The 571,354-nt window shown below is 42.7% G+C and overlaps 28 protein-coding genes, 1 long non-coding RNA gene and 2 other non-coding genes across 53 annotated transcripts; 16 read left to right on the top strand and 15 right to left on the bottom strand.

The window, feature by feature from the left end:
- The first annotated feature begins 60,832 nt into the window (after positions 1 to 60,832).
- LOC125000171 lies at positions 60,833 to 66,632 on the top strand. Of its 2 annotated transcripts, XM_047575566.1 has the most exons (4): positions 60,833 to 61,626; positions 62,057 to 62,110; positions 62,209 to 63,676; positions 64,250 to 66,632. In XM_047575566.1, exons 2-4 carry the CDS (start codon positions 62,062 to 62,064, stop codon positions 65,346 to 65,348), a joined length of 2,616 nt encoding a protein of 871 aa, XP_047431522.1. In that variant the 5' UTR covers positions 60,833 to 61,626; positions 62,057 to 62,061; the 3' UTR covers positions 65,349 to 66,632. The 2 variants fall into 2 exon arrangements, with proteins under 2 accessions (XP_047431522.1, XP_047431523.1); XM_047575567.1 differs by lacking the exon at positions 60,833 to 61,626 and having other exon boundaries at positions 61,944 to 62,110.
- A 26,540-nt stretch (positions 66,633 to 93,172) lies between these two features.
- Positions 93,173 to 110,585, top strand: dcn (decorin). The gene is made up of 8 exons (XM_047575136.1): positions 93,173 to 93,365; positions 100,220 to 100,434; positions 103,286 to 103,398; positions 104,293 to 104,506; positions 105,203 to 105,316; positions 105,641 to 105,734; positions 107,371 to 107,509; positions 109,098 to 110,585. The coding sequence occupies exons 2-8, from the start codon at positions 100,239 to 100,241 to the stop codon at positions 109,296 to 109,298; spliced, it is 1,071 nt and encodes a 356-aa protein (XP_047431092.1). The 5' UTR covers positions 93,173 to 93,365; positions 100,220 to 100,238; the 3' UTR covers positions 109,299 to 110,585.
- An 8,212-nt stretch (positions 110,586 to 118,797) lies between these two features.
- lum (lumican) lies at positions 118,798 to 122,801 on the top strand. Its single transcript, XM_047575558.1, has 3 exons — positions 118,798 to 118,940; positions 119,779 to 120,657; positions 121,393 to 122,801. Exons 2-3 carry the CDS (start codon positions 119,784 to 119,786, stop codon positions 121,545 to 121,547), a joined length of 1,029 nt encoding a protein of 342 aa, XP_047431514.1. The 5' UTR covers positions 118,798 to 118,940; positions 119,779 to 119,783; the 3' UTR covers positions 121,548 to 122,801.
- A 3,993-nt stretch (positions 122,802 to 126,794) lies between these two features.
- Positions 126,795 to 132,013, top strand: kera (keratocan). Of its 2 annotated transcripts, none has more exons than XM_047576001.1 (3): positions 126,795 to 127,085; positions 130,075 to 130,950; positions 131,073 to 132,013. In XM_047576001.1, exons 2-3 carry the CDS (start codon positions 130,089 to 130,091, stop codon positions 131,240 to 131,242), a joined length of 1,032 nt encoding a protein of 343 aa, XP_047431957.1. In that variant the 5' UTR covers positions 126,795 to 127,085; positions 130,075 to 130,088; the 3' UTR covers positions 131,243 to 132,013. The 2 variants fall into 2 exon arrangements, with proteins under 2 accessions (XP_047431957.1, XP_047431958.1); XM_047576002.1 differs by lacking the exon at positions 126,795 to 127,085 and adding an exon at positions 128,999 to 129,131.
- Positions 132,014 to 134,966: 2,953 nt separating this feature from the next.
- On the top strand, positions 134,967 to 147,036 carry epyc (epiphycan). The gene is made up of 10 exons (XM_047576022.1): positions 134,967 to 135,315; positions 137,790 to 137,970; positions 141,844 to 142,006; positions 142,342 to 142,839; positions 143,118 to 143,342; positions 144,637 to 144,771; positions 144,983 to 145,141; positions 145,279 to 145,481; positions 146,366 to 146,461; positions 146,664 to 147,036. The coding sequence occupies exons 2-10, from the start codon at positions 137,797 to 137,799 to the stop codon at positions 146,832 to 146,834; spliced, it is 1,824 nt and encodes a 607-aa protein (XP_047431978.1). The 5' UTR covers positions 134,967 to 135,315; positions 137,790 to 137,796; the 3' UTR covers positions 146,835 to 147,036.
- A 101-nt stretch (positions 147,037 to 147,137) lies between these two features.
- On the bottom strand, positions 147,138 to 149,911 carry si:dkeyp-38g8.5 (uncharacterized protein LOC568385 homolog). 2 transcript variants are annotated; one of them, XM_047576024.1, is made up of 4 exons: positions 149,749 to 149,911; positions 148,974 to 149,067; positions 148,648 to 148,735; positions 147,138 to 148,561 (listed from the first exon to the last, which is right to left on the bottom strand). In XM_047576024.1, exons 1-4 carry the CDS (start codon positions 149,819 to 149,821, stop codon positions 147,869 to 147,871), a joined length of 948 nt encoding a protein of 315 aa, XP_047431980.1. In that variant the 5' UTR covers positions 149,822 to 149,911; the 3' UTR covers positions 147,138 to 147,868. The 2 variants fall into 2 exon arrangements, with proteins under 2 accessions (XP_047431980.1, XP_047431981.1); XM_047576025.1 differs by having other exon boundaries at positions 148,648 to 148,817; positions 149,749 to 149,779.
- Positions 149,912 to 150,331: 420 nt separating this feature from the next.
- On the top strand, positions 150,332 to 156,084 carry si:ch211-244b2.4 (uncharacterized protein LOC541512 homolog). The gene is made up of 10 exons (XM_047575513.1): positions 150,332 to 150,401; positions 151,830 to 151,936; positions 152,090 to 152,261; positions 152,699 to 152,843; positions 153,162 to 153,294; positions 153,389 to 153,509; positions 153,637 to 153,706; positions 154,704 to 154,803; positions 154,895 to 155,015; positions 155,317 to 156,084. The coding sequence occupies exons 1-10, from the start codon at positions 150,386 to 150,388 to the stop codon at positions 155,376 to 155,378; spliced, it is 1,047 nt and encodes a 348-aa protein (XP_047431469.1). The 5' UTR covers positions 150,332 to 150,385; the 3' UTR covers positions 155,379 to 156,084.
- Positions 156,085 to 156,700: 616 nt separating this feature from the next.
- si:ch211-244b2.3 (uncharacterized protein LOC557230 homolog) lies at positions 156,701 to 160,720 on the top strand. The gene is given in 14 exon segments (XM_047575593.1): positions 156,701 to 156,750; positions 156,862 to 156,881; positions 156,968 to 157,007; positions 157,090 to 157,234; positions 157,691 to 157,835; positions 157,934 to 158,054; positions 158,145 to 158,223; positions 158,354 to 158,378; positions 158,381 to 158,425; positions 158,591 to 158,699; positions 158,782 to 158,845; positions 160,065 to 160,128; positions 160,351 to 160,465; positions 160,547 to 160,720. Coding segments are annotated over 14 exon segments (1,065 nt in total). The 5' UTR covers positions 156,701 to 156,719; the 3' UTR covers positions 160,609 to 160,720.
- A 1,815-nt stretch (positions 160,721 to 162,535) lies between these two features.
- scyl2 (SCY1 like pseudokinase 2) lies at positions 162,536 to 172,683 on the bottom strand. Of its 2 annotated transcripts, XM_047575591.1 has the most exons (19): positions 172,539 to 172,683; positions 170,866 to 171,062; positions 170,592 to 170,749; positions 170,038 to 170,182; positions 168,853 to 169,002; positions 168,530 to 168,751; positions 168,022 to 168,138; positions 167,790 to 167,915; positions 167,512 to 167,688; positions 167,303 to 167,314; positions 166,946 to 167,068; positions 166,530 to 166,643; positions 166,284 to 166,416; positions 166,082 to 166,200; positions 165,899 to 165,999; positions 165,659 to 165,725; positions 165,490 to 165,573; positions 165,264 to 165,386; positions 162,536 to 165,177 (listed from the first exon to the last, which is right to left on the bottom strand). In XM_047575591.1, the coding sequence occupies exons 2-19, from the start codon at positions 171,040 to 171,042 to the stop codon at positions 164,530 to 164,532; spliced, it is 2,796 nt and encodes a 931-aa protein (XP_047431547.1). In that variant the 5' UTR covers positions 171,043 to 171,062; positions 172,539 to 172,683; the 3' UTR covers positions 162,536 to 164,529. The 2 variants fall into 2 exon arrangements, with proteins under 2 accessions (XP_047431547.1, XP_047431548.1); XM_047575592.1 differs by lacking the exon at positions 167,303 to 167,314.
- A 448-nt stretch (positions 172,684 to 173,131) lies between these two features.
- On the bottom strand, positions 173,132 to 177,740 carry depdc4 (DEP domain containing 4). Its single transcript, XM_047575608.1, has 9 exons — positions 177,640 to 177,740; positions 176,331 to 176,751; positions 176,048 to 176,199; positions 175,734 to 175,923; positions 175,371 to 175,621; positions 175,155 to 175,297; positions 174,923 to 175,048; positions 174,620 to 174,698; positions 173,132 to 174,345 (listed from the first exon to the last, which is right to left on the bottom strand). The coding sequence occupies exons 1-9, from the start codon at positions 177,713 to 177,715 to the stop codon at positions 174,146 to 174,148; spliced, it is 1,638 nt and encodes a 545-aa protein (XP_047431564.1). The 5' UTR covers positions 177,716 to 177,740; the 3' UTR covers positions 173,132 to 174,145.
- Positions 177,741 to 179,770: 2,030 nt separating this feature from the next.
- Positions 179,771 to 188,836, top strand: tcp11l2 (t-complex 11, testis-specific-like 2). The gene is made up of 10 exons (XM_047575609.1): positions 179,771 to 180,106; positions 182,197 to 182,396; positions 182,887 to 183,019; positions 184,700 to 184,820; positions 184,936 to 185,159; positions 185,273 to 185,409; positions 186,250 to 186,440; positions 186,646 to 186,827; positions 186,952 to 187,124; positions 187,215 to 188,836. The coding sequence occupies exons 2-10, from the start codon at positions 182,237 to 182,239 to the stop codon at positions 187,475 to 187,477; spliced, it is 1,584 nt and encodes a 527-aa protein (XP_047431565.1). The 5' UTR covers positions 179,771 to 180,106; positions 182,197 to 182,236; the 3' UTR covers positions 187,478 to 188,836.
- A 925-nt stretch (positions 188,837 to 189,761) lies between these two features.
- Positions 189,762 to 234,811, top strand: apaf1 (apoptotic peptidase activating factor 1). 2 transcript variants are annotated; one of them, XM_047575605.1, is made up of 28 exons: positions 189,762 to 189,914; positions 189,999 to 190,060; positions 190,654 to 190,832; positions 191,267 to 191,453; positions 191,720 to 191,917; positions 192,100 to 192,283; positions 192,460 to 192,572; positions 192,680 to 192,811; positions 192,900 to 193,138; positions 193,359 to 193,526; positions 194,531 to 194,662; positions 194,935 to 195,048; positions 195,511 to 195,695; positions 195,982 to 196,108; positions 196,408 to 196,533; positions 197,768 to 197,908; positions 197,997 to 198,122; positions 198,455 to 198,601; positions 199,916 to 200,044; positions 200,140 to 200,265; positions 200,689 to 200,808; positions 200,918 to 201,043; positions 206,082 to 206,207; positions 208,874 to 209,005; positions 209,093 to 209,218; positions 211,367 to 211,492; positions 214,130 to 214,276; positions 233,248 to 234,811. In XM_047575605.1, exons 3-28 carry the CDS (start codon positions 190,689 to 190,691, stop codon positions 233,392 to 233,394), a joined length of 3,768 nt encoding a protein of 1,255 aa, XP_047431561.1. In that variant the 5' UTR covers positions 189,762 to 189,914; positions 189,999 to 190,060; positions 190,654 to 190,688; the 3' UTR covers positions 233,395 to 234,811. The 2 variants fall into 2 exon arrangements, with proteins under 2 accessions (XP_047431561.1, XP_047431560.1); XM_047575604.1 differs by lacking the exon at positions 189,999 to 190,060 and having other exon boundaries at positions 189,768 to 189,914.
- Positions 234,812 to 235,565: 754 nt separating this feature from the next.
- Positions 235,566 to 252,812, top strand: LOC125000322. The gene is made up of 2 exons (XR_007111315.1): positions 235,566 to 235,839; positions 249,551 to 252,812. It is a non-coding gene; the product is annotated as an uncharacterized LOC125000322 (long non-coding RNA).
- On the bottom strand, positions 250,394 to 432,959 carry anks1b (ankyrin repeat and sterile alpha motif domain containing 1B). Of its 7 annotated transcripts, XM_047575794.1 has the most exons (29): positions 432,118 to 432,955; positions 387,056 to 387,136; positions 384,144 to 384,300; positions 370,710 to 370,862; positions 367,696 to 367,839; positions 362,464 to 362,539; positions 359,716 to 359,817; positions 355,512 to 355,634; positions 354,627 to 354,814; positions 349,967 to 350,098; positions 338,018 to 338,174; positions 328,709 to 328,845; positions 318,465 to 318,651; positions 302,830 to 303,221; positions 302,551 to 302,745; positions 301,942 to 302,064; positions 299,581 to 299,650; positions 297,158 to 297,264; positions 286,804 to 286,902; positions 285,522 to 285,674; positions 267,323 to 267,430; positions 266,018 to 266,221; positions 264,367 to 264,492; positions 260,797 to 260,868; positions 258,944 to 259,030; positions 258,162 to 258,302; positions 257,899 to 258,066; positions 252,874 to 252,965; positions 250,394 to 251,704 (listed from the first exon to the last, which is right to left on the bottom strand). In XM_047575794.1, exons 1-29 carry the CDS (start codon positions 432,246 to 432,248, stop codon positions 251,656 to 251,658), a joined length of 3,954 nt encoding a protein of 1,317 aa, XP_047431750.1. In that variant the 5' UTR covers positions 432,249 to 432,955; the 3' UTR covers positions 250,394 to 251,655. The 7 variants fall into 7 exon arrangements, with proteins under 7 accessions (XP_047431750.1, XP_047431749.1, XP_047431747.1 ...); XM_047575793.1 differs by having other exon boundaries at positions 258,162 to 258,299; positions 258,944 to 259,027; positions 302,551 to 303,221; positions 432,118 to 432,959; XM_047575791.1 differs by having other exon boundaries at positions 258,162 to 258,299; positions 302,551 to 303,221; positions 432,118 to 432,958.
- Positions 432,960 to 436,972: 4,013 nt separating this feature from the next.
- On the bottom strand, positions 436,973 to 467,774 carry uhrf1bp1l (UHRF1 binding protein 1-like). Of its 7 annotated transcripts, XM_047574907.1 has the most exons (26): positions 467,767 to 467,774; positions 465,290 to 465,367; positions 456,208 to 456,370; positions 454,794 to 454,832; positions 453,238 to 453,329; positions 452,438 to 452,627; positions 452,186 to 452,326; positions 451,718 to 451,885; positions 451,103 to 451,283; positions 450,918 to 451,001; positions 450,663 to 450,827; positions 450,388 to 450,528; positions 450,115 to 450,230; positions 449,886 to 450,027; positions 449,271 to 449,464; positions 448,423 to 449,184; positions 447,546 to 448,168; positions 446,495 to 446,578; positions 445,721 to 445,869; positions 445,313 to 445,470; positions 445,061 to 445,211; positions 444,255 to 444,296; positions 440,371 to 440,630; positions 440,085 to 440,193; positions 439,807 to 439,967; positions 436,973 to 438,508 (listed from the first exon to the last, which is right to left on the bottom strand). In XM_047574907.1, the coding sequence occupies exons 2-26, from the start codon at positions 465,331 to 465,333 to the stop codon at positions 438,380 to 438,382; spliced, it is 4,488 nt and encodes a 1,495-aa protein (XP_047430863.1). In that variant the 5' UTR covers positions 465,334 to 465,367; positions 467,767 to 467,774; the 3' UTR covers positions 436,973 to 438,379. The 7 variants fall into 7 exon arrangements, with proteins under 7 accessions (XP_047430863.1, XP_047430864.1, XP_047430865.1 ...); XM_047574908.1 differs by lacking the exon at positions 467,767 to 467,774 and having other exon boundaries at positions 440,371 to 440,627; positions 465,290 to 465,701; XM_047574909.1 differs by lacking the exons at positions 444,255 to 444,296; positions 467,767 to 467,774 and having other exon boundaries at positions 465,290 to 465,701.
- LOC124999821 (complement C1q-like protein 2) lies at positions 453,347 to 455,330 on the top strand. Its single transcript, XM_047574916.1, has one exon. The coding sequence runs from the start codon at positions 453,910 to 453,912 to the stop codon at positions 454,645 to 454,647; it is 738 nt and encodes a 245-aa protein (XP_047430872.1). The 5' UTR covers positions 453,347 to 453,909; the 3' UTR covers positions 454,648 to 455,330.
- ckap4 (cytoskeleton associated protein 4) lies at positions 467,488 to 470,627 on the top strand. Its single transcript, XM_047574915.1, is given in 3 exon segments — positions 467,488 to 468,013; positions 468,864 to 469,594; positions 469,596 to 470,627. Coding segments are annotated over 3 exon segments (1,542 nt in total). The 5' UTR covers positions 467,488 to 467,674; the 3' UTR covers positions 470,068 to 470,627.
- A 1,316-nt stretch (positions 470,628 to 471,943) lies between these two features.
- Positions 471,944 to 476,960, bottom strand: LOC125000451 (IKBKB interacting protein). Of its 2 annotated transcripts, XM_047576019.1 has the most exons (4): positions 476,573 to 476,960; positions 476,346 to 476,463; positions 473,722 to 473,943; positions 471,944 to 472,591 (listed from the first exon to the last, which is right to left on the bottom strand). In XM_047576019.1, the coding sequence occupies exons 1-4, from the start codon at positions 476,746 to 476,748 to the stop codon at positions 472,025 to 472,027; spliced, it is 1,083 nt and encodes a 360-aa protein (XP_047431975.1). In that variant the 5' UTR covers positions 476,749 to 476,960; the 3' UTR covers positions 471,944 to 472,024. The 2 variants fall into 2 exon arrangements, with proteins under 2 accessions (XP_047431975.1, XP_047431974.1); XM_047576018.1 differs by lacking the exons at positions 471,944 to 472,591; positions 473,722 to 473,943 and adding an exon at positions 474,048 to 475,404.
- Positions 476,961 to 477,665: 705 nt separating this feature from the next.
- On the bottom strand, positions 477,666 to 487,909 carry arfgap3 (ADP-ribosylation factor GTPase activating protein 3). The gene is made up of 16 exons (XM_047575603.1): positions 487,742 to 487,909; positions 486,932 to 487,050; positions 485,645 to 485,717; positions 485,405 to 485,536; positions 485,230 to 485,310; positions 485,051 to 485,144; positions 484,912 to 484,971; positions 484,764 to 484,810; positions 484,518 to 484,672; positions 484,182 to 484,313; positions 483,952 to 484,077; positions 481,820 to 481,969; positions 481,574 to 481,700; positions 481,308 to 481,395; positions 480,274 to 480,398; positions 477,666 to 480,180 (listed from the first exon to the last, which is right to left on the bottom strand). Exons 1-16 carry the CDS (start codon positions 487,808 to 487,810, stop codon positions 480,163 to 480,165), a joined length of 1,596 nt encoding a protein of 531 aa, XP_047431559.1. The 5' UTR covers positions 487,811 to 487,909; the 3' UTR covers positions 477,666 to 480,162.
- Positions 487,910 to 488,955: 1,046 nt separating this feature from the next.
- On the bottom strand, positions 488,956 to 505,125 carry pacsin2 (protein kinase C and casein kinase substrate in neurons 2). 4 transcript variants are annotated; one of them, XM_047575377.1, is made up of 12 exons: positions 504,981 to 505,125; positions 498,629 to 498,724; positions 498,349 to 498,505; positions 498,030 to 498,265; positions 496,736 to 496,891; positions 496,424 to 496,599; positions 496,212 to 496,332; positions 495,380 to 495,427; positions 494,375 to 494,496; positions 491,959 to 492,099; positions 490,699 to 490,892; positions 488,956 to 490,613 (listed from the first exon to the last, which is right to left on the bottom strand). In XM_047575377.1, the coding sequence occupies exons 2-12, from the start codon at positions 498,683 to 498,685 to the stop codon at positions 490,501 to 490,503; spliced, it is 1,521 nt and encodes a 506-aa protein (XP_047431333.1). In that variant the 5' UTR covers positions 498,686 to 498,724; positions 504,981 to 505,125; the 3' UTR covers positions 488,956 to 490,500. The 4 variants fall into 4 exon arrangements, with proteins under 4 accessions (XP_047431333.1, XP_047431335.1, XP_047431334.1 ...); XM_047575379.1 differs by lacking the exon at positions 491,959 to 492,099; XM_047575378.1 differs by lacking the exon at positions 495,380 to 495,427.
- Positions 505,126 to 506,584: 1,459 nt separating this feature from the next.
- ttll1 (tubulin tyrosine ligase-like family, member 1) lies at positions 506,585 to 514,894 on the bottom strand. The gene is made up of 10 exons (XM_047574708.1): positions 514,497 to 514,894; positions 514,201 to 514,324; positions 512,939 to 513,147; positions 512,672 to 512,852; positions 512,308 to 512,445; positions 512,085 to 512,193; positions 511,779 to 511,922; positions 510,720 to 510,806; positions 509,657 to 509,820; positions 506,585 to 508,578 (listed from the first exon to the last, which is right to left on the bottom strand). Exons 2-10 carry the CDS (start codon positions 514,311 to 514,313, stop codon positions 508,449 to 508,451), a joined length of 1,275 nt encoding a protein of 424 aa, XP_047430664.1. The 5' UTR covers positions 514,314 to 514,324; positions 514,497 to 514,894; the 3' UTR covers positions 506,585 to 508,448.
- On the top strand, positions 508,725 to 508,812 carry trnay-gua. The gene is given in 2 exon segments: positions 508,725 to 508,761; positions 508,777 to 508,812. It is a non-coding gene; the product is annotated as a tRNA-Tyr (tRNA).
- trnay-gua lies at positions 509,187 to 509,275 on the bottom strand. Its single transcript is given in 2 exon segments — positions 509,187 to 509,222; positions 509,239 to 509,275. It is a non-coding gene; the product is annotated as a tRNA-Tyr (tRNA).
- A 922-nt stretch (positions 514,895 to 515,816) lies between the features above and the next one.
- bik (BCL2 interacting killer) lies at positions 515,817 to 518,979 on the top strand. The gene is made up of 6 exons (XM_047575600.1): positions 515,817 to 515,943; positions 516,031 to 516,060; positions 517,094 to 517,196; positions 517,425 to 517,577; positions 517,659 to 517,773; positions 518,344 to 518,979. The coding sequence occupies exons 3-6, from the start codon at positions 517,102 to 517,104 to the stop codon at positions 518,458 to 518,460; spliced, it is 480 nt and encodes a 159-aa protein (XP_047431556.1). The 5' UTR covers positions 515,817 to 515,943; positions 516,031 to 516,060; positions 517,094 to 517,101; the 3' UTR covers positions 518,461 to 518,979.
- Positions 518,980 to 518,991: 12 nt separating this feature from the next.
- Positions 518,992 to 520,761, bottom strand: mcat (malonyl CoA:ACP acyltransferase (mitochondrial)). Its single transcript, XM_047575599.1, has 5 exons — positions 520,181 to 520,761; positions 520,014 to 520,101; positions 519,707 to 519,924; positions 519,455 to 519,592; positions 518,992 to 519,353 (listed from the first exon to the last, which is right to left on the bottom strand). The coding sequence occupies exons 1-5, from the start codon at positions 520,613 to 520,615 to the stop codon at positions 519,081 to 519,083; spliced, it is 1,152 nt and encodes a 383-aa protein (XP_047431555.1). The 5' UTR covers positions 520,616 to 520,761; the 3' UTR covers positions 518,992 to 519,080.
- Positions 520,762 to 521,478: 717 nt separating this feature from the next.
- def6c (DEF6 guanine nucleotide exchange factor c) lies at positions 521,479 to 527,813 on the bottom strand. The gene is made up of 12 exons (XM_047575598.1): positions 527,322 to 527,813; positions 526,488 to 526,628; positions 525,725 to 525,907; positions 524,951 to 525,181; positions 524,719 to 524,865; positions 524,509 to 524,617; positions 523,339 to 523,577; positions 523,151 to 523,258; positions 522,818 to 522,984; positions 522,473 to 522,671; positions 522,279 to 522,369; positions 521,479 to 521,886 (listed from the first exon to the last, which is right to left on the bottom strand). The coding sequence occupies exons 1-12, from the start codon at positions 527,415 to 527,417 to the stop codon at positions 521,678 to 521,680; spliced, it is 1,920 nt and encodes a 639-aa protein (XP_047431554.1). The 5' UTR covers positions 527,418 to 527,813; the 3' UTR covers positions 521,479 to 521,677.
- Positions 527,814 to 528,692: 879 nt separating this feature from the next.
- On the bottom strand, positions 528,693 to 532,225 carry LOC125000178 (tetraspanin-7-like). Its single transcript, XM_047575574.1, has one exon. The coding sequence runs from the start codon at positions 532,049 to 532,051 to the stop codon at positions 530,963 to 530,965; it is 1,089 nt and encodes a 362-aa protein (XP_047431530.1). The 5' UTR covers positions 532,052 to 532,225; the 3' UTR covers positions 528,693 to 530,962.
- A 2,524-nt stretch (positions 532,226 to 534,749) lies between these two features.
- Positions 534,750 to 539,306, bottom strand: LOC124999737 (zinc finger protein 135-like). Of its 2 annotated transcripts, XM_047574737.1 has the most exons (9): positions 539,175 to 539,306; positions 538,445 to 538,647; positions 538,255 to 538,356; positions 538,082 to 538,177; positions 537,894 to 538,004; positions 537,689 to 537,806; positions 536,767 to 537,505; positions 536,556 to 536,614; positions 534,750 to 536,466 (listed from the first exon to the last, which is right to left on the bottom strand). In XM_047574737.1, the coding sequence occupies exons 1-9, from the start codon at positions 539,278 to 539,280 to the stop codon at positions 534,983 to 534,985; spliced, it is 3,018 nt and encodes a 1,005-aa protein (XP_047430693.1). In that variant the 5' UTR covers positions 539,281 to 539,306; the 3' UTR covers positions 534,750 to 534,982. The 2 variants fall into 2 exon arrangements, with proteins under 2 accessions (XP_047430693.1, XP_047430694.1); XM_047574738.1 differs by lacking the exons at positions 538,445 to 538,647; positions 539,175 to 539,306 and having other exon boundaries at positions 538,082 to 538,172; positions 538,255 to 538,306.
- Positions 539,307 to 539,910: 604 nt separating this feature from the next.
- On the top strand, positions 539,911 to 544,444 carry washc3 (WASH complex subunit 3). Its single transcript, XM_047575223.1, has 7 exons — positions 539,911 to 540,124; positions 540,828 to 540,926; positions 541,033 to 541,098; positions 541,185 to 541,319; positions 542,460 to 542,579; positions 542,667 to 542,731; positions 542,815 to 544,444. The coding sequence occupies exons 1-7, from the start codon at positions 540,074 to 540,076 to the stop codon at positions 542,906 to 542,908; spliced, it is 630 nt and encodes a 209-aa protein (XP_047431179.1). The 5' UTR covers positions 539,911 to 540,073; the 3' UTR covers positions 542,909 to 544,444.
- A 115-nt stretch (positions 544,445 to 544,559) lies between these two features.
- Positions 544,560 to 548,468, bottom strand: dram1 (DNA-damage regulated autophagy modulator 1). Its single transcript, XM_047575222.1, has 7 exons — positions 548,102 to 548,468; positions 547,766 to 547,833; positions 547,427 to 547,569; positions 547,151 to 547,328; positions 546,991 to 547,049; positions 546,648 to 546,740; positions 544,560 to 546,170 (listed from the first exon to the last, which is right to left on the bottom strand). The coding sequence occupies exons 1-7, from the start codon at positions 548,230 to 548,232 to the stop codon at positions 546,126 to 546,128; spliced, it is 717 nt and encodes a 238-aa protein (XP_047431178.1). The 5' UTR covers positions 548,233 to 548,468; the 3' UTR covers positions 544,560 to 546,125.
- Positions 548,469 to 550,771: 2,303 nt separating this feature from the next.
- On the top strand, positions 550,772 to 570,113 carry gnptab (N-acetylglucosamine-1-phosphate transferase subunits alpha and beta). The gene is given in 22 exon segments (XM_047575220.1): positions 550,772 to 551,547; positions 552,103 to 552,188; positions 552,458 to 552,577; positions 553,041 to 553,091; positions 553,973 to 554,175; positions 556,175 to 556,239; positions 556,339 to 556,473; positions 560,976 to 561,137; positions 561,288 to 561,467; positions 561,600 to 561,770; positions 561,869 to 561,992; positions 562,078 to 562,290; positions 562,364 to 563,182; positions 563,185 to 563,399; positions 563,475 to 563,674; positions 563,768 to 563,987; positions 564,081 to 564,194; positions 564,282 to 564,367; positions 564,460 to 564,558; positions 565,389 to 565,556; positions 566,409 to 566,499; positions 568,784 to 570,113. Coding segments are annotated over 22 exon segments (3,756 nt in total). The 5' UTR covers positions 550,772 to 551,385; the 3' UTR covers positions 568,856 to 570,113.
- The last annotated feature ends 1,241 nt before the right edge of the window (positions 570,114 to 571,354 follow it).

Raw genomic sequence — 571,354 nt, 5'->3', positions numbered from 1 at the left:
CGGACTACAGGCTTGTGACGGTGCTGCATCAGACACTGACCCTTGTTGGGTGGCTTGGTCCAATATATAGTGTTGCTTCACCGCTACGATGAGCTAAAAGTGATTACGGACTTCTAATCCTGACTGTATTTTTGTATACTGCGTGCAAGGTTGATGCACATGCTCCGCCTCTAGCAGAAACATCGCCACACAGGCTTGGGATATGTACTACAGCCATTTTTACGACTTTCCACAACGCCAAGGAAAACTGCATTGCTTTCGTACGTGTGGACATGGAATAAGTATCTGTGGGAGGCCCCTCCCCTCAAACACCCCCACTAACATCCTGTTGCCAGACATCACGACACCCTAAGGAGGCTCATGTCCATTCTCTGATGAGTCACAACTTAATTTTGATGAACCCTACCATGGGAACCCACTCGTTTCCTCCTCCTAAAAGTTCCTTGTTGCTGGGTAAAGTTCCTGTAGTAGAAACGCAGTTTAAGAAAAACCAACCTTCATATGACAACAGTTTAATTCGATTTGCTTTCAAGGTCTGTATCAATTTGTGATGAAACAAACTTACAAAATCCTAAAAGATTAACTAAAAATTTGCTTATCCTTCACGAAGCAGCAGCGCACATGAAGCCACGTTAGCATTTATTGTCTTGGCCTCCCGACGGATGCAAATCCAGTATTTAATCTCCTTATTTGGCTTTTCTGCTGCTTAATGCTTCAGTGCTTCTGCGGGGAGTCGGTAGTTTTGTCTGTGTGGCGTTCAGTGCCCGGGCAGATGTTTAAATTATTATTATTATTATTTTCATTTTCCGCTGACAGTGACTGAACATTACGGTGGGAAACACGATAAAAGCAAGTAGGGGCTGAAACAAAACAGTGCAGTTACACAGGACAGAAAACCAAAACAATAACCTGAAAGAAGCCAAAATACAGCACAGAACTTAAAGGACCCACACAGCGATAGTTACCCTGCGGGCTCATCGCCATGGCAAATCTTAGATTAACGCTCACTGTATTTTTATGTTGGGTAACACTGCAATCCGGAGAAAACTGTGTTTATGTTTTCAGTTTGTCCCACGTTCTGTTTCTGCACCGGCGGCAGTGATACCGGCGAGCTCTGCGTCCTAATGATAAGCTAACATGCTAACCACCTCTGATGTCTTCATCCGTTTGTATTCTCCCACATATGGTTATCTTAAAGTCGGCGGTGAGACACGGAGGCAACATATTCCTGTGGTCGGCCTCTCCCAATCAGTAGGCAACACTCTCAACCACTCAGAAGGACAGAGGGAGAAAAAACCAGCCACCTAAATATAGTCTGGCCTTGGGGCTCAGCAGCAAGAGGCCCGATCTGCATGAGGTCTGGCCACACACACACACACACACATTCATTCATACCGACACACACATGCCCGAGTAGATTTTAGTTTGAACCTCCAACACACAAAAAAGTACATGGTACTCCCAATCAATCACAAAGTGTGTAGACAGTTCATTCACAAAGGCAAACAGAGCGAGAAGGCTGCGCTCGTTTCAATAAACAGACGAACGCACACAAGTTCGGACTGAAGGTCGCTTGCATCAGTGGCCGTCAGCTTTCTGCTGACTGGAGAGGAGAAAATCCCCCTCAGCGAGAAGCAGCCATTTCACAAACATCACAGCGACAAGGTTCACATCCTCAAATTCTCGCACATTTCGATTTAACTGTTTTGAGACTGCGACAACACACGTGCGCTTCTGAACGCTGCAGTCGAGGCTTACGGCTTCCTGAAATTTAGTTCCCCATTCAGCAACAGATGAGTAAAAAAAAAAAAAAGAAAGAAAAAAAAAGAAGAAGAAAAATACGTCCTTTGCCCCAAAGCACGTGTTCGTTTAAAGCCTCCGATGCTTGTAAACACGGCGCAGCTTGTTAACCGCCGACCACGTGACCCGTTCGACTGCACAAGTCGGTGGAGATGTCGGCTTTCGGGTTTGGTTTGGTCGAGTTTTCTGAGAAGCTGACAGGAAAACGATGCCAGAACACGGCACCTCAGCTGTTTCCTGTTTGTGTCGAGAGGAAGATGTAATTTGCGAGCGAGAGGTAACAGGAGGAGATGGAGAGACAAAGGAGGTGATTTCTAAGAGGGGGCATCGGGGATTGTAGGCTCGAGGCGAACTGAGAAACCAGAGCGGGGGAAATGTGTCACACAAGACCTGCTGTGTGACACAAAGGACTCGCTTAAAGGCAGAAAAAATATCCAAAAGAACAGTTTGAGTGAGAGTTGAAGGAAAATATACTTAGATAGCAAGAAAGAAAACAGCTGACAGGAAGATCTGCGGCTTTGCAACGAACACAGCTGTGAGGACACGCGTATTTTTTTTTTGTCAAACAGCTTCAAAACACCCACAATCAAGATGTGACAGTCAACAGCTCTGAAATGCACAGAACGCAATGTGCCCGACTGGAAAGGGGAACAAAACTTTTTGTTTTTGCTGTAATCTACATAAGCATGTTCAAAGGCACATGCGCATTTGGTCAACCACACTTGACACTGCAGCTGTATCGCAACAATGTATGTACTTCTAGCTCCTGCTGTCAAAATACTTACGACATACACGCGCACAAATTACATTCTTCTTTTTTTTTGTTTTTTTTTCAAATCACAAGCCACTACTCTACCAGCAGCATGGGACTTAATCTCAGAACTTCTCAGAAATAATGACAGTAAACATTCAAGTATAATTAGTTTATTCCAAAAATTACCAAATTTAATTCATCCACACTGACTGAGTTTGTGTTTGTGGCTCCTGTGGCCATGAGATACGGATAATAAAGCGGCAGCACAACATTTAACGTGCAAAAACAGCCGTGACCTACATAACACTGGCAGCAGCTTAATGAGTAACCGTAGCAGACTAATTTCCCTATGGGACTAATATGTTACTGATTACCCATATACGGCTTCGCCATGAAAAGGTACACAGCCTGAAATTGGATAAATAATTATGGTAATGCAATGTAACTCTAATTCTATGAGCGCACATGCAGCTCTGTAGACTTTGTTTTTGCAAGTTTGGAGTAGAGTACTGCAGTTTGGATGATGAGAATGCTTGGGAGTAGCCTGTTACTGGAGCTAGGAGGGTCCCTCTTACAATGGAGTTTACTAAAAATAAATCACACAGTGCAGGCCTGTAATTATGACCTATTATTTTTAAATACTTTGGATTACTTTTATTATGGCAGTGTGTATGTAGAATTCACCTCATACACTTTAATGTTACAGTAGCTGGACCGGTTTAGCAAGCTAGCTAACAGCGCTAACAATGCTTACTGCTGGATTTGCAGGCTCGAAATTTGGTAGCCTGCTAGGAAGCTGGACAATTTGTAAGTGGTGTAGAAAGGGGTTTTACCATGGTCTAGAGACGGATTAATATCTTGAATATGAATGTGAAATGTTATTTAAATATCTGTGACAGAAATGCGCTTGTACCCAGGCTGCGTGTCAGATAGGCCTTTGGGCGAATAAATTAAGGAGTGTCACTGCCTTAAAATGAAACTTGTGAGCTTGTGTTTACAGTGTGTGAAGCCGTGTGTACAGTACAAAATGCTGAGCTGGTAAGTGTTAAGTTGCGAGGACAGCATTGCTAGGCAGCCGTTGGTGTTTGGAAACCACAGAGGCTAACAGTTTAGCATGCTAACAACCTGGTTCTCTTAATGCAGGAAATGCTTAACAAAAAATTATATAGACCCCTTCACGGCCTAAGTCACTGTGACGCGACAGTGTTAGTTGGAGGCAAGACAGAAATAAGCTTGAGGCTAACGCTGTCACTTTCAACCATAAAAATGTCATCTTGCTGTGTTTTTGGCTGCTAAAACCGAAAAATCAAAAACAGCATCATGTCACGTACCAGCCACTGCCAGTCATAGACAACTTTGGTTTGGCTTTGGGTGATTCAAAGAAAGGATTAGAGTGAGCAGAAGCAGAAGTTGCATTTGCTACATTAGCCTCCACATCGGTTCTGTTTACATCCATGGATAAAGACAGTCCCTCTATGGACAAAACTCATCATTCAAATTCTTCTATTGTTAAGCCCCACCCCTCAAAAAACATCACATTGTTTACAAACCATATATACAGACTGATTTTAGCTAACATACGTTGCATGTGTCCAATTGACGCCATTACTTAGAGACAACTGTCAACACACAGTCTGAATGGCAAAACACTCAAATGACCCTTGGTGTATTAACTCTGGAGAACTTGGCGAAATAAACCATTAAATTGGTAGCAAGACGTCTCCAAAGTTATGTTCTCTGGCACTGCATCTAATAACGTCTAGCGTGGATGCTAAATCAATTCAGCTGACTGTAAATGACTTTCACACTTGAGGTGCTCCAGGAAGAATAATGAAAGAAGTAATATGACAAATTGCGGTCGAGCGATGGAAGCTGGAACAGGGGCTAACCCAGACGTGACGTGAGACTCAGCTGAGTGCGTGAAATTGCCTCCGTGGCCAATATAACCCTAGATTATCTTACAGCCATATACGGGACAGTGTCGAGTCGGACACAGGAGGGAGCGGGTTAATATAGGAAAAGTGTGCGACTGGATTCAAATAGAAGGGAGGGGATATATTTCATGTTTCTGTATATAGTAGATTATTATCTCACCCCCCCCTCCCCCCCGCCCCTGCTATTTCAGACCTTTGGCAGTGATTAGTAAACCATCTGAGGCGTCACTAGTTCTGAGTTATAGAGCTTTCCAGAGATACCTGGAGACAGACTGCGCAGATGGAGCACATTGGCTGCAAATTAAACATTGGAAAATGGAAAAGCAAGATAGTGTGTGTTGAGTGGGGAGGGTGGGGGGGGGGGGGGGGGGTTTGATGAAGGGAGACAGCAGAGAAGCCACCGGGAATGGATTTAGCTTTCTATTCTTTTTAACAGCAGGAGACGGTGGAGGCACCCACTCTTTTCACTGATGAGGTGAATCATTATCTCTTATTGATTTTACTTATAAAAATTTAAATCATAGCAGGAGGGGATTCTGGAAGATTTTTGTAATATTTCGCACATTAAGTTCCAACCTAAGCCAGAAGGAGAGGCAGATAACAGGCCCAAAGATGTGGACAATTCATTAGTCATTCGAAGGCTGAGGTGGAGACACACACATACACATACTTCATTGCAGCTGCTGAGGACGACTGATATGTGCTACAAACCCAGCGCAAGAATTCGCAGCAGTTCTACTAGGATTTAGTGCGGCCTCGGCTGGAATCGGTTGGACCGGTGCCACGCATTCCAGCCGCTCTCTGTTGGCCTACTTGTGTCAGAGGGGAAAGGCACGTACAGAACTCCCTTCACACGAGCGCACGGCAGAGGAGGAGGAGGAGGATGTCACCTCACTGTTCGGACCGTAAATATAGACATTGTCAAGACAAACGTAGGCAGGTTTACAACGCTGTGCACTGTACAGCGTGGGCTCCTATGGAAAGATCACGCATGCAAACTGAACTGTACGTGAACTTATATACGTTGATGTGCACACAGATGCCGTGAAAGTAAACACGGTGTGCTCCGGTGGCCTACATCGCAGTGCACATGAAAGTGTGTGATTGAAAAACGCGTGGGTGGATGTAGTCAACCCTTAAAACTTCTCATAAGGGAAACATCTGCTACCCTTCGCATCCCAGCCCACTTGTCTTCCTTTCTAATCTCCCATTCGCGTCTCCACCGTCATTGTTGTCATTTCGGTGAGCGTGTTTCTCTCTCGCTTTTTCGTCTCCCGTCCTCTTTGCTACCCTGCACCTCTCAACCACAGCCGGGGGTTGTGTTTTCTTTAAACCATCGAGTTCGTCAGAAGCCGAAAAACTCCCCACTTCCCTGTGAGAAAAAAAAACTGAAAAAAAAAAAAAAAATGCTGACATCTCCAAGGCTCTCCGCGTCGTCCCGTCTTCTTGTCATTTTCCGCAGCATATTTCTGTTTTGTCGTTAGAGCAGGCTTTAAAACAGCTGCGGTTTGCATCCTGCGTCCCTGCCTTTCGCTCGCTTTGCCAAAACACAGAATTCCAGGGTGAACCAAGTGGTCTGGAAAACAGTTTTTTTTTTTTTTTTAACGAAATGTCAAATACAGGCCACTGTGGCCATCTGACATGGCTGACGTAGCGACAGGCTGCTCGGCAATGGGCAAAATGTGATGTGCATTTGAGTAATAAATGAATCCTTTATTAAATAAGTGCGCACCAACCCTCAGTTAGAGGTGTACCACGCTTACACTGGGTACTTTATTCCCCTCTTCTTCTGTGAGGGTTAGAATGGAAATGTTACGCTGCGTATACGTAGCATGTAAAATGCAGTGGCGCACTGGAACATGAAAGCCGTCTTTCACTGTGGCTGCACATGCTTGGCCTAGATTTTGATTCCATTAAATTATTGGGTGGGAGGAAAGGCTGCTCCATCTGTGATGAGATTTTCAAATCAAATGTCAATGAGTATCAAGCGCGTATAGACGCCTTCACGGTTTGTAAAGAATGTGATGTTGTTTGAAGACTGGATGTATAATTTAGAGAATATACTAATACTCTCCGAAACCATGAGTGTTATTTTAAAGACTCCGACTGATGAGACTACATTCACCGACCCCTACACTCTCACTCGTTAGATGGACGATTTGACCAAAGGAGGACACAAAGGGGACGAAGTCTGGTCTGTCTTTATCAAGTGAAGCCCCCTGAAACACACTTTCATTAGCTCGCGGTTAGCATTAGCATTAACATGTAACAAGAATCCCATAAATAATGACTAATGTAACTTTTCAAATCATCCATCCAGTGAGTGATGGACAATTTGACAGGACTATTTGCTTTCCAGGCTGAAACTGGATGAATTATTACATATTAATCTTATCTGATAAGAAGTGTGATTGTTTAATCGCCAAAGCTAAACCAAACTTGTCTGTGACTGGCAGTGGCTGGTATGTGATAAAACTTCAGGTTAGTGTTTTTGTTTTTTTTTTAGTACAGCGAGACGACATTTTCACGGTTGAAAGTGGCAGCGTTAGCCTCAAGCTTCCCTCTGTTTTGCCTCCAGCTAATGTTGTGACATCACAGTGACGTGGGCCGTGAAGGGGTCTACATAAATCCGTGTGTGTCTATTGGTTCCTTGTTACGTGTTCAGATGGAAGCACTGATCAGTTTATGGGCTCTGTGTATTTTTATTGATATTCCGAGTCATTCATCACTTTGTCAAAGTGAATTCATGTGTTTACACTCATCTGAATGTTTTTTTCCATCGCCACAAGAATCTTTAAAGTCTGTAAACTTCATTATTAATATCCGAGGGTGAGAGGTTGACGACTGGCTGATACGTTCCTTCGCATCGTGATGTTTTTAATAGGAAACAGGCACGACCAGAGTGAAAACCAGGGGACCATAAAAACCGAGATGAGAGCCTTGACTTGAACCTGCGGAAGTTATGCGAAGCAGGGAGGCCTGGAGCACAAGCGTCAGCGGGCAGCGGTTCGACGACGCCTGTTAACCCTGCAGCTTATTTGAATGCGCCGCTTCGGAATTCGGTTTATTTGCATTCAGAGAGCCCTCCTTTATTTGCAAGTTTCCACTGGCGCTGCCAGTGCTCTTGACAAATACGCAAATCGAATGCACGCGCACAACGCGTTTATTTTCACAGGGGACAAATTTTAGGATTACATTTCTCACGGTTTCGCGCTCGTCAGAATGCACTCGTCTAGCAGCTCCGCCGCCGGTATCAAAAGGAAGCTCCTTTCTCGTATCATTCTTTCAGAAGTGATACTGGTTGTTATTCTGTGTTTACTGGCTCGTGTTTGCTCATTCATTGTGCGCCGTCATTCAGCTGGATGGCTCAAAACCACAACCTGGGGTGTGTCTCATATCTTTGTGGTTGTGTGTGGTGCAAAAACAAGAAGAAGCACCTTGTAAAAGCGTTGCTTCATGTCACTATTAGAGGCCAACAACAGCACATAGCTACATATATCATCCCTTCATGCACATTTAGAGAAAATTATAGTTTCCAAAATTGCGTAATTTATTAGTTTTGTTTCCAGGATTGAGAGAAAGCTAAGTAACCATAAAACGGAGAACTATTAGCAGTTGCTCCCTTGGCTTTACAGCGCTAGGTTTTCCTGTTTTTATGACTAAGAAACTGGCTGATGCGAAGGAAACGTTGTTGTTTCGGGAACCAGATCAGATGCAGTTGTGCTCGTCTCTCAGGCAAAGGATCTCAACGTGACCGAGAGCACGATTGCACTGAAAATTGTTTAATGCCTTGCATATTTCACAACAAGCTCGTGTGAGTAAGAGTGAGTTTTGCCCCGATGTGCCAAGTATCACGTTCGATGTGTTTGTGTACACATCTCTTTCACCTGGGGGGGGGGGGGACCGGCAGCTTGGAGCTGGAGCTATCCAGGCCCGCTTTAATTTTGCAGGACGGAACAAATCTGTTAAACTGATTTCAGCAGACGTATCCACACCGAGGCTGTTTTTACAAGAGTTTGTTTTTTTTTTTTTTTTTTTTTTTTGCCCCCCTGCAGAATTCAGTACGGGAGCCAAACAAAGGAAGGCCTGCATTGTTCTTGCCAACAACTAAACCTGTTCAAAGAGAAATTCTAAACCTTCCTCTCCCGCATCCCTGCACCTCACCAAGGACATCTTTGATGTCATCCAAAACAATGTTTATCTTTCCACTGTATAACCCAGCTGTGTTTACGAGTTCTGCTGCACGGATAGGTGAGTGTGTACGTGTTTAAGTAGCTGGAGAATCGGCTTGATTAGCTTAACTTAGCTTAGCTAACATGAAGAGTGGAAACAAAGGAAACGACTGAACAGAAAGAGTTACTGCAAAAATTAAAAAAATCTAAACAATCAGCAATGAATTTGCTTTGGAGCTGGTAGACATCTTGAGATTTTGTGTCAAGCTAAGCTACCTCAGACATGTAACTGATCCTCTCCTGCAGCCTAATATTTGGAGAAAAGGTAAATAAGTGGTTTTCCACTTAACCTTAACTACTCCGTAAACCTTTTAATGAACTGTAATTCAGTTCTATGAAAATAAATAAATTTTACTCTGTTTTTAACAGTAACATTTGTTTTAGTGTAAAGAAGAACATAAATTAGGAGAATGTTTACATTTAATAAACTATCCTTTCGGGCATATTGCATCTACTGTTTAGTCCTGGGTCTCGGTGTTGTTCTCACTAAAACAGCGGACAAATTAGCAGCAGTTATTTTCACTTAAGTCTTCTGTGTAATTTCTATGCTGCGGCCCAGATTAGACCCTCCAGAGGGCCGCTGTTGGCCCGCGAGCCGCATGTTTGACACCTCCGTTTTGCCCGAAATGAAGCCCGTTTGTTTAATAATCCAGAGCTGCAACTAATCACGTACTTAAAAGAAATCAATAAATCTAAAAAAAAAAAAACTTTATAACAAATAAAGAAATTTATCGTGATCACAGCGCGGGGCCAGCGAACGCTTGATGTTTTTTTGTTTTTTGATGTCTCTCGACTCCATCCATCAATCACTCGGGCTAATCCGTTCGGCGTAAATTAAAACTACAAAACAGAACCCGAGGCCTCTGATGTGCGCTGGTGTACTTCTGTTTTTTTTTTTGTGCGCCGCCCCCACCCCCCTCCGCTGCCCCAGCGCCAGCAGATGCTCGCATTCTGCGTGAGTGTGCGCCGCGCAGACAAGCGAGTGACTGTGCACATATGTGCGCCGCGCATGCGAACAATGCCACCAGTTGCCGTCGGTGGAAGCTCCCTGGTCGCCTGCCAGCGTGCAGGGAGGCACTGGCCGCACAAAAGAGGGTGTGAGGAGGAGGAGGGGGAGGGAGGAGGTGGTGGTGAGGCCAGTGGGGGGGTGGTAAGTAGAGATAAAGCCAGACAGATGGGACAGACAATGACGCATAGACACCCACCCTGCATGTCAACACAGCCTCTTATAAACTACTCCTCTACCTCCCCCAACTTTCTTCACACTCTTGTGTTTTCGACCCTTTCGTTTCCTCTTTGTCCGTACCCAATATTTTTCCCCCCCTTCTCCAAACAAATTAAACTTTCTTCCTATGACTGTTTGTTCGCCGACTCTCCTCCTTTTCCTCTCCGCTTCCTTATTGTTCCCTGATCTGATAAGGAGAAAAGCTCGATGCAGCTGCGCAGTCGGAGGAGATAAAGGCCAGCGAGAGGTGGAGAATACACGGTTCGAGGAGCCGTGGCCGTCACCTGTCGTTCTGAACCTTCCCATATGTTTGGAAAGCCGATACCATCTCCCGTTCCTCAGGTTTCCACAAACAACCTCAGCTGTTATGGTCGCGGAGGCTCCGGGCCCCGTTCCACGCATCTCTCATCCGTGTCTCGCGGCCCACAAAGAAAAGTTGGCTTTCATCGCTTTGTTCTCCTTTTAGGCCCCAGCAGATTCAAACACGCTCTTGTGGAGAACGTTCCACTTCGTACGTACAACCGATCGCATCGAATTCAACCCTCTTAACAGTCAAAACAATAGTATTCAAATCCTTTCCGGGGTGAGGCGACGGCTAAGAATCATTTACAAAACCTGTTTTCACACACACCCACAGAAAAAAGAAAACAAGCTCACAATCACATGAAATCTTCTCAGTGAATATCTTCGCATGCTGGAAAGGACAGAGCCGCGGCCCCACAATCATGCGAGAATGCAAAGGTGGCCGCTTTGCATACATGTGCGCTCTACGCATCCGCGAAGAGAAGCTCCGTGTGAGTCCTCGACGGTGAGGAGACAGGAGGCCTGGAAGCGTTCACACTCTCATTCCACATGAATAGGCGCCCGATCCCGGAGCAGAGAAAAAAGGTCAGGGCCTTTTCTCTATAAACGTGACCTCTGACCTGCCAGCTGAAGCGAGGGGGTGAAGAGAGGGAGGGGGCACTGTACTGCGTCAGTGTGTCACCGACAAAGGCCAAATAACTTTGAGGAAGTCAAAGAAAGACAAGTCAAGGAATATACTCCCTTTTGTACGATCACTTGAAGAAAAGAAAATAAAGGATAAAAATAATGGTTTGTTCTTTTTTTCTTACTAAGACGCAAGCAGCTGTTTTAAAAGCAGAAACGTAGCCACTTAACAAGTTAAACAGAACGAGCAAAACACAAAGTGTTCCCCGCATGAGCTTTAAACTCACCATTCCTCAAACTAGTTTTCTGTTGTTTTTTTTTGTGGGATTGTGTAAAACTGTGCAAACATTTCAAGTAACTGCAGTAAAGCAGCTTTGTTTGTCCCAATTATTTATTGCCATAGGAACTGATTTCATTCCTCACCTCCTGTCATGGTGTAATCTTCAAATGACTCACGTCCAGTCATGTCCTGCTGACGCCAGTGCCAGGACTTTTCATATATTGCAATGCATTGAAACATACCGTGCTCACGGTATTGCAACAAAGCGTTTGAAAGGGTAACCTTGGGATAGGCTCCAGCAAACCCCCGCGACCCTAGTGAGGATAAGCGGCAGTAGAAGATGAAATGAATAATCTCATATAAGGAAAAAAAAGAAAGAAGGAAAATTACACGCTTTATTTACATATTGGCTTTAGGCCTGATTGCCAGTGGGAACTGTGCATATGTACAAAGGTGCGTGCAAACCCTGATACAACCCTGCGAACACCTGTTCAGCCCGGCCGACCTATATGTGTGCTCATGGTTTCAGGGTACACATGATGCAACATCTGTATCCCGTTCCAGTTTATGTAATGGAAAAGTTACGATGCTGGTGAGGTTTGCAAACATGCCCTGACTTGGCCTCCCTTAGCGACAGGTGTTGTAGAGTGTGTGTGTGTGCACACACAAGTGCTACTGTAGGACATTTCGGTGTATCTTCATAACTCACTGCCACAGAAATAGAGTTCACGCACAAAGCAGGTGTTCAATGGTGAAACAAGGGTGACCATGTAGGGCTGTAAGAGGCGGTCTAGACGTCTACTACGTTGGCGACGCGGACCATACGCAGTTTGGTGGCATTCTTACAGAGCGAGTGCACAAGTATCATTGTCATTTCAATAGCCCTTTAAGACTTTTTCAATATTTTTTAATACCTCACACCACTTTGAATTTTATCCATTTACATCAGCGACACCTTTAACTTAACAGTTTTAAGTTAAGACTATAGACCGCTACCGTACAACAGAATGCAAATAGGCTGAGAGAATGAATCAAAGGCAAAGTTTGAACACACAATTAGTGGATAATCAAACAACAGTATTGTCAGTAGGGCTGTCAGTTATTTCATTGATTTAACAAGTAATTGGAGAAGAAATACTTTCGCTTTGAAGGAAGGAAAAAGGCTTTCTTAAAATTAACTACCTGCTTTCCTTGTTCATCACATTTTTATTGCACTGGTAGTGCTTAAAATGAACAGAAATGCACCAACAAATAAAGATTTTAATAAATAAAATAAAAGCAAAAGCCAGATTTGGCCACCACAGGTTGTGGTGGCGCAATGCTATTGGCACAGAAGCTAGCAATGGATAGCAATGGATAGACTGAGAAATGGCTCGCAGCAGCATTGGCTATGTGCGTAGGCTATAGTGTCCAGCACCCTAAAATGAGCCTTAATGGTTTGGTTTGCAGTCATTTCCATTAATTTTATCAAAATTCAGCCATGATACGGCAGAACACCATAGAAAAACTGGTTTTCTTTCGATGACAAACTTCGTGTCATAGCGTTGCCGTCATCTGAGTTGACATAGAAACCCAATTTTAGATGAGACTGTCATATGTAAAAGCTCGGGAGAGAAGACCAAAAACTGGGAAGCAAAACTGTATGAAATAATAATGTTCGGTTTAAAGCTGATTTTCTTTAGGGAAACAAAAAGCAACTCTAGTTGAGAGGCAGGACAATCAAAGAACCAAAACGGCTACAAAACTTCTCTAAAAACAGAAATCTAGAAAGGAAACCCAAGGATCTGACGAGATGGCGACAAAACAGCATTTGCTAAACAAGACTAACACAAACAGACAACTTCACAGAGAATGAATGGAAAAGCAGAGCTATATATACACATGGGCAGAGCTAATGAGACACAGGTGAAACTAATGAGGGCAAAGCAGAGAAGGAGAAACCAATCCATCGATCAAAGCAGGAAAACACACAGGACAAGAAAACACCAAGGAAGAACTTTACTAAATTAAAGCAGGAACTACAAGGAAAAACCAAACAGGGTCACGGAAAATACTCAATAGACAATGAATGCAAAGAGACTGTGTTATGATTACTTCAAATAGTATCTGAGTTCACTTGATGTTCCATGTTGTTCAGATATCAGCACGGTGACTTTGATGGCAGCAACCGAAGTCGTGGATCGTGCTTTCCTGCAGCAAACATTTGGGGAACTCCCATTGGTCAACGCCTCAAAGTCAAGATTAGTTCGACTTAGTTGAAAGTTTTTTTGTCTGTCATCACAACTCGCAACGGCTCATTGAACCTCTTGTTGCTACTCGGCTGGTAGTTTCTTTTTATGTAGTCTTCTTTGTGTTAATTAAATCTACCTGGTGGAACCTTTGTCCGCCCGTTGCAGTGGTGACGATAATTACACACTACTGAGGCGTTCGGATTACTTACACTTTACAGTCCCTTAAAGCCTTCGCCTCTTTCAATGTTTTACAAGGGAAAGAGCCACACCTGCGGTAATCTGTTTTTGTACTGACTCTCAATGGCCTTCTTGTTTAGACTGTAATGCGTCCTCTGAATTCCACGTATCGGATGCTTTTCTTGGACGCTACCTCGGTTCAATGTCATTTTTCATGACTGCCAGAGATGGTGAAGTCATAGAACCCCGGGTTACATTTGTAACCCTCGTTTTTCTCTGCAGTGACTCCATCCCAAGCGCCACCATTACTCCCTTCAACAACTGACCAAATTCATGGCACCGAAGTTAATACTAACAAGAAGAAACTCTTGTACGTCGTTTTGCACTGAAGTGTGGGCCTCACACTCAGAATGTGGTGGCGAGTTGGAAAACAGTCCACGTAAGTCACTTTCCATGACTTTTCCACACCTGTCTACCAAACCTGGCAGGACATGTATGTGCAGACCACAAAGGAGCTGAAACATGTCTACGTTTATCTTCTATGCGTACAATAGGCATGTGCAAATAAAATTCAAAATAGGTGTAAAAATCCATTTTTTTTAGTTACACCTCTAATTTAGGATATGCATGTGTAAAAATAAGTATTCTTTAATTAGCCATTATAATAATTATGGATGTGTATGTAATATTGGTTGATGTTTTGCATTAAATGCAGCTGATAGAGTTGATTTAGGCTGACTTGATGGGGCAGAACTGTGATGGTGATACAAAAAAGAACCATTTACCATCAACTATATACAATAGTTTGAATTACCGAGCTAACGAATGCTAACAAAGACGAATGCTAATGTGAGAGAATCTGTAATAATGTAACGTAACAGAACAATCTCCCGGTTGAAAGCACCAATACAAATAATTAAAAAAAATAAGTATTTGGTTCAGCTCCACCCCTGGCGTGCAGCCAGTGTAGACGACCATTCTTTACAAACCAACCTGGTAAGAAAAGAGTTAAAAAAAACTCAGCATCGAAATCCTTCATCCAGTAATTTCTTCTTGTGCTCCACTTGTTTCAGCTCTTATTCTGGCTTCAGGATACTGCACACAATATTGCAGTTCACTGCAGTTGTGTGAAGAAAAAAAAAAAGTTATTATTACTGTAATAAAGATCAATGCTGTTTTAGACTGAAGTCAATACTTTACACTTGGTGAGGGGAGATTCGACTCTTGCTAAGAAGTTGTGAAATTGTTTTGAAGCATTTATGGAGAGATTTTTTTTTTAAAAAAAGGTTTTTTTTTGCTAATAGTGCAATCGGAGCACCGCAAATCAATTCTGACAGCGAAGCAGGGCACTCCCTGGAATGAAAACGGCATGTAACCCGAGAGGAGGAGAGAAAAGCATGTGATGTGAATGTGCTAGAGACAGAGAGAGAGAAGCTTCCTGGAAGGACGGGAAGCTAAAGTGACCTCACCCACCGATAACTATAGATTAGATCTAACACGTGACACACATGCACGCACAAATTCCTTCTCATTCTTCCTCGGTAATCAACGTGCTTCCCACTCCATAATCAACAGTTAATGATGGCTTTAGAGTGATGTGTGCTTTTGTGTGTTTTTGTGTGTGTGTGTGTGTGAGATCCAATAATTCACAGTTTCTCAAATCTCTCCCTTCGCGCTATCTGTGCGTATTTATGAGGCTATTACTCGTAATCACAGCTCACCTATTGACCGTTCGGTTTACATTGCCGCATTTTCATCCCCCCCCTCACCCCCCGCAGCATTTTTCTTCATTCTGTCAAATCCCTCTGCGATTATCTGTCATTACGGCCCAATTTCAAAGAAGACGAAATGTGCACGGGCGCAGATACAGCGCGCGAAGAGGAGGAATGATAAATAACCGAGAGGTTTAATTAGTCGTTGAGGTCATGGAAACTTGCTTTCGTGTTTATCAAGCAAAAGGAAGGGGGATGAGGGTAAACTGCGATCTCTTATCGTCTCACTTGGCAAGAAATGTCTACGGTCGGTGATGACGATGATGTGGGCTAATCACAAGGTGGTAGTATAGGGGTCAAAATATCTTAAATCAGTCGGTATTATCTACATAAGTGCACATTTACGTTACATCTGGAGCTTTTCAGGACAACGTGACCGGTCAGGACTCCCAACAGATGCCTCATTGACTCATTAAATGGTGTCAGTGCAGATGTGGCCGAACAGGTGGGCCTCACTTGCTAAAAGAGGATTAGGAAACAAGATGTGTGTGTTGTGCCCGGGCTTGTGTGTGTGTGTGTGTGTGTGTGTATGTGTGTGTGTGTGTGCCTCGTGGTAATGTGACCTTGTGCTGTGCTCTAGCTTTTGTAGCAAAACAGATCCGCTGAGAAGAATTGGAGGAAATACACAATACACTCCCCACAGACACACAGAAAGACATGGTGTGAGAGGATTATACGTACACACAGTACACCTCCCTGCATATACACAAGCCGAACACAAGCCGTTCGCAATGCCCGCGTACGGCCCGTGACAGCTCGAATCGCCTCGCTTGTCAGTCAGAAACCAGACGCACACGCAATGGATACAATTACGGCGGAAAAACGGCAGCGAGTGGGCAAAGTAGGGCACCGCGGTCCCATCATTCAAGGGCATCACACAGCGGGACGGCTTTCACTGAAAAGAGCTGCGCAATTACCGGCAAAGAAACAGGCTCTGTGGCCGTCCACCTCTGTCTTCCTGTGCGGGAGCAGTTTCCTAGACACGTTGAAGGGTCATTATCGGGGCATGAATAGAGAGGACGCCACCTGCAGCCTCCTCAGGCTGAAATACTCCACCAGCCGCCTCCGATAAGGATGTTTATGTCTCGCTGGTGAAAGAGAACATTACCGGCAACATATACTGTCGGTAAATACTGACGACTTATTCTAGGATGTGAACATGTTATTTCCAACATGTTATTGCTGCTGTATCATACTTCTTATTCTTGTATTTAATCATGCAAGTAGCGTAGCGCTAGGGATTGAAATATATGGCTCCATTGATAGGTGCAGGTAGATTGTAGGGCCCTAGAATTAAGATAAAGATTTTCACTTTCCCATTGCTCTTCTTTCAGTTCATTTATGGAAAACGTTACTTTATTCAATATTTGTATTGAAGCTGTACTTGGTGTTTTTGTGCTAAATAGCAAATGCTAACATGCTAACCTCAAGCTTCATGGCCTACGTCACTGTGACATCACAGTGTTGACTGGAGGCAAAACAGAGGGAAGCTTGAGGCGAACACTGTCAATTTCAATCATGAAAATGTCGTCTTGCTGTATTTTTTGGTGCCAAAACTGAAAAATCTAAAAGTTTTATCACTTAACAGTCACTGCCAGACATAGACACCTTTGGTTTGGCTTTGGCGATTTAAAGAAAGGATCTGAGTGAGACAATCAACACAGACTCTTCATATCAAGTCAGATTAATATGTAATACATCATCAGTTTCATGCTAATGCTAAGAGCGAGTTAATGCAAGGTTAGTTGCGTGTATCAGGGGAGTCCAAGGAGAAGTTGCATTTACCACATTACCCTCTACAGTGGTTCCACTTACTTCTTGTAATTGTTGGAGGCACTTCATTTGATAAAGACAGACCAGACTTTGCTTTTGCTTTCTTTTTGAGTGTCAGAGAAAGTGCCATCAGACAGATTCAACTTTTTAGAATAACACTCACGGTCTCAGAGAGTGAGCGTATTAGTATATTCTCTAAAATATGCATTTCCCTCCATCTGTTCTTGCCAAAATATGCTAACCTCCGTTTACAAGCTATAGTGTTTTGCTTCCAGTTAAGCTCCGCCCCTCAAAATACATCACATTGTTTACAAACTGTGAAGCACGTTAACTGCTGCGTGATATTACACCTTTACCGAGGTGCTAGCATGGCTAGCATAGCCTTTGTGTCTGGGTTCAATTGCAGTTCATAGGGTGGTTGACAGCAAAATTTAAACACTGTGCAACAAGATTGTACATGGCTATGTTTTCAGTACATTCATTGTAGATAATCTCAGGTGAATTTAGCTCCATCTACAACAGCTAGTTGCAAAGAAGGTGCCATTGTGTATTCTGTACTCTGAGTTCTCCTACACTAAAATTGGTTCAACTCAAAAGCTACTTTAAAACCATAGCTGACTCTACAGACTTGTAAGTTGTGTATGAGTGTTACATGTAATGCAAGAGGTGTTTTTTTTTCACGCCGGGCTCCAGACACAACTTTTCAGTCTGTCAAATAGAGAAGTTAACAAAGGCCAACAAAAATAAAAGCGAAAGAAGCAATAATGTTTGGGAGGATACTAACACCTGCGTTTCTGTGCTTTTGGAAAGTACCCCCCCCCACTCCTCTTCCTCCTCCAGCCCCCTCCCACACACACTCCCGCGAACAACAGTGTTGTGTTCTTTCACTCCCGTCACCATAGATACCCACTAGAAGTTCTCCAAAGGGTGCTCACAACCCACAAAGTAGCCAAATCCTCTCCGTTCTGCGTAACCGCCGGCAACAATGCATACACTTGTTTGGCCCATTCGTTTTGTAGGTCTCCTTTGTGTGTCAGGTTGAAGAGGAGAAGGAGGAGTGGGCAGGCGGGCGGCGGCGGCGGCGGCGGGGGTCTGGGGAGGGTTTTTTGGACACTTTCTTTGGGCAGCGTGGGCAAAGACGGAGGGGCGCATCTGAAGCGCAGCCAGAAAAAAAAAAAGCCTGAAGGGAGAGCCAGTGTGTTTTTTTGTGTGCGAATCTCAGCGTGTCTCCCTGGTGTCTGTACCTGTGTTGGGTTTGTTTGGGTTGAAAACCAGACTCTGCCTGTTTCATTCTTCTATTTGCTCTGCTATTTTTTATTTTTTTTCCCTTCTGACTCCAATCCCATGCCTTTTTCTCTTCAGCTTGACCTATAATCCCTCCCTATCCTTCAACACCCGATGGCCCATTGTCCCAAACGGCACACACTGAATAACCTGCACACAAGCGCGTGCACACACACACACACACACACGGTGTGTGCAGCCTGCTCCATTGTCCTGTCACTGCTGGCCTAAGTCCTAATGCTGCGTTGGACCGATGCCCATGTAAACAACCCCCCCCCCCTCCATCCGTCTTTCTATCTGTCTGTCCCTCTGCCTCTCTTTTGCATCTATTCATATCCCCGCGATCGCTCCTTTCTCTTTATTATGCCGCTCTCCTCCTCCTCGGTCTTCACGTCCAAGTCTTCTCCCCGCTCGGCTTTCCCTTCATGCTGTTGTGCTCCGTAAGCTGGGCTGAGCAATTAGTTAATGTACCCTCCACCCTGGGGGTGATTCTGGCACAGCCAACTGACTGAGTGTTTGTCTGTGTCTGCAGCACTGTGTGTGAGTGTGTATATATATGCATGTATGTGTGTGTGTGTTGCTTTGGCACTGCTACTGAGTAGGGTTGCTGGGCTAACGGCGGCCCGTCCAGAGTGGTTTTGGCACCGGTGGTCTTTGGACAGGCCTTACCTCTTCTCTCTGAACGTCCACTCAACCATAGTGGCCAGCCCCCTGGTCAGGGCTCTAGTAAACAGCCTTTTAATTACCACAGGGAAAGACCCAGAAAGAGATCAATTCATTCACTGATATATATATTTGGCCTGCACTGTTTTTTGTTTTTTTTGTTGTTGTTGTTTTTTTGCACATTATAATGCACAAATATCTAAACGTTGTACATTTATTAGTATTTTGTTGGCTCCCAAGCTTTTCTTCGAGGATTTTTATTCTAGGATGGGGGTTCTTCAACGTTTTTCAGGCCAAGCACGCCCAAACTGATTTGCCTACTATATTCTATAGTTCTATATTAAATTTGGCCCAATGCTATTTATAAATATATAGTTATATTATCGTTTTGCATTTACTATTAAGCTGTTCAAATAATATACACAGTTTAAAATATTCATTTTTATTCACGTTAAAGTATATTTAAAGAAATTTGTGGGACAAAATTAAAAAAATAGATAGAAAAATGTCTAGTCAATCAAAGACCCCCTGCAGTACCTCGACTGACCCCTAGGGGGCCCGGACCCCCTGTTGAAGACCTATGTTCTAGGATTCAAATTGGATTTAGTGCCATTCCAACAAGAACTATGCACAAAATATACAACACAAAGCAATGACTTCTGCCCCTGTACATGAAACAAAGAGGGATTCTGTTCCTCCTCAAGAGGCGCCTCCGTGACCTAATTTTTATCATAAGACAAATATATAAAATACGCATTAACAGCACAGACTCTCCCCAGAATGTCCAGGTAAGAAATCTCTTGCCTGTGTATTTTAACATATACACAGATCACATGTTTGTCATACATTTATCGCACTCTTTAGGGTCATTTTCCAATGTCTTCGCAAAGAAAACAGCAAAGCTTCATTCACGAATTCCGTCCGCGTCCACTCTCGGCACCCCAGTCCAATCTTGGCGCCCGCTTTGGTGCCTTTCAAGCCGCGTCGGGGTCCTGTGGGGGCGTAAAAGGCCAGGCAGGCGCCTCGCTGGACACCTCTGTACTTCTCTAAAGGCCTTGAAGGACGCCCAGCGTGCACATCCACTCGGTACAAACAACAAAGGGAGAGGGGACGTCACAAAGGGACAGCAGCGTGGACGAGGCAGAGCTCGGCGTACCGTGCGGGGAAGGGGGGGGGGTATAAATGTGTGTGGGCGAGTCTGTTTGTGTGTGAATCCCATTAACAGGAAAGGAAGAGCTCCTTGGATGTTCAGTTTATTCTCTGCTCGGAGTAATGGCTGCATAAATGAGGCTCGCGGCGCCTTCAGCCGTTCTTGTTTTTGGCCTTGTTTTTGTTTTTGTCTTTTTTTTTTGTTTTTCTTTTGCATTGATGCCATTAGGTCACGGGCTGTGCACAATAAACATAGACAGCTAATGGCCAATGGCTAGGTCAAGTAGGGGGATGCAGCCCTAATGTGTGTGTGTGTGTGTGTGTGTGTTTATATGTGCATAACGATTAGCGTGTGCACGTGTGTCTGAAATATAACCGAACCGGGCATAGCCAGAAGGACAAAAGACGAGACAGCAGCTCAACCTTTCACCTCCCCACCCCCATCACCACACACACACACACACACACACACACACAATGTTTACCTGCTATTGCCACTGTAATTTCCCCAATTTTTATATATATTTATATTAAAAAGAGATCAATCTGGATGCCCCAAAAATTCCAACCTCCCACTGTGTGATTATTATTGTGCAGACGGACAATCGGATGATTCTGATGGAGTTTTTATTGCATTTATACATTTCTGTTGTTATTCTCCGGGCCCCACAGAGAGATGACCCACTTCCACAGCTCGGCCCGTACGTCCGTCTGAGCGAGCTGCACGTTTGTGGGCAGCCCGCTGTCGGCGCAGATACCTCGCTCGGCGTTCGTGCGTCGCTCTGTGTGCTGCCGTCTGTCTCCTCCCGGCTGGCAGGATGTTTGCAGCTTTGCTCTACAGTACGCGTGTGTGTGTGTGTGTGTGTGTGTGTGTGTGTGTGTGTGTGTGTGTGTGTGTGTGTGTGTGTGTGTGTGTGTGCGGTGAGTGTGGTGCTTTCCAGCAAACTGGGGGATGTGTGAAAAAGGCGTCTGTTAACCTCTGCGCTGGACAGAAATGTATTGTTGTTATTAAAAAAAAAATGTGGTGTTTGTGGGAGGAACACACACTTTATTATCAGCAAGGTTAGAAAAACATTTGCAAGTGTATGCGGTTGTGTTATTTACATGCGGCTGCCATTTCTATTTCATTTTCAGGTCATTTCAAGTCGCGTTACAGCGATAACATGCAGGTAAAAATAAATACACACAGACACATATATATATATATGAATTTGATCATATTTCATCATAACTGTGAAGGCTTTTGTTTTTTTGTGCACGTCTGTGACCATAAAATTGAGTCTGCCCTAATGATTACGAATGAATGCATGGCTCGTTGCACAGCTGAGGGGAACACCTCCAAGGAGATTCACCTGGTTTCTAAAGGAAAAGGAATCACGACCACTGCTGAAGCCTGCCGGCGCTCCAGCCTCTTGTCATATTGATGCATGGGATTGTAATGCCTCTGCCACTAAGCGTCACAGTGGTTTATGCCTTTGCGTAACCTGCCGATATTTCTCGTTTTTTTACTTCTGCCTTTCTTGCGATACCTATCAAACCAAATCTCGACTAAAGCGCATAACCACAACATGCAAGCGCTGATGAAACACGAATCCACTGACAGCTTGACGTGTTCTTTGTTTGTTCTTTGACGCGTTATCTTTTCCATCGCTCGAAGCCGACGCGGCATCTGCTGCGGTCCCGGAGGTGACCCGAGAGGTAGCGGGCAACCCGAGCCAGGCTGGGCTCGATGGCCGTCCCCGCGCCCATATGTCCGCCCCAGGGACGCATACGCACGCTCCTGGCAGGGCTCACTCCCACACACTGGATGCTTTGTTACCTCACGTACACACAAGAGGAGAGAGAGAGAGAGAGAGAGAGGGGGAGAGTCGCATCCAAACAGCGAGCGATGCACCTCGTGCCACATCATCTGTGCAGGAGCGCGGAAAGGAGAAGGCCAGCAACGGTGCGCGCTCTGCCAAATCACCACATATTGGAGTGTTCCGGGGCCATGCAACCTGCAGACCATATGGGCCCAACACACTTCCAGAGCGCATAAGTACCAACAAGCAAATGTGTAACTGGAGTTTTATGTCCTGCAAAGCACACAAGCGTGCACACTCTGGCTACCCGTCGCTGCCTAAGAATATAAAGCGGGAATTAAATAGTGATGCCTTTGCTGTTGCGAAACCAATAACATCAGCCACAACATTAAAACCACCACCAAAGACACCACGGGACACCCTCAGAAGACCCATTCTCTGATGAGTCTCATTTATCTGTATTTTATTTATCTGTGCTGTAGGCCTTCATAGTTGGCCCAAAAATTAAGATAGGTGACATGTTCCTAATTGCGAATTTTGAATCAATCCTTCGTACACCAGTATAACAGTCTGCTAGAAGACATTATAATGACGCTTTTCTTTATTTTTATTAGAAAATATTACGTGGTTTGCATATTTAAGTATTTGCAATACTTAAAGTTAAAGTTAAAGTCGGTTTATGTGATATTATACACACAGTATACAATACCTTTAAGGATCATTACTATTAACAAGGTTTATATACACATAAATGTCAGTTTATTTACTTATAAATTTGGGTTTCTGCTGCTAAAAACCCCCCCAAGAACATTAGATCAGTTTCCTGAACTTTGCAAAAATAGTGCACACTCCCAAGTGTTGCAGCTCTCCGACGTTCCTTCCCAAGTGTGCCTCTAGCTGCACATCATAATGGAAACAGGTGTTCCAGCCATTGTCCTTTCATCACTGGCAGCCTTTGTTCCGCGGGTGGTATCATCTGCGCAGGAAGAGTTGCATCGCCCGCTAATGTATTTCATCAGCTACAGCTGTATCGGACGCTCTCCATTGGTGTGGAAATGAGGGGTCGTCAAGTCGCCAAGTAGCTCCTTCATCCATATTAGAGAGACAGAGAGAGGAGGAGGGGGGGTTGGGGGGGGTTGGGGGGTGTTGCCCATTTATTGTGGCTCAGGTGTGGAAGTAGTGGTTGTGTGAGTGTTTGCTTGTGGGTGCGCGGAGCATGAAGTTTTTCTCCCCCAAGTCCCACTACGAGGATGGATGGCCCCATTATGGAAGGTTTTTAACCCCCGACTGAGAGATTGAACCATCACAGTAGAAAATTGCCATAGAAAATATTTGTCACCGGTGCAGAGATTGGATGGGGTTGGTAATAAATAATATATATATATATTTTTTTTTTATATAAGAGAGTCCACCATAAGAGGAAAAGGTTCAACTGCCAACAAAGGTTGGTCCACCACTTTGGTCCAGATGGAAATTTCTCAACAGCTACTCAATGGACCGCCCAGAAATACAGTACGGCCGTTAATGACTCTATAATATGATGGATTTGATGCCCGTTAGTTCACAACAATCATTTTCTTTGGTCAGTGCAGTGCAGTTTTGGCCTTTTTTGTTTTTTAACTCTTCTTTGGTTGCTTTCAAAATGTCCATAAGCCTTAAGAGTGAATATGAGATTAAGTGATTAAGATGTATTTGTTTATTGTGTTGTATTTTCTAATCCTCAAACATGACTGTTTTAACATAAGAGGTATTTTAATGGAGGGTGTTCACGGCAGATGGTTCCTTCTTTGCGTTGAAATCCCTCATTTTGGAGACTAACTTCCTTAAAAGCTTTTGTTTCAGGACCAAGAGGACCGGAAAAACGCTTTGTATCAATCTTTCTGAATTTGCGTCTTTCAGCACAAATACAGCCCTGCGCGACAAAAGGGTCCATTGCGGGGAAGCAATAATGCATGGCAAATGTGACACAGGGCTCATGGCGCATTCGTATGCTGATGTGTTTGGCGGTCAATACAATTTCCAGCCCATTTTCATATCTCTCGAGCTCCTCCGACTACCGGAAAGTGCTGAGGTTCACAAATAGAACAAGAGGCAGAATTTAAATCTCCCCTATACATAATCATAGCGGATTCAAGTGCACGTTCTCCTCTCAGGTTTGTTCTTTTCACGCACCGACTGTGCCGGAGCGAGCAAGCAAAACAGAAAATCCTTCTAGCGAAGCAAAATCTAAATTCTTTGGAAGAGAACAGAAAGGCGGATGATGGAATATCATAAATACAGAGTGGTTCTGTGTTGCCTTTCGATAATGGATGCTGCTGAAAGTGGCCGCTTTGATTTTGGGCCTTTCTGTTAAGATACGCTCTGTATATGTTTTGGGGGATGGGGGGCGTCTTTTGTGCATGTGTTAGCAGCTGTAAAAACACTTGTGACCTTGTCCGTCTGCTTGCATGTCGTGTCCACGCCATAAAGCCTTCACCACCTATAGAGATATAAATCTTTCATACGGCCCCTGTAAGCACCTTCCTATACCTGGAGTCACACGCTTGAACGCAACATTTTTTACCTAATGGCGCGCATGACTGATGATGAGTGCATCGTTTAATTATTCCACCCCCTCTGCAATTACTCTATGTCAGTGGTTACACTTATATCCTTCATAAATCTCTAAGGATGTTGCAAGTAATGCAAGGGAGCAGTGGATTATGGGGAACAAGCTTCAGGATCTTGTACTAATTGAGTGGAACTACAGTCAAACACATGTTGCGGGGTTAAACCCTGCGAATCAAATCAAAACCAACGATGCTCTGGGAACAGAGCCCCTTCTACAAATATGTATATATTGAAATTTACTCTTTGTTCTTGCCTCAACTTTTGGATGGGAAGTTAAAGATACTCAGAATGACGCAAAAAGAGCAGTTCAAGCCCAAAGCGAATGGGATCTGGTCAACATGTGGACTTAGAGCTAAGGTAGGTCTCTCAAAACACAACATTTTGAAGCACTGCCTGTCCCTAAACATAGTTAAATTAACTCATATACCTTTGAGGAATGAAAAGCCAAGATTATTGTTTGGTTATTAGACTTTTATATCCACTAAGGACAATTAAAGTGCTGCTATCTTTCAGTAACACATATCCAGGTTATCTTATCTACTGAACACCTTCTACTTAACCTGTGCTGGAACAAATAAAAGAGAATGTGGAAATGTATGCTTGTATCTCAAAGCAGATTAAAGAGGTGAAATGGTGAACATGGCTGGTTGTTTCCAGTCAAAACGAGGGTCAAAATTACACCTTTTTTCCACTTCTTACATCATTTAAATTGTATTTCGTTGTCTGTTTCTTGATGCAGGCTACAAGCTGCAAGGTGTCTTGCTCCGTGTACCACAAGTGGTGTATGACTGCAATAATCTTAATCGCAAGAGAGACGGAGCTAATACCAGCTAGCCCGGAGAACTAATGTCTCGCTTTCACTATTCATGTACCATCTTGAAAAAACAACAAGCGAAGCACATGGAAAGGTTCAAAGACCAACTGTGGATGAATATTGCCAGCTAAGCTAAGCTTAGCGGGTAAGATGTTAGCAGCTGGTAAGGCTAGCTAACATCTCACTGTAAGTGTTAGCGGGTAAGATGTTAGCACCTGGAAAGACTGGTAAACAAGTTACGTTAGGTGTTAGCCGGTAAGATGTTAGCACCTGGAAAGACTGGTTAACAAGTTACGTTAGGTGTTAGCCGGTAAGATGTTAGCACCTGGAAAGACTGGTTAACATCTCACTCTAGGTGTTAGCTGGTAAGATGTTTGCAGCTAATAAGGCTAGCTAACATCTTACGTTAGGTGCTTGTACATTGTAGGTATGAAGTAGTATCGTATCCTATGCTGTAGCCTGATGTGCACCTCCCTAAAATTGACTCTCAGTGGCCAGGCAAGCATAAAATTCTTCTTCCTTGTGCCTCCTACACACTCTCATAGTTCCAGACGCCAGTGAAATACACAGAGAACCTCAACACAGCTGACTAACTTTACAACGATTTCAACTTGTCCTTGATTCGTTGCAGAACACAAACCAATCTTTAGATCTCCAGCCTCTACAGTGATACAGCTTCTAGCCCCCAGCGAGTACTCCTCATGTCAAGTCAATTCTCAGATGACGTAAATAAAAAAAAAAGAAAGAAGAAAAAGTCCTCCACTTCCAACAACGCAATCCAAAAAACAGACCCTGCCCAAAGGGAGGAAGCACACTGAAACAATACATATTCCTGATGGGTGTCACGTGCTTTTCGGCTGTGAATGCGTCTGATACCTGAAGCCCTCCCAGAAGGCTTAAAAGCCACAGTGTTAGCACATGAAAAAGCCTTCACGGGAGGGTGTGCCTCCATCGCTTTGTTTCGCTATACCTTGAAAAGCAGCTTTTAGCCCAAAGCAATCATTGCCTCCTTTCTGTTGATGTGAGCCACTAGGCCCTCCACCCACCATACAACTCTTTTAATAACCCCGTCACCTCCTCATGCGACCGCAGTCACCTCCCTCAGTTTGGCGATAGAGTTACATTAGCACAGGATGGGGTGACAAAGGCCTGGGGAATCTGAAAAACAGTGTTTCTGTCTTTTCTGAGAGACGATGAGTTTCGAAAAGGGGAATTTAAGCTGACCCTGTCGTGCTCTTCAGTCAATATCAGCGTCTGTCTCCCTCGGAAAAACCACTTACCCACGAGCCGTCAAAGGTCAAGGTTTTTCTGCGTGCGTGTGCATGTTTTCATCATGTTGTGGCTGCACGGGTGCAGTTAGCGGTGCAGCGATTGAGGTCCTCGATGCAATCATGACATAAGAACACGGCAGACAACACACGGCCGCCCACTAAGCGCAGGTTTGAGCAGGAATGAGTCACAGAGAGAACGGCAGGAGGGTTGTTTACGTAAGTGCATCAAATGGTGGCCCCCACTGGAGTTTGCCATTACATAACGCTGAACAAAGTGTAGCTGCTCCATACTGTAAATACACAAGACAATGAGAAAGACGCTTCCAACTAAACATGCTCAGCGATACCTAAGATGGTAGTTGTTGTACAATTAAAAGTCTATAATAACACAGTTACATAAAAGAACTCAAAGCTACTTTGAGCTATGCTTTTATAATAACAATGGATGGACAAAAACATGCAAAAACATGCACCAGACAGACCAGCTTTATGTGATCATGTATCTCAGGCTAGCTTCAGCCAGTCACGTCAACAAGCTGCAGTCTGAGGAGCTTCGACAGCTGGAGGGAGGTCGGTGTAGCTAGCGTGTCTGCAGACGACTCCACCACCCCAACTCTCGACCTCCAGCGTAGCCCAGCAACGACAAGCGGAGACAGGCTGCCACCAAACAACGCGATTCACTTCTAAATACATTTGGCTAACGATATAGGGAAGGAGATCAAAAACGACATAAATAACATTCAAGCTGGCAGTATCGTTGCAAACTGGATAACAATCAAAGGTCAAAGCGTTTTTTTTTTTTTATTATTGTTGTTTCAAACATACATAGCAGGCACAGTACACAGTGAGATGAGAGGAAGTTCCTCCAAGGCCACGGACTATGGAACAGTGCAAAAGGTGCGGGCAGTGCAGACAAACAGTGCAATAACGAGGGACTGCGCAAAGATAAACCTGATACAGACAAGGAGACAATGCACTCATAAAAAAGACACGACACAACAACACAGAGAGGCTGGTTCAAGAGTCAGCTGCAGATAAGAAGCTGTCCCAAAGACCTTTTCCCAGGTAGGAGGAAGGTGACAGGTGGGAATCCATTTGTTGTTCCTGTTCCTTATACCAGCGGCAGGACAAACCACAGATGTCACTGTTGTGCGATTGCGTTAATTATTTTAATTACTGTCTGCTACACAAGCAACCAGCACTCATGTGTTGTAAAAGTACTGGTTCCTCCATGTTTCTGATACCTAATGGATGCTCTCCGTCACGTGAGCGCACGCCGACACCTCCAGTGTGTATCTGACAGCTCCGCGATTACAGCACATTGCATCAGGCTGCAGTTTATGCTGCGCTCGACAATTCAGAGACGCTTTCTCTTTCACTGAATGGCTCCACACAGCCACCGATACTCACATTCTGCCAGATGATATCGGTGGTCGAGGCTGCTCTGCCTCCGCGCCATGCTAACAGTAAGATTTGTTTTGAGAGGAAAGAATCCAGCTCAGATATACGTGACATTTCCAATATGCAGCCGGTTAACGTCTAGTCCACTGAAGCAGAAATACATCATGTGGATGAAAATGACACCAAGCCAGTTAGAATGATTGACATGGAAAAAAAAACATAAATATCTAATCTCTAGTATCTCTGGCACATTTTCAAAATCAGCAGAATATAAAAAGATTGCCTAATCGAATCCATCTCTGCAGTTTATCAAGGCCTTAGCGGCAGAAGCAGGTTTTTCTAGATGTTTGTCTAGTCAGCAATGTTTTCCATCTCCAGGTAATCCTAGGTCAATTCATAGCTGGAGGCACCTCCAATTAGAATTGATTGTTTAATTGATTGTAGTTTTTCATTTATGCATTATTAATTCTGAATTGTTTAGTAAAGAAACAACAACAATAATAATAATAATGAAGACTAGCTCATATGTAGCTAATATTAAATCATTGATCTAACAGTGGGTTTAGCTTCCTCTGTAAAAACATTAGTCGTCTTTTTTAGCCAGTCGGGCAAATTTCTTGGTTCTACTTCCTACTTCACTTCCATTTCACTTCCAACTTTTGCCGAAATTGCACCAAAGACCAGCGGCTCAAATGTCGTCCTCAGTTAACCTTTCCTCTTTGCGCTCCATCTCTATTGATCCAAAACAATCAATTTGAAAACTGCAGAGATGGAGAAGCAGTTGGAAAGACTAAAGCAGAAAGATGCCACTAGCTCTGTACAGGCTGCCCAGATGTTCACTTTATCCTGTAACGTTTGGTAAGCAGTCTGTTTTGTGCATTTGTGTTCTAATATTGTGAAACTATTAACGTTGGTGTTTAGGCTATAAAAAACCTCCCTCATCTGGAGCAAGTTTCTTAGACATCATGTTGACGAGTCCCACCCATTGACTGTACATACTACGGACAACCTCACCTATTGGATTCTGAACCTCAAAAATGAAGCCAGAAGTGGGTGGAGCTTATTGGGGTCACCATGTTGGATGAGATTTACTCCGCCCACTCTCGGATACTCCAAATATGGACATGGGGGTCGTGTCGGATGATAGCTCAGGCTAAAACCTGTCACTCTAAGCAGGAACGCCCTTAATTATGCAGAATTTTAAACCTTAATTGTGTTAAGTTAGAAAAAAATTCACTCCCATCCAGTTTTTATGTATAGTGAAAATAGTTTTATGTACCAGGATGTTTAATAATTACTGTAAAGTTGGTTCTTTTTAACATAGGGGTCTATGGGGATTTGCTCCTTTTAGGAGACAGCCTCAAGTGGCCACTCGATGAACTGCAGCTTTTTGCACTTCGGCATGGGATTCATCGCTCAGACCCGGAGGCTGCTGCTTGTTCCCACCCCAGGGTGACTAAAAGACGAATGACGTGTCACAACTGTTCGTACAGCCCCAGCATCTCGTTTGCATTCTGTAAATTTAAATCTTGTAAATGCAAATCTTGCGTTCTGTGCTGTTTATATGCAATCGCAAGTGGCGCGAACTTTTTCATTTTTTAATGTATGCACTGTTAAAACAAATGTGGGTACAGATTGACAGCACTGTCAACGAGGATGCAGAGGAAATCTCCCTTTAAATGAATTCTATATTGTCAACACGTTCTTTTTGTTCCCGACACTGAAGTGTGGAGCAGACAGGCAGGGAGAAAACTGGTGGTGGTGGTGGTGGTGAGTGATCACTGCATTATTCATGGTCATGCAAGGGCCTCGAGCTCCGTCCGTATGGTTGCAGCGTGGCAATAGGTTAAGAGCGATTTAATCATGATGTAATCAGCGAGCGCTCATCTCAGATCCCACTCTCTTTGCTTTACATCGAAACTAGGCGCTCCCGTCCCTGTGCCTAAAAAACCTTCGACCATATGCTTTTCTTTTCGTCCGACAACACTTGCTTTATTACATCACCGCCGCATCCCACTAGTGTCCTCTTTTTTTTTTTTTTTTTTTTTTTTTTTACACCTCCTTTATGCCACTGAGCTTTTGAAGCACTTTCCCTTTTCATCCCTCCTCATGCTCCTCCAGCCCTGAAAGGTTGATCTGTGACTGAGCTTGTTGCGTCTTTTATCGGCGCCTCGCAGCGGCCCCGGGTGACAAAGGGCAGCAGAAATGTCACGATGTGTCTATATTCGGTGCCCGTGTGCAGACGCATGAAAAGCGACTGACATTCAATCATCGGTGCTCAAAAGCTGAAAATGCAATAGGGGAGACGAGGAGGATGAGGGCGAAGGACGGGAGGGGAAGAATGGTGGGGGCTCATTTTGTAATTGATTCTGCTAAATCCCAACCCGGGAGCTAAATGGGAGACTAGACAGCGGATAACCAGGGTGAGAGACAGAAACCCCCGTGGTGTCTTGATTTGTCCTTGGTTTGTTTTTGCATTAGCATTTTCTTTCTTTTTTCCACACACACAAATATTTAATCATTTTCCAGTAAAAACAAAAAAAAACTTCACTCATTCCTCCGTCCTGCCTCAGTTGAAAGGCCAGGAGGGGGGGCACCTTGCCAGCACCTCGTAAATCCAGTGTATGGCGTGTGTGTACGTGTTGATCCTGTATTTCTATCTGCTTATCTGTCTCTGCTGTCCGCCCGATCAGCGACTCCCCACACGACTAATCTCACCATCCTTCTGCCCGGAAAACTCTGTCGACTGACTCTAGCATTTTGCAAATCGCATATGAGCGTGTTTCAGGCAGTCAAGGTGAATTTCTGTTAAATCTACCTCTGCTAACCTGCGCCTTTAAAAAGGCCGAACCAGGATCAATGGACAGATGAGCCTCTGAGAACATGTCTCCCTTACTGTACTTCGCCATCACCAGCAGCCTGTGGGATTAATGACGTTTTATAGCAAAAGACAGTTTTAGAAATCCATAAACTAATTCTGTCGTTAGTTCTCGAGGGAAAGCTCGAATTTACATCTCTGCATCAGATCTCTGTGCCCGACGTCGTAGCCTGACGTGAACCGGGCCGCAAACACTCAAACTCTGCCCTCTCAGATGTTTTATCTTTTGCAGCGAATTCAGCAAAGCCGCTGTCCAACGAGCTAACTCAAAGCAGCCGACTAAAGGTGTAAATCTCTCTAAACCTCTTTGTTAAAGCAAAGCCAACATTTTCACAAAGCCTGCAAATGTAATGTTTAGCAGGGAAACCAAAGCTTCTAATGTTGTATATCTTGGTAAAAACTAATACAAATCTTTGACCTGATCATTAGAAACAAAAACTCTGCACTCGGTTCAAAGGAGAGCAATAAAAAAAAAACGACAAAATAGATCCTCTGTTTTCTAAACCAGACACATTCTCTCTTTCCTTGCAGAACACCCTCAAACCTGTTAATGGACTTCCATCCATTCATCTCCCATTTAATTCTCTACTTAACAGCCAAGCTCGTCCCTGTTTTAGTTCTGAAGAAAGATACCTTGCTTCCTTCTAATTGTGAGAGTGGGCCATTTTAAATAAATGTGGGACACAAAATCAATGGCGCTTTGATCGGGCCGCTGCTCCGGCTCCGCGCATGTTAATGTTACATGACTTGCCCACTCGCTGCTATGGAAACTAAAGGGCGAGCGAAGGTCGCCTCTCTTCAAGAAAGCGCTAATACATGCATGCAGTGGGCTGTAGTAGGCCCACCTGGAGATGAAAGGAGGAGGCAAACAGGAGAGGAGATAAAAGTGTGGGGGGAGATGGGGCAGATGGATGCAGTACGCTCACTCGCACATTATCCCAAGAGGCTCACAGCTTCCCAGACTGTGTTTTTCTGGATGCAGCGAGCGTGCCCCGAACGACAATCCCGTCTTTAGCCTGACTGCACCCGCACCTTTTGCTCATCCAGCGTCTGGAGTGCAAGAAGATTTGAATATTCTCAACTCAGCGTGCCGGGATTTCGTTTCTTAATCCCGCCACCCCGCGGTGCAGGAGCTACCGACCCCAGAATCTGCACACGGAGCACAATCAAGCGTGAGCCAGAAGAAAGGAAACTGTCGAAGGAAACCTCCCGGTGCATTTCTCAGAATAGTGACAAATTAAAAATCAATATACTCTGGGAAATTACAGTCGAGAGATAACGTCTTGAGTGTATCATTCTTAATATAGTGTCTAAGTGTGGGCCTTGTTTAACTTAACCCTTTACTACCTCCATCAGTGTTGAATAGAGAAAGAGGCTCTGCTCATTCAGTATGTTGCAGTTTGACAGTGGCACGTTCCCTTTATGAAGATGCATCGGTCAACATCTGTGCTCCTGCGTGTAAATATATGAGTGTGTGTATGCGCTCGGCTTCTACGTGCTTTACCTTTGCTGCTGTTTATGCAATGAATCAATCTGTTCTATCACTGTGTCGCATAAAAGAAAAAGTGGTGCACAATGAAAATGTATCAGACACCTTCAACAAAAACAGGAGCCCGTGTTTCAAAAATAGTTCCTCATCAAATGTATTAAAACTAACGAAGAGAACTCTGGGATGTCTCCAGGAATACTGCAGTAATTGGATTTTGATTGTTTTTGTGAAGGTTATTTTTGTTTTATATGGGCAGCGGGACGCATTCACCATGCACTGACCTGAACCACTGCTACTCTGCAGAACTGACCCGTGATTTGAATGCTGGCTCCATCCATTCTTTTGATCTATTATCAGTCTCCCATGTATCATGCAACACATCGCGGTGTCGTGCACTCTTGTTCGTTTCATGTATGTGCTTGGGTGCTGCATGCATGATTCATCCAGAGGCAAGTATGGATTTATGTGCTTGCTTCAGCTGCTTTGTTCTCCCCCTCTCATCCCTGTTTCTCTGTTTATCATACCTGGTTGGTCCCTAATAAGGTGCTGAAAAGGTTTTTTCTTTACTTGGGGCCTCAAGACTCTTGGTTCAGAAAGCATCTAGAGACGATTTGGCTACTTTGACTATGAATTCGTCCTAATGACAAGAGGTTCAGGTTCCCTGCCTGCACATTCTCCAACAACACCCACAAGACCTATACGTTCCTCCCCCTAGTCTTTAATTACTAATTACTTCTGTCTTTCTTTCTGTCTCGGGACACCTCCTCTCATCCGCCCGACTCTGCTCCGGCAGACAAGGACGGGACGAGGGCGATGGGATCCCGTGGTCCCGCACGGGGATTTCATCATCATGGCTCCCTTCCAGAGGAACAAAACAGCGGCAAACAAGGACTCGCGCAAGGACAAAACGACATAACGGGCGGCGCTGGAGTTTTTCACGCCGCATTTTTTCTGAAGGTGACGATTCTGCACGCGGTTGCCCGGTGGAGGTGGACGCTGCGCGCCGTGAGCGCCGCCGTTTCGGCTGTTTTCGAACCTCAGATTGGTCTCCATCACTAATGCATGTCTGTCTGCAGCCTCCCCCACTTCAGACACTTCCACTCGCACCGGAATGAGGTCAGACGGTGTCATGCGTGTCTCTGCTGTGTGTCCTCTAGCACTTCGTGCACCGCGCGCGAACGCGTGCGCGGCCGCCTGTGCGCGTGTGTGCCTCGCATCCGTTTCGAGGTCGTGGGCATGTGTGTATGTGTGTGTGTCGGTGAGGTTACCGTCGGGGCATGGGTGGACGACGCAGCGTGTTGCCTGATTGGCTGATTGGAGGAGTTGTTTACAGTGTATCTCTGTGCCCAGCGAAGGGGAACATACCCCCCGCAGACTCCAGCCTCCCCACCAGACAGTCATCGCGCCAAACACACACACACACACACACACACACACACACACACACACACACCATATTTGGGCAGGCGTTGTTACTATGCAGACACACTTCTGCTCACCCACTATGGTAGGCTCGCTTCCCAGACAGAAGTATGGTCTTCTTAACAAGTTGACAGATGTAGGGCAGGAAAGGGGCAACTGACGAACAAGAGCAAATATTATTGTTGTGGTTTTATGTAGGTTTTGCATCATGCACGTACATTTTTTCCCCTAAAACCTAATGAATGTGTGCAGACCTGAGCACAAGCGGACACCTTGACCCGCTGAAAGACACATAAAGTGTTGCGTGCCCTGCGCAGCACCTCTGCGCGCAGGAGGAAACCGCTGTGCGTGCACATGAACCAAAGCTACGCTCCTAATTGAATGATCACGCATGCATGATAATAATCCATTTCCACTGTGGGACGTGTTCAGCGGTCTCCGCGAAGCATGAGAACGACTTCGGTGCTCTCAGCATGTGGTAATGATGCGGATTCGCTCGCGGAAACCGTGCGCACGTCTGTTTGTGTCATGTCTGAGCGGTGAGCATTACCCTCCCTCTGCGGCCGGGATGATGTGATGATTACTGTTTGCGCGCAGGTTTCAAGGAAAAGCGCTTCTTATGTTCGGGTGTGTCCGCTGGCGACGGTGGGGCCTCCGGGCTCGCCGGGTTTCCCAGTGGTAGCAGCAAACTGAAGGAGAAGAGGATGGTGTCGGTGTAGAGTTTGAGCTGCTTTTATTAAGAGATTTTAAATGTATTGGACCTTCGTTAAAAGAGTGACAGGAGAAGTAAATAACACTGACATCTCAAAAAAACGAAGCACAGCACAAGGTGTTGGCCTGGCCTCCAAACTGACTAAGTATCTGTAGGATGATGCACATAGGCTCCTCCCCTAAACCCATAATACTCAAAGGCCCCTAGTAACAACTGTTCTGTTGCCACATTATGCCCAGGACAGAAGGCCCATGTCCATCCTCTGATGAGTAAGTACTGTTTTGGAGGCACAGGGGAAACCTACACAATATTAGGCAGGTGGTCATAATGCTACGCCTGATTGGTGTACGTGTCTGCTACGTTGTCCAACTTAGTTTGACATATTAGCGTAATGAAATGAAAAGACACCAAAGCTGATGGAATTCATCTTGCCTTCATGGCCTACGTTACTGTGACATCACAACATTAGCTGGAGGCAAACCAGAGGGAGGCTTGAGGCAAACACCGTCACTTTCAACCATAAAAATGTCGTCTTGCTGTATTTTTAGCTGCTTAAACTGAAACATACCAGCCACTTTCAGTCGTACGCAACTGCGCGATTAAAAGAAAGGATTGGAGTGAGACAGTGAACACGCACACTTCACATCAAGTCGGATTAATATGTGATGCATCATCAGTTTCAGTCTGGATAACGTCATGGGTTTGAATAAATTGAAACTGAAATGAGGTTAAGTTAATCATTATTCAGGCGATTCTTGTTACATATTAATGCTAATGCTAATCGCTAGGTAACGCAACATTAGTTCCGTGTTTCAGGGGTGTCCAGGCAGATGTTGCATCACGTTACCCTCCACAGTGTTTCCACTTACTTCTTTGTTATCTTTGTTTCTTTCCATCCAGTGAGTGACAGTGTAAAGGTTGGTGAGCTCTCATGGTCTCTGGGATTGAGTGTATTAGTATATTCTCTAAAATATGTGTTTCCCTCGTCCATTCGTGCCAAAACAGTCTCTTGAAATATGCTAACCGCCGTTTACAAGCTATAGTGTTTGAGATGTTGTGCTTCCAGTTAAGCCCCGCCCCTTTAAAAAACATTACAAACCGTGTAGGGGGGTCTATATTTTATATTTGCCAAACATAAAATCAGCAGGATACAGTTTCTCATCCACAATAACCTGCTTTCTTCATACAGTAGGGAACAGTGTTCCCACCAAAATTCCAATCAATTTTTCTTATCAAGTCACAGCAGGCAAGGAACTGTAAGTAGGCCAACGATGTTTATTTGGCACCGGCACAACTGGAACAGAAGGAAAGAACTATGGGTTCTTTAAACCGTAATGTGGCAATATAAATAAAATTGGATTGAAATTGAACTGAAAACCACTTGGACAAGGTAAGAAACATCTTCAAGAGAACCCCAAGAAGTGAAGTGGCCTTTTGTTTTGGCCTTGACTTGCAATATTCCATTAAAACTCCAGTAGCTCCAGTACATGCAGCATACAGAGAAACTATTCTCTTAACACCAGGCAATGGATAAAAAAAAAATAAAAAGAACACCCAGCTGGAAAGATAGATGAGGTGCAAGGATAAATTCACAACAGGGAAGAAAACTTTCCACAAATGTCTGCCAGGTCAGCCGGTCATGCTTCCTGTTTCCTCTCACCTCTGTCTCTATGCCACGGCTTTGACAGCAGCGGCGTCAGCACGGGCGCATGGAATCTTCCGTTTTCATCTCCGAGGACTAAGAGAGAGTGGTCTCCGTGGTAACGCCACTTAAACTCCGCTGTTGCTACCTGGATTTGGCCCACTGTGACGCAGGAGTCACAGTCCAGTGAGTCTGCCCAGTTTAACCTGACTGACACTAGAAAGTTGCCTGAGGGAAAGTTCTGGGAACGAGAAGGGAGAGCTTTCAAGGATTTGTATCGTCTCGGAAACAGGGAGATAAGTTTATGGAAACTGGTTTGTTTATCATGCGCAGCTGGTTACCTTGAGCGATATCTGTCAAGGTGGAAAGCAAGGTATTTTTTCTCAAGTTCAAACAATCAACTATGATAAGCCATTTTAGAAAAACAGCCAACTGTTTTCCCAAGGAAAAATGCCCCTTAAATTCACCAAAAAACACATGAAGCATCAGCACTGAGCAGATGTATTTGCGGTGAGTGGCACGCAGTGTCCTTGTTCGTCAACCTCTTGTTCACATGCGAGCGTCAGCGAACAAACACGGTCAAACAATCGGCCTTCGAGGTCCTTCACAGGAGCACACCGAGGCAGGATTTCCTTATTTGATCATGCTGAGTCAGGCGTTGACGTAAGGTCGTGCAGTCCACTTTTATCGTTTCTATAGCGACCTAGACGCAAGGTTCAGTTATTTCGTATGTGATATAACAGCCTAAACATATTAACTGCTTAACCCTGTTGATCCGGCTTGTTCTTTTGGCGTGATTCCTTGTAAAAATGAACTATGCCTCATTCCAGGAACTTTGAGAAAAGTGCAGAACATTTTCTTGGATCTTGGAAAGATTTTCTTGCACGCAAATGTTGTTCTTAAGGATTAAGTAAGTGATTAGTGAGAAATGGGGGAAAAACAAAGTCACCATGGTTGTCATAATCTTTGCCTGTAACAATTAGGTTTGAAAGATTGAGAGATCGTGTGGGTATTCCACTGGTTCTAATGACGAGAGCTTCACCATTATGATGTGATTCTATGAAGGGTATGCACGTGATGTCACAGCCAGCCAAGTCTCCATGGTTACGGCCACTGAGTGGCAAAAAGTGACAGATGAGCATGGAGACTAGCAGCATTAGTTTGAATCATAGGCTTTGATAGTGTCTAAATTGTAAAAAAAAAATGTATTAAAAAAGGTGAAGAGCTGTTGTGTGATCGACTGAACCAACAGATTTGAAAAGTCGGAGATATATTTTTACAGATATCTGCCAAAGAAAAGAGAAGTAAGTGAACCGCTGCATTAGAAGAAACAACTGGAATCTGGGCTCAGAAACCTGGTGTTGTGGTTCACATTTAGTGAATATGAATTTATGTTTTTCTTTTTGATGAAGTCATACCTTAAGTTACTTCTTTTAGGTTATGTTTCTGGAGGGCTGTCAGATAAGATTGTGGATGTTGTTGTGTTGGCGTAGTTATAGGCGACAGTAACTATTTAATTTCCAACAATAAATAACAATAAACAGAATATTTGTAACCACTCCTTTTCATCCTGTTAATGTCAATTTGATGTGATAATTTTTTTATTTTGCTCAGTCTCATTGTATTTACTGATACATTTCATTGTGTTTTTGCCACTGTGATGTCAATGCACACTGATGGTGATGCACTCAAATTATTATTATTATTAGTTTATTGAATTGGGACAGTGCATATTAATCAATATTGATGCGTTAGTCATCAGTGCAAATACGATGGACTTAGCACAAACGCTAATTGTCAGCTGTAGTAACAAGGCAGGTGCACAACACAGACACAGATAACGTCAGAACAACAATCACACAATAGACAATTGCAGAACCAGACACAGATAGACAATGTCAAAACAAAAGAAAAAGGACACAGACAGACAATGTCGTAACAGACAATATGACGAAACATTTGACCCACAATTATAAAAAACATTAATGGACCAAGAACCCAGAGAGTAGACTATGCATCAAATTAAGAAAACTATTTAGGCTTGTACATTAGCGAGTACATGTCTGATTTATTTTTGACCAGTGTTTGGGATGTGTTTTTTTTTTTATTTTTTTTTTGGATGTTACAATAATGACAAAATATGTTGGCTTGTCACAAAATGTGGCATAAAATCTCTGAAAATGATCTTTCATTTAACGCCCCGGTCCTGTTAGACCACAACCACTAAGGTGGAGATGATATCTCAACAGGCCATGTAGCTGGTTGCCATAGTAGCGCCGTCCTACCAAGGTCAAAGCTGTAACCCACAAAATGGTTCGGTGGAGTCTGCTGCAGAGGTGCAAATGAACTTTAGGATCCTGTCAGTGTGAGTGTGTGTCCGTGGTTCCGTAGGAGGGAGGATTAGGGGTGGGAAGAAGAGGAAGAGGAAAAGGGAGAAGTGAAGCAGGGACTTATACTGGAGTCAGAGAGGATGGAGATAATGAGTGAGGAGGCAGGGGAAAAAGTAGCTGTGAGTGACAAGCAAAATGAGGACAAGAGGGGACTAGCAATCACACAGTTGGAAGTATAAATGTATGGGAAATTGTTTGAACTGAACAGGAGCCACTGAGCAGATTAATGGAAAGAAGGTCATTGGTGGCAGCGTCGGGACAGAGGAATGACTGGCGCAACAAGACACAGAAAGATAGATAGAAGTATAAAGGAATAGAGTTTAAAGCAGCGGGAAGGTGAAGAGGGAAAGCATAGCAAATCCTTAGGATTAGTTCCACACATTCTTGGCATCCAAAGTCACACCCGAGGCTGGCGGAGGGATGGCATTTGCATTCACTGATTAGGTCTGACTCCTACCGATGTCTTTCAGAACTTCTTGGATCTGTTTTGCCCTCCTCTCCTCCATCGTCTCGTTCCTCAACGCAAACGGGGGATTAGCCTACAAAGGCCTGCGATAAAGTGCCTTCATGACAGAATGAGTTTGACAAGTCACGTGCCTGAAGAAAATTAGCGACTTGAGAAATCTACCTTTCCTATGGGTATGTTTGCATGATCAGAACCTGACCGACGGATCATTGCCAGGAGGCATTCTAGTATCTTCAAAGGTGACTTTCCTTTGGAAAATGTAGCTTCTGAACAGAAGATATTTAGCTCTAACTTTTTAAAGGTCTTTCAAAACACATTTCCATAAAGGTGACATGGCTTCGGACTCACACTTGTATTGTCTTCTCGTCAACCATGCAACCTTTGTCCTCTGGAGGTCAAAGCTGACTAGAAAGTCTACTTAAAAATCAGTGTCATGCATTTTAAGTCATCTTCTTCTCAATTAATTACCACATAATGAACACACGTTTATATAAAATTAAGTGATATAGAAACATTTGAGTCAAATTTTACCCGTGACCATTTGTCGAAAGGTGGGGTACACCTTTGCCAGTCTATCACAGGTTTTTATCAATCATGGCAGCACGCTGGTAAGACCGTGAGATCCGCAATCTTCTCTGCATCCAAGGAGAAGAGGAGATTCAGCAGCAGATATCGGACACGGTGATTTATTCGAACATTGCCAGCATTTTGTTTTTTTTTTCGGCGCGATGATGTATGAGATGGGAGAAAAAACTGGCTCTCACAGCAGGAGGTCAGACCCAGAACTGCTAGCGATGTGAAAGCGCACCAAAGGCGGGTCGACATGGATGTGAAAATCCTGTGTCAACCCAGTATTTTCTATGTGAAAGAGGTAAGAGAGACGAACAAGCACACTCATACCGACGTTCAACTTAGAATCACCAATTAACCTAACGAGCATGTCTTTGGATGGTGGGAGAACATGCAAACAGTACACAGAAAGGCCCCAGTTGGTTAGAACCCAGAACCGGGGGACAATAGAAAGGTTAAACAGCTCTAATAGCTTTAAATAGAGAATGTAAAAGAAATCCATGTGTAACATAAAATCAGGAAAGATGTGCTCTTCATTTCTTCACTGCAGGAGCTGAAAGTGTGTGCAGGATAGAGTTAGACTTGGGTTAGGGTTAAGGGTTAAGGTTAGGGTTTCGTTGCTAACTGGCTAACTTTAGCCACAGTTTACATCCAGAAATTGGTTGTCCCCAGAGTGGTAGCGTGTGTGACCTGTCCAAGCACTCAAGTGCAAAATTAATTTAGCCAGTTACTAGTCCAGTTGCATAATTAGTTAAGTGGGGCAGTTGTATAATAGCTGAGGACACATCATAAGCAACCAATGCACCGCTCCGGTGTTGAACAGTGGAAAAACTAGATAATCAATAATCAGAAACACTCCCAAATCCATGACCTGTGTGCTGAAGGATTTATCTTAAGCTCAGGTCAGGATTGTTCAAATCTAGTCCAAGGCTTTCAAATGTTTGACATAATAAACACAGTGAGTTGGCGCCTACCTGGCTTAATTTGTTTTTATGGTTTTAGATCTAATCCTCCTAGATAAATCTTCTTGGTACAAACAACTCCTGCGTGAGTACTTTGCCAGGTTTCTAAGGCCGGTTGAGCAACACAGCAGCTGATTGCAACAGCAGATTGTATTTATTTTGTGGAACAATAGGCCGGTACCCACACCAGCACAGACTATTTATTTCTCACCGGTACATCAAGGCAGCAGACACAATGTTAGCTTTGTGAGGAGTCAAAATACGGTTGACACTTGTTATTAAGACGGGTTCATGTGAAACCAGCTAAACATCCATTGTTACGCAAGGAATGCCTCAACGAGAGGGCTTGTTAAAATAAACACAGCGCTGGTTTGTTTGAGAGGGCAGGGCAAAATTTAAAGATATCAAGACGGGTAGAAAACAAAGAGGAAGAGCACAAAGGTCAGTGTGAAACTAGGCCGCACGATTAAAATCCACCAGCTATCCTTTCTCTCGCTTTCATGTGAGTGTTAAATGCAGTGATACATTGTTTGCAGGATATTTATGGAAGATGATATCCAGCATCTGTCCACTCATTTTGCCATCCAGTAGAACGAAAGCATGTAGGAGGATGTTTTATTTCTTTATTTATGTCTTCTTTGACACTCTACAGCCTTCATTTGTAATATTCTGGACAATGTTTGTGACTATGCGAGTGCATGTTTTGGCACAGGCATATTGGGGTGCCAATTTGGATGCGTGCACATATGTATTGTCCATACATTTATTCACTACTACCATACGTATTTACTGGAATGACAGGGCTAAGAATAGCTCTTTGACCGAAACGCTTCAATATTGTTTCACTCCCTGGGGATTTAGATGTCAGTCTTGGTCTTGGTCCAACACTCTGATGTATGTTTCATTTGTGCCACTACGGTGCTGTTGTGAAACCTAGTACAATTGTCTGTTTTAATGCTATACAGATGGCGTATGCAAATTATTTTTTTTGTATTTTGAACGCCGTGAAAACAATATTTGTCGCTTGAAAGACATGCCTCAGTAACTACTGACTGTCTCCTGAACATAGTCAACATATTAATTGTGGTAACACCTGTTGCATGTGCAGCACAACAAAGTGGCAGAAAAAAAGCACCAAAAAGAGGCTTTATGACAACAAACAAAGGGGAAACGTGTTAAAGACCAAGCAGCCATGAAAACAGAGTGAGTTCTTATATCATAACAGCCATGCCAGGCACTCCTCTTATCCACACCCCCTCAGGTGTGGATAATTAAGACGACGACGCTCTTGCATCAGCTGAAAACACTTGCGCTCTAACCGCAAGGCCAGCGGGGCTGCAGAATGGTGTAATGGTGAAAGGCACTCTTTTGCTTTGTATTTGCAAGGAAGTTGGCATTTAGCTGAAATATAAGCCTGGTTGTCTTTTTGCTATCATAGTTCAAAATGATCATATTACTCCAGTTTTAGTTTCTCTTCACTGGCTCCTATTAAAATCTAATCCTTATATACAAGGCCCCTAAAGGCATCATATCTTAACGACATCATTGTGCAAGGTCATAACAACAGCTCACTTTGATCTCAAAGTGCAGGACTTCTGTGGTTCCTAGAATTTCAAAAAAAAAAAAAAAAAAGTAGAATGGGGGTTAGGGTTAAGACTTTCCTTTCTGATAAAGCTTATAGTGAAGGTTGGACTACGCATGCAATTCTCTGGTACAACTGTATGGCATGTTAACGTCTGTGTGTCCCTCTCCAGGGTCCCACCTATAGACCCTTTCATGGCCTATATCACTGGGACATCACAATGTTGACTGGAGGCAAAACAGAGGGAAGCTTGAGGTTAACGCTGTCACTTTCAACCACGAAAATGTCATCTTGCTGTATTTTTTGGTGCCAAAACCAAAGTTTTATCACATACCAGTCACTGCCAGTCGTAGTCGACTTTGGTTTGGCTAATTATGATTAAAAGAAAGGACTGGAGTGAGACAATCAACAACAATGCGCACATTCTTGGGGATTCTTGTTACACATTAATGCTAATGCTAACTGCTAGGTAACACATCATTACTTGCGTATTTCAGGGATGTCGAAGCAGAAGTTGCATTTACTACGTTACCCTCCACAATGGTTCCACTTACTTCTTGTAATATCTTTGGTGGAGAGGCTTCACTCGATAAAGACAGACCAGACTTCGTCCCCTCTGTGTCCTACTTTGGTCTAATTGTCCATCCAGTTAGTGAGAGTGTAGAGGTCGGTGAATATGTTTACAACAGTCAGAGTCAACTTTTTAAAATAACACTCACAGTCTTGGAGAGTGAGTGTATTAGTATGTTCTGTAAAATATGCGTTTTTCTTGTCCATTCATGCCAAAACAGTCCATTGAAATATGCTAACCGCCGTTAACAAGCTATGGTGTTGATGTTTTGCCTCCAGTTAAGCCCCGCCCTCAAAAAACATAACATTGTTTACAAACCATGAAGGGGTCTATAAGCTGGGTTCTGCGTAAGGTTTCTTCCTGTTAAAAGGGAGTTCTTCCTTGCCACTGTCGCTTACATGCAGGCTCTGGGGGTTTAAAAATATGGATTTACATAAGCCACCAAAAGATGACGTAAACCGCACGTATAGAAAACGGAACAAAATCAGTCTGATATTATTTTAGCGAACCTGCTCACTGCACATGAACCCATTCTCAGCAGGACACGAAAAACACAGAAATAGCGGGGGTCCACTAAACCCGTTAGTGTGGCTGCAGACTGGTCAATGCCTCTCAAAGATGATGGCCCCCAGCACCGATCGCCATGGCAACCACCCACCAGCTGTTTCATAACAGTCGATCAAGCCCGTTCTGAGGGCTGTAACGAAGCTGTCAAAATGGGACGTCATCGCGCTTTGCAGCTTCACAACAAGACGCTTTATAGTTGCTCACGTTGGCTTTACAGTGCTACAGTGTGCGTGTTTAAAAATACACGATGCTGCTGCTCGGTTCATGAAACATAGAACACTGTACACAAATAGTCCATTAAAATATTTAGGGTGTATGGAAACATATCGTATACAGTTAAAACATATAATGCACCCTCTGAAGTCTTTCCTCTTACACGTTATCTACTATTTTTAAAACGTATTTGACTTTGTGTAAACGTCTTCAGTTTTTATTGCATCTTCCAGAACAGGGGAACGTGTTTATGCAATGTTTTTCCCCATCACAGCGTTTCCATACCCCTCTCCCCCTCCTCCTACTATGAAATATGTACTGACAGAATGAAAGAGATCTGTCAGGACGGATCAGAAAACTCCCGCAATGATGGAGCGGGAACGTGTTTTGACACAAAGTTGGACTGAAAGCCACTGAGTCTGTCATCAGCTGCTGCAAGGACATAATCAGATCGACTACCTGAGAGCACGCTGGTTGTAATCACTCGATGTTTTTTTATAGAAGCGGTCACTGGGATTATTACCCCACCCCGCCCCCTTTTGTTTATCTAGGTAGATAAAATGTGTGCACATGTCTGTGTGCGTCTTTCGAGTTGTGAACCTGCGTGTTGCTGTCAACAGCCTCCATCCCCACCTCCCCCCCCCTTTTCACCAGTCATCTTTTTGTGGATTCCAGATGTCATGGCAACAGCTTGACAGTAGCCTCAAGCCCACGCGGTGATCGTCACCGATGAGGTAAATAAGCCATACAGCGCCGAGGCATGTCAACACACATCATGCCTTTTCTCGTAACACTATGGAACGACCTTTTATTTTTCCAACGCGTGGTGACGATTCGCTGCTTTTCAGAACGGCTGCACCGTCTAATTTGAGTCAAAACAGAGACGGCAAAAGCTGCAGTCAGACACTTGGCATAAAACCGCGCAGAGGCAGATGACACCGGGAGGGTGACACGAAAGGCCTTCTTAGATTCACTTGTGCAATATTTAAAGCGTTATTAAACCCTCCCACTCGTGAAGCAACAGCGATCGGTTTGCAAAGCCGCTCATTCGTTGCTCACTTTTCTGCGAGTGCACTGCTCATAATGACATCTCCTTCATTTTCTTCGAGCCCCGGGGTGAACAGATAAGAAAGACGGGGGGGTTAGGGTAAATGAGGCGTCCTCGAGCGCCATCCTTCACCGGGGATGCCGACTGAACCACCTTGACGTGCTGATGATCCCGCAATTATAAAGGTCAGGTATGGGGAAAATCAAATGTCAGCATGCACAAAAACAAACACAAAGTGAGGTGCAGACTAGCTGATGACAAACTGTTTCTGGAGAACCTAATGTGGGGCTGGTTGTATAATCTATTGTTCTTGCACTGTGTGGGTTTATGCATATGTGTGTCAATCGTTCTGTTTAGTCAGAAGTATTTAGCAAATATTGATTTTGCTCAAAGGAACAGATGCTGTTTGAAGCAGGGTCTAAAACATTTTTAAGGCCAAGGACCCCAGAGTGATGGAGAGATTACATATTATATGTGTTCTATATTAAACTCGGCCTAGTGCTGTTTGTAAATATACATTATAATTATCATTTTGCATTCAGTATTAAGCTATCCCTTTACAAAAATATGTTGGATTCATACTAATGTGTATTGAAAGAAATTTGTGGGGAAAATAATAAAAAAAAACACATATATATATATATATATATATAAATATGTGTGTGTATATGTATATATAAAATGTCTAATCAACCGAAGATTTTGCGACCCTCCCTGCAGTACCTCTGCGGAGCCCCTAGGGGTTGTGGACCCCCTGTTGAAGACCTATGGTTTAAGCTATTTGTGCTTCATTACAAATTCATTATTACACAGGATAAGATGTTACAATCCCAGGCAAAACACATTTAGAAGCCCAGTCCAACTGAAAACCGACCAGCAGGTTAGCAGTCAGCTACCAGCTAGCAACCAGCTAACTAGCCTAGCCAATACACATCATTGGGGTTTTCGCCTCCCTTCACCGATGTTTCATTAAGTTAGGCCCACGACACCTCAAGAATCCTTAACAGTGAGTTCCTGAGATTAGCTTAGCCCTTTTATTTTAGTTTTTATTTTTGCTATTCAACAAAATACACTATCGTGTTGGTCGGATGTCTGAGCTACCTCTTTCTCCAGGAAGGGAAAAGAGGTCGGACACACAAAATAGAATTTGCTTCTTGAATTTAAGCTTCTTGAGATGAAATAAACTTATTGTTCACCATTTTTAATTTTAATATGAAAAAGTAAAACAAAAGACTCCTGGATTTTCAATATAAAACTCCATTATTAGGAAGCATGACTATAATATAATGAGTTCTCGCTCGCTGTAATTCCTGGGAGAGCTGCCGAGGTGGACGACTAAAAAAAGCAATAAAAGCCACTGTGGATTTGTTTTTCTTGTTGTTCCACGTCACTCAATACATTCTGAATACATTTAATGATTTTTTTTATTTTTATTTTATTTTATTATTCTTATTTTTAGGAGGAATCCAATCAAAGCAAAACCCAATCCAGGGCCATCGATATTCAGCTGTGTGGGAAGCAGGCGGCAGCGTCTGAGATGAACGCGGTTATGAAATCGCGGCTGAGTGGGTTATGCAAACACGTACGTGTAGGAGACAGAGTGTATCGAGCGCTCGATGAGCAGAAGTGACGCGCGTCTGTCCCCGCTGCGATTGCACAGTCAGTGATTTTGAACGAAATGGGAACAATAACAGCTCGTCTTAGGTGATTTTCTCCGTGTAACAGGGTATTTGTTTCCCAATTTGAGTGGACGCACGTTGCGCCGCAGGTGAATTGAACACAGGACGAAAACCACTGCTACCTCTTTGCACAATATGAAAACGTATAAGGAGGAAAGATCCCACGTCTGTGCGTGCTCAAATGGGAACACTGGCATTTGCAAAAGCAACCCAGAGGCACCGTCACTCTGTCATTGTCAGGATATGGAAGACGTTGAAGAATAATATCGTGGAGTCATGGAGTTTTCCTGCTGCAGTTTGTGCTGAGGAAGAGGTCACCTTTGTGTGTGTTCTTCATGTAGCCTTTTGATAAATTACCGTTTGCCTCCAAGGTTTTCTATTCCAGTAAAGGAAAAAAAAAAAAAAATTAGCCGAGCTAATTGAACAAACAACGCCACATGTGTCCCTTTAATAATTGAAGCCACGGCTCCAAACAATATTATCTATTATCTAGAGTGCACTCTGCCAGTCGTACGGCAGGCAAACACTAAGCATCCAGCGTTTAGCCAGCGAAGCCTGCCAGCCTTCATCTATCACTCCAGCTCTTTGTTTACTGTTCATCATGGCGGCGGTGATGCAAGGCGGCGCACCAATGCATACAAACGGCCTATACGCCCTGGTCGGTGCCTGTTGGCCTTTGTTTTCGTTGCGTTCCTATTTTTTTTTTTTTTTTTTTCCTCCCTCGTTTCTCTGACTCCCACGCTCGTTTTCAAAGGTTCCAGTTGTGAGGACAGGATGTTCTGGCTACGCTTATTTAATACTTGTTTTTAATGAAATGTCTCTGAGGCTGTGTACACGCACACGCAGCGAGGCCTGCGACAAGGCAGAACAGACTAATTGTTTTTCTTTGTTATTGAGGGTAAATGCATGTAGTGTGCATGTGTTGCAGTATTCAAATGTGTGAACAGAATGTGAGAGCGAACGCAAGGGTGGAGTTTGTCAAAGGTGGATACATTTAAAGGAAATGAATGTTTGTGGGTTGTGAGCAGGATGTGAGTAAAGTGATAAATTAGACTTTGGTAACATTTGTCCCCTACACAATATACAGTATGTTCAAATATTTTGAACGGAGATTTTGTCCAGTTCAGGTGCTCTTTAACTGCCAGACATAAGTTTGCTTCCTTATCATGTAAGATAAGATAAGGTCTAATTTTAGAACCCGCTTGTTTCTTATTTATCCGCCATCATGTTTTATGCTTTATCTTGGATTGCCCTCCTTTCTCAAACTCAGGAAATAGACTGAAGCCAAAACAAGTCATCAAATCCGCAGTACCTCAAATGACCACTCGAGGCTCACTACAAAATAAAGCCATCCCACAAAGACCTCCATGTTAAATTATCCAACTTTACTGCAACATGATTACATCCTGCAACAAAAATGGTCTCTTTTTGGATAATCATTCATTTAAACTGTACAGAGGTCAATGTTTATGTTGGGTTATCCGATTAGCTTCTGATGCTATTTGCCCCGGGGATACGCGTGGTGCCATCTTGCGACTTTGGAGCTAGGGGTCTGCGCAGTACGGTCATGGTCAAATTCATTTGACATGTATTTTACTGCTTTAGTTTGGCCATCCACTAGCATGAAAGAGGTGGAGCTTATGACCTATATCGCATCCAGTCACCAGGGGGAGCTCTGCTTGCTTTGGCTTCACTTTTGAGGAGCCGTTCCGCTGTCCGTCTTTATACTATCTATGGTATAAAGGGCGACGACCACAGCCAACACCGTCGAGCTTCAAAATCGCTCTTTGGGAAACTTAGCAGTCGGCCATTTTTCCATGTGAAGGCTCGTAGCTGCACGTCTGGCGATTTAGAACGGGTGAATTAAACAAAATGTTATTTTACCTCTATTGGAGGAGACCAGCCACCTCTGTTTGGGAACCGACAAATTAAAGTCTGTTAGATATTTATCCGCATGTGTTTAATTTAAATGATTAATTTGTCGTTGCCGTCAGGTTCTGACGCAGTATCTTATTTCAAGTTGACTTCCTGCAAACTTTTGTCCCCACAAAACAAGACAATCTCTAATTAAAAAGCAACCAAATTTGCCTCACACGCCCACACACACACACACACACACACACACACACACACACACACACTCACGCAACCACACAATCACAGAAATCGTTGCGAGTGCGCACACACAACGCACACACAGGGACGATCTATCTCCACCTCACGCTGCAGCTAGTTGAGAGCGTCAGGAAGCCGCGCTGATGTACCCTGCTCCGTACTCTGTGATCCATGTCAGTCGTGTTCACGCAACCGCAAACACGAGACACACCTCTCCGAACACCACAAATTCTTTATTTCCCTATCTCTGTGCTTTGCATATGCAAATAGCCCCTGAAGGAGTTCCTCACTTGGCGAATTAGTCACCAGGCAACAAGAGATAACAGTTGAATTTCCACACACAAATTACCGTCTCCTTCCTCTATACGTGCACATGATTACATTTTAAGAGGATTTTAACAATTTGTCAACATATTTTTTTTTTCCATTTACTGTACGTGTTTGCATTACATATTGTGGCTTGTAAGTGCACCAAATAATCCTTTCTGTTGAGAATTAATCCTCACAAAATGCATTTTTTTCCATTTTTTTTGGCCATTACTTATCTGATTATCTGACTGCTCCATGAACGTGACATACAAATATATTATTTCATACATATTGCTTTCACCAGATTCTTAGAGTCCAGCACGGGGCCCGGAGGGAGGAAGAAACAGAAAATAGTCCGACTGCATCCTGATTACTTTTAGTTTTACTTAGTGTTATAAATTCCTTTAGGAAATTGGGTTTTTTAAGTTGACTGAGTTGGGAAAATGAGTAAGAAACGCACTTAATTTCCACTTCTTTGCCCTCCGGTCTGTTAAATGTCGCACGCACAAATTAAATTAAATGTAATGTTTGTGACATTCAAACATCATAAACTTCCAAGTTTTGTTAACATGGTGTCAATAATTCATAATAATAATTCATTTATTTGACGTTGCCCGGAACATTTGAGTTGTGATTTCCCTTTAAGAAGCGATTATTTTACCACATGATTCTCTTAAAGCTTGGACTACGGAAGAGTATTAGGGCCACCCATGAGAAATAAGTTAGAGGAGGTGGATTTGTGTGACAGTGTGTGACAATATCCATGCCACTGTTGACATGCAACAGTCCAATATAATATATCAGCAATGTAACTGAAAAAATAATCACAATGCAATTTTAAATTCTTAATCTTAACTATTAATTAAGCATCTGTTAGCTGGGAGGCTAGTTGGGGGTCCGACTTGTGTCAAAGGTGCAACTAGAGCTGGAACCCTGACGTACGTTGGTCTGGGGTGTCGCAGCTCCTGGGTCTGTGATCCGAATACTCCGTCAGTCCGTTGACCTTCCTAGCACCTGTCCTTGCGGCGTTGTGGCCACTTGAACACATGGAGGTATTGTAAATGGCGAACAATGGCAGGTTATTGGGTTATAATTCCAGGAAACAGGGGAATTAACTGGAGGCCAGTCAGCCGTCTCTCCGGAGTTACGCAAAGAGCTCGTGTACACGTCAATGAGATGACGTGCACTGCTCTGTTTGTTCTTTTCGCAGAGATCATGCCACTGTTTATACCTTTTCTTTTTGGCACGGTTATAGCGGGCTCCGCTAAAGCACCACGCTCCCATCGGATCACTTATAGTTTGATGAGTGAAATCAGATTGTAGTTTCCACAAATACCCCTTAAGCACACACCTCCACGGCCCTAAGGAGAGGAATGACTTAAAAGTGTGTGCCTAAATTAAAGCAAATGACTCTAAAGGCATGGTGCATGATCCCAGCAGTGGTTGTTGAGGCTGTTTTAAAAATCCAAACCAGCACTTTAAATCTCTGGGCTCTTTGAAGAAACCTTCGCCAATTTCACAAACAACACCGACGACTCCGTTTTGCACGCCCGAGTTTGAGCTCTGACAGTAATTGGCTCGAGATTTGCTCGAGAACTCCGCAGTAAACAAGGTCTCCTTCTCCGAGGGCGAGGAGGTCGGCGTCCGACGCCTGAATTCACGCGCAAAACCTCTCGACTAAACCCGCGTTTTAGATTCGGTTTCATTAGGATCAGAATTAGCCGGCATCAAAGTGACCGCTCATTCAGCCCGAGCTCGAGAGTGCTCGGTTTCCCCTGCACGAGTTTCTAATTCACATACATTTTTACACATGCATCCACGCTCCTCGTTATTCTCAATGCGCCATTTCGCTGTCAAATTATAGAAAAATACGCCTGCCCTTTAATGTCTACTGCCTGCAGAGGTTTGTCTTGCAAACTTGAAGGGGGAAAACGCAGCCTCGGCGCAGCCAGAGAATGCGTCTGGACCACTGAGTCTTTAACCGGGGATGTAAATCACCGTTTAAGTCAGGATCATTTACACTAAGCCACTCATCATGCAACTCTACGCAGGCCTGTGTTCAAAGATAATGGCGAGGAAGAATGCCAACAGACAGAAAATGCGAGTAGGTTTAACACCATTAAGAGAAAATTGGAAAAGGAAAAGGACTGTTTTATGTTTTCGGGGAATTTTAGTGTGCACTTTCGTGTGGCTGATTGAACGCACAATCTCACGTTTAAGGCCTCTGAGCAGATGTGCTCAGACCTCCCCCCCTCCCTCCCGCTCCCTCTCTCTCCATCCACTGAGACTGTTTTACTTCATACTTTCCAACACTGACGACTACAACGAGGACTGGCAGGGTTTGCTGTTTATGCGAGTGCACTTCCTCAATCTTGAACCTTGACGGGAAGCCAACTACTGCACTACTGTATATAAAAAAACAAACGGCTCGAACGCCGTCCCCGACCTTGGACAGTCCGGCGTTCGCATTCTCCTTCGTGCCCTCGTTTTCAAGGCTGTCAGCGCGTTGGAAGTGCGTGCACTTCGCTTCCAGTAACACCTTCAAGTATCTCGTACGTGAGCTTGGTCAAAGGGCCGCCTACGCAAACCCAAATTCTTTCATCGGCCTCTCTGGCACGGTGAAGTGTTTGACGAAGACCAGGGTCTCGGGCTCCGCGTCACTTAGCGATGTTTAATAAGTGGCGTTATGCAAACGCTTATGTCAGAGCACCTTCCCTATCAAGTGTTTTGAACGGCAGCTGGTGGAGGTAAAAAAAAACAAAAAAACGGAGGGGGTATGCGGGTATGTGAGCAGAAAAACCACATCGGTGCTCTGGCACATTTTTCCCGGGGATGGGAGAAGAAAAATGAGACCAACGGAGAGATCACATGCCTAATGAAAGTCCTTCTTCCCGGAGCCGCCGGCGCTTTTGGAAGCAGCCGCTGAACCATCTGCTCGGATCGACCCGATCGGACCCACGCTGGTGCCGCACACAAAGAGGAATCCGCACAGAAAATCGTTCGCACGCACGTCGGGGACTTGTCTTCGGGTGCGAATGTATAAAACGCGTTCAGGAAATCTCGTGCTCTCTCATTCTAACTCAGCTGCTCTCAGCCATTCAGAAACACACACACACACCTCGTTGTGACAATTGAAACCATCTGCTGGAGCTTGAATCCGCAGGCCCCGCGCAACACGTCCCCCAAGAAATAAGTATCGCCGTTGCTGTGGCAACACGTCGCCAGGCACCGAAAAACGAGGAGCGGATCTGCATTTTAGGATGTCGCTCCCACTCGAGCCGGATGAGACGACGTCGGCCTAAATGCTTTGTTTGCGTTTGTGAGGAAGCTGATCTTCCAAAATCTGGCGAAGTGACAGGTGTGGTCGGTGTTTTCGGGGGAAAACACAAAGAGTTTTCCTCAGGTTTAAGCCTTATGTGTGTGTTTTCCTCCTGCCTCTCTCTCTCTTTTTTTTTTTAGTTTGTATAATCCTGTCTAATTTCTGTAATGCGGAGATGGTGAGTGGAGCAGACATTGTAATCCTGGACTGGACTCCAAGGATTAGGTTGGGATTGTCTGGGCAGCGCAGTGGGAGCAGATTGAAGCTGTTTTCTCACCGCGTAGCCTCGGGAAGGCTGGGGTCATTATTGATTTGTCCCGCGATTGGCCGGTTTTGGGTAAACGCCTCTCGGAGCGTTCTGTTCTCTTTCCAGAACGGTGCAGATTTGAGTTCATGGCCTGCGGACGCACTGCACCAGACTTACGCCTATCAGGAGTGCGGTTACGACCACCTCCCTGATACTGTCCATGAGAGAATGGACATGGGACATGATGTTAGTGAGGGCCTTTGGGTGCTAAGGGTTAAGGGGGAGGGTCCCATGGATTCTTGATAATTTTGGAATCTAGTGAATTTGTATGCCAGGTGCTGTTCTTCATGTTTTTATTTTTTTGAGTTGTTCCTAAACAGCTGCTGCCATCAGGGGATGTCATTGCTATGGGGGGTGGAAAAGGGGGGTGGTCTGGTCTAGGGGGGTGGTACATGTCTAAGTAGCATCCACACAAATGCAAAGGTCCAAAAGTTTCCCAGCAGAACACTGAATTGTCACGAGATGGTCAATGTTATTCACTTTCTCCCCTGTCGATGGTTTTAATGTTGTGGCTGATCGGTGTACACGGACAACAAAGCCAACTCGCGTTCAGTTCAGTTCATCCCGTAAATAAGGTCAAGAGCTGTTATTCAATGTACTTTTACAGAGCAAGTAACATGTTAGCGGCTGTGATTATCCACTGCTGAGTTCAGTGTGTTACCAGGGAGTCGCTCACACCTCAACCAGACATTTGCCACAGTTATAATAATAATCCACTGGCCTCTTTTGTGAGCGGGTTTAACTCCTATCATATCGTACTTTTCCGAAAGGTACGTAGGTTTTAAACCTGGGCGGATTATCCTTTAAATATAAAATTAACTGAACAAATTTACCATATTACATTTCAAACATTAATTATCTGTGACACAGAGACATTTTTATTTTTGTTTTTTTTTTGTAGGATTTCTCGAGTGTGCAGCCTGAAGGAACCACAATAAAGTACAGTCAACACATTAGCAGTAATACCCTGGTGAATAGTAGTACTACTGTTTTTTTTTTTATGGCACATCGCCAGCACTTGTTGTCTCCTTCTTGAACAGCTGAGGGGACTTTATAGCGAAAGCATGTTAGAGGCTTCAAAGTGTATCAGCTCCCCCCGGAGCAGAGGAAAGACACTGGAGTTTGTCCGTTCAAGAGGCCAGAACACTTTTACAACTTGTTACTGCTGTGATATAATATTGTTTTTCTAAAACCAAACAATAGTTAATACTTAAAGAGGAACAAAATAAATTAAATTATATCTGCCACATTCAAAAAAAACTCACAGTAAGGAAAAGGAAGTGATTTATTTTTAGCTGTAGGCCCAAGAGGACCACGTCTTAGTTTACTAGCTTTACTTGAATGCAACATTTTTTGATGCAATTGCCTTGATAAAATATCAGATTGTGCCTTAAATACACATCAATCAAGCACGACATTATGACCACATTCCTAATATTGTGTGGGTCTCGCTTCTGCCTCAAAAACAGCTGTGACTCATCAGAGAATGGATGGTGTCTGGAAACAGGATGTTGTTAGTGGGGGTCTCTGGGTCCTATGGGTTGAGGGGGAGGGGCCGCTATAGTTTTCAGTTTGGGATCTAGTGAATTTGGAGGCCAGGTCAACACCTTGTGCTGTTGTTCCTGAATTGTTTTTGTGTGTTTTCGGGGATGGCTGCTGCCATCAGGGAGCTTCATGGCTATGGGGTGGGGGTGGGGGGCGCCTGGTCTGGTCTAGGTGGGTGGTGCACGTCTGAGTAAGATCCACATCAATGCCAGGTCCAAAAAGTTTCCCAGCAGAACGCTGATTTGACACGAGATTTGCTTCTCCGGGCAGTGGTTTTAATGTTGTGGCTGATTGGGGTCTAACTTACTGAAATATGTAATAGTGTAGCCCATAGGTCTTCAAAAGGGGGACCCCTAGTGTGTCCGCGGAGGTACTGCACAGCGGTCACAAAATCTTTGGTTGATTAGACATTTTTTATATATTTTTGTTTTTCACTTTTCACCATGAATTTCTTTAAATACACATTAACATGAATCCAATATATTTTAGTTAAGGAATAAGGGATAGCTTAATATTGAATTCAAAACGCTAATAATAATGTGTATTTATAAAAAGCACTAGGCCACGTTTAGTATAGAACACATATAATAAGTAGGGGGTCCCTACTAAATCTCTCAATCCTGAAAAACGTTGAAGTTCTCCTGGTGTAGACCAGCTGGTTCACAATCAGCAATAAATGACGTTACAAATGTTCTGTTGCACATTTGGCCAGCGATTTTTGGCCGCTCGCGAAGTCCCTCTGGCCGCCGTAGTTATGTTCTGTAAACATCTTCTGTATCATCACACTTTAGTGCTGCTGCTGCTGCTGCTGCTGCTGTTGATCATAGCCACTGACTCAGAAACACCCACCGCCACTTTGCTGTGTCAGCGTACGCCGCTGTGAATACGCTTGTATATTTTACTCTGACAGACGAGGCCTCGCGTCCATGTGTGTGAGGCAGGTTCGCTGCTGCTGACGGTGTGTGTGTCTGCCTGTAATTTACGAAAGTGTTTGCACATGTTTTTTTTTTTTTTTCTCCTTGCAGCCGTCTCCTTCACCACATCACACGGGGCCACCTTCCTTTTGCGTCTCTTCGCAGATCTTGTTGTTTTCCAGGAGAAACAGAGATTTTTTGCACGAGGCATCTCGGGGCGAGATGTTTCTCACAAAGATCCGCAGGCCGTCCGGGTTAGTAATTACGGGATGCATCTAAGCATGAGTCCACCCACGGCGTCTGCAAAACAAATGCACACCGCTCACCGGCAGAGGAGGTGAGATACTGAGAAATTACACCTAAACTTTTGTCTCCGCACGCTTGTTTATCACCCACAACAACTCCCTCTCTGTATCTATCTCCTGCCGACCTCACATCTAGCAACTGCGTGCGTCACAGCCACTGTAAAAACAAACACCTATTATCCCCAAGAGATGTGAGTCAAATCCCCCAGTAAGCCCACTCAGAGCTTTGGAAACGTCGGTTCTGCGGCGGCGTGTCTCAGCCTGCCAGACACAAAGCCGACGGCATCAATAGAGAAGAGAAGTCGCCACCTTTTTGTTGTCACTCAAAACAGGATCACCTCGAGTCAAAGGATCGCAAAGAAAGAAAGGCGTGCGCGGCGCTTTCATTCGTCGGTACGGCCCCCGTACGATGAAGCCGGCGTGTTTTTTTGTTAATATGGCAACCGAATACAGGGGCGAAGCCAGGAGTTAAAAGGCTGTAAAGGCTGAAGGGTCGCCCCAGTACAATTTGTTCATCTGAATTTCAATCCAGATAGGAAAATCAATAAATATCGAGACTCTTTTATTGCTGTTGTGAAACTATTTGTGAAACACGCCAAGAGCAGTAGTGCGAAAGTTTTGAAAAAAGTTGCATATTTGTTCCTTTTAATGGCTGCGCCGCTGTTTTTAAGGAGGTCACGCTAACCGAGTGGAAAACCAGAATTTACCAGTGACAGGATTTGAGAAACATTAAAAGATTTCCATGTAAATCTGCTTGGAAAGAGGTTAAGGCTTTTAAAAGTTTTCCCCTTCTAAGCACGATTAGTCTCTTTGCCCTCGTTCTGCTTTCATGAGCTGAATTCTCCTCAACTCTTAGCGTGTTTTTTTTTTTTGTTGTTACCCTTTTTTTTTTTCACGGCAAAACTTTCTCACATGTCCTTTTCTGTTGTCTCTCTCTCTCTCTCTTTCTCTGTTGTGTTTTTTTTTCCTCCCGCATGCGCTTCCTCACCGTGACGCGCGCGCGATTGGTCGGAGGGAGGTGGAAAGTCGGCCAATGGGAGGCCAGTTGCCAGGCAGCCTGCGCCTTGTTTGGAGTGTGCGGGCTGGAGGAGGCTCCGCACAGCTGTTCCATTGAAAAGCAGCAGGATATAATAACACGGGCCCCTCCCCGTGCAGAGACACTCACACACGGTCGACACACACAAAAGGCACAAAAAAAGTAGGCTGAAACTGGATTTTGTGGGAAAGCTAAGACGTGTCTGCCACACTTTACACATAAAAAAGCTTTTAAACACGTTTGAGTGTGCTGCAGTTTTCTTTCTTTTCCAAGAAACTTTATTGTAATTTGGTTTTCACTTTTTATTCTTATTTTTATTGCACTATTGGTGGTAGGAAAACACGTTAAAGTCACCTTGGAATCCTAAAAAAAGTTCATATAAAGTTTTTAAATTCATTAAATAGTATGAAACAGATACTTTTACAGTCATTTTGGAGCACAGTCGTTTCTAGTCGGAAGATGAATGTTTGTTTTAGCTCTCGTCTGAGGATAATGTGTTTACCTAGCTTGGGTTACATGCCATATTTCTGAGTATTTCACGTCAACAACTCAGTAAGCTATGTACCGTGTAAAGCAAGGGGTCTTTTTTTCAGGCCAAGGAAACCCAAACTTATGGCGAATTTAAGTAGGGACCCCCTACCTACTATATGTGTTCTCTATATTAAACTCGGCCTGGTGCTAGTTATAAATATACATTATTATTAGCAGTTTGCATTCAGTATTAATCTATCCCTTATCACTTGACTAATATATGTTGGATTCGTGTTAATGTATATCTAAACAAATTAAAATTTGTGGGGGGAAATTAAAAAACATACAAAAAAATGTCTTATCAATCAAAGATTTTGCGATCCCCCGTTGCAGTACCTCCACAAAACCCTAGGGGTCGCGGCTTCCCCCTGTTGAAGAGCAGAGGTTTTGCAGACACGTGTGTTTTCCAAGTCGAAAACCTGTTTTTCTGGTTAATCCAACATCGAATACAGTGGATTTGTAGTGTTTATTTTCCTTGCTGTACTGAAAGAGGAAATAACGAATGAGAAAGGAGGAGGCAAAACAAAACAAAAAAAAAACCTCTGACCTCATCTTGTCCGTCCGAGGCCTTGTTTTTGCCTTGTGACAGATTGCTCAACAGCAGCCGTGAATTGTCAACCAGTCCCAATGACCCACATCACCACGCACAAAACGCTGTTTACCCATCTGTCCCCGCGCATCCTGCTCCGACAATACACCTCCTATGCATCCTGTGCATTTTTTTTATTTTTTTTTTATCCCCGTTTCACACTTGTTGCCTGCGTCCGATCCGTGCAGCTGCACGGGAATAAAGCCCGACACGTAAAGAGCGCTTGATCGAGTGGAACGCGCCGCGGCTGTGACACATGCATCGAGCAGCATATGGCCGTCTCTTTCTCTTTTCTCGGGCTGATGGCATCAATAATGTGCCGAGCGCCGCGGCCAGACAGGACACCATTATCATCGTTCGCGAGATTGCGGCAACATGTGAGTCACTCCGACGGAACAATGGTGTAATTTAAAAGGACAAAAGGACCCACTCCGCCACAGCGCTTCAGTGCTCTTTCTTTAGAGCGGTACAGTACACTGCCTCCAAATGTCAAAGCCGCCGCAGATTGCTGCTTTTGCGCTCTTCTTTTTTTTTTTCCACACAAAGAAAGAAGAAAAAAAACTAATGGATAGTTTGTCTTCTCCATGGGAAACATCAATTGAGAGAGTGTTTGCAAAGGCCTGCATGTGTGAGAAATCAATACGTCTCCTGAGGTGTTCTGGCTCTTTAAAGAAAGAGTTCATTTTAGAGATGGGAACGGACAGGAAGACTAAAAAGTGTTTTCCATTTCCAAATTGGGTTTCCAATAACGAAAAAACCTAATTAGCGCACCCCGACTGGACGAGATCTAACTTTGAGGCTCTTAGGGAACCACCGCGAACGTGAGCAAAAGAGCCCAAACGTCGGTCCGAGCTTTCCATTTTTCAAATCTCCGGCCCTCTTTCCTCCTTTCATGTCGAACCCGCTGGCTCGCGAGCTAAAACAAAAACACAACTTTTAATTTGGTGCGTCTATTCTAGGCAGGGTTAAGACAACACAAGCGTCGCCGACTCCTGCCGGGGGCCTTTCGCTCGCCCTCTCCGGAGGGAGGAAAATATTTGGATGTACTCGGCGGAGCATGAAAAATAATGAAGAAAGCACCGTCTCCGCGCTTCCTCTTTCTGGCGCTCGCGCGGCCGACAAATGAGTTCGCCTAACGTCGGGCCTCCAGGCGCGGCTGAGCGTTTCCTAAAGATCGCTCTGGACGTTCATTAACTCAAATCGCACGTTTCGAATAAATAAATAAATATTAACCACATGTTCTTGCTCTCCGTACCACATCTCCCATCACACTGCTGCATACCTCTGTGCAGTGTTTGTTAATGTTTACTTTATACTCCTACGTCCTGGTATCAGAAGTATTCAAGAAATTTATAGAAAACGCACAGGAGTGTAAGGCTGAGGAGAGGGGGCCTCGCTCAGACCTGCACCGCGTTATCTGGACAACATCAGATTTGTGCACAAAAGGACATGTGAAAACGTTAAATCTTGGCCTGACCTCGTTTTATTTAATATGTAGTCTACATGTATGGAGGAGCATTGTTTTGGTGGGGTCCACAAATATGGCTGTGACGCTCTTAGCCAACAAATTGATCGTAGTCTGTGACCTCTGCCCTCTGCCCTCGTTAACCTCCCCACCGCTACTGCTACTGCCAGCAGACAGGCTCCGAGCAGATGGGACAGTTTGGGGTGGTGGGTGTCTGTGTGTGTGTGCAGGGGGGGTTATTTTTTACACAGCCGCCTTGTCACTCAAGCTTTGCCTGTGTTTACCGCTCCATTTTTCTGTCCCTTTCACACCGTCACCCACCCCCTCCTCTCCCTGATTTACACCCTCAAGTTATATTGATGTTTGGTCTTATTACTGTAAATTAGATCGTGTAGGAGGTGGGGGTGGAGTGGGGAGTGGGGTTTCGGGAGTGGGGAGAAAAAAAAACCCTGCGGCAAGTGGCGTTAATGTTGTCATCAGTTATGTGTCCAATTACTCACATCAATACATCTCCGAAGCTCTGCCTCCGCACGTTTGCTCAGATTTACTCTTCCATATCTGCGACGCACGTAAACCCACGCGGAGACAAATTCCGCACTGGATTGTGAACCCAGTTACTTGCCCTGACCTCTTTTTCTTTTTTTTTTCCTTGCAGACAAATACGTGACAAATACCTCTCTTTAGTTCGTCACTGAGGTCATTATTGGGCTGCATAGTGTAAGGCTTTGTTTCATTTCTGGCTACGGTGCACAGAAAAAAAAAAATGGAGATAAAACGCTTCGATTACTTTAAGAATTTCAAGTTCCTTTTCTCTCATTTGGACCTCTGGGACTTGGAGGCTACTATAAGAGTTGCTGGTACGGTACAGCTGTCAGGGCATCTGGATGAACTGAGGGGAACAATCATCCAAGTGTGGAAGTGATTCTGCTCAGAGGCAAATGTCCAGACAGACAGACTGCACTGTATAACACGAGCTTTGTCTGTGATGTATCAAAGCCGCAACGAAAGGATGAACAGGCGTCCAAAAACTGCTCTCTGTCAGTTTCTTACCCACGTACAGTAGAGCTACATGCACCGAAACACCCAAGTCGCGTTTCTACTCTAAACAGGTGCAAATGTAAAAAAAAGCAACCACCCCCACCTGCCCGTTTCTTCCTCCATCGCTGATTTTCACACCTACTCTCCTATACATTACGTCACCTTCGGCAGGAAATGAGATGCCACAGCTCAAGGTGTTAAAGAGACTCCTCCAGGTTTCCTCTCAAGGGGCTTTTGTTTCAGCCCCCCCTTCCCTCTGCTATCTCCTGTTCACATGCATTATTTTTTTTTATTCCTTTGTACAGTTTAAATTTGACACAGGCTTACACATACATGAAGCCCCATCTGCTGTTTTTTCCATGCTATGTTGTGCAATGCCATACTTTCCAGGGCCACATATGTATGAGTACATGCTGCCTCCCTGTGGTCTAGTGCAGGTACTGCAGCTCAGTGCCCGTCAGAACTTGCAGTTCTCAGTTTGAACACTAGATGTCAGCATTATTCAGACATAAATACCAACACTGCAACGTAAAAATACTCCATCACAAGTAAGAGTTGAGCATTAGCAGTAAAATATTCAATTGTCATCAGTGTGTAACCAGCATGTTACTGTTGCAGCTGCAGGAGATAAATCTGAGGGGTCAAGAAATTATGAATGACAGAATTTTATTGTATTTTTTTGTGAATCTTTAACTTTTGTGAGGTAATGGAACATATGTTTGATGGCGCTGTTAAAATTCATATATCTGCTTTTCATGAGAAAGATACAGTAAAATCCTCACCTTAAAAGTAAAGGTGGTCGAGTAGATACGACGTAGCATAAAAATGAAAAAAGTAAATTTAAAAGTAAAAGTAATGCGGTAATCAGCCATTATCAGTGAATGTGATGGGTTTTTTTTTTCAATATTTACTGACAGTAATAAGTTAATAGAGGCGGCAATTAATTCGAGGACCGACTGGGAATTTCAACTGAAAATAATAACGAGCTGTAGCTCTTATCAGAAATCCTGCAGCATACCTCATTTAATTTCTGCCTCCGCTGCTGTGATTATTATCTGTGCAGCGAGTCATGAATAAGTTCATTATTAATGACCTCAATTCAAGCCTTTAAACAGCAGCTTACTCCTGCTCTAATTTGTTGAAAATAAAACCTCAAATTTTTTGCTCCTTCAAAGTAATTTTACATTTGCGATTTAAGAACAGGGGACAGACCAAGCATAACCCACTTTAAAGCATTTTTGTTAAAGCTGCAGGGTAAAAAACACCACCAAACCTTGACCACGGCCATGGTATTTCTATAAAGCCACACATTAGCATCAGACTTCCTGCGGTACAGTCGATTATTAGCATACGGGTCAAAGGCCCAGGCTGTTTCCAGGAGCTACAGTACTTGTCACCCTCGTATAACCACTGGGATGCTAATGCCTCCCCTTAGCGGGGCAAACAGAAGCCGCTGTAAAAAGTCAGCCGTCACCTCTGACCCCTCTCCCCGACGTTGCCCCTCTTTCCCGCTATTGATCCTCCGGATTCCTCTGACGTTGAGGGTAAGTGTGAGAATTCTCTTATAGATAGAGGTATTTCGGGAGTCACTGCCCGCGGGTTACCCAGAGCTTGTGTGTGAAAAGTCACCGTACAAAGAAGGGGACTGAAATGGATCGTTAAAGTCAGCCATGCCCGGTGGTGGCTGGAGTGCGCGGTTCAAAGGTTGCCCTATTTCTTCTGGACTGTTCGGCTCAGGAGCTTTTAACTCCCGGTTTCATGCGGAGAGGCAGGTGTAGGGTCAACTGGAAAAAAAAAAAAAACACTGGCGAATGCAGGAGGTCAGCTCTTGAGACACTTTTAAGGAGGCCAGACTTACGACAGGTAAGCTCTTCTCATAAATCAGTGGAACAATGACTCAGCTGTGAATCATCTCATATGTGTAGTCTAATAGTTTAGTTTCCCATAACTGTGGGATTCCTGCTTTGTGCTTGTAGAAATAGTAACAGCACAAGAATTGGACATTTTCCTTTGCTGTTATTAATTATTATTATGTAGGAAATCAGTGATATGGTAAACCATGACAAAATGAGACTGTAAAATGTTGTTGAACATAGAAAACACCTATAATATGGATTCAGACTGATTTCATATGTTATAATGCATCATTTTGTGCTTCTAAAATGGGACAAAATCAAGTGTTTAATATGTTTTTTTTGTCTTAAATAGATCATTAAGGTAAAAGCGTTCGGTTATAATTATAAATATTTAGAAGATATCCTCAAAAAACATCTTTATTTTTGTCCATCAACAGATGAAATGGAAGTTCTCGTACTGCTGCTCACGTTCTTCACCGTTTTGCATCCCAGTAAGTAGCACCGCACCCGACTCGTTAAGACGTTTGCATGAATCTTTTCTCAGATCTATCCGAATGACTCGAACCTTCTGTCCGAACTGTGCCAACAGAGCCGACTTTGACACAGACGCACTTTGAGCCGGACGCAGACGTCCGGCCGAGGGATGTTTCCATATCGGCGGCGACGAGAGGAAACGATGAAAACACGGCTGCGGAATCCACTGAGATGATGGAAACAGACGAGAAGGAGGAGGAGGAGGAGGAGGAGAGGATCGTTCCAGAGACGGACCCCGCGTGGAACCCTGTCAAGAATGAAAAGGCGGCGGAGGAAAGACGAGGGGAAGAAGGTCCGAAATCACAGATGGACGCAGAAAGGCAAACGATCATGGCAGAGATTGAAATCACGAAAGATGTGTATACGCAGGAAATGCTGGACATGGATCAAGAGAATTTGAAAGAAAGTGAGGTGTCTCCCACAGTTTCACAAGAAGATACAGACATAGAAGATGGGAAAAATATAAAAAGTGCCAGTACTGGGATACAAGGGGAAGGGAAGCGTGACGATGCAGATGTGAAGCTTGAGAAAAGTGCTCAAATGAAGAAGAAGTTAAAGCCAGAAATAGAGGAGGAGGAAAGCAAGCTAGTGGCAGGGCTTAATCTTTACGAGACACATGGGAAGAAGGTGGAGGGCATAAAAAATGCTAACCATAAAGATTCGGCGGAAAGAGAAAAGGAAGATCAGATAGTGGTTAACAATCTCACACCTCCTTTAAGCACGTCCTCCGCTCACGAGAGGAAGGAATTAGAGATCCCTGCCACAATTCAAATTATCACTCAGACTCAAAATCCTCCTCTCCGTGATCATAACGTCCCTCCTCCGCTTCCTCTTACGCCCACACATGTTCCTCCAGTCTCCTCTCACCCTCCCGGCCTTTACGCCGAAGTTTGGCTTTCTTCCCCTTCTGTAAATCTCCCCACATCAATCAGCCACATGTCAGACTCAACAGTGAGTCCTGGACATCATCAAATGGTCAAAAACATGTTGTTGAGACCTGCACGGGAGGAGCTCCAAACAGTAGAGGACGCAGGGGAAATAAACACAGTCGATCAACCAGAACAGGGGGATTTCATCGCCACGGTTCTGGCAGCAATGCCAAAACCAGAAGAGGCAAATATTACACTGATAGATTTAATAGCCAAAGACCCGAATCCTGCGCCACGATCTAAGCAAAACACGTCCACCGCACGTAACCCACACACGGCGCGACCCGCGGGCAAACCCGGGCCTGTAAAACGGACGGAAAATGGCACCAAAGTTGCAGCGAGGCAGAATAAATCCTCTCCTCCCCAAACACGAGTGACCGAACCGCAGGTCGCGACTGCCAAGGCTCCTTCGGCGAGGCCAACGAAAACCAACAAGAGCGCCAAAAATAGGACAATGAAGAAGTCCGGGGAGAAGAAAAGAAAGAAGGACAATAAAACCCAAAAGCCACCGGAGAAGACGAAAACCGCTCCGACCACGTACTTCCCCTACTTTATGGACGACTACTGCCCACCTGAGTGCGCTTGCTACGGAAGGTAAGGCCTCGAGGACGCAGATTGATGACTGAGGATACTGAAAATGTAATACTTATACTCATACTCCAAAAGGTAACAATTTGGGGTTTTGAAATAAACATTTCTAGTAACTGGCTTCTTTTTATGGAACAAGCTACAATTATGCTAAGCAAAGCAGGCTGACTACTGCCAATGCAACGAATATTGCATAAAATTATGACCACCTTGATAACACAGTGTAGGCCTCCAACACAGCTGTAACTCATTGGAGAATGGACGTGGGCCTTCAGAGGGTGTCTGGTGGTGTCTGGCAGGTTGGGGGGCCTTTGGGTCCTATGGGTTGAGGTGCATCCCAGAGATACTTGATCAGTTTGAGATCTAGTGAATTTGGAGGTCAGGTCCAAAAGTTTCCCAGCAGAACATCATAAGATGGTCAATGTCATTTACTTCTCGTGTCATTGGTTTTAATGCTGTGGCTGTTCGGTGTGGCTCCATTTTTACCACAAGACATGAGCTGTGTCAGTTTGTTTATGCAAACATTTGCACCGAAAGGAGTTAGTATATATACCTTTAATCTCATGTGTTGTTTTCCAGAGTGGTCCAGTGCTCAGACAAAGATGTGGATAATGTACCTTACGGTATTCCCTACAACGCCCGCTACATCCTCCTCATGAACAACCACATCGGCAGCATCCAGCTGGACCTGCTCAATGAATATGTCTCTTTGGAGTTCCTCGTGCTGAGCAACAATCGGCTCACAGACGGCGCCGTAGAAGGAGCTTTTGAAGGAGTTCCAGCTCTGAAACGCCTCTACTTGGATAGAAACCTCCTGGAGAGCGTGCCGGCTGACCTTCCATTTACTCTCGAGGAGCTTCGTCTGGACAACAACCGCTTGAAGGTGATGTCGGAGGCGGCCTGGGCCCAATGTCCTGGCCTCTTGGTGCTGAGCCTCAGCAACAACAGCCTGGGGAATGAATCTGAATCTCTCCCCAACGCGGTGCTCGCCCCCCTCCGCAACCTGCGCACTCTGAACCTGGACCACAACCAGCTGACCTCGGTCCCTCTCGGGCTACCACTGTCCATCAGGGAGCTCTACCTCAAAGGGAACCTCATCGAGCAGTTCCGTCAGGGAGTCTTCAGCGGGACATCAGGGCTGGTGGTGTTGGATCTGAGCGCAAACAAACTGACAAACGGCGGCCTTCTTCGAGACTCCCTCCTCAATACAACTCACCTGGAGAGCCTCAACCTAGAGGGAAACAGACTGAAACAAATACCGCGACACCTTCCTCCGTCACTTAAGACCCTAAATCTGGAGGGCAACCTCATATCTTCCGTAAAGAAAGCAGCTTTCAGCACCTTGAAAAACTTGGAGCACCTCGGCTTGGCGAGGAATAAAATTTTCAAAGTGGCGACGGGTGCGTTCAGGACGTTGCCCGTCCTCCACCAGTTGGACCTGTGCCACAACACCTTGCTGCACGTCCCCAGACAGCTGCCTCCGGGCTTGCACTCGGTATCTCTAACCTACAACAAGATTCAGTCGGTGCCCCGTGACGCTTTCTGCTGGGGTGATAAAACTCTGAGTCTCAGCAGGCTTGTGAGAGTCCAACTGGAGCACAATTTAATTGATATGGGGAAGCTGGATACGCGAGCTTTCAGATGCTTACGGGGATTCCAGGTGGTGCACTTCTATTAAACAAATAAAGGAAAAAATTAAAACAGCTGTGCTGCTTGGACTCTTTGTTCCCTTGAATAAATATTTGTATTTTTTATGTCACTGACACCTCCGCTTTGAGTGTTTTCTCCAAGTCCTGTGGTGAATGCCACTGCTATTGCCAGAAACAGTATTTATTGCGTGTGAAATTCAGTTTATTGCGTGGGACCCACTGATGTTTCACTCTCTGACTATTTTTATGACCGGTTTCCCAACATCCATTCAGACACACAGAACAATAGTATATACGGAGGAAGGTACGGCTGATTACCAAACTTCAGTCTAATATAGACGTTTTTTTTTTCTTTTTTTACGACCATCTCCCAAAACAATTTCAATTTCGGAGAAATCCCAGGCAACATTTGGTTTTCATTTACCCCACCAAAGAAAATACAACTCATATTTGCTGTTGATTTATGTCGGTGCTGCGTCACAGCCTCCTCGGCCGTCAAAAACTATTTATGTTTCATTGTACAGACAGAGTATTTATTATGAGTCAACATGTACAATCCGACGAGGTTTACACAAGAGCTAAGTCCCCGAGGTCATTTTATAAAGAGCAGAGAACAGGTGATTCCAATCAGTCGGTGATCAGCATCGACGCAGAAACAGATTTTATACATCTCCTCTTTCCTTGTACGTCCTCAATTTAGAAACTGCTAAAAACAAACTAAAAAAACGTAAAATAAGAGAATAAAAACATTAAATCAACAATAGCAATGTATATTATTGGATAAATAAAGAAATATTCAGGATTGGCCTTAAAATGTTCTACAATGTAAATGCATGAATGAAAACAGATGGGAACCAAAAGCCAAATAATATATCCATGTCATTATGTCTGTTGCGTAAGTTTATTTTACATTAAAGAAGTTGCATTGAAAGTAAAAGACAAGACGTAATTTGGGTGTTAACCTGTGGTTAGATTGTGTGGCTAAGAAGGATTATTTATTCTTTACTGGTCGTGTTTAATATGAAAACGAGAATCCAGATGGATTTTTTTTTCTCTTTTTATGTGTTATTTTTGTATTTACTGGTTTCCATAATGATTTTGTTTTGTTTTGCTTTTCTTGACGATGAGGCATTTCTGCAAGTCTGTCTCTTCTCGCTGATTGGAATTGGCTGACCTTTACTTTATGAAACCAACAGCAAAATAAAAACTACTGTATGACAGTCCCTCATTCTCTTCTCTGTGTGTCTGTGCCACCTGAATAAATATAAACATGCGTTTTCTTCTGTTGAACCCTTTACTGTAATAAAATACATTCACTGTGAGTTTTTGAGTTTTTCCTTACTACGCTTTGTTTGTGCAACCTTCACGCTCACTTAAAAGGGAAATCATTAAGAAAATGAACCGCCAGCGGTCAGTTACCTGTTGTGGATATAAATGGACACTTGTTCTTACGTTCCACGGCCGGTTTCCATAAACAAATGAGTCAAAGTGGGTGCTTTTACACACATGTTTGTGCGTAGGTCAGAAGGACAAGAATATCGTTAACCTGTCAGGATCTGGGTATCGTCAAAAGATGGATAGGATGAACGACGGTGTGGAAAAAAAACTGCTTTATGTGGGTGGCTACGTAATGATATGCATGAGAGTAAAACAGAGAGTAAGAAGAAGTTGCTAAACGTGCAAATGTTCTTCACAGAATAGCCACTAGATGGCGATAATGTATAGGAAAATAGTTCTGACCGGGGTAGGCGCTGTTTTAAGCTAAACCGAGAACTTGGCTTTTTTCCCAGTTGTCAAACAGAAACAGTTTAAATGTATACCATACAGGAAGTTCATCTTAACCTGCATATTTAAGACTCACAAAGAGTCACTTACACATGCATGAGTCATAAGAATGATGTGCTTGATTCTGCAATAGCGTGAGAGAACTCGACTTGACCGAAGGTGAAGTATAAATAAAAGATGATAAATGGAGATTTTTCTTATAAGAGAAAAGCAAAGCAAAGATTAAAATGAAAAAAAAAAAAAAAAAAAAGGCATTAGCCCACGTGGAGGTGCTTTGCACTCTTCTCCCTTTTCCCTCTTTCTCTCTAATAAGTTCACTCAGCAACGTGGCACTGCACCCATAGGGCCAGGGAGAGAGGAGCAGGAGGAGGGGGCCAGAGGGAGCGCCGGGAGGAGGAGGAGGAGGAGGAGGAGGAGGAGAAGGAGGGGGAGGAGGAGGGGGGAGTCGAGAGAGGGAGTGAAGGAGAGAGGAGGGAGGGCTTGAAGGATGGATCCAGGCTCCACGGGCTCCGTGCGTGTCCAGAAGGAAAGAGTTTTGGCTGCGGCAGGGAGCTCACCAGCACCTCCCTACGGTCCAGCAGGACCCTGACCCTGTATCACAACACCACCACCACCACATCCACCTGAATCTGCTGCAAAACCCTCCTCCCCGCTTTCTCTTTTTACTGCATTTTTTTTCCCCACCCTCCCTTTTCGCTCACCTTAAAACCAGATTGTGTTTCAATTTCTGCGCGCGCTGTACCTGCGAGCACACTTGTCTTCGCGGTCATCTGGTGTTCATGCGTGGGATACACAGTGATCTCGGGAACGGCTCCCTTGACAGCGTCTGAACTCATGTGCTCGTTTAAGTAGTCTGGCAGATGTTTGAATTTATTTTGTGTACTGTTGTATCCTGCGCTGGATGCTCTGTCATATTTAAGCTTATCCCAACAGGAGGTATGGATTAGCAGCAGCAGGAGCAGCAGCGAAGGCAGTGGCTCTCAAAAAAAGCCTGTTGCACTTCTGTGCAGAGTGATCGCATGGTGCACAAGCCAAGACCACATTGCCATTAATCAACCGTCAGTTTTCTCCCTGGAAGGAAAAGAGAATGCTCCACATTGTGCATCACGTGTTGATTGTCTTTGCCTTTTTTTTTTTTTAATTCAGATTACAGGACACAGATGCTCTTTTAATTCTTTAACATTCATCACGTTCCTGCAGGAATCAGACCATGAAAAGAGAGGGAATGGGAAGACAAAAAGGAAAAGAACAGGATATTAAAACCACACCCTGCTTGTGATCCCTCCAGACGAACAGACAGACTGACTGAGTCTGTAAAAAAAAAAAAAAAAAAATAAATAAATAAATAAATAAAATAAATCTGAGGCCTCCTCCCTGCCCTGTGATGCTCGAAAATATCGGATAATCTGTTTCATTTGCAAATTTTTTTCGGACATAAAAAGCAATGTAAAGTTTTATGAGCTAAACCAATAATTTTATAGAATGCGAATAAATTAAATGGATGTGTTTCAGTAACGTTGAGGGTGACAGCATGTAATTTGTGGCAGCCTTTTTTTCACATACAGTAACCGAATGCATGTGACTGTAGGGATCCTTGTCCATGTGCCTCTCTTTTCTGTTCTCTTCTCTTGCGCGCGCACACACACACACACACACACACACACACACACACACACACACACACACACACACACACACACACTGCCTTGCCGTACAGTATCATGCAAACCCCTCATTGAAGCTGCACTCATCCCCTAAACCCAACCCAAACTCCACTACCTCCACCGTCTCAACCCTAAATCAAAGCAAACCCTAATCTTAACCTTAATCTTAGCCCAGACTGAAGATAGGATTGACCGCCACGACCTCCCTTTCTGAATCCTAATCTTAAGTGGACGCGAGAGTCCTTGTGAAGAGTTAAAATGGCTCCGCGGAGGAGCCGGAGCAGTTTCCAGAGTGGAAGGGAGGTGGCGCTTGAGCTAGCCCGGAGACGGGGGAAGGAAAAGAGGGAGGGGAGAATGCGTGGGGAGGAGGGGATTGTGAGAGAAACCATGGGAGCCAGAGGGACCTCTAGACACGCACACACTTACAGCCCCGCATATGGTTCTGGTCTGGATCTATCACACACATGCAGCAGCGCACAATTTACATATTTTACTCTGGGTCACACACAAGCATAGAATCCAGCAACCAGAATGTATATCATCAGATTTTACAGTTCTGCAAATTCAAATCTACTCACAATCTGCATTTAACGAGGACATGGAGTGCAGTGTATAGTTCTCCAACACTGACAGACGGACACACACACACACATTGTGCACACATGTTATTCAGGGGCTCCACAAGGGGGCCTGTGAATGTTCCTCATCTGAAGAAACACTGCAGCTCTAAAGGACAGCACAGAGATAGTATCTGGTTACAGTCCCCCCCTCAAAAAAAAAAACTGTTGAATCAGCACATAAATGAAGATATCTGCACCAATCAGTCGGCTTTTCAGAGAAAGCAAAGAGTGGTTTGGGTCACATTTCAAATTAGAATTCCTCTACTTTGCCAGAAAGTCTGTATGGAAACTTTTTTTTATTATTATTATTGTTCACATTGAAATATTTCTTACTGCTCTCTTTATCCATTCTAATAGTTGAAATGATTTTAAACCTCACCCGAAGCTGTCCAGTAGTTAGAGTTACGTGGTTGCAGGAAGTAATGAAATATAATAGCTCGTTATTCATTTGTATTTGTGGAATAAATGCTCAATATCCAGGCCTGCAGAGTAAGGAATACTGCACGAACTTGTTCACACGTTCCACCTCAGACGTGGAATGCCGAAAGCAATATACATAAAACAAAGCCACCAGGCAACTCTCAGCGTCCTGGTATTAAATCTGATAGGTGTTTATGATTAAGTCAATGTCTGTTTAGCTTTCGAAGAGGTTTTCCTGCTGCTGGCCAGTTGTCTGAGACTGTTTGCTTGGGGGACTCCTGCAAATACCAATTACTGAACGTGCATGGAGCCAACTTGGGGTCTTTAGTCTCTGTTCAAAGTGAGGACGACTTTGATCGTTTCCTCTCATCCGTCTGCGCTGATCAACACCGAACATATATATTATTTTTCTAATGAACACGTTGTACTTATTCCAAGCGATTTTTAAATTGCTTCATATAATCCATACAGAATAAACGTTTTACTTTTCCAAGCCTATAAGATACTGTTGTCTGCCAAAAATAACTAAATGTTTATGAACACTTTATCCAACAAATTATGCATCTGCTGAAGAAGAAACCAATTGTGGGCATGAGTTGCCGATTACATGTTTTGCAGATGATAATGTCCTTTATTATGTTACTTGTTTCTTTAAATTTACAGTTCAAACAATACTGACGCCTTCAGATGGGTTTGTGTCCTCATGAACTCTTGTAATATTCACATGCTCAAAAATAGAAACTGTCTGAAAGGTCAGGGGTCATGATATATGATAAGTGGAAGCCTTGGAAGTTGATTTTTCTCTGCAAAGTTTGCTTTCTTATTTTTTTAATATGTCTGAAGAAGATGTCGATTTTCCCAACGGCCTCACACTTTCATCATGCCTTTGCATTTCCTACATTATGGTACCTGGTCTTTTGCTGGCTAAAGTGTTAGCGTCTCTGGCTCCTACACAGCAACAGTTGCATTTGCTGCCTTAAAAAAAGTAAGTGTTTACTGTATTTGTGAAAAAAGTACATATTAATGGTCTATCCATCCTTCACGGTGTTATTCACTGGAAATTGTCATAAAGGGGCAGCAGTAGCTCAGGAGTTAGCTCAGGTGGTAGAGCGGCAGTAGCTCAGGAGGTAGAGCAGTAGCAGCTCAGGAGGTAGAGCGGTAAAGCTCAGATGGTAGAGCAGCAGTAGCTCAGCATGTAGAGCGGCAGTAGCTTATGAGGCTGGAGCGGCAGCAGCTCAGGAGGTAGAGCGGGAATGTAGCTCAGGAGGTACAGCAGCAGTTGCTCAGGAGGAAGAGCAGCAGTTGCTCAGGAGGAAGAGCAGCAGTAACTCAGGAGGAATAGCAGCAGTAACTCAGGAGGTAGAGCAGCAGTAGCTCAGGAGGTAAAGCAGCAGTAGCTCAGGAGGTAGCACAGCAGTAACTCAGGAGGGAGAGCAGCAGTAACTCAGGAGGAAGAGCAGCAGTAACTCAGGAGGTAGCTCAGGAGATAGAGCGGCAGTAGCTCAGGAGTTACAGTGGCAGTAGCTGGTACAGCAGTGGTGGAGGCAGAGCAGTAGAGCTCAGGAGGTAGGGCAGCAGCAGTTCAGGAAGTAGAGCGGCAGTAGTTCAGGAGGTATCCCAGGAGGTAGCGCGGCAGTAGCTCAGGAGGAAAAGCGGCAGTAGTTCAGGCAGTAGAGGAGTAGTGGAAGTAGAATGGTAGAGCTCAGAAGGTAGAGCAGCAGTAGCTCAGGAGGTGGAGCAGCAGAGGAGGTAGAGCAGCAGTAGCTCAGGAGGTAGAGCACAGTAGCTCAGGAGTTAGAAGTCCACCCTATTCCTGCTTTGCTATGGCAAGATATTATGCAAACTACATGATGTCTGATTGCTAGTGGCTAGGGCAGCCGTGACTACTACCTTATTATTAAAGGTCGAGTTTATGCAAAACATTTTCTGATGTGGTCTGAATTAACGTTATAGATATAAAATATACTAAAATTCTATTTAATTTATCTGTAAACCAAAGAGTCCATAAAATACAATTGGAGAAAAATTCAAATATTTGTCTCAGAGAGATGTGTCAGCTGGAAACCCACCCGTAATGTTTGTCCAAAGAACGCTTTGTCTGCTTTGGCTTTCATTTGGTCTTTTTCTTGAGTCAAAGGTTAATCTACCCAATTGACTTTTAGAAAATTCCTGACTTTATACTGGCATGCTGGTTAAACTGAAAAGCCCTTAAGCCTTCAGGTGTCCTCCAGGAAGGACTGAAAACAAGTCAAAACCACAGACAAGCTTTAATGGCATTCCGCTCCGTGAGTCTACCATATTTTATAGCGTCTTTAATGGACCAACTTTTGGGAACTCCAGTTTAGGAAACGTATTTTATATGAATCATAAAATAAATGATCATTACCAGCGGCATCTGAAAGAACACATTTGTGCAGATCTTTTTTTAAGGGGACTGAAGTTCTCTTCTGTCCTCAAACATCTGTTTGCCCCAGGCACAAGACACTGAAAATCTATAAACCAGGTCGCCCTCAGGAAGCACTTCCCCTGTTTCCCCCAGCTTCCTGTGTTGGCTGTTACCATGGTAACACCCTTAATCAAAGTCTAGACAGATTTGTGTGCGGCAAATCGGGTCAAACTAAATATTTATTTAGTTAAAACCTAAAAATAGTGGGCTACGAAACAGACACAAAGGCGAAACTGGGCACTTCAAATGAATATGTTTCATTTTACTTGCATGCATGTCTCTCAGAAGACAGGGTTTTCCATGCTGAGCAGTAGACATTACCTAAGCAATCATTCCCCCACTCCCATTTTACTGATGTCTGTTTTGAATGTCAATGAGCAGAAAGTAAGGCAGACAACGCCAGCTGAGTCATTAAAGTGGATGTAGGGAAAGAACTGCTCAGAAGGCTCCGAGGCCTCTAACCTGCACCATGTTACATGACACGAAGACTTTACAGGAGCGTCACAGAACCTCCAACAAATCACGCTGACACCGCAAATCATTCTGTCACCTAGCACAACAGAGTTGGTTCCACTTCCTGTTCTGCCTCTAATTTGACACCTATAAAGTGAATTACTAGCACTGGCAACACGATGGCAAATTAGAGGTGATTTCTTTCTCTGATCACACACAGTATTACACCGCTTTAATGTGAGCGGTGGAGGATGTGACGCAGGCTGAGGAAAAAAAAAGGCGGCCGAAGACACGGGCGACTGGGTGCTTTGAAAGGGAGAGAGGCAAGTCTAAACACAAGAGGATATGGCAGAAAGTGGAGAGGTGTGCACAGACACACTCCGAGGCTTCCTCTGGGAGTTCGTCCAAGAGATTGTCATCGCCGACAAATTTGGCACTGTGCTAACAAAAGCATGATAGGTGAGCTGGATTATATGATTATATGATTATATTAATGTGACAGCAAAATGAGTTGGCTGCTTTTCTAGGAGTTTATCATGACAGACATTAAAGTGACTGTAGGAAGTTACGCCAACATTATCTCCCTTTATCTTGTTTGGCCTACATTGCACTGTTTATTTTTAAGCTCGGGTTTAAAAGAAAAACAAAAGACAGTTGACTCAGATCAATGTCAACTTGAGTCACACAAGAATAATGTTACAGCCATAATATTATGACCACTGACGCATGAAGTAAATAACATTGGCCATCTTGTGACGATACAATGTTCTACTGGGGAAAACTTTGGAAACTTTTGAGGACCATCCCCTCAACCCACAGAACTGTGGTGACTCTCATAGAAAATAAAGACTGCAGCACAGATTATGTAATCCCTATAAACAGATATCTGGATGCTGAACTGTGGTCAGATTATATACCGAATGGGTACAGAGACTTCTGCTAATGCAAACCAAACATTTCCTACTGCTGCAGCTTCACATTAAAGCATTTTACTGACTCACTGGGATTTCTGTTATGACGTAGTCACAAAATGAAGTTTGTTTGGTCAGCAAGGACGTTCTGTTCTCATTCTACAAAAAAAAACAAAAAAAACAAGACACTTTTTGGGTGGTAGTCAATGGTAATCCATCCAACATTCACATTTCACTAAAACCCAAAAAGAATAATAACCAAATTGATGAACATGAACGGTTGGAGGAGTCCGTGTAACAGTTTCATTTGGCGTGGCTTACATTTGCCCGGAGCCAGTATGGAGCAGGTTACCTAAAAGGGATGTCTGATTTTACTAACAGCATCTTAAATGGGTCTCAGTTCATTGCTTATCATAACAAAGTAATAATTTTTACATTTCATAACAGTCAAAAAGCAAAGCACGCTGTGAGCCTTATTTGGATGTCCCCCCCCCCAACTCTAAAGGTTGTGTTTCAGTTATGAAACAGCACATGATTAATGTTTCCTGTTTTTAAAATGTGTTCTACTTGACACTGTGACTCCGATTTTACACATCCATCCGAAGTCACGCCGGCTTTGATCCCCTCTACAGAGATCCACTACTCTTGCTGCATCAGCAGAGACTGAAGCAGCACTTGGCAACAACATAATACACTTAACTCTTCATCAGAGAGCAAAGTTTCCAGAAAGGCGTGGCGGAGAGACAGAAAACAGATGCAAAAAATCTGTGACCTCGATCAAAGCCCGACCAGGGAGGACCTTCATTTAAAACACTTCAGTCTTATTTGATCGTGTTCAGATAATAAAGCAATCAATCCCGACAACGGTATTAAATAAGTTATCACCGTGGATCACCATGTCTCTTGACACTGAGATTCATTTCTCTTAGGCATAAGGGACACACCTAATTCATAAATAAACATTTTCCAAATACAAACTCTATGCGGCGTGACAGACAGCTGACCGTAAAACCTAGAGGAGAACAGAGGATTTATGAACCGCTTGGCTGTTTGCGCCAAATAGCGTGAAACGGCTGCCAAACATTTTCAGTTGTACACTGATACCGAATGTTATTTAAATCAGATATTTTTTTTTTTCATCGCGTGCTGTATGTGAAAATGCTATAGCCAAGTTTAACATCTGTCTATTTTTCCCTCTTCCAGCCTCATCAAAGACTCTGAAGGGGAGCAATGTTAATGGAGGATTATGGGAAACCATTCCAGAGGGTTGACCTGGGTGTCTCACATCTCACGCCAGTGAATGATTGAATGTTGTCGAATGTGACTGTGGTTCTGATTCAGGACTCTGTACTTCGGAGTCCTTTTACCTCAACATTGTCCTACTGAAGGAGCACATGATCTAAAAGGGACAGTCGTACGCCCTGGACTCATCCTAGCTTTTCACGTCTTATAAGTCTCTACTATTAGACATTACGCACCGATCAGCCACAACATTAAAACCGCTGACAGGGGAAGTAAATAGCATTGAACGTCTTGTGACAATACAATGTTCTACTGGGAAACCTTTGGACCTGGTATTTGTGGACCAGACCAGGCACCCCCCACCTCATAGCAATGACACTCCTTGATGGCAGCAGCCACCCCCGTCAGGATTAAGGTTTAGGAACAACACAGAAAAACAGACACAAAAAAAACAAAAAAAAAAAACATGAAAAACAGGCCTCCCACGCACAGGCACTGGCTTGGGGATGTAAAGGCCCATTTAAAACACTCAACACTCAATCAGGGGATCAACCCAGAGGGTTTACAGTGTCTGGCAGCCATTTTTGAACTACTCTAATCTTGGAATTCCCGGTTAGAAACACAGAGACTACTTCATAATGACTCTCTGAAATGTGTTGGAATTTGTCGAATTTTATCGTCGTCATTATTATTATAATACAGTTTCTCTTTTATATCTTTATTTCATTGTTGCTTTATTTTCATATATCTTGTCACTGCTGTTTACAGCCTTGCAGATAGTTTTGAATGTGTTTGCAGAATAAAAAGCCAATAAAAAACGTTTGAATAACAAAAAAAAAAAAAAAACATGAAACAGAGCCCAAGGTGTTGACTTAACCTCCAAATTCCGTAGATCGCAAACTGATCCAAGTATCTGTGGGATAGAGACCCCTCCTCTCAACCCGTAGGACCTAAAGGCCTCCACTAACAACACTGTGCTACCAGACACCACAGGACACCCTCAGAAGACCCATGTCCATTCTCTGATGAGTCACAACTGTTTTTGAGGCACAAGGGAGACAACAGTAGGAAAGTGGTCATAATGTTATGCCTGATTGGTGTATAACCTCATACGTTTTGACAAATTCAAAGTTCCAGTAATACCCCTGATCTCTACTACGTTTAAAAGACTGCGAGCTTATACTACTCTCTGCCTTTCTGCTGTAGCATCTGCGAGTGTTTTTTTTTTTGCCCTAACCACCTCTTGTAAATTTCCCAATTTCCATGAATTTCCTTAAATCAAAACACGATGTTCTCTGAATCATCCGGGCTGCCATCCGTTACTTCAAAGCCCTTGGCTCAAGGGCACATACTTATAATGCAGCTATCTGAGCGAGAGTGACTGCGAAACGGGCCGAATGTGTAACCAGAGGAAAATATTCAATGGTTTAAAAATAATACTTGTTTATAATCGTGTCAAATCTGGCAAAACGGCTGGTATTTTATTTTTTTTATTTTTTTACTGCCAGGTTTTAAGATGGAAAAGTATTTGTGACTACACCTTTTTTTTTTCTTTCTTTCTTGCGGTTGTCTTTCTTATCAGTTGGAGACTCTAGACAGGACAGACACTGCAAACCTGGACGTGAAAATGTGAAGTATGTGGAAAGAATGGGGGCAGACGCTAGAGTAAACTCGCGCAGATCCAAGAGCAACTCAATGATCCTCTGGCCTGCTGGTCTTTTTAAGACGTAAAATATCCAGATTCAACCAGCCAGGCAGAAGTTCTGGATCCAAGCTGCCGCGGCCCAGTGAGCACAGTATTAGTCACTGGCTTCCATTGGCTGCTGGGGAAACCAGTGAGCTGGCTATAGATGACCACTCCAAGAATATTTCATTTCATCTCAGGCTGAAACACACACACACACGGGGCTTTCTGAAGCTTTGGAGTGTTTGCAGCGCTGGAAACTGGAAAGCGTCATGAGAATGCCGGAGAAAAGGTTTTTTTTTTTATTCAACCACATCTCATCCGTTCCATGCAAAATTGGTGGGGCATAAACCGCAGATAAATTATTAGGAGTCTGGGAGAGATCGGGTTTAGCCAACACCTAACTGGCTCCGCTGACACCCTCTCCTTCTGCTAATTCCTCTCTTCCCCGGAGTTGTTCTGTCTTGTACTCACTCCCCCGAAAAAAGGCAGATTTACTTTCTCCTCCGCACCAAAACAACGGGGCAGCATTCATCATTGTTCTGAACTTAACATGTGTCGCGCAGGTGTCAAGTACTCAAAAGCATTTTTCCATAATCGAGCGAGCGATCCGTCCAGGTCCCTTTCTTCCACCCGCTTGTGAATTTTTCGGAATTTCTGAATATGGGTGCATGTGTTTTTATATGCGAGATATGGGGATACGGCTTCATAGTTAGGCCGTGATATCACTGAGAAATGGGGAGTCGAGAGCTAGTATATTGTATCACATAAAAAAAAAAAAAGAAAGAAACAGAGGAAAGGAGGAATCCTCTTTCCAAAACACACAAACATTAAATCATTCTGTCGGTTTAAAGAATAAACAACGTAATATAAATTTTATTCAGGGAAGTAGAAAATAAAAGACAAATTTCTCCTGTCTGTGTTTTTGTTCCCTTTCTCCCACATCCAGTCTCTTGCCGTTCCGCAACAACCTGCCGGTCCCATCCCACACTGATGAAATAAACTTAAAAAGCTAAAAAGGGAAGTTGGACCGCTGCTCTTCTGGCAGGCGAAATGATAAACGTGGATGGAACGGGAAAGCCTTTCTCGGGATACAAACAGAGCGATTAATCTGTCCTACTGTTGTTGTGGCTGGGAGCGGACCTCCAACGTACACGGCGCTGTTTTGCCGTGTGAAAAGAGGCTAGTTTAGTCCACCCTGGTTACTTAAAACTCGTTGTGTTCGCCCTTAAGCTCGGACACAGTCTGGTCCTCCACAGCCAGGGCGTGGACGGCGATAGCTTATGATGGACTACGCAGGCCAGAGATGCCACATAGATCTCCTCGCGTGTTTGAACAAGAAAGAAAAGGTCAAGTAAACTAAACTTTGGATTCAGCCTCTGCTCATCAAGAGCAGCAAGGCTTGCAGTTTTATATGTATTTGATTATATCTGCAGATTTTTTTTTTTTTTTTTTTTCGTTTTTCCCCTCTTACTCCCTGTAATTGCGCCTTGTTCCAAGAGCGGGGTCAATTATTAAAGTCTATGAATACGTTAGGACAGTTCCCATGTTTAACGGTTCAAGATGTTTGGTAAGAATTTTCCAGTGGATCTGCTGAAAATTTAGCCAAATGTAGCAAAAAAAAAAAAAAAAAAAAAAAAAAAACTTGGCCGAGCCGCTGATTAAGTTCATTTAGGGCTGCAGCGGTCCACTTGCAGTAACCAGACAGGAACACTCAGGATACACAGAAAACAAGGTTCGAGAGAAGATTGAGAGAGAGCGATGTTAAACTGAAACAAAGGAGACAAACTGAGATGAACTCTATATGGGTGGGGAACTAATGCGGGTCCAAAAAAACTATTAAAAACCAGTTACGAGTAAGTTCAAATAAATTGTAGCTTGTTTAATTCCACTCAAAATCTCTGAACTCATTTTCTTTTGTGACTGAAGTATTGCAAGAAGATTCGTACCACTGTCATGTCTGGCGGGGTACGCTAAATGTGAAGGTACAACAGCCAATTAGCTTAGCTTAACATAACAACTACAAGCAGTCGTTACTTGACTTACTTTCTTGCGGTGACTGGAACCAGTCACAAGTATTGACAAGATATTAACCCTCTGAAGTTGAGGTGATCAATTTAAGACGACATAGCAGCAAGACGCAGCATCTCTGAATCTCCATTCCTACTTTTGTAGAAAGTGCTAACTTCAAACTATATACCACTTAATTATTATAAATAATTTATGGCACACTTTTTCCTGAATATTACCGTCATGTTGATGGCGCACGGAGAAACGGTGAAAAGCAAAAAGCTAGCAAGCGGAGATCGCTAGCCTGGTTCAAATGCTTGAAAGGAAAACAAACAACAACGACAACAAACATGACAGCCCCTTTCCTATTGGTGGAAAAATGCATCCCATCAACCAATCAGGAAATGCTGTGGGAGTAACCTTATATTCAGTCATTCATATAGAGAAAGAAGCCAGATATTTTGGACATTTAGGTATTATTACTTATTGTTACACTTGATAGTTTTGTAAGTGATTGTAAATAGTTGTGCAAAAATGCATGGTGCACTTTCTGCATTTGTTTGCAAAATTTGTATATAAGCTTTTGAAAATGGTTCGTTAAGCACATTTGTGGTTTTCGCAGTGAAAAATGTAACTTTTTCCTACTCAAATTTCATGGTTTTAGTGAGGTTTTAGGTCCAATGTGTTCATAAAGTTTGTCAAAATTAAAAAAATAATCATAAAATCACACAGACGAGGTTGTGCTGAAGAGAATAATACCAAACAAGGAAAGGTAAAACGTTTTTAAGATGAAATATAAAGGTAAAACCAATTATAGCCAAATATACTCTGGACTTCAGGGGGTTAATTGTTATACTAGAAAGTGCATTTGGTTCCATTTGGATATCTCTTCATTCAGAATCTGTCTGAATGTCTGAATGGTAGCATGCGGGGGAGGACCCAAATGCAAGACACTAAGGGAAGGAAAAATTCCAGAACTTGAGGTACTGCAGGGAAGGCTGGGCATACAAGGCAGGTAAGGACCAACACGAGAACACAGAAAAGCAGGGGCAAGGTCAAAGACTTGACAAAGGACAAAAGGGAAAGGCAGGGTTATAGGCATTCACACGCAAGGGCTGGTGGAATAACGAGACACGGGTGAGACCAACGAGGAGCTAGGAGCACCCGGACAAAAGACCCAAGGCGACACAGGTGAGCGGGAGAAGACAAAGGCAGGAAGCAAAATGTAAACCCAACAAGAAAACTGATCATAAAATAAAACAGGAAACACCAGAAGAAACAAACAAGGTTACACAAAACATTCAAAATTCCACACCATGACAGAATGGGCTTTGGTTGCACGCATGTAAACAGTCTGGTGATAAAGAGGTCGAATGCTCAGTTATATAATGTCGAAGACGTCACTGTTGCAGACCGCTGTAGTGGTAAACTGTCTGGTGGACATGGACGTCGTCTTTCAGCTCCTACTCTATTCCAGGTTGAGTCAGACTATATACAATGGCCAGCAGAGTAACAGGAAGTCTTGGCCTAAATCTGTTAACTCGAATCCAAGAAACATCTGCCTCCAGAGGCTACGTTACAAGAACACCAGGCCTCCGCTCAGCGTGCTAAGCTAACATCTGCTTTCAGTAGCTTCACATTCACCAAACAGCGGTTTCAAATGAGTGGTGAACGTTCCTTTAAATTTCCATCTTGCGAAATGAAATTAAAGGCGTAACTTGAGCGGCACTGGCATCTTCACCGTGTTGTGGAAACCATGAGAATGAGCTTCCAAGGATGTTGACTCAACAGATTTCTTTGTTTGCAGCCATTTTGCTCCTCGCATAAACAGATGGTTTTCCCTACCAGTCCTTTTGCTGTGTTTGGTAGAACCCCTTTCATAAGTATGGTTTTATTTTATTTTATTTTTTTTTTTTTAGATTCGGGAACATTTTGGTCTTGTCCCGTTGACAGCTCGTTTACATCCTCTCTGGCCCCGTGCTGTTGGAGGTGCTCTGCTTCATGTTCTCGGGCTACGCTGAAAAAATACTGAAGATATTTGACATTTTAAGAAACAACTCTTCACAACAACATCTGCGCTGGCCTGACAAGATTATCTTTGTTGGGCGGCTGCCCTGAATATTGCTTAATACTATGACTGTCCATCAGTGTGTGTGTGTGTGTGTCAGCATCTGTTTATTCATTATTTTGGCAGCTGCCTTTCCTCTAAAGTAACAGAGTGGGCCGACTAGAGTCCAAAAGGACACTGGTTCATTACATTTTAGAGTAACTTCATATTCTGTTATTAGCTGTGGGGGTATTAAAAAAAAAAAAAAAAAAAAAGTAATCTGTGGTGACTTCATCTACTCTCTACACTACACAGAGTCTTTCTCTTTTCCCTAATGTCATCACTACATTAGCACTCTTTAGGTCCATAAACACTCTCTGTGACTCACTCAAATGTACACAGTGGCAGTCCGACACAAACCAGTCCTTGTTAGGGATGATCGTCTCTGCCATGCTGAGCTGACAATGCCACGACAGGGCTAGGTTGGTAATGGGTTTCCCATACAGACACTTTCTGTTTTCTGGCTGGCCAAATGACACCCGAGAGCCCTGGACTGCCTGGTGAAGACATCACCCATTTTTACAGCCAGTCTTTTCCACCAAAGGACACATATTCTCATTATTTTGCAAAGGGAAAATAGTGTAAATCTGCAGTTGGTCTGAATAAATGGCACATTTGCACCAATTAGATGAGAAAATGCTACAGCGAGGTATGACATGAGAGCCGACATACTGTAACGTATAGGGTGACATCATCAGCAAAGCATGCATCATTCAGCAGTTTGCTTTTTGCAGTTTACAAATGTAGTGTTACAAAACCCTACTGTGAAAAATATGCCTGTAAAGATCTGTTTTCATCCCAGACCCAGGGCCGAGCTTTGCTTTATAAATGCCAGTCATGCCTCCCACCGCATCTGCATTCCTTCCTATCACCTCGAATGTTTGCTCAACTCATCGCATGTCTGCTGGTGAATATGAACTGAAACGTTAAGACGTATTCACAGGGAAGCCACTGGCAGGCCGGTTTGAACAGATGGCGTGTAGAAGGACTGGACACACCCTTCAATTCGACTTAGAGGAGGAATCAGTTTGTTTTAGGTGTTTTAAAAATCAAGTTGAGAAAAAGGTCAAACCACACAAGACTAATCTATCAACAAACATTTTTTTTTTTTTTTGAGGTTCTAGTTATTTCTTCACTGGTAACAGATGAAATCATACTGGCGACACCTAGCCTCACTCACACCTTCTCACTAACATTAAGCAGATTTTTAAAGTATTGAGTGTTTTATGATTCGAAAGGGGATCGTCTAATTTTTTTTGTGCCAAACCATTAGCTCATGCTGAGATGAAGCGCCTCGACTGAGTCAAAAAGTGTCGCCCATCTTTGTCTGACTCGTAACGCGAGTGTTTCTGTCGGAGTCGACCGTGTTTCCATGCGTCACTGATCTTGACAAAATGCTGACTAGGAGCTGGCTTCAGATGAGCCCTGTCAACATGTATTAATACGTCAACGCAGATAATCATTCAAGATCAAGTTTGGTGCGCTGCCACTGGGAAAAACAAATGTTTGAACATGCACGTCTTGGAAAAGAAATGTTTTATATAAGACTCAGAATTGGATATTTGGTTCTTAGCATAAAACTCAAAACAGATTGCTTCCATCCTTCAGTGAGACTTTCAGTGTCAAAGACAAATAAATCATCTTTAATATTTATTTTGTAGGGGATGATCTTATCAAGTTTCATTATACAGTACTTTTGTGGAAAAGTCTTGATGTTTTTGAACCTAAAAGCCTTGTTAGAATATGATGCTGTGAAAGGTTCATCCTTCCATGAAGAGCTGAGGAGTTCAGTTGGCACAAAAACCTGCAAATGTGTGAGGGTAAAATCACTGACCCAACCTCACTTGCAGTCAGTGAAACATTTTGCCAAATCCGGATGCAATCGGGTACGGTGAACTGATTACTTGCCCAACTGCAAACATGTGTTGCCAATAGCCAATGAAAAGGAGAGGGTGGGGCACAGGAAATAGTCTTTAGTTGGTTTGACAAATCATGTAGTCTGTGATTCTTCATCAGGCTCATTTGTTAAGTGTGTGATCCTCAAGCGGCATCATCGAGTAGCCAGTTGAGGCTCCAAAAGGGAGCAAATCCCCATAGACCCCCATGTTAAAAGCCCAACTTTACAACAATATTAAATATGTTTACAACCTGGTCGAAAAAAACTATTTTGGTCTCAATAGTTTATTTCACTGTTCATGAACAGGGGGGGATTTTTTTCTAATTCATTATATTTTCATTAAGGTTTAAATTTCTGGACAATTAAGGGCGTTCCTGCTTTGAGTGACAGGCAGCAGCCTGAGCTAACAGGTAGCGGAGAGGTGAGTGGGCGGGTCTCAACATCAACTACACGACCCCCTACATCCATATTTAGAGTATCTGAGTGTAGGCGCAGTAAAGCTCATCTAACATGGCGATCGCAGGCTCCCCCCACTTCAGGCTTCATTTCGAAGTTCAGAATCCAACGGGTGATGTCACGATGGGTTTGTCCATAGAAAACAGTCAATAGTGATCCCCAGACTTTCAGCCGTCAGTTTCTTTAACATTCAAATGAATGTTAATCCTCCTATTATCCTTGGGGTCAATTTGACCCCAATCAATGTTCATCATTCAAAAAAATAGCAGTAGAGGGAAGGTCAACTCACTGGTAGCAAGAGGTTATGTATGTAGTCAACAAATAAACAAAGTGCCTGACACAAAAACTTGGTCAACAAGTTTCTGTAAATCATTTTCTTGAGGGTAAAACGTGTTAGTAATATTTGAGGATAATAGGAGGGTACTTAAATTGTAGGATTTCATTTTGGTCTGTTGAATTTCCACCACAGACTTTCATGAAAGATCTAAAGGTCTGTTGTTCATCACAAGTTTACATTATTGAACTTTTCCAAAGACCTATAAGCTCGGATGCCTAAAGATTTTCCAGTGTCACGCGACATCAATGACTAATAAAACTGAACGACGCACACATTGGTGCGCAACATTTGGCACGTGCGGTGTTTCGTGCATCACCAGCAACCGTGAACGCACCACCGAGTCAAGACTCCACTGTGTTTTGTTTCCATGACATTTAATGAATCGAAGAGCCGAGGGAAAACGCAGATATGTACTGTAGATCTCAAAGCTCCGTTAACTAAAAGGCTTGGCAGCCGACATATCTGTTTAAACCCAAATGGCTCTGGGAGGGTCACACTCGCTTTGTTGGCAGACAAGAGAGCTGCTTGGCCGCTCACCTCGGGCCCAGTAAATCAGAAACAGACCGAAATGGAAAGAACGTAAAATGCCCACCGAACATATCCAGGCCCATGCAGGAGATTAATGAAGTCTCTCAAGCTCCCAGTGAACATTTGTACTCACAGCGGCATATGGGGCAGGACTTCACTTAATGGATGAACAGTTTTCATCCTGCATCCACTGCAGATTCGGGGACGTGAGTAATGAGAAAATGATGTTCCTCCACTATGGAAGGATCATTTGACCGCAGCGCAGATTGCACACCAAATGTTTGTGTTCCTCGCATGACAAAAGGCTGCTGGCACTGGACGTTAACGCGGGAAATAAAGCAGTTCTGGTCATTTGGTTGAGATTACAATGAACTCAAACCACATTGAGGAAAATTAAAGTTAATGGCGCTATTAAATAAGAAAAACAGTTGGTCAGTTTGACCCATCCAGCACCACTTTCACAATATCTTAATGCTTTTTTAATTGTACACCCCTGGTTTTTTCTCAACTTGTGTGAAAAATGTCATAAAATCTATGTCTTCATTGTGCAATAGCTGCCTCAAAATGCAAGATCAGACCACCGAGGGTTTTTTATTCCAACTTGTGGTATTCCTCAATAAAACACCTGACAATGGATGGGTGTAGTAGTAGGTTTAAATTCCACTTTTTTTTTTGGCTTTGTGGCTATGACTTTATATGATAATTGATAGTGTCGAGAAAATTTGAAGGGGTAACAAAGTGGTCAACGTGCAGCAAAGGGAATTATCCAAAAACTGACATGCAACATGTTGGTGAGGCGTATACTCTCAGTTTATGCAGGGCTCCCAAGTCTCACGCATTTCAGTAAGTTCACACGCTCTCACACATGACATTTCTCATGACAAAAAATGCGAAAAAAGAGATAAGTAATTAGATGAGGCGAAGCCAGGCTGCTCTGCTTCAATCAACCACCAATCAGAAAATAGTATTTGTCGTTGCCAGGTGAAACAGGAGCGCCCTAAGCACGCCTTCCACAAATGCGTACAAAAATGTGCACAAGAAGAAGTGGAAGTCCGTGATTTGGAAATCACTTCATCGTTTAATTTATTATATTTGTCAGTATTATATTAGGTTACCATTAATCAGTTTTCCATTTTGTCACACATTGGTGACTTTATTGTAATGTAAATAATGAAATAATAACAGTGTCCACGTGTGAGGACATTGTTGTTTTCAAAAACTACTTCCTGATCAAAGATGATGCTTAAGTTTTAACTTTAATTACATTTTAATTCATTTAGGTCCTACTGATCCCAAATGCCTTGGAGAAATTAAAAATGTCTCGCAAATAAAAGCTCGGGTCTCGGGAGGTTGAGGCGGTGCACTTGCGTCACGAGTTCTTTTTTAAATCGTGTTATTAAATATTTTTGAATAGTGTTGCTTAGTTGACATAGCAATAGTTGCCATCTGTGTTCGTGTTTATCACAGGAATTTTCTGGAAACGTTCCATGGGAATCAACAGGAATTGCCCGGAATAAACTGGGAATTATGAAAGTTGAAGGTTAGGATCATAAATATAGTTGGTAGAAAAATAAATTGGAGGATACTCTTGGCCAAAACACTTAGATTTGATGTGAGTACAGTTGAGTATAATATATTATTCCTCCATCACAGCAGGGACATAGCACACTACTTCCTGCAGAGCTATTGAGGCCACATCCATACATGCATTGTGCATTCCTCCATCACATGGAGGATTTCTAGCACTCTGAACTACATACAGTCCAGTAAGTTTTGATGATGATATGAGGTAGATTATATTTGACCTACGGTGCTCCGGGGTAGCAAAATCGAAATCTAGTACTAGCTGGCAAACCAGATATGCTAAATGTAAGCTAGCTAGCACCATTTAATTAGAGAAGTTAGCCTATGATGATGCTAGCTACCGCAAAATGTGATGTTTTCTCTTCTGCCTCCTGCTTGATGGTTTTATGTAACCACACAAGATTTCACATCAGTTTTAAATGTTTTGACCATTCCAGTAGTTCAACTCACTATCTACATATTTGGATTTTTTTTGTCACCTCATTTAACAGAAAAATGCCACTTACGCCCTCCAGCATGTGGAAGCATTTCACGCCAACTAAAAATGAGGGAGAGTCTTTGTTTATGTGCAAATATTGTGCAAAGACACATGTGAAGAATGCCACAAAAATTCCCCCAGAGTTCAACAAATGCAGCAGACTTATACAGAAGAGTTGTATTCCAGGCGAACATGAATCTGTTGTATGGCAAAATATAATGTTTTATGTTTATATATGAGTCATATATGTTTCTTTAAATTCCTAATTCACCTTAATGAACATAAATTCCATTTGCCCTTAAATTCAAAAAAATTCCCAAAGTTTTCATGGAAAGTTGATGAATTTACCGCCCCTTTGCAACCATAGTCACAGCAGTTCATTTCTGACTTAATTCACTGTCAACGTCCTAAACAAAACATGCATTTATTGGGTTGGCTTAGGATCCTGGGCTGACTGACTGTACAAATGTGTGGGATAACTAAATGTTGTATTGCTGAACCCAGCAGAACACAACAACAACAAGAAGAATTGCAGGTTTCAACATGTGTTTTTTCTTTTTAAACTTAAAAAGCGTTTACATTGGTAGACAGTGTTTTCTTATGTCTTGCGTCAGCCCCGAAAAACTAACAGGTGCAGACAGAGGAAGGAGGAAGCATCTAAAAGCCATAATCAGAAGAAGAAAAAGATTAGGAGCCGACAGATTGCTGGACCGTGTCGACCAGTTGACGGAAACTACGGTCTGGTGACAAGAGGAAGTGGAAGCCCCGGCGTCTTTATTGGTGCCGACTGTGAATCACATGCAGCTGGTAAGCCACTCCCCACACCTGACTCCACTCCTATAATTATACACAACAAACAGAAAGGTGAGAAAAAAAAAAAGGCAAGTCCCTACTCCCACCCCCAACCCCCGCCAGGCCGCGTGCACGACAGCTGTCTGTAATAATTACGGAGATATTAATGGAAGATATTTTAAAGTCGTCAAGAATTTTCGCGAGATGCGAATTCACTCATTTCGCTCTAATCGTCTGCCGCCTAAATGATTCGTGCTGCTCACACGAAATTAACCGGACGTGTGGAGGGAACGCATTCCGTTCTGGTCGTGTTGATAAGCCTGGATGGTTTCAGCCCAGCCTTGCAGCGTATTAGGCTGTACACCCACTACAAAAAAAAAAAAAAAAAAAAAAAAAACCTGTGGCTCCATCTCAGAATGCATGGAAGGTTTAAAACGGCACAAATGCCAAAAAGAAAGAAGAAAACATCAAAAACTCATATCTAAAGCTACACGGAATAGCTCAAATTGATTTGTTTACAAGGTTCATTATGAATAATCCAATTTGTAGACTCAAATGTTCCAGCTCTATTCTGTGTACTCCGTTTTAACATCGCAAAGCTCCCCTTGTTTTTTATTAACCTAATCCCTCTTCCTCACTTTAAAACCATGCAATCATATTAAATCAATGTTCTAATGCAATATTATTCAGCTGCCAGGCAGTTGTGTTTAACTAGGTATTTGTAATGCGACTACATGAATGATTTTACTATGCAAATGTCTGCACTGGGTAGACAGGACCTGCCTCGGGACTGCATATTAAACTCATGTTCATGTCCTTATTTTCAGCTTTATTGTACAGACTGGGTCAGTAAATGCTCCGTCTTTAATAACCCAAATCCTTCCCCTCTTTTTTAAAACCATGCAATCACAATTAATCAGTGTTTAAATGGTACGCTGCTCACCAGCCCGGGCAGCCGCGTTCGCCTGCTTCGCCATGTCCCCCAGTTCTTTATTACAGGACGCGATGTAAACTTGGCCCGTTGTGAAGCGGTCCCTCTTTCAACTCGCCTTCTGCCCGAGCGGGAGTCTGTCGCCATGGAGACGAAAAGTCCTGCCCGGCCCTGAATGGCCGTGTTGATACCAAAACACCACTTGAGCCCGTTTCCGTCGTCTGTTCGCCTTTATTTTTCTTTTCTTTTCGGGAGCCGTGTGGAGCCGAGGCTGAGGAGTGAATGGTGGACATTTGTGTGGTCTGTAAATTATTGTAACAATAGGGTGATATTTACGTGCACTGATATCCACCTCTATTCCCGCATGAAGTCGGGCTACTTTAAAAAAAAACAGTGGTCCAAGTTAGAAGCCTGCACGCATTTTTTTACTGAATAAATCTGATACTGTATTTAGCTTTTGTATTTCGGCTGCAAATGGCCTCTCGCAGTTTAAAAAACTTCACCGAGCCACTAATGGCAGAGTTACAGTCTGTTTGCCTGGCACCGTGGCACTCATCTCACCTCAGACATGAAAAATACCCATTAAAACCTGGCAGCCGAGCGGGCCGAGCTTTGTGCATCTGTGTGTGTGGGCCCCGGCGTAACTTAAAGGAAAGGGTGTAAACAGTGAACCGAACTGACGGGATTCCTCCACGGCCATTATCATATGAATAAGTAACGCCACACAGCCTCGCTTTGATTGGTCCAAATAAGGTAATTTCCCACAGTACCGCTGGCCCGGAACTCGATTGTTGCCCTGTCACTGGTGCCTCTGCTCTGCATTTTTGTGCGTCTGTGTGTGTGTGTGAATGTGCATGTGTCTGCCTGGTCTGTTTTGTCCATCACAGTCGAGATTCTCCATTCAGAGATGGGAATGACAGATCTTCTCCACTTCACTGCTGGGGAATTACTTAAAGAATCTGGGATGGGATTTGTGAGTTTAGTCCAACTGCTTTAAAGGTTTCCTTTGGTTTGTCAGTGGTATATGACAGACAAACAAAACTCTCATCGTGCAGGAATGTCACCAATGCGCAGGTTGACTATTAATCGCAAATATTTACGTCTGTTTTAAGTATTGGCATCCGAGTCTGGAAAAGCATGCTAAAATGCTAATGTGCGGCGTATCTTTGTGCAAAAAAAAAAAATAAAAAATGGAACTGATTGTGCCAAACTTTGTATGGCTGCCCCGTTATGTGCCATCTGGCCGCACGGTTTTACGCTTGCAGCAATCAGAGCCCTCCGTTCACTTGTAAATCAAGCCACATCAAGGCTCTCTGCACACTGACTCACTAAATGAAACGTAATTTTAGCTCATTATGGTGAAGCGGTGCTAGCTGTCTAGCTGACCGCAAACGTTACGCCAGGTCATTCCCGGTACGTGAGAACATGACAAAAAAGACTCGTGATTTAGTGACTCTGCAGGATTTATGTGTGTCGTGTAACAGAATATTTCACAAAAAGCTGATTTTTATCAAGTCTGTGAGTAGCCTGATGGCATCTTGAAAGAACTGAGGCATGACGAGGTGTTGCAGTAGGGTTATCTTCAGCAAACCGCTTTCGCTGCTGCCAAATTAGATTATACATGCCAAACGGCATTGATTTTAATGCTGACAAAAAGGCAAGGTGTTGGAACAAGTCGCTCACCCAGACATCCCCCAAGGCCACATCTTTTACCCGGAACCACGCCCGTTGTCTAGCCTCCATCTGTCAAACCTGCCCAGACGTAAAGATAGAACCCCATAATGGCCCCATTTTACATCAATTTAAATGTTTTGTCATTAACATTCTCATAGATCATTTCACTTTAGGGTGTCGCCGACTGACTTTAATAGTCCTAAAATGATGCAACAATTTGTTATACACTTGCAAAGATAGAGGAGGATTGTGCGTGAGAGTTACAGTGAAGATACAGAGGTGGAACAGAGTGCATGTGAAGCCTCCAGCTTTCTCAATGAAGATTGTGTGTGTGTACTGTACATGTGTATACATACAATACGTGTTTGCATGCTGAGTGATGGATCAATGAGCTGCAGGTTCAACACGTCGGCACAAGCAACCAAACCTGCAAAAAGTCCCTACTATCTGTCACGACCGCAAAACCGCCTACACAAACATACATTAGCTTTTTGCTAAACTTTGCGAGGAAAATATGCCAAAAAATATGGGTCAAATTTGCCTTGAAACTTGTGCGAAGTCAAATAAAAACACCTCCCTATTACATTCAGAGAAATACAGCATCCAGATTGTTGCTGCACCCGTTTATTTTTGGGGCAAATCCTCTGTGATTTACTTCAAAACAAAGGTCACAACTTGATACAGACCCCTTGGCTTCTCTTTAAAACTTATTTTCTTCTAAAGGAGGCTAATAAAACCTGCAATCTCGCTTCTAGATACACACAACAGCAGGCTACCTGAAATCCCACCTTTAAAAATTTATTTATTTGATTCTTCTCCGGTATATAGCTGCTCTTTTTTTTTTTTTCACTTCATCTCTCCTGACTTCACTAAGCTTCTTTTTGCCACTTGATCCCACACAAGCTTCTATCTTCTGCGAGAGCACAAGGCGACGGGGGATAACTCTAAATAATATCTTCGCAATGTGGCTTCTGATCCCTCGTAAATGCGTTCCCCTTGAGTCTGCCTGAGGGAGGTCAGGTTCAGCCGCAACATGCAACGTTTCTCTCAAAGAGTCTCCTGCAGAAGGTCACGAGTTAGACTCCCACATCACGTCCACATCTCCACCAACAGCCACGTGTCCCGACACAAAACCCTTCCAATTATAAAGGGCCTGTTTCCATCATCTTCTTTAGATTGAAGGACGCAGGCGGGATTTTTCTAGTGTCTTGATCCCATCATTGAAAAATGTGCCAGGTATGATCTCAGCATTTGTGCCGGACACCTGGCTTTATCCAATGCTTTACATCATGCAGTCCTCCTCCTCCTCCTGACCTCTTTTGCGCACTAGTCTTTTGCTCCTTCTCCTCTTATGAACTCAATTTGAGCACAAGGATTAAAGGATGGATCCCAGGTGGCAAGAAAGCGCAGGGATCCTCCATCCAAAAGAGTCTTAAGTCTTTTTAAGACAAAGATGGGACTTTTCAACACACCAGGGGCCGCCGCATGTGTGGTCTGCCCTTTGCCTTCTGCTGGGAACGACAGTCAAGTTGAGAGAGGAGAAGCCAGACAGGATGGAACCTGCTCTTCTGTTATCTGATCCTTTCTCGGGCTTGAAGAGAAAGAGCAAGAAGACAAAGACAAAGCCGAGGCAGAGGGAATCTGTCGGAGGCAGACAGCCTCTCCTCTGTGCTAAATGTTGTCCTTTTGATCCATAGTGAGACAAATGAATGGTGCATTGACGCGGATTCATTGGCGTGACAACAAGGAAACATGCTCAGATGAAAACTGATCAGGATGAAACCATGAAAGAGGATTGATTTCAGATCTGTGTTTGTTCTCAAGTATGGAATTAAGTGTTGGTGAGATATGAGCATGCAGCTTGCAAGTTACAAAGCTGCAACATACACCAGGCTTTGGATCAGGGATTACTTACTTACCCAAATTGGTGCACACTCACCTGTTGTTGTGACTTTCCAGTCAGAAACATATTTTTCCAGACTATTCTTAGTGCACTTAAATGCACAATTAAAGTTCTACAAAGGCACAAGCAGCTAAGTGATGACAATTTTATGAAATTAAATCATCTGAAAGGATGCAAAAATCTTCAACTGGAACAGGAATCATTAACATATCTCAGCAAACAACAAACAAACAGATCCACGCTTTAATTTAAATGACGTTCAGAGTCCTGAATGTGTAGAAACTTTAGTCTTTATAAGTGGTATCAGAGCAGAACAAGAGTAGAGATTAGTCCTTTGTCATATTTCACTAGCTAGTTTTATGATCGGAGTAAATTACAAAGAGGAAGCAGGGAGAATCTGAGCGACTTGCCAAGTGGACACATGGTTACTGATGGAGATAATGCTGAAGTCTTCCAGTCGTACTAAGCGGCTGGTGGTTTCCAGCGGATGTGTTTGACTTACATATATCATCACATCCCACCGGTTTTGGCTTGCCTACAGAAATGACTCAACTCTCCTGGTTGAATTTTGCACAGAAGTTTGTTCATTTGTGGTTTCCAAAGGATGCATTTGAATCACTGTGTTCACGTTGCATCAGAAGTCTTGACTTATTCAGAGAAATCTCCTGTAGGGGTGGAGCCATAGCACTTTTGGGAAGCAGAGTTTGACCGTGAGGTCATTCCGTTACTTTAAATTAGAATTGAGAAGTCTTAGGTAACTCAAACTATTGTCTATTTGTAAATGGTCTTGATTTTATATAGGGCTTTTCCACCTATTGGTATTCAAAGTGATTTACAGTCACCGAGGTTCAGTGTTTTGCCTAAGTATACTTCAGCTTGTGGCACATTGCAGGGATGGAACTGCTAACCGCTCTACCTACTGAGCCACAGTCATCTCAATTATCTCCCACAAGCACCAAATCATCATCAGAGTCATGTTCTGCCCCTTAAAGTCAGCCCAGGTCACCTCTATCAGCTGCATTTCATGAAAAACACCAACCAATACTGCAAATACATCCAGAATTATTATAATGGCTAATTAAAGAATACTTATTTTACTGGATGCTTTGCACACCCCTAATCTCCTGGTTGGATTTGCAATATGTTTTTGTTCCTTCATGGTACTCAGATTGCTCAATTATTATTCAAACGCAGACGTACTTAGCTAATATATTGTGAATTTAAGATAAACTAACCAGTCCTCCCCAGATAGATGATGGAAGGACAAACACTCTTGTTTCGGGGTTTGCACAGTTTTCCATTACGGACATTTTTTTACTAGAAATACGAGGCGTTTACCTCCTACATAGCCCTCCAGAGTGTTTGTTGAGCAATACCCAAAAGATCCAGGTTCATTAACCTAAACATGTTAAATCAAGAATTGCCGTTGGTGTATTAGACAAAAATGTCTGTGTATTTGTTTTTTGTTTTGCTTTTTTCCTTGGGGGGGGGGGGGAGAATAGAGGCTGAATGGGGATGAATGAGTGTGAAAGAGTGAGAAGGAGTGAGCAGCGTTTCTCCTCCGAGCTCCACACAGGACCTATCATTACCAGATGTCACAGCGAGGGTGGCTGGTGGCCCAATCACCACTCATTGCCTTAAACTGCAGCTCTTTCTCTTCCTCTCCGTCCGTCCTCCCTTTCTCTCGTTGCTCATTTTCTCTCCCTCCACTTTTTCCCTCCCTCCCTCCCTCCTCCGTTTCCAGCTGTTTTCTGGAGCGCGGCGCTGCGAGAGCGAGGGAACTTCTCCACCAATTGTTTCGGGTCCTGAGAGGAGCTCGGCGGTCGGACCCCTCCCTCCTTCTGTCTCTCTCCCCTCACTCTCCCTTGACTCCCTTCCTCTCTTGCCCTCTCTCTCTCTCTCTCCCCCTCTCTCTCTCTCTCTCTCTCTCTCTCTCTCCTCCCCTTGTTATGACAGAGCACACCTGCTTGATCTTGGCTGCACGCGCTCCGAGTCCAATTACCCCATAGGCCCTCTCAGCCACTTCTTCACAGTCTCATCCCCCCACTCCACTCGGCTGGATTTTGGGAGTCAAGCTCATCTCACCCACTTCTGCTCTGTTTGCCTTGATTCTGCTGAGAACAGGTAGGTGAAGCCTTTAACTCTGGGAGAGGGGAAAAGTGTCGGTGTAAATGCATGATGTGGAGTTAAGAACGAGCAGTTTGTGCGATTTAATGCAATTTTCAACATAAAAAGATGCATGACGACGAAGCTGTTGAGTCTATTTTTATTTTATGTCTTTTTCTCTTTTTCCTAGTTTGTGTTGCTTCTGCAGCCCTAGTCAGAGATATGTGTGTGTATATCTATACATATATGTATATATTCCAGATATGCTGCCTGGTCTTGTTCCCACAGCGCTCTTGGCTTTGTGATGAGAGACCTTTTAATCATTCCCAGTCCGGTCTACGTACAGCTCGGTGAAAAGAGCAGCGGCTAGGGAAGGGGGTGTGGTAGCGCTGTTGATGCTGATGCCTCACTCCCCCCTGCCAAAAAAAAAAAAAAAAAACTATTCTTCTGGCCCATCATTAATCTCCAAAGTGTCCGGGGCTAAGTGTTGCTTTTCCGCAGTTTACAATTTCATTGATTGCTTGCATTTTTTTTAAATGTGTTGGTTTCCGTGGCAAGTTACCAAGTGAAGTATTTAGTCACTTGTTAGCTGATTGTTTAGATGTAACCCATATGTCAGTGTCTCCTCCGGGCTGGGTTTTGTGAATGTGTTTCACACATGGAAAATGAATCAAATTCATAAGGCTCACGCAAAGAGTTTGTCCGAGAGGGGAAAATTGCTTACTTATTTCCTTTTGTCATCTTTTTGTTTTTTTCTAACGTCAATGGAAACTATTACGATTTGCTGAAATTCTTCTGCATACTTTCATTCTCTTTCCTCCTTCCTTGGCATTGTGCGCAGGCTGGAAGCAAATGAAAAGAGGACCAGAAAGCTGAAACAACAACGAGGATTTCTTGTTGCGTCAAGACAATGATTGGAAAAGTTGTTTCTCACACTTTCCGCTCCAGCGGCTCGTGTTGCGACAGACCGTTTCAAGTCTGATTCCTTATCTATCTGCTTCTTGCTTTCAGTGCACCTTCCCTGCCCACCGTGGCATTCGCTGCTGTGTTTTTTCACAGAAGCAGAGCAGCGCCCAAATTGCTAGGGGCGACTTAAAGCGAGAGGCTTTGAAGAGGAGATGAAAAAAAAAAAAAAAAAAAAAAGCCTGTACCTGGCAGCTCGCAGTGTCATTAATCCCGTAATGGTACAGCTTCCTCTATCAAAGAGAGGTCTGAAGACTTCCCGGCAAGCCACCACACAACTCTCTGCTAACTCATTACATCCTTTATGCCAGCAGGGGAAAAAACCTAATAAGGCTCAGCTGCTCTGAATGGAGTCAAACTGAACGAGGAGTGGGGGGGGGGAAGAATCAAAACAGAATGAGAGAATAGAGGCTAAAAAAAAAATAAATAAAAAAGAAGTGTGTTCACGTTGTACTAAAACTCTCCAAAGAGCTTCACCGGTTTTGGAGCTGAGCAGATGTTCAACATTTGTAGACAAAATGAGCGAGTGGAAGGTTGGAGGAGACAAGGCCCAGATTTGCACTCTGGGGGCTACATTTTTTCCATCTGGACTCCAAGTCTCTGGGTCAGAAAAGACCTAAAGAACAATGGGACTGAATGGACATGAGGAGGCACTATGTCTTTTCCCTTTTTTTTCTTTTTTTTCCCCCTCTTTTCTTGCTGGAATACCAGAAAGTTCCACATGTCAGTCTTTTTCTGGCCAAAGTTTTAAGGGTCAGACAGAAAGAAAATACCATGAGAGAAGCTAGAGAGAAGGAAGGAAGGAAAAGAGCACAAAAAATGGGAGGAGGTGGAGGAGGAGGAGGAGGAGGAGGAGGAGATGGAAAGAGAAGAAAGGGAGAGGAGGTTTGGGCAGTTCGTCCACGTCTGCGCAGCATAGACTGTTGATAATGGGACTGAGGTTGATGGCAGGATGACAGCTCTTCTCATGGAACAGCTGAACTGTGGTTTAACCACTTACTGGCGTTCTCACACAGTGACTCCAAACAACAGACGTGCTTTAAAGAACCTTAAAAGGATCTTTTAGCAGTATTCACGCATGTTTATTTTTTTTTTCTTTCTTTCAATTATTTTTGCCGTAAGAAGTTGCACAAGCTATCGCGGTCAAAAGGAAGCATTCCTGGAGCCCAAAACATCCCGTTGCAGACAAACACATCTTATCTGGCCTCACTCTTATTACAAAACCTTTTTTGGCTCCGAAATTGTTTGTTGGCTCCGTCTTTGCATATTTTCACATGCAATGTTCTCGCTCGCCCTCAATATGCAACAGATATTCCTTAAAAAATAATGACCGCTGACTCCACAGACCAAATTACAAGTCAGTTTTTTGTTTTTTTTTGTCCCCCCAAAATTTTATTTCCAATCTTGTCGCTGCTATCAATCACGCTCGTGCGTCTGAGCAAATGTGTTTGTGCGACCACGTGGGAGGGGAGCTCACATGCATTCGCCGACGGGTTAAAAGGGCCACACGTGTTTTAAATGTCCTGTGGCCTTGTAAATACCTTCCAGTGATTCATTGCAGACAGAAGCTCTGCAAAGGCAGATGGAGGCCTGCGGAGACTTAGAGGGTTGGAGGGAGGTAGCAGGCAAAGGGTGGAGGGTGGTAGTTGCTTCATATTGTTTTGTTCATCTTGGTATGATTTGCTAAAATTAAGAGAACCGTGTTGCCCAAGTCTGTGTCATTTCATGTGACGACCTCTCTACTAGGATCTCATAAGCTCGAACGTCTCAGTGGAAGGCAGCAACAACTAAGAGGAAAGTGACAATGAGGCAAAAATGACTTAACTCCCTCATGCAAGCTCTGCTTCCTGTCTGGGAATCATTAGTAAGGCTAGGGGACAGACTCAAGTGGAGAGAACAGGAGGAGGGAAGAAAGAGAGGAGACAAAAAGGGGGGAGACAGGAGAATTGACAAGGATGCGGCCGCCACAGGAAATGTCACCCTCCACCCATCCCTTTTTTTTCCCCTGTGTCAGACATGGAGCGATGAAACTGAAGATGGAAATGGAGACTTAAGTTTTCTGCTTCCTTAGCTTCCGTCACCTTTTATTCATCTTTTGGCATTTTGGCAATCCCTCGAAACCCTTTCCAGCTTTTAAATCAAGTTATTAAATCATCATTTGGTGTAGCTTGTTTGCTACACACTGAAATTCCCCATTCAAATCTTTCACCACGATCTTTTACCATTTACGAGTAAATTCATAGGAAGCGTAGGGAAACACTGTATTACTAATTATCCCTTCATCCCCCACTGTGCTCATCTTCATTTTAATCCAAAGATGACATCTTTTGTCATCCTCATGTGTCAAATCTGGCATTTCCTCCGTTTAATGGTTCTGTGCAGAGGGAGTTTCCCTTAATCACGCTAATAGCCGAATTACTGTAATTTCGTTTCTTACGAGTAAACCCTGCCCCACTTTCCTCTTGCACACGAACGTACAGCTGTGCCAGATCGATACTCGATGTACTTTGAATGAAGCAACACTGACCTGACTATACATATATACATATTTATATATATAAAGGTAGAAAATCAAGCATGACCATGTTTCAAGTTAAACTGGAAGCTCTTGCATCCTCTCTCCCCTAACAGAGAGCTGTATCCTCTTTCAAAGGGGGTTAGAAATGCTGATGAGATGCAGAGCGTCCATGGTCAAGTCATGCTCCGGCATGTTGTTTCTCGACATCCCTCCGGGGTGCGTTGTTTGAGGAGTCGGTGTCGCATGTTCTGCAGAGTTTTCAGGTCTGTGCGTTTGTGTATGGGCCTGAGGGACACATCCGGGCAGGCCGGCGAATGAAAGAGAAGACGCCCGGGGCGCGGCAGGTTGCCTCATGCATCGTGTCCGTGGGTTCATCCCAGCTGGGTAGATTCTTAGCTTTTGATTGTGCGCTTGGAATTTAAACAGTTTCACTATTACTCTATCTTTTGATGTGAAGCCTTAACTTTCCCCCACTCTCAAGGCCTCTTACTCTCCATCCAAAGAAGACTCCTAACTCTAAGTAATAATACTACAAACTGGTCCCAAACTATAATCCCCGAAAATCTCTTATATTCCCTTTTCCTGGTTTTATTTCAAATGGTTTTAACTCTCATCGTCGGTTGTGACTCACAAAGCAGCAGTAACTCTTGTCTTTGCACCGATACCTCAGCCATTAAATAGTCACAGGGCTTAGTTTGAGATTACCACCGTTTTCTTCTTCTTCGTTTTCTTGCCCGTCTGGGTTCTATTAGGAGCTGGTGAAATGTTTACGGACAGAGTTTGACAGATTGATGGCTGGACCCCCTGTGACGGCGGGGCCATCTAAAACGCCAACAAGCATCTTGTGTATCTGTTTATGTGCTGGCGGCCCACGGGTCAGAGCGGGGAGATAAGGTTCAGTAGTCAGCGATGCAAAGTTTATGTGCAAAGCTGTTCCTTTAAGCGGAGCCGGGACGCTGGCCTTGTGGATGAGTCAGAATGTTTCAGCCTGCGAGACGTGCCAGATGTGAGGAGATTACAATACGAGAAACTCTGTGCAATGTTTGATAAAGTGTCTAGAAAAATAGTATTGGCTACTAATGCGTTCCTCAGCAAGATAAAGCCCAGCAATCTGGCATCCGAGCCGCATAAAAACATCCCATCACAGGCATCAACAGCAAACTATTTGACCCGGGAGTGCTAAATCCAAGAAGATGTCAGAACGCCACAGCCAAGTCTGCAGACAAGGTTTTTGTTGGACTGAACTTTTCGCCTTTTGCTTAGATACGAGAGCCCACCAAGATTAGTCACCCCGTTGAAGACTGGAACACCATGTCCTCTAGATCCGCTGTATGTTCAGACCAGAGCTCTTTGTCTCGAACGCCTCCCCGCTACAGTGCATGCTCCCTTTTTCCAGTCGCACGGAAAACTGCATCCGCGCATTAAACCCCGAAATCAACCTTCAGCTTCATCACGAGAGAACAACAGCAATAAAAAAAGAACCAGTAAGAGACACATCATCCACCCTTAATTCCCCTTTCAGTGGAAGTGATCTCCAGATCTGTCATACTGTATGCGAGCACTGTAACCACTGGACTGAAGCTGTACAGTGTGTCAAAAGTGGCGGCTGTTTCGCGGACAAAAACTGTAATTACTGCTCGTGTTGAGAGTCGCTCTTTGCCGCGATCCCCGTGACCTGACGTAACCCTTGGCCGGATTTAAACTACGTCAGCACATCTTTCTCTCCCATTCCCACAGGAACACGCTCTCAGATTTGAAACAGTTTAACCCCTGCAAGACTTACAGATGTTTAATCATTTAAAACATTCCAACAGCTAAACGGCAAAATAAGCAGAGATGAAAGCACGAGCTCGCAACCATATGAAACCAGCCTGGATTTCACTTTTAGCCCAGGCCAACTGATGATGGTTTTGGGTGAGTTTCATCATCCCGGTCATGATGCTCGGGTCAAGGTCCGCTGCAGACCGACTGCTCCCAAATCATTTGTTAGCAGCTGCGGCTCAAGCCCGCCCTTCAATTATTGTGGCACCGAGAGGGAAAGGAGGAACTTTTGGCTTCACGCATGACGAGCAGATCTCTGCATGTGCATGTGTGTGTGTGTGTGTGTGTGAGTATCGCAGTGAAAGAAAAAAGGGTCAGGAAGTTTAAATGGATGTCAATGGTGTGTTTGCATGTGTCAACTGGGTTGTGGTCGCGTGTAGAAATAGGCAACTGCGAGGAAGTGAGGGATCTCCTCTTGCGATCTTGCACAGTAGAGGAGGGACGCAGCTTTGTTGTAGTTTTTTTTTTGTTTTTTTTTTCACGCATACTGCCGATAAAGAAGTTGGCAAGCAAACAATCACTGTGATTTATTACTTTCGAATAGTAGGAAAGTGGAGCGCAGGGGTCTGCTGCTGTTGCAGCCACGAAATTTCCTGTGATGCATCCCTTGTGCATTACAGTGAAAGCTAATGCAGATGTTACTTATGCAGCAGTAAATATTGTCTTACTCTGTTGTAAAAGGGAATGGGTTAGGTTCAACTGTAATTATTGTACAAATACTATCAACTACCATCATTAGGAGTTAAATCTGTAGCACCGTGATTGCTGACATTTAATAAGTGGCATGTGGTAGAGTAGCTAAACTGATGTTGGAATAAGAACTTATCACTATATTCAAAGCTTTTGCAAAACATAAATGAATATTTGAACCTGTGTACTATCTGAATAGCTTAATATTTGAATGCAAACTGAAAAAAATAATGTATATTTATAAATTGCACTGTGCTGTAGAACACATATAGAAGGTAGGGGGTCCCTACTTACTCTCTACATCAGTTTGGGGGTCTGAAAAACGTTGAAGAGCCCTGAGATAAAAGGATAAAATGCATTTAAAAAGAACTTAAAAGTACCAGATAAATGGTCGAAATGGTGACAATTCATTACTAATTAAGGGATGAAAAGAGTAGTTTGCTTCAATTAATGGAAAAAAATGTTCAAAACATTTAACTCATGACACTTTCACACCAAACTGTAATACTACTCGTACCGAGGCACAACATAATTGAGCACATCTGACATGAAACGCTTCCTCCTTAACACCTTTTAGTTGTCCCTTCAGGTAAACAGGGCAAAGAAATAATGTGTAATTGTCTCATTTGGCTTTGAACCAACTCCTGCCCTACCACCTTTAACGTTTTCCCTAAAGCGGAGCATTTAAATAGCTCATAGATTGTTACCTCCTCGTCTTTACCCTCAACCTCTTTGAAAATGTACTGTGTTTTACGTTTTTGGTTTTTTTTGTGTTTCTCAACCAAAGACAGTTAAACAGCACGTAAAGTAGTTTGAGAGCTTCTGGAATCTATTTTTCAACGCGTGCATCAACCCAGACTTTTGAACTGTGTCGTTTCAGGCTCCCCGCTAGCAGCACCATGAGGTCAGCCTGTCTCTCTCTGCTCCTGGTCACCGCCTGCTGGGCTCTGCCCTTCCGCCAGTCGGGCTTCTTAGATTTCATGATGGAGGACGAGGCGTCAGGCGATCTGCCCGCACCGCCCGCCATGCCCGAAGGACCCAAGTGCCCCTTCAGATGCCAGTGCCACCTGCGCGTGATCCAGTGCTCTGACCTCGGTAAGACCTCCTCTGTCTGGAGCTCAGCTATCTGCCGAGGACCGAAGCCTCTGGTCCTAGATGAAGCATCTTGATTAAATTATAGAGTTTAAAAAAAAAAAAAAAATGGCAGAAGCCTCCTCATCCATTTTCTTCGTGTAGTCCTCCATTTAGTGTTCTGGCCTGGATTCCAAACAACTGAGCTCACTTTGATGGATCAGAAGCTGAGGTCAGACGAGTGGCTGCAGAAGTTTTACTGTACTTTTATTGCGCTGAGTGACATAACTATTTTTTAAGAGCAAAAAAAAAAACAAAAAAAAAAAAAAAAAAAAAAAAACACCCGAAACCCACAGGGTCATTCGAAGGGTGTTGCGTATTACTGTGAAGTCCTCCAGAGAACATGACACCAGCGTCGATAGTTTTAAATGCTCACAGATGTTGTGAGTCTTATTTCACTTCCTGGAATGGTTTCTTTCTGTGCAAATTGTTTTCTTAACCGGAGGTGGAGACTAAAGGTCGCCCCGAACTTAGGAAAGTCCTCAACAAATACCTCAAAGTGCGTCCCTGGGTATAAAGCTTACCACGACCATTGGTAACACAAGTTCACAAGAGTTTCCTCAGATGTCCCCGCGGCTGTTTGTAGCTCATCCTCTCTGTTTTTCAGTCATCTTACATAAAAGTATTTTCCTACGCAGTTGGGTCTGGTAGTCTTTTGGCTCATCTTTTGTTTTAACAGGGGAGGGGCGGTGAGCTTTCAGGAAACACAGGCGCAGATGCTCTTCTTCTTATTTCTTATGGGAAATAAGAAGAAGAGCAGACTTAACCGAAACGAGATGTTTCAGATTCACGACGACGGCAGCCACAAAAGTGTGAAGCAGAAGTAGACGAGCAGGTGGCTGAAATGTTAGACCGGGCAGACGCGCGGTCATTTTCAGTAAAAAGACCAGTTCCATTACATCATTCCTCCAGACTAAGCTGTTAGCAGAAGCACTGTAGCTCCGAGTCAGTCCAGTTGTCCCTGAGAACCTCATCTGCTCCCCAGACCTGCTGGCACACTCAGACACACAAAGGAATAAACATGTATATGCCTTTGGGGTCTGCTCGCCATTCAGAAGCTCCGTCATGTTTTTGAAGGTGTGAACTCTGTAACCGAGCAAGAGGGCAGGACATTTTGGACGGAAAAGTTCTTCAGGCTTTTGTTCTCGGTCGCAAGTTTTCAGACGCACCTAATCAGCGACTACCGCAATTGTACAGCTTGCATGTCTCCTCCGCCCACGCTTTTGAATGACCTCTCCAAAAAAAAAAAAAAAAAAAAAAATTCAGAGCTTGCTCAATCCTGTGAGTCCTTTGATGACGCAGCCAGATCAGCTTGTGTCGTCCCGGCCACAGCGCCAGACAATGCCTGGAAACGCCGCAAATGAGTTCAGTCCAATCCAGAGCAATTACACGCTTGATACCGCTATCGCTTTGATTTTAAACTGAGTGATTAATGGTGACTGGGATGGTGAGAATAAAGCAAAGAAGCCCCATTTGTGCAGACGAAAAATCCGACTGAAACATGGCATTTAAATCGTTTTATGTACCAGTCACTTAAGTTTGCTTTGTAATGGTACAAAAAGTGAGACTTTCAGTGTACGAGAAGTTTATAAGGGAACTATTTTGGCAATTTGTTGGATCGTAAAGGATCACAAACAATGATCAATAAAAAACTAAACTGACACATGATTTATTTACCTTCTTAACTTCTGAAGCCCGCAAACCCTAACCGATCCATTTAAATCAGTTTACAAGCTTGAACTGTCTTTAAAACAAAATCATTCCTGCTATTTAAATTCTCATTTCACGTCCAAAAAAAATTAAAAATAAATAAATATCCCGAAAAACCTAAGAAAGTCTGACTTTTAGAAAAGAATAATTAAAAAAACCCAATGTGTGTGGAAGAATAGAGGTGTACACATGTGTGGTGCTGTAATGATGATGGTGACCACAAACAGCTGTGATGGTTTCTGGGTCATTCGATGCCGAGCTGGAAAAGCAGACAGAAAAAAAAAAAATAAAAAAACAAACCTAGCTGAAAGTAATGTTTGGGTGTTCAGAATAGAAGTGGTCACCAGTTTTTGAGAGACAACCTGTCCAGACGTACGTAAGCGTCTTTGTTAAACAATTTATTCTACGCGTCTTCCTCTCAAATGTAAACTGCCCATTGTGAATCTTGGTGCGTTTTTTCGTACCCTCCAGCTGCCTCTGCTCAACTTTTTAAAAAAACAGTCCACTCGACCGTCTTCCACTGCAGAAGCCATTTTTGGCGTCACAGTGTGCTAACGATTTAGCGTGACCTCAGTGTCCAGGTATGCAGTCGCTTACTACTCCAAAGGAAATTTGTTTTAAGGTCCATTTCCACCATGTGTGCCTTGGCGCGCAACAGATAGTCATTTGGTCCCACTGGAATGTCACTAGTCTTAAGACCTTAAAGCCTTAAAAATCCCAAATTCAAAGTACTTCCTTAGAACATTAAATATTCATGACCAAATAGGCTTTGAAGTTCATCTTTAGTTTCTAAAAGATGAGCTAAAATGAAATCCACAAAACAAAAAAATGCCACATCTGGCAGAAAATTTGGTGCTCGTTGATTAAAAAAAATATATATATAATAATAACTAAATAAGCTCTCGGAGAGAAGTAGGTAATCATTTTTTATCCGTTTCCTGCTGAGGTCAGAGTCTGGTTAGCCCGAAGCGGCAATCAGACTGTCAACATCCAAACTCTAACTTCGGTTTTCCACCATTCATCATTCTGATGGAGTTGCTGCGTTTGAATGCCCTCCTACAAACACATTTACTTAATTAGTTCCTCGTTTGAACAACCCCATCAGGTCTGAAGTCAGTTCCCGGGGACATTCCTGATGACACCACCCTGCTGGACCTGCAGAACAACAAGATCACTGAGATCAAGGAAGGCGACTTCAAGAACCTGAAGGGGCTGCATGTAAGAGGCGTTTCACTTCCATCTATAGAGCTGCATGTCCATCTCACGATGTTACGCAATGTGTGGTCTTATGTAACCACTACGCTAACCACAGCCAACCCTAAACATGAAACCTTGATGATCCCCATCAGGAAACATCTTGTGCTGAACTCATTTTTGGGGGAATTTTATTTGCGCCATCAGTGCAGATGTATCTGAATAGTATACACTTATTTAATGTGATGTCAGGATACTACGCAATAGAGTGAATTCCAACCATTCATCATGTTCTCCTTCCATCATTGCCAGCCAGAAACGGTGAACTCAAATCACCAGGTGCATGGAAACTATTCCCCCATAGGCCTTGTAGCTTCACAACTTCACAGCCTCTCACCTCCAACCTACAGCTTTCTTGCTTTTAATAAATTCCTCTGTCTGACGGTAAGGGTTGCTTCCATTGTAATGTAGCTGGCCTCTCAAGGGGACTGGTCCACATACCACACTTTGCCTGGTGTCTGCCTCCGAGACAGGGGAAGAGTGGGAGTGGGATTCTTCTGTAAATACATTAGGGATAACTCTTGGAGTACTCCAACTTGGCCCTCCATCTTGACAGCCTAACAGCCACTGAGCTCAAAATGTCTAGCTTTTGTAGAATAACATCCGAAAAGCTGTCGTCATGGTCCCACTGTGCATGGAATGATCTTACAAAGGGGCTACATAGGTGTAACGTTTCAAATAAAGTTTCAGCTCTATTACAAGAGAACAGGCATTTGTGAATTTAAACAAGAACAGACACGGAAAACCAAACACTTCTGGTTTTGACTACATGCCTCGAACTTATAGTTTTTTTTTTTTTCTTTTACTAAGCCAGATGGAGGTAAAATCAAAAATCTAATTTGCTATTCTGTCCTGTAGGCTCTGATCCTCGTGAACAACAAAATCACCATCATCCACGCCAAGGCCCTCAGCCCTCTGACCAAGCTGCAGCGCCTCTACCTGTCGAAGAACATGCTGAAGGACATGCCCGCCAACATGCCCAAGAGCCTGCAGGAGCTCCGCATCCATGAGAACCAGATCTCCAAGATCAAGAAGGCCTCCTTCCAGGGCATGTCCCAAGTCATCGTCATGGGTATGGAATAAAAAATAAATAAATTGTGATTTAAGAGAATATGCACAAGTAGGAGATCGAAATTTTGCATTGACTGACAGGAAGGTCAAAATCTTTGGTTGATTAGACTTTTTTGTTATATATTTTTCAATTTCCCCCACAAATTTAAATTTCTTTAAATACACATTAACATGAATCCAACATATTTTAGTAAAAAGCTATGATCTAGTGCGTAGGTAATGGCCTGGTAATCCTCAGGAAAACTCACTTAATCGTATTTCATAGTCTTTGTGTGAAAGAGACTATGGTGCACGTGTTCTGATTTTTATCTAATCAAGACCACACTTCCTTGGCTTTACGAGCCTCTCACTTAAACAGCCCATCTTCAGCTTGTGAAATTTCCTGTTCTACAAAAATTAAAGTGTCAGCAAGTGATTGATCAACTAAGGCTCAACGTGTGACTTAGTCACATTAAGTGCAATGATACGAGAATTATGACTCCGCTGTTAGAGAACGGGAAATCTGTTGTGGGAGAAAGAGTCCTCAAGCTATACTCTTTCCCAAGACTTTACTCATAGGTCAACTATTTGTTCCTGTAACACACCAGGAGAGGAATTAGCTCCACAGACGCGATCCATTACTGCCGCTCTCTTTCGTTCTCTTTATCGTTCTTTTTGTGGCCTCAATCGTTCCTTCATTCTTCCTCTTTTCTTACAGAGCTTGGGTCCAACCCTCTGAAGAGTGCAGGAATTGAGGCCGGTGCTTTTGCTGACCTGAAAAGGGTCTCTTACATTCGCATCGCAGACACCAACATCACAGACATCCCCAAAGGTACAGTTCCCCTGTCTGTTTCCACAAATAATTCCTCATAGATGATTTTTCTTCACCCGTGTCATATCCAGTAAAGCTCAGCCAAAACCAGCTGTCTTTGGTCAGCATGATTGGATTTTGGTCTAAAGTGAAACAATAGGCTCAGTGTGAAAAAGGGAAAAAACACTCTGCATAGAAATTTAAAACTACACAATCTTGTGCCAGTATGCCAGATGTATTTAGTAAAATGATACATGAAATGAGAAGTCTTTAGTAAAAAAGAGTTTAAAAGGTAGTCGTCCAAAGTCAGCTCTTGATGCTAATCCTTCTCTTATGGACTGGCAGGTCTGCCGAGCTCTCTCTCTGAGCTCCACCTGGACGGAAACAAGATCACTAAGGTGACAGCTGATGGCCTCAAAGGCCTGAAGAACCTGGCAAAGTAAGAATTATGACTTTCTTTCTTTTTTTTTTTTTTTTAAATCTCAATCATTTTTGTCAACCTCCTAAGACCCTGCGTCCTCATTTGGGGACATTATATTGTAAGTTTGTGGTAGCTTATTCTGCTTCATTTAGACCCGTTGTCCTCATAAGTGGATGCCTTTATGTGTCATTTAGTGGTAGCAAAGGGTCAGTACACTAGTCAGTGTAAAAAATCTTTATTTTATTTTTATGGTTGGAACTTGTCTATTTATGCTTATTAACTAGTTTGATATGACACACAAATTTAACAAATTCAGTAGTAACAAGCTACTGTGTCACTAATTAGCAAGTATGTGGGATTAAACGTCCTGCTCAAAGATGATGCTTAGTTTTTATACTTCTTAGGTCCTTGGAGACATTAACAACACATGACAAATGAAAGCTCGGGTCTCAGGAGGTTAATTACCTTCGACAGTGTGTGTCGAAGCAAGACTTTGCAGCTGTTGTAAGTCTGCAACGGTGTCAGACAGCTTTGTCTTCTAATTTCAGGTGACTGTTAGTTTGACACCGCTATGTTAAACTCAAGTCTAAATGTTTGTATTTCAGTCCATCTACAGTCTAGTTAATGATTTCTCAAAGCCCAGAGCACATGTATGACCTAACATGGTCTCTGGTGCAACATTAGTATTAACTGGCTAGCAACTAGCTCGAGAGGCTAGCTATGCTTAACCTGTGAGTGCAATAATCAAAGTTAGAGTTAATAACTAATGTGTAATAGCTAACTGGGAAAAATTATTCTGCTCCGTGGCTTTGTGTTGTGGATGAAGAAATATTGCATTAACTTTATTTAAATGGCAACAATTAAACAAAATCTCTGCATTTTATAGTAGTTAAAGTTTGCTAAAATTAGCCATTAGCCAATAGTGCAGATTAGCTACAATTAGCCACCGTAAGAAAATGGTCAACCCAGACAAACATTTCAGCAAAACAAATTATATATTTAACTTACTTAGGTGTGTTTTAATGATCATGAATTCAGCTTTTCATTTGTAAGAGGGAGGTTGTGTGAAGTTCACCAGTTACACAGCTGTATCTATCTATATATATAAAAAAAAAGTAGCTAACATTTGCGCTATTCGCCATAAGTTTCATGCCGTTTAATGTTTTCATTCTCTGATTCGACATGTATTAGCTTGATATGCTAGCACTAGCATCACCACTTTCTTTGGTGTTCTCCTCCTTGCAAAACCTAAACAGTAGTTTTTGGGTAATGAATAACCAGTTAGCTCGTAACATTTGAGTACAACGTGTTTATAAGATCACCCTTCAGATTAAGCCACAGATGGAAACCAGAGCAAAGATGGTTTCGATAAAGGAGGATTACGGAGAAAAGGATATGACCTGTTTCTTATATATATATATTTTTTCCATTTGCTCACAATTAAGTTATTGTGTCCGGCTGCCTCAGTGATACATGTGGATACTTTCCTGTATTCTCATTTCTCTTGGCTTGTGTGGTTGACTTTGTATTATTAGTTAGTTTGAATTTGGCTGCTAGAGACAAGGGCTGAAGTCAGTTTTGTGACTCATGCAATTTGTGTCCTTGTGTTTCATGTTCTACACGTGTCTTATCTATCTGCTGATTTTCCTGGCAGGCTGGGTCTGAGCTACAATGAGATCATCTCTGTGGAAAACGGCTCACTGGCTAACGTACCCCACCTGCGAGAGCTGCACCTCGACAACAACGCTCTCACCAGCGTTCCTCCCGGCCTCCCCGATCATAAGTACATCCAGGTACATACTGGTTTGATTAACATCACACAGCTACAGCATTACAGGTTTCCAACACGATCACAGGAACACTGTTATTGGAACCATTTAGTTACAGCAAATAAACTTTTGTAGAGCATTGTAGTGGTACTATTTCTCTCACAACGTGCTCATACACAGCTCATTTTCTTCGATATAAACCAAATTAAAAAAGTTTACATTGACGCATTTTTGCTTTGGGTTTGTTTAGGTTCACCATACCCAACTGTAAGCCTTCCTTAACCAATGTCACATGGATTCGTTTAGTTTGTTTATTTAGCAGATTGTTGGTCGTCTGTCATAGTATATAGTTACACATTTTGGCAGTGGGGGGTGGGATGCAGACATACCTGATTCCAGGCCATTTCGCTTTCATATGGCTTCACTTAAAAGTTATTAGCCTTTTCAAAACCGAGCAACCGCTGCATCAATCTTATCTCAGTAAAGACTTTTCTTTCTTCAGACTGTTTTCTGAATGCGTAACAGACCATATAACACTTAGAAAGGGCCTAGTGTTAGGAGAAAATTTGGGTTGGGGTTCATATTTTTTTAATTTCTTTTTGCTTTGGTGTATAACAGTATAACAGTACAGAGATTTACAGTATGATTTACAGTATGTATAACAAAAATGAGATAGTATAAGGGAGATAAAGTAAAATACAGCTAATCAAAAATCCAAGAGGTTACCTTAATATTACACATTAGCTACTTTAAGGGGAGATTTTCATGTTGCAGACTAATCAGTCCATGTGATATGAGTCCAAAAGAGTTCCCAGATTGTTACCTCAACCTTATTTCTGTTATTTAGCCTATTAATCATAAGCTTATATGAGGTAGTCTTTATCAAGGTGTTAATCCATTCTTTGAATTCAGCTTTTTTGGGGGGTCTTTGAAGAAAAAGTAATGAATGACTAAAGACAGGCAAAATTGGTCTGGAAAAAAACCTACGTATGGTAGTCAGCGGCAAAAGAGAAATAACTTTTGAATTCTGCATTGAATTACATACATTAAATTATAATTTTGCAAGTCAAGAAATTGGTTGAAATGGTTTTGTGTAAAACTCCTACTATGTAATATGGTACACATCACCCTGTACTTGCAAAACTAATGGGAACGTATTAGAATGGGCATGTCTGAATATTGCTGACAACAAAAAGAATAGTTCAAGTTTCTTTTTTCATGTTTTTGTGATCTTTCCACACTTCTTTTATCCTACTTTTATTCCATCATGTACAATGACTGTGGGCCATTATGACATCTCTCCTTATATAGTCTGGCGGCTTCGTAGCCTGTAATTAGCATTATATTGTCTCTTCCAATGAGTTTGTGCCTCCCTTCACCATGACGAGGGTTCAAAGTACAATTCTTGTCAGCGTGATTGTTATATTTGCGTTATATTTATGCGCTATTGTCTCTGCAAAGCTGTTCTCACGCAGCATAAACTCCTGTGTGCATTAGAATTACTCAAACTGTTGTTACTTATCTTGAAGGATTTTATCATCATCTTTAGGTTTAACGAGGTTTATTCGGGAAGAACTAAATTACTATTATTTAAACCCCCCCCCTCTCGTAGGTGGTCTACCTCCACTCCAATAAGATTGCCGCTGTGGGAACAGAGGACTTCTGCCCTCCTGGCTTCAACACCAAGAAGGCCATGTACTCTGGCATCAGCCTGTTCAGCAACCCCGTGGCTTACTGGGAAGTTCAGCCAGTCACCTTCCGCTGCGTCTTCGACCGCTCCGCCATCCAGCTCGGCAACTATAGGAAGAAGTAGAGCAGCCCGCTCGAGTGTGTGTTTGTAAATGAGCGTGTGAAAGTTTTGTAAGTGTGCGTGTTGACCACCAGCCCCACAACACTGAGGCCACCCCACCTCCCCCTTCCCCACCCTCCTTCCCCGCCCCACCAACACTGCCCGCCCTCAAACGACGAACGACGATAATCCCGCGCACTCATTTCGAAAACACTAATGGACATGGACCTCAAAGGCAACACACATCATTTTCAGTATTTAGCTTCAAGGTTGGTGCAACATTAAAAACACACAGCTTCAGGCAGACGTAGGCACATTCAGGCGACGCTCTTGTCCACGCGACCGGTTATGTCAACATGTGTTCTCATGCTGTGACGTGTTAATGTGCATATGTACAATGTATTCAGTGGGCAAATTCAGAAATGAACCCGAGCCAAAAAGATTTGAAATGAAAAAAGAAAAAAAAAGAAAAAAAAAAGTCCCGGCTTGATCGACTTTTTATTTTGACCGCTATATGAATCACGACAAAGCTGGCCTGTAGAGCAGGCGGCAAGGGGTTGCCTTGTATCTTACAATACCTTTAACAATTGGTAAACTAGAATGTACTTGATATCGCCTTTGTACTAGGAATAGCATTCAGAGTGTAATATCACCAAGCTGCACTCCTCGAAAGAGCTCAGTTTCTATTTGTATTGTATTCAATTCAAGTAGAGAGATAAAAGCAACGGTGACTTATATCATTGTGATTTCTTGTGCTTACTCCTTCTCTTCAGCACATTCCATCCCCTTCCTGTTTCTCTCTCCTAGTGTGATGTTTTCCATAAAAACAAAGTGAAAATAGCTTCTTAAAAAAATGTAGAATAAACCATATATGTTTTAAACAGAAGCCATTCCCAAAGATTTATATGCATGCTCTTCATTTTTTTTTTCCTTTCAACTTGAACCTGGTGCTTTCTGGATTCTCTTGTTAATGCGTGTATGTATTTCTCTCATTTTTTTTTTATTATTTTTTATTTTTTACCTTACCCTTTCTTTCTTTCTTTCTTTCTTTTTTTTTTTAAACCGTTAAGACAAAATGACGGGTGTAAGTAGACTGGCGTGCCCAAAGCACCCACGTTGGTGTGAATGTTGTATGTATAGACGCTGTATATAAATGCTGTATAAAAAAACTCTCATTGCTTAAAGGCACAAGCACTTACCATAGCTCAGACTTAATATATCAGCAAACAAAGGTGTTCCTCTTTTTTTTTCCGGAGCAGGGGCTCCAGCTACGGTGTCCTGAATAAAATAAAAATACTAATGAAAAAGGTAGCGGTTTTTGATGGTTGTAATGGCCAGAGTTTGCATTATTGTCAACGTAAATTGTTGGATGGCACTGCAACACCTATGGCAAGGAGGGCGGCACGTTCTTCGAATATGGTCAAGAGGAGAAACAGAACTGGGACCCAGGTGAGGAACGTTCTCCTTAGCATCCTCTTAGCATTATGCTAAAGTGCTACGGCTAACAGCAGAAAACATTGGCAATGACTGGATATGTGCAAGAAGATTGGCTCAGTAAAAAGATATCTAAAACCATCTGATCAATATATAGTATTTCACAAAAAAAAGAAAGAAGGGAAAACCTTTTAAACTCATGGCTCACTTTCCAAAATCATCACTCATTGTCACTTTTATGGCGGGTTTTATCCGCTTCCTTCGAACAAACCGCTACTTTCTTCCCATCTGACAACAATAAGTCACGTAAGAGACGCTATTACGCGCGGACTGCACACCGCTCAAAGAGCAAATATGGATCGGAGCATTCTTCTTCCTCTTGTTCTGCATGAAAAATGACAGCGAGGGGGCCATTCATCAACGGCTCAGCGTGTGCTCTGCGTATGAGGACAGAACTTCATGCTGATGCTAAATTCAACTTTGCGGTAACAGACAGGTCTCTGCTAACTTTTTGGTTAATTACAGCGGCATTGGGTAATAAACTACACATTTCTCTAACTGAAACTGAAAAACAATGACTGCTGTAAACTGAGACGACATCAATTCTTCTACCTGCACACAGTTTTTGAAGGAACTCAGCTGGTAGGTTGTTCCAAAACATCTTGCAGTTCTAACCACAGATGTTCTGTGGATGTAGGCTTCCTCAAATCCTTCTGTAATCCTGAAGATAATGACCTTGGCTGTATGTTTGGGGTCTTTGTCCTACCGCAGAATAAATTCAAGGCCAATCATACGCCTCCCTGATGGTATTGCATGATGGACACCATTAATCCCCAACTCCATTTGCAGGAATGCAGCCCCAAACAGTGCAGTGAAATCCAAGTTTTCCATCTCCTATGCTGTGGAGGAGACATTCTGGAGGGGTCTGCAAGTCCGTCACAAGACGCACTGTATACATTTACAGCAAGTATCTGCATCTATATATATATACAAACAGACAGACAACGCATTCAGTCTCCAGTCCACCGTGTCGTTGGTTTGTGGGAGGAAACCGGAGCTCCCTGAGGAAACGGCACTGACAGACTGACACACCTTACACGGCCCAGCAGGTTTGATATTAGACCTTGTTGTTGGGAGGCGATAACATAAAACCATAAACTGAACCAACAACATCCGGGTCCCCGCGGTGATTGAAGACATCATGGGAGAGGGAGAATAAGTTCAAACCTACAAAAAAGAGTGATTTGCTTTCGAGCGACCGCAGCGAGCTCATACTGATGGGTTTTGTGGACTGAGGTAAAGAAAATATTTGCACAAGGACCGTTTATGGCCCGCGAGCCACCGGAGATTTATCGTTCCTCGGCCGTTTTGGGGGAACTTTAAATGGAACGTTTAGGTTGCAGAAAAAGCGACGGAGCTCCCGGGAGACGTGTAGTGGTTGAGACTCCCGACTCTGAAACAGGTTGTAAGGAGGCTAATGATGACCTCACGCTGCGCCTTCTTGACACCGGCTTTACGTTGTGGTATGGAGGCCATGACTAAAATAAATAAAAACGTGACACTGATGAACATGTGATTCATCCACAATATGTAATGTAGTTTTTCCACAAGTAAATGTGAGAATAAGAGGATAAAATGACAGAAAAATAGTTTCTTAAGTTCAAATATTCAAATGCAGAAAAAGTAATTAGGCAAATGGAAATACAAAACTGCAACTCATTAGTAAAACTTTCTGCAAGTCCATAGAAACTGCTTTTTTCACTTTAAATGATACATGTGGGGAATCAAGTTGCAAACAATGCAAACAGCCTACGGTACTTAACTATATCAAGGAGTTTGGAGCAGCTCTCTGTCTTTGATATGACTTCGGACTCCTGTTTTCTTTAGACAAGGGAGGCAGACTGAAAAGCATCAGTGTTAGAGCCCTGGCGGTCATCCCAGCACCTCCTGAGCGAGTTCAGCCCAGCAACATGAATGCACTTCGATGTGTTGCCCCCTTGTGGCGCTCATCGGTACAGCTTTTTTTTTTCCTTTAATTTTCCACACGCCTCTCTCCCCTTAATTACACACACATGCATGAGCACGGTGCAACTTGATCTCCTGAACAGACATCTATCTTCGAGACCATAAGCACTTAGACTTATTGCTTTGGGCACGCTGCCAGCGTTCGCGCGCCCGCGAGAGAGGACGCGCATCTGGCGGTTTCGCTGCGCAAACGTGCGAGGAAGGAAAGAAGTGGCCGCGTTGTGCGGATCCACTTATTACGGGGCCACATTTGCGCACTCATCGCTTATAGTGTGCGTCTGCACATGTGTGTCTCGTAGTTCTTATGCAACCGGAGAAACCCGAGCTCTTTCGCGGAGTCGACAAGAGAATGAGCGATGGGATCCTGCTGAGGAGCAGATGTGTCACAGATTTACTCAGATGTCTTTTGTTCAGACTTCAACCCCAAACCACATCAATCAGACGTAGCTTACACAGCTTATACCTGTCTGACAACCTACAATATAATCCACCTCAAAAAACTGTTATTGTTGCACGTGAAACATTTTATATAAACCCTGCACTTTAATTCAACAGGTTCACACTCTATCTTTTAATTAAGAGGCTGTAAGAAAATGAAAGTGTGCGTGTGTGATGTAAGTGCAGCCACGGTCTGTCGTGCTACTATTGCCGGGTCACTCCTGCCGCACATGCGTGCCCATGAGACACCAAGTGAGAGATTCCCCCCCGTCCAGCCGAGGGGATGAGTCTCTGCTTTAAGACGCACCGTGCTCACCGCATGAGCACATGGCAGGAACAGAAGGTGGTGTCTGGGTGCCGTCTGAGATTTTATTAGAAGCCTCTGTGTGTCTCTGCCAAGAGGTCCAAGAATAACCCCGCGCGCTAATATGCTTGCTTGGATCTCCATCTGTGTACCTCTGCCGGAGCATGTGCACACGAGTGTCTCGGCCGTGCAAATCAAAGAGATAAATGTTCAAACGTTGGGAGTTAAATCCGTCCCATTGTAAAGCTCTAATTTTTATTTTGACAACTGTAGGACAGTGCCCATACTTCACACCATAATTCCGCATAAATCCTTCACAGGACCGAACGAAGAACACCAAAACAAACTGAAATTCACTAAAATCTACTTTAATTCCTCTATAGAACAATAGACTATTTGTCAAGCCTTGCTGCTGTTGTTACTAGTTCTGCTGAACTAATTATACGTTGTGCAGTTTGCATAAAGGTGACAGATTTGCCACTCCGAATTCTTCACCCTTTTTTTAAAACAATAGGCCCTTGGTTCCAGACACAGGAAGACACAAGCAGCTATTGTTTGTGGAAAGCACATTTTGCCATCGATTTCTTTTATACGTCCCAATGTGTCAGCACCTTCACCAAATAAGAGTTTAGAGTTTAAACTAGGTTGAAGCTAAATGAGAAGTTGGACATGCCAGCTCTCAAACTTCTAAACTCTAACACATTTCCTGAAAGGAGATCATCCATCACGTGGCGTTACTACGGCCGAGTCAAGGAAATCGCCGTAAACTAACAAATCGCACAAATATGAGGGAAAACTGTGATAAAAGCCAGGAAGAATATGTTTTATGGGAGACTGACAAAGTGAAAAATATGACACGTTTGGAGCAGAGTTGAAGACAACCAACTGCCTGGTAAAGTGTCTTTTTATCTGTGGATATTATCTATCACCACTTGGAGAAATAAATTAACTTTCTGGATTACGGCCAATTTTATTGCATCCATAAATGAGTTAACAGAATAAGCTTCCAGTCAGCTTTTCATCATTTGATTGCCTATGAAATATTTCAGCTTTAACAACTTTGTTGTCTTGTTAGCGGTACACGTGGAACCGTTACTAGGCTCATAAAGGGACTTTATTACAATAATTAAAAAAATAAAAAAAACAAACCACCTTTTGTCTTTTTCCTGCGCAGGACATGCGAATGGAAACCTCACTGTATAGTCTGATATTCACACACTTCTATTCCATTACTTCTTAGTCGGGAAATATTCACATGACAGTTAAGTACAAACAAGGTTTTTGGGGAAAACAGCGCTGACAGCCAAAGTCCACCATCTGGTCGAATGGAAAGGATACGAGAGCGTTGGGCAACGTGTTCACGAAGAAGAAGCTCGGTGACGATGCAAAATGACAAAATGTCTGTTTTCCAGCTTGCGCTGAGAGAACGGTCTGGAACAGCTTACGAAAGTCTTACAGGAAGAGACGTAGAAACACAGACGGCTCGAACTGATAAATATTGTTGCAGAGGAAGCGGCGCACATGTCACCCGTGTCTGCACCAAGGAAAACTTTTTTTTTTTTGCTTGATATATGAAGGGTTTGTCTGTTCTTTAGGGAAACTCCACTTTAAAAGGTTAAGTTTTAAGTTTCTGAGCTTATATCTGCACCTACCTCAGCAGTTCTCTACGGAACATTTCAGCATTTTAAGACCTATTTTCTTGGTTTTATGGCGTAAAACTTTACAGTCTGCAACATGCTAGCACCAGGCCTGTTTCCAGCAGCAGTTAAAAAAGAAATGAACTCTAATTCTCTCCTCACGTTAGTCAGTCCAAACAGACAATGTAATCAGCTTGCTGGTAAAGCAGAGAGTGAGAACTGAACATGCTGTACAGTGCTGAACGTGGAAACTGGCAACTGGTTTGGCATCAATAACTCACTGGAGACCTCAAGGTACAAGAACATCGTTAATATTAGTTGTTCCACCTGAGGTTTTTCCCGCTATGATACGTCAATGTGTCCTCTGTGAAAAGGAAAACAAAAAAAGGTTTATTGCTAAAACAGATGAAATTTGGGTCTGTCAAATTGGAGGTAAGAGACTCTTCTTCTACTGAATCAATTCAGTGTTGTCAGTGAGGTGGGAAATAAAACTTCTTCATCCGCTGCTTCACTCCTCCACAACTGACAGAACAAGTTTGCACATGTCAAAAAAAGGCCTATTCTGATTTATGTTTTGTGGCATGTAAAAGCATACACAGATCAGTCAGAAGTGACAATTTAATGTTCTGCTGGGAAACCTTTGGTATTTGTGTGGATGTTACTCCCATCTCCCACCCACTTAGCCCAGACCACGCACTCCCACCTCTTAGGTTGCATCCATCAAGGAGTGTCATTGCTGACACAAAAACAGTTTAGGAACAACCCAAAAAAACATGAAGAACAGCACGAGGTGTTGACCTGGCCTCCAAATTCACTAGATCCCAAACTGATTAAGTATCTGTGTGATGATCCACAGAGGACCCCTCCCCTCAACCCATAGGACCCAAAGGTGATCAAGACAACTTGCTGAAGTTCAAACTGAGCATCAGAATGGGGAAGAAAGGGAATTTAGTGACTTTAAACGTGGTACAGTTGTTGGTGTCAGACAGGCTGGTCTGAGTATTGCAGAAATTGCTGATCTACTGAGACTGCCATGCACAACCATCTCTAGGGTTTACACAGAATGGTCCGAAAAACAGAAAATATCCAGTCAGTGGCAGTTGTGTGGATCAAAATGCCTTGTTGATGTGAGAGATCAGAGGAGAATTGGCAGACTGGTTGGAGATGATAGAAAGGCAACAGTAACTTACGTAACCACTTGTTACAAACAAGGAATGCAGAATACCATCTCTGAATGCACAACACGTCAAACGTTGAAGAAGATGGGCTACAGCAGCAGAAGACCACACCGGGTGCCACTCCTGTCAGCTAGGTACAGGAAACTGAGACTACAGTTCGCACAGGCTCACCAACATTGGACAATAGAAGATTGGAAAAATGTTGCCTGGTCTGATGAGTCTCAACTTCCGCTGCTACATTCGGATGGCAGCGTCAGGGATCCATCCTTCCTTGTATAATAGTTCAGGCTGGTGGTGGTGGTGTAATGGTGTGGGGGATATTTTCTTGGCACACTTTCGGCCCCTTAGTACAAACTGAGCGTGGTTTAAATGCCACAACCATGTCCATCCCTTTATGACCACAATGTACCCATTTTCTGACGGCTACTTCCAGCAGGGTAATGCACCATGTCACAAAGCTCATATCATCTCAAACTGGTTTCTTGAAGATGACAATGAGTTCACTGTACTCCAACTGCCTCCACAGTCACCAGATCTCAATCTAACAGAGCACCCTTGGGATGTGGTGGAATGGGAGATTCGTGATGCTATCATGTCAATATGGACCAAAATCTCTGAGGAATGTTTCCAACACCTTGTTGAAAGTATGCAACGAAGAATTAAGGCAGTTCTAAAAGAAAAAGTTCTAAAACCTTTTACTAGCAAGGTGTACCTAATAAAGTGGTCAGTGAGTGTACGCAAGTGCAGTTTGCTGGGTTTGAAAACGCTTTGGCTACATGTTAAACGCCTTCATTGTCTGTGAATTGACTGTGTATGTGTCAAGTGACCCTTGAGTGGTGGAATCTATTCACCCAACAACACTAATGACTTGGTCATATGGCGTTTGGGGCATTTATGGCGACTCTGCAGTCAACTATGAAAACAAGCTTGTCTCCTAAGAAAGTACAAACCCAAACCACCAGGCCGTGACCTTCCCTAACACTAAACCTGATGAGCTACAAGTGGCAAAACATAGTAACTTATTTGCATATTGCAATTATGTTCTACAGGCATGTAATTTTCAGAATTTTCAGAAAACTAGGACTGCTCTCCAAATGTCAGCAAGAGACACACAACAGAGGGAAAAGAAGTGAGTCGTCTCTTCTCGCAGTGTAAATAAGTGATCCAAGTGTGTTTGGATGACTGGTTGTTGGAAATGAGTGTTTGCTTTCTTATTATGGAGGTTTTTAAGATGCATTGTGTACTTGAAAGACAAATAGATTGTTTCAAACCACTTTTCCCGTTTGAAAGGTTGATCCACAACAAAGGAATTCGCTCATTCGGATGACTCATGACATCACTGAGCACATTTTGGAGATGCACCGAGAGTCTGTTTGTTTTCAACAGCATCCAAATATTATAAAGGTCAGAAACATCACCCACAATGCTGCTCTGTGTTATACATACACCTCCAGAACAACACATTCATTGCAACATGTTTGCCAAGGTTTAGATTTATCTAAAACATCGCAGGACAGTTCTTAGTGCAAATCCAGCTGTTGAAATTGGTATTCGGTTAAAGCCAGGGCCTTTTACATATCTATTCTAGCTGGAAATGTTGTCAAAAGGCTCAAAACCAAACGTGCCAAGTTAGAATATGAGGTATGAACGTTTTCCACACACAAGAAAGCGTGTCCAAGATGGTCTCTAGGAATGTGAGTAGAGTAACAGACCGGACTGCGACCAATTAAATCCAGGCGCCCCATCTCGGTATGCAATGCCGGTGTGATGGACGTCCACCGACAAATGGGAGAAACATTTGGTCATTTAGATAAGTAAGGACCACCTTGGGCTGCTTTGTTTTGTCTCTCACTGTTTGTGTATAGAGGAGTATAACACAGGGAGCAGTCGTGGGGCTTTGTGGAGAAGAAAAATGCTGGGCATATAGGAATGAAAGGTATAATAAATAAAAATCCTGGCCATATGGGATCAATTCCCTGAACCCACCTGTTTTTTTTTCTTTTCCAAAAACAGAGGAGAAAAAATGTTTGCGTCAATTGTTATGCAAGCCTGCCCCAGCTTCCTTTTTGTCAGATTTTCCAAAGCTTGATTCACAGCTCCAGAGGTGCAGCTGAATTTCTTCTTTTTCAGAAACCAGTGTCTGGGTGAAACTTGTGCCAGGGATTTTTTTCACATTTTTTCCCCACACAGCTCATCAGTTTTCCACATACAGTCTTACAAACTTGCAAAACATTTTGGGATAATTGTGTGGCGGGCAATCTTCCTAGATGCAGAGAGATCTGTTTGCTTTTAAATGTGATGCATGGGCACTTTTACTTTAGCACTGTTGTGGTGTAATATATCTGTTCCCTGTTGCACCTGCTCTCGGTAAGACAACAGCAATTTTGGATGATGCTCACCAACACTTTCATATCGATGACATCTTCAGTTTATATGACTCCGGTTTGTTGAAGAAGCCTCCCATCCTCCCCCTCCTCTCCTCCACTCCCCTTTCCCTCTGTTTCCATCTACCCCTATTTTCTCTCTCTTTCTTTCTCCTCCCCCTCTCTACTTCGTTCCCTGTATTTTTCTCCAGAGACTTCCAGTTTTTGAACACTGTTCTTACCTACTGGCCCTCCACCCCACACACACTGAAGAGAGAGAAGCACAGGTAAGCTTGCGTTTGGAGGCATGGATTTGCGATTTCCTGTTTGATTATTCCTCTTTATTTCTGTTTTCCGGATGGGATTACCAAGGGAGGCTGCTGGGCTTTTAGGCACTGGCTGGTGCTGCAACACAGAAGTCAAAAATACCAGTGCATGGAACAAAAAATAAGTGGTTAAAGTTTGGTGATTTGCATTTTGGTGTGCTAGCCTACATGCATGTGTGAATTTACACCAACTTTTTCGTGAATGTTTCACATATTTTGGTGACTGTAGGCATTGGAAAATAATCAGTTTCTCTTGGACCTAGAGTCTGCCTGCATTTTTCATGGGTCTGGAATTAATCACACTGGTTTTGCATTGTCTGCAGGTTTGATATTTGCACAGCCAAACTAACATTCGCACAAGATTTATTTCCTTGATGCATAGTTTTTAAACCCTTAAAGGGAAGAGAAAACTCTTTTTTAAAATGCTTAATAGTTAATATGCTTTGAAAACGTTCATGCATGCCCCTAACATCTGCATTGTGTTATTGCCCACGTTGCTGTTTTGTGTCAAACGTATCAAGCGGTTTTGGTTCAAGCTGTAGCTATAATGATGTGTCTCGACACAGATAATTGAAGGAATCTAGGACTCACTGGCCTCCGATAGGTTGACATGAACTCTTGACTGATTATGTAATACACTGGGGAGTGGGTGTGCCAGAAGGCCATTGTGTGTGCTGAATTTTGCTGAAAATGAGCTGAAACTGTTCAGGGATTTCAATGAAATACAATAATGAGTTTTGGTTTTAACCTTTTTTTTTATTCCCTGTCTTCCCTTCCTTTCTCTTTTTTTGATCCACAGGAGCCATGTTTCCTCTCCGTCTACCCTTCTTGGCTGCTTTGGTCAGCTTGGGCCTCTGTCAGTATTATGACTATGACTACCAGCCTGGCCCCATGCTGGGGCCATCAGGGCCCAATTGTAATCAAGAGTGTGAGTGCCCAATCAACTTCCCCAGCGCCATGTATTGTGACAACCGCAAGCTCAAGTTTGTCCCCATAGTCCCAACAGGAATCAAATACCTGTACCTCCAGAACAACCTGATTGAGGAGATCAAGGCAGGAGTGTTTGATAATGTCACTGCTGAGTTGCGCTGGTTGGTACTTGACAACAATCAGATCACCAATGCTAAGATAGCAAAGGGCACCATAGACAAACTCACAGGGCTGGAGAAGCTCTTCTTCAGCCACAACAACCTCACAGAGCCGGTCATCCCTCCCTCAAAGTCCCTTGATGAGCTGAAGTTCATGCACAACAAGTTGTCCAAGTTTCCTTCTGGACTCTTAACTGACAAGGAGAATTTGACCTCCATCCACCTTCAATTCAACGAGCTAACATCTGAGGCCATCTCGGGGGCTTTCAAAGGGCCAAAGAAGCTGCTGTCACTGGATGTGAGCCACAACAAGCTGAAGAAGCTGCCAGCCGGAGTCCCAAGTTCACTGGAAATCCTGTACGCTGATTACAACGATATTGAAGGTGTTGGAGCCGGATACTTGAACAAGTTGCCTGCGCTTCAGTACCTGAGGATCTCCCACAACAAGCTGGTGGACGCCGGGATCCCTTCCGGGGCGTTCAACGCATCATCGCTGGTGGAGCTGGACCTGTCGTTCAACAAACTGAAGTCCATCCCTGAGATCAACGAGAAGCTGGAGCAGCTCTACCTTCAGGCCAATGAGATCAACAGTGAGTGGCAATGTTTACTTATTCATGTTTTAGGAAGCTCCCTGAAAGGTCTTGTTTAATCCAGAACAACTTATTTGGCTATTATCTTAAAGGTGCATTAGATACTATGCATCCAAGCCAGACTTAGCTGCAAGAGGGATTCAGATCATAAAGATGTATTTAGGTCGCTCAAAAGTGGGTATGGTTTCGCAAATATAAAACACAGAGTCAATGACTTGGGATATGGAGTCATATCATACTGCAGGACCGTTTGAACTTGATTGTTAGATCAGAGGGAAGGGTGATAAGGGTAATTAAATGAAGTAATTTGCACCTCTGTGACACACACAATGACACACATCACACAAACAACCCAGACACTGGCACTACTGAGGCCTGGTCCTGACTAGAAAATAAAGAGTTGGCTGCAGTCTCCAACCTCACCACTAGATGCCACTAAATTCTACACACTAGACCTTTAAATTAGGCATCATTTACATTCATATCTGCGACTCTAATAGCTTGAATACCCACAGAAGGACATTGCTACACTACGCTACCCTACTAGACTGTTCATCAGTAGAATAACATGAGATTAATGTTTAATGTGTGAGGGCTGCTCTTTAGCGCTACTAGTGGTCACAAATTACATACTGTTAACTTTCAACTTAAATGAAATTAATTTGGAGGATCGTAACCATTTTTTGTCCACTATTTTCTGTTCTGTAACATTTCCCTCTTTGTGATTATCTGTAGAGTTTGATCTGGCAAGTTTCTGCAAGTTCATTGGCCCCCTCAACTATTCACGCCTGAAGCATCTGCGCCTGGACGCCAACAACGTCACACACAGTGACATGCCGCCCGACTCTTCCAACTGCCTGCGCCAAGCTTCGGATATCATGTTTGAATAAGGACCACCATCTCCATGGCCGCCTTCTATACGAAATATCACATAATAATGTCACACCTTTCTTAGTACCTAAATGTCCTTGCACTTCTGACATGAGTACTGTGCAAATATGGGATATTTCTTATGTTGATCAGCACATACATGTTGGAAAAAAAAAAATCAAGCTGGATCAATTTTAAATGGAAGGCATAACAAGCTGTCACCTAGCTTTTTCCGGACATACTGTACCTTGCAAAATACACAATCAGACCTTAAACACGTTAAGCATCAGACAAGCATTCCACATTTCTTTTATAACATTTGAATTTATTAATGAATTTTTGTAATTGAAGAAACATGAAGACAACAAAAAATACATACAAGCTAAAATATATTAAAAAAAGCTAAATAATCAAAAGTAATATGAATAAAAATGTATTCATATGCTTTGATTAAATCACACACTTTAAACATTCCAAGGATGCATTTTATAATGTTGAACAAAGGCGCAATGGAGCAAACAATGGTTAGAGATCTCCACCGTCTTTTGTTGTGGTGTTGTTTTGTTGTCTGTTTTTTTTATATATATATATGTTCCTATATGTTCCGTATGACATAATAAAAGTACAATTATTAATCCATTGCTGTGCAAAGGACCAGCAACTAAGGACTGCATACTCAGAATTCAGTGTGTAAAGTCGGAAATTATGAACAAGTGTGAAATAGCAGCAGTATTAAACCTCTTAAATGAATAAAGATGATTTCAAGGAAAATATCAATGTTGTGAACTTGCTGATGTCGCCACTGACTGACATCTTAGGTTGATTTAATAAAGTCTCACCAACTTAGAAATGTATATTTTCTGTTTGGAAATACTCTTCTGTTGTTGGAACCATTAACTCTAAACCTGCTTGAGGTAACGTTCTCTCAAACCATCAGGATGATGTCTTCTAATAAATCAGTGTTGTCCGCTGTCATGCACATTGCTGATTTGTATACAACATTTTCATTACTTGCATGCACGTAACAGTGCCATTGTTTAATAATAAACTACAGCTTTTGCAGTTATGCTGCTTTCATTGTTATGCGGTTGTTTACTATGAATTATAAATGCTTCTTGCATTACTGGCATCACTTCAACTTGGAAAGATTGTCACGTGGATTTAGTGATTTGTTATGACTTTTTTTTTTGAGACCTTGGTCTCAAGGTGGCAACTGGGTTCTTGGATTTACTGTTAGAAAGCCAAACACAGTTAAATAAAATATGTTTCCAACATATTTTCGTACGATATCACTTTTTAAACCTGGTATAATTCATTTTGACACACATGGAAAATATAAAGTAGGACTGAATACTGCTACTCAATAGGAATGATTTTAAACTTTTATTTTAAACACTATATACTTAATAAGCTGTCCACGCCTTTTAACTAATGACTTGGTAGTTCAATAATACTTACTTATATTATATATAATAACTGTGGGTTGCACTAGTGTAATAAAACCCAAAGCTACCATGTTAAATCTGGTGTTGTACAAATTTACTGCAGAATCATATATTATAAATTAACATTTAGTGGTTTTCTGAAAATTGCAAACCCCTAAGGGAAGCTATTTGCTTGAGGAGTAGGCTGTGGCTTTTTTCCCCTGACAGCTTGGAACCATCCTCAACGAAAAGTGACATCATTTCTACTCTAAATCTTTGGAGCTGTACTCTTTGACAGGATATGCAAAAAAAAACACACATTCCTTTATTTACTCTCCAGTTCCTGTGAGTGAGTTTCAGAGATATTGTTCTCTCAAAGTTCTCAATGTTGCGGTCTCCGTCTGCATCTTGTTTTCCACTAGTGTCACTTTGCAACTCTCAAGTCATTAATTTAAAGTAGCTTCTGTACATCGGGGGCATGTCATCTATGATTCAGTGAAGCTGTGCAGGGTTAGACACGAGTTGTAATAGAATATATTTTCTGTATAAATCCTCCCATCCAGCTGTGTCAGATCAAAACCAAACCAACCTTTCAAAGAAGAAGAAGAAGAAGAAGTAGAAAGTGTTCTTGGTATAGTAATTGGAGGAGCTAGAGACATGTGTGTTTATATGTGCCAGATGGGAAGAAAACCATCAAACCAATGCATTCTTTTTACAGTATGTATCATGATGTTGAATAAACCAAATTAATTACTGGAGGATGTTTGGGATATTATATTTTTGGCTCAGTCCCATCTTTTTATCCATAAGAGATGCTTTAAGTCTGACTTTGTTAAGTGGAGAAAATACTGTTGCCCTTAATTTGTCTTTATTACATCTGTATTTTGTATCAGATTCATACTGTAGTCATCCAGTACTGTATCATGGACACATGAAGTCATCAGTTGGGTAATCATGACATCTTAACTGGATCAAATTGTGCCTTAATACCCAGAAAAAAAGAATCTGAAAGCTGTCAGAACATAAAACGTCTGCTTTTCATTATCTGTTCATGTTTTCCAAAGAATAACTAAAGTCCGTAAAACTCTAAAAGCCTCGCAGAAGTCTCTAAATGTACAACAGGTGATGTTTTCTCTCAGAACATTTACAACTGGACGGGATACTAAGAATTTTTTCTTTCGACAGACATTCATCGTCCTCAGTCAGATGATAATACATAAGGACTTGGTGATCCGTTTGACCTTTCCTCTTTGATTTTTAGTGGGAAAACCTCAACAACTACTGGATATGTTGCCTGTAAATTGGATAAATATGTGTACAGTGCCCAGAGGCTTAAGTTTATTGACTGTAGAGATTCCTTAGCTTTAAATTTAACAAAACCAGCAAGTCAAGATTAATACTTGACAGAGAATGAATCATGGTGATTTTAGGGATCCCTTTACTTTACTCTGACAGGCCAGAATTTCTATTTGGTGCCTGCAAGTTGACATGCAGATAGGTTGTTGCTACGGTATACTATAATAATAATGCTCTTGCCTTCACTCTAGCGCATAGGTCTTCAACAGGGGGTCCTAAATTTAAATGTATTTAAATACACATTAACATGTATACAATATATTTGGACAAATGGAGGCAGATAACGTTATCTTTCCATTCAACCAGAGCGCCACCCTAGACCTGTCAATCAAATCATCATGTACACAATAGGCCTTGCCCCTATCGCTGCTGAACCAATCACGAGGCCAGATATCACAGACTGACTCTGTCAGGTTCCCCGCATTTGGTCAAGAGCCTATTCCGTCCCCAAGTGAAATCCCAGATGCACGCTGCAATATAAGCAGAAGAGAAGATAACAGTGTAGCTCGCTCCCATCAGCCAACTACTTTGTCACTTGAACAAAAAATAGAAATAATTATGAATGCAGAATGATAATAATAATGTATATTTAATATAGGACACACATATATATAGGAGGTCCCTACTTAATCTTTCCACCAGTTGGCTCTAGTGTTCTTATATGGCATATGACAACAAATACAGATGATATCTCTGACCGAACCGACAGCAAAAATATGTTTCTTCTAAAGTGATTCATAGTACAACTTCCCTTTACATCCTTTTAAATGTCTCTCATTATGTACAACTGTCTAAACACTGTGTCTGGGCGTGTGCTAATATTATCTTATCACTTCTCCGTACAGAATCAATGGCGCTTTTGAAAGCGCTGTACGCTAACTGTAAAAACACCACTAATCCTCGCTGATATAAGCCATATGTGTCTGGAACAGCTTGTTTCTTCTTAGTATTGTATTAGTTGAGAGTGTCTTATTAAATCAGGCACTACTTCAATACTGTAGGTTGGTTGATTGTACGTGGCATTTAAAGTTATTATGTCAACTGATTCCAGATGTCCCATTTGAGTCCTGCTAGGTGTTTGCAATTAGATCCAGATGTAAAAGTTGGTTATTGTTAAATTCGGACCCACTCACTCTACTCTAGTGTGTCGATCTGTTACGTGTCATCCAGTGCTGGAATCCTTCAACTGCTGTTGCTCAAGTAAACCTGATAGGAGGTGAAACAATTAGCGCCGTGCTCTCTGTCGCCACATAACAACACTCAATATTGTTTTACCGGCTTTTTCACATTTCACATGTTTTTGTACAGACATTTGCACCAATTCCCAATCTAAGATAATTTCCTCTTCTTCCTCTCGCGTTGCCCTTATTTAAATCCTGAGTAGAGCTCCTGCTGCCAGTGTCTAGACAATAAAGTCCTTTATAAAGCCTTAAGCCTCACATCTTCCTACTTGAGACAGTAAGTGAAAGTATAATCAGCTGTTTCAGGCCGGCGGCCCAACTCCAAAGTACATTATTCGGTCCAGACCGTCTCCAGCTGTTCGGCCTCTTTATCTCAGATCTTCTTTATATTCTGTGTACATCATCACCCTGATCAGATGTCCCGATCCCCAGTCATTTCACACTTTGTAGTTCTCTCCTGATTCTTCAGGGTCTGTTCCCCTACTTCCTTTTTGCTTCAACTGCTCTTAAACCAATCTTTTGATCTCTCTGTTTGTCTTTTTCTCACCCTCAGCTGAGACAAGTGTCGGCCTCGTGGCGGCACTTGAAGGGAAGTCAGGGGATTACCAAAGCAATTAGAATCATTCATCCTGAAACTACAAATATCTGTGCCATGACTCCATCCTGTAGTGATTAAGTCTGAATCAAAGTGGTGGAATGACCTACTGACAGACAGACTGACACAGAAAAATAAAGCTAACGTGGCAAAAAAGCAATGAGAAGAAACAGACCGGCCTACTGTTTGTCCTTGTATTTGGATGCATGTGCCTGTGGATAAATATTTGCTAACATCAAACAAGATATTCCTTTTTATTTTTTTTTAAATAACAGTTTTCCATGACTTTCTTTACTTCCAAATAAGCGGTTAACTTTAATTGTGCTCTGAGGTTCCTGTTCTACCACAAAACAAAGCTCTGTGTTGTGAAGTCGTTCATGGCATGGACGCCGTGTATAAAGTCTCCACAGTAACGTCACTGAGTAATATACCATCACTGATAGGGAAAAACTACAAAAGTGAGACTTGGGTTGTTAAAAGAGGGAATTTTCCCTGTAAAAGATTGGGTGTGCGTGTCTGGGAGGGGAGCAAAACCCCTCTAAGCTCCACTCTTACCTCACCTGACAGCCTAGTAAACACACCCCAAGGCCTGTGAGGTGAAATGAGCCATAAACTGGTTGTGCACCCATCCCCCAGAGTGATGGGTGAAGAGCAAACCCTCCACGGAAGACCAAATGGTTAAGATGGGTGGGGTGACAGCAGTTTAACCCTCAACAGTGCAGGGATGACTTCAGCTTCCAAAAAAGACAAGACAAAATGAAAAGGCAAGAGAAAAAAAAAAATCTGCTGGGCTGGCAAAAAGTAGGCAACACAAACTCTGAAAGGACATCCCAACTCGCACACAATCGTCCTCCCACCAACAACACATGCTCCATCCCCTTGGTTCTACCGGTGTCCAAGGTACGACTGTGGGGGAATCAAACCAACAACGGTACAAGTGAGTACGGGAACCCAGACCTTCACCTGGCTGATGCAGACCATTCACACCAGCTGGAGAAAAAGGTAAAGATGATTTTCTTTTGTAATAAATCTGAAGAGATGTAGAGAGAGGAGGGATGAAAGGTTTTGGACAAAGGTGCGGTACATTTTACAGATGGTCTGCATCTGATTGGATTGATCTTCACCTTTGATGTGCTTCCACTTTGCAAGATTCTGTTTCAAGAATTGCAGGAAATGTGTACTAGCGATGAAACAATATGTGAGATGTAGATAACTTATAGCAGTTTAGTTTCTAATCAAGATAGATGAAAACTTCTGCAGTTTTCTACACTTTCACACCTTGAAAATAATGACCTAAGAAAAAAACAATGTGTTTTTTTTCCCCCAAACAAAAGTCAGTTTCGCTGCCAAACCTTCTTTTTCCACACACTAATTGCCGTTAAACACGGTTACTTCCTCAGCTCTGGTTGCAATAATCCATTCTAACTCTGTTTCATACCATGAATTTGGATTTCAGCAAAGCCATCAGCTGGAAACCCTCCCATAAAAACCCATGCATTGCAAACGCAATAATTAACATAGCTGGCTCTGACACAAAGCCCCTGGCAGGAAATTTGAATTATCATATTCCTCTGCATGTGTTTCTCCTTAGTCTGTCAAGCAGATTGTACCCAACATTTGTTTTCAGTAAATATAATTTCCATTTTGCAGAAATCTGTGAAGCCCTGACTCATCATTTTGGGCAGCTTGGATACTTTTGTGAATGTCACACATAATATTAACTGTTGTTTCTCAATGAGCAATGGAGCTGCTGTGTGTTTGTACAAGCAAACTATTTCTGGTAAATTGCAGCCAGACCATGTCTCTACCCTAAATCAGTAGACAGTTTGACTATGATTGATTGATCATCCCCAAATGGATTAGATTGATTATTGCGGTAAAAAAAAAAAAAGAGAGACAAATTGTCATTGTACTTACTGGCTGTATAATTCCCTAAAGTCAATAACGTGTGGATGTTTAATTGATCATACCAGATTACAAACATGTGTAAAGGAGCGACCACTATACGCAGATGCACCCTGGCTAACACCGGAGGAGCTCTAATGGGCTTGCCTGGCTGACCATGGATAAGTGTTGCCCCTATCCTCACAAGTCAACTGGGATTATCGTGTTGCATTCAAGCCTTTGCCGTCATCACTGGAAACGAGCCCAATCTCATGCTGGCATGCCAAAGGGTCACTTGTCCTGTCCTGTCATTAGCTACCTGCTGCTTCAAAAAAAAAACTATTTGCGTGGCCAACCTCCAGTAAAATCTCCTCGGCTTAAGGCTGACCTCCCGCCCATAACACCATTACTTCTCATGGCTGCAGACAATGTTTTGGCTTAAGTAGAGTGCGTCATCTTTCAGCTTGACGCCCTGGTAGTATTGCCAAACAACGTGCCCTCCCTTTTAACAATTTAACCAAATCCTTGCAATTTACCAGAAAACATATATTAATTCATTCTCTACACTTAAGCTCTCTATTGGGCACACGGTTCTCATGAAGGTTACTTAAAAATAACCACGGCACCTGGTCGTCATTGACTTCACAGCTTGAAATTCCTGCATATTTTTCAGTCAGTTACTGCCGGTCTACTCCACCCAAAAGTAAAACAGGGGTGTAACCTGCTGCAAGCCTATTTGAAAGCTGTGTACTTTTTATTGATCCCACATTCCATCCCGTGTTGCGAACACGGTGGGACAGATTAATTAGTCCTGATCACACAGTGGACGATAGAGGCACAAAATTAGCACAAAGGTTGGCAAAAGGACTCATTAAGGATATACATGTGGAAGTCAGTAAACAAAGCACAGGTGGACTTGCATTACCCTCTTTCTAAGTGGGACATGGCTTAGCACACTATACACCTACTAAGGATTACGACCCTTGATCCTGGAAGAGTCTGATTGGTCAAGAGAAGCTTTGGTGTCATCCTGATTGACAGGTTGGCACATGATGAATGAAAGAGCTAGTGGTACAAATACAGCCCAGTGAGAAGCACATCCTTAGCATTTGCAGCTCTGCTAGTGAGGAAGGACATCACAAAAGGAAACCTAGAGAGCTAAAGGTAAGGTGGACCACTGTAAGGCACTGTTAATTCTAAATGACAGGGTTGATAGTTGGTAGATGTTTGTCTGTCAGCTTTAGTAATTGTGTTTTAACTTTGCGGAGGCATGATTTTCCATTTCTACTGTTTTCACCGCATGCTGTACACCAGCTTCTGGTCAGAAAGCCTTTGTAGAGTGAGAATCCAGGGGCACATGTCTGAAAGGAGGTGATCCGCCTTTGTCTTTGAAGTGCGCTCATCTATGCAAGAGCATGGCCTACCCAAATGAGTTCCAGACAAACATGGAGCACATCAAGAATTTAAACAAGCACCAGATGGCGGCTGAAAGGAATCAAGTGGAGGCGCAAGAGATGCCTGGATAGAAGATGGCAGATTTTTTTCATTCCTCGTTCGTTTTGTTTTCGCATTTCTGTTACGCAGCTTCCATTGTATTGCTCCTTCTGCATCCATGTCACTTTTGAACCCATATGTGGTTAGTCAGAAAAAGACAGTTCAACATGTGCAGTATTTCAGTTGAAATGTGTTTATGCGTGCACATAAGTTTATTTGCATGCATCATTGTATCATTTGCAGAAAGCAAGCGGCTGCACCAATCAGTGTGCATTCAAAACTGGCGTACAGCCAAGTCTTCAGGTTTAAGGTTGTTCTAATGAGCTTGACCTCTCATGGTGAAGCAATGTAATGACCCAGGAAGAGCAGGGTACCTTGCAATATTGGCAGCTGCCACAGGAAAAGAATGATAGCGGCATTAGTGGTAGAGTCTGTGACACACCGGTGGTGACTAATTTAGGCACAACTTGCATCTTTGAATACTTAATCGGGTGATTCAATTGTACCATTAAACACACACAGATGAAGTGGATGTATCTTTAGGGTTACCCACAACGTATATTGGCTGTCTAGTTTTTCCACTAACATTGTTTTTCCTCTCTTTCCAACTAAGGTTGATCAAACAAAATGGCTCTTCTCCTCAACATTCTCTGCGTCTTTTTCCTGGTTGGGATAGGTCTCAGCCAGGACATGCCATATGAGGAATTTCTGGCCCAGGTTCAAGCTTGTCCTAAAGAGTGTCACTGTCCCCCAAACTTTCCTCGTGCTGTCTACTGTGACAATAAAGCCCTGAAGAGCATCCCCAAAATCCCTCCACACACGTGGTACCTCTATCTGCAGAACAATCTGATCGAGGTGCTGTCGGCAGATGCCCTGCAGAATGCCACACAACTGCGCTGGCTGAACCTTAACCGCAACAAAATCACAAGCGAAGGAGTGGAGCAAGGTGCCCTGAACGCGATGCCTCACCTAGTGCACCTATACATGGATGACAACCTCTTGTCTTCTGTGCCATCCCCCCTGCCTGCCACACTGGAACATCTACGTCTCTCCCGCAATCGCATCTCCAAGATTCCCGCTGGTGTATTCGTTGGTTTGGATAAGCTTAACCTTCTGGACCTCCAAGGGAACAAGCTGATGGATGATGCTGTGACTGAAGTGAGCCTAAAGGGTCTGAACAACTTGGTGCAGATCAATCTAGCTAAGAACCAGCTAAGTAACATGCCTCTCGGTCTCCCACAAACCACCACCCAGCTTTTCCTCGATGGCAACAATATTGAGAAGATCCCAGCTGACTACTTCAAAGGTTTGCCAAAAGTGGCATTTCTGAGGCTCAACCACAACAAACTTGGCAGCAGCGGAGTTCCCAACAATGTGTTCAATGTCTCCAGCATTTTGGATTTGCAGCTGTCCCACAACCAGCTGACTGAGGTGCCCCTCATTTCCTCAGGGCTTGAACACCTTCACCTCGACCACAACAAGATCACAAGTAAGTTCTTGAACTGTAGATGCATGAAGGGAATCTGTCTTTCATGCATGTACGGAACCAGACTGTTTGTCAGAATGGTGACAACAATACCATAACCTACCTTATCCTTCTTCTCTTCACAGGTGTAAGTGGCTCCAATGTCTGTCCTTTCCCCGTCGATGCGGTGGATGATTCAGTCAACGAAAGTGTCCCTCGTCTGCGTTACCTCCGCCTGGATGGCAACGAAATAAAGCCACCCATTCCCAGAGATGTCATCATGTGCTTCCGCCTCCTCAGATCTATCGTCATCTAAATAGAAACAAATAAACAGCATTTTGTATGCCAATTCTATTTTCCCAAAACTGCCGACTTGACTTGGATGCTGTTCTGGTAAATGGAACCTGTGACGCCATACATATTTGCATGTATGTGAAATCTTGAACACTTGTTAGCATCAACTGATTTTATGGTTGAACCTTTGAAACCTCTTTATTTCTGCGAGATACAAAAGAAAGTATTGGGAAGTGGTGGGTTTAAAGCTTTAAGCGGCCACTGTTGCCGCTATTTGTGCCTTAAGTTGGTATAAACATCTGCATGTAAAATTCTGAACCAAATGTTTTTACAGTTGAGCATACGAAAAGAGAGAATGTACTCATGGCATGTGGAAAACTTTGATGACTCACTGTTGTGCTTCTTTCAGCAGGGAGCAAAGCTTTGAAGTAAAACTTTTATTTTTTAGTGTTACTTTTACTATTTTTTATATTTGTAGGCTTGAAGCCAAATGAAATGTCTTGTGTTTTAGAGCTGTAGTTTTATTATCTTTAAAAGGTTACTCTAATCTACTAATAGTCATATTTACTGTAGGTAATTTATTTTTATTTAATACTGGGAGGAAAATAAGTAGAATCCTGTGAAGTTTCTGGCCTACATTCATTCTTCAGTGTTTTGTGTACAAGAAATGTAATAACCCTTTTTTTTATGCCAACCCACTTTTTAATCCAGGTCATTATTTTTCTGATAACTGGAGCATGAAATTTCTTTTTAATTGTTTGTTTGAAATTTGAATAAAACTTCAAAGAATGAACTTAATTGTGCCTAATTGTGTCACTGAACTTCACACTTCCAGCACTTGGCATGAATTAACACAATATCATTATTCATTTCAAATATGATACAAGTAGATTTTGACATGGCTAACAAAATAAAACCCTTTGCACGTCCATTTTTAAGGGGTTTTACTGTGTAAATAACTTCCATTAGATAGCAAACACACTGTTAACCATATGTAATTCATCTTCTGTTGTTCAGCCAAGTAATAGTGAATTCCCATTAAATGAAACTGTGTAGCTATGACACAAAGTTTTGTTTCTGCCTTGAATCACATGATCACAACCATGCAATGCAATAAAATGTTCCGTTAAACCCTTTCTTTTCCTGTCAGGTTCTTAATCTGATCGATTTTCAAAAAGTAGTTCTCAGTGAGTGCTAGACAGTTTAAACTTACATGCTGGCTATCTAGCCTTTACACCCTATGTAGGACGTAGCAACATCTAGTAGTGGGGTTGCAGGTTGCAGCCAACCGAAGTTGTCTTCTACAGGCTTTTATTTTTCAAGTTTAAAGGATAACCTATGATAGGTGCCACTTCAGCATAAAAATGCAAAGGATCCTGACCCTTGAAGATGCCAACAATTTATACTTACAGGTAATTATACATTGATGGAAACATACATAGCTACTGTTAAACACTATGTTCAATATCTACTAATAGACCCCCTAAATTAAACATGGTGGACTTTTAAACAGTTTCTTAGGAATGATTTAGGAAACTACAACTTCAGCATTTATCTGTAGACAGGTTTACATGGAGAGTTTTTTTCTCATTCCGATTGAAGGATTGTACTGATGTGTACACACAGCCGTGTGACATGCGCAGATCAATGAATGTCGAGTTCTTTCAGATTTGCTATAGACCCCTTCATGGCCTAAGTCACTCTGACATCACAATGTTAGCTTGAGGCAAAACAGAGGGAAGCTTGAGGCCAACACCGTCACTGTCAGCTGTGAAAATGTTGTCTTGCTCTACTTTCAAAACCGAAAAAGCAAAACCACTAACTTGAAGTTTTATCACAGCCCAGCCACTGCCAGTCATTAACAACTTTGGTTGAACGCGATTAAAAGAAAGGACAATTAGCACCAACTCTGTTTGGAGCACATTTGATATCAGATAAGATTAATATGTAATGTATCATCAGTTTAACCTGGCTAACGTTATTGGTTTTACTAAATTGTGACTGAAATTACGTTAAGTTAATCATTTTTGGGGGGATTTTCGTTACATGCTAATGCTAATGCTAACCGTTAGGCTAGCTAACGCAATGTTGTATGTTTCAGAGGTGTTCGATCAGAAGTTGTATTTACTATATTACCCTCCTCAGTGTTTCCACTTACTTCTTGTAATATCTTTGTTGAAGAGGCTTCACTTGATAAAGACAGACCGGACTCCGTCCCCTCTGTGTCCTCCTTTGGTTAAATCGTCCATCCAGCGAGTGAGAGTGTGGGGGTTGTTGAATATAGTCCCATCAGTCAGTTTTTAATATTACCTTCGCGGTCTTTTGGGGTGAGTGTATTAGCGTATTCCCTAAATTGTACGTTTTCCTTTCCCAGTCTTGTCAAAACAGTCAGTTGAAATAAGCTAACTACCGTTGACAAGCTAACGTCACAGAGACGTTGATTTGAGACGTTGGCGTCCAGTCAAGCCCCGCCCCTCAAAAAACGTCCGTATATACACCAACGTTTTTTGACGTCGGTATATATACGATATATATACCGAAGTTTTTGTGCTCCATATAAATATATTTCTATATATTTATGTATATTTTATATATAAAATATATGTATATGTACATTTTTATTCGGATTGGGCTTCTAAACCAATTGTAGTTGGAATATTCGACTCCGTGTAAACCCAGCTTGTGTAAAGAAGAAGTAAATAAAGCCAAATACACATGTATATTATATAGCAACTGTCAAACCCTTGAAAACGTGACTAAGACTTCCACATTCAAAAAGTTGTTTGGGGATTATTACAGTCAACAGGTGGCTGTTAAGTAATTTAACCTTGTATTTTAAAGGTGCGTATGTTTGAGTTCAGACAGCAGGCTAGTAACAGAACAGATACTTCTTTGATTCTTCAGTGTAAAGAGGTCATATCTTATATTTTGGCTCACAGTTATTAGGCCTACTGTTAATATTTCACCAGAGGGGACTTTTTGAGCACAATGCATCATGTGTCATGTACTGTTCTCATCAATCACTGTCTCATAATATGATATTTTTGGGCATCTTATTCATTTTTCTTTCCTGGCATGTTTGGCAGTAGAAAGGCTCTCAATATAAATCCCAGCTTATATGGCAGGTGCAGACTGACTCCTGGCTTTCCTGTTACGTCCTTTTCCTCTCACTCATCATAAGGTCTAGAGTTACCATGGGGGCAGGTTGAGACAAAATCATGGCCAAGCAAAGCTGTGGGGCATCCCGTCTCATTTTTATGTTTTGTGTGTGTTTTAACAGTGGGCCCTAATGACTATGAGTTTGTGTAGCATCTCTTTGAAAGCACACCCACGTATGAACAGAAATGACAACAAGAAACATTTAGAGTCTTAACTCGGATCAGACTTCCACGACTGAATTCAGGTCTGTAGTTGTAGCGGAGCAGAGGCCTTCCTCCGAGCGGGGACTTCCTCTCAGCTCCATGCTAACTGGGGCTCCTCACAGAGGTCCCATTGTGTACAAGGGCCCCCGTGGATCCCCCTCATACATGAAAGCAACACATGCCAAAGTTTCACCTCAGGAAAAGGCAGACAAATATTTCAGTCTGATTGAGCCACACTCTTAGAAAAGTAAAAGATACACTTGTGAGGGATAAAGAGATATTTTGTCATTGGTGGGGAGGGTTTGGGCGGGGGGGGGTGGCTCTGCTCTCTTTGTGTCTGATGTGTATGTGTGCAGTGTCAGAGAGGGCTGTGCATGCGGGTGTTCGGTGTGGGGTGGGTGCACTCCGAGTGACCAAAAGCAATCCGCTGTGGTCCAATCAGTCTCAGTGCCTACCTTCACACATAAGCGGCAGGGCACCCGGGTCCGCCAGAGCGCACAGACCTACACACACACACACACCTACACACTTGTCACATTCACACGCACACATACACAACTTTCACACATTTCTCACACACACACACACACACACACACATATACACAAACACACACATACACACCCTCCCTCTTCAAGGCACCCTGTGCGACCCCTCACCATTGGCCAAGTCCCGGAGCCCTCAGCATCTCCATCACGGCTGAAGGGACCATTCGGGAAAGCAGGAGACAGAGGTAAGCGTACTTGGTGCTATCTTCATGCTGGCTGAATGTCTCTGTGGTGCTGGGGATTGGGTGGGCAGAGTTTCCTTGACTAGCACCTCTGAAATCACAGCATTTCAGGATTTAAGTAGGAGTTTCCCAAACTAACTGGTTGATGGTGGAGCTGATTTATTTTATGCCTTGGGTTTGCAGGTGTCTAAATGTGGATGTCTTTGTTGCACTTTTGGACTTTAAAAAAAAATATATATATATATATATGTATGACTGTGTTGACTGGTGATTTTCTGTAGATTTGAGTGTCAGTGTCTGACAAAGTTTTTTGGTATAAATGTATTCATTCACAGCTTGTGTTGCATTTTAAAGGAAAGCAAGGTAAAATTTGCACCTTGAGCGTCGTCGGTTCTTTGACTTGTTCAGGCAGGAAGCTGTATTGGGAATTTTCAAAATACTAAAGGGCGTTTAAATATGTTCACCTTCAATGCACAGTTCGGTGCACAAGTCATTTTTCCTACCGGCTAATCACCTGTCTTCGGTTACAGATTCAGCAACGGCTTTTTTGTTTGTTTGTTTCGTTTTGTTGTCGTGCAAATGTAGCAGATCGCTGTGCAACCTGCAGCAAAGAGACATCATCGAGTTTGCTTGTGGCTTTTGAGTGGAAAATGTAGAATCACTGGATGTCAGGAATGCCCAGCCCGAAGCCAAGCATAACAGAGAGGTAGTCTGGAGGCTACACTCATACACACATACACTGTGATGGCCTGTATAAAAGCACACCTCTGTCTTTAGTATAGTTCGTCTTTCAGTAGAACCATGCTGGGAGTTCACAGCCTCATCTATTTCAGTAGCAACGCTAATTCAAGTTTTCTCAACAGAGTGCACTAAGTTCATGTTGTGAGACAATGAAGAGGCTGATTTGCATAATGCCTCTATGCATTCATGACTTAAATAAGTCAGGAAGGTGTTTTTTTTATTTTTTTGTTTCCTATCTGTCCTCATCCCAAAAATAGCAGTAGAGGTTTCTCAGTTTTCTCTCCCTGAAAGATAGGTGTGTTAAGACAGAGTGTGCATCTGTGAGGGGGACTTGCATCTTTCCAAGTGTGCGTGTGAATGTGCGTGCGCGTGCACGCGTGTGTGTTTGTGTGTGTTTGAGCGCCGTCACTGTTGAATGAAGCTTTTCCTTGCAGCCGTAACTCGCTGCCATCCTGTCCACAAACCTCGGTGGAATTTGGAGCTTGAGTGCTGAGACAGGCGGCGAGCGGCCCTCATAAAGGCCCTCTGTGAAGGGCGAGGGCTCCAGTCGGCTCAGAAACCCGTCTCTCTCTTTTTCTCCCCTTCTCCCACTCTCTCCTGCCCTTTCCTCGCTCTCTCCATCTAACCCTGAGGGCCAACATCTTGTCTCTCTCTTTCGTCCCCCCCCCCCCTTCCCTCGCTCTCCATTTCTCTACCCTGGCCTAGAGGACTCTCTTTAAACTCTTTTGCCAAATTCTCTCTTGCTTGACATAAACTATCTCGGGCTTCCTGCAACACCTGCACCTGAAACGTCGCACCGTCTGATGATCAACCCCAGAGACTAATGTCTGCGATGCCTGTTAATTAAGCTGTAATCAACATATGCTAATCTCATTAGGGCTTCCCACTTTGGAATAACGCTTATGAACTAAATCAACCTCGCTAAGCTTAGTAGATCTGCGCTGCTGAGGAAATGAACAAGATTATGAACAGCAGCTATCTGGGTCAGGGCAGTGCATAGAGCAGATCTGCACGCAGTGAAAATCATACGCGCTAATTTTAGATTCAAGCGCCCTCATTTTAAGTTTGATGCCAGGGATTTTGCCGCATGGCACTGCCAAAGTTTTTTCTTTTTTTTGCTGTAATTGGGGGAAACAAACAAAAAAAATAAATACACCAAAGCTCCTGCCAAAAACACAGGAATTTAAATGGCACTTTATGAAGGTTTTAACAGAAGATAAGCAACACAAAATCCCCTTTTAAATGCATCTCAATTAAGAATCAAGCGGAAAATCTATGTCTAAGAGGCGTTTAGCCTGAGTGAGGTTGAAGAAAAAGTAGCCGCCACACATTATCAGATCAAGTCTGACTTTTGACCTTTGACACACCTGAGCGGAGCACTGATTTGAGCCAAGATGGCTGCTCCACAGATCAGTGAGGCTCTGGCTAGAAGCAGCAGGAGGGCCTCATATTTTTATCCCTTGAGCTGTCTGCACCTTGTTAATGAATTCATTGATGGGACCCAAAGTCAAGTCCTGGTCTGCAGCACTAAAGACAGATTATGAAGCCGATATTATGAACTCGTTATGCGTAAAGGCATGCCCTGTTATGAAACCGGCATGTCCTCATTTCTGACAGGTGCTTTGGTTCCTGGTAATCATATACTAATTTAATTTGTTATTTTAATTTAATCATGTCAGTTTAATTTCCCTGCAGACTTTCCACCTTTGACTTCCCTTCTCTCCTTCCACGTCAAGGTGGAATATGAGGATGCTTGTGCGGCTCGTGTTGGGACTCTTCGTCCTCAAAGCGGCGGTGGCCAGCCCCAGGTTTTCCCGACAAGCGGGAGTGGACTCATATGACAGTGCTAACTACGATGTGGACCCAGACAGCAACGACTTGGACAATCAGGATATCTACGACTACGAAGATGCTCCGGTAAGAAACTTTATGGCGTCCAGGCGGAGACAGTTTCCAGACCCCTACTAGGCCTTTAACCATAAGTTGTCAGTTCAAGTAAAGTTCATTTTGGTGGTTTTGACAGGGGTGCGCCAAGCAACTGTTTGGGGCCCCTTGAAAAAGTAAACCCTTTGGCATATTTTGCAACAATACTCCTATGAACTCTCTTCTGTTTACCCTATGACAGATTTAACTAGGGTCCCCCTGGAAATAGGACCAACTGCCTGAAACTTGTGTATATAGAGCGGACATTTTATCAGTTTGCAGAAAATCTGCTGATCTAATTTTTCAGATTTCAGGAAAAACAATGGTGACAGTGTAATGTTGGTAAACTGTCTGGTTTTGGTCTGGGGTCGCCAGGTTCACTGAGCAGACAGGGATCCCGTTGATACCAGCGGGGTCTGCTCTCCAGCTTTATGCACGATTATGTCCAACATATTTGGGTTTCATACCTTGGCCCGGCCAACATTTAAGTCCGTTTGCATCTGGAACTATTTTCAGCTGTGGAATCGATCAATATTTATGCCTCGGTGAGAGTTTTTGTTTGCATAAATCCAAGAAGGAATACTTTTTTTTTTTTTATCAGACAGTACTTACACATTTTGATCTTTATTTTTATTTGGTTTGGATACGTGCAGGTAACACAGATGGGGAATCAGTTTCTGTATTACTATTCAGATCTAACATGTACTTTCCAACTCTCTAGGTAGCGTATGTCAATGATCTGGAAACTACTTTAGAATCAGTTCTCTGCGTGCATAAACAAGTATGTGTGTCGTGATTTGGTGTCTCCAAATCTTCATTAGCATAAAAAAGTAACAGCTGTGCCTTCTGGGATTTTTTTTTCTTTTTTTTCTTTTTTTATTCACTGAGGTTCTGTTTGGCACATCAGCTTTAAAAAAGACGAGTGAAAAACGGTGGAAGGTTTTATGAACATGACAAATGGATTCCAGCAGTGCCCTTTAAATCAGCTCAAGTCGTGCGTGATGTGGCAAACCTGCAGGGCACACATCGAAAAGACCGGCCTTAGCCAGATTTCATGTTCCTACTTTACGCTCCTTTGTAACACGGAATTTAGACCAAGGCTGTGTCAAGATGGCACGAGGCAAATCATCCACACGAGATTTTTGACCGACTTAAGTTAAACCTAATGTGGATTGCGCACCCACTACTGCAGTTATCAAAGGCCTCTCCCGTGATACTCCACAGATATGATAAGATGCCGTTCAAAGCATTTTGCCAAAAACTACAATCAACAGCTTTTTAATCGGCATGACTGGGCTCTGTTGCGCGAGGTTTTCCAGCGGAGTGTTAGACACAGCGTGGGAAAGTTGTCATGTGTTGCATGGGAATGGCTTTGATGATTTCTCTTCGTCTAACTAGACTGGATGTGACACAGCACATTGCATGAGGATTTTGTGGGAGTCTGCGGGAGCAGAAAGAGGAGAAACAGAGCAGTACAATTACATCCCCACTAAATCAACATAAGGTTTAGAGTCATAATTGCAGCGTTGAGAAACCGGGTATTGCCAGGATCTGTTGCTCTGCTTCGACACGGTTAAAGGTGAAAGGGCAGATAGGTCTTCAGATAGGCAAGAGTGAAGATTAAATGGGTTTTTTGTCTCTCACATGCACACATCAGGTCTCAGAGGGGAGAAATGAAGCAAGGATGAGCTTGGTGCCTCTGGAATGCTGAGTCTTGACTTTCCACGTCCAGCTCTAGTTTGGTATTTCTCGTCTTTCTCTTCGGGGGCTTGTCTCTTTTGACGGATTTTCATCTTGTCCAAACAAAATCGTCCTCAGTCTGCTGCATTCAAATTCACTGCTTCGCCTTAGTTTGGACAGGATGTTCTATTTGTCCCCTAGCCATTCATCTTGAGTTGAATAACATATTTAGGAGCAAGTTTGGATATTTTCTGTATGTTTTTTTTTACTTTCTTGGCAGGATAGTTTTCTACACTGGTGTATTTCCTGTCACGGAGGTGTTGAGTCATCTCTGAGGTTCCGTTCTGTGGCTGTTGTTTGCGCTGCTGTTCAACTGGAATTTATCACTATATAGTTAAAGTCGTGTCTGTTATTCCCATAGTCCTTTGTGAGCGCCTCTTGGAAGACAAACACATACCAAAGTCCCCCTCTCCCAAAGAAATGTTTCTCTTTGTCAGTATAGTGAAAACATTTTGGAAAATTCTTTGTATCTTTATCTAGCCTGCTGCAGCTGGAAAGAAAAAGTTAAAGTTCAGCATTTTGTAGCCACCCACCAGGTGATTAGCTTGGTTTAGCAACACAGACTGGAAACGGGGGGACCAATAACCTAAACGTGTCCAAAAGCAACAAAATCCCCCTCTTAAATTCAGTAATTATCATGTTTGTGAGGTAGCAAATCTCATTTAGTGCATTGTAAATGACAAAGCTGTTGAAAAAGAGTGTCGTTTCAGCCGACGACTCCTTTCACTACCTATATGTACATGCATGTACTGATTGATTCATATACGCTAAAGCTGCAACACAACGGTTGGTTTTGGCTTGATGCTCGCCCTCGGTGTCTCTTCCTGTGCATTCTGTATCGCCATGCTGTTTCCACGAGTGTGTTTTTTTTTTTTTCTCCCCTCAGTGTGTTTGGTCGCCAGCCTTTCGCCTCTTCTTTCCCCCTCGGGTATATGTGTTTGCTTTGGAAAAAGAGGGAAATGAAGGGGAGAGCTCCAGTGAGCTAACTCTGTGCAAGACTTTTCAAAGGCCTACCTTGTTGTATCCCAATCTTTGCGCCTCAGCCAAGCTTTAAAATGTCACCTCATTGGTGCATTTATTTATCTTTTTAACTTGTTTTTTGGTGACAGAAATGTTCAGTTTGACTTCATTCTCTGAGAAATAGTTCACTTTGTTTTGGCTTTTTGACATCCAATTCACTGAAAGGACTCTGAGGAGGATGTGGATCCTTGCAGCTACCATGTGTGTCTTGGTTCCACAAGGACCATTCCCTGTTTGGAGGGTTGAGTCAGCCTTGCGGGTCGTGATAGAGCGTCAGGTACTACCTGTGGCAGTGTGTGGGAGTTCATTGCCCTCGTCTGGATGCTGATAGAACTGCAGCAAAACGTCAAAGGGCAACTGCAACGTCTGTAAATGCAATGATAGATGCAACTAAAGCTTTAATTGAGGTAACAGAGGGCACTGTAATTCATAAAACTTTACAGGTTTTGGCAGCATTGTCGTTTTATTTATTTACACTGTCCTATTTGATGTGCAAGGTTTTCAAACCAGCCTCAATGTGTGTGTGTGTTTTTTTTATCCTTATACATGATTTTAAAGCTGCTTGAGAATTTACAACAAACATGGTGATGCTGTTGTCATGGAAACATGTATATCTTCCATACAGATGTACATTCAGAAAGTGCTAGTGATCAGCTTTATCACTGTTATCTCTGTGGTGATCAACTGGTGCATTGACACTAAAAATGTCCCCCAATGGTTTCTACATTTCAGACTTCAATCTGAATTCTTTGCTTCCATCTAGTGGTGGAAATCTTAAAGCTACACTGAGGTCTTGGAACAACTTGTGCTTCTCCCTTTAGTTCATGAAGACAGTGGAAACGTTCAATAACATTTGAGAGCGGTGCTGTTTAAAAGGGAACTTTATTCAATCAATATTTGAAGAAAGGAAATATGTAGGGAATGGAAGAAAATTGTTAAGGCTCAAAGTTAGAAGCGGCGCCGGTTTTCCAAGAATGCCATAGGAGCATGAACTGTTTCCATTTCAGCGTTGACGCGACAAAAAAAAAAAAAAAAAACTCAGACTAAAGTACTCTTCTGATCGAATTCCAATATATTTCTGATTCACTGATGCTGTCTTTTTCTCAGGAAGAGATTGAAACACTGGCCCCACCTGACTATAACTACCCTGTAGAAGTGGAAGTAGTGGAGGAGGAGGAGGAGGAGGAAGAGGAGTTGCCCCTGAAACCCCAGCTTGTCCCTCAGGGTTCAGGGGGATCCGGTGTTCTCATGGGCCCAGACACACAGAAAGGTCTGAAGGAGCACACACATATATAGATATGTACCCCAAAAAATATATAAAGTTGCTTTATGAGTAAGAGCATCCTTTTTTGAGAGAGGACGTTGTCCTCCCTTGGGTCTATGGAGTTGTGTAAGCAGCATTGCCCAAAATGACCACAAACAACTAAGAAACACTCGTCTGTACTTCAAACTCTTCAATCATCTTCAATCATCTTCTCCATGTGCATGTCATCCATTTAACCAGTTGTTAAATGTGTCATTGTGTCCATTTGTCTTTAACCTAAACTTGATGAATGATCAGTCTCATTTGTCTGTCTATTAATACCCAATCTTGTCTCTAACAAGAGGTGGAGCTGCGTCTGACGCCCATTGATATTCTTCATATCTCCGGGGATTTTGGGGGCTCCGCAGGGTCCGGGGCCTCAGGAGCCTCTGGGGCTTCTGGGGCTTCTGGGTCTGGAGGCTCAGGAGACATACTGGTCTCCGGCTCGGGGGGCTCTGGTGACATTGTCCTAATGTCTGGAGACTCAGAGGAGCTCCTTAGCTCTGGGGGATCAGGAGAGTTCCTGGTATCTGGAGGTGTCTTGATATCTGGGGATCACTCTGGGTATATGTCAGGATCTGGAGATACCATGGGATCTGCTTCTTCTGGAGCCTCCGGGGAGTTTACCTCTGGAGGCTCCGGGATTCCCACTATACTCCCCCTGGGCTCTGGTGGCTCTGGGGACCAGTCTGGTTCTGGGTTCTCTGGAGATCTTTTGATCTCAGGAGCCTCTGGAAGCACCGGGGTTTCTGGGGACTCTGATGAGTCTGGGGACATGGGAATAACATTGATTTCTGAAGGTTAGTACCTTTACAGACCTTTGTGTAAACACTATTTCTTAATCTGTGTCCTTCTTCATGTGAGTCATGTTCATAATTTATCATAAATTCCATTTAACTGCTTCTTCTCTGTTTTGTAGTTAAATGTGTGTCATTGTTTTTTTGTTTCTTACTCTTAATCATTGTCATTCTGACATCCCTTTCTCATCTCGATTGGTTTATGGGTTAATCGACTGTCCATCTTAACCCGTCACCTCCTAACCTCACGTCTCTTAACCCTGATCCTTGGCCCTAACAAGAGGACGAGCTGACCCCCACTCCTGGAAGTATCCCCGAAGAGGCATCAGGTGCTTCTGGGGAGATCACAGGAGATTTTGAAATCTCAGGGGCCTCAGGGGATATCGAACCCTCTGGAGATATCGAACCCTCTGGAGATTTCGAAGTCTCTGGGGTTCCCTCAGGTGACTCTGGCTCTGGAGACACTGAGGTGCCTGAGATAACTCTGGTCCCTGACACTGGCAAAGGTCAGTATCTAGACTTGTGTGAGACATGTGAAAAGCTAAAAAATAAAAATGCTAAAAAGAGTCAAAGTAGACAAAGAGTCAAGGAAGCTTGCGAATGAAGGAATATTACTATATATGAGTCCAAACTGGAACACTAGTGTTGCTTTAATTTTTTTTTCTTTAAACTTTGCATTACAGGTGATCTGATTTTAGAGAAACTTCTGGAGATGGAAAGTTTTTGAAGGGGGCCAAAATTTACTGCCTGTAACGGCTCCACTGTCAGCACATAATCTCTAGAAAAGAGGCTCAAAATCAAGCACCACATGCTCGACATGAAACCAGACAAGTAAAAGTAACTGTAGTACTGGAAATGAAAGGATTTCTTCCAAAGTTCTTGGGAAAAAGGCCAGAAAACAAGAGCAAAGGGGGCAGTCAGGAAATTCAAACAGGCTATCAAAGAAAAGCCTGAGACAGTGGACCTGTTGTATAAATACCGAGAGCGCTAATCAGGGAAGTGGATGCAGGTGTCCACACAGCTGGGGATCGTCAGGGTTGAATACGAATAGGAAAGCAGGGCAGGTGAGAGTTGCCAGATCTGAAATAGACAGTAGGTGAATGGGGAAAACAGCAGGAGACAATACACCAGTCAAACACAACTTTAAAACCACTGATAGCAGAAGTAAATAACCATCTTTTGGCCATCTTTTCAGTTTCCATCAATTCGATGTTCTATTGGGAAACCTTTGAACCTGGCATTTGTGTGGATGTTACTTAGACATGTATCACCCACATGGACCAGAACAGGCACCCCTACCTCATAGCAATGACACTCCTTGATGGCATCAGCAATCCCCAGCAGGATGCAGCCTGTCACAGGCAGCACCAAAAACAGCATGATGTGTTGACCTGGCCTCCAAATTCACTAGATCCCAGACTGATCAAATATCTTCAGGATGCACTGAAACAAGCCTGGTCCACAGAGGTCCAAAGATACTCGCTCACAACATTTTGTTGTCAGACACCACAGGACACCCTCAGAAGGCCTTATTGGTGTAGTGAACTTGAGCAAAAATGTGGCCACCATAAAAGAGGCTAAAATCCATTTGAACTTTCCTTAGAAGTGTTTTTTGTGTCCTTTGCTAACCATCATGTTGTTCCTAACAACGCACCAAATCCCGTTCCATGTTCCTAACACGCTAAAACACATCATGTAACTTACTGCGGCAAACAGTGGGCTACTGATTGCCAGACTTCCTGTCCCATGTCTGTGCTGATCTAACCTGTTTCTCTAACACCTAATCTTGTCTCTAACAAGAGGACGAGCTGCTTCCGTCCACACCAGAAACCCCACAGGAGGGTGCAGGCAGTACAGATGAGTCAGGGTCCTCTGGACCACCAGAGGAGCCTGATGAGCCAGAAAAGCCCGATGAGCCTGACGTTGACAGACGAGGTCAGTACTGAACAGCACGGAGCATGATATGAAACCACGGTTCCACCTTGGAACTCGAAATCCTGATAACCTGGATCCGTTTCAATTATCGTTGCCCAGTGGTTTTGTATAACATTGTTTTTTTGAGGTTTGGGTCTTATTTATTCTTTCTATTAATATTATAATTCTTCCAACTCGTATTTTTCTTCTTCTTCTTGTCGTAATATTCCAGGCATGCCCACTTGCTTGCTGTGCATTTGCCTCGGTGGTTCAGTCTACTGTGATGACTTGAAGCTAGATAGCGTACCACCTCTCCCCAAAGACACCACTCACTTCTATGCCCGCTTCAACAGAATCACCAAGATCAACAAGTCCGACTTCGCCTCCATGAGTATGTCAACCATCATACCAGCCAATATAAATAAACGTGAATGTCAAACATGTTATAAGACGGAGTGAGCTCTCGGTGACCATTGAATGAACATGGTTTCTCAAAACATCTCTTTTCCCAACACTTTTTCCTGACAGACAAGCTGAAGAAGATTGACCTAACTGGCAATGAGATAAAGTCCATCGATGAAAAAGCATTTTTGGGTCTGCCAGAGCTGGAGGAGCTGGTGATCCGGGAAAATCACATCTCGCAGCTGCCCGGTCTCCCTGAGACCATGACCTTGATCGATGCCAGCCAGAACAACATTGGATCAAGGGGTATTCATAAAGAGGCGTTCAAAGTATGTGCAACTTTTTTGTACTTATTGTTAGACCTCCAATAATTAAGACTCTACTATTGAGGTATTAGCTACCTCATTTGAAGGTAGCCCTTGTATTGTATGAGTTTGAAACGGGAAAATGGGACAAGTGGAGTTTAGAAAAGGAAGAAACTGTGATTGTTAGACCATAGGAGACGTTGTAGGGCATTTTCCGTATACACAGGGTGGCATTTACCTTAAGTGATGGAGGGAAGGACTAATGGGCACCCAAGACTTATTAGCACTTGTGGAACAAAAACTGGTCTGCATGGTTTGGTCACACATAGGCTACTCTTGCACAGTTTGCTGAAAACCTTCCAGCTCATAATGATAGAAAGGTAGCCGCATATGTGTTTCCAAGCCGAGGCAAACCACTGTCGACCACGCACCGATGGAACAAGCTAATCTGCTCCAATTAATCATGTTTTCTTCTAGATTATTTGGGCGTCCAATGGCATGCGTGCCGTTTAGTTGGTAATAAAATTGGAGAAGGGCTTTCTCTTGCAACTTTCAGACTTCAAGCTCCCACCGGTAACATACTGTTGTCTGATACCTTTATTGGTCAGTCTGACAGCAAATCTGTGAGAAGGATGTATATCCAAACCTAGAAAATAATGCTTAAAACATCAATATCTGCATCAGACTTGGATACTGCACGCTTCAGGGTTCTTTTTCTCTTGGTATTCTGCCCATGATAACCATTGTTGAAGGAATTCTAATATTGTTTTACCCTAAGATGAGTAAATAGAAGCCTGGAGTTGCTAAAGGAATGGCACTATCTGTGTTTCAGCTATAACGGCCAAGTCACTCAGACTGTTGTCTTACACAAAAGTACGATGTAAACGTGTTTTTCTCCCTGTACACAGGATATGACTGCCCTGCAGTACCTGTACCTAACAGACAACCACATTGATTACATCCCAGTGCCTCTACCAGACACCCTGCGATCTCTACACCTACAGGTATATTTCATTTACCCACATATCTCACCACTTTCCACCTTTGGTCGACATCTTAAATTATGCAGAATATTTTTGGATGTGTATATTTACTTTCAAATTTTACAGCTTAAACTAGGACGTGGCTACTATTCAACAGTCCGTTTTTAATAAAATTTTCTGTACGCATGGAGGCGATATCTCATCGACTATCCCTCTGTTGCAGCGTAACAACATCCAAATGATGCACGAGGACACGTTCTGCAACCTGAAAGATTTCAACTACATCAGGAACGCGCTGGAGGACATCCGTCTGGACGGCAACCCCATCAACCTCAGCAGAACCCCGCAGGCTTACATCTGCCTGCCCCGTATACCCATCGGGAATCACATTTAACCACACAAGACGCGTACCTACACTCTTGCACACATTTTTGTACATACCGACACAAAACACAATCTATACAGTTCTCCAACAAACTACTACCAGTGAGGTGTTATACGTGCTGCTGACATTTAAATCAGTTCAACTGTTTGGAGGATTTGGTTTCATAATTGCCCACCAACACGTAAATTGTCATCCTTCATCTTCACTCTCTGAAAAAGCAGGCACGCACACACACACACAAACACACACATGCACACAAGAACTTTCTCAAAAGCCAAACTGTTCCGCAACTTGATTAAACAGTAGGCTGCGTTCGTAGAAATCAGTTTATTAAAAATCCTCAAATGGCATGTATGTTTCTGTTTAGTATCTTTTCATGACTGACAAAAAAAAAAGAACAACCAGTAATATATTGTTTAAATATGTTTGTTTTGTAAAGAAAAATGATAATAATATTAATATTAATGACGAACCTAACACTTTTGGCAATGTATGCTAGCATAAACTTATTGAAGCTGGAGCTCAATAAAGGGTAAATTGAGTATCTAATGCAATAAAAGACGCATTTAAACACCATCATTGGTTGTAAAGTCTATACTGTAATATATATATATTCACAAAAGAGAAAAAAAAATAATTTTTTTTACATGATCTGCAATATTTGGTATATTACACTTCAAAAAGACATGTTAACAGTGCACAGTAGCCAATACTGTCTAGAGTGGATCAACTTAAAGGCTATTGTTTGATTTGGGAGGGAGGGGCGTCGATTATGTGGGCGGGGTTAAGAATAATGCTAACAGCGTGCTAATGTGTGCTCTGTATGGAATAACCACAAGTGAATAAAGTCATTTTGAAGACCTCTCCGAACTAGGAGTGGCTCAACGTTTTCATTGACGGCTCATGGACAAGGAACATGTGGATTTTCAAAATGCGTGAGGGTGGAAACCGCCCAGAAAATTTGTTATCTCAGAGGTGCAGGTATTTTCCACGTACGAGAGGATTTTAGAACTTAACAGCATTAAATGGCTTTGAAGAGTTTCTTAAAAATGTTCAATAAGCCTTTCAAATAAATGAAGAAATCGCTCTTTTCTGTCCATTACGTCTGCATCTTTCCCCTCCTCAGTCCTTTCCTTCTGATAAAAAAGTCTCTCCAGTCTGATTTTCTCCCGCTCCAGATCCAACCGATCCCGGCACACAGCATCTTTGTCCTTCTCCACCATCACCCTCTCTTTCTCCATCAGCGCCTTCTCTCTCTCCAGCGTCGCCCTCTCCCTCTCCAGCAGGGCCCGGTCTCGGTCCAGGAGAGCCATCTCTCTGTCCAGCACGGCCCTCTCCCTCTGCAGCACCAGCTGCTCCCTCTTCATCACCTCCTTCTCCCTTTCCATCACATATCTTTCACAGTCCATCCCACTCCTCACATCGTTCAGTTCTACCTCTGTGCTGATGCACTCCTCTTCACGCTTTCCCTCCTGCGCCGCTGCCTCCTCAAAGGTCTCGGCTCCGTTTAGGGAAATCTCAACCTCCGGCCCGTCAACAACAAAAGCCGCAGCAGGGAATACCTTCCTCTTTTTGGGTTTAGAGATAGACAAGAAATCCCCCTTGTCGTAACTGGGGAGGACCTTGAGGATGGGAGCGGTGCCCTCCAGTCGACCTGCCATGGCGTCTTCCATCAGTGAGAAATAGGACCACGTTTCAGGGGAGACTTTCACCCCTTCTGGAGGAAATTTTAACTCCTGAAGAGACAGAGAGAGGTCAAAGATTAAAGAGAGAACTGTGTGCAAATGCTTTATTAATCTAGGTGAGGACGGAAAAAGTGTACCTTGTACCGCTTCTTCATGTTTTCCCATTTTTTAGAGGCTTGACTATGAGTCATCTTGTGTTGTAATCCCATGTGTTTAAGGATAGTCCTGCAAACATGACGTTTCTGAATGTTCGGCTGCGGCAAATGGACAACCGATGACCCCCTAAAAGGTGCAACCCTCAACTCTACTGAGGTTAATATGAAAACAATATAAAATATGTAAATACAATTAACTGATTTGAATAAATAGACAGTAGAGGAAATGGAAAAACATAATATCTTCCACTATTACTTCCTGCTCCACATATTTCTAAGATCAAGAGAGCTTTGATGTGCTGCCATACCTCCATGCCAAAATAGAACTGTTTCTCTTTCCAGAGAAGAGGTATTGATTTGAAACCCTCAGCTTCACCAATTCCTCTATTTCTTTCTTAGTCGCTGAAAGAAAGAGAAAGAAAACATAAGATTAATAGAATAAGTTACCGAAAGTGTTGAACATTATACCAGTATGCAAACTGGACTACAATAAATCTTTAAACATAGTCAGATAATCGTTAAAAGTGTTGAAGAATCAGACGCTCCAGTTAATTGAAGGCACTCCGGATTGAGCCGTAAACGAAGTCGGTGTCGTGAATCCTCGCGCATGCGTATTAGACTAAAGTTTTATAAACCATTATCCTTGCTAACCGTTGTTCTTGTACAAACGGTTCTACTTCAGTTTAATTAGTGATTATATGCAAGTGGTTTTATGTTTCGGCAAACTACAAAAAAATGCAGTTATGGCTCGTTTGCAAACCATGTAGATAAAAGCAGGGGGCGTTACCAAAATGGCGGCCCAGTGGCAAGACTTGGTTTAAAGGACTGGTCAAATACACACTTATCACACAGTGTTCACGCTATAATTATGTATTTTACAGCCGAAACAACAAACAGAAACTCCATAAACAGCGAATGCTGCCTGAAACACGTTGGTTAACTCACTTACAGTAACTTTTATTGTTGGATGAAGGCAGCAGGCTTGCTGTACTCTAGCAGTGGAGCACACTTCCTAGGTGCCCTAGACAGCTCCATCTGAGTTGTTGGCTTCATTTAAAAACATTTCCTGTCGTCTGTACTCACGTTTATATGTATACTCCACGAGATTGGCTCTGTCCTGCGTGGCGTTGGTGTAAGCGTGATCTTCGTATTCCATGTTTTCTAGCTTTCACCTCGTAGAAAAAGACTGCGTTTGCTTCGGAGTGACCCTACCTTCTTCTTCCCGGTTTTTTATTTAAGTGCACTTGGTCGCCACCTATAGATAAGGCAGCGTAAACGGTGGATTCAGCTCACTACCGCCATCCAGTGCGGTGGATGTTCAGCACCCAATAAAATACATATTTTATTTTATTTTATTTTATTTTATTTTATTTATACAAAAATATATTCAACAAACGAATGAAGAAAAAAGATATAATGGCTCTGTAGCTTTCCATTCAGCGAAAGTTGAAACTACTAAATTTATAAATACATGATTTGCATACTTAAATGTCTTGCACTTGTTATAAACTGAAAGAAAATATATTGTATACTTATAGCAGGCTATCAAGTATTTATTTATTTTTCTGTTTACTGGCACACCAAGTTTTTGTAGTAAACTATAAATAGATTTTCATGTGTAGGACACATAAGCAGGACGAGCTCTTTGCAAAAACTGGGCGTGGCTGGTCTATTTAGTAAAGACGCTTTATGGAAACGAAAGTGTATTCTAAGCTACAGGATGGCGTCCGCTGCTCGTAAGTCCCTTTAAGTATTGTTTGAGTTATACTGTGCTGTATCATTATTTCTGCCATTAGATGATGTGGTTTGTTTATTTATTTATTTAGTGTTTATTTATAGGCATTCCATTTCCCCTTGTATGTTCTTCTTTATTTTATTTTATTTTATTTTTTATTTGCCACTGGATGTATTGTATGAGACTTCTCGAGTTAAGGCAGATCTTTAAATCGAACAGGATCGCAGAGCTATAGACTACTCTCTTATTACGAAAACAGTGGCAAAGACGCAACTGAACTCTGTGTCGAGCTCACAGATAACTCGCGAGTGGTGATTTACAGTTAGTTTCACTTTCGTTTTTTAGTAAGTTCTATTTCAAACCGGATCACCCAACAGTTGTACTGCAAATTCACACGTTTGTTGAAATGCTCAGGTGCAGACTTTTAATTAGCTTTGACTTTTCTAACTTTTAGAGAATAACCATGTATAGAATAACGCCATGTAATCAAGCAAGTAAGCAAGTAAATATGCTTATAAAGTTATTTAACTTCTTGACTTTTGTGTTTATTAAACTACGACAGCATAGCAGGAAGAAATGTTACACTAATGCAGAGATATCAAATCACCCACATCACGCTGCTTGTTATCCTTGGATTTCTACAAAGTAACTGGAAACATTGTTTCCAGACCTAAAATCTGAATAAACACACACAAATCCAAAAGGAACTAGTGAAGTCCAAAACCAAGGCAAGAACACAAACAGAGAACTTGGCAGAGAACAAATGGGAACGCCATGGCTATACAGTATATACACACACACACAGGGCAAATTAATGAAGGTTGAGCACACGAGGAAAAACCAATCCAACAACCAAAGAATGGAAAACACAGGCCAAGAAACACCAAGGAAGTACTTTACTCAAACACAAAGAAATTCAAACAGGGCCACACAAAATGTTCAAAATTCAAAAGCATTACTGCATCCGACCTTTAATCCTTGTGCTGTGTCAGTTAAGGCTAATGGTGATGCAAGTTGTGAGGCATGAGTAGAAGTTTTCATCTTTCTTGCGTCACCAACAAATACACCATGGATACCAAAATCATGCATCTAGTTTAAAAACTAGTTTTAGCATCCTTTACGGCCTCCGCAAGGGTGAGAAAAGTTTCCACAAAACTACGACTGCGTGCGTCTGTTTCGGAAAACTGAGAAACCCATTTCAACAAATAGTTATTCGTGTTATCACTGTAGGCTGCGATACTGGTATTTACCTGCAGAAACTGGGTTGAAAGAGCAGATATATTTCTGTCCAAATACTTTTGGTCATAAAGTGCATGTTTAGATCACTTCCAGGAATGTATTGTATGATAAATGCATTCCCTCTCTTTTAAGGTATTTATTTAACTAACCTAATAATTAAACATATGCATTTTTTCATTGTTTTGTGCAGAGTCTGATTATGAAGAGGATTCTATCAGTGGATCTGAAATCAGTGTCAGTGGCAGTGACATCGACAGCGACAGCGACAGAAGTTCAGATGTGGGATCTGCCTCTCAGGTTTGTTTTATGGCATCACCTGCTTACATGCAGTCCACACACTTTTCCAAATGTTGCTGAAAGGTTATTGTCATTTTGCTAAATTCTTGTAACACACATCTATATTTACACAACTAATGTAAAAACCTGCATATATATTTTTTTCATTCTAAGGTTGAGCCCTGCCGGTATTACAATAGGGGCAGCTGCAAGAATGGCAAGAGATGCGCTTACATGCATGTGTGCAAGTATGCCCTGAAAGGAAACTGTCGCTACGGGTCGAACTGTAATCTGAATCACCAAGTGGGTGGAAGGGCTTCCTCTGGTTCAGGCAGCAGATCTGCAAGTAAGAAAGAAAGAAAAAAAAAATATTACATATGTTTGTCTTTGCACCTGACCTCCTATTGGTACTCAAAGCTCTTTAAATTCAAAATGACACATTTACCCACTCATTCACACAAACACACAAACATTCACACACGATTGTCAGACCCCAGGAGCAACTTGGGGTTCAGTGTCTTCAGATGTGGCATGTGGTCAATGTACCAGGGAAAAAACTGCATTAATGTAACTCCGCTATAAATATTTGTATTGAAGTCATAAATGTGATTTGAGTTAATTATCAAAGCTCAATTAAGCAACGTCTACAGTTCATATTTTATAGTACAACACACTGCCTCATAACTGTTTCAACACATGCAACAATTTCATCATTAGAATAGTAATTAGTCTCCTTCACACTCTGTTTTGGTCTTAATTTCTTGTTTTGTTTTTTTTTAATAGACCCAAAACTAACTGATGGGCGATACTTCCAGTGGCAACTGAACAATGGAAATGGCTGGCAGGATGTTGAGAATGATCACGTTATTGAGGCCCAGTACTCACTGCCCCACACGAAAAGCATCAAAATCTACAACACACAATATGGGTGAGAGTCAAATGAAACATGTGTAATTGTTGTAAATAAAAAGAGATTTTTTATTTTTAATGTTTGTAAAGACACATATGTATTTTTGAGACATTTATCAGAATTATATAAAGTATATTCATCACCATGTCTTCAGGGAATGTACACAAAAGTTGGTCATGGAGTTCCACTAGGTTTTGTGCTGGGGCCATTGTTTTTCTTCTCTTTCTGAATGTAGCACTTTTTAATTTTTCACAGTTACACAGAATGTGATAATAAAAAAAAATAAATAAAAAATGGCATTTTAATTACATTTATGATCAATCTGTCTCTCTTCAGGGCAGTGAGCATAGACTTTAAAAGAATGAAAGTGTATGGAAAGGATCTGAGAGTGAGACGTTTGGATGACGGCAGTACCACGTGGCTCTGGTACTGCATGTTACGTCGCAAGTGGATCAATTATGGAGCTAAGGTATATCGCATGAATCCAAATAATATTGATTCTTTGTTTCTATATTGTTACTATATTGGGATTTATTTACTTTTCTTTCTTTTTTTGTGGAAAGGATTCGAAGGGCAACTCCACTCCTGTGAAAAGCTCAGACATAGAGAAAAAGTTCCAGAGTGACCCAACCAGCTCTTTCACTTTCACCATCGGTAGCGAAACCTTCAGGATTAAATTCAAAGGTGAAGTTCACTCAGGATGAGGCTTTTTTTTTTTTTTTTTTTTACGATTAACATCCAACTAGATTTAATGTCTAGAGCATATTCTGACTTCACCTTAAACCTCATATCTTATTTTTTCTTTTGTTAGAAATGCAACAGGTGAGTCAAAAGAGGAAAAGGAAAGTCACCCGTCGACCACAGTACCGGCATCAGGCAGGGTGAGCTTGTACTTTGTTTAATGAAGTTTAAAAGTCATAATAATGATAATATATTTTTTCTGGTTTGTGTTTTACACCTTTAAAGGTTTACACCTTTGTTCAGAACTGCAAATCCTAGTTGGGACTTGCATCAAATGTAAAAAACAAACAAACAAAAAAAAAAAAACAGAATGCAGTGATTTTCAAATCTTTTACAAAAGAACAATAAGCATCTATCATTATCTGAACAGGGAGTAGTTTTTGGGTAAAAAAAAAGTATTTCCAACAATTATTTGTCGACACTGATTATTTCACTGTATATTACAATAAAGTCACCAATATGTATAAAACTGTTTATTTTAATGCAAACACTTAATTGGAAACCATAAAATCCCAATGTCCTAAAATGAGTGCTTGCAAATTTGTTAAATTTCCGTGTCATATCAAGCTAGAAACGTTAAGGTCTAAATGAAGCAGAATAAGCTGCCACAAACATAAACCTGATGGCCCATATGAGGACGCCGGGTCTCAGGAGGTTAAAAACTCACACAATCTTGTGAGACTCAGGAAGACTGTTGTCAATAAACACAGTTTGTTGCTCAGTAAAAGGAAAAGGGAAGGTGATGTAACACAGTGGTAAGCTTCTCTGGAACGTGTGAATATTTGCAAGAAAAAAAAAACAGTTTATCAGTTTGAACATTAAACATCTTGTCTTTGTAGTGCATTCAATTGTTAATCAATCACTGTTTTCTGTTTTTATTTATGTTTTGCAAATTGTCATCAGAATTGGTATTTGTATTTCAGTGTCTTGCTGAGAGATGTGTTAAAGGATCAGAATCAATCCCACCTCTCTTTTATTAAGCTAACAGAGACCAGTTAGCTTAATAAAAATAAACAAAATCTGTATGCTAATCTATGCTAGCTTGGGCCTGGTTTCATTACCAGCATTAAAGTGGTGTCAGTCTTCAAATGTCTTCAAATGTCTTCAAATGTCGTGACTGAATCCCTTTCTGATTAGTCCTCAGGTAGTCCAAGGTTTGCAGAATCTTACGCTGAGCTCCAAACCACAGTGGCAATTTGAGGGAAGAGGAGGAAAGTGGCACACTTTCAAACACAGGGTACGCCGTCCATGTGGACTGATGTCAGATATTTAATTCATAAATTAGGTTTATGAGATGACCAGTGATTTGACCGCCCTTGTTTCAGCAGACAGGAACCTCAACCGAGTGTTCGGTCACCAGCGATGACATTGAGAGACAGTACCAGCAAAACCGCAGCGGCAGTATGTCTTTCACAGTGAATGGACAGTCCTACAAGCTGGACTTCAGAGGTTTGTTCATAATACTGGATGCTACACTTTTTTTTTATCTTAAGTTTTCTAGAAAAATGGCTTTCATGGAGGTAAAATTTAACCAAAGTAAATATGAATTTGACAGTATAGTTGTATTTACGTGTGACTTAACTTCACGCTAAGCTAACACCCGGCTGGTTGTAGCTTCGTATTTAGCATACAGGTTCACTAACATCAAGATCTGCCGCTAAATAAATAAATTTACATATATCCTAATATACCAATATATTGGTATATTACTTATAATTGATTTTTTTTTATTAATTGTTATTTTCCACAGCAATGACCCAGGTTAACCTGAAGAACACGCAGAGCCGCAAGATCAGACGTGTCCTGGTGTGAGCATTAACACTCGTATCAGAGGCTCAGTGGGACAGAAGTCTGTATCGCTGCACTCAACGCTACGTTGCATACCACTCTGATCTGAGATCCTTGCATTTTACTATTACTTTATGTTTGGATTTTACCGTTGGCTTTCAGATGGTTTGTCATTACTGTAATTTAAAATTGTGTTTACATCATAAGGTTGAATTGGCACAATAGCACACAGCAAAATGCTGCCTGACAAACTTATTTTTTGCTGCTAAGTTGATAGTAGAAAAACAGAATTATAAGACACAATATTTAGTTTAGCAGGGAACATCTACACTGCCTCTTTTGATATAATAGAATTAGACATATCTGACTTCACTAATGCCAACCGAAAGAAACTGTGCCTCACTGGTCATTGAGTTTTGTGCTCTTGTGTTATGCCTCATGTTAATATGTTGCTTCCTGTGCCAATGCAATCTTCTTAATTTAGGGCTCATCAAGTTGTTGCGTCAAATTTCTAATGCAATAGATGTTGAATGAATTAGACATTATTATTATTATTATTTGCTTTTAATTTTGAGCTACTGGGATTAAAACCAAAGAATGCCAATGTTTCAGCTTCCTGCAGTAAATATTAAGCAGTACAGTGAATTCTGTCCATTGTTTTTTGCTGAATCCATCTGGGAGGAGTGTATGATTGTATAAAATAAATAAATAAAGTGATAGGGTAGTCTTATGGTTATGTTTTCTTGAGATCAGGTAAGAAAACAATAAAGGTGAATGAACTCGTGTCTGATAAATGGATGGTGAAAAAAACATGAAAAACAGGTGGGACATTCTGTGGAGTGAAAGCTATATGAAAGTCCTGCTCTGATTCAGTTATCAGGAATGCAGAAATGATCTGAAGAAACAGAAACTGTTTGCACAAGGTTGCAAACATATTTATTTATGCTATAAAATGCTGTAAAGTTGGACTTTTGAACTTTCGAGACTCAAGGTGGACTGACCCGCGTTTGGATCAAGACTCCATGTGGCAATTCAAGGAACTGCAGATCTTGGCGCTTCGACTTTTGGTGGACCCCAAATGGCACCCAACCAGAACCTCAAGTATTCCAACAATAACAGAAAATCGTTGTCATTATGACATTTTCCCACATTATTTTTGTCATATTAGGGGCTTTTGATTCCCCACACATAAACTCTGAATCATCTGGCTATAACCATAATTAAGACAGCAATAACAGAACTCATATGTACATATTTACCGGGCCCCTCCCTGAACCTCTTCCTGAATCTGCCACCGCCTGTGGGGGTTTTTAAAACAACATGTGTGCGAGCTGTCTAGCCCAGAACTGAAACTGAAAGCGTTAAATGACAAGACAACCTCAGCGTACGAGCACAAGTAAGTAAAGAAGGATTTCAATCAATTAAACCACGTAATGTTTTTATTATAATCACACGCGCGTGGCTCTGAATGCTTGTTTAATCTGCCCTTTTCGTGTTGTTGTTACAGTGTATTTCCCTCAGATCACGGTAAGTCTTGTGATTCATTGTGGGATGTTCCTCAGTGGTTCACTGCTTTGGGATTTGTACAGCGTTTAAATGTTTGATGCTTGCAGGCGAATGAAGAGGGGGCCGGTGTTTTTCAGGAGGGTGTAGGTCTGTATGACACACCGTTGCTGCCTCATTTACAGCAGGCAGGCAAATACAGGACATAACAGAGAGACAATGTAAGACTTAGTTTCACATTTCACAGGCAGCGGGAAGCATTACGAGTGGCAGCTCTGCGTTGGTCATCAGTGGCTGAGAATAGACAACGACCATGTGATCGAGACTCACTACTGCCAGCCAGGAGCAAAGGGGATCACAATCAACACCAGCCACGGGTCAGTGTCAGTTTGATCTTATTTTAGCTTTCAGTGGGTTTAAAGTTGAACTTTACCTGAAGGGATACGTGACAATCACAAAGCAGTTATTGCAATCTACGATTTGCATCTAAGGACGTTGACAAAAGTGATGATGGTTTGCAAGATACCGATACCAAAGCTCAAAGGAGGACGTGCACCGATCAGCCACAACATTATGATCACGGACAGGAGAAGTAAATGACATTATCCATCTTGCGACAAGTTCTGCTGGTAAACTTTTAGACCTGGCATTTATGTGGAGGTTACCTAGACATGTACCACCCACCTAGATCCCCAACCCATAGCAGTGACACTCCTTGAAGGCAGCGGCCCCTCCCCTCGACCCATAGGAGCCAAAGGGCCCCCAGCAGCGCAATATTAGGAAAGGTTGGTCATAATGTTATGCCTGATCTGTTCGTTTATGTGTTTCCACAGGCAGGTGTTCATAGACTTCGATACGCTACAGAGCCTTGATGCGGCTCTGAAGGTGCAGAGGTTAAGCTTCCTGTCTCACGGCCAGACGGAGGACATAGGCTGGTACTACAGAGACGACCAGCTGTGGTGTGAATATGGGTCCCAGGTGAGGACAAATCAAATAAATAAATAAATAAATAAAAAAGTTCATGTGATCTTCAATGCCTTCTCACTGTGCGTCTCCTCCTCGTCCTCCTTCTTCAGGGCTCCGGCAGGTTGTCCTCATCACTCAGCAGCGCAGACATTGAACGTCACTTCACGCTGCAACCTCAGGGAACTCTCAGATTCACAGTGGGCTCTACGAGCTACTCGCTTGACTTCTCCAGTGGGTGGCATTTACATTGATTTCTCAGTTTCATCCAAAAAAAAAAAAAGTTTCTTTTATAAACACATAAATCTAATGTTAACTTTGCAGCCATGACCCAAACGAACCTCACCACCGGCTTGCAGAGGAATGTGCGCAGGCGTCCGAAATTTACCTCCAGCACTGGAAGGTAAAACATTTCTACTTCAGTTCCTGCAGATAATGGATTAGTTGCACTGAGAGGACAGCGAGGAAAGTCAAACCTCTGATGTAGGAATATACCTGTGGAGAAATGTGACGATCGTTTGACGTCTCTGCAGCGTACACTCCACCTCAGTCCCAGGTGGGAGTTCATGGGAGACGAAGGGGAATGGATTGAATACCAACCACATGTAAGTGGGTCATCCAGCAGTTTCGTGTGATTGATGCAGCAGCTTTGTGAATGAAAGCACGTTAATAAGTTTCATAGTTCATATGCAGTGGAGCCTTTCTACTTGTCTTAAAGTGTTTTTTGAGTGTGCGCAGGCTCCGTGACGCTTGTTTGCATGTGTGTGCAGGTATGTTCACTCGACAGCGCTGCCATCGAGACACAGCACCAGCTCAACCCTCAGGGCCAGCTGCACTTTAACGTCAACAACAGATACTCATACACGCTGGATTTTTCAAGTAATGCGCGCACGTGGATATTTCTGTCGAGTGTTGCGGTTTAAATTCTCACTGAAACGCCCTCTGCACTGGTTTATCACAGGAATGTGCCAAATCAATAACAAGATCGGGACTAGAAGGGCAGTGAGGAGGATTCAGCAAAACAGGTAAATTACGTATGTTTGCGATGTGCGGATCGATACATGAAACATCGATACTTCCGATACCAGGTCTTTATGCGCTAAAAATCGATTCTCAAATCGAAATGTCGATACTTTCGATTCCTCAGTCAGGTGATGCAGTAACTAAACTATTGAGTTGCAGCGACACAACCAACCTTGTGGAAAAACCTCAGGCTAAACCACAACACAGAATACGAGGTATTGATGATGAGGAGGACAGAAGAAGAGAGCGCAGGGTCACAATTAAGATGCAAGTTTTCATTTTATAGTAGTTCTTAATAATTAGACAATCATTTATTTTTATGGTCTTATTTTATCATTCCTTTTTTTTTGAAACACCATTTCGACATATTTTGTGTGATTGTGTCCTCCTGTTTGGTTTGTCTGTTGTCGTATTAGCTCAGTAGCTACCTCAGTATACTTCCTAGTTTAAAATAAATAAATACATTACTCTGATGTCTTGCATTCTTTATGATGCTATGATATGAAATACTGGTTTACCAGACACATTGGGCTGTATTTACAAAAAGGATCGGTATCGCCGATATCAGCCTGAATTTTACTCAGTATCGGATCGGAATGGAAATCGGTGGTATTGGACATCATTAACGTATGTAGTAAGATTCAAGCTATTTATACCTGTCTTTTTTGCCAGTCTGGTTCATTTTTGTTTCTACTTCACTTCACAATGGCTACAGAAACTTTTGCCAAATTTTTGACGAGTCATAGACATGTTCGTATCTCCAAACCTCCTCAGTTAACCTTTCCTCGATGTCTTCCGTCTTTATTAATCGGAAACAATCAATCCAGAAATTTGCGGAGATCGGAAAGCAGCCGGAAATACTAAAGCGGAAACACGCTACTACCGAGCTATGGACTACGGCTACAGCGCTGGGGTCTGCGTACGCTCTGTTGCCGTAGCTACGTGTCAAACTGATGCAAAAGTCTAAACCATCTTTTAGTTTGGTGACTTTAAATCTTCTTTGCATGTGAAAAACAGAAAATCTATAAAACCTTCACACACACATTTCCCCTCAATTTAAACAACTGTCCATTTTAAAACATCCTGCAACTTCAGTCACTATTATTTTTAAGTTGGGCTCTACAAGGCAAAATGATTTATAAGGACACATTTTCCCCTTTAGTAGACCATTGATTTGTTGCTGTTAATATTATTATCATCTTTTAATCTTGTGTTTTTCAGTTCAGGCACGGTGCCACGATGGCAGTTCCAAGACGTCGATGGAGTCTGGAAGGATTATTCTAAAGTAAGATTTTTCCATAGACTTAGGCAGATTTTAATGAGGGAAAATAAATATATTATCAAGAGCAATCCCATACATCCATAAATAACTTTGTGACAAGACTAAATGCCGTGCTCATATTGGCCATAGTATTATGACAGAGTTACGGTCTGGTCTCAATACAAAAACTTTGAGGGTGGATCGGGTCGAGTGTGCGTTCTTTACCGTGTGGTGTTGTTGATGTAGGGGTTTCGTCAGTGCAGCTCTTCCAGTCAGGACATTGAGCTCCAGTACCAGCTGAACCCATCAGGCACCATGACGTTTACCACCAACAACTTCAGCTACGAGATAAACTTCACAGGTGAGCGGCAAACGTGCTGCGACATCTTCAGTCTTATCCAAGTTATGAGGATTTTTAAAAGTGTCTTTGTGTCTTTTGCAGCCATGACTCAGAGGAACCGGTCCACAAACACCACCAGACCGGTGAGAAGACTTAACCAGTGACGACAACAGATTTAAAGGTCAGGGGTCCACTTCATGTCGATCACTGCCTGCCTCAGGTTATAAACACACTGGACAGAGTTTTTTAAATATAAGATATATAAAGATCCCTCTACAGGTGCTGGCCAGTAAATTAGAATATCATCAAAAAGTTGAATTATTTCAGTAATTCCATTCAAAAGGTGAAACTTGTATACTGTATACTTTCCTTCCACACATAGTGATATATTTCAAGTGTTTATTCATTTTCATTTTTATTATTACAACTGACAGCTAATGAAAACACCAAATTCAGTATCTCAGAAAATTAGAATATTCTGAAAAGGCTCAATATAGAAGACACCTGGTGCCACACTAATCAGCTGATTAACTCAAAACGCCTGCAAAGGCCTTTAAAAAGGTTCCTCAGTCTTGTTCTGAAGGCTCCACAATCATGGGGAAGACTTCTGACTTAACAGTTGTCCAAAAGACGACCATTGACACCTTGTACAAGGAGGGCAAGACACAAAAGTTGATTGCTAAAGAAGCTGGCTGTTCGCAGAGCTCTGTGTCCAAGCACATTAACAGACAGGCGAAGGGACGGAAAAAATGTGGTAGAAAAAAGTGTACAAGCTCTAGGGATAACCGCACCCTGCAGAGAATTGTGACGACAAACCCATTCAAAAATGTGGGGGAGATCCACAAAGAGTGGACTGCAGCTGGAGTCAGCGCTTCAAGAACCACCACGAAGAGACGCATGAAAGACATGGGATTCAGCTGTCGCATTCCGTGTGTCAAGCCACTCTTGAACAAGAAACAGCGTAAGAAGCGTCTCGCCTGGGCCAAGGACTGGACTGCTGCTGAGTGGTCCAAAGTTATGTTTTCTGATGAAAGCAAATTTTGCATTTCCTTTGGAAATCAAGGACCCAGAGTCTGGAGGAAGAGCGGAGAAGCACAGAATCCACGTTGCATGAGGTCCAGTGTAAAGTTTCCACCGTCAGTGATGGTGTGGGGTGCCATGTCATCTGCCGGTGTTGGCCCACTCTGTTTCCTGAGGTCCAAGGTCAATGCAGCTGTCTACCAGGAAGTTTTAGAGCACTTCATGCTTCCTGCTGCTGACCAACTTTATGGAGATGCAGATTTCACTTTTCAACAGGACTTGGCACCTGCACACAGTGCCAAAACCACCAGTACCTGGTTCAAGGACCATGGTATCCCTGTCCTTGATTGGCCAGCAAACTCGCCTGACCTTAACCCCATAGAAAATCTATGGGGTATTGTGAAGCGGAAGATGCAATGCGCTAGACCCAACAATGCAGAGGAGCTGAAGACGACTATCAGAGCAACCTGGGCTCTCATAACACCTGAGCAGTGCCACAGACTGATCGAGTCCATGCCACGCCGCATTAATGCAGTGATTGAGGCAAAAGGAGCCCCGACTAAGTATTGAGTGCTATACATGCGCATGCTTTTCATGTTCATTCTTTTCAGTTGGCCAACATTTCTAAAAAAAACATTTTTTTCATTGGCCTTTTCAGAATATTCTAATTTTCTGAGATACTGAATTTGGTGTTTTCATTAGCTGTCAGTTGTAATAATAAAAATGAAAATGAATAAACACTTGAAATATATCACTATGTGTGGAAGGAAAGTATACAGTATACAAGTTTCACCTTTTGAATGGAATTACTGAAATAATTCAACTTTTTGATGATATTCTAATTTACTGGCCAGCACCTGTATTGTGAATTGTGGTTTTAATCTGTTTTTAAATGTTTACATTTGACTCCTCCTTTATACTTTTATAACTTTTGCTTTTTCATGTTGAGCGTCCTCATATTTTGTGCATGTGAATCCTAAAATATCAATAAATACTGCCTTGTAATCAGTGTAGCTTTTTTCTTTTTTTTCTCTAAAGTTTCCAACAATTACACAAATGACTTTCAGAATATTAGATTGTGTACTTTCCTTTATATGTACAGATCTTCATTGAACCACCTCAGAGACCAGCACCTTGTCACATAAAACAAAGCCCACACAACACATATACATATGACAGCAGTACTAGTAGTAGTAGTAGTAGTAGTATACAAATGATCTTGTAGAAGAATAAGCTTTAGTTTTCTGCTTTGGGGTTCTGCCAGGATACGCGACACACATTTTAAAGACCACATCCGCTTTGTGATGAATTCCAAACGGCCTCACGCGCGCATCAGGTGAAAAAACAAAAAAACATCCACTCAGACGCATACATGTAGCCTGTGCATGTTAAAATAAAAAAAAAAAGGGAGGCGGGAAATAAACGAAACCTGATGAGTAACACTGCCATGTGGCTGCAGAGAGAGCACGCCCCGTACAGGTGGCACTTTCTTTTCTTTCTTATAAAAAAGCAATAAAAGACAACTTAGCAGGAACATAAGAGCGTGACCAAGGCGCATCTAAATCTAAAACTCTAAAATCGCATGATTCTCTTAAAAAAAAAAAAAAGAAAGATTCGAGAGCAGTTTGAGCCAATCGATATGCGCCCTCGTCGACCTGTAAGGATTATTGCACACGACTCATCTAAGGCCTCTTAACCGTTATCACAAGAACAAAGAAAGGCCCCACTGAAAGAGCAATCCACTTTTAAATAACTATCTATTTACACTTCATAGTATGTCTCCAGCACAGGTCCTCTGGCAGCTAAAAAAGTGCTGAAATATATATATATTTATATGTATGTATCTATATAGAGTGGTAATCTCTTATCGTATAAATTGATTGAGCTGGAGGATCCCCTTAAATGTCTCATGTGGGAAATAAAATGTCATTGGTCACTCGAATTTTTAGGAATCATAAGAAAGTAACATGCGACAAGTCAAAGTCGAGGGGGCGGCGATATTAATACTAGAGTAAGAGATGAGTGTGGTCTTACACGTGTACCCTCGTAAGGCACAGTAGCACGATGAGCAGAGCGTGTGCTGCATTTAGCTCGAGCATCTTCTCAGAAGGACTGCTGGGGAAAGCTACCATCCGACGCGGAAATAATTAGTACTGCATTTACAGAAACTGATAAACCTAAATGCGGTAAAATGGACGAAACCGAGGAATGAGGATGATAAAAAGAAATAAAAAAGAAGCGGGGTAGAAATTACTAAACTGAAGAGGAACTTGTGTTCATAAAAATGTAGGTTAGCGATGCTGCCGCAGAGAGACGGTTACCATGGAGACGCGCTGCACCCCCACTCCCCCACATCTTAAAAAGCAACTGTCAATATTCTTACACCTTGCTTTCAAGACCGTCTCCAAAGAGGAAACCATCTCCTGGCTGCAGATCAGTGACTGCAGGCTTGTCAAGAGCTACGCGTCAAGCCTCCTCCCACTGGACACTTTTCTGGATCCGGTATTTGTTCCAAAGCCAACCCTCTGATCGCTTTAGACACGCAGCGAATCCTAAAAATAGTCTGGAAATGCAGCAAAGGATACGGAAGCCTGAAACCGAGCAGATGTGAAACGTGGAAGCCAATTTTCTAAGGGGTGATTTTTTTCGTGCAACTTGTTCGGGAAGTGAAATGAAACTCATCCACACAACGCAAATCCTTCCTGAAGAAACCGAGTTGGGATTCATCTCAACCCATGACATTTGGACTCCCAAGAAGTACAAAACAGTAGGAAACCCCCAGCATGTAAAGACCGCAGCATAGAAGGAGTTAGGTCCCGCCCTAACATTTTGTCCTTCTGGTACAGGTACAAATGGAATTCAGGTGCAGGTTAATTTGCCAGCAGAATGTGAGCGAGAATCGAAATCTAAACCAGGTCAGATTAAAAATACAAACAGCACGACCCTGGAAAGGTCTTTAAATCTTCACATTCAGTCTTGTTCTGTGAGAAATCAAGGCTATTCTGTCCACAGTCATTACAAGAATATATTTTACCTGGAATCTTTTTTTTTTTTTTCCTCTTAATTTAACCAAATAAGTCTTTGAGATCATTGTTGACTGATGCGCTATGTTTAACCCCACTTGGGTTCATGCTAGGGGCGGGGGCGGCGGCAGCGGCGGCGCCTTGAGAAAAGTTCTGCGGGCTGAAGAAGGGGTTTGCTTGCATCCCGAACCCACTGGGCACGCCCCCCATACCGACAGGCACGCCCTGCATCTGAGTCTGAGCGTTCTGGGCTGAACCGAACTGACTGAGCCAAGGGCTGTTGGCTGCGGCTGGCGGCTTGGGACCCATTTGGTTGAGGGTGACTTTCGGCTTGTTGGACGCAAAAAGACTGTCCAACGCTGACAAGTCGGGGGCTTTGTTCGTTTGCCCGGTCGGTCCTTGATTTGGAGCGAGGGCTCCGAAGTTCGGGGTGCTGGTGGCGGTGGCCATTCCCCCGTAGAGGCCGGGACCCGCGGGCCGCATGCCCATCGCCATGCCTCCCGTCTGGAAGCCCATGCTCGGGTTGAAGCCGTTGGAGACCGGGGCGCCCATGGAGCCCATCATGGGAGTGGAGGTGGGGAAGGCAGACATGGTGGTGCCCTGCACCGGAGCTGGTCGCGGTGTGTTAGCCAAAGACATGCTGTTAAGAGATGTCATGTTGTTGAGAAGGCTGCTGGTCAGATCTTTAGTCTGCAACAAAAAAAAAAGAAGGAGATTTATCATTACGAGGCATGAATGAGGATGAATTTGTGCATGCAGACATTTTCAGGCCTTACCTGTGCGTTGGCGGTGGACGCTGGTTTCATCGCCTGCGGCGCTAACGGCTGCTGGCTCCTCAGCTTGGCCGCCTGCTCCTGCTCCTTAGCCAACCGCTGTTTCTCCTCCAGAGTCAGAGACATCTAGCGCCACGCAAAAGAAGAGAGACGATTAGCAAACCGGACTGCATGTCAATTAAGGGAGGGAGACATTTTGTGTTAATGAAGTGTGACATTGTTTGCATACTCGATTAGGCTGTGAGGCTGCTGCTGCTGCTGCAGATCCATTCTCTTTCCCATTAACCCCTGTGCTCCCAAAGATATCGTCAATCTGAAAGGGAAAGACATTAATTCAGAGGAGCCTACGATTACGACCGTATTCGTGATGATTAAAAGGTCAGAAGTCGACCTCTCACCTGGTGAGAGCTCGGTGGGCTCTTGACCTCCTCCGACGGGTGCCCTGGATTCGTGATGTTTAAACTCCTGTTAAAAGACACAAAAGCGAACAAAATGAGAAAGCAGGAAGACTACAAACACCCTAGATACATCCTTGCTAATTAGCATTTAAAAATTCCCCATTAATATTTATGGGTATCTGATTAGAATGCCAGTGCATAAAAACTGCATCTAGCGCGGGGTTTAATCGAGACAGACACCTCTGCTGCTCCTGCATGACGTGCAGCTGCTCCAGCTTGGTCTTGTGTTCGGCCTCCATGCGGCCCAGCATCTCGCGGATAACCACCATGAAAGAGTTAAACTGAAATAAGAAACACATCACTTAAGATTAAGACAAGCGGAAGGCTCGGAGTTAAATTTAATTAGCTTTGAGTTTGCAGTACCTGATTGAGATTGAGATTGTTGTCTATGCTAAGAGAGACGAGGTGGGGCAAGGTCTTGGTCGCGAGGTGTTCTTTGGGGATGCCCAGCTTCTTGTGGCTGAAGGTACACTTATAAATCCCTAAAATAAGGAGGAAACATGTCATGGAAGATCTTGCTCAGCTGAAATTAACTTCCCCGGAGGAGCGGAGGGGCTCTGATTACCTAGCATGCCCATGAGCACAGCTGGTTCTCTGGAGGGGATCTGCTGCAGGAAGGGCAGGACCTCATCGATGACATACCACTTGTCCAGATATTCCAAAATCTTCCCCAGACACACCAGAGAGTTCACTCGCACCTGCACAGCGACACACGTTATCTCAACATTCAGAGGTGAAAGTGAGAACATAAAAGATCCAGTGTTACGCAGAGGTCGACGGCTTGAACGCCACGAGCTGAGCGCGGACTCACAGCAAGTGAGGAGGTCTGCAGGCAGGCCGATTTAATGCGAGGGATGAGCGAGTTCTTCATGGACGGGTAGTCGATCAGGTTGGCAAACGTCGGGATGATGTTCAGGCACAGCTCCTGCGCGGGCACAGATAAGGTGTCGTGAAATGTGACATTTTTATGATGTCGAGTGCAGCATCCGAGCTTTCCCGTCCCCCCGAGATAACGCTACAAAGAGGACTCAGAGTCCCAGCGGGCGAGATAAGACTGAAAGGTTTTTAAGGGGAACAATGAAATAAAGATTTAACAATTTCCACAATGTCTGTACTTCGGATGTCTGTTGTCCGAGGCAAAACCGCAAGTTGTTTTTTTTTCTACAAGCGATTTTGTTATCATGTGCAAATGCTCTATTGATTTTTGTGTTTTTTTCCTCTCTATACCTGGATCTGCACCGAAGGAGCCTCCAGAGCTCTGTAGACCATGGGCAGCACGCTGTTCTTGATGTCTTCTGCCGGTGTTTTGGTCAGCAGCAGGTCCATCTTTTGCAGGAATATCAGCAGGATCTGCACAGCACAGAGTTCAAAATGAGGAAAAACAACAACAAAAAAAAAAAGTAGCCAAAGGCAAGAGTCTATCCTCAACTGATAAGCACAGACATATGTGGAAGTGAATGGTAATTTCTGTGGTTTTAGTGGAGCTTTTAGTACAACTAACAACACAAAACACACACACACACACACACACACACACACTACGGTGATGGACTGCGGCATATTCACAGCAGAGAGACCACTCACCATATTACTAGCCTGAAGACGCATGGAAGAAAAAATAGAGAAGAGTCTTGGTAAAGCGACAACAGCATGCTCTTCGATCGGGTTATGTTCAGTCTCAAACACGTGTAACAAACATGCAATTGCTTTCAGAAAAAGCTGATTACGATGCAGTTTCTTAAGCAAAAGGCTGCATCCCACATGTGTTGAGACACGCTTTCGTGTCGGTGTACCTGGATTGGCTCTTGCTGCTTGAAGACGGGCGTGAGGTCGGGCAAGATGAGGCGGACGTACTCGTCCTTGGTGCACTCCTCTGCGATGAGCAGCACGTTGGGAAGCACGAAGGGAACCATGTCGGGGTTGACAAACTCTGAAGTCAACGCCGGCAAGATGCGGTACACCACAACTCTCTGTGAGAAAAAAAGAATATGACTGTAACTTCAGGAGGGTTTTTAAAGTACACACATATCTCAACATTTGCACCTCCACTACACGCCGACAAACGTTTTACCTTTGGTAGTTTGGGCAGCACTTTAGGGAGGCTTTTGTAGAACTGGGACTTCTGCAGGTTGTCCCTCTGGAAGAGGGAGTCGAAATACTGCAGGGTCACCGCGCCGACGTCATCGAAAAAAGGGATCTGAGTTCCACCGAAAACAAACACGAAATTAGCGGCCGTTCTGAAGACGTGAAGCGGAAGTTGGTGTATTTGTGGCTTTCTGTGTGCGGGTCGTGACGAAGCAAACCTTGGTCATCTGGTCGGCGTCAGGGCGGACGTTGGGAGTGACGCTGAGGAGCATTTTGACATGTTCCCGCACCTCCTCGGGGATCTTGTTCAGCACCGCCGGGCTCATGCTGCTCAGCTACAGTGGAACAGAATTAAGATAAATGAACGGACGACGGGAGGAGAATAAAATGACTTTCTTAATATTGAAAAGAATATATTGGGGAGCTGATCCTGGAACACGTCAAGTGAAAATCAACAGGATTATTACAGTTTGTATTACAGAATGTACAATGCAGACATGAATTTTACCTGGTGTATCAGCACCATAACATTAAATACAGGTTAACTTAGCAAGAAAGAAAGAAAGAAACAATATATACAACTTAGAATGTTAATTAAATGGAAATAAACATGTGGTGCAATGGCCGGCACCGCATAATATCTTCATAAATTCAAAATATGAAAAAGTGCATGTGAACTTAAATTGTTTCTGATTGCACATAGTAACTGAACAGGCTTCCGCTCACCTGGTCCAGCTGCCTGCTGAAACTCTTAAAAATGTCATGCTTGTTGACTTGGAAAACAGGCTTTCCCTCGTTGAAGACGGCGTGCATGATCACGCCCAGAGAGTACATGTCGGAGGCGGAGTCGCAGCTGACGGAGAGAATGTACTCGGGGGCCAGGTACTCTGGGTTCGGGAGGCAGAGCGGAGGGAGGTTGGGCTCCCACTCTTTACACGTGTACTTGGGCTGAAGGGAATGAGAGAACACGGCAATATAAAGATAAAGAAAATACTGCTGATGTTTTGGCCTGACAGGCTAAACCGAGGCAATAAAAACCACCGGTGTACCTCAGCTTCTGAGGGGTTGTTCGAGGAGATGCTAAAGTCAAAGCCCATGATTTTCCACGACCCACTCTTGTTGAGGATGATGTTCTCTAGGCACAGGTTGCCGTGGACCATTTTCACGCTGCTGTGGAGGAAGGACAAGCCCTCGGAGATCTGGAGCAAGGTAGAAAAATAAAATTAAGAAGACAAAAACAAATACACAAATATGCTTTGTTAAAAATAAATGCTATCGTCTTATTTAGATTTCACAGCCAGTCGCATTGTCAAACTGAAAATCTTGGGACTGAGCTGGTTCAACAGGCTGGAATTTATAGTGGATGTTCTGGAGTCGGCTCCGTGGTATTGAAACCAGCTAGACAACTATAACTTAAAGCGCTTCAATGATGATTAGTCATTCTCATTCAGTCAGTCACTGTCATACACGGTGCTTTCAGATGTAGATGGTCAGATGAGGAAACGTCATCTTAGCACCGTGCACATGTTTAAACAAAATGGCTCTGACTTTCTTATTGCATTTTGATTCTGCACCGAATCAAAATTCCCCACAATGAAATCCCAAAGGCCTGTTAATAATTATTCTGATTAGAATTTAGTCTGGCAACGCACGGCTAAAATTCTCATGTATTTTATTAAGTTTTATATGTTGACAGCCATGAGTTTATTCAGTAACTTCATGAAGTTTAACCCTTTGACTGGCTTATAACTGCACGCAGACAATAAAATGCTTAATTTCTCATTTTGTATCTGTTTTCTAACCCTTGCTAGTCAATCAGTTTGTAAAATACACAAACTTGCCCATGTGTGAACACATTATACATACAAATATCTAAGCTGTGGCTTTTATACTTTTTGAGATGTAGTACTTTTGAACATAGCTCCAGTATTTATATTGTATCAATCTGTACAATGGTGTGAACATTTTAATAATGATATGTCAAAATGCTCAGCTTGCAGTTTATGCTTTTAATATAGATTAAAAAATAATGACATTTAATTGTGATTAATCATATTTTTTAGTGTGGAAGTCAAAGAGTTAATTCCTTCTCTGCTTAATTATTCCTACTGAAGTTTGACATTTTACAGGCCAAACAACCAATGAATAAAATAACTGCTTCAGACTGGTCGATAACGAAATGAACCCTTAGTCACAGCCCCACAGCGAGCGGTCTCATCCGTCGAAGCTCTCACCTGCAGCAAGCCGTACTTGGTCTCCACATCATAGAGTTTGTACTCCTTGATGTCGCTGGGCACGGGGCTGGGAAGGTTGTCCCACTGGCCCAGCACGTTGGACAGACTCGCAAACACCGGCTCTGTGCAGAATGCCAAGCAGTCTCTGAGGGCGCAGGAGAGAAATAACGTCAGCTTCCTGCAAACGTGGAGTCGCTCTTGAACAGCCGGACACAATTAATTAACACGTTGTGCAAAGGTGAAGAAACGTATTTTAAATTCAGCGCAAGTAAAACTGTGATTCAAAGAAACTGTGATTCAAAGAAAGGGCTTGTTAGCCTCAACCGGTATTTGCCCTTGCCTTTTTTGTTTTTTGTTTTATCATGACAAGCTTTTGTTCACACACAGAGAGACACACACACTGGAAGACAAATGTTAAAATCAAGCCCCTCTATCCACTGTGAATCATTGAGATTTTGCTCCATGTACAAAAGTTTGGACGCACTTTCTCATTAAAGTGTCCAAACGTTTGACTGCTGGTGTGTATTTCTTATGCGACTTTGCGTGTTAATCACCGTGACTCTTCAAGCGGATGCTGCACGGTCAGGAGACGAGGGTGACGCAGTCTGGTCAGCTGCTGCACGCCCTTTTTCAGCGAATCGATTATTTGGTCCTTCTCGAATTTCTGATACTTGTCGATCATCTTCTTATCGAACACAAACACCGCCACTTCCTGGAGGGTCCGAGAAAAAAACAACAAGTTGTGGAAAATCTTTGGCCGACCTCATCAATAGCACAACCGCAGTGAATGATTTACCCGGTCAGAGGGCAGAGCGGATCAACACACACCTGTTTAGTGGACTTCTTGGTGCCGTTATAGATCCTCCAGCACAATCCAGGGCCTCCACTCGCGATGTGTCGTCCAACTTCAAACTCCCGCGTCACCGGGTTGCCCATGACGGCACTGGTGACGTCCGCCGTCACCTTAGTGACGGTGCTTTTTAGCTTGTTCAGCATGGACTCCATGTTCAGGCTTCACCTGGCAGCTTGGTGAGGATGACCACCAAGGACAGAGCAGCAGTAAAAGGGAAAAAAAAAAAAACAGTTAGTCAAATGTGGGACCGCAACGGTGTTTGCAATCAGTGAAAGAGGCAGATCTACACTTCCAGCAAAGCAAAAGCTTTCAACAGTCCATTAGTCACGCACTCCAATGCACCTGTTCAAAAGATTTGCACATCAAAGTGCCCGTCGGCGTCCGGCATGAGAGTAAGAACCAAAACAGGCCCAACTGTCCCCAAAAATATAAAATGACTCAGAGCAAACTCAGACACGCTTCTCTTTCAAAATAACTCTAAATGACTTAGAGGCATGTTAGGCAACAATACATCAGACAAAAGAAGGTATTGCTGAACCCATATGAAGCGTTCTTTAATGTTTTTTTTTGTGTGTGCTTGTATTCCTTTGACGTTTCGGCTGAATGAGCTTCCGGCAAACATACATCGCATGCTGCAGACTTGTCCTTAATAATTGATTCTCTACAGAATCCTGCATAAAATATGTTAAGCATCAGTATAAATGGCTCAAAGCACAGTGAATCTATATCAAAGCTGCACTTGCCTCTGCTCAAAATGAAGACACACGGAAATATGAATCTATCTTGGGGCGACTTTGATCTCGTCTGATTCCCTTCTTCTTCTTCTTCTTTTTTTCCATTTTAAAGCCTAAACCTCAAACACACTCATTTGTATATATGAAAGCGTAGTAGTAGTAATAGTCAAACTAATCAGCTGGACTGTCAACATCATGACAGATTTCTCTCACTATGTCTGGAACAGGATGCCAAACCTATCAATATAATGGAGGAAGTAAACTTTATGACACACAGTTTGGCATTGCTCTGTTTATTTATTTTTTTTTCTGCGTGTTTTAAAGCATCAACAAATGACACATGTCTTCACCCAGTTGACCAGACAAACACTGAGAGGGAAAACAACATTTTTGTTCATTCAGCTCACCTACACCTACACCTAGCCCAGCACAGCTAGCACATTAGCCGACAGCAAAAACGGGTTTAAATAACAAATTACTAACTTAAAAACGAGCAGAGAAGATGTCCACACGAGAGGAACAAGCCACACAATGAGGCTGTGTTGAAACATTTCATTTATCGCTTAAGCGTGACTGTCCAGTTTGATTGTGAAATCAACCCTTAATGTCACCAAAGTCTTGTTTAGCCTTGTACGCACACACACATTTCACCTAGCACAGCTGACACCAGCGTCAGCAGTTAAAAAACTATCATCCTAAACCGTGTGTTAAGCCTTTATCCACACATGAAGCTGACAACGTAGTCGCAAGAGGCTTTTTTTTTTTTTTTACACGAACACATAACGACAGCCACCAAGCAAACCGAGCGAACTAGCCAACAATGCGCAAGCAGAGCAGATCAGCGTCGTTGCTGTCACTACAGTCAGTTATTTAAATACAAAACCGTCATTTCCAAAACCCCCACAGCTGCTCACCTTTTAATATATATATAAAAAAAAGGGGCCTCGCTGTTTTATTCCTTGTTGTAAGTGGGCTCTCAGCAGTACCGCTGTCAGTAATAGCTGCGAAACACAGCCCCCATGTCTTCCAGTAGCATACGAAATGAGTTAGCTTAGCGAGCTAGACGTGGACGGTAAAACCTACTTCCGGGTTTACTAATGGCGTCAGGTGCATCGACGTCATCCGAGATCATTTATTTAAACCGTTCTTAACTCGATTACATTTAGACAATATATACTTAACTGACCCATTTACTTGTACATCTCACAAATTATAACAAATTATCATGAGCATAATTAGTATATAATGGAAGGCAAATGAGCAATAACCTCACATTTTCTTTATGATGAAGTTATTTATGGTAGCGGCTAAAAAAAAACAAAAAAAGAAAGAAAAAAAAAAAAACAAAAGCCTTTGAAAAAGCATGATGAAATCACTTGCAATGACACTATGTTATTAAAATTCCCAATCAGGAAACAGAAGAAATAATACTGTCTCAATGCCGATAAATTCCTGAAAGTCTATGGAGTCCACTAAGACACGCACATTAAAACAATCACAAAAAAAGTCTCGTTTGAGGAACAACTTTTATTCGACACGTTATTCCAACAGTAAAGCAAGTTCCAGCATCATAAAGTGCGTTCTACCATGATTTCAGTGTTCGCAAAAGATGTTGACAAAGGAGACAAAGATGTTCAATTAGATTGACTGCAATTACTTTTTTTTTTATGAACATGGTTTCAGGAAACATTATTTATAAAAGGCAGCACATTTTCCAGTTTAAATTAGTAGTCTAAAATAATATCAAGTCAGATTAAATCTGACTTGCATCTTGTCTAATAAAAGTGTGTATTTCAAGTAAAATGAAAACAATAGATCTACTAAGTTACTGGCACTACAAACAATAATAATGATGATAATAAAAATAAAAAGTATTATAACCTGAGTTACTCTTACATCTACTCTTCATGTTTTCATTTAGTGTTAAATTTCAAGTTAAAATATTTAAACAAAGATTAATGCTTCATGTATTAAACCGCAGCAAAACATTAGTGTTGCCTCTTCCAGTGAATTCCCTAACGCTAAAATAGCTGCTATAAAACAGATTTTTTTCATTTGATGTGTAGAAAGATTAACGCCTACTAAAAGTGCACCACGTTACCTCTGTGAAGCCCCAGTCAACTTAACAACACGTACACCTAAAGAAGGTCTGTCAGTTAGTACACAAGTTGTCCGCTACCTCAAAACAATTAATTAAGTGAATAAATTGTATTTTATTTAACTAATCCCTTTTATCGCCTTTTTATACCTTTTCTAGTAACGTTAGACCAACATGGGTAATTAAAAATAGTTAAAAAAATAGACCTTCATTACGCCCAATAGTTCCGATACTTAAAGTCTTCAAACTAGTGCAAAAATCATTTACATATAGTTGACCTGTTGTCTTTAAAAAGAGAATTAAATTACAGTGTATTAGTTAAAAAGGCATCCATGGCGGTGGGACTGCAGGAACTTAATCCGAACCAAATTACAGAACCGACTTCGTCTGTCGAGTCAAACCGGTGTCGCTTAGTTGTACGACTCAGAACGTGCTGGAGAAATGCTGGAGGAAGACCACAGGGTGATGCTTTTCAAACTCTTTGAGCAGCCTCCTTTTCTCCTTGACAGGCATGGTCTCGTTTGAGGAAATGTCATGCAGGAGTTGTTTGAGGCTCTCCAGGGTGGTAGCCTCACGCTGGTCCTCGTACTCCTGTGAAGTCACTTGCTGGCAGAAGGTGAACGCTGCAACACAGTGAGGAGGAGCAGTAAGATATTTGATCTGGAGAATGAACGCTCAGGGTTCATGTGAGTATTTTTTTTGGAGTACACGTGGGGCAACAGTGCCTCCATGTGGACAGCACTCGTCAGGGCATGTGGAACAGGTTTGTGTAGGGGATTAACCATGATCATCCATTTCCATGTCATGTTTTAAATGACTGTATAATGCACCTTTCTGGTAGTAACTTTATGTGATGGGATTCAGGTGTAATATTAGCTGGAGTCATATTTAACTTACTGGCAATGGAGTCTGGGTCTTTGCCCTGCTGCATAGTCCTCAGTGTTGTCCTCACAGCATCAATAAGGGTTGTAGGAGTCTATAATTGTTGCAGGAAAAGAGAATAAAGGGAAACATTGAAACCTACCAGTGCATATATATCCACAGTGTACACTTCCTCTGAAGAACACAGACACATTGACTCAGAAATAAAAGGGAAGTAGGGGTATTTTAGTCTATTGTGAAATATAAATAATGAAATACTTATCTACAGTCTTAAGAAATGCAAGTCAAACTGCAATAAAGTTATAACGGGGGGTGTACCTTAAAGAGCTCATTGTGATTATCCATGAGAAAGAGCACCAGGGTTTCACTCTGAGATCGAGTCAGTTCTTGATTCTGAACAAGTGCTCTCTGAAAAGTGCGGCAGACTAAGGTCCTGTTATCAGTCTGATAGAAAACAGAAAAAAAAAACACAGAGTCAATAAGAGATTATTCCATCACACTAATATTAGAAATAACTGAATCTGACAGTGTGGTTCTGAGGGTGAGGTACCTGTTTCTGTAAACGGCAACCATCTGGGTCAGCGGCCGTGGCCATGAAGGTCAGCAATCTCCGCAGTTCGTCTCTCACGCTCGTCTCCAGCAGCCGCAAACACAGCTGAGATGCCTTCGTGGCATCCTGCACTTTCCCTTCATCTGGAAATAAATGGTCAATGAGATCCTCACACAAAATAAATGACCTTCATGAAAACGAAGAACGCCGTCTCACCCAGTAAATTCAGGATTGCTGCATGTATATCCAGGTAGCGTCCAGACAGAAGTGGAGCTTTTTCCTGTCCACTGTAGTACTTGGCGATAGTGTCAAAGAGCAGTCGCTTCTGGCTTTCCATTTGCTCTGCAGCGCCATCCTCCACGATGGCATTTCCATGCCGTTGGCTGAGCTGTTCCCCCGCGACCACGATCAGCTGATCGGGAAAGAGCTCCAAGCAGTCTGCTGCAACCGACAGCCACGCATCCAATCTGAGAAACAACGACACAGCAGGAGAAAAGTGTATTTATCTCATGCCATATTAACAAGATCACATTTTCCACAGCGCTTATCTAATCAAACAGCACTTATCGAGGCACTTACTGCGGCAGGTTAAGGGCATCAGGCAGCTCTCTTTCCAGGCATGTGTTGGAGATAACCAGGTCGTGGTTGGGCAGAGCAGCTCTGCTGGGCTGAACCCTTTCAGGAGAGGTGAGGATGCAGTCCAACATGGGCAACTCTACAATCTGCAGCAACTGCAACAACGTCTGCTGCTTCCAAACCTCATCCACAACTAGAGAAGCAGAGAAAGAGTCAGAATACAGAAAAATCTGGTCACCGTAAATCTGCTGTGGACTCTTGTCCCTTTGTTTAAGTCTCCACACTACCGGTAAAATGCTAACAGCTCAGGTCATTACCCGCTTTGGACAGAAAGGTAGACGTCTTTGGGGCTGTATTTAGAGATGCAGACATTGACGGCTGGAGATTGATGGTCTTAAGCAGCCTTTCAACCCTCCTGTCTGATGGTCCGACGGCGAGAGGATTAGAGATTGTCCTCAGTTCATTCAGCCTGTAGAGATCAGAAGAAGAGTTTTGGTGATTTATTGCCACTTTGGTAGGAGCCGTCTACTTGTCAGTCCATGAATGTTTCAATCATGGCTTTGTTTAAGCACCACAGAAGGAATTTATTGTAAAACCAACCTCGAGCTTCTCTTCCTCTTGATCTCGTTCTTTTCCGGGGGCGTGTTTTCTGTGTCACTGCGGCTCTCCTTCACGGCGGAACCGGTCACTTTATATTCCAGAAAACGGTAAAGGCTGCAGCCGCTGTCCTCAAAGGTCACCTCTTTATCTCTGCGAAACAGCTTCGTGCCCACCGGCTCGAAGACCTTGGCCTCCATCAGAGCCTGGCAGAGTCGGGCGGCTTTGAGTCGAGACACTTCGCTTGTGCAAAACACCACGTTCTGCATCAAATAGCTGAGAACTGCGTCCACGGCGTCCGAGCCCGCGAAACATTCGGCGTGAACGCGCAGGTGTCTCCGGCAGCGGCGCACTTCCACTTGGGTCCGAAGGGCTTGGATGATGCTGTGCCACAGCTGGGTTGCACCGAAGGGCCCGGAGAAAGCTGTTTGAAGACGCAGCATAGGAAAGAGCGAGAGTCAAAGCCGGTTCATTCACTTCATAATACTAACATGACATGTCTAAAAGTATGGGGCACAAATATTATTGCATGACAATAACTCGTAAAACTATTTTAGTCTGAGGTTTATATCTACTTTGTGTGAAAAGTCCAAGTAAATACTGTTACTCTGTCAATATGACAAACTAACCACTACACAGATGTTCTCAAGTAGCACATTTATAAGCAAATCTGTGGAACTTCACTTGACTATTTCCTTTTTATGCAACCTCAACGCTACTCCTATATAAAAGAAAATATTGTGCTTTTAAACGCTATTTATTTAACAGCTGTAATTGTAGGTAATTTTAATTAGTTTGATGTTAAACAGCCCACCGGTAAACAACTGTAACGCAAGTTACTTTATGCATCTTATTTTATATTCAAATTCAGAAAAGGCTATGGAATTATTAGAAAAATGCTAACATACCGATGCATCTATAATAACAATAACATATTCTAACATGTAATAATATAGGACTACATTACTGAGGCCATTTTGGTGCAAGGTTTTTGACGTTGAGTACGCAAACTTTTAAATACAAGACTTGAGTGCTTTACAGAAATATCCACAGGTAAAGAATCAAAATATTTTCTCCATGAAGTGCAAACTTGACGATTCATCGTAAATACGGTCCTTATGGGTCCAAGTCCTTCAAACTCTGGTCTAGAAAAAATACTTTGATCAATATCTACAGATAACAACAACACGGCGACGTTAGCGAACGGATTTCTATCTGTCGATGCGTAATTGTTCTACGTATCTACCTTTTTGTGTGTGTCTGTATTAATATAATAGAGACTTTTACAGAACAAGAAACACTTATATCTCACCATGTTGTAGGTTTTCACGAAAACTTCTCGTCTGGCTGTTCAACCTTCTGAACCGAGGAGTCAAATCCACCGCCATCGTGAGCAAACTGCGTGTGACGTCACCTCCCTCTTCTTCTTATATTAGACGTCACTGATATCCGACACGGTGCTGCCCCCAACAGGCTGCAGCAGGTACTGTCGTTTCTCGTTCCTATTTTACCAGAAAAGCCTTTAAAAACATTTTTAAAAACTTGGTAGCAATTGTTAAAAAAAAGTATATACTAAATTAAAAGAAAACAATGACACACAAGCGTTTTTGTTTTGTTATGTATTTCAAACAGGACAAAGTTCAATGCACAGGAAACTGCAGTGTCTCCAACTGCCACAAGGTAACCATCTGGATGTTTACATATTCATACTGTATAATCACATCGCAGTGACCTAGTTGTGGACTTAATATAGCAACTTTCTCTCTGCCAAGGCTTTTGTCATCTCAACAGACTCCCCTTCTGTTCTTCCAACTGTTTTTCACCACATATCCCTGACTCTTCAAAATATAAAGAGATCATTGTTTTCATTTGTTCATAAGATGTGTTGTAAATAAATTAAATTGTGTTGCCTGTCCTACCACTTACAATCAAGTAAAATTAATCTTTACAAAAGTGTCTGTATGCATATATGTGAAAATCGGAATTAAAACACACCTTATATATATATCTCAGAATTCATATCAGACTCAGTTTTATTTTGAAATGAACAGACACACACATACAGGCATTTGACTATAGTTACACATTGCTCTCAGTGCACTCAAATAAGGTAAAGTACCATACAGTAATGTTGAGTAAGCATGTACAGAATATACTGCATTGCAAGAAGACTTTGTGCACGTACTTATTCAGAGTAAATTCTAATGTAAAACCTAAAGATGAAGATAAAAGATTAAAGATATCTTAGCTGCTGCATCTGAAATAGCCATTACTGAAAGACTATAACTTGTTATAGTTAATAGTAGTCAGGGATGACTGGTATAATGGGCTAACAGGGCCAAAAAATATGAGAAAAAATATAATATAATAAACTTACATCACATTGTGTTAAGTTTTGGTGAAACCAAGGGTGGCAAATAGTCATAAGACAAGACTGAAAGAGATTCAGTAAGTGAGGATTCTCAGCTTAAGCTACATAGTTTGAGTGTTTTCATTTTATGTTAATATTAGTCATTTTGTATTTGGTGTTTGTGCATGAAAGCACTGTTGAGTGTGCTAAAAAAAGTGAAGTGTACTGAAGTGAAGTGTTCTGGTTTTAATTCAAATGCAGCCTTTTGAGTGTAAAAGGGAATAGTTCCCTCTCTAGCATTGTTTTGGTTTATCATTACATTTGTTTTTTGAGTGTTTACATACTGTGATACTCTATGCTACTATCTCAGGTACAAACTGCACACTGTTTTTATTCAATAAATCAATAAATTTGAGCAGTTGAAAATGTTTTGTGTTGTTTTTGAAAATGATTTGGGCCAGAACAAAAGAACCACTGATGTAGAACAATATATTAAAACAGTATAGTGTGCCTGTAATTGATGCAACTATGTGTATTGTATGTGATGTTTCTTTTGCTGCTGTGTTAACAATTTAATCTGTATTATTATTATTATTATTATTATTATTATTATTATTATTATTATTATTATTATTATTATTATTATTGTTGTTATTATTATTATGCATTTGTTAGCCCACCAGATTGGTAGTAGTAGCTATTGAACTAAGTTAAGTCCACGTAATGTCTTTAAACAAACACAACACACTGAGGACAGACCGGAGTGACATCCATAAACAAAACCCTCCCACGTGAGAACATGCAATACAGACCGTACCACTACAACCAAGAGTGAAAAACATGTGGACTATTGTGTCACATTAAGTTTACGGACTAACTACGAGCATTTTGTTAAATATACATCCAGAGTTTAAAAGCAAATTCAAAGCTAAAATTTATAATTATACGCTTTTTAAAAAGTATTTACTCATAAACCTCGCGTTTGCGTTTTTTTGACAGTTGAACACCCCTTTTGTGTGAAATGGTTTCTCCTGCTAGTTCTCCGAGCCAGCTGGGTGAAAGGAGGACATTTAAACATTTAAACAGCAAAAAGGACAGCACAGCACGACGGAAAAGACAAATAAGTCATAATATGTTCAAGAACATTTGTGACGGGAGCAGTAAACAATGATAGAATTCTATAATAATAGTAGTTTCCGCCGAAGTTTACACATTGCCCGATGACGCGACGCTCCAATCCGGAAGGGGGCGTCAATCCATCTACAAGGCGTTTGCCAACTGCCACAAAAAAAAACAAACAGAAGAAGAAGGAGCCAAAGGACCTTTAAACAGAGGAACAAAACAGATCAAGAGGAGCACGGTCGAGTTTTCCACTTCAGAGCTGAGCCATTTAAAAGTGTCAGTCTCCAGTTCTGGAGACTTGAATGAGGTAAAGGTTGCTTTAATTAAACGCGTTTTTTTAATGGTGTATTGTTGTTACTCGGTCCTTTGGGAACTTTTAGGCTTATTTGAGTCGCCGTGTTGTGGAGCGGAAATAAGGGTAAAATCTTCAAAGACTCGATCTAAACGTCGTGTCAACGCTAATGTCAAAGAAAAACGGCAGTGAGAAATCAGCTAAATGCATATTTTATATTCCACAGTGTATTTGGTCAACAACAAAGAAGGCGACACATTATCAACAACATTGATGAGTTTGACAGCTACAATCTAGTTCTGTCTTAAGGGCGTAACGCATGTGGCTTTTCTTCGATTTTTTTTGTATTTATTTCAAATGTCCTATTTTAAATGTGCACGGAGCACTTGTTTTGGTCCGTAGCTGGGGATCACGTGTACCCACCACTCAGGCGTGTGTGGATGTTTTTTTATCCATGTGCACGGCTCTGCAGCCAAAGATTTTCCATGTAGGGGTGAGAGACAGGCAGCTGCAGCCTATCAGGAGAGGCCTCGTGTAGTTAGCCCCGCCCCTCTGAGCTTTTGCTTTGTTTACATTGCACTGCAGTCATATCTGGATCTCAGAAGGCTGCCTTTGTCCCTGCAGGAGTCGTTGCTATCTGTCTTTGTGTAGCCATGCATTCCTCTTGTTTCTTAACACATATGGTTCCACGACACACATTGAAAACATCAGGGCTAGTTAATACTCTCTCACTGCAATGATTTTCAAATTATGAAATGTTTTTCTAAACATGTGAAAGGTTTCATCTTTCATGGTTTTATATTATCCGTCTGCAGCATTTCATTCTACCTGCTGCTTAAACAGGCTTTCTTATAATGAAGCACCGGATGACGCAGCTAATCCGTAATCAGTTTTCTACACTGCACCCCTTCCATCGCCCTGGATAATCCGTCGAAAATTAGCCCGCTGCGTTGCTTTGACCTAGCTGTCAAGTCTAGCATGTGATGTAAGTGGACGAGCTGCGGACGCATAGCAGAGGTGCACACGAGCCGCACATTCCCCACACCCCTGTCGTCCTCCTCACCCCGTCGAGCTATCTTTAAACTGCAAGAGCTGCCCCCAGGGGTGTGCGTTCGCTTTTGGCAGCAGATAACCGAGACCAGGAGCAGTAACACCCACCGGCCGTCCTGCCAGTACTGTACGCTATATTAGGAAGTTGTACAATGAGGCAGAACCTGCTTTTTTTTTTTTTTGTGCTAAACAGGCACTGTTGTGTTGTTTTAATTTAGTTACGTTAGTTTGATTTATCCCTTCACCCAGACTGTACCTTTGTCTCTTATGCTAATGTGTCGGTGTGGACTGGAACAGGTGTAACAGGATCTTCGTGACCGTTGAGAAGCCCTCTGTTGTCCTGTGTTGCCCTGGAGATGGTCTCAATTGGTCTCAAATAGAAGGACACAGTGTCCCTTTAATCATCAATGGCCACGTTCTTTTATTAAGGTGGAAATTGTGTCAAGACGCTGAATAGAACCGTGACCCCGCGGCGGCAGTAAACAAGCCCTTAATCACCAATTTTTTTTTCCAGTTGAAATGCTTCAGTGAGGATAACATGATGTTGAAACTCTTTGCAACAAGGCAACTATCTCTGTTTCCATGGTGACCAGCCTGCCAGCTGTTATACTGAGTGTGACTAGTGTTTTTGTTATACTCTGTTAACTGCCCCGGCAACAGAGGCTTTTTTCTGAGGTGGAAAATACACACTCGCTTTGGCAGCCGCACACTCTTTTATTGTTCTCATACAAGCTCCAGTAAACTCAAGGTAAAACTGTGGTAAACTATTCACAGAGCCTATTTATGTGGGATTTCCTTTCCAATTAATTGCAGACTGTCCGTGTTTCAGGACGGAGCCGTTGTAAACATGAGCATTATTTGTGCTTTGTGAGTTGGTTTTGGACAACAATAGAGCTGTAAGGCACACAAAATTAAACATCAGGCTTCAGCAACACATTCAAAGCTTGTTTGTAGGATGACTTTTTTTTGTTTTTGTTAGATTCGTCAAAGAATCTAAAATCTTTTACTGCTAAAAAAAAAAAAAGGAAATTAAAACCTTTTCGTTTTCTGGACAGACTAATTTCAACAGTGTCTGGAGTGCAGCTCTAGTCCAAGATGCCTCTAAACGACGAGCGTCCCACGTCCACGTCCAGCGGCGAGGACCAAGGCAGTGACGCCGAGTCGTCGTCAGAGCGCTGCAACAGCATGACCATGGGCAGCGACCCGGAGTCGTCACGCGAAAGCTTCACCAGCGACTGCTCCAGCACACCCTCCTGTGAGTTTGACCCCTCATTGTTTTCGCTGGTCTCAGCAGAAGCTCACCCAGTGTCCTCTGACTCACAGTTTGTCTATTTATGGTTGCTTTACTTTATCCAAAACATGTGTTTTGTCTTGCAAACACATTAGGATGTAAACACCCTCACCACTGTCACAAAGTTCGGAACATTTGTCTCCTCCTTATGGCAGTGACAGTAAACTGTAGTCTCTACAAACACTATTAATTTACAGTATGTCTACACATTATAAGTCCCTCAGTCCATTATCTTCTGTCATCACTCTCCAGATAATAAAAGCCACACCAAAGATAAACTGTTTTTGTCCTCATCATCAGTTGCTTCCTCTTTTAGACTGTAATCCCTCTGTGTTTTTTAGGAGCATCAGAGACAGAGGATTCATAGAGCCGTTGTTACATTTCTAACTAACTTTGTACTTCAAGAGATTAACCTCTAAACCTCTCAAAATTGTGTAATTTTGTGTTCCCACAGCCAGCCCGCCTAAAACCATAACCCTTGATGAAGTCATGGACACTGCGAAGGACCTGTTCAATCTCAGCCTCTCCCATGAAATCATCATGAACCGAAGTTTTCACCTGGAGCCACGCAACCTACCTCAGAATAGGTATGAAGAAAAAAATCATTGTTCACGTCTCAGTCATGTTCTGTAGATCACTAGTGAAGGATAATAACTTTTGTCCAGGAAAGGTCACACTCTCGTATTAATCATTTCCAGAGAGTCGTTTCCTAAAATGTGCAATATGTTAGCGATCGGTGAGAGACGTTTACAGTCTCTGAACTCTGAACGATACTAAAGAATAATGCTGAGTCTTTGTGTACTGCTCGCAGACGCAGACTGCTGATTGACACTGTTGTGTTAGTTTTCAGAACGATGTGAGAAAGAGGAGACATAAAGAGCGACTGACGGACTATTTAAAGACAAGAGCAACTTCAAAAGTCATTGCAACCTCTAACAAACTGCACTGATAAGACACATGCACAGTTTAACACAGTAAAAAGGGACCTGATGCACATATACTTCTAATATAACTGCTAAAGCATCACTGTCTATAACCCCTTTAGTCATCTGTTTAATTTACTAACCTCTTTTAAACTTAGTGGGAAAAACGTCCATGTCCAAAAACTGCTATAAAAACTTAACGGATTAAGGATTTTTTTCTGCATAAATCTCTTAAACCACTTCAGCACTTTACAGAACTACCAGAAATTCAACCATTTTGAGGGATTTTAACCCTTTGAATGCCAGTTTGATTACTTGAAGTCAATGAAACAAAAACATGAAAAATTAGCTATTTTCCATAAAACTAATGTTCGGTGGCTGGAGCATTTCTTTCATATCAGAAGATTGTCTAAAATATTGATTTGATTTGGCTTTTGTGTAGCATCAGATTTAAAATTTACTAACCTCTTGTAACCTTAGCGGACAAAAATGTCCCATTGACTTCCATTATAACTACATTTTTTATTGTGCCATGGCTGAAAGATCAAAAAATGTAGTTATAACGGAAGTCAATGGGACATTTATGCCCGCTAAGGTTACAAGAGACTAGTAAATTTTAAATCTGATGCTACACAAAAAGTAATAGTGCAATCAAGTCAATATTTTAGATAATCTTGGTCAACATTTTTCATGTTTTTTTGTTGTTTTTTGTCTTTTTATGTAAAATTTATGAGACTTCAAGTAATCAAACTGGTGTTTAAAGGGTTAAATTCCTCAACATTTAATTTAATAATTTCAAAATTTGTGTAGATATAGACTTTCTTACAAAAAAATGTGCCATATGAAAAAGGAAAAATTTGCCCAAATGGACAAAAATGTCCCTAAATTTGCCTGCGGGTTAAAGTTTAATTTGTTTCTTCTAACTAGATCCTATGTAACCTAATGAAAATGTTGTGCTTATCTTTAATTAGTTCATCATTATAGACAGTATAGTATGCATATAGAGAAACAATTGTTTGCTTATTTCAGTCTTCATTAAACTTCAGAGCAAAGAGACACAGTTTCTTTGTTTCTGCTGCATTTATTGACTTCTTCAGCCTGACCTGACCTGAGCTGATCACGCGAGGACGGGGAGTGTTGGGGAAAGGAGAAATCATTTATTTTAAGTGATAATCATGCAAGAGACATTAGCAAACAAACAGCAAAGTACACTGTGTCTCAGAACAGTTGGTGTTTGGAGATTTTTCGATAAGAAAGCCACAAGTCAATGTGTATTTTATGAATGTCCTAAAAGACGTTTACTCAGCTGAACTCAGTCCTCTTTTTCTCTTTGTCTTATTTCAGTTTATGGAAGGCAGTTAGAGATAACATGCACAAGGCCTTCTGGGACATCCTTGAGACTGAGCTGAACGATGACCCGCCCGAGTATGGACAAGCCATTAGATTACTGGAGGAGATCAGAGAGGTCAGTGCGCAATGATTTATTTCTTATGAATCCCCATTTAAATTATTCACCTCTTTTTATTTGATTCTGGAATATATAAAAAAACCTAAATGAAATCTTTTCCCTGTCTGGACAGATCTTGCTGTCGTTCCTTAACCCGGGGGCTAATCGGATGAGGACCCAGATCATGGAGGTGCTGGACACGGACCTGATACGCCAACAGGCCGACAACGACGCCGTGGACATCCAGGGCCTCGCCTCCTACATCATCTCCACCATGGGCAAGATGTGTGCGCCGGTGAGGGACGACGAAATCAAGAAGCTCCGGGAGAGCACGGACAACATCGTGACACTCTTCAGGTGACCACGTCTTTCAAAACGGTTACAGTTCTGTCACATATTGTGTTTTATTGTCAGTGTGAGAAAATATGTAAACCGTTAATCACAGCCGGCTTGTTATTTCCACACACCAGGGAGATATTCCGTGTTCTGGACCTGATGAAGGCAGACTTTGTCAACTTTACAATTGAAAACCTCAGGCCGTTGCTGCAGAGGCACAGCGTTGAGTATGAGAGAGCAGTGTTTCAGAGCATCCTGGACAAAACTCCCAGTGAGTGAACAAGAAGGCTTTTATAATCGTATACAGGGAGGGATTTGTTGCGGACAAACAGAATCTTTTTATAATTTAAGATTTTTTATTTTTATCATTATTAAATAGTGACCCAGTTTTTAAGATAACAGGCCTTTATCTGAAGCTGGCTCATGTTAGATGCTAATCTGTGTTTCGAATTTCCTTTAATTCCCTCAATTTAGTAATTAACACTTATTCTGTTTTTGTATATTTTTGTATAAAAAATGCTTTTCATGTGCTCTTGTTTCCTCTGTTAAAATTATTGCATTGTTCTTTAAATACAAACTCAACATTTGCAGTAGGATATGAGATATTTAGAACAATATATATACATATATCAGGGTTCCCACTCAAGTATGGAGAACTATGGAATTTGATTTAATAAATTTCCAGGTCTGGAAATGTATGGAAACTGAAAAAACTAGTCTATGAAAAAATATCATGAATAAATATTATACACACAATATTACCTGGCTTTAATCTTCTGGAAGTTATTTGGTGACGTAACAGCAATATATCTTCAGAATAATGAAAAACATCATACACAACTATTTCCTCAAATGCCATAAATTTTAATTTTTTATTTATTTTTTTCATGAATTCTGGAAATTAGGGTCTGAAAAAAGTATGGAATTTTGAAATTTCAGATGTGTAGGAACCCTGATATATGTATGTATGTATCTATGTGTCTATACATTTAATAATATAAATGAATCTACTAAATTAAACCCCCATTTTCTATTGCCTGTATTTATCACATTGCGTCAAAGGGAAAATTGGAGCTTCTTCTACCCCTAAGTTACTGTGTAATGTTCTCAGGTGCTTTAGACAACACCACCTCCTGGATCAAGTTGGCCCTGGAGGAGCTGTTGTCAGCCACCGCCCCCCCCACAGAACAGAATAACGGTCACGGGAAAGGACAGCGGCCGCTGCCGGGGCCTTTACAGGTCCTCAATGTTGCCTTTCTCCACGTCCTCACATGGGACTACTCCAAGAGCCCCCTGCCTGAGGTAACGTGCTGCATTTCTAATAAATAGAGTGTAATTACACGTCTGTTTCTTTTCCCATTACCTGTGAAGTAGACGCAAGCAGACACCCAGATGGCTGATAACACAAAAGGCCTTGACATGACCTGCAGGCATTTTCCACACACTGAAGCTAAACATAGAACAAACACACAGAACACCTTTCAACCTTTTTCTTTTTTCCTTTCAGACCTTGATGACGGATGAAAACCGTCTGAGAGACATTCAGAGGCAGCTCCAGCAGTGTCAGGCGGTGAATGAGGTGCTCTCCATTGTCTTCAGCACCATCGGTGGACCCATCCAGGGCCTGCCCGCGCTCTCTGACCGGCTGAAGAGGATGATCAACGTGCTTTTGGATGGCATGCACACACCGTCAGTTTCCGTTTAATCTTCACCTAAATCATATTCAGACTGATTATTATCGCAGGTCATCTGTGATTGCGTTTTCCTGAAACTTGAACTCAATTTGCGAACCCATGTCTCCCTCTGCTTGTAGGAGCTTTAACCTAGAAGAGTCACTAGAGGGCGTCAGCGCTCAGATCTGCTGTGAGCTCAACAAGTCTTTAACGGAGAGAGACTACCCTGCACTGACCCCAGCGCTGCAGGCCACCCTAAAGGGCCAGATCTGCAGCATCACCCAGAAGGACAATCCAATCCGAACTCTAGTTGGTAAGATGGAGTTAGATAGAAAAACAAACAAACAAAAAAAATCAATGAAATCACAAATTTTCAAACCTTGTCTCGTCCTCTTCTCTGCAGAGGACCGGGTGCAGCAGTACTTCGTGGCGCTCCTCAGTCACCCCAAACCCCAGGACAAACTCGAACAAGTACCCGCCGGCTTGCTTGCGATCAAGCCTGAACTAGTGTCGATGGGATCGAAGTTCGTCTCCCTGGTCAACTACAACAAGACTGTCTATGGACCTTTCTACGTGGACATCATCAGGAAGCTGATGTTCAGCGACGGCCCACCAGCGGCAGGCCCACCTCAGGACAGAGCTCACAACTCCGTCGCCCCCAATTAAATACCAAAACACGGCTCGTGCAGCTACAGAAGTCTGTTTTTCTATTAGATTTAGCAAAAGCTGAAGCTGTAGGGGAGAATATTAAAACACTGTCAAACCGGTGATTATAATACAAAGAAAGGAGGAACTAGTGGGATGCATTTAATGTGACCTACATCTTTTGCGATAAATGCTCTAAAATATGGATCTCACCAGCCATGACGACAAAGCGTCCACACCCTTCTGATACCAGCGAACGCCTGCAACGATTAGTGGCATTTTGAGACAAAGGACCTGAACCAGTTTGTCCCCAAGCAGGCAGCCAGACGAACACATAATAACCTTCTAGTAGTATTCACAACCGCCCATGACTAAGACACACACACAAACATGCAGAAGGCCTCACGAGGTGAATACAATACCAGCGAAAAGCTCAGCTGATATGTTTGGGGAATTACACATGTGTCAAAAGCGAAACAAACTAATTCTGGACTTGCTGCATGTTTTACTAATTACTAGCGGAACAGATCTATTTTTGAACCCAGTTTAGTTTTGATTTGACAAAACAAGCTTTACATACATATCCCTACGTGCACATGTTTTTTGCAACACTGTCATGGCTGATAACCAGAAACCCAGTGTTAAAATGATCCATTTCCAATCCTAAATAGTGACACCCCATTTGATAAACTCATTTTTAATGTTGTGGGCAAATAAGAGAAACAAAAAAAGGCAAAAACTTAAGTATTTGTAATACATACAGCCATCTTTATACATCAGAGGAAGAAGCTTATATATTTAGAAGAGTAGCATTTCAGATTCTTTACATATAACAAGTTGTTTATCAGTATATATTATAACTGTAGTTCATTAAATAGCAAGTGCCACATTTCAGGACGTTAATGTAAAACACGAGAGAGCCCTTTGTCCTCATTGTAGTTCCTGTTATTTTTCCAGCCTGAGAACTAAACCTTCCGTATTATTTGTAATCCGTTCTGCGTTTTGATGTCTCGGAGAAACTTGTTTGCATGTGTGGATTTTTTTTTTTTTTTAGTTTTACTTGAGTAATATTTGTCACTATCCGTTGTATGTTATGTACTTATTATCTGCCAGTTGAGTACTAGCTGTATTGATTTTAATTGCTATGCTTGTTACATTTCGCGGTACTGTCATTTATTTTTTTTTTTTCACAGTATTGCTGCGTTGGCTCTTGGAACACGTCGGGAAACGAAAGGTGCTGAAATCGAAAGCGAATTTCGCTTCCGAAATTTCCAGCGGACCGTTAAATGCACAAAGAAAAGTAGTTTACTTGAAAAAGTGGGAAGTTGTTTTTGTTTTCTTCTGTACCACAGTTAATATAATAAAACTTCAAAAAGAAAAGTGTGAGGTGTGGTGGTAAATTGATAATAGAATTCCCCAAAATTATAATTTACAAATATTAAATAACCCTCGAATTGATAAGAATGAACATAATGTTTTAAAATGCAAAGTTAATGAAATTAAATTCCTCTTTCACCCTTTTACTAATTGTTGTAAATGATGTGTATGTTAGGTGGACATATTATTACTATATCATTATTATTATTATTATTATATTACATATTATTACTATTACTATACTATTATTATTATTACATATTATTTTTTAAATTTACACCTTGCTTTGCAGGTTGACAACAAACGTAAATTTCCATAGTATTATACGATTAATCTATTCATGGCTGCTTATAGCATTATCAGTGCAACACACTGTACTGTGGAATAAACAACATGCCCTCATCTCTGGCTGTCACTAGGCAATACTGTTACATTTGCTTCCAGTCTGAAATTTAGGCATCAAACATACAAATTGGATTTTTTTTTCTCATTTCAAACTAACAGAGACCCAATATGTAACAGCTGTCAAGGGCTGAGGGAGTGTTTTGACTTAAGATGAAGATTCAGCACACATTTTAAAAAATACCAATTACTATGTTTGATAAGAAAAAATGTTAATGGTATTTAACGTTATTTATCACTTACAACAGCGCATAAGAGCTCTTCAGTTTAAAATTAATCTTGGTTGTCGAGAGAATACATTCTCGTGAAGATATATGTGGATATATTTTAGTCTTTCGATTGTATAAGCGCAGAGAATTCGTTTTTAAATCAGCTTAATCTTATATTTACGACGTGACATAGCGGCGTTTGAATGCACCATCAGTTTGCCTGGATACACATTAGTCAAGTGGATGAGGTCATCAGTCACGTGGTTTTTGATCTCGCCACGCCATTGGCTACTTTTTTTTGTTTTTGTTGAGAATCAGGAAGTTTGGCAATTGGGCGTGTAGTAGTAACGGACAGGGAGTAAAGGGAATTGGAAGTCGTTTATCTCCCTCTTTTCTTTAAAGTCTGACTTCACCTGACAGCCGAGTACAATTCAACAGATACCTTCTTCGTTAAACGGAAGAAGCCATTCGTAAGTGTCCGTTGGCGGGGACTTTCTTTGTTCGGGTTTTTCTTGTCAAGTCTAAGTGAGTGAACTTGGGACGTGTGTTGACAGGAGGTATTTGGGTCAGCCGAGTGTGAACAAGATAAGAGGAAACGACGAGAGCTGTCATTGGGGTATATCAAGTCATTTTTTCATTAACTGACAGGCGCGGTAGAGCTGTCAGAAGCTCATTATACTGGAATAAATGTGTTGCTAATGAACTGTGTGAACTTTTGCTTCAGCGAAAAGCTCACAACTCGCTTTATTTTGCTTCTTCTTCCTGCTTTTTGTATTATTTATGTAAACGGTTCTGCTTCCTCTTTGTATAATGCGTATTAATCATCAGTGACTATTATTTAAGCTAAACTATTGTTAAGCTAAATTATTATGTTCAATTAAGTTCAGTTGTTAAGCTAATAACTAACTAATTGTCAAACTCATTCTAATTAATCTATAAATAACGAAAACTACGAATGTTTCCCTTTGTATTAGTGCAAAGAAGTTCATTATGAAAGAGTTTAAATTTAATGAAGCATATAATGAACAACCATATGTCTCTGAAGAAAAACAAGTGCAATGTCTGTGTAATTTCTGCACTTTGCCTGCGACCCAGTTAACATCCTGTGGTGGACCGCTTTTGGCTTGTGGCCCACAGATCTACCCACAGATCAGATCCACGTGCAGTTCATTAAATTGAATTAAGCCATCGTTTTTCCATTGGTTGCAGTTCGGCAAGGCCGTGCATGGTTGGAGCGTGCAGGGATGGCGCTGGAGGAAGGGCCGCGGAGCTGCCTGCTGCGCTTTCGCCACAAGCTGGAGGAGGACATCAAGCCCACCTACCTGATGGACCACATGATCAGTGATGGCGTGATCACTGTGGATGAGGAGGAGAAGGTCAAGACTCAGGTGGGCGTTTGCGCCTTTGCATTTATCATTTGTCAATTTTCTTTACGTGCTGTGGATGTTCTCAGTGAGCTGGGTGAGTTTGCTATTTCCCCAGTCAGGAGATGTGTCAGATCAAAATGGTGCATCTTGACTTCCCCAACTATAAAATATACAATGTTTATATTGTATTATAGACTGATCAGCCACAACATTATGACATCATTAAGAGAACAAACAGGAAAAAGCCCAAGGTGTTGACCTGGCCTCCTTATTCTCTACATCCTGATCTAATATCACTGTATAAAATCTGCAGGCGAATATATCGAACTCAAATCACAATTCAAGCTAAGGCGTGTTGTGTATTTTCTCCGGAATAGATATGGCAAACAATGGAATTATTTCACTACCTCATATTTGAGCAGCACAATCTCCATATCTCGCATTTCTTCCTCCAGTCCACCAGGAAGGAGCAGGCTGTGGCCCTGCTGGAGCTCTTGCTGAGGAAGGACAACCGTGCCTACATCTCGTTCTACAACGCCCTGATCAAAGAGGCATACGACGACCTGGCCAGTCTGCTCCACGGTGACTTACCACGCAGCTCATTTGACCCCAAGGTCGCCTCTGATAGCTGTGCATCTTATGGTGAGTGGTGGGGAGTCGTGGGTGAAGTAAATGGAGGTTTGGAACATTGTGTTTTCAGTGCGTGGGAGTCCATGAGTGTTGAAGAAAAATGTGCAGAGGCTGCTTGTTGTGTGGGTGCAGTTTTATTTACTATATCCCTTGACAATCTTGTAAACTATTTATTTTCTTCTCAGTTCACTTACCTGACATACTTTTTTTTTTGTTTGCGTGTTAATGGTTCTGCACACATTCACCACCGGTCAATCTCTTCCTGGTTTGTTTAACAGTCCAGACGGTGCTTAGTGAAGGTGGAGTGCCTCAGAGGCCTGTGGTGTTCGTCAACAGACCCGAGTTGGTGAATCGGATCAGAGAGAAGCTTTACCGGCTCCAGAAAGACGGCGGCTGGGTTACCATCTTTGGAATGGCTGGCTCGGGCAAGTCTGTGCTTGCTGCCGAGGCTGTCAGAGACCGCTCACTCATAGAAGGTGAATAACATTTGACGTCAGTGCGGTTATTTCAAAACAATCAAATTCCTCGGAAACGGATAAGATTCAAATCATCCTACAATGATTGTAGCGCATGAATCGATGCAAACACTTAATTATCTCTTAAATATTTAGCGTCGCCTGTTGATTTCTTTTTTACCTCTCCGTGTCTCTTTCTCCAGAGTGCTTTCCTAATGGCGTCCACTGGCTGTCCATCGGCCAGCTGGACAAGCCAGACCTGCTGGTAAAGATCCAGTCGCTGTGCTTTCGTCTGGAGCAGAGCCTGGATTCCCAGTGCCGGACCCCCAACTCCCTGGATGAGGCAAAGGAGCGCCTGCGGTTTCTCATGCTCCACAGATACCCGAGGTTACTAAACAAAGAAATGTGCAGGAAGGGGCAGCGCAGTGGGGTGGGGGTTAGCACTGACTGTGGCTAACCACCACCCCAATATGCACCATATTTATCTCGCTATTAACGGTTGCCAGGTGCTGTGGTAAACATGTTGTTCCTTGTCTGTCGGTTTCTTTTGGGGTTGTTTTTAGATCTCTGCTGATTCTAGATGACATCTGGGACAGTACAGTGCTGAAGGCGTTCGATATCCACTGCCGGATAATACTGACAACCAGAAATAGAAGCCTTGTTGATACTGTTAGTGGTACGTGTCCTCGTCTTCACCCTGACCAACACAAACATGCAGACTTTACTATATAAAACCCTCTATTATTAGGTTATTTTCACAACAAGATGTGTTTCATGTTGTAGGTGCTAAACATGAGGTGGAAGTGGAGAGCGGTCTGGACGACACGAAAGGACTGGAGATCCTTGCTCTGTACACTAACATGAAACCCCACGGACTTCCTGAGGAAGCTCGCAGCATTGTCAGAGAATGTAAAGGTGTGTAAAATGGCACAAACTATTACACAACCCGTAATTTAATTAGTTTTTTTTGACACGTTTCCTGCTTCTTCGTGCCCTGCGTCAGGCTCCCCTTTGGTGGTGTCTCTGATCGGGGCTCTGCTCAAAGAGAAGCCCAACCGGTGGCAGTACTACCTCCGCCAGCTGCAGCAGAAGCAGTTCAAGCGTATTAGGAAGTCATCGTCGTACGACTACGACGCCCTGGACCAGGCCATGTCTGCGAGTATCGAGGTCCTACCTGACGAGCACCGGGAGCTCTACAAGGACTTTACTGTGATCGAGAAGGACGTCAAAATCCCTGCTAAGGTTTGGCCGCACGACACAAGTTATATTAAATTATAACTCTTTTTTTTAAACTCTATTCTTGCTCAAGTGTCATGGTTACCTTACCTTACCTTATTCTTCTTACCTTATCTACCTACCTATCTGTGCATGACGTAATCTACCCGTAACGATGCCAGTAACAGGCCAGAGTTACACAATACTCGTCCACTGCCATTACTCATAATGTTATTTCCTCCTCCAGGTGCTCTCCGTTCTGTGGGACCTGGAGCCGGAGGAGGTGGAGGACATTCTTGAGGAGTTTGTCAATAAGTCTCTGCTTTTTGTGGACAGTCACAACAAACCGTACCTGTACTACCTTCATGACCTCCAGCTGGACTTCCTGGTGGAGCAGAACCGCACCCAGCTCGAGGTCAGTCTGGTAGAAGAGTTCAACTTCCAGTTCAAGCGAGAGGCTGTGATGGTTGATTTTCTGCAGCTATAGTATAATTATCACTGGTGTAATTAAAAAAAAAATTAATTAGGGCTGGGTGGTATGACAGTATCACGGTATCTACTTATTTTTTCACGTGTTGACAACATCTACTGGTTGATAGAGGAATTAATGCAGTAGATTGACTGAGGATGGACTATTTTTTCTGTTTTGATGAGTAAATATTGTAAAATAATCCCACACTAGTAGTAAAACAGGTTTGCACGGCCCCATGTTTGCGCTTCCTGCTGATGTGGAAATCCAGGGACATTTACAGATAAAAAGAGAATTAAATATTATCAAGATTAAACAGGGACAATTATTAAAATAAATATTTATTGATATTTCAACATATTTAAACTGCTATGTCTGTAATGTCAATAGCAGCGTGACCGACTACCGTAATAATTGTAGTCTGGGTTCAACATTTTTTTTTTCTTATTCACATTAAGCTAAAATTGGGGACACTTTCAGGGACAGCTTTAGCCGGGGGACAGGTCATCCAAAACGGGAACTGTCCCCCAGAAATCAGGGACGTCTGGTCCTGTTTTGGCCCAATTCTTCTGCCGCTTCATCTCAACCACGCCTCACAGTGACGCAGTTGCACCATGCGAGCTTAGAAGCGCTACGTTGAAAATGTTCCGGTAATCAAATACACCGGTATATTAAAAATTCATATCAGAATCAGAATTTATTTGTCATTGTGCAGCAGTACAAGGAAATTAAAGCTAAAACCTTAAAGTGCCATCACGTAAAAGACAGACAAACAATACGCAATAACAATAACCAGTGCAAATGTCAGTTTTATGTTAAAAATATAAAAAGATAAATGAAATAGAAATTGCAATAAATAAGTAAATGAATAAATGATATGTATGTACATTAATATGATGCAATGTTGTCACGTATTATTTCTCTCTTAACGGTGGGTGCGTTCACTCCAGAGCCTTCACTCTAAGGTGGTCCATCAGTACCAGCAGCACTACAGACTCGGCCCCCCGACCTCAGGAGATGAGGAGTGCCTTTATTGGATCAGATTTTTGACCTACCACATGGCCAAAGCCGACCTCTCTCAGGTAAAAAAAAAAACAGAGACTCGCTCCTGGTTTTCTGATCCCTCGGGTACCGAAAAACCAGGAACTCACACAACAAATTCTATTTTCAGCAGCGTTACAAATCACGACTTTGTATGTAGGTTTGTGAATGAATGTGATTTTGTTTGTGGAGGTTTATTGTTTTAGGAATGTGGATCTGATACAGGTCATTGCACTAGTTAGGATATTCCCATTTATTTGCTCTGCCGCTATCTTTTCATACTCCTTTCTTGTTTGTCTCTTGTCTTGTCTAGGACCTCTACTCCCTCATGTTCTCTCTGGACTGGGTCAGCATCAAGGCCAAGATAATGGGTCCGGCTCACCTCATCAACGACTACGTGGAGTACGGATCCATCCTGGACAAAGAGGTTTGCAAACTGTGCACATGAATTAAACCCTCCCGAAGGAGTCGAGACGTTTACAAGTTCTGCCTGCCTCGGGCTTGGATGGACGTCCTCTCTTTGAAACTTATTTTCTTTCCCCCAAACTGTAGTTTTTGATTATCTCATCTGCGTAGACAGGTTTATTGTGCGTCCATGTTTTGCGTGTCCCTTGCTCCCTCACCAATTTTCATCATTGTAAGACAGCGAATTGCATTCCTGGCAGATGGTTTATTAGACACGTCCGGGGAAGCTTAGGGCTACGATGCGGAACTCCTACACCTGCTTCACAAGGACAAGCGCACTTACAAGGCTTAGAAAGTTCTGACTCGACAGCAATTTAGGATTTCTGTGCCTAAGCAACGATTGAAACGGATTAATTGATTATGTAAATGCAACTTCTGCCGCTTGAGTGACTGACCCGCGCTTGTGTTTTCTGTCCTTTTTCAGAACAGCGAAGTTCGCAGTCAGTTCCAGGAGTTTCTGTCTCTGAATGGCCATCAGCTGGAGCAGCGTCCGTTCCCCGACGTAGTGCAGCTTGCTCTGTCTCAGCCGCACGACTCTGAGGTGTACAGGCAAGCGAAGGCGAAGGCGAAGGAGCGAGCCGACACCGGGAAACTCTACATTGACCTGCTGTAATTTCAATCTTTCTCTCATAATTAAGTCCGTTTTCTCTCATAACGAAAACGAGTTTTTTAAACCACATTGAGTTAAACTCAGACTATTGTTTTTCCTTCCTGAGTCCTTGATAATAAGTGTAAAAAAGTCATCTTTATGCAAAATAGTCACAGTCGTAGTGGTGTTTTAACAGTCTTATGTGTTCTGTCTAGTTTCAGCCCTATTTTAATTACCACTGCAATGTTACTGGTACAAAAGAGGAAGCTTAAAAGCTGCGTATAACGTTTTTCTGTTTTCATACAGGAACATAAGCGGCGTGGAGAGTCTGTCTCTCTTGGTGATCCACCCTCACCAGGGCTCCGTCTACTCCGCCTGCTTCTCCCACGACGGAACCAAGATCGCCTCTTGCGGAGCGAGCAAGACGCTCAGGGTACGTATGGAAAATATGAAAAGCAACCCACTTTTGCTGCATTGTCATCAGCGTGACCGAACCTACTTAAAATATGCTGCATGTGTTGGATTTAATCATTCGTTTTAGGCTTTATTTTATCCCTTTATTTTACCAATTTCGCAATTTTGTATGATTATTTAGTATTTTTTTATGGTCTTCACAGGACTGAAATTTGGGAATATTTGTTTATACATTTTGCAATTTTTTTTTCTATTTTATTGCTTTTATTGCACTTGTGCGTTGACGTTTAACTGCTGCTGTTGTACCTGTCTACCCAGGTGTTTAAAAGTACCTCAGGTGAGAAGCTCACAGAGATCCAGGCCCACGATGACGAAGTGCTTTGCTGTGCCTTCTCCCCCGACGATCGTCTCATAGCGACCTGCTCCAGCGACAGGAAAGTCAAGGTAGACGTAGTCGTATATCGGACGGCAGTAGTTTCTTTTTTGAACAAATCGGAGCTCTGTACATGAGTTGTGTTTGAGCAAATGCTACATGCAACATGTCGTTGGAAAGCTCATTTTCTTCTGATTTCATTGATATAAGCCATTATAGGATGCAACGAACACACAACGACACAACCAAAACATTTTGTTCAAAGCAATAAAAATGAGAAACAAGCGTAAACTTACCAGTAAAGCCTCATATCGATCCGACAATCAATATTATTCAGGTCAAAACGCCTATTTTGTATCAATAAAGGTCCAAACTGTCCATCTCAATCTAAAAACTACTTTTAGTTCCATAAAAATCCACAAAGAGCTGTTTCAACGTCCTGGATGAAGAAGGAGATACATCGAAATCTATGTATCTTATCAAAAAATACACTGAATTTCTTTTTTGATTTACACCTCATTGAACCAGTTCAGAGCTACCTTGTCCCGTCGACAGCCTTCGAAGGCCAATGAGAGTGAGCGGGAGAAAGAAGCCTCTTCTTCCTTCTTTCATCCACACACTGAGCCAATTGCAGCCAACTTAGTGGAGCCAATGAGCTGCTATAAACAATGATATGCTACTTCCCCGGAGAAGTTTGGTTTCCTCGCAGACAGACAGTGCGTATTGAAACAGCGATGTTTGCATAATTTTCAAATGAGAAACAATTCAAAAAATTTTACTTCACCAACTCTGTTACTATTTTCTGAGTGTCACCTTTCAGTGGATCCCTAGATTATGACTGTACGTTGAAGTGTTCAAAAGTTATGGCCTTTTTATTCAAAACGTGTCCAAATGGCACAGTTTGGAAACGTCTGGTTATACCCTTAGACAAAAAGGGTAAAAGAAACTCAGTTTTGTTCGAACTAGAAGTAGGTAAGATGTTATGCTATGATAATCTTGTGTTATCCAGATGAGGTGTGTCCTCGGTTTCATCTGAAGGCATCAGATAGCAAAAACAATTCAGGCGAACCCTTATTTTTAACTGTGTGCTAACTTTGATTCCTCAGGAACAATACCACTTAGAGTGATTATGACTTTTGCGATAGAAACTTCAGAGTCTTGACTTTCAAAAGAGCCCAAGACCCATGAATGAGCTCCAAACTGTTCATGAACAGCTTTCAATTTACTTTGAGTGTTTCCCTTCGAGTGCAAAAAGGCCCTAATGAAGCAGTATATTATAATAGAATATATCTGGGTTGGTTTCAGGTGTGGAACGTGGAGCAAGCCAAGCTGCTGAGGGTCTTTGCGGAGGAGCACGAAGAGCAGGTCAACCACTGCGAGTTCACCAACACGCCGCGGCGCCTCCTGCTGGCCACCTGCTCCAACGACAAGATGTTGAACGTCAAGGTGTGTGCGATTTAAATTAAACCTGTCTCGCACACGCTTCACATTTACCACACGTCTCTTCTTCACGCTCCTTCCTTTGTCTCCGTAGCTGTGGAACCTTAACAAGCCGTCCTCCCAGAACACCATGTTCGGCCACTTCGAGCCGGTCAACCACTGCTGTTTCTCCCCCGACGACAGCTACTTGTCCACGTCCTCCAACGACGGCACCGTTAAGGTGACCGCCGTTAAACCCGACTCTCGTGAAGCTGTCCTTTTTCCCGAGGCCACATTAAGCTGTGCACGATTCACGATTCACTGGATGCGCTCTAATGCAGCAAATCTTGGGTGTATATATTGTTACAAGCGTCTCATTACGACACAATTCGGCTCCTATTCTTCTATCTTGGGACACAATTACAGAGCTGTACGAGCCTCAGAAGAGCCATTCAAATAGAAGCAAGGACAAAGTGGCTATTTTTATTGTGCTAATAATAGGCATCGTCCAGTGAAACGCACTGGACAGGATTCTTCTAAACGTCTAAACTGTCTCCTTATGCATATGTGCAGCTCTTCCAGGTCTCGTCCGCTAACGAGTGGAAGACGATCAACGTGAGGGATGTGTTCGCAGAGAGCGACGAAGACGTCCTCGTCAAGTGCAGCACCTGGACGGCGGACGGCCGACGCCTCATATGTGCTGCCAGAAATGCTGTTGTGGTGAGTGTGTAGCGTGCAGAAGAAAATACTTGGATAAAGTAAATATGGGTTCATATTTAATTGGTTGCCAGTTGTGGTTGATGCATCGTGTCCTTTATTTGTTCACTCTTTCCTTCCTGCCCTTGTTGTTGCTGTGTTGTTTTAGTGGAGAGGGGATCAGAGGTTGCGTTGTCCTGAGTGTGTGTCCTGGTTGTAAATGTTCACCACTTCCCTCCTGAGCTTTCCAGAATCAGCCGGTCTTGTTCTGTAATCAGTCCGTCTTTGTCTGTTGCATCTTAATTCGTTCGTTTTTTTAAGAAACAACTCAAACACAGACTTTAACTTTGACGCTGCAAATGTATTTTATGTTTTTAAGATTATTCTACACGTATCAGAATAAAGTAGATGCTTAAGTTTTCTACAGCTTCATACAAAGACAGAGACGACACCAGTGTAATCTAACTACTTTTTTCCAATAATGAATAATCTAACACGTTACTATTTCCAAACCACTAATCATCTATTAAAGTAACTTTCGTAACTGCTGAATGCAAGTAATAAAGTAATTTGTAATGTAACGTACTTACTTTTGAAATAAAGTAATCAGTAAAGTAACTATGTTGCTACTGTTTCAAGGAGTAATCAGTAATCAGATTACTTTACAAGGTAACTGTGGCAACACTGCTCTCTAATAAAAACATGTATTTTTTTTATTTATTTCTTTTTTTTTGGTGCTTGCTGCCGAAAGCTACGAACAAAGTAACTTGTAATCTAAGTTAGTTACTTTTGAAATAAAGTAATCAGAAATAAAGGCACTATGTTAGTACCTTTTAAAGGAGTAATCAGTTACCAGTAACACTGCACTCTAATAAAAACATGTGTTTTTTTTTTTTTGTGTCAGGAAGTAGTTTTTAGGTTGAAACTGTTAAAAATGTACTTCCAATGAAGTGAGTACTGGCAATACCGGATATCATTTTTATGGTGTTAACTTATAATCTAACTTAGTTACTTTTAAAACCAAGTAATCAATAATAAAGTAACTAAATTACTTTTTAAAGGAGTAGTCAGGAATCAGAATCAAGAATCAAGAGTCTTTATTGTCATTATGAGAACATAAAATTTTCCAGAGACCCCCTCATTTAACTAAAACACCCTTGTTTTAACAGCTCTGGGTAAGAAGCTCCCCCTTAGTCTGTTTGTCTCCTTTAAATGTTCCTGTATCTCTTTCCTGATGGACGAGGTACAAACAGTGTGTTGTACAGTGTATCAGTAATACCGAGTAGTAAAGTAACTGTGGCAACACTGGACGACACTGATTGTTTGTTGTTTTCTCAGGTGTTTGATGTGGAGACGTGCGACATGTTGCTGGAGATAAAGACCAGTCGCCTGAGCACGGTGCAGTACTGTCACGCCTGTCCCACCAGTAACCTGCTGGCCATTGCCTTCTCAAACTACGCAGTGGAGGTAAAACATACTCCTTCTTCTTCGAGGCATCTTACTGCGGAAAGTTTATTTAGGCGGAGACGTTTTTAATGTGAATGTGTGTCCGCGTCTTCAAGCTGTGGGACCTGGAGGCCAATAAGAAGATGGCCGACTGCAGCGGTCACCTGAGTTGGGTCCAGCGCGTCCAGTTCTCTCCCGACGGCTCGCAGCTGCTCTCCTGCTCCGATGACCAGACCGTGAGGGTGAGAGAGAGAGAATCTGCATTAGGAGACCAGCTTGCGGAGATGCTGTCAGCGCCGTTGTAATTATCTGACAGTGAAACGAAAGCAGCGCCGTCGCTGAACATCACCAGTCGGCTAATTGCGCCTTGCTCGTCCCGGCCAGCTGTTCCCGGTTTCACTTCTTAATGAGGAATGCTCAGGGACGCTGCTGCTGCTGCATCTGTGACAACTTTATTTTTCGCGAGCGACAAAAAAGTATAATAATAGACACAGATCAGCCATAACATTATGACCACCTTCCAAATATTGTCGAATTCATCTCCCATGCATCTACTGATTACGTATTTACCACCACAGACACGTTATTCTTAGTGGGTTCGTGCAGCATAATGAGGAGAATGCATGTTCTGGCTTCACATGTCTCTCATGTTGCTCGGTCCGTAGTTATGGGAGACCAGGAAGGTCCACACGTCCGCGGCCATCTACCTGAAGAGAGACTCGGACGTCCTCTTTAACGGCGACGAAATCATCGTGTCTGCAGCAGACAACTGCAACAGACTGCAGGTGATTAACCGGCGTGTAAATAAGATGGTGGTGAGCCTGGTGGTTTATTCTTTGAGTGTGCGCCACGATGTGCAGGTTTTTAATGGGAAACGATGTGTGTGTGTTTCAGGTGCGTGACGGCAGAACGGGGTCGGTGTTGTTCCAGTCCGAGGAGAAGTCATCCAGGATCCGGTGTACGTGTATGTGCAGGCAGCCCTCTGCGGTGGTGCTGGGCCAGGAGAACGGCACGGTCCAGGTAGAAAACCAAGGTTTTTAGTTACGTGTTATTTAGAAAAAAGTGTTTTAATTAGTATAAAAAGAAAAATGTTCTTATAGGCTTTTAAAGAAACAAATTTTAAGTTGGTTAGACATAGCAGACCCTTTAAAACACAAACAATTAATATAAATAATAGTCTTTATTTGCATCTATTGTTCACTGAATCATAGGTCTCCCCCTAGGGGGACTGTGGAGGCACTGCAGGAGGTCGCAAAATTTTTTACAAATTTAAATTTATTTAAATACACGTTAACATTAATCCAACATATTGCAATAGCTTAATATTGAATGCAAAATGACAATAATAATGTTTATTTAGAAATAGCACCAGGCTGAGTTTAATATAACACATATAATAGGTAGCGGGTCCCTACTTAATCTCTGCATCTCTGCAAAATGTTGAACACGCCTGCACTGTACTGTTAAATATAAATTAATTTCCCAAACACAGAAGATGCTTTAATAAAAACAACGACAATCACTTTGACATCTTTGCTGCAAATCTCCAAACTTCTTTTCAATATTTCTCTAAGTTAATTTTCAAGCAAACTCACAAATGTCAAACATTATTGCTCCACATTCTCAGTTTGGCGTCTGTGTGTGTGAGTTCAGATGTGCCTTTTGTTCTTTTGTGCGTGCATGGATGTGTAAACCTCTTTTCCACGTCGCCCCTTTTTTTGAGGCCTTGTTGGGTCACGAGATCTGACATTAGCTTTGTCACATTTTTTTTTTTTTTTATCCGTCCTGTCAGCTGTACATCAGGTCCGCTCCGAACATCTCTTTCATCTCCCGCTCCCTTCGCTCTCTTTTCATTATGTTTATTTTTTTTTTAAACCTGTGATTTATATTCTGAAGCTCACTCCTGCTCTGTTTTCACATTCCACACCTCCGTCTCACACTTTTTGTTTTATCTCTCCTCCTCCTTTGTTCTGTCTGTCCCTGTGCTCTCGCTGCCGCTCCGGTGATAAATTGGAGTTTTCCGGCCGAGAATGAGTTTGCTCTGTGGCAAGTGTGTGTGGTTTCTGTGGACGTGGGCTGCGTCGTGTCTGTTGCGTGTTACACTGCAACGGCAGAGGACATCCTGACGGCTCCTATATTAAAACACAAACGCTTAATCAAGCAGAGTCCCTCGACACTTCAGTGCTTCAGCGACCTACAGAGTAGTGCAACTCTTAATTAATTAAAAGGTCCTGCAGTCTTAATGAATACAGGAGTTAATGATTTTAATTGCCTCCCTTCTTGTCTCCTGAACCCGGAGATATGAGAGGATTATTGGAAACAGGTCTTAAAGGAGCTCAGATGATTACAGATCTCACTTCTTAATTTATGAAAGGATAAAAAACCTGTGCGACTGATGCACATGAAACATAATCCCGTGGGTGAATTCAGGATACGTGCTGAGGATTCAGAATAACATTGCTTAGTTTCACGGATGCCGAGCAGCCACAACATTTAAACCACCAAAACAGGTGAATAACATTGCCCACCCAGCAAAAAGTAGTTGAAAAGACATTGAAAAGACGTCACTCATGTACGTCTAAACAACGTCTATATTTGGTTGAAAAGTGAAAGGTGAAAAGCCGTCATTTTCATGTCGTTGAAAAGACGTCTTCAAAAAGACACAACCCAATTTTCAACAACTATTTCTGGACTAAATCAAGACTATGACGGACCGACCAGATTTAGCCCAAAAACCAACGTTGAAATGACGTCTGGTGTTTGGTGGGTGACACCTTGTTACAAATTTTATGTTCTGCTGGGAAACATTTGGGCCTGGGATTCATGTGGATGTTACTTAAACTAGACTGCTCTTTGATGGCAGTAGTATCTGTGGGATGATCCATAGAGGCCCCCAGCCTCAACACATAGGACCCAAAGGCTCCCATTAACAACAATGTTTCCAGACACCACAGGACACCCTCAGAAGGTCCATGTCCAACTGTTTTGGAGACACAAGGGACGATATAAGGAAGATGCAAACCCCTTGCATGTTTTCTTCTCATTCACTGTTGAATGTTAAAAATGAATTAATTAATTTAAGGCAACAACAACAAAAAAAAACATTATTATTATTATGAACTACAGCACAGGTCATCAACAGGGGGTCTGCAACCAGTAGAGCAGGTTTCTCACACAGATTTAAACTTCTTTAAACACACATTAACATGAATCCAATATATTTCAGTGAAGGATTAAGTGGAGGCAGAATGTGAAATATTAGCAGAAGAGATCAAAATGACTGGTGTCCCTACTACATTCAGTTATGTTTAAAGCTAAATCCTGGAACTGTCAATTATTCAGTTGTGTTTAAGTAATTTCGCTGTGTTCAACTGTGATATGTGGGTATGTTTCCGGCAGCGTGGCCACACTACTGTTGCACACATTTGAAATTTGGATGCAAAATGATAATAATAATAATATATAGAACACATATAGTAGGTATGAGGTCTCTACTTAATCTGTCCATCAATTTGTGGATCCTTGACCTGAAAAACCCCTGAACTACAGTATGAACGCTCACCGAGTCTGCACAGCGTTGGCAGATGCAGCCCCCTGACCAAACACCAGGTGGAGCTCTGGTGCAAAGTTGCACACGTTCCCGCTGCCTCCGTCTGCTGCAGTGCATTATTTATTTTTTATTTTTTATTTTTTTTCTTCTTCCCTCATCTTCACTTATTTATAACCAGTGTACAAAATTAGTGGTAATCTGTCATTTTGTCGTGTCACCCTGGAGATGCCAGGCTTTGTTATGCTAATGAAATATATTGACAACTTGTCCCGAGATGTGCAGGAGACGACTGCTGTGCGCATTCTTTGTGACTGAGCGGCGCGTCCGTGTGCGTGTGTGTGTGCGTTCTGTGCCAGGCAGCGGCGCTGACAGCCAGTCATGTACTAAGGACAGTTGGCTGCAGAATCCGACGACTGCTGACCTCCTACAGGGGGTGGGTGCTGGCAGTAGCTCTAATCACAGGCAGTGTGCAGGTATGGCAGGGAAAGTGAGATATATATGTGTGCGAGATATATATGCTGCTTATGCGTGTGTGTGTGTGTTTTAAGTTGACTAAATATTTATTTTCCAGGGCTTTTTAAGAGACGGGAAGATTATCGCCGTTACTCCGTGTTCACCACTTTCACCTTTAATCCCTTGAAAGTGCCATTAAAGCGGTCGCTCCCCATCATTCCTCTTCACATTAGCCTGCTTTTATATTTGTTTTTTTTTTTTTTTTTCTTACCAAATACCCTGAGGCATTTTTTTTTTCTTTCTGCACCATCCCAGAAATCCTTGAGCCGGATGTGTACAGCTTGCCGATTCGTTTCCTTCGAGGCTTTGAAACCTGCGTCTCACTCCGCGCGGCTTGACAAACACGGCCGACGTTTGCCCTGAGGCGCCTTCTGCGCAGACATTTCAACCTCCTCCTCTGAGACCTAAATGTTTTAGAGCCTGTTAAAACCCCGAGTCCTGTCGCCTCCCCTTTCCTACTTTTTAAAAAGCGAAGGAGCTGTGCTGGTCTGGAGATAACGTTTTCCCCCGTACTTCTTAAGATTTGTTTGGTCCCCGCATTGAAACACTCTCCAAATTGCTCCTATGTGACGTGAAGTCTGCAGAGTTGCAGGTCCAAGTGAACCAGAGCTGCATATTTTCCTCAAAGTGGCTCATTTATTTATTTTTTTAGTTATTGTTTTGGCCTTTTGTGCCTCGTATTGGGTAGTTTTTCAGCGGATAGAGGCGGGAAGTAATGCAGCGAGAGAGAGGTTTATGGGGTTGCTGTCTCAGCCAGGAGAGCTATGCCCCCCCCCCCCCGATCTCCATATTTTCTTAAGGATTTATTTTTATTCTGCCTCTGTCGCACAGTCGCAAATGAAGGAGCCATGAAATATAGGGCAGCAAAGGACCGACTGGCCGCGAGTTGAACCGGGGACTCGATAGCTGAAGGGCTTTTTGCCCACATGGTGGCTAATGACTTGACCATAAGAGCCGCTTCATATCTTTTTTTTATTACTTGATTAATCTCCGGTGTTAAATCAGAGAAAAATAGGTCGGTGGATAAGTTACAGTAAATAATTTTATAATTGCGGCTGTAATTTAAACCGTGCTCCACCTCAGTAATAATTCATTTTATTCACTTTTTAGCTTTTAACCGACTCCAAATCCAGAAGCTGTTTTTGCTAACATTTGCTTGTTAAACATAGAGTAGAACAAGCTAAAGTTAGTTATAGTTTTGACACTAAATTAAAATTTAATTGGTGAAAAAAAAACTAATTTCATCCAATAATTGACAAAAAGTGGCCGAGTGTCCAAGTCATTAGGAGTCTTCCTCTTTGGACCATGAATGTTTGTCCAGTGTTTTATGTCGAGGTTTTTCACTTCATGCCAAAGTGTTGTTGCTCCAAGAGTTTCACAAAAGTTAGTCTGGCTAAACTCCTGAAGTCTCTCCATTCGACTGACCTCTTTAAGGACATTCTTACACCTTATATTTCTCTAAATGTGGGAAAAAACAGCTTCGAGTATCCTGTAGATTTCCATCTTGAAGAAGTTATTACTACAGGATTTTATGCAGAAGCTGCAATTCCCGAGTGAGAACATGCTATGACATTTAAGGAGAGAAAAAAAAAAGATTCTTTGGCTGAGAATCTTTTGAGCATCAAAGCAGTTTTGTTCTCCGGCTCCACCGGTGCTATCTGCAGGGCTGTCAGACCTCCTGCGGTTCTCTCGGCCTTGACCAGACTGCACGATTGCACACAAAGCTTGCACTTTTTTTCCACCCCTAACTCCTCTTTTTGATGCTCTTATCACCATCGAGCCAGCGGTGGGGTCTTTCTATCGCTCGTTCTCAAGTACTGCCTCAAACTTTTTTAAGTAACTTTTCTGGGCCACTTTTTTTTTTTTTTTTCCCTCTCTTGACTGTATCTTGGTAAGTTTTTATAGACGTTCCAGACAGGTTGTGAGTTTTTCTGAGCTTGAACCGTGGTTTTGCTTGAATATGTCTGCCACTGATGCTTCTTTCCTTCCATGCAGGTGTTGGAGGTGCCCTCTGGGAAGCTCCTAGCCACTCTGCTGGGACACACTAAGACTGTGCTGCACTGCCAGTTCAGCCAGAACGGCCAAACGCTTATCACATCCTCGGAGGACGCCACCATAAGGGTAGGCTGAACCCCCGCTAAACCCCCCGCTCCTCCCTCGGTTTCGCTGTCTTTTACGCTCGGTATTTCTTTTTCTTTTCCTTCTCCGCCTCCCATTCATCACCCTGTCCCTCATCCTCACCTTCCTTTCCTGCCTAATTGATGCCTTGTTCCTTCACCTCCACCCACTCCCCCAAACATACTTCCAATTTTTCTTTTCCGCTATTGATTATTCTTCCCCTCCGTCCACATTCCTCACCTTTAGCAGAAACGCAGCGCTGTATCATTCATCCTCGCGGTGTTACGGGTCTCGCCTTTCCCCCTACCTGTTACACTCTGCCAGCTTCTCTGTCGGCCCTCTTCACCTCTCCATCCTTCTTTTTTTATTTCTTTTTTGTCTCCCCTCCTTCCTTTTCTCCTCCTTTTCCTCTAGGTAGCTCTTTATCTCTCGCGTTGATTGCGTGCGGCCGCCTGTGTTTGCGTGCGAGTGTGTAGTTCGGAGCCGTTACGCTCCGTCAACCCCCAGCGTTCATGCTCCGTTGATCATTTCCCTTTCCCCTCATCTCCTCCTCCTCCTCCTTCATCCCTCCCTCTCGCCGACAGACCCGTCCACCGCGGCGCCTCCTCGCCCTCTCTCCAAAGGCCTCATTCTGCATTCACGCGGCCGCTGCCTGCGCCATCGCTATTCTCCGACCGTCTGCAGCCTATTCAAAAAACTACTCAAATTCACGCTGTTTGACATGTGCTCGCTAGGAAATGGAAGTGCGTGTTAAGATGCTAATGCGGACGCGGGGTGAATGTAAATAGGCGTGATGGCGCCAGCGTTAGGCCGTGATAGATTCTAACCTTAGCAGCAGTGACAGATCGTATCCAGGGGGGAAAAGGTGCAACGTTGCACACGAGGCAGTGATTGATAGGATCATCTGGGTGATTCCGTCTGTCCCGCCTTCAACTTTGAGCTCTGTTGCATTCCTCTTTCTTTTGCCTGCCTTTACCTACACAACACAGGCGTCCTGTAGAGTGATGCATGGATGCAGATTTAACTTCACCAATGAATTTACCCAAATTTGCCATTAGCAGTGCTGTACAGTTGCATTTCCATGTGCTGCACATGAGGCTGCACTGCGTTTGTATTTACCTTTAGAAAACGTATTCCTTATTCTAATAATAATAATAAAAAAAAAATGTTGCACCGCCGTCTGTGTCCCATTACAGTCGGTAATAGGTTTTTATTTGAGTGCGTTTTTGCTTTCCACCTCTAAGATAGAGATCTGTGTAATGTGCAAACGATAGCGTCGCCCATTAGAGACACGAAAGTACGCCTAAAGGGGTGACAAATAGTTTAATTTTCTTTCGTGTCCCAGCTATAAAATCAAAACTACTCCAGCCGCTGCCGCGAAGTTGATTTGAAAACATTTGAACATCATTGAATCCGGGAACTTAAGCTTACATAATTGTTTCATAACTTTAATTATGGCGCATCGTTAGCTGTGACAAATAAAGAAGGTATAAATATGGACAATGTGTTGTCCATATTTAATGCTACGCTGTACAAGGTACCTATTTTTAATCTTTTTATTACAACTCTTGCGGTTGGCATGGCGACGGGTAGTAGCCATTGGAGATCGATGGGTCGATATTTGCGTTTTTTACTGGTATCGGCATCGGTCGATGCGTGCGTGCATTCGCTGATACATATAGCTTTTTTTCCCCATCAAGATTTACAGACAGTTGCATCCACAGGCAGCCCTGTGCAGCCCATACATCGCCCCTTCCCCACTAGCAGAATATAGGAAAAGAAAAAACGTTTTACTTTTGTTTTTTTTTATTTTTTGGTTACCAAACAAAGATCTATTTACTTTATCACTCAGCACCAACAAATTACAGTCATTAAGCAGCAGCCCTAATTTTTACTGTTGTTGGAGTTTGCTAGCTAACGTTTGTGACCCTAGAATCGTCTACCACTTTTCACCTGTTTATTTTTTAAGAGCTTTAAATATTCTTTGAGTTCAATAAGTGTTAATTTCTTTGGTTGAATTGAGACTTGTAACCAATGTTAGCATTGTGTCATTTTTATCACGTAAATGTAGGGAGAAAAAGCAGTATCGGCTCCAAATATCGGCTCTGCAAAATTGGCAGCACGTATCGGCCATCGGCCAATAAAAATCCGCATCGGTATCGGCCCTAAAAATCCATATCGGTCAATTTCCAGTCCCCATTATGTCACATCCAGTTTCTATAGCGTCAAATAACTAAACTAAACTAAAACGAAACTTATTGAAATGATTGACAGTGGTACATGACATCAACATTATATAAATTACCTAAAATGACAGAAACCATCCGTGGAAAAAGATTATTTTTTCTATTTTAATGATGTTCGGTATATAACTATTACCTAGGAAAATTAGTGTGAGAGTGCACGTTTTCACATGTTCGTCCCTGTAAAGTAGGGATTCATTCCTATTCCGATTCATAGATTTCCATCACACACATGCAAAGTGAAAGAATTTGTTCTGTAAAGAATCAAAGAGTTGGATTTCAGGGATTATGATGTAACAGAAGGTGTTGGACACAAGTGCGCTATTGCAGCATGGGAACAGGTGTTCTTTCATAAATAGATTTTTAAGCTGAGCTTGGAAAAATACAAGTAGCTGAAAGGTTGTTTCCTCTCTTCTCCCCCTGTAGGTGTGGAGGTGGCAATCAGGCGAGTGCAAAGTACTTCAGGGCCACAAGGAGCAAGTCAGAAGCTTCTCTCTTCTCTCCAATTCGCCAAACGACTCCAGGCTGCTGTCCTGGTCCTTCGATGGGACCGTGAAGGTGAAAGTCGCAGCCTTTTTTTTTTGACAGCGGCGTGAAACCGGAAACCGTTAGTGACGGCTTTTATTTTCCTTGCGCTCTGTAAAGGTGTGGGACACCGAGAGCGGAGAGAAGCTGCAGGATCTGGAGGCTCATCGCGGGGCCATCCTGTCCTGCCACGTCTCGCCGGACGGATTTCTCTTTGCCACCACCTCTGCTGACAAGACCGCCAAGGTTTCGACACTTACATTTGCACACTTACTCACGAGGGAGTCGACACGTCTGTCTGTCTGTCTGTCTGCGCTTCCAGTAGCAACATGACCTATTACACATCTTCTCACGCCTGTGGGTGCGTCGCTGTGGGTGATGTCTGAGGCTAAAAGTTTGTACAGTAGTCAGGAAAAGGACCTTAGAGATCAGCAGATGTCCCCAGGGCTGCGGGTCAGTCTGTCCTCCTACATCTATGTCCAATCTAACTGCAGCTCGAGGCTCTGCTGGCCGACCGACCTGGCAGACCTGCACCCCATCCGCCCACCTCCCTGTCTCAATGCAGCTTTTGCCAGGTTAACATTTACCGCCGCCACCCCTGCGCTCGACTTTGGCCTGACTTTCACCGACTCAGTGGTCCGGAGATGCAGCTTTCTGCTAAATCACTGCTTTTCCAGCTCATCATTTACAGAAGAACGAGCCGCGCCGCACAACAGGAGCTAAAGTGTACTGGGGCCGGCCACATTTTAACTTCTTTTTCCTTCCTTTTACTGGAACGGAGTTAGGTTTACACTTCATCATTCATTCAGTCGCTCGTGACAGCCGGTGTCCCTCAGTGTCCGGCATTAGGAACGATTCAAAGCCGCTCTGCCTGGCGTTTGTTAAAGCAGTTAATCAAGTGCCACCGGGTTTCACGCGGGAATTTGGATTCGGTCGACTACTTACTGTAGGGAACAGGCGCTGGGTCGTCGGCCAACCCGGCTTCTGTCGGTGAATGGTAACGAGAGAGAATGTGTTTTTTCATGGATTTGGCAAAGATCATAATTGAGGTGTGTGTGTGTTGTGGGGCTGGTTAGCAGGCAGTCGCATTGTCCTCGCTCTCCAGACCGAGTTTGGGCTTTTCTAGCTGAACACACACACAAAGTTCCCGTTTTCCATCCATCTGGAGGTCAAACCGAAAAGGCCCAGCCGTGACCCGTCTTTGTGGCGCGCCGCATAAACTGGGAGGGCGCTGTGCTCCGTTCATTCCTATTCCTCCAGCTATTTCTATCCCCCCCCGCAGCCGACCTTCAGATGAACGGGACTTTGTGTGCAGACATAGTTAGTTGACTGCCAAATGAAGTGTCTAATTATGAGCTGGGTTGTTTTCAGTGCAACGCAGAATGCGATCGGGCTGAGGAGGGAACGCGGAGGGAGGAAAGCAAGGAAGGAAAGATAAAAGGAGGATGGATGAGAGGCAGAGAGGGAAATCCAAAAGAAAATGGGAGAAAGACGATGCTCTAACAATAATAGCTCTTAATTTGGCATGAGTATTTGTTCTTGTGAGATCAGTCGGGGGGTTTTTGCTGGTATGAGCGAAATAATTCATCTTTATTGTAACATTGTGCCATAATTTGAAACAGTAAAAAGGTTTTTCAAAGGTTAAAATATTTATTTCTCGAGCTTTAAAGGACTGAAAGTCTGAAAAATCCAATTTCTTGCACCAGTGTTTTTAATTCAGCATTCAAGTTCAAGGTTGTAGGAATTTTGAACCTTTTAAAGGATGTATATTTGCACACATTCTGCTGTGCTGTTCTTCTGACTTTTTGACTACAACACCACTTTTCACAGATTTACTCCACCAAGTTTTTGAGTCACGTGTCTCTCGCTGCTCCGGTTTGAAACTATAAAGCAGATGGTCTGTGGAAAAAAAAAACAAAAAAAAAAACTTCAAGATCCTCGAAGAGGGGACATTTGCTCTTAACATATTGTTCACGCTTTGCTGAAATCCCTTGTCATATTCCAGAATCGGAGTCAGAATCAATTACTTTATCAATCCCAAGGGGAATTAACTTTTCGTTACAGCAGCTCCTACTCAAAGTGTCCCAGTGTTCAGAACAAAGAGCAATGTAGGCAATAAGAATAAGAATACACGCGTGAATGTAAAAAATATATAAAAAGCAAAGTGTAAGTGAACATGTGCTCCAAGTTGTTGCTCTACAACAACACTGAATATGGGGTGTTGCACATGACGAGTCTGTATTTAGCCATGTACCCAGTCATACAGAAACATACAGTTTAGTCTTGAATAATTATGGGGAAGTCACTAATTTAGGTGGATAAATTAAATGACCGAGTCCAGATCTGTGCATTCAAACCATAATCAATGCATCAGTTTCAACCTTCTGCTCTTAGCTCTGGTGCTGTGAGTCCTGGCGCTGCGTCCGCACGCTGAACGGCCACCAGGACTGCGTCCGAAGCTGCCGGTTCTCGTGGGACGGTCAACGCCTGGCGACGGGGGACGACAACGGGGAGATCCGGGTCTGTATTCGAAACACTCGCCTGTTTCTTGACCTTTAGAAATGGTCATTTTGCTGAATTAAGTGTTACGACTGGTCTGTGGAGGTACTGCAGGGGGCGCCACAAAATATTTGGTTGATTAGACATTTTACTATATATATTTTTTTTTATTTTTACCCAATTTTCCCCCTGCAATTTACATTTACATTAGCAGTTCACTCATTCAGCGATACAGGAGCTGTATCATTAGCACACCGCTTCACACAGAGCACCACACTGGACCTGTCAATCTAAGCCTACTGTACACAGTAGGCCCCGCCCCCATTGCTACTGAGCCAATCACAAGGCAGCATATTACACGTGAAATCCCAGACGCATTGTGCAATATCAGCAGAAGAGAAGCTAACAGTATGTGGTATATATATAGATATATTTATGTTTACGACAGTTGCACGGCTACCCTACTGTTGCACATGTTTGAAATAAAAAAACGAATACTTGAATAGCTTAAATTTAAATGCAAAATGATAATGTGTATTCATAAATAGCACTAGATTGAGTTTAATATAGAACACATATAGTAGGATAGGTAGGTGGTCCCTACTTGGTCCTTGGCCTGAAAAGCATTTTAGGGTTTTCTGTCTATAGAGAATGGAGGGAGCTAAAGGGGTTAGTAGAGAGACGGAAAAAGGTTTAGAGAGGTGATTAAAAACTTCCCACTGAGCCTTGTGCCTTTAGATGCTCATAAACGTGCAGTGATGGGCAGTGACGGTGTCCCGAAGCCCCTAATTTTCAGCGCGACATACAAAAACGCAATTAGCGCAGCTAACATTTCTACCAGAAGTCACCCTGTAATTACATCTCATCACTCATTTAGATAAAGTGCTTACTAATACGTCATGATTGCTGCAGTGCACCGGGGAAGGGTGAGATGAAAGGAAGGAGGCATGGCCGCTTCTCCGACGGTGGTAGGTGGGGTGGTGGTGGTGGTCGGGAAGAAGGGAGCAGGAAGAGGAGGAGATGTCTGACAGTGGGAGGTGAAGGAGAGGCCTCGAGCTGCCAAATTGGATCTCTGAGGCTTTGCGGCGTGAATTGCCTGCACAGACGACGCACAAAGTAAATGTGAAGTTAGAGGCTGTGTTTTCCGAGTGCAGCGAAGGGTTAATGCCCTCTGGTGGCCTCTGCGGCCAACGGCTCCATTATTCAGAAAATGACCGGATCCATCAGATCCAATTACATAAACTACGGTGATAACTCGCCACAGTTTCTATGGAAACAAATGTGAGTCATGCAGCACAAAAAAAAACATGCCAAGTGTTAAATATAGCCGCACATGTGATGTGTCATTGTCAAACGGACGTGGCATGTGAGCAGTTGCGTAACAGCTGCAAACAGACATGATGCGATGCAAAAATATGACAAACCGTCATTTCGTTACTTCGTGTGCCGTGAATTATTTGCATCATTTCATACATCTGTGCAGCGTCTCTTTCCTCTTTGTTCCCTCTGTCGCGTTTTGAGGCTGAAGAGAAGCTCAGGCTGATCCAGCTACAAGTCTTTTAAACTGCAAAGCTGCAGTTTTAGCAAAATTATTCTGTACGTTAATGTCATTTTTGTCTCTGCAGCTACTGTGTATTGATATTTAACACTGCCCACGCTGTTATTTGAGAGTATTTGTCCAGGTTTAACTAACGTGTCTGCACGAGTTGCTGTGGTAATAATGTAGGCAACAGTGACCGTGTAACTACGCTGGTAACGATTCAGTAAATTGCTTTGTTCCGGTAGATCGCCTCCTGCACAGAAACCTGCCTCCAACGTGCCAGCAGACGGTTTCTTTCACCGTCTGCCTACAGACTGTTGTCCTTCATGTTATCCTTCATAGGGCTCCGCTAGTGTCTGCCTACAGGCGTCCACAGTGTCCTCACTGAGACACATCACATCTGGATCCGGCAAAATGTGTGACCTGTGACCCGCGTTATACTGACGGTTCCCTCGTTAGTTTAATGAAGCAAATACAGGACTAAATATATAAATATATTTATATTTGAATCAGTTTATAATTAAAATGGGCAAAAAGTGGGAGATAGTGGGACAATACTTAAAGAAGTACCAATTAAATCGCTATTTAATTCATATTTTATAAATTTAATAATGCCTACAGTTATTTTTTTAATTATAAATGTATTTATTAATTTTTGTTTGCGAGTACAAGAAAAATGTGTCTTCAAAATATTTAAATAAAAAAAATATATGAAGAGCACAAAATATTTAAATAAAATGAAATAAAAAAAGAGCATGAAAATATGTAAATAAAATAAAAAAGAGCACAAAAAATATTTAAATAAAATAAAAATAAAATAAAAATATGCTGATGACAGTAGGACCTTGGATTTCATATACAATATCTACATGCCCACATATGCACTCATATATGCACACTGATTTACTCACCTACAGTTATTTTTAATATTATGTTAGGTGCATTTGTGTCATATTAATTTGAGTAATTTACTAATTTATTAATGAATGACATGTAATCCCCATCCTGCATATACACCAGACTCACTCGTTTAATGACATATCAGCAAAAGAACTTGAAAGCAGAGACCCTTAACACTTAAACCCAATAAATGAAATCTGCTGTTTTACCTGCAACAGCTCTGGAGCGTGAAGGATGGCGTCCTGCTGAAGATTTGTTCTCGGGACAGTAAGGACGGCATGGACTCACTGCACGGAGGCTGGGTGACAGATCTGCACTTCTCACCAGACAACTCTCTTCTGGTCTCAACTGGGGGCTACATCAAGGTAAGCTATACACTCAAAGTCTGCTGTGGTTATATGTTTTATTTATTTTTTTTTGTTTTTAGATTTTGGCACAGAAATTGAACTTTTGGGGTCTGGACAAATAAATCCTGGCTGTGTTTCAGTAATATGATCTACAACTACTAATCTATGCGGGTGGCCCAAAAATCTTTACTTTTTAAAGGAAATGACAAGAATGATTGAGTGACTCTCTAGTCATCTGATCATTTCAATCAAATGACAAAACCTTCCCATTAATGATAAAAAAAATATAATTTCAAATAGATTTCTTTCTTAATATGTGATAAATTGCTTATATCCTGTGTCTTACATCATAGGTCTTCAACAAAGGGTCCGCGACCCCTAGGGGTTCAGCGGAGGTATTGCAAGGGGAGGGGGTCCCAAAATCTTTGGTTGATTAAACATTTTGTATATATCTAATTTAACCCCACAAATTTAAATTTCTTTAAATACATATTAACATGAATCCAACACATTTTAGTAAAGGATAAGGATAAGAGATTAATATAATATTAATATTGTGTACAAAATGATAATAATAATGTATATTTATAAATAGGCAGAGTTTAATTTAGTGTGAGATAGAAAAAAAACATATAGTGCACAAAAATGAATCTTAAACTTGAAGATATTTCTGCACTTCTATGTTCCTGCACATCTCTTACTGTGACTAAGACTTGAATAAGTAGATATCTTGGACAAACATATCAATGCCTCCGTGTGACGTGACCAGAATAGCCGGCGCCTCTTTCTCATTACCTTTTCTTTTACAACAAATGGGGTCACAGAGCGAGCAGCCTCTGCCGGACTCCGATTGGCCGCTTGTCGAGCGATGATGTAATCCTCCGGGGAGAGCTCATCTGATCGATTACTCCTGATAGCGTGTGCGCTTTTGTTCATACCTGCGTGTGTGCGTGCGGGTCGACATCGAGAGACGTAGCATGGCGAAAGCAGCGGATAGTGTTGTTCAGGCTTTTTATAGACGGATCATTATCTCATCTACAGCAGGTTCCTGTTGACGAGATCGTAAAGAAATGAACTCAAGCGTAAAGATTAGTGGTATTTCTGTATAACGTGCAGAATCAAAGATCAAGATGCCCATTTGTTGGGTTGAAAAGAAGTACGGAGTGTTAAAATGACCCACTCTCCATCAGAAATAAACATATTTACAGCCTGCAGCCTTTTATCTCTATATATAGAGGTAGAGATGAAACCCTCGAGATAGTGACGTCTTGCTCAGCCTCACCTCCATTAATGCTCCGCTTCGTATTTCTCTTTAATTAGCCAGGTGTCAGGCAGAGGCAGACGCCGTCACACTGGAGCCGGTTGACGTCACGGAGGACGCGTAACTTTATGTACAGTTTTATTTAGGCTGCAGGAGCGGCGGATAAAACCCGAGGGGGTCACGAGATGATTCATGAGAGAAGGAAAAAGTAAAGTCCTGATACGCGACTTGCAAATTTAAACTATTAACGACTCCGATCAGGCGTAACATTATGACCCTTGCGCCTCCAAATCAGATGTGACTCATCAGAGAATGGAGCGCAGGTCTTCTGAGGGCGCCCTGTGGTTTTCTGGAAACAGGATGTTGTTAGCAGGGTCCGTTCGGTTTTAAAAGGGTTAAGCCTTTATGTAATAAACTCTTCTCGGTGTTTATTAGTCAACTTTACCGGCAGGGCTGCAGTAATGTAGAGCTCATAAGCATCATCTTGCATCACACCGTGATGGCAGCCATAATTATCCTCGAAATCAGATCACTTCATTACTCTCGGTTCGCAGACCGTCTCCCTCCTCTCCAGCCGAGTGTGTTGACTTGATGGATGAGCTTGTGGATGTGAGGAGAGGTGATGGATTATTCTGCCCGTCTTAAAGGGTGAACCCCCCTGAGTCGTGAGCCTTGATCGATTAAACGTGTGTCAGCCCGCGAGGGCGACGAGCGGCCGTCCCGTCTGTCAGCAGTAATCACCGCAGCTGAGTGTGCACCTCTTATGACAGATAATGTAGCCCACAGAGCGAGAGAGCAACAATAATAACTTGTCTATCTGTTTTAATGACTATTGTCAGCGCGTCTCCGTGCTCAATTAACAAACGTCTTCAGTTTTATGGACTTGATACTAACTAAGCTGATATTTAAAATCCTCTCTCTCGTGCTCTCCCGTGTTTCCGAGTCGTGGATACGATAATGAAAACTGAACTGCGGTCAGATAAGTTGTTTGCTGACATCCAGAGACGACTCGCGGAGCGACGATTCTGCCCTAATTATTTTTCTGTCAATCTCAGAAAAAAGTCTTGGCAGTCATGCGAACGTGCTCGTGAGGGTTTTTTTTTTCGGTTTGTGTGTTTATCCTCAGCTGGTGTAAGGGAGAGATCTCATTATGGAGGATCAGTGGGATTGTGTAAGATGTGCTTTTGGATCATGGATGTGGACTGATTGATATTGAAGTTTGGCCTGAATACCAAAAGAAAACCAATTTGGCTATGGATTATGAGGCGTATGAGGCACTTGTGTTTTAAAAATAGAAATTATTGAATGTTTTCCAGAAAGCAGCATTTCTGACATTTTCTTTCACGTCGTTCTCGCTGAAATTCCTCAACGGTCACGGTACTGACGGGCGACTGTGACGTCGCCTCACATTGTCTGTGTCAGGACTAAAAAGTTTCACTTGAAGACTGCAGCTAATGTCCAGCTAGGACATACCTTCGTCCCCTGTCTGAAAGGAAATACGTCCTCCACACCTGCAGGTGGCAGTAGTCTGTATTTATCAGCAGAGCCATATATTAGAGAGAGTCTGGCCAAGTCAAATCATGGGCGCCATGTTAGATACATAGGAAGGAAGATTCTACAGTGTAACCCTAAGCGCTGATTTTGGATGTCAAATTATTATTTTTAATATAAGCGTTAATTAATGTGGTGCTGATGGACAGCTCCCTGAATGATTGATGTGTGTGTGGATATCTCCTACACGTTTCTCCTGTATTCAGTCCTTTATATGTCCTCTGTATTTTTGGGGTGCGGAGGTGGGCCATGAAAATTTTTGACTTGGAAAAGGTTGAGGAACCATTGTTTTAAAGAGCTACTGCCGACCTCCACCGTCAAACTCACCGCGGTGATTTACTCCATGACTCAAGTGGGGGTCATTACAGGTGCAACAAAGCAAACTTCTGACTATAACTACAAGTAGGTGGTTCTGGTCATGGCTAAGGGGTGAGTCAGCCTTAAAAACTCTCTCTCTGGCCCACATTAGCATCCGCCCTGGGCAATGTGATTGCGACTGGCCGGCTTTAAGTACACGTGTCCGCACCTGTTATTAAAACGTGTCTCCAGCCAACAGAGACGGCAGCAAATTACTATTTTTCAGCCTCGTGTTAAGTTGCTCTTTAAAGCACTTAAATTATATATATAACCAGTGTTGCATGACTGAAAAGGTATTTGCTCATTAAGACCTTGACACTCAAAATACAGCTTAACCTTTTAAACAGAACTATGTAGAGGTAGTTTTGTTGGGTCCATGGACTCAATCAATCAATCAATCAATCAATCAATCAATCAATCAATCAATCAATCAATCAATCAATAAATCAATCAAACAAATGAATGTCATTGCTTTACATTGTGATTGACAAAAATACACATTTAAATTGAAACAAGAAATGGGACAGTAATGCAAACTGTAAAAATTAGTAAATTTAAAATAATAAAAGATCAATATCAGAAATAAAATATAAAAATATTAAAAATAGAATGAATTACAATTCTGAAATAAAAATATAGAAACCCTCAAAATGAAACAACAATCAAAAGTAATAAAAATAGAAGTATATAAAGCTGTAGGATAAAATAAAATAACTGTAAGACTATGACTTAAATTCCAGGTTGAGGAGATGGGTTTTTAGCCTACGTTTAAAAGTGGCAGTGTTTCTAATTCATCTCAGATCAGAGATGAAACTGTGTGAAGTCGTGCTCCACCCACTATTGCAGCACTATTGAAATGCTGCAGCGACTCTCATTTGTGCACAGAAGTAACGTACGTAACCTTTTTCCAGCTTTCTTTGATGCTGAGGTGAGATTCAGACCTAACTTTAAGAAAATGCTCTAAGGTCCTGTAAAAAAACAATAATAATGATAATAATAATAATAAGAAGAAGAAGACAAACCCATCTTTCACTGGGGCGTTTTCTAAGTACTATGATGAGGATAATTTAGATTTAACATAAACATAACCCCTTTATGCAATGTTTGCGAAATTACAACAATAATTATGTAATTGGTTACAGACTAAATGTGTCGCAATTAACTACTTAAACACTATTCAGAAGTTTTAACACTGTTTACTAGAATGTGTGTTGTAAGCCAAGTGTAAGAGGTTTGCTTTTCTTATCTGTGAGTGTTTTCAGCCCTGTGATCGCAGCTCCGAGCTCCAGAAGCTTTTCTGCAGAGTGACGCCGCGTGTTATTGCTGCTGCTGCTAAACAGAATGATGTTGTTATTGGTCGGATAAGAGCCAGAGCGGCGGCAGCGGGTGATGTCTCCCATGGCTCTCGCTCAGATGATGGGTTGATAGGATGCAACGTGAGGCCTGCAGCATGAGGAGCTCTTGTTGTTTGCCTCTTTTTCTATCCGTCTCCGCGGCTCCCCGCGCAGAACGGCGGTTTCTTGTTTGTCCTGGTGTCAGTACTCCTGCCTTAATCATCTCTCAGTTTGCTTTATTTTTCTCCGCCTTTCTTGTTCTTACTGCGCGGTATTATCCACCCCCCACCCCCTTCCCTGTATGGCCGAGTGAAAAGGTGTGAGTGTAATTAAAAGCAGCAGGCCGTTGTGTGGGGGTTTGTGCTTGTCCAGTCCCCTGTTGTGAGCAGGTACCGGTGTAGATTGTGTAATTAAGCATTTGTTATGCTCTTACTCATCAGTGTTTTGACAAAAAAACTAAAAAAAAACAACAATTGGTTGTATTTTGCTGCAAAACCTGTAATGTGTGTCGGGTTGTGGTGTAGTCCAGCCCTCCGAGAGAGGCCGTCACATCCTGCACTGACTCCCATCAGTCCTTCTTCTTTCTTCTGCTCCGGGTCCTGCCAGAAAACGCTGTACCTGTCTCACACCTGCCCTTTACACACACACAAATCCCCCAAACGGCAATGAGACAATCCGTCACAGTGCCATGGTCCAAGAGGGAGGCGGCAGGTGTGAAAAGGCTCATCCCGACTGCACGAACAAACACACGCCCAGCAGCCCAGAATAATTCACACCTCATCATGTTGCAAAACAAAATCTCTTTCTGTCCCTGTAAACTCTGACACAGAGTTAGAAGACGAACAGTTTCTCAGATTCAGAAAAACGAGGATATGTGTGTGATTTAATCTATTCAGCCTTAATCAGGAAACGTGGGTACTCTGAAGTACTACAACTGAATACTGGGATCCTTAAACATGGGCGGAAATCTAATCAAGGGGAATTATGAGAGCTAAGACCTTAAAACTTCAGCCAGGTAGTGATCCCCAAATTAAATGCTTAGGAGCCCTTGAGTTTGAATTTGCAGTCGACTTACAAAGTTCAACTTTCAAATATATAGTTTTATTTTTTTTTTGCCAGGTTTACCAGGATTTAAAAGAGGAGATGCTCTAATGCGGAAGAGGATAGTTATGAATGTGACTATGGTTCTATGAATTCACTGTCTCCGCTGGGAAGGAAGCATGATATAGAGCCTAGGAGGGATACAAAAAAAATAAAAATAGATTAGATAATAGTCTATAAAGGCAATGATCATTCCTCATTGGTGAGAGCCAAAAAAAAACAAAAACATCACGGTGTTAGCTGGAGGCAAAACACAGACAAGCTTGAGGCCAACACTGTCACTGTCAACCAGGAGAATGTCGTCTTGCTGTATTTTTTGGTTCCAAAACTGAAATAAATAAATGAAAAAATAATCAAAAACACCTACTTGAAGTTTGGCAGTGGCATACCAGCCACTGCCAGTCGTAAACGACCTTGGTTGAATGCGTTTAAAAGAAAACATTCCTGTGAGACAATCATCAACAACTCTCTGTTTGCAGCACACACTTGATATCAGGTAAGATTAATATCTAATACATCATCAGTTTCAGCCTGTATAATGTTATGGGTTAGAATAAATTTTGACTGAAATAAAGATAAATAATTAATCAACTCATTATTTGGAGAATTCTTGATACATGCTGATGCTAACCACTAGCTAATGCAACATTATGCAACGTTTCAAGGGTGTCCATGCAGAACTTACACTTATTATGTTACTCTCCACAGTGGTTCCACTTCTTGTTATATCTTTGTTGGAAAGGCTTCACTTGATAAAGAAAGACCAGACTTCGTCCCCTCTGTGTCCCTTTGGTCAAATCGTCCATCCAGTGAGTGAGTGTAGAGTGTAGAGGTTGGTGAATATAGTCCCATCAGTCAGAGTCAACTTTTTGAAATAGCACTCACGGTCTCAGTGAGTGAGTATATTAGTATATTCTCTAAAATATGCGTTTTCCTTGCCCATTATTGCAAAAACAGTCCGTTGAAATACGCTAACCGCCGTTTACAGGCTAAAGTGTTTGAGATGTTTTGCCTCCAGCTAAGCCCCGCCCCTCAAAAAAGCCACACTGTGTACAAACTGTTAAGGGGTCTATAGAAAATATGTTTACAATTGCGGACATATCAGACAAAAGATCTCTATATTATGACTGATGTTACTGATGCTAATTGTCTGCAGGTAGCTACATTTTGCAATGAAGGGCAGATATGCTCCTGTTACGTATAATTTCTGACTCTTCACGTGCATTAGTGCATATTAGATTTCTGTGTCAACCCGGTGAAGGGCATGTTATTAGAAACGGGACAATAGCGACACACACATTGCTTTTCTTTATCTTTTCTGTCTCTTGACGCTCCTATGTTAACACATGCACCCAATGACATTTCTAACACACACACACACACTGTATGCCCTGATGGATTGGAGTGCTTTAGATGACAGTTCTCCCCTGCCACCACTGTTGTCAGACATCACTTATCAGTCACACCTGTGATGGAGGAGAAAGAGAGAAACACAATTTCACCTTATCTCGCCCTCTGACACTCCCCCAGCTTTTATTCCCCTATTTTTCTGTCTCTGAGTTCCCATAAGGTCTGTTCGTCCTGTGTTCTCCTCTGATGTTATCTCTCTGTTTCACACCTTCACCAGTTTTTTTTTTTAAAAATTTATTTCTGCTGCTGTCAGTTTCTTTGTCCGTCCACTTCTGGTAACCTCACGACTCATCCCCTGGAAGGTAACACTGGCAAGCTTTTTACATTTTCACACCCCTGCGCGATTGTTCCTGATGTGAAAATTATTTTTTAATGGTGCAGCACGCCAAAGTAAAGCCATTTTAGAGAAGGCCGGGAGATGGGTTTCAGCTATCACGTCTAAATCTGTCTCTCTGCTGCTTTCTCAGCCCGAGCCGTCGTCCTAACGAGGCCTCGGCAGCCGGTGAACTGTTATAGTCAGCCATCGCTCTAAAGGAAGCGAGGTAGGAGAGCGGGGAGATGAGACGGAGTAAAAGGAGGGAAGGTTGCGCTGACCTTCGCTGAAGAGACAGCTGATGGATGGAGAATCTGTCAAAGGTTAAGAAACGGTTACGTAGCAGCGCGCTGCGTGGGCTCGGAGGGAAGAGGACAGAGTAAATGTAGCCACCTCTCCGAGGGATGGACGGCCTGTGGAGACTGAAGATTGAAGGAGCCTCCTCAAGGCTAAACATCAGTCATATTTATTCCTTTGTCTGAAGCTAAAGTTATGTTGCTCCTCTGTCTGAGGGTAATTTTTGATTCAGAACTCAGAAATATGACTTGTTGCATATATGTCAATCCACCACAACATTAAAACCATTGACAGGAAAAGTAAATAACATTGACAATGTTGTGACAATACAAGGTCCCGTTGGGATACTTTTGGACCTGCCATTCGTGAGACATGTACCACCCACCTAGACCAGACCAGGCAACCCCACCCCATAGCAATGACACTCCCTGATGTCAGCAGCCTGACACAGACACACACAAAAATGGTTTAGTAACAATTTAAAAAACGCGAAGAACAGCACAAGGTGTTGACCTGGCCTCCAAATTCACTAGATTCCAAACTGATCAAGTATCTGTGGGATGATCCACAAAGGACACTCCCCCATCCCAATCTGTTGCCAGACACCACAGGACCCCCTCAGAAGGGTGTCCATGTCCATTCCTCTTGTTATGGATCTACATAATATTAGGAAGGTGGTCATAATGTTTTGCTATAAACTACAGCTCCTGATCCTGTTTCCTGTTTTGATGCTACATCTGAAATAACTGTCATACTTAGGTATGAAAATCTTTTTTTTTGAAGAGCCCCTTTGATTGGAAATAACATCCAAGTGATATTATTTCCAATCAAAGGCGCTCGCATATGCAACAAATCATGTTTATGACTTATGAAAGGAAAAATCAGCCCTAGCGAAAGACTGATTATATGAATACTTGGACTGACTGATGTTTAGCCTTGAGAGAAAACCTTCAGATCTGCTTTGTCTTTTATTTATTTATTTATTTTTTTTATATTTTGACATGCAATAAGCCTGTGGGAGAGTTTTGACACATGTCTAGTGCTGTGGAATGAAATGAAGTCTATTAATACGATGAGTTCCAGCTTTATTAATAGCTGCAACTTTTATGGCTGCTTGGGAATTTACAGACTTTCTCCTTTTGTTGATATTTTAATCTCAACTACAATTTAATCTTTGAAGCGGTGCAACAACAAGTAGACAGCCGTCTTTTATATTACTGCTACTGCGTGATGCTGCACCCTTTAGCTTTTAACTTTGATCCCACCACTTAGACCTCCTTCAAAAACCGGGTCCAGGCGGAAATAACGTTTGTGCGCAGATAGCTGTGGACCTTTTTCAAGAGGACATTTATGCAAATGAGCGAACGTAACAGGCCACCGTGTTGGTTCAGGCATCGTTCGCAGTTTTGAGTTCATTCATAGCCTCTCTTCCCCTCACGCTGTTTCACAAATAAGCATCCCGCCGTGCTCCTCCGATATGGAGGCAGACCTGTCTCTAAAAATACCTTCACACACTCATAAGATGCAAAACAGATCCCTGCAAGTGCATCTGTCTTTTTTTTCCCCCCAAAACCATTCTTCATTTTCTTTTGTTTCTAAACAGCAACAAAAAAAATTAAAAATTCAGAGTAGTAAAGTTTTCCTTACACCCGTTGAACCTTTTGGTATTTTTTTTCTGCAAGGGAGAAGAACTTAATGTGAGTTATGCTTTGGAAGCAACATGGCCCGGTTTCTGTGCTCTTGTTGTCGGGCTCGGGGTACAAACACATGCTGGTGAAATATTTATCTGTCTCTGGGAGGCAGTTGTTTTCCCCCAGTGTTGCTCATTAAGCCAGGGTTAATTGAATCCCTGGCTGGAGAAGAAGGCTCTCTCTGTTCTATTCACACCAAGATGAATTGAGTGGAGACGGTGGATCAGTGATGAGGGTGAGAAGTGGAGCGAGATGATTGGTGTTGACCATTGTTTCTGCATTTTGCACCAAATGTGGCTGTTACCTGAAACCAGAGGACGAAATGGGCCTCAATGCATGGAAGAATTTCAATGTAAGTGTCAAGAGATTCTATACTGTGCAGTAGGCCGTATTTTAAGTATGTCCGTGGACATATGACTTCACCGTCAGGAAGAAAGAAATAGAGAAAGGATTAGAGTCTAAAACTGAAACCAGTCATTAGATGTGTTTCCATTATGTTTTTTTTGCAAAATCTCGCGATATCCCATAATTCTCTTGAATTCTCATCACATAGCGGGACTTTACTTTGAAGTGATGGACTTCAAATGAACTGGTCACATGACCCCCTGCGTCATCTCTGGTGACGGGGAATTGCGGAAAAAGTGTCTGAAAAACCACCTCATGAGAGCGTAAAAGTGATATTTCAGAGGTTTTCCAAAATGGAGGTGTTTCCACCAGTTACCAGTTTTTTATTGCAATATTTAGGTTTCGAGCATTTCTAAGGGTAATGGAAATACAAATTTTCCACATTTTCCACTTTAGAGAACTCTGGAGAAAGAGTTTGGACAGGGAAAACTGTGGGGACACGTCATACAGTACATGTATGGATACTGTGTGTGTCATTCCTGTCACTGCCAGAAGGGGGAGACAATATTTTTGCAATGTTCCTTTAATTAATCTGCCTGGCAACCAGCAGAGACCTAATGGTATTTTTACACCCAAGTAAAAGTGTTGTATTTCCGCTATCTGCTAACTGACAGCTAGCTTAGCATAAAGAAAAGTCAGCCTCCTTTGATTTTCTGTGTTGTTTTGTAGTTTTGCAAGGATCCTTACCTTAATGCAAAAAAATATTGTTACTTTATAATAATATCTCATTGCAAAAGGCCACCGGTGACAACACAAGATATTTTTGGTGGTAGGTTGCATTTTAAGTGCTGTCCCATTTTTATTTATTTTTTTAGAAATCGTCCTTACTTCCTTTTCAGTTTGTCACGTATGCATTTTAATATTTCTGCGTCTCTTCCATCTTGTCTCTCACTTTCTCATTTGATGTTTCCCCCGTTTTCTCTCCCCCATTACAAGCTCTCACTCACTCTCTATGGTTTTTCTATTCATGTACTGTACGTCTCTATGTTTTTGACGGAAATAGAAGTGTGCGAGAGAGAAAGAACAATAAGTTGCTAATGATAGAAAGAATCTGCGTAGCTCATTGATCTTTTCCCGCTGTGTGCAGGAGTATTTACACGTTCCTTACTGTTTCCTGTGATGTAGAACGAGTTGCAGGTGAGAGAAAGTGAAGACGGGCGTGTGGGGAGATGTGTGGAGGATTGTCTGAGCATCAATATTTCAGTAGACGGCGCCTTAGATGAATAATTCACCCCCAAGAGTCGCACTGCGTCCCTCTCTGCTTCACTCTTGACCTGGTCACACGCAGAACTCTCACTTTTTCTTTATGAAATGGAAGTGGCCTTACAAAATCACCTCAATCTACTCCAGCTGGCATCACCCCTCTTACTTTAATCTCCCTCTTCCTGCCTCCACTCATTGTGCTCTGGCCGGTTCTTATGAAGCTTCGAAAGTGTACCTATTCCCACCGGACTCGGAATTGAAGCTATTTATGTAAGAGGAAGATGAATTACTTCCCCCCTCCACCCCTCTGAAAGACCCAACTGTGCGCTGGCTCGCACATAAGCATCGCTGTGGCCCTCACAAGAACACACAGATAGTTTTTTTTTTTTTTTTTTTTCTAGTTATGTAAGTGGTGCTGACTTTCCCTCAGGTAGCCTGAATAAGCAGACCTATTTAGCCCCGCTGCAGCTGATGGCGACGGCCCGGTGCTCCTCTCCTGTTTGCTGAAATGAAATAGGGTTAGTCACACTTACACAGCAACTATCACAGCTCTCCCAGATGATGGCTTTGACCTGTGTGTGTCTGTGTGTGTGTGTGTGAGCGTGACATTGAGATAGAGCTTATCTGAACAAACAATGGTGTGACTATATGAGATCAGAGGTCCTTGTTGGTTTGTGTCATCAGTCAAAGCAGATAGCGTATGTTCCTCATCCTCTGTTTCTGATCTATATTTAATCTTATCTAATGCATTATTGAAATGCAATGATCGTTAAGAATATACACCGATCATCAGCCACAACATTAAAACCACCTTTGTAATATTGTGTATAGGGGTGGGAAAAATATGGATATGGCAATATATCGCGATATTTTTTCTTCTTCTGATACAGTATCGATTTCAAAAGAAAAAGTGATGTTTTGGCCGATCGTGAACGACTTCTAACCTCTATTTTTTATATACGAGTGCAAGAAATTGGAAATCATTGGAAAAAATTGGATTAATATTGTTTTTTTTTTGTTTGTTTTTTTACTCAGTTTGTCCAATGAATTATCACTGTCATCTGATGTACATATATGCAATGTGTATTTCTCAGTGAACTATGTAGAATATTGTAATATCATAATATCACGATAATGTATCGTATCGTGACTCAAGTATTGTGATACGTATCGTATCGTGAATTCCTTGCCAATGCCCACCCTTAATTGTGTAGGTCTCCCTTGTGCCTCCAAAACAGTTGTGACATGGGGCTTCTGAGGAATTTTGTTAATGGGCCTTTAAGGGGATCATCACACAGATACTTGATCAGTTTGGGATCTAGTGAATTTGGAGGCCAGGTCAACACCTTGTGCCGTTCTTCATGCTTTTCTAAACCGTTTTTGTGTGTCTGCCTGTGTCATTGCACTGGGGTGGAGGCACCTGGTCTGGTCTACGTGGGTGCTACATGTCTAAGTAACATCCACATGAATGCCAGTTCCAGAAGTTTCCCAGCAGAACATTATTGTCACAAGAAGGTTTTTACTTCTCCTGAGAGTGGTTTTAATGTTGTGGCTGATCGGTGACTAAAGCACAGGTCCTCAACTGTTTTTGCACCTCTGTTCGGGGACACCCAGAACTGGGCTTATCCAACATTAAATCTCTACTTTTGCGTCTGGTGATATTCAACCTTGACTTTGATCCAACAGAGATATCGTGTCAGACATGATCTTTAGCCCCCAGCTCTGCAAGCTCGAGGATCTTCCCTCACTGTCATGGATGATTCCCTGGAAACAAATGGATTCTTTTTTTTTTTTTTTTTAATTCTTTGGTCATCTCCGGTGAAGGGAGGTAATGGTCAAATTCTGTTGACAGCCACGTCAGACATGGGCCCCAACTTAATGTCGGGAACATGTCAGATATGTTCCCATCCACTTGTCACTGTTCCAGTTCGGCTTCTTGACTTGAACGACTTTATCCGTAAAAGCGAACACGATTGTCAGTCTCCCCTGCAGTGACAAATCCACTTCAGTGAACAAATTGAAGATGTCACACAGGTAAGCAAGGTCTGCTGCCAGTGGGGACTTTTCTTCTCTGAAAGAAATCTCTTCAACGACTTGGAAATCTCACCGTTTCTTGCTTTGTTGACCGATACAGGTCCATGGTCCAGTGGTTGGGGAATTAGACCATGAGGGTTTTGTCATGTGAACCCAGCAGTCAGTTGATGAATATCTGTCAGTACGTTTACATGCACGTGAAAAAACTAATTATTGCCTTAATCTGACTTTAACTGGACAACTTGAGTGCATGTAAACACGTTTCACGTTACACGATGAGGGGTTCCTCCTCATCTGATTAAGACACCCAGATAATGCGACTAGAAATCATTTTTCTCCGGCATGCATACGCTTTAATCAGACTTTAACTAGACAACGCCTGTGTGCATGTTTCACAAATGCTGCTCTGGTGTATGATCCTGGAACAAAAACATCCAAGAAAAAGAAGGTAGAAGAAGGAAGAAGGAAGAAGAAGGTAAACAGAGTCAGTAGAAGAACTACCTGAGGGATAGTGCCATCTTGTCTGCGCCATAATTAGCCCGCACATTGCGTACGAGATTAAAAATAGTTGAACTATTATTTATCTAAGTGTTGTTTGAAATACTGGTCTGCTGCATGAACGACTCCATTTGTTTATTATATAACGTAATGGGTCACTGCTGAAAAGACACATATCGCCACCTACTGTGGAGGAGGAGGAAATGTTCCAGTCAGTTATTAGTTTTTCTCTGTTGCATGTAAACATTCAGAAAGTTGAATTTTGACCGTAGTTTGATTAAGCTGTGCATGTAAACGCGCTCTGTGACACTATTCGGATATCTGACAGCTACTTTACAGCTGATTCAGCCTGTTGAATCTGTTTGCATTTCTTTTAATATCTGAGCCCCCAGGCCTTAAGAGAAACCTGTTTACAAAACATACTAGCAGCTATATGGAATAATCACCTCTTTTATATAACCTACATACATTAATTGTATGAATTTACTCTGTAAAACGCATTGAGAATATAATACTGTTTGGTGCTGTATTGCCTTTTTTTTAAGTATAGTTCTACTTAGTCCCACCTGTGTGTGTCTTTATTGCATCTAAGTAATGTTTTTTTCCACCTCAGTAATTTCTGCAGCCTCAGCACAGAAGGAGAACATGATGCTTATGCTGGATGTTAGCGAATACTTCCAGCCTCCTCAAATAAAAGCCAATATTGTCTCACACACACACACACACACACACACACACACACACACATACACACAGTCCTCACGGCCAGTAGCTCACACCTTAGAGTCATTTAGCATCTTTGCGCATCGCCGGCTCTCCCATAAATCAATGGTCCCACAGTGACTGCGTGGATATCAGCACATCAGCCATCTGCTCTGAGGATATGGTCGCTCGGTGCACGCACGCGAACACACGAGACGCCACCGTGTATTCCCACAAGAGGGAAGAAGCCATTATGCAGTTGCTGTTTTGATGAATGTTTTTCAGTTTTCGGCATCTTTGCGTCTTTAATCTTCATATCCCCCTTTAGTCTTTTTTTTTGGTTGCTGCTATCATTTACATTCTTTCCATGTGCACCTTTTCCCATTTAATACATGCCGTCCACTCTTTTCCATTACCGCCCTCCCGTGTAAATGATTTAAGGTAGTGATTTTATGGCCTTTTTCTCTTCTCGTAGTAGATGCAATCTCAATCTGAAACCATTTTCACACTTTCTGTCCACACGTCTCCCTCTGCCGTCTCTCCACCGAGCCAGCTGACTCTTTTCAAACATTTATTTTGCACCAGCTTTCTCTCCATACACTTCATCTCTCTGCTAATCTCCTTTTCATTAGTTATGGAGTGTTTCTCCTCCTCTTGGTCCTCTTACACACTTTCATGGTTCGCCTGCTGCCGTTGTTTGTTGTGGGATTCTTCTTCTTCTTCTTCTTCCTGGACTCCTCGTTCTTCTTATATATACGTGTATGTGTGTGTGCGCGGTGCAGGAGGCATGTGAGTGTTATTTCTTTGTTTGCCAGCCCGCAGCCATCTTTTCTTCTGTTCAGATGCAATTACACCTAAGCCAAGTGTCTCTTTCCCTCCTGTGGTATCTGCTGTGTATCAGCCCTACACCGATCCAATCGATCCCGCCTTTATCTTGTCCTTCTTTTTCTGTGAAGCCACAGTCTCTTCTTCTCTTAATCTCTGGGGGGGAAAAAAAAGGTGATTTCTGATCTACTTTACTGAGCATTAAAAGCAATATTCTGTGACCTTGAAAAGTTCTTTGCTCAGGGATGGAAACTGTTATCACTTTTAGATTATTTTTTTTAGCCTCTATAGTTTACGCACCCTTTGGGTTGAGGCCTCTGTAGATCATCACATAGATACTTGATTGATTTGGGAGGTAGTGAATTGCATCCTGGACTGGTCTATTTGGGTGATACATGTCTAAGTAACATCCACACAAATACCAGGTCCACATGTTTCCCAGCAGAACATTGAGTTGTCACAAGATATTCAATGTTATTTACTTCACCTGTGAGTGGTCATAATGTTGTGGCTGATCGGTGTATGCCGCTGCCTCAGCTTACAGACAAAATGCAAAGTAAAACACCATTTCTACATGTCCTCGCTATGTTATATCTTTGGCTGAGTTTACATTGACGCTTGTATTCTGCTCATATTTAGAACAAAAATTCCTCACGTTATCACCTCTGTGGAAACAGATCAGAAGGAATTTATACAATCAGGTTCGGACGGTAGAAGCTTTTGAAAATATTTGCTCTTTATATCTAAACCGGTTCGATAGCTTCTCGCCGGTCAGAATAAATACAGTATTTCTGCTCATGTTTGCCAACAGAGCATCAGTTGAGTTTCCAAGAGGGACAGAAACATGGTGGTGAACAGGAACAAGTGAAATAAAGAAAGGTCTCTTATGACCAAATTCCTCTATTTAATGTGGTCATTTTTTGAATGCAGGTTTGTTAATAACATTGGCCAGATTCAGCTCCTCATAATCTATTCTGTAAGGGTTAATGTAAGGATAATGTAAACACATTTATTATATCAGATTATTATTAGGCGTCCATGTAAACGCTTCAGTTTAGTCCGATGAATAAGACTGTGTGTTTACGTTTATAAATCATATAGAAATATAAAATTTATTAGTTGGACTAAATGTCATGTTTACTCTTAGGTCACATTTAGCCCTAAAGGCAGCAGCAAACTATGCTAACAAACACATATTAGCGATTATGTAAAGCAGCCTCAGACAAGTACAGAATGTATTTTTTTTTTTTTGTTTTTTGTTTTATTCCTCTAATTAATAAGGATTTTTGCAAAACAATTTCCTGCCTCATGGCAAATGATGTCCTGTAGGTGAGAAAAGGACGCGAGTATGAGAGAAAAGCAAGGTTTCTCTTTGCACAGTGAATTATTAATAACGGCGGGTTAGCAGGTCTCTGAGTCATCTCGTTCTTTTAAACAGGACAAGGATTTATTGTCAGGTGTGACCTTTGTAATGGCGTCAAACTGGGACAAGGCTTTGAATAACTCTTGCATTTGGAATACTTACTTTGGAAACTATCTCGCATACTTGGCAGTGGGTGACCAGGAGTAGGGTGTTTACAGGACACGTTATCCGTAAAAACTAATATTTATACTGTATTTTGAGATCCATCACTACTACTGTACGTAACCTAGGTTTAACTTCTTCTTATTTTGCTTTGGGCCAATGACCTAATCAACTCATTCAGGATAAATTAGTCAGTTACTTAAGGTTGTGACAAGCCAATGGTTGTTTCTTGGTGTACTTGACTGTAGCTTTGGATCTGTGTCCTGCACTAGTATCATTATAGGTGGTTTATGCTTCTGCATCCCTACGCAGACCCTAACTCCATAGCCTGACGTGCACCTCCCCAGAAATGTAACATGTCCCGACTTCTAGTAGTACCCTAAACGAGCCTTTAGTCGGACCCCTGTGGGAGACTTTCCGATTCAGGATGTTGCATCGGCAGATAGAGAAAGATGAGTCTGGTTGAAGAGAGTTTAAAGGGCACACAGACGGCTCTTCTTGTCTTTTCATCTAGAGTAAATAAAGTGTAACTTATCACCATGATGCAGGTTATACGTTTGTAGCTCTTCCTAGCTTCCTAGAGGGACTACACAGACTACTGCCACCTGCTGATATGAAGATGTTTTCCTTCCCTGCAGGTGCACATCGTACTCCTTGTGCCAGGTGGCTGTTGGGATGCAATGTTTGTGATGCGTTCAGGTGCAGCTCTTTGGTCGAGGCTCGGTCGGGCTTCGTTGTCGCCGTAATCTTTTGAAGCCGTTTTGGCGTGTTGTCCCGACCTTCACGCCACAGAGGGCGTTATTTGAAATACCAGATAAGGTAGACCGCACATCTTAAAGCACTCTAGGCAAGTGTGCATTTTCAAGGTGACTCGGCTGTTCTCTGCAGTTAATGTGTGTGTATATATATATAGTGATAAGGATGACAAAGTCACATTGAAGCACATTATTGTAGAAAAGCAAACATGTTTTTTTTTGTTTGTGCGTAGCGGTGGCAGCGCAGTGCAGCAAGACAAAGGTTGTTATTTGATATGCATAAATATGCATATAAGCTCTTCTTAAAGTAGCTGTAGGGTCTGCGTGGTTAATGGTGTGTGTGCTTGTGTGCACCCAGTAAGCCAAGCATCTGTCGCCGCCGCTTCCTCCCTAACAGTCCACCTGTCTGTCAAGGATTTGTTCTCCTTTCTTTCCTAAACACTCAATCACAAACGTAACCTCACCACCGAACCTACTGACGTGACTCATGTCGTCTTTTATTTAGCTGGAAGAAGTACAATGTTTTTTTTCTTGATGTGTCATTATCATGCTTAATACTATCAAAGTCGAATGTACACGCACGCACAGAAGCTTTAAATTATTTACTGGATGTGTCTTTGATGATTCATCCCCGTGAGATGGGGCTTGAGTGGAAAATGTCAACTTTAAACTGAGATTAAACAGAATCACTCAGGGAGGCTGCCGGGGGTTGTGCGTATCTGTATCAATGTGTTTGCGGGAGCCTGTGTGTGTATATGTGTGAGTCTGGTATTATTAGACTATAAACTCACTACGGTTTTCTAGGCAGCTGTTGTAAAGCTCTCAGCCTGTCGGAGTTATTTCATCTTTGTCTTTTTCAGATAAAGCCCAGTGCACATTGTACGACTTCTACGAGGGTTTACTCGTCCCAGGGAAATGTTTTATTATTTTAAATTGATGTGTACTTCATGCGTTGTGTAAAATGCAGCGTTGTTAAAGATGCATAACGCCCGTAAAGAAAACTGACTGGATATAAAGATGGATGAACCCTCCTTAACGTCCTTGAAAAGGGGTTTTGAAGCTCAGCGCGGTAGCACCAGGGGTTGCCATCTTGGAATTGCCTCCTCCTAGTTGAAAAAATAAAAAGAGGTTGATCTGAGGTGACCAGGTATTCTGTGAAAACAGCCCACTTTAACTCAATGCATCTATGCCCTGTCCTTAATTATGCATGACTTTAAGCCTGGATATTATCTAAAGGTGGTCAGATGCATAAAAATTCAACCCTGTAAAGTTGTCGTAAATGAGGAAATTAGCTACAGATAAAAACAGTGGGTTGTTTTATGTTTTGTTCTGTTTTTCTGTTGTTTATTTTTGTTGCAAACTTTTAATTTCATTTAATGTTGTTTTTGGAGTGAGCCTCGAGTGGCCATTTGAGGAACTGCAGTTTTTGAGGACTTCATTTTTCAGCACTGAAGGTTGGCGTTTGCTTGAGCCACATACTGTAGAAACTGTGTGTATATGAAGGTCTCACTCTAAGCTGCTAATTTCATTTAAAAACATGCAGTGTTCATAAAAGTGCAAGACGAAACCGGGAGCTGTTTCCTAGAAGAAATACTGAAATCTCAGTTTCCGTGTCCCAATTTCTTGACTGTGTCTTCCCTTGTTCTTCTCAATTTGTCCCCCATTCATATAAAAATAAACGGTCTGTTAAGTCTTTCAACCTTTCTCTTTCTTTGTCTTCTATTCAGTGGTGGAGTGTGGAGAGAGGCGAAGCCCTGCAGACCTTCTATCCGACGGGGAGCGCTCTGAAGAAGATCCACGTGTCGTCCGATTTCTCCACCTTTGTCACCATCGACAACATCGGCATCCTCTACATCCTCCAGAGGGTGGCGTGATGACTGCCCGCACAGCTCCAAAACAGAAAAAACTAAAACCAAATACTATTTTCCAACCAAGTACTACAATTTCTTACAAAAAAAAAAAAAAGCTAAACCAGCCGTTTGGGACGCTTGCAGGATGTTGAACTGAAACACTTCTCAGATACATAGTTTACATTTTCACTGCACACTTTTTACATTCTCCAAGAATAAAATAAGGCATTACACACGTATGCTTTATTTCCTGTAGGGTGAAACAACCCCTTACGATCAGCTGTTTCAGATTTGGGACGATGTTGCATGCACGTTATTAGTTTGCACATGAAACAGAATTAAATATATTGTAAAAGCAAGATAGGGTGCATTAAATAGTAAAAGGGCTGCACTTCCTGGTGATCAGGAGTAAGCACATTTTCAGTCCGCGTTAATGAGGAGGTGAATATCAGCAGGTTAAAAAATGTCTTAATCCATGTTGCATTAAGGCTGAACTTTATTGTATGTGATGTAGAGACTTTTCGCTCTGTGCTAAATAAGCCGCTGTTTATGTTAGAGCATTTGACTCGACTGTGCTGTGATGTATTTTGGTTTGAGGGTGAATCTTCTGAACGTCATTTCAATATTATCAGCTGTGGAGGATTTTATTTCCCCTGACGGCAGCCTCACTCTGAATGGGAATATACTATCTTGTGTAAATGATGTAACGATGTAAATGCCTTCTCAGTCCACCACCAGCACAGATGGATAAAACTTTTGATATTCAGATAGAGAGCATGATGCAATTCTGTGATTTAACCATCATTTTTTAGTCATTTTCAACTTTACACACCACTTTTTACTGGTGTGTATCTGCATGCTGTCTTACTACTGAGCCATTTTTTGACCTGAGCACTTTGATACCCGAGAAACAATCTTTCATGAAGCTTGAAACACTTCCCATCTTTAAGTGCTAGTTTTTTTAAGTATGTGAAAGCAGAAGGAGTCCCTCCTTATACTGTCTAACTGTTCATATCGTACTTTTCTTGAATGGTGCTTTAAAGCTGAAATGATTTTTTTTTTTTTTTACCTGCGAGGAATAATCTGGTGTATTTGTTGAAGTATTGGTGTCTGCCTGGTACAGTTGATACAGTTAAATGATGTGGTGCAATGTGAGTTTAATTTATAGAAGATTAAACTGCCCGTGTGTCTTGATTGTTTTCTGTTTCTCGTGAAAATGTGATTTCTGCGGTGTCGGTTTATGAACCTCGCAGTTCTCCCGGCTGAATCTACATGTCACCCGTTCTTGAAAATAGATTTTCACACCCAGAATGATGTGAGTGAAAATCCCATGTGTTGTGAAGAGAAATTACTTTCATGACAGCTTGGCTTAATAACTACTTTAACAGGTTTTCTTCATCTCTTTGCAGTTGAAAATTAAAATGCTCTTGCAGCAAATGTAGTGTGTGTTTATGGAGATTAAACTGCCTGCAATCCATCGTTTTTTTGTCCACAAATAAATATTTTCTGTTACGTTACAAGGACTTGCACGGTATATAATTGAGCTGACAGTAGTTTATACCCTGCTTATTGTTTGTTTGTTTCCTCTATCCTTTATAAAGTGGTAAACGATAAACTAGACTCTATATTTGTTATATAGTGTATGGCTGATGCACACACAGCACATTCATGTTTTTCTACGAATTCCACTTGAGTGGAAATGATTAATAAACCTCAATAACTCATAATACATAAAACAACGTTTAGGTAAAATAAGGTTAAAAAAATACTGTGTGTGTATATATATATATGGTTTGTCTTTCACGATTCCAATTGAGTGGAGGTGATTAATAAATGAAGTAAATGTGTCAAAAATGGGTTGCTTTTTTTAGTAAGTAAAATTAAGCAAAGTAAATTCGTTTCAAACAAAGCAAAGCGTAATACCTAAAGCCATTTATTAAGTAATGTTTCAGTGTATTATTTTTATACACTGTAATTGTTTAATTGATATTAATTAATATTATGTCAGTAAACGATTATGTGTCACTCGTGCACGAACCGGAAGTTATTAGCATAATTGTGACTTCGAGGGCGATCGAGGGATACTCGCAGTGCTGTATTATTTATTTGGTAAAAGTTTGAGAAACAAGTTAAGAAACTTGACTTGAACTATCTTTTATTATTGTAAGAAATTATGAAAGCATAAACTTTAAGCACAACTCGAGGATGAAAACAGCGAAGAAGCGGAACAACGTTGGGTATCCACAACAACCGTTGCTGCTAGCTAAGCTAACGGTTGCTAAGCAATCAACTGATTTGCGAACACCTGGAAGGAGCGCCATCTTTAAGGCGAATTTTTACCAACATGGACGTATTTTTTAAAGCTTCAAGATTAAACTAACACCGCAGTGACTCATGTCGAAGGAAACGTATTCGGTCTTTTGGATTATTCTGCCCAGAGGGAAGTCGAGAATAAACACCTGGTGTAAGGTAAGACGGATAATATGGTTATTTGTTGGTATGCAGTGCAGGTCTTGTTTGGGGTAGTTGCAGACTGCAATGCTGTCTATCCTATCATGGCTGATTAATGTTGAAAAATAATGGTGTATTTTTATGATTAATCAGTTTATTGTTTCTTTGCGTTAGGTTTGTGGTTTATGTAGTTTTTGTTACAATGGCTACAACTCACTAATATCCACTGGTTGTTGGTCCAGGGACCTTTTGTTTTGTGGGTGAGTTGGTGCATGTTGTTTTCTTCGTTATAGATTTTTTTAATTTGTGGAAGCAGACAAATTTATGGAAATTATATAAAATCCAATTAGATATGTGTAAGTGATATAAGTATATGTTTATCTTCCAACATTACTGACATCTACTTCAATTAAATTCATTCAGTGAAAGAAGATGACCAATGCTGATGCACGTTTTTAGGGTTTTACGTTACCTCATGTTTACCCTATACGGGGAAATGTTTGCATGGTTATGCTACAATGTTCTTGTTCTTGAATCCGGTTTTCAGATCTTACAGCTTTTTTTCTGATTTCAGTAGTTACATGACGTATTTTTATTTGGGCTGGGCTGTTATTCAGATGCCTCCATGTAAACATAGTCAGTGTTATAGAAAATATGTATAAAAAAATATTATTTTTCGATTCCATTACACAAATTTTAACCATTATTGGAAACAATACGTTTCACTATTACCTTTTTAGAATAGGCTTTGTGATATATTGGCTTTCTAGTCGGACTGGTGACATGTTCATCTTCTGTGTGACCTCCGTCTATTAATATCTAAGCTGTTCTAGTCCTGCTGCATTCAGAAATATCCTGGAGCCCTCCCTGGTGATGACATCTAAATGGTAGCAGAATATATAACTTCTCACACTGACCTCACATCTCTCATTTACACTATTGGTATTACATTACTGGTTGTCTGGTCTGTTGATGACATGAGGTGTTTGCGTTTACAAAGGCAATGTAATTGAAGTATGCTCTTAACATGTCCCTGTTGCCACGTCTGTCAGTTGTTGCTGGAATCTATTTCTCTGCATGTTCTAGCTGTGATTTACAGTTTTTGTAGTTTTATATTGTTAGCCTAATAGCATAATTGGATAAATCATATTTGAACATTTTCAAAAAACACAAGTTTTAGCAGGCACATTGGTGTTTTTATTGATGTTGGAACATTTTCACAGTGTGTCTGGTTATTGTCATTGTCAATCAGAAAATGCAATTATGCTATTTGGCTAATGATATGTAAATTAGGCCCATGGATTGTTTTCCCCCTTTTACTGCTTTTATAAATGGAATTATCATTAGCAACTTTCCTGAGAAGAGTTTACCATCAAAGTGAGACAGATTAGTACCAAGTAATGTCAGCTAATTAAAAAGATATTTTCCAAATCATTTCCTATTGAACTGAGGTCTGGCCTTTGACTAGACCACTCCAGAACATTCATCTTGTTATCTTTAAACCACATCTGTGTAAATTTTGCTGTATACATCGGGTCATCGTAGTTCTCTTTCAGACTGAATCAGATTGTCGTCTAGGTTTTCTCTATATTTTGCTAGATTAATTTTACACATCCCAGCTACATGATGCTGTCACTATCATGGTTCATAGTGAGGATGATGCATTTGTGGTGATGTATGTATGTATGAACATAGCATCTAGTCTGATATTTTGGTCTCATTTCTTGAAAGAACCTTCTTCCAGTACTCGCTGTACATTCGTAAAGATTAGTGAAGGCTGAACTTAATGATTTAGTTTGAATATCAGGCTAAAACATACCCTAGCTGTCTTTTTCCAAGGTCGTCTTCTCCCTAAAATGTGACTATTATTGTCACCAGCTCCGAATACTTGTGGTAAATCGGTCTATAAATTTAGAATAACAAAGCGCTCCAGTGTGCGCACAACAACCCGTCTGTGTTATCTGGCCCAGACAGCGCGACATCACCTACTTATACCCTGACATTAAACTTGAAACCGTTTGTTGCGGGGTCGTCATTCAGTCATCCTGGTTGCTGCACACCGTCATGGTTGCCAGTCAGATTTGGAAAACCGATGCAGTCATGGTGGCAGACGCGGAGCAGGCATATGACATACTAATGCAACGTTGCCAGCTGTCTGTCTGACTTCAGTGCTTTCTATTTATAAAGTGTCGTTTAGTGGTTGAAGTAAATGATGTGGTGCTGTGTATCCTCGGTAAGGTCTGACATGGATATTTCCTGGATTTGAACGTGGGGATTGTCCCAGATTGAGGGTGCTGGCTCTTATTGGTTGTGGACTGGATGTGTGCCGCATGAAGCGGAAATTATTTAAAGGAGGCTTTGATCGTGTTAAAACTATGTCTAAGCTACGTCGTCTGCCTTTTTAAGCTTTAAAACTAACTTTCCCTTCCTCAGAGTGCACAATTATGTAATAACATCTCTCGTGTGTGTTTTCTGAGCATAAAAACAATAAAATATATTCTCTTGCGCTGCTTGTTTCCTCTGCTTTTGTGTTCATATCCGTCACCACGTGCATTTACATGCCCTGCAGTCTCCACGGGAATGGTGTGAAGTTTAGAAAGTCTGGCTGAGGTGCACGCTAACCTCATTAATTCGCCCCACTCTCTTGCTTAATTAATCTTTGTCTGCTGCTGAAGTAATTACAACTATCTGGCTGTCTGAGAGTCTACTCACTACTGACACCACCTTCCCCTAATAGTTGCAGCAAGACCAGGGTTTCCTCTCTGCAGTCTCTGATGCCTGTCGTACTGCTAAGTGCTAATTCAGATGAGGTTTTGTCCTTGGTCTGTCTGACTTTAATGTCTCAGGAGCTAAAATAAAACTCTGCTGCTGAACAATCTCCCTAAAGTGTTTTGTTGTGTCCCTTTGTGAAATTGCAAAAATGCAGAGTCATAGCCAGAGACTTAGCCACCAACTGTAAACTGCATATCTTTTAAAAAGTAATTTAAAATGTAAAGTTCAGAGGCCTATAGGATTAATTAGTCTCCTTTAGCAGTGCTAACTGTTTAGAGTTGAAGGCTAATGTGAGGCTGATATCTAAACCTTTCAAGTGAGAGGTCCTCAGTCGCTCATGGACTCCCAGGAGGTTTAAAGAGCTTCTGTTTTAAAAAAAATAGAAAAGAAGTGAGCTTCCCTCCGGCTTTCTGTCTGTTGTCTTAGACTTTCATCTTGTTTCTATTCTCTCTCTCGCTGCTCTCTTTCGTCATTAATTTTTTCCCCATATGCTATTTTACAAACTGGTGGCTATGCAGTGTGCAAATGTGCATGTGCATTTTTGGGGTTTGCCAGTCACATACACAGACGCACTCATGCACACAAGTGAGGAATGGAGAATCTAAAAAGACTCACTCGTACGTCGTCAGGAATGGAAGGTGTCAGGAACATCTGAGCGTCAGCTCGTGTACAGAGGATGGGAGAGTATGTGTGACTGTGCGTGTCTGTGGTGCAAACTGAAATGAATGTTTAAGGTCTCATAAATTTGGATTTATTAGGCTGGACTTACTTTCTCTTTATTGTCAATCAATCCAAATCCAAAATGCATAATTTGTCAGACTGTCTTTGATCTGTTTGCCTCTAGTTGTTAAAAAAATTGGGTCATAATTGGATGATTTAATAATGCCCTCCAAAGGGTTGTTGCTCATCACATGACAGTAAGATAAAAATGTAATCAGTTTTATGTCAAACTATTTTATGCAAATGGTGTGTAAATATTTCTGATCCTTTAAACAGATGTACACCTGCCACCACAGCCACTGACTCCATACTATGAGCAACTAAACAAACTCAACGTCAGTATTTGGACTAAGACAGTTATCTATAAATATGTTCTTGGATGGTGGTCAGTGCCTGGGAATCACTGCTGTGTCCTCATCCTTTGGTTTTTTAGACAAGAATTCAACAAAGACTTCCTGAAGCAGACTCTCATGGTTAGCGTGGCTAATGCATTTTGTTGTAAGCAGCTTGTTTATGTGCATATAGACCAATAAAACTAAACAACGTTGATTTCCCATTATCGTCACACACTGCGTGGGTGTAAGCAACATTTTGCTGACAAATAGTACGTCTGCTTTTCCAGTTACAATCAACATAAAGCTTAATTAACAAGGGCTTTGCTAATTAATGACAGAGTAAACAACATCTCCCCAAAATATCCAGAAACGATACATACAGGGTATCCAAAAGTAATTTACAGAACAATGAAATTGTGAAATCCCAGTGTTGTATCTCAGACAAAAGCATCAAATCCTCATATTGAAGAAGATTAAATGAGTGGATGTTTGGTGTTTTGTGCTCGATCAGTTCAGTTCCTTCCATCGATTAAACATTTTGTTGTAGAATATCTTGTTTTATTCAAGCAGAGTCTAAAAAAAAAAAGAAACAGTCTATGATGCAACAATAATTTGACTGTCATATTGTCAATGACTAATCATTTGGGCTCCAATTTAATTATATTTAATGATTTCTTTTCTGACATGATCACATCAACGTCAGCTTAAAAAAAAAATCTATTAGCAATAAGCTAACAACGTTTCCTTATTATTTTATAGTCTACACAAGAACAACATTAAAGGAGGAGCTGCGTGGTTTGGCAAGAGATCGAGCTCTGAATGAACCAGTCACACTGTGAAAGGCCTTAGTGTGTGTGTGTGTGTGTGTGTGTGTGTGTTTGTGTGTGTGTGGACCGTACCTGGTGTCGTGATGCCTGCCAACAACAGCAGCGAGACTGATTACAAGGCTCTGTCAGATGCCAGCTCTCACACACAACTCAACACACACAGACACGCAAGTGTTGTCCATCTGTGTTAGATCTCCCCCGACTACTGGGTCACCACAGTAACATTCCCCTGTGTTTATTTGACCCCGTTTCCCTGTGCACCCCATGTGGATGCGAGTGTGTGTGCGCTCTGTTTTCACTGACCTTGGGCAAACATTGGTTCCTGTTCCTGTCAGCTGTTGGCTCAGCTGCGTGCCACCTTTATTGCTTTCCCTCGTCGAGCCAGAGGGCTCAGAGCCAGAGCTTGTTCCACGTTGGGCCACTTCCCGTTTCTCCTTAACTGCTTCACCTTACTGCACCCATCTGCCCAGATGGTTTGCTCTAATTTAGGAAAGACACACATGGCTACGTCGCAACGAGAACGCTGAGAAATGTCGAGAATGCATTCGTCTGATGTCAGTGTTAGAACTAGTTAGCGTTTGAGTAATGTAGCCGAGACTGAAATGGATCGAGGCCCAGAAAGAGCAGATGCTGTGGTCGCCCGTGTCTCACCTCATCCCGTCGCTCGCCCAGTCAGACCAGCAGCATGCACACTGACACACTACAGGACAAAAGAGGAGGAAGAGGAAGAGATCGCTCACCTCCTCTTCATCCAGCCAAAGAAACGCATCAATGGAATGAAATTACTCACGTCTATCGTAGCGGGATAAAATTCTTCTTTTGGAGAGCAGTAGGAAACCGAGGAGACCCATAACTGCTATTTTATAATGGAAATGTTTTCCTATTCATTCTTGATATAAGATTTCAGCTCAAGAATTTGTTATATTTTATTTATTTTAAGTCATACTGTTGTAGCTAATACATGCTGAATTATGTCATTGCTTTGCTGAAATAAGCTACATATTCTCTCTCTTTCTTTTGCCCATGTGCACTGATTAAGTTTTTACTGAAAAAGACATTTGTCGCTCTCCTCTTTAGCCTGAAGGACGGCAATATTCAAAATATTTTTCAAATTTTAATTGGTCAGATCACACGACAGTTTTAAACTTTTTTTTTCAAAAGCCTCTCTCTACGCAAAGTTTGAAATTCAAAATATATAATGTTGGTCATATCACAATCACCTATAAGTGCTGAAGTGATTTAAGAGATTATGTAGAAAAATAGATTAATCAGTTAAGTTTTTGGAAGTGGACATTTTTGTTTAATGACTTGAGGGTAGAAAATTAAACTGATGCCTGAGGGATGAATTAGCTCTTAAAGGCGGTCATTACTGGAACTTATTTATAGATTTTTTTTTTCTTTCTTTGCAGTTGTTGATGCAGTGAAGTGTTTGTGTCATGCAGTGAATACCGCTAAACAATCATACAAGTATTCAATGCTGGTTTTCAGTCTTTTCCCTTGTGTGCAGAGATTTCTCTTGATTCTCTTAACTTTTTAATATTGTGTAAATATTATGTGGTAGAATGTCCAGACAAACTCCAGTGCATCCCAGTCCTGTGTGGTTAAAGGTTTTTGAGCTTTTCTTCTTTTTTATTAGAGCAGTGGAATATTTATTTTTATTTTATAGGTTTCTGAATTTATTTTTTGGGAACTACATCTTCATCCTGTAAATATTCTGTAATAACTCACCGTCTAGCATCTCTTAAATGACGGCTGCTTCCTTTTCTCACTGTCCCTGGCAGAAGACAGATATATAGTAATGAAAGTATCTATCATTATATCAACTTTTTAATTTGTGTTCATCACCATGGCTTCCTATCATTACCAGACAAATTAAACAGGTCCTATTTTGTTTACATGGCTGCTGAAGCCTCTAATTTGCTGCAAGTGTTAGAGTTGTGGAGCCAGTGTTATGAAAGCAGTGGCATGTATAAATTTATAGAGGTTCATTGTCTTGCTCAAGGGCACTTCAACCAGCCCAGTGAAGATGTGTTCATAAACACTGGAAGCTTCTGCTTACGCAATGTTTTCTGTAACCACTTGACTAGCCTTTAATCACACATTGTACAACAGGCTTTTGAAGCAGACAATCAAACTGTCTTTCCTGACAGCTCATTTGTCCCCCATTGTCCCAGCTGCCTCCTCAGTCACTGTCACCACATGTAGTTCAGCTCAAACGTGTTAAAGAGTTATGACTCGCGGATCGTTCAAACCTTCTCAGGAGCAGTTTTTAGGGATGGAGTTAGTCTTTGCTCCCCACAGATAAACCCTGAGATCACTCTAGAGCTGCAAATACACATTCTATATTTGATTACACAATAAAGTTTTATTGTCTACGCCCAAGACTGGATATTGGTATAGTCTCAGAACGTATGCTTCAATCTGGTTTTGTACCCGTGGACAAGTTAAGCAGAAGCTCTGAAAGCCTCTTATGGCTGGAATATGCATGTGAATCAGTGATCAGATTATAAAGTCCTAAGATGCAATCCTAATATTCTGCAACATGTGTATCTTCTTAGCGAGAGCAAAACTGCTCTTAAAATACAGCTGCAGCATGAATCATCGTAAAGAGCTTTAGTGGGATGTCTGAAAACATCACAAATCTAAATAATGGGCTGTAATGGCTGCAGGTATTATGAAACAACAAAGATGAAGAATTTTATTCCAAAATAAACCAGTAATAGCCTGACTTTAATTATTGATCGATGCCAGATTTGCAGAAATGCACAATTTAGGCATAAATACATGTTTGATTAATCAGTATTTTGTAATAAATTACTTGGCACGGGCGTAAACGGAAACCAGATGAGTGCAGTGATGAATGATATTGAAAGCTAACCACGCCTATAAATGAATATACAGTGGAATAGAGTTACCAACCAATGTACAACGGACCATCAGCAAACAAAGAGTGAGTCTATAAACTGTGGATTAGTCTTTTCGGAATAAGCCTCTTATTGTGAACTTATTGTCTTTGATTTTAATTCTTTTTAAATCACTTCTGTCAATAAAAGACTCACTTACCACCGCTATCAAGGATTTCTTATAAATGTAGTGACAGGCTTTAGTTTTTAGTACACTGAAGGTTTTTTTTTATTTGAATTGTAGACTATGAAACTCCATCACAGTTAACTTTTCAGTGGAGTTGTTCTCTTACATTACTAAAGTTTGAGACAAAACAATGCTTTCTTCTATACGTCATTTTCTGGAGACAGTTTGCGTCTTTCATTTTTCTGGCTTCTCGTCTTCAATCTTGTCTCTCGTACGTTTCAATATCATCGAGAAACAATCTGAGTCACTTTTAACTTGGTTTTGTAAGAAAGCCATTCTTATATTTACTTGTGCCTGGGTACCAGCACCATTTAGCATTAAACACTGGTTGTCCCGAACAATTAGCCCTGTTGCTGCTGCTGAGCTTAAACGAAGGCAGACAGATCTGGAACAGAATGACTGAAACAGCCTGATGAGCCGCGTTGGCTTGTAGTCAGCGTAGCCTCAGGAAGCTCCTGCGTCTGTTTATCTCTTTATCGTTTATTAAAAAAGAAACACTTTGTTTTCTCATTTGTAGCAGTAACAGACAGCAACAAGACTTCACCTTGATTTTGGCTTTGAGGATTGAGAAGAGATGAAAGTGGGTGATGGTTTTCCCTCAGTTAATACCCCAGTTGTTGAAATTTAACCATTTATGTCAACAGATGGCTTCATTGTATTTAATTGCTCTGCTCCGCGGTGCACCACTCTGTCTGTCTGTTCAAGCTTGCACATGAAAGATGCTCTTTTAATAGAACGTCTTCATGTGTCAGAGAGTCTGAGTGTACAGGACACGCTGCTTTGAAGTTCTCTGTTTTTTACTAACATTAATTTAGAGCTGCTATAGAAGTGGATGAGCATTTTATTGGTCAATGGTGTGAAAGTGCTTCAGTGGTCACCTCTGTGAAAACTGTAGAAGCTTATAATAAATTCCGGTCTCATGTCAAGAGCCTCTTCATAATCAACTCCCTCTCTTGTATCTAGTGTGAAACCATATTTAAGCAGAAATTGAATTGTTTGTTGGTTCCAAGGGGAGATACCAGTATATATTTACCACCTCCTCCTGGACACTAGTTTATCTGTCCAACTAGATCTTATGTCAAGTGTTTCCTCATGACAACAAGTCAACACGTGACTCCAGGACGTCAGATGATTTCATTTGCCAGTGCACACAGTGCATGGATTTCCTCTACTTTCACTCCCTATGCTCAGATAAACTAATCCAGAGCCTTTATGACACAGCAAATCTGCTTTAAACCAGCTGAACCTGTCAACCTGATTGGTTTAACTGTGTGGTGTCAGGAGCTGGTGTAGATGGGCTTGTACAATAAGTGTTCATATATGTTTTTTTTCTTGTCTTATTTTATCCATGTGTGAATTAGCATGATGAGATTTGTTCAAGTGCTGTAATGGGATTAGACAGAGACACTGGTCACAGCTCTGGATTGAGTTGTGAATCATTGTGCATGCATAGATAACTTGTGGGGGGAGTGGAACATCCAGATCATCTAGATAGGGCCCTGGTTTAGTTAACCTGAAGTAACTCTCTAGTCCCCAGTCACCTCCTGCTTTAGCTCTGTATGATAGGAGGATAAATTCCTACTTTCTGTCTCTTGATTGTGGCTCTCTTCTTTGTTAGAATCACTCCTCCACAGCTTCCGATTTGTTTAAAAATGTGTGACAAAATCATCTAAAGCCCCGATGAAGCTCCAGCAGTCTTTCATTTAACTGGGTAGGGCTGCTATTTGGATTTCCTTCTCCACTTGGTGATTAAAGAGGAAAAACGAGCGGCTTCGTAAAATGTGCAGCCTAAGCCTCAACTCGTCTTCCCTCCCGCATTAACACCTGATCTCCTGTTTTCTTAAGTCGTCATTTCTTTAAAGATACGTTTGTGATCTCTGCGTTTGTGATTTTTTTTTTGTGTACCAGAAGGGTGACATAAGCAGCTTTCTGTGACGGCTCGGCGTCGCCACTGTCATGTAGCTTAACTGCTTGGAGATGGTTTGCTAAGAGCCGGCTGCATCGTACCAGCTTTAGGTGTCTTGAGAGCAGACATCAAAGTGGGCTCAGAGACGCTGGCCGGGACGTTGGTGAGAGCCTGTCAGCTCTTATCGCACTCATGCCAGTTGGAGTTTTTGTGTTCTCCAGCGTAGATGTCCCACATGATCTAACAAACCCCCCACCTTATATGAAACACTTCCGCTCTGCATTCAGTTATGTAAAATGCTTCCTCGGAGCCTTTGGCAGCGCTTTCAATTTTCATCTTGCTGTAGCATTTGACCTACATGCTTATGCTCTGTCCATTTGACGTAGCAGTGACAGATGATGTAGATTCTGTTTGATGCCGGCTTTATGCTACCAAATGTAAACATTCTTCGAATACACGTATTAAGTGTTTCTGACAAGTTGACACTTTCGTAGTGGGTGACGATGCCTCTTACAGTTATGCATATGCAGTTTAGAGGTTGTTCTCTGTAGCCATGATTTACAGATGTTCCCCATCAGGGTATTGACAGATTCTATCTATCAGTACTGAGGCTGTACAGGGAAACCTCTAGTCCCTACTCAATTACTGCACTGCGTACAACTCAGAGAGGCCACAACGTATTTGTCAATAGTGATAAAAGGCATTGTTATTTAATGTTTGCCTACTGTGAGTAGGAACAAAGAGATTTTATCTTTAGATATTTACCTGGAGTAGAAGTATGCAAAGAAGCACTGTGCAGGAGAATGGTGACAGATTCTTCCCAGCCACTATATTTGTATCTAGGAGTTTAAAAATTTCAATGAAACGATGAAATATGGGCCGTTCTTTCTCTATATACGATCAAATACGTAAGGATTTGTGACTAAGAAACGTACCGAGCTCCGACTTCTGTGTTGTTTCTTTGTCTGTTGTGAGTACTTGAGTGTTCCTGTGTCGGATGGAGAAAGGTTGCACATCACAAGCATCTCATCTCATCTCAGGAGGGTGCCTATCTGTGTTTACTGTTTGTGGCAGCGGCGCTTTATTTCTTTATCGCCTGTCTCCATGTTGGTCTCTTTCTGTTTATTATGATAATGTGAGTGCTGTTGTAGAACATTTGCAAAAAAAAGGGTGTTTTGTGCTCGTCTTTTACCAAATGCAGCAAGTTGTGTTTATGTAAAATAGTTTCTCAGAGCAGATCTTAATCCTGTTTCCTGTCCTTGTTTGTGTATTAGAGGCATATAACAGAGGATGTGTGTGTGCGCATTGGATAAACAGTGTGGATCTGAATGTAAATGTGACAACGCACCTTCATTTCCCCCTCATTTTTACTTTTCTGTGGCGCTGTGGTTGAGGCTGACTGCATTAAGTGAAAGTCAGATTTAATTATGATTGTTACATGAGCAGTTTGTCTATAGTCGTCTCATTTAGTTAGTAGCCGTGGGCAGTACACACCATCTGCATCTCTGGCCGTGTCCCACCGTCTGACACAGACACCGAAACAAAGCATCCACTCTTCCTATTTTACACTTCACTGCAGACAGTAGAAATCGTCGGTGTCTGTTAACCAACAAAACCAACCTGCCATTATTAGTCATTTTCTTTGCACGGGACGAAAACCTGCAGTGCTCATCTTCCTGCCTGCTTTCATTATCCTGTCCTCATTGTTCAGTTAAGTCCTGCGTCACCACCTCTGCCAGGACCAGAAATAAAATGGAGCTGCTGGAGATTTGGGAAGAGCCTAAAAACAGCAGCCTCTGCACCACTTTCTCCACCACTGCTCTAATCTCCCAGAAATAATATCTTGAACTGACTCCCACTCTGCTCCCTGCAGTGGTCTGCTCTTCATAAAACAATAAAATGCATTGTCAGTTTTCAACAGAATGCACCAAATTGCAGAATGGCAGTAAATCTCCTGCAAACCAATACGCTGCAGCCTCCAGCCTCAGAAAACAGCCCAGTGGTTTCTAGTGCAGATTGCAACTGTCCAACCTGCAAACAGATTGCGAGCCCTTTTGTTCTGTGGTTTATAGCTCATGACAAATGCTTGTTCAGCCTTTCAGAGGCTCACTGTAAATGTCAGTCCTCTGTAATTTAATGGACATTCAACTGCACCTCATCCCTACTTCCACACGTCTGTTTTTTTTTTTTTTTTTTCATCCACAAAACAATGATTGTGTAAATCATGCAATAACAGCAGGGTTGCTGTAGAAAGGTCGACGTATACAGCGTATATTTGTAGAGCAGAGCATTGTTTAATTAAACTGCATTTCCAAGCCAGCATAGACATTTATATAGGGTTTAAATGTGTTTTCTTCAACAGCACCCAGTCTGATTCTCAAATTTGAATCCTTTCAAATCCCTCATTAATTCTAATTAAGTTCGGCTTCTAATGTTTGGAGATGCATAAGCTGGAAATAATTAAAAGCACAACAATCTGGCATTTAGTCATTTTTGGTGTAATTTATCACAACCTGTAGCTGTATCCTCAAAAAGAGGCAGCATAAAACATGAAACATTTAAATATGGATCTGACATGTTTTGTTTCCTTACGCAAAACTATTCAGTTGACAAAGCTAAATAAATTTGATATGAAACATATAGTGTTAACTTAAAGACAGAGACAAACGTACACGTATTAGAGTAATGTTACTTTCCCTTGTCGTCAGTGATCTGTGGCTGACGACTGAAATTTAAATTTAATTCAGTATAAATAAATAAATAATAAAGCTGCTGCAGCACCTGGACCATATGAACAGCACCCATTCACTAAAAGACACACCTACCTTCTCAACTGTGGACCTTTTCAAAGCTGTAATTTGTTGGTCAATTCCTGGCGGGCCCTGTGGTGAGAACAGCCAGAGGGCCTCCAGCTCCCACACCCTGCCAACCTCTTCATGTTTGTTTAATTAAATCCCTCATTGCCAAAATTTGTTCAACAGTTTTTTTTTGTTTTTTTTTTTATTGCGTTTACTACTCAGTTGGCTTATGTTTGCCACAGACTGATTAAATGTTAATGAAGTTTAAATATTTCACTCGTTCATAGAAGGACAAGTTAACACGAGTGGCACATTTCATTTTTGTGTGTGTTCTGAAAGTCGTACCTTACTAAAATAAACTGCGTGTTCCTCTTTAGGTGCAGAATGAAGTGATGAGCACAAAACTTAATATCTGACTCGGGGCCCGTGACAGAAAGACACAAGCTCTATGCCTCCAATTCAGAGCTCGGAAAACCAGAAAAATGCAAATGAAGCGCACTTACTCAGCTGAGAAATTAATGTAATGAGGAAACAGGACGTGTAAAGGTGACTTTGGAAAATGTAGTTTATTATTCATATGCATAGACTAGTTGATCGTCGTGGTTTCATACTGTGGACGTCACACTGCTCAACACGCAGCAGCAGGGATGGTTTGCGTCTTTATTTGTTGTGTTTTTTGTACATAGAGACATGTGGGTCAGGTTATTTGAAGATGTGGTCACCATGGAAACTGTGCGTCTGTGCGGTAGTCTGAAGGCCATTGAAGTTAGATGATGGACTTGATGAGAAGGCTACAAACTGCTGACCCTGTAGTGACCTGTAGTTCAACACCCATCGGTTGTGAGCATTTCTTGATATCAAACGCGTTCTCTTTCGTTCTTATTTGTGTCTTTACGGTAAACAATACAACTTGGCCAGTTTCCAAATCATCTCGACATCTTCCCTCCAGTGGTTTCACAATAATTTTCACTTCCATTTGTGCGTCACTAATGACTTTCACATGGCTGCCCTGAGACCTCGCTCAACTTGAAGGTGTGAATCACCCACAAGGGCTTAATGTGAGGGAACGTTAGTGGAAGCAAATATGCAATCAATATTTCTACTGATGTGTGTTCCTGGCAGGAAGCCTAAAAACTATCTGAAAGCAGCTTCGGCCTTTGACGATGTCTTTGTTGTCCTGCAAGGTCTGCTCAGGAGTCAATGCACAGAACAGCTTATGTTATCGATGATAATGATTTGGAGTCTGTGGACGATGAATAACCATCCTGTCTCTGTTTTAAGGTGCTGCTTCACAGGAGGACAAGCTCTGAAGATGCTGACATGATGGTCTGAAACGACATGAGGTATGTGACACTACGTACAACATCACTGGTGGAAGGTTACGTCAATGGATTTGGTAGCATTGTCATTTTTAGGTGACAATCTGTGACTTAGAACTATTTAAAAGATGTTTATTTTCTCAGTTTGGGCTATCCTCTCGGTAAAGGGGGATCCCACACACCCAGTTCTTTGGGTTTGTTTACATGGACGCTCTCTGTATTCCAATTATAAACAATTATCAGTAAAAATGCCTCATTTAACCACCTGAATCAAAGCAGACAAGTGTTCTATCTGATTGAAAGCGTTGGTGTAAATCTTTGATAATCCTTCAATAGGAAAATGTTAGTGCTTAACAACCATGTAATCACAATCTGATTGTTTTTCTCTGGTAGGAATAAATCCATTCTTTCTGCACATGTTTGCCCCACAGGGGGTAAACATTGACTGATTTGGCAACTTTCTTGGAGGGATATAAACATGGAGGTAACAGGATTATTTGTTCAATCAAGCGGCAGAGAAGTGATTTTCTGATTGATTTTTTTTTGAGTCCAGTTACGTTGACATTGTCCATGTAAACTTAGCCATAACTGAGGTCCTGAAAAAACAGCAGCATTTAGGTATTTGAAACAAGCCCCCAATATTCTGACCAGACTCTGGTTCTACCAACATTCTTGTTTCAGCTGAACTTTTGGTTTGTTGTTGCTCTTAGACTTTGACCATCAAGACACGATGGCTGTAACTCCAAAACTAGGTGTGGTGGAATACAAAAAAAGGCAATAACTCACGACAATTTATTCTCATAAATATGGTTGTACAAGTCATATTTTATTTCATGTGCTTTACAAGGATATAAATAATGGCCAAAATTACAAAAATCAGTGTGCTGGAAGCCCAAGCCTATGTACATTAGTTGGTCAGCAGTGATGTCACCAAATAATCCATGTTAATTTTCACTTAAAATACAATCTCTACAACCTACCACTTCTTTTTAAATTTCCAACCTTTATCTTGGTACCTTGTTTCCAGTGCCATTTCCTGCAAATCCTTTATTCTTTTCTCTTTTACATTACATGTATGAACAATGAATTGGCAAAATATCTATGTACATTTTATAATTGGACAATGTCTCATCCAAATAATACAGTAATACTGCGTTTAAAATAGTACATCTGCTAGATAAGAGTAGAGCCCCATGAGAACTGATGGAGGGTTGACCTGACCTAAGAGTTAGCGAGCCACCTGCAACATTCACTCTAGTTTTTTTCTTCTTTTTTTAAAGGATTGCCCGAGGTTTTCATCTCAGCATATCATAGAAAAATAATGTAACATTAAGACAACAGTAGACAAGAATTGCACAAGAATAATCATAATCATCATGGTAATATAATACTCTCATATTAAACATTAAAATGTCGGGCAATACGAATAGAATACTCTTTTTTCTTTTATTTATTTTTTTTAAAACGCTAGATGCTATTTTGTTCACATAGGTTCATCATCCGTTAAGAGACACCTGTTGCATCTTGAGCGTGTTGCAGCTAGTCCAATCACATTTACACGCTTGTGCATATATCGCTGTATTATTTTCTGACGTTAAAGGAAAATAAAAAGAACCAAAAGAGCCAGCCAGACATCCTGGAACCCATGCCAACACAGACACATGCCCAATGGTGCCTTCAGTGAGCCCACTGCCTGTTGCCAACAGATGCCCTGAAACCACACTTAACGTCTCCATGGAGATGCTGACCTCCCAAAAGTCATGCCTGCCTTGGGCGCATAAAACACATGTAGTTGCAGAAAGTTGAGGCTGCTTTCAAATAAGAGTACATTCAGAGCAGACGGTCGTCTGTCAAGATGCAGTCCTGTTAGTGTGTGTGTTTTAGGAAATGTCTATTGGTCCATTGTTTACTGTGTCAAGCATCATGTGGATGAATGTTAAAATTGTGTAGTCAACCTTAAACACTGGAGTAGCATCCATATTTGTAGTCCTTTTGAAAAGTGAGCAACAGGGTCCTTTGTAGTCCTTTTTGCATTGTATGTGTGACAAGGTCCATGTTTAGGGCTGGCTACATTCTTTGCATTCCACAGTAATAGACATGAGCGTCCGGCATTGCCCTGCAAATGAGATGACATCACTTATCGAGAGAGCCCTCACACCCCGCCTCTCCACCGGCCCCCCTGCTCAGCAAATCCAAAATGGCCACCATGCGTCTCACAAGCCACATGCTAACGTACAAGATTATTTTTATTTTTTTTCCCCCCCAAAATAAAATGAAGTTTACGGGCTGGGAAAAAAACTCCACATGACTAAAATAATTCTGAACATATGACACAAACATGTGCTGAGAAAAGGTGGTAGAAAAATCAAAAAACTCATCTAAGTCTTCCTGTGTCACAGGTCATGTTTAAAATATAGTTTGTCAAAGAAATTCACAGGTTTGTTAGTATCTCCAAAAAAATAATCTGATATAAAGAATCAAAAGGTGAAATACATTCTAGTAGCCTGCTGGATGAACCAGTTTGAGTCAAAGTTAGACTATGCTACATCACCTCTCCTGTGACTCAGCTCTCCTCTTTGATTAAAAAATGTTTAAAAAGTCTGAACTTTCCTCCTGTTGTCGTGTTTAGACAACATCCCTCCTCTTTGTCAGCTCCCAGACCGGGCTTAACAGACAGCTAAAACACTGTTACGGCTCTTAGCAGTATTTAAATCATTCAAGTTGTCAGGGGCAGTTGGACGGAGGGGCTGAACGGAGGAGAAAAGCGAGGGATGGAGGCAGCTGGAGGAGAAGATAAGGAGAGAGACGAAGCAAATGGTTGCACCCATCAACGGGAAGAATAAAAAAAAAAAAAAAAGAAGCTGGAACAGAACAACCGACTGGTTGACTGCTGACTGACCGACAAACAGGAAGTGGAAAAACAGCTGACCATTCCCCCTACAGGTGGAGACAGAGAAGTGCACCACAGCCCTGGGTTCAAAGGTCATGCGCCAGCCCTGCAGGCAGGAGGATGAGGCCCAGGCCAAAGAGGGGGAGAGCAGAAACAAAAGAGAGAAGAAGAGACAACGCAGCGCCAAACGTCATCATGCAGTGGACAGGCTCGGCTAACGGGGGCGGGGCGAGATGTTTTGTTTTTTATTTTTCAGCCGGTGAGGTGACGCGGCGCCGTGCGTCGCTCGTGCCCAACTCCGGGGCGGGGCCCCGATACAGGGAAACCTCTGAAAGGCACACACACACACAGGAGTGGACAAGGCGGGTGTATGTTAGAAAATAGTGGTCTCGTACTTGGTGTTGACTCCTCTCTTGGCCTCCTGACCTGGCTCCACAATCCACGGCACGTTGGCGTGGCCCTTCTGGTCCATGGACGGCTGCTCCATCTGTAGCAGGGAGAGAGGGAGGGGAGGCCAAGATTCAAACACATGAAGAGAAGCAAAGAGGAAGTAGCAGGAGAAAAAAAGAGGCAATTTTGAAAATATGCATGTTATTGTATTGGTTTTCAGTAAGGGCAATTTCCACACACAGTTTGGTCATAATTCAAAAGTAAAAAGTCAGAGTAGAATGAATGGATGCAGGTGGAGCATCTGCTTCTTAAAGAGGAATGAGACGGGTATAAAAACTGAAATGTGAGGTGATGGAAGAACAGAGAACATAGCCACAACTATTCATTTCTGAATGCAGAGTTGTCCTGTAGGGTTTCTGCCTCCCCCTGTATCTCAGTGACTGTAAGAGTAGCTGCATTTCTGTAGTTTTCCCAGTAAAGGAATTAAGAACATATATAAAATATATCTTTCTAATTCTCTTAAAAAATATTGACTTCTTCAGGTGTGTCAGTATTATTGGAGTAAACAGAGTTAATCTCAGCGTTCTGCAGTGCTCCAACAAAGCCATGTTTCTCTTATCTTCTCTCAACACACTGCTACCGCAACAATAGGAAAACTAAGTTTAATATTAATCCACTTCTCTATCCTCTACTTCATACACACACACGCTCAGGCAGCCACAGCAAGACCTTATAATCCTGTTTTGGGGTTATAGGATAAAAGACAAACACACGCCACAACACCATCATGCTCAGCTAGGATCAGATTCATGAACCATGAAGACACTGAATGAACTATGTCTGCCTTCAAAATATGGTTTATATCAACACCTTTTTTTTTTTTTTTTTTTTTATTTTGGATTTTCTGCAGGGTTGGAAAATAAGAACCTGAAGTGACGCTGCAGGAGATCTAACAGGGAGAAAGAGCTCAGTCCAGACAACAAAGGCTGATGGAAAGAGGTGAGATGGCGGGACAATAAGATGGACCAGCTAATGACTTTCAGATGGTCAGAGCAGACAAAACTAATGCAGCCTTCAATTGGGTCATGTTAACAGTCAGTGCGTTTACATGCACATGAAAGCCGGTTGTAGAAGAAGAAGAGGAAAGGATCCGCTAGAAGAACCGTCTGAGGGATAGCGCGGATCTTAACTGCACCAGAAGTAGCGCGAACATTACGTACGAGATTAAAAAATGTAGTATTATCCGTCTGGTTGTTGTTTGAAATGCTGGTCCACCGCATGAACGACTCTAGTTTATTATATCATGTAATAGGTCAACCGGAAATCGGGCCGTATTAACGTGGTATTATCCCGCTGAAAATACACGTATCGCCACCTAGTGTGGAGGAGGAGAACAGTTATTCGATTTTCTTACGCTGCATGTAAACTGGGACAAGGACTGTAGTGAGAAAGTCGAATTTTGAGCATAGCTCGATTAAGCTCTGAATGTAAACGCACTGAGTGTTCACCAAATAAGTCCACACAAACTGCCCCTTCCTGTGGCATTTAAAACTTCTTTCTCCGTGTCACGACCACAAGCTCACAAGTTTCAGCTGAAGGCAGCATCAGACCCTGAAGGAAGTCATCTACAGGTCCATGTCCATAATGGGAGTTTCACATGTGAGTTTAGCCGTTGTTTACACCACTCTCTCCACGCTCGACCTCACACCGCGGTGCTTTCTAGGGAAGTTGCTCCGTAACTTCCCTAAGGCTTAATAATTTATTTTCTCATTCTGATTTGGCTCTGCAAACCATCAAACTACAGCCAACTCAGTGATCCAAACTGATGCAAAACATGCTCTAATGCACTTAGCACATTTGAATAATTTCTTGGCAGGCTGAGTATTCTGAAGCCTTCCTTCGATGAACCTTTAAATATTCCGCAGCCTCGTGCTCAAGGATGAGGATGTGGATGGAGGTGGTAGAGACTAGGTCAGAAATTAAGATCCTCCAAACATTCAGTGAGTGAACTAATGGATCACAGTGGTTGTTAAGCATCTTTATAAACATTTAGCTGATTTGAAGTATTGGTCATTGATTTAAACACTCCATTAATTTACCATCTCAAATGTCCCATTTATGAGGGGCCAGTGAATCCCATTAAGGGGCTGAAGCTGTACAGTGGGGCACATAAAACCTGACTGAAGCATTAAAGTCAAGCTCTGCATCCAGCTTTATATTAGCCATAAAGAAATGAGGTGGGCGGCTTTGCAAGACTGTTTGTAGACTCCTTTACTAGCGGTGCTGCCGAATGATATGGAGACAGGAACAAAAACACTCACTGCAAACAGAACACACAAGGATGCAGAGTCGGGTGAATAAGAGACAGAAGGAAATGGAAGCACTTACAGACGGCGCTTTCTCCTGGACTAAAAGAAAAAAACATGTGGAAGTAAAGGATAAGAGAAGGAAAAGCGTGGAAGACCTGTGACTGAGCTTTGTGAGGAAGATGGAAGAGTCGAGGGGGAGGAAGAGGAGGGTGGAGAGGAGGCCGGTGAGGGGTGTAAATGTGGCCCAGTGACCAGCGGCTGGAGGGGGGCATGATGACCTACAGGGGCAGAGGTCATATAAAGGTCAAAGCGGGCCTCGCTCTGCAACACCGGAGAAAAAAGCAGCAAGGCAGCAAGGCAGAACCACAGCGGTGACAGAGCAGCTGCATGGCAACAGGGAAAGGCAACACCACTCCAAAAAACCAAAGCAAAAACCATGGCAACAACATGGCAGCAAAGTCATCGCCGTGGCAACAGCGTGGGACAGCAGAATCACTGCAATACAGCACAACTCGAGTTGGAAAAAGCAACGTTACACCACATTTATATAGCAGCTCCTGCATGGCAACAACACTCACTGATATGGCACAGCAACCGAAAAAAAGAAAACATCACTCTGAAAATATGCCTTAACAAGCCGTTACTTTCTCCATGTCTATGAAAAATTCTGCCCACGAGGGGAGATAACTTTTAATGAAGTTTCAGTTCTTAGGCTTGAAAGAATAACGTGTAAACATTGTCTCCTAGCCCACCCAACGAACTAAATCTCCTGCTTGGAAACAAGCTATTTTCACACTGCTGGCAGGCTGTTACACTCGCTTTAAGAAGCACAAGTCACTCGCATTTCAATGCCACTTTACAGCTACTCTCAGATTGCAGCATCACGCCAGTTCTTATCATAGACAACAGTCATATCAGACTCACTCACCCTTATATTGACAAGTTAAGTGGATATGGAGGGAGATTTATAATCACATGTGCTCACATAATGTACACAACAGAGAGCAGAAACAAAGCAGCTGTACTTTAAAGTACCGGGGCTTGAGAGGTGCTGCAGGATGGAGAATATGGCTGGCGGGTGGCAGGAATATTAAGTGAATTCTGCAGTATCTTTGCCCGGCTGCACACCACAAGCCGTTAACTACATCACACACACACATACAGTGTGGAGGAAAAAAAAAAGCAATTAATGGTTAAGGTAATGGTCGCCGACTCAGCAGATTGCGTGTACACATGCCATCGTCCATCATCTGCGTAGGCACCGAACCGCACGTAAAAAAATACGTGCACGCGTTCTCCTTTTCTATCTTTTCTCCCGCTCTCACGCCGTCTTTCCTCGCCATCTCACATCTCACGCTAACTTTAGAAAGTGGGACCATTCCTCTGAAGCCACTGTTCTCCTCCATCACCGTCGCTTTCCTCCATGACTCACAGTATGTTAAATCTGGTCCAGGCGCGCTGTTATAGCAGCCGCCGTAACTCTACACCGGCTCCTTTAGACACACACATGTGCTGCTGTGCCAGCCGGTGTGTCGGCGGAGGAGACTGGGTTAGTGAGACTATTTTAAAGACGCCGGGGGTTAATGGAAGTATGACAGGTTTACTGAGAGACTTTGTGACGCTGTGCTTGGAGACGCACATTTACACTTATATATACACACACACAAATTCATACATGTGGGACACTTGTATCTAATATCACAAAGCTAGGGCTGGGCATCGACGGCAATACTTCAGTCATACCAGCTGAAACTAGACACCGTGTTTACGAGCAATAGAAGTGTGATGGAGCAATATTCCTATGGGTGAAGAAGAAGACTGAAAGGTTTGTGTAGGGTCGGTGGCTTAGTAACGTAACGTCACAAATGGGGTTAAAGACAACAGAGGAAGAAGCACAGCTAGCATCTGTCGCTGCTTTCAGATGGAACTCGTGAACTTGTGGTTACGAGTAAATTGAGGCCACTGGGAATGAGTATTTTCTTCAAATAGATTATAAAATGACTAAATTACAACATATTACACAACTTGTGAACTTTCCACAGGTTGCTATTTGATGGCAGGAATTTAAGCCGTGGGGTTACAACAACCATTTCCTCATACAATCCTGCAGACTGCAGCTTTGTGATGAGGGTTTGACGGACTTAAATGTCACTAAATTCATTCTCCGTGCTTCAGAATGTGACAGTCCTCCACATGAGTATTCTTCATCATCATCATCTTACACACACACACCCAGAGTGAGCACGCAGCCCTCCCTGGAGCCCTATGCAAACAGGCCTCATCAATCAGCCAAGTGCCTAAGAGACTGTGGGGACAGAAGACCGAACGGACGCTTAACAGATCAAACGTCCACATGCACCTCTGCAACTTCGTCCACACACACAAAACACGAGCGGTTCAGGATAATGCTACTAAACCAAACTAAGACATGAAAATGCTGTTAATGGGCTAATGAGGGGACGAACAGATGGACGATGAAAATGTTAATGTGATGCTGGTTAGGAATTGAATAGAAGCAAATACAAATGGAGGTAAATAGTTGAAAGGTTATGAGGAAGTGAAAATCCATCCCAAAAGATAAAATCTTTCAAGAGAAGTAAAGTTACATTTGAAAAGATAATCCTAACCATCAAAAACATCAGGAGTTGCTAATGTGTGGTTTCAGTTCGGGATGGATTTTCTTTTCAGACCTTATTGTGGCTGCGTGACAGGGGCGCTTACAGATTTGCGGATGTTGACCCGAGGCTTGGGGACGGGTTTGCCGGGCTTGCTGTCAAAGCTCTCGGGCAGCGTGGATGATCCGTGGCCACTCTTCCTGGCCTGGAGGGCCAGCTGGTAGGCCACCTCGAAGGCCTGGCCCAGTGTCAGGATGATCTCATAGGCCAAGTTCTGAGGAGACAAAAGCAAAGAGGTGTGAGGGAGACAAGGTCATATTACATACGCAGTGAGTCTCATAGTGAAGTAGAAGCAGAGCGAGTACTGACCACATCAAACGCGGTGAACACATGGCAGTAGTGGTGACTGGACTTGAGGTCTTTGGTGATGTAGGCAAATGTAGACAGATCCTCTGGATCCTGAGCCGCACAGGAGATGTTACGAATCTCATGTTCTGCTATGATGTTCTGCTGAAACAGGAACACGAGAAAAAAGCGAATATAAAGCAGGGGCTGACAATCTCATTTATTTATTTATTTTATTCCCAGACCATAATCTCTGCAGCACACTTATGGTTTGAGAGCTTTCTGGAGTTACTGAGTTGGAAGTTGTCCTCTGGTGATGTCGCTGGAGAACACTCTTTGTGTTGTGGTAATTAAAACACATCTCAGTGCTGTGAATTATAGAACATCAAAGCCCGAAAAGAAAGTTTTAGTTGGAGCTCACATCAGGGAAATGTTAGGGGAAGTTGCTTTGTGCTAAAAGTAGAAAATAAGAAGTTTTTTCTTTTCTTTTTTTTTTGGAATAACACTATAGTCATACTGTTCCATAAATACAAACTGGGTTGTTAAGAAACAATATTATTTTTTTGGGAGTTGTCGGTTGACACTGCTGGTCTATTTCCTTCTACCTGCATTGTCTTGGTTTTCTCTCTTTTAAATGAGCAGAGCTGCAGCACAAAGCAGAGATCAGGGCTGTGATGTCATCCAGTCTTGACACCTCTGAATGTCGCTCATGCTCATGTTCAAACGTCTGACCTTTCATGTGTTATTTGCAGTAGGCGTCGCAGGAAGTGCTGTGTGTGTGTGTGTGTGTGTGTGTGTGTGTGTACCTTATTTGTGGCATCAATGAACTTCACTCCTTTGTAGGACACAGAGAGCACGATGGTCGGCACTTTCTTCATCTGTTCTGTCGACTTCTTGGAGCGCACAAAAAAAACAAAGGTAGAGAGAAAGGACAGAGGCAGCAATGACTTTTGAGGCAACTCATAAAAAAAGAACAGGAAACTTGGAAATTAGAATTAATCCCACATTTACAGATATTGCTTGGTATAGATTTATAGATGTCTGAGAGGCTGCATTGGGTCCACAGCCACATGAGAAAAATTATCTCAGTGAAAACAGAACTAGGACAAACGAAAGCCTGAGATAAATTAGCCAATCCAACAATGTGTTGATACCTTCCACCTCAATTACCAGAATCAGGTGCAGTCATCTCCAAAGGTTAAAGGCTGTTTGCAATCTAATAAAAAACATTTCTAACCCCAGTAGACCATAGCGATGCAAATTCAACAAGTCTATCCAGCTCCTATATAATATCTCTCCTCACTCCTTTTAATCACATACCTATACTGAAGTCATTATGCAGCGAGACTCTGTGGAGAATTGTGTGATTGTCAGCAATGTCAGCATTATCCTCTGAGCTGCCAACCTGCCTAACAGAGCCTTAATATATTCAAAGACATAGTCTACCAGTCAAAAGTTTGGACTCATTCAATTCAATGAAAAAGTGTCTCCAAACTTGACAAAATTTATTTATTTTTTCTGTATTATCTATGTCATTTCGTGTCTTTCCTCCTCTCTCCATCCATATTCCTTTCGCAGTCCGTCCTCTATCCGTCCTCATCCACTCTACTGCCTGCTCTCCTCTCCATGTCTGTTTGTTGCCTCTGTTCTGTTCTTCCCTTCGCGCTTGCAGCGTGTTACTGCCGCAGTTCAACCCTGTCAGGATCAGGTAGTGCTGAAAAGCTGACAAAGACCGCTCTACTTGGCTTCACTGTCAGACACAGAGCTCGGCTGTGGAGCAGGAATTCCAGCGCCTGCATCTGCCTTCACTGTGAAGGGATGCGTGAGGGCGGAGACGGACCGTTAGAAAAGCCAGAATAATACCATGTGCATCTCATTGGAGTTAATTACGACCTTGGTGTGCGGCAAAGGTGTGTCAAACTGAGGAAGGAGAGAAGCAGAAGAACAAAGATGCTCTCTGATGTGTCAATGTACAGTAAATATAGAGATGGAGGAAGAACACACAACAAGAGGGAAGGAGGGGGAGGAACATAAAACGCATGAATATTAATATTTATCCTCATGCTGCAGAAGCTCAGCATGATGGAGGGATGAACCGAGGGCCAGAGGAGTGAAGGAGTTAGTGTTACAGTAAAATATGGAAAGATTGACCAGGAAGAAAATAAATGGACTGCAGAGCACAGACAATAAACAAAGAAAGAGACGGAGAAAGAGTGAGCAGCAGAACACGCAGCCACAAGAAGAGATAAGGTGATTAGAAGTAAAAGGGGGATTGTGAAGTATCAAGCCACCCGGGCGAGGATATTAAAAATAAATCCCTCAAAAAGCTTAATCCACCGTAGAGATATTTTAAGTTTAAGTTCAAGTGAGGGCACTCAGAGTATGAGCCTGTGTCCCAGATTTAAAGGTCCAGTAAGCCTTTTTGGAGAGAACATCTTAATTCAATAGAAGCACAAGTAGATCAGTCTATGCTCATGTTGACTGATGTGCTGCGTTACAGATATTATCATACTGAGCTGACTCATTCTCACACAATGCAATTAAAGCGTGATTAGGACTTACTGCAACTTAGGTGTTTACGTTGTAATAAACCAGAATTATCCCAATAATGACATTAGTTAAAAGTGGAGAGGAAGTGAAGTGTTACTCTGTGCCTTACCCTCATCTTGGCGCAGGCATCTTGTGTGGACTCGGTCCCTCTCAGCTCCTTCACCAGCATGGAGCCCAGGTACTAGTCAAAAGACACAAAAATACGCTGGCTAAATACTTGTGGGGTGGAAAAGATTTAAGACTGGATGCATAACATCTAAAGTCTGCCACATGAACCAGGGGATCAAACCCAAAGAACTTCAACATCCTAAGTTTGAGCCAGGAAACAACTTTTAAACATGATGAGTTTTCTGAAGTAGTTGATTCAAAGTAACAAACTTGGCCTATATTCTCCTCCCCGATGAAGACTTGTCCCACCTACATTCAGTTTGGGGGGAAATCAAGCAGAAATAATGGGGACAGCGTCTAGCAGCAGGGAGAGTCATGTCTGCAGCTCTGTCGACGACGATGGATCTGATGAACTACTCAGCCATCCTGTGAAATGATGAACAGACCGTCTCACTGCCATCAATGATGCTCCGTAGGACGTGGCTGTTTCCACCTGTACTGCTCTGTGTAGCCTCTGACTGGTGACAGCTGTTTCGCTGCCACAGCATCTAGTAGCGGTGATCCTGCTTTATGGTTTGATGATGATGATGATGATGATGATGATGACGAAATAGTCGGAGCCACGCTGCCAAATGATCAGCAGGCAACGCTGCAGCTGAATGCTAAACTCACTCCTGCCAAAGAGGACACCTCAACCTCCACTGGTGTCACCCCTACCCAGGCCCTGGATGGTGTCTGCTGCTTCGTCCTTTACCTCACACCTCTGAGTAAAACAGCCTTCAAAAGTCTTCAAGTTCAAGTGGCAACAACTTGTAAATTGACATTGAGGATGCTAATGAATGTGTGACAATGTAGGAAATATTTTAATATCACAAATATCGTAAGATGTTGAAGAAAACACTGACTGACCATTGCTGATCACTACTTGTGGAACTTTTAAAATAAAAAATCTCCACTTCTATATAATCTCCTCATGAACATGACTAAACTAAATGACCACAACCCTGACTAGCACCTGGATCGCTCACCATTTAAGAGCGCAAGTCTTTCTTCTCTTGCCTCAGAAGAAAAGAAAATGGGAGTGTGTCTCAATATAGCTGAATTATTTGTATCATCTTAGTGTTTTATTAAATACACCCAACCCTGAGAGCACATTAACTCCACCAGTCTAGTCTGCTAGACCCTTCTGTCTGGACACAGTCAGTCATCTGATTTAATAAAGAAGCCACTAATGGGGACAGTGTTTTACAGGGACGATGCTCATGTGGACATTAGAGGACTTAATGGGTGTGACAGCCACCACCTCAGAGTGTCTGTCCAGCTCATGGACGGGCTTTAATTCCTAAAGTGGGACCCTAACAAGGCTTTTAGTGAATTAGAGGAGATATATTTACAGCTTCATTTGTCCTCATCTCTACATTCTCTATATCAGACCCCAAGATCAAGGACCAATTGACTCACTACAGAGACTCAACATTTTTGGGAAAATGGCTCAACATGATGAGTTGTCTTCATGTAGCACAGATTTTGACTTGGTCATATTTTGTGCTGGGGAGTCGGGTCCTTGGCAGATCAAAACGAGGTCGTCTGGGCATGTTAGTAGTTTGTCTTGAGTCGAGATAACAACGTTAAATCTTTGTTATGGCGGGGATGCTGGCACTTATCCTAGAAATTGCATTACACTCGCACACAAGACCATCTGCTGTCCTGTATACCATCTCTGTGTGTACACAGACACGAGTCTTTTATTAGTTTCAAATAAAATTCAAGGCAGTGCCACAGGATTAAGACGTGTGCAGCCAGACTTTGAGCTTAATGTTAATGTCTACAAGCAAATGGGACAACAGTGTCAACAATAACATCCTGTAGTGTTTGTGAGTTGTGATGCTCTTTGTAATTTTATAATTTGTCTGAGGAAAATGTTGGTATTTACCAACAGCCGAATCCTTTCATTAAGACTTTTGTATTTCCTAAATGAGGTTTCCCATTCGTTAGGATACTATAATGTTAGCCTGATGGCTTCTAGACGCCAACAGTTGCCTAGCAGCAGTGTCCTGACTCACAGCTGATGTTACCGCTTGACTGTCAAACATGTTGTGTACGTAAATGTCCCATGTTGTAACCACAAACCTATTTGAAGGCAGCAAAGATACATCTCAGGCCCAGGTCACGAAACGCTAAATTTGACTTGAGGAAATTTTAAAGGGTCGTATAAATGATGAGCTCATACCCACAAATATAAACTCACTGTCAGTACTAGAGGTAAAGTCAAAGGATCACAAACCAAGACCACAAATCACTGATCCAGTTGTTGTTGGTTGCTGCTGTCTGTCTAGTCTGAAAGTTAATATCTGGAGACTTGGTGTCAGTGTTTTGCATATTTGCTGTTTTCTTTTTTTATTAATGAGGAGGGCACCAAGTCTGCACTCATATTACCTGTTAATGATGTAGCCTGTTGTAATGATATCACAATGTCTGCAGGGTTTTACAGAAACCGTATCTGTAATAACTCCAGATAATAATTTCCAGCCCGGGCTGTGAAGCTGACATAATAAAGTTGGTGCTGAAAGCCGAGGAGAGCTGTTTGTTTAGGGACGGAGATGAAAATGAGAGCGGCGCTGCTGCGTCCTTTCTGTCCTGGCTTTTTTTTATCATCCCTCGTTCTCTATTAAAACAAACACTATGCCCTCACCCTCTCACCAGCGTCTCATCCATCTAAGTTATTCTTATTCAGCCTCCAGCTCCCGTCACCTCTCCAGTGTTCACACCAAGCGCTCGGTTGAGGCTCCCCCTCATTCGTCTCACTTTCTGGAGCCTGTTATCCTGGGACAGCGAGCGTTAAGAGATGTTGTCATAAACGGCTCCATGAAAGCACCAACATATTTTCCCCGGTGGCCACCCGTTGTGTGTTCTTCCCGAACACATTGCCGGCTACAACTGTCAGAGACCTAATGGTCCACGCTGCCGCTATCAATCTTCTAGAGGTGTGAAAAGGAAGAAGTGGAGATTTTAAACAGAGGGAAGACCCACTCTGGGGAAACTCTGATTCACTGCCTCTGTCTCTATTTTCTTGATTTTTATTCACATCTTTTTCTCCAGCTCTGTCAAATAATAATGGATCTACTCCACATGTACTTCACCACAGAACCAGTCCGGACATCTATTTCTGAGAAAACCAGTTATTCCCTCTCACCATTTCTGAGCGTCGACGGTGTCTCAAATTGCTTCTTTTGCAGCGTTTTACCTGTTCCAAGTAAGTGATCATTTCAGCAAGGCAGTATCCGTGGTAACATGGATATGTAACATCATTTATGTAACTGACAAAGGTCTAAATTTACCAAAGAGCCGAGGATAGCTGAGTGCTGTGTTGACTGAGAGGTGAGGCAGAAGCAGGATTGTTGATCTTACTACCTTCACTGCGTTTACATGGAGCTGAATCATTTAGGGATTTAATGCACAAACCAAATCAGAGACTGAACAAGCTGTCCTAATGAAGCAATCTGCTTTTTAGGACATTTTATTTGAGAGGATGCTAAAAGACACAAAAGCGGGGAGAAGTGGTTGGACTTACGTAGGCTTCGTAGTCGCAGGACTGAAAGATGAGCTTCTCGGGGTGATGCTGCCAGTACTGAACCGGAGTGGACGAGGTGGCCTCGTTGGGCGGACGCAACGTGATTGGCTCACACCACTCTCCAGCCTGAAACGACAACACAACCAGGACCACTCAGACCGGCTGCATATCCCATGTTGACCTGAGTAATGTTTGTAAGTTGGCAATCTAACAGCTTTCAGGGTTTAAATGAACACGCATTCAAATGCCGTGGAGAGCGTCCAAGAGGAAATTAAACTTGGCTGAATTATGTTCACATATTTTAGGTCAGCTTAAGACTCTTTCGCACTCAGTGAGGCTTCACCTTCTTAGAGGAAATAACTAAATCGTGTCCGCATACTTCCCTAATGTCAGTGGATAACAAGCTTGTTTTTGTCTTCATTCCTTTTGTAAATGAAACCAGATGCGCTTTGCCTGAGGAGTTATTCACACATTCTCCAAATGCTGCATTTATGTGTCTGTTCATATGCGTTTGCCAGAAATCTGGTGAAGGACTGTGAAGGGGAGAACTTCTAATCACATGCAAAGATTTTGAATAAACAACTCTGAGATAAGACTTTGGAATCAAACTCCACCACTTTCTGTAGAAAGAAGTAGAAATGAGTGGCCTTTGCTCTGTTGGTTTTGTTTGAGAACGGATGATCAGAGCACGGCCACCAATCAGAACAACACAGAGAGAGTCAGAGGAGAGGGGTAATGATAGAGAAGAAACATCAGCTATTGTGTTGTCCTCGTAAATATGTTTCATGAGCGCCACTTCAGGGTGTTGTTCCTGGAAAAGGTGAGATACACGCTGACGCACACACTCAACACATTCAGCAGGGAAACCATGAGTGTGTGTTGGTCCTCGCTGATAAGCTCTGTGATTCACACCGAGACAAAAAGACCCTAATCACAGTGAAGCACAACACAGCTGCTGCCTCCAGTGAGTCTGAATCATTGTGTGGTTGTTGATTGAGAGTCACAAAGTCCTAATTTTGCATTTTGGATGAGACTAAAAGTGGCTGCAAAGATAAGATGTGTACTTCAGGAAAGTGTGTGTTGTTTTTTTGTTTTTTTTTCTCCAGGCATGGAGTATTAAAGCATTTACTTAACGTGCTGTACTTGAGGTAAACATGATGCACTGAAGATGGTTTGGACTCGTACATTTTGTATTTAGCTTCTTGGTGAAACCAAATTGATCTTGTGCTGGTTCTCACCTCCTTTATTTTATTAAAATACTCATATTTTAAGTTACATTTTAGGATTTAAAGCTCATTAGTTTTTAAGCTATGAATTATTACTAAAATCTGATTTATTTTATTATTTGACTACAGAATTAAAGCATATCTTAGTGTGTTTTTCTTGTAGTTACATGTGAATGAATGTAAAGTGTGAATGAACACATTACTCAGTGTAACGTGTGAGAATCAATGAAGCTCTGAGAAACAAACCTTATCAAGCCTGATGACTCAGAAATGACTCGTTAGTGGAATCGATTCATTGTTAGTTTAAAATCTATACTAGGACCAGACTGATTATTTAACCAGGTATGTTTTTATCAATATTTATGATCATTCATGATACCCTCCTCCAGTCCATCCCTCTCTCCATCCTCTCCTCCCATCCTCACCATGCTGACTTGAGCCATCTGTCGCTCCAGCTTGGATCGCGGCACGTCCTCAAAGTAGTTGTCATTGCTGCGCTGTCTGCGCCGGGCGTCCGCCTGCATGATGAGGTGCTGCACGTCCAGAGATCCGCCCGGGACTCCCGCCGTGTACGCTGCCTGGCCTACGGAGGGGCTGAGCTGGGGAGGGGTGTGGTTTCCCCCGGGCTCCTGGTACAAAAGAGAGCGGGTTCATTCATCATTTTATGATACGCTATGTCACCGATGCAAGTGGAGGAAGTAGGGCGAGCGCTGTGCCGTGACACATTTTATTTTTTAGCTACAGTGTTGATGCCGAGTACAAGTGTCTCAAGCTGCTTTGCAAAAATGGGGTACGAAAGGCGGCGTCCTGTTACCAGAGGACTGCAGCAGATCCACCACAGCGTTTAATCACAACCGTCAGTTTAAGCGAAAGCACCGGCGGCATCCTTAATGTGGAAAGTGACGTTCATTTAAAAGGTTTTCAAGCTGAGAGGAGACTAAAGTTCCCAAAAGAATCAGGACGTTTATATTTTGTAAGGATCTTACACATTAGAGGTTATTCACTTTAACGTGATTTTATATGAGAAGACGCAGTAGAAGAAGCTTTCAGATAACTCAGGCTTTTTCTCATCCTAAAATGTCTTTTAACCGTCTCTGTTTGTAGCGTCTGAGTAAACACAGACCTCTGCTCACACACCAGAAGAAGAACTGGACTTAAACACATCATTACCGTATAATCTTGCTTCAGTTACAAACCATTGACACATTGTTTTCCTGAATCAAGTGAAATTAGAGCTGAAATCACGAGTTGATTAATGGATCAGGAGGATTTTTAAGAAGAAGAAATGCCAAACGATTTGTTGCTCTAGCTTCTCAAATGTGAAGATTCGCTACTTAAACTGTTGTCGTGTTATAAACTGCGTCTTTTAGAATATTTACCATCCTATTTTTTATATTTCTTTCAGTTTTCAGATGGACATGTTGAGGCAGACGGGACAGTAGTTTCAGGTTTAGAGCAGAATCCTCTCATTCAGCTTTGCCTCAGAGACACTCGTCCTCCCTCGGCTGTGCAGCACAAAGACATTAGAGCGTGTCTCTGATGGGACAGGGGACGCCAGTTTCCTGTGATTAACATCCAGGACAAGCCAGCAGGGAGGAAACGGCAGTGATTCAGCCATTTTGTGCCTTCCTCAGAGACCTGGGTAATCAGTTACTCTCTCTCTGTGTGATGTATTTATAATAATCCACATTGGTTACGATGTGGATTCATAAAACATAATGTCCACTCACCCTTAAGGAGATGGCCCTCGGAGGCTTTTGTGGGGTGTCTTCGTGTAGCCGGTCCCCCAACGACGCCAAGATCCGTTTTCTGTGTCCGATAAGACTGATCTTCAAAACCTGGAGGGAAACGCACACGTTCAACAGTTTATTAGTGACAGTTCATTTAAATGTCAGATCTTTTTTTCTGAATACATAAGAACGGCAAAAAGAAAAGGAAAAAAGCTGAAAGCTAACAGGTAAAGAGCTGCATGGAGGAAACATGGTTGTCATTATTATTACTGTTGCACTGGCACAGTTATGTTGTTGTGTTCTTGTGTGACCAGATCAGAGAGTGTGAACCGATTGATGGACACACACATGTGAGGCGTCTGTATGGGCCTGAAAACAGCCATGGGGGCTGATTGAATTAGCTCTTATTGTAATTTATTACTTCACTCTTTTATTTCTTAAGCAACAGAAAAACAGGTCATGAGACTCAATTATAGAACAGAACAAAACAACTGAACAACAATTAAGCACCAACAGGTAGGTTTTTAATGATTAGCCTGAGGCAGTGAAAGGACCAGGTCACAGTTAAACAAACACTTCAGAGGTAAAACAGCGGCTCCTTGATGCTGAGCTGACGCTGCTTTATATTTAGTCTGCAGACGTGATTGATATCAGACTCCTCACATTATAAAATAATCACTTTCAAACAATGTCAGACGATTCTCTCTCCTAAAGACATTTTAATTTAGCTTCACCAGGACTGCTGTTCAGTGCTTTGTAGCTGGCTCTGGTTGCCTAGGCAACCCTATTGTCAATGTCAGTGACAATTTATCAATAAAGTACATTTAAAAACAACGAATGTTGACCAAAATCTGAATATTCAAGGGACGTAAAAATATATAAAACATATAAAGACACAGTAAAAAGTACTAGATAAATACACTCAATACAAAAACTGAATATAAATGAGTTTTAAATAAGTTTTGTTGCTACTCTGCTGCTCGTGTCTTCCTGTGTGAGCGCCCCATCAGCCGCTGTTAGTTCAGCACAAAGAAAAACGACGTCTACTCTCAACGACAACAACATCACCTTTAATGCATCGTCAGACTTTCAGGGCCTTCAATAAAACACACTGTTACGGAGTCTTTACTGGGAGATTCTGCCCCGACAGCCACGGAATGTAAATTAAACAATACGAGATTGTAGCAAGTTCGTAATTGTCTATTGATTTTCCCCGGGCGCTCATTACTCGGGTTCCAACACAGACAAAAACACACACTTGGACTCTAATGAAAGCATTCTTTCTTTCTCCGGTCACCAGGCGTCCGCTCACTGTGCCAGTTACTGGGTTTTCCAAAGAGACGGCGAAACCTTCTGCAGAGACATTGTTTGCACTGTTTGCACCTTCTGGCACCGTACTTCAGCACACAACGATCTTCTGGCTGGTTTCATAGCGCTGCCTCTGGAGGTCTTCCAGTAAAGGTACGTGACAGTGTGAGAGGATGCGAACATGCATGAGTGTGTGTGTGTGGGTCTTCAGGGTAATGGATGGTAATTAGCCTCAATGTGAGGTCTTGCTGTCAGTCTAATGATTCTCCCAGCAGCCTCGCTTTGAGTCAGCGCAACGTACAATCTATCGCACCAATTACTGCTGCACATCTGCCCGAGAAACTATGACGAGTCGTGCAGGATGCGCACAGTTCAGTTCAGTGTGCGCACAAACCTAAACTATCAAAAAGAGCATAAATAAATAATTCTCATACATATGGAACAGAAGAAGCAGATGTAAATAACTAAATTTATAATTCATGGTGCACATCCAGGTGCTGGTACTTTCTCGTGCTGTTTTCTCCATAAACTTCATTTTATTTACAATGAGCAGAGTAGTTAAATGCACAGTTATCACAGTGGGCTAAGCTGTTCATAACTGTGTTAAAAACCATGTATTTTAATTGTTAAAATTAGACGGATCAAAGGCAAACAGAGAGCAGAGCAGGGACGAGCAGGTAGTGGAACTAATTGGCACGTTATGGACTCACCGATCTCCCTCCGCTGGTTTTCACTCACTTATCTTTCCCCTCTTGTTATATGACTCGCCAGCTCTTTCTTTCTTACACACTGGCCTTCATGGAAACACGGTGGCAGCGACGCTCCGGCCTCCGAGCCTCCATCTCAGTCTGTGTCTTTGTGCTGGAGATTAACACTGGCTCACTGAGTTTGGTGCATTAAGATCATGTGATACTGTCATTTATTTTAAGAGCCTTTCAAGAGCAAAGCGTCAGTGCGACTAATTGAGATGTGATGTACCTCCCAGCAAGAACGACGAGACTCATCATAATGAGCTTCATTACAGGCTAGATCACTTTGCTTTCTGGTTCTTTTTCAGGGTTTTAAGTTTTGGATGTTTGGACTGAGTTGGCCTCTCCTTTTCTAGATGAGCGTTTTTCTGAAAATATTTGCGTATTTGAATGTTCAGTTTAGATAAAGACGAAGAACAAGAAGCTCCATCTGTGCGTGGCCTCAGGACTTGTTGACTTTTGTTTTCTCATCTCGTGCACTGATCCTCCTGAAGCTAAAGGTCTGTGAATATATAATTTAATCAACAGAATAATAATCTGAAACTACAGTTTTTTTTTGTCATAGTTGGAAGAAAAATTGTGTCCGTTTATATGTTACATGTTCAGTGAACAGGTAAACAGGTGACACTGCAGTTTAATTTATTAATGACTCTGACTTCACACCGAACTATGAGCACAATGATGGATTTTTTTATGTATAGAGGAAAGGTCCTGAAATATTCAGTGTGCTGCCCGTCTCCTGGGGCGTAATAGTGTGACACCAGCCCTCACGTCACCGTTTCATCACAAACACACACACTCAGACACAGCACAGCAAATGTACACATTTCTGTGTGCGTGTGTGTTTGTGTTACACTTTGCCTTATGCAACAGCATCTACTTCAAATACAGTAGAAGCCTCAACCTCAGCCTGAAGTTCAACTGTCACCATAGCAACACAGAGCTGCAGCAGCAGCAGTCACCCACACACACACACTCGTCCAAAAGAGGAGAAATTTTAAAACAATCCACATGCACGTGGATGTGTACTCTAACACACACGCACACACACGCACAGTCCAACAGCTGTTTCTGAGGCTGGGGAGGAAGAGTCTATTGTTATCACTGAATGGATGAGAATCTGAATACAACCGACCATTATTGTTAAAACACACTCTCACTCTGTCTGACTGCAGCATCGGTGCATTTGCATTTAAATGATATTCATAGCAGCCGTATGTACTGACAGAAGAAGTGCTGAGCTACCACCATCTACACTCGGTCACACCCCTCTCGTTCTGCCTCCATCCTTTACGCCTTCATTTAAGCTCGACGCTATTCACATGTCCTCAGGGAGCTCAGATGATACGTAGCCTTGATGAGGCATCGTTTGTATGTTCTGTTCCTGCAGCTCACCAACACTTCAGCTACCAGTAAAAAAAAAGGAAAACAGATGAGGACAACGTTTCTGTGTCTGTGCAGGTGCAGCGAACATTTGATGGACGCTGAAGGACAGAATAATCACCGCTAACAAACACCGTGACCAGCCATGTGCAACTTCACCTATCAGATAAGTTCTCACTTCCCCTCTCAACTAACAGAGAAACGCTTTGGTTCTCATGAGCGAAGTTCCGGGCAATTAGACCAAGAACAGGTTGGTTCAGAAATAGAAATATTTCTTCCCAGCGAGAACCGGACGATGACAACCGGTCACAAGTGGCTCTGAACTGAACACGTGAAACCAAACTGGAGAATGGAGAAGAAATGTGTTGCCTGGAAACTCAAATTTACCATCAACATGGACATGAAGCACAGAAAAAGAGCTTGCTACGTGTTCATAGATTCTGTACGTCCCGCGCATCAGGTTTGTTCCAGTTTGGGATCTAGAGAATTTGGAGGCCAGGTCAAACCAGGATGTGTCATTGCTATGGGGTGGAGGTGTCTGGTCTGGTCTGGTCTAGGTGGTCAAGGTTTTAATGTTGTGGCTGATCGCTGTATCTAGTGAATTCAAGCTTTAGATTTATAGTCAGGGATTAATTTAGGAAAATACCAGAATGACAGAAAACTTGAATGCAAACACACACACTGGTTTTCTGTTCTTTTTCATTGTGCGTAGTGATTGTTTGAAGCCATCTTGAAGTACGTTAAAACACAGTCAAACATTCATACGTTTGAAGGTGCAGCCAGTAACATCAGAAACCTGTCAACTACGCTACATTTTCAGAGCTGCTGCAATCCAATGAAATATCTGAACACTACCTGGACTGTTAGGGAAGAATGAACATCAATGCCTTGGTGTCAGTTCTTTCTACTGTTATGCATTTCCTTCCAACTCTAAGAGTCCCAGTGTGACTGCTACACATCAAACACGTCTTCATTACGTGTCTTCACATTACTTTCACTTTCCTCTTCCATGTGTCTCAGCCACTGTATAAGAGTGGAGCTACTGAGCAGCTGAGGTCCAGGGAGGGTTTCTTACCCTCTGCTCCTGGTTCTATTACCGTAGTATGAAGTGATTTAGGTGCTGTTTGCATCCAGGAGCCGGCTGCACCATAATGTTTGCGTCTTCTGTTTGTCTCTGTGTGTGCCGATCAATGCCCTAATCCTGTTTGCTGTCCCGTTAGCCCAAGAATGAACAGGCTCGATTAACGGATTAGTCGCCACACATACGCTCAACGGATCCATCCCGTAGTCTTCTCTCTCTGTACTACCATAATTAAGCTGCTAATAACAATCTGATTCTTGTATGCTTGTGTGTTCATGTAAAACTCTGCTTCTTTTATTTTGTAAAGTGACAAGCATAAAAACTTCAAAGTCCACTGTAAGAGAAGGTGGACAGACTGACCTCTTTTAAAACAAAAAGGGGCCCAACACTCGGCCGTGGCAGCTGCCACGTAATGACACATTTTGACAAGTAGCCAGCGCAACAATAAGTGGAGGGAGAGCGTCAGAGACTGGGGACGTTCGTGACGACCTCTCTCATTCAGGACACTGGAGACAAAAAGCCTTTTCTGTGCTCCATACTGGAGGGGAGGCTGGAAGCTGGTCGGCTCAGTGGAGCATGAAACCCAGCGAGAGAACCAAACAGTCCGGTCGCTGTCCGTGCTCAAACTAGCACGTACTTAATGATGGAGAAGGAGAAGAGTGGAAATAAATAAATAAATCTTTCTTCTGTGTCTTTGCTCCTGTTTAATCCACACTGAGTGGCCTGGCTATCCTTTTCACCGCTCTCACATCCTCTTACCTCATCCTCCTCCTCCATATTCCCTTGACCTCAAATCACCTCTCTGCTCTCCTCTTACATCCTGCACAATCTGTCCTTATTTCCACTGTGCTCTCCTTCACAGCCACTCAATAGAAGGCGAGGCTAAAGACAATAGGCAGCCACAGAGAATAAATAGTTTGTCGAAGACTTTTAACAAAGGGTTCGTCTCTGCAGCTAAATGAGTTTCTTCTCCTCAGTGGTGGCGACGGTATGCGATTGGTCCATCTTTGTTAGTTAGCTATCGCTGCGTCCTCCATGCTCATGTCAGTGTGACCAATCACCTCTCGCCTGCAGACCAGGAGGTTGTGACCTCTGTGATATCAACAGACTTCTGTAGCTCCTCAATCTTTGTCTCCTATTCACGGGCTCCAGCCCCTGAAAGAGTCCTGCATCGATTTTTGCAGATCAAAGCATCACTGGGCTAAGCTTACCTAGATTGCCCTGGGTCAGAATATATTACAGGACAACCGAGTAGTAATATTGATCAGTAAATAGCTCACGTCTGTCTGAATGCCATCTTAGAGGAGGAGTGTAGGTCTGCTGCTACTGGTGAACACGACAAGGTCACCTTCTCAATAACATTTGGCAATCTATGGTAACACACGTATTATATTCCTGTACAAGGGCCATTCTGACATTTTTATAACAAAATAATTAAAATAAAGAGTATTCCTAGTCCCTCCCCCTCGACCAATCCATAATTAAAGCTACTCTGATGCACTATGGCAAAGTATTGCATTTATGATTTATTTAAAACCAGTGGTCTGCGATTTTTTGAGGAGAAGATTAATACCATATAATATCAATACGACATAAATAATGGAGATGCAGCTGGAGCCTGGCTTTTGGCTCCGTACATACACTGGCAATATTTACGTCTGGCTCGTTTCCTAGGCAACCAGAGCCTAAAATCTCCACTAGTGGCCAACGAGCGAGTTTGTCAGAATTTGATTGGAAATTTCTGACATGAGTCTTTCTAAAATCCTTGATGCTGCCGCGGTTTAGTCGTGCAATTACTAGAGACATCTTCACTGATTTGTGCGATAAATAAATAAATAAATAAATAAATAAATAAATAAATAAATAAATAAATGGATGCGATAACAACATGTCCAAGATTGAACACCAAATCTGTTAGCTAAAATGGGAGGAACACAAGTCAAACCAGCTTCCATCTGGCAGGCAACGGTGTTATATAAAGATATTGATATAACGTGCGAAGGCAAAGACGTTTGCTACAACAAAGCTCGTCTCATTTTTCAACTCGATCATTGACATTTTTCTAACCCTGGACACTTAATCACAACCAGACACCTCTTGCTCCCTTGTTCTCGCAATGATCCATCCCTCTCTTAGGTATATACGCATGTGTGTGATGTTTGGAGGTGGAACGTTTCGTATCGATTGTTTGAACTCTCTGAAACACACTGCACGAACACAAACACGCACAAAAACACAAGCCTCAGAAAGCCTGAGTGATGTCCAGGCTTCGGCAAAATCTACAGCTTCACTCAAACATGGAACATCATATACATATATATGTATGTTTTTTTTTCCCTTTTGTATGGGGAACGCTGAAGGGAAACAGGAGACCATGGGTTGCCTAGCGACCGGGTGGATGGGAGTTACGAGCGATGTGTTGAAAATGATGTCCAACGGGGACCAATGGGACGAGTCGTTTCATCGCTGGGAGAACAGGCAGCCAATGAAAGCGGGCTGTTAATAAGCCTGCCTACAAAGAGACAGATATGTCTCCATTAATAGCATGAGAACTGTAAGTATGACTGGAAGCAGAGGCTCACGTGATCGCGTGTGTGTGTGTGTGTGCAAACATAGCCAAATGCTGCAGGATCAAGACGGAAACAAGATCCTTCAAACGTTGAGTTCTGCAGACACAAACAGTTTTCTACTCCACGCAGAGCAGAGAGGAGCTCATGAATTGAATTCCCAATAAGATGAGAGAGGAAATGGTGTATGATATTTTTATTTATTTTTTTTTTTTTCTGGGTTAATAAATACTTCAAAGCCCCAAGATGGAACCAATTTTCACACTGCAGAGGAGCACAAGCTCTCCTAAGGCACCAAGCTGTGCACATGCCTCTGTGTATTTATGAGTGTACAATACTATTAGGGAGAGGGTCCTTCAAAGAGTTTACCCACCTCTGCTCTGTTCACACAGTGAGGATGCTGAATGAGCTTTGGATTGCAGTACATAGAATTGTGTTATTTGTATAAAAGAAACATCTGACCTAGGGAAAGAGGGCGCCCGTTCGATTTAGTTTGTTGTGTATCGCGCGGAGGTAGCGCTTACACACAACTGCTGCTCATAGTGGCGGGTCAGTGGAGCGTGGAACACACAGTACAGGAACAGTTTGTGGGGGGGGGAAGCTACAGAAACAAGATGGGGTTAATGGGATGCTTGTAGCAGCCATATGTGCGTCTGTGAACTCTCCGTCTGCGGAGGGACGGCGTCGGATGGGACCCTGCTGTGCTCTCCGTGACTCCAGGTGACGCCGTGGCTTTAAAATACGGCAGCTAACGCGAGTCTGTTGGAGCGGCACATGTGAATTTAATTAGCGAGCTTTCTGACGCTGACACTTTGTTGGAGGAAATCTGATTTTGCAAATGAATCAGCCTCAGACCAGCAGTTTAAACTGTTTTAAAGCTGCTGTAAATGGACCAATCCCAAAGCAGGACGCCACATCCTTCTGTCTCCTTTGAGGTTATACAAGACGGCGCTCTTTTTAAAACGCACACATATAGACGGGAATTTCAGCCTCGACCACGTTACTTGACCTGCTGATGACGGACAAAGCACCAGGAGTCTGACTTTGTTTTGTGACCTGGTTCAGTCCCAAAATAAGACGTGGACACCATGAACATAAACAGACAGAAGGGTGTCACACAGAAGTGTTAATCCTCTGAATCAGATGTGTTTCTGAAAACACCACTGGTGTAAACAGAGTCACATTTAAGTTTAAACCCACAGTGACTATCCAGCCCGTTAAAGCCTTTGTCCAGGAAGCGTCTCTTACAGCCTCATCCATCACGCTGCGGTTTCTCTGGGCTGCCTACTGACTAATGCTGGTCACTGACGGGGAATTGATCGTAATGAGTCGCCGTGGTGACGATTCGATGAACATGAGGCGAAGCTGGATTATGATTGATCGTCCGGCTTCTCACATAAACAGCATCTGGCTCAATTTCCAGCACAATCTTTCTCTCTGCTTTTAAACTGCTGGGATGAAAAGAAATACTTTACTTTCTTTTCTCCTGCCGGGACCTGTCTCATTCCTCCCTCTATTTACCTCCTACAAGGGCTTCATTAACTTTATAGTCTTGTACTTTCGATGCCGCCTTGTTTTCCTACAAGTTTGTACAGGTTAGAAGATATTAACTTATCATTCTGGACGCTTGGTTTCTCAGTCGCTAACGTGAATCAACCATGATCTTGGGGTAAAACAGTTTGGCGACGCTGGTTTATTTTGAACACTGCTTTACACTGAAGTGGGTGTAGAAATGTAATAGATGGGTTTGGAAGGCTTTTATTAAAACCCTGAAAACAGTCATCATTTGACAGCGGGTTGAGTCCTCCTGCTGTTAATGAACTCTTGCAGTTGTTCTCATACATAGTGATTACTGGTTGTTGACAATGAGCCGTGCAGGCTAACCTGCACCTCTCCCTCAGCCTTGTTCCAGATCTCCCTCCTTTCTCCATCCTCTAGGAGTCTGTTAGTGCACGCAAATAAGGGAAGGACATAAATTAGGACGGCGGTTAGACTCGAGTAGATTTAACTGTCGTAGTAATAGCTTTTAGCTTTTGTTCCGCCTGTTTGGTTTGGCTCCGATTGGAAGCAGAGACGAGAGTTAGCCTGTTTTTTTTGAGCTGAAGTAGAGATCGGGACCTTCAGAAAGTATCGTGACAAGTACAGACGTGAGAATTTCTCTCTGAATGCAAAACATCCGGAGAATGGACATGTACGTAGCTGAATGGAGAAAAAGCCAAAGTTGTGGGAAGAGACCGTGTTGCTGTTTTAGCACGACGAACTCTCTCAGGTGGCCCGAGGACAGACTCCTACTCTATCACTATCTATCTACAACACCTGCACGCGAAAACACACACAGAGTCACTGCACACAGCTTGTAAAATTAGCCCAGTCAGCAGTGTTGATTGAGCGCCACGGACTCATGTGTTTAGATGTAAGGCACAAAAACACGGCGAATAAGCAGAGAAAATAAAATGTTGCGTTTTTAAAAGGTCCACAACGAGCTACAAGCTTACCCTCCTGTCTCAACACGGGACTTATTCCAAACGAAAGGTGGACAAGTCGTCTTCAGTTTTCTTCCCTTTCCTCCTCGATGCCGTCCGAGGCAAGTGTTCCTTCCTCCTGCCGCTCTCCTCTCTTCATCCACGCTCTCCCAGCTCTTTCTCCTCCTCGCCTCCTCACCGCCAGCTTTTGTCTCCCTTTTCTCTCACCCTCACTTTCTCTGCAGATTTCCAGCGCTCAACAACTCCTCCTCTTTCTTCAGCTTGCGGCAGCCAGACTACATCTCCTACATGTCTCTGCCTGAGCTCTCTCTCTCTCTCCCTCTCTCCCTCTCCCTACACACACTCCCTCTCTGTGCGCTCTCTCTCTCTCTTTCTACCCAGTTTACATTCACCCTCCTCCTCCTCCTCTCTATCTCGTCACTATGGAGACGCTCAGCCCATACAGAGACCAGCCTGAGCTCAGGAGGAGCGTAAGTTTGTGCGCTGCACGGGTTGAAAGAGTTTATTAACGGTGTAACCACCAGTACAATATATGACATGTAATGGAAAAACGAGTAGCTACGGAAAAGAAGGATTTTTTATATTTTATTGTGAATAAGACGCTACTGCTAGCCGTTAGCTTAGCACGAAGCACAGTCCGGCTCTGTTAAAGGTCTAAAAACTGCCTGACTAAAGTAATAAAATAAATACATAAAGCTCACTCATTATTACTTAATATTTTGTTAAATTTGGACAGAGCAAGAAAAGAAGGCAACAAGAATTTCACAAAATGTCAACATGTCAAACTATCTTTCATTAATCTCACCATAAAAAAGAGAGACTGTTTAACACTTAGGCTGTATATTGTAATAATTTTAAAAATTTGTCTGGAAATGTATATTTAGTCCAGTTAAAATGTGGTTTTAAATATGGGAACCATTAGCTTTAGCCACTGTTGCTATGGATACAAAGTGAACCAGAAGCAAAACAGAAAGCATTGTGGTTGCAACGTGGCGTAAATCACCTCATCATAGTTACTGAATTTATCCAAAATTGACTCGGGATCCTTTTAAAATGTCGCCGTGTGCCACTGAGTTGTATGTTCTCTTCTGTTAAATTAAATTAGAACATTTTTTACACACCTAAACATGCTTTTAGCCTTCAGGGTGCCACATTTTTTGTTTCAGCTTTGGACAAGTTTGTACATTTGACAGGAAATGGTTCCGATCGCAGGTTATCTTCGGTTATCTGATTATTATCAGAGAAACGTCATCACTGAGGAGGTTTTCGTAATATGTGAAGACATACGGGACTTTTTCTTTTCCAGCAAATCAGACATATGATTCATCTGCATATGCTCCAGTACACTCAAAACTGAGTGAGCGCACAACAACAACAACACTCCTACAACATGTTCAGTGCTTTATATTCCACATTAGATGTATGTGAGTATAGGTGTCACATGAATGAAATCAAACCTACAGCCTGACGTCATTCTGTCTATTCTCGTCTTTAAAAGTGTCTATTTATGTCGCCCCGGGGGAGAAACTACAGAGAAGATATGACTTTGTTCCTACTGGCTCCAGTCATAAACAACTACTCTATAGGCACCGATTAAGTTAATACATTTGGAGTTTAGTAGCTACAAAAGAAAAATCTCCCACTCATTTGCATTTAAAATATGATTATTTTTTATGTTGGCTTAAGTGACCAATGTTACCAAAGCTTCTTTTACAAAAAAATGTGTTAAATATTAATATTTACATTTATAATAAATACAATTTTAATAAAATCTGAACAGAAAAAAAAAGCAGTAATGAAAACCTTCATTTCCAGTCTGTTCACATTTCTGTTATTTAAACCTAGCTGATGTAATTGTGGCGGTTTCTGGCTTAATTGAAACGAGGAAAGAAACATCTTTGAACCTGCTCATCCTTTTACTTTGAAAACAGATTTGAGTATCAACAAAAGCGAAATTGACATTTGTCCAGATTTGGATGAAAATTTAAATCCAGGCAAGGAACTGACTCACTGGTTTATGTGAGAAATAAATCACTAACAATACAACACATTAACAATTAAAAACACACAATATGGTTGATGCGTAGCTCCTGGAGAGCAGTGAGTTCTCCTCTTGTCGTATTTACGAGTGAGGCTTCTGAAGCAGACCAGCCGCTACCGTACGGCTCCACAGTAAAACCACTGGATCAGGGAGCAATCAGGGGTCACACACATTCTCTCCTGACGCCTCCCACACTATCTGCAGCGGTGAGCGCTACGACAGGAAGCTCAAAAAGTCCAAATAAGGCTGCAGGAGAGTGATATGGTGAAGTACACTGCAGTCCTGAGGCAAATCTGCCCACACGCACATTAACACCAGCTACGACTCACTCCGCTTTCACACGTTCGCTATCCTTGCACATTCGGACACGCCAGACAAAACTTGACACACACACATGCACATCTCTCATGTGACTGGGTGCAACCAATCGAACTTCGCTTCATGCTTGCGAGCGTAGGTACTACTGCATGAGGTTTATGATCCTGCAGTGTCTAACGAAGGCAGGAACCATCTGGTGTTGGGATGTGAGACAATCTGTCCATTTGGAGAGGTGACAAAGAAGGTGATAAGCATAGGAATACGACACACACACACACACACACACACACACACACACACTACACTCCCTGAATACTGGAATAGTATCAGGAGAAGGCAGTCCAGTACACTCCCGTACACACAAACACATTTGACCAAGTGCACAGTCTCTATGGTAACTACTAGCCGTCATGGCAACCAAGTACAAGCGTTAGAAGAAAGGCTGAACTCTCATGACTGTCCTCAATTTTATTTTATTTTGGACACCTTTACTCACACACACAGTCATCCTCAGGTTTTTCAGAACATGTTTTTTTTTTGTTTTGTTTTATGGACGTTTCCTGAAATTGCCCGTTGGGATAATACTGTAGAGGGGAATGTGGGGACAAGTCAGGCCCTGTACGGTGAATCACACCCACAAACACACACACACACACACACACACCTACGCCGCATGAACACACACCAACAGGCCTTCACATGCAAGAGACAAGGGAGGAAGACGCAAAAGCACTGCATGTACTTTACTTGGGGTGGTCTATGATGTTACACAGCGAAACAACAGAGACTTGTCGTGTGCGCTTCCTATTTAGCTTATTATCAATTTAATATGTACAGCTGCTTTACGTGGCTAGTTGACAAACAACACATCAATTTTTAGGTGGCTGGTACTTACACTTTGTTATGTTTCTCCACATTTCAAAGGAAAATAATGTTCTTTGTACTCAACTTCATTTATCTCAGAGGCTTCTGCATAAAAAGCCTCGCCTCAATTTATAAAACATGATGAATTGTTTTAGAGTACATTACCTTAAGGCAGTAAAAAGCCATTATGTTAATGCATCACAGTAATAATGTCATAATAATAAATAATATAAAGGGGCATATATTAATGTGGGATATTCACATCTCTTCATTACACTAAAAAATGTGAATAAAGGAAGTAAATGGGGAAAAAAGTACAGGCCGTTCAAAGTGTTGAAACTGAAACTAGATGTAAGTGTTTGGTTGAACTGCTCAGACTTTAGCTTAAAAACATATTACAAAGAGTTAAAAACGTCTCTTAGGCCACTTTAAATAACACTGTCAATGCAGTATTTTAATTTAGAAATGATTCATTGTTCTCTGCTTAATTAGACTTTGATTCAGTCTGATTATATTATCTATACTGTGTCAAGTACTATGGGAACACGCATTCATCTGTAAGTTATGTTAAACAGCTACTAGAAAGACTTTAATCCCTTTTCATCTACATCACAACATTTATATTCTCTCTGACCTTTAAACATTTCACATTTTCACCATACACAGTTACACAAGGACACACCGCACTCATTCACAAACACACACACACACACACACAGAGCCCCCCCCCCCATCAGGGTCCACTCATCCAGAAAACATTAAGGGAATTGTTCCTGAAGGAGCAGAAACTATCTGCACTCCACCGGCACGAATGCAGCTTTTCCAAAATGAAATCCATTTCTAATTGCTTCACTCTGGACTCTCTGAAGACTCCCTTTAAACGAGAGCAACTCGGAGCCTTGATGCAGTTGTTTTGTTCCTCCCTCACCTCAAAGAGAGATCCTGACTGAAGCGAGAGGCAGCAGCGCCACCTTGTGGAGTTTAACAGGACTGCGTCTGAGTCTCGCTGCACTGCAGGGAAATGAATATGCATGGAGGTGTCCACACATTTATCTGGAGATATAAGGGACACGAGGCGTTTTGACATCCTTGTTCATTCATTTTTCAGTCTTCAGTCTTTTTTTGCTGTATTTATCCTTACGCTTCTAAATGTTAATGTTATTTTAGAATTAAATGTCACTACAAATCATAGATCTCCTCTTCTTAGCAGCACAAAAATCAGACTTTCTATTCAAGTCCAGGTCCAGTGAAGATGTTCTGACGTCCTGGGACGCCTCAGTGCAAAAATGATCCCAGTAAATTATCCTTGAGACAAGTTTCACCAGGAGACTTGTGATATTAAAAGCAGGCTGATAAAGTCATAATGTCTTGCTATTATTACATCCACAAGTACCTGACATCGCCTTCTAAATTAGTTTGGGTTCAGGGGAAAATTAAGTGCGCAAAGCGGATTAAATGGCAGCGCCCCAAAGATGTTCAAAAGCTGCTCACACACAGCAGAAACCATCATTTTACTCAATTTACCTCCTTCATTTACAAAGTTAAGAAATGCACAAGTCGTTTTGTTTCTACAGGACTAAAAAAAAATAAAGTGAATAATCAGAAGGAGCTCAGCAGGAGTGATTTGTCAACTCACTGTAAAAAGTCAAATTATTAACAGTATGTGCTCACCCAATTTTAATAAGGAATTCTTATAAATTATTAATATTAATTTAATAATTTAAAAAATGAAGTTACATTTAATGGGTTTTCATTTCAGTTCCTGAGACTTTCTATCGGCTCAGTTCTGTCCTGCTTAAAGCACGATATCTGATATCTGATTAGAACTGTCTGTGGTAATTATCCACCATCCGTCCTCTAGACAAACAACTGGGTTGTGTTTAGATCCAATTTTAACTCCACATAAAGTGTTGTTACTTGTGGAGAAAGAACAAGAAATCAGTACATGAGTCATGAGAGACATAATACTAACGTTTTACTTTTCCCTCTGTTTTTTTTTTTTTTAAATTTATTCTACATTATTTGACAGCTTGTCAATTGCCCTTGTTTTCACCCAAGAGTGTATGATGGGAAAATCCAAACAAAACACATTCTTAAAACTAAAGTTTCCCTAGACCAGGTGTGATTTAGGTGAGTCAGACTACTGCATTGACAGAAAACCTGAATGCCTCCATTGCACATCCACACAAACCACTGCAGAGAGAGAGAGAGATGCACCTGGGCCCTGGCTGCAGCATGAATGTGTGCGTAAGTGAATGTGGACGGTCGGGATTAAAAGCTGCTCTGAGACGCTGCTCTGGTCCCACAACATCAGGACAGCACATATGTGCCCAATCAAAGGACACTTTAAAATACCCCACCGATGTCTAACACTCCTCGTTTCCCCGGATACCGCAGCATCTGTTGCCTATAGCGATTACCTGGCGATTGCAGGGAAGAGGCTGACAAATTCTGCTTTTAAAGGACGTCGTTTCTTTTCTACAGTCCCTCTGTTCTCGTCACCACCTCCTGACACACGCTCTCATGTACAGTAGTGACCTCTCCATCACCCCAGAGAATACTTCAGGGACAGTTTGCCGCTGCGGCGCCGCAGTCACAGAGTTCAGCCTGTACAGAAGACACACTCTGACGCATGCACTCGCGCTGGATCGATAAGAAACATGACGTCCACGTGATGAGGCTGGACTCAGGCTCTGCAGTGAATTTGCTGGATGGAAATGAGGAATGAGGGGACTCGTCACACTATAAGGCCGATGACTTCCTAAAAATACCCCTCAGATATAACTAATTTAGAGTTTGTGTGGACTAATACCATAAAAGTGGATGTTTTTTACTCTGAATCTTGATTTTGTAGTGAGTATTCCTTTTGACGTTCTTTATTTAATGTGCATATATGCTGCATTAAAATTAATGGAAGTCTGAACCAGCCGGGCACATTAATGAGGAGACCCTGAGACTCTGATTGAAGCTTCTCTGCAGCATTTCTTGTCAGAAAGTCCCAAAGCTGATTTCCCCTCCGTGTTCCTGTGATGTTCTCCTGTGATGGTGTTTTATCTGCCTTGTGTACGCCTCGTTTGTCTCTTTTAATGTGACACGAACCTGCATAATGACTGCACATGTAAATCAGCCGCTTAGCTTAATCCTACACATGTGTTCTGTGCGTTGACCCAAAAACAAAAAGAATCGAGAGCGCCTGAAGATTTTTTTATGTTCTGGTTTCCCTGGAACAGAGGCGACACTAAACCTGGGAAATGTGAGAATATATTTGACAAATTTATGGCTCGGATTTTGATTTAACACAGAAAAATACAAGTTGACATGTGCCATTGTGATACAATATACAATTAAGGCCTTGTTATTTTTATCGTTTTTCATTCTGAAATGAGTCACATCAGTTTGAGTGTCATTGCATAGGATGTAATTAAAAAAACAACTACTAGTCCTGATATGATTTGAATGATTAGTTTTTTTTACCTCATAACCACCTGCTGATTTAACATTTTATATTCACCGTGTAGAAGAACCCAGAGTCTCCTAATCCCTCGATGTTCATTGTGCTTAAACTGGCATTTAGTAGTAACTTGGAAGTGCACAACTTGAACGCCATCTTGTGTTCCCTAAACATAGTGCTACGCCGACTCCTTTCCAAACACTACCTCTGAGTTTACAGCTATTTAATGTTTATTCTTAGCAGGACTGGAAGGATATAGAGCTAAGATACTGATAATAAAGTCTTGGTTAAAACAAGAAAACAAAGAATTGCCCAATTTGTACGTTCAGCTCAACGATTTTTGTGCCAAGTGGCATTTTTCCCTTCAACAAACTGTCGACACAAATCTGTGTGCACTTTTCCCTCAATTAGAACAAACAAGAAAAGCAATCACACGTACTAGTCAGAAGTATGTGGACACATTCAGTTCTTTGTGTCCTTGTGCAGCCTCTAGTGGCTTCACGCAGCACTGCAGCAGAGTTTCACTCACAGACCGACTATTTATCCTTATGATTTTATTTCCATGCACATGCAGCTTTAAGGTGCCTCCAGTTTCCATGAGAGGAGACTGATGTATAGTTTGGCTTGTGTTTTAAGGGTGATACATTTAAACGCATGCACTACATAAACACATGAGCATGTATTAACACTTATCCTATCTCACATATGCATCCACACACACACACACTGAAGCGCAGCATGTGGGCGGTATCCCCATCGCTATGAAACATCTTGCATCCCACATGCTTACATAACTCCCTCTCCACCTCCTCCAGCTGATCACTCATCACTTCATCCTCCACTAGGAAGGAAAAACACCCCTTCTCTCTCGCTCCCTCTCTCTCCTTCTATCTCATTGAAGTCAGCCAGACTGGCGCCCTCTGCAATCGAGCATGATTTCGTTACACTCATCATCAAAGGAGCACGTCGCTCCGAAAGAGATCAGGCTGCAGCAAAATCTCATCGCTAGTGAAGAATTAATGTTGGTAAGAACTGAATCAGAAGCCCGCGACGCTTTGTGACAACACGGGAGCTCGGATGTCAAACCTCGTTACCATCCGACCGTTACTGATATTTACAGAAGACATTCAGCAGCTGCTCGCGTTTCAGACGACAAAAGCTCAGATACGACAAACTGATCAGACAAAGCAGAGAAGAAACAAAAAAAGAAGGTTAAGATGTAAGAGCTAAAATGCACCTCCTTCCTGTTTGTATTCTCAGCACGCGGCGCACAGTAATGAGGAGAAATGCCTGATGGGCATTCTTCACAGTACGGCCTTGGCGTGATTCCCACAGAAGCAACTTCTGCATCGACTTCAGCCGTGTTTTAGGTAAGAGGCCGAGGAACTGCGCCTGTGCAGATACTGATCTATGGGGCTGCAGAGCAAAGCACTGAGTAGGTGATACACTCTGTCACCGGGGTGAAAAATGAGGACACTAACTAACAAGCTCTCAGCTGTGGGGTTAAAACGGCTGAAAATGTGACTGCTCTGAATGCTAACAAAGGATTACTCCACGGATGCACACATCTTCTTTGTCCACATGCCTCAAGAACAGAAAGAAACCATTGATGCTGTAAAGTCTCAATAATATTTCCTTCTTTTCCTTGTGTGAAGTTGTAAATCTTTAAAAAGAGCTTCGTAATTTCCTAAAACAGCTGAGCAGTGCAGTAAAGTAAAGTAAAGCAGATCTTGCTGCGTTCGTTGGGAACTTTGTCGGCTGTGGATTGATTTTTTTCGGGCCCTAGTGAGTATTAACGTCAACACAAAGTTGTGTACGTGGACTTGAGCTGACCTCGTTCATATTTATAAAACAACACAATGTGCAACAGCAGGGCTTCGTTGGTTTCTCAGAAGAAAAAAAACAGACATTTTTCTGCAGCGCACAAGGAGATGAGAAAGAGTCTGAGACTTACATTGATGAGCTCGATCTCCCAGATCTTCTTGACCAGCTCCATGGAGGTGTACCCGTTGATGAGGAACGACTTGGTGTAGTCGCCGAGCTCCAAAGACTCCAGCCACTCGGCCACCGATGTGGGGTTGTTACCATCGTATCCGATAGGCCGCACCTTTAGTGGAGATGGAACGGAGAATGAGATCACCAAACACCTTTTCTCTTTCAGGTTTAGACTTTTCCTCAAACAAATCTTTAAGATTGTAAAAGGTATCCTGGAAGGACGATCGCTTTTTGGAAACTTCTATCGAAAAGATTCTGTACAAATTCAAATTCTTTTCATCCCTAATTCTTACATAACAAGACAGCTGTTTAATTCTGTTTGTGTTACACTGAGTAGATGTGCTGCACTTTTTCATTGATCTTTTTTGGATTTTACTGCAACAGCCTCATTTCTTCATAGGGATCATTAAAGATTCATTGTGTTGAAGAGCTTTCCCAGTTATCCAGGACACAGACACAAAGAGGTGAGGAACCTCAACGACTTCTTCCTCAGATTTTTACGTAAACAAGAGCTTAACTTGGGAGAAAAGTCGAGGATAAAACGCAAAAAGACTGAGACACTTTCAGCGTAGCAGATAATTCATACGCTTTTATTTTGACTGCAACACCTTAAGCTGGGCGTGTGTTTTGAAAAGTTTAGCCGGGTGTGAGAAGGGAAAATGCTGACCGACCGGAGATCAAAGTTTTTCTTGGACTCAGTGTGAAACCTGCTTATCTCTGAGCTCTCCATTTTCTCTCCGTCCTGTCTTTTGACTCATCTCCTCTGCTCTCTGCCCTTTGATCTCATTTTGAGTCTCTCACACAGAAACACACAAAGCAGATTTTATAGTTTTTCGCGTTTTTGAGCAACGTTTGTCCCATTTTCTCTGACATTTTCAGTTGTATTTAATTTGTACATCATCCAGATGCAGGGTGGTATGGATGTTTCAGTTTATAGCATCATTTACTTTTATGTTCTTTGGAGGATGTAATGATTTAGCATCTCTCACAGAGTCCCTGAGCTACTCCTTGGCTCCTTGTGTTCAAGTATCCAGCAGATCATGCAGAGAGAAACCCGACCACCCACAGAGTTACATCACACCGAAACACACAGATGAAGCAGAAGATTTGCTCAATTTTACATTAAACCGATTCAGTCGAGTGATTCCCAACACATAAATTTGTTATAACATTTCCTCCTTAACCACATGTTTAAAATAAACCCGAGATGTTCTTGATGTTTGATTATGAGCAGTACTGACCCTGGGCAGCAGCCGAATGGCCTGCAGGAGTCGTTGTCTGTGGGCTGAGTTGAGGATCCCAATTTCCAGCAGGTCCTGGTCCTCCACCACATTACTGCCCTGTGAAGCAAACAGCAGCCAAGGTCAGGATGTTTTGCAACGAGACCTAACTAGGCTGCACAAAGGTTGTGTGGGAGTTCTCTTACAAAACAATAAGTAAAATATCCATTAAAAAACAACACGACAATAACATCAGTAGCAGCTGACACTTAGCATTGCTCCTGTTCACTCTGTGCACAATCAACCTGAACTTGTTACACTGTTCATGTTATAGCTACAAGTCAGGTGTAGTTTATTATGTCTTTGTTATTGCTGTACAGTTTAAGATGTTTGGATTTTACTGCAGTTCAAGAGGACACTGGTTTCTCTTGGATTTCAGGAACTTATGAAAATATATTCAGAAGGTTGATACTTGCTAATTAAAAAATAAAAAGTAAATAATTTCCACAATGTGCTAGAAATCACGATACGATACGTATCACGATACTTGAGTCACGATACGATACGTTATTGCGATATTATGATATTGCGATATATTGACGGAGAAATTTTAAATGCAGCTTAAAATACACATTATATATATGTGCAACAGATGACAGTGATAATTCATTGGAGAAATCAAGTCAAAAAATAATATTAATCCACATGATTTCCAATTTATTGCACTTGTACAGAAAAAGTGGTGGTGGAGGTGTGGAAGTCGTTCACGATCGGCCCAAAACATGACTTTTTCTTTTTAAGACAACATTAAAACATTCAAAATCGATATTGTATCGGAAGGAAAAATATCGCGATATAGCGCCATATCAATACAACAATGGCTGAGTAGAAAGCTGAAAACACGTTAGCTGATGCCACTGTAACAATCATTTAAGTGACACCCACTGAGTATCAGTCAGCCTCAGGTAACCACTTAAACCAGAACAGACCGACAAGATCAGAAGAAATATAGTCACATTCAGAGGTTTGGTGTAAACCTTTGATATTCCTTCACTAGGAAAATATTAGCACTTAAAACGATCTAAATGCTTAATTTCTGTTTGAATCAAATACACTCATTATGCACATGTTTCCAGGAGGGACAGAAGTAGCAAATCCAGCTAAAAATAAATGTAGTCTGAATTGATGTGGGCAGCAACGACGAAAGCATCGGTCTGTCTGGGTCATTTTCTCCTACTGAATGAATTCAATCATGTCAATAAAGTTGGGGGGGAAATAACTTCTCTTATATTCACAGCAGATTTTATGCTCAACAGTGGTCAGAACATGTCAAATAGATCATTCATAGATCATCAGACTGACTTCCATCAGGCTAAAGAAAGTAAAAATAGCCAATAAACTAGAAGAAACTAGAATGAGACAGCAATGTGTAGGAGTTCTCGTGCAGATTTGATTCCTTGTATAATATTAGAAACACACTCTTTGCTGAAAAGTTGTGTAAGTTTTGAAGCAAACATCGTTATTATTGCCCTAATGCCCAAACAGATCGATGAAGTAATAAAACACAGAGTGGTAGATATGATTGATATTCTTATTTAGGTCTCAACTCACAAGGCAGATCATATACACAAGAGCCTGTCTGGACATCATACAGAGTTACACCTTTAATTAACGCAATAGGAAGCTATAAGAGAGCCATCAGTCATGTCTCCTCTAGAGACGGAGAGAGTCTTCGTGCAGACGGATAATTAGAGGAAGGAAGAGATGGAGACAGCTACAGCACGGAAAAGGCCAACTCAGCCAGAAATATAGTCAGAAATACAGAGTGGGACAGAAATGAGAAGTAAAAGCGACGCAATCACTGAAATGATGGTGAAGGAATATGAAGAGGAGACTGTGTGACCAGCCTGCAGGCAGACCCGTCCACCCACTACACACTGTCACTCTGTGGGAATTAAAACCTTACACTAGTCATTCCCTCCACATCTTCTTCCTGTCAAACTAATAAGAGCGATAAACATCCGAGAGAAAGCTCTTTTTCTCTTCTGTCCAGAGGTTGTCTCGGGGGGAACGCTGTGGCCTCCAAAAGGACATTTTGCTCCGAGGCTTTGACATTTTCATTCTAGATAGGGAAAAAAAACTGCAGTTTAGTTTGCACTGCAGCTTTTCTGAAGTGGTGCATGAAACATATGGATTTTTATATTCCCCTTGTTGAAACTCATCTGCTAATTGTACCTGATTGCATTTTTCATTAAAGAAGAAAGGCGGTTATTTAATTTTCAAAGACTTTTCAGCAATAAAATGCTGCACGCTTTTTCCTGCAGAGCTGCGGTGCATTTTTATATTTTGCCTAGAAGGCTTTGAACAGTTCTAGCGCATTAAAAATCTGTCAAGAAACTGAAAAAAAACAAACACGAAATGTGGACAGAGTGCTAGAATTAGAAAGATAAAGTTTTATGAGAAGGGTTTCACAGTCTTCTGGCTCAAGAGCACCATGATTGCAAACTGAACTCGTGGAACTTATTTAAATATGAATGAGGAGAATGTTGGAAACATCACTCAAGACAATCAGCGCACTTTAACAGAGCCTATCAGGGAAATGACTGTTGAACTGAGTGCACAAGCCGGAGAAAATCAAAGCTGGAACATGGTGTACGCAGCACACACAGAACACAGCATCAGCAATAAATCCTAATTCTGCTAAAAATAAATTACAATAATGTAATGCAGTTTTTCCGAGCTAAATCGCAGAGTAACAAAGCAGCGTTTTGATCTGTTTTTTTCCCCGTTAAAAAGCGCCGTGTGTATCCTTTTCATCCTTTCCATTTACAATCTCATAAAAGCACCCGAACAGCAGATTTTCAAAGAGTTTCAAACATGCATTATTTATGTTCATGTTTGCTAGCTTGCAGAAATCGAGGGGGATTAGCATGACACCAGAGCAAGACCGCGCACGGCATCACCCACATTTGTCACGCATTTGTGCATCTTCATGCACATGTACATAATACTAAAAAGAAAGAAAAAAAGAAACAGAGTCCACCTCAAAAACTACTGGTAATCAACAATACAGTGAATTCTGTATGAAGACCACACCAGACTGCACACGATTGCTAACTAGCATAAAATCTGGTGTAGAAATCCATGCACTTGGCCATATCTTTGCTTTTTTTCTTTCTTCCTTAATGTTACTTCACTTCTTAATACAATTATGATTAAAGACAAAAATAAAATAATAAACAGTAGCAGTCTTAAAAAAAAAAAAAGCACTGTTTGTATTAGTAACTACATGATGTAAAAATGTGTACTTGGGCATCAGCTTGATTAAACGGCTGAGGCAAGAGCTTATTTAGGATTATTTTAATAGTAGTTTAAAGCTCTTAACCAATGTCTCTTATTCACTCAGATACAGAAACCAACTCACCACAATGAGAGAGCTGCTATACTCAAGGTAGAAACCTGTCATTGGAAGCACCTTCCTGTGTCTCACCCATAATCAGGGGATGACAATCAAATCCCCGACAGTATCACTCGGGCCTCGTTCAGCATTAAATTCACTAATTTAATCTAATTTAAAATCGTATCCGATTCATGTTTCAACCTTTCGAAGTTACAGAAATTCTAATTAAAGCTCAATGTTATCCATCTGAAATATGTGGGTTATGAAGAGTAATTAGCTGAATTAAGATAAGACATATTGATCTGGTGTGAATACATTGTTAACTGGTGGATTCTGAATCAAAAAACCTGACATGATTCAATCAGTCCTGGAAAAAAGTTGAAACTCTCAGCTCACTTTGGACAAAGCCCCTTAAAACTGAGTGATGTTGCTTCAGGCTTATTAGTAAAACCTTGTCCTCAGAGCTGCACCGTCCACTCCCTGACTCTCTGACTAGGAAGCTGATTGTGCTCGTTCTGCTCTGCTTTAAACTTATTGCTTCCGCGCTCTCCCCACCAACTCGCACGCCGGGGCTTCTGTTAGGAGTGCAGTTCATAGATCAGCTCCCAGGCTGATTAATGGAGCGCAGAGCAGAGCTAGCGGTGGAGCCGCCGTGCTACACTTTGCAGCAGAGTAATGACTCACAGTGTAGATGGGGGAGGATTCAAAGGCAAGACTAATTGCTCCCTGTTGGGCTCCCGATACTGAAAGATTGAGTTCCATAATGTTTTTCTTTCTGTCTTTTGTCCTGTTCTCGCTCTGTCTTAACATAATGTTTGCCCTACATCTGTCATTTCCAAGTGATAAACATCACAAGCCAACTACACTTAAAAGAGAGAGTAACAGAAAGCAGCTCTCTTGGCTCAGCTTTTCTTCACAGTTCTTACATATTATATTTTTTATCCTGGGCATAAAGACATCTTATCGCGTTTACAATACTTGATATGCAGCAATGGCCTGGACGTTAACAATCCATATTCCTGGTGGCAGGAGGTGTTTAGCATCCTGATGCAATTACCGCAGCCTGCGGTTGGTTTGTGATACTTGGCCCACAATACTCAAGAACGGCGCCACAGCGAGCCACCGAATCTTCTGAAGGCGAAAATTTAAATTCATGCACAGTGGCAGGGGGTTGAGGCAAGATTAGAGAAGGAGCAAAAACCGATATTCAGCCTCGCTACTGACGGCTATTATCGGCGCCAGCAGGCCTCGCCGAGCGCCACAAATCACGCGCCTCGTGCTCTTTCTCCGCTCTCGTCCTTTCATGCCTGTGTTCCTCCTCCGTCTCTTCTCTCTTCTCCGCCTTCAATGAAGTCTTTCTCCTTTCCCATTATTGTGCTGCCTCTCACTTACTATTCACACCATACCTTCGCTATCCTCGCTTGCACTTCTCGTCTGTAATTGAAATTCCTTTTGGTGTCTTTGCAAAGCGCCGTGTCTTAGATTCATCTTCGCCCGCGTGACACAGCACTGAATTAAGTTCCTACAACTTTCTGGCAGTTTGGAGACTTTTCGTTGCAGAAATGAATTCCTTTAATGAGGAGGATTACATGCGGCACGTTTAAATATGGATCCTGACAATGTTTTATTTTTATTTCTATGCCTTTGAGGGGCAGGAGCAGCGTTAAATTAATTCCACAGGTCTTGCAGCCTAATTTTCTGGCAGGTGTTCTTTGGTGCACGGTGCCTTCATGATACTTTTCGTCTCTCATCTCATTTACTTCTGCAGCCTTGTGAAACTATTTGCCATCGCTTGACTCCTTCTTTCATTTCATTGCTAAATGAAAGTACATAAAAGGCATCATGATTTTACTGTAAAAAACGAATTTGCGGGTGCCTCCGAGCCTCCACAATCCACTGAGCATCAATTTATGTGACGCCTACTAGAGTTTCTCTGGAATTTATGTCTCAAGTGTGCGATAAGAAATCTTATTACCACTATCGGGCCCTTCTCTCTCCTCCGTTCTCATGTTCTGGACACATATCTGAGCATCTAGTGGCTGAGGGGGGAGGATAGAGGGTCTATGTTTAATTATAACGAAAAGTGTTAACAGGGACAGTGTGACTTAGTCACAGGACTAAGGAAGGTGGAGGTTTTGATAAGAGGCCGTCCCTCTCTCTTTGACTGGATTTATATGGATCTTGTGCAATAATATTATATAAAGTCCAAGGGAAATCAAAATGTGCCTCTGCGTTTTAGCAACTTAAGCACTTTCCACTTTATAGGTGCAAACTTGAGATTTTGTGTTCCCATTGTTCCCTGCATAGCAGGGGTTAAACGACTTCAAAGGTCGACTATTATATGGTGAAAGTCCCTGATGACGTCACTAATACAAACACATCAGAAAGTAAAGCTTTCCAACAATGAAATCTATGTTCTTCACCTGAATACATATTGTAGCATCCCATTCACAGGAAGGTACGGAGGCTTTTCTGCAAGTTTATTGAAGCTTGAAGCTCTGTCACTGCCAACCACACACTGTATAAATATGGATGGCTCCTCTAAAGCGAAGCCAAACCAAGTAGAGCTCCCCCTGTTGACTGGACAGTTCAGGACAAATTAAAATACCAATCTGCAAGGTGGCGGCACACGTATCCCCGGGAAAATAGCATCAGTTTGGCCAATGCTAGTGGCAGTGGGGACACGCCGTCCATATTTGTATACAGTCTATGGCTGTAGCTCACACCAACACCATAAACACCGTCAGCCTGACACCACTAATCATATGAGGCTCTCACTCGGCAAACTCTCAACTCTACCATAACTTTCATGTCTCAGATGCTGCATTCACTGACATCACGGACACAGCAACTTTGTCAACTAATATGACACAACAGAACTAAAAATAAACACGTTCTTATCAACACTGTAGATATGTTTAGCCTATTTATAATTCGGCACCGTCTGTAGCATTTAATAGTACTACTGTAGTTTTACAGTAAGTATTTCTCTGAAGCCATTTTAGTGTATAGCAACTAAAGGTCTAAAAACGCTAACAATGAAATTCATCAACAAATAGTTCAAGTGCAGCCTCCTTCTCTGTTACCACAGGGCATTTGGTGAAATTGCTAATTGATTGATTTGGACCGTTCCTCTGCTAACGTTAGCGGTTGCCTTTTCAAACTAGTGTGTAATGCAGTAGTACCTTTATTGCATTTCAGGACTGACTTCATCTTTAGTCAAGTATTTACTTGACACTACTTGATGACACGTTAATAGTTTCCTTCAACAGCTCACTGAGCTCCACATCTGTCTTCTCAGAGGTGTCCATTTTGGTATTGTCATGTGATCAGGGACTAGTCGACTTCATCCTTAAAGCATCATGGTACAGCGGTGAAGTCAGCTAATAATGTACAATCCCTACTACAAACAGAACAAATTTCAGTGTAAAAATGCAAATAAATCAAGTGGAAACCTGCAAGGCTTAAAAATTAAGCCCCCCCCCTCTATGTGCACACTCTCAAATGGCACATGTGTATAGTGGTGAATTTCTATACAGCTCCCCTGGTTAAATTAAATCAAACCTTTAAATTCCACATCATTAAAAGTGTGGCTACTCTGAGTGACAGGTGGATACCTCACAGGGAGCTAGCTGTCTGCCTAGGCACCTCACTTGCAGTCATTCAACCGCTTTCTTTGCTTATGTTTGAAGCAGATGGGAGTTAGGTGGAGTCATGCACTCACAAGATTGTGCACAACATTGAGCTTTAAAGCCACTACTTTCAATGCGCACACACACATTGTTCACCTAAAACAGTCAATTAGCTATACTGTACAAATCTGTTTTCAGGAAGCCCAATCATGTCCTTATGTTTAGATGCAAACGCAAAGATTCATTGCAGTTCAGGCAATGACTCAGTCCTGATTTGTTCCCTCTTCTTTGTCTTGTTCCATACATGTACATACAGCCATTTCTTTTTTCCAGATTGGTGTGATTCATCTTCATCCAGCATTTTTAATTCCGTCTCCATGACGACCGCTCCACCTCTCACCATTTGTCCATCAATCTAGCAGCCCTCGCCCTCTATTGGCTGGTTAAGGTGACCAGACACGCCCACTTTAATGACCCCCATTAGCAGTTAATGGTAATGGTAGATTGGAGTGGTCTATGTGGTTTCTATGTGCGCATGCCTCTATGTGTTCCTGAACACCACAAGGTGACTTTTTCGCTGTCGTATACGCTCATCCAGACGGAACTTGAGGTCAAATTAATTTGCAAACCAATCAGTTCTCCAGATGAACTTCAACTGACCCTGAAGCAGAAACCTAGAAGCTTTTATATTCTAATGCTCCGACTTGTTGCCATTTAACTTGATTTCCTATACCAAATGATGCTAAAATCAATTTGACCCAAAGCTCTCCTTGACGGATCCACAATGTACAATAAAAATGAGTGCCGGAAACTCCAACGTAATCTCTGTATCCTGTGCATCTACTGCATTAATATCAATTTATGGCTGACAGAATGTTCGGGGGAAAAAAAAACAAAAAAACGGTCCTATTGTTTAGTCACGAACAACGAAAACAGTTTAAAAACTTCACTGAGCAAGTGGGACGCCAGCAAAAACTTTAAGACCCAGAGCGAGACGCCGCTCACACAAGAGACTTTGAAGTCACCAAGATGTTTTAAAGGCTGTTTCATCTCAGCTCTTTTCAGTATTAATTGTATCTAACGGCATTTTCGAAGGAGACGGCTGAGCTATTAGGAATCGTTTTAGACAAGGGGGGGCAAGAAAGTCTCTGAGAAGCACTTTCACAAACTGTTACGGACTATAAACTAGATGCAAATGAGGGTAATAGAGAGACGCAAATGTATGGGCTCACCTGGGGACACTGCACACATACACCAGAACTAAAAACTGCTTATGTGAATAGTCAAAGTGTGACGTTCACACAGCTGCTGCTGCGACTCCAGCCTCCAGACCATTAACTCGCTAAAGGAAAACATAATATGAAAGGTTCTTTTTGGAGGATCTGAATTTCAATTAAAACCAGAAGCTGTAGTGAAGTTGTTTTGAGTTAATTAGATTGAGATGAGTAAAAAAAAAAAGGAAGCATTTCAATCTGTTGGTGAGTCATTCGAAATGACAAGTTGCACAATATTATCATCAAATATTATCTTTCCTTAATGAAAGGGGTGAGGCTCTTTATAATCTCTTTATATAGTCCATCAATCAGTAATGAATTTAAATGCGTAAAACAAACCAATGTTTGAAGGTAGTGTTTTAGCAAATCAGCTAAATTAATTAAAGCTAGATTAGCGTATAAACAAAGAGCTACATGTTTTAATTACAAGTAAAAAACCTAAATGTCTCCTAAAAGTCATACTAGTTTAAAGTCTCTGATTTCTTTTGTGTGGAAACTTTTGGTTAAAAATGGAAATGTACATCTGAGACTGGTGCAACATGTTCTCCATCACAACCTTTAACTGTCTTTTTTAAATAGGCAAACACTGTAAAATAAATAAATAAAAATAAATCCCAATAATAATCTTTTCAGTGACATCCCAAAATGCAAAGCATGAACAATCTGTACAAGAAGGATAAATACTGGCAATAACGTCTGAGAGGATTTAGATGAACTGAGGTATCATCACTTTTTTATGGTTTAATGTGATGTATTATTTATCTTTTATCTACATGCTCCAACAAAATATTTAATCAGACCTTGTGACACTGAGACTTTGTTAAAATTGAACCGACACTGAAATTAAAAAAGAGAAAAAGATGAAGAAGAAGAGTGGAAGAGATTCATCTGCTGGTGTGTTACTAGGATTGATTAATATGCAAAAATGATAATTAAGACACTTAAGAATTCTCGCAGATGAAACAACACAAGAGGCACGAATGTCCTCTCCTCTGCAAATACCTAACGCCCCTGAACCCATTCATTCTGCATTAAATGCTTGTGGAGTGCAGCTGGGAGCAGATAAACAGTGACCACGTGTGGGAGAGAAAACACACACAAAGACGCGGCGGAGATTCTGCGATTTCAGCCTGTTTCCACGGTAACCAGAGGAACAGATGCAGGTCACGCCGAGCACGGACCAGAACGCACACACATGTACACACACACACACACACATTAATACATGTGCAGAATGATTCCTCCCTGTGTTGTGTTTTGACCTCATGTCAGAGAGATCGTCATTTAACGGCACCGTCTCCTCACACCTGATAGAAATAAAAGACTCTTGAAAAAATGATAACTTAAACAACTTTGGAGTCGTCATATCTTCTCTCTGTGTCATCTCCAACTCCTTGGAAACTCATCGCGTCAGCATCCTGCTGCTTCGTCTCCGATCTTTATGCCTCTGCTGCAGTTTCTCTCAATTTAGGTTCATGGCTTCTCCTCTGCCGTCCGCCTTTGTCTTGATTTCCTATTTTACCGATCGATAACCGGCTCTTCCTGCGGTAATCGATCTCACTTATGGGCACATGCACAAGCAACATCAAAAGAGTTTCTGATTGCAAAAATGACCCAGCGAGTTTCTCTTTCTACGTCACCAGAGAGGATTAAACATGGGAGATGATGCGATCGCGTTTTGATCCGTGGCTACAGGTGGCCCTGCGCACAGTATTTCTGTATTTTGTGTGTCGGAGCGTAAACCAGCCACGATTTTGACGTGATTCTTTGGAATGCAGAATGAGCATGAATGTGTGCAGCTTGTTGCTGGAGAATATTTTTTTTTTGCTGTGGTGGAGATAGGGTGTAGGATTTTCTGTGCGTAGGAGGACCTCACATGGCATCAGTTGGGAGAGGCAGTAATGATGGGAATGAGAATAATAGAGAAGATGATACAAAAAGGATAGAGGACGCAGGCTAATCGCTGCAAAGACAATAATGACAGATGCTGAGCTACACTTAAAGGAAGATGGGGACATTTGGAGATAAAAAAAAAATAAAAATAAATAAAGACTTGCAGAAACACTCACCATGAACTGGACGTTGTCAAATCCATTGGCCAGCAGGTGGTTCTCGTACTGGACCAGGCCGATAGAGTCCAGCCATTGACCCACGGACTGCAGCGGGCAGCGGGGACCTATGAGGGGGTGGAGGGGCAAACGTTTCAGCAGGGAGTAGCCATCCACGCGGTAGCAGCGGCAGTCCGGCTGAGACAGCTGGCACTGCCACATCATGTTATGACGGGCGAAGTGGCTGTCGAAAGAGCCCGCCATGCTTTTGAAGAGTCTTTTGGCAAGGCAGCGGGAGGAGGAGGAGGAAGAGGAGGAGGAGGAGGAGGAAGAATGAAGGGAGGACAGGTAGAAAAGGGGGAGGAAATGGGGTGAGGAGAGAAGAAAGAAGAGGGCTCGGCTAATCTAGAGGCATGGTGAGGATGGAGGGGGTTCAGCATGCAAAGGGTGCGAGAGGGTAAAGTGCAGGTTGAGGCGTCCAGATGCTGCTGTCTCTGAATCCAGCTAGAGGAGGAATGAGAAGGGGTGAAGTTTTATCCAGAAAAAGAGCCTCTGTCCTGGGGGGTTAGATCCTGCCAGCGATGGTTGACGGATAAAAAGGGGGGAGGTATAGATCCCGGTTTGTCGCACACGGCACATCAGCCGCTTTCTTTTCAGCTGTTGCGCTCGCTTGGCTGCTCCCCTGAGCGCGTGTGAGAGAGTGTGTGTGTGTGTGTTTGTAAGTGTGTGTGTGTGTGTGAGAGAGAAAAAGAGAGAGAGAGAGAGGGAGAGAGAAAGAGAGAGAGAGAGAAAGAGCTGCCTGCGTTGTAGATTTCTCTTTATCAAGTACTCCCACTCTCATCTGTATGCTTCTGCAGCCTCCTCTCTCTCCGTCTCTGTCTCCCTCTTTTCTCAGAGCGCAGCTTTCCTCCTTCGTTCCGTCACTCTCTCTCTCGCTCGCTCTCTCGCTCTCTTTCCTCCGTCTACCTCCGGTCTCTATCTTCCCTCTGCCGCTCTACATATATCTGCCTCTCTCTGCTGATAATAGCCACCACAACGGCTCCATCCAGCTTCTTTGTCTGCAAGCTGAGCTCCCTCCCACACAAACACACACACACGCACCGCGTTCACTGTATGCATGCTACCACATACAGGATATGTGTGTGTGTGTGTGTGCTGTGGTGTGGATACATATGCACTGGTGGTGGTGGTGGTGGTGGAGATGGGGAGGAGGGGAGTAGAGCTGGCTTGGCACAAACTGGATTTCTTTCTTTGGTAACCATGGTTAAAAGCAGCTTTGCATTCACAGATGAAAAGAGAGAGGAAGAAGGGTGGTGGGGGGGGGTTAATATGGGGGAGAGAAGGAAGGATGCAGTAAACAGACTAGTGGAGGATCTGCAGGTACGCAGGTGAAGACGCTGCTGAAAACATTCAGATGCATTTACATGCACGAAAAAGTTCAAACTGATATGTATCATATTAGGGCTACGACCAGAAATCTACATTATATATTATTTTTTTTTCATGCATAATCACGTGTTCACAACATTTCCTACTTGTTGGGAGAGGAATTAATGCAGTAGATTGACTACGGATGGACTATTTTCATGTGATGATGAGTAAATATTGTAGAATAATCCCACACTAGTAATAAAACAGGTTTGCATGGCGCCGTGTTAGCACTGACTGCTGATGTGAAAATCCAGGGACAGGAAAAATACCGTAATAATTGTAGTCTGCGCGCAACATTTTTTTCCTCATTCATAAAAATTTTAAATTTGGAGACACATTCAGGGACGGCTTTAGCCGGGGGACAGGTCATCCAAAACAGGGACTGTCCACAGAAATCGGGGATGTTTGGTCACCATAAAAAAAATTAAAAAAAAAACGACACGGCAACTTTGTTTTTGGCACATGGTTTCTTCTTCTGCCCTTCTGACGCAGTCGCACCACGTGTGTTTAGAAGCGCTTCATTGAAAATGGTCCAGTCTGAAACAGTGTCTCGCTGCGCAACGTTCTGAACGCTGTGTAATCGAATACACCAGTTCATTAAAAATTCATATCATAATGGGAAATAATACCGGTAGACCACCCAGCCCTAAATCATATTATATCTCAAATCTCTCACATAAACCTGCAAATCAGAATACAGTCAACTTTATTGATCCCACACAGGGCACCGCCTCCACAATCAAGCTACACATCAACCTCTCAGATCACAGATAAACATAAGAGTCTAACTGGATCAAACTGACTTCTTAACCCACAGTTGACCTCCTGCTCTTTATTTTACTGAACTGTTTGCTTATTTTTTATTAGCTGTCAGGTTTTCTTATACAGCCATAACCAGGTTGACATTTACTTCGTTGAAATAAAGGCCAAACTACAAGAATAAAACCCACCATGTGATTAAACAAAGCTTATCTTTTAGGTCAGATTTCCTCGTGTGTGTGTGTGTGGTTTACCTGAAGTCTCGTCCTTGATGTCCAATCCGCTGCCTATTCCTGCCCCAATCGAGCTCATAATCTTGTCAATCTGAACAAATGAGAGATAGAGAGGGAGGGAGGGAGAACCAGAGTTAGAGAGATGAACGGCATGTGCAAGGGAAAGTCATTTCCCAGTAATAAGGCTAACCCCTATTTCTGGATTCAAGTGTCGCATAACATGATCATTATACCAGGCAGCCGGCTCAATGTCAGTCATTCCCCCGGCGAATTGAACCAGAGTGGAGGTGCAGGATACTTAAAGACAGCGGAGCAGAGATGAAGGAAGAGGGAGTCTGGATGGGAGAGGGAGCTACCGTGGCTTCATTAACGTGTGACCGTTGGCTGCAGAGCAGTCATCCCTGACCCTGGACCCCGCCACAAACCACTGAACTATGCAAACATGCACATCCATCCACCTGTCAGGATGGCTCGGCTCGTCACGGGTCAGAGAAACCTGAGCGTTTAAAGGGCCAGGTCTGACAAATGCAAGCGCGGTTTACAAGCCGACAGACCGTGAAGTGGCCTTTGTGATGCTATAAACAGGCGGTAATGTCTGCATGTGTCACTGCACCAAAGGCACCAGTTCCCATGTCAGTAGTATATGGATCAAATTACTATGGGCGATGTGGAAGTGGATGCTCGTAGTTGCAAATCTAAAGATGATATGATATTAGGAAGTAAAACCAAAATAACATGCACAAAATGATGCCTCTTTGCACAAAAAAAAAAAACAGGTAGTTGATTTATATAACCTGATATCCCTCGTTCTAGTCTTTGGTGTGTAGTAGTAGCTTCACAGAAAAACTGACTAGCCGCCAATTAGCACATCTGAAGGGAAATTACCCAATAAGAAGTATAAATAGTGTGGACCACTTGGCACGGATCCATTGCAGAAAGATAAAATGAGTGTAGCTAGGAAAGCCCACCTTAAAGCCCACCGCAAAGCTCCATATGTCCGTCATAAAGCTCTTATAATACCTCTTAAATCTGTTATAATTTAGTTTTTATTTACTTGACTTTTCTTTTTTTTCTCTGTATATGCCGTTCATACGGAGAAAAAGACTTTGACAATATCATCTCATCCCACTTTTCTATTACAAATAAGTGACAACATTTCTTTAAAGCCTGATTTGAGTGTTAATTTCAAGAGTTTTAATTCCTAACACCTTCACGGTGGCTGAAGAAAAGCATCCGCGTTCGACAGCTGGATTTTAATAACCATCTAAATATCAACAAGCATCAGCAGCATTAGCCAAAGCCGACTAATGCGTGCGTTCGTATCATATACTGGACTACGTTTAAGCCTGTTGCACTAATGAGTACGCGTATCTTCAGATTCCTGATTGTTGTGGTAACGTCCCTCGCGACTCGCCTCCTGCCAGTAATGCAACGCTTTCATGAGCACGTGCCTTTGTTATTTCCCTCTGAAATCCTCGTATATCACCCCACAATTTCCCTGTAGCCATCTTATCTCTTCCTCGCGCAGCGTGCAATTAAACAGGAAAGGTCACCTTAATTGCTGAGAATTGCGGTAAATTCCATATGGTAATTCATCACCATCAGCAAGTTACGAGCAGCGCTGAGGCGTTAATGAATATGTGCATGCACAAACGGAGTTTTTGACTCATGTGCATTGGCATTGCTTTAAAAATAGAGACTAATTAAGTCATCTTGGTGATTACGTGCGATGGGACGTAAGATTTTTCTCCAAAGAGGTGGCGTGCGCGCTGCTTTTTGCTTTTTTTCCCCCCCATCAGCTTGCGTAAGCGTGTTTTCTCTGCGGTGTGAACGACGGACGGAAGTTAATGTGTTTGTGACCCGAAGTGTTTATGAAGACTCAACGGTGGTGCCCAGTCAATGGATCACATCTGTGTCACGGACCCTTTAATACGGAGTGAGCCCCGGGCACAAACACACACCGAGGCCGGAACGCACAGCAGCCTCGACCTCCGCTCTCCACCTTGTATAACTGGAGCTGCTTTTGCTTTTTGAGATATCTGGTCCTCCCTGCAGCTCCGATGCTGGTTACAGAAGAAAATCAGTGAGGGAGCATGTTAAATTAGCACTCGGGCTCCTTCTGCACAGTAATAGCTGAGTGGATTTCAAAGGGAGGAAAAATTGAAGGAGCCCTCATTGCTGTGGGTGCCTGGTTTGAAGAAGCGCTCCCTGCAGTGTCGGTTCACTTTGAAAAGTACGCTGGTTTCAATCAATCTTACAAGTAAAATACACGGAGTGTCACAGCGCAGGCACAGACTGACAACTTGTTTCCTCCCTTAAGGACTAGATTTCTCCTAAACGCTGGGTAATGAGCCGTACGTGGCAGGAAATGCGTCCTCTTACCTCTTCCCACTCAGCGGTGAAGGAGGGCGTTCTCTCCAGTCTCCCCTCAGGGCAGGAACCCTCCCGTGGGCTGGGACTTCCAGGGCCCTGGCCCCGTGATCCAGACCCCCAGCTGTGCTCCTCCTGAGAAGACAACCAACCATTTTGCTTCACAAAAAAAAAAAAAAAAAGAAACCATGCCATGCGAAGACATATCTTAACCTCGAAAAATATGCGAAACTACAAACGGTTTTAAAGAATGAGAGTCCTTTCAGTGCCCATCAAAGATTCATCTAAAATGGCACGATTTTCATCAAACAGACTATGGATTTAGCTTATGATTTATTTACGATGAATTAAAGATGTCTGAAAATGTGCTGCACAGCGGGGAACACTGTGGCCCAGATTAGTGAGTTATCTAATTGGTTTCTGCTCTCACATGATGCAGCAAAATCTTCTCTCTTCGTTATTTACATAAATGAATGAATTTCTATAAATTGTCATACATGCTGAAATCTCTGCTGACCTGAAGTTTTCTAAAAGTTATTATCTCAAATTTATCAGATAAAAATAAATACTGTGATAATTCAACACAAACACAGAGTGAATGAGTGAATTCAGACAGCTCACCTGTATGGGAGACACAGCCACCAGGTTGGAATCAGACTTGGACAGAGACTTGGACAGCTGCAGGTCCAACACACTGCGAGGCATGGACCTCATCCTCCCCAGGGTGCAGGCCCTCTCCTCGTAGCCGGCCCCGGATGAACCGTCCTTGGACACGCCTCCCGTCTGGATCCCCCTCAACTCTGGGACTTCTCCGTTCTGACCGGAGGAACGAGAGGGAGGGTGGCTCAGCGTCGACCATCCACGGTTTGGATCTACCTTTTCACAGTTCCTGCCTCGAACCTGGTCCTGGTTGACTCTGGTGTGGAAGATAGTCCGGTACACAACCTGCGGCTTTTGGGGGTTGACCGCCGACCTCTGAGAGGAAGACTCGCTCCCTGTCCGGGGGAAAACCTGAGTGGCTCCTCCGCCGATCACGATGTTGAACTCCGGGGTCTGCAGCAGGCTGCTCTGGACGTCCGTGGAAGTGTATTTAAGAGGTTTGGGGCTGTAAAGGTGGTACGGTGTATCGGGGGGCTCGCAGGCCGGGGACGAGCCATGAAGGAGGCCAGCAAACTCCTCTGGGATGTGGCTCTTCCTGTTCTCCTCTAAGGCGGCGTTTGATTTTGACGAGGAGCCGGGAGGAGGAGGAGGAGGTGGAGGAAGAGGTGGGTCTCGTTGATACGGTCCGTCGTCTGCACAGAGGAGCACACGCACACACAAACGTGTTGACTGATTAGAATTAAATTACACGGATAAGCTACATGCACATGCGCCGTATTTGCATAAAAAGGCCCTGTCGCAACGTTGATACAAATTAATCAATTTGCAAAGATCAGAACAGACGACGCAAAGCACACAATCATATTTAAGCATGTAGAGTAAAATACAAAGTAAACAGGACGCAGAGGGGAAAAACGCAACGGGCTGAAAAACAAATACACAAAGCAAGCGAGGCTGCACATAGGAAGATAAGGACGAGGTGATACATCTTCTGCTTCCTCGTAGAGAAGCAGTTTGCTTCTTCAAGGGGAAATAAAAACTCCTGACTTGGATTTTACACGTCTGCTTCTTTACTATGTGGGTGCTAATAGCGTGTTTAGTGTCTCAACTTGTGCTCGTATGCATGGACTCATTGAGACGGACGTTCTTAGACCACTGGCTCTTCACTTTTTCTTTTTTCTTTTTTTTTTAAAGGGATGCTTTCAGAGGCCTACACTCTCTGTCTGTGTGCAGTGGAGTGAAAGATGCTGCTGAAAGCTTCCTTAGATCTTCCATGTATAAATGGTGATCGCAGCAGCCTGTCTGTGCGTGTGTCTGTGTGCACGCAACTCATCAACTACCCTTCACATCTTCATATCTACAAGCGACTTACACCTGAGGTCACAACAAACGTGGCGCATCATCGACTCTTCTTCTATCTTGATTATTTATTTCACTCCACCTTTCTCAGAATCATTATGATGAATCTTAAACTCGAGCGGCTTTGTCTTCGAGTGAGATCCAGGTTGCTGCTTATCTCCACATGGAGTGTTTATTTATTCATAGTTTCTCAACGTCTTGTACACAGTGTGACTAAAACCGAATGACTGATTTATGTAAAGTTGTTTAACTAAATATGAGAGACAGATACACAGGTACAATTAATCATAGAGGGATAGGATGAGGCAAACGGATGTTAAGACTCTTGTCGCGTTGACTTACTTCATTAAAGGATATTTATTCTTAGATTGACTCTACATTCTCCTCTGCAGTTCCTCATATGGCCACTTGAGGCTACAAAAGTGAGTCAATCCTCATATAACTTCATAGAAATAAACTAGTTATTTCATACATTCATTACAACTCTACATGGGTGCACTTGTATATAACATTTAAATTATGCCGTATAGTTATGCAAAATTAAAGGCATAACTCGGTGCCTCTATATGTTGCCGACACTCAACCCTCTTTAAAAACTTATCTTATCCAAAAGGCCCTGTCCAAATATTAAAGGAATTTGTTTCCTAACCCTTGAGCACATTTCCAACCCCAAATGTTTCTGAAAATAAAATGATTTTACATAGACCCAACCCGTACAGCTGGTGTCACATGTTGCAGGTGTCAAATTTCAGCAAAAACAAAACGTCTGACAAAAGAGAGTCCAGCACCAAACATTAGAAAAACTACAAAGGTTGATACAACTGCAATGTTTAATTATTTAACTTGTCCTTTCAAGCCTGACGCAGACAGTGAACAGTGGTGGGTGAATCCAAGTTGCTTTGTTAAAACTAACGCTAGGTGAGGACAGATAAATGGTAAGAACGCAGCACGAGTAAACCTTTTCCACTAACCTCAGAAGCAAGAATGACACACGTAACCATGGCAACTGTACACAAGATGTTAAGTGGTGTGGCCTCAAAACAGGAAGAAACATTTAAATATAGAAAGATCTATTTCTATTTTTTGTTTATTAACTAAAACTAACAAATATCTATTGATATATGTGAAGAAATCAAATGATGTTTAAAGTTTGATGCATGTGCATGTAACGTCCTGTTCAAACTCATTAATTATTAATAATCTGCAGGTGAAGGAATGTAAAAATATCTGACTACTCTGCAAACGCACACATCATCTGATGAATAATCAAGAATATGAAACAATGTCCTGACTATTAGAGAGTGTGTGTCTGTGCCAGAGTCGAGCCCCGACTCTTCTCTCTTCCTCTGTTCCCCGTCACAGTGTTTTAAGGTTGTGTACAAGGCCTTGTAAACAATCTGATAACCATCTCTGTCTGTCTCACACACACACACACAGTCTCTTAATAGCAGCACAATCACACAGACGATCAAATGAATAGAAACAGTGCTCGTCCTCTTCCACAGAAACGCAAACTCCACTGTGTCGTAATTAAAACTGTCGGCTGAATGATTGCATGTAGCCTCACTGACCCACACACAGTTTTAGCTAGCCAGCTAGCATAGCTTCAGCACATCCAGCCGCATCCGTATGCAACAGTTACATAAGACGAGCCGATGACACACACTAAAGCAGAATCCAGTTCTTCTTCTTCTTAAATGTGGAAGAATATTAGCGTCAGTCCACGAACAAAGAGTCACTTAATGGGAACTTTGCACATTTGCTGCAGCGCTCAACAAAAACACAACAATTAACAGTCTCCAGGTTAATGAGGCTTGAAAAGCATGACTCACTCTGAAGAGTTAGACACACCGAAACCGCTGTTATTCTCCACACAAGCTTAAAAGCCGTTTAAGCTGCGTGACCTAACTTACTGATTTCTCTGAACATAATCAAAAATCAAAATGCTGACAAATTTTATTCAGATGTTAATCAAGCTAGGAGCATTTTTTGAGATCCTCAAAGCAGCGAACTTCATTCTCTCCTCTTTCTGTACATGCTTCCTCGTCACTTTCCCCGCGTTTCTCTTCGTTTTAAAGACGAGCCCCATTGGGCGACAGGTGAGCCTATAGGTCGCTATAGCAACAGAGAGCCCCACCACCAGCATCTCCCCCCAGTTTCCAAGTGTCTCCGACCTTCCAGGAAAGCGATGTAAAAGTGTATAATGGACAAACACGACAATCAGACTCAGCAGGTGTCTCCGTGACAGGAAGAAAAAAGAGAAGCGCCGCGGAGGAAGAAGAGACGACTAATCTGGGAGAGCATCTCGACGTGAGCGCAGACGGAAAGTTACATGCAACAACTTTGGAAAAAGTTTTCCGGAAAATGTATTTCAGGTAAAAAAAAAAAAAAGAGAATAGTGATATGATGACGGCTTGTGGCAGCTAAATTATAGGACCGGATAATATTAGAGGATCGACAATTTGCTAAGCTTAGGCAGGAATCGGTTTCTACTCTTCCTCTTCCAAACAATCAACAGTCTCCCTCTATGTGTTGTCTTTTCTCTCATTACTTTCCTGAACCAGTTTCACCGACTGTCCTGTGTCTTTGAGTGTGTGTGTGTGTGTGTTTCCTACCTGGGCATCCAAGGGTAACATCAGCTCCATCTAAGGAGCAATCAAACTGTATGTACTCCACTTATTTATAGCAACTCTCTGCTCCGGCTCCTGAAGCACAGCGAAGAGCGTCCGGGACGCAGATGGCGAAACAGCAGCTGCATCAATGTGCATGCCTGCATTTTTTATTGCGACACCAGAACGCAAATACACAGAAATACACACAGGTTGTGACACGCAGCAGTGTAGCCCAGCCACTGATTGGTATTTAGATAAGTTGCACTCATCTCAAAACAAACCGTAATTTGCGTGTTTTTCTTTTCCGGGTACAGAATAAACTCGTTAACAGTGGCGGGTTTATCCCCGCTGGCGCTAAATACCGAATATAAAGGCCCGATACATCATTTTTATTATTGATCGACTGACGTGATACTGTGAAAGGTGAAACCTTCAGTTGTGTACATCCTCCCACTGACAATTCCTCAGAGGAGGAGAAGAAGAGAGTGGGAGGAAGAGAAACTGATCTCAACCGGAGCTTTTATTCAGTATGCCTAAACACTATCTATTTATAGAAAAAAACATTATATTCAACCCTCCTTGAGTACTAATGTTGGTCCCAATCAACACTACAGTTACACCACAGTTACGGTGTACAATGGAATGGAAATCTTAATTAATTACAGAAAACTAATTTAAAATAAGTATCATAATGTGGTATTAACTGCGCCCTTTTGTGGTATTTACAGCCTGGTAACCATAATAATGCTGCCTTTAAATGGGAGTTGTGAGCTCATGTTTATGACACGGTGAGTCCTGTGTACAAAATACTTGGCGTCGTAGTGGTAACATCAGCCTCAGGTCGTGATGTAACCGCCATGCAACCGTCACCGTCTGAAAGCTAATGGCTGGGCAACTTAATGTAGGAGATGCAAAGGCAAAACGAACGGATGAGGCTCGAACGTGTTTTAAAATTATGGAGAAAACTGCGCGGCTTAATTACGATATATTAAATGAAGCTTAAGTGAAATGAAGAAGATTTGTCCCCTTACGATGTGTGGATGCTGGCTGTTTTTCCCACGCTGTCAAAAATCAATTAGCACATCGCTACTTCCATCTACTTTAAAGTCATTCTGTCACACCAACCGCAGACTTTCCCTTTATCAACCCTCCTCCTCCCCACATCCACCTCACCCTAGAAGTCTTCACCTGGTCTCCTCCTCCCAGCTTCTTCTTCTTCTTCTTCTTCACCACCACCAGTATCTGGATTCCAGGGTGAATCTCTGGTTGGACGTCTTACCCTCTTCCCCGTTTGTTTTAGCAGGAAAATCGCAGGTGTAGCCGATCACATTAACGCCGGGCCTGCTCCAGTGAGAAGTGACGCCGAGGCTGCACGCGTGATACCAAAGGAATGCGGGAATAATTAACACCATTAGCTACAGCTGTGTGCTCATCCTGCCGAGACACGTCAAACTCGCATGAGAAAGCTCTGCAGCGTACATACATGGCATGTATGCACAATAAGCGCTGATTAAACTCAGTAAATGGGAATTAAAAGTTTAAAAGATGGCTTAGTTTTTCTTAGATCCTCTAATGCCCCTTTCAATTTCACCTGCAACGTCACTTTTTCCGCTGTGGCCGTACAACAAATTAAAAATCTCCTCAGAGCCAGAGTGGCGCATTGAATTGTGACACAGATTTTGTCTTTTACCAGCTCATATTTTAAAGTCAATGTTTTACAGAAATTATTCGCGCTCCCTTGCAGGTAATCAGTTTGCAGAGGCAACATTTCATTCCAGTTAATAGAGCAACTCCAAATGAGGCTCTAGATGAAACCACTGGCAGATGCAAAGGAAATGCAACACTATCATGCTTTCTTTTCATAACTGGTTTGAAAATGATTTAAAAATACACGGCGCGCGGAGAAGATTTAATGAAAACAGAGGCAGGAGAAGCAGAGATAATGGGGAGGCGGCAGAAAAAGGTGAAAGACGTATTAAATGTACTAAAAGGGATAGAGGGACGTGAGAAAGGGAGGCTATCTGATGAAATGGAAAACGGATTTTAAGTGGTAGGGCACATGAGTGATGCAGCGAGACTAGGGGAGAAAGGGAGTGTCTGTCAGTGAATGAGAGGAGAGGAGTAGCTGGAGGAATAAGGGAGTGACAGGATGAAGGATTGAATGACACTCGGGGGGCATGAGGGAGAGCAATAGAGGAGTGGGCATCCAGAGCTGGGGGTCATAAGTCAAAATGGGAGAGAAAGTGTTATAGAAAAACCAGCCAAGCCACACAGTCTCCAAGCAGTCTGCTGGAATTATTATAGCTATGAATACTATTATATGAAGGGAAAGATTTCACGATAAAACAATAAGCATGCGAGCGCAGAGAGATGCACAAGCACTATAAATATTACACCATCTCCTCATACACAGCAGTGTTATCCTCTGTGTGAATGTGTGTGTGTGTGGTGGCAGGAGGGACCGGGAGATGATCCAAACATCTGATAGCGCCGTGTTCATCGCTCCGTCTCTCGTGGCGCTGCACTGACTGTTATTAAAAACTACAGAGCAATATCTGAACTGTCAGTCAGCCCCGAGATTAGAGACTGAGCCCTATTTCCTGAGCGCCACAGGCCTGGAGAAATCATCACCAGCTCCCCGAACCGCAGGTACCGAGCCAACATGAGGTTAGCGCTAGGCTACACTAACAAACCTGCACGGGTCTGCAGGAATCTGGTGCGACCGGGGATGATGATGATGATGATGATGATGATGGGAAATGATGTGAAGTTTGCGTCATTGATTTGAGAAAGTGTTCAGAAAACGTGGGAGGGAAAACAGGCAACGCATTAACATTACATGTGACACCTTTTTATAAATAACTTCATTTTCTAGGTGTTGCCTCTTGAAGAGACTTAAATGAATTTTAATGTTGATTAAATTTTACTTTTAGTTAAGATCTGTTATGTGGTTTTCACATGATATTTATTGATGATTGAAAAAGGCAAAGCATGAACTTAACCTCTAAGAAGAGGGTTTTAAAAGGAAGAGACTACAAATATGGAAGTCATGACATCAACGTTTAACTGCTGATTATCCACTATTATCTGTAAACCAATAAAATAAGTTCTGTTTTGAATAAATTAGCATCTGTTATTTGAAAGTACGAGTCCTCTCCACATGCAGCAGAGACCCAGCCCCTGGATCTGCAGCGCCTTTAATCTTCTCTAATTTATTTTAACGCCGAGCAGAAATCTCCAGCTCGTCTTGTTCCGAAATTAAAATGACGATTAACTATTTTCCACCGTATTAATTTTTTTTTTTCTCCCTCTCACTTGTGATTCACGGTGAAAAATCACCTCAGGTCTGTGACACCCGAGCTAGTGTTTAAACCGACCGGTGCAAACAGGTCAGGCTTCACTCCCCCTCCTGTGCGAAAGAGGGAGGGCCCCCCCACCCTCCCGCTGAGGGAACCACTTGATGTCCGATAGCCTGCACATCCAGTATCTAAACCAGCCTTAAGGCGGAGAGGGACCGGTCTGCAGATATTGAATTCGCACTTTCATTCGTAATTCAAGTATGTAGAGTTTATTGCCACGGCAACTGGCTCGTCTCCCACGGTAACCCATTTTTCCAAGTCTCCCAAAGTCGAGAGTGACGGCGGTCTCTCACCGGCATCGCTGAAATTCAGAGTGTGTGTGTTTGTGTGAGACAGCAGGGGGGAGTGAGAGTTAACGGACTGACGTGGTTATAATTTAATATTTTATACAAATCCAGTTTGCAAAATGACATCATTCAGGTGATTTTAGTTTAGCTGTAGTCTCTAATAACACACAAGATGGGGATTATATCATTTATCTTCATTTATCTGTCTTTCTCTTGAGTTATAAAACACGGCCATATGAACGCATTGTTTATTCACCGTGAGGAAATATTCAAGAGGCCGAATGTCACATCCTGCTCAGACCACAGGCAGAACATTAAATGACGTGTATCGTGTCCTCCTTGTACATCTAAATATAACATGCGTGTTTGTGTCTAATGTCTACCACGCTGCTTTTTTTTAACAATCAACAAAAACCCCCATGAAAACTGCTTTTCTCCAGCTTAAAATGTCTAGTGAAAAGGTATAAACAGAACCGACGCAGACGCTACAGTGCCATAAAGTTACACTTCCTTCTGCCAAATCTAATCCCTCTAATGCCTTCATTCTTCCCCGCGCTCAGTGTGACCAGCAGCACGATGAGTTTCTCTATGCATCTCACTGAATTTCGAAACTTTCTGTTAAGTTATTTTGAACCGAGTCTGGGTGTCTGCATGAGCTGCTTTTGTGTTCAGAGCTTCCAAACATGACTCATCGTCACCTCAGGTCCTTCTATTCAGCACTAAACCGCAAAGCAGTGAAAGGGATTTCAGCAAAAAAAGAAATAAATAAATAAACGTAGCGACAGAAGCAGGGAGCGGAGAGGAGAGAGGCTGTTGGTGATCTCTAAGACAAAGCAATAAGGAATCTTAATAACACTCATACACTTTGTTAATTATGTGTACATGAATTTCCTTTAGGCTCGTTACTGAAAAGACTAGACGGGAACACAAAAGACACCCGCACATACTGCAGATGTAAACATGAGATTCTGCAGCTAGCGGCTCTGTGAAGCTGTAATTAGGCGCAGCGGTGGCACAGCTTTGATCTAAACGCTAATATTAGTGTACTAACACCCTCACAATGGTGGCTTTAACACAATCGCTAACAAACTTTACTAATCAGCAGTAAATGGAAGTGAAATGTCAGTCATTTTGTTGAGATGTGGTCATGAATCCAAGTACAAATTGACCTAATTTTGCCAGGTTAAAGGTGAAGCTGAAACAAAATCCTAACTGAGAATTAAATCAGGTCGCATCGCACACTAAAGGAAAAACTTCGCAGATATTATGTTTGCTAATACAACAAGATTTGAATATATTTGTGCAACACACACTAGAGTATACTTTAGATTATTGTGCCAGATCAAGGAGCATTGGATGCAACACCCTACGTGATCTCGCAAAGAAAATGGATGCAAATGAAACAAAAACTGCAGTGCAGGAATAAGCAGAATAATATGCAGAATAAGCAGAAAAAGAAGAACTGGCTGTAAACAAAAAGCGAAAGGCTAAATGAGTGACAATGGTTTAGGAGACGCAGTGAACGCTGAGAGTTTAAGAGTGGATCTGTAACTTCACATTATCAAAATCTGGGCTAAACCTCGAGATTGAACAAGGTCCAGACCAGCTAGGTCTCCACTAACTAGTGCGTTTACATGCACAACTTAATTGACGTTCTTGTCCCAGTTTACGTGCAACAGAGAAAATTGAATAACAGACGTGAACATGTCCTCCTCCTTCACACTAGGTGGCGATGTTTGTCATGTCAGCGGGTTAATACGCTTTCTAGTTGACCTGTTATGGGGCATTTCAAACAACAGCCAGATGGATAATATAGTATAGCTTTTTACTCTTGTATGTAATGTGTGCGTTACTTATGGTGCAGATAAGGCGGTGGATCTTCTACCGGCTCAGTTTATCTTCTTCTTTGTTTCGGGGTCACACCCCAGCGCAGAAGTTGTGTAGCATGCGCACACGCATTGTCCAGTTAAAGTCCAATTAATGCGTATACATGCCAGGGAAAATCGATTTCTAATCGCGTTATCTAGGTTTCTTTATCGGATAAGGAGCACTACCGATTTTAGTTGGAGTAACATCTTAACATGTTCTTAAATTGTTCAGTTAAAGTCGGATTAAGGCAATAATTCCTTTTTTTTCCCACGCATCATGTGGTTAGCGCTGATGCCTCACAGCGAGAGGGTGCGGGTTTTCTGCGGGTACTGATATGTGCTAGTTCATTTTGAAGATGTTCATGTATTTAACACAATATGTAAAAGTGTTGTTGTGGTGGTGCCAGAGGAAATAATCTCAGGGTTTTGGGATTAGATCGTTGGTCAAGTAACGTCTGCTATGGACAGAGGGGGAAGCAAACCACTCCTCCACAGCTCCCCTAGAAAAGTCAGTAGTGCACAGACTTTATCCTCAAGGTACCATGAGTGTTAATACCAAAGTTTAAAGGAAGTTATTTGAGTCCAAAGTTGGGAAAAGCTGCCTTGGTATTGTTATCCCTAGAGCCAAAACCACTAGTGCAACTGAGCGTAACTGACCTCCCCATCAACACAAAGCACTCACAAATGTCCTCAATCTGTCTTGTTAGCACAATAGCCAGAGGTGAAAACTAAACTCGACAAGCTCACAGAAAGCACGTTCAAAACCATCCAGCTCATAAATGAGACACTTCTGTTAATTAGAGCCACGTCTCCGAGGGCGGTTCAGTTTGAACCCTCTTACATTTGAGACCTGCAGTGTCCAAAGACGCAAGCGTGTGATCCCACTGAAAGAAAAAAAAACTACATGCAGCACCTCCCAGGACTGAATCAGCACTTCTCCGTCAAAAAAGCTGAATTTTATTAGCTCTACAAAGACATTGCAGGAGGTTGCACAGTGTTGCATTAGACCGCACAGGTGCAAACGCCCTATAAAACTTACTGTATATGTGACACAGAAACAAAACCACACACTCAACAGAATCGCTAAAATGTTTGTTTCCTTTCTCCGCCCCCCGTAACAAATTTGACTAAACCCTTTCCCTTGATGGATCCTCTCTCGGCTCCGAGCGAAAAAGAGAGGAAAGCTATAATTTTATCTCATCTGCCTTCTGCCACATTCACATATTCAGGTACATTCAACCTGGGTAGAGCAGCAGAGAGAATTCCTGTCATTTCCCGTGATTTTTACATAAGAACAGAGCAAGTACACGGACGGAGCTTTTGTACTTCAGTTCAAAACGTTGGAAAACGTGCATCTCTGTTTCTGTTTAGCTTTGATTATAATTAAAAGTGAACTTCAAATCTATTTATGCATAAGACAGACGAGGGAGGGAAGGAGCTAAGTTGGCGACATCAAGACAAAATCGTGTGCGTGCGTGTTCTCTGAACAGCCCCTTTCAAGACTTTGACAAACACTTAATGATCAGACACAGCAGGCCGGCCGACCTGCATTTGTTACAGAAGAATGTCCTCATAGTTGTTTAGTTGACGTCTGGGTACAGGTGTGAGATATTTCAGAACAAAGGATCGAATTAAGCGACGGAGGTCTAATAAACTTCAGTCCCTCTGGAGTAAACACACATTAAGTGCTGCACACGCAGAGCAGTTGATCACTTTGCCATTTAGAGCTCATTAGCTGGTGGAAATCATCGATCGCTCGGCCCCCTTTTCGTGGTTGTTTAAATTATGGAGGGAATATGAAGAATATGGAGCGGTGTAAATACGAGAAACGCGTACATTTATATATTTGTACATTAGAGAAGATTTCATAATGGGAGTTACCCAGAGAGAAAACTTCTGCAGAGAAAAAAACTGATGAAGAGATTTGGGAAATGTGGGTTACAGAAAGAATGATGGCGAGAAGCCTAAAAGTAGAGTCGGAGCAAAATTAAAGCTGGAAAAGTTCTCCCCAGGAAACCCTGTAGTTAATGCAGCAAACTACAAAGCATTGCAGAGTCAGCCTTGGAGTAATTTGGCTTCTGTATGAGATTAACTACAATGCTGGGCTCATTTTCATTTAACCAGTGGAGGGAAGTAACTTTAAGTGCACGAAGAAAAACTCCACGTTGGCAAACAACTACGCAAACCTGCATAGGTTTTATGTTTAGTTCATGTTTTTAGAAAGAGGCTACACACCTAATAGTTGATGTATTAAAGTCCTGCATTCACTCTTCTTCTTCTGTCTTGGTCTCCAGTAAAACCTGAGGAAAACATCTGGCTTTGCACTTAATGCCCAGTCAGGTTAACAGTCTTGTTTGACTACCACAGTTCATAACGGTGTTGATGAGAGCTGGGAGAGGGAACCAAATAAGGAAAGCTGTGAGTCATAAAATCAAAAACAATGAGCTAAATTGGTCATAAAAAGCTCCATAAAGGTGAGGGAAACCGCTTCAAGGTCATTTCACCTACTGTTAATATAAAAAAAATGATAATTACTGCAGCGTTGACTTGTGTTGTAGACAAAAACACGAGAATACAAGTGAATTAAATTAAAAATTACAAAGTAATGAGTGCATCGGGGGCTGTGAAGTGTTAAGCAACACAACAGCTTCCAGATGTATAAATAGAGACCTGCGGATTTGTGCCTGTTTGTCACTGCCTTGTCGCAGGGGGCACTGCATAATTCATCGAGGACAACCGCGTCGAAACTTGCGCTGCTTCGGCATAATGCTGCAATGCACTTGGCGCTGAGGGAATATCTTCCAGAGAGATGTCCGGCATTACATAAACCTCAGTTATGTAGCATAACAGCAGCACTGGTGATGGATCGGGTTATAAATAGGGCTCCTTTTTGTCCGACTGCCCACGCAGGTGGCCGATACCTTCATACTTTGCTGCAGGGCCGTAGTAGGGGGATGGGTGTTATTGTATAATGTTAGATTAGTGCTGAAGAATGCTTCAGGTCGTCTTCAGGGAAACGCTGCAACTAATGATGAGAGCAGGAGACAGATGTGCAGAGGAAGGAAGGAAGGAAGGAAGGACCTTTTATGGACTGCGAGGGAAACGCGTTTCCTCCACTTTCTTCTCGTCCTCATTTTTCCCAATTCAACCCCGCTGAAATCTCACATTTCATTCTCTCTATTTTCCTGATTTTTGTTCATCAACCCCCCCTTCAAACAACATTAGTCTCTCCCACTCCTTCACTGGCATCTTTTGAATTCTGCGACTCTTTGCCTTCTGTACCCACATACATACATATATATTTATATATATATATATGTATATGTATATACTCCCTCATTCTCGGTGTGTGTGTGTGTGTGTGTGTGTGTGTGTGTGTGTGTGTCTCGCTCTTTCCCTGTAAGCCACTTGTTACCATGGCAACCCCACAATGGGCCTTATAAAGCTAATAAGTACAGAGAGAGCAAGGAGAGATGAGCAGAGTAGCACAAGACGACGGAGGGGTGAGGGCGGGAGAAATTGAGAATTAAATGGAAAAATAAATGGGTGCCAATCTATTCCTGGTGTTGTAACTTCAGGCGAGCAGAGCGAGGGAGCGACACACACACACACACACACAGGGAGGAAACAAATAAGAAGCACACACATATTTAGACGACATGACTGGTCGTATCTATTAAGTCTTCCAGTAGTTATATAACGTGTTTGAGTGTGGTCATAAGGCATTACATAAATTATCATGGGATGTTTTCTCCCGCCTTGAGCTGCAGTGCAAAGGTTTCAACAAAAATAACACAACTTAATGTTTATAGTATGTACAGTATGAGGCTTTAGGGGGAAAAAAAGACAAACACTATTTGCTTTCATGCCGAGAGCTGGATGAGACGATTAATATAATAACAACAACTGGTAAATCATTCCTATAAAACTCAGACAGGGTGTTTATGTGCATGAATAGAATTAAATACATTTAGAGGTAAATGGCCTGAAAACTGCAGTTCCTTGACTGACCACTTGGGGTCGGCCCCATAGACGAGCCAATCGCCATAAGGTTATGCATCATTTAAAGAGCAGCTACTTTTGACATTAGCCCGGAGTCAGAAACTACTAAGATGAGCACTGAGCTTCAAAACCACTTTTCAGGAAATGTATGAGTGACGTTGAGTTTTTTCATTAAAATATTCAGAGTCAGGGATTTGAACAGAGGCAGGCTAGCTAGTCTTTACTCCGAGCTAAGAGAACCATCCACAGGGATTAGATTACATTTTTACTGCATAGATGTGAGAGTAGAATCAATCTTTTCAACTGAGTTTCATTAAGAGAAAAAAAAAGTGTCTACTTATCTTCACTAAAAAAAAAAAAAAAAAATTAAAAAGTTAATGAATCTGCAACATTTACCAGTTTAAAACCATTCCCGGCTAATATAAACAAACATTTTTGTCATTAACCAATAAGTGGCTATAAACTCATCAGAGAATAAAAACATTGCAGTTTCATTGCAGCTCATTTTAAGGCAAGAGTCCAAGCAAACTCTCAGTTGAAGTGCCATAAATATGAACCTCTGACAATGAAATGATTAAACTAAATTCAACATTAAATCCAGCAGAAATAATTCCCGACTGCATAAGGCATCTCCTGTCAACACTCTTAATCGGAGCTCAGTGTCAGGCCACAGATTATTATTTACGCTTAAGAGGGAAACAACACACACTTGTTATATGAGCAGCATGCGATGCTTCAATAGGAATAGTAGATGAAGACGTCTCTTTCAGTTTTAGCTCCGTCTAAGTGTGCGCGCGTGTGTGCATCCACCTGTGGATTGATAATGAATGTGCTATTCGTTTGAGGCTCTACACAGATCAAAGTCTAGCTGGGCCTCTGAAGTGCTCTGGGATGAAACACACACAGACACACACACACACACACACACACACAGGAAATGCCTCCTGCCTCGTTGACTTCCCCTGTGTTGCTTCTTCTGTCGGTGCCTGATAGCAGCGGGCGTGAGGGACAGTTGGACCGAAATCCAGGTGAGAGGAGACGGTACTAACAACCGCGTCACCAGCTAACCATCGCCGGGGCCACCGCTTCGCCATGACAACAAGGAATATCATCGCTATGGTAACGCAAGCAAGCGAGTGACTTGGAAATTAGGCAGAGGAAACGGAGGTCAGGAGCAAATTAATGCTTCTCAAAAGAACGGGGAGAAAAATAAGTCAATCAAAAGCTACGTTTGGTGACAGCTACGTGTGCTATAACTTAACAACTGCATTAAGGCAACTCAACCTTATTCATTATTGGGAATATTCTGCTTGGAAAAAAGAAAGTTTCAAACTCAGCAGGAGGGGCGTCATTAGAAACTTGTCGCAGAAACTAACAGTGTTTCATGTGGTATGACAGAAAAAGAGACTCCCCACAGGACTGAGAGAACACTTCATGAAGCCTATTTTTCTTTTTCTTTTCTTTTTTATATATATATCCGGTAGTTTCTCACCCCCGGTGCAACCTTGCAGTCTAATTTCCAGTTTCCAGTTTGGTCGACAAGATATCACCTCAGAAAACCTCTGACACGCACCTTCTCAAAGCAAAAGCCACAAAAGCAACCACATTGGTGTTAAAAAAAAAAGAAAATCAAGTTCAAATCTGGTAAATTCTAACACGAATGAATGAATTTGCGCAGCTTAACCAAACACAACAAGGAACACAGACACAGAAATGCAGGAAGTATATTAAGAAGACCCCTCCACTTCCTGCTAAACTGCACAAAAAAAAGCTTGTGCACATGTACTGAGATCGTTCAGACATATTTTTAAATATAGATGAAGAAAATGCATGTGCAACTTTCAAATTATTTCTGTAACTGACATCAAGGAGTTGGTATTTTGTCCTGTTTTCTATATTCAGCCATATATCCCTAACGCTCCAGCTCTCATGGTGTCCCCGCTGCAGGACGTCCAGCAGTTCTTCCTGATATCTGTCGTCAGCCTCTTGGCTGTGGCCTCCGGTGTGACAGAAGCAGAAATATGATTTCAATTTTCGTGGGACCCAGGGCAAAAGGATTAAAGTTAAAGCTACATCCGGTCCCCAGGATAAAAAGAGTTCAAACAACGTCTGCACTAAAGCAACAAAGACTTCACCACCAGGAGTTTATAAAAGATGGGCTGAAAACGGTTATAACAATATAGAGGTGTTCTATTATATTGAATGTGTTTGGGACTTAAGACATAAGCTCTAATTTTGGGGCTAATTTTTAGTTTTCCACAGATTTTAGGTGTTTTATGGGTGAAATGATTTATTTATTATAAAACTACATTAATCAGTGGACATTTGTTCCACAAGCAGATCAGAGGTTGCAGCAGATGTTCTTCCTCTCACTTGTGGCTGAGAAACTAAGAAAGTTTTCTTTCCACTGAACCAGGTAATCAAAGGTAAAAAGATGCCAGTCTTTACCTGTGAGCTGACAGTCGTCGTTGGAGCCTGCAGAGTCCTCCTGGTTGGGGCTGAGCGGCGGGCTGGCGGGGGGGCTGGTGCTAAAGCTGGCGTAGCCCAGGGAAGAGCTCACCTCGCTGGGCTCACAGCTGTGGTTGACCGGCCTCTGGACATCCAGGGAGGAGGACAGGGAGGTGCGCTGTTTGGGCTGAACGCAAGAAGAGGAGAATTATGCTCAATTAAACTAAATGCTAATTAGTCTAATTTTTCTGGGATGCTGAGAAACTCCCGGTTGTCGGGGAGGAGGTGGACGTTGTGACGACACCTAGTGACGTATGATGGCAACCAGCTGGGGCTGCTCCTCAGCACCTTAATTACTAACTTACGCAAGCTATGACTAATCCACCTCCAACATGATCCTGTCACGGTTTCTAATAGTGTGCAGTCTGATGATGGCGTGAAGCTGCAGGAACTTGTTAATTTAATGAAATATTATCTGACAAAAACTTGTAATCCTGGCTATAACTCTGACATCTAAATATGTGTGATATAAAAGGATATATGGCTAGAAACGTGCTTTTTGTGATATATAAATATAATATAAAAACAAAGCTGGGATAAAGAGATTAAGAAACAAAGAGAGGAGAGGACAAGTGAAAGTGTAGACTGGCATCTGGTAAACTCATCTCCCACAATGAGGCATTCACAGCTTCCGACAACGTGCCGCTTTGCTTCGCCGCCGGCGCTCGCGTGTGCGTGTGTGCGTTTGAGTCGATGCCGTTCACCGCGAACGCAAGCAACATCCCGAGATACTGACAGACACAAACAGAACGACCTTCGGCAGACCTTCACTTTCTTCTGTGTGACTGGAGGAAAACAGAACCTTGAGAGAGCGAGAGGGTGAAGGAACATAAAAGGAAGTGAAGGCAGAAGAGGGAGGAGAGGAGGGAGGAGATGCTCCTCTTTCTCCGTGCACGGTGCATTCAAATTGAGCTTTGAAATAGACTTCAGATCCAGCTGAAGTCAACCGAGATGAAAAACAAAAGCAAAGATGGGAGCTGGGAGGAGCAGGGAATGGGTTGAAAGAGATGGAAAAAAAAGAAGAAAGAAGAAAGAAAATCCTAAAACATTTTTATGGATATGGTTAATAATATCTTTTTGGCAAATATCAAATCCATTTGTGAAGGCTGCACCAGGCTGGGCTCGGTCTTCACGCTCATGTACGCCGGCTTCGCTTTCACCGACATCAGAAGCACAGGAAGAGACTCGTTAATGAAATGGGACTAATGCGACCAATGGGAGCATCTGATAAGGTGGAAATTAGCCAAATTAATCTAATTAATCATGCTGATAAGCCGGCCTCGGAGCATCAGGTGGAGTGGGCGGCCTCGTTAAAGAAATAACTACTACATCCGTCCACACACAAGTGATATTTTTAGGTTTTGACTGTGAACATACAAGAGGATTACGAGATGTCCACTAGCAATTAACTGTCAACTACAAATTCATGGAAGATGTTAACTCCTGCTAACAAAGCCAAAAACATACTTTTCAAAGCGTCACACATGTCCAGGAAGTAAGCAGCGCAGAGGCAAAGTGGAACTCCGTCAACAGAGCAGAGCGCGCAGCAGCAAAGTCAACTTTCTTTTTTTTGTTTTCTGCGGGGAGATGGTCAGTGGGGAGTAACGCCGCAGCAGTGCAGCAGCACCAGCGACCAAAAGAGACCAGAGACGTTTTAAAGAACCGATGCATCAACGAGACAAGATCACAGCATCGCAGAGAGGCAACAGGGAATTAAGACAATGATGTATGAGCCCAATAGGGAACCGTCCAGACTGGGCCGGGAGGGAGGGAGGGACGCTACGCGAGCTAGCTGTCAAAAATGCTGTGTCTTTTTCCATTGGACTTTGCTACAGAAGAAACACAAAGCAGCCCACATCCTTCCGCATCTTCACGAGCTCTTTGTGATGAGAAGAATTAATGATCTGTGGCAAAGTGTGAAAAAAAGTATCCATCAAATATACAAATAGTCATTTTCTATTCATTTTTAATATTAAACCACTTTACGCCATGTTCCCTCATGAAAAGAAAATAGTTTTTTTTTTCTTTTCTTTTTGCTGCGAACCGTCTGATCGACTCAGAACGAGTGAACTGTTGTGGAGCGAAGCTGCGTCTTTCAAAGTGGGAGGCTGAGGCTGAGCGTCTCTTCTGCTTAAATCCATGTAGCGTTTAATGAGTTTAATAGCAACTTTAACGTCTCCTATTCATTTTTAAAGCACCTCTATTATTGCGGCACTTATCTCCGCTCTGACTATTTGGCTTCTTCCACACAACTAAAGGCATCTTCTCCCTGGGACTTTAGAGACACAAACAAAACACACACAACACGCAGCAGCTCTGAGCTGAGGCTCAGCGTTAACAATGCAAACGGGCAGCAGGCTAATGAACATGTCACAGCCAATTGGACGGGGATTAATGAGCGCGCAGACGCACGGCCTGTGACACACGTGTGCTGTAACGGTTTACACACAAAATGCTTGCAGGCAGGTCCTTCATGCCCGACTGAACCTCGACAGAAACCCCCCCCCACCTGCCACAGCATCCCTGGGGGGAAATGCACCATTTAACACCTCTCTAATGCATCTGGGCGCTAATAAATGACACGCCCGTTAACCAGAAAACGTAATCCACACCTAAGATGAGGTGAGACGAGCTTCTGGAGTTTGCTGGAAAACTTTTAAATCGGCCACTTGCGTTTAAATATAATGTAGAGTCAGATATTGTTGAGCAGGAACGAGTGTGTCTGTAGGCGATTTTTAGAAAATTGAATATTTGTTGGAGCTATGATAAAAAAAAAAAAAACTGCACCAGCAGAAAAAATGGGGCTTATTTATCCCGAAGTGCAGTGGTTTATATTAAGTCTCTTTTCCTGGAAGCAATTTAACATGAGCAGAGGCCTGAAGCGCAATTATTGTTCTTTATTCTGGTTCTAATTAATATTTTCATAACTTCCCTTCTGTTAACATTAGCTTGGAATCCATGACGCTTTTTAAGTTCAAACCTTTTTGTTTTCTAGTTTCTAGTTGGTTTTCCTCCACAACCAAAACAAACTGCAACTCTTAAACGCATTATTTTACTTCACCTTCTTCTTTCCTCGCCTCTTTTCTTCCCTATTTTAATTCTATCTATGATTTTTTCTTTTTTTTTTCTTTTACTATCCACCCTCAAGAAGTATTTTTAGAAAGTTTCACTCAGGTGAGCCTCTCAGGTGCCGACACACTTTCCGCGACATTAAAATATAATATATATATATATATAATATACCGTGTAGTGCCCTCCTCTGAAGGCTCGACTGTGCGTCAAGTGCCAAGTGTAGTGGAAATTTCAAATTTGCTCTCATGATGCCTCTGTTTAACTCTTCTGTTTCTCTGTGTGTGCGTCTGTCGTGTCCTGTCTGCACCGGTGAGTGTGGGAGAGGCGGCTCTTTGTTCCGTGTGATAAACGAAGAGGTAAACTTTTAAAACTAGCTAGCGCCGCTAATTTTCTCCCTTGAAGGAGGGAAGATCGCACGGTTGGACCAACGAAATGATTCTCCTGGACAAAGCAATAAAGCCCCCGAAAGAGGCTCTTTAATTCCCCCCAAAACACAGGCTCAGTCTGCGATCACCACAGAGCTGAACTGGGTGGGCTCTCATCCATCCACTGATCGAAATAGATGTTCCAGCTCACACGCTGCTTTAAACATCTATTTCTGTTGAGTGTGGCGAAAGAAAGTGAGAAAAACATATAAAACGGTTCCTCAATGACTCACGATAATTGTGGAAGAAGGGACTCCTGTGAGTGAATGAACCAGTTTAATGTTAGAGCCCATCGGATGTTTGCTTACTGCGCAACTTATTATCAGTAACAAGCATTAGGACATTCAGGAAGGTCAAAACACTCTCTGAACTATTTCTGTGCAGCATTTAGGGACCTCTGAGGGCTTCCACATTCATTATTTGCTGCTCTTTGTCCTGCGCCTGAATTCAAGTGGGGTTCTTCTTGAAAACATATAAACCACTGCACCACTGCAGATGTCTTTTATTGTATAAATCCACCATCTAAACTTGGGAGACTCTCGACTGCACCTCAGTTTGAATTAGCAGTAATTGACTGTTCTGTATTATAAAGCAGTTCTGCAGCGGCTAGTAAAGGCTAGCGGTCCCCTTGACTCGAAGCTAATGATGTACGTGAACCGCATGATTTATCGACACCGTCAGAACGCTACATGCAAATCCCGTTAATGCGGGAGCGGGAAAATACCCGGGAAACGGCTCGGATGTGTGACTCCCGGCGGAGAGCTTTTAGCATTAGCTCAAGTCCGTTCAATTAGCGGAGTGCGACCCGAGTCTCTCCTCCGGGGCCGCTACGAGGGGAAGCAAATCTCTTTAACCGCCAGCATAAAAAATAAAAAAAATACAAAAAGGTCTAGTTGTTGTCCTGGCAACTTCAAAAACGTGCAGGTGGAGAGGAGTGAGAGGCGTGAACTGACCAGAGCAGATGAAAGAAACGTTTGTGTGACTGTGCTGGTGTTTTTGTGCGACGTGGTCACGATACATCGCAATTATACGAACAGAAACATAACGCACACGTGTCCTGTACTCGCGCACGGATCTCAGCGAATTTCCCCGGAAGATTAACGGAGCGGAGCGACACTGTTAGAGGGATCATCAACCAACTGCGCGCGTGTATTCAGCACAAACACAACCTCAGCGGCTACCTGATTAACGGGTGCGAACAGATTAATGAGCTCCAAATGCCAAAGTGATTAGTGATCCCTGCGTGTGTGTGTGTGATAAATGAAGAACGTGGAGATTTCCAGGTGAGAAATGTGACAAACCAGAGGTGGTTATCTAACAGCGATACAGCGAGGCGTCAGGTGCAACTCACAACAATTTCATTTCATCAGTTGGTTCCAATTACGCTCTAGATTACGTTGTTTGGTTAATCTACCAACTAAGTCTCGGGGGGAAATTAAAATATGTCGATCACAAATTTAAATAAAAAAATAGATGCGATGTATGTTTTATTACTACTGTCCGCAGAGAACAGAGACAACTCGTACATGTTACAGATAAACTATATATATATATCAATTTATTTAGAGCTGTTTCATCACTTTTGAAACTATTTTGCTTAGTTATGAAAGAGATTTTCACAAAACTAATGTTGCAAACAGCGACAACTAACAGCAAGATAACGATCCAAAACTTTAGTCCAAACTACACCAGAACTACCGCAGGATAAAAACAAGATGGAGTGGACCATGGCCCAGTCTCTAGACTCTAGAACTGGATAGAAAACCAAAGCACCCGACAAGTGTCACACATTTCTGGGAATTTCTGCAACAAAACTGGGAAGAACTCTGAAAAACATCTGATTTCCATTTTAGAAAGAAAGAATTTCAAATATTAAATAGGATGGTTACTTTTATTTATTTATTTTTTTAACTTCAGTTGTTTATTTGGTCTATGCTTTAATTTCAGAGTAAAATGAGATTAAACTGCGTGCATTTCAATAAAAAAGAAGGAAATATAAAAGTTTTGACCAGCAGTGTATATTGGATCTTTCAAATGAAGATAGACCGATAGTTTTAAACCCGGCCCTACTTTTTAAATTCATACAACAACATGTTAGATCGATCAGCTCTATCTGGGCCTTTGAGTCTGAGTCATTAAATTTAGTGTGAAAAACAACAATAATTCTTCGTGGGTTCTTCAATATTAAACCACATTTAATCTCAGATGCCTCTTACAGAAAGGAGGATGCTAGTTTTCCCTTTTGGCCTTTTAATGAAGCCTGTTTAAATTCTTTTTTTTTTTTATCAGTATATCTTTAAATCCTCTCTGCAATGGCCTTGTTTGTTTACTATAATTATTCTGTCATCTCCAAATGACTCCACACTGATGTTTAAATTACACATATCAGGACGTAGGCTGGTCAGAACAAGCCTTCACTTCTTCAAGCAGAATCAATACCCCGACTTTCACTTTCAATATATATGATGAAGAGCACGCTGGGAGGGTGAGAATCCGATCATCTGAGGGGATTTTTATTGAGCAGCCTCCTCCTTTAAACCCTGCCGCATCCTCTCGAGCTCCATATGGGGGGAAAATATTATCTCAACACCTCTGCATCAGAAGCCTTATCTCCGCTACGCTCCGTGTGTCTGCGCTCAGGAAAGCTATCAGCTCAGTCAGGCCACCGCTCCGCGTGTTCCCGTATGTGTTCATACATATGTAAGAATGTGTTCAGGCGTGATAACAGAACGAATGCGAGCACACTACAGCGTACATCCACGTGAACCTGGGAGTGAGGTCTCAGTATGAGATGCAGCCACACTTGGAAAGACACACGCGTTTCTATTTCTGTACCTGTAACACATCCTCTGACTCTGAACGCAAACCTCTGAGTCTCACATGAACTATCATTGTGTTTCTGCACTGGTTGAATTTAATTTCTCTTCATAAAAACATAATAAATAATTAGGAAAAATAAGGGCTGTTCCACAAGACAAGTCTTGTCATTTCCATCCCATCTGAACCTGCAAATAAACGACTATTTTCACAAAAGTTGATCATTTACAGTCAGTGAACTGCAGACAAAGTGATCAGCGTGGTTCAGAAAAGGCTGATAGCAGCTCTTCCAGTGTTTTCTGTTTGGCTGCAGACGCAGTAGAGTATTTATACTAGAAATGTATCACTGCAAGAGTTACTTTCTAGAAAGTTGAGATCCCTCAGTGGTACGTAGAAGGTCATTTTCATAACATCTGCTGCTGTTGTTTACTCTGCATCTGTCTGCTCAGTTCATGTCATTAATTGTAAAAGTCATGAACAATAAACAGATTTAAATACAAACTAGAGAGTCCAGCTCCTTCTCAAATAACCCAAAGATATTTTTTTAAATCCAGATGTTATGAGCAGCCTATAGAAGAGGATTCTGTAAGTACCACGCCCGTATCTGTGGCTACGCTAACGGCTAACGCTGTGGCTCTCACACCTTAAGATTAAAAAACAAAAAAACAAAGTAACCTTTGACACTGAATGAAGATTTTATGCCTGATTTGATCATGTGATTGTTAGAGATACCAGCTTCACCCTTTGCAAACTCAAACACGAGTTCTATCATGTGTTCTCTGTAACTGGTAGTGGTTATCAAAATGTGCTGCGAAGACACACACACACACTCAAACTCACACAAGCAGCAAAGTAGGACACTGAGCCAGTGGGTATGAAGCTGATAACCCCATGATGCAGCGCATGCATCTCCGTCCCTTTTTTTCTTTCATCGCCTCTGTGTTTCACATCCCGTCTGCCCATGGACGCGATCAAGAGCTCGTTGGAGATCTAACATCTAAGCGCCTGACACTTTGGACCAGCAGCAAAGCGTCGAGGAATTAAAAAACGAGCCGAACGGGGCGTCTGTGGATCTAAGTCAACAAGGGCCATGTGATCCCTTCATGCTTGTGCAAAGTGATCGCACATGGTTCTGCTTTTATCGGTGAATGACTGGTTGTGCGGGTTTCAGGAGCATTAGCGGTTCATGAGCTGGATAACGTCTTTAAAACCGGGATTTAAGAAGCAAATTTGCTCTAATGACGTTTTTATTTACTGCTGGAGCCAGAGGGAGGGAGGGAGGAGGGAGGAGGGGAGGGAGGGCTGCACACTGCAAAGAATATCCCGGCTCTTACACCAGTCCCTAACTGTCACTTTGCCCATGCGATGGGGAATCTTAGAACGAGTCTGCACTTGCTTCCAGTGCAGCCTGGGTACAACGCTTAATAATTCTTCTTGATTTGCAAATTAAATCACATCAAGTGACTTAAAAAGTTAGGCTCGGATCAGGGATTTAGGCGTTTTGAGTATTTACGTAATCGTGATGCGCGCTCATTCGCCTTCTGGTCGACTCAGACTTGGACGTTTTTTATTCATCCAGGGAAAATGCCTTGAACTGTGAGTGTTTGTTATTTAGCCCGCTGACTAAAACAGAGAAGTCAAAGTAATGGAACTACAAACCGCAGCCTCTAATACGAAAATACAGTCGGTTATTTTAAGCCACTTTAACCCTCCACAAAGCTGATATTTAGTGCAGTCACAATAACACAAACTCAGTCTCAATATGCACCAATTATGCAGCTCTGTGAGGAGTCTCTTGCTAGTATCAGCTCGCTAACATAACATACGCCCACGCTGACAATGCTAACATGCTGATATTAAGGAGGTAATGCTGACCCTCTTTTTCTGTCATCCTTGACATCAAACACACTAATTCCAATAATTTAAATAATTTTATGGTCAAATTTTGTCTGGAGAAAACTTAATGAGTTAATTTTATAGTTGGAGGCTTTGTGTTTACAAACTCCAGTAAAATATAATCAATATCTTTCCCGTTAACCTCCCTGGAAGGCTGAAAGCGTTGCATAAATATTTTATGATACAGCACTACAGCGGGCTCCTGCGCACTTCCTACAGTACGCCGCATGTGTGTGTGTTTGTTGGTGCCGCAGTAGCCGACGAGAGCACTAAAACGAAACGAAATGAATTCAAGAGAATTAATTAGGAGCTATAAAATTGAACTCCTTGATTATGTGAGCTTCAAGCCGAGCGGAGGCCCCGCTGGGCACCGCGTGCGATCCCTTTACGCGCATTAGTTAACATGCCAAAGATAGGCCCATGATAAGGAGGGGGCGGCAGGAGAGGACGGGGGGGGAGGAAACGGGGGAGGAAGTGGAGACGCTGAGGTGAGCGAAGGACATTCAGAGTTAGAGGGAAGTGAAGCTGTGGAGATTCACGCATCGATACGACTGAGATATTTATACGATTATCAGCCCCTAGACTCAAAGACATGAAGCGTCTCTATCTGGAACATGGACCAAACAGTCGATTGAAGGGAATAATAAGTTAATTTAAGCTTCATCACTCCACTGAACCAGCAGCTGAGGTGGATACTTCTTTCTGTGTTATGTTACACACGAGCCGCTCAGTGAGAAAACAACTGCCTTTAATTACCGAGGTGTGAAACGTTCACGCTGCGCCCGTGTGTCTGATACTATCTTCCCAGTGACAGAAGTGAGAGGACTAAATGAATCTAAAGCCACTAATGAGATGAAGTTGTTGTATCAGTTGATTTGCTTTGTGTTCATTCGACACCCCTTGGAATAATCTATTTTTGCGCCGCACGAGTCTGCGACCGAGGTAAAAAGTTCTCCAGGCGAGGTTTGGAATAACGGGAGCGCTTTCCATTTCCCTGCAAGAATATTGATGCAAATCTAACACATATTTCTATTATAAAACAAGCCGGTTTGCTCGGGAGGTTCCTGCCTCAAAATAATCGTAATGCACCATTTTTTTTTTTATTAGATTCCACAAATAAGCGTGAGTCATTTCTGTGTCATTTCAGCAGCAGATGATGAACCTGTCTTGGCTTCGGGCTGCCCGGGTTTAGCTTCTCCCTCTGGATCGCAGACACCACGTCCTTCGTGTTATGAATGTCAGACTTTCTTCAGCTACTTTGTTAAAAGTGCAAATGTGTTGATGGCGGCTGAGGTAGGAGGTAAAAACTGTCAGGAGCGCAGCAATTAATTCTCAATTAAAATATGACGTTGGCTGTCTGGTTACCGTTTTGTTTTTTTAAAGTGAACACTCAAGGTTTCATTGAACCTAATTTACTAGAATGGAAGATCACAGATTATATTATATATATATATTATATATATATGCTGATTTTGTGCATGTCAGAATAGTTCTATGCAGAAACTATGTGAATAGTTGGACTTCAATCTCCAGAAAGATTTTTAGTCGGGTTGTGACTCTAACCTTTGATCAAGATGTCTGAGTTTGAGAATAAAAACACAACAAGCACCGACAACGCTCTCAAATCCTGCAGTCGAGGGCTCCTCCTCTGGGTTTCTGATGCAAAGATGCGATGCTGACGTGCACAAACACAACCAGAAATTTAAAGATACCCCAAACTGAATGTGACTGAAGAACAGAGAGAGAGGAATGCAGATGAAAAAAAAAAGGAACAACACAAAAAGTGAGAATCGATGAGGGGTAACAGACAGAGATGTTTACCACTGTATCTGTGTGTGTGTGTGTGTGTGTGTGTGTGTGTGTGTGTGTGTGTGTGTGTGTGCAGGTGTTTTTAAGCTGCGCGTGGGCGGCTGCTGTGATGTTCAATAATGCATCGGGTCTACCTCTACGGCACATTCATTAGCGTGCGTTCACCTGTGGGCGGATGACTCTCTCGATGTTCTTCAGGGCCGTGTCGGGGGAGGGGGGCGAGCAGTCTGGTGTGGGGCCTGTTGAGCAGTCGCCATGGTTACCGTGCTCCCCCTCACTCACCGTTGCATGGGACAGGTGACCTTGGGGAGAGAGAGAGAGAGAGAGAGAGAAGGTGAGAGGCAAGGAAAGGAGGATGGTATTTGAGGACGTCAGGGTTCGGGCCGTTTGTGTTGATCTAGAGATCGTTCCAAAAACAAGAGTGAGAAACCAGGAAACGCATGAGTCTGCAGCCGCACAAGTATTTCAGTGAGACTTAGTCACTGCTACACGCTAACACAGCCAGTGTAAAACCCCTTTGTGCAAAAACAAATAGGGAAAATCCACCCTGATACGTTTCCAGTGATTTCAGTGATGGGCAATCATTTTTGCAACGGTTGCTTGCTGGTGAACATTCCAGGCTGCGGTTGCCTAGGTAACCCTTTTGTATATTTCCCACAGCATGTTTCCCCGTGAAACTAGGGCAGGAAAACAAAAAAATACTGCTTGTAGGAGAACACGCAGTTGCCACGAAAAACAAAAAAAAGGCTCTCGGTTTGTCCATCGTGGGCTCCTGTAGAAACATGGCAGGTTCCATCTACATCTGACATAACAAGGTTTATTCTTTTCAAATGTAAAACTGGAACCTTTAAAGAGACAATACTAATATGTTACCATGTTCTCAAAGCATCAAAAGATACAACACGTAAATGAGCATCTGTACCAGATTTGAGAACCATCATATATGCATCCAGTTTGGACTAAAGCGCTGAAAAAAAATACTGAATAATAGATATTTATGTCTGAATAAGACTTAATATCTGACAAAAATACACTTGTTAATCAAGATAACTAACTACTTTACCTCACATATTAGAGCAACATGATTATAAAGCTGCACTTCATGTTACATTAGCATGGAAACGCAGCCCTGTTTGATTCGGGGTGAAGTGAGAAACTAAAAAGAAGGTTCAGCTCAACACCTAAATGCGCAGTGTTATTTCCACCTCGCGGTGCAGGGGTAAATACAGATGTGTTTGCATGAGAGAGAGAGTGAGACAGAGACAGAGGTGAGCGGAGTGCATTTTGTAATTTGACAAGCATCAGCAACCACCACAGCAGGAAAATATGACTGCTGTCCAGAGCAGTTTGATGTCTTCCTCTGTGTGTGTGTGTGTGTGTGTGTGTGTCTGAGTGCAGAACTCGGTGTCTGAGCTAATTTCCCTTGTGTAAGATCATTTAACAGGGGGGCAGAAAGGAGGAGAAGGAGGAGGAGGAGGAGGAGGAGGAGGGGAGGAAGAAGAGGATGTGCTGAAGTAGCCCGAATTAAATTTCAGAGAGGGGAGAGCATCTGTCTTAATCAACTGAAAGAGACACAAAGCTACACACCTTCACCCTGGATACTGTTGTCAGTGATGCTGACACACACACAGTAACACACCAGTAGCTTTCTGTCACCTGTCTACACGGATCAGATCAGACGTCAGAGTATCGTCCAATTACAGTGTGAGTGCTAACCTGAGCTATTAAAACACACAAACAAACACAGGTTGACATCATTATCAGAAAAAAACAAAACAGAGCCATGTATGTTGTGAAGGGATTTTATGCGTAAGTCGAGAATTATCTCCACCGAGTGAGAATCTTAATATAAAAGCGTCTTGGATGTTGTGTGGTGTGATTTTTTACAACTCCCACAAATCTTTTTCACCTATTCGAAAATACATTAACGTGTGTCTGCTGCTGCTGCTGTTCTTTATAATGACACATAACACACACTGATCTGTTATTTAATGCGCCGCAAACACCTTTACATTATATTCTGAAAAAAATGTTTCTATTTTTAAACATATTTGTTTCCAGAAAAAACGACAAGTATGTGACAGGCAGCAGAAGATACTGTCAAAAAACTACAAATATTCTCTTTATGGTGGTTTCCATCGCTGGTTTATAGTTAACAGGTTTGTTGGCATTTTTTGTTTTAAGTTGAATTTCTTCATTTTTGCTCCAAGAAAGATGTGCGACTGTTGACTATGAATTCAGCCAAGATGATTGAAGTAAAACAGGGAAAAATCATAGACTGTGTAAAGATGGAGGGAGGAACAGCTCCTGTAAAGTGAAGCCAAAGCAAGTAGAGCTCCCCCTGGTGACTGGCTGCAGTATAGCTTCAGTTTAATTGTTAATGCTATGCACATTCAATCTTTTGGACAATTCTCAGACCACACTGATCAGACTCTGGCTCCTAATTTGACGTTGTTCGTATCCCAGGGACAATAGTGACAGAAGTGGTGACACATTGTCCGTATTATATAGAGTCAATGGGTGACAAGTTGTGACTCAAAGGTACCTCAGTTGCGGCTACATCCCTGGATAGCAACGTATAAAACAGTTAATTTCACGGGTGTCCTGTTTTAAATAGCAGTCATTCCAGATGGAAGATCTTGGCTGACTTGACACCGCTACCATCTCTTAATTACTTTTTCATCATCTGCTCAATTGTTGCTGGATTGTTAAATCTCATTCGCTAATGAGGTAAGTGGAGGATTAAAGATCATCTTGCCAATCTCCACACAGCCATATCCCCTTTTAAAAAAAGATATGCACTGAACTAAACCAACCTGACGCCCAAATCAATGACGTTTAACAACCAAAATCTCACCCTAAATGAACGTCTGTGTTTCAAGTTTTAAGAAGTTTCATCAACGTGTTTTTGAGATACTGCGTTCACAACAATGAGCCGTTTGTACGACCAAACGCCTCCAGCAGTAAATGGCGGCAATGAGGCTCGTCTAAGAAAACATTAGTGGCAATAATATACTAGAATGGGAAAGAAACGACCAACATATGCCTCATAAAGTAATTTAAAGACCGAAAGTCACTTGAATATAACTTATAATCAAACTACTTGTACTAAAACCTGAAAAAAATCTCCAAAAACATGATCCGCGTCCATTCTTTTTAACAGCATCGATGTGAAGCTCCTATAAAACTCTGTCTCCTCACGCTCCAGAATTTGTCAGCGTCTTCCTATATTTATATTCAACAGTACGGCTGCAGACGATGGAGACACAATCACACACACGTGTGCTTCGGGGAAAGTGACACAGCATCACAGCATGTTCTCACATCTATCAAACGTGTGTGTGTGTGTGTGTGTGTGTGTGTGTGTTCATGTTTGAAAGCTTGCGCAAACACAGACAGTGGTGCAGACTAGATTTTTACCTAAGGTGGTGGACGCGCACACACACACACACACACACACACACACACACACTTAATCATGAAGGAACCGCCTGGGGCTGAATCAATGATTAAATGCGGGTGTGAACAGATAAAATAAAAACGCGGGGAAAAAGAGACATAAGGAAGGATGCAACAGAGGCATATATATGTAGACAGACTGAGATTTTGCCCCTATTGAGTAAATAAGCCTGTCAACACTGAGGCTTTGATGATGGATGTGAGATGTGTCTGTGTGTGCTCTTCTCACTCTCCGCCTTAGGCTCACTCATGGGAAACACTCCCAGGACTGTGAATATTAAAGCACATGCATGCATGTGCGTCTAGATGTAATAACTGCGGGGAGCTGAGGCCTGTTTACATGCACAGGTTTGGACTGATCGGCGTGTGAAACTGTAAGCAACACCCTCTGGGAGAACTCGCTGTTAACGTGTTTTTTCCGGGTGTTTTCTTTCTGAATGTCAAACGCAGGTATGTAGCATGTGCTCGCACAACGCGTGGCAGAGCCTGGATTTACACAAACACGCCTGTGTGCACATCCAAGGCCAGCTGGACGGCTCATTACTGCAGGTGTGCAGCGGTGCGCAGAGCAGACGCGTGTCCAAAGCCAATGCCGAGTCGGCTGTCCTCTCCCTTCTCGCCTAACAAGACGAAAACTGTCAACGCCAGACGTGTTCTCCGGGCTGTCAGCTCAGCCTCTGGGCCATTCACGTATTATTTCACATGCATTCTGTATGCGTGCGCATGGAGAAAAATGCTCTCTTCCTCGTCCCTGAACTAAAGCTGAACTCTTAACGCCGCAGACGTAATTGGACCGAATTCTAAGCGAGCGTGAACAATATCGAGTTAAATAATGAACAGTATGTGCAGCCTCAGATTATGACTGCGCTGTGATGCATTCAAGAGTTGACGTATCTTCAGAAAAACACGTTTATAACACACATCTTTACTAATATTGTTATCACATTTGAACTGGCGCTTGGTAATGAAATGAAATACTGTAATGGTTCAAGAGCAGCTTTCAATTTACTTAAGCTCTGCCTTGAATAGTAAGCGGTTAAAGGGTCACAAATAGTCAAGTCAGCACCAAAGCTGCTCTCTTTACCTTTATTTAATTAAGTTTCAAAGGCAGGACTTTGGTGCCGAGAGGCTCATACAGAGCAGGAAGGTTGTAGAGGCTATTGGTGTTTTTTTTTTTTTTCCTTTCTCATGTGAAATTTATAGGTGTAGAGAAAACACAGAATAGCACCAGGGTTACTTTAAACTTCTCATAAGCATAAGCATAGATTGGAAAAGTCTCGCTTTATAAACTGACTAACCCAGAACTGAAAGAAAGAAACACAAAACTGTGTGAGCGTGACCATTTCGCCTGCATTTCTTCCAACAAGTAAACGGACCTCGACCCTTTTAATGGCTCGAGCCCCGGGGCTGATACTTCGCTGCCACTCGACGTCTCCGGTGCCGACAAAACGTGGGATAAACGGGGCGAGACGCAGCTGCATCATCGTCAAGACAGATTTAGAGAGGACCGGTGGTTAATACGAGGAGCTGAGTCAGAATCTAGTCTTGCTAAACCTTTCAGACAGTTGCGTTGTAGTGAGGACGCTTGCGACAGGCTGACGTGAACTCAATTAACTCCGTTAACCAGACTGTAAGAGGATCAAAGATCTGTACATGCTGGACAGGTTTGCAGCTTCATGTTGCACACGTCAGCAGCGGCTTGTTTACCAGCCGGAACCGAGATGTGTGTTTATCTCAGAGGAGTCAGTAAATAGCAGGAAAAAAAAAAAAAACACTTTTGCTCTAACCACTTGGCAACGCTCCGTACTTTCTGCCTGCCCTATACGTGACTGAGGTTATGTCCTTTCTCTACTTGACCAACAATGTTTTTTTTTTGTTTTGTAATCTAACCATCAACGCAACAATCCTGTGGTTCACGTCCATTGTTGGATCCTACCTATGTTGAGGCATATATTTAAAGAATTTGAAGAATTCTGAAAAAAAAAAAAGAAAAGAAAAAGAAGGACTAGTATATAGGTAGTAATTAGACTCAGGCTTCTAGTTTCAAGCAAAAAATGATGCATATGCCGTCATGGTTGTAAGAAGCTGATGCAATACTGGTCTAAAAGAAGGTCTTGTTGTGCTTTTAGATATTCAGATGTTCATTCGTTATAAGGTAGGAGATAAGGTGCCAAACAACGCCACTAATGAAGAGTAGGAAATAATGACAGGGTTGGAGATAGAAATCACAGATAATGATCTGAAGTGGTCTGTGCACACTATTATATAAAAACCCTTTCAAGACCCCCGCAAAGATAAACCACATCATAGTGACAGAGACATAAATTTGAAAAAGGATTTGTATAACCTCCTGAGAGACAAGCTTTTGTTTTTTTTGGAACGCATCTTAAATTCTTTGAGATAAGATTATGATCTTTAGGTATTTGGGATTAGTAGGACCTAAGAAATATAAAAAATAAGCTTTCTTTGAAAGCATCAATGTACATCAATGTGTAAAACTGTTCATTTTAATGCAAAAGCTAAATTGGAAATGATGAAATCCCAGTGTCCTCAAACGAGTACTTGCATGTCAGTTGATAAACATAAATAAACAAATACACTGACCCTTTGCTCCCAGTGCATGGAAGACAACAGGTCTCAATGAACCAGAATAAGCTGCTACAAACCTAAAATGTAGTGTCCCCATATGAGGACACAGGGCCATATACTCAAATTTGATGCAGTGTTGATGCAGCACGAAGTGATTCCCTGAGTTGAAAGCAATGAAGTTTCATAAGAAAGGAACCCATCCAATAGCGTAAGTATGATCCCAATTTAATGTGCAAAGTGACTGCCTCAGGACGCACTGAGCAGCAGGATTATGCACACATGTACTCGGCCGTACTTTGCATTAGAAAGAGAAGAATTCGATTTATTTGCTGTCAGAAGTCACAGTTGTCACGTAAGAGGACATGTGGCGCAACGTGATAACGTTCCAATGAATCCCGCAGCCTCCAAAGTGGGACCGTAGGAGACGGAGGGGATGGAGAACGATAAAAGTAAAGTAAATGAGATGGAGGTGGGGGTGGAAGGGGGGGTATCTAAGTAGCAGAGGCGTGAAATGCAGGAAATTGTTTGGGGGTGGCGGTTTCTGTGACGGCAGGTCTCCACAGAGGACGGCGTGAGTGACATTCAGAAGATAGATTTTGATAAAGCCGTCGTGATTGTTTGAGGCTTTCAGAGAGGATTGTAGTGTCTGCCTCCACTCGGCGTGATACTGCAGCAGCCCACACCTGCACTCGACAGGACAGGTGGGGATCAGGCAGGGCTCACACTGCAGAAGATCTCAGCACATGTTTCAAAGCCATTTACAGCGGGAGAGAAAAAAAAAAAAGAAAAGGTGTTGACGATGTCAGTGGTTAGAGAAAAGGCCAGGCTCTAAAAATATATAATAAAAATGATGATGAGTCTCATAGGATTAGTGTTTCTAGGGGATCTTGTGAGATTTAGAAATCATCCGTCGTCAGTGGTGCATGTGGTGCATTTGCAGAGGATAAGTGAAGTCTGTGTTTTACTCAAATTTAGTGACCTTATCCCTGGATATGACGCCAAGACTCTGCAGCTGAACATCCGATTTCTGAACAAAAGTAGTAATGCTGTCCACAGCTTCATTTCTTCCATGGGGAAGAAGCAAAAGATCTGCACTTTTCTTTTGCCTTGAAAACAAATAAAATCAAAATCACATTGATGCCTATTTGCCTGGGATTATATATTATCACAAGGCCTCTAACCAAAATACTGCAGGTATTATCTGGTGTGATTTTTACTTTAAAAACTGTAGACAAGCCAAATCCTCAGAGATCATGGCGTGTTCAGCGTTTTATTTCTTCATTTATTAAATAAACTTGAATTAACTCACAGTAGCTGCATAATATAACATCTGCCAACCCTGAGAGTTTTCAGACTCAATAACAAACCGGATTACTCATTGAGAAAGATTTTTTTTTTTGTTTTTTTTTGCAGTGTAATGCACCAAGTCTCTCCGTCCCCCCCCCCCCCCCCCCACCATGTTCCTTCAACATCACATCCTTCCTCTCGCAGGCAGATAAAGAGGGACTGACTCACACCCATGTCCAATTAGCCTGACATGTGACTGGACTCGGAGCAGAAATCCAGGATTTTCCCTCCTGCTGCGTCACAGCCTCACATTCACGCCTCAGCCTGAGTCAACCCCCCCAACCCCACCCCCACCCAACTGTATGAACCGAGTGGATAATCCACCCTCTTTCCTTACAGTCTGCCTCCCTAGCACAAGCCTGTCAGACATGAGGCACTTCTAGTCTTTTTAACTAATAACACGGAAATGTGGGAGTCGTTCGTTCCCCCTTCTCTCTCGTTTGGTCAGGTACCAGCGCTCAGACAGCTGAGAACAAACAACACCCACACTGCTCACTTACGTCAGAGGAGCAATTTTCCACCATAAGACACTTTGACATAAAGCGGCTCACCTCCCGCACACTCGCAATCCAGACTGCGCGCTGACAGTTCAACTCTGTGCCACCGCAGACACGCATGAACACACACACACAGACACAAAACTCTACAGCAGAAATCTCTCTGCTCCTTTTTTTTTTTTTTTAAAGGGGATGGAGGGAGGAGGAATGAAAAGGGTGGGTGGGTTGATTTGTGTGTGTGTGGAGGGGGAGGGGGAGGAGGAGGAGGAGGAGGAGGGAGGGTGTCACTAGCGAGACAGTTCCCATGGCAACGTACAGGTGACTCACCAGCCGGTGATGCAGTTGCCGTGACAACCCGCGGTGTGTAGCGTCGCCACGGGAGACGAGTGGAAGGGCAGAGCGTTTTGTGGGCGTTTGTTGTCGCGGGTGTCGAAAGTATTAGAGCGCCGCAGACCAAACAAGTGATGAGCAAACAGAACGGAGGGAAAGGTCAGACGCCCGGGGGGGATTAGCTCATGAACTACACACGACACTGAGAACAGATGTGAGGGCAGCGTGGACGGCATCGTGAATCAGGAATAAATCGCTGAGTAGTTAAAAAACACCTATGATTTACATTTGTCACTCGAACTAAACTCATCGACCGGGATGAAGTTGTATCCATTGTGAAATTAAAGGAGGACCATTAACTAGATCAGGAGTTGGTTGAGACTAAAAATCCAAGTGAATGTTGAACTTACTTAATCGGTTGGCCAGAATTATTCCCGGACTATTATTAGTTTTCCTGGAAGTGTAATTAAGTATCAGCTCGGTGACGTGTTCCCGCACCTTGGCCAGAAAGGCCAGTCACGTGTGAGCTCGTGTTTGTCTTCAACGGAGCACTTCGTCTCCAGAACAATGTCAGGCGCACAGATAAAAATCAATGCAGCACCCAGAGATATTTTTAAACCAGGCATTCTTCTCGCCTGTCAAAGCCTGACGCCGACATTACCCACAATGCTGCGGGGCCAGCGATATTTTGGTTGGAGGTGGCTAACGTAGCTTAGAGACAGAAAACATCAAACAGAGATAAGGGCTGAAAAACACATGAGGACATTTGTTTTGTCAAGTGGAAGCAGCAAGACGTGCACGGAGGCTCCATAAATGATGTTTTGAAGGAGATAAGGAATGAATTAATATAAGGGGTAGAGCTATAAGGGGCCATATCTGAAATCCTCACAGCACTATAGGAATAAATTACATAAACGATGCATGATGCCAAACAACGTCCTTCTCACTCTCACCCACGTTTTCCACACCTGTCAACAATATGTTTGGCTTTCAGGTGGTTCAGTTCCTCCATCAGAGTCGTTCGTATGGACTGTTGCCTGCAGTAAATCGTGCAGGAAGGAACCTTATGATCCTATGTCAAATCATTTTAAAGAAACTTTTTGAAGGGACCAAAAAACTAAAAAGTTTCCAAAGTCTGAAACAAACTACTTCTAATAACTCTTCACATATAAATGAGGCATTACATCTACAGAAGCTGAATCTGAGTCTGGAATTAGCTTTGTGTCGAGTTATTTTTCTTCGTGCGTCCTACCATTGCGTGGGCAGGAGTTGAGCCGGTGGTTGATGTCGAGGGAGCAGGGTTTGCGTGTGACGGCGGTGGTCACGGACTCGTACGGGTTGTCCTCATCTTCTGGAAGGAAGACGTCCAGTGACGGAGACGTGACGATGTCTGCGGAACGTTTCGAATCCTGGGAGAGGGACAGAGAGGAGAACAGAGAGAGAGAGAGAAAAGAAAAAAAAACTAATGAGACAGCAACAGCAACACTTTTATGGTCTTTTTCTTTCCAGCACCATAATTGTGTATATTTTGTTCAAACTGTTACAATGGGAAATCTCTTCGGTGCTCTACTCATTTAGCCAAACACAAAGATGCAGCTATTTACATTATTAATTTTGAACCGCAGCCACACCGGCCCGTTATGTCCTCCAATAAACCCAGATACGGTGTTTCATGTTAACTAATCATTGTTGGAACACAAAGCAGAGAGGCCTCTGAGTCCAGACGGACTGACATGGGAACAAAATAAAGCAAAAAGGCACGCACTCATTTCGATTTTATGAGCACTGCAGCGGCTCTGAATGTTCCATCTTTTTGCTGTTCTCTCAGTTCAGCTCCAGGCTGTCATTCGAGGCCAAACATGTTCACACCACTGGCTCATCGTGAAAGATAAAGTTCGACGTTCTCTCAGAAGAAAGGGTTGGAGAAAGTCTGAACTTTTCTTGCTTCTTTTACGTCCAACAGAAAATCAATTTCAAGGGTTGTTGTGTTCAGTTTTGCACAATTAAAAGAGAAAAAAAAATCCTTAAAACAAAAAAGAGACATTTAAAAAAATAGCTTTGAATAAAGATGTTACGTTATTACGGATTGTTAAATGGTGGTAGAGGCGGCTCCACTCTCTAATGGTGCATTGGCTTCAGGATCTTACCTAATGGTGTGAGTGTACTTTTCTGACAAAAAAAAAACAAAAAGGAGAAAGAATAATAACACGCTGGGAAACAGGGAGCAGAGTCCATGAAACACAACAGTGGCAGATCTGCGAGTCCAGATAACTCTGTCAAAACAACATCTGGATCTGCTTTACTGTCTGATGCAGAGGAGGAGGTTCATTAGCAGCACATGCACCGCTGAAGTTTCCACATTGTGAAAAAGAATAGCAAACTAAGAAATAAACAAAATGTTTGGAAAAGATGAACGCATTTTCTTAAAGTAATACGACAATAAAAGGCTGGTAGGTAGGAGGTGTAACAGCATGAGACCTAGAATGAACAAATTTCTGAAAAGAAGGAAGTTGTTATTAGGTAGGACGGGTGCTTATAATCACATTGTATTGTATCGTTTTGAATCGTTTCGTATCGTATCGTATCGTTTCTTTTCGTATCGTTTTGAATCGTACCGTATTGTTTTGAATCGTATCGTATCGTTTTGAATCGTATCGTATCGTTTCGTATCGTATCGTAGGAGGCTAGGGAGAGCTACACCACGCTGAATCGGCTGACATGACATGTCCACTGGTGTGGGACAGATTTCCACCTTCTGTCCTTATACAAAATAAACAAAAACGCATTATCACCTCTCCTTAAGTGATTCTCTTGAGTGTCTTTACATTTAATGATTCATTAGAGAAAGGGGGAAAACGCACACTAAAGAAAATGCAGTTATTAGACTGTTAATGGAAAACAAAGTTCATTCACCCTTCTCAATTAGTAGCTCTTTCTGTTCAGTCTGAATAAAAACATGAGATGCTGACGACTGTAATTTGCATATTAAATAAACTGCATCAACAACTTTTTTTTTTCCAGAAGGAGTTTGGAGCCTTTTGAAAACCCACTCTCATCTGAGGCTGAATGACGAAGAGTTCGATGTTTCTTTGGGACCTTTATATAACAACCTCCTCTCCCCGCATTTCAGGAGAAACTCAGATTGCTCTTTGCTGCAGGACCCGTGAAAAGGTTGAGACCCAAAGGGCTCGGGGAGGGAGAGATGATGTCCAAAAGGTCCCTTATCTCCGAGGCAGATGCGTAGTGAGAAGGAATGAAAAATAAGACTGAGGGATGTGAGGAGTGGGAAAAGGTTACAGGGCGCGAGCATCGTTTCATCCAAAAAAGACACTTCTTTCTAGCATCGCGGTCTCTGGATGCCCGTCTCTTCCCCACCGCCCAACACTCCATCATCATCTCTGAAGTGACACTTGGCAACCTGCCCTGGCCGTACCCTTCCTAATGGGATCAGCGGTAAACTTGTCACCATAGTGACAATTTGAGTGCGCGTGAGGCTGCAGCTCTCCTCCGAGTTGGTTCAGATAGATTTCTCCACAGCACGACTCCATCATTCCCTCATTCGCCTTCTCCCAACCTCTTTTACTCATTCAACACTCATTACTCTTCTTGTCATCGTCTGCTACTACTACATTACCCACACTGCACCAGGCCATCAATCACACCCTGAGCACGCTCAAAGCGGATTAATCATCCTGGCTGATAGAGCAATCAGTCCTTTGATGGTTCCTCTCGCTCACGCCCTCTGCACTCAATCTGAGATTTATTTCACACCGCGCTGTATTAAAAGGCCTGCGAACTCGAAGCCCCCTTCTCTTCTTATTTCACCCCCATTTTCCATCTGCATCAGCCCTCAATTAGACTGCCATTACCAGCTAATGGAGAGCCAGTCAGTCTTATGTTCCTTCACTCCACAGGTGGCCCCGGCCTCTGCTGACACTGATTTGACGTGACAGCACAGATAGCCGCAGATTTCACTCAGAGAGCCGAAGGAAAGTGTGGAGAGTGCTCTGAAGGAGCCGTAAAGAGTCGCTCCGAGTTCAGGAGAATAAAAACTCCACACAGTCTGACGGCTCAAATTAAAGGAGCAATGAATCACACTCACACTTCATTTTGAGGCTGTAACTGTGCGTAAAGAAAGACGAGACTATTAGGTAGAGCTGGTACAAGTCAACACCGTATATCTCAATGTACACGCAGCATGAGGATAATCTACCTTCCATTAGTTCCTCTATGAGGTCACTGACACTACTACACTAATTGCTTTGTAATGCGCTGCACAAATACTAGACGTATGGATTGTGGTTTGGATCCTGAGTCTGAGAGACAGGCTACCAATGAGGTGTGAGATGGGAGGAAAAAATCATCAACAGTGCACCCTTCTATTTAAAATAATTCAATTTTATACCCAGCTAAACTCAATCCTGTCCTGTGAAGGGGATAATTTGAACTCGACTCTTTACATGCACCTAAACATCAGATGTTCTTCAGTCATGTGAGAAAAGTTCTTTTTCCAGCTGTAATGATGAATCTACTGTTAATGTAACCCCACAACTTTATAAACAACTTTTTACTAATTCAATAGAAGAAGACGGGGCTGATGTTTTTTTTTTTTTTTTTTTTAACGCTGCTGCTCACTTTGATTCATCTTTCAGACAAAAGCTGGTGTCACCTGACGTTCGCCCCCATGAGAAGCAAACATGCACAGAAAGAATATATTCAAGACACTTGTAGAGAAACAATGAAGGAGTTTGTACCGTTATTTTGGAGTGTATTTGTTAAAGTTTACACCACTTTTCACCGTCTGATTTTGACAGTCCATAAGTCCACTACCTCTAACTTTAGAGTCAGGAATAAAAACGAGGAAGAGACACACAGTTTTTATGTTATTGCTACTGCAGTTAAAGTAGCTAGAGGAGAGCTTGATTACGACGCTGCTGCATGTGATCTGGATTTAAAGAACCTGTGACCTGGTGCCTTGTGTGGGAGTGAACTGGGTCAGAGTCGGCAGGAAATCCTCTAGATTGCTTGTTGGTATGAAGCTGCAACAGGGTGCAGCTCCTCAGAGATAATAACGAGAAAAAACTTTCCGAGTTAAATTTGTTACTGGAAGTGAAAGGTGATTCAAATGGAACCATTGTCTTTGTAGCAGGAAGTGACAGAGCTCATGTGTTATTCAGCTTTAATTTAAAGTAACATCTATAAGCTACTTATTTATGCCATGAAGTTACAGTGAGTTTCATGAATTACAGTAGCATTAGTTAACAGATAAACTGGGAGAAAGCTCTGGAAATAGATTCATCTGTCGTGTCTACAGGGAGGAAAGGGGTAAGAAAGAAAGCAAGAGATTACTGACAACTAGGCCCAAAATTATATTCTTTAAAAAGGACAGAGCTAGCAAATTCATTTTTAATTCTCCTATCATGTCATTTCTCATTCTTTCGTCGCTACCGCTCACCTCCTTTCTCTTTCACTTGTACCTCATTTCTCCTCTTTCTAAATCTTCAGCTTCCACCCTGCCCTCTCAGGAGGAAACAAAAATAATGATATATGAATAAAAACAGCGCCCGAGATAAAGACAGAGACAGACGAGCGAGAGGCGACAGAGGCAGAGGAAAACACAGGTAGATGAAAGCGACGCCAGAATCCGACTCAACACTTACTTTGTAGTTTGTGACAGCGAATCCCGAGGAGATGAGCAGGAGACAGAAAGGGGGGAAGAGGAAAATGAGTTTGCGCTGGGGAAGGGAAGCGGCGGAAGTGGGAGTGCGGTGAGTTAAGAGCAGGGATTTCCTCACACACGCACGCGGAAATGTGGGGGAAAACACACGCAAACGGGAGGTGGGTGCAGATAGGTTTCGTAAAGGAGAGGAGAAGCCGGGCGACCGATGCCGACAGCTCGAAGTTTGAGCAACTCACGCTCAAGTCCACCGCCGTCTGGAGATGAAACGAATCGGCTACCTGGTATTTCTGACGGCGTCCTCGCTCCTCTTCCTGCTTTTTCCCCTCAAGTGCTCATATAGCTGTGAAACGTGGTCGCCGGGGCTTCAAGCCGAGCAAAGAAGAGCAATGCCTCCAACAAACAAACACACTTCATTCATTTCCCTCCCTCCGCCCTGCCTCCCTCGCTATCTTCCAGGGCAGAGATAGGACAGAGAAACTTGTGTTCGAGCCGAAACAGGAAGAGAGCAGGCAAACAGAGGCCTCCTCTGGCCACTAATTAGCAGGTCGTACGCGGCTCCCGTTCAACTGCAGGGGCCGAGATTAAACGTCTGAGCGCGATGATGCCCGCACATGTGACCGTAGGATTGTGATTATATCTGTGTAATAATGCAGCGTGAGATTGTACGTGTCTGCCTCCAGTAGACGGTTCTTTTTTTCTCCCCCCTCCGTGTGATCATGTGAGGGCTTATGTGCGCAATTCTTCTCCACGTCTAATTGAGATTGCTTTTATCGTAGTCAGCGAGCGCACGTCTGTTTGAACGTGCCCGATAACCCGAATAGGAAATGGGACTCCGCACACGTCCGAGGAACTTCTTGAATCCCGCGTCCACTGTCCACAGTCTCAAGCGCAGGCCTCACAGAGAGAGTCCACTGACTTCATAGGCCATCAGATATGAATAGACACTATAATTTGCTGGCATTTCCTCATGGAGGCTATTTGATTAGAGAGGAGAGGGAGGGGTGGACGGCAGAGAGGACAATGGACCCTCTGAGGGACTTCAATCTGGGGAGTGAGGTGCAGTCATGAGAGGACACCAGTGACAGGACGTAATGATCTAAAGCGCAGAGAATGAAGAAAGATTGATGCAATTAAAAGGAAATGTCCTCTTTCTGGAAAGCCTTCTGCATGGCATCACTAGAACTGCAGAAACACAAGGCTTCTTATAATCTGCTAAGCTTTGTCTCATTTTTCGACATTCAGAGCTGACGTGAGGTGCATCTTTTCCACACAAAACACGGGGAGACGTACAGAACAGAAGGAAGAGAGGGTCGAGAAAGGGAAAAAAAGGAAAGAGGGTGTCAGCTGGCGGGAGCACAGAGCGGGGATTGCGTCGTGGAATTGGATTTCCCTCCACGCCTCGCTAATCCCACAGAAATCAGCCGGGCAGAGTCACCCGCGGGCCGGCGGCGGTCGCTCCTCCAGAAAATAACACCTTCTACATTCCCCCCGTGACGGCCGCTCCGCCGAGCGAAACCTCAAACTGCGGCTTCCCCTGGCTCCGCGCCTCATCCCAGAGAAGCGGCAACGCAGCCGGAGCAGGAGTCCGCTGCCAGGAAGCCGCCACCGTGACCAAACCTTCAGTGAGCTTAACTACCGCAGCTTCACAGGAAGTTCTCAGAGAGTGGTGCATACCTACACTTACATTTTAACCCTTGAAACTTTTTTTTTTTTTTAAATAAAACTACATAAAGTGTCCCATTTGCTTTGCTGCATAGATTTATTGCTATGTTCCAGGCAGTAGATACAGTGGAGGAATAAAAACAACTTCCCATTTATTATCTTTACGGCCACTCTGCTTTTATATCTCAATCATGATACAGGGAATTGCTTTAGAGGGTTCTTACTGCTCCCGTCGGTTTCACAAGGCCTTAGCGATGAAGGTGACAGATGATGGGATGTGCTTTGGGGGATAGCGATGTACGCTGTGATGGGACTCCCTGCTTTATTTTTTACAGGAGTAGCGTTGGTTCTGTAATTGGTATTTTAACAACAGTAAATCTACAAAACAGAGGTGATAAAGTAAAAAAAAAAAATGAATAAACAAATACACACACAAACTGCTTCTAGGTTAAACTATGCTGTTGATTCATATTTCTGCCACGAGGCCAAGAAAACTCTTATATCTGTCCTTTAAATGAAAAATTATAACCAGAGGTTATGAAGTAGATAAATTGTTAAAGCATTATCTAATTTGGATTTGACAAATGACAAGATTTGTATTAATTAGTGAGCTTTGGAGGTGGAAGCACGTAGACATTTAACCATGTTTGCAGGATGGTTCTAAATGTTGGTCATTAGCCTCGGCTGTGCTTTGTGTTCGGCGCTAATTAGAAAACATCATACCCACTAACGACCAGCATGTTCCCACTGTTATTATTACCACTGTTATTATGGCCGTGTGAGGATCGCGGCATCGAGATTTAGTCTTGGGCCGAGTTCAGAGCTATCATCATGAAACCAGACCGAAAGGAGAGCTTGGCTTCAAAAGGACTTCACATAAAAACCGAGCTGGAGACTAGTTTGCGGCATCGTGCACCTCATTTAAAAGTCAACTAGCTCCTCATTTGACTTTAAATAGATAAACTACAGCATCACAGAGCAGCTTGTGTGACTGCAGACCGGAGCTTTCTTAACCTATGACCAGGGCAGCTGTTTCACAAAGCCTCCAGTTTACGTTAAGACACGATTCAGCCAGCTAGGGTCAGGGTTAGAGTTAGAGTTGGGGTTTCATACCGAACAAACAGGCATGTAAGCAAGATATAAATACAGATATATCTACAGCAGATTACATTAAATGTGCATCATCTACAAACAAAAGTCCACTACCTATGATATGTGTATCAAATATAACAATAAGCCCTGATCCCGTAACATAAAAGTGGAACTGCTTGGCCACAGTAGCTTAGTTGCACTTAAAAAACACCCTTAAAAACCCAATAAAACATCAAATAGACATCAAATACAACACCACCCATCATGAACTCACGGGTCTCGTTCGTCTTGTTAAACATGAGGCACAGAAAAGCCTGCTCACACCATCTTTAAATCATTCGCACACGGACGAAAACAAAACTAACGTGTCCTCATCGTGCTACGCTACCTGTGTGTTAATGTGGGTTAATCCCTGAAGTGTCAGCTTAGTCGGTCTGAACACCCACTAACCAAGGAAGTAATTAGACTTACACCACATTTATTCACGGCCGTCTCCGGCTAAGTATTCTGAGCTCGGGGCACTTGCGCCGCAGTACAGCTGCAGCACTGTGGAACGACCTCCTTCCCGCTGATGACCTTTCAAAGAGCGTCGATTCCTCATTCTTGTAGTCTCCGCTCCAGTTTCCTGTTTACCTCGAGAACAACGAGATATCTGAACTCCGGCGGGATATCGGGCTACACCAATGCACAGCACATCTTCATGTGCGCAAGGGCAGAATCTGTGTGCAAGCCAAACTGTTTCTGCAGAAAATATATCACAGAAACTTTAGGTGAAGTTAAGAAAAATAGAGTATAGAGAAAATTGATACTGTCCTTTCTTTTATAAGCTGATTAAATCAATAAAAACCACAATGAGACAGTAACAGCCTTCACTCACTATGAGACAAATCAAAAACACACTTGTCTGAATCTTTCTGCCAATTCACACACTGCCCACCACACACATAAAAGCAAACACTTTGGGGTTTTATGAGCTGTTAAAAGTCTCAACTAGGGCTCCAAGAAAACAGCTAGTGTGCTAATTCTTTTCTCTCGTAATTATTTTGGCCTACAGTAACAGACGAGCGTTTAGTTCAGTCTTTGGGAGGATTTGATGGTTCAGATTTCTGACTCCGAGCTGTTCTGTTCCGCTGGCAGCTGTCGCGAGGAGTTTGGGAATAGTTTTCTATCTGTTTGTTGGTGTTGTCGAGTCGGCACCTTTGTTGCCTTCAAGGTTTGCATCTACCTTCTCCTGTGCTCAGCAAAAAAAAAAACCCTAAACACTCTGAGCTTCAATTATCCGGATGTTCTCACAGACCTTTAAGATTCTTAACCAAGCTCTGCAAAGACATTGGTCTTATTCTTTCACTATAAGACACAATCAATCAAAGACAACCATAGAGTGAACTGGAGAAGACTAGTGACTTGAATAGTTGAAACATGGTTTGAAAGTCGATGTTACTCTTTATTTATTTACTCTTATTTGCTACATAATCTGATATTCGAAAGAGAAAAGGGTACATTTGTTTTCTTGCAGAACTCTCCAAGTCCATTGGATTCCATGGGTTATTGAGCTAACGGTGTTCATGGTACAGCAGGAGAACTCCAACGTTATTTATGGGTACAATTAACAGTCTGATTTAGAGAAGCATATATGCAGCTAATTTCTTTTGGTCTGATTCATGTGTTTATTAGAGTAAATTATTGTTTTTCAGTCTTGCAGTTTCTGGTAAAGCTTCCAAGCCACAGCGTCGTTCATTTGACAGTTAATCATTACTTTTAAGAATCCAGGCTCCTTTTCACAGTTTGTTTTTTTCCAGTAGCTTTCGTCTGACTCTTGTTGTCATGGACTCTTATTTTCTTAAAAATCACTATTTTTTTAATGTCCTCAAGCGCTTTTGGCTCGATACAGAAGCAGGAGACATCGTTTCCAAGAAGCAGCGATTTTTATTTTACTTCACTCTAATTTTATTTATCCATCAAAAGAGATATTTTAAAATTCTGGACACACACACACTCTTCCATATTGGAAGTTAGAAGTGAAGGCTCAGTATTCCTCTCTGGTCCATTGGGAAAATGTCAATATTTTAGCTGCAAAGAGCCAGCGCAATGCTCAGCAGCTATTCAACTGGTTAAGTGTTGTCGAGCTTATCCCAAATCTCAGCCATTTACAGAAAGCTTCTAAAGCTCTCCACATAATCTCTGTCCTCTCAGAAAAAAACCTGCCTTTGATGTTCCTCAACGTCTTCAAGGGCTCTCAGGGCTTTCTGATCTGAACCTGTTTCGGCGTGAAACAGACTGGCCCGCCACGAGCTCCTTAAAAGTGCCTGGGCTGTGAACATTAAAGGTCAGCAGCCACCTACTCGAGAAAGGGAGAGAGAGAAAAAAAAAAAATCTGTTCGAGAACCAGAAATGTCAGAGGGAAGTCAGAGTGAGGCTGGAGAAAGAGGCAGAGGTAGAGGGGGAAGCTGGGGAAACGGTAGGGAAACGCTGACGCACCTGTGCTGATGGAGACCGAGGGTTGTCAACGGTGGACATCCCACGCTTGTCATGTCGTGAATTTCAGTGTTGCCTGGCAACCCTACCAACCTCTCTCTTTGCAAGCCTTTGTCTTGCGTTTCTTCATTATCTCTATCGTCTAATTTGCTCTCAAGGTTGCGACCAGGACTTGAACTTGTGTTTTAGAGCAGACGTTGCTTTGGAAAACCCTTCCTCCTCCACACACACACACACTGGTGACAAAAACTCACAAGAGGAGCAAAGCTTCCTTATGAAGACACGTAAGCACACACACGAGCATGTGACAATGGCATGCTAAATTCATTAGCTTGGAACAGAGAGCACACATCCAAGTCCAAACACTGCTGCAGAGACGAGTTATCTCTAAAAAAGAAACACATGCACCTGCACTCTCACACAGCTATGCAGCGATATAAAAGACACGCTCAGTCGCCAGTTTACTAGGCACCGAGTAACGTTACGAACCTATGAATCAGACCTTAAAAGCTGCAATAATCAATATTTTACATTAGCAGGGGTAACAAGACTGTCTCGCAGAAAAATACCAAACAGCGCGGCAATTTCCTCCCGGCTCCACTGACTTTTACGCGTAATTGCTTTGCTTTCCCCAGCCCTGAACTTTACTGTTTTGGTTCATTCTCGCTGATCTCAGAGTTGTTTTTGACCCCGGCTGGCATCTGTTTTCAACAAGGCACCGGCGGTGTGCTCCCGGCCCGGCGCTAAACACCAACAGATGTCGCTAGCAACTAGCCGGTAAACAAAATGAAGCACTTAGCAGCCGAAGAGATGGATGGGAGTCAATGGTGGTGCAGGAGGTGAAAGGTATTCTCTTTCTTTTTTCTTCGTCTCATTTTTAGCACTACTTTTGATGTAGATACTTTTGTAGATGTGTCTATCGGGGATTTAATAAAATATCTTACTGGGTTGTATCACATTGCATTGTAGCGTATCATGGATCCATCGCACTAACCAGCTGGACTGAAGAGTTTTCATTTTTCTTCCAAGACTCATTCGTCTCGCACTTCCACTGACAGAGCTGAGTGACAGCTGGACAACTTGGAAACTCAGACAATTGACAAAGGCTAACACACTTCCACAGACAAGCGAAAGAGAAATGAGAGAAACACGGGACGGAGGAGAAATTAGGCTGACAGATGACGCATGGATTCGTTACAACACAGAACTGAGATGACTGCACGGTCCCTCCAGGCCGAGGGGGGGGGATGAGAAAGCTTTCTGTTAACTCTGTTTATTCACAATTAAACAGGGCAAATTAGCATAGCGCTAACTTAATTATGCAAGAAACAACTCAATTTTTTTTTCCCCTTTCCTCTCGCATTCTGTTCCTTCCTCTTCTTTAATAAAACTCACACGCACTCCAATGCCACCCACACGATTTTTCGAGATGATGTCATGCCAAATTTGCAAGAAAGCGATGACACCGAATACGCCTCAAATGTGCACTCAAACATTTAACATGCATAGAGGGTTCATAGCATCAACACACACACACACAGAGAGTCATCCAGGTGCGAAGCTCTCCAGGCTTTGTGCCAGTCCATCAGGCAGGCTGCCAGGATACAAGACAGAGGGTCTGTTGTGTTGTAAATGTCAGATGTCCTGCTGTGTGAGCCAGCACGCACTGGCTCACCGATAAACACCCTCATCTACACACACTTAACCACACTTATATGCGCAGCATGTGGGACCGAGGGTGCAGGAAGGAAGGAGAACAGATGCAGCCGGAAACACGGGGAAGCACGGGAGAAGTTTGGGCCGCGCTTCCAGAACGGCGACGCTTGCTTTAGCTGCGTACGACTCACTTTCCCTCCACGGGGGTGATCAACCTTTCAAGTGATCTCAAGGTGGCCGTGCAAATTTCATGAACCGAGTCGGGGCTAATGATGCTGAATGTTTCAAAAAAAAAAAAAAAACTGGAGGCGCAGAGATTTCTGATGGGGAGAGCGAGAAAACTGAAGCAGATCATCAAGAACTGCCACGGGAGCCGGTCTCTCCAGTGACGGCTCATTCGCTGCGTTCCCAAGGTAACCGGTGGAAAGTAGTCACTCAGAACAATGGCAATATCACCAGCCTGTAATTTCACTGTAGTGAGGCCGTGCGTGCGTGTGCGTGTGTGTTGTTTTAATCTCCATCATGTAACAAACGTGTGTTGAATTGGAACCATGAGGCCGATATGATGGTGAGTTCCATCATTTGTCCACGTGAAAGGCTTTATGATGAAAACGCTCTGAGTGGATGCAAACGTACCTGTGACAAGCTGGAAAAGCCCAGGTTGCGGCAGCCGTTGCACGGGGTCAGCGCCTCCCAGAATCCAGTGGGGCCGCAACTCTTTTCTGCCTCCTCTTCCTCCAAGGCCGGAGGCAGAGGTGGGGTCGGCCTCTGCGAGCACAAAATATCGAAACACGATTATCAAGCAACCCAAAAATAATAAATAACTACGAGTGTGGAGGCTAGAGGAAGATTAATTGGCAAATGCTTTTTTGAAGAGAAGGGAACTAAAAAGAGAGGGCGTTTTTTAAAGCAACTATTTTTACACCAGAGTCTAATCTGAGTGTGTGTGTTGGTGTGTTTGCATCCCTGGCTCAGAGGGGTAGCAACGCGAAGGAGGAAATAAAATGGGCAACAAAGTTTTACATTTATTAAGACAATGAATTGAAAAGAGACTCGAGGAGATAGATGGAGAATCTACTTTCTCTCATACGCGCAGAACACAGAAGCTGTTAGTCTGACGTTCGTGACTTTTGGCATTTAAACATCTTAAACCTTAAGTTTAAAATCCTGGAAGGGATCCGCACAGAGCCAACACCACAGTGAGCTACTCTGAAGTTAGAGTTAAGTTAATAAATGTCGATTGACAGCGACTTGTATGGAAATCACCACAAGGCACAAAGGATTAAAGATTAAAGATGCTGTAGGAGTCAGAAGTAGGATAAATTATGGGTGTTGAACGAAAGATTCTGGGTAGGTGTGTCCCAGGCTTCGGCGTAGGTTATGGAGTTAAGGCGGAGTGCAGGGATCTGATAGCAATAGTCATAAAACTGGTCTTACTTCAATCAGAACTAGCGTTTAAACGACACAGCGAAACACTCAGAAACTAACTGAGTCTGGTGACTAAAACGCTGTGAAAATGTAATGTGAAGTCCTTATAGTGTTCTAAATATAGTTACACTTAAACTGATATAGACTTTGTTGGGTGACTCACATCTTCCCGTAACTGGGAGTGTGGTTATAACCATCTACTGCAGGTTACACGCTGAACATGACCTCAAATAAACCAAACTATCCATTAAAGCCGCTGTAGAAAAAACAACAACCAGAGGAGGCAGGTACAGAGACATGCTGGGTGGCTGTAACCTCTGACAAACCCACTGTGGCGCAATCAAAATCAATGCGTCCACGACTTGCACACAACAAAAGACGTGTTATTTTTATCATATAAAATTATTGCAGGTTGGTCGAAATTCCAGAGTTTCCAGGATTTCTCTTCAATCAGGTTTTTATCTCTTTGACGCTCTGCATTATTCAGTCTCAGTCTAAATCCTGTGCATACGCCGAAACTTGTTAAGGGCCACTGTGAGTTAGTGAAAGTGAAAGGTGCTGTAAAAGCAGAATGAGAACATCATGCACCGCGTCATGTGGCCTTTCCTGGGGCTCTTTGGCTCTTCGGCTCTCAGGGGACGGGAGCATGAGATGAGCTCTGTGGAATGAGCTGTCAGAGGGGCAGACGCAGTCCACCTGATATGTCAGTGAACCATATGATAAAGTTGAGCGGGTACACCCCAGTAGATTATGTGGACAAAGAGATATCACCGTGAGGCTTTTACATGCAGAAGACAGAAGAGAAGGAGGAGGAGGAGGAGGAGACGTGAGCAAAGGCCGAAACATAAAACCGAGGGAGGTCTGATGAGGAAGTAATTATTTTTAGAACGGAGGTCTAAAAGAAGACTGGGATGACAAGGAAAACAAGGTAAAAATGACTTAGAGGGAAAAGCACATGGAGGATGCAAAGAAACAGATTCACGGAGAAGGAAATTGTGAAGTCGGTGAACGAGGGAAAGACAGATGGGAAGAGCGAAGGAACAGCAGCCAGACTGAGGATGGAGGCAGAATATGAAGCTGATAGCGAAAGGTCACCGATCGTTCCAGATTGCGGAGGGGCCCTCTGCAACACTGGAATATTGACCCATCTAAAATGGACTGCAGTCCACGCGAACACATGCTGCACTGTGTGCATGAACAATGAAGATCTCCTTTCATCACAGTAGAGAACTGATATGAGCCAGTGTTCAATACATAGACCGGCATGTATTATTCACAACTGAGGTCTGCATAACTTATCAATATTACATTAGTTGTCGAAGAGACGGCCTTAAAGGGATAGATTTCAATTTGAGGAATTTCCTCCATTTAACTTCACTTAGATGTACAGATAAAAAAAATATATCTGAATTAACTCCAGTGTGATACACGGATCTGTCTGGGCCAAAAACTTAAACACAGCATAAAGACTAAAGCTAATGGCTAGCTAGCAGGGATCCACAGTCTGCACTTGCATTAAAGGGAATACGTCTTTATACCAGGAGGTGGCAGTAGTCTGGATTTCGCCATCGTGACTTGCGTGAATATCGATAAGTAAATATCGATACTTCCGATACCAGATCTTTCCGCTCTAAAATCGATTCTCAAATAAAAATATCGATATTTTCTATACATCACTCATTCAGGGTAATGTGCTTGAAACAGCATTTTCACATATTTTGTATGATTGTGTTTGGTTTTTCTGTTGTTGTATTAACTCGGCTACATAGTAAATGAAGCCACTACCTCAATGTACTTCCAAGTTTGAAATAAGTAAATACTTATTAATTTTAGTTTTAGTTTTACCAAATACATTAGGGTGTATTTACACAAAGTATCGGTATCAGTTCATTATCGCCGATACCAGCCTGAATTTCACTCAGTATTGGATTGAATAGGAAATCAGTGGTATCAAACATCACTGCCTCTGAGATAGCATGCTAGCCAAGGTTACTAAGCGACCATTATTTCTACTACTGAACTGATTCTTAAAGGTTTTGACGTCTCCTCTTCAGCCGAGTGAATATTCGTCCCCATCAGGTCAGTTTATTCTGTCTGAGGTGGTTACATGAGGCATTTTAATTATGCTGAGGCTATTATTCTGACTATTGTTGTGTTACTAGAGTCCTTGTTACATCAGGTTCTCGTACTAGTGTTCATTTATACGCATGCACTTTCGATTTGTCCGTTTTGACACTGAGGTAATGAAAGAAGCCTACATGCTTCCTGAATATGTGCGAGCGAGCTGTTGTGGGGCTTCGCATGTTTTATTCATGTGTGATAGACCCATCAAATCTCTTACTAATGGCCCCGGCCACATGTTCAAACAGTAGCCTGGGGCCCCATAAACACACACCGAGAACGTCGGTAAGAGAATACAAATTGATGCTTATATAAAGAGAGAACTACAGACAAAAGATGGATGGATTGAGATAATTATAAGCCTGAGAGAGCAGAGGTGCGTGTTTGTGTACGTGCATATGTGTGCAAGCATCAACAGGAGGTCTGAATGTCTGCTGCTGTGTGTAAATGCACCGTAGCTTATTGAGCTGGTGACAGAAATGTGAAAAGTGACGAGCTATTGATCATCGTCAGGGTATTATTTTGCTGAGACGTGTGTAACTGAGGGAGAGAAATGGGAAGAGAAACAGAAACAGACACGTTGTAATAAGTGAGCGGGAAGCACAGGTGGAGATTGCACCTCACTGGACGCCTCGGTGAGATTGAAAGTGCCTCGACCTGAGTGTGTGCGTGGTCCAAAGACTCTGGTGGAGGGTCAGGGTGAGAGATGACCTCTGTTGTTTTTTTGTTTTTTTACTTCCTGGACAATTGAATGGAAGCTGAGATCCTCTTAGTCACACTGTGCTGGCTCTATTCTGCGAATACTGATACAGGTCAGCCATTCTGTCCTAAAGAGAGCTGCAAAACATTAAGATCCAACCACTTTTCTTCTGTGAGTGTGACTGAGAGAAAGCGGAGGGAGAGAGACGGCGCGATTACAAGTGAAGTGGATGCTACTGAAAATAAAAAAAGAGAAGCAGAACACTAAGTTTAGGATAAAATGTCAGAAAGCTGTGAACGGCTGTCTGAGCGCACACCATTACACTTTCAAACAGAGAAGCTGTGTTTCTGTAACAAGTGATTAGTCAATTACAGACGTCCATCGGGTGGCGTCGGTCTGATACTGCCCTCTACTGTTGAAACAGACGTGGTGCAGGCATTTATTTAAAGACGCCACAACCAGAGCATCTGGTTCTGTTCACAAAACAAAAGTCTGCAGGGACAAGGATCAAATGCAGCACTGTGTATACACCAATCAGGCATAACATTATGACCACAACAGTCACATGGGCCTTCTGAGGGCGTCCTGTGGTGTCTGGGAACAGAATATTGTTGTTGTTCCTAAACTGTTTTTGTGTGTATGCATGTGTCAGGCTGCATCCTGCTGGGGAGCGTCATTGCTACGGGGTGGGAGTGTCTGGCCTGGTCTGGATGGGTGGTACACATCCAAGTACAAATGCCAGGTTGAAAAGAATGACACATTAGATACTGGAGAACCTGGATTGGTTGAGTAGCGCACATCGGTTTGGACTGAATGAATGGATTTAACTGCAGCCTGAAAAGGTGAAGTGCTGAGTTAAAATATTTATGGAACATTAAAGGTGATTCATTAGAGGAGCTCCAGTACAAACGACCTCACTGAGTTCACTGACATTTCTATTCGATGAGGAGAGCTTGAAGACGGCAGCGGACCCAAAAGTGAAACTAGACCACGACTCATTTCCAGCTCCAACCCCAAATTCAAAAAATTACAACTGAAGACAAGTACCTTGCTGACTCGAGTCAGGGTGCCGTTGGGTCGGTCGGGGCGCTCCTCGTCAGACAGCCGCCCGCTGCCGAAGCTTTCCATGGAGTGGGAGGAGATGGTGTGGCAGAGCTCCTCGAAGGAGTAGTCCCTGTCCCGGCACTTTTTGATCTCGTGGAGCAGTTTGGACAGCTCGCTTGTCACGGCGTCATCTGGGGGAGAAAGAATGAGCAAGAGGGAGGAAAAGAGGGTGATATCAGATGTCCCTTATAGCATCATGCACATTCCTAACAAAAACAATTCCTTCATTGTGTTTGTCTAATTTATCAAGATGTTCAGACACCAACAGGCGCCAAGTCCTTCTCTGTCGCCCGTCTGCATTTCTGATGTGTGGCATTTAGGCGTGTGTTGAAGAGGAAAATAGCGCTAATCATGTTCTCTTCCCTCTTCCCTCCTCCCTCCTCCCTCCTCCTCCTCCTCCCCCCCAGGAGTCTCCAAGGTAATCAAGGTAATTATAGTATCTGCTGACAGTCGATGAGAGAAGAGAGCAGATCAGCAGGAACTCGGCTTGTTGCAATGCCGTGTTTACGACACAGGGGGCAGTGCTGGACAGGGTAAAAAGTGTAAAAGGAGCTGCTCTCCACGACTGGCTGGTGGCATTGTTTTCTCATTTAACAAAACGTAAACAACACTTTAAAACAAGTTTAGAGGTGAATCTAATTAGATTATTGTGGGAAAAGGCTGCTCAGGCATATGTCCTTTGATTTTTATTGCAGATTGTTATCTATTTTTAAAATGTATTCTTTCCAGAGTGGTTTTGTTTATTTCAAATCTCTACTGCAGGCGTCTTGTTTTCTACCACGACCTTTTCCTCGGATTTAAACTTCAGAAAATTTGACATGTACTTACTCTTGTGCCTGAGGGAGGGGGAGGCGGAGGGCGAGGGAACGGAGGTTCGAGGCGCAGGGATTGGACACTGGCGGACGGGCTCCTCCACGATGCTTTGCTTCTCCATCTCGTCCATTATGTACTCTGCGAAGAAAATGATCGCGAGAAGAAGAAGAAGAAGTGGAAATATGTCAGGAAGGATGATAATAGGGTACAGGCCGGAAAGAGAATGTGATGGGGGCGGGAAAGAAAAAGCATCTCAGAGTCATTTTACTGGATCAATATAACAGCGCGGCCATCGGAATGGTAAACAGCTCGTACTGCATTCAATTCACACTTTTCCCCCACACCGCAAACTCACTCCACTGCTCCTGCTAATAGAGCACTCGTGCTGTTTACGAACGCAAAATTGATAGAAACTACGTGGGAGGACAGAAATTGGGTTCAGGTGAGGTGGCACGAGAGCCAAGTATAATAAACTGTACGATAAACTTGCTTAAATGAGACATTAGCAGCCGAAAAAACCCACAAACACGCTTACGCTGTGAAATTAGGTGGCGGATTCCCCGCAGAGTCATAATGAGGGAGTCGGTTAATGTCAGGAGAGTGTGGGTGTGTATTTCTATTAATTCAGCTCCATGATCATATTTACACACAGTTACACCGAGTACTGGAATATGTGTCGGACTTGGAAAGGAAAGATTAACACGCTTTGACAGATTTACTCGAGCTCATTCTCCATGAAGAGATGTAAGTGCTGCAGCTAAATTACTGCACTGCACCGTGGTACACAACCAGTTGCCGCTGGGCAGTAAAAAAATGAGCTGTTAATTTGAACAGTAAGATGAATAGTGCAAACCTCAAATCAAATGAGAATCTGTTTGTAACGAGGCGCCTGTGGCAACCGTGAAGCCCCCTCAGCTGGTACAATCGAGTAAACGACGGGTCTTTTGCTCTTTGCGCTTGCGTTTGTGTGTGTGTGTGTGTGTGTGTGTCCTTTTCCATCCCCTCTCCAACAGGAAATGGCATGCAGCTGATCTTTTCACCAAGTCACAGCTGTGTCCTCTCTCTGTCTCTATCTAACCCCCTCACACACAAACACAGACAGTCTCCTATTTCTGCTGAAGTCCAAATCTCTGCGTCCACCTCTGCTTTAGCGAGATTAGATGCTGATGGCCACTAATGCTGACCGACCTCTACGGTGACATTTGAAATGCTATGAGCGATCTATCAACATCTACAGGAGCGATTCCAATGTCACTTCTGGAAATCTTGTATTGAAATCTTTAATTAGCATAAATGCAGAGTCCTTTCACGGTTATGACAACACACGAAAATATCTTTGTTTTATCTGCTCAGACAGCAGCATTAAATCAATTGATCCACTTGTGGTCAGTTAGTACAAAGTCATGCTGTGGATCCAACCATTAGTCAAACCCACAATCATTGCAAATTGTAGTAAATGACAAGGAGTATCATTTCTATGGATGGGGGTCCCTGGTCTGGTCTAGGTGATTGCTACATGTCTAACTAACATCCACATGAATTCCAGGTCCAAAAGAAAGTCAAATACATAAGTAAATTAATAAATCATAAATTAAACCAATTATAACTTGAGCAAGCCAGTCACACAGTTTGTAAACAGTGTGGCATATTTTGAGGGGCGGGGCTTAGCCGGAGGCAAAACATCACAAACATTAGAGCCTGTAAACGCTGGTTAGCATATTTCACCCGACTGTTTTGGCAAAACGTGGAAAACGCATATTTTAGAGAATATACTAATACACTGACTCCCCAAGACCGTGAGTGTTATTTTAAAAAAGTTGACTCGGACTGTATTCATTGACCCCTCTACACTCTCACTGGATATATGTCAATATGCCCAAAAGTTTTTTGGATGCATAGCTTACTGTGTGCTCTCACACAAACATTTTAGCTATGATGCCAAGTGCCTTAAAAAATACATCAATTGATTTAGTGAATAGTCTTGGAAACATGAATATTCTTCCATACACTCGTTTTCATTTTCCAAACTTTTCCAGACGTGGAAATTTATAAAATTAAAATCCATACTTTCCCAGACTTGCATAGGTTGTATCCTTAATTACTGAAAGTTGATTATAATCAAACAATTTGCATGCCTGTTAATATAAAACTTCATGTTAAGGGGTTGGTAAAGTAAAATAAAGCACATGCACATGATGTAGTTAATTGTGTATCTCAGATTGTTGTAGTGCTAGACATGAAACGGGAGGCTGGAATCACCAATTACATCTAAATTGCTCAGCTCTGTGCATCACTGTGTTTTCGCTGGTTTAATGTCAGCTTTATGTCTGTTATTTTCTAACTGCGGCCAATTTGTAACATTCCTGGGTCTCTGCCTCTATTCCCTTTTCTATCTTTGCCTCCTGGTTGACACTGATTTGAGGTTAATTCTGGCTCCGACGTGTTCTCCTCATCCCTGCATTTCTGTCTGCCTTCATCTCGCTCTCTTTAAATCATTTTTAACTACTTGCCAAACACGCAGCCACAGATTACACTACGACAGGCAGAGAAAACCTCGGAGCCGCAGATTACAGCGTTCACATGGAACCTCGTAATCACCTCAGGACAACGCTGTCTTTAGAAGGTGCAGTGGGGAGAATCTCTGGGTCCCCTGGGACTGCGGGAACAAACTCACACCGACAATCACTGGCCACACGCAAAACACACTGCTACTTTAATGGCAGGTGGAAGAAAGAAAAAACTTGTTGTTTTTGCATAGAGGAAAAGTATAGTATAGTACAGTAGTGGTTAAATCCAGTCTAATTACAAGGGGGACTTTTAGGTCCCGTTATAAAAATGTATGGATTGAAACAGAAAATCAAAAACCTTAACCTGGAAAAAAGAGAAAATTAAGCAATTTCTATTAATTTAGTTGTAAAACTACTAAACTTTGAGTTGAGTCTGAAGCCTTAGATTTACCAGTTTATCTATGCAAAGGTTATGAACTTTAGGTAGTGACCACAAGAACTTTATAGATTGAGCTTTTACATCTACTGGGAGCTTGGAAAGAAGCCGTTGCTCTTTGAAAAGGGGAGGATTTGAGCTGCTTCATGTATCTGGAGATGACGCCTCCTGGGCATCTTCCTTTTGGAGGCTTATCAGCTGGGAGAAGACCCCAAGGTGGACCAGGAATCCGCCAGAGGGATTATATATCTCAACTGGCCAGAGGAGGAGAGACGTCTCTTGGCCTCTTGCCACCAATAAGTGAACGAAAATGGACGGATTTTTTTGTTCTAATAAAATAATTCCAGCTTCAGAAATGACAGTATTTTTGTCCAAATCCAATCTTCTCTCTGCGTCCCTGTTATTTGAGGACATCATAAAGTGAACCAAACTGTTAGCCAAACTTTTGAAGTGTTCGTATCTTAGATAAAAACGTATTAACGAGGTTATACATTCAACATCTTTAATAAACTTAAATGCTGCATAAACTTCAATAATCATAAGTCTGAATGTTACATAAGTGGAAACATTAAACAACCACCCTGACACATTCAATAATATATAGATAACTATAGTAATGAAAATATAAGTGCAAATATTTCAGAGTATAGTGTAGCTATGTCCTTCTGTTCCTGCTAATACACATCACTAAAGCTGTTCTTCTTCTCTGCCAGTGCAGATTCTTGAACCTCAGCGTTGAACATTACTGTGGGTCTAAAACCGATTTAGCGCACAATGAAAAATCCAAAATGTTATCACCAAATACTTTATCAACTCGATAAGCATCTTATTCTTGATCCAGCTCTTTCAGCAAGACAATGGAAGCGAACTGCATTGTGGGAATATCAGGGCGAACGTGAACAGTCTCCTCCTCCTCCTCCAACTACTCAACACATACAGGAGCTCCTGTTGTTTCTAAATGGGAGAAAAACTGCCTGATAAACTAAATCTGAATCACATCCACTCACAACAATATGTGTCTGCATCATTATCACCCAACTCATTTCCACCACTCCGGACTAATCACTTAACACCTTGACACCTGCTAAACCTCCAGCTCTTGTGTGATTATATTCAGTGCATTAAAAACCGTTCAAAAAGGTGTCTTCTATATTTTTAATCTTTGTTACGTTGTAGTGCATTTACTTGACACGAGTATCAAACTTTCTGAACGTGTAGTGACCCCGTTTCTCGGATTAAATTCATCTGAATCTAAACTAAAGAGTGCGTGTCTTACCGTGAATGAGAGCAGTGATCTGCTGGGACTTCGGTGCAGGATGTTCTCTTAGTATCTCCAGAGCCGTTCTCCCTTGGCTGTCTCTCAGATTGGTGTCGATCCCTGAAAAACACACACACACGCACACACATGCTCACACACACAGGAATATAGTATGTGTTTTGGTGCACATGAACAGCAGGGTAAAGGTCAGACTACAACACCTGTGACTTCGTCGAATGAAAACCTACTTGCTCGGAGCTAAATTCACTAGAGACACAGTGAACTAGTCAGAGATCAGCAAACACAGATCTTAGTCTGCAAACCTCAGCCGGCAAATAAAGAATGACTTGTAGCCACGAAGAGATAAATGATAATGATTTCATTCATTAATGATGATTTGTTTTCATTTTAGACTTAGATTTTTATAAATGAAAGACAGAAAATACATAGAGACTGCAGTAAAACACAAAGGTCTTGATCTCTGGCCCATTTAATCCCTTCCTGCGCTCATGGAGCCAATTCAATATGAAAAATAAATGTCAGTGGAATCACTCTGCTCTGCCTCATAACATATGAATAAAAGTAAAAATAATAAAGACGGAGGATGGGACATTTGGACCTACTTTAATGTCCAACTTTTCTCTCTTTGTCGCTCTTGTATATTTCGCTGCTTTTAAACCATTTATTTGTGTTGATTATTTGCTGCCCATACCATTCATTACTAAATAAATTAAAAAATTAACTGTGGTTATTTTTAAAAGGAACTACACAGTGAACAGTTAGGACGAGACAATCGATATTTTCTCATGTCTGTTGGGTAAATATAAAGCTAGCTAGCTGTTAGCTTAGCTTAGGGTACTGTGTTGCGGTGGCGGCCGCTGAAGTTGACGCGCTTTTTTGAGGTCTTTTGCTACTTTGTCATAGACCATTTCATGGCAGAACTTAAAATAGCTAAATAAATTTGTCGTATTGCTTTGGGGTGCAGACACGTTTGCAACAAACGTTGCAAACAATCTCCTTCTGCACCACGTCCGACAACGTGAATCAAAAATGTCTCCAAATGTCCTACCTTTCTTTGCAACTAAAGGCTCATGCTGGCTTTCTGCCATGTTGTCAATCGCTCGTTCCACAATTGATCCACGCATGTCACACGCGTGCTGCGGCTGCACGCGTCAGAGGTGCGTTCGCGGTACTTTTACAGCGCAGGAACTTGTAAACACGCCGCGCCGCATATTAAGCGTTTTTCTTCGATTACAGTGTTTTTATGATCCTGAGAAGCCAAAATCGAAACCGTGATCAAAATTCGATCAATCTTCCAGCCCTACTTAATGTTTTATGTCATAGGTCTTCAACAGGGGGTCTGCGGAGGTACTGCGGATTGTCGCAAAATCTTTGGTTGATTATACGTTTTTTGTGTATATATATATATATATATATATACACATATATATATATATATATATATATATATATACACATATATATATAAATACCACTACACTGAGTTTAATATAGAACACATATAGTAGGTAGGGGGTCCCTACTTAATCTGTCCATCAGCTTTGGGATCCTTGGCCTGAGAAACTTTGAAGTTTTATGTGATAAAAAGTATAAAAATGTAAAAATGTAATTGCAATTATACTTTTAATCCTTGGCAGTCATCAGTTCAGCATGCAGTCCCTCCAGTCTTGATGCTAAGCTAGGCTAACGGTCTACTGGATGTAGCTTTACATTTATTGGACGGACCTTAAACTGTTTTTAGTCCGAATAATATTTTGCATATATCCCAAAATGTGTAAATATTCCTTTAAGTTAGAAACTGACTGATGCGTTAAATGCTATGGGTCTGCTAATGACCCCTGTATACAATAACTAAACAAACCCCACCTGACAATAGCTGTTAGAATAATAATAATAATAAAAAAAAAGCTCCAGAAAAGTGATTAGGTTAAAAATAGTACCAGTTTCCCCCTTAAACACAAACAATGGCAAAGGCTGCTTTCATAGTTGATGATGAAAGGATGGCTCTCCATCCAAAATCCCTAGATTTTCCACTCTACACAATATGCACAATGTTGGAGCTACGTAGGGTTAAAGTTCAGTGTATCAAGCCATCACAGTCCTGTGCTGAGCCAGGATGTTAACAATATCCGAGGCCAAAAGGAACATGGCCGTCCAGAGGAAGTCCTGTAGGATACAGGAAGTGCGGAAGGAAAGTGGGTGGAGGATGGCAGCAGCACCAAAGGGCACAAGTCTTCATGCTCTTTTTGGTTGTTTTAATCCTTTTTTTATTGTTATTATTTAATCGTCATTGCTTTAGACATTTCTGTATTTGCAGTCTTGAATAAAATGAGAAAACCCATGGGTTCCCTGTGTGAGTCATTAGTTCATAGAGTTCATAATTTTTGCACATTCAAGTGTCACTTTTGGTTGTTACTTATCAAAATAACATCTGAAAAGATTATCATACACTGCCCTGCTGGATGCACTCAAGAGGAAACTGGTCACCGCAGTAACAAGGCTGAAAGTCCAGGATTTTCAGACAGTGTGAAACAATGTGGCAGACAGATGCCTGCAGTTCACTCCAGGGCAAATTCAACCCACAATATGGAAGAAAAAGAAAAAAAAAAACATGTGGAGCATCTAGCTGCAGGTTACAATAAACAGGGGAAACAAGGAAGGAAACACACACACACACACACACACACACACACACACACACACAGTTTCTTTCTCTGTTTTGCCAGGATATATTTATAGACCCACCTGAGTCAAGCAGAAGGCGAACTACATCCATCTTCCCAAAGAGAGCTGCCTCGTGGAGGGCACTGCCATTCTCAGTCTGCAAGAAACAAAGAAAGCACGCGCGTGTTCATATTCCACCATGTTAACAATTCAAAACAAAAACAGACATCAGAAACAGGAGTGAATCCAGAGCCTGAAAGGGACAACATTTTGATTTGATATTAGCTTTCTTTTTCTCTTACGGATTAAAGCAAATCACATTCCCGTGCCTCGCAAACAGCGTGAAGCGACAGCGTTTTTAAACCATTACGACGGCGGCGTGAGCTTGTGTGGAAACGTCCCAGCTCGTCTGACCCTTCGCCTCCCATTCTTAATAATAGGGATCTTACAGACATGATGCAACGCATGGAAACTAGCGTAGGGAGGGTGCCACTACTGTAAGTGTCTCATCTTGAATCAGCTGCGATGAGAGGGACGATTACTCTGACAGGGACACTCGGGAACCACAATAAGGAAAAAAGAATGTGTTTATCCAGGCTGCATGGGAGGAGAGAGGAACTAAAACTGTGATTTAAAGCAGCTATGAGAGGAGTTTTTCTGCTTTTGCAGCATCTTTATGGAGGCTAATGGCTGCTTTTTTATTGCATAGTACAAAAGTTGGTTCATGCTCTTAATCACAACAAACATAGTAAATAACATTTTAACCCTTATGCCCTCGTCAACTTTTGTTTTTCATGTGGTGATGGTTTTGGCTGTGTTACAGCTCGCGGCTTGAATTTCTGCAGGAACTCTTCTCTTTAGCCAAATTTTTTAAAATACAGTGTCTTTCACTGTCACACTCTCTGGACACCTTTGTGGAAAAAACGTAAAAAAAACTTCCATAAAATCCCCATACATCAATATTTTATTCTACCTTTTTCCGCATTAATTTATGAAATTTGATTTAATTTATGACAAAAAAGGATAGTTTAGAGTATTTTATAGCAGTTTCTTTATGCGTGTGCATTTTTGCCACAAAGGTGTCCATAGCACAGTAAATTTGAGGAGTGCATAAGGGTTAATATTATTTTCTTGTTACTTTGCTATCTTTATATTTCTAACTTTCATAGAGTACTGGATCAAAATACAAGTTCAAAATTAAGATGCATACTATTCTTTTTATGCGAATAACACGCACACAATTTCAGATAGAGTACAATATTGTGCAAACAGCTGCTGTCTCAAAATTACAGTTCCCTGTCCACAGCCATTCATGGATATTTTTTTTTTTATCCGAAAGGACAACTGATGTCCAAGTCACACACCGTACACAATGAGCTGCTAATGAAATCCCTTCTTTACAGCTCAATGTTTTATAAGTCTCAACAGAACAAGCTGCCCTACACACCTTGCTGCAAGCAGTAACGCCCATCTGGGACACTGGGCCGCCTTCACACACAAACACACACTCGCCTGTGTGTACGCAGAACGCACTCTCGTATGCACAACAACCCACATATGCTGAATACGTCGCACCCTTCATGGCTGGCTTCCTGACAACACGGATGAAAACCTGGTGTGAACGAAACCCGCGGCCCTTAATGAAGACAAATTATTTGGAAGACGGCCAGGTCTGCCGCACCACGTGCATCGCATCAGTGTGGTCGTCCTCTGCAGGGAAGACTGAACTTACTTTAGTCGTTCTGTTTTCTCTGCAACAAAAGTGTCATCGCCAAAGGGACGGGACCGGATGATGCTTCTATATCCTTAAAAAGGTCAAAGGTCAATTATCCGTTCGGCTCAGGAAAACGCTGCAGAGTGTAAATCCAGGGTGGTTGTAGCCTCGGTGAGTGTTTCAAACTGTTGCACGCAGTCTTCTGCAGATGCCACCAGCCTACGAACACTGAGAGGAGGCCGGGAGCACAGGAAGAGATCCACCCCCTTGTTCCGATACTCACGACTTGACCTCCTAAACCTCCTATACCACTTCCTGTCCCGTTTCCCATGGCGACTATGCAGTGATGTCACGAGGAAGCCGGGAAGCCAATTCTCACTCTTAAAGAGCTTCCTGGTATTGAAAGGCAGAAGACTCTCTGTTTCAGAAAAGCTGGCACAAACGTTGTTGTGGGATTCTGCGACAAAAGTCTATTCTTCTCAGTTTTACCTGCACAACTGCAGTCTTTGTGGAGTTGTGCTCTCAGCGCCTCCAAAAGGATCGGGTCTACCAAAACCTTTTTGCCAAGTGCTGGCTAGTTGCCAACCCAGCAGCTCCGTGAGGATTTCCCCTCGTTATTATGAAAACTGACTGATGAGGGAAGAGTGAAGAGTGAGAGTGTGAGTCACAGACGAGACGGCGAGAGACACAGTAACGCGCTGCCTGTATGAATTATTAATTCCCAGTCAGATAGACCTTTATGACTTGACTCCAATTACTGACCTGCACTATCGCACACATTTTGATGTCCACTTATGACAATTTACGAGAAGGCCATGTGTGTTCTGCCTATAGCGTCCTCTCCGTGTTGTATATTCAAATAACTCACTGCAGAGGAACAGAAAAGAGAATAAATCAAAGACTTTCTACCTAAGTCACATTAAAGCATTTTCTCTTCTGGGACGTCATTAAATCTGCTCTCTCTCTATACTTCTAGTAATGCAGCTGAACATTGACGGCACACAGGTATTTTTATATTTTTAGGTCGAGAAGATGCGCGACATTGATTATTAAGAGGTCGCTGAATGTTTAAATAGCGCGGAAATTGCAAGCGTTGGCCCCGAGTTGACACGTGGCCTCTAACGGACCACCGAGTTTAACAAACCCACAGGTTCGTTTCTCCTTGTGCGAGAGCTTGCGTCAAATTATCATCTACTATGTATTGCTTCAGACAGGGAGCAGAGAAAAGATTCTCTGCGAAGCACTTTCCGGCAAAAAGAGACCAGAGTGAATGCCAAATCGCAGAGAAGCTTTGCGATATCAAAGGCAACGCAACGCTCGTCGTGACTCGACGGAGAGAAAGAGCGGGAGATTCTGCGGGAGCGTGCATCGTCTCATCGCGGAGGAGACTGAGCAAATCAAAGGGTTGTAGTGTTCACCAGACACACGGAGCCCGAGGCCAAATCCCTGCAGAGAAACACAGCCCTCCTCTTCAGATCAGAGCACACACACATGTACACGCACACACACACACACACGGCCTGCAACCAGGACAGAAGGCAGAGAAGATGGGTGCAACGGCGCTGACTCATGCGTCTCCTCGCTGTGAGAGAACTACAATGATCCTCGTACCCAACAGGTCAAGTTGGCTCCGTCTTTCCCAGCACAAACACGTGTCCACGTGCACTAAATTACGAGGAGGGCACAATGTGACTTTTAGATTAGCTTTCTTGCCACCGCAGAGCGTCTGTAATTGTGCATCCGGGAGTCATATTACATGCTTCACATATTGTATGTAAACTGTACATGTGGTGCCAGGGAAAAAAAAAAAAAAAAAGAACACGGCATCTGTTGCACCATATGTGTTTGTTAGCAAATGAACATTGAGCGATATTAGATTTTGGCAACAGCCGCGAGTAGATGTCAGTCTGCACGGCAACGACCGCGCGTTTAGGGCCTTCTAAAACTTTCAGGGTGTTTCTTTAGTCTCGCGTTCGTCGAGCGAACTCCTCAGCGCAGCGCTCTCGTTTCTCGACTCGCACGCAGCGTCTTTCCCGCAGGCTTTGAGTCTGGCTGAGCCTTGGAACTATTTGAGATGCTTCTCCTTCAACCCGGCGTGATCGCCAAGCAGCGCTCGAGTAAGAATAGCAGTGTGAAACGAGGAGCCGCAACAGGAAGTGTGTTTGGATCCCCCCCCCGTGGATCCAGCTGGCATCACAGATCTGGAGGCTTACGTGTTGTTTGCCACCACATTTGGTAACAAATATGATAAAAACCGTGCTCAAAAAACACAGCGATGGAGAAAAAATGACTGATGGATGTTGTTACAAACTCTCCTACCACTTGAAAACTTTAGCTACATGGTTACCATTAGCTTTGTTGTTTATAGACAATTCTCTGGTGCACAGTTCCAAGCTACAATGCTCAGTTTATCTTCATTACCAAAGTTAAAATCAAAGTGGCAAACAATTAGTGCATTATATCAGATTTTGAATAAAAATGCATTGCTGTAATCGTTTTCGGATTGAAACCTGGAGCCGGCGCAGAAGAAGTGACTTATTGATTTTGTAATAAGCCGAATGTAATGAGCTGCCTCGAGTAGAAAAGAGTCTTAATAAACGACTGGCTTTATCTAATCCGAAAAATGACGCCTGCCTAGTGTATAGTGGGAGTGCACTGACGCAGTGACAATTAATAATAAAAGGTCAACAACGGTTTGGCATGTTTTCCATTGGAAATCTTTATCTATCATCACCGTGGGTCCGTCCAGCCCGAATAATGTCAAAGGGCCATTTCTGTGTTTTGGGAACGGCATCGATATGAAATGGCCGGCAGTGTGAGCGCTATAATAATTCTGCGCACGTGATCAGAAGAAAAGTGATTCAAAGAGTCTCGAGAGGCGGCTTACTCGACTAAAGACAAGTGCACAAAGTCAAATAGTTCAGCTTTTAAGAGGGAAAATATCCCCAGAGATCGACAACAGAGTTCAAAAGAGCAGCTAAGCGTGGCTACGTTTTGACAAGGCCTCACAAAAAACAAATGGCCCAGAAAGACTCGGTACAAAGCTGTGTCTGAATCATCCGGAATCCACAAAGAGATGAGAAGAGAAGGAGCGAAGAGCAGTATTCACGTTAGAAACACGAGCAGTAAATAAACTCCGCGTACTGTAAGGGAGATAAAACGTATCAGAAAAGGAGAGGAGACACTGAACTCTCAGGACCTTCTCAGGAACACCCTGTCCTCTTCTTCCTCCTCTCTCCATCTCCCAATCAATTATTCATCCCTGCACACCACCACCATCTAACCATGGGAGGCGTGGAGCGAATATACAAGCTCTCTGATTCACACACGAGAGCGAAGGCGCATATAAACACTTTCAAAAGCAGGATCTGCCACGCATTTATGCATGCGCAAAGTCTCTGCCCGCTCTTTCGTTAAAGACACTGCGGCATCTCAGAAACTCACATCTCTTCACGCCCTTTTTCATAAACCAGCACCCCCTAGACCAAACATAATTTACTTTTCTCGACTAGATTCTGTAAATTTTATTCACTTTTATTCATATATTTTCCCGCGGACGCGCTGCAGACGCCGGACAAAAAGCTGCCAGTCGTTCTTACCACGCAGTTGACGTCCATGCCGGCCTCGAGCAGCGTGTGCACGGTGCTGTGGTGTCCGTTGCGGGCGGCCAGGTGAAGGGGCGTGTGCAGGCGGGTGTGGCTGGTCATGAGGTTGGGGTGAGCGCTGACCAGCATGCGAACCACCTGTGCAGAAAAACAAACCCACGGGTCACAAAAGTTGAGAAAAGTGGACCGTCTTAAACCAAGTGCTTCCTCCTTAATACAAATATCAGGGTTTCTGAGAAAAGGTTAAGTGTGTCAGGATCTTGACAGCGAAGGGAAAAGGTTTTCTCTTACTTTGCCGCCACGTTAGAAATCACACCCCTCAAAGAAAGCAATTAGTGACGAGAAATACTGCACTGGTGTCATGACAACAAAAAACTCGCTAATTAATGAAGCTTTTTTAAAGTTTCACTTACTGCATATAAAACAGGTAAAAAGGCTCGAAGGCTCTTTAATTCCAGCAGTGATCGTGTTGCTAGAGCAAATATAGGATATTCTATATAGATCGACTGATCTCTACAGCAGCATTGGTGATATATGCTGTAGATTTTACATCATAAATATGACACAATGCACTTTAGCTGCACAGCTTCCCTGGATGATGAGCTGGGCAGAAAGCCGACTCGGTGACGCCGTCTGGAAGCTGAAGCCTCAGACCTTAAGGTACGGACATGCCAACAAACCCGGGGCTACTCATTTGTAGTGACACGTCCTGTCCATCAACTACAGCACAAGCTTGTCCTGCTCCCGTTTGATCGTGGATGTTGCTTTTTATAACTCATCTCGCCAACAGGCCGTTCTCTCGAAAGCATCGCCTCGGCGTCTTTGTGCGTCTGCGCTAAACTTTTGCCCTGTGTTGGTTACATCTCAGTGCGGCAGAAGCTTCCACCAGAGGGATTTCCCTTCATTATCATGCGCAGAGAGAGCACGAGAGAGAACCACCGTGCTGCCTTTATAAATTATTCATTCAGCCTCTGACAAACCTGCATGGCTTGACTGCAATTATTCACTACCTTAGCACAGAGGAGGTGTGATTGCATTAAATTTGAGCATCGGCGGGCACTTGTAGCGCACGCCTCTCGGTGGTGTGAGCGCGCCTGTTGTCACAGTTTTGAGGGTGAATTATCAGATCTATAAAGAGACATTGTTGCAGATCACATGTAAGGGACTCACTTCCCTTGTATCAACTAGCAGCAGACCTTTCTATGGCAATTCTCAGTCATTACACAGGCTTTCATCGTTCTGCAGTGTCCTCTCACTCCTCTATATTAAAGGTTCACCCCTATAGACGAAGCCAAAGGTCAAGTCTAACAGCATAAGCTATTCCTTTATATCTCCTGCCTTCAAGCTGTTATATGCTCATTAGTCAGGAGAGGATAGACCTACCAGGTAAATACTGGAGACTTACCAGCCAGGAGCAGGACATGATGATGATGTTCTAATCATTTATTTCATTTTTATATCATGTGTTACTTAGTCTTATAGTCTCTATAGCAAATTTTTCCTATTCTTTTGGCTGCCATTTTGGCTGTGTCAGAGCATATGGCACAATTTTTTGGAACGAAGTCTATCTCCACACATTTTCTAAAAAAAAAAAATATTACTGTGAATAAAAATGACTATCCTCTTGTAACCTTAGCGACCAAAAACGTCCATGTCCAAGAAGTGCTATAAAAACTTAATATTTTTAAGGATTAACATTTTTTTTCCTGATTTTTTCTGCATAAATCTCTTAAACCACTTTACCACTTTACAAAACTACCAAAAATTAAATAATTTTGTGGAATTTTAACCCTTTAAATGCCAGTTTGATTACTTGAAGTCACTGTTGTTTTTAGAAAAAAAAAAAAAAAACATGAAAAATTTGCTATTTTTATTTTTTATTTTTTTATTTTTTCAGATCAATCTTGGGTATGACCAAGATCATCTAAAATATTGACTTGACTGCATTATTAGTTTTTGTGTAGTGTCAGATTTAAAATTAACTACCCTCTTGTAACAAAAATGTCCCATTGACTTTGATTGTAACTACATTTTTAAACGGTCATTTAAAGGGTTAAAATTGCTCAAAATTATTGATATTTTCATTTTTATTTTTATTTTTTTGGTAGTTTTGTAAAGTGTTGAAGTGGTTTAAGAGATTTATGGAAAAAAATCTGAAAAAAATATTAATCTGTTAAGTTTTTGGACATGGACGATTTTGTCCACTAAGGCTACGAGAGGGTAGCAAATAAAAAGGATCCCTGACGGTTAAATCAATTAATGATGGTTTATCTACTTTGGTTTTAGTCTGAATCTCTGGATTTTCCCTTCATTGACAAAATATCATAATGTAATAACTAATATTTAGGCACCTACTGTATGTTAGATTGATTGTGTATTGTAATACCCACTGCACAATGAAATAAAGCTTCTTTCATTATAGTTTAACCTTAATATTTGGGACAAATTATATTTTTAACTCTCAGAAATAACCAACAATGTTCTCATTTTGACTGTAACAGAAAGAAAAACAGATTTTTTGACAAACCTTAAAATTGATCGATCTATTCCACAGAAATCGACATATTTATGTCGATTTCTGTGGAATAGATCGATCAATTTTAAGGTTCATCCCAAATAATGGCCCATTGTCAAACTGGGAGTTTATCTGGAACCGTCCAAACTCAGTGGTTAGAAGTGCAGGATGTCTTTAAACAGATGCACAGCAAAGTGGGCGCGTGAGCCTCTCGACAAGATCTGCCAGCCTCAACCTCAAAACAACCACAGCGGCGTCACTATGAGGGCGTATTATAGTGAGTTTAGTCTGATTCTTGGTGGATGGTCAGTGCCTGGGAGTTGTCATCATCCTCATCAATTGGTTTTTATAACAGAGCTCCACAGAGACTCTCCAGAGCAGATGCTAATGGCTAGCCCTGCAACAATGCTTTCCAGTGCATTTACAAGTGGGAAGCAGTTCGGTTTTAGTAGTTTCATTAGGTAAAAGTTAAAATAGTTTTAATCTCACTGACCTGTAGTCGTCCATACAGCGCCGCCAGGTCCAGAGGCGTCTCCTGTCGGCTGTTTCTCATGGCGGGGTCGGTCAGCTCCTGAAGCAACACCGAAACCACGTCAGAGTGTCCATACTGGGCCGCGCAGTGGAGAGCCGTTTCCCTCTCGTGGTTCTGTGGAAGAACGGAGAAAAAAAAAAGGATTGAAGAGAGACGAGAAGAGGGGCCGGTAATGGATGTAGGAATTATGGGAACAATAAAGGGTGGGTATATGAAGTGAAGCGAAGGGAGAAGAAGTGCGGAGGGATGGAGGAAGGCAGCGAAGGAGGTGGTGAAGGATGGGCAGGGAGAAGATGAATTGATGGCGACTAGTGTGGACTGTAAGAAGGCAGTGATTTAAAAGTAGGGCGAATGTGCATGAAAGGATCGGTGCATTGACTGGAAGGTAAAAATCCAAGATAGACAGCTCCATTCTCTGCACAGATTTCTGCAACACATACTGTATGAAACCCCCATGTGTTGAGCTGTATTGTATATCACTGCATTGTACGGATTCCAAAAAGCCTGTCGGGTTTGTGAAAGCTGCCAAAAGAAATCTCCAGCTTCCCGTCTGTGTAATAGAAGCAGTGACTGAAACCGGGATATTTTGCTTAAACTGATTGAGTACTGTATGTCAGTTTCCACTCATCGCGCCAATTAGCATATTCAGAAGCTAGCATCATCACCTTATATATGAAATGTAAAGCCAATACACAGAAAAATAACAAGTTAAAAGAAAGAAAACTGTGTTAGTATTAATTTATTGCCAAGTTTCTGACTACAAGTTCAATGTTCATGGTCTTTTTTTGCTCAGTTTTGGTCTCCTCCAACTTTTCAACTATCAAATGCTCCCAAAACAAAGGTACAAGGAATTTATTTTAAATGAAAGAGCCATTAATATTCAGTAGAAACAGTCATGCGATCCACGGTTTAAAATATTAAAAGAATAGGCAAACAATTTAAAAGAAAAACTGCGGCAATTGAGTCGAGCTGTAATAATCTCATTCATCAAAGTCACCCAGACCTCTATAATTATATGAAATGCCGGTTAATTTACACCAGACCGTGTCCTTTTTTTACCATTTTGTCCTGACATGCTCAGAGAGAATCGCGTGTCTATTTTTAAAGGTCATTTGGAACTTGGGAGGTTCTCATGTTCTGAGAAAATGCGGCTATTTCCTCGCTCTCCAGGGGCCCCTGTCAGGCCAAGATCATTGTTGGTGGTCCCCGGGGGTCACGCAGCGCCGGGCGAAAACAGTCCCGTAATGACTGGGAAACTGGGCAGAGGGGTAGACAAAAGGAGAGGGGGCATGATGGATAGCGATAATGGGGGAGAAGAAGACAGAGGAGGCGAGCCACAAGTTGGACCATATAGGGATTAAACCTGTGTTTGTTCATATGAATAATCTGGCAGCAGAAGTGGAGGACGGAGAGTTATTGTTCGAGCAAAGCTGTGTTGTTGCTGGAGACGGTCCAAGAAATTTAAAACTAGGTGACATAGCATCGAGAGAGAAAAGGAGGGAGGGAGGGGATGAACAAAAACAGTTTTTGAGACAGTAGGAGGAAAGGAAAAGTATGGAATCAATTATTTAGACTCAGTACTCGATAAATCAGAGACATCACCCTCTCATTGTTTTAGTTATTGGGTAACAGTTCAGTAAATTACACATATTTATACATACAGTGGTTTTAATAAACTAGCCACTGACTCAGATCTATAGCGTTAGTAAAAGATCACACACTTTCACCTCTTAAACATCGTGTATTGCTGCTCTGTCAGGACAGACTGTAAAAGATGAGATTTAATGGTACATTCAACCTATGAGGAGTGTTTCCATACTCTGACTGGAAATCCTTTACTGTACCTCTGGTGTTGTCGCCACTGATCTGTTAATTGCGTTTTCAAACACAAACCCACTGGCTATGGATGATAGTTAATTAGCAATATGCTATTGCCATTATGTTATAATTATGAAACCAAAACACCTCAGTTTAAGTAGCATAAGGTTTCTTCTGGCTGTGTAATACATTTAATGCTGATATTGCGAATTTTCAAGTAATTTTTTTTACAAGTTAAATTACATTTTGAATCGTCGGTTAATTCAATTTAAAGTCATGCACAGGCTGCGTCATTCCAAAACCAAAACTTAACAGAAAATTTGGATGCGATAGAGCCGAGGGTTCACTCTCGCATTTATTCTGGTGCCGCTCAGTGCTGGACAACTTATGGAGTGACATATTTAATCCTCTAAGCAATACAAAAGAAATATTCAATCAAACTGTAACCTGGCTATTTCTGGGTTCCTCTGAGAGGACATGGACCCTCCCTTCCCACTGTAACCAGGCTCTCAAAACAGACATGCTAGCAGCCAAAAAAATTGATTTTACTGGAAGTCTCCATTGTCCCGTTGCTTTAAGAGGCGGCTCAATGAAACAGTTTTTGTTTCTGGGGTGGAAGAGATCCGTCTTAGCAGATGGAATTCACTTAATCATTGTGAGAAAGGAAACGTGATGAAACCTAAATAACCAATTTATGAACCCGGTTGCTATGTGGTATTGATATTTCAGCCTCTGCTCTTCTTCATGGTACGACTTTTAACAATGTCAGGGGCTGTAGGGTCTTTTTTTTTTTCCTGTTGTTCATGAGGGCCGACTGATCTTCAGGTGCCAGGCAACGTGCTATAATGTGTTTTATTGTGCCAACAGATGGATGAAGATGACTGCCAGTGTGCTCAGTAGCAGCCTAGTGCTGGATGATTTGTAAAATTACAACAAATATGGCGACTAGTGTAAAGGACGAGGGTGTAGCTAAAGGCTGTTAAATACTCCACAAGATGTACTGCAAGAATGACGTCATATGACGTGTGGTGTCCGACAGCCATTGGTCAGAAATGGAACTGGAAGTGGGCCTGGTTAATGCGGGTTAGCGGAAATGCTAGCGGCCGCATGCTAATATTTGCAGTGTGACCTCGAATCTCTCGACGTCTAGGGATCCGTGAACTGTGTGGGTGCATGCTGAATGAACACATTTCTCGCTTCTTGTGGAGTACATGACAGCCTTAAGTATAACTTGACATATGTAAAAGCTCTTAGCAATCATGATTCACATGTACTGTCACCAGGGGCAAAACAAAATGTCAGAATGAATGAGTGAAATAAGATGAAACAGCATTTAAGTCAGGTCAAGTTACTCTCACCAGCTCACCTTTTTATGTAACCAACATTTAGAAATGTTGTGTTCTGAGTGACTTCTTTGTAAAATGTCCTGACATTTTTCCCCTTCTTCTTCTTCTTCTACTGTTCTTTTATTAAATTCTATCACAATTCTTGCCTCCACTGCACTTCTCAAACTTCCACGGTGAAATTCCTAAACACCATGACCGCGCTCCGCCGCTCAGATCTCATCTCACGCCTTCTCCTGCTCCCCAGAGCCGCGGCCTCCTCTCGCCTCCCTCGCTCGCGCTCCTCTTTCCCCTTTCATTTGTGCCTCTGAGCAGTAAGTGAGAGAGATGAAGAGATGCTGCATGTGTGAATAACACATGGAAAGAGCCCCTATATGAAGACACACGGGGAACCTCACACACACACACACACACACACACACACACACACAATCCACCAGGAAAAACACCACTCAAAACCCTTCCCTCCTCCTCAGCCAATCAGATCCACCCGTTTCCCCTGTGGACCACACACCCCTCCATTCATGGCCGAGTGGAAGCTTCCAGAGCAGGTCTGATTGCGGCTCCTCTGCACTGCAAGCAACGATCAAACACCAGGTTTCACATCCATCACAGTTTTACCGGCATAATTGTTGGTTGCGTCATGTTTAATAAACTCCATTTGCTCCGCTCCTGTGCAGAAGCTCCGCTCCACTATATTACCGCCATCTACGGTGGCTCAGCTTCCCCGAAGGGATCATTTCAATTTCATCTTATCTAATCTACTGTATGTTGCTGCTGCTGCCAAACCACGAACGCAATCGGTCATCGTTAACTTCCGACTGTATTTAAAGCAGAATGGGAAAAACAGTGTCTGGGGAACGGGCTATTAGTCATTTAAAGGTTAGATGCATCATCACCTGGAAAAACAAGTAACGGCCCAATGATGAATTGATTTATAAATATCCTGACGTATGAAGACAAAGTGGAAGTGAAGGGAACAAAATATGAAGCGTGGGGAAACGATTGATCCTTTCAGTGTTTTAAATTGTGGGATTTCCGGTTGTTTTTCTATGAGCAAAACTACATTTTTTTTTGTTTTAATCTTGTGCAGGTGACAGACCATCTTGCAGAGGGCGTCACACTATCCCAGGTGTCGGTGCTTAAATATGCTGCAACAGAAGAGCAGACTGCGAGCGGGAAACAGATAATTCAACCTGGATTTGAAGCAGCTTTGAAAACGTTGTACGAGGAAGGAAGACAGCCGAGGCGCTTGCTACGGCTCAGAGGAAACACTCGGCGCATTTCGGTGACTGTAAACATTTGTCTGTCTCCGAGAAAACTCCACAGAGGCCCTTGTACCATTTGGATCAGGGATTAAAGCTTCCGTAACAGGACGGTAACGACTACAATTTCACATTCACCGAATCACTGATAAATAATCACGGGCGCGATAACCGCTGGGAGGCGATTGCAGCTATTGTCGGCGCGCCGTCTGACCCGTTCTGTCTCTGCAGTCTTAAATGCACAATAAAGCTTTGTCAGTCCAATCTGCTGTGCCTCACACACACTCACACATGGCTTTAGATGGTAAAAATGCGATTCAGTGACAGAAAGAAGAGTGACAAAGAGAACAGCTGAGACGCGGAGTGACAAGACCAGGGAGATGGAGCTGGAGAGGTGTTGAGACAGCAGGAGGAGGAGAGAAAAGCGTCTCTGTGTGTTCTCGAGTGGGCTATGTATTTCCATTACGCTGCCTCTGACAGCTTCCCGATATCATCTCAGTGTACGGTTGCTGATTGGGCTCTGAGCAACAGCCATCTACTAATGCCACATCAACAGGCACGGCGCCACATTATTGACATGTCCATACGAATGGATGTCACGGCTTCTCAGCAGCATACGACGGTCACAAATATAAAGAGGATAAGTAATGAAGTATCACCCTCACATAGCTGCTTTTACAGGCAGAGCAGGATTCCTTATCATTCTTCATAACAGATCTCCTTCATTAACTTTCCTGAAGGACCTGAAGGACCCACGAAGAACCTGCTCACGCTCGCAGGATTGTTGTGCGTTTGCACACAGTTCTCCTGGCAAACACTATCAGCAGCTATTTCAATCCAGCCACACGGGACCAAACAAACAGCTACATCCATGCAAATAAGCGGAGTGTTATCAGACGGGCCGGCGCTGGAATGAAACCAGAGTGGGTTGAAGCGTGGAGGTATTTGTTTGAACACGGGCCGCGTTAATGCTGATGGACCGATAGGCGGGATGAGCCGCGGCTACGTTGCAGCTGTGTCATAATCCCAGAGGCTCAGCGCGCCGCCCGGGGAGAGCAGGGTAAACTAACGACGAGTGAAAAACAGCAGATATACAGTACGAGGTGAAATTGTTTTTTTGTTTCCGCCGCCTCCTCATTATTTTCATCCAACATTAATATCGATCCATCCTTCTGCCAACAAGTAAACTGCTTATATTAAGTGACATTTTATGATTACTTTTTATTATTGTTTGGAGTTTCTTTTCTGTCTTACAATGTTTGTAATGATTATTTGATTTGTTTAAAGTCTGTGATGGGAAACCCTGATATTGTTGCATCTATTCAGGGCTGGGAGCTACACTGGTTCATACCGAATACGGTATTTTCTCCACTATGATATGAATTTTTAATATACCGGCATACAGGTGTATTTGACTACACAGCGTGCAGAACATTGCAAGTCGAGACACAATTTCAGAATGGGCTATTTTCAACCTATCGCTTTAAACACGCATGGTGCAATTGCGTCACTGCAAGGCGTGGTGAAGATGGAAAGTTCCAAACAACAAAGCGGCAGGACAAGAGGACTTGTGCCAAAAAAAAAGGTGCTATGTTGGTGTTTGGGATTTTTTGGGGCAAAAATGGCCCCAATTTGAGCTTTTTATGAATGAGAAAAAATGTTGCGCACAGACTACAGTTATTACGGTAGCAGGTCGTGCTGCTACTCACATTACAGACATGGCAGTTTATATTTAAATGTGACTTAATATGTCAAAATAAATAAAACCGTAATCGTCCTGTATCTTCATTTCATCTTGATAACATTTATTTATTTATTTTTTTATCTCCGAGCTGTAAATGTCCCTGGATTTCCACATTAGCAGTCAGTGCTAACACAGTTCCTAACTACTAGTGCGGGATAATTCTACAATATTTAGAGTAGAAACATACTCTAAATAAAATCACAAATGTTGTGAACACGCAACTATGCATGAAAAAAAATAAAAAAATACCGTAAAATACCATGATACCGTCAGAATTTGAAGCAAGGCTCAGCACATGTTGAACAAAACGTTACAAGTTAGCATGGTAGGCTTTCACAAAAAAAAATAAATAAATAGATTGCAGTTTCCTTTTTGCTTGCATTTAATGTCGGAAACTGAGTAATATACTGGACCGGAGGTAGAGAGAAAACCATGAAAACAGACTTATTAAAAGTGCGACCGTGGAAAGTGAATGAAACACCCGAGGCCAAAGCAAGCCGAGAAGATAAAGATGAGCGATGGAGGGATGAGGAGCAGGAAAAACAGTGACGGGGCGTGAGGCAGAGGAAAGAAGTTGTCACGTTTAACAGCCAACTGATCCGTCTCTCACCCTGCGAGTGGAGATTTAGCCCGAGAAACGCAGACGATCGCTCACTGGGGGGATTTTCAGCCGAGCCGAAGAGAAAATCCCCACGCTTTTTTTAATAAAGTATCACAAGCAACGCGATGAAAGAAAACCTCCAATTCTGCTTCGCGACGTTTCCTCGCAACACCTCAATTAACACCCTCGCGCGCCATCTGTTCTCAGACTGCGACAATCACTCAGGGCCGCACTTTGTTTTGATGCACGGCCTGATGAAGCTTAAATTAGGAGGCTTGCTGCAGACTGGGGAGTCAGGCCGGGGAAAGCGCATGACATAACATTTTCTTAAGGAGATTACTCATGAGTAAATATTCCTCTGTGGCTCGGCGTCACTGCGTGTGTTTTGGCATCGGCGGTCTGAGCGAGGACTTTCCCAGGGCGGTTTCTCGTAGTAGGCCGCGTCCACATGCTGGTCACCGGGAAACACATGGTTTCGTTTTCATGTGTCATAGCGAACATGTAAAGTGAAAGCAGAAAGAAACCGGTGGAAAACGCTCAGGCCGGCTAACAACCTCGTGACCTGTTACCTTGGTTCACACAGTCTCCTAACTCCCAGAAGGCCCTGCTGGTTGAAAGGCCTACCTCTTATGATCTCTGTTCCTCCGCTGGGAGAAAGAGGGAGGAGGACGAGAGGGAAGAATGAAAAGAATAACCCGACATCCTTCAGTTGTAGGAAAAGAAAACATTTCTGGAATGCATCTGCCGCATAATAACACAAACTGTCACACACACACACTCAATAACCCGGAAAGCGACTCCTACTCCAGAGCTCCCATGCAGAAGAAGAAGAAGTCCAGAGCTTGTGCGCTGGTTCCCACACAAACACACAAACACACATTTACACACACACACATCTGCTCTACATCAGAGGGTAAGTGCGCAGAAAACAATTGTCCCTCATGCTGCCACAGCCCGACGCAAGCAAAGTAACTTTTACAGTTCGGCTACTCTCTGATTAAACCCAAATGGTTCAAAAACATCATGACAGGAACTACTGGGACCAATTAGATGATAAACAGAACTGAATCACTGGCAAACTCCACAAACCTCCAATAATGTTGTGTTGGCTTCAGACTGGAACTGGAATCCACCTACACATGTCTGCTGTCTGCTATTTAGGTCAAACTTATTCCTTTTTTTTTTCCTCTGGGCAAGAACCTCAGGGTGAAAATTAGTCAATTAACTGAAAGTTGCTGCAGGTTCAAAATCTGGAGGCAAACATCCTCTGAGAACGTCCAACTGCAGTACCTTTGCGGAGCCCCTAGGGGCCGCAGACCCCTATAAAACTGCACCATATCTTGCAAAACACTACACAATAAATAAATCAAGTCACACTAAACAACAAACCGTGAAATTCTTTGAAGCACATGCACACACAATAGAAGGAAATGGATTTAGACAAAGCAGAGACCAGCTGCTAACGAGTGACACTTCAGCCCAGGAGGTGGCGATGATGTGCCTGTAAGATGGTTTTAGTCCATTTAGTTAGACGTCAACTAAACCAAAAGAAGAAGAACTGCCAAACTTCCTTCAATTAGAACGGGAGGAGAGACCAGCCAACATTAATATTTACCACTGCTTGACAACACTGTCGGCGGCCTCTGGTCCTCGGAGATTCGTTTCTCTCATTAATTATCAATTATCGATCGCACTTTGGGGATGTTAAGAACAGATCTGTAAACACCTCACTTTACAAACATAATCCGGGCTAAATCTCAGTACGTAGCTGAGCCTGGAGTGGATCTGTCTGCTTGTTCTCGGGAGAGGGGGGTGAGTTCAGGGATGAATTAACTACGGCCCAAAGTAAAGAATTTTAAAAAGAGTCCAAAGGGGGTTCAGAGAGAAATCATCTCATTACTCCGTCTTAATAAGGGGAACGTGCTAGTGGCTTGGATGTTTAAAATCTGCTGTAACTTGGCTTTAGTCAGACATATGATGCACACTGTAACAATGGCCCCCAGTGCATTTAACAGAGTCACGTTCAGGGACAAGTCAAGTAAACAGTGCAGAGAAAAACAAGCAAAGATCCTGTTTGAAACAGACGTCAATACACGTTGCACAAGTCTATTGAGGCATGTGTCATGTGTTGGGTGTCTGGCTGCCAGACAAATGGCTGAAAGGAGTAAAGAATGTGACCTCCAGCAGTTAAGAAGAAGCAAACACATCCAGACAGCGTATTCTTCGCTTATTGGCCACCATCAACGCTTCGCCTGCGTCGCGAGACCATGTGCAGATGCTGAATCGAACGCACAGATTGTTCCGATTTCTTCTTTCACGCCAGAAAGTTTCCACCGCAGCTCTGACGATGAGCAAGCGGCAGGCTTTCCAGCGAAGGCTTCTGACACGGCAAAAGGCTGAGTCGAGTCCCATCGCTCTCATCACTTCCAGTTCATTTCACTTCAATGCAGTTAACAGACACAGCGGGACCCTTAGATCCGTTTAAAGGATGCGATGATCTATCACAAGGAGGCAGTAAAAACAAACAAACTCAAAGTGCCTTTACTGTACGCGAGTTTGTTTAAGCCATCTCAAACCTCGCATTGTTTCGCCTCATCCAGCCAACGAGTGAAACTAAAATACCAATCGTCGCGCGCAGACTTAAAGTGAGGCAGCAGTTTATTTGTCAGCCCGAGTGGGAGAAAAGAGAGATCACAACAAGCGACGTGTCACTCGTCAAAACACGCATTTGGCCTCGTGAGCCGAGTGCGAGCCTCGGGTAAACAAGCAATCGTTCACCATCAATCACTGTCGCACCGTCTCTGACACACGGTACGTATAATCATCTTTTCCAGTCAGGCGGCCTCCACCTCTCTCCTCTGCGCGCACACACACACCCAAACACACACACACACCAACTCCCCGCAATAAACAAAAACAGCTGTGAAGGGGAACTACTGGGACCAATTAGACAACAAACAGTGGGGTGGAACCGGTTTACCGCCGACTAATAACATCCACTAACCTCTAATAATCTTCTGTTGGCCTCGGAGTGGAACTGGCACACCTACACACATCCACCGTTCCTTTCACACTCATTACAGCTCCCTCTCGTGTCCTTTCTTTCCCCACACTCAAGGCTCTGTCGGTCACCTCGTGTGTAAAAGGTAAGGACGGATGTGGAGTTTCTCTCCCTCGCGCGAGAAAAATAGACGAGGCCGAGGCTCAGACCGGCCCTCGAGTGACCCAAATAAACCAAACTGCGCAGACACACACTCAACCTCTGACACGAGTAATGGCGTGCGTGGGCAGAGTAATATAATTGGAGTAACGCGCAGCCAGTGGCTTTCTGCTGTAAGTCTCCATGATGAGTGTAAGTGCGCGTGAGTTTCAGTACATCACCCTGACTAATGTATGCAAGCCCCAGTCTCCGCTGCAGACTTGACATGCGGGGTGGGAAATATATGGAGCTTCGGCGTCGTAAACGCACAAACGCTACATAAATCTCACGCTGTGATTTACGCCGGCGACCTGGAAACAACTGCGCCCTCACAGGGACGACGCGCAGCAGAAGGACGGCTTCACAAACACGCAGCAGCGGGATGAAAATGCACAAGTACCGGCATTTAAAGTTTCACGGGCGTAAAAAAAAAAAAATCAATGTTTCGCAAAACGGAGCGTTAACGGGGAAATAAACTCTAAACCTGAGTGATTGTTAAATAGCAGGTTCGTGTCGCTGGGTTTGTGCGAGTGGTTTAGGTTGGGATGGTGTTTGTTTTACAGAGGGGAAGGTAAAATCAGATGATAGCAAGGGTCGGGGGGGACGTACATGTACACGATCAGACGTAATTAGAGGATTTAACGAGAGTGGTGTCAACAGCAGACCACATGACAGAAGTCCTCTTCCACTTTCATTCATTTCCAGAGGCACAAACAAATACTATAAAAATACTGTGATATGCCACTACCATAGAACAATGTTCACACCGATCCAAATATTCACGAAGAACGTCCTCATTTTTTGACATGTTTGACTCCTAGAAGTCATTTTTTGTTAGGAAAAACAAGAAACAATGAACAAAAATCATAATAATTGACACAATAATACTTCGTAACATCAAAAAAATCAAGTAAATAAATAAAAAATTAAGTAATAAATGGACTTTTCCCAGTTTTCTTGATAAACTCTTGCAAGATCAAGAACCATTTAAGGGATAAATACGTCCGTTTACTTTGTGTCAGTGGCTCAAATGCATTCACAGTATCCACCATGACGCTCTACAAGTCAAAGCAGAGCTGGTCTTAACTCCTCTCAACCAATCATGGCCGCTTGTTTCGACAGTTAATTTTTTTTAATGGACGATTAAATCCAACAACAGCAGCGAGCGCCTGAGCAGCTGTTCAGCGTTGATGCGCCGACGGTGTATCTGGCTACGTTCTGCCTTTTCGTAACTTTTATTGCTTGTAGTGCGAAAGCGGCAAAATAGCAGCTTCTGCACAACAAAAGGAAAACTGATCAGTGCCATAAAAACATTTATTATAAAGCGAGTTATTTTTCTCTTTGTGTCCTTTCTGGGACTCCACAGTATCAATTCCAGTGCACTTTCCATACCACAAAACCTATTAATCCATACATTTATGCACTGTAATCAATCAGAACGCACACATTATCTTCCCTAAAACAGCCACAACCAAAACAAAGTTCAGTATTGTTAAAAAAAAATCCTTCCTAAAGAAAAAAAGTTCTGCAATAAATCAACTCTGATGGAGCCAAAACAATCTTTGCAGATGTTTGCAACAAATAAAACACTTCCTTACTGCTGTTAACAACAGCATTAATCTTCTATTTTTTAACTTTGTTTGACAAAAAAAGAAAAAAACTACATACTTATAGTATTGCCTCTTTCACTCCGGTTTAATTTAAGGTCATAAATCATGAGATAAAACATGGACGGCAAAACATATTTCATGTAATGCATCACAAAGCGAGAACAAGAGCGTTTACACGTTAAAAACACACCGACTGTGCAGAGAGGTCAGCATCTATGAATGTAGGATATCTCCTCCATCAGCAGCTTCCACTCGTTGTGTGTCCACGCTGGCTGCACAGCAGCTCGCATCAGCTCAACAAATCATTGGTGGGGTAAAAAAGAAAATTACCCGTGTTCACTTGCTGACAAACCTCTTCATTTCAGGGGCAAGGGACATAATTTATCACGGCAAACAATTAGGCTCTAACAACTCTCGGAGGGAAACGATTTGGCTAATGGTGACAGGGGAAAATGTGCTTATTAGGCAGAGTAAATAACCCTCCAATAACCGAGGGCGTCCATTACTCCGCCGCCATCAGGAGCAGGAATATTAACAAAAAAAAAAAGACATTAACATTTTAGCCAACTGCTCTGATTAAACACCACTTCCTGTCTGCCGTTTGCTCATCTTCAAACGCATCAGCGGGCCGTGCCATCATCAATATGCTGCGAGCAAAGATGAGCAGAGAGAGAGAGACCGGGAGAGGAAAGGAAGGTCATTTCTGCTGATGAAGAATGACAGCGGCGGCGGGGCTGAGCGTTCCCAGAGATGAAACGCTCACCGGCCTGTCAGAGGGAGATCACGGGGAACCGTGAAGGATCGGCTCCGTTGGACGGGAGCCATGATGAGACGACCCGCGGCAGAAGTGGTTTACATGCCCCGAGAACTGGCACGGGAACAGAGAGGCGTACTGGGAAACGTATTTCTTTCAATATCAATTTCTCCATTTCACTTCTAAACTGTGTGTATTGGGCTGCTCTGCAGTCGAAGCTACTGTGAGCTGCAGTGGCTCCATCATTAGGCGTTATGTATGCTCTCCTGGGTGCAGCTACTTTTTCCAAAAAAAAAAGGTTAAAAGTCACCGACTCACAGAACCAGAACCAAGGTTTAGGTGTTTATATCCACCACAGGAGACAAAGTAAACCCAGGTTTATGCTTCTGAATTAGATGTGGGTCACGCACCAATCAGAATTAACATTATGACCACCTTCCTAATATTGACTCCAAAACAGTTGTGACCTATCAGAGAATGGACACGGGCCTTGTGAGGGTGTCCGATACGGGGCATCCCACAAATCTTGATGGTTTTTGAGTTGCTCCTGAACCGTTGTGCGTCTGTGCTAGGCTGCTGCCATCAAGGAGTGTCATTGTTTTGGGGTGGGGGTGCTCAGTCTGGTCTAGGTGCCCAAATAACACATGAATGAACGCCAGGTCCAAAAGTTTCCCAGCAGAACACTTAATTGCCACAAGATGGTCAGCGTAATTTACTTCTCCTGTTAGTGGTTTTAATGTTGTGGCTGACACCATAGCCTGAGTTCCAACTTCTCACAAACACACTGTTGCAACACAATAACTGTGATTGATCCAAAATATTCTGATCCATGTGTCTCTGCAGTAGCTGTGGTGGTTTTACTGAAAATAATGCCATTATATTAATAACACAGAGAAACTCCACACAGCTAGCTAGCCCCTAACATACCAACACAACAGTGCACAAGTATAAATCCTTCCACTGATCCATCACGGACTGACAGACATCATGGAGCTCCAATGAGATCTAGACCTGAGGACGATGCTGAGGGTCAGGTTGGTTTCTAACGTGAAGGGACGTACCTGTTGGTTGACGCGGCAGTGCGAAGGCCCGTGGTGGATGAGGATACGGACGATGTCCACGTCCCCCCTCCAGGCAGCCAGGTGCAGGGGGAAGCAGCCCTTGCTGTCGGCCACATTCGTGGATGCCTCGAACTGGAGCAGCTTCAGGACCACCTCCCTGAGAGACGGAGGGAATCGAAAGGAGCACGCACATCCGGATCAATAAATCAACAGATGGAGAGATGGAAAGTGTTAGACGGGGATGAAGGAGAGAGACAGGGCTGCATGCAAAGACCCGAAATCCATATTATGATACTCCATCACCTCCTTTCCCTACGCCTCAAACTGCCCCTGTTTTCACTTTGTAACACACTGTATAATAAAACTCTTAAACATTAAAGGCACAACTTTTTTTTTTTGCAAGTTGAGTAAAGGCTATTTTTTTCATCTGCTACATTTTCAGTGAAAACTTGCTTTGAGGCCGCACAAAGAACTGAAACGTACTAATAAACTGAACTCGCTGTGACCTTGGTCAGAACTGGGTAAACAAATTCATTTCATGAGAGAATTGAAATGCAGGCTGAAGGAATCTTGTTTTTTTGAGAGCAGTTCGCCTTCCTTCAGGTATGTAAAGCATTTTCATTTATTTTTGCTTCTTTCCAGCATCTGAAACCTGCATTAACCTGATATGGATCCTGAGTCCATGTTTGTGTGGAGTAAATATACTGAGGAACAGCAGGGAAAGAACATGGTTTGATACTGAAATTGAACTCTGACTGTATGAATCAGTAAAACGACATTTATGTGCATAAATGTGCACGTAAATGTGTGGTCAAACTGAAATTGGGTATTGGCAAAGACTGCACGATACGTATCACGATATTTGAGTGGCGATACGATACATTATTGCGATATTATGATATTACGATATATTGCAATATTCTACATAGTTCACTGAAACGGTTGGTGACAGTGTCAGATGACAGTGATAATTCACTGGACAAACTGAATAAAACAAAAAACAATATTAATCCAAATGACCCATGTCCAGTTCGATATTAAGACATTCAAAATTGATAATGTATCGGAAGAAAAAGTATTGCACTATATTGCCATATCGATAAGTCCAGTTGCCTATTTTTTTCCCAGATATTCTTCATGCAGATCCATGTGATGTAGTCAGAAATACAGTCTAGTCAAACTATTCACTGCAGGAGGCACTGGAGGTTAATTTAAAGAAAAAAAGGAAATATAAAAAAAAAGAGAGAGAGAGAGTGAAGTGTATTTCTGCTACGTCTCCCCTCAAATAAAAAAAACTCAGCATTACACAAATGAATAAAGTGGCAAATCACTCAAAGCTGAGTTTGGGGCTTGAAAACCACTTCGCTGTGGAAATACTGTTTCCTATTAAGGAGGCTCCAGCTGAAGCTGAAGAGGAAAGTCTGAAGAGGAAAGGTGAGGAGCTTCATTTGCATTCGAAATGTCAGGGGGAAGGAACAGAGGAGACAGAAGGGTAAAACCTCTCCCAGGAGCGAGGGGAGAAAGCAGCACCGAGATGTTTGATGAACTGCTCAGTTAATTACAAATCACATCTCCACACAATTCATTCTACTTAAACAGCAGAATCACAGCGGGAGGATGTGCGTCACATACGAGAACTTCTTGGTTATCAGATTTATTCCGAATGTATCACCGAGAGGCTTTTTAAGCGGTAGAAACTGTGCATAATTAAAATAATCTTAAAAGAAAGTATTCAATCCAAGCCTGAATAAAAAAGAAAAACTCTGAGTAACACACTGCCGAGTCTTTTTCCTTCTATATCTTAATTGCTAGTTCTCTTTTCACTTTCCCACCTAAGTGTTAAATCATTCCTCTGCAGCTTTTTTTGTTGGCGGCCCGATGTCAACTCTGAGGCTGCATTTTTCTCCCCCTCACGCGCCCCCTCCCTCCCTCCTCAGTTGATCTAAAGGAGGAAATCCACATAATTGCCCCCAAAACACACTGCTAATCCTTCAGTTCCGCCAAACCCGGGATAGCGGAATCAGGCTCACGGCTTATCCAAACTGTGTAAAGGATTTCTCAGCAGGGCCAGGTGAAGGAAAGGAAGCTGCAGACGCTCAAGTCCTGCACATGTTTAACACTGAATATAGTATTTTCAACAGTCAATTGTGTTGCTATAGAGCATTGGCCTTCAACCACCCCTAGGGGGTCTGTGGAGCTAGTGCAGGCTAGTTCAGACTGATTAAATATTTTGTTTTTTATTTATAGAAATTTAAATTTCTATAAATACACATTAACATGAATCCAACATATTTTAGAAAAGGGACAAATGGAGTCAGAAGATGTTACTGCCACCCTATTGTTGCACATGTTTGAAATAAAAAATAATAATATTTGAACTTGTGTATAATTAGAATAATAACCCAGTGTCCTCATACGGGGACAATAAGTTTTAGTCTGCTTTTGTCCTCATAAACAGATACTTGTTACTGTAACATCATGACAAGTTTTCCAGTTAATATGACACAAATTCTATCAACAGTAACAAGCTTTTACTTCGCTATTTAGCAAGAATTTAATTGAGGATGTTGGGACTTCATTATTTGCAATTCTGCTTTTGCACAGCAATGTTCAGACATGAAAGTAAACACACTATATTTGTTACATACTGGTGGCTTTATTATAATATTGAGCAAAATGACATAAGGACATGACTTTTTCTACTTCTACTTTCTACTTCCTGTTCAAAGACGTTGCTAAGCTTTTATAGTTCTTAGGTCCTACTAATCCCAAATAAAGAGAAATTGAGAAATTAAAGATGCCAAGCTAAGGCTCAGGTTTCAGGAGGTTAATACTGAACGCAAAATGATAACAATACTGTATATTTATAAATAGCACTAGGCTGACACTCGCACACTCGTTTTCAGCCTTACCTGTGTCCGTTGAGTGAAGCATGGTGTAAAGGTGTGTATCCTGAGCTGTCTGTGCAGTTCACATTCAGGCCCTTCCACATGCTGCGAAACAGAAATACATCAAAATTAATATTTCATCAAAACAGCACCTTATTTATTTAAGACGCTAAGGCAGTCTTGGACAACTTAAACGTCTTTATTTCATATTGTTGTTTGCAGTCTGCTACCCTGCTGCTCTCCTTAGTTCGTAGCCAGGAAATAACAAACCACACCTGACCAATTAGGACTGGCGTTCCTCAGGGAAGGTGCCAAGTGAAGACAGGTGGAGGGGGAGGGGGGAGTTTGGTGTTTTCCATTTTCCGAGCACAGATTCATGCCTTTAAACTTTTTTCACAGTTTAATTATGCATCCACTCAGAAACACAAAAATAGCTCTCGTGTAAACACAGCCTTTGGAGCTCATTCAATAACATTAAGCAACGAACAATAGATTTTATGGTGAGAGTTTTTTGTCTGTTATTTATTTTATTGTCGTCCGCCAGCAAATATTGTTTTTCTCGTTTTTTTTTTTTTTTTTTTTTAGCTTTACTGCCTAGAAGAGTTTGAGTCCCATTTCATCACACGCTGGCAAACAATGAAAGCGAATGAGGTCAACCCTCGCACTAGTAAAAGGCTGAGCATGCAAATATAACCACAGAAAAAGCAATCTCATAAGGACAGCCGGCCACGCACAGATTGTGTGCGTAACAGAAACGTTAAAACACGCTCATATATACAATGCGCACTCTACAACACACACTCAACCCTGGGTTTTCCTCGGGCTATAATTATATGACCTCTCTTTTTCACATGAACTCCTCCAAGCACGTCAGAGAGAAGTACTAATTAGCCGAATTCCAGCCTGAGCAGCTCTGGGCTGGAAAGCTGAATCGAGAATCTTCAAGATGGGTCTGCGTTACCTTTTATTAAAGAAGGTAGCAGCAGTAATGAGAGGATACCGACAGCAATGGAAATTAGACACACGGAAAGAGAGAGCTAAGACATTGGTTTTTGCATTTTTTATGTGCATTTATTTGCTTTTTAAACCTTGTATCTGCTCACAGCTACCAACTCTGTCCAGCTGATGGGCTGTGGAATAGATGCATTCTGGGAGATTAATTAAATATTGATCCTTCCTTTTAAGTTATTGCCAAAATGCCTCTTTACTGTGAACCTATTTCAACTTACGGACTATATATCTGTTAAAATATCTATTCAAATCTGACATCCACTTCTCCTTCCTCTGAAAGATCCCTTTGAGAGACTGGGTCTGCAGAAGCCAGTGGCAAACAGCTAAGCAGCAGCAGCAGCAGCAGCACATTCACTGGGTTTGACAGACATCAACACAATGATCAAGGTCAGTGGTATTATGCAAGAGCTGCATGCACACAGGCACATGTAAACCTGAATTAAAAGCAGCGTTAAAGTGCTGTCTGCGCGCCCAGAGAGTCGGCTGCTCAATAGTCAGCTGTGGGAAACGAAGTTAAACCCTTTTTGCACCGTGTTTTTTAGGCAACAACAAAACCTCAGGGAAAGGCAAGAATCGCAAACGTCGAACTCGTCTGTCACACACTTTAAAGCAAGCGGCGTACTGCGTAAAAACACAGGGATCGTGGAGCAGGAGGCCACAAAGAGAAAGCTTCTATTGGGTCAGCTGACGTGTGCACACCCAGCGTCGGTGTTTCACATCGATCACTCGGCCCCGCTAACCCCTTTCAGCGCTGACCCACACAATCAGCACGACGGCGTGTTGCAAAGCAGACGGGAGGCGGAAGATGCGACGGCGACAGAGATACGGGCGAGGGCTGAAATTTACGCCAGCTTCGGTGTAAATAAAACGAGAAAGTACCGGCGACGCTAACAGTAGAACTCGGCCTGAGGTGGCGCGTGCTTTCACTGCTCGCTGATTGTGATGCATTTCCTCGTGAGCGCGTGAGGAAATCAGAAAGCACCGCGTACACGAGACCTTTCCTGTTACTGCACATTTTTGATCCTGCAGATTTGATTAAAAGTAATTAGTCTGGTTTTATCCTGGCTTACGATGCTGTATGGAAAAAAAAAAAAAGGAGCAGACATCGTGGCTCTGTCCGAGGTTAAGCTAGAATTAATTCTTTGCAGTTGTATGCCTTCGCTAAGCAGCCGAATGTAAGTTACACCCAGACTAATAAAATACATCTAATGAAGAGTTAAAGGGAACATTTAAGCCAAATTTAAAGAAATTCCTCCGCGGTATTCCACGGATATTATGTTCACAAGAATGAGATGAATGACGAGTTTTAAAGAAGTCAGTAATGTGACTGTATTTTTAAATTTTGGACCCGACAAATGCAGCCTGCCTTTGTTTCAGCTTTGTTTTTTTGGACCAAGATGAGAGAAAACTTTGGGCAGAACCAGACTAGCTGCTTTTGGCTGTTTATTTATATGCTAAGCTAACTGCTTCACCCCTTTAGCCCCACACACAGCACTCAGACTTCAGAATAGTGTCAGTCTTATCATTTAATTGTCGTAAAGAAAGTGCGTCATGTGTGATCCGTGCCAGCAGGTGGCGGTAATGCAACTGTTTCACTAACTGCCAAAGAAGAAGATATTTTAGTATCAATGCACACGTCACTAGATGGCGTTTTAACCATCAGTTTTAATATCTCTCAACAATACTAAGCTAGCTAACATTGATTTAGAGAGTGTGTGGCCTAATGCTCGACAACAGCGTCACCGTCACATTGTGAAAGTCTCCGTGTATCTTCAGATTTAAATCCTAAATATCGATCTGTAAGCGGTTCAGGAGATTCAAGAGTGAATCTGTAAACCTTCTCGTTACCAGGGGATTCCCAATTGCTTGTCTCTGACCTTCTCCATCGCTGTCGTCGGTTGGGGTGAATCTGTACTCTGTTTCCTAATTACCGTGGTATTTATGTAGGTTTTTCAGTAAAAGCCAATCACCATTTAACCAAAGCTAAAACACGCAGTTAAACGCTTTATCAAAATGTTCAGATCTCATTCAGTATCTGATTAACGAGTGGATGGAAACGCAAAGCGCTGCATATAAACCTCTGAGCCGTTTCCTGCATCTGATAGCCGTCCACTGGAGAAACCAGACCGTGAACACACACACACACACACTAATAAACACACGGACACACATACAAACACACAGTCCGTACACACGATTCATCGCAATATAAAGGCTCGTGTCATGAGAGCGGCCCCGCGCACAATCCACCTCTCCTACAAGCTTTAAAATAACACACTGCATTAATGCACAAACACAGCAGTCATACCCCGGGTCGCATAAAAACCTGCACAAACAGACGTGTGTGTGTGTAAACCTTGTGCGCGCGGCCAAGGTGAACAAGGCGCCGTGTTTACACTGCCTTTCCGTGTTGTGGGGTTCGCTGTTATGCATGTGTTTGTTGTGTCACCAGCACATGCTTTAGCACTTACTATATCAACATACCTGTTTAGTTTGTTATTTACACAGGTATTGCTAACATTTGTGAGTGGATATTAGAAGAAATGGAGCAATGCTGTTTCATTCTTGAGACGTGACTTTTCCCCGTGAGCAGCAGCTGGGATTTCCCGGTCTGAACCTCCCAGACTGTTTAACGGAATAAATGTTTGACGCACGACGACATTTTTCCTCCCTGTCCCATTTCCACTTCTATCTCGCAAATCGTGACATTTATGCCGTGAAGGTGTCTCCACCCCCGTCCAGTGATGTAAACTGTTTACATTCACTGCGTCACAATGAATCAGTGTGTGACCAGCAAATGTAATCAAGGCTACCGCCACCTGCTGGTGTCAAGAGTTTTTAATCTTTTCACGCAAACGCAGAGCCCATGCACCAGCTCGATTCTGGTTGGTTTGCAAGAATAAACGCCACACACGTTGGATACCAACTTCATCTTGGTGAATCGCTTTCTAATGAGACCGTTTCTCTTATCACAGCTGCTCTGCTCCGCTCTCCGGCGCTCCAACCTCTGAATTCCCAAAACTCACGTCGATTCCCTCTCGCTCCTCCATTGTTTCCCGTGCTTTCAGTGGAGGCACGAACCCAGCCAGCGGAGTCGAAATAGAATTAGCATGCGACTTGAGATTAGATAACGGAGGAAAGGTGCTGCGGCAGGAATGCAGACTCTTGGCGGATTAGTCAAATATGCAGACAGCGTCCCTCCTAATTAACCTCAGGAGCTGCAGCAACGCGAGAGAAAGAAAGAAAGAAAGCTCTGGTTAGAAATTCTGTCTCAGTCTTTTGCATGTGTGTGTATAAAGCAGCTGCTATCACGCCGCACATTTACATTAAACTTTAATGGTGTGTTTTTCTGTTAACTTTGCTTCTTCCTCTGTAGCAGTGAAGGGTTACGCTGAACCGGAGAGTTCTGACTCAGTCTCTTAACTGCTCATTTTTGTTTCTCCCCCTCGCGCCTCCGATTCTACTTCACAGTTTCGTTTTATTAAAGGTAAAGGAGGTCAAATGTCACGAAAGGCCTCCCAGCAGGCAGAGCAATGCTGCCCTCTGTTTGAACCCTTCTTCACTTACATCCCTTCACAGGTTATACAGTAGTGGAAAACTTAAAGAGACCGAACTCTGTCGGTAGTAAAGAGAGAACACTTCACAGGAAGCAATTTGATTTCCTGTAGAAGAAAGAAAAGATACATCCTCACAACGAGGAATTTGTGTTTACGTAAATGGTGAAACATCCCTTCCCAATAGTGCATGCAAACCGAGGATGTGATGGAGAAACAAGCATCTAAACCTGATTAAGTTGAGATTCACGTTTTTCAAAATGTCAGTCTTCTACATTATGTACCTCGAGCAATTTAAAAACTGCTGCTGCTTGTAAAGCTAGGGCTACATTTCCTCCCTAACTCTTTGTAAGTGTAATTTATTAGCAGCCGTATCAAAACAAGACTTGTGATGTCTTTCGAGTAGTGCAAAATTCCTCATTCTGGATGCAAACTTTGCCTCACTCGGCGTTGGAGAAGCCGCAACTTGCTGGTTCTCGCTACGGATGTTAAAGGTGGCGTCAGGTTGCAGCACAGTTCAAGCTACATCAAAGCGGAGCATTGTCATCAAAGGGAAAAGGAGCGAAGGAACCGGGAGACCCTTTGTAGTCCTGGATTCCTTTTAGAAGAAACGTCTTTATATGTGAGGGAAAGCTGAATGAATCCTGCAGCCTGGTGTTTAAACAAACAAAAGACACGGGGCTCAACAACAGCAATATCTTCACTGGAAATCAAAAAGGGAACCAATATGAGGTGAGGTGTGTTCGCTATCAGAGCCAGATAGAGCCAGACAGGAAGTGAGCTAGCTTCATATCCTGTTTTTAGCAAGAAGCAGAAGAGATACCTGCTGATTAAGAGTGGTACCGCGAATCAACGCCCACTCTGTGATATGACACGTTGGATGATGGAAACACACAGACAGGCAGGCGTGCACGGCTTTTGATGTTTAAACCCCGACTCACACACAGAGACAGTCCAGGTCCCATGATGCTCTAGGGCGTTAATATTCAGCTTGACGCTCTGATGTCTTGTGCAGGTGTGCAGGTATGGATAAGGTTTACTTAAAGGGTGTGTGTGTGGTGTCGTAGGAGAGACAATTACGGTTCAAGGTGTGTGGCGATTCTCAACAGAGCAGTTCAATTTATGCTGAGAGAAGAGAAAGAGAGAAGAAGAGTCAATCCTTCTTCTTTTACATCTTCGACTTTCCCCTATTTATTTTCTCAGCTGGAGTATTTCTTCTTCTTTTTTTTTTTACTACTTAACCTAACATAAATCTAAAAAAGAATAATAATATAAATCTGCAAATGTACAGCCAACATTTGTATACTGCACATACAGGAATGTACTACTTCAAAGAAGACACCTTGACGAACCAGACACTTCAAAGGATGCCGGAGCTGTTAATGTGCCTTAGGTGCACATATGTACACGTTCCCCTATAAGGAATCTACACAGTGGTGTGGTCTGAGTTGCAGCTTATATGGTGCGTGAGTGGGATTTTAATGTCATCACTGATGTGTCGTTTCAATGACAGACAGCGCCGGGTGCTTTTAAAAATAGACACGCGCTCTGCGGTGGTTTTGAAGCTCAGCGCGTTGGCTCTGGTCGTGGCCATCTTGGCAGCGCCTTATTCCATCCACCACCTTCAGCTCCTTGATAAACTCCAGGCGCAAAATATTAATGCGAGCAGGCAGCTGGTTTTGTGGTGTGTTCAAGTACAATTCAAATCAGTGTGTTAATAGGAATGAAAGGAAATGAAAGAGTCAAAGATCACGTAATTGCAATCAACGCTGAGCCGATATTGTCTCTCTCCGTACAACACGCCTGCAAAGTTCTGCAATCAGCAGAGACACACCGTAAACTCATTAGACGGCCTCAGGATTTCCACAGGTTACGGCGTCACCTCCGACGTTTCGCCCCACGGCATCACGGAGAAAATCCCATTTGCACCTACGCAGTTATCGTGCGCTGCTTTGACAAGGGAAGGTGATTCCCCCCTCGCAGATCTGTCACCGCTGCTCCGCTCCCACGGAAAATTAGGTGACGGTTCAATCCACGGCTAATACAGGCACAAGGCAACATCAAAAGAAACGTTCTCTCTCCGAGCGCGTGTTAATATTGGAATTTTTTGCAGACGACATCAATCTGCGCGTAGAACAATCGGCTCTGTCTGTGATTTCAACCTCCTCATCAGCTCGAGGCGAATTCCCAATTTTTGTCGAAATGATTCTCGTGAAATTGCCTCATATGTTTCTGCATATTTTGAAAACACCAGCTTCCATCTATAAAACTCCTCGTTAGCACTTTTGTTAGCATGGGACTCCGTCCAACATGCAAATCGGATCTACTGCTGTCGAAATAAGACAAACAAAAACTTGTTTTTTTTTTGTGGATGTCTCCATTAGAGGACTATTAACAGTATACTGTATGTGGACGGATAAATTGGATTTTCTCTTACGGTTTCTGATTATTGTGACTGAGAAGAGACGCATAATTTAAAGTGATTTAATCAAGGCAAAGCCAGATGTTCCCATGTAGGTGATAAAATACCAGAAAGTGTTTGTTTCAATTTGACTACAGGGGAAGGGTGCACTGTAAAGCCACAGCTGCTGCCTGGATTTCATATTTTTACTGTATATTTGAAGCCAGCAGCAGACATCAAAGTACTGCAGCAGCACAAAACCGAATCTGCAGAGAGAAGCTGCAGCAGATGCTGTAAGAGCCACAACAACAGCAGTAATGTGATGCTTTTTCCCATCAAATTCTACAATGTAAACTAATTTTACCTTACAAGAGAAATGGACTGAACTGTTTAGTGTCCTTTTTTTGTTTCCTAGCAAGTTGTAAGATGTGACTGTCTAGTTCTGCATATGAAAGACATCAAGTCTTATTATTAAATTTAATATACAATCAGTAGTTTTAACTAGCAAAAATACCTTATACTTAAACACATTGTCATTTTATAGGAGATAATTTCTATTTCTCAGTCGTTACCAGAAACTTTTTTGCTACATGCACAGATTTGACAACGAAATGACGATTATTATTATTAGAAATTCAATATTCATCAGCAAATCTATGCATCGTCATGGCCTAAAATGAGAACCGTTAATGGCGTCAAAATATTAGGGACAGTAGTGAAAAAGAGTCTAATATAATAGTGCTAAATTATTAAATCAGTCACTTTGAAAGGTGTGGTTTCGTGCAAAATCCACATAACAGAATTCACATTTGAATCAACAGTTATCAGTTATCTTACACAAACGCCGCATACCATAACCTTCGTTAAGGCAGCACTGCACACATTCATACTTTGAGTGGATGAATGCGTCGAGTGGATTAAAGAAGCTCCTTACTGTATAAATGCATATATTAAACGTGCATTAATGAATATGCAGCGGATCAGTGACAAATGACCTAAAAGGAGCAAACATCAACGGACACATTCAATAGGTCAGGAGGCCACCGCTCCCTTCACAGGAAGTCATCTATCACCGGATCACACTGACCTCTTGTGCGCAACAGAACACGGAGGCAGTAGGTCAAACACACAGACACACACAAACACACAAACACGCACAGCGTGAGTGACTGAGAGCGTAGCCGATCCCACTCTCCACGATAATTAAAACAAGACACGAGTAATCGATAGCTGTGCAACCCCCCACTCCCGCTGAGGTTCAGGGAGTCTATTGATGAAGTTTGATCATTGATCATTTGGTTTTCCTGAGGGCTAGTTACTCAACTCATGAAAAACTTTTTTTTTTTTTTTTTTTGAGAGAGGTCATTTTTTTAACATCTGTGAGTTATTGGATCCAGGTCAGTGTGACCCGGCTTGAGATACAAATATAATATACAAATAAAGAGGGCCTCAGCACAAAAGAACGGCCAAATCACTGCACTGTAGGCTACAAAAACAAACCAAATCTGTTATAAATAAAAAATGCATCATGCAAGATAAAGACCCATAGAGCAGGAAAGGGAGAGCGATAAAGTTTCCAAACAGAGCATCAAAGGGGCATAAATAAATACATTTAGAGGGCTGGTGTCATGATGCTGACTACACTTTAAACAGACACAGCTTCTTCAGAGAGGTTCAGCTACTTCCAAGTCTTAAACAATCTGTCATTCGCCTCCCAACACACCTCCTTAAATAGAGATGGAAACATCCCCCCCGGTGTCCTCAGCTGACTCCTTACGCTCAGCACAGGCCCATCTGAATACTGAATCCACATCAACCTGGCAGCTTCTCTTCAAAGGTTTGAGGTACTTTTATATGAAAAACGCCCCGGTGACCTCTCCAGAATTCAATTTCTTCTTACAGGAGTTTGGCTAGACAACTACAGAGGTGCTGAGAGATGCTATCTTTTACTAAAGCTGACGCTTGATTAAACAATGCGGACACATATAAGGACCCTCTTGTGAGCGGCTTTGAGAGCCAAAGTTCTCTCCGTTTGGACTCGAACAAATCTACACGGGAGCCGCTTATTGTATTTCCAGACACAAGTTTGCAACTTATTTCTTGAGAAACTTCTCTTTCATCTCAAACACATGATCAAACCACATGATTTGCAAATAACAGCGCAACACACGCAAGAGGATGTTATTTAGAGTATATTAACAAGGGGGAAGCAGAAGTGTATAAAACGGAGCTTGTGGCGCAACAAGTTGCTGTGAATACGTTGATCTGAACTCCGGTCCTGTAGGTGGCAGTGATGCAACTACAAGATGGTTTGTCAGCTGCCAATCAAACCCAAACTTACTTTGTGATACTTTTTTGAGAGAAAAAGCACGGATGATAAAATTTGGTGTCAATTTTTCAGCAGGAAGATTAGCAGTAGTACGCTAGCTAATGTTAGCTGCTAGCTGTTAGCTGCTGACTTCACGATTAAGGTCAAAGTACTGATGTCACAGTTTAGATTTTGAACCCAAAATGTGAAACAATACATGAGTGATATTAATCAGTGCAACCTGGTTTAATCTGTGAGTGGTTCCAGTGGTATTTGAGCGGATCTGTAAACAAATGAGTAGGTATTTTGGGCCAAACCTCAGTACTGAGGAAGGTCCAGACGGTATTTCTCATCTAATTGTCAGGAGGGTTGAATCAGGGATAAACTGGGTCAGAACTCCTGTAGTCTGAGTCCAGTTAGTCTCCCAAGGCCCTGACTTGTTTGTATTCCTCTGGTAGGAGGAGCTCGCCAGACTCATTAAAACCGCGGATGATTTGTTGGCTGTTTGTTGCAGAAATGTATTAAACCAATATCTCATCTGAGTACCTGCCACAGCAAAAATATGTATTATTTAAAAAGATAAAAGACCAAGAGCTTTAAGGACACTGCAAAGGAGGCTCGACGATGATCCCTCCTCCCTCTTTAATCAAACCAAAAGGTGAAGAAATGACCACAGTCTGCTTCACTGCTGCCGCTATCGATTTACACGGCAGCCTTTCCAATCGGTCACAATCCGGAGAGCTACAAACAATCTGTAAGTACGTGTATGAACTCGGTGTGTGTCTTCCTCAGGCAACCCTCCTCACTCTAAGTAAGTGACAGAAAGCCTTGGATGTCCACTTAACCACAGCCAGCCACAAATCCATCTGGCCGGCCATCGATTTAGCAGATCTGTAGCATTAGGGATGGGAAACGTCAGCTCCGGATCTCTCCCTAAATGGGATAACTAATCTATACAGAGGATTGAGACGGTCGATGCATTTATACTGTAGATCCAGTGAGCAGAACCCCGCTGAAGTTCTTCATTGCCACCGGGACTGGAGATAAATCCCGCCGTGTTGCTTCGTTTGCATTGGAGTCGACTGGAATGATCATAAGCCGACGCATAAATTTAAAGAGCAATTCTTGAAGTACACAAAGACACAACATAAATACGAACAAAACCGATACCTAATTGTTGAACTTATTGATCTGGAAACAAGCATATAGGCATGCCAGCAGATTTATAAGGGCTAACGTAGACTCTACACGTTGGAGCTTAGCATGTTAGCATGCTAGCCCTTGATAACTGCAATAAAACACACAACAGCTGTGTAGAATGCGTGTAACCTCTCTTGTTATTTGAAGACCCACATATGATGTAATTTGACCTCCTGTTTAACATGTTTGTGAGTGAAACAAGCAGAATAAACATATATTAACGGTAGCACACGGGCGAAGGTAGAAAACATCGCACCGCAGGTTTATCTAGCTTCACCAATGCTCCAAGTCAACTATAAGCATAGTGAATTAGGTTGTAGGAACTGAAGTCGAGATGAGTTCAAGTGCAACAGGTTTTTTCATCATCGCTCAACTCACATATTCTTATTCCATGGTCTCTTGCTGCCACTTGAAGTGCCCTTAAGTAAGTCTTTTCATATCATCCAGAGGATACTTTATACTAATTTAATTTCCCACAGCCAGATGTGACACTGTGATATTGCTTTCTTTGTTATGAGGAGATATTCCGCATGATATCAAGAAAAACTGTTATGCGAGCAATGCTTGGAATTCACAATTGAAAAATCGGATAATGTCTTAATCAGTCAAGATAATTTCCCGTCGATCAGCCAGTCGCGTCTAATGCAAAGTGGAGCCATCTCTTATTTGTCGACCACACCGGCATCGCATTTCTTTGTCTTTGTTATTGCCAGATTTCCCTAGACAAGTCTGAAGATTTAAACTAGTGACCTTCAACAGACCCGTCTTCTTTATTTTTATCTCCGCTGCCAAAATCGTGCTCCACAAGAGCAACGCTAAAAGCCCTGATGCTTGCATCGAACGTCTGCTGCGTTCGCGATAACTCATCTCGAGTCAAAGGTCAACTCCTCTTGACAAACGCATTTTACGCCGGCCTCGTTTTCCTATTATTCTCCTCCGAATGCAGAACACGGAGCGGAGTGATTCTGCAAGTCAATTCGGGGCTAAATATCATCTGGCAACTCATCAGGTTAGTTACAGCCACGCCAAGTCCATCTTCATTATCCACTCTGCCATGAGGAAATTAGCCACGCAGGCACAGCGGAGCTCGTGATAAAAGCGATATCACTGGGGGGAGTCGTCGTGATGAAAAGCAGGGACGCAGGACGCCGAAATTAAAGCCCCGGCTCCCAGAGGTGCGCTGATGAAGCAAAGAAGCAGCTCGGTTTAGCTGCAAACTAAACAATCACGCCGCTGTTCAGTGTCTGTGTTAAACTTGTAAACACCTTTAAACCGTGCCTGTGCTGATTAGAGATTTACCATGTGACAAAGCATATATCCTATGCAGACGGTGTGTGTGTGTGTGTGTGTGTGTGTGTGTGTGTGTGTGCGTGTGTGCGTGTGTGTACACTATCAGAGCAGTAGTAGAGAACCATGGCTATATAAGGTCTCATAAAAGGCTTTGGTTTACCCAGGCTCCTCTCCATATTTCTATTGCTCTCACTCAGTTCTCCGGACTTCTAAACAACAAGCCACCGGCCTCCTCTGCTCCTCACACACATAAAGAGCTGCATAAGGAAATGTTGAAATTCAGACTCGATTAAGAATCATGGAAATATACTGCAATTCACATTGATTCAAGAAGTAATACACTGTATGTGATCTTTAAACTAAATATTAAGGGGATTTTTTGAAAAATGGCTGAAGAAAGAACATGATATATATATGTTTTTATAACTTTTTGTATTTTTTTGTTCATTTTTTTAACTTTTTCTTTTTATATAATGGTGTAATGTACTGTATGTCTCTAAATATGTTATAAAATATCACTTTTTTCACTTACTACAGCCAGTATTTAGTCTGTAAAAACCCACAACAGGCCCCACAAACCATCACATCTGCACATCTGTCCACACCGCGCGTCACCACGGCAACCAGCCCGCACTACAAGCGTCCTGGGATGAATTAACAGCGGCCGCTACCGTGAGCGCGCTCAAAACAGCCGACCCGTTCTGTTTGTTACGTCTTATTTGTGCAATAAAGGGTATTTTCTTTTAAGCGCCGCTGACGAACGCAGCGCGCCGATGTGTCGGGCAGATGCGTCCTCTCGTCGCACGTGAGTCTTCCCCCCCCCCTCTGAGTGTGTAATACGCCTGTCAGCAGGGCTGCCGCATCCCATTTAAAATGCTCAGACCACAGGATCGCCCATCTGCTGCCGCTGCTGCTGCAGGAATGCACAGGTAAACACGACTCAGATAGACACCACAGACTGCGCTGGGGTCAGAGCAGATTTGTCCCGGGCGCTTGTTCTCACCACCACTGAGTGTGAGGCGGTAATTACTTCAGGAAGACGTAGATGATTGCAGACCTGGGCGCGTTGTTCTGAAAAGGTTGCTCTAAATATGGCGGACAACAGACGCTAGAAAGGTTGTGATTTGGAGGAAACCTTTTTATAAAAAATCTAAATTTGTGTACGTGTAGGATTTAAATAAGCGCAGACAGACAGAGGATGTGTTGGTTGTCAAATGCAAACAGGAAGTCTGTGGGTTTTTTGGAGAAAAACAAATCTGTTTCAAGTAAATATGTTTGCGTATCCTGATTTTAAATGTAATTTGGAATCACATTTAAGTTGCATAAGGAAAAATCCTGGATCCTAAAGCAGCTACATTTCTGATGTCGGAGCTGGAGTTGGAGCTGGAGCTGGAGCTGCTCAGATTGCTCTGGGCATCGATCCCACCGTTGTGATGCAGTTTGTAGTAAACTGTCTGAAGTGTTGGGCCCCTTTTTCCAGAACGGATATTTTTTTGACTTTTTCACATGAGAAAAAAGTGAGATCTACTACAGTTATAAAAAGGCAGCAATCTCTCCTCCTATCAGCAACAGAATCTCCACTCTAAGAAATGTGAGAGGAAGTAAACACACACCGTATGTCATAAGACGTGTCAGCTGTCAATATGAAACCAGTGCATCCTTCCTGTTTGACTGTTTATCTGTTTATCTAATGAAATTGTTCTACAATGTGTTTCTTCCCCAGAGTTGGGGAGCAGATTCTTACCAATCTCCTTGCCAATTAACGCGGAGGCCGGCTAGCATGAAGCAAAACCTGGGAACAAAAAGCCTCAGTCTGGCCTGGCAGCGTTGAACGGTAACAAACTCCACCTCCCAGCAACTTAAAAGATCAAAAATCTAAATGTTTTATGCAATTTGTTTTATCTGCAAAAAAAAACATCCTTCTTCCTGACTGACTGCTATTTGTAGCATTCACATCTACTCTATTATTAAATTATTATTCAATCAACCACAATTAGCCACTGATGCTCAGTAATAAGGTAAAATGAACCCAGGTGATCCCAGAAGGAAAACTGAAGTCTGAAATAAAGGTGAAATATCAGTGCGGCAGAAATAACCTCAGAAGCAGGGATTTCTGCATCGAGAGGAATAGTCAGCAAATGTTAGCTTTCTCTCAGAGTGTTAGAGGAGAAGACCTGGTGGCCCTGTCACGTCGCTGCGGTAAACATGTCGCTGGAGCCGAGCTGATCCGAGCTGAGGACTGAAAGCGGAGGGATGAGGCTGGCTCGGCTCCGTGCGAGTCTCACAAAATCCACACGCAACAAGCTCCGCTGAACACACAAATTGATTCACACGGTGAAATAAAAAAACACTGCAAGTGTTAATTAAGGAGTTTTAAAAGGACGAGTGGACGGACAGAGCGGTGGCAATCTTCTCGTTTAATGCTTAAGAAGATTACCTCTTCTTAGTGTTTTAAATACTCAAATGTAAGCTGACTTAGGAACTTTGAAGACTTAATACTCAAATAATGTTTTGATAAACCACGATAATCCCTTAAGTCAGAGAAGAAACGGCTACATATGCACTTTTTTTGTCTGTAAACACAATGCAGGGACTCATATCCTGCAAATGTGATGAGTCACGGGTTGTTCTAAGAGGACTTTCAAGAAGTTAAAAGTCGAACCGAAGCAAAGACGGCCATGAGGACACAACCAGCACCTTCCCCGTCCATCTATCACTAACAGCCGCTTATCACTTGAACCTTATTTCCATGTAAATACGTCGGTGCCCTGCAGACACTGACCGCTAATACAACATTCACTATCTGTCTGCTTCCATCTTTGCTCTCTAAATATAATTATGCATTCACTTTCACAAGTTTTCTCCCCGTCTTAGCTGCGCTTTCCTCCCCACTTGCCAATGACACATCCACGCACACGCACACACACACACACACACACACACAAAAAACGGAGCTGCCAAGTTGTGTTCGCACACAGCTGCATGCAATTACCCGCCACAGGAAGGTATTTAAAACATGAGACTCTCTGGCCTGTGTTATTTATCAGATCTATCAAAATAGCTCTTTCACGAAAGTCAATAAAACGGCCAAGAGCACGTGTGCGAGTGTGTGTACATACACGAAGCGAGTGGCATCCTGCTCACCACGCAGCCGAAGGCTGAGGGACGACTCGGTGCCGCAAAAACGATAACTCGCTTCCACTGCACATCAGTCGCTATCGAGTATTATTTTTCTGTATCTCGGTCGCAGCTACACTGTGGATGTGCAGCACGTACATTTTTTATATAGAACAAACACAAAAATATATATTTTTTTGAAGTTGAAGCGCCTCTGACGTTGGTGCGATTGAGGCAACTCATTTCCACATGATACAAGGAGTGAAACTCGCCGTGCCGATAGCAGAGTGTCAAATTAATTCATCTGGAGCTGAAAAGTAATTGAGAGCTTTTTTTTTTAAGGCGTCAAGAGTCACCTCCCTTCATATATAATAGCAATAAGTTTAAGATCTGTTTGTTTAACTGAGGGTTACCAAGGTAACGAGAGACTGGAACATCCACCAGCGACCAGCTGTAGACTACAAATCGATGGGTAATGAGCAAACCGATTTATATGCGCACACGGCTTTGGTTTGCAATTAGCGAATGCCCATAAGGCGAGAGGCCAAATCAAATATATGAACTTTTGAAAAGCTGCGCGGCGGTGCAGCGGTTAGCTCTAATACCGAGAGGGTTGCTGGTTCAAACACGGAGCCCGTTTGGGACATTTCTGTGCAGAGCTGGCGCGTTCTCGGGTTTTCTCTTGGTCTTCTTCCCACCACAGTCCAAAGACGTGCACCTTCGGTTAAACGGTGATCCGAAATTGGCAGCAGGCACGAGCTTTTTGTGTTAGCTCCAAGATACACTGGCAGCACAGCGCCAATGGACGGGCTCCAATCCCCCCGCAACCTTCTAGAGAGAGTAACCGATTATACAATGGACGGACGTTTTAAAGAGGATTTATGCTTTTTCATCCCTTCACATGAAAAGAAATATAAATTAATTTCAGGCCCAGGTAAGACGGATTCAATCATCCACACAACTGCAAAGGGAGGAACTCACTCAATTTGGAAGGTTATTGCACGAGAGGCAATTAATTTACCCCCAATTACGCTCCCAGCGAATAAACATCCAGGGTTTTCATCCTCTGCTGCTCGGAGGCCGTTTTGTAGAGCGCTGAACGAATATGAAGGCTAGTCTTCACTGCTGCATCGGCCAACGTGCAGGTCCATGATGGAGGCGGTAACATGTTTATGAGTGTTTTCCTGCAAATGAAGAGAGATTAACCCACCAGCTACAAGCTAAATTCAAAAAGTTCCCATAACATTACTTATTTATACCTTCATCAATGCCCCAGACTTTGTTTTTGTACTAAACCGAGCAGTTACAGGACTGAAAGAACCCTCATTTAACTTTTTAATTTCAGGATTGCGCTCGGATTAGTCGGATCGCTCTGGGTGCGCCGCGTCCCTATTCGACCTTTTCCCGTCTGCGTGAGGACGCGGGGGCCCAGGAGCCTCAGGTGTTCTCCAGGAGACATTTACTTGGTAATTTTGTGACTGAACGACTCTCGCGTGCTCGTTATCTGCAGTCTCATTCCGCAGAGTTACAACACATCTGCATAAGCTTGGGACTGACGGGGGGGAGCGGAGGGGAAACACGCGGCTCTGTCAAAATTCAAACCTCTCTGAGGCACAATGGCGGAACGGAGCGCAGTGCAATTTTGAGCGCGCGGGGTCGTTTAAAAGAGGAAAAACAAGGGCACGGCCCAGTCGTAATGATCACTTCTCGGGCTCGCACAACCTCGCACTAAGGCAACAAGCCCCGAGCGCACATGCGACGCGCACACAGCCTCGGCCCGCTTTGTCATTACGAATCCCCTCGCTTACAGGGGGAGAAAGACGCCTCTGAAAAAAAAGGTGCAGACAAACAAGGGGCAATTATAGACCAACGTATAAATCTATGGGCAGCCACAGCGCGGCAGATTGGAGACAGACACACACACACAGCGTGAGCACGCTGTGTCATTATGCATGCAAGCAGCCCTGCAGTTTTTACACGTACTATAAATACGAGGCGGGCGTACATGCAGGGAAATGTACCCTGCAAAATACTGACGCTCATAAACAACAGATTCATTAACCTAAATGGGTCATTTGTACAGTTATTAAGGTCACAAAGAGGCTGTGTGCTTAGAGGCAAAGTGCACAACAACCGAAGCACTGTTTGACTCGGAGCTTCACACAAGAACTGACATTATGCTCCAAGACTGTACGTCTCTGTACGTTCTGCAGACAGTTATGTAAGGAGGAAGTGGAGACAAAGAGGGAATGCAAGGTGGGTCATATTACCGCATGAATTAAGTTATTATCAGTCCCCACGCTTCAGTAAATCCTGGTAAGAGGAGGAGGTGTACGAGGCCTAAAAGGTATTTACGAATCAAAGAGAGACGGCTGTGTTACCGCGTTTAATCTGCTCTCCTGGTTGAGAGACTTTTAAGTTTCCCTGAAGAGATGACGGAGCAGCCACGAACGCACCATGTATGTGGAGAAAACCTTAAAGAACACAGATTTTTACAATTTGCATGCATCACTTTTTCTTTTTTCTTTTTTTTTTTACTCTCTCACAAACAGACTCAAGCACATTCTGGGGAATGCCCACTTGGCCAAATTTGGGAGGATGGAGGGAGGGAAGGCAGTGTGGGAAACTAGGACACTCATCTAAAATGACGTGCTTTCTCAGTTGCTGGGTCTGACTTCACACTGTGTGTCACTTCCTCTTCTGATTCTTTAAAACTGTACTCTGATTTTTTTTTTTTTTTTTTCGATTGCAGTTCCCCAACTGCTTATTTGTTTATCGCTACACAACTTCCTGCCGCTGTGGCCAGCTGTGCCACTTCAAATGCGCCAGATAGTAAGATGTTACCTGACTGGAAATACCCATCTCTTAAATTGAACAAATGAGGAATTTGTTTGATTGGAAGTAAAGGTAAAATGGTAACTTATCCAGGGGAAATGGCCAATATGGCCAAACTTTGTGGAACAATATTTCAACCTTGTTCGACCAGATACTGACTGATCTGATCACAAGCAACGACTTCAAGAACAGGTGTGAGACACATTTCAGATCCAGTGGATTTAGACCACATCTCACGCTGTTCATGGCTCTGAAACAACGGCGGCGGCCATCTGTTGTTTCGAGACGGCAGCTGTTTGTTAACGACGGAGATTTATTTGCATATAGAGCGCAGACCTGAGATCCAGTCGTAAGTGCTCACTCGAGATGCATCGCTCACATTTAGACGCGGCCAGGGCCACGATCAGACGGTTTATGTTCGGTTAACAGTTTAAAACCGCCACGGTGGCTACGTTTAAGGTTCCGGCGCGAAGAACGTGACACGTTTGCTCGTGTTACCGGCTGTTCCGACTCTTTTGCTCTCCTCCAACGTCCCGTTCCCAGCCTACAGATGCTGCATAGTCACAGTAGACACAGTGGATCGTATAATGGAGACTAATGTAAACCCTTTAAATCAAATTAGCATAGTAGCTTCACTGTATCTGCTATGAATTATTGTATAGTAGTCAACATACGTGTCCAGTAGAGTATATAAATGTCTGTGTTTGCATATATTTATGTATAACCAGTTTATCCTATATAAATATGAGACAATAAACTCAATATGTATCGGTCTCAAACTATTTATAATGTAATAGAGGTGCTTTTGCCCATTAGCATGTGAAAATGCTGTAAATTGACTCATGTCAGTGGAAAGCGTGTAGATTACTGTAACGCAGCCTTTTTCATGATGATGTTTCACATGCCTCGTACCTATAATTAACACGAGTAATCAATGAATGGGCTGTTTCTAAAAATAGCACAGTAATGAAGACATGCATAATTCTTTGGTGAACGAAGCTCGCTGTACTGGAAAACAATCTGATGTATTACGCTAAGCTATTAAAGCAACTATTACAATATTGTTCTTAACGTGTACTGCTTTAGGTCACACGCTGGAGCGGCGCGGGAGAGGAAAATGACGCCGCTTTGACTCAAACTACCAGAATATCCCGAGAACATTACAGTCATCGCTTTGCTACGCTCTACAACAGTGTTGACAAGGACTTTGAGAAACCTTGTCACCGAATGAACCGTAATAAACCATCAATCTGCAGAAAATTGCCTGTAGTTGGCCGTGATTACTTTCGCCTCGCAGCGCTGCTCCGAGACGCCTCGGCCTGTCATGTGGTTGTGTTTATGCCCGTAGGAATGCTGCGAATCACATAAACAGGCTAATTTTAGCTGGGATACGCCGACAGACAAAGGTCCATTTGAGTCGCCCCCTCTCCTTCCCTCTGACCCAGCTCACCCGCTGCATCCCCCCCCTCCCTCCTCCCTCCCCCTGGATTACAACATGTTCTCCTCCAGCACTTTTATGGGCAACAATAACATGTCCCAACAAACACGTGCAAAGAAATGCTAACGATATCTGGACACGCACAAGAAATGTCAAATATATGCATCGTCTCGACCTTAATCTTGCGCATTAGCTCATTAAAAGTTAAAGCAATTTATGCATATGTTTATTCTCCTCAGTAGTAACTTCCAGTACAATTTAAAATTTATCTCATTTCCTCCACAGAAAAGCTTTCATTTCATTAGCTAATTTGTGCTAACTTGCTTTATTAAATCCTGTCACATAATGAGCTGTTTGGTCAACTCAAATTCCTTCAGTATTCTTCGTGCATCGACGAGGAAAAAGCTGATCAGCAGCAGGAGCGTAAGCTAAGCAGGACATGCACAAATCGAGAATCAAACCACACAGGTTAATTACAGCGGTTCGTGGCACCCTGTACGTGTTCCTGTGTTCATCCTCTTCGCATGAGGATCTCCCTCCATGTATATCCCTCTCTCTACCTCCAGCTCACCACTACCCCTTTCTCACTTCCCCCTCTCGTTTAACTTCCAACCATCGTCCTCTGGGTTCTCTGCGCCACTCTGCAGGCTCTCCAGCGCTCCTCCATTCACCCACTCATGTCGGGCCCTTCTCCAATTAAGCAACAGAAACATAGAGAGAGATTTCCAGGGAAAACATCCCCGCTTTGCTCAAACAAAGAGGCAGACCTCTTAACACACACAGACGGGGAGGCTCATGAAAAATGCATACACACATGGAAAGCTCCGTACTGTATTTTCAGAGCGCACACACTGTGACCCATTTCATACGCAGCACAGGACAAGACCAGGAAGGAACTATTTGCAGTGGACTAGGACTTATTCTAAAGGTACTTAAAACTTGTGGGGCCAAGCAGTTGCTTGCAAAGTGAAAGTCCACAAATCCTTATTAGTGATTGATGCAGCTAAGCTAAGTACGACTAAGGAACAAACTTAATCAATCGGAGCTTTGGCTGCAGATTATCTGCGAGCAGCACTCCTCACTCTGACACTGCGACACCTGTTATAATATTAGGTCTGCTGAGGCTGCAAAGTGGATAACCTGGGTTTGCCGCCGCGGTTCGCTAACCCAGGTCACTCTCGGGTTAGCAGCACGGGCCGGACTCGTCACAGCAGTGGTGTAAGTTAGATGATGGCGTGACTGAGAGGCCACCAAACCACATCCTCGCTGATGCGTCACGTCACGGAGACGGTGGCTGAGACGTTGCAGTGGCTTAAATAGGACAAGTGGACGGTGTCTGGAAAGCTACAAATGAGCTTATTAGGACACTTTGGACAATATTTTAGACTCGTCTTCTGCAAAATTAAAAATATATGGAAATGAGTGAGAGTCAAGTAGCCCAGTATTAGAGAGAAGAAGAAACTATGGCCGTATCCAACAGCTGTAGTAAGCAACATGAGAACGTTATCTTTAGTTGTGTGAGTTTATATTTAAACTTTTTCCCAATTTTCTAATAGTTCCTAGAGTGAATGGTGGACGAGAGAGCGCACATGAAGAGACGAGCAGCGATGTGGAGAAAAGAGACTGTAGACTAGCCTCTCATTGTGGACCTACATCATATAACATTAATAATAGGCTAAAAACGCTTTGGGAAGCGCAGTGTGTGGGCGCCATGTTGGACCACCCAAGACAGATGATTGACAAGTGACGCAAAGTTCTCCGGGGGTTTACCGCACGTAAAATACCCTCCACAACTTTGGTTCCTGCCACTTAATTCACCAGCGGTGAACGGTGGTTTCGCTGGTGAACCCAGGAGGAGCTGTGGCAGCGTTGATGGTACTTTCTGTACAAAGAGAAAGTAGCAAAAAAGGTTTGATCAACGAGGTAATATTTTCATGTTTTGCTTGCTACACTTCAGAAGCAACAATACAAGAGGGTTCCCTTGGCAACCATGACCCGGACTGTCCACTAGCAACCAAATGACAGCACAAAAGGATGGGCGACCTGCAAATTATTTCATGATTAAGTGGACAGGGTGAAGTGGTGGATGGACGTGCAGCATGCTACAACTCGCCGGGAGTGAAGAAGAAGCGCAAATAACTGCAATTCAGCGACACTTCCACTTGTGGTGAAATCTAATGTCGATCCATTACATCCTTTGTTCGCTCGACAAATGAGAAAGCAACAACCAGAAGATTGTTAGCTTAGCTTAGCATGGAGGCTGGAAACAGGATGAAGTGGATAGCTTAGCTCGATCATAAGGTAATAAGGTAAGGCCTCAGTTATACTTAAAAACATAAGCACTGCATGAGAAAAGATTTACCAGAATCATATAATATGAATGTTCTTCTTTGGTAACATGATTCCCTTCAAGGATCAAAATGTTGTTTGGCACCTGGGTTGTTCAGAACCGTTTTTTAATAGAGGTTTAAATAGAAAAACAACGAAAAAACAAAACAAAACAAAGATTTGCTGAAAAGAAGAAAATAAAAAAGAAGAAAAGCAAACACAGTCATAGACCAGTATATTTGTTCTCCAAAATGGTATTTTTATAACTCGATTTGCACCTCTCCAATATTGATTTTTCTCTTTCAATCTCCAACAGTTTACCTTCTGGCTGTTTGCGTTTGAGAGTCAGCGAATGCGCACATCACGATCAGATTTTATGGCATCTTAAATCTCAATTATAGTAAACAGCACGGGCAATAAGCCAAATTTCTTTTAAGCGTCGAGACCAGCGGGGCCGGCGGATTAAACGTCAAGTCAGCACGTAATTGTTTTTGAGGTTGGAGCGAATGCGCGGCGCGAGGCTATTTACAGCGCGGTCGGTCCTGATGACACGAACGTGAACCGTGCTGGGAGTTAAGAGTCAAAACTGCCCCGACCCGAGCGCGTTAAAAGCTCGACGCTGAACCCGGCAAACCCCCGTCACTTCATCACGCCGAGGGAAAGTCTGCGTGGTGCCGAGAGCGTTCTCGATAGCACACGATACGCTTCCCATCTGCTGCTCGCGGCCCCTCCTGGCAGCCCTCTGCAGCACGTGTTAGATTCCTACTGATTTACAGTACAAAGGGGATGGAAATGTGGAATGTGCTGCGTTAAGAGAATACGAGGAACCGTCTGCGTGTCACAGGAGGAGAAGGAGATTTGCACGGCTCCGGTTTACAGCTTCAGGTGTGTCTGAGTTGACTCAAACAAACACACACACACACACACACAAAATGCCATATCACCCTCCCAGGAAGGTCTGGGAGTCTTATGTAATTCAACACCTGGTTGCAGTAAAAAACAAAAAACAGCACACACCAATGAACTCGCATGCACAATCGCACAAAACCATTCCCATTTATCTTGTTTTATGTCACTTTATCTACTTTCCTTTGCTTCTCCTACTAACAAAGCCATGCAGCCTGCAATATTTTGACTACAAACCCACTACTAAAACACATTCAGCTTCTCTCAGGTGTTTATTGCGCGATATTTTTAACTTTACCTCGCCGGCCTGTCAGAACAGAACAGGAACGAGACTCTGAAGCTAAGTGGGGAGCAGGCCCGTGAGGCTGTAAACTTCACTACGCAGCAGAAAGCCAAATTTTAAGGAAGGATGAAAAATGGAGGCGCGGCTTTGCTATTGTTAAACTTTTAGGAAGAAAAATGTTCAGCCGTGTGCTGCATGCAACCTCGTGTAAACCTGTTTAGACTCCCATTTGATTCTGATTACGAGCGGAAAAGTGAGCCTCAGCTTGAGCTGAGTTTGCGGGAATTCGCTATAAATTTAAAAAACGTAAAACATCTTATCAGGACACACTCTGCAACGGGAGCAAATGGTATTGGACAAAGAGAGCTTTCGGGAATTCAATGGCATTTGTTGACACTGCACTGATATTATTATAAAGGTTATTATTGTAACTGTTATCCTGAAACAAAGTGTGGAAACAAGTGACTTCACTCTCTAAAGAACTAAAGTAGGAACCGCACCAAAGCTCAACGTGTTCCACCGACATACCGACCGAACGACGCATTAAATCCGAGAATAAATACCACCGCACATGGATTCAAAAAACACGGCTCTATATTGGGCCTCTGAATCAACAGCAAAACATCTCTGGGACAGCAACACTCCCCTCTCTGTCCCTCTGACCCCCGCGTCTCACCCCCCCTGCAGTTGTCTAGGAGACAGAGAAGCCCGTCTCGAACGCCAAAAGGCCTTTTCACCGAAAAAGAACGAGACACACACACACACACAAACAGGACGGACGGACAAACACACACAACCGCAAAGGTGCACTCCCTAACTCTCTCTCTCCCTCTCACACACACTCAGATGTGCTGGAATATGTGACTCAGCAGGACCCACGGGGACGCTAAGCAGTGAAGACGGATGGTATCACTTAACAGCTGTGTACGCTGTAAAAAATGAATGTCCTGAGTGGTTCAGTGGCCTAATGTGGAATCTTACATTTATCTAAAGTTTTCTCGAGGGTGTCTTCGCTCAGCTCTGCACAGGAGCGCTGACGTTTTAGATGGGGCTCGTGTGAGGCACTCAGTGCCGTCCTGTGATATCTTCTGAAGTTAAAAATCATTTAGGTCACCTCGGCGGTGGCGCTTGATAAAAAAAAGTTTATCCTCAGGAGGGCGTGCCTGTCTGTACGAGATATTTTATTCAGGGGACAAACGGAGTCAGTGGCTCTAACGGCATAAATGGCAAAAGATTTAACCGTAAAAACTCTAAGATGTGCATTTCTTTGCAGCGCTGCCGTGATTTTGATTTAGATGATGAAGAACACATGCAGAAAGAAAGAAACACAGCTATGAGTCAACAATTTTGTTTAGAAAATCCTTAAAAATGTGCGTTGGAAAACGACCAAAAAGACAAATTCAAATCAGTAGCTGTCGCTTCACTTTCTCTTTGGCGTTTCCTCTCATCCCTCTCTCGGCCGTCCACTGACTCGCTGCGACCGAGCGTTGATTGAGCAGGCAGGCGTTCACCGATCCCACAATCATCAGGCCGGGGGAACACGTCTTGTAATTTAATTGAGGCCGTGTCGCTGGCACAGTCTCTGTGTGTGTGTGTGTGTGTGTGTGTGTGTGTGGAATCGTTGCAGGCCCCTCGGCGTTCTGCTGAACCCTCCCTGCTTCTTGTTGACAGGGATAGCCATTATCACAACCAGGCAGATGTGTGAGGGCCGCGGATGACAAAGTGACAAGCAGCGAGAAAAAGGCTGGGGAGATGGAGCGTGATGTCGCGTGGAGCCGAAAGAGACGGAGCAACAGACTTCGAGGAGCCCGGTCCGACGACTAGTATTCATTTAGAATCAAGCTATCAATGAAATATATATATTAACCTGCAGATATTATAACAATAAGTGTGTTAACAGTTTTTTTTTCCTCTCCGACTGTTGCATCGTTTTAAAACATCTCTCTTCGTCTGGCGGCCATTGCTCCTTTTTGGCAATTAGTCCAACTCACGCAAGGCCCTATTTGTTTCATCACAAAGAAAAATATTGCCCGGCGCGAACAGGGAAATTACAGTTGTGATCAATTCTTTTTGTCGTTTAAATTAATGAGAGAGTTAAGTTGCCATCGTGCCAGCTAGCTGAGCGATTATTCCCGCTCAGCGTTAAAGTGTGGGCTCACAAAAGAGAAAAAAAAAAAAAATGAACGTGAGCAGGCGGGAGGTCACGTAGAGGAAAAAAAAAAAAAAAAAAAAAAAAACAGGCCAACACACCACACAGTTACCCAGATGATTCACAGGCAACAAGGAAGAGCTGCCAGGGAGGACTCCTCCATAAATGATCGATAAAATCCGGAGATGAGAAGTGACTAAACTCCCACACGGCCACAGTGGGAGGAGGAGAAGGACAGCCCTTTGGATTGTGGCTATTCTGTTTTGCTGAATCACGTGTAATTATTTCATGTGAAACCAGCAGCTTTTATCTACAGGGTTACACTTCAATCTCTAGCATTAAACACGGGGTTAATGTGAGGGGCAACCGTGATGATTCTTAACACAAAACAGTGCAAACTTTTATCAAAAGTTTTATGTTTGGTCGACTTATTCATTCACCCCAACCTCCACCCTCCAGTGACAGGAAAGGACGAATTCAAGAGACATTGCTGAACAAAGACACGAAGTTGTCTGATCGCTCCAGCGTCACATGAAGGCTCACTAAATATTAACAAATAAAATAATAGCTGACTCATGTGCTAATCCGTGCAGGACACCATGTTTAATGTAGTTACTGAGATTGTGTTCCTCTCAATATTACAGGCTCTGACTTAATGAAGAGAAATAGCTGCAGGTTTTAAGCAATTACAAAGGTAGAGCACTTTGCTGAGATATGTGCATCCTCGGAAACAACACGCAGCCCCGTCTGATCAACATGCATATTTAATATTATACCGAGCTCCCATGAAAAGTCACATCTTTGGAGAAAAACAGCTTCAGGGTGCAGACACACACACACACACACACACACACACACAGTCAAATAACCGCCACCGCCTCAGGCTGGGAGAGCAGAGCCAAACAACTGCCTGCGCGCTGTCACGCCATCACACTACGAGAGACCACATCAACAAATTAGCTGCTCATTAGAGAGGTCACCACCTCTGAGCCGCTGCTACAGCAGCCCTCACCTAGGAGGGCGTTCAAGGAGAAACGCATGAATCAGGGCAGGCCAGAGGCTGAATATGGAGCCCACATGCAGAACGACATGCCACCGAGCATTTGGATGATATTCGTTTTAAGGGACTGGTGCAATAGTGAAGAGAAAACCATGAAATAATTATGAAACCTTTAAAAGAGGCAGGTCAAAGCCAGTTCATAAAGAACTTTCATTTTATAAAAATCAATAAACCTGAACCGCAGGAAGAAATCTGGCTCATTAGCGAGTCAGTCTAAGGTCTATAAAAAAAAAAAAAAATGAATGATAACAAAATGTCTTCGGGAAGCGTTTAGAAAACCTTTTGTGCGCGCTACACATCACGCGCAGCTTTCTAAGACGTCCCTGTGATATTATATGCGGAATAGATTCAATCATAAATATTTTATCGCACCTTCCGTAAAGAAATCACGCTTTTGATCGGTATCTCACATGAGGCCGTGCAACTGCAGTCGCATGGTGCTATAATTATAGTGGCCACCTCAAATTAAAATGTGTATATAATTATCATACCACACAGCAGGAAGCAGTACATGCTTTTCTTTTTTTTTTGTTTGGATAAGTTTGAGGTGTAAAATACAATCTGATAATAGCTTGAAGCTAAAATAAGATTTTTATCCTTTAGCATTCGTGGAGCTAAACTGTACAATATATCAAATACCTACATAAAGTGACAGTAAATGAATTCATTTTTGAGGGGAGGGGCTTCGTTGTCATGAATACAGCAATAAACACACCCTATTAATGTAAATGGTTGTGCTTAAATAAAATTTAAAAAAAAAAAAAATACAGTGTTTTTTGGCGTTTTGCTGACTCATTCATCCACCCCAACCTCCTCTCAGCAGGGTCAAGGTCAACACTGTCATCATCCGTGTTACTTCAGTTGCACTTGCTTAAACAACTCCGTTATAGAGCAGTCTTTGTTAAAAGGACACACAGGGCCTTGGGCTTGTACTCGGCTCGTCTTTGACATAAGAGCAGCCCTGCAGTGGGTCTGTGGTCAGGGCGACGCCTGCTGAGACTTGGTCTGGTGAGACCTACTGGCACCTGCTGGCGCCAGGTTCTGCCCGTGCCCCTTTCGGTGACAGCAACAGACGGTCCGATCCCCCAACACACCTCAGGAAGAGGCCTGCAGAGATCTAGGCCGACTGCTCCCACTGAGAGGAGGAGGAGGAGGAGGCGGCGGCGCAGTTGCGTGTCCGAGGCCGGTGCAGCAAAAAAATGCCATCGTACCAAAGAAGAGTGCCGGGAGAGACGGAGAAAAGGACTGACGGATCATTTGTGAAAGCTCCATTCATTTGTGAAAGTGGCCGGGATGCCAGTCACCATCAGCACGCCTGCGCCTGGGAAACAGCAATCTGCAGTTCAGACTTTTAGTTTAGGAATAAGAGAAGCAGCTGAGAGAGCATTACCATAATGACTCTGTCATCTCTCCATCCCCGCGCCACGTCTCTGTGCGCACATCTCTCTCCCTCCCGTCTACGAACATCAGCTGTTTCTGCGGCGCAAAAATATTCACCCTAACAAACAAGTCATGTTTCACATTTCATGTCGAGTCTCGCGCTCCAAGCGGAGCTGAGATAAGTTCGACACACATTTCAGAACTTATTTTAAGAATGCTCTGAAGGTTTTTGGGAATAAGCAAAGTTGGATATAAGTAGGTCAAGCTCACAATGTTGTTTCACATGAAAAAAAAAAAAATGTGACCCCTACATTATTAAAACCCATTTTTTGGCTGTAAACATATTTATTTCTTTTTTTAAAGTTTGACATTTTTAAAATTGAAGTCCATGGAGACTGATTCGCCTTTGAAGCCAAACTCAAGTGGCCATTTTAGGAACTGCAGTTCTTGGTATTTCATGTTGGCTTCTTTCTGGAAGTTGTCGCTTGGTTTCCTTTTCAATCTTCACCCTAAGCTACGCTAATCGTCTCCTGGCTATATGTATTTACTTCTAAGTAAAATGTCAAATGCATTCTTTAGAAAAAGAGCTTCTCTGCAACATGTTCTCATTACCACCCACTTTATTTCCTTATGTCTCATCTAATCCTCTAAGTAGGTATATGAAAGTGTTTAGAGATGAAGCAGACAAGCTGTTTAACCTTTCAGCAGGTTAAACGATGCTGTAATTGGCAGGAGGATACAAGATGAAGAAGAATAGCTCAGACTGTTTGATGCTTTTAATTCTCCTCCTTCTCACCGTCAACACTGAGCATCATTAGAGGTACACGACTGAGCCACTCTGACTCTACAAACACAAGATATTTAAACGACGCCACCGCCAAGATATTTTTATGGCCTGTTACACATTTTAACATCATCGTTTAATTTGAAAGTTCAGCGTGATTCTGCAAACACACATGTGACGTGTTTGAAACGCAAGGATGGAGATGTCATGTGTGGGAAAAGGATCCTGATCTACGGCGCAAACTCTCAAAATCACTGCGAGAAAAACCAAACCACCGTGAGATATTTGGATTCGCGTCAAAACCTCATCAGACGGAGAGAAAGTGGAGCCACTTAATTACCAGAAAGAGAGAGGGTGGGAGGAGGGGGGGGAGTGGCTATGTGAGAGGATAAAGAGATGAGGAGAAAGAGAGCTTTACTCAGAAGCCAAATCTCTGGATGCTGAAAGAAAAACCTCCAAAAATCACGTGTGTGTGTGTGTGTGTGTTTCGCTTTGGCTTTCCCATGGCTATTTACAGCCCAGTCAGACGCTTGGGACTGTCTGTGTGGAGTTCACACAGAGCGCACTAGGATAGAAAAATATATAAATATATATATATGTGAAAGCAGTACACACTTTTAAAAGCCTCCTCAGGCGTCCGGACAAAGATACAAACACACGCACAGTCTCATTCATATAAATATCCTCTGTTTGTCTTTAAAAATGAAACCGCGTACTAGTGTTTAAACAGTTGTGTCTCAGCGATAAGACTCACAAAACTAGCAAGTAGCTGTAGTTAATAAAACAATATTGTGACTCAAGTTAAACTTTTATTTAAAGCTTTTTCATTGGAAAGACGTTTCACTTTCTCCCTAAAGCCTGTGCCCTGTTTGTATACTATCATCCAAAGCAGCAACAAAGCAAATAAGAAGTCAAATAAATGTCAAAGCCTGTCCTATCCCTCCCTGACTTGTATATCTTCGAAAATTGAAAGTATATAAAGCTTAATGTTAACGACAGACAAAAAAAAAAAAAAAAAAATGCAGAAAATCTCTGGGATTAATCTGAATGTTATCATGGTAAACGCTCCAATATCCTGAATTACTTGACAAATAGATTCTAATCCAATCAAGCCATATACAAACTGGGGGGGATTACTTTAATCCACGACCGTGAGAATCCAGATCCCGCAGTCATGTGAGCGCAGACGGAGGGGGCAAATAAAGAGGGGGGAACCCATGAAAAGTAGCAGATGAACCCAAACAAATGGAGGGTAAACCGTCGGATGTAGCACTTAAATCGTTTAAAATGGGATAATCTGCAGTCTGATACATGTTTGTGCTCTCGGTGCAAAGGCAAAAATACGGAAAATATACATATGTGCTGCATTAGTTGTAGATGAACTAGATGAATGATGGATTAGCCACAACCGCTACTTTAAACATTCACATTTAAACAAGTGTTTATTAGTTACAGGGACATTTTAAAATAACTTGAACTTGTATCTTTCAAGAAACTAACCCAATAAGTAAAACTAAACAAGAATAAACAGAGGAAACAAATGTAAAACTCTGATCTGATCTTGAGTGGTGGCTAGAAACACATGTGGACGCTTTAACACCAGGTGTGAATAAACGCATTTAGAGGTGGATACTTACAGGGCCTTAGCGAGATGAAGTACTGCTAGTAAATATTTTTGTTAACTTTTGGTGAAGCTCGACTCACTGTTTCCCTCTATTTCACGTGTTTACCCTGAGCTGCGGTTAGTAGTAGCACTAGTTTAGACTAGAGAGGGCGCATTAATCTTTGTTGGCGATTTTCAAAATCGCATTTTAGTAAAACATTTCACGGAGCCTAAAATAATGCTAATAACGAGCTTTAAATGCACTATAAATAGTCCACTGTTATTAAAATGAATCCGAAACGCTCCTTCGCGTCTCATCCAGCTGGAGCGACGTAGCCCGTCTGTGTTTGACAGCAGCTGGGAACGAGAGACAAGGTAAACAAACCCGTGCCGTAGCTAAATGTCACAGACAGACTGTGTTGTTGCTGAACGGTGACGACCGCCGGCATATTACCCGACTAAACTGACATTTTCACGTGCATTTATATGCTGTTTTATGCGCCGCGGCTGAAGAGATCATTAGTTACCTGGGCTGAATTCGCAGCGCACGTTTCCAGGGTGCGTTTGTTTTATGACAGGATTGATCGGCCGCGTCCAAGTAAGGTCTCGATACAGGTGGACGGACACTATGATGGAACACACCTGAATTAATGCGCCAATTGTTGTCAAAAGGGGACAACACAACAAATGATTTATAGAGCAGGCATGTGTGTGGTAGTGAGCGAAAAATGTCAATTAAATTCCAGTTGGAATTGGAGGTTAACAGCTGTGCAGTCAATGACATTTCAAAGATTTCACTGTGTAGGATAATGTGTTGCAATGGATTTACAAGTGAGGCGATATAATAAGTTCTTCACACAAATCTCCACTGAGAATATGGAGAGACACGATGTAGATAGTGCAAGGAACTCCATCATTAACACCAAATAAGGAAATATTTTTAGAATAACTGTGATATTTCTTCCAGAACAGCCACAAAAATTGGCAAAATCAATCTGACATTGTGGTGGAAGCGCAGAAAATAGTCGTCACTTTCACATAAACAAAAAGTGTATGTTTCACGTCTGAGGACATTTTCCAATCCTGAATGTCTCCGAGCTCAAACGCGTGTGTTATCGCGGACCGAGATGACAGACGGAGCGCTCTAAGAAGGTACGGAGGCCGGCGCGATAACATTTTCGACCAGATGAGAGGCCCGAAAGATCTGCCCCCGTGTGTCTCAGCTTCTTTGTGCTTCGCCCAGCGGACTGAAATACCACCGTCATTCAGCTTGATACCGTGCACTTCATCAACATCGGCCGCTCCATTATCAGCCGCTTCAGATGAAGAGTGTAAACACTGCGGAGTGGAATAAAATCTAAAGCGAGGGGGGGGTCGAACGTAAGACGGGAGAGAGGTCAAGTGTGTGCGTTCGAGCTTTTTGAGGATTTCGAAAAACCCTGTTCCCGCCCAGGGGACAGATGGAGGGACAGACATGCAGCGAGAAACCGAGAGAGAGGACAGTGACTCAGCTGTACAGATGGGACGATAAAAGGAGGAGACGAGCCAACGGAGAGAAGGCCAGAGAACGGGAGGAGAGAGACGGGGGGATAATGGAAGAGTAAAGATTAACATTAATGAAAAAGGCCGTGATGAGTCACTGGGCTCTTTGTGAGAATCTACTTTCTTAAAGGGATGGAGACATCGCTGCAGGTTTGTGGTCCCTGCCGAAGCCTTAGGGAACGCCACAGCTGTGCAACTATTGTCAAACACTTCCAATTATTTTTAGTTCACAAACAGAAAATGCAAAATAACAAATTCATTTCCACCCTTCTGAAGTTTGGTTGAGCCTTTATAAAGCTTCTAACGGGCGTGACTTTCCGATGAACTATATTTACTTGTTCCAGAACCTTAAACCCCATGTTGAGAGGTTGCAAACCATCAAGGACGCAAAACCTTTAATGCAGAAGGGCAACACGACAATGCAGATTAGAGAATGTGACAGCCACGCGCGCGCGGCGGCAGGGGGCTTATTGATGAGCCGTCAGTCTCTTTTGTCTGACGCCTTTCGGCAGTCCGTCATCTGCAGTTAATCAGACCACACGCAAAGGGCCACGAGCCAAAAACAAGACACCGAATTAAATCTATACAGTGGGATTCTTCATGGCGTTGATGTAGAAATTGGAATTCAGATTGGGTGCGAGGACGGAAAGACTGACACAGACGGAGGGGAAGGACCTGAATGATAGGGCTGCAGAAAAGGCCTGGTAGAAAATCCATAGCCTGCCTGTTATCTGGACCATAATTGGTTTTCCCCTCTGCACACCCCACTCATCTTGCATCCTTCCTTCCTTTTCCCTCCTCCTATCCTCCCTGTATCTCTTCCCTCCACCCCTCCTTCTCCCTTTTTGTCGCTACGCTACACACATTCCCAGATGAACTCGACAGGTAACAAAAGAGCGCAGCAGGAAGTCGCTGCAAAACGCATCGTTTTACAGATTTCGAGCGTCGCGTTCGGTCGTTCGTGCGCCCGAGAGGCGCGGCGGACGAGGCTCGGTGTCAACGGACGCCCCTCGCCGTTTCGAAAGACACGGCGACACGCTGCGCCGCGCACGCACGCGGTCGGACACGCGCACACGTGATTAGCGTGAAGCGTGTAATCAGTGAATGGCCTGATTAGCGGGTTCCACTACAGCGCAAGACAAAGAGATCCATTTACTCATCCACTTCAAGAAAAAAAAAAAAAAAAAAAAAAGGAGACAGAAAAATGAGGGGGTGTGGGGGTGGAGGCACAGGGGAGCAGCTATAAAAATCACTTGGTGGAGATGCCAGAAAGACAGACTGGCAGCAGACAGATACACGCACGCTGCCAGATACAGACAAAAGAGGCAAAGAAAGAAGAATGCGCCAGGCAACAATAAAGGAATCCAAGACAGCTGATGGGGAGAAAGAGGAGAAAGTAAAGAAGGAGAGGGACGGGAGGACATGGGCGAAGACAGGCAGGCGCACAGATAGCCCCACACACACAAATAATTATACACACAAAAGGCTGGTGCGTAGGTTGCAGTCTACAGGGGGGCTGTGCTCTGCGTTCACTAGTTGAAGTCTCAGGAAGGCTTACTCAGCAGAGCTCCAGTGTCTCCCTGTTACACCGAGAATGAGTCAGAAATACGCAGGAACGAGGGCTGAGGAGGAAAGAGGAAGTCCTGCCGAAGGTGGGATTAGCATTCATTTCTATTTTGAACTTTTACGGAGAATAAGATGTGATTATTAAAACAAGATAAATAACTGCTGGGAATACGTGAGTGTGGAAATCCAAGCGGCCTCAGCCTTAATCGGCTTCTACATCTTCGCCCCAGTGTGTCGGCATTGTTTATTAAGCACGTTGCTAAGACACTAGTTGTGTAGTTTAAACAATGGCAACTGGAGCTGAGCGGCCCATGCTGGACTTGGAGCTAATAAACGTGGAACTGTTATTTTTACTGAAATCGCTGCAATGCAGAAAGGAGCCAAAAGAAGAGAGAGTTTCCTGTGCTCGTCTGGCCGCTGAGAGACGTGGACAAAGAAATGCATTTTGGACTAATCACAGTTGCGTAGGCCGGGGAAGCATGAATCTGGTTTAAATCTGCTCGTGAACTACTAATGTGCCGTGCCGTGCCGTCTGAGCATTGTTGCCCAAGTCCATGTCCACTGGCAACATCATTGTTTCCCATCAACACTACTTCTGTCACTTTTGTGTGTATAGCCACAAAAACAAAAACCTTCGAGCATAAACTGTCCCATATCCCCTCAAACCCAACAAGCTCCCATGAGATTATTATGACAAGCTTTCCAAAGGAAAAACTTGCCCAAAGAGATGTAAATGCTTGTCTTTTGTCGTCTTGAATCGAAGGACACTCACAGTGATTGGCTGCAAGCAAAACCATAGAAACTGGCACCTATCCCAGCCTTAGCTGCAGTGCTAATTACAGCTAACGTAGCCTTTTTCAGGTGCCTTCACATGGGTTCACATTTAAGTTCGTACGCCGTTCTCTTTTAAACGTGAATGTAAAAATGTTACTGCTACATGTTACTAGCATGTCGTGCTATGTATTCCAGGGGGTAGAAGCTAAAAGTAGACATTTAAAATGTCCAAACTGCCTTCACGTATGCAGCACTGTCGCCACCAGACAAAGATGGTTACATAATGTAACCCCAGATTCTACGAGTATGGGCGTAGTACGTTGCCATAAAGTGGTATCGATCCCAGATGTATCAGAGTCGTATTACAAATTAAAGCGTGATCAGAATATAGGGTCGATACACGATGCTTTCGTTCTTCATTCGTGAAAATATCACTGGGCAACAATAAGTAGAGGGGAAGAGGGTGGAAAGGAAAGAGAGCACCGAAGGGAGAGGCTGTGAGTCAAAGGTTGTATTGAGGTTACACTTCTAATTTGCAGACCTGTCCCTCAGGGGTTGCCAGGTGTGTGAATGTGAATCATACGCTGCCTGAAGCCACGGACACACAACACCTCCATATCACCCTTCAGACCTTTCTGTCATTCCTGTCCCCTCCCACCAACACCAACACACACATAAATATGATTTTTAACTTATCTGTTTATGCTTCCTCCCAATATTTTTTCTTTTTTGGGGGGGAGATGGGACACTACCACTTCCTCTTAGGAAGTTACACTTGAAAGAGCTGATGATTTTTTACCTTCTTGTCCTCCTTCCCATTTTCTCGCCATCTTTCCAATTTCAGTAAAAGTCAGAGATAATGCACCCGGAGGAAAGTTTCATCATGACAAGGACACTGATTTTCCTACCCGTCAGACAAATTAGTCTCACACTTAACCATCTTGCATAAAACAATCTGCAGGATAATTCATACCCAGCTGCTTTTCTGAGCCTCGGTTCTTGTAAGAGATAAGTGAATTCTGAATTTGGGAGTAGTGGAAAGTAGAATAAGTGCTCGGTGAAGTATAGTCTCAATTTTTCATTGAGGAGTTTGGGGGCAGCTGAATATTTGATACCGTTTTTAAAAAGACTCATTCATCACATGCTTCACATCGGTCAGGGGAGTGTTGGAGAATGAAAGGGTGAGGTTATGGCGAGACAGACTTATGGAAAACGTCCACTTATTCAGGCTCATTATCAAGAAGACGGAGTAGGCCGATGATGGAGTTAGAAACATGTAGCAGGCAAAGGGTGAACGGCAGCGCTGGATGAGATTCACTCTGCATTCAGTATGAGATACTGGGCCTTAAACTTGTTTCCCATTCAAAGGGGAATATAACTTTTGGCATTTGAAATTCAGCCTCTTCAATAAAGCACTCAAAAGGTCCACCTCGACTCACCTGTAATGAATGCAGGAGTCTGTGTTATAGGAATATGTTCAGATTTAAACTCTGGCGAGAACCCAGACTCGGGAACAGGTTCCATTTACAGCTATATAAAAAAAAAAAACTTCAATCATATCCGCTCCAACTTGCTTTCTCTACAATAAAGTATTTTACGGGAGTTGTTTTTAGAAACGCTGGCACCTTTGGAGCTGAAACCCTTGGCCTACTTTGGCGCAGATTAAAATATCTCCAACAATTATTGGATGTACTGGCAGGAAATTTAGCACAGACATTTGCGGCCCCTCGTAGATTTTCTATCTCGCTGCCAAAGGGTTGCTGAGCCGCCACTGGCAGTGACATCCAAATATCCAATGTTAATGGAAGTACAATAAATTCAGCAAATTAAAAAGTGAAATAAGCAGCTGCTCTTGGAGCTTGATGATGGTTTGCAGGCCAAAGAGGTAACATTACCTGCTAAACATCAGCATGTTAGTGCTGCCGCTGCCAGCTTTAAGCTAAGCTACATGAACTTTATGTTGAAAAAAAGCCTTATAGAGCCACTAGCATGTATATTATTATACATAACCACTTCAGTGAGCTTGATTCCTAATGGTTGGAGCCGCAAATGAAGATTGTAAGAGGATAAACACTGTAAATAAGGACATCTGAGTAGCTTCTGGCTCATTATATCATACATGTATGACGTGTGTCATCCACGTGTGGGCGGACATGGATAGTATATATGTCTGAATCCATTACATCCATACTGTATGTCCTCAGGGTGCTGCATCTACAAGTTTGCGGACTGAGTGCGTTGCTTTTGCGCGCCTCTCTGAGAATGTGTGACACAGAGGCCGTGAGAGGAAGAGACAACAACAGGCAATCTGTCGGCATCAGCAAAGCCTGCTGGGAAACGTCTATCCCGTGGGAGGCTGTCAGCTCAAGGTAATTCACTTCCTGGTTTGCGCTCCGCGGGGCTCCCTCAGCGCGAGCCTCGTAGGGAAGGAGACGAGTGAGGAACCAATTAGAGACACCGTACCAGCCCAGGTGGGTATCACGATGTGTAACCTCCAGCCACCAGCTCCAACACACACACACACACACACACAGGTAGAAGGGAGTGTAAACCAATAAACAACTGGTGACAGATTACATAAGACACCTGTAAGGATCTATACGCCGGGAGGAGACGTACACGCAGCCGGAATCTGCGCTTAATATTCACGGGAAGTCTCTCGGTGACAACATGGGAAGGTGTTCTGTCACACACTAATCTGAGGTGATTAGCTGTGTGCGCGCGGGTGAGAAAAATAAAGCAAGAGAGCGCGGCGTAATTGGGAAAACTCCACATTTGCACAGAATATAGATGAGAGAGTTTCTGGTTATTTTTCATCGACGAATGTGTTGAAGCCAGATCCTTTTTACAGGGGGGTCTCTGCGTCGCTCTGTTCCTCGTCGTCTAGCAGTACTTCGTACGTGTTTAGTGTGCGACTGCACATGCTGCTGATATGTATTCAAGACGCACATTCGTGTCTCTTTAATGTCGCTGCACTAATTTGTCATGGAGGCTAACTGGCTACGACGAAGTAGTGCACCAGTCGTGGGGATGATGAAGTAGCCTGATGGCGTGCGCTTAATGGACATCGTCTACTTTTTGTAACCTGGCTGCAGAGATTTGCTTTTTCATTTTTTTTTAGATTTTTATCCTCCTGTATAGGAATTAATGCCACATAAAATGAACCTAAGTGGCCGCGTAATGATTATGTGTGTAACAAAATCTGAAAACTGCAAATGTGAAATGCAGTTTCACACTTGAATTAAACTAAAATAAAAAATAACAATCACTGCCCAACCATCAAATACTTAACAATCTATAAGAAGGGACCAGAAGATCCAAAAAAGGAGCCCAACCTGATAATCTAACTCTGGTTTGTTATCTTAGCCTGTTATTCTTTATCAATTTTCACATTTGCAATGGAAACCATCACAACTGTTATCACCATGGGACTTTTTGAAAAAAAAAAACAAAAGGAATATTGTCATCCGTTTTTCTGCTGAGGAATATTGCACCAAAAAGTAAAACTTTCACATAACTCCCCTCCAGTGCTCTCCAAGCGTAGCCCCTTGCCCTAACCACATAATGACATTAGCATTTGTAGCCCTCCTCTCCCCACATCTTATCTACTTCAAAGCAGCGCTTCATTAAATACCGCCATCTATCAGGGAGCGGGGAGCCGAGTGGAATGTGTGTGTGTCTCCAAAACACTTGCAGTGTTATGTGGGGTCGCAGACTTGAAGATTAGTGTGACAGACTGGACATCACATCCCTCCCCCCTCCGTCCCTCCTCCGTCCCCCCTCCTTCCACTTGCTGCACGTTGCCTCCGTGTCTCCTCCACTGAGGATCAAACGTGTTCGGGCTCTTCGAGACCAAACGCAACATGACCAGAACGGGAAGTGTGAAAATTCTACTTACGAGACAATTAAATTAATAAGAAAATCTCCTATTAATGAATTTAGCACACTACTTGCATGAATCACATCCTTCACTACACTTTTGTTTTTAAATGTTGTGTTTTTTTAAATGATTTATTACGGTGTCCTTAATTCTGCCTTAAATTATTGATTACAAATAGAAAAAGAAGTCATCTGCATAGAATGATAAAAAATAAACTATAGCTCCAGGTTAAGAGGAGAAAAATGCACTACCAGTCTTCCTTAATCCACTTTGTCCATTTTAGGTGTATGTCTGCTATATACACACCATCTATTTTATATAAAAATATAAAGGTTATGGGAAAAGTCACCTTAAGAATTTACACACACAGCAAAACATTTTTTGCTGCAAGATTTCTTCCGAAATCCACTGACTCCACATCCTGCCATCCAAAAACTAAAGCTCGGCCAACGTCAGTCCATCCTACCCGAGTCACATCCCATCCAAATCTGGCAACCACACAGTATATTTGCAGACCTCAGCTGACTCGAGAACTTAAATACTATCTGTGGAGACCAAATAAAAACAGGAGTAATGGCTGGAGGTCAGGAGGTTTCTTCAGTCTTCTTCAATGGGGTGAATCAGTCTTATAAACTGTGCGGACAACCGAGCACCGTGTTCCAAAGAGCAAAAATCGAACGACCTTTCTTCCACATTCAAAATGAATATTACACCAGGCAGAAGCTGGCTAAACTCCTGGTAAACCAAAACTAAATCTTAACCACACCTGTCAATCTAACAGTGTGTTTGCCAAGTTGACAGACAATGCTTCTGGTGGACTATGAGATAAGATATTAATATATTAAATATTTAATCTAATTTCTTCTTTATGCAAACAGATATTACTATTATGGCACTGCCTTCGATAGTAACATAGTCCTAAGTTTTACATTGAGAGTACATGCAAATAACTTTAAAGCAGAACTTGTGATTTGTGCTGACCGTCGCTTCCTGGTTCATAAATTTATGGTTCAAAGTGCCAAACAAATTAGTGCCATTCAAAGGAATCTGCATTAACGTGTTATTTAAACTCTCAGGATACCAGAGCATAGAATTACACTCTCACCCGCAACTCGCACCAACTGGTGTATGTGTGAGAATAGGCTGCGTGTATTTGTAAGGAAACTCAGACTGACTGATCACCGAACTGATCAGAAACTCATGTTCTGTGTTATTTTTCTCTCGTCCTGTTTTTTCTTTAGGTTGTTACACACTTGTGAATTGAGCAGGAATCAATAAGTGTCAGGATAAGAGCTTAAGACAAAGTAGAAACAGCTGCTGTCTGAAGACATCCTGACGGATCTAACTAGACGTCTCGCCGTGTCGGTAATTTCATATCTTTGACACATTTTTCTCTTATAACGCCTTTTTTTTGCAGCCTCTCCGGCCTCCCTGGGCAACGCTAATAATTTTCAGGTTGTGTTTGCAGAGGAGGGCGGTTCTGAGAAGAGCCGAGGATTCCCCGAACGCGCCGCTCGCCGCCGTCAACCCACACCGGTGTTTCACTGAGAGGAATGACGGGTAAAAGATGCTCACGCATAGTGATAACAGATGTGGTGTCGTGTGAGATGTGAATGAAAGAGAGAGGGGGGGGGGGGGGGGGGGGGAGCAGTTTGTGATAAGATAGGGGAAAGTGAGGAGGGAGGGGGAAACCATAACGAGTGACAGTAGGGGGTTTGATTGTTGACGAGTAGTGAGTGATGGAGAGGAAGCCAAAGGAGATATTGACAGAGAATCCGGGGCACCAGATGGAGGGACGGAGACAGAGGAGAAAGAATAAGCGATTTGAGACTCGAACAAAAAACAACAAAGATTTAGACTGAGGGAGGAACAAAGAGAGAAGCAGTGTGTGTGTGTGTGTGTGTGTGTGTGTCTTGGCGAGTACGAGGTCTCGGTTTCTTGGCAGGATGCTGCAGCAGAGCTTGGCCCGGACCCTAATGGAGATATAAGAAGCCTCTGAGTTTAATCGCACACAAACACACACACACATACGCGCACGTATATTTACACGGACACTTTCACACCTCCGCTCTCACTCGGTCTCACTGGCTCCGGACGAACTCAATGCAGAATGACGCCAAACTCGGCAAAATGAGCTCTGCTGCACAGACTGTACAAAATCAATTAAACACCAAACACAGATTAACTATTGGACGTGTTTTGGTTTCATGGTGGCAACAAACAGCAGAATCTGTAAAGGTGCACAACAGGAGCTATTCAGATCACTGCTGGATATTGGTTACACGCGCAACAAAGCACAAAGCCGACCACACCCATCAGAGCTGGTGTTAACCTGCATCCTGAGTGACCAGATCAAAGGTGGTCGGTGTCAGCTGTTACCACTTTCCTTTAGCAGTGTCCTCACACAGGCCCTGTTCAGACCGTTTCAAGTACAGATCTGAACGCACCACACTTACGAATCGCCCACTCAGCTGATGTCCTCTGTCTCTGTCGCAGAGTTTCGTCTCATTCATTCAGAAAATAGCGCTAAGCCACTAGAAAAGTGCTGCCTGTTCCTTAGTAAACAGAGTCTTTTGAAAAAGACTGACTAACTAACTCAATAAATGTTGTATCCTGTGTGTAATTCTGTTACAGTAAAGATATCAGCATGTGGTTAATTAGCCATGTGTTTATGCTGATCCAATCAAACGTGGAGTCAATGATCACTTGTGTCTATTTACTTTTATTACCGGAGATATATAGGCTGCTCCACAGCTATGTCATAAGTTTGTTAGGCCTGAAACTGTGCATTTCATCCAATTTATCCAAGTTTTCTGAACGTAATTAAGCGTTCCATCCACACATGAGCACATTTTTTCTGCAGTGAGTCGCTGTTAATCCACACCTTATCATGACTTGCATTCCCCAGACTTAACCTTTGAACCAGTTCAGGTTTCCTGCACCACACGCAGCTCTCACCATCACCGTTCCCCGAACAGACGACAGTGGACGCTAGCTGTGGTCACGCAAGACTCTGTGGTTATGTCACACACTTGGGGGGGAAAAAGAAACACACGCACAAATAGGCGGCGAGCCACATACGTAGATTCCGGTCATCAGATTCGCCGCTTCTTGAAACGGAGAGTGGAAGTGCCGCAGGCAAGAAGCGACTTGAGAAAAATAAACAGAGATTTGCGGGTTTCTTTCTCGCCGTTGATCCTCAATGGACGACATGGAAACCTGTCATAACACCACACACACACACACACACACACATGCACACACACGCACACACAGAGCGCCACGCTGTGAGCTACAAAGGCAGCGAGCCGCTAAAGGACTCCAACACAAGCAGGGGGGAAAACTCAGAAAATAAACGCCAGGGAGACCGCCTACGAGGACGCCAATTAAAACAAAAGTCATAGAGGAGTGTGTGTGTGTGTCCTCTTCTCTCCACTTAAAGGTTTTGCAAAGGAGGAGGGAGGTGAACACGCGTAGCCGCGCACACCAGCAAAACGAGACGGGCTTTCCCCTGTACGTTATTGAGCGAGAGTGACGAGGGATCATCCGCCATCTGCCGATTCGTGACTCATTGTCTTTGCGCGTATCGGCTTTCAATCAGCCCGTCATTATGCGGGCACACACACACACACACACACACCGCATGCATTCATCCTCGTTCCTTCTAAAAGATGAACTACGTGTGCGGTGACGGACTGTCACAAATTCATCTTCTGCTGTTAATATCAGTCCATGCGTTAAGCTGCTTAAAGGGGAAATACATCTTCACCCTTAAAGGACAGACTCAGTGAACTCCACAGTATTGTTTCTAGGACTCGTATGTACTCGCATGGCTGTGGATATAAAATATTGATTCATACAGTGGCAGAGGTTTTTTTTTTTTGTCATTTTAAAGTAGTAAAACCTGCCAAGTCCAGTACAATAAATCCTTTATATCCAAATTCATCCCAGAAATGGTCCGTTTGTTTTATTATTTAAGCTGACTCAAAAGAGCAGGGGTGCAGATTATTATTTTACTATACGTAGCATAGCAGCGCTCGGCTTTTTTGAGATAAAATCGAAAATAATGACTGCGCATCAACCGCGGCTTAAATTCGCCGCAGCTATGTGAGAGTTAGAGCGCTAGTATTAGTCCGCACGTAAATGTCTGATTGGAATAATGAGAAAAACAGGATTAGGTTGAGTTGGCTCAAGTTTACTTCACACGAGAGCAAATTAAGAAATGGAAGAACCCGATACGTGCTGGTCCGACGGATGATAAAACCCCCGGTCAGATCAGAATGTGGCAGACCAGACACCAATAAGACACGATCAATACAAAAATATAGTTTCACAATATCCGACCTCACGTTACCTTTCATAAAATGACCCTAATGATTTCAAATCTGGGAAAAACGAGGACGCGGTTATCAAAATAATCCTCAATACGGAGCAGTAAAAGGATTCCACAGCCTAAACAAATAAAGGAATATTAGTTCAACTAAATATTCCCACACATCCAGTCAGTCTAAGTGTTTTCGGAATAGCTTTAAGGATTTATTTTTTTCCTCCCGAGCGCAGAGACCTACAAACACACTAGTCACCGCACACAATACAGGTCATCCACGAGTGAATATGACCCATTAAACGGCCATGACATCATGCAGTATTGATTTTCCACTCTGCTGTGGAGTGTGCGTTCGCGAGCAGTCCCCCCCCCCGCACCACAAAAGTGCAGCAGAGGATCGTCTCCTCTGCATCCTGTGCTCGTGCGCGTTTAGACACCACGTGTGCGACCGTGTCCGTGTCCAACTTGGAGGTTTGCTGCGATTCTTTCAGCAAAAAGAAAAGAAAAAAAAATAAATAACGAGGGACCTCATGACTCAGGAATGCTGTGAATGGCTCAGAGGCCTTAAGATGGGAAAGTATGCATTGATTCCCAGAGATCATTCCCATAGCATTAGCCTGCGCACACTCCTCCGCCGTGACCTTTCTGCTGACTCACTCATCTGCTTAAGTTTAAACAGCTCACTGTCGGGAGGTGTGTCGCAGGACACACACACACGTCTCTAACCAGATGTCTCCTCGTGGGCCCAGTGTCCTGACCCAGTAAAAGCCCAGTGTGCGTAACACGGTAAACTCACTGACAAAAACTTACACGAATGTTTCCATAATGCATCTCACTGACCTTAACTTCACTCCACAAAATCCTGCAGCTGCCTCATGCTCTACATTTGACTTGTTGTATTTAATCTCCTCAGTAAACCCCCAGATTTATTCAGGCTTTTGTCAATAATCGCTGCCCTTCAATAAATTAAATGTCTAATCCTGATGCGTAATGTAAACACAATATGATGAGGTGACAACCTATGCAGTTTTGGGGTGTGGCAGATGGGATGCACACAATAAAGTTAGGAATAATCTGTTCAGTTAAGTCTTTTTTTTTTTATTAAAACAAATTCGTAGCGTGAAGGACAAACAAACATCGGACAAATTTGTTTTTATGAAGTATAGAGTATGCTCTGTGTTTAGACAGGAAATGTGACTCAGCACAATCTATGTGAATAATAAACCCTTTGGTTTTGACTTTGCCACTGATTCCACCACAACTAGTGCTAACTGTCTCAACATATCTCAACATCAGCTGATGGAGGCCACAACATGTTTGTGATAGCACAGCATAAAGTTGAAAGTAAACATTTGACATTATTTAGTGCAAAACGCAAAGTATAGTTGAGACTGATGCGAATGCCATCGGCCGTGCATGTACTACCTCATGGGGGTGTGACAGGAAAAGTCAGAGTGTCACCACATACGGTGGAGTTCGTTCTATGGGGATCCTGAATGTTTAGAATTTAACAACAAATAATCAAATCGTATTTGAGATTTTTCAATATGAGCTCAAAAGGTGGGTTCAGTAAAACCCAGCACCTTCTTGATGTGACGTACCACAGTTCATCACAAATCAGAGGAACGTCCTTGAACCGAAAACCGAAAACACGTTTGTCAACCTAAGAACCAAAAGTGCTGCAGTTCCTTAAATTTCCACTTGAGGCAAAAGTGAGTCAATGGTCATAGGCCGACATGTTAGGAAGGCAAATAATTTCAATGCGTTTGCTTTTCGTTTGACGGCTGGACAGCATCATAGGTCCCGAGCTGTCGGCCTCACACCTCAGCTACACTCACCACTCACACCTTATTACTCATTTTTGAATTACAGCAGCCAGTAGTTAGGAGGAGTCTGAAAAACCTACAATGATGTCACGGAGGGTTTGTCCACCTTTTCTATACCTTCTTTTCTTGGTAAAACCACCACCATGTGTCATGGAGGGTGGTTACCCACAGGAAGATCTGTCTCACGCTTTGCCATTAAAGGTTACATTTTACTCATTTTCTATTCGACGTATTGACTCATCATTGTTAACAGACTTCTTCACTTTTTTTGTTTTAAATGCATCCTCTCTCGCAGTCAGCTCACACTTCAAATCTTGTCCTTTTAAGACCTAGGCGGGAGGCTGAGAGGTTTGCTTCCCCCCTGCCAGCGTGCGACATCAGCCCGGTCGTGAGATGCTCTGCTCGAGAGCCCGAGGCGGTACTCCTCCCAAACGCCCTCGCCTTTGATCTGCTAATCACCTGGCTCAGCCTCGGCCCGAGCAAAGACAGGGAGAGGCTGCAGGGGCGGGAGGAGGACGATAATAACCTCAACAGCTCCTCTCACAACCACATTTTTTTTTGTGGCCTCAAAGATTAATTGTGTTTGGTGATATGATTCATATCTGAAAGATTAAAGGTTAGAAGGTTAAATGTGAAATCTTTAAATGTCACATGTTAACTTGATACTGAAACGGCATTTTCTCATGATGTTCACATCATTGTTCTTCAAAATAAACCAGAGACAGTGTTGCAAGTGATTTTTCTCAGTGGAGATGTTGCAAATTTCAGCCACATCACCTTTTTCTTCAGAACTGTGTCTGTCGACTGTTTGTCCTGTGACAATAAAGTACATGTACAGACAGCGGTTAGACGTATTGACAGTCTGGCCCTCCCAGTATCATGTGGAAATAGTTCTCTGCAAACACCAGAATCAATTTAACGATTTAATTCAATAAATACCAACACGGTGGATGTTCACATGTTGCCGCAAATAGCCCCGTGCTGCACAGAGGTTAAGTAGTGATCAGCGTGCAGTTGCTTCCACGCAACATACAAATGGTTCTTGGCAACAGAGAAAGGACAGGAGATGCCCAACACATAAATGATCCCATATCGACAAGTTGTATCTGTGCGTCATTTCTATTTGGCCCGCAGCCCGCACCTCTTCTAAGTACACTTTGTTTCACACCACCCTAGACTTTTGCACAACAGACTTCCTTTTTTGTTCGCCTCCTGTGTCGTGCAGGATAATGCAACCTAACAAAAAAGCCCCTGTAACACCTCGACATGTCAGCGATGCTTTATGGAAAGACTATGTCGCTGATTTGCTGTGAGGTAGAGTCGATTCTGCAGCTGAGGGAAGTGAAGCTGTGACCGGCTCGTTTCTCCTGCAGTGACCTATGATGAAGCTAAGTTATGCCTAATTTTGCAGCATGGGAACCCCCCTCAGGAATCCCCTCCAGGCCGCCCCCCCTCCTCAAGGGGCTCCCCTGGACGCTGTATTGGTCATGGGAAGTAAGTAAATTCAAAAGGGGGGCTGCTTACCTCAGGAGGCTGGGCAGAGGGATGGATCCAGAGCCTGACCCGAGTATTCCTTTTTTCCCACTCAACAATTTCTCCACCACGGCGACATTCCCAGTCCGGGCGGCTTCCAGCAGCTCCTGCTCCTTCCCCATCCCAGACACAAGTTTTTAACGACTCTGTGATGAAAATCCAACAGATCTCCCATGCACTCCCTCCTCCTCCTCCTCCTCCGCTCCGACCCCTTTCTTCACTGTCTGCTGTGGGAAAGCATCAGAAAGGATTCCTCTCACTGCATGCTGCTGCTGCTGCTGCACAGTGTATTGTAGGTGTTATTGATGCTGCAGAGCAGGTTTGACGCGCACGGCTCCCCCGGTGCCTTTACAACCTCAGTCCATTCACATGCACTGCTCCCTCTACGCTCCTCTGCCTTTTAGTCCTCGGACGTGCACTGCTCCCCCGGTGTAACCTCGGAACAAGAGCCGCGGGGGGAACACCGGACCGGAGGTTTGCAAAAGCGAATCCCTCAACGTACTGTAACTGTGAAGTGAAGAATAACCCCGGTTTAAAAAAAAAAAGAAAAAACACAAAACTCCTTCTCAGTCCGCACAGACGCTCCTGCCTTGGCCTGAAGCTTCTAAGAGGCGAGGGGTGAAACTCCGTCCGCCCCTACAAGAAGCTCTCCTGCCCCGCTGTTCTCGTTACCAACCTCCCCCGAACCTACCGCACTGGCCGGTGTCTCTCTGTGTCGCCTGAGACTCGGGTCAAGCTAACCGGGGTTGAACACCTGACTTCCTCGTGTCGCTTCCAAAATAAAACCTCTGGCATTTCTAAATTTACTAAAAATCGTTTTCTATTGTATCGGCGCACCTCTTTATATCCGTTTTGGCGTGTTAACGTTGGTCGTTGAATAAATCTGTCTGTTTTTTTATGTGTTGGCTACCCAGTCGTTACCTAGCAACGTCGCTACCTAGCAATGTCACTACCTAGCAACGTCGTTACCTAGCCATTAGCTTAGCATACTAACTGAAATACCGAACATATATCTACACAACCGGCAACAAAATATATATTTATATTATGCTATTATTTGAGCACAATAGTTTGCATTTCAGATAAGCTACAATGTTAAAAAGCCAGATACAAAAAAAGTTACTTATCGAGCATTTACGAAACTCGGCTACAATGTGAGCTAGCAGCAAATAAGCAAATATTTAACTTTTTAACTGTTTTAAATTGGCCATTTGCAAATGTTTAATTCAAAAGATGGTAAATACTACTTACCTTAGGGATGAAAAATCTATTTAAATTTCTGAAATCTGACTTAATTTTGTCATTTTTCAAATTAAATTAGTACCATTTAGTACCAATCAGTAGCATCAAACGAGCATCTTTATATTGTGTTAAGGTCAAATATGAACGTTATATCAGTTAAAATGTGTAAAAAGTAAAATTTTCTTGTTTTTATGAGGACAAGCCTTCACGATATCCTCAACAACAGCTATTTTGACACAACGAAAGAATTTTTCACCATTTTAGTAAGTTCTCTAAAAATAATAATAATAAAGTACGTGGTGCTATGAGTCAAATATGACGGATTCAACCATAAAAGGTCCATTGGGCCAAAGAAAATGACATTTAATACAGTACTTACATGGATATGAATGCAAAGTAAATTAGTTTTGAGGTGAAAAACTATACTGGACGATAAACATTGTTTTTTGACACTTTGAATTTACTCATAGGTCACTTTTGACCCGCTAACACAAACGACATGTTAACACATTATATGGTTAAATGCGAGCCTAAGGATACAAAGTAGTTGTTGAAATATATCGTTACAGAACTGCAAAAGTATTTTTTAAAGAGGCATCGTTACAAGTGCTGGTTCAATCTTGGGTTAAATATAAGCTTTTATTCTGAAATCAGTGTCGTCTAGCTTCCGCCGTCATTCTGCCTGACTTGCCTCACAGACTTACTGTACAGCCTGGGTGTGGATGACGATGCTACAACAGGGAGCAACGGGAGGCGATGCCTTTGTTAGAGGGTCTTTAAAAAGTCACACTCGCGGCCGCCAGCTGCACCAGTTGTTGCCACTTCCACACCCGAAAACTTACTCCAGCGCACACGCACATGCGCACTCCTCCTCCTCTGTGCCGCTGCTCTGTCCGCCCTTTGCTGCTGAATGGATTTGGAAACAGGTGAGATCCTAAAATAACCTTGGGGGTTTGTGTGAGTGCACAACGGAGGCAGAAGAGGGATTTTTAATGTCCTCTGATGCGTCTGGATGGGGGACAGATATCCCACCGCCACCCGCTTGTCCACTGCGCCCCCACTCTGCGGCTCGGTGCATGCTGGAACCTGCCTGATGCCTTCAACCTTAATTGGAATTTACACAAAAATGCTGCCTTCAAGTGCTCCACCTGCAGCTGCTATGTCAGGCATGTTGCTCCCTCCAAAGAAGAAGCTAATGAATGTTATTCAGTGACATTATTTCCTAATTAACTTCCTGAATCAATTATATATTTGGTCGATTGAATTAATACACTGAAAAATCTTTAAATTAATTTCAATAAAACATTTAAAATGCACATAACTGTTTCATTTTTATATGGAGAGGCGTAATTATGTTAAATAGCATGATATATTTCATATTTTTCACTATATTCTACACTGGTACTAAAATAATTCAGCCAAAATATTTTTTTTTTATCTACAATGTAAGCTAACCATGTAGCTAGCTTAATTTCAGTTGCAAATAACATTGTTGAGTAATGAAAATATAAACAACCTCATGCAAAAGAGGAAAGATAAAATGGCAAATTCTCAAGTTAGCTATGATAGCTAGATAACCTACCAAATCCCATTTAACCTCTCTGTTTTTAATTGATTTCTTTAAGATCTGCTCTTAATGTGCACATTCCCTAATAAATGCACAGCTTCATCAGGTAGCTGCATTCAGTTGTGGCGGTCTTTGGGTTAAGGTTCTCCAGAAACCAGGCCACTTGAGAAACCAGATTAAGAGCAGGTTTCAGCGGAAAGTAAATCCGCCAAGGAAAATAAACTCTTTGTTCACTTTGTACGAGAACGCCACTGTCGACACTTTACGAGCAGCATAATGACTCCTACGTGTTAGCGATTACATGACGCTGCTCTGTGGGAGATGTGGGCCGAGAATACAGCGGCAGGATTAGCCTGCAAGAGTAGGAGTTAAGGATGTATTAAGGACTTAATATTGATTGAACTACTAATAATGTATTCCAAAAATGGCCAACAAATGCTCAGTAAGAGTGAAAAAGTGACCCAATAATGCAAACAAAATGCTTACAAAGACAATTCCAGGTTTATTGGTCGATGATGCTTACCATCTTTGTTTAGCATGTTGCTAACTTTTGACCTCTTCAGCGTTTTTCAGGCCAAGGACCAAGTACTTAATATATGTGTTCTATATTAAATTCGTGCCGTAACAAAATTGTGAGGGAAAATTAAAAGAAAAAAATGTATAAAAAATGTCTAATCAACTAAAGATTTTGCGACCCCCCTGCAGCACCTCCACGGACCCCCTAGGGGTTGCGGACCCCCTGTTGAAGACCTATAATTTAAACTGATCAAAGTACAACTAAGACTAAAGGTACCATCTATACTGAAGGATTTTAAACCAAACCTTTGGGCACATTTGAGCTCATGATGTTGCCAGAATAAAGTGATTACGATGTATCATCTGAGGACTTTTTTATGCACCAGATTTCATGGAAATGCATCAGTTAGTGGACTGACCAACAGATTTCCATTGTCGTCCCAACAACTTTGTTGCAAGTTATATATATAACTGACAAATCAAGTGACTACATGGTCATTTCCTGTAATAAACAACAAATAAAATAATTGTGAATTCAGATTTCCTGTCAATTTGTCCTTGGAAATAAAACAGGAACCAGAGGATGAGACTGGGAGCAAGCAGCTGCAGCCCCACCGATTGTTGGACGCAGATTCTTCACTTTGCATCGAGCCAAAACACAACCTGACGCCTCTCTCTTTCATCGCATTACCCACAATCCAGCTGCACTCTCTGCTGTATCACCCTTCCATTCCCTTAAACTCTCCTGCACATCCAGTACATATATGTGTACATTCTTTGCTTACATAAACTGACCCGAGCTGTGACGTTGGACGTCAGCACAGAAACATTAAGCTGCGGCGCGTAAACAGAGCAGAGCCCAACGTATCTATCGCTCCCTCACACACACAGACACACACACACACTTCACATCCTTCCATGACTCACTGCACTTCTCCAGCCGTAAAATGTCATGACCATTTATGTGCACAAAGTCCAAACGCCCTGCTGCAGTGGTTCAGTGCAGCTCATTTGAGCTCACAAAAGTGGCTGGCGCTGATATTTAAAGAGGCTCCAGCCTTGAACAGGAGTTTCTTATGAATTTGAAAAAATGCTGCATAAAATTAACTCGCGCCATATGCCGGACACATGTGCCGTTGAGATTTTTTTTTTATATTTATGCACCGAATAGGAAATGTACAGCATGTGCGAGATTACGCGGTTGAACTTTTGCACCCATGGGAACGCAGACATAAAAGTACAGGAGGACGACCGCTTTCCTGCAAATCATTTTCGACAAATGTAGATGTGACATGCAAATTTTTTTCCACTTAAAACTGCTTTTGAAAATGTGTTCACTCGAAATCTTGTTACAGGGGGGTTTTCTCCTTTTTTGTGCATCTGATATATTCATGGATTTTGTAATAACGATGTGATGTCACGTGTTAAAGTGTGCTAACAAGACTGAAAGAACTGAATAAATCAAAATGGTAAAAGTTATGAATAGTATCGGAGCGTGAAGATAAACGAATTTACACCAGAAGCTTTTGTACGTTTTTATTCTCATCAGTATTTTTCAGCAGCTTTGACAGACAAAATACAACTTATTATTACGTGTGTATTTCTCTTCCTTCTTTTGTTTTTTCCTCCCCTCCCTCCTCCAAAGGGCTGTGAGATACGAACGAATGAAACAGACGAAAAAAAAAAAACAAAAGTCTTCAAGTGAGGGTTTAAAATCCACCTTCTGAATTTGTGCGGCGTTTCACGGCTTTTTCATTTTATTTGTTTGTTTTTATCTTTTTGTGGCGGAGTCAGAAAAGAGCCGGGCCAAGCTGTTGCACGGTCGTAGATTCGATTGTGTTCGTCGGGGAGAGTTTTTAAGAGCTTAAATTATTTTTTTTTATCGTCTTGTGCTGTGCCAAAGCATGTGCTGTTAGAAAAAGTCTTTCATTTATTAATTTTTTTTTTTTTTTTTTTTTTAAACATCTAGTCAAAGAGGTTTTCTCCTGAAGTCGTCACACGGGTATGAAAAGCGTGGAGCAGCAGCAGATATGATCACCGCCTGTCCATGAAAAAGAACTAAATGGCAGATTAGGAATTCACATACATTTACGTTTAGAAACACGTGCTCCTCTTAGTTTAGTTTTTCTTTAAGAATGGAGCACACACTTCCTCTACACTGCTTTCCCAACTCTTGTTCTCTCACAGTTCTTGTTGTGGTATTTACAGTGCCTGTGTTTTAAAAGTGCAGCACATGTTAAGTTGTTAATATTTACACATAGAAAAATAAGGAATAAAGTGTGTGGGGGTGGGAGGGGGCGTGGCCTAGTGAGGCGGCGGTGGGAGGGCGGTGGCGTCTTGATGAGAAAAGCCGTGGTACTGACCCGGTACAAATTCGCCCCTCTGACTTTTGAAATGCTTGTTCTGGGTGAAACACACACATTCAACTGAAAACACTGCATTCGAAAGCTCTGTAGAAAAAGTAGCCATGTGTTCACATTCTCGTACAATATACACTGTACACACTCTGGGGGAGCGGGATTAGTGTCGACCCGCTCGGAATATGAAAGCACTTAATTACAAATTTTTAGTGCAGTGCAAAATAATATATATATATATATATATAATATTTTTTTTTATTATTATTATTATTATTATTTTTGAGACATTCCTTTGAAGACATTCAGTGTTCCTCTTCACACCTACAGGTTTGAATGGGTTTCGTTTTAAGTTAGGGATAGTGTGGAAAGGCTTCTCTGTAGGCACAACCTAGGATATGCATCTCACCGCGTTTCTCGTAGTCCCACTAAAATGTCACAAATGTAGCGAGCCTCCAGAGTCCAAAGCGGAGGGCTTAAAACAGATTGTAAAACGTATTTTCTGCGTCTCCCCCGTAGACCCTCCCCCATTTTTTTTTCTTCACGCCCTCTCTCCGGGAGAGAGTCGGGCCTAGCTGGTGTTGACTTTGAGGTTCTTGATGCGGTGGAGCAGCGAGTCCTTCTCCATCTGAGCCTCGGCCAGCGCCATCTTGGCGCGGGACAGCTCCACCTTCAGACATTCGTTCTCCTCCATCAGCGCCTGGAGGCAGAGAGCGAGGAGGAGAGGAGTCAGCGTGGAGTTATTTTCAGCTTTAAACGGCTTCCCGGTCACATTTAATGTCCTGTATCAGCGGTTGGGATTCGTCCATATCTCTTTTCAATGTTCTCTACGTGTCCCTTAAGCACATTCAGCTTTTATGGCCCTTGATATGAAAATGGTAAGTGTCAAAAGGCTAAAAACCTCTGTTTTTTTTTTTAATTTTGCAGCTTGATGTTGTAGCTTTGTTTTCTTATATTATGATTATTTCACATTCTATTTTAATTTATTTGTTGTCTTTTGTATTTGTTGTCTGGGTTACATGAGGCAGAAAGCAACAGAAGACAAAAACTTACAGAAAATATACCGTGATCTTAGACTTAAAACTGAGTTCAACTTTAATCTAAATCACTCAACAGGGGGTACTGCAGGTGGGTCGCAAAATCTTTGGTTGATTAGACATTTTATTTATATATATATATATATATGTGTGTGTGTGTGTGTGTGTGCGTGTTTTAAATTTTCCCCCCAAAATTTGATTTCTTTAAATAAACATTAACATGAATCCAACATATTTTAGTTCCAACATATTCTAATATTGGATGCAAAATGACAATAATGTATATTTATAAATAGCACTAGAACCCATATAGTATAGTTAAATAGACAGACATCAGACAATTTACAAACACATCCATAGTAGTCCAGTTTTCAAGTTACCAGCTCATCTTTGTTTTTAAATAAATGAATGAATTCACTCAGTGTTTTTGGACACAAACTCAAAATTTACCTCAAAAATATCTTCAAATTTTACGACCTCATAAAGTCCCATTATCCACTTTTAATACTTTTCTAGACCCCGAAAATACCCTGAAAAATGAGCTAATTCAACTGTATGATCAATTTGGAGGATGTAATAATGGTTCTGTAATGGAAATACAAACGTATTACTTTTATTTGGTCCAGCCCATTAATTGGAGCCTCACTGATGTCCCTAATAAACTGGCAAGTAAGTGTATCTGAAGTAGTGACAGCAGCCTAACTAAACAGGCTTTAACTGTGCAGGATTTAAGTTTAATCTTAGCTAATGTGAATTATTATTTAGATTGAATGACTTCCTGGTTTTAATCTTTAAGTAACCGCTCACTTTCAATGTTCCATTTAAAACTATAAACCTTTGCATAAATCGATAAACTCCCACTGTAAATGCGCTGGAAGCCAAACGAAGCTCGGCAAAAGCAAATTTCGGCACTACAGGTTTTCTGCCTCCAGAGGGATGAGTGCTGCCGCTTGTGTCTCACCTTTTCCCTGGTAGCTGGAGGGGGGCTGGTGGGCAGGGCCTGAGTCTGCGTGCCCTTAGTGCCCGTACGACACGCGATGCCCACGGTCTCAGGGACCGGACTCAGGGAGCCGTCGATCAGTGAGCTGCCTTTCTTGGGTTTAGCTTCTGCTGCTCCGTCCACTGAGAGGAGGAGGAGGAAGAGGAGGGAGAGGGTTAAGAGGGAACAGAAGGACGTCTTATGCAACTGCAGTGAATCAGCAGTAAGAGTGGAGGTGGAAATACGCAACAGTTTGTCACCTCCTATAGAGAACGAGCCGTCGTCTCTCTTGCGTATGATGAGACTGTCCACGTGCAGGGTGATCGGCGAGGGCTCGGCGTCGGAGGGATTGTCGCGGGGGCCGTCGTCCTGCAGCGGAGGCAGCAAAATGTTGTAGGGATGCAGAAAAAAGTTTCACAGCACGTCTACTCACCCGCCAAGGAACCCAAGAGAAAGCTCTTTACACAAATCCAAATTCCAGTTGCCTTCAAAATATTTAACTTGAAGCTCTGTCCCTTCAACAATACCACAAAAAGCTTTAAGTACCTTTAAATTGATGTGCGTGTCCCTGATGCTGATCTCCATAGGCAGCACTTGCGGGGCGGAGTCGTCCTCCAGGAAGAGGGACAGGTTGCGCAGCGTGGACATGACGAAGCTCGCCTCGTACCCCTGGAGACGCAGCTGCAGGAAGCCGTTGTGTTCGGCCAGCGGGGAGCGGGCGGCGGCGCAGGGCCCGCTTTCCAGACGAGCCCGCACCTTCGGATCATGGAGGCCCCCGGTGGATGCGGAGTTGACGTCACCACCTGCTGTGTGGGAAGACACAAGATAGCTCTTATTAGCGTGAGATTTAGTTTCAGGGTCATGACGTGGAACACACCTAACGTTAAAATACACCCAACGTGAAATAAAATTCAATTTAAACCTTCTGGCCTCTGAATAGTTAACTGAAACTAGACTAAAGTCACAGTGAAACTTCAGTCTTTATGTTTATAGCAAATACATACATTTATTTTGTGTGTATCGTTAGCCTAATAGCATAAAAGTCATTGTTTTTAACATCAATAAAAACAGGCTAATAGTGCGGGAATTAATTAGTACTCTTAGTTTGGCATTTTGTTGTAGGGGGGCGCTAAAAGAAGAATAAGTGTCTTTTTTTACTTGGAGCACACCTTTCTTGGAAGTTTGATTTAATTCTTTCATGTCCACCATATATGTTTAATTCATAGAACCTAGGTTACATTTGCTGTAGCCTCCGGCAAAACAACCTTAGCTGCTTATTTTAAACAGTATTAGGGTAACAATATGTCGGAAAATAAATATCAAAAAACTGACATAAAGCATTGGAAACTTTTTCATCTTGTCTGGCCTCATCTATCAACGAGCTAACAGGCTAATCGTGTGGGAAAATAATCTGAGAGACGTAACAGTTTTCTTTTATCTTAAAATTAGTGAGTGACGCAAGCTAGGTTGCTAATTAGCACTGGTGTGGCATTGTCTAGTAGGGGGACGCTAAAAGAAGAATGACTGTCTTTTTCTTTACTTGGAGTACACCTTTCTTGGAAATTTAATTTAATTCTTTCATGTCCACCATATATGTTTAATTCATAGAACCTAGGTTACATTAGTAACCTTGGTTTCTTTGCTGTAGCCTCTGGCAAAACAACCTTAGCTGCTTATTTTAAACAGTATTAGGGTAACGATATGTCAGAAAATAAATATCAAAAAACTGACATAAAGCATATCAACAAGCTTACAGGCTAATAGTGCGGGAAAATAATCTGAGAGATATAACAGTTTTCTTTTATCTTAAAATTAGTGAGTGACGCTAGCTAGGTTGCCAATTAGCACTGGTGTGGCATTTTCCAGTAGGAGGACGCTAAAAGAAGAATTTTCTTTTTTTATTTGGAGCACTTGGAAGTTTGATTTCATTCTTTCATGTCCACCATATATGTTTAATTCATAGAACCTAGGTTACATTAGTAACTTTGGTTTCTTTGCTGTAGGCTCTGGCAAAATAACCTCAGCTGCTCAACTTAAACTGATAAACCAGGTAGATCCAGCCTGAAACTGCTGTTTCACCGTGACTTTAAAGTCTACTTCCAGTCACCCGAGAGGATTTTTTTTACAAAGACTAGCCAGCTCAAGATAAAGGGTGGATTTTGGTGTCAGGTTTAAACGAGCTCGAAGTAAGAGGCAGGACGAAGGAAAAGAGAGAGGAAGCATAAAGACGAGTGGGAGACTCAATTGGAACTAGAGGCATGGGGGGAATTAAGAAAAAGGTGGGCTGAAGAAGATTATGTGCAGTCCCACAGGCTCTTTATAGCACTGGTGTTTAATTATTTCCTAAGGCGGGACACTCGGTGGAAAACTCCCACCACAAGTATTGTTGAAAAGCTTTAAAAGTTGACACAGAAGTAAGATGCGAGTTGCTGAATTTCACCATCACAAACTGTGATGGTAAGTTTACCAAATGTAAAGGAGGAGAGGAGGGGGAACAAACACACAACAAGGAGAATTAATACCTTAGCTCTACACATTAAAGTGCGTATTGGTTCAGCAAGCACACGAGTACATTCACAAGTTTTTTTTTTATAAATGGGTGAAGGAAACAGGAACACTCAGCAAGGCATGAAAATGGCCACTTAAGAGAGAGAATTAAATATTTTTTGTTGCGGCAGCGAGAAGCGCGTCACTTCCTTTTAATGCGCTCTTTGAAGGAAAAGTAGGCAGAGGGTTAATACACATACACACAAACACACAACGCAGTCAGCCTTTCTCAGATAAAATGACACATTCTCTCAATCCTGAGCAGCTAGGGTCGAGGGGAGAAGGGATGGAGAGGAGAGAGGAGAGAGGAAAGGAGAGAGGAAAGGAGAGGAGAGGAAGGAAGCCAGCAGCTGACGACTGAATGACTGTGATAAGACAGGGAGGGGAGAGAAAAGATGGCCTGGAGACGGGGAGAGATGAAGCGAAGGAAAGGTGGAGAGGGAGAGGTGAATGACAGAGGATTAGTAGGGAGATGGAGAGGGAGCTGCAGGGACGAGCAAAGGGGAAAAGGTGGAGAAGAGAAAGAGGAGAGGACGAGGTGCTCTTGTGTGATAGAAGGAGGAGGATGAGGAGGTGGTGAGGGGTAAAGCTGGCGTTTCTCTCATTGCCTGAATCACTGGACTGAAACTGCAAAGTCTGCTGGGGGGGGGGGGGGGGGGGGGGGGGGGGGGGGGGGGGGGGGAGATGAGGTAGGGGGGGGGGGGGGGGTGGGGGGGGGGGGGGGCAGGAGGAGGAGGAGGATGAGGATGAGGAGGAGGAGGAGGAGGGAGGGAGAGAAATTAGAAAAAGGGAAGATTAAGGGGTTAAAATCATCAGCACGAAAGTAGCAGTTAATTTAAACGGGCCACGCACAAGTGCAGTGAAAGACCACAGACCTAATGTTGCAAATAATGGGACCACTCACTCCATTACCATCAGATTCAACCTCTCACACACACAAACACACACACACACACACTGGAGGACCTCAGTCGGGCTGGGCGTACACCAGATTATACTGTGATGATATGAATTTCATCTAAAGACGCGTGGTAGGACTGTGTCACTGTGAGGTGTGGTGAAGATGAAAAGGTCCGAAAAATGAAGCGGCAGAACAAGAAGGCTTGTGCCAAAAAAAAAAAAAAAAGCATTGTCGGATGTCGTTTTGGATGACCTGTCACTCAACTAAATCTGTCCCCAAAAAGTGTCCCCAATTTTAGCTTTTAATGAATCAGAAAAAAATGTTGCACGTAGACTACAATCATTACGGTAGCCGGTTGCACTGCTATTAACGTTACAGACACAGCAGTTTAGAAATGAATAAATACGTCAAAATAAATGAAACCGTAGTTGTCCCTGTTTCTTCATTTCATCTTGCTAATGAGCTGTAAATGTCTCCTGATTTCCACATCAGCAGGCAGTGATCACACGGGGTCACGCAGACCCCGTTTTATTATTACTAGTGTGGGATTTTTCTATTTATCCTCACAGCAAAATAGTCCATCCTTAGTCAATCCACTGCATTAATTCCTTTCTCAACCAGTAAAAAAAAATGTTGTGAATACGTGATTACGGATGAAAAGAAAAAACTAAACGCTGTGATAATTTTGAAAAATACTGTGATATCCATTTTTCTTGTCGCACCACCCAGCCCTAGACCTCAGCGTCACATGAGCTCCCCACTGCTGCTGAAAAATGAGCGGACACTTCATGCGTTGCAACACAGAGCATGCCGTCGAGCATAGCCCTGAGTCTGGAAATGGGATCTGACAAACTGGAAGAAAGTCACAAATACACATACGCACACTCACACACGTTTACGCGCACACACATATACGTGGAGGCAGACACGCTGAGGCGAGCATGCATGTTAGGTTGCAGATGAATCAACTCACAGCGGTTACCTTGGCTGCTTTGAGCAGGTATTGGTACTGAACACACCATACCTGTGGGGAGTTATGGGAGGTAAATAAAAAGGAGGGGGTGTCTGTTGTTAGTGTGTAAAAATGTGTGTGCACAAAGGAAAAATGGTGAAAGAATCGAGTGGCATTATTTTACCAATTTACTGATAGATTGTTTCGGAAAATAATAAAAAAAAAAAAGTGATGAAAAGTTTGTTGTTTTGATATAAGAAACTAGAATTATTTAATATTTGGAATTTATGAATTTCATATGAATGCAGCTCTTATTCACTGTTCTCCGCTTCTTCCTGCTCTTTAGTGTCAGTCTGCTGCTCGCTGCCCTAGGACCTTTAGCACACGTCCTTCCTCTGTCTGTCCTCATATTTCCTCTCAGTCTTGAATGTCAAATAACTTTTAGTGCCAGAAAAAAAAAAAATCTACAAAAGAAAAACAGAGTATCTCGCTGTCGCTTCGTGTTTGGTCGCTGCTCTGATTCTGTGCTTAAATTTCCTCACGTTCAGCTTTAAAGGGAGAAATAAGCTGCAGGTTTGGTTTGGTTGATTTCATTCTATGTAATCAACAATCCCACAAATTGAAACAGGATTGGCTACGATGCTTTATCAAAGTTTGGTATTAACGTAGTTTGGTATTGAATACAGTTCGTATGCATTCAAATGTGAGTTCGAACTGGAAACCATGCAAAAACAACGCCCGTTAAAAACTGTAGTGCATCATATTAGATCTCATATGAAACGGTTTCATGCTCAGTCACAGAGGAAACCACCACATCCATCGCGGGCTTCTTTTACCTAGGCTGCGGTTGCTGAGGTACTGCCTGAGGCTGACGTTGCCCAGCTGGCTGGGTGTGACCTGGCCCACCTCCAGGGCCACGGCCGTGCTCTCGCCCAGCACCTCCATGCCCACGCACACCGACTGCACCCTCAGCACCAGCACGGACACCTGGAGGAGAGGTAGGACACAACGAGAAGCGATGACTCAGTAGCTTTAATGCATATTAAAAAAAAAAAGGCACTTTTTGGGGGGTTTTTTGGGTTTCTCACTATATCTTTCGTGGGCTCGTCGATGCTTTGGGACGCGGCGCTGACTGTGTCCGGGGACGCCCCTCCCTCCTGCTCCTGGTTGGCCGCGGCCTCGGCGGCGCTCTCCGTGGCGCTCTGCTCGCTGACGGTGTCCTTGAAGCCCGAGATGGACACGTCATCTGCAAAAATGCACGAAGACGACACGACTCAGTCAGAGGAGCACAGGCGTTCTCCCCTCATAAATCATCAACGCTGAGCTCTTTCATTTAAGGTCATCAGCACAATGCTGCCACCTCCTGTTCAAAACTGTCAACTACAAGAACATGTTTTTGATCCCTAGATTTTTTTACATAAGGATTGATATTTAATTATCTCCAACCTGTATAAATTACGATTAGTGATCTGTCTAAGGAAGTGTGTGAGCTCCACCTCTCTCCAACAAGCTGTAGGTGTCTCCGTCCTCCATCAGGTAGCTGTCGATGGAGATGTTGTCCAGGGACTGCAGCGAGGGGCTCTTCTTCATGTTTTTGTAGGACACAGAGAAACTGGACTGGGAGCGGTCCCGCATCAAACGACCACTGCGACACACGGGCACGAGGTCATGTGGAGAACAGTGCACAAGGTAGAAAACGGTAAAATAAAACCCTGCGACAACGTCCATGCACGTGAAAAAAAAAAATTATAGGCCTCCTCACATCTAATTTGAATTTTATCATTATGCCGACACCGAGCCCCAAACCGCCGCGCTCTCACGGATCAGACAGAGCTTACTCTCTGCAAGTCATGAATTAAATATGGCGCCGTTCCTTTGCGCGGTGTTGTTTAAGGTCGTGTTAGAAACCAAGTGTCACATCCTCCCCAGGAAAAAAAATAAAAATAAATCAAGGAAAATCACAAAACAATCAAAGAGGATCTGAAAAAAAACGAGAACACGAGGCTGAAAACAAGAACTGTCACAAACAAGGAGCTTCGCGTTTCATCTCCGACATCAACACGAGTCGACGGGTAGACGACGAACACAGGAAGAGAAATCATTAACACATAAAGACGTTAACACACACACAACGACTGGTGTCTCATGCACACATGCAAATGCATGCCCACATGGGATCCACAGGGACTCGCTGGAACACAAACACACACTACACGTAGGTCTTCACCAGACGCCCATTACTACAGCCAGTCACAGATCCAGTGTCTTACATGTTGGAAATGGAATAAAGGGAGGTGGATCTGCTGGAGTTTGAGGAGCTGAGAAGATCAGAAACCACAGACAAACTTCCTTTCCTTGGTAGAGAGAGAACACACACACACACACCTCGTATGGGTCAAAGCAGAGCTCGGGAGGCAGAAGGGGAAGTGGGTGAGTTAAGAAAGGTGACAAAAGACGTACACGTAGTGTTGACAGACAGTTGAGATGAGGAAACGTGTACTAAATAAAAAACAACACACAGCTGGAGGTCGGCCCATGTTCAGAATGAGAGCGACGACTTCACATTCGTACGGACACAAAAAAAAAAAAAAAAAAAACACTCATGAGGGAGTTCGACACACGGCGCTTGTGTTTCAGGAACAGACGGGTTCATTTAGAGAAAGACTCATGTAGGTTAATGACGGTGAAGCACAGAGCGAGGAAGGAGGGGGGGGTCTGAGGATGTTGTCTAGGTTAGTTAAAAATAAAATCATATATAAAAGTATACATTTGTTCTTAAACACCTTTTATAGCAGACGTATGAATGATGTTTTAAGCCATAATTAATGATTAAAGATGCTAGATGGACGCCCAGTAGAAAAAAGTTACGCTTTTGGCATTTCTCATTGAAAATAATTATTTAAATTATTCATAAAATTGCTGCCAAATAGCTTTCTGTCAACTCTACAGCACGTATATTTACATACATTTGTAGAGAATAAACTAGTCTAAAAGGGGATAAATGAAATAGCTCTAAAAAAGTTAATCAGCTGAAGGAACAATGATAAATTATTAGGACTTGACTGAATTTAAAGACACTGAAGTGTTTCAGCGAGATAATAAAACAAAGGCATAAACCAATAAATCAAGTAATTAATTAATCAGTTAATTAATATTGTCTTTCATGTGCTTTAAAATCATTCTTTGTCAAGGAAATAATTCCTCTGCAAAATCTGTGGCATCGGTTTACCTCAAGAAAAGTGACTTATCTTCATAAAACATTCATTTAATGGTGATGTTGCTGTGGCTGAAATGAATCTGAAAGGGCAGAGGATAGAATACCTGGATATCGACTGTGGCATCTTAGCAGCCTTGTCTTTGTCGTTCCAGTCTTTGCCGCCGAGCGGGTCGCACAGAGCGTCGCCCGCGCTGGTTCCAGAGTCGGTCCCCTTCTCGTCGCCTGTGGCCAAACCGTCCATCGCCACTTCTCTACCTTCGTCTAAACTCCTCCTCCCAACGCTCTTAGCAGGAGTCCTCTCGTCCACTGACGCTCTGCGTTTCGATTCGGGACGCGCCGCTGGAGTGGAGGTGGGGACGAGCGGAGCGGCTCCACCTTCCGGGCCTTCGCCGCATAACAGCTGATCTATGGAGCAGGGCCGCTTGGCCGCCTCCGGGGGTTCGTTGCCCTCCAGGGTTCCTCTGCTCTCTGAGGGCGAAAGCTCCGACCCCAGAGGAGATCCCGAGCTTTCGGCCTGGGGCACGGGCTTCAGGAGGAGGGACACCTCGGCGCTTTTGAGCAGGAGGCCCAGGCAGGCGGTGAAGGGCTGGTGATCCCCGGGGCGTTGGGATGGATCCTTGCGGTCTTTCTTGGAGCTCATCTCCTCCAGGTCCTGCTGCAGCGTCTGCTGCAGGGCTTTGAGGCTGCGCTGGAGATGCATCAGGAACAGATACTGCCGGTGGCTCACCTAACAAACACAGACCAGATGAATGTATGACTGATAATGAGTCAAATGAGGTTTTAAGAGGGTAAGCGTTGACGTCGCTGCCGCCAAAAAACATGGTGAAATGTGGCAGTAAATGCAGTGAGACCAGGGAAAACGTGGATTATCAGATCAAATTAAAGACAACTGGACTCGACAATGATCCATACGAACTAGTACGGATTTAGAAAAGTGGACTAGCCTCCATAAATTTACTCCTTGCTTTATTATTTTTTTACCTGTGCACTTAAATGCTTCTGCACATGCACCAACACGTGCACGTCCGGATCTTTGCATGACGACGTCAAAGAAGAGGACGAGGAGGGCAGACTGTCCAGGGAGTGGGGTTTATGGAGTCCGTTGCTGGGCGGGACTGTTGCGTTGTTGCCGTGAGACGATGCCGTCCCGCCGTCCGTGCTGTAATACTCCTTTAACAGCCGCTTCCTCTGCAAGCGCGCGACCGCCTCCTCCGACGAGCTCCTGGGCAGTCCCGGCCCCGCGGCGCTCCTCAGCTTCTCCTGGTGCTGGACGAGCTTGGCCGGCTGACACGCCCACACGGTGAGAGGGAAGGAGTCCACGAAGGGCTGCGGCCGCCCCTTTCCCCCTCGGGTGCCCTCGTAGTCCACCCAGAACTGGGCGAAGTGCAGCGCCCAGAAGTCGGCGGCGGCCGGCATCTTGAGGGCGTCCGTGCCCATCGTCGGCACCACCAGGCCCCGGTAGATGTCGTGCAGCTTGGTGTCTTGTTCGTGAGCGTGGCGCTGGAAGACCGGGTGGAGGATGGGTAAGGAGGAGGCGGGGGAGGGGGGGGAGCGGGGGAAAGAGGAGGAAGACGACGAGAAGAAGGGCTCCTCTTCGAAGGCCTGCAGCAAGGCCTCGAGGTGGGAGCGGGTGCAGTTGGCGGGGTGTCGCGTGTTGGTCGCCACCATTTCTGACGTCTGCACGGAGATGGAGCGAGGCAGGTCGGCGGGGCAGGAGGCGTCCCAGTCGGTGGGAACCACAACCTGATGGAGAAACAAAGAAGTTAGGCGTGAAGACCAGAGCATACGCTCCACAATTCAGAATTAGGCCTCGACTGCTCCGCCCTCGCCTTGAGCATGAGTCCGTCGACTTTGATGTCGACGTGCTCGTCGGGTTTCTGCGAGTCGTTGAGCTTGTAGATCTCCATGAACTGCTCCAGACTCTGCCTGAGGTCGAGGGCGAAGAGGTTGAGCCACACCAGGCTGCGCGGATCCAGGACCAGCTGCAGGGCGTTGAGCTGGACGTAGAGGTTGGGGCACGGGACTGGAAGAAGACAAAGCAGACGCCACGTCACGTAACTCACACGGAGACGGAAGGAACGAGACACTGGAGTGAGTGTTTACACATTTTCTTTTAATTTGCTAAATAATCTCGTCTTAGCTGCGCGTTCATCAACCCCTTAGCTGTTCCTGTAATGTTTCCTAATGGAGCGAATGTGTGAGAAATCCATAAGCTAATTAATTGGGTGATCCCTCATTCACAGAACTGGGCGTAATTCAGGGGGGGAAAAAAAATAAAAAATCAATGTTCTCTCAACCACGCAGCAGTCGATGACTTCCCCCGCAAGAAAGAAAAAGATGGAGAGTCTGTGCCAATAATAGGGTGAAGAAAAACGCTGCTTACGGAGTTCTCGGCCTATTAAATGAGGATTAATGTGTCTAAAATGGGAAAGGCAAAGTCTCACTGGGGTAGTCCTTTCCGTCGGGAAAGTAGTATTCTGTGAACTCGGCGTGGATGGCTGGCATCTCCGAGGGAAGGTACAAGGACTTCTTATTGCAGGAGATCATCGCCTTGGGGCTGGAGCGACGCTGGTCGGCTGTCGACACCTGAAAAAGAGAAACGCACAAACGTCGAAACGAGAAGAGGCGACACCTGCAGACTCATTTTAATGTCGGCGTTTGCCGTGTGGCGACCTGGTAGATGCTGAAGTCCGCTATCCTGAGAACGACCGAGCTGGACATGAGCTGGGTCTTGGGGGTCTGGGGAGGAGGGGGACTGAAGGCGGCGCTGGAGGAGGTGTTGATCTTACCTTAAAGGGAAGAAAGAGGCACGTAAGGGGACTGAAAGAGGGGAAGACGTGAAAACAACGCACCGTGCAACCACTCCGCTCTCCAATCAGAAACGTCTGTGCCTATCAAAAAGGTGTGTATCACCGCACCCAGCTGTGCGCACACACACCGTGGTACCTGGCTCTAGGCACCAGCAGCACTGGGCTGGAGGCTGTGTGTGTGGGCTCCACTCCCTAAGACCTACTCCTCCTCCTCCTCCTCCTCCTCCTGATCTCTCCTGACTTCCTAGAGGCTCATACACATCGTCCCTAAGGGACACTGGAGGACAAAAAAACCCACAGGGATGACGTGCTGTGGGAGCGCCGGGAGACACAAAACAAACACACACCCAGAACAAGCGCGGTTGCGTCTAATCGTTGTTTAACGGGAGTGAAAAGGGGCGTGAGTTTTACCAGGCTGTGGGGAACTGTGCGGCGCCTGGCTCGGGCCCTGCTTGTCCTTCACCGCCGTCTTTAACATTTCGACGCTGGACGTGAACTCGCCGAGGAGGCTCTTCGCCCAGCCCTCCCTGGCTTTGGTGGCTTCGCTGTAGTGCATCCAGTGAAGGCAGCTCTCGCCTGAGGACACGGAGAGCATCAAATGTGGCGTCAGGCAAAGGGTGCATCCGTGGGTCTTAACTGAACATGCGCGAGAAGGAGGTTACACACCTGCTCTGTGAAAAGGGTAGTAGTCCAGAGTGATGGAGCTGAAGGAAAGCTGCATGGCGCCGCCGGTTATCCTTTTTTTGAAAGCTGCACAACAGAAACCAAAAAAGGGAAGGCCCGTCAGAATTTAGGAAAGTGCGCATCGGTTAATCTGCACGCGGGTGCATTAAACCCCGCGTGTGCGCCACCTTTGTCCTTGGCGTGGATGTCGTCACAGATGTGCAGGTCGAGGTGCGTGATCTGGAGGTGGTGGGACGTCTCGCACACGTCGTAGGCGCTGAACAGCTTGGCCATGCTCGCGGTCTGGTCGGCGGACGAGGACGCCTGCTGGGTGCGCACCTGCTGGGCCGTGGGGGGCGCCGACGACACCTGGCGGACAACGCAGATGTTCAAATGAGTGATTGAGTTTTTTTTTTTTTTTTTTAGGCTGAGGTTTGGCCTTAAATCTGTAGTGATGAATCAAGCAGTACTCCCTCCTTCCACCAGATGGTGCTTGAGACCAAATTACAGAAAACTGACTATTGTAAAGAAAATCTGCTGAGACATGGGCAGGTGTGACTTTGTGTGTGTGTGTGTGTTTGAAAGGCATGAAAATAGGGCAAAAACTGAAAGTCAGGGGAAGCAACAATGAGAGAGACGAGGTGACATAGGCAGAAACCGCACGGCAACAGGGAAGTGATACAGATACGAGCAGACGTGACTTTCGTGAAGGACAAACTATCAAACCGTGGCTCGTCCGAGCGCGGGAAAATGTGACATTCAACTTCTATTTAAGGAAGAAAAGTCGCCGCGCGTGCGTGTACCTGGTCTTCTGTGGCCATGCTCTTCCTCTGCTGTGCCGACTTCTCCATAGCCTCGCTGAGAGACTTGGCATACTGCACCATCGCTTTGAGCTGGGAGTCGGTGAGCACCCACAGCAGGTCATCCAGGACCAGGACGAGCTTGGAGGCCACCACGTTACAGTCTTTAATCTGTTGAAGTTAGAGCTGTTGTAGTAAACACTTCAATGAGACGGTTTCCAGCAAAGCACGGCAACACTTCCAAAAGGCAAAAAAATGATTTTCTCAGTTCTTACTTTCACACAACACCCTGCTTTACATTAAATCTCCAACGCACCACTTATCATTTCTGTTGACATTAACACTGTTTTGATGAAGCGGTGCTGCTGGACCCTGCGGCCTTACAGGCAACACAGAGGGATTATTGTTCAGGCCGCCGCATAGGGGAGTCTAGTTCTGATTCTACTCATACGATGTACTTGTGTGTCTGACCCGTCTCTTGAGAGTGACTCTGATCTTGGACTGGTTGGTGATGAGGCGGATGGGGGCGCTCAGCATGTCGTGCTCGGCGCTCTGGATGGCGTCGGCCTCTATGCGGATCATCTGCCAGCTGATCTCTTTGAACGTCAGGATCTAGACCAAACAGGTTAATGATACAAAGCACTGAGTGAACAAGAAAAAAAAAAAAACAGGCGAACTCGCATCATTTTGTCATATTTCCCATTTAATGCAACCGATGCCGACCTCTCCCTTCTGAGGGTCCTGGATGCGTGTGAATCTCAGGTCGCTCATGGTCCAGCTGGTGTTGACGCTGTAGACCTGCAGCTGGGAGAGCTCGAAGGAGGCGTTGAAGGCCTTGGCACTGATCCGGATGACGATGGAGTTGATGGACAGGGAGATCCCTTCCACCACCTTCTCAGCAAAGCCATACTCGCTGCGTGGGAAAGAAACACAGGAAACGTGGTTGGAAAGAAGTGGAGGTGATAAGAGGCGCTTAGCGACAAGGTCTCGACAATAAATGATTACATGTGGGTGTGTTTTCTTAACTCAGATTGAATTTAAAAATGTATTTTATCTACTTGTACTTGTAGTTGTTTTTAAATCAATGGAGCCAAATGGAAACACTTAAATGACCATTTAATTAAATTAATAATCCCAGTGTTTTCTTAACCACAACTTGGCTCTGGTGTCTCAGATCACAATGCAATGTGAAGTAGTTCATTCTCTTTTATCCTGATTTTAAAAGTGTTAATGAATGGGAGTTTTGTTATCAATGAGCACTTTTTTTTTTTTAATGCTCGGTGTTATTCAGGAAGTGTCAAGCGAGCGTGCCACCTGGCACAAGCAACCTGCAGGAATGCTTCAATGTTTTTTCAGGCATGAATGGTCAGCAAACATTTGAAACCCAATCACTGATATATAAGCTAAACAATTAAGGTCAAAGACTCTTACTTTCAAGACGCTGAGGTTTATCCTGGGCAACACTGACCTACTGATTTGTATTTTAAAAATGTTAAACCCTAACCATGTTACGTGTTTGTCACCTTTGCCCTGATGCTGTTGCTATTGGAGACGGGCCGTTGGGTGGACGCGGCTCATCGCAGGTACTCATCTCCATCACCACTTTATCCAGAGTCTGAAAGAGCAGAACAAGTCGAACCACTGTCATAACAACATAACACACATTGGTCTAGCGCAAAGTTAAATTTGTTTTATCCGTTTCCGTTTTGTTTATGCGATAAAAACAAATCTGGTAGAGGGTGTGTTTATTCTGTGAAGGTAAGCACCAAAACGCAGATAAAGGAAGGAGACCATGAGTTGGTAACAGTTTGTTCCCTCACTCCCCACTCCGCCGCTACTGTTCTCGAATTAATTCAAGTCCTGACACAGACTCTAGCCTCACCTACACAATCAGAGACAGATTAGATTAAATTATATTAAATACTTCATTCATCCTTTTAGTTGCACAACACTTCAAAGGCTTCGATCGTGCGATACTATTGTGTTGACTGCACTGACCAATCCTCCATTGTTGTGTTATCACCGAAAACAATGCCCTGTTTTGCCCAAATACGTGACTCACGAAAGCGTGAAGGTTGCACGACACCAGGTGCTTCATATATATATATATATACACACACACACATATATACATATATATATATAAGGAGGTGTGCGCTTTGTGGACCACACACATCATCCAGGTTTTGTTTGAGATGGAGCATTTCTTCCTCCTGCTGTTGCTGGTTTCCAGCAGATACTGCGCTGGGAACGCCGTCAACCCAGAAGAGGACGTCAACCTGCCAGTCTGCCAGCCGGACACCTGCACCCTGCTCACCGAGGTGGCGGGCATGAGGGAGAAGCTGTCGGCCACGGCGCAGACGCAAAGCGCGCTGGAGCAAAGGCTCAATGACCTGATGCAGAAGCTGGCCGCGGCGGAAGCCAGCCTGGGCACCTACAAGCAGCTGACCGAGGAGCTCTCCAAGACCAACCAGGCTCAGGACGAGCAGCTGAAGACGCTCTTCCTCACCACCTCGTCCACGGGCCAGAAGAAGGCAGCCTTCACCGTCGCGTTAGGAACCCCGGAGGGTCCGTACACGGAGGACGTGCCGGTGAAATACCAGAGAATCGTCTCCAACATCGGCACCGGCTACAACCCGGCCACGGGCGTCTTCACCGCGATGATGCGAGGCATGTACTACTTCTGCTTCACCATGTACAACAACAACGCCGGCCAGCCCAACTCGGTGGTGTCGCTGATGATGAACCACCAGAGGGTGGTGTCCACGTGGGACACGGAGGGTCAGGACACCCACGACAGCGCAACCAACGCGGCGGTGCTGCTGCTGGAGCCCGGAGACAACGTGTACGTGAAGCTTTACGCCAAGAGGGTCCTCTACGACGACGATTTTTACTACAACACCTTCAGCGGTTTCCTGCTCTACCCCATGTAGACCGCTTCCCTGAACGCATCACGGACCGTCAGTAAATTATAAAAGGGGTAGAGGCGATGATTTTGTTTCTTCTCGGTGTGTAAAAAGAATTCTTAATGACAATGAATGATTTCTGACCATGTGAGAAGCCGGAGGTGTAAACTTACCAAAGAGATTGGGTGAGTCTTCAACTTCGTCCATGGTATCTGTAAAACAAAAACAGCTGTTCAGCCACCGTGTAGAATTTTTGGATCACCGAAACTTTTAAACACCAGTCAGTGGGATTCGAATGAATGCTACTAAATCGGACAGAATCAAATCACGTTAAATCAGCGGGAGATCAGTGAGTCTAGACGTAACTCATTCATTCATTCATTCATTCAGACATAGAGCTCCGCTAATCCTCAACATGCAGCCTCTTGATTCAAGTCAAATTATATAGTAAAACCGATTAAGGGCTTATGTGTTTTTTTTTTCCTCTGCAAAGCGACTCTGTCTTTGAAAACGTCATGAATCAAGGTGTGAGGAACGCTCGGGATTTGTGTCTCTAATTGAATTAAAACACATTTCACATAAAGGCGCCAGTAGGAGGTGCTGCTATTCCGCTTTTAGCCCAGTACTCGTGTATAAATGTGCATAAATGTACTGCTTTGCAAACTGTATCCATCAAACACAATCAATAAAACCACTTATTTTGGCTTTAATTTGTGTGTGTGTGTGTGTGTTTAAGGTGAAGAGGTTTAGCCGTTCTGTAACAGGAAGATGGAAAGAAGAGATTTGGATCTAACAAGTGAGGAAGTGAGATATTCATCAGGGTTCTCTTTTTTTTTTTTTGTTTCACACTCAAACACAATGAGCTGCATTACGCAGAAGCATAAATTCACCAGCTCCCGTGTTCACTCAGAAATCTGAGCTTTCTGTAAATGACTATTACGGCCGCATTAGTATTTCCCGCTTTCTGTCAATGACGAAGCAAACACAAGAGAATGCATTGTTTAAGCACGCGGAATAATTTGGACAAAGGCGGCGAACAAAGACACACGGAAAGTGTTTATTCGCTGCGGAAAAGATCCAAATAACCGCTAAAAATTAGATTAAACACGAAGACAGGTGTCTGAAGGAAAGGTTGGGATAAAATAGAAAAAAAACAAAAAACAGAAAGAGGTCAGAGAGAACGTAATGAGGTCAAGGAGGAAGACGACAGGTGAAAAATGGACCTTGGTCGGAAATAAAGTCCAGTAGTCACGGAGTAAATTGCAGAGTTGCGTTCACCGTTTCCAGGGTGTGTCACAGACACTGACACACTTGGCTGATGATCGAGTCCACGTTCAACAGAATCGGACACGCCTGCACACTGGCACGATGCGTTTTTGAGTTAAATACGAGGGGGGAAAAAATTAGGGAGTATTCTTCACTTGAGGCTTGAAATAAAACTGGGACACGCTAAGCCGACGGTCAGCTGTTCCGTCTGAGCGTCTGTTGTGTGTTTTGACAACGCGCCGTGCACCCTTGGCTGTCGACCCTGTTTTGGGTCTCGACGGCCTCAACGCAGCAAAAAACAATCATTTACAAATCCCTCACCCTGATAGCGGCCTTGTTGCACTCCACGCGGTTGATGGCGAGCCAGGTGGGCAGGTCCAGGAGGCTCTGGAGAACCTCCTCGTCCAGCTCCAGGTTGGTGAGCTGGCCCTCCCCCTTCAGCGTGCTCAGGTTGATCTTGTCCGGCGAAAGGTTCTTAGCAAACCTACGGGACACACGACAGAGGAAAGTAGTGAAGCTTCAATCCTTGTGGATACTCACAGAGACGAGTTGTTGGCGGAGTAAAACGACAACCAAACAAACCCCTGCTGTTATGTTTTTATTAAACTAGCTGGTAAAGGAAGGTTGGCTCCACATTTTGACAAACAAAAAGCCTCCTCATATACATGATTTAAAGGTGGGAAAAGGAGACCAGACCTTGCTGCATCAGAGCATAAGTTGTCAGAGCTCTTTAATGTACAACCTCAGTACCTTGAGGTAAATCTCAGTCATTCTCTGCGTTCAGTCTATTTGCTTTTTAGCTAAAGCAAAGAGCTTAAACACACAAACTTGACGACCATGACCTAAGAGTTTTCTGGCACCATTCACCGCTTGAGCATTGGTTAATAGTTAGCAGGGTGGTTAGATAATAAATGCCTCATTGACCCATGAATCAGACCAGTCTAATGGGAGTCCCTTAATAAACAAGGATAGTATTGATTTCACATTATGTAGCTGTCAAGAGCCACGTGGCCTTCACTATACCTGAGCGGCTTCGTGTATAGCGTTTAGATTTCAGGTTTGGGCAACAATGCATCCGACGGAAAACATATCAATTAGTGGCCGTTAACGTAAAATGCAGTCTCACTGTCTTTGCGAACACGTATGTGCGGCGTGCCGGTGATCTCGTTAAGCTAATCTCTCACACAAACACACACCAAGCGTCTGTCTGTAAATAGAGACGGATCAACCAGCACACGGAGATCACCGGCTAACGGACTCGTTAGGAATCTGTTTATACGGCAACACTGAAACTACTGTCAAGTACTGATATTTAAGAGTAGTTTTCTACTGTAAATTGAGAGTATAACACTTATAACACAATTAATTTCCATTTAAGCACATTTAACAATGACTGAAAAGACGACGTTACTGCGGTTTCTGACATCGGGGTTAGAAGCACAAGTAGGGGAGGATAAAATATGAGAACGGAATAGGACAGATCAGTGTTTGGAAAAGAGGAAGCTGGTAAAACAAATAGGGTTTAAAGTTTTATTTTAGGGAAATAATTTGCAAAACTGCATTGTAATGTAATAACCTCCTGAGGCCCAAGCTTTTATTTGCTAAGCATTTTTAATTTCTCCAAGGTATTTGGTATTAGTAGGACCTGAGACGTATAGAAACTAAGCATCAACTTTGAACAGGAAGTCGTAGTTTTTGAAACAAGAAACGATGTCCTCATATGTGGACACAGGGATTATTTTATAATTGTAATAAAGTCACCAATATGTAACAAAATATAAAACTGTTTATTTTAATACCTGAACACGGCTGCGCAAAGACAGGATTGCAAACAATGAAGTCCCAACATCCTCAAACGAATACTTGCTAATTAGCGCCGTTGTAGCTTGTTGCCTTTGATAAAATTTGTTAGATCTGTGAGTCATATCAAACTACACACCTTAATAAACATAAATAAATAAGTTTTAAACTTTGCTACCACTAGATGGCAGACCAAAGCATCCATTAATGAGGACAATGGGTTTAAATGAACATGAATAAGCTCCACTAAAACCTAAAAATGAATGTCCCCATATGAGGACATGGGGTCTGAGGAAGATAATCTAACTGAAGTTTTGCAATAATATATTGTCATGCCATCGTATTGTGGAGTGATTCCTTTATGCTTTATTGAACAATGAACGTGCATCACAATGAAACAACTTCCTACGACATGTTATTTATTAAACTCCTGTCTGAAATAAAAAGAGACAAGAAAACGAAGACGATATTTTTGAGTTTTGAGCGTTTGAAACTCATCAGGTCACTGATCGATCATATATTATTGATAGGTTTGCTTTCTATGAGTTCCTTGAATCTGCAGAAAACCCTGAGAAACGCCTCATGAGACGTGCACACAAACTGCAATGCAAGATATGAAACATTACAAGCAAAAAATTCATTGGCGGAATGAGGCAAGAAATGCAAAATTGCCAAAACAAAGCCACCAATAAAATAAAAAACATATAAATGGCTCCCACCAGTGCCTGCTTTGTGCGTAGCTTATGTCCCACAGTACTCTAAAAGAGCCTTAACTCTTGACTTATAATTATGGAGGCGGTCAGTAACTGGACAGAACAAAAGGTTTTTTTGTTCTCATGGTCTGAGCTTTAAGTGATGGAAAGCTAACAGGTGCACAGAGTCATTATCTTTGCTGGTGACGGTTGCTTTGTGATCGTTCGGCCCACGTTATAAACTAAATGATTCATTCTGTCAAATTCCTGCTTCTTTCCACTCAACACCTTCTCCTGGCAGCGTTAGATTCTTCTCTAATTCCCCCAACCCCGGTAAATTATTCAGCAGCAGAAGCAAACGCAGAGCTTACGCTTGTGAGCAAAACAAGAAAGAAAACACTCTCTCGCACAAGCAAAACACAAATAATATAATACGCATATGCACTTGTTTGGGCCTCCACACACTCGGAGGCAGAAACACGAGTCAAGTTTGCTTCGGAGATGATGATGTTGTTGTTGGAGCGTCTCAGCCTTGTGACCAGTGAAATATTCATTCCTGCTCCTGCTCAAGTATCAACCAGCTAGCCAGCTAGTTTGCTCTTTCTCCCTCTCTCCTTATCTGGCGTCTCAGCCTCTCTTTGGGCACCTCTTGCTTCCTCTCTCCGTCTCCCAACTTCATACATAAATCAATACTGTAATCAAATAAAATGCTGCTAATCAGCTGCCTAATATCAAGGCTACTGACGCTAAACAAGCTAAATTACAGAGGTAGATTCTCCTCATTACTGCAGCAGGAGGTGGAGGGTATTAAGTTCACAGCGCGCCGTCATCTTTCTCTTTCATCTTCTCCTCAGTGGCAATTATTCCAGTCAGCAGGGCCGAGCTCACCGGACCAAATCCAGGCCCACAAAGAGATTATGGCAGGCTACAAGCTGTGGGGGGGAGTTAAAGGGTTAGCCCATATTCTTCTATGTGAAACTTTAATTTCCAAAATAGTTTTACCTTTCTTTAAAGGAGCTGCATGAGAGGAGTGAAGCTTAAAGCAACTAAAACCATTGTCATTGAACTATGTAGAATATTGCAATATATCATAATATCGCAATAAGGTATCATATCGTGACTCAAGTATCGTGATACGTATCTTGAAGTCCTCACCAATACCCACTCTTAAATGAAATAATATGAAAGATTTGCTTGTAGTGACGAGTCTACATCACCTGAATATGCAGCTCCAACCTGCTTTAAAGCAGTTTATCATGAGTTTAAGCTCGGTCTTAGGTTGTACGGCGCTCAACTTTATGATTTTACTTTTCCCAGGCTAAAGACACGCACAGAAAAGAAGACCAGAAGCAATTTCAAGCCAAGAGACCATGTAATTGTAGAATTCAAGGCGTACAAACCTTTAACAATGCAAAGTGAAAGGGAAATTAGTTGAACTGACCTCAACTTTGAGAAGACAACCAATGGGAGCGAGTGTTAGAGTTGATTAACACAGGATGCGAGCACAGAGTTCAACAAACCTTCACTGTAAGGACACAAAGTCCACGGCGTTGGCCAACGGTCTGCTACAAAGACATGGGTGTCATTCGCATATAGAGAGATTCGCTCGTTGGCCATCTCTTCGTTGCCGACAGTTGGTAGCTAGTGGCACGGTCCAGCATAACGTAAAAATATTGCTAGAAGCTGAGGTTAGTTCTTCAGTTTGAAGAGAAGATATCTCCTTTGCAATGCCATTTCTTGCCATTACCATTTGGGGAACGTTGTCCTTGTAGTTTCCACGAACTGAAATGCGTCAGTCTAATAAAGTTGCTTCATTAACTACAAGTGCTGCTGGAGTCTTGACCTTCCCACACTTTCTTTACTCCTCAATGCACTTCAGTAGCAGATGAAATTGCACCAGAAATACAATTTTTTCCACCCAATCTTGTTTTTCTGTGCCAACTTTCCATCACTTTTCATCTGTATCACTGGATTTCATTGACATCCAGGGGTCACCCTGGTGACGCCAGTCCTGTTTCCTCTTATTTCAAGGCTTTATGCTAAGCTAATCCGAACAACTTCTGGCTCAAGATTCATATTTAATAGACACATGCTGTATAATGATCATCAAATTCTTAGCAAACAATTCCGTTAACTTATTCCCTGAGCTCTGCATTTAACAAAGCTACAATCATGACTTGGTTGCTCAGAAACACCTGTTGCCAATAACTCGTTTGCCTCAGAAGGCTGATCTTGCAGCTTTTCCCTTAACCACACACTGAGAGCAGACTTTGGCCTGGCACATTGGACACCGACGACTGCGGTCAATGGAAACTGCTTTTTCCTGCTCTCACATGATGCATTTGTGGCGCAGTCTGATGACATCAATGCCAGAATGAGAGGCGCCTGAGGGAAGATGGCCAGAGTGACTCAGGCGACAGAGATGCTTGTTTTAGCAACCACGACTGTAGGAACGCAGACAGAAATCACCAAAAAAAACAAAGGGAGACATGTAGAAACAATAAAGGCTTTCCTATACCATCTTAAGGGAATTCCTCTGTAACTTTGGAATGTGGTTTTCCAGAAAAAGAAAACAGGCATCTAGGATGTTACCACATTTTTTTTCCTGCCAATCCTCATTTGACCGAGGAGCAGCCTTGGAACAAATAAAATGGAGACATTTGACATTTAAATGTGCTCCTAAATCCTTCACTCGCCCATTCAGCCTCAACACAAGAGTGTATTGAGCCGGCCGTACAAAGAGTCCGATAACTCCTTTCACTAGGGCCAATATCCCTCAATAGATACAGGCTAATAAAATCAAACACAGCATGCATTATAGCGTTTAAGAAGCTGAAATGTGAATAAACAAACATAAAAAATGACTACTGAGCTCATTTAAAAACAGCCCTCGAAATGTTTTACGCCAAGCAACTTCATCAGAAATGTATTATTGTTATTGCCTTGTCCAACATCAGATGGTTTATGGTTTATTGCACACACTTAGAGGACAACAGCACCGCAGTGCTTGGAGGCCGCTTACCCACAGTGTGGGTTTGGTGGTAAATCGAAGGGAAAAACACAGAAACAACATAACCTAAAAATAAAATGTAGAAACCCACACACACCTTCTCTCAGAAGGTGTTGTCTACCATGGCTACCCAGAGTTATATCTTATCTTCCCCTGGTATACGGCTGTAATTTCCCTGCTCCAATAACCCCATCTTAATCAAATATGGATAACATGAATCAGTGTTAATATTTGAATGCTATCAACCAACGTCTGTTTCATGTTTGCATGTTGTGGGGTTTAATGCGGCGCATACTATAAGCACGTGTCTTTAGTGTTAGCTTTGTGGCTATACATGTGATTTGATCAAGGGTCACAGAGAGCTAATAGTCAATGCTAACAGATATTATCAGGGTATTTCCATTGGCCTTAGCTTGGTCTGAATATCATCAAAAAAACAACAGATTATTTTATATTTTTTCAATATTTTAAATAGTACATAGAATATTTTTGTCTGGGTGAGGACATAAACATGGAAAAGATTTTACAGATGTTGATTAATCCATAAATTTCAAATAACAAACCAATATTTAGTAGGTATTTTATCTCTGCAGCACATCACACCCAACGCTAACATCAAGAGGGATTTTTTTTAATCGTTTTCTAGCCCACACAGAACAGGAAAACACCTCCAGGCATGCAAAACACCGCCACAAATGTCAAAGTTAAGCATGTTTGCATTGGCAGGAGCCGGGGGAATATTTATGTCCCCGTGGAGGCAGCGAAAAAGGTTAGCATGAAGGAGAAAACAATCCAAGACCCCGGTTACACGGCGGCAGAGGATGTCGAGGCCTAGAGGGACCCCGACCGAAATGTCTCTCTGCCACAAAGGCTGAATAAAACAAAACACAAAAAAAAAAAAACACACAACCTACACACGCAAGTGCTTCACAGCTAAACGCTGATGACACACCCACAACGAGGCACTTGGGCCATGACTCACGGCGTAATAACCTTCCCACCAGCAGTGAGTGATTGCACTGGAAAAGTGGAGTTCATCACCACGGTGCATCATCACGCAGCGACTGCCAAAGACGCTCCACAAGCACAGAGGCAGCACCGAAACCCATCGTTCACACCGCAGTGCGAGATGAGTCGTTATATTGCACACTCTGCTCGTCACATTTTACTAGTCGGTTATAATCTTTGGTGCTAAACATCCTATCCTCTGCCGTGGCTCAAATCCTTCAACCTCCTGAATGCCAAAAGGAAGAGGTCTAATCTCCCAAAGCCATGAACTCTCCATTAGAAAGCAGTGATAATCATTGTTGGAAGGCCTTTATGTGTTTGTCTATCAACAACTCAGCTTGTCACACATGAATCACCGCCTTTCATTGCACACAACTGTCTGCACTACTATGAGGCTGTGGATGCAAATTATACAGAGTACAATAGCGTTGCTGCGCTGGGTTATCGATAAGCCGTCATTAAATGCTGTAATGATGATATTATGAAAGGGAAAGGTTTGTTTCGCAGAATACGACAAATTAAATGAGTTTAAATATTTGGAGAAGGGCTATCGCATTTAATTTATATAACACACAGTGCAGCCAGTTTGTATTATGATAATTGATTATCCTTTAAGTAATTTCTTAAGCAAAAAAAGGCCAAATAATTATGCACTGTGTCTTTTTAAATGTGTCTTTTTCCAAATGTAATAACTGTGGGTTTTTGAAAGCTAATCGAACTAAATGAGATGTTCAAAGCTGTAAATGTCTGTTCTGGTATGTTTCTTTTAGTATTTAGGGACATCCGTACCAAACTAATCATCACAGTAATCAACTATATCTCATTATGTATCATTTTTACAGAGTAATACATAAAGAGTAAGAAGGATGGAGACTCTGAGAACAGCAAGAAAAGACAGGAGAACTGTAGAAATCTATTTTTATGCATAAGTATTTATTTAAGCCACCTGTTCTTAAGTGGAGCCTGAAACAGGGGACATTTTTAGGAGAAACACCCAGCCTCATACAGGTTCTCCATCCATCTATATTTGTACGTGTCTGTGTGTAACAGGATCTCGGGCCGTCTGGCCCCGAGCCAGCGTCCAGTCGATATCCAAACCCGTCTGTGATGTCGACAAACACACACACGGTGTTGTAAACTCACCCCCGGGGGCTATAACCTGATCCTGACCTTCGGGGGGAAACAAACCATCAATACACCCTGCGTCCCCGATGACTCGGTCACGTCCCTTTCGTCTTCACAAGCTCACGCGTTAAACGTCACAAGCAGACCTCCTTCGGACTGCTCACACTCTCCAAAAGAGGCCGCCTCAACTAGTTTAATATGTCACGCATGCTTCAGTGAACTTGTCTGCAGCCAGAGGAGACACAGTCATTGCAGACTGCCTGTCCAGCGAAGCGTAAAAGATGTAGTGGCTCTAACAGTCCGGTCCCGGTCGCAGACATGTGTCCTCTGCGGCAGCTAAGCCTGGAGGCCGCGCTGACATATTGATACCCAAAACATAACCTGTAAGCACATGTACAAATATGACTGGTGCTGGCAAAGCAGGACGAACAATCCAAGCGTAGATAATAATGCCACCTCGCTGCAGCTATATAAGAAGTATATTTATGAGCAAACACTGTTTTGGAATTCTGACACAAGCACTTCCATCATGACATCACGGCACCTCGAGCCGCAGGATTGGTCGAGGGGTTCACCTCGGCTCGCGCCGGACCAACCGGGAGGAGGACGAAGATCAGATGACACCACTTCTCTTCTAGTCATTTCCTGTCAGTGGTGATGCTAATGCTGCTGAGGGCATGCACAGTCATGAGCAGAAACACTAGGTGCACTATCGCAAAAGTGCATGCACAAACACAGCTACCGGGACACTGAAGGACATGCCGCCCGTAGGCACCGTGTTGCAGTGTGAGTTTTTTAATCTGTGGCACTGCGTACGATCTGTGAAGGGCAAAGCACTGACCAGTTCACCACAACTGGGCACACGTCGACTCTCACTTAAACCGTCCCCCCCTGCACACTTTTAAAACACTGACCCACATGTGACCTGCAGCAGGAACATGACAGCTGCCATTTCTCTGCCAGGTCACCACCACCACCATCATCATCCTCTAATGATTACAGAAATAGGTCAGTTTCAGTTTGAAGTGTGTCACCTCCCAGAGCAAAACAATGGAGCAGGGCCGCTGAAAAGAAAAACCTCGAGGGATGGTTGGAAAAAGAATAAATAATGCAACGTTAAGCTCATACAGCGTGGCATTAAACAAATCCTGAGCCACTCCTTTATCTCTGGGTTGGATGACAATGAGAAAACTCAGAAGAATGTGTTTTAATTACCACGCACCGAAGTGGATTTCCCCTCATATAATAAGCCTTCCTTGTGCCTTCGGGTCTCACCGGGGGAGGCACAGGGGGTAAAAAAGGGCAGAGTTTACACCCCTGTAAACAGACCTGCACCTTGTCACATTGCGCAAGCCGGCAGCACTTTCAACACCAGCTTCCCATCAACCGATTAACACGAAATATGTGTCATTTACACTACGTATGTCGTTCGTTTCGTAGCTAATAGTGTTGAGGGTGATTTGCCCTTTGAGTAGGAAAGCTGAGATTGTCGTTTCAGGTGATCTGACCTGAAGCAATCGACTGGTTCAACCTGCCTCAGAAAGACTCCAAAAAGGATTAGCCGCTCGGTGGCTAACCCCCGATGCTAGCAAGATAGTGAGTGGCAGTTTGATGAATAATATGGGTATGAGAGGATTCACTACAACGAAATGGTTTCGTTTATCGTTAGTGATGAAGGCGCTCTTTAAAGTGACGTTTTGGTTGTAGCTAGCTAGCTTAAGGGTGACAGCTAAATCGTCCTTTATCTCCCCTCCTCTGCTAAACTAACCTGGAGAGATGCTTCAGGATCTGCTTCTTGATGAGCCCAGCCATGGTGGCGACAGTCCGGTATCCAAACCACCACCACCTTCGCCGCCGCTGGGTGTCTGAGTTTGAGTCTGGCCGCTATCTTCTCCCAGACTCGAGGTATAAACACGGAGCTCAAATTCTTCTCCCCGTGTCAGTCTTCATTTTATCCTCTGTGAGACGTGGGAGACGAGGGCGCAGAAGCGGCATTTCAGACGGTCCGAGAAGCAGCCCCGCTCCGAGACGAAGCATGACGCGTTAGGCCATTTTGTGCAGATTCCCCGATAAAGATCCAAAACGACCCAGATCTCTGCAATATCTCAAATACGCACACACATTCGCACACGTTCGCTCGCATTCACACCGACGCCGTTCACCTGGACGACGACGACGCGTCTGTCGTCACTGCGTCTGGGCGGAGCTTCGTGATGCGTTTACGGTCTAATAGGAAGAACTACACATCAAGGCAAACTGACATCTTCCAGCCAATTCTTCATTTTAAAACTTTGCTTTGTGATGTTTGCGTGACGTGACTTTGACGCAGTTCCGCTTTTATGCGTGCCTTGTTATATTTATTATGCTTCGTTCCATTTATCCTGCATCGTCTGCCCAGTTTGCCGCCAGTAAAAACGGGACCTTTGTGTAAATATAACCCCAACGTACGTAATGTGCGTGAATGTGTCAAGACAAATGTAGTTTATTAGATAGATAGATAGATAGATAGATAGATAGATAGATAGATAGATAGATAGATAGATAGATATTATATTATATTATATTATATTATATTATATTATATTATATTATATTATTAGACAAACATTGTACAACTTCCTCATTAGTATATAACAATACAAATGCAAATACTATGAACTCAAACACACCATCAGTCCTTTTCCAGCAACAGAAATCGAAAATAATAATAATAAGGAACCTACACAAACATTATACAGTGGGAAATTAGAAAACTCCAGACATAAATGTACTTTACTAAAATGTAAGTCTCAAAAAGATCCGTTTAAATAATAAAATCCCAACATGTAGATGACATTATGTGTTATGTTAACTTATTCAAATGTTTTCTTCAGCTTTTTATTGCTGTATGCTCCACTGTGTAGCGTGTATCCGTGAACTGTACACATACTGGTCAATGGCTTATTTATAAATGCTATTTAATGTTAAAAAGATATTCTGATGCACATTAGTGTTGACTTAAATATTGTGACAGTGGTGTGAACTTATTGCACTCGTTTTATTCCCATATAATCTGTGTGTTAGTGATTTAGGTCAGCTTTAAATGCTCTTTTAGTGACATCTAGTGTTTACATTGAGTATGTAAACAGGCCATGAATGGGCAGATATTTCTTTCACCGTCATTTATATGAATATAAACGACAACAGCTGAATGAATGAATATAAATGTAATATTGAGACGTGTTTCATTCTGTTTACCAGCTGATTCAAGAATAAAAAAATGCTCACTTAGTACTCATATAAATTTAAGTACCATGACATGTGATTAAATCAGCTTTATATTATCGTGGAGCTAATGCAGTTCAAAGCAACCCCACTTTAACTTCGGACGTTTGGCTTCCTTGTGCAAATGAGAGCTGCGACTCTTCTGTTCTGGGAGAAGATGTAACTCGTCGGATGTGACAGTCTGCGCGGCCGAGACTTCGGCTGCCACGTATGAAGGGAGGGGCGACCCGGAGGGAGGAAAGAGCCCCTCCCCGCACCGCTCTGCCTCCATAAGCAGAAAGTTTGCATCAGTGCAGAACATCTTACTGAATGATAACAAATGCCAGATGTACTTAGTCGACGATTTTATCTCAGTTACGCACAGATTAACAGTGAGATTTAAAGTGGTACTAAAAAAAGATGAAGTCTTTTCCACTACGGAGGGAGATAATTGGGATTTCTCCTTAATTTTAAGTAAAATTCTTAAACTTTATGATTATTAAACTACTAAAAAAATAAGAGGAAATTCTCGATTTGGTCCTGTAAAACATTCCCTCATATATTTGGTGGAATGTGACAATGAACAACTTCCCGATGCAAACGTAAAACAACATAAAAACCCTAATTAAGAGCATCACAAATAAGTCATTGTCTCCCGTGTCATTAAACAAGACCCATGCAGAGTCTGGAAGTCGAGCGTGGGACAGCCCCCATCCGCATACCTCAACGCGAAAAGCCCCGTGGAAAGACACGACGCGCTCACTGATACGCTGCTGGTCCGGTCGGTGGGACTGGACTGAAAACTGGAACCCCTTCTTCTCCATCCACGACTGCAAAAAAAACCAGCAGCGCTCTACCTCTCTCCCTCTCGCACACACAGACGCGCGTCCTGCAGAGCTCCCACTTGAAGATGACTGCAAAAAACCGACAAAAGAGCAGCGAGAAGAGCGCTGCGTCCAGCCAAGAGGATGCGTCGAAGAAAAGCCAAAAGTCTAGTAACACCACCACCACCAGCAGCAGCAGCAGTAACGGGGTGAGTGGCCCCGGATCTCAGGGGCCGCGATCGGGCAGCTGCCTCGGACTGCTCGCCACGACAGTGTTTTATATCGCGTTAATAGGCGCTGCGGGGTTCGGCGCTTTCCACCTACAGCAAGTGGTGGAAGAGATCCGCCAAACCAACGCAAATCATGAGGAGAGCGCACGGCACAACGCGGAGCTGAGGAGTAAAATGGAGAGTGTCGTCCAACAGGTATGGGAATGAGTGGAAAGAAGCGTCAAAAGTCAGTTTGGGGAGTTTTCAAAAGTTTGTTATGAAGGGGCATATATGTGCGGATATTAGTGTTTCTCGTTGGTGGACATGCCTTTGTGCAGGGTTTGTTGCTGTACTCGATGTTCTGTTGGGGGTTGGGTGCACATTAATACAGAGTGAGAGAGTGAAGGTCAGTGATGGATTTAAAGGTGTTCAGTCAGTAGTTTTAGAGTAATTTGTTGCTTGATCTGGATCTAAATCAGTCGCAGGTAGGTCGGGAAAGAGGTCACTCTGATGTTCACCATAAGCATCATGTACTCTCAAATATTTCATTTCCAGGACTCAAGGTTCTAAGGTTCTCAACACCATTTCCTCTTTCAGTTGTTTTATGCAAAGCACCGGTTGGTTGCCTCGCATCATTATAAACCATTCATCCTTTTCCTCGTTCCTGTAATGACAGCGAGCCATTTAAATGACATTAATTTCATACGGCACAACGAAGAGGATGACTCATCCCATGTGAAAGCTTGTCTGACGGGTTTGCAGCTCATTTACTTGTAACCGGAGCTCATTTTGAAGGGAGATTAGCCCGAGTGTTACATGTAATATTCAGTTTCATGCAGGCTTTTTTTTTTTTTTATTAACAGAGACAAGTGGGACACCTGGATTCACAGATAAAGACCATGAGAGAAATGCATGTTTGATCTCCAGCTGCACTTTTGTTAGACTTAAAATTTGTCTTTCCTCAAGAGTTTCTCCCTCTTGAGATAAACACGCTTTTGAAAAGTCATGAACAGATGTTAAGATGGATTAAATGTTTGTTTTTTTATTCTTTGCATGTCCTGCCCAGGTGGAGTCGCTGAGGAGCGTCGTGGACGGCCTGGAGTCATCACTGGGGATCACGCGGGTGGAGCTGGAGGGGGCCGTCAGCCGGATGAAGAGGGGCGAGGTGGAGACGAGGAGGGTGGAGGAGGCCCTTCAGAGGCTCCAGAACGACCTGCTCAGGGACCTCTCGGAGGGCATCAAGGAGGTGAAGGAGGCCCGGGAGAGGGACTTCTCCTCTCTGGAGAAGACCGTGGAGGAGCGCCTGGCTGAGGTGAGTCAGTCCGTCTCAGCCAGCGTCGCCGAGTTCACCGAATCCCAGGGCGCGGCGCAGAGCCAGCTGGCTGACCTCAAAGCCCGCCTCGGTGACCTCGAGGACCCCTCGCTCATCAAGCAGGAGCTGTCCGCCATCGTCGGCGTCGTGGCTGAAATCAAAGCGGCCAAAAAGGACGCGGACACCTCGGCCGAATCCCTCGCGGAGCAGATCGGCGCAGTGAGGGAAGAGCTCCAGACCCGCAACAGGGAAGTGGCGTCGCTGTCCGAGGAAATCGAGACAGTGAGGTCGGTGATGCAGGAGACCGCCGGGAGCCTGAAGACGTCGCTGTCTGCAGCAGAATCCGAAGTTCAGGTCCTGAAGGACAAAACTATGACACTGGAGAGCACCACGGAGCAGGTCGTGGACACTGTCCGTCGCGTGGAGACGCAGGTCCATGCAGCAGATGTTCAGACCCAGAAAAGATCAGAGGAGCTTGAAGCCAGGTGAAGCGTCAGAGGAGAGCGGGGATTCACTGTCCGCATCGGTGTCAGACATCGCCTCCAAAGTGGAATCGCTGTTCGCTAAATACGACGCGCACGAGAGCAGCCTGGCCGCTCAGGGGCAAGCCGCGCAGAGAGCAGCGGCTGATCTGCAGCAGGAGCTCGAGGCGGTGAAGAGCAGCGTGGAGGAGGTCCAGTCCAACATGGCCGCCGTGGGTGGAGCCCAGTCCAAGTTGAAGTCCGGCCTGGCACAGCAGGTGGAGGACTTGGCGACGAGGCTCGCTGCTTTGGAGGAGAGCAGCAGCCGGATGAAGCCCGAGCAGCTGGAGAGCTTGAGGGCCATGGTGGACGGATTAGAGAGCAAAGCGGCCAAGCTGGAGGGCCACGACCAGGCCATTTCTGCCCTCCAGGAATCTCTGCAGAAAACCACACAGACGCTCGGAGTCTTATTCGAAGGCAAGAAGGAGGGAGAGTAATCATCTTTAGTTTGCAATGTCACATCAGGACACACACACAAAAAAAACAAAAAAACAAGCATCGAGCAACGGGGACAATGATGGATCCAAACGGGTGACCGGATCAATCTTCTCCTCTGTTCATGAAGAGTTACTGCTCAAACTTGATGACTGGTGTTGCACATTTTAGTAACCAAAAAACAAACAAACAAAAAAAAAATCTGGACTGCTGATCTGTGAATTCAAGTCCACAATCATTCTGCACTGTACTTAGAGTTGTTTTTTGTTACTGGTTTGTCAGACAGAACCTTTTCTGATGCTGTTTTTTACTGAAATGCAATAATAGGCTCTTATTGAGCGCTCGTTTTCGTTTAGTCTCAATATGTTTTTTGTTTTTTTTAATTTTGAATTTTTTTTTAACAAGAATAAAAAATCTTGTTGAACCGAAACCAAATTGACTTCTTGGGGTGTGAGCTTTAAAACTGATCCCTCGCTGTGGTTTAGCTGCCTGTACGTTTATGTAATGGGATGATTCATTGATAGAGAGAGTGAATAAAAATGGTATTTGCTTTGATACCAAACATCCATTTCCAGAGCCTCTGAATCACAATTTCAAAATAAAAGCCTAAGAATAAACCAAGCATCTTAAATGTTAGATGAATGTTAGAAATGTTGACAGACAGGTTGCCATATTTCTCACAGTGATACTGTTTCAAATGATGCTTATTGTTTTTTTTTTTTACTGTCTAAAAGCCTCTTGTTCCACTCTTTCATTTGCAGGCGACATAACAGATAATTCCTACTCTTTTCCAGGTGTTCTGTAGGTTCCTTGTGCAACACCTAAGGCTCTTGTTATTGTCACCACTTCACCAGACTACTTCAAAAAGGTTTTCTGGTTAGCTGGAGGGCGTGATGTAGGGGGCCCCTCAGAGGCGAGGGAACACTCGTAAACCGCATAGCTCTGGTAACCAACTGGAATTTCAAGTCTTGTTAACACCCCAATGGTAAAAAACAAGGAGCTTCTGACGGGGGTGCAACCGTGTTGGTGGCAGATTCAAAAAACAATTCACATGGACACTAAAGAAAACGATTTTTGGAGTGGATCAGATGGAAATAAAGTGACGCTCTACTCATAGCACTGAATTAATTCAGTAGAAGTGTGCGTGTTGATGTAGTCACCATTTAACTTGCATCAAATTTGCAGAGGTCGGTCCATTCCCACTGACGGAAATGGTGAAACTGAGTCCAAATTGTGCAGTACTCTGGTTCTACACTCTAATATTTTAATCGGACTGAGGTCGTCAAGGCTTTGTGATGTTTTTTAAGCCATTTTGCCACAACTTCAGAAGTTTCTTTGAGGTCGTTGTCCATTAGAATCACCCAATTTGTGATTAGGGTTTTAACTTTTTAGCAGATGTCTTGAGGTATTGCTACAATATCCACCCAATCTTCCTTCCTCATGATGCCATCTAGTTTCTTAAGTGTGCAGCACCTGAACTTGATGCTGCCACCCCCGTGCTTTCCAGCTGGGATGGCACGTCCTGCATAAAGTGCATGTCCCGGTCGACTAGTAGTTTTAAATGAAGTAAAACCAGTGAAAGGGTTAAAAGGTGTATGCTAACCTCCAACGTGAGCTGTTTCCTGCTTCTTAATCAGAATTTCAATATAAAACCTGACAAAATGCATGGAACCCAAGAGGGAAACAACAGGCGAAGCAAGATCAAAAGACAAACCCTTGAAAGGATTTTACCATGAGCTGACACAAAGTGAACGTCACATTTGAGAAATGTTAGAAATGCTGAGCGACAGGCTGCTGCTGATTGGTATTTTAATAATAGGCATGTTTACCAGCTGTCAGTGATGTTCACGCTACCTGGTGGACGAACAGTCATATTAATTTTATTTGAATTGAAAAGGTTTATTTCAACAAACCCTCACAACAACAGTGTGGCAAAGCAGTGAACCAGCTGAACATTTTTCACGTCGGCCTGTGCGTCTCCCCTATTTCAGATATATCAGCTAATTCACTGACCTGTTTAGTTGTAACATTTAAATCTCCCTCTACTGCGGTGAGGTTAGTCAATGTCTGTCGCACCTCAGCTATCTCATGCTCTCTTTTTCCGAGCTCTTCTGCCAGTCGCCCTATCCGCAGAGTCAGGTCTGACAGCTGAGGCTCAAACGCCCCGAAGTCCCTCTTGATGGCCGCCACCTTCGGCTTAAGGTCGGCGGCGAAGGTGACCGTCCTTATGAGGCGAGCCCGGCCGCTCTCCAGCTCCCTCAAGCGCTCCGAGATCCTGCCGTCGGCGGCGGCGAGCTCGGGGACGCGCCCCCGGAGCTTCTCTATGGCCTGAGAGTTGCGTTCTGACGCGGACCTGAGATTGGAGACGCGGTCCACGCTGCTGGCCAGGAGGTCCCCGATGCGCTTCACCATGCTGCGCTCCACCTGGTTGGACTTGTCCTCCAGCTCCTCCAGCTGAGCCAGCATAGACTCCAGCTCAGACTGCAGGCCGTCCATCCTGCGCACATCTGTCCTCACCGACGCCACCTAGAGGGTCAGTAAAGGAGAAGGAATTGCAATTATCTACAAATTTAACTTGTTAAATATATATATATATTAGTTGCAGTATTTCCTCTGATAGTGGCCGGTTTACACAAACAAATACAGGCCGGATGCTAGTCAGCCAATTTTAGATGTAGTAACACACCGGTGCCACAGATGGCAGTAGCTACATTTGAAGTGACACATGAAGATCAGATTTTTAACACGGAAAACTTTCGGAGCACAGTGCAAACAAGAAAAATTAATGTGAACCAAAGCGGCAACCTCCCAGTCTGAGCGATGAAGTGCAGAAAAATTGTAGTTCATCAAGTGGCCGCTTGTGGCTGGCTCCAAAAGGGAGCAAATCCCCATTAAAAAGGCCAACTTTGCAGAAATGTTTAACATGTTTACAGCCTGGTACAAAAAATGTTTTTGGTCTCAATGGTTCATTTCACTATCCACGACAACAGTACGACGTTGATTTATTTAATTTTTAACTCATTCTGAGTGACCAGCGGTAGCCTGAGCTAACATGTGCATGTGTGGGTGGAGTAAAGCTCATCCAACATGGCAACCACGGGCTCCGCTCACTTCGGGCTTCATTTTCAAGGTTCTGAATCTAATGGGTGACGTCACTATGCGCTTGTCCATAGTATATAGAGTCAATGAAACAAAGGGAATTACAAATAAATGCTGGTTGTTCTGGGCAGCTGAGTAAATAAAACCACTATTAGAGCATATACGGTAAGTCTATATTTGCACCCATCAATAAGTAAATAATTCTCTTGAACCGGAAACATATAAAACCTGTCATTATTTGCGTTATGATATTAATATGTGCTATAAAAACTAAACTAGACATACTTTTGGAATTTCCTGCAGAGCCATGACTATTAATAAATGGACATTAAATAAAACTATTTTGAAACTAATGATTATACAGTTTTAAGATAAAATGTCAAATATTTGCTGGTTGCTGCTTTTTTAAAGTTAAGGGTTTTTGTCATCACAATAAACTAAAACATTGCCACAACTACTGATAAATCAAGAAAAGAAATAGTACATATAGTTGAATTCTGTTCCCTGCATCCTGGATCACAGTTTTCAGCCCATTTTTTCAGCGTTTCCCGACTGACCTTGTTGGAGAAGTCCTTTGCGATGGTCGAGGTGCGTTCCTCAATCTGCCCCACGGCGTCCCTCAGCAAACTGAGGCTGCTCTCAAGCTGAGCTCGCTTCTCCGTCAGACCGGAGGCCCACTCCTTCAGCCGGCCGACGTCCCGCTCCAGCGCCTCCAGCTGAGGCTGCAGCGCCCCACGTTCGCCCCCGAGGGCCTCCAACATCAGCTGGACGCTCTCACACTGAAACATGAAGGCGTATTAGCGCAGGAGGTGCTGAGACAAGAGAGGAACTAGTCCCTCAGGGCACAAGAGGATGAAGTGGGAGAAAAAAATTCAGTGAGACATTTTCTCTTAAACAAAAATAAAAAGTGATTTTATTAAAAAAAAAAATGAAAAGCTTCTCAGAACAGTGTTCTTGATGGTTTATTTTGACAATTCATTGCTGAGGAAACAGAAAGGAAAGCAACAGCAGTGTCCTCACATTCAGATTTTGAACCTTAACCAAGATTCAAAAACGTAAAACTATTCAGTTTGCTATTAAATACGACAGGAAAAAAAAAACCTAGCACAACTGTTGATCATCTAATCAACTAAACATTCATATGTTTGTGTAATATTGGCATGGTTATAGCTGTAAAACTATCAGTGCAAGTGGATTTAAGGTTACAAAGTGTAGCTGTGTGATGACAATCATGTGTTCCTGACATTACACTGAGGTAAAAACCTTTAACACTGACTTAAATAAGAGTCTCTTAGAGCAAACTGTACGCCTAAACACTGACGCTCCTTTTTCCAAGGCGACTCAAAACAATGACATCACTCACAGGCAACGTCTTCCTACGACTCTTCCTCTTTCCACTCCCCTTCCTCCAGAGCATTAATGTCCTCCTCCTCCTCCTCCACCTCCACCTCAGTGTGCACCCTGCTCCCCCTCAGCACCATGGTGAGTTCGTGGACCGCCTCCTTGACCACGGACAGTTCGTTCTTCATCTTCAGGATGCTGTTGTGGGCCTGCAGGGTGTCCAGCTCCTGTCTGATCTCCAGGATTTCACCCAGGGCTTTCAGCATGCTGTCCTCCGTCCCGAACACCTGCAGCGTCACCTCCTCCAGCCTCTTCTCCGCCGCGCTCAGGTCGCCGCCGAGTCTGAGGATGGAGCGCACCGCCTCCTCCACCTGAGGCAGGTGCCCCTCGCACTCCCGCGCGCGGGGGATGTGCTCCTGGAGCTGAGTGTCGAGCTCAGCCTCCTTCTTGACCAGGCTGCTGATCTGCTCCTCCAGCTTGTGGATCTGCTTGGTGTTCCAGTCCAGCTGATCCTGCGCCCTCTTGGCGTCCTCCTCCTCCGTGCGCTCCAGGGCTCGGGCGTTCCTCTTCGTGCCGTCGTCGAGCTCCTCCAGCCTCTTGTCCAGAGACCGGGCCCTCCGCTCGGCCTCGTTCACCCGCTCGGTGGCGCCGGCGTGGGCCTCCCTGGACTCGGCCTTGAGGGACGTCAGGTCGGACGTGATGGCGGCCAGGCGCTCCTGCCACGTCTCCGTCACGTTGAGGAAGTGGCCGTTGACCGCCTGCAGGTCGCGGGAGGCCGAGTTCTCGTCGTCCTGCATCGCCACGACGGCGGCGTGGAGGGCGGAGACGTCCTGCTGGAGCCGCGCCGCCAGGGAGACGGTGGAGAGCGCCTCCTGTAGGTCGTCCTCGGAGGAGGCGAGCTGCAGCCGCAACACAAAACAGGAGGGCCGTTTCTGTGGGAGCTCCACGATACTCAGCGTTCAGATAAATTGCGGGAAACATGCAAACAAAAGTGAACTCAGTGGGAGGATTTTTCTTTTTTTTCTTGTGACTCACACCTGAGAAACGATGTTTAAGGAGAGTTTGAATACTTTGAATGGTGCTGGGTGTAAATAACTTATATACCACACTATTTATGCTACATGTGCTTAATTCTTAGATCAGTGGTCTTCAATGTTTTTCAGGCCAAACTGATGGACTACTATATATGTTTCATATTAAGCTAGTGTTATTTATAAATATGCATTATTATTATTATCATTTTCCATTCAATAGTAAGCTATTCAAATAATACACAGGTTCAAATATATATTTTTTTAATTTTAATCCAAGTCTCCTATACACAGGAGGCTGTGTACTCCCTGCAGTACCTCCGCGGACCCACTAGGGGTCGCAGATCCCCAGTTGAAGACATGGTTTAGATGCTAAACTGCATTTCGTTGCTCTGTACCTGTACATGCGTAATGCCAATAAAGTTGAATCTAATCTAATCTAAAATCAAAGATATAAGTTAAGATCTGCAGAGATGTAAAGAACTACGGTAGATAATGTTTTCATTTAGCCATATGTTAAGAGTTTCCTCGAGCAACCCAAAAAAAAAGACTCATGTCAACTTAATTTGTGGCGGCATTAAGTAAAGTATACAGAAGATGATTAGGGCCACTGTGAGAAAAAAGTCAGAAAGTCAGAACTCACTTTTTTCTTACAGTGGTCCTAATCATCTTCCGTAAAAGTCAGAAGCCACATCCATTTCCATAAAAAAAGTGACCCCATTCCACTGGAAACCTCAAGAACACCTTCTTTCCAGTTTACACAGGAGCTTTGAGCTTTCAGCTCCACTGCCTCTGTAAATCAAACGTACCTTTTGGGAGACTTTCACTATCTCCTCCTCCATGTCGAAGAGACTGGAAGTTTTTCCTTGTAGGGATCTGTACTTTTCCTCAATTTGAGAAAACCTCTCATTCTGCTGCAGAACCACCCTGAAACCCATAGAAATAACAGCAATAATAATAACAATAACAATAAACATTTAGGAGATGGTCACACATTGCTACTTTGGTTAAAAGTGAGATGAATATCTTGACTCACCAGCCCAGAGCTCCGCATGCTGCCAGCGACAATAAGCACATTAAACTTTTAATGTCCAGGCTCGAAGACGCTTTATTTGCCTTTTTCGTTTCATCTTTTCCGTTCGCAGTCGACGCCTCTGGGGCTTCATCGTTTTGTTTTTGTGGTTTCTTCCTCTGCTTTACTTCAGTGGGCATTTTAGCGCACAGATAAACCGATGATTATCTTTTACTTTGAAGGAGCTGAACGGGTCTAGTCGTTGCGTTGCAGGTTAAAATGCGATTCCTCCTTCGGATATAAGGTCATAATGTTGATATTAACATTTAAAAAGTAGCATTACCTGAGTTTTTAATGTCTGCGTTACCGCTATTAATTGTCCTTCGGTTTTACTCCCGTTCTTCCATGGGAAAAAAATGACACCTTCAGGTGCTCCTTGTAGGCTCGTAAATAAAACTTATTTACACCAATCGCCTAAATCTAATTGCAACATTATCACAGTCGCACCATTCGTTTCAGGTTCAATTGAACAGAAAATCCGTTTTTAATTTTGTGGAATTTATCAGTTACGGTTTATATTTTTGTAATCGTGCTCAGTCTGTTTCACTGATATTTCCGACAGCGGCGGGAGTCCAGTAAACGCATCAGCCAGCCACGTAAGCGGTTGCCAGCTCCTGGCCCGTATTTGGATTAAATGTCTGGAGGCAGAACTCAGACAATAAATCAATTGTCTGATTAGTCGATTGGTAAATTGATACATTTATTTTTAAAAATCCATTATTTTGTATTTTGAACTATTATTTAAGAAATAAAGTAAAATAAAATAAAATAAAATTCAGGTTCCCTTCGGTTTTATAAGTTGTAAATTAATTAATTAATTAAAAAATCTATTATTTTGTATTTTAAACTATTATTTAAGTAATAAAATAAAATAAATTCCAAATTCAGGATCTATAAAATCTGTGTGTTTAATATTTTCTGTTATGGACTTTTAAAGCACATTTAAAAAAGCGGGCACAGACTAAATGCACCTTTATTCATATTTACGCACTAAAGCGGTGAAGATAAAATGCACACAGGTTAGATAACGTAGACAAATAATAAAGAGACAAGAGAGTTTCTGCTCAAGCCATTTATTTGGCATGTTTCCCATAAGTCTTACTTACATTTTGAGTGTCAAAAATTGTCAAAATTTGATTATCAGTAGCTTCCTATAAATGGTAATTCAAAGCTCTATACATTGCGTACTGTATGTAGCAGTATGTAGCCCCACTAATTATACAATATAATCATCGGACAGATTACCTGTTAAGCTCAGGATGTGTCGGCATGTTGAGTCAGAACTACAAGGGCCATGCAAATTACACAACCTACTAATAACCTATGTAACACTGAACATCGCAACAGCAGAGGACACAAATCTTACAAAGATCAACTAAATGGACGCATTGTCAACTTAAGAGGATTACAGTACATCCAAGCAAAAAGCTGCCTTGAGCAATTTCTAACAAAAATTATGTGCAAAAAAAAAAAGAAAAAAGTAACTAGTCATCTCCATGATATCATAATATCAAAGATCTTTGGACTAAGGCATTGAGTGATGGGAGTAAACAAATATTTGGTCACTAAGGATGCACAACCTTTTTTTTTTAGTGTTTTATATCTAATATGACACATCCTGAGACGTAAACATAGAGAAATACCACTTTCACTTTGTGGAGTCGGGGCTTCAAGTTACAATTGTAAGGTCCACCAAAGATCGTTGAGCACAAGCCGTTCAATACCAAAATGAACAACCATGCACAGATAACAAGCTGCTTCTCTATTGCTTACAAATAAACCACTTCATCAGCAAATCCCTGTTATATTTGATTAAAGATAACAACTGGACTTTGGCAGTATGTTACATCAACAAAAAAATAGAAATATACCCATTGTTTACATTCATTTATTTTGTGTGGAAATGAGGCCTAAAAGCTACAAATGGGTCTCACCACATCAGGAAATTCCAGCCCTCAACAGTCTTAAGCCACAAGATAAAATACAGATTCCCCAATAAACACTTCAGCAACCGAAACACGATCAAAGGCACCACATTAAATTCAATAAATCTTTATATTTCACCGTGAACATATTCTATATATTGCCTGATTCTGGGCAATTAGCAGGAGGAAAGACCAATTGTGCAGCTGACCTAAATCGATCAATCTGGGTCATTAAGGTGCAAGTTCACTGGATTGTTTGTAACAGTGACTGTTTTGATTTAAAGGAATAATTCAAACTGAAAGAAAAACTTTGGCGCTGAGAGTCTGATGAGAAGAGATGAGGCTAGAGTCGATTAGCTTAGCTTAGCATAAAGACTGGAACTGGAAACAGGTGGAAACGGATAGAACTACGCTAGCCATATTATCCTGTTTCCAATATTTCATGCTAAGTTAAGCTAAATGATTAGCTTAGCTTAACATAAAGACTGGAAACAGGTGGAAACGGAGAGAACTACGCTAGCCATATTATCCTGTTTCCAATCTTTCATGCTAAGCTATTAGCTTAGCTTAACATCAAGACTGGAAACAGGTGAAAACAGCTAGCCTGGATCATTATTATTTTAATATGTCCCAAAACAAACCACTTCTTAGCTGGTAGCAGTAGCTAGAGCATGTGTAAGAAAACTAATCATTATTTTTACACTTTTTTGAAAATATATCAACACAATTGAGCTTTAGATATTCCCGTTTGGAAGATATTTGTTACCTATTGTCAGAACCACGCTAGCCATATTATCCTGTTTCCAGTCTTTCATGCTAAACTAAGCTAAATTATAAGAACTGCTTTGACATGTCATAATTTAACTGTAACTTCTTCGCATGACGTGCAAAAACAGCATTTCCTTTTCATATCGTAATGAAGCTTATGTGCCAATGAGGCCATCAGCTATAAAAGTTTTGTAACCACACTACATATCTGGTCCCCCAAGGCCCCTTTATCAGTGTTTGGTCCTGTCTGGGGGAAAGCAAACTTTTAAGTGCACTTAGGGGACGGAAAGGACACTTCCTAAACCTGCGGAACTTCGCACAAGAAACAGCACAAAAATACACTGCAGAGTGCATGTAATGAGCCCAAAGTGTTATCCAATTAAATATTTACAAAAAAATTTGTCTTGGCTATTTCGATTTTGACCTTTTCAACTCAAGGAAGCGAAAGAAAACCAGTCCTTCATGACGCTCCAAACCTTCCCAGACTGCTACATACAGCATTTCTAAACATTTAAACACCGAAACCTTAAAGCAAACTAAGTAATATAATGCAAACTAAACACTCTTTAGGACTGTATTTTACACAGAAGTCTCCCTTCAAGGTGTCTGCAGGGGAAAATAAATGCACTGAAAATATTGTGCTCTGCGCATCTTGATTTATAGAGACTGTTGTATATACATCACCTAATAAAAAACTAGATAGATATATACAGGATAATAATTAGAGTAAATTCTGCAGACTTGCTCATAACTTTGATTTATATTTCTCCTTTTTTTTTTTTGCGAGATGAGTATCACTCACTGGAAATGTTAAACAAGGACGACTCTGGACGTTGAATCCAACAGGAGACGCAGTGTGATTCAAGAATTGTAGTGATCCTGGAGGGGGATAGGACACACACATACATCATAAAACGTAAGCTGTAGACATATTATCCTTGATTCGTAATGTTTTTTGTTTTTTCAACTGACCTGGATTGAGTTAACCACGCCGGTGGCCATGACTGACAGCTTCCCTGCAACAGAGCGCACTCCGTGTTTGAGCTGCGACATGTCGGGAGCGCTGGGCAGCACGTTGCTCAGACGGTACGAACTCGCTGTGCACAAAAGAAAAAAACAACTGAGCAGAGAGAAAGAACGACTCGGGTGTTTGGATTTTGTTGCTAAAAGGCGTAAGGGCACAAAGCGACATAAAAGAAAAACCAGCAACAAAGGCAGATTGTGGCGATGCCTCACAAGGACATAACCTTTCATACCAGCAGGGGGCAGTAGTCTGCCTTTATCGTTCAAAAGAGGAAACTCGAAGCTGCTATTTAGCTGCAGGTCGGTAAACTGGGAAGAGCTGTCCTCTCCTTATTCATTCTAGATGATCATGTCTGTGCATTTGAATATTCAGATTGGACGAAGGATGTAAAATGAGAGCGGCCATCTTTGCGTCCTTTAAAATTCAGCATATTCTTTTGTCATTTCTGTCTCTTTTCTTGTGCACTGATTCTTTAACAGAGTGATGTCTCATCCTGCCACAGGTCACCTAGAGTCAACGTTGCAGGTCACACCACCTGAACAAAGGCTAACAAAGGTTACAGCGCCTGCTGCGTCACAACTCTTGGGTATGAACAGAATTCTTGTGAGGCTGATAACCAGTCGTACCAGTACAGCGCAGACAGTCCTGCTTCTATCCATATTGTGCTCTTTTCTCTTACTAGCATAGAGCATGATAAACAGAAAACAGGAGGTGTGACAGAAGTTAATACATATAATCGTGTGCTTGGACAGGAGACATGTCTCTTAATTTCTGTCACAGTGGTTTGCATTTTTACATTTTCAACCTATGGAGAGCAAACGGAGGGAAACAGGAAGCCTGTTAAACAACAAGCTACTTAAGTTTCATTTGAAAAATGTGGCAGGATAAAGTGTTCTCGGATGAGGCTCAGTATTACAAATGTAAATGTTAGCCGAGCTGTTTGTTGTTTTTGCAAACAGAGCACAATGCGGTCTCGTCTTACCAGCCTGCTTCTTCGGATCATCAAACAGGTCTGCTGAACTGATAGAGGCACTCCCGGAAAATCTCTCCAGTCGTGTTTTGGCCTCGTACTGAAGAAGAGAAGCTTTTACGTTTTAGTGCAAGCACAGGTTATTAACGATTTCAACAGCAGATTGAGTCGAAATGTCTCCACAAAATAAACCGAAAAGCATACTGTATATAATATAAGTGATCTTTAACCTGACAAAACATAATTTATATTATATAGGACGTGTTGTGACTGTTTACCTCGGAGTTGTCTTGTTTGCCGAAGTACATGTCAGACGAAATGGCTTTGACGTCATTTCCAAACTTGTTCCGAGCTTCACTTGAGTCTGACACCGGTAACGCTTCTGGTTTCCTCCTGGATGTGGGTCTGACGTTAAAGAGAGATTGCAAATGGAAACAGTTTTTAAGCACCAACAAACATCCAGTTTCTACTGTATCCGTCAAAAAACAGTAAGCCACGAAGGGCTCATTAGAAAGATTTCCAACCTGTCGTCAAGTGAAGACATAGAAGACAAGAAGAAGTCCGGCTCGGGCTTCTTGCTCTCTCTCATCCAGCCCCCTCCATCGCCTCCGTCGCCCCATCGCGAAGAGAATTTGTCAGAGGTTTCGGATTGATCGTCAAACCGGGACAGGATCCTAAAGGAAGGAAGAGGCGGTGCAGACGTGAAAAAAAATGATTCGCCCAAAAGGACAAAGCATGAACTCAAACGCATGCTCTGAATATTATTAAGAAAAAAAAAAAGGAAACATGAACACTGCAATGGTTTTAGAGCTTTAGGTTCTTATCAATCGTTCCAGATTAATTTGCCGATAGAGAAAATTAAAAAAGGAGCCATGCAATACGGCTTGGCACTAAACACAACATCAGAGACAAAGATACTGAGAAAATCTAAATAATGCTCCATGAAACAGACCTGCAACACCTGAAAAAGATGTTCTAAAGCAGGAGTCTTCAATGTTTTTCAGACCAAGAACCCCCAAAACTGATGGAGAGGTTAAATAGGGACCCCCTACCTATTATATGTGTTCTATATTAAGCTAGTGGTATTAATAATGGCATAAATATACATTATTATTATCATTTTGTATTCAATAGTAAGCTATTAATAATAGTAATTTTTCCTCCAGTACACAGTAGTTGGATGTTGGCTTTTTTGTTAATGTGTATTTAAAAATTGTCGGGGGAAATTTAAAAAAAAAACATTAAAAAAAATGTCCAATCAACCAAACATTGTGCGGCCCCCATGCTGTACCTGTTGTTGTTGTACCCTCTGTTGAAGACCTACGTTCTAAAGGGATGTTTACTGCTCTTATTAATAAGACTTATTAAAAAATAAAAACTATTCATGGCATTGCTTTTCAATGTCCTTTGTTTTATTTTAGTTTAGCTCGGTGTTAATCTGACAACATGCACAAATTATGTAGCAGAAAAATTGATTTTAAATCTAATTTAAACCTACAATGAACCTGCAATGAAGTGGCCCCAACTTTATTAACTCTCTTTAAGAACAGCATATAAATTACCAGTGCTAATTATTTAAAATATACCCTGTAACTTCTGATTTACCACTGTTGATATTGAATCTGAAATGTCTAGACACTTTTTTACTTCACACATTACTTTAGGAGCACATCTTAGATTGTATTTTGTGTATACAGTGAACCATCGCTATAACATGGTTCACCTTTCGTGGCTTCGCGGATGTTTTTATGCTTTTTTTTTGTTTTTTTTTGTTTTTGTTTTTTGTTTTTTACAGTGCATTGTGTTCTATCAAAACACAGATTAATACACCAATACACAAGGCCCGTGTGTACATTTTAAAGTTTAAATGAAGTCTGTAGGTGATAGTATGCCTGATCAGTAGACTTTTAAAAAAAACATTTTTTTGCGTGTTTTTTTTATTCGGTCATCTCGTTCATTGTCAGTGGGAAATTTGTCGCAAAAAATTCGTATTTCGTAAAGAAAAGTAATAGCACACAGATCCCGATCGAACCGCACGTTTTGATATATAACTTGTCAGTTAAGGGACGAAAAAAGGGAGGAAGATGAAAAATAAAAATAATAAAAAAGAAGAAGAAGAAACACACGGGATAACAACAGAAAAAAAAATAAAGCTGACTACTTCACAGATTTTGCCTATCACGGGTTCTTTTTGGAACGTAACCCCCGCGACAAACGAGGGTTCACTGTAGTGTTTGTGTGTTTTTGTGCAATGTTTTTAACGTGCTATAGCGTAGGCACCTCGGTACGTCCTGCGTGTGCATTTTTATTTTCCGACGACAGATGGAAATGAGCTTTCTGTTAAATCCAATGCACACATCTACTCATGCTTTGACACCGTTTAATGTACGTGCACATTGTCTATAAACCTGATTAAAAAAAATAATAAAAAAAATACATATTTTTGTAAACATTTGTAAAATACATCTTTTAATGGTTAACAATTCAGAATACTGATTAAAGGGCTTTTAAAATCAGGCAGCAGATGCAGAATTTGTTTCTGTTTCATTATATTTTTCTACAGTATTACCAAACCGTTGAGTAAAGATGAAAAAAAATATGCGGTAATGTACATTTTAATAGAAACCGATATAAAATTTAGAAGCTAGGGAAAAACCTAGAGCTGAAGGCGCTTTCGTCCTCGTCTTCCTCTGTAAAGCGTCGTCCTTTGGTGGACTTGGCTCCGAGTGGATTCTCCTGCTGGATGATGTGCATGTCTGAAGTCACGGAGTGAGAAACCCCACTGTGGAGAAAAAAAAGCCATAATGTGAGTGAAATACACAGAACTGGAAACTATTTCTGAATCCAACTATCATCTTTTTAGGATCTGATTGTTTCTCGTCTCACCTTCTCATGCCCAGACCCATGCCCAGTCTTTCTGCTTGCTCCTTCCTGTTTCCCTCTAATCCCTTCAGCTTCTTCTCCTCCATTTTCCTCTGCTGCTCGAGATCTTTAAAGGCCAGTCGCATGGATGGAGCGCTGAGAGGAACAGAAAAATAGTTGAGGAGATTAACTGGTGACCCAAATATTGTAAATAGGTCTCATATAATAATTAACTTTAACGTGAAAACACTGAAACTTGACCTTTGAGTTTCATGTGGAGAATGCAAAATGACTCAATAGATTACAGGAGGTCAGATAAGTAAAGATATGACAATTTAATGAAGCGGGTTGAACTCTTACATGGACTCCTCGGATGTATTGTTCTTCCTGGCAGCACCACCAGAGCTCTCGTCTTTCTCGCGGAGTTTGTCGGCAGCCTGAGCCTTCTTCTCCAGCTCTGAGAAACTCTGGCTGCTGACCTTCTGAGCACCCAGGCCGCCCTTTTTAGAGGCCAGCTACAAGACACAAAACACTTTGTAAATGCACAGTGTTACGTCCAGTCAGAGCTACATCTGATTACATTTGAAATGATTGCTTTTGACATACTGTTTTCTTAGCGCCTGCAGGCTTCTTCTTGAGAAGAGAGGATGGCTCTGGAAAAAGCAAAGTGGATAAAGTCATGAATCAGATATAATAAAATAAAATGTCCTTAACTGAACAAAAAGAGTACTTCACATGAAGAATATAAACAAACCTGGGTTCGCTTTTGGAGAAACACTCAGCATTTCCACACTTGGACCTTCCTCTAAATTACCTGAAAATGATTTATACATGTAATGAACCACAAATCTTTTAATATAAGTTGAAAATGATTTAGCAGTAACACATGATACCATTTCGGTCTTCGTCCTTTTCTGAGGTCAAAGGTTTCTCTGGTGCGGGGGAGCTGAGACTCATCTTGGCCATGTTCAAGTTTTCTGGAAAAGCCTGGCAACAGACACACATCATGACGAGATTAGCAATCCCGAATCACACTGATAATCCTCCACCAAAAGCAAACAAACTACCAAACCTGTGAGTGCATGCTGAAGAAATCCATCTGCTTGTCGTCTGGTGACGTTGGAGAGAGAGGAGCCTGACTGTCGAGCCACAGCTGAGAAGGCAAAGAGTGGTGAGACTCATTAAATGACTTGACTGACACAGATATGTGCGAGGGGAGTAGGAGTGTTTTTATGCCGTCCCCTTACCTCAGTGCCATGACGCCTGGTAGCTTGCGTTGCTAAGGTCTTTATCTTCTCCCGGTACAGCTGGGCAGCTCGGCTGTTGTACTTGGCATTAGCGGCGTTGGTTGTGCACCCGTGTTGACTGAAAAATGCAACCTGCCAGAGAAATGTCACAGGAGACAAAAAAAAAAAAAAAAAAAGAGTAAACCAGAGTCATCATGTTAAATGTTCTGGTTTAAAAATCAGCTGATATTAAGTACTCACCGCGCTGGCATTGCCTCCCACTTGCATGCATCTTAGCTGGTACCATGACCAATTAAAATCCAGCTCGGTGGACCTGTCGATCAATAGGGAACAACGTCAAGTTCCAAACACCATTTGACTGTTTTCTGATTCATCTAATCATATATAAAAGCTTATCCTGTAGTGGTTAGTGAGAGGTGAGAGGTATGGTACACCACGGACAGATTACCAGTCCATCAAAGGGCTAACAACCTGTCATGCTTATGGGTAGACTGAAGAGGAAGCAAAACCTCCTTAAGAGAAATCCACACAGGAAAAGGGATCAATATTTCTAATTCATTCCTCTCCCACCGCTCAGGAGCTGTAGTTCATCCACAGATGATTCAAAGACACAGGCAGCACAAACCTCTCCTCACTACTTATCCCTCACATGAATTGTTGTGTGTGTTAGAGTCTCAACGATCGATGTGTGTGTTCACTACATCTTCAGAATCAGCTTTATTCAGTCATGCACAATTACACACTGCTCTCAGTGTTCTTGAATAAGGCACGATAGGTAGGAAAAAATACAAAAATATATAATACAAGACTGTTTACTAAATAAAGGTTTGTGTGTAGTTGTGAGCAGGAGGAAGTGCAGTATTCAATACAATTTACACATTTGTGTAATTTAAATGTTATATAAATAAGAGTGTCGGACAATTTAAACACTGTTTGCGCAGTACTAAGTACAGGATATTGCACTAGTTTAGTAACATCAGGTAGCTATTGCATATTATTCATGCACTGTTTAATGCTCACTATATGTATTCATGTTGCCTGATTTATTTTATCTGTGCATGTCGTGTGTCCCATTCATTGTCTACTTATATTTAATGCACCAATCCATCTGTATATGTTCATAATACCTCATTGTGTATATCTTGCTCTCTCACCTGTTAATATTGTCCATGCTATAAAAACAACCTGTACCATACCTCTTATACACACCACACCATTTATGCTACATGCTCTGGTTAGATGCTAAACCGCATTTCGTCTGATCTACTCTAATCTGATCTAATCTAATCCAATCTAATCTAATGCTATCTTATCTTTTAAATTTTCCCAATGGAGATCAATAAAGTATTATCTTATCATCTTATCTAATCTCCCTAGAGTTTTATCTGAAGAAAGGTTGAGTATTAGCCGCCTTTGCGCCCAAAACATTGTGGAAAAATCGAATTTAAATGTCCAATTCAGCCAAAACGCACACTTGTTCTATTTAGTATCCTGTTTTGTACGTGCACAGAAAGAGTCCTGACTTACCGTATAAAGGACAGGTGCACACCCAGAGACCTGTGGGTGCCAGAGCAGTCTATGCAGAGGAACACGCCGTAAGTGATGCTGGCCCAGCTGGGGTTTTTAGCTGAGCAGTCAAAGCAAACCTGGAGAAAGAAACGAGACAAATGTGAATTATGCACTTTAGGAAGATATAGGTAAAAGGTAAAAAAATAAATAAACAAAAAACAAAATGGCCATTTTTATCCAGGTTATTCCAACTATCTCATATTCCAATACCACAAAATCCCAAATCAACAAATGCAGACGTGGAAGCAAACTATTTTGAAAGTCGTTTTTAAAGCTGTAACTTTATAATATCAGATAAGACAAATAACTATTAGATAACGCCACTGACTGCAACAGCTGTTAGCAGTGGTTTTAGTTTCAACATCAAATCGGCTGAAACTGACAAAACAACAGGTTACAAGCACTCAATCTTGAATCAAGACGTCTGCAGAGCAGTTTTATTATTTTTTCTGAGAGGAAAAATAAAAAATATTGAGCCTGAACAAACGTGGCTAACGCAAACTGTCAAAACGTAGCTAGCTAAGGTTACGCCTAACGTCTGGTTAAAGTTTTCTGACATCTTCTTCTCCGACAAATAGCTCCTTGGCATATTTAAAGATTTTTTCGCCCTTTCTTTCTTGTATTTATTTTCAACATGACACATGTCGGTTAATTGTTAAATCGAGCTGGTAATTTGAAGCCAGCCGTTTGACGAAGTGCGACGTGTCAGCTGTTTAGTTGAGCGGACTTCCTCGTTAAAGACGGCGCCTACGCGGATAAAACTCTCACCTTATTCGTGGCGATGGAGCGAAGCCGTTTGAAAATAGCAGAAATATCCTGCTTGCTGGGCTCTGCCATTGTTCTAGCTGTGGGGTAAATGACTGGCACAAAAACAGCCCCGTGTTTTTCCTCAAAATAACCCAATGCGACACGTCAGTTGGTGAACATCATGGCTTGGCTCTAATTGGCCGAAAGTGGCACGTGGTTCTGTTATTGTAGCAAAGCCTACTGGGTAATGGAGTTTATAGGCAAATTAGCTTCTAAAGGGCGAATAAGTGCATTTAATATTATATTTCATCTTATTTATGGACGGATTTTACTATTTTTTTTATCAGCTTATTGTTGTTATTTCAATACAAAACCGATAGACTGAAACCCGCAGAGCCCTTTGTATATTATAATATACAAATAGCGTTTTTATATATTAACGTACATATATAAATATATTTTTATATTTCTTCGTGCTTTATACCAGGGGTGCGGAAACCACAGCCCAATTTGATTTCAAGGAGGACGTGCCAGTTTCATAATAGCGTTTTGACCTATAAATTGCCCCTGTTTTAGCAGAAAAAAATACATTATGAAAGTGTTTACATTTAACGAATTGCATTATTACAAAACATGTAATGAGCAACAGTACATTTCCAAAGAAAAAGAAGTGAAATTTCTAGGTCTCTAGGTGCTGTGTTATGTCCACAACTCTGGAAAAATTGCAGTTAATGTCTTAAATGTAATTTTTGCACTTAGCAAATTCATCCCGTGGGCCAGATTAGACCCTCTGGCAGGCTGCTTTTGGCCCGTTGACCATATGTTTGACACCTGGGCTTTACACAAAATATCACAAAGTACTTTAATGAATGCTGATGTTTTTCTTTTCTGTTGCTGTAATGATGATAATAGGTACTAAATCAAATCTAACCATGTGTGCAGCACTTTTACAAATTTTCCACAAAATAAGTTTAAAAAACAATATCTGACGTTTCACTTAATGCGCAAGTTACACGAATTGTTACCATTTATAAAAGCAGAATCTGTTTTATAAACTATCTCACATAAGAAATGAATAACTGTGAACTCTTCACCGTGGCTGTTTCCTTGAAGGAAAATCCTTAAAGCAACACAGTGGTGTAGTGTATGCAAAACCTTTAAACTTTTACACATTTTAATTATTTTTAAGATCTCTCTTTAGATGTAAAGAAAAATAAACTAAAGAAACATCAACATATTTTCTCCAATAGATTTATTTATTATATTGTGTGACATTTACAGACCTTACTGTGCAAGTACAGCTGTTGCTGCATTCGAGAGCCCTGAAAACACGGCAAAACATATATCTTCTTCTTCGGCTGCAAGTTGAAGGCATAAAATAGCTTCTTTTTTTCCCCCCCTCTATTTTAATTGATACATTAGGCATTTATGAATTTGGAGATTGTGCAGGAGAAGCATCTGCAGTTAATCTCTGCTCACAAAAAAAAAACAAAAAACAAAAAGGTCCAAATATGAATTAAGGTCATTAAAACATCCATTCATCTAATAGTTCAATGTGTATGGCCCGCTGTGCAGGAAAAAAAAAAAAAAAAATACAATCATATTTACAAATATAACAAAATGACAGACTCGTGGGATATTCGCCATAAAACATTCAATTAATGTACAAACTGATTCGCAGTCACAGCATTCTAGGTCGAGCAAAAGCACTTGTGGCATCATAAATTAACAATCATCAATTTCCAAACTGCATATCATCTGATTGCAATGCTTCATTTATTCTAATATGTTTTAATTCCAGGCTATTTACATGCATGTTTGCAATAGCGTACTAGCCGTGTGGGTTTTATTGCTGTAACTTGTCTTGTACACAAATAGAGAACTAAAATATGGAGATTCAAGTGAGATAGACTTTTTTTGAAAAGCTTTCAGTGTTGCGTGAAATATAACCCATAAATGTTACATTCTGTCATCAACAGGACGAGAGGGAGGCTTGTGCGAGGACAGGCGTTTCAAAAGTGGGAAAACGGGCGAGTGGCTGTAAAAATCCAGCATCATCAACAGTTAACAGTCAATATAAATGAGAAGGTACAATCAGTGGATATACATTCAGCTGCAGTGACTCGAGGAAACGTGTCCATGAACGACTACAGGCTAAGGCTTTACTGATTCTTCTTTTTTTTCTTTTTCATTCCTTATAAAATAACCAGAGCATTTACAAACCGAAAGGAATGTTAAATGACACATATTAGTTTAAAATCGAATTCAGACGCAATCATCTCGATACAAAGGTCCAATAAATCAAACGTGTATGGACTGGATTCTGTAGGCAGAAATGGTTCATTAAAGTTATATATATTTATATATATATATATATAAAAAAAGACTTGTCTCCCTTGATGAATTAAAAGGTGGGTTGCATATTAAGGCTGCATGTCATCCCAGTGTTTTGTTTATATATAAATTCACATGTACATTTCATTGAGTCTCATTTAATATATGCTTGGATAGCTACTTTTGTAACAGCATAAATGGGATTCTAAGTAACATATAACATATCTTACACTGACAGCAACTGTTCTCTGTGATCTCCCTGGAATCATCTGGAACCTTGTGGTTGATTTCCACTTTCTAAGAGGGTCAATCTGTTGGAAGCAACAACATTTCAAGTGGTCCTTTAATAATCTCTGCTCTCGGTCCTTCTCCCACTCTGCACTGTCCATTCTTAAAAAAAGAAAAACAAAAACAACACTTCCTTCTTTCTTCACAGTGGTAATTCATTACTGGATGTCTTCCACGTAGTTAGCAGGATAGAGGCCCGTTTGTCCACCCTTGAGTCGGCCTTTGCACCAACCCTGGTCGTCTTCTTCGCCTATTTTGGTAAATTCTTCACCTGGAAAAACCAATAAAATGCATAAATTAGTTTGTATTTGAAAAGTGAAACTGTAAAGCGCGTTCACGCCATTAAAGCAGCGTACCTGCTTTGAAGCTGAGCTCATCCTGCTCCTGTCCTTCGTAGTCGTAAAGAGCTCTGACGGGCACGGACACGACAGGAGAGGTCGGCTCGTCCTCAAACGGGTTACCGTCACCGCTGCCGTCCCCGTTGGTGGAGAAAGGGTTGCAACTCGTGTCTTCGTCCGACCAGTCCGGGGTCTTCTCCACGCTGCTCGCGCTGGACAGACAGACAAAACACCCACTTAGCAACGGTAATTTTCTCAGGTCCGCAAAAGTTCAAGAAGAGAAAAGCTGGAAAAAAAATAAAAACACAACACCAAGAGAAGTAAAGTCAAAACAGACGAAAGCCCAAAAATGCATCTTCTGCGATTCATCCTTGCAACATTCTCCTTTTGCTTCAACAAGTGGGGAAACATGCTACGAGGCAAGCGTTCGGTTCAGGCACGATGAGTGATTTAAAAACAGCTTTAAAGCCACTTAGAGATCAAGAGCTTCTAGTAAAGGTGCGCACACAATGCTGAGGGAATGCAAGGCAAAAAAATAAGCGACGCCTCATGAAAGGGCTCATGAAATGAAGAGTAACGCGAGACGACAAGCCAGACAAAATCACTGTTGCGAATGCATGATTGGAGGGTTTGACACGGGCGGCCAGCAGAGGGAGCCACCTAGACACCAGAGAGGACCGGGCTCTGAGAAAGAAAAACAATAAATGCACATCGACACACATGGATGATTTACAGTCAGATCCGCTTACAGCTTCAAGTCTACGTTTGTTTTTGTTTGAGTTGATTCACATTTACAATCTTTGTGTTTTTATTGTTTTTTTATGCATTATGTGCACGTCTATTGATTTTATGCAATTTATTGTCAGAAAATTGCATAAATAAAGGAAGAAATTTAGAGAAGCTGCTGATATTCAGATCTGACTGTAAGACAAAAACATATAGGATTTCCAGCAGCAGGCATGCGCCTCCATGCGCACAACATCTAATGCTCTGTAAAAACCGTTAGAGATGAAGGACAGACACACGCTGGCTTCGTGTGCAACGCCATGTGGTGATCATGCAGAGCAACACAACATCCTGCCACCTGAGAGGGGGTACGAAGAAGAAGAAGAAGAAGGAGGGAGAAAAGTAACAATGACCAAAAAGAAGAAGTGGCAAAAGAGACGCGGCCCGAGCGGCGAATCCACGAAGAAAAGACAGAAACAGAAAAAAAAACAAAAAAAAGGCGGAGGAGGAGGAAGCTGGAGGTGGGCGGAGCGTTTTCTCCTGTTCACCAACGTTTGTATTTCCTCTTTATTCACACTGATGTGGTTGACTGTGGTTTGCTGTTCCACGGCAATTTCCTCCTCCTCTTCTTCGTCGTCGTCGTCTTCGAACGGGTTCGAGCCCACTGGCGCTGTTTGACTGGGCACAGTCAGGCTGACGACATGGGACACAGTGAGAGATGGGTTCACGACACACACACACACATATATAAATACACACCTGCCACGCACATGACCTGTGGACGGAGTCAAAGAAAGCGGGACGCAGACAGATGTCAAACAACTTCATCATTTTAACTTCATCGGATAGTCTGAACTGATATGAGGAGAATGTGCGTTGGAGAAAGATATGAAATTATATGAGCGTTACGGAGAGAACATTTGTTTTAGGCAGCCAGTCTGGAACGTCCACTAGTAGTGACCATTTTTAAGATAAGAAGTAAACGGTGGCAAGTGAATTTGGAGATAAAATCTTAATTAGGTAGCTACTACATCACATGGCAAGAGAAACTGATATCGATAATCCATCGCTTTAAAAAAGGACCAACAGGAGCTGAGGAATGTGAGACTTAGCAAATGGTTAACGGAGGCTTTATGGGAACCACATGACCCGACAATTATTCTATTTATTCATAAGCACGAGTGCCAGCTACAATGTACCGTAGCCGTTCAACAAAACAACTGTGTTTTAGACTAAACACACACACACAAAAAAAAAAAATAAAAATCACAGAGCTTGTAGCTTATAATTAATACAAATATATCAACATGAACTGTCAGCGCCGCATTGTTTCCATGCAGATTCCTTATAAATAAGTCAGGCGAGAGTTTTACTTCCTATCATTGTGACTTTACATATCAAGGGACTCCACCTGTATCGGGGGAAACACAAGGTTTCGACTCCCTGTTTACTAAATTGTTGGGCCGTGAAGAGCAGTAGCGACTATCAGCTGGTCTCTGACGGCGTGAAGCAGAGAAATGGGAGAGTTTTGTTTGCATAGTTATGCCACGCTCTCACAGTTGAGCCCTTGGCGTCGCGACACCAAACACTTTCCTAGCGGGAGGTGAAATGTAACATTTGGGTGGTTAGAGTCAACAAACTTGACCTTAGACAGAGTTGTATTACTACTACTACTACTACTGTGAATTTTAAAACCATGTTCATGCTCAAATGAAGAAAAAAGTCACAATATTTCATCATTTGTGAAGCTTAAATCAGAGCATTGTTGCTAAACAAATGCTCCGCATTTAATTTTTCCCCTTCGCCATCAACATAAACGCACCATCCGTGCCCATACATGTCGGAAATGGCAGCGCAGCACCATACTGTAAACGCTGGTCGTGGGAGCAGCAATCATCTCGGGTTCGGAGGTCAAATGCTTTCCGTGCTTCGCATTCCCTTTGTTGACTCCTCTACACACTCCTCCAGAAGCCTTCCTGGTTTCTGAGCGCACTTCCTGCTGATGTCCTGATACGGGCAGGCAGCAGCAGGTGATTGCGCGTTAAATTAAAAAAAGGACCTCATTACAAAGCTACAGAGGAATGTGAAGAGTTAAGTCGGAGGCAAAAGAAAGGCCCATGCAGAGTGTGTGTGTGTGTGTGTTTCAGCCCATAAACTGAAACACACACACACACGAGCTCACACCTTTAAAAGTTTATCCCTGTGTAATGACAGTGTAATCCTTTACTACCATATGACTGATTATTTTTAAGATCAAACTCCAGACAAATCTCTCAGCGACGACGACGATAACGCTCTTATCGGCTCAGAAAGATTTAATCACGTTATTAAAAACCGCCGATCAAATATCAAGCGGCAATAAAGCTCGATACGGTTTTATGTTGTTGTTTTTTTTAATTAGATCAGTCGAGGCTTAAGTAATAAACTGGACAATCACATGAAAAAAGCTGCAGTTTTTCTGACGTGGACAAATTTATTTAAAGGTTTTAGACAAAAAATAACTTCAAGTGCAGGTGTTTGACTTGAACAACACTAATCCCATTCTTTTTTTCTTTTTTTTTTTTTAACTTTCCACTCAATTTCAAATGCGAATTAATGCCTGTGTGTGTGTGTGAGTGAGTGAGAGAGTGTGTGAGTAATATTTCCACATTACTTCTGGCACACTTTCTGGTATGTACCAGCAGACTTCAGTCTCCAGGGAATCACTTCTTCCCAACAAACTGTAAGAAAATGTTTACTGTCGCCGGGGGAACGGGCCTACAACTACATGTCATTCCCAGAGTTTCCCTTATGTAACTTTTTAACAGGCATTCCTTCAGAGGAAGGAAGATGCCATGTGTGGCGCTCCGGATTAATTCTGTTGTGAGGAGTTTAGACCCCGAGTGCGCGGGGTTCATTAAAAACAGATGTTTCACGCGCGTTCGGCCAGAGACAGAAAAAGTGAGTCAGCGAGCGATCGGATATCTACCTGCTGCCGGTCTTGGCCGGCTGGTCTGACCCAGTTTGATTGATGCCCGTCAGCATGACGCCCTCCGATGGCTTCTTCTTTTCTCGTCGGCTCAGGGTTCGGTTTATGTCTATAGACCAGTCCTGGTAGACACACGGACATACGTGTTATGATCAAATATTTAACTTGGATCGAGTAATGAAAGAAGGTTAAGTTTGGTTCATTGCATGACTCACACCTAGCGGTGTTAGCAAACCTCACAGCAGACATACACATAACTTCAACAGAATCCAGCATCAGTGAAACATTTCTTTCAAGTTGTGACACTGATTTTAAGCCTGGAAAAAAGATGAAAGGTAAAAAACCAAGTGCGGTGTCCGTCACCTGCCGAGAGAAACACACCAGCGAGAGCAACCAGAGGCAAACCAGTGAGAGTGAAGCGAAAAGAAAAGGCGGCTCAATTAAATTCCAGCTAAAATTTAGCTCACTAAAATAAAAGATCAGCCCATGTGTTTAGATCCAAGAGTCAAACTATTGTAGCTCATTGCATCATAATGTTATCAATATTATTCACTTCACCGGTCGGGGGTTTTAATGTTGTGGGTGATCGGTTAACTAGTGAGCGCAACCTCAAATCTGATCCCTCTGATTTAAAGGTCTTTCAGTCAGTCGGGGCTAATCACAAGGGCGGTAGTGGCGTGTTGTGACTAACTGTAGAGTTTGCGTGGTTAGAGATCAAAGTCAGAAAGGAATTTGGATATCCAGGACAGAGAATGCAAATGTGTTTAACACGAGAAAAAGAAAAAAAAAAAAAAGAGGTGGACATGTCAAACACGTGCAAAAACATCTTCCGCTGGAGCGACAACAGGTGGCGCCGTTTAAATGAACACGCGGATTAACGTTTTCTGAGGCTACGTCAACATAACCACCTCAAACACACAACACAAACGGAAGGAATGAGGAGAGAGAACGTGAGTGGGAATAAGTGACCGCTGCGACTGAACAGCGCCTCCATGCACAACTCACTACAATGGACCTTCTCTTAAAGGAGCGAGGATGGGACCAGTCCAAATTCTGTCAGACACGGGGAAAAGGGAAGGCAGGTGTGGAGAGAGAGTGTTAATGTGTGGAGGTCTGATCCTGAACTTGCAGAACACGAAGAACCACCTCACCGGGTCCAACATTTAATAGCTCGCAGGGAAGCAGACACAAACATGCACTGTTTGGTTAATTTAAATTTCTTGGGAATAGCTGTGTGACAACTGCTCTTTCTTTAGCTTTTGTGTGGGGAAATGTCTTCCAGGAGTCAGAAAAGAGAAAATGGAAGAAGCACTCGACGGCAGTTATAAATCGTAGCAATGCAAGCGCATGCAGCTTTCCCTCCTCTTCTTTCTTATGTCACCTCCTGCAGGGGAAAGGACATAAACTACGTCCCCTCTCAGCGCTGCTTTGACTTCTAAGGGTTAGATTTACTTCCTGCCTCGCTCTCTAAAAGTACACATCAATGACAGAAGCGACACTAGACTATAACTCAGGACTACATGGCGAAGTGCTGACCCTGAAGATTGTTTTCCTCCTTCAACACACTTCTTCTGACTGGTTGTTCTCACACTTAGGCCTTGGAGAATACAAGCGCTTCTTAAAGAGGACACACTCTGCACCTACAGATAAGAGCTTTAACTCATTCTTAAGTGCTCTGCTGAATAATAGATAAAGCGTATTACTGTGTGTCTTCATCTCATAAAGATTAAGAGTGCCTGAAGTAAAGTAAAGCGAGGGATGGTGTCATGTGAAGAGAGCTCCTGAAGCTGATCCTTTATGCACATTATTTTATTTGTATTAATCTTCCAAACAATACCTCAAACTGGGGCCAGTTCATCGGCATGCCGGGGCCATGGTTGGACCGGAACCACTTCAGGTCTTCTTCAGCATCAGTAGCAGAGATTGTGTCTTCCAGTGTGTGATAAACTGTCTGGAATCTACGGTGAGAACACAGATCGGTTCAATTAAAATCTCAAGCCTCTCTGACAATCGCTCTCTCTTGTAACCGATCACGTCTTCCCGTCACACCTGTGATTGCTCGACAGGTCCAGGTGCTGTTTAACCTCCAGTAGCAGCTCTTTGAAAAAGTTAATCCGTTTGTCTTCAAACTGCTGCCACTGCTCGAACACCTGCTCCATGTTCTCCATGTACGGAGGGGTCAGCTTGTTGAGCTCGTCTATAGATTTCTCGTAGCGTTCTTTAGTCTGGGAGGTAAAGAAATGACAAATCATGATAAATCTTAACTTAATATAGAGCTGTAGTTTACAAATAGATAAATAAATGGAACCCCTTGCTAATTACAAGACATCCCACGCGGCCGTTTTCCACAGGAAGCCCTACCTTTTGCACCTCCTGCTGACACTTCTCCACCTTTTCCTGGAGTTTCTTCTGGGTGTCGGGGTTGTTGTTGCTCTCAAGTTTGCTGTTTGTCTCTCGGCTAGCTGCCAGTTTCTCTTCCTTGCAGGCGGAGTGGTAAGATTTCTTCATGGTCTCCACCTGTGGATTCAAAATGAAATACAGGAAATGTTGCCAACTCAGTAGTGTAGAAAGATCTGTCAAAGACTGGTGACATACAAGTACATTTTTTTTTTTGGCCTAGGGCTGTCGTGTGTTGCTTTGTTATTTTTTAACATAATTATAGCTCATTTCCTCCAGGCACATGGTTGATGTTGGACTGAGTGAATAATATAGATGGCTGGATGACTCATGTGAGGAAGGCAACATGGTGGGAGTGTTGCCTCAAGTTCTATGTGTGATTCATTTATGAAAAGAGGAATTAACCGCTCCCCCGTCACCTAGTGCAACTCCAACAGATAAGAACGTATAAAGCAAACTCAACCATCAAGTTTCTCGACTCAGGTGTAACTTGGGCCGAAGCCAGAGGAGCCGTGTCCCTCTAAATAAACAATGTGGATGTAAGCAGACGACGCTGAAGAGCCTCCCTTTTAATTGTCTATCACAGGAAAACAAAATGTTATGAAGGCTCAGATCTATGAATCACATGTGTGATATTGACTTTCGGCCGACGTCACGCATGTCAGCGGTTAATTAGCCTCCTTTCCTCCCTGCCCTCCACCGTTCGCCCTTGCGGCCGATCGATAAATCACTACGGTCGCGCAAAAAAATGTTTTTGCCCCTGCTCAATAACTAGCCAGGATACCGCCACCCTCTGTGACATCACACGCGCAGGAAGTGGGGAGGGAGGAGGTTGCAACATACTGTATTAGTGGGCTCTGAGCGGGCGTGCGCGTTGACAGAAAACAGGCAGGAATGCGAGCGCTGCCAAGTAAACAGGCTGCTAAAATGAAAGCAGTAGAAGGAAATACATTGACCTGATTTTGAACTAAGAGGTGCCCGTCTCCCTGCAAGACCTTACGGCTTCCTTCCCTTCCACAGACAATCAAAGGCAGACAGGATAGCAAACCGCGGCTTGTGCCTGGCAATGACTTCTCATTTAAGATCAACATGAAGAGTTGTTGTTTAGTAAGCAGGTAGTCATGGACGGAACCGAGAGTGAGTCAGTGGAATGCAATCATGAGAACTGAGGGGTAAAAACTGAATGCCTTGCTCATGCTAGACAGCGTGTGAGCACAGCTAATGGAAGTGTCAACAAATCAACATAACGTATTCGCACCTCCTTCAGTTTCTTGGCCCAGGGCTTCTGAGCCTTGCGGAAGCCATCCTCTGCCTCTTTAGTCTCCTTGAAGCCGCCGATCATCTGTTTGTGGTAGGAGTCCCTCTGCCAGCCCTTCAGCTTCTCGTAGTCTTCTCCCATCAAAGCCGCTTTCACCTCCATGTGAAGCTCGCTCACCTTCTCCGCCTCGGTGCACAAGGCGGACCAAGCTCGCTCCAGCGAACCGTACTGAGGGCCTGCAACCCAAAAAGTCATATCCAAGGTAGGTTTGACTCAATTCAAGGTACGTTTTCACCAAATACGCATGTGTGTCGCATACCTTTCTCTATAAGTTGTCGCCAGCGCTTCCCCCATTCTGTGAGCTGCTGTGCGTAGGCCTTTTCGATGCGTGCCCGCTCGTGGAGACAGTTCATGAGGTCGCCACAGAGCCGGTGGCCATCGTCTACCCGTCTCACCGTGCGCTTGTAGTTGCCAACCTGAGAACCAACCAGAGACAGCGGAGGAAGAAATATTAGCCGTAGTCACGACAATCTAGTTTTCCATTTCTATAAGACAGAAACACACAGCAGAAACAAATATTCCAAATTTATGCATCTCACCTCCCAGAAGCTGTCGCTGGAGACATCGATCATGGAGTCATCATAGGTGCCCGACATTGCTGCTGCTGCCCAGAGTTACACTCGAGTGCGTAGGGCCTGAAAGAGACACACATACACAAATAAAATACTAGAAAATTGGACTGGGGTTACAGCAATCTATCAAGTATTGCAGCTATTAGACATTCAAATAGCAAAGAAGGGAAGTTTTTTGAGCGAGACTTTACACACCATCTCTGCATGTATAACGAAACCCGCCGCAGACGGACAACAACGCAGAGTCAGTGACTGCACCAGCGTAACAGAATCAGATAAGAGGGCGACTATGAGGAAGAGCAGAAACACTCCAGAGTTTGCGATGTGGGAAGATAATCTTGACAGCAGGTGAGTACTGTCATATTTTTTCCTCATAATCTCACCACACTAAACACACAACAGACCGAATCCACATCAGCCCCAGAATACTGATTTTTCTATTTTGGCAAAGAGAAAGAAAAAGAAGAGGCACACAGCGGGCAGCTTCCGTTTCCTTCAGACTGCTACCACAGTCGGTCCTCTGTTACTCCCCTCTCTGCACGCCGATCATTTAAAACTCAACGTCGCCCCCTCAACAGTAACTCTTTATTCATCCCCTCCATCCTCTCGGTCTTCTCCCGCCTCATTAGCCTCTCCCCCCGTCTGCAGCGTTCAGACCAAGTGTCTTTGCGACTGCATATTTTCAGACTGTGGTTCGGCGAAGCCAAGGCAGACTGCAGCTGACGCTTTGCATCGGGATGCAAATGCTTCTCAAGTGAACAATAGAGATCATGTCTCAACCTACAGCTCGAGCTGTGACTCTAGGAAAACTGCAACCACCACTACACACGGCGGACAAAAACAGCAGGCACCAACGGATGCAAAACAATAATTAACAACAACAATTTGCGGCTGAATAATCTCTGTTTTATAGACAGCGACACTTATTTAAACACACAGCTTCCAACAATAATATCAAACGAAATGTCATTCCCTGATTCCGTCCACATTCAAAGTGCCAAGTTGGATCACATAGAGCCTCTTTCAGTGGGCGAGTGTGTGTGTGTGTGGGGTGTGTGTTCATGAATGGTCAGTGGCCCGTGCCCTCCAGGGCAGGACATGGACAGAAGGGAGCATTGTGGTCACCACAAGCCGTCGGGGCGAATGAACAATCCTCCATCTAACCATGTTTGAAGTTTGCAATCAGTCAAACGCACACGGAGAGTAACGGACAACACACAACAGATGTCATGTGCCACCCTTTCTAGAGCAAAACTGAAATTTACATTTACTTCCTGAAAGCCTTGGCAACAAACCCCACCAGAGCATCCGCTGCACTGACACCATATCTTTGAGTTGATATAAATACCTCATTTTTGTACAACAAATACCGCACGTTAAAGGTGGGCAACGAGTCGGAAGTAAGAAATATTAGCTTTTTTGTGTCAAATTTGGAGTTAGCTTTCTTAGAGTCGAACTGATAAATATTAAATTATCTGAGCTACTGAGATACATTTGAATAATATAAGCTTATTTGTCATCTTATGTGTTTAAAGAGTATTAAAAAGCACCCGCCGCATGTGTTAAAGCTACAGTCCTCGCTGCAGGCGGCCCCCGGTTCGACTCCCACACTCATTCCCCCTTTCTCTGCCTCCCGTTTCCTGTCTCTCTCCACTGTTCTGTCGAATAAAGGCTTAAAAAGACCAAAAAATATATTTAAAAAAAAAAAAGAACAGATAGTAAAAATGTGTGATTAATTCCAATTAAGCATGAGTTAACTATGGAAATCGTAATGAATCAATTAAGCTATTTTGATAAATTGAAAATACCCTGTAAATGATACATACATCCAGTACAAACAGGTTTTCAGTGGCCCTTTTCTGTTGAAAAAAAAACTTCAAAATGACAAAGAACTCTTACTGATGTGCCTTGGATCAGTGGCTCTCAGATTGTTCCCCAGGTGTCAGTAACAGACACTAAGCTGGTTTTGTTATAGCTTTAACAAAGCCAACTCGACAAGCAAGTCCCAGCATTTCTCTCCCGTCCCCTTCGCCTTTTTCCCAAGCAGCTGTCCATATTCTTCAACCACCACACAAGACGAGACACATGGAGCAAGCCGCAAATATCTGCTGCACACATGGCACCAAGTCTGCTGACATCAAACGCTGCAGGGTTTTTTAACCTCTTGTGATATCCACCGCAGGACCCAAAATAAATAAACCAGTGACAGCTTTAGTAATGTACATGTACATGCTGCTAAAGGGAGGAGACGAAATCAAGAAGAATATGTTCAAACAAGTACCTCCACATGGTTTATGTGATTTCATTATGACAGGATATGATCATGATAGGATTGTGATGCTTCGGATGATCAAATAATGATAGAAGTAGGTGTCAAATACAGAGGCTCTAAAAATAAAGCATTCGGATGAATGGAAAATGACCTTACAAGACCGAAGAAAATCTTAAAATACAACAACGTAGTGGGAATTCCTTCATCACAAAAGCTCTTTCTTGAGCCTGATGCAATCGACAGCAAAATCGGAATAAACGTCTGCATACCCTTGGCTCTGTAGGACAATTGAACGCAGCTTGACCCAGTACTGTAAACAATGCTGTTGACTAAGCTGAGGTCTGAAGTCCACTGAGTCTCAAGGAGAACGCCGGAAAATTCAACACTCTGCTGCTATGCTAGAAAAAAAAAAAAAAAAAACAACACACACACACACACACACACTCGAATGAGTGTATGGACCAGAAAATAAAGCTGTCACTCTCTGACACTTTGGTTTTGTTAAATTTAAATATCTTGTGACTAATTAAAGCTGTGTTTTCCGTCATCCGATGATTTCATCAAGGTTGCAGGGTTTAATGGGGGTTCTTTGATTACAAGCTTAGAGATTACATAATCAAGCGTAACAATGATATCCACTAAAGGCTGATAAGTAAATGTACTAACCACGCAGGAATTTGGTTGCTGACAACAGCCTTAAGATAGAAGTGAACAAATGCATTCCTCGCTGCTCCCATGCCTAAACTGAGCCTTGACACATGAAGCAACCTTCCACCCAGCTTTTGTAAAAACCAACCTTCATGGGGGCAATAACAAGTGTGTGTGTATGTCATTAAAAGCACATGAAGGTTTCCTGTCGTATGGTCACAGTCAGATGACACGAAGAGTCACGTCTAAGCAACTAGTCGCACAACTGGAAAAGAAGAGGCGAGAAAGACAGCTGCACGAAACGCGCACAAGTGAATGTCTGTCTCCAGAAAAACCCGCGGCAAACTGTCCGTTCACCCCGTGTTTACGTTTCTCAGATTGCCCTGGAGGCTGTCACACAGAAACTGTGTCCTGAATACAGTTAAAGGGCAAGAAACAACAGGATGTGCGGAGCGCAGAGATGAGCGCATTCACAGCTGACAGGCACATGCATGCCTGTGTTAAAGCTGTGTGTGTGTGTGTGTGTGTGTGTTTATGGGCGAAAAATATAATCAGAGCGCCAGTAAACAGAGTAAAGGATGGGATAAATGGAGGGTTTGGCAGCCGTGTTTACCCTTCTGATCCCTACCTCTCAGGTTAATTATACTTAAAACAGTAAATACAGACGGTCATTTCAAATCTAACGTTTATCAGCTTTGTGTAGCAAGGACATTGTCTCATTAATGTCACACAATCTCTCTGTCACTATCACAAATATGTGCCCGATATCCTCATATTTAATTTCCTGATAAATACTGAGGCCTCCCGACTTTGCATGTCTGATATTTTAGTTGTGTTTAATGTTTAAAAAAGTTAAAAGCCACGACTTGTCTTTGCCTGAATTTAAAAAAGTGCACTCACTTCGTTTACATATTTCTACGGTTTGAGAAAGGAACTATTAAGTAAAACAATGACTCAATGGATCCTTTGGTAGGTGGTCAGCAGACCAAGTCCAACAGAGTGTCGACCTGTCATAATAGAGTCTAGAGATAATGTGGAGGCTACACAGCTACATCCACACTCGTCGACTGCACATTTGTCACGTTTTTGAGGAATCGCAGTCACCTCCCTGCATTGTTATTGTTTGTCCAGCCTAGCAACAGTAACACAGGAAGTTATGACATGGCTTCAGGCAAGAGCTCTCCGTTTACATTTTATATACCAATTAATAGATCAAGACGGAAAATAATTGGTAGTTGTAGCGGCAACGCAAAACAACACACATGTTGGGCATCAGTACAAATGCTGATCAGGAAGGAAGAAATAACATAACGCACAAGTGATAAAAATCCGTTAGCTTTTTGCGTATCTGACTTGAGGCAATATTTTTTTTTTGTCTGTTTCCACTTCCTTTATCCGTTGGCTTGCAATACCTCAACAGGCATGGAGCGCAGCTGAGCTAATCTATCCCTTCAATATTGCCTTTTCACAGTGGGACACTTCAAAACCCAGACTGGGCTTTAGAAGAAAAAAACGAATAATTCGTTTGCTTCTCTCGCTCTCACGCACACAAGCTCGTAGGTTCAGAAGTATCCATGGCAATCCGCGGTCATGACCTTGGTTCTCATTCACTGTCAGTCACTCAACTCTGCCCTCCTTCCTCGTGTGGGCTCAACAGCTGCTCGGGCCTTTTAAATCTGGGGCCTCTCTATTACCGCCTCAAGCCTTCATACAGATCAACCCGTTGCTCCAATAAAACCCGCCGCTCGGTCAGGATACGTGGGACAGGTAAACTGTAACTCGGACATAACTGACCAGTCTGCCTGCTCAAAAAAAAAAAAAAAAAAAACTTGCTCCATTGACAGGGGAAAAACAATGGCATTTGTTCCACACTTTCAGGCAGTTTCCACTGGACACGCCAGCAGCACAGAGAGGAACATAATGGAGGGAAATTCAGTATTACATGAAAAGGGAAGGGGAGACCCTTACAACACCGACAGGCAAATTCTGCATTGTTTCCTGTGGAAGCCCCAGTCTTGTACTGTGAGCAGTGTCTCATGTGATGCGTTTAAAGCTGCAGACTTTTCAGGAAAGCGCGACGAACACAATGGTGCGTGCACCCACTTCTAATCCATTTTCTGTCACAAAGACTTATCTAAAAAGATTGGAACGTTGCTCAACTGTATTTACAGTTTATTGAACACAAGAAAAGGTCTTCATACGTCTTGTTCTTCAATTTACAATAATATTAAACCAGTAAAAGCACAAAACTCTAACTTTGGGCGATAAGATTTTTCATTTTGAATCCTACCTTGAATTGGAGTTCTTTAATCTACTTTATACTAATAAGAAATAACTGTGCAGGCTCATATCTCGCTCCGCCTATATCGGAATACCGAAATCTAAGTTTAGCTGTGACGGCACCACCGGTTCACATGCCCCCCCAATGAAAAAAAAAAGGGGAACCAGCAGTTTTCACTACTGCTTTACCCTCACAATCCTCCCAACAAACCACACGCAGAGACATCACATCTGCAGCGTAGTGTCATAGTGTGACAATGAGTATGAGTAATATCTTCCTCTGATTCATGGCAATGCAATATCAATGCCTATTGAGTGTCGGCCACCCTCATTACAGGACATATAATTGATCCCACATGATCGATTATTCTCATGATAGCAACTGTATAGAATAAAAAATGTCTCAGTCAAATGCCCTCTGACTCTGAAGAAGACAGCCAGTACTGACAGACTGTCTGTATATATGTATGTACATTTCAGGAATGGAAACTGAAATTAGCAGCTTGCTGCTGCTGCTGCTGCAAATTAAAACACTGTCGGGGCTGAAGAGTGTGCATGGGGCAGTCATTGGAGGACAAGGCTGTAGGAGGTGCCCCCCCCAACAGAAAATGACTAAACTGTGTAATGTTAGGAGAACACCATGCATGGTGATATGACAAGGAGCGATGGGGGTTATCTTTGCTTGCGAAACCTGCCCCGCCCTTTATCACTCAAGGCAACGAAAGGCTAGTATCTCCCTCTGAAAACAGCTGATGTTTCACATCTTTTGGGTACAAACCAAATGAATCAACCTGAATTAAATCGACAGTCCCACATCACTATTAGTTAACGACAACCTAACGGTGCTAGCTCCGAGTCTGTGGACTTTTAATTCAGCTACCTCAACCTATATGTGAATACATTCAATGGTAAATGAGTTCAACTTTGTTTTCTCGTGTATTACAACATGGCCGAGAAGGACTTCTATTATTATAGCGCATTAAATAAAGTTCTTCACACCTCCTCCCATCGGGAAGTAAGATAACTTTAGCCCCTTGTTAGCTCAGATGTTAGCCACAGCCCCATAAGTGGAAAAAGTTATAAGAACAAATGAGCGGAAAAGTCTCAGCGCGAACTTACCGGGAACGGGTTTATTCCTCCTGAAAGATTTAAGTTTAAATGAGGAATTATTACTCTTCGTGGCCCCAGTTTATAAATCTTTCCGTTTTCGTGCTCAGCAGCAGCAGCGGCTCCTCTAACTGACGCAGAGTCAGTTACCCGAAGCTAGAGGATGCCACGGCGCAGGCGCATCCGGAGAGGACCTTCACAATAAGACACGAAGAGCTTGTGAGTATAATTGAAGCCATAATAGGTGAAGACATACAATCAAAACAAACAAACATCGAAGGAAAACAAACAAACAACAACAATAAAAAGACATGAAGAGCTAAATAAAGTAGGGCATAAAACAAGAGTGCAGAATTACAAATCAAAACGCTAAACTGCATTAAAAGAACTCACTCGTAAGCACTTGAGAAAAGTTTCTAGCCTGGATTTTAAAACATACACACTTGGAGTTCATTTCACTTCTGTTCCATCTGTGTGCAGCATAACAGTTAAATGCTGTTTCACCCTGTTTGGTCTGAACTCTGGGCTAATTATTGTATATTGGTACAGATTAAACTACACTGAAGTATATTACGCATTTACGACAGCAGTTACTCTTTCTACTTCAGATGCTGACAGTATTTCTATTTCTTTTACGTAAGCGTAATTTCGTGCTTTATTATTTTTCATAGAATGCAACTTTGGCATGAGAATGGGGCCTGAATTATTATTATTATTATTCTCACACTACGGGAAAGTGCATACAGTAGATAAATCATAATATATGTATACTGCAAAAGCACCTGGAAGGAATTTATTGTAAAAAAGTGAGAGGACATGTCACCTAAATTAAACAAAACACTTGGGTCAAACCATGTGCAAGGAAGTTTGGCAAAGATGAAGTCTGTTTAAGACAGAGGAGATGAAACGTCAGTCAAGTTTCAAAACCTTTATTTTGAAATTGCGTAATTTCCGAGTTGACCTAAGTAAAATGATAAGAGGCACGCCTACCAGTGACTTCTTCTTCAGTTAGTAGTACCTTCACCCCAGAGGGACTCTAGTGGTTTCTTACTAAGGTCTGGGGCCTGAAGGAGTCATGAGGGGATTTCCAGTGGTCTTCAAAAATATTTGAATGTGCACCGTTTAGGGACTAATTAATTGCCTAAAAGGTTCATTCAAAAATGTTTAACTGAGATTTCTATTTAATAATTGAATTCTATGCTGACGGACACAGACATCTCTTACTACCATTTCAAAATTTAGCCACCACAAACCAGACGGCACCCAGACGACTCTGTGGTTTCTTTTCACCGCAGTTCACGAAAAGGTAACACAATACAACAAACTGAGGCGTACGTGGAGCTGCATCGTGTCGCGGCTTATATTTCTACACATAGCTCGTGCAGAAATACAGACAACGAATGTGGCAGAGGCCGTCTCTTATTAGAAACAGCAAGTTAAAAAAAAAAACATCTTTCGCCCCTGCAAATAGAGATGCAGACGCCGGACATGACACACACGTAATATGAACAGGCAGATATGTAATGCTGTTGTGTAATTGACACACTTTATAAATGCCGTCTATTTTTAAGGGCACACAGATCAGATATTAATTTTGACAAAAGAAATAACCAAAATTATCGACAAGGCAGCATCACTAGGGATGTTTTATTGAAAAGGAAGAAAAAAAAGAGACGTATAAGCTGTTTGGATCATGTAAACACACGGTAATGAAACAGAACTGATGGTGGGAACCTTGCTTTAGGTTAACCCCGTTTCTTATCTCTATTCTATATTTGGTCTCTAGCGCAAACAGATTGAAAATTTCTTACAACCCAGCGAAGACTAATACAGGTTATTTGCTTTGTAGGTTTTGGTTAGAGATCACACACCTGAACAGCTACCGCACGGCTTCCGCACATTGCGTGTCCGAGTCAAACCTTCGACGTCAAGGAGCGGTCGCAGAGACCTACTTTGCCGCCATGGTAACGGCAAGAGCACAGAGGTCATTTGGCTTTTGACGGACTGAGCTTTGATTAATCGAAACTCTGAAGAGATTATACTCCTCAACGGCTGCTGGGGGGGGGCCCTACATGAGTTTAAAAAAAATTAAAATGCGATAAATTTACATTTTATGAAGTAAAGAAAGCATGTGACGTTAGCATGTTACCTAATCAGAGGAGAATGGGCCTTGTTGAACAACAATCATGGGGCACATTGAGTAAAAGCACTCATTGCTCACTTGATTGGTGAGCGTGCACACCACTGACTAAAATGACATTAAACAGGAACGCCATGATTACCCTGAACATTGTTTGATAAATAGTTTGATAAGAAGTCAGACAGAAGTAGAGCTGCAATGATTAGTTGATTTGTTTTTAGTCCAACACGCAATTCATCTGTAACTATTCAGACACAATTGTTCTTTTCAAGTAAAAATAATACATAGATTTGATGTTTGTGGTTTAGATTAACGGAGAAAATAATCAATACTAAAAAACAGAAACTTAGTTTTATATAAATATGATAAAGTCTATAGATATTAATCAGATTTTTTCATCCAGCCCTACTTCGGTGTGTTTTCTAAAATGAGGATATGTACTTATCGTGTGCTCCCATAGCTCAGCATTTGGGTGAAAGACGCAGAGTGGATACATTCCCAACACGGTGGCATTTAAAGCGTTTTAAATGTGCAGTGGATGCGGCGTCAGGTCCAACTCAAAATGCAACATGGGAAATATATTTAATACGGAAGCACAAATAAAGTGCAAAGGGTTCAGCGCTGAATACAATCAATATTGATGAGATCCTGCAGCATGTACATACCGAAAACGAAACATATAAAAAAACATTATTAAATCGTTTTAATTTAACATTTAGTTCTGCTAATTCTGCCTATCAACTATCATCTCTCTTGTTATATAATATCTTCTCACCATGTGCGTTACTCCTGTGCCTCTTAATAACCTTTACTACCTACTTTCCCATACATACAGTATATCTTCGTATTAGCACCTATGTGGCAGGTCAAGTTAAAGTGTCAGTAATCAATGATCATGCATAGTTCAGGCGGGGCGTCCTCGCCCACTTCCTGGCCTCGTTGCTCCTGTTGCATCTGCAGGAATCGGAGCGGAGGGAGCTGTTCAATGTCTCTTTTATGATTTATGGGATGAAGAGCTTGATCTGGGTAACACAACCGCATCACTTGGTGAAAGACCGTTAAATGAAATGGAACTGATATGACCCCCACCAGAATGAGTTACAGCTTTCAAACTCTCCAAATATAATTGTTGGATTGTTGATTTTTTTTTTTATATATCATCTCCAGTGGTGTTGTCATTGCTCCTCCCAGTGCCACAGGAGAGAGGGAGAAATCCTCTGAAGGGTTGAAAACAAAAAAAAAAAAAAGAGTCCGGGTGGTCCTTTTTTTTAACTCCACATGCCCCACAGGTGGTGTCCGTTGTATCGTCCGGGAAGTCATTACGAGCCGGCAGCTTCACCTCACTTCCAGGTGGCGGCGGCGATGCGAGCGCCTGCACTCCCCTTGGCGCTCTTTGACCCCAGCGACTGACCCGAGCGGCTCCGCAGGTCGCGCTCGGCATTCTCGCTCTGAGCCTGCTCCTCGTCGTAGCTGATGGTGCAGAAACAGATGGGGGCAGGGGAGTGGGGGTGGTTATTTAGTCAGCAAATACATGTGGGGGAATTCCCGTTGTGTACGTTTGAGTATGTACGCAAAGCCTTGAGTTAAGATTCCCCATACTTTTCTGTGGGCTCATCCCTTCGATAGCTCAGTTGGTAGAGCGGAGGACTGTAGTGGGAATTGCCAGGCATCCTTAGGTCGCTGGTTCAAATCCGGCTCGAAGGAGATTGTTTTGTGTGTAATACGTAGGATGAGCAAAAAATATAAAAAAACTCTAAAAGTGGGTCACTCTCAAAACTTTACCCCAAATATAAACAATCAAGTTCAAAGTAAGGAGGTATACAGATGTGTTCTGAAGTATTATTTTATGAGCGACTTTGTGGACTGCTGTTATTAGCCTGCTAGCAATGCTACCTGCTACATGTCATTTGTAATTGTACCCATGCTTTATTCCTAAATGAGTTTGGAAAGTTCGTTTAAAAGAAGTCGATTCGCGAATCAGCAAATTGATGTCGGGGGCCAGGTTCGATCCTCTGGCGGCCCAGTTTTGGCCCACGGACCATATGTTTGACACCTCCTGATATAGACTTAAAAGTCTGTCCTTCGAGCCGGATTTGAACCAGCGACCTAAGGATGCCTGGGAAACACTCACTACAGTCCTCCGCTCTACCAACTGAGCTATCGAAGGGCGATGGGTGCCGGCCTAGAGTGGGCGGCCACGTCCACCTGTACGCAGTTCTCACAGTTTGTAGCAAGTGTCCACACTAACAGCGTACTACAGCCAAAGTCAGGATCTGTTGTCATTATTCTATTCGGCCAATTACACCACAGTCTTAACATATCTCCCCGGTTCACACCTTGGCTTTGAAAAGTTTCTAGCAACTAAGAGAACCATTATTCACCCCAAGTCAACGAGGAACGTAGCTGTAGATTGTGAGAATTCAAACCCCCCATAGCTCTACCAACTGAGCTATCGAAGGGCACGAAGCCTCCAAAAATGACAGAATTATGGGAAATTTACACTCTTGACTCGCGCGTTTCGCTCGAGGCTGATTTTCATGTCACTCACAGGACTTGATAGTTGCCCAGAGCCTCCCGCGGCGGGCTGCGGTTCCAGCGGCAGTCCGGGATCTCGCCGTTGGGTGTGACTATGTTGAGCGTGTCATTGATGAGGTTGTACTTGAGGATGCGGTCGTTGGCTGTGCTGGAGGTCAGCGAGGGGGAGGCATTGACCTGGGGACCGGGCAGAGGAGAGGACACGTACGGCTAATTGGCGTGGGTGTTTCATGGTGTTACAAACGGAAATCTCATTTCTTAGTTAACAAATAGGTTCACACAAATGGACAGAGCTTAATAACGCAGGCAGGAGCCAAAAGGGCGTGAGCATGAAGTTTTTATAGAGGCTCTTATCAGGCAGGAAATGTAGTTGCTAATGCACTTTTACAGCTGTGTGCGTAAACATGCATTCAAAGGAGAACATTAGATAAATCCTGGAAACTAACTGCGCCACCAACGCGCACACACAGTTATTTTCACGAGCAGATGAAGTAAATGCCAAGACTCGCTTTACCCCCTGAGCTATTCTGATGCACCGCCTGCTTTTGAGACTTTTGCAAGAAAACAGAGAAAGCCGAGCGATTGGCGAGTGGTCCTGACTGGGTTTGTGGCACACGTTCCTCACCGAGGAGCGTTTCGTGCCCTACAACCAGCTCCAAGCCGCCAGGAATAGATCAGACTGCGAACAGAAATAGTTCAGACCTAGCCTGGAAACCTAGCAACAGACTGTACGGCCGTCAAAATGAGCGCAATTCAACCTGACAGCCTCACAAGAAGAGAGAGCAGAATTAAATTAAGTCACAACTCAAGATAACAAAGATAAGTTCCCTCGCACAATGGTGTTTTTCACTAACCGGGCTGAAGACACACCTTCAGCACACAATCTGAATAGAGGCACACAACCAAATACACCTCAAGGGCATTTTAAGCTGCTCAGCAATCGAGGATAAGTATGTGGAGTCACTGCGCAAACATGTTAGGTATTCGTGGAAACATCTTGTTGCCTGGCAGCAGTCAATTTTGAGTCATTTAAAGGCGTTTTTTAATGTGAGCGTGTACGTGATATTTCCGCTTACCTCAATGAGCCATGGCTTCAACTTGTCATCAATAATGATGTCATACCCGTAACACTCAAAACAGTGCTTATCGTTGTTCATCACAGGCTACGAGAGAGAAAAAAAAAGCAGAGTGATTGTTATGCGTTAGAAAACTTTTTTTTTTTTTTTTTTTTAATGCAACACATAGCGATTCATCGGGGAAGGATGTAATAATCAGAGGTAATATGCACCGGCAGCCATAACTATTAGCACGCAGAGTAACGATGCTCAGGAAGGGAATTAAGTCTGACCACTTAGCAGAAAAGGGAAATGTACATTAGGCTGAGAGTACAAACAAACAAATCCAGGTGGTTTCACAGCTGTGCGTTTCGAGTCCTTACTTTACAACTCTTAATTTAGCAGAGTGAAAGTTCAACCTAGAACATGAGATTAGCTCCTGACGCGTGATGTGAAATCCTTCAACGGAAAGTTGCGGACTTCTGACACCTTTTTCTTTTTCATAATGCAGAATATATACCAATTGATATTTATAAGCACTTCCCCTAAATGTGCAAGTGGGTACGTGAGAAAAGGGTTCACATGTGTTAAGAAACCGATGGAGATCAGCTGCTTCTTTCGACTTCACTCTTTTCGGTTCGTTTTCACCGAGTCGCTTTCGGCCGCACGCAGCAGCTGTTTCAAATGGAAATGTTCCAAAAAAATTAAAAATTCAACCAATGATCAGAGACTCTTCAACTCTCTGTAACTGTTACACAGACAGTCAAAGTCAAAGCAAAGACTGGGTGGTTGCAAGTTATGTCAATACGTGGCTGTTTGCTCACAATGTCAGTGTCATACAATGCTATGTTAACCCAGATCAAAAAACAGCTTGCTAACTAAAGACGAATGAGTCAGTGGTTATTTCAAATAATAGAAAAGCTTTTCATCACTGCACCCTGTGAACTGGCAAGTGTAGTGTGTATTACACGTGCGTGAAAGGAAATTACTCTTCATACCAGTAAGCGGCAGCAGTCTGCCGGCTCGGTGTGTCAGTGAGCATGCAACATGTGTTTGGGTTTCACCGCGACATCCACTTACGGCCACGGCCTTCAGCGACTGCACCACGATCCAGTGGATCTGGTCGAACAACCGGTTGGTCACCTCCTTCCCTCTGGTGCTCTCCAGGTACAAGCGCAGGTTACTGACGGTCCACTTGCCTCCGTGGACGTGGTTGTAGTCGTCCTGCAACAGGGGCACACAGTCGCCATAGCAACAACTTTATTTGGGTTTTGACTCATATGTTAAAAACAGGGAAAATTACAGCAGACATTTGTGAAGACTTAAATTATGTTTTTTAAAGCTTGGACATAGTTTGAGGCTTCTTTCTTTCCTTTCTGGACCTACCCCGTGTTTCTGGATGGCCACATTAGTGAGGTGGACGAACATGTTGTCCAGTTCACTGGTGCTGGGCGTGTACTTCACTGTGCAGAACCTGCAGAAGCCCAGCTTGTACCTGAGAGTTAAACAGACAGAGAAACATCACATTCAAGCGTATTAATATTATCAATAAGGTCTTTGCTGGGTGAATAGCTGAACTCTTCAACCATCGTACATATTCAGGGCTTACATGTAGCATTTCAGGGGCCGATAGGTTGTCACCAGAACGTAGAGGCGCAGGTCAAACTTCTTCCCTCCTATCAGCAGAGGGTTGTCAATGTACAGGGAGATGACATAAGCCTCTTTACCACTAGATGCTGCCACAAACCTAAGAGCAAAGGATCCAGAATCAGCCACCCGTGATCTCCTTTTTTTTTTTTTTTATGAGACAATCACAAACAAACAGTAGATCTCGACGGTTGTAATGTGCAGGCTTGTCTATAAAAGTTTACACCTTCATCATAAAGAATCTCGATAAGATAAAACAACTTTACGGTTCCAAGCAAATCAGCAGCGCTTTACACGAGTATCCCCCCGCGTCTTTGTTTACTCACGTTGAGGTGCGGCTATCTCGCGACCACTTTTTAATCTGGGACAGTTTGTTGATGAGGAAGATGCCTTTGCCCTGGGCTTTTCCGCATGGCTTCATGATCCAGGTGCTGGACGGATTCTTACGAAACTCTTCCACAAACAGGTTATAGTCGGCGGGGAGCATGAACGTCACCGGGACGAAATCTGTGAAAAGTTATCAGGTTTATCAACATAAATGACACCTCCCCTTGGTTTGTGTGTATGTTGGGGGGGAGAAGTTATTGGTGTACCCAGGTAAATGTATTTTCCATTCTCGTCCTTCTCTGCAAGCGGGCTGCTTTCCTTCTCCAGCTCCTTTCGGTAGCGCTTGATGTTCTTGATCATTAGGTCCTTTCGGGTCAGCTCGTAGTGGTTGGGGAAGTGGTTGACCATCTGGTCATCTGACAGGCGGTAGCCGGTGTCCACGCTGAACACATTCCTGATGGTTTGGATGCTCATCCTGCATGCGGGTACAAAATAAAACCTTCATGACATTGCCTCAACCTGCCCCAGACAGATATTTAATCCAGTTCAAATCAATTTTAGTCATATAGCGAGAGTCTAAAACCACTGGTAGACAGAAGAAGAGAGATGCGGGACAGAAAAGAAGGGAAGCCGAAACAAGTCGATAAAAACCACATTTGCAGTGAGGGGAAGAAACTTAATTACAGGTTTTTAATACTCGTAGTTGTGGATTGTTGTCGCCCCATTAATCACCTCACAACGCTTCAGATTTATCTCGGAAACTAAGTGGGGGCCCGAGTTGGGAAACACTTCACTACATAACTGTATCATGTACAAAGCGGTTACAGCCTCTCAACAGTCTAATAATACAGCAAGGACACTTTTCCGTGGCTTGATAAGGACGATGAGGAGGGCCAGCTCCATCCCGGTCAGACCTATGAACTCAGTGGAACAGGTGAAATAAAGGATGTCATTTTAACCGCACCGGGGAAACGTCCTGAACAATTCCTCTCACTGCCTCGCCTCTGTGAGACTACTGGGGTGACAGGTAGCGATAAGGAGCTAAGCACTGCTGCTAAATTTCCTCCACTTTTAAAGGACCCCTTACATCCTCTGGACAACATATCTTTTCCTCAGGAATTTTACTTATTCCTCATGAATTTTCTGTGATATTTATTCACCTAAAAATACAATATTCCTACTTGAGCAGCCAATATTCACGAATATTCATGATTAAAGTCGACCTCTACCACTCCTCCATTGTGTTTGTTTGTTAACTTCAATTATTTAAGATGGGTACAATAACTTAAGATATTTCTTGCAGATTTGATATGCGGTATTCTCTATTTTTATTGTTTATCTTGTATTTTTCCCAACTCAATTACAAGTCTTATATTACGTTAAATTTCTGCAGAAATCTCTACTAGCTTTTCAACCCAGGACCTTTACTTGTGATGTTTATTGATGAGCAAATAAATCCCTCTTCCACTCCCTATATGCAACACACGTGCAGTGTGTGTGGAGGGTGCAATGTAGATGGCAAACCTACCAGTAGAAATTCCAGTCGTCGTTTTCCGTAACTTGAAGCCATTCCCTTTTCTCAAAGTTATTGATGAGCACTGATTTCTCAATGTCTGTCACCCACTTCACCTTACCGGCCATGGTGCCTCCCACTGAGGTGCAGCACAAAACAACAGGTAAAAAGATGTAAACAAAAAAGCACACAACCACATACAGAATGCAAAAAAATCCTTTGAAGTGCATGCTATTATTATTTTTTAGGTGGTGTTATTTTAGCACCTACGGGTCCAGCAGTGTCTGTGAGGTTTCTATCTACTCGGGTACCTGCAAATCAATGGCAGGAAACAGCCAGTCATCAGCATCAGCTAGCCGGGCCGGCTCAGGTATTAGCAGGCTGCTGGATCCTGGGCGGACATCATCCAGGCACTGATGCAATCCCACCGGGCTGTGGTTATAGGGAACCTCGCTGCCAGCCCGTTTGTCAGCATCGCCGTTAGCACAAGCTAAGCTACCTCGATGCTAGACGAGCTGTATTTATTGATCCGGGTGCCAGATGTCGTGAAGCAGTGATGAAAACGCCCACCGCATTCAGAGTAGTTTTTAGCTTTAATTAAAGCAAAAAAAAATCATCTACATGTGACACTACATCACATTAAAAGAAATATGTTAGAACACGACAGGTCTCAAAACATTAAAAGATGTCGTTAAGGGCTTGGTCCTTCCGGGACAATAACCTAGCAACGGAGGACGCAGTGATGTCATTGCAGGGTGTCATTACCACAAATATCCTGTAGGGGTCAGTGTTTGACTGTGTTTAATCTCCTCCATTAAAAACATTACACACAAGTTTGCTACCTTAAAGATGCTTATATTAATATTTATATGTATATATGTTGTATTATGCATACACTTATTTATTTTTTATTTTACTGTTCATCTTAAAAGCCTAAAATGTCACATTTTTTGGAACCAGAATAAATTTGAAAGCAATTTAATATTGCCATTGCACACAAGTTATGAGGAAATTTTATTTGGCAGCAATCTCTAGTAACAGCTTGAAGTCAGGTGTTTATGAAGTCAATGAAAATATTAAATATATATAGATAGATAGACATCTAAAATCTAAAGCCTTTTACTTAATTTTGAAACCATTACTTTATAGTATTACTGGGGGGAAAAGTCGATTTGTTTTATTTGGCAGTACTTGTAATATTTGTTCTTGCAGTGTTACAAAAGTATGATAATTAAATATTTATTACAAAGCTTTACCATTAATGCATCACATGTTAAATTAAAATGATCAACAGAAAAATATCAAAGTGATTTATTAGAACATGTGCAATGTGGGTAGTTGCAATATTTAGGAGAAAGGGTCTTAGTTGAAATCTATAAAATCAGACTCAATCAAAATACTTTATTAGTTCTTCAAGGAAAATGTTTTGTTGCTGTTGCTCCCATAAAGTGATAGTTGTAAGATGACAGTAAAATACAAAGAAAGATAATAAAAAGTAATATTAAAAATATATTTTTTTCCCACAAACACAAAGAAGAGATAGTGTAACAAATACATTAAAATAACAATAAAAGAAAACAATTATTGCATCAGTGGTGATTACGAGCTGACAAACAAAATATATTCAAAGCTAAGTCACATGACTCCGGTGCTTCTGTCGCCCCCTGTCGGTCACAGCTCGCAGCGGCAGGTAAAAGGCGGGGCCACTCGTATTTGTGGCAGTTACCTGAGAGAGCAACGAGATTAAAGGACGCTGCTGTAAGTACAAGAAAACACCTTACTAATAAATGTTAATTCAATCGTGTCTATTAAGTGCTAATTGAAATGTTTTTGTGCATATTACAGGGCGGCGTCCATTTTAATCTACACAAAAAGGTATATATATGTATATATGTATATATATGTTTTTACTTTCTTTTTCGTTGTGCATGCACCTGTTTACTGTCAGTGCGCGGGCATTCATATTCGATTAATATCAAACAGGACTGCGATAGGTTATACTATACAAGTTAAACCCGTGTGAGTGTAGTATTTCTTAAATTAAAATGTTAATGCAGACTTTATACATTATATTTTGATCTTCAAAACGACCTTTGTTTGCTTTGGGTGACAACGATGACTTCATCTCTTTGTTATGACAATACAGCAACCTACTGTAAACTATTACATGATTAATGCAGACAAATGTCTGTGAGTGATGATGAACAGGATTTTGATTATGTTATCGAGTCTCATTACATCTTACATATCAAAATGTCATATTAATATAAAGATAAATACACGCAAAGGGACTTATTTCACTAGTTTTTTTTCTTTTTTTTTTAGTAGATTTGTTAACAAAGACATGTTTAAAGCCTAAAAGCAGAGTCTTTGGTGTTGTTTTTATGTCTAGAGGCAGTTTGGTTGATTTGAGTTATGGAAATAGAGCATTTGCATTAAGGGACATCAGTGTACGTACAACAGGAACTGATCTCAGGACAGGTGCACGTAGGCTGCAAACCTGTTTCAGTCTGATTGTTGTTTGGGAAGAACAGAACAGAACTTACGTGCCGTGTTAAAGGCAAATTAGACGGCACAAAGTGCTACTAAATGTTAAGGAAGTGAAATAGGCTTTAGTCGCTGTATGTTTTAGAAAGTAAACTACAACCGTTGGACATAATCCAACAGATGATGTCACCTCTCCAAACCTGGGAGGGCCTGTTTTTTTTTTTCAACCTGGATATTCTCCCCGGTAACACAGCCGCCACCTATCCTGGTCACATGACCCTGTATTTACACAACCTGTTTATGAACGTTGAGAGTGGAGCAAAGATAACACTTTCCAGTCATGGAGCCAGTCATCTGTCCTGCATGGCTAATGACGTTCTCATTGTGTAGTTTCACTTACATTTTTATGTAACCGTTCCAGAAAACAAGATGGTGGAGCAAACAAGACGGTCGACTCGTGTCGTCACCTTCCAGGCTGGACCTGGCGAGGTGGACACCGGCACCCAGTTTGACGTGAACCTCAGGTACAGTACGGGCCGTCCCTGCTCCACCATGACTGTTAATAATAACAACAACACAGGCTGATTGTGCCTGAAGGCAAACGCAACCATGTGGGTTCAGTTGTTCCAAAAACAAACATAATCCAAAGGAGGCTTATTATTGTTTTCAAATGTTTCCAATGCACATTAGAAACATCCTCATCCAGTTTCTGTCTCATCTCAATGACAATCCCACTTCACCCCATCCTCTAGGATCAGCGACGTTGCTGCACGAGCCTTTGGCCGACAGTTGGCCGTAATCGGAGACCAGCTCGACCGCGAGTTTTCCAGCCGACCACCGAACCAGCTGCCGACCCCTCTGCAGCTGCTGAGGCCTGCCCAGGACCTGACGAGGACCATCTATCGGTACAAAAAAATTAGTTTTAGTTCATGTAACTATCATCAAATTTGCGCGATTGGCTGTAACCTGTGGCCGCTACATTTCAGAGACATCCACAGTCAGTTATCGGGCCTCCAGGGCTTGTCGGATGCGGTGAAGGCCTGGATAGCGAGCGCTGCGCCTGGACAGGGGATCCTCAAAGCTGAGGCCTTGACAGCCTTGGTAATGCTCCACATAAGTTTGTTTCATCAACTACACTCCATCAGTCTTAGTTAATGTTGCTAAGCTGTGAGCCTGTGGACACATGGTGCAAATTCATCTCTCAGGCCATAGAGTCTATAGAGTGCACAGTGTATAAATACTATTACAATCCTTTACAAATGGAAATCTGTAAGGGAAAATGTTTATGCAGGATGCAAATTCAACTTCTATACATGGTGATTGGGATGCAGTTTTCTGAAGGTCTGCTTGGCAAAAAAGAGGTCAGAGGTCAGAGGTCAAAGTCCTCCATTGTTAGCTTGATTGTTATCAACATATGCAAGGGTGAATCCCATTTGTGAGCTCATTTTCTAATACAAAAGGCTAGATATTAGGATTTTAGACCAGAATCTGTATAAGTACACTATGCCATAAAATAATAAAACAAAAAAACCCTGCACAGCTTAAATGTTCTGTTTTAAGCCACAATTCATCAATAAATCAAATTAATAAGTAACTTTAACAGTGGTAAATGCATAGAAGCATTAGTCCAGTGTCACCTCACGTGCAATTAATTGAAGTTTAATTTCTCAGGTTTCCAGTTTTAAACCAGTAACCTGCCCTGGCTGGACCAGAGGAGCTCTTGCGACCGCGGCCCTGGTGGCTGCGGTCACCATTCTGGGCGCACTGTGGATGGAAGGGGAAGACTGAAAGGGACACAAGCACATCTTCTCAGCCTTTATATGTTTGATTTTTTTTTTTTTGTTTTGTTGTTTTTTTGCAAATGTGTGACAACTATTCTGATTTTTTTTCCCAGCTGTTTACTTTACTTCTCCTTTTATACTATTTTATGAGCGGTATTGAAGTTAATGGCAAAGACTGTGAACAGCCTCTTGGGCAATGAAGGGGGAAATAAATGGTAAAAAAATGAATCTGGGGATTGTTTAAATCAGTTTTATAGAGTTGCCCAAGGAGTTGGTCGGTATATTGTAGCGGTGACATGTTGGTTCTCACTTGTATTAACGTGGGAAAAGCATGATCGCCATGACCGGACTGTTGCTGGCCTGCAGTCTTTTGTATCCAAATTAGTTTCTTACTGGTTTAAGAGGCCAAGGTTTTTACAAATGATATGTCGCCTTGCTTAGTATAAAATGAAGGGAGCTGGACTTTCTGTTGCGGATTTAAAAATGCTTTTTCATGTCATGCAAATAAACTTCGTAATGATGAAAAGTGAGAGCCTCATTAGTATAAAACGCTTATTTAATTACACAAGAATACAAACAAGATAGAGGAGCTCTCAGTTCTTAGCGTCCATCTGCCTTCGCCTCTTCTTAGTCTCCAAAGTCGATGACTTTCACATTAGAGTACGTTTTGAAAGCCTTCCTGTTGCACATCTGAAGCGTGGCGCCCAGCTGCTTTCCGGGCCCCAGCTCGTAGGTGTCGGGGAAGTTAACTCCCTGCGTCCTCTCGTAGATCTCGTGCAGCGTCTGCTCCCATTTCACGGGCGACACCAGCTGCTTGACCAGCTGCCTGCAAACGTGACTCTCGTTCATGTAGCGTTTGCCGTCCACGTTGGAGTAGACGGCGATCTCAGGACGCCGCACCTGGATGATGGGAGCGAAGATTTAAAAAAAAAAAAAAATCTGTCTGGGATTTTAATATCACTGTTTTGCATGCCACTTAATTCATGCAGCGGTTCACTGACCTCCACCTGCTTGAGGACCTGTCTGAGGGGTTCGGTAGCGGACGCCATTAGCTCCGTGTGGAAAGCCCCGCTCACCGGGAGAGGTTTGGTCCTCTTGAACTGTAGACTTCTTGAGTTCTGCTGGAGGAAATCCAGAGCCTGGAGAAAAAAGCAAAAAAACAATGTGACACTGATGAGCGTAGATCAAGCTGCGTATAAAACTTTAAAACATCTAAACAGATATTTTTAAACTGAATGAAGAAATAAAGATACCTCCTGATGCCCTGCGATGACCCTGCCGTCAGGGAACAGGTAGTTGGCCACAGAGCACACCGGCTCCTCCACCCCCAGACTCTTGCAGTGCTCTTTAGCCTGCAGACAGGCCTGTTTGTACTGAGCCTGGGGTTTACCGATAACAGACAGCATCCCACTGGGAACCACCTCTGACGCCGCCTGCATGGCCTCCGCACGCACCTTCACGGCATACAGAGCTGCGGGAAGACGCGTTAAGGAGGAGTGAATGATGCGCCCAAACACTGAGTTCAAAATGATTCAAATTACGTGCATGAGCAGGGTTTACCTTCTGCAAAGTCCATGGCACCGGAAAAGACCAGAGCAGCAAATTCTCCAACGCTGAAACCCGCAGCAGCAACACACGACTCCGTGGCCTAGAAGGGCGTCATGGGAGATTCAGATGAATTTGCGGAACAATTAAAAACTTTTTGCGCATTTTTGCGTTTTACGTACCGCTGGGTTTTCGCTGTGGAGCCTCTCCACTGCAGCCAGCGAGGTGACAAACACCGCCGGCTGACAGTGCACCGTCTTCTGCAGCTCCGCCTCGGGTCCCTCCAGACACAGAGACAGCAGGTCGTACCCGAGGACCTTCTGCGCCACCGAGAACATCTCTTTGACGTTGGGGTATCTCAGGAGCGCTTTGCCCATACCCACGAACTGGCTCCCCTGGCCGGGGAAGAGGAGCACGGAGCGGCCTCGGGGGTTCTTTCTGGGTCTCCGCGTCGGCGCCGAGGGCGGCTCATGGTCCGGGAGAGAAGCGGAGTCTTCTACGGGAGGAAGGTGAGAACCATCCCCGGAGCCGGGCTGGTTGGTGGACAGCCTCCGGCTCAGAGACACCAGAGACCTGACCTTCCCCCTGGAAGCAAACACTGATGACAACATGGACATTTCCTCACAAAACAAAACCCTCACGGGTTAAAACAGACACACAACCCGAATGTGTAAACTATAATTAAACAAAACAGTCAGCTTTGATTAAACTCTACTCTCGTCTCTGCTCGGCATGACAGCTCTCTGTGGGCCGCCATGTTTGTTTGACCTATGTAGATTTTATTTAGTTTTTATTTCCGGTGGATTTTCAAGCGCTTTCACGCTACAGCGCCGCCTCAGGTCGCAATGTGTCATGGTTTAATTTAATAATTTAATGGAGAAATTAATAAAAAAAACAAATAATAATAATAATATACTAACAACTAATAAATACATTTAAATTAATTTAATAATTTGAATAAATGTAATTAAGATGAAAATGTTAAAAAAATGCATATTTTTGGTGTTCAGTTTTTATAAACTTTATTTATATACTTAATTGCTTCACCTACAACCTACAACATCTACAAATCCTCATTCATAAGTAAAGCAGACGGAGCAAATTAATTTAAAAAAAAGTTGAAATTAAGGATTTTTTTCTTTCTTTTTATTATTTGTAATCTCAATCATTCAATCATTTCTCAATGTAATAGCTCATTTAACATAAATCTTTTTGCGTTGCGCTTCAGATTCTTGTTGCAGTCCGACCCAAACTCAATTTTAATTTTTCCCGCCCACATTCTTTTTAAAAACACAAAAGTCACGGCACAGTAGCACCTTTTTTTTTTTTTTTTTACTTCATATCTCTCATAGTTTCCTGTGGGTTTTGATCATCAGATAAAAGCTTGCAAGAGAAAAGACTTTCCCATCAGCTATAAATAAATTCATGTTCCTGACACCTCTTTAGTTCAAGTTCCGGCAAGAGAAAGGTCACAAACACCTTTTATTATTAATCAGTAAACTTTATTATAAAAAAAAAAACAACAGCATATTTCGAGTTGGTCTTAGATGTGTTTTCATTAAATCACGAATTACATCATGTTTGTCATATTCACTCTCAATCTTAGCTTGCAATTGAAAATATTATATATATAATATAAATATAATAAATCTTTCTGTTCATTCGCATTTTTGTCATCATCACAACTGTCCGTTTGGTTTTTGCTGTGTTTCGCTGGACTCGTCTGACAGGTTAACGGCCTCCATCTGCTCCTCCAGCGTCTCTTTGTCGCCTTGAGTCTGGCTGTTCTGATCAGCTCTTATCTTGAACTTAGAGATGAACTCGGTGCTTGCCAACGCTACGTCCTTCTTGGGGCAGCGTTTTGATAATAGGCGATGCTCCAAACGCTCTGAAAGACAAAACAAATGCTCTGATAACTCCTATTCATTCGTCAGTAGACAGAGTTCGAGAAACAATGCATTCCAGTTGTTTGATGAAATATCCTGCAAATGTTGCGATTTATGCAAAAAGTGCACCTTTGATGATTTTATAATTGCAATTTTTAGAGTTACGGAAATGCACTTAGATAAAAAGATAACAAAAATTCATAATTTTACTGCAGAAAAACTGATAAATATTCACATTGCAAATTAAAATATGGTGATTTCAAAGTTTTGGGGCTAGATTTCCTGCTAACTAGCTTGTTATTTACACTATAAATAAAGCAGACCAGTAAAGTTTTTTTTTCCAGTAATATTCCCAATGTTCTGCTTTGAAACATTTCTTTAAAACAGACTGCACCTGCAGGATTAATGGGCTTCATCAGACGGTTCAGCTGGACGTTCCAGTGTCGCACATGTTGACTGGCATTCCTCAGCTTCTCCTGAACCTCCTGGAATCGAGCGAAAAGTCAAACCAGAAACCTCATGAGTGTTGGGAAAGTAGTGCTAAATGTCATGCCGTACACGGCGCCAGTAAAGGCCCATTGTTCTCACCTCCAGGCGCTGGTGGCTCCTCTGGCGAGATGCCTGCAGATCCTGTAGCTCCTGGGAGGCTGAGTGGAGGGCGGAGGGCGTATCCTCGTCCGTGCTATTGTCTGAGGCCTCCTGTTCGGGGCTGAAGCTCTGCAAGGCCCTCTGCTGCTCCTGGAGGTACTGAAACTGCCTTTTCTTCTCATCTTCAGCTTGCAGCAACCTGGAGAAGAAGGAAGCAGTTGCCAATATTGTAATTTGCTTTGGTTCTTGGACGAGGAGACATCATCGTCCATCATGAATACATAATCTAGACTGTGAAGATTTTCCCAATGACTCCATAAAAAGTCTCCTTTTCTTAACAGCTACCTCTCCAGCTCCTGCCTGACCCTCTCCTCCTCCAGCCGAGCCTGGATCTCCATGTTGAGGGCGGACTCCAGCTGCTGCTGCGTCAGCTCCAACTCCTTGATCTTTTTCTTCTGCTGCTCAGCCTCCCTTTCCTTCTCCTGCATCTCGGCCTGCATGCTGTCTCTCATCTGGGCGCACACATAAAAGCAAGCACAGACACACACAAACTGTGACCTATTCCCGAATCACCTCTTCCAGGAATGCCGTAACCAGTTCTACTAATCATTAGAAATTTATAATGCCATGGACTCCTAATCGTTTTTTCAGAAGAACTGTAAATGCATCTTTTCGTACCATCTCGGCCTCTTTCAGTTGTCTCTCCAGCTCCATCTGCACCTCCTTCTGTTTCCTCCTCTCACGCTCCTCAGCCTCCCTTCGGCGAGTTTCCAACTCCCGCGCATGCTGTAAAGTGTTTGGTACATGATGAGAATTCACATTTTATGAGCGTAAAAGCAATGAATCGTCCTGTAACGTCTTCCCACCTGGATGATGCTTTCAATCTCCAAATCCTGTTGGTCTTTGCTCTTCTCCATGTTCTCCATCTCTTGGATGTTAAAGTCATCCGACTGGCTGCTCCGGCTGCCGCGACTGCTGCAGCTGCTGCGGTCGCTTTGGCTGCGCTCTCGCTGGCTGTGCTCCCGCTGAACCCGTCTCTTCAGTTTGAGCTCGTGGTGAAGGGAGGACTTGCCCTCGCTCTGGAGACGCAGGGCTGTTTGAATGGCTGGAGAGGCGATGAAAACGCACGATAAAATGTCAGTGTATAGGTGTTAAGTAAGATGGTTTGCATGGGACAAGAACAACTGCACGACTGTCGATTTTAATTCCTCAATGGCTCAATAGCAGCCAAAGCATTTCTTACCTTATTTTATCTAACTATTCAGTGTATTGTTTACTAAAAAATTACCTTTTGATTTACGAGCTGCAGAGTTTTTGTTTGCTTCCTAAAATCTTTGGAAACCTTGCATGTTTCATCTTCTATCTGGACCCATCTTAATAAATATATCAATACACAGTAGCTATAGAGCTGCGTCCGATTACTATTTTCAGTACTGATTCCTCTCCAGACAATTTTCCTCCTAATATTTTTATCTAAAATCTTCCAAAAATACCAAAGTAGCATCCTTAAAATTCGTGTTAAGTTTGATAAACAGTCCAACACAAAACAACATTTACTTATTTAACTTATATGAACAGACAAGCTCCAAATATATATATATAATATATATTAAGCCAAATACACATAAATCCTTTCCCCATGGAGCAAGAACTGAAAGGAGGGGCCATCTTGCACAAGGGGGCGTGGCCTGTACGTCTGCATTTAAAGCTACAGACACCAAAACAGCCCGTTTGGAATGGAGATAATACAAGTAGCCAAAAGTTTTGGATGAATGAATGATCTGTGTTACATTTTGAGCTGAAACTTGACGGACACAATCAAGGGACATGTGAGACTTACATTAACTTGTTAAAAAGGAGTTGAATATGGGACCTTTATATGATGATTGCATACTATTGGGGTGAAAATTAGCCCAGAGTGGTATATACCAAGTCACGTAGCGACATGAAGCATGAGTTTGACGCTTTATATTGGCAGCTTCTATTAAAAATGAATGCTCTAAAGGTGCACTATATATTCACCAACACCAACGCACCTTGAATCCACTCCACCTTCTGCCTCTGGTCAGCTGCGCTCATCTCAAAGGTTTTGTTTAGGGTTTTCACGCAGAACATACAGCGTTTCCCCTCCCTGTCTGAAATAGGCTGAAAACAGGAGGATGAATGTGTATAACCACCACAGTGTGCATGGATGGATTGCATTTCAAACGAGAAACATGCAGTTTACTTTAACTTTCCTCACCAACCTCTACGACACAGCCCCTATCCAGCTGGATGTCCCCTTTCTTTTCTTTTAGGTCCTCGCCGACGTAGTAAGCCATGACGGAGGGCTTCAGCACGAACCAGCGCTCAGTCCAGTTCCTACGTACGTGCCCCTTTTTCCACATGTAACCCTGCGAGACAAGGGACTAATTAAAACAGAAAGAAAGAAGAAAAACGACACACACAAATGTTCTACGAGGATACAGAATGACTCACCCTCTTGAGGACGCTGTGATACATCTCCAGAAACACCTCATTCAAAGCCACGCTGAAGGCCTCCGCACTGGAGACCCTAAGCAGTCGGCCTGCACACATGTGCTCAAGGAAGGTCCACACGGACATGCCTTCTTCCCGCACTGTGGCATCCTGGGATATTAAGTCTTCCATGGGCTTCCCGTCCCACTCCTGGCTCATGGTTGTGGAGATTTTCTTGAGGAGATACTCCACCTTCAAATCATTCAAATGCAGTAAGTGTGTGCAGATCACACACACACACAAAAAGCAAATATGATGACGGTACAATCACACAGGTATTATTTCCTCCCGTCATAAACCAATAGAAGGGAAGGCTACTGTGCTGACTGCACAAAAGCAATTTATTTTCATCTCGGTTGACAGGAAACCGAAAGCATTATGGAGGAAGTGCAGGAAGGAAGAGCCTCATTAACTAACTTACTTGCACTTGCAATTTTTTCTGCTGTGAAAAAAAAAACTACCAAAAAAAAAATGTACAAAACATTTAACTCTACCAAGACACAATCTTGGTGTATTTTTAGCATAATATTTATTTTTTGTAATTTGCTGATCTTAAAATCCCTTATTGTTGCCTTGTTTCCTGTGTGATTCATTTCTCTAGGTGTTATCTGAAGTGTTATATCACACTTTATCAAAATGCCACCCCGTCTCTTGCCATACAATGTTGAGGTGAAAAAAAAAATGGATGAAGTACAATACTATTTAATTCTTTCCTCTCCCATCAGCTCCTCTTACCTCCTCTGATATCATCACCAGTGGGTAGCGGTCCTCAGACAGGAGATTGAATAAACAGAAGAGCTTGAAACAGTCTCTCTCTGACAGCGCCGTCCCCTGCGGTGCTGCCTTGAAGTTCTTCTTCATGGTCATCATCCAGCACAGGTCGTCAAACTTCTCCTTGTCAAACATCCCCTCTTTGACCTGGAAACACAAAAAATTGACCAGATCCATTTCACGTAACACGCGTGAGAACTCCCTCCACCAGTGGGAGGATTTCTCTCTTAAACGCGGCCTCTGATTCATGGAAGGCTGCTCCACCCGGTGAGGTTTGGCCTCCAGAGCTTCTAAGAAATTGTTACAAAATTTTCTTACGTTCAAGAACGACTCTTGAAGCGGGTTTATAACTATTCAAAAACAGGTTTAGGTCAGAAGCAGAAATTCTACATTCTATATTTTTATCATTGTCAACAAATCTCTTGATAAGACCAAAAGCCAACAACGATATAGACATTTTAAAACATGTCCCAAATTCCAAATTTTGCTTTTTTGAAAATGTTCCAAAGAACGGAGAACACACTGAATTAGTTGGAGGCTGTGGATTAATGTGAATTAGTGCTCCAGTGAGCTAACGTTTAATTAAAAGAAAGCTGGAATAAACTCAAGACAATACAAAATGTGTACTGAGGCAGGTTTTACTGTCATTTATGTAACCAATTTACTTCTAGATGCTTTTACAGTGCATCGCCGCACTACAGCAGCACGCATTCCAACAGCGGCCCACCTTATCCAGAATATATTTGTTGAGGTAGGGCATGTAGCCATGATTAGACACTGGCCCATCGTCGTCGTCCTGGAAGTGCTCCTCCAGAGCAACTGGATCGTGCGGGATGTTCAGCACAGTGTAGAGATTGTGAGAGAGCACCTGAAGGAGAAACACAAAACACGGACGCGTCGCTTCAAGCGTTCAACACAAAGTCTCAGGGCATATCTTCGAGCACACTCCCTGTTTCGCCACACAGACACATGCAGTACACAAGCACAGGCAGCTAGTCCTCAGTCACTAAGCGTGTCAGGGCAGTGTTCAGCTATCTCGCTGGATTCTTTTAAGGGGGGTCGCTCAGGCATGTAGGGACTGGATGGAAATAACTGTTTAACTAACACTTACAAAACAGGGGACATGGTAAAATAAGATCTGTACTTGTTGATAGAGGTGCTTTCATGCATTTCAACCCGTAACAGTGGTGGTATTGTGTCATTATTTGTTTTTGGGCCACAAGAAAATGTTGGACTTTGAACTTAAAGCTGAAACTAAAGCAGGTTATTTGTGTTTGGAAAAAAAGTCCTTTCCAAATATTTGCGTGTGTTCACTTCAACGACTTTTCAGTGTTAAAAATTTCTCAGATTTCTTCAGATCACATGGTAGATTCGTGTAGTGCAACGCAATCCGCCACCGCCTGTAAAGAGAGCCACTGGTGTGTTGTTTTCCATCAGACAAAAATTAATTCGAAGGCTAAAATAGATGACAAATTAAGGTTTGAGTCATTCTGCGCTGTCCAATGGACGCCACTGCGCCTCAGTTTCCCGATCTCAGAATAATCAACAGTTTCCTGCTTACCTTTAACTGCGATTTGGACACTTTCCCGCACTTCTCCACGTCCAGGGATGTGAAAGCGTACCAGATGGACTTGAGGAGCTCGGATTTTAGGTCCATTTTGGAGACCGCAGGATGCGTAAAAGTTACTACATTTCTAAAGTAAGCGCTGCGCGGCGGCTTTTACGCAGCGACGGATGGCGGACGGCGATGAGAAATGCCAATGTAAAAATGTGGGGCAGAGCTCAGAGACTGCTGTGCATACTACAAAGGACCAGAAGGAGTCGGATGTAGGGCAGACTTAAAGAGGCGGAGAGTAGCGATAAAGTCCGAAGTCGCGCATGTTCCTCCACGGGCAATTACGCGTCAGTTTAACTATTTAAAAACGATGATCCCGATCTTCTGCTTTTGATTTTTGTTTGCATGGGCCTAGTTTTCGTTCCAAGCATATATAACCACTTCAATAATATTGTTATAAATCTACACGTAACCAAATCTAAATCTACACGTAGCCAAACTACATTTCGGGTCCAACATATTTCCAGACCTACAGGGTAGATTTCTAAATTCCTCAAAGAGCTGGCAGTCAAAACCCAAATAAGAGGGATCCGTGTAGTTATCAGATTTAGGAGGCTTGCAGAAGGTTCAGGGACACACCCATCAGTTTAGAAAGCCCCAAGCCATATTAATTTGAGCCCATTAAAAATCTGGAAAGGTCAGGGAGGGACAACACAGCATTTTATATTAAAGAATTTCATTTTGCCAGCATTAAGGAGATAATTTTTGGGTTAGTAGCGTGAAAGGATTTCCGTTATAATCAGTGTTTATTTAATCAACATCGGGTTGTCTTTATTTCTCTGTCCAGTAACTGCTGGAAATGATTTGCTCCCTCTGTAGACAGTTTATGTGCAATTTTTTTGTTTGTTTGTTTGTTTTGTTTTGGTACGATAACAATCACGAATACTCTAATAGCTGCTGTGTCTGACTCAACATAGTTTTTCCAAGCAAAAAAGCCCCTCTGTAGTTCCCCTTGTTATTTTAGTATCTTCCATAATACACATTTGATGTCATGAAGCTGCTTATGGTGATGTGGCATAACCTCTGACAAAATAGGTCAAACAATGACAGCGTAATCAGACTGCAGAATGCATCTATTAGAGCGTAATGTAGGCTAATCAATAGCATAATTAGGTCATGGAAATAGTCGTCATTGTTCAGAGGCCACAGCCTAAAGCCCTAAGTCACTACTCATTGATATATGAGTGTTTTAAGGTAGGCTCATGGTATGAAAGTCTTATTCATATTGTCCAATTCTACAACTTAATATTTTGCATTGCGCTATTTTGCATATTTACCATTGCACTGATCAATGACGGGTCAGTCTGTTGTGTTTCGTGACGCTCAGCTGTGTGTACTGTCCTCCTTCAAGGGCAGATCTAATCACAGTCGTCTCAGGTGTGTGGTAGAAATGAGATGTCATTCAAATAGCCATAATTCAGACTTGCCAAGCCAGAGGTCTCAGTGAGGATCGACCACCCCAGCAATAAGAATTTACCACTCTGGAACATTTCCATTATGGCTGATCTCATAAAATAAAGATGGAGAGCTGCTTCTAAAGTTTTTTTTTTTTTTTTTTAAATGCAGCAGAAGGTTTAGACCCGCTTCTTTAAAGGATGGACATTATTTCAAAAGGGAGCGAAACACAGTCCAATAAAAAACGGCAAAGTGCTTCACAAGATATTTATTTGACATTTCTGTTACTCACTGCATGTTGTTTTGGTGTTTATCTACATCAGCACTGCATTACAAGAACGCAATCTCACTTCATTAGTTTAAAACATCCAAAGGCAGCAGTCCTTGACATTGGCGTTGCCTGATCAATACCGTATCCTGTAATGAGGCAAAGATTTTTGGTTATTGTTGACATATACAGTTTACAGTCTCAGTCATGCTTGTTTGCACTGTTGGTATTTGTATTATACATTACTGTAAGCTGTGATTTGGCGCAAATAGGAAAGGCAGGATTTGTGATGGTGAAGCTGGAAGGACGGCTAGAGGAACTGTTGCTAACATTTCTGTACATATGGAGCAAAAACATGTATAATAACATGAGACATGAGATAAAAACACTTTCACATTTATATGAAAATGACATCTTGCTGATACTCAAAGATCAATAAAGATAATATCACACTTTTAACTTGCAAAAATGTAGCTAAGCTAGCCAGCTGTCTATTAGCATAGCTTAGCACATATACTGCAAACAAGGGCAAACAGCTAGCTATTTAGCTGTCTCGGCTTCACTGAAGAATTTTATTCCTGCAACTTACATAAAAAGATCAATACCAGACTCTTAACTTGTGAAAATGTTGCTAAGCTAGCCAACTGCCTATTAGCATAGCCTAGCATAAACACTGCAAGCAAGGGCAAACAGCTTGAATGTATTGAACATAAATAAAAGGCATAACTAGCCAAGTTGTTTTTCCCTGATTGTGCTAAGCTAAGCGAACTAGCGTCTGGTTCATAATTAGCATACATTAATAAGAGTGCTGCCGATCATTTAATCAAATTATCAATAAGAACAATTTATTTACTGAAGCTGAAGAGCAAGAAAAATGCATATCTGAACCCAACGTCTTATAGTTTCATGCTAATAACGGGCGCTGCATGATCTGGGTCATGCAATACAGCTCAACATTTTCAAAGGTGTTACTCGTAAATTTTAACAGTAAGCTTTAGAACAACTAACAACACAGTAACATCTGGAAGAAACAGTTAGACGGCAGCCGTTATCTTGTGACATCTCTGGCCAAAGCCCTCGACACAGTCAGTGAGTATAAACAGCACAAAACACCAGAAGGTAAAATATTCAGCTCTTTTCAAAAGCTTTTCAAGAAGCACCATTCTCGCACAGTGTGGTCTTTGTTATGGGGAGGCTAAATGGTGTAGATACAAACATCTGTTGAACACAGCCAGACTAAATAATCTACATGGAAACTGCTGGTGAACATTCCTGGTATTTCAGAGCTGAGATGTACTAAAGGAGGAAAAGTCCGAGGATCAAATGACACGATCATGTCAAATTAAGAATAATTGTTTTGTACATTATATACATAGAGAACCATACTAATTCACATTTAAACATTTCTGAAGCTATTCATACCCCATAAAACTTGTTTTTGATGTCATGCCATCCCTTTACAAGTAGCACACAGATTTAAATCTTAATTCATATTTTATCTAATCTTGTCAAAATTATGCAACACTATGAATTCAAGCTAAAATCAGTGAGTGTAATACCACTGCAAAGTGAGAAGGGAACGCAATTAATTCAAAATTGACCCAGAAATGGTAGGTAACGTGATTGATAAACGTGCTGGTTGTCAGGTTAATGTTAGCATTTGCTCCCATTAATGATGTTGGAAAGGCTAAAGCTTACTTTCTGTAATTTTACCGTTCTTACTGTCTTACTATATTGGTAACAGAACTGATTTTTTATGGAGACTTTCATGAACATATGAGCCATTAGACAGATATGACGGTAAAATAACGCGTCCCACTTTACAGCTCTATTACACTCAACCGACATTGTTCACTCCAAATCATATTTGTCTAGAAATTGGTCAATCCCTGGAGTTGCTAGCTGTATGTTTTTAGTTATACTGCTAATGCGCCACCACACGTCGATGCTGTCTAGGTGCTAGTTTGTTGGCCAGTAGACAAGCCAAGGCGATGCCTCCGATCTGCGTGAAGGCTAATCCCAGCACGGTTGCAGCAATGTGGAAAACGTTGTCGTTGACCAAGCTGAAGACTTTGCGGAAGCAGCCGTGTGGATGGATTCCGGCAGCAGCGACTTCTTCGTTGTCGTCTGACAGAAGAGGTCGATTCTTGCAACCCTTGCGCTTCACACAGCAGCTATCGGGTAGGGACACGGAGGTGCCGTTCTCAGCGGGGAGGAAGGTCATGTGTTGGATCGCCCAGTCCGACGTGAGCCAGTCGCGCCAACCCTCGGCTCCACAACACTCCAAGGCCCTCTGCAAGCTGTCTAGGGCATCGGCACGGCCTTCGTCCTCGGTGTAGCCTGCCACCGCCCGCTGCAAGCCGCTGCGAAATCCTCCCGCAATGTCTTCACGGTAGAAAAGGCCCGAGAGTCCAGCAGCCAAACCGCCTACAAGTGCAGCAAGTTGGAAGAACCCATAAGCTCTCAGCACGCAGGGCAGGTTTGCGGCCACCCCCAGGCAACCCAAGAAGCCCCATGCGGTGACAGCGGCACCTGTGGACAGAAGGATGAGTGGGGCGTTGGGGTAGCGGTTAGCAGACAGCAGCATGTAGTCCGCCAGGGAAATTTGAGCCCAAACACCCAGGGTGAAGAGTGCCAAGCCCGCTGCCCAGAAGAGGCAGCTGAAGGCCAGGAGACCCAGGCGCAGGAGGTGCATAACTCCCACTGGGCGGCAGCAGGGTGGGGAAACCCCCACAGGTGGAGGTGCAGGGGGCGCCAGGGATGCCTCTGAGCACACGGACAGGGATAGACGCTGGTGCTGCTGGTGGAGCTGCTCCTCTTGCTCTTGGTATGGGGTTAGCAAGTAGCCAGGGATGGCAGAGGGTCGCCGAGGAAGAGGAGGAGGAGTGAGCAGATCGAGAGCCCGCGGAGAGGACAGTCGTCGCACGGCTAGCTGCTCCCGCTCCCAGTCCAAGGCTCTTCTGCTGGGACTCGGTCGGGCGGACAGAGAATCGTAAGGCAGTGCAGAGCTCATGATCTCCGCTCGGGCTTTATCTACTCGCCTCTCTCTCTCTCTTTCTCTCACACACTCCCTCCCTTTTACTCCTGTCTTCTATCAGTACCTTCACTCTCGTCCTCCCCGCAACACACAATCCTCCTCCAACCTTTTTATGACTGGTTATTAATCCGCCACCAACAACACCAATGCCAACCGGACTGTAAATCACAATGATGGCTGTCGCGTTGTGCCGTTATCTGCATCCACAGCCGCCTTGTTTCCACCTTATTTATCTGTTTATTTCCAGTGTTCTTTCCACTTGCATGGTCACCAATACCCCGAATTCCTCCGCTGATAGCCACATCCCGGCATCTGTCTGCTCGCTGCTGCCCCTCATTCTGGGAAGGCAAAAGGTGATTGCAATGGACGGAGAGTGCACCCGTGCACACCCTCTCTCGGTGTGGAGGAGGCATCCCTTCGAGTTTTACTATCTTCCGTTTGGAGAATGAATGAACTGAAGAAAAACACCCATTCTGTATGAACTGGCATTTAGATTTAGTCAAAGTGTCTGTAGAAGAGAAAATAAAAGGGATTTCCGTGTGTTCGTAAGTCTTCTCTCTTCACATAATGCACCCATAAGCATCATGTTGGAGGCATGAGTGAGTCTATGATGAACTGCACGTTTATTTTTTTGGTCATAACCCAAAAAATACCAGCGTCTAGTTTTTTTAGAACAATGAAAGTGGGTGAGGGCACGAGGACGTTTTGCTTTGTGGATTCTCTGCGTATTTTTGAGAAGCGCATCCGACAACCACAGACAACTCTTGTCTCAGCCAGTTAGTGACTTTTTTTTTGGTCTATTATAGTCACTACACATCATATGGCGTAACCATTTAGTAAAGCCAACACAAAAGCATATGAAATCAAATCAAAGCAGAAAAACAAACAACTAATCCACTTCACCCAACCCTGAAGTTGTGTTAGGTGTTTTGTTCACATAGGACCTTTTTAGTTCACCAGAAAAAGTATCTACTGGCCTTTGAAATATCTGATTATAAGCCATTTATTACCACCATATTACCATTTTACACCACTAACTCAAACAATTATTGGAAAAACTCTTTAGTAATGACATGCATAACTACAGACATTTGTTAATTATTGCGAAATTGCTAATATTTATGACTATTTTACTTCATAAATTACTTTATAATGATTTATAAAGCATTGGAAAAACTCTTATTTCAAAATTACACATTAATTTGTGAGTGTACTGGTATTATTTAACTTGTATTAAATGTGCATTATTGCCAAATTGCCTCAAAACAGATTTCTATCCAATTAAAGTTGAATTATTACCATAGAAATTAACTTGAATTCATACATACACACTGGCCGTTTTCACATTATTCTAACCCAGTTGCTGTTTTAGTATACATTAAGACAAGGCAAGCTAAAAATAGAAAGACATTTTTAAACCATATCACCTTCCCTTTGGGCACATCATCATTTAACAACGCAGCCACTTTTATGCCGGTGATTCCTGCTTGGTGTTGGCTTTCCACCAATCAACTGCCCGCCTGGACAGAACTAATTAAAGCCTCACAGTTAATTAAACACATTCAATTGCCTCTTTTTTTATATAAGGGATGGCCATTCCACTGACATGATGACAGAGAGGGGAATACCCAGATTAATTGCCTGGAGAAGGGGAGGAATGTGCAGGACGGCAATCTGGTCTCACGTTAACACGTTTTCCTCTTAAATTCAGTTTCTTTGCACCTAACAAAAAACAGCAAAACACATTTATCCTAAAAGAAATATATATGCCAACACTTTACAGCATCAGTTCTCCAGAGTAATGAGTAGTAGGGACAGAGAGGGGACAGATTGCTTTTACCACGGGCAGCTGCAGGCTTGTAGTGAAAAATGTTTATGATGTTTATAATTAATCTTTGCTCTACAACATCATCTTTGTAAGTCGGTTTTACGTGCACTGTGAGCAGAAATGAAGGGAACACATCACCTGACACGCATTATAAGATTTTAAAGGCACCCTGCACTACAGCTTCTAAAAAACCAGGGCAACGTTACCGTCCTCCAAACATCGCTGTCGTTTAGTTAAGGGCTGCATATGTTCAGGTGTTCAAACACAGAGTCCTTGAACTGTCTTATTTTGTGAATTCATGGAGGCGACAGTGGAAGAAGTTTCCTTCCATGTGAAGCTCGGGACCAATGTCAATGCCAAGGAAAACTGAGAGGTGTTATGTGATGATAAAAAGTTACGCATCATTAGAACTGCTCCTCAGCGTTAATGCCCTGTCATAACTGTGGCAACACAAACATTTAAAACAAGTCACACTCTGTGCAGCCGTAATGTTTCTCTGATTTACTGTCCTTGTTCACATCTCATGATTTAACTTTGTCCCTGAGGCCACCTGGTAAAGAAACATACAATCAAACGCTACCAAAACCACGCTCTCAGCAAAAACTAATCATTACGCTCTCCATAAAAGCAGCATTTTACTGCGCGGACGTTATTTTGGATGAGATGATACAGGCCTCAGACTTACAGTCTGTCTCTTGGAGTTATGGTTCTTCTCCTGCTGTCAGCTGCACATTTTACAACAAAGTCAGAGCCATTAGATTAAGAAATCTCACGTAGTTTTTTACTGGTTTGCTTCTAAAGTCCAGGGAGTTTTTTTTCAACAAAGAGAAGGACACAGACAGTATGTAGAGTGAATCATCTATTTAATGAACCGTTTACATGTGATTTCCATTTAAATCTATTTTGAACATAATTGTGAAAAGACTAAAGCTCAATAAAGACGTAGATTTGTCAAAACTACGTCAATTTTTCAGCATAATTGCTCTGCATCTGTATAAATATTTTCTCTTCGAGTCAGAATTTAAATTTAATAACCTAAAAAAAAATGAAACAAAATGCATTATTTTGACGTCTCTACTTCAGTCATTTGAATCCACAGTCTTTCCTTCGTGTATTTCCATGTGTTTCTTCAGTTTGGCCTTGGACGCGAACGTCTTCGTGCACCGCTCGCAGCGCGGCTTTGCGCGCCTCAGCCCCGAGTGGCTGCGCTTGTGCCGCGCCAGCTCCGACGAGCTCTTGAACTTCAGCTCGCATGCGTCGCAGGGATACGGCCTCTCCCCCGTGTGGATTCTCCGATGCAGCTGGGCCTCGCTGAGCGTGAGGAAGGTCTTCTCGCAGTGTCCGCAGGGGAACGGCCTCTCCCCCGTGTGGATGAGGTTGTGCCTGGTCAGCGCGTATGGTTTGGTGAAGCCCTTCCCGCAGTAGGCGCACGGGTACGGGCGGGCGCCCGAGTGGGAGGCGATGTGCTCCTGCTGCGTTTTCTTGCTCTTGAAACGCTTGTCGCACTGAGGGCAGGCGTAGGGCCTGTCGTCCACGTGCGACCGGTTGTGTTTCGAGAGCTCCCCCTGCGATAAAAACCCTTTCCCGCACTGGGAGCAGAGGAACGGTTTCTCCCCCGTGTGCATCCTCTCGTGCCTGGCCAGCACGGAGACGAGGGTGAACCTCTTGGGGCAGTGGGAGCACTGGAACGGCCGCTCGCCCGTGTGGACGCGAAGGTGCTTGATGAGCATGAAGCGGAGCGAAAAGCGCTTGCTGCACTGGCTGCACTGGTAAGGCCGCTCCCCCGTGTGAGTGGAGAGGTGCCTCTTCACGTCGGACCTCCGGGTGTACGACTTGTCGCAGTGCGGGCACTTGAACTGGCGCTTCACTTGATGCATCTGCCGGTGCTGGGAGCGCGCGAGCAGCGAGTCGAAGCCCTCGCCGCACTGCTGGCAGATGTAGCGTTTGGTGGTGACGTGGGACTTCCTGTGCTCGAGCAGTTCGGAGGAGGTAGGGAAGCTCTGGCTGCAGATGGAGCAGATCTGGGGGAGCCGGCTCTCCTGCGAGTGAGACTTCTTGTGGTGGACGGTGAGCGCCCGGAGGTTGGCGAAGGAGTTCCCGCACTGCTGGCAGGAGAAGGAAATGGCCACGCCGTGGTGCTTGCTCTCGTGCTTCGCCAGATCCCACGAGTGCTGGAAAGTCCGATCGCACTGCGAGCAGTGAAACGGTCTCTCTCCGGTGTGGGTGAGCTGATGCCTCCTGACGTCCGACGTCCTGGTGAACGTCTTGCCGCACGTTTCGCACGTGAGGGCTTTCCGTTTGCCGCGCGAATGCGAAACGTTTTCTTCGCTTTCGGGCTCCTCCGCTTTGCTCTGCTCGGCGTTTCCTTTGGGGAAAAGCTTAATGGACGTGAATATTTCGTCGGTGCTCGAAGGAGACGGCGTAAATTTGGTCCCGGAGAGATTCCTGTAAACTTCTGTGCGGACGCTCTGCATGTGGAAGTGGGGAGGGCTGTTTCTGTCCGAGCTGTGAAAGGGACACTGGGAGCAGGTGAAGATGATGGATGTCATCTCATCCGACTCGCCTGCACATAAAACAAAAGAAAGAGTGGGTGAAATCTGTGAAATTCTACTTAGAAGGTTCAACCTGATTCTCTTCTTCGTGTCATGTCACCTTTGTCTGTTCCTTTGATGGCTATCACAGATGGGGCAACCAATACCTCCGCACTGGTCCTGAAATAAAAACATCACCGTTCAGCATCTTTAAATGGCAATCACTCAGAATTATTAAAGTATCAAAACCACGAATGAATGAAATGACAGTTACGGTGATCAATCTTTGTATTTTCTCTCGGTTATTATGTAATTCTGCAAAAAAAACATACGTTTTTGTTTCCTCACTAGCTTCTTCTGCCGTCCTCTTGAGTTTACACGTCTCCTTCAAACTCAATGAAGTCTTCCTTTGTAGACGTGAGGATTTGCGCACTGACGAGTCAGACTGTTGCGTTTCAGAAACTTCACCGGAGACGTTTGTCGTTTCTCGGACAGAAAAGGGTTCATAAAGGGTTGTACAGGAGTCCGTGTTGCTCTCTGCATCTCCAGGTTGTAAATCATCCACTGCCTCATCTGCAACGTTCTCTCTTATCGCTTCAGTTCGGTCACAGGTTTCATGCGTTAACCCAAGTTCATCATTAAGGGATGAATCATTACCCTTCGCCGCGAGCAAATCTTGACCCAGGGTCTCCTTCCTTAACGCGAACGTTTTCGTCAAAGTCTCTAAAGCTTTGGCGACGTCCGCCGCTTCGCTCGTCTCCTCAGCTCTGAAGTTGGCAGCCTCCTCGCCGTTGGTGTTATCCGCGCTCACGGCCACTATCTCCTCCTCGTAGAAATCTGTGTGAACTTGAACTTCGGGAGACACCACGATTTCCTGCTCCACTTCAGACGCCTCCACCTCAGTGTAGACGGTCACGATGCTGTACTGGTCCGCTCCGACGAACGTGATGGGGTTTAGCACGTTAGCGTAATTATGGATGGATTCCAGTCCAACGGACACACTTGTCTTTTGTGAAGGGGGGATTGATAAAGCAGACATGATGCAGCTACCAATGGTGGAAGACGGGCCATCTATAAGAAAAAGAAAAGCACATTAATAACACAGAATGTGAACAAAAGTAGCTCCACACCCCAGGAAACTTGCAAGTTAGTCTGAGGCCAATATTCTTAATATCTATATATTTTTTTTAATCAACCAAATAATTGCTTAAAATGTAAAATGTTGACTGTGAGAATGAGCCGTGTTCTTCTTACACGCCGTCTTCAGCAGTCCCAAACTTCTGTAGTGCTCGAAGATTAGCTTCAGCTCTTCAGCCGACGACTGAACGCACTCGCCCAAAACCGAAAGGGCTGATCCGAGCCAGGCTGAGGTCTGTAATCATGGTACAGCTGTTTATAATATACTCACAGGTAGGCAGACGGGTAAAATCATCTGAAACATCTGGATGAGGCGATGTACCTGTTTAAGATCTGGTACTGGAAGCAGCTTTTCCAGCTTTGAGACCAACTCCCACATTAACACGTGAAGTGCTGCGTCATACTGTGGTCCATATTCCACCGGAAAAACCTCCTGTAAGAGATTATTAGTTTGTTTTAGTTTACGTTTTTTTTAAAAGCAACATAATTAATTATTAAAGGGTTTCTTACCTGAAAGAAATATGCCCGTTCAATTGGGTCTTTCAGCAGGCTCTGAACAAGTGCAATGAAAGTAGACTCTGTTGTTTTCACGTCTGCATCCCTGTACTGCCACCAATTGAATTTATATCATTAAAACAGAATCACATCATTAATTGATTTTATTTATTTTTTACTATACTTACGTCTGTGTTTGCAGATGTTATTGGGAGTCTATCCAAATAGCCCTGAATCACTTGGCAGTCAACAGAGCCTCGTGCGGAGCCTTTGCACAGCTCCAGGATCAGCTGAAATATCGGCAAACTAGGTTCAGTGCAAAATTCAGAAAGCTAAATGAGCACTACGTTTGTAGTGACACAAACACGTGGCGCTCACCCTGCCTCTGAGTCCCAGAATGAGCTGAGCTCTCTGCCTGTGGTTGATCAGGCCGGGTACCGCCTCCGTCACCATGCACACAAACTCCTGCAGCTTCTCGTAGTTCATCACATCCTTCTGCTTCGCCAGCTGCCACATAGCAGCCGACAAAAGCTGCAAAGGGGGCACCAAGAGGCGAAGGGATGACAGGGGAAGGCTTGGATCTGAAACACACAGGTGTAATGTGACAATTTATCTCTGGAGGGCAGCAATATGCTTTTTACTGCAGGACCTGCAGATAAAGTCAACAACACCCATTTATTTTAAACCTTTAAATCAGCACCACGGGTAACGATTTGCACAAGCAAAGAAGCATTTTAATTGCTGATTAATATAAAATAATAAAATATTAAGTAATATTTTATGTACTAGATTGACAGTGCCAGTAATAAATACTGTTCATAGTTATGGACTAGAATAATTGCTGGGAAAAAATATAATATAATGGCAGTTTTAAATTGCAAACTTGTCAAACATCTGAGGATGTGCTCTAGATCCCAGAACAATTAAATGTTATACCTGAAAAAATGCAAATTCAATAATAAAACACCTTTATTTCTAATGCATCAGCAAGTCTGACAGCTGAAGGATGCTATGACTCCTTTAATTAGACGGGCCCCGCTAACTGAGTAACTATCATAAACATAGCATATTTTAAGTCCCAGAGGTGGCATATTATCTGTATACGTACCAGTTATTTTCTCGGCTGATCCAAGAACCTCCATTGGTCCAAAACGACTCTTGTGGCGTTGTATAATGAATGTAAAATGATGTTTTTTTGTTTTGGTGGCTAACATGCGTTGTTAGAACGCAAGCGCCGTTTCCTCAATTCTACTTCCGCTCTTCCGCTTTTCCAAACAATGGTCTCAAAGACGTGACACATTTTAATTTGTTACACTGCAAATTGTCAAATTTCTACATATCTACAACGAGATATGTCCCAATAAATCCTGCTGTGGTAAATAAATAAATAAATGAATAAAAATGCAGTCCATAGGAAAAATCGCATGTTAGAAAATCATATAATGCTTTAAAGAAACTTCTCATTACAGCCCAAAACTCATTTAAAAAATCACAGCAAAGCGACCAAAACCATTAATAATAATAATAATAATAATAATAATAATAATAATAATAATAATAATAATGATAATGATAATAATAATAATAATAATAAACTTTGTAATAAATGTTTTACTGTTGAAAAAGAAAGAGAAACGTTATTAATACTCTGTGTACTCTGTTGTTCGTGTGCCTGTTACATTAACCTTTATAAAAATGAAATAAACGTCATGTATCTCAATAAAACTATAAAACTATAAAAATCTGAAAGTACAGTGAAGTTCAGCCACGATTCGTGTCACCGGATGTTATCATCCTCCACGTGAAAGAAAGCGAGACTTCAAAATAAAACCCCGCTGGTGGCGACGTCGTGACGTCATGACGCGATCACGCAGCCAGAAGTCACATGAAAACGTTGCACAGCAAATATTTTAAAGTGCCGCTTTTCTGCCTGTTTGCGGTGGGAAATTTGTGCAGTTAAAACCCTGTGCTAAACTGAAATCTACAAGAAAACCCTCGAGTTAAAACATGGACGAGGACGGGCTGCCAATTGTGGGCTCTGGAGTTGATCTCACCAAGGTTGGTGTTTAACTAGTGAGCTAACATTGGCGGTTGCTAGCTAACTACATGAGGAAATAAGAAGAAACAGACAAAATGGTGCTTTTAGAACAACTGTCATGTTGTTTGCAAAGTAAGATTAGAAATTGTGAGAGCTGTTTGAACAGGAATTGTGCTAAGTTGGTGTTTCTGTTGTGCACACAATGTGTGTCGTCGTCTTCCTGTAGCTGATGCTCCGGGGTCACATATTTTACTTTTAGATGAAGAAGAAGAAACAAAAGATTGTTGCTTCTTCTCTTTTTAATAACTAGCAGCAAGTCTCCATGTGTGGTTTTCTCCATTGACTGTATCTAATGAATTGCTTCCCCTGTCAACACGAAGTACACTGTAAACAGGATTATTATTATTATTTTACTTTAAAATAATTTATTAATAACCTATAAACATCCTAAATTAAAAATGCTGCCATGACCAGTATATGTTTTTCCTAACTGTAGCTAATTAAATATGTAATGATGAATACATAGTAATGTCACGATGTCAGCTATGTCTAAATTAAATTTAAGCCTTGTCTTGAATCTAATTAGATATAGCAGCCCGGTGGGGGAGTAGTTACTTTACTGGGATTGTGGGAGTTGCTTCATTTCCTCAGTTCATTACACTGTAACTTCTCCCCCTCCGCTTGTTATCGCAACTTAAATCCTTTCATCTGTGTTTTCTTTAGGTTCCTGCTATACAACAGAGAAGAATCATTGCCTATCTCAATCAGTTTGTGGCGCACACTGTTCGGTTCCTCAACCGGTTTTCCACGGTTTGTGAAGAGGTTAGTGCATCTTCTTTAACCTCCGTGCTCAGCTCTTTGGTTCAGTCACACAAACAATGTCTCCGACACTTAAAATAATCTTGAACTATTTTACTTCTCCCTACAGAAACTTGCAACCATATCTCTCCGCATACAACAGATTGAAACCACCCTGTGCATTTTGGAGGCTAAGGTGAGTTCTGAAGTTTCTCCATTCGTTTGGTCCGCAGATATGCTCTTTTTGCTATTATTCATTGAGCAATGTCGTGTTTTGAGCAGTTGTCTTCCATTCCTGGCCTGGAGGACGTCACGGTAGATGGACTCAGTCAGCAGGCGACTACACAGACCAATGGGCCCGTTAGCTCCACCAGTCAGAGCCAAACAGGGGGTCCAGCAGCAGGGACACATCCAGAGGTAGATACACGCACTTGTACACAAGCAAACGTATGGTTCTGGTTCCGTTTGTCTGTTTTGTGCACCCTCATCCCCTCTCTCCTGTGTCCTCAAAAATCATCTAAAAAAAAAAAACATATTAAAGGATGAGTAAAGTCCTAAAAGGCATCTGGAAGAGAGAGGAGGGTTGCTTGAAGAGATGAGGGAGGATGTTTGTGGAAGTTATTGCACACAGTGGGAATACTTTCCCACACTCTGAGTTAAATTTAAAGTAATTAAGTAACTTAGGGTATAAAGGCTCTGACTATGGGCAGGCGATGCAGCTGCCACACTTCATATTTAATGCATGATATCATTTTAAAATAACAGTTCAGAAACAGCAACGTTTTATTGTTGTGAAGGAAATGAAATACAACATTGTTGTCTTGACTCCTCGACTCAGTGGCAGCACCATAAGTAATCTATATTTAAATACATTTTTTAGTCAGGCAGACATTGCGATTCACCTCAGAGGCCCCCTTAAGAACACTTTATATCTGGTCTATTTAAAGCCCACTCAGCTTGGCAAGCCGTCTACTATTAAGGTTTTAGTACTCGCGTTATTGAGCAATAACATGAGCCAGACCAGCTGTTGCTGTTGATTCAGTTTAAAGCGGTATCACTCCAAAATCATCGGGGTTTCTTTTTTTTTTAGCATGTCATCGTTACAACTCGCTGAATTTCATTAAATCATCCACAACGGTTGAATCTTTCTGTAGAAACCAATTAGCATGTGGTAATGCCGTCGTAATGCATTACCACAATGTAATGTGTCGTAATGCCATGCAAATCCACTGTCCACCGATTAATTAATGTTTGAAGATTTGCTGTCCTCGTCTGAAGATGTTGTTTTGTAGCGATGTTTTTATATTTGTGTTTAGGTGTGCTTGTTTCTTTTATACTATAGTTTTAGATCTCTGTCTTAACACTATATGTTTTCTGTTCCTGATGAAAATTAGCTAGTAGCTAACTCTGGTATGACTGAGAACTGTGCACTGTCCCTGTTAAATAATTAAACAAACAAACATAAATAAATAACTGGTTGTCATGTAGTGAGCAGATTTAAGGAGACTGTTTGTTTTTTTCTCGCTTCCTTCTTTATTTGCATGCGTCTTGTTGCAGCCCGCTCAGAGTAGTGCACCAGAAGCTGAACCGACGCCAAAAGCAGAAGCACCTGCAGAGAATGTCATGACGGTGGCCAAGGACCCGCGTTATGCCCGATACCTAAAAATGGTTCAAGTGGTGAGAAAGCCTTTCAGATGCTCACAGTGACATGGTTATCATCTGAGTGTAGTTCTGCGTCCTGATATTATATTTCACTTGTCTCAGGGCGTTCCAGTCATGGCCATTAAGAATAAAATGATCATGGACGGCTTGGATCCGAACTTGCTTGAGTAAGAGTGAAATTGTTTTCACATGTTTATGTACTAACTATATTTGTATTTATTTAAGAGACCAATAACATATGTCATTCCAGCACACCCGATGCCTCTGTGCCTGATCAAGGAACAAGGGCCACGGAAGATGTTGCTGCCAACAGCTCTGACAGTGAATCGTCTTTCAGTGATTGACACCTTTTTTTGTTTGTTTGTTTGTTTTTGTTTTTCCTCCTCACCGCAAAGCTACCAACCTGAGCTTTTTGAGACATGTGGTTTGCTTCGCAGGGTGCCTGTGAAGGAGCACTAGTGAATTGTAAAACGGTTGTTACTGATCAGTGAGTGACCTGGATTTTGATACGTCGTTAACATTTTTAATGAATGAGTATTGTTTTCAAAAAAGAGCGGATAATGTCTCCTCTTTAAAGTCCTCAGAAGGCGACAGTAGCAGGTTCTACAAAACCAAATCATGTCATATTGTAGTTAAGAGGTCTTATGTGACACTACTATTACAGTCTAATGCCTTTAATGGATACCCTCTGTCTGTTCTTGTTATAGAAGAAATAAAATGGATAAAATATGCTCTGAATGTTTAGCTGGTGGGGTATGCACGTGACGTCACAGCAAGCGGACGTCTCCATGGTTACGGCCATTGAATGGCAAAAAGTGACAGTTGATTAGTTTGAACCATAGCGTCTAAATTGTGAAATAAAAATAAATAAATAAAAGGCATAGAGCTATTCTGCGATTGACTGAACCAACAGATTTGAAACGGAGCCAGAGATGTATTTTTATAGATATGTCTTGACTGCCGAAGAAAATCGATTGATGTATTAAGAAGAAACAACTGGAATCCAGACACAGAAACCTGGTGTTGGGGTTCATATTTAAAAACGGGGTATTTGCGATCACTCCTCTTCATCTTTTTAACATCTGGTCGGACGCTACAGTATTTTATGGCTAACGTTACTTCTCAGTAAAGCTCTTAGCGTTAGCATCTTTTCTTTAGCTACATTTATCATAGCTGAAATTAACTAAAACTAACCGAAACGGAGGCCAGTCCACTTAACCAAATCCATACTAGTTCGTATGGATAATTGTCGAGTTCAGTTGTCCTTAATTTTATCTGAAAATCCACATTTTTCCCAGTCTCGATGTATTTACCGATACATTTCACTGTGTTTTTACTACCCAAGGGGGCGTGGCCGGAGGCGGAAGTGACGTCAGCGCATACCCTCTATAATAGCGTAATCTGATTTATGAATCTTTCCCAGAACACTTGAAATGTATGTCTGAACATCTTAACAAAAATCCTGACAGAAATAAAACTTATCTGTCATTACTAGATGCTGTGGCTTCAGAATGTGATTGTATTATAACATGCATTTAATTTAATGTGTCTTTCATTGCTTTTTATTTCCAGGCTTAAAACTATGACCTGTTTTAGATTTTTCAAATGTATTAACCATTTAAAAAATTAAATATGTGTATCATATGTAATTACTAAGAGACAAAAGGTGAACTGGATTATATTTGTAACATTTTTTCATTGAAGTGTCTCTTTATTTCATCATATCTGCGGTTACGTAGATGGAAAACATGTAAACTGGAGTTGTTTTTGTCTCGATGGTGACGGACAAACTTGTGGGTACATGTCTGAAAGTGAAGACTAGCTCTCAATCAGCACGCACACAGACTCCAGAAGAATAAAGTCATTCATTCTCAATCTAATCTTTATTATTTTATTCCGTCCTCTGTTAAGTTCCATCAATGAACTCTGTGTGTATTTGGGTGAATACGTGTCACGGTGTATTACTCATACCTAGATTATAAACACACACATTTCTTTTTTTTTTAGTATTTATAAAAGTGCATATTTATTCTCAGCAGTGCAGCGCTTTATAATCTTTACAGTACATGATGTCACAAGCAAAAATACAAAACTAGTTCAGTGAAAAAAACAATTTTTCCCTTGTAAATACAGTATCTGTAGTGAAAAGGTGAATAATCTGTATTCCAGCATTGGGGTTCTTTCTGAGCAAAGATCATTCATCCAGTATTTACCCCACCAATACTTCAAAGCGTAATATCTGCAATGTTAAAACCAACAATTATTCACGAGTGATTAGCCTCTTAAGCAGCCTCATAACATTTCTTTATGTTCCCTTGTTTATTTTGAGGTTCTTGTCAGTTTTAATCCTAAACCTCTGAAGACTAGATCATAGGTCTTCAACAGGGGGTCTTTGGTATGAAAAACATTGAGGTCCGGATCATTACGCACTCAGTTGTTCTAGAGCCTCCTGTGTTTTTTTATTTCAGTCACACCAAATGAAGCGCTAAAATACTGGCAGCATGCTCTGAAGCAATGGTCCCCAACAGCAGGGTTGAGGTCAGACGTTGAATGAATACATTAAAAAAAAAAAGAGAGATCTTTACAACAAAACCCCATCAAATCATACGATTAAAACTCAATAATTTGTGCTTATTAACGCTTCTAGTTTGATATGACGTGCAAATTTAACAAATTTTATCAATAGCAACAAGCTACGACCTTGCTAATAAGCAAGTACTCGTTTGAGGACGTTGGGACTTAATTGGGACAAAAACTACTACTTCTTGCTGAAAGGTGATGCTTAGTATATTATTTCTTGGGTCTTACTGATCCCAAATATCTTTGAGGAAATAAAAATGCCTAGCAAATAAAAGCTCAGGTCAAATTATCTGCCTGAAAAAAAAAAAAAATCCTTAATTAGCATCAATTCATTTTTATTTTATCACTACATTTAGCTCTGCCAGTTGTACCGAGTTAATTCCTCCAACTGACTAGTCTAACCCTAATTGCATTAGCCATCTACAGGACGGAGACGGAGTTAGGAAATTGACATCTGTAGCTGCACATGTCAGCTGAACACATGATGAGTAAATACTTCCATGACCAGAACCCCTTTTTTATTTTTAAAAAATAAAATAAAATAAATATAAACATATAAACATTAGCACCTGCTGTACTACAACTGAGTTAAGACATCTGTCTAGATCAGAGTGGTGTTAACCAATTGCCCTGTCATCATGTGCACACTGTGTGATCAACTTCTCATATTAGTAGTCACAAGGCCAAACCTGACGTGTCATGCTGGTGAGGCGACGGCCGAGCAAAGTGCAAAGTCTGACTGAACGCTGGGCAATAATAAGTAACCTCCTGAAACGAACGACAGGTGCTCGCGTACACAGACACAGACAGTTCAGTTATTCAAAAAACATATAAATAACGAAAAAGGTAAATTTCAGTCGGGTGTTGTAAAAGCTTGGCGGGTATAAGAACAGTGTATACAAAAATAGATTTATGTGTATCAAAGCTTTGCTAAGTCACATTAAACGCAGGTATTGATCGCAGTTTTGCAAGCGGTAAGGTTCAAGATTCCTCCTCGTATTCTGTGGTCACTCGTAAGGTAAACAGCTGTGGGAAATAAAAAGGAGAGAAGGAAAAATGAAGACATGGACGCTACAGTGACGAGTCGAACAGTTTGGCCCCAAATAGAAGGAACTTTTGATCAGGCTGAGAGGGGGTGGGGCAGATCTTCAACGATCTGTCAAGTAAATACAGCATGTTTGCCTCATATGGGGTAAACATCAGTTTGATGAGTGAATGAAAACATAAAAACGTAGGTGTTCTACTAAATCTAATTGTTCTGCGCTGAAGAATGGGCTGCTGCTGCTGCTGCTGTCCAGCTGCTGCAGACGACTGATCAGCAGTTACCAGAAATGGAAATGTTTGCACTGAAAACAAACAATTACCAAAACGTAACGGTTTGATTGTGTCCTCTTTGTCACAGAAAACAAGCGATACCGTACATCCAGTTAAGCTGGAATCTGATCAGAATGGTTTCAGTCGAAGATGCACTTGTAGCTGTTGCATTTTCATGACAGTACTCACTTTGAAATCGTCAATGTACGTGAGGAAGAAGCAGACGAAGCTGAAAGCGACGATCCACTCGCACACGGCGCTGGCCACATGGAAGGGATAATCCTGCAAGAATGAAACAGAAGCCGCCGTCAAACACTCTGTTAATAGTTAATAGTTTGGTATAGAAATGTGCAACCTTTTTGTGGTTAATAGCCTCTTATATGTCTCGGTTGAGCAGTATTTCATCATCTCTTTTTTGCTTGCTAATCTCTCTTGGTTGTAACTGTCTCATATTAGTTGGTTCGACTTTTATTTTGGCAGAAAATGTGACGTAAAGTGTCAGATAATCAGATTAATGTACATCTCAGCCTACCTTGTCGTCTGGGTGCCGGTGCAGTTCGGTTTGTTTCACAAAACCTGCACAAATGATGGCTGAGGAGTCAGATAAGGAACACTCAACAATTGAGAACTATCCATGAACGGTAATAATTATCATAATTATAATTACAGAGTAAATCAATCAGAAAGGATACTGGGGAAAAATGCCAAAGAAGCGAGGACGGCGATGAACACACGTGCTCGACACACGCCCAATGTGGAGCCGTATGGGTAGGCTTTTTTGGATATAACACACTGGAGGATTAGGTATAAGACACCAGTGAGAAAAAACAGAAACGCTCCGATATCGTGAACTATTGGTATAATCGTCTCCTGCAATTGAAAGGTAGAAGAAGAAGAAGAAAAAATGTTATTAAACGTTACATGAATTCATTTTGATGTGATTCCGATTTAAATATGTGCAGATTTACCTGGAAAGTAGCGACGATACACATTCCCAAACAGGCCAACATCCCCAGCCACAGAGCAGCTTTGTTGAGCTTTGGGTTCACCACCAATAAATCCTGACCCAGCTTCTCCACATACTTGTATCTGACGTACATGGTGGAGGTTCCTGTAAAAACAGTAAACTCATGACTCGTGTATTTTTCACACAAAACCCCATGCTTTCTCCTTTCATTCTCCTTTTTTTTTTTTTAAAAAAAAGAGGAAATGTGAGCAAAGTTGCTGGAAAGCCTGGTTCCTCCCTCAGGAAAACCCAAAGCGTCATTTCACAGAGCTGTAGAGGCTTGAAGTGAAATTTAAATTACCTAAACATGCCGAAATAAAGGTCATCAGGCCAAAAATGCAGCTCTCTGGAGGGTTTGCGCCTGTGTCACTGGATGGAGAAGACAGGTTTTAGGTAGTCAGTCAGAACTTCCCGTTACTTGAAAAACTAAATGTGGGTTTGTGCGTTAAAATGTCCAACTTCGAAATCAATGTTTAAAAGTGGCAAAAAACAGAGTACAGGCTCCACCAGATGCGCGCAGCTGGACTGTGGGTACCAGCCAAGTCAAGACAATGAGGAAAACGAAACTAAAATGGTTGCTAGAAAACACTAGACGGTCTTCTGTCACACTCTCAAAAGCAGCTGCTCGAAAACGTACCTGATGTAGGGAAAGATGACATCGACGTCTTCTCTGAAGAGCGCGATGAGATACGAAACTATGAAAGTGCAGGAGGACCAAGTGACCAGGCACGCTGGTAAGAAGCAGAGTCCTTGCTTGAACCACAACATCTTTTGCCGATTTCCGATTTTACGCGGCACGTCCAGAAAACTTTGCGTAAAAGCACACCCATAAAATAAGAAATCCGCCTGAAATGCGCGTCCAGGAACAGGTCTGTTGTTTGTCTGCCGCCGCTGCTGCTGCCACTACTACTGTATAGTCTGTAACCGACAGTCACATGGTGGTGTGTGAACAGGAATAAACTTGGCCCCTGCTTATAAGCCGATACACATGTATACAGTAACCTCTTCCCCAAAATGACTCCCTGTGGGCTGGCCCCAGGCAGACAAACCCCATCTGGTACCATCCTCCTGCTTCCTGCCTTATTTCATTACTAGTTGGAACATAAGTTTTTCAGTGTAATTTGATGGCATAAATATAAGTAGCTGCTCTAAGGTGCAAAAGTTTTATGTACTGTATTAAATAGTTCTGCATTTACCAATGTGTTCCTTTCTGCAAATATCAACCAACACACCTCGTTTGTATTGTATTTAACATTAGAATTAAAGTAGGCGGATAAAATACATATTTATATGTATTTAATTTTTTTCTTTTTTTAATTTTTTTTACCACAACAATGAAAGAACGCTGATGGTGTTCTGGTTGAGGAGACGTGATTCAAACGAAAAGAGACTGAAACTGAAAACCTATTTCTCAAGTTCTCAGTTCAAGCGGCCACACGATTCCCATGTTGTGTAATGCCACATTTTCATGTGACAGCCTGATGATCTTGTTGGATTTCTTTTATTCTTCCTTCTTTGTTAAAACAAATAGGCAAAACAACAGAAACAAAACTTTGATCTGTCGAAATGAAGCTGGATTCATGGGTTACATAATAGGAGTCTTCCTAAATTCTAAGGAAGATTGAGCAGACTGGAGTCAGATTACAGCTTCACTTGTTGCCAGGCCTGACTTGGCAGCAACTTTAAGGCTTTTTTTTTTTTTTTCTCAGTGCTCCGTTAATTCAGTGGACTCCTGACGAGAAAAACCAGAAACAATGCAGCCCCTCTGGAGACCGCAGAGAAGGACTCCTGGTTTGTCTGGGCGATTTCTGGAACCAGTTGGAGAAGGATGATTAAGCACAAAAAACGGTCACATGACATCGGTTGTTGGCCTTTGAGCTCAATGGTTTTGAATGATGAAAGAATTCAGGAAAGTTAATCAGTCCCCTCTCTGACTCCGACTGTCTTTATTTTATTGTGCTTTTTTTTTTTACATTCTGCACACAGCTCCGTGCACTAAAGCGTTACTCATATGGTACGAAGACAAAGCCTGATGACCGATGAAGTTGCCTGATGTGTGAACAGGAAACAGAGTCAGTGTTGTGCTTTTAACTCAAAAAGAAATGATCACTTTAATACCTGAATTTGACCTGCTGAGCCCTGGAGGCGTTACACACACACACACAATGTTTAACCACATTAAACCTAACCCTTCGAACACAACTCACTTCCTAGATAGCTGGTTATCGTCAGCAGTACTGGAGCACCACAGGGTACTGTGCTCTACCCTCTTCCTATTCACCCTGTGCACCTCAGACTTCAACTACAACACAAGAGCTATGTCATATGCAGAAGTTCCCAAACTGGGCTGGGTTTTTGTAGAGTAAAGGTCAGAACTGTCCCTATTTCCTCGGGAGGATAAGGTCATTTAATATCTGCCGGAAACTGCTGGACAAATGGCACCCACCTATTGTTTCCCGTGGCGTCTTCTTTGTGTGTTGAAGGGCTCAGTGGAACGGGCAGAGCCAGTATCTATCTATCTATCTATCTATCTATCTATCTATCTATCTATCTATCTATCTATCTATCTATCTATCTATCTATCTATCTATCTATCTATCTATCTATCTATCTATCTATCTATCTATCTATCTATCTAAAATGAGTCACTTCCATTTTTTTTTAAATCATTATATTGAAAACTGAAAAGCAAGCAACACTTTCACAATTTGGTAATTTTGCACTTGTAATGTTTTCTTGACACAAAAAGAGTAAAGGTTACATTGGTCCATGGCAATAAATGCTGATGAACAGAGTTATATTTGACAATGAATGTGTTGTCGTCGCATATTAAAGGCTCCAGCTCGTTGATCTTCAGATGAATAATGAACAAAATGCTGACTTGTACCACTTGTAGCTAATTTAACTCACGTTTAGCCCTTTTAAACAAGAGTTGTTGGTTTTTTTTTTAAGCATTTTGCTCGTTTTAAACTAATCTGAGCTCACTTCCTGTTTCAGTTGGAAGGGTTTTATTTTTAAACAACTTTTCAGCAGATGTGTTCTGGTGTATATGACAAGAAAACAATAAATAACGGTAAGATAAAATGTGAAAAGGGACAATTTTAATGTATTTTCTTCCCTAGAATAAGCACAGGGTTAGTATATATTCATTTGTCTGTAAAACTCTCTTTAACTAATTGTTCAATTGAGTTAATAATAAATAGGAGTGGGGTTTAAGTTACGGTAACATAATGAAACTGTGTAAAACATATTGCATGTTGTTATTTGTTGGTTTATTTGGGGGTTTGAATAACAATCTTTTTTTATTTTTAAATTGACTGACGAAATTCCCAATGCAAACACTGAGAGAACACACAACAAACACACAAATGAGTCGCCCGGCCAACTGGGTGGCAAAGACTTTAGAGGTAAAAGGCTGCAAGGGGGACGCCAAACAAACCCAAGAGAGGTTCAGGAGAGATGATAGTGTTAGAACCTGTGCTAAGAGTTTTGAAATTTTCAGACCAGAATGTGGCAAGCCGGGGACAGACCCAAAACATATGGAGATGATCAGCTGGAGATTGTCTGCACCTATGAGCTGACATGGGTTAGTTACAGTGTGGGTGTGGATGGTTGACTCCAGCCCCCGTAGCCCTAACTCTAACCCTCCAGAAAACAAGAGGAAGATGAGGATGAGAATGATAAAACTTCCAGTGAGCTTCCAGGGCCCTGGAGGCCTTGGACTCATCACGGCCGCTTGCTCCGCGCCGCCAGAGGGCGACAATGACCCGAGGAGGCAGCGTTACAGCCGCCGAAGAAGCGCGAGATGAAGGGTCGTCATGTGTCAAGCTGAGTCGCTGGAGTCAGCTGACAAATCCGGTTCGCTTGCTATGTTTACTTTCTTTGTTTGGTGCGTTTAACTGCGTTTTTTCCTTTGAATGAATGCAGCGGTATGCGTCGCCCCGGAGAACCATGGTAGTGGTCAACTCGGTGCTCAAGCTGTTGCAGAGGCAGACTTACACCTGCCTGTCCCACCGATACGGACTCTACCTCTGCTTTGGAGGGATCGTCCTCATGATAGTTTCCGCCTTTCAGTTTGGAGAGGTGAGCCTAATCTGTCATCTTAACTCAAAGCCACTAACAAACCGTTTTGCTGTTGAATCAGAGAACAGCTGTTACGCGGCTCTGGCTTTTGTGTGGAAAAATCCTTTCGCCAGACTCCATCCAGAAAATCGCCGATTTAAAGTGATCCGGTTCATCAATACGCACACATGGCTTGTAGCTCTGTAACTGAGAGATCTCAAGAATCTGTGTGCTCTTCGTGCAAATTCTGCTAAATAACTTTCACTTTCGTATCACTTGTTATCTAACCTAAATTGGCAAATATTTTACAATTGATCTATTTCAAATTTAGTGCTTTCCACTTCCACTGTAAATTTGACATTTTGTGGTGGAAGAGTCGTGAGTAATGATTTTGGACATGAGGCAAATAGAGTTGCAGTTCTTGAATACTTCAAAATCAATCAGAAAATTGCAGTCTGCATAGCATGTGTGCAGAAAGCGAGGAGAACGAAAGCTTTTGAATGAGGCTTTGTCTGTAGGCGATATTTGGGATGCAGAAATGTGAGCCCTCCATGGCCTCTTCTTCTCTCCATGCAGGTGGTGGTGGAGTGGAGTCGCGACCAGTATCATGTGCTGTTTGACTCCTACAGAGATAATGTTGGCGGAAAGTCGTTTCAAAGCAGGTCAGTGTTAATGCTCCCGAAGAAGAGAATTTAAATCGTTTAGTTGATTGGGACCTCTATCTTTTAGAGTAAGAAGTGCAAAATCTTCTTCAGAAGTGTTTAAAAAAAAAAAAAAAGTCTGCAAAACTTTTCCCCCAATGCCTGACACACTATCAACCTGAAAGATCTGGACAAGGTGTAACCATGCATGAAGAGGGGAGCTAATTCGGCCACGTTAGACGTCAAACAAGGCCACTGCTTGGAGTGATGTGAGCGTTTTTTCTTCCCAGGCTCTGTCTGCCCATGCCTATTGATGTGGTGTACACGTGGGTGAACGGTACGGACATAGCCCTGCTGAAGGAGCTGAAGACGGTCAAGGAGCAACTGGAGGAGGAACAAAAAGCTCTAAGGTAACACTGAAGTGGGGCCTGATTTTTGGCTGGAATTAATGCAGGGTAACCGGTGCAATAAAATGCAAATTTTCAGGCATATCGTGCAACTGCCTGTAGTATTTGGGTGCGGTTTGGCCTGTGGCCTTCATCAGGATCGTCAAACCAGAAACCAAAACGCTCCCATAAAGTTGTACAGTGCACGAGCAGCCTGAGCTTTTACCTTTTCATATATCATCCATGAACTTTAGAATTAGGTGAAGTTGTTGCAGAAGTCCCTCTTTTTAGAGAGTGAATCCACCTGAATACAGTCAGACGAGAAAGCGAATGATTCTTGGAAGAACATTTCTGTGTTTTATAAATCTCCATCTATCCATCCGCCTCAAAACAATTCTCTTTTATTCTGTCTGTCAGCTTCTATGGGCCTTCCTGCTTTAAATATGTGATTAAAATAATATTTACTCACTTGTTTCCTTGCACATAGGGAACGCCTTGGGAGGAACGCCAGCGAGACAACTGAAGTGCCAAAAGATAGGTGAGTGCACTATATTTCACTTATAATACTTACAATGTTAAAGTCCAGTCTAGACTAGAGCTTGACTGATATGGATTTTTTAGGGTCGATACTGATACCGATTTTCTGAGCCAGTATTTGAAGCCGGAACTGCTTTCTCTCCCTCCAATTACATGATAAAAATGACACAATGATTAGAAACGTTAGTCTCAATTTAACCAAAAACATGTATTGAACTAAATATTTAACCCTCTTTTGCATGCATGCACTCTGCTAGTGGGGGAAGGGCAATGTATGGGCTGCACGGGTCCGCAGAGCAGCTCAGGGCTGTGAAGCCACCCGCGTATCGGCCGATACCGAGTTTAGTCTACACTGTGGCAAATGTGGAAACAGGAAGTTAGTGTGGGCTACACCACCATAAAATATAGTTTAAAGGTCAAAACGGATATCAGTTCGATAGAATAGGAGCTGTCATACAAATGTTATTGTTTTGGATTCTCATATATTCTGTCTAGTGTTGGGGTTGGAAATACAAAAAAAAGGTGAATGATCTTCTGTCATTTTTCTGTAAGACAAATTTGTACAATAACTGATTAAAACTAAAAACAAAAAATGCACGTTTCAAGAAGGGGAAAAGTGAAAAGGTGATTTCATATTGTCTTTCTGGAATAAATACGATCGAAATCGTCACTGAACACCACACTGCAGATGTGACTCACTGACAAACGGCGCCTCTTCTCAGACTCAAACCACAATCGATGCTCGGTGCAAACATCACCACCTCTGCTGCGTGCATGAACTAATATCATTCTTTTAAGTGTAAAACCACAGCACAAAGGAAGGGGAGGTCTTGCGGGTTGATATGTGAGATGTTATTTGTTTTATTCTTTTTTGTTTTGCAGTGTTAAGCCTGAGTGCCTGCTGTCCCACTGCATCATAGCGCCAATGCTGGCCCTGGACCCGGCGCTGCCAGCCAACGTCACGATCAAAGAGCTGCCGACGCTCTCGTCCTCGTTCTCCGCTGCCAAAGAGCTGCTGCTCGTGAACAAACCCTTCCACTCGCCCACGTCCGTCTCTGTGGTCGTCTTCCACTCGCAGGCTGACGGTAAACACACACACACACACACACACACACACACAAAAGCAGCATTTTTGGCAAGACAAAATTTGGCAGGAAGTGGTGCCCCCCAATTGGGTCCACTCAGCGTTATAGGGAGAGAGATAGAATATGAAGAGCTGCTTACAACGAAAACAATGTCGTTTTTAACTGTGATTAATGGGTTTACCAGAAAGTGACCACAAGCGATGGTGGTAGTGGGCGGAGTCTATGCATTATATCCGTTTGTTATTCAGCGATTTTATCACAAACCGAGCGCCTTGACACACACATAATTAACATTTAAAATCTGTGTTTGTGTCATCAGTTTCTTTTGTTTGAATTGATAGTTTGGTTTGTTCGCAGTGGGGTCGTATGAATTAGTGCAAGATTACAGACTCCAAGAAAGCCAGGAGTGAAATGGGTCACAGCAAGCTAAAAAAAAAAAAAAAAATCTATACCAGTTTGAGTGTTTTCCTATATTTAGACCGTTACCACCGCTTTCACCTTGAGGTCAGATAGAAGTTTCCCACGAGGAGCTGAAGCTATTTTATCCTTTCTTATTCTCTCGTAACAGCAACCAGACTCCATTAACAAAAACCTCGATTTTTACCTCGTATGTTTCTGAACTATTGTAGAATCGAATGATTAGTTTGTGTTATTTTACGTCTTCGGTGACCACTAAGAAATACGTTTAATCACGATTAAATATCATTCATTTTTATGTTTATAGCATGAACTGCAAAGTGTTTTAACATATCATGATTAAAACGATTGTACAGATTCATACGATATAAATACTGAAGCTGTGTGATGTATATTTCCGAGCTACAGTGATCTGCTATATCTCAAAAGGTATAAAAGCCACAGCTTAGATATTTGTATGTATGATGTGTGTTCACACGTGGGCAAATTCATGTATCTTACAAACTGAATTACTAGCAATAGTTAGTAATAAAACTGAGAAATGAGAAATTAAGCATTTTACTGTCTACTACTACTACAAAAACGATTATCTGTGCAGTTAAAATGCCAGTCAAAGGGTTAATGTTTGTAGGAACAACATTTAATAGTTATTCTATAGTAAAATATTGTGGTTAATGTTCTGCTTGAATACATTTAACCCTGTGTCAATGAGTCAATCTATTAGTTATTAGTTGATTTAAACATTTTTTTTTTCCTTCTCATAATAAAATATTTTAACATGAACTCAATGAACAAACAAACCATTTTAGCTTTTACCTAATGTAACTATTCAACAAATACAGCAAAGACAGAACTGTTCTTTATTAATTTCTACATTAATTAACAAGCAGCAGTTTGATTTAACTTTAGTTTGTGTCAATTTAATTGGAAATCCACCTCTACTTCTTATCTGCTTGCAATTTACATTTTTATTGCACGCCCTAAACTCATTGTTGATTTGTTTGAATACGGTGACTGTAAATCTGATGAATCTTAGTTTTATAATTTGAATTTCTACATCAATAACAAATAACTACACTTAGAGATTTTAAATGTTGACATTTTAAATGGATATAAAACAGAAATAATAAGAAGGAATCAACAGGAAAACATGGCAAGTATGAAATTTGATTTAATAAATTTCCAGGCCTGGAAATGTATGAAAAATTAAAACTAGTGTATGGAAAAATATTCATGTTTCCAAGACTTTTAAGGTAATTTTTTTTTTTTTTTTTTAATTTTTTTATTGACGTGATACACAAATATTTACTCGAATGCCATAAATTTGATTTTATTCTGTTTTTACTGTGAAGCCTGGAAATAAGGGTCTGGAGAAAGTATAGTATTATCAAATGAGGACTGAAAGAAACAAAATCTAGACATAAAAACGAAGGAATGTTGAGGAGGAATCAGAAATAAGGTGTAGAGTGCACAATAAGTGATAAATTCTAGACTTAGATGTTGTAGTTGTGATCATTGCTTTTTATATACGAGTCAGAAATTTAAATATCTGTATACGTGATCTTTTCATTGCTCTTTCCAGCCGATAAAGCCTACACAGATGTGTCGAAAGAAGAGCAGAAATTCTCTGTGTCCAGATGTTACCTGGTGAGTTTTTCTCAGCGCGTTCGCCTCATTTATCATCCCACAAAGAAGGCGATAAAAAAGCGTTGATTTAATCGTCCCTCCTTGTCGCGTGTCGTGCAGACGACAGATAAAGAGGCTCCGGGCCTGATCCGCATGCAGTCTCTGGCTTATCTGAGCGGGTTCCCGGCTTCCTACAAGGAGACGGAGCAGCTTCGGGTCAAACTGCCGTCCATCATCACCGGCAAGATCAAACAGGTAAAACAGACACTTTATGGCTTCGTCCATTGAGTTTTCTTACGCCTCATTTTGATATAGTAGTGATGCAGTTCCTGTTTGTGAGATGATCCTCATGCATTGTTATTTTTTTCCCTTTTTAGTATTAGATGTTATTGACAATTTTAAACATGTATTTGTTCCTAAAACCTTCAGAAAAATCATCTTGTACTGATTTTTAATTTGGTTTCCTAACAGCAGGTGGCAGAATTGCACACGTTATCAACTCCCAACTTTGAATTATTTTTATTTCTTTGAGCATAATGTGCATTATTATTATTATTTCCTCTATGGAAATTTTAAGCTTTCAAGTAACTTTGCCACCTTGTGTACCTTTTGCCATTTGAACATCCTGCGAACTGCAGCTCAGTTCACTTAAGATGCTGTAAAAGTCTGTTTTACATCATAACGTCGCATTCTTCCTTGAACAGGAGGCGCCGCCGTCCTGCTAAAAACAACCTTTTTCTGTTTATGTTGTGATGTGGATAAAGAGCCTATGTTTAGCCCGCCGCGTCTAATCATTTTCTCTAATCAGGAACTCCGCTTTATATTTTGAGAGGGAGGAATGCCGCTAACTGGCGATCAAAGAAAACCAAACAGCCCGGTGCCGAGAGGCAGGAGGACGGACGCCTGTTTGTCCTGCCTCCTGGGAATACGCTCGCGATTGCTGATGGGAATTAATGGGAGACGATGTAGGCGACATGTTTTGTAGCTGCCTTTGTGTATAATGGGGAACTTTCGTGGTAAATTAAAGAAAGCCTGGAAAGATTCATCTGTGGTGTGTTCAAGTGCAACGTTTTGGTCCAGACATCTTAATAAGAGAATTTAATTATAATAAATGTAGAAGTGAAATGAAGAAGTCCACTTTAAAGCCTGATAATCCTTTTAGAAATTGACTGAGGGGTTTGTTACGCATAAAGAAACCTAATTTGATTAGTTATTAATAATAAATATACACAATGGATTTAAATACGCTGCTTTCTTCATAATATCAGATCAGATTTTTAAGATATTTTAACCAAAACTCATCCTAATGGATATATTCTTACAAAAATACAAACAATGCACTAATATTACTTAATATAATAACAGCTGCAAACTGAGCCCGTGGGTCCGTGCAAACCTCAGGGGAGACGGCGGCACTTTGCGTACCATGATATGTAGGATAGCAGCATTTAACCTACATATCGTGTTCAGAACCCCGTCGTCCGTCATCGCGCATCCCCAGATTTGTTTGATAACAACCGGCCGTAACTGTATCTGGCGGCGCGGGGGTTAACAGGAGAGCAACTGTTTGCGGTGGCATGGCGCCAGCTGAAAGGTCACCAGGATTTTACTGACCTTCTGTGCACCTCTAAACCCGCCCGCACTCGGGCTTCTATACGTGGCTTTACCTGTTTAGAATATGTTAATTTATTATTGTGTGTGTGTGTGTGGGGGTGATGATGCCGGGAGATGGAAAGATGGAAAGTGTGTCGCGTTTAGGACTTCCAGGTACACAATCCACAGCAGACAATGCACAGTTAGGATTTCACGGTGTTTCCTGGTGTCACTCAGCCGCTTCCGTGAAAGAGGGATGAGTGTGCATAGTGTGGCGGGAGAGGTTCAGCCAGTATTTATAGCTGGTATTAGATCGAGTGATATGGTGATGAAAGCCGCGCTGCAGCCCCGATCATCGGCCCGTGCTGCTCGTCTGTCGAGATCCGTGCCACACCCATCCCAGTGTTTGCGCACAAGCCCGTTGATATATTAGGTGTTTGCTTTGGACTTTATCTTAATCTGTTATAGAATAGTGTCCAAGCTGCAGCACAAAGCACTGTTCAAACATTTTTTTTCTTTTTTAGCAGCAGTGTCTAAATATATTATCGAGATGCTGATTTTGTAAATTATTATTTTACACATGCAAATATTAGAGCATCGACCTGCTGCACCGGCCTCTGTTTAGATAATGAAATGAGCCGTGAAGCCTATTTGCATTTAGGGTTTTGCCACCATCAGTAGTGGATGATTGCCATTGAGGTTCTGGCTCAGGGAATGAGGAACAAAACACCTTTTAGAGAAACATACAGCGCACAACACTAAACCAACTGGAACGCTTCAGGTTTTCCTGAAGCCTCACATTTAACACCATGAAAAATAATCAATGGTCTCACCCAGATCAAATGTCATTAGGTGTAGAGACGTGTCAGTAAATTTTCATTTTTTTTTTTCACTTTCCAGACATTTGTCAGCTCCCTGAAAGCACTGAATTGAGAAACGGTGCACGTCGTTGCTCGTGATTTTAAGAGGAAGGATGTGTTGTTCCTACTTTCAGAGGTCAAAAAGTCTTGTGAGTCTCTGGGAAGGAGCTAAGCTAAAAAAAATTAAATAAAAATTCCGTCACTGCATTCAGATAAAATGAAAGTGTGAACACAAATTATCTGATACAAGAAATTGTTGTGTCTCAGAGGTTAAGGATCTTTAAATGGGCTGTTTTTTTTTTGTTTTGTTTTGTTTTTTAAATCCTCACATTGGAGTAGGTTGTTGATAAATGACTTGAGATATGAACTGCTATAAATAAAGCGACAGTGAGAAGATAATGGGAAATAATAATAGAGTTTTTTTTTTTTTTAGATTGCAGTCATTCATCTGAATGCAGAGTTTAATTTTTATCTGTCGCATTTAGAAACTTAACTTCGACACTTCCCAGGTTCTCCCTGACCACAGAGTGTCACTTCAGAGAACACTGGTTACTTTGGTAACCTTGTGGTTTCTCTGTCATTCTCGTAGTTGCTGTTGCCCGCTACATCCCTGTTGCTGCAGTTCTTCCTGGTTGACGTCAAACGTATTGCTACCAGTGTACCAGAGAAGAAATGTCCTCACACGCAACAATATTTAAAGCTGTGTATCTGCAACATACAGTCTCTAGTCCTGCCACAGATTAGCTTAATCACCATTGTGTGCACTCATTCATTTACTTGTAAAGTCCCACTATTTAGCTCTAAGTAAACAGCTGAATTTTTATTAATTTATTTCTAAATTTGTTGACTTATCTGCGTATCTGGGCCTGGGACCACCGCCACACCACAACTCTGCGTTTTATGCACATGCTAGAACATTATCAGGACCATAAAGAGGTCCGTAATAAAGATGGCAACGTGATCCGAGGCCTGCTGGGTTTCTAAGTCTCAGCTAATCCTCCTCACCTAAAACCGGGAGCAGAGAAAAAAAGGACGAGTCGAGGCAGAACGACGGGGAGGGGAGAAGAAGTATTCAAAGCCTTTAAGTAAAAATTAAGCTCTGATTTTATACGGCCTTGCAAGTAGATGTTCTGGTAAAATCTGGAAATTTTCATTAAAGTAGTTCAGCTTAATTTAAGCCGCAGTTACTGTTTCAGTTACTATGGCCCTCCACTAAATGTAGTAGGGTGTTTGTTTTTGTTGGGGGAGTCTTAAGTGTTTGAGAGAGGTCGAGGCCGAGGATATCTCTCTCACACACATCGTAAACACACACTGAATCCTACGATGCCTCACATAACTCCTCTGAGATCCTCCTCCAATGTGACCCCGATGGAGGAGATGATATCACAGAATTTCCTGACCTCTCCCCTCCTTATAAACACAAGTTCCCATTAAACACTGTCTCTCTCTCTCTCTGGTCAGATCAGAGGTCTCCCAGCCAGGTTTATCCAGAAAATCCCATCTTTATCACTTTTCATTCGTCATTCACGAGTCCAACGCTGTGTCTAAACCACACATGTCTGGTCACATGCCTCAAAATCTGAGCAACTTCTTTTTAGGATTTCCCTCAGTGCATATGAGGAGTTCTGCTTTTTTGACCAGAAGATAGACTCTTTCATTTCAGGTAAAAAGAAAGAATACTTGTGTATAGTCCTGCAAGAAATCAAAGCTGTTTTATTTTAGATAAATTCAACTCCGCACCACATTATCTGTTCCCAACAGAGCAACGCAAACCAACTTTCCCCCTCAACTTTTGATGAGGTTCTGACTGGTTTCCAGGATATTAAAGTGTAGTTCTTTAGAGGAGGAAGGCCTCTAGCTGAAAACTGGGGGGTCCTTAGTCATACTAGTATTTACATTAGCCTGTTGGCACAAAAGAATGATTTTGATTTGATCAGTGAAGAGTTAGGGTCAGGCTAAAAAGCTAGAGTCTAATCAGCTTTATTGGGCTTAGAGAGACATTGATTATCTGCACAAAACTGAACTGCAATACTTACAACACCTATCAACATATCTTAATCTGAATCACATGGGTCAGCCTCATGGTGGTGCTAGTTGACAAGTCAGGCAATCATGCAGGAGCTACAAAACCTCATGACAACCCAATACACCGTTGTCGATCAGTAGCCTTTCTAATAAAAACATAAATTGCCACATAGAGTCCAACAAAAAAAAAAAGGTATTGGACTGCATCATGGGAGTTGTAGTCTGCCTCTGCTTCAGTTGTCCATAAATTGTCTGTTTGTATGTTTATTCATCCCTCAGTTTGAGCTGTACTCGGAGGCCAGCATCGCCCTCCTCCACCTGAACACGCCGCAGGATTTCACTGATCTGACCCAGCAGGCGAAGAAGAACCTGACGCTGGATGGGAAAGAGTTAACCATCAGCCCTGGCTACTTGTTTTGGGACCTTACGGCCATCTCACAGGTACACTCCTCTCCTACTGTCTTCTCCTGCTCACAACCTATTAAATATTAGCATTTAATGTTAGAATAAACACATTTTGTTGACTTTAGATACATTGAAATCTGACGGTAGGCTCCTCCTCTGAGATTTACTTTATGTTGTGGCCTCTAGTCCAAACAGGATGAGGACGTATCAGCCAGTCGGTTCGAGGACAATGAGGAGCTCCGCTATTCCCTGCGCTCTGTGGAGAGACACGCCCCGTGGGTGCGCCACATCTTCATCGTCACTAACGGTCAGATTCCCTCCTGGCTCAACCTGGATAACCCTAGAGTTTCAGTCATCACACACCAGGTAATATTTAAGCATCAACTCCTTTTGCCGTAGCCTGATTTCCAATGTTTATGAGCTACATTTACGTATCACAGAAACCTTGGAGGGTAAATGGTAAATATTACATGTGCGTATTTCTTATTTGACTTCCAGGATATCTTTTTGAACGACAGCCACCTTCCCACGTTTAGCTCCCCTGCTATAGAGACCCACATCCATCGGATCCCAGGACTCTCCCAGAAATTCATTTACCTCAACGATGACGTGATGTTCGGCAAAGATGTGTGGCCGGACGACTTTTACAGCCACTCGAAAGGGCAGAAGGTGAGAACATGACATGAAAGGGGCTGTTGTTTGAAACCTGCTCTACAGCTCGATGGCTGGATGGTTGAACTACACAATCTTTTATCACATTCCTGCAGGTCTATCTCACCTGGCCTGTTCCCAACTGTGCAGAGGGCTGCCCAGGATCCTGGATTAAAGATGGATACTGTGACAAGGCTTGTAACAACTCTGCTTGTGACTGGGATGGAGGAGACTGTCTAGGTAAAGATATACACACTGTTGTCTTCCCTATTTAAATCTGCTTGTTTTGGAGGGAGGTGCGTCTGACTTAACTTTTCTGTTCCAGGTGCAGCGGGGAACAGTCGGTTCGCTCCTGGGATTGGTGGAGGTGGGCCGGGTGGAGCTGGTGGACCGGTGTGGCAGTTTGGTGGTATGGGAGGTCTTGGAGGAACATCCTACTGCAATCAAGGCTGCGCCAACTCCTGGCTGGCGGACAAGTTCTGTGACCAGGCCTGCAATGTACTTTCCTGTGGCTTTGATGTTGGCGATTGTGGCCAAGGTGAGTTAAGCTAACCTACCATCAAGCACAGATCTGGTGATATATTCCCAACAATTTCCAATCTCTGTTGCAGAACACTTTGGCGAGCTGCACCACGTGACCCTGCTTCGAGACCAGAGCCTCTACACCCTCCCTGTGGGCGAGATCAGGCCGTATTTCAGCTTCGACGGGCTGGCTCGCCGAGTCTCTGAGGCCCACGTTGCTGACAACCCGGTGGTTCGTCACACCTCCGTCGCCAACAAGTGGAAGACCATTCACCTGCTGCTGCACCCCGGCCAGAACGCCACCCAGATCCAGTACAACCTCACTTTCCAGAGAGAAGACAACTCAGAGTTCACAATGAGCTTCAGCGTAGCTGTTGACACTCGTGAGCTTCCTCCTATGAATGCGTCCCAGACTGTGAGCAAAGACTCGGCAAAAGATCCCCAGCTGACCCCGACCCCTGAGCCAGTATTCCCTTTCTCAGATGTTCCCGAGGACAAACGCGGGCCCAAGATCCAGCCGATTCAGTCTGAGGTTCCTGAGGTCATCATACAGGTTCCTTCATTAAATGTCTCGCTTTTACCAGATACTGTACGCAGTGAGCTTCAAAAGCTGGAAGAAAAGCTGCTGATCGGTGACATTACCATGAAGGGTTATAACTTCACAAAGGCTGAACTTCTAAAACCTTACAAGGCGATGGCTGAGAAACAGCAGCAAGTCAATGTACAGGCAGGAAGTGATGGTGTAGGTGGAGTCCAGGGGAAGGCCTTGAAAGACCTGAAGGAAAAACAGGTGGAAGAAAAACCACCCATCAAAGAAGATGTCATTGATAAAAATCCAATCTCAAAAGAAGACCTATCAAAGAAAGGCACAGCTGAGCAACACAAACCTGTAACTCCTCTCATCCCCGTCGCATTGATGACAAAAGCAAAGAAACTCACAAAACATATCCTCCCATTGAGAGGCCCCTGACTTCAAAGCTTCTAAGCAGCATTTCCCACAAGAAAGAGAGTCGTGCTGAGCCAGACCAAGCTCCTCTGCTGGGGAGGAGGCTCCAACACTTCACCTCAGCAGATCGAGGCTTCCTACCCTGGGAGAGGAGGAAATATTTCCAAAGCTTGCTTGAAGTAAGTTGAAACTTTTATTTTTACCTCCAGTCAAGCATTTAGATTTCCTTAAATATAATTTTCTTTTCTTCACAGGAAGAGGAACGTCTTCAGAAGGAGCTGTCGTATGAGGCCGATGGTACTGCTACAGGACGGAAGCTGCATGACACGTTTGCTGACTCGCTGCGCTACGTCAACAAGCTGCTCAACAGCCAGTTTGGCTTCACATCACGCAAAGTCCCTGCGCATATGCCGCACATGATTGACCGTCTCATCATGCAGGAGCTGCAGGACATGTAGGAGACATTGTGTGTTGTCTTTGTGTAGACGTTTGAACTTTTATTTTTAAAGATGCAACTTTTTAAACTGTTCTGCGCTCTCGTCTTCAGATTCCCACAAGAGTTTGACAAAACTTCAGCCCATCGCGTTCGTCACCCTGAGGACATGCAGTTTGCCTTTTCGTACTTTTACTTCCTAATGAGCGCGCAGCAGCAACTCAACGTCTCAGATGTGTTTGACGAGATCGACACCGACCACTCGGGTGTTCTGTCCGATCGTGAGATTCGAACTCTCGCCACAAGGATCCACGAGTTGCCCCTCAGCCTCCAGGTCAGTCCTGATATATCTCCCTGAAAAGTAATATGTCTTTGAATATCTATGGTTTTGAAGTATTTTTGCTTTTATTGTCTGTGGGATTTCTAGGACCTGACGGGTCTGGAGCAGATGTTGATTAACTGCTCCAAGACGCTCCCAACTAACCTGACCCAGCTCCACCTAGTGAACCCCACTCAGGAAGCTTACTACGACCCCAGCATGGTGAGCTGTGCTTCAAATAAAAGGCCTGAAAAACCCCAGATTGATATATTAATGTTTTGTTTAATCTTTTTTTTTTTTAATTCACAGCCTCCTGTCACAAAAGGCCTCATCCTCCACTGTAAGCCTATCACAGAACGGATTCAAAAAGCCTTCAAAGACCAGAATAAATACAAGTGAGATGTCAAGTTCTAATTTATTTACCGGTTTCTCATTTATGTTGAATTTGGTCCTCATTACTAAGCTAATATGGCTTTTTGTTGGACAGGTTTGAGATCATGGGAGAGGACGAGATCGCCTTCAAGATGGTGCGGACCAACGTGTCCCATGTAGTCGGCCAGTTGGATGACATTAGGAAGAATCCCAGGTGAGGAGGAATTTATATAATCCTACAGACCCCTTCATGACCTACGTCACAGTGACGTCACAGCGTTAGCTGGAGGCAAAACAGAGGGAAGCTTGAGGCGAACACTGGCTCTTTCAACCATGAAAATGTCGTTTTGCTGTATTTTTGGGAGCCAAAACCTGAAAATCAAAAACACTAACTTGGCTCTAACGGGCACACTTAATATCAGATTAGATTAATATGCAATGCATCATCAATTTCAGCCTGGAGGTTGGAGGGGTTAAACTAAATCGTGACTGAAATAACATTAAGTTAATCATTGTTTGGGGGATTCTTGTTACAGTTAGGCTAATGCTAACTGCTAGGCTAGCTAACACAACATTAGTTGTGTGTTTCAGGGGTGTCCAAGTAGAAGTTGCATTTACTACGTTACCCTCCACAGTGTTTCCACTTGTAATTTCTTTGTTGGAGAAGCTTCACTTGATAAAGATAGACCGCACTTTGACTCCTTTGGTTAAATCGTCCATCCAGTGAGAGTTTAGGGATCGGTGAATATACAGTCAGAGTCAACTTTTTAAAATAACACTCACGATCTCAGAGAGTGAGGGTATTAGTATATTCTCTAAAATATACGTTTTCCTCGCCCATTCCAGCCAAACCAGTCTGTCGAAATATGCTAACAGGCGTTTACAGGCTTGTGTATTTGAGATGTTTGGCCTCCAGCTAAGCCACGCCCCTCAAAAAATGTCACATTGTTTACAAACTGCGAAGGGGTCTATATACTGGCACCTTTCTCTCATTCCCCTTTATGTTTTTATATCTGTACTAATGTCTTTACTTTCACCAAAAAGGAAGTTCATCTGTCTCAATGACAACATCGACCACAGCCACAAGGACGCCGCCACAGTCAAAGCTGTGCTGAGAGATTTCTATGAGTCCATGTTTCCGCTGCCATCCCAGTTCGAACTGCCCAGAGAGTACCGGAACAGGTTCCTGCACATGGAAGAGCTCCAGGAATGGTAACGTTGCGAAGATCACTGAATGCAACATAGCTCGGTTGCTGCTGGTGCTGCAACCACCCATGTTTTGGTTCTAATTGAAGTATTCATTGGATGCATTGCTGTAAAATTTGGTGATGAAACCTGGAAAACTCTTGGTAATTTGCCTGTTGATCATGCATGAGTATAAGTTTTCACTTATACTGTTTTTGTACAGAGGTTCATGATGTATCTTTAAGACTTTATCATCTATCTTTCAGACTTTTCTTTTTGAATTTGGCAGGTTTAAGCCAGATATGTCATCAATTTTTGGTTGGACTGTGTTTTAATTACTGACAAAATTCATCCGGACCAAAGGTTGAATTGCTATAACTTTGAGGATCCTCTGTTTTTTCTAGTGTCGCCATCAGATGACAATTGTCGCCTGACTTTTATGACCATATATCTGCAAAAATAGTACACCTTACATGGTGGCATATTTGTTTATTCAGTTAACAAACAAAAAATCTGAAGAGGTTAAGTGTAGAGTGATCATTAATCATTTATTAATACAGACCGAAGCCTTTAATGGTTTTCACTCAGCACGTGCCATTAATTCATTTTTTTTCCTCCAGTCAGGCTAAGTTAAGGAATTATATCTGTCACCACGTAGGACTGAGTGTTGCCAGGTCTGAGTTGCAGGAAGCCCTAGAGATATTTGGAGGGTTTCTGTAAGGGTTCCTGCTGCTGTATTCAGGGGGCTTTCATGTGTGAATTCCAGTCCCTGCATGGAGACTTTAAAATTAGACCATTAGGCCACTAAAGATCAGACAATAGCTGTAAGATGATTTCATGGTTTCGACTTCCGACAAACTGAAACGTGTTGTTTCTCAGGCGCGTGTATCGGGACAAGCTGAAGTTCTGGACTCACTGTGTCCTCGTGACGCTCGTCATCTTCACCATCCTGTCCTTCTTCGCAGAACAGGTCAGTGTCCATATCGGGCCACACACACTATTTCCATGATTCACACTTGAGCTATGATTCAGACCTTGGCTGCAGAAATTCCACTCGGCGGTACGTCCGTCTCATGTGTCGAGCTAGTTGGGCCATTTGAGCCAGGACCTGACTTTACAGAAATGATAGACTCCCCGCCAGTCATCCATGCGAGGTGAAACTTGACTGTCTTTGTTGACTTGGATCAGACCTTCTTTGTCAAAGTCCTCCAGTTGGGTGCTGAAAATGGATTAGAACAAATGCCCAGAGTTGTTTCAACAAATATTTGACATTGAACTGTTGTGAGACACTTCCCTAATGCAAAGGTCTCCAGTTTCTTCTCAGTGAAGCAAAATAAAGGTTAATAGTTGCAGTGACCTTTGGAGAATTTGTCCCATAGCCGCCAGTGGGACCAGTTCTCCCAGTTTGGAATGTACCAGACTCCAGTGTCTCTGTCACTTTACACAGACAGACTTTTAAAGTCTTACTGGCAACAGATGAGCCTAACTGTCCAAGTTACTAAGTGTAGAGTGTAGATTAGAGAGATCAAATGTGTCCCCGCTCCTCAGACCGATGAGATTTTGCTTGGCTGCTCCGTGCCTAAGAATATCTTTGCTTTCTTGGGTTACAAACATCTGTGTCCAACTCTTGATCAGTGAAAGAAACATATCAACTTGGTGTCCGGCCTCGAGTTACATGAGAACATCATAACACGAAATACCGAAAAACTGTAGTTCATGGCCACTTGAGGCCGCCTCTAAAAGTCAGCTGTATATTAGAGAGAGTCTGGCCAACTCAAATCATGGCCACCATGTTTGCTACATCGGAGGGAAGATTCTACAGTGTAACCCTATGGGGACCATAACCTATAAATGTTATTGCCAACATCTGTCAATATGTAAAAGGCCCTCATCATTATAACATAAGCACACTAGCCATAATAACTTAGTAGTAACCGAGGCGAAGTTGTGTCAATTAAATTTGGCTATCTACATGGACATAAGCATTTAGTCTAGATACCTAGCTAGCATAAGGCTAGCATAAGGCTTGGTTAATTTCAAACTTCATTCATTTGTAAAGTGGTGTTGGGCGTTTTTAAGATCAAGGTCCACATTAATGATGGTATGACTTTATTTTTCCTTTATAAAATTTTAACGTCAAAGACGTTAAAATTTACCTCACATAATATTGAGAAATCAGTTGACATCCAGTTCTTTCATTTAATCTCCAGCTCCCATAACTTTCTCTGTTTGTGTTTGTTTTGTTTTCCTGATCTTGTGGTGGAACCATAGGCTGAGCACTGTGGTATATTTTAACTTTTAATCCAATTTTATTCTGTTGTTGCCGCTTCTCCATGAGTGAATATTGGTTAGATGTATCAAACCAAGTGACCAACTCAGAACCAATCAGCATAGCAGGAAAACTGTCCATTCCCTAGTTGGCCAGACTCTCTTTGATATACGGCTCTGGTGAGTCAATGCCTGTAGAGCTCAGTGTTAAAATACGCAGCCTTCGGTCTATGTAGCTATTTGTGACAACTTTACGGGGGTAAATTCACCCATTTAAATTACATCAAAACTTCAAGTTGGAGTCGGCTCCGCTCACACTCCGCTGCTTTGCCCATTTTAGAATTAGCTTGGAGTTAAAAGTTTTGGAAGTTTCAAGATGGCGACCACCAATGCCACCATGCTGAGCTTCAGAACTCCTTTAACTAGCCCTATCACTGATGGTTCGTCCATGTTTCTACACAGTAAAAGGGGAACATTGATAAACTTAAATGCATCTGTAACTGTTTAAATGAATTTAGCATAAAGACAAGAAAAAAAGGGTAAATGGTAAGCCTGGCTATGTCCTTAATCCGTACATGATCGGGAATATATACATTTCTAGCTGTCAGGAAAACAGCTGACTCCAAGTTAACCACTGTGGAGAAGTGGTGTCTCAGTAGGTGGATATGCTCCTTTTTGTACTTGTCTGAGCTGTAATGGTTATTGAACAAAGGAAGAGATTATCCTTGAAGCTTAAGTTTTACTGGAAAACCAATGTTGCTATGGGTGGTGCTGCCTTAAAGGCTTAAGTCAGGAAAAGACTCTTTTTCTCTTTGTGTGGCTTAATCATAGATCACCTGACAAACTGCTATGTTTCCCTGTAGGTGCAGACACATGTATACACTGCACACTAGTATATACACTAAATACTAAAGGGCTTATGTATTCATTTCTGTTTCTTCTAACATGTGCACACTTTATTTAAGACGTCTCCTCTCCACTTGCAGCTCATTCTGCTCAAACGGAAGCTGTTCCCCAGACGGAGGATGAACAGGGACAACAACTCAGAGCGGGTCTGAATTAAGGAAGACTTCCCTCTCTTCTCCTTTCCAATCGTCAGCCTCCACCCCTCCTGTCCGGCGGGGACCGGTCGGAGGACCTTGTGGAAGCAGGAATGTGAAATCCTCGTTGCGGCATCAAGCACGGGTGGAGGACAGGCTCGTGTCGGATGACGAAGAAACATTTTTAACGAAGATGATGGATGGGGCTGGCCGACCAAGGGAATAACAGCCAGTTTAAAGAAGCCCGTAAGCCTTCTTTTCCTCCACCGGAGGCATCCGAGTCTTTTTATACAACACAAACATAACACTCCGTCCAAACTCTCCCACTCATCCCTCCATGTGCTGATGTGCTGTTAAAGCGAGAAACACTTGATAGCTGCAGATTACAACCCTGTGTGCATGTTTTACCACAGATTATTTGTAAATTTATCACCTGACAATGACCTACACCTTCATATTTGCTGGTATTCTCATCTTAAAATGTTAGTATTTGCTGCTTTTCTCCGGTTCTGTGAATATCTTTGGGTTTGGACATTTGAAGACGACTGCTGCTGGGAAATCGTGACGGTCATTTATTTTGCAAATTAGCGGCGAAACAGCACAATCAACAGATGCGGTTATTACTTCTAACTCTAACTCTAACTGACTGTGTTTGTTTTTTATCGTTTCACTATCGTTTCACATTTAAGTGTTTCACCTCTAAGAACTTGAAGTGCCTTCGTTGTTTATTCCTGCTCCAATGAACATATCTGTTTTTTAAAATGTCTTCTTCTAAAATGTCAGCCTCCCTTCACGCTCTATTCCGGTGGTTTACTATGAGGATGAATGGGTTATGGGATAATATGATTATCATCATGGTACAAATTGATGGTTGGAGCTACTTGTGATGCTGCAGCTTTCACAGCCGCCCGTATGTGTGTCCCCGTGGGACTCAACAGGCTCGCTGCTGTCTGAAATTCAGACCTCCTCAGCATGTTCTGTAACTTATTCTGATTGTATTATTGTGACAGTGGACCCAGTGACTTACGCATTTGAATGCCAAAATGTAAAAATGCTCGTCATCTGTTCAAGAAATCTCCTCTGAATGTCAGTTTTACTATTTTCATTATTATAAAGAGTGAGTGTTAGAAGCTGTCTGCATTTTGCTGCTGAGCTCTGAGTCATATAAAGTGTGATGGGGTGGGTGGCGAGACAAGCGTGTTTGTTAATGGGATTTCCTTGGATTGCATCAGTTTCAGTGTTTCCTGGCTGAAATAAATGTGATTCGTTTCAGTCATCTTGTTTTATTTATTTATTTTTTTTGTCCTTACCGCAGCTGTCATTCTTCCTTTAACATTTACAGTTATGAGTCTCCGACTGAGGTTGTGCATCTCCTATGAGGAAGAGAAACACGCTGACGCTTGATATCGACGATTGTTCGGAAGCGAGCTGCAATTCTTTGCTTCTACTTGCTAAAAATGAGCAATAAGCGGAGGGGATGCAATACGCTTCCTTGTGAACTTTAGCAAAGCAACTATGGTTGAAGGGAACTCAAATCTCTAAAGGAGACAAACATCTACAGGGGAAAGAAGCAAAGGTGGAGCTCTGATGTAAACTCTCATGCAGCTTCTTCTCAGGGGAGGAACATCAAGCAGAAGAAGAAGAAAAAAAGTTCTTGAGGAGCTGTAACCTTGGGTTAGGTTAAGGCAATCAAATTGTTTTATTGTTTCGTGCATCATTAATCGCCTCATGACCTCTCACATTTATTTATTTAAATCAGTCTTTGAAAGACTCATTGTTTTCCTTTGCTTCCAGGCTAAGCACATAACAGCAGTTCAACAGGAAGGAATCATTCGGGGCAATGCTGAAGCAATGAGAGCTTGGAGCACTGAATATTATGGTTGTTAGGGGATGAGAGATGCACATGGTGGTAGGAAGTGAAATACCAATAAATACGTAATGGACGACCAGGATGTGGCGGAAATAGAGATGAGACATTAGGGATGGGCATCGGTTCCAAGTGGTTCAACTCGTTGATATCATTAACCCTGATGTTTATTGATTCCCCTTATCGATACATTTCGTGCCAAATCTTCTCTACCTCCCAGTCCAGATGGTGGCGCTAATGGACCTAAAAGCTGTTTGCCAACCGCCATAAAATGACAGAAGAACCTTTACCTCCAAGCAGATCATTGTTCACACCACGTGATGACAGGGAAGACGTGATGGCAGAGAGACTGGAACTGTTGGAAGTGTGGCTTCATTTCACCACAAGGTATTGTAACAGCGCAATGTGCAACTTATGCAGCACTGTAATTTCAAGCAAGGATGGCGACACTAACAACACGATGAAGCATTTGTCAACGACGCTTGGCATTAAATTCAGAGAGAGCCATGTGAAGAAATGAATGGCTATTTTTTTTCGAGACCAAATCTTCACAGTAGAAATTGATCAGAGTCGCTAAGGAATCAGATCGATTAGCAGAATCGATAATGGCATCGGTATCAATAAAATCTTATCGATGCCCATCCCTATTT

This window comes from Mugil cephalus, chromosome 22 (assembly GCF_022458985.1).
Source record: "Mugil cephalus isolate CIBA_MC_2020 chromosome 22, CIBA_Mcephalus_1.1, whole genome shotgun sequence".
Classification (NCBI taxonomy): domain Eukaryota; kingdom Metazoa; phylum Chordata; class Actinopteri; order Mugiliformes; family Mugilidae; genus Mugil; species Mugil cephalus.
This window is presented reverse-complemented; position numbering and strand designations above follow the sequence as displayed.

Coding starts and splice junctions, on each gene's coding strand:
- epyc (XM_047576022.1), top strand. CDS start 137,797: ATGAGGATGCTTGTGCGGCTCGTGTTGGGACTCTTCGTCCTCAAAGCG. Junction 142,840..143,117: donor AATAACATTGATTTCTGAAG/GTTAGTACCTTT, acceptor GGCCCTAACAAG/AGGACGAGCTGACCCCCACT. Junction 146,462..146,663: donor TGCGATCTCTACACCTACAG/GTATATTTCATT, acceptor CCTCTGTTGCAG/CGTAACAACATCCAAATGAT.
- kera (XM_047576001.1), top strand. CDS start 130,089: ATGGCTCTTCTCCTCAACATTCTCTGCGTCTTTTTCCTGGTTGGGATA. Junction 130,951..131,072: donor CGACCACAACAAGATCACAA/GTAAGTTCTTGA, acceptor TTCTCTTCACAG/GTGTAAGTGGCTCCAATGTC.
- si:dkeyp-38g8.5 (XM_047576024.1), bottom strand. CDS start 149,821: ATGGAATACGAAGATCACGCTTACACCAACGCCACGCAGGACAGAGCC. Junction 149,068..149,748: donor CGTGGAGTATACATATAAAC/GTGAGTACAGAC, acceptor TCTTTCTTTCAG/CGACTAAGAAAGAAATAGAG. Junction 148,736..148,973: donor AGTTCTATTTTGGCATGGAG/GTATGGCAGCAC, acceptor TCATGTTTGCAG/GACTATCCTTAAACACATGG.
- washc3 (XM_047575223.1), top strand. CDS start 540,074: ATGGACGAGGACGGGCTGCCAATTGTGGGCTCTGGAGTTGATCTCACC. Junction 540,125..540,827: donor CTGGAGTTGATCTCACCAAG/GTTGGTGTTTAA, acceptor TGTTTTCTTTAG/GTTCCTGCTATACAACAGAG. Junction 542,732..542,814: donor TTGGATCCGAACTTGCTTGA/GTAAGAGTGAAA, acceptor ATGTCATTCCAG/CACACCCGATGCCTCTGTGC.
- LOC124999821 (XM_047574916.1), top strand. CDS start 453,910: ATGGAGCATTTCTTCCTCCTGCTGTTGCTGGTTTCCAGCAGATACTGC.
- scyl2 (XM_047575591.1), bottom strand. CDS start 171,042: ATGGAGTCCATGCTGAACAAGCTAAAAAGCACCGTCACTAAGGTGACG. Junction 168,139..168,529: donor TCAGCAGGCAGCTGGACCAG/GTGAGCGGAAGC, acceptor GTTCCACTGTAG/CTGAGCAGCATGAGCCCGGC. Junction 166,417..166,529: donor TGCAGACCTCCTCACTTGCT/GTGAGTCCGCGC, acceptor GTCGCTGTGCAG/GTGCGAGTGAACTCTCTGGT.
- ttll1 (XM_047574708.1), bottom strand. CDS start 514,313: ATGGCCGGTAAGGTGAAGTGGGTGACAGACATTGAGAAATCAGTGCTC. Junction 511,923..512,084: donor TGGCCATCCAGAAACACGGG/GTAGGTCCAGAA, acceptor CCCCTGTTGCAG/GACGACTACAACCACGTCCA. Junction 508,579..509,656: donor CTGGGCAACTATCAAGTCCT/GTGAGTGACATG, acceptor CTGCACCATCAG/CTACGACGAGGAGCAGGCTC.
- LOC125000171 (XM_047575566.1), top strand. CDS start 62,062: ATGGAAGTTCTCGTACTGCTGCTCACGTTCTTCACCGTTTTGCATCCC. Junction 62,111..62,208: donor CTTCACCGTTTTGCATCCCA/GTAAGTAGCACC, acceptor CTGTGCCAACAG/AGCCGACTTTGACACAGACG. Junction 63,677..64,249: donor GAGTGCGCTTGCTACGGAAG/GTAAGGCCTCGA, acceptor GTTGTTTTCCAG/AGTGGTCCAGTGCTCAGACA.
- def6c (XM_047575598.1), bottom strand. CDS start 527,417: ATGGACCTAAAATCCGAGCTCCTCAAGTCCATCTGGTACGCTTTCACA. Junction 524,618..524,718: donor ATAGGGGCTGTGTCGTAGAG/GTTGGTGAGGAA, acceptor TCCTGTTTTCAG/CCTATTTCAGACAGGGAGGG. Junction 523,259..523,338: donor AGATTGAAAGCATCATCCAG/GTGGGAAGACGT, acceptor AACACTTTACAG/CATGCGCGGGAGTTGGAAAC.
- dcn (XM_047575136.1), top strand. CDS start 100,239: ATGAGGTCAGCCTGTCTCTCTCTGCTCCTGGTCACCGCCTGCTGGGCT. Junction 105,735..107,370: donor GGCCTGAAGAACCTGGCAAA/GTAAGAATTATG, acceptor TTTTCCTGGCAG/GCTGGGTCTGAGCTACAATG. Junction 107,510..109,097: donor CCGATCATAAGTACATCCAG/GTACATACTGGT, acceptor CCCCTCTCGTAG/GTGGTCTACCTCCACTCCAA.
- mcat (XM_047575599.1), bottom strand. CDS start 520,615: ATGTCCATGTTGTCATCAGTGTTTGCTTCCAGGGGGAAGGTCAGGTCT. Junction 520,102..520,180: donor TCCACAGCGAAAACCCAGCG/GTACGTAAAACG, acceptor ACGCCCTTCTAG/GCCACGGAGTCGTGTGTTGC. Junction 519,925..520,013: donor TGCCATGGACTTTGCAGAAG/GTAAACCCTGCT, acceptor GTCTTCCCGCAG/CTCTGTATGCCGTGAAGGTG.
- si:ch211-244b2.4 (XM_047575513.1), top strand. Junction 152,262..152,698: donor TTCAGGCAGCAGATCTGCAA/GTAAGAAAGAAA, acceptor TTTTTTTAATAG/ACCCAAAACTAACTGATGGG. Junction 153,707..154,703: donor CAGTACCGGCATCAGGCAGG/GTGAGCTTGTAC, acceptor CTTTCTGATTAG/TCCTCAGGTAGTCCAAGGTT.
- arfgap3 (XM_047575603.1), bottom strand. CDS start 487,810: ATGGCAGAGCCCAGCAAGCAGGATATTTCTGCTATTTTCAAACGGCTT. Junction 484,811..484,911: donor TTCTCCAAAAGCGAACCCAG/GTTTGTTTATAT, acceptor TGCTTTTTCCAG/AGCCATCCTCTCTTCTCAAG. Junction 484,078..484,181: donor ATGGGTCTGGGCATGAGAAG/GTGAGACGAGAA, acceptor TTTTCTCCACAG/TGGGGTTTCTCACTCCGTGA.
- dram1 (XM_047575222.1), bottom strand. CDS start 548,232: ATGTTGTGGTTCAAGCAAGGACTCTGCTTCTTACCAGCGTGCCTGGTC. Junction 546,741..546,990: donor ACCGGCACCCAGACGACAAG/GTAGGCTGAGAT, acceptor TCATTCTTGCAG/GATTATCCCTTCCATGTGGC. Junction 546,171..546,647: donor CGTACATTGACGATTTCAAA/GTGAGTACTGTC, acceptor TATTTCCCACAG/CTGTTTACCTTACGAGTGAC.
- pacsin2 (XM_047575377.1), bottom strand. CDS start 498,685: ATGTCGGGCACCTATGATGACTCCATGATCGATGTCTCCAGCGACAGC. Junction 496,892..498,029: donor GGGCCAAGAAACTGAAGGAG/GTGCGAATACGT, acceptor TTGAATCCACAG/GTGGAGACCATGAAGAAATC. Junction 494,497..495,379: donor TTAAGAGAAGGTCCATTGTA/GTGAGTTGTGCA, acceptor TGTGTCTACCAG/GACTGGTCTATAGACATAAA.
- depdc4 (XM_047575608.1), bottom strand. CDS start 177,715: ATGGCGGTGGATTTGACTCCTCGGTTCAGAAGGTTGAACAGCCAGACG. Junction 175,622..175,733: donor GATGCCCTTAACCTGCCGCA/GTAAGTGCCTCG, acceptor GTTGTTTCTCAG/ATTGGATGCGTGGCTGTCGG. Junction 175,298..175,370: donor AGCAATCCTGAATTTACTGG/GTGAGACGGCGT, acceptor ATTTATTTCCAG/ATGAAGGGAAAGTGCAGGAT.
- LOC124999737 (XM_047574737.1), bottom strand. CDS start 539,280: ATGTTAGCCACCAAAACAAAAAAACATCATTTTACATTCATTATACAA. Junction 538,357..538,444: donor TTCTGGGACTCAGAGGCAGG/GTGAGCGCCACG, acceptor CCGATATTTCAG/CTGATCCTGGAGCTGTGCAA. Junction 536,615..536,766: donor GCTAGTGAGGAAACAAAAAC/GTATGTTTTTTT, acceptor TTTTTATTTCAG/GACCAGTGCGGAGGTATTGG.
- tcp11l2 (XM_047575609.1), top strand. CDS start 182,237: ATGCCTCTAAACGACGAGCGTCCCACGTCCACGTCCAGCGGCGAGGAC. Junction 184,821..184,935: donor TACTGGAGGAGATCAGAGAG/GTCAGTGCGCAA, acceptor CTGTCTGGACAG/ATCTTGCTGTCGTTCCTTAA. Junction 185,410..186,249: donor CATCCTGGACAAAACTCCCA/GTGAGTGAACAA, acceptor TAATGTTCTCAG/GTGCTTTAGACAACACCACC.
- bik (XM_047575600.1), top strand. CDS start 517,102: ATGGTGGAGCAAACAAGACGGTCGACTCGTGTCGTCACCTTCCAGGCT. Junction 517,197..517,424: donor CAGTTTGACGTGAACCTCAG/GTACAGTACGGG, acceptor CCCATCCTCTAG/GATCAGCGACGTTGCTGCAC. Junction 517,774..518,343: donor CTGAGGCCTTGACAGCCTTG/GTAATGCTCCAC, acceptor TTAATTTCTCAG/GTTTCCAGTTTTAAACCAGT.
- LOC125000451 (XM_047576018.1), bottom strand. CDS start 476,748: ATGCCCACTGAAGTAAAGCAGAGGAAGAAACCACAAAAACAAAACGAT. Junction 476,464..476,572: donor GCATGCGGAGCTCTGGGCTG/GTGAGTCAAGAT, acceptor TATGGGTTTCAG/GGTGGTTCTGCAGCAGAATG. Junction 475,405..476,345: donor TAGTGAAAGTCTCCCAAAAG/GTACGTTTGATT, acceptor TTGCGGCTGCAG/CTCGCCTCCTCCGAGGACGA.
- anks1b (XM_047575790.1), bottom strand. CDS start 432,248: ATGGGGAAGGAGCAGGAGCTGCTGGAAGCCGCCCGGACTGGGAATGTC. Junction 384,301..387,055: donor GCTTCACTCAACGGACACAG/GTAAGGCTGAAA, acceptor TCCGTCTCTCAG/GGAGGTGGTCCTGAAGCTGC. Junction 302,065..302,550: donor TGGCTGTGTCTCCCATACAG/GTGAGCTGTCTG, acceptor TTGTCTTCTCAG/GAGGAGCACAGCTGGGGGTC.
- LOC125000178 (XM_047575574.1), bottom strand. CDS start 532,051: ATGAGCTCTGCACTGCCTTACGATTCTCTGTCCGCCCGACCGAGTCCC.
- uhrf1bp1l (XM_047574907.1), bottom strand. CDS start 465,333: ATGGCTGGGCTCATCAAGAAGCAGATCCTGAAGCATCTCTCCAG. Junction 451,284..451,717: donor GCATGGCCACAGAAGACCAG/GTACACGCACGC, acceptor GTTGTCCGCCAG/GTGTCGTCGGCGCCCCCCAC. Junction 438,509..439,806: donor CTCCAGCTACCAGGGAAAAG/GTGAGACACAAG, acceptor CTCTGCCTCCAG/GCGCTGATGGAGGAGAACGA.
- lum (XM_047575558.1), top strand. CDS start 119,784: ATGTTTCCTCTCCGTCTACCCTTCTTGGCTGCTTTGGTCAGCTTGGGC. Junction 120,658..121,392: donor TCAGGCCAATGAGATCAACA/GTGAGTGGCAAT, acceptor GATTATCTGTAG/AGTTTGATCTGGCAAGTTTC.
- apaf1 (XM_047575605.1), top strand. CDS start 190,689: ATGGCGCTGGAGGAAGGGCCGCGGAGCTGCCTGCTGCGCTTTCGCCAC. Junction 192,812..192,899: donor CATTGTCAGAGAATGTAAAG/GTGTGTAAAATG, acceptor GCCCTGCGTCAG/GCTCCCCTTTGGTGGTGTCT. Junction 193,139..193,358: donor ACGTCAAAATCCCTGCTAAG/GTTTGGCCGCAC, acceptor TTCCTCCTCCAG/GTGCTCTCCGTTCTGTGGGA.